Raw genomic sequence first — 576,716 nt, 5'->3', positions numbered from 1 at the left:
TCAAATGATACTTCAAAACTACTCCACTCTTATTATGTCAGGCTTCATAAATAATCTAGCTTCTCTCTCCTGGGTCTGTAGAGTACCATAGTTCTGGGCATTTTCCAGCTGATTAAAACTGATAAAAAGAGTCATCCAATGGTATTGTCAAATGACTCTTTTATTAAATGACAATTCAAGATTTTTAGATACAGTATCAGTGTTACAGCAGGATTTAACACAGTATTGACTTTCAGAACACAATGTTTACTGCTTTGTGGATTTTCTTCTCACTCGCACTGGTATAAGTCTGGAGTAATTCCACTGAGGTCAACAAAGCTACATAAATGGAAAATGACTAAGTGAGAGGAGAATCAGTCCCAATAGATATTTTTAAAAATAACTTATAACAATATTTTAAGCTGGATATATATTAGATTTTGCAACAGGCACACTTCAATATAGCATTTTAAAAAACACATTTTTATGGCTTGTCTGTGGCAGATAAAATAGGGATGAAGTTTCTCGGGTCTTTGTTGCATAGAATTTTGTCCCAATAGTTTCACAATGCTCTCTAAGAGCTTCATAATAACCTGTATATTTTACACTTCAACAGGAGGGAAAAATTCATATTCAGTGAGACCCACACTTCATCACAACACCCTTTACAGCAAGGCCTAGAAAATCTTTCAAATGCAAATGTTCCCCAATGGGAAGCCCAAAAGAGCTACAAATGAAGCAAGCCAGTGGCAGTGGAATGAAGTAATACTGATTTTCAAATGAGGAAGAGAAACTAAAAAGGAACAATTTAAAAAAATTAAAAATTAAGCCTTCTGATCTTCAAATCTGGTGTCTAAGGCATCCATATGGATCCAAAGAAAGAAGGCCTAAGGCTGCATCTATCTGGTCTTCAAACAAAACTTTGGTGCAGTGGCTAAATGGGGATTTTGAATTAATTTTTTTAGGAGGCGGAATTACTGTCCGAGTGTGTATGTGTGCAGAGCAGCGCTTCTCCTGCTAAGTGTCCAGGGGGCTGCCTCTGGTGCAGTGCTTCTTGTGGATTGCGATCTTTGGCATAAATAAAAGTCCTGCCAAAAAAAGAAGTGGGGGAGAGAGATTGAAGTAATCAGGGGCCCTCCAGCTAGAGTCCCCAAAAACAGTTTCAAATAGGCTGGGTGGGTAGGGAGATGTCATCATATCTCCAAAGGGAACTATTAACAAAGAATAGCTGCATTTTGAATGTCAGTTTCCAGCATATAGTCACTTCACCTGAGGGAAACTCCACCAGAACAGGTGGAATTATAAGGCTCCATGGCTGTCCCATAGGGCAACAGTAGTGGTGCACACAACGAATTGTAAAAGTCTCCTTTATTTTTAAAAAAAAGGGCTTACGTGAAACCTCAGCTCCATTTTAAAATTATTTTTAATTGAATTCTGCAGTTAGGAAAGATAGAAACAGAAAGTAACACCATCTGTTGAACTACTAACAAACGCACTTGCTACATTTTGTACTTTGTTAATACAAAATAAACATACATTGGAGAAGAAGGATTGCTCTGTAGTTAAGTCACAGGACTGCGACAAAAACCAGGAGACTTTGATTCAACTCCCATCTATGCGACTTTAGGTGAGTCATTTTGACTTCAAGGGGCTTTGGATCAGGCCTTTAATCTCTCTGTGTCTCATTTTCCCATCTGTAAACTGGGGATACCACTACTTCCTTTCTCCCACTTTTTCTCTGTTCTATCATTTTAGAATGAAAGTTCTTCCAGATAGGGAACGTCTTGTACAATGTGTTCGTACTGCACCTACCACGGGGCCCCCAATTGTGATGGGAACTCTAGGTGGTACCATAATACAAATAATAAATAATTACATAGGCTGAATCTAATAGAAAACCTCCTCAGGGACTGTACTGAGACGCCAGTATCAGCAAATGTGTTGTTAATGACCCACCAGGTTTCGGCATAGTTATGCAAGAAGACCCTCAAATTGTTGTCATTCACAAATACAGGCAGAAGGAAATAGAAAACATATCCGCTGGGGAGAAGTTGAGTGATCGTACACCAGAGACATGTGCCTGTCAAAACTTGCCAGGGAAAGGAAAAAGAGAAAAAAAATATTTTTAGCCAATAGCTGTGTCTCATTAGAGGCTAGCTACTTCGGGCACTTGGATGGTTTATTCATCTGTTTTAAATCATGCCAAATACTGAAAAAGCTAGTGAGACACAAGACAGCTCTCATGATCAGGCTGCAGTTTTGTTACAGAAACACTTTCAAAACCAAATAACCGGTTTTGATTAAAATCATACAGAACCTCAGCTGTGATTTTTGACAAGATTTCTTATCCTGCATGCCCCTTCTCATTTCATGTGGTAGGAGCCTCTTCATCTACTGCAACCAGGGTCTCCCAGAGGGGGGGACAAGTGGGGCAATTTGCCCTGGGCCCCCACGAGAATATAGTATTCTATAGTATTGCCACTTTTTTTTTTGGAAGGGGCCCCTGAAATTGATTTGCCCCCAGGCTCCCTGAATCCTCTGGGCAGCCCTGACTGCAGAAGGGTCAAGACAGGGCCGGCTCCAGACCCCAGCGCGCCAAGCGCGCTTGGGGCGGCATTTTGCCGGCAGGGCGGCAGCCGGTTCCGGCAGACCTTCCGCAGTCATGCCTGCGGGAGGTCCACCGGAGCCGCGGGACCAGCGGACCTCCCGCAGGCATGACTGCGGAGGGTCCGCTGGTCCCGTGGCTCCAGTCGACCTCCCGCAGGCGTGCCTGCGGACGGATTGCTGGTCCCGCGGCTCGGGAGGACCTCCCGCAGGCATGACTGCGGATGCTCCACCGGAGCCGCGGACCAGCGAACCCTCCGCAGCTGCGGGAGGTCCACTGGAGCCGCGGGGCGCGCGGACCCTCCGCAGTCATGCGTGTGGGAGGTCCGCTGGTCCCGCGGCTCCGGTGCACCTCCCGCAGGCATGACTGCTTGGGGCGGCCAAATTCCTAGAGCCGCCCCTGGGTCAAGAGCAAAAGTTGCTTCACCACTTTGTAGAGCAGCCAGGTGCAGGCTGTTTCTTGCACCCACTGTAGAATGATTAAACCACAGAATCCAAACACCTGGAAAACTAGGCCAAACCTAGTGCTTAAACTAGGCCAAACCTGTGCTTAAACCACAGTATTCAGAAGAGCTAGTGTAACAACCCAAATAAACCCAAGAATTTTTCCAAAGTATGAAGTGTAACCTAACCATGTTCTCCATATTACATAGTCTACGATATCAGTTAGTGTACTGATTAGCACTCAATAACTGTCAAATGCCAGCAAAGGAAAGTGTCTTTGCCCTTTTTTTATTGCGTTTATGGATATGGTTGCCTTGCTGATAGACTGGGCAACAGAGTGCTGGCATTCTAGGGGAATATGGCATTGATCCAAAGCCCATTAATTCCGTTGTGCTAGGTGCAGTACAAGCACCTAGAGTCCCTGTAGGAGGAGCCAATCCTATCCCTCAAGACTGACATTGCAGGCTAACTTGCAGCAGGCCACCCTTCATGTTCACATTTCTTCATTTACCTGGAATACCTTGAAGTGTAAATAAATGTGCACAGTACTAAGACATGGCCCAAGAAATTCATGGCTCCTTTCTTACTCTTGGGAATCCCATGCTCCTGACCACTTCCCTCCTACAGGAATGGAAAGCCAATCACTTCATTGTGTTCCTGCTCATCTCTAGAACAAATCTCCCAAAACACTGGGTCATCTTAATCTGAAACTTCCTCATGCAGACAATCTTCCACCACTCCCTGTGATCTGTGAGCAGGATTTTCAATGGGAGCCCATAGGCACACCTGCAGGCAGAATCAGGTCCATTACTGCCTATTATCATTGCTACAGGTTTGCATCATTTCCATATTGTATTGATGCTAAGCACCACAATTTTATATTTTTTTCAAACACAAATCACTCTCATAAGAGACAATGAGAATTTGTAGAGCCAATGTATCATTTAAGGCTGAGGTTTAAGATATTTAAGACATGACCTTCAAATAATTAATATTCTTACCCCTACCGTCAACAAACTAATACCATTTAATAATTAATACATTTAAAAATAACCTCACAATTCCAAATTGTATTTGGTACCTGTACTTCACACAATCGTTCATGTTCCCACTCTTGGGCATTATTCAGCAAGCGCCTCTCCAGCCTTTCCCTGTGCTAGGTTATACAAAGATGTCCTTACTCAAAGGTTGAGCTAAACAACACAGACATTGTCGATAACTGAGATTATGAAGGATCTCTCGAGTGGACCAGTGTGAAATCTACAAACACCAACTAAGGGGTTGGCTAATTGTTGCCCTGCCATTCTGGTTACCATCTCTGTAAAGGCATTTTTTATTCTGAAATTATTCTCTGTTACACAGTGTAGCCTTTTTTACTTACTTTCTCTTCTTTTTCCAAATAAAATATATGATCAGTTTTTATGGCCAAAAAAAGACATTTCCTCATACCTGTCTCTCCTCCTATCCCATATGTACTAAAATCTGATTCCCAAACATACCGGTCTTCAAGGTCCCCATCTGTCAGAATACAAATATGTCTGCCTTCCTATAAGTACATACACTCAACCAGTGCAACTTATTTCTAAATGTTTCCAAAAAATCACTACACCTTTCTATTTTAAATTCCTTCTAAATATCTATTGTCTCTTGACTCTATTTTGGAGTCCATTTTGAAGCACTTGGAGGAGAGGAAGGTGATCAAGAACAGTCAACATGGATTCACCAAGGACAAGTCATGCCTCTCCAACCTGATTGCCTTCTATGATGAGATAAATGGCTTTGTGGATATGGGGAAAGGAGTGGATATGATACATCTGGACTTTAGCAAAGCTTTTGATACGGTCTCTCATAGTATTCTTGCCAGCAAGTTAAAGAAGTATGGATTGGATGAATGGACTATAAGGTGGATAGAAATCTGGCTAGATTGTCTGGCTCAATGAGTAGTGATCAATGGCTTGATGTCTAGTTGGCAGCCAGTATCAGGGCTGGCTCTAGGTTTTTTGCCGCCTCAAGCAAAAAAATTTTTGGCTGCCCCCCACTCTAGCCCTGGGCTCTCACCAACCACCACCACTGCCCTCCCCCACCCACACCCCCTGCCGCCCCAGCCCTTGGCTCTCTCTCTCCCACCCCCACTCACACCCCTGGCTGCCCCAGCACTGGTCTCTCTCCTCCACACCCCCTGCCACCCCAGTCCTGGGCTCCCCCCACCAGTGCTGACTCCGCCCACTCCCCCCTTGCCTCCAGCCAGTCGGGTGCTAGCAGGGTTGGGGTAAGCAGTGGGGCTCCCGGGCCGCACCTCAGCCCAGGGTCCCTCAAACCAGGGCTCCCACCTCCAGGACCGGCCGGGACTCAGGAGGGCAGAGCTGGGGAACCGTCCCAGCAGGGGGCTGAGGAGCCATGGCAGGGTAGCCTCAGAGGGAGTGGAGCCCCAGAGAGTGGGACGTGGGCCCCACACGGCAGCGCCCCACCCTCTATGGCCCCACCGCTGCTGTTTCTTCTGTCCGCCCTGCCGCAGTCCCTGGGCGGCTCAGGCCACTTCGCCCAGCTCCAGCTGTAGTGCTGGGGGGCGGCCGCCCTGCAGCACCTGCAGGCGGCTCATGTGCCCCGTGAGGCGGCCTTCAGCCTGAGTGTCGCCCGCTTGGAGCCTGCCCAGCCCAGGCACAAGATGCGGGTGCTGCTCCCCCACGGTGCGAATCGCAGTCCCCGGGGCACCCCCCGCACTGCTGCTGCCAGGGCCGGCTCTAGGCTTTGGCTGTCCAAAGCAAAAAAAAAAGAGGCCAAAATGCCACCCCTGAAAATGTGCCGCCTCAAGCACGTGCTTGGTTTGCTGGTGCCTAGAGCCAGCCCTGGCCGGTATTAAGCGGAGTGCCTCAGGGGTCAGTCCTGGGGCCAGTTTTGTTCAACATCTTTATTAATGATCTGGATGGGATTAATTGCACCCTCAGCAAGTTTGCAGATGACACGAAGCTGGAGGGAGAGGTAGATATACTGGAGGGTAGGGATCAGGTCCAAAGTGACCTAGACAAATTGGAGGATTGGGCCAAAAGAAATCTGATGAGGTTCATAAGGACAAGTGCAGAGTCCTGCACTTAGGAAGGAAGAATCCCACACACCACTACAGGCTGGGGACGGACTGGCTAAGCAGCAGTTCTGCAGAAAAGGACCTGGGGATTACAGTGGATTAGAAGATGGATATGAGTCAGCAGTGTGCCCTTGTTGCCAAGAAGGCCAACGGCATATTGGGCTGTATTAGTAGGAGCATTGCCAGCAGATTGAGCGAAGTGATTATTCCTCTCTCTTCGGCACTGGTGAGGCCACACCTGGAGTATTGTGTCCAGTTTTGGTCTCCCCACTACAGAAGGGATGTGGACAAATTGGAGAGAGTCCAGTGGAGAGCAACAAAAATGATTAGGGAGTTGGGGCACATGACTTATGAGGAGAGGCTGAGGGAGCTGGGGTTATTTAGTCTGCAGAAGAGAAGAATGAGGAGGGATTTCATAGCAGCCTTCAACTACCTGAAGGACGGTTCCAAAGATGATGGAGCTCGGCTGTTCTCAGTGGTGGCAGATGACAGAATAAGAACAATGGTCTCAAGTTGCAGTGGGGGAGGTCTAGGTTGGATATTAGGAAACACTATTTCTCTAGGAGGGTGATAAAGCACTGGAATGCGTTACCTAGGGAGGTGGTGGAATCTCCATCCATAGAGGTTTTTAAGGCCCATCTTAACAAAGCCCTGGCTGGGATGATTCAGTTGGTGTTGGTCCTGCTTTGAGCAGGAGATTGGACTAGATGACCTCCTGAGGTCTCTTCCAACCCTAATATCTATGATTCTGTGACTGATACAAGAAGCTTGACCATTCTAAATATTTATTTGGTATACAGATATAGATATATTTTTGCTCTCCCATGCTGTGCACCAGCCTTTGTGAGTAACCATGTAATCTTATTGGTGTTACTCCACTCCGCCTTCCTCTGCCCTTCCCTGCTGTCTTGTTACTTTCCCTCATTTAGCTCCAATTCTGCAAACACTAATGCGGTTGACTAACTTTTCTCACAAGAGTATCCCCTTAAAAATCAATGGCACTATTTGTGTGAGTAAAAATTATTCAGATTAGGGCTGTCAAATTATTTAAAAAATTAATTGTGATTAATTGCAGTTTTAATTGCACTGTTAAACAATAACAGAATACCAATTTAAATTTATTATAAATATTTTTTGATGTTTTTCTACATTTTCAAATAAATATATTGATTTCAAGTACAATTCAGAATACAAAGTGTAGGGTGCTCTCTTTTTTATTATTGTTTTTGTTTCTCTTTTTTCAGAGGAAACATTTTTAAAGAGCAATCTACACATCAAAGCATGAAAGAGCATACAAATATTTAGCATATCTGGCATGTAAATACCTTGCAACACCAGCTACAACAGTGCCCTGCGAATACCTGCTCTCACTTTCAGGTGATATTGTAAATAAGAAGAGGGCAGCATTATCTCCTGTAAATGTAAACCAACTTGTTTGTCTTAGCAATTGGCTGGACAAGAAGTAGGACTGAATGGACTTGTAGGCTCTACAGTTTTACATTGTTTTGTTTTTGAGTGCAGTTATGTAAAAAAATAATTCTACATTTGTAAGTTGCACTTTCACGATAAAGGGATTGCACTATACTACTTGTATGAGGTGAACAGAAAAATACTATTTCTTTTATCTTTTTTACAGTGCAATATTTGAAATAAAAAATAATAATATAAAGTGAGCACTGTACACTTTGTATTCTGTGTTGTAATTGAAATAAATATATTTGAAAATGTAGAAAAATTCCAAAACTATTTATAATAAATTTAAATTGGTATTCAATTATTTTTAACAGTGTGATTAAAACTGTGATTAATCATGATTCATTTTTTAAATCAAGTTAATTTGTATTGAGTTAATTGCTTGAGTTAACTGCGATTCAGTGACATCCCTAATTCAGATGTATGAGTGTTTGCTGGACCAGGGCATTGGGGGCTAACAGGGGTGCTCCAGGCACCAGCACTCCAAGCTCGTGCCTGGGGCGGCAAGCCACGGGAGGTGCTCTGCCGGTCGCCACGAGGGCGGCAGGCAGGTTGCCTTCGGCAGCATGCCTGCGGAGGGTCCGCTGGTCTCGCGGCTTCGGCGGACCTCCCGCAGGCATGCCACTGAATCCGTGGGACCGGGGACCTCCTGCAGGCAAGCTGCCGAAGGCAGCCTGCCTACCATGCCTGGGGCGGCAAAATACCTAGAGCAGCCCCTGGGGGCTAATTCAAATTCCAATAAAGTAAATGGAAAGACTGCCTCCCATTGATTTCAGTGAGCTTTGGATCAGGTCTTTAGTCTGTAAACTCCTCAGCCAAGTGACATTTTATCTCTGTCAGGAAGCACATATAACCTTTTGGGAACACTAAACCCCCAAAGTGATTAGAAATATTTTATGTTGCTTGTTATGGTGCAATGGTAGTTTTTGTTAACTATATTAAAGTATAAGCTACATTTGAGAAGAAGTTATTTAATTATTCCCACTTTATTAAAATGATTCAAAATATTGGAATGTAAGAGTACCAGAATGACCAAGTCATGCACTGGCAGAATATGATGAATACTTAAAATATGACAAAATGGAGCTTGTTACTGTAAATCACCCTAAAACTGGTACAAAAACAGTTAGAAGGACTTGACATTTGAAGCAAAAACCAAAACATATGAATTACTGGAATTCAGTAATCAGGTTTTCACTGTGATGACAACATTCTAATATACACACATAGGACCAAATCCTGCAGTCATTAAAATTTACTCAGACAAAACTTCTATTTGGCTATAATGAGTGTTTAACTTGAGTAAGAACTGTCGAAAGGTTGCAGGCTTTGGTCTATAGACTGTGAAGTCTAACTAATATTGACAAATGGAATAAAGGCTTGATTACTGATTAAAACATTTTTAATTCCTCAGTGCACAAACACTTTTAATCAGACTGATATTCCCTTCTTTTTATAAAAGCAGTCAATGTTGCCAATCTTTCGAGGCCAAATTCAGGCTCTAATTGCTTTTTGTGCAGCTATGAGTATACAGTCCTACAAAAATAGTCTGCATATTGGCCAATATTCAAACCTGCTTCCTTTATTGTCATGCATCTAGACTATTCCTCTATCAGACAGAATAATGTGCTCAATATATTAGGTGACCAGGTCAAGAGCGATGCCTGGGACAGCCCTTAAACAGCTATCCCAACCAAAAATGCATCTTTGTACCTTTAACTGTGAAACACTTCTTGATCCTCCTGGGTAGTTTTAATTTCCTCCAGTTTATCACAACTATAGCAACTCTGAGCCACTGAGAATAATTAAGTGTTGTACATTATGCCTGTATGCTTGCTATCCATGTTGCTTTCTGCCTGTAACTGCTACTAGTGCACACCATGTTTACTTCTGCTGCTGTCACAGTGCAGCAGTCTATTTCCCTTTTATCCCATTATCTTGTGGAGCCCATTTCTGAGCTTTGGGAATTAGTTTCCATTTGTTATGTATTCGTGAGAGATAACAGACATGTTTTCCTCATGTATTGACTACAGTGGTTAAACTCTAGCTAAATTTCCTGTATCCCAACTGAAAGATGGTCTTGTGATTAAAACATTGGAGCAGGACTCAAGAAATCTGGATTCAATTCCTGGCTATATCATAGATTCCCTGTGTTGACTCTGAGCAAGGCATTTAACACTTCTGTGCCCCAATGCCCTCCTCCCAATAAAGTGGGGTAACAAAACTTCCTTCCCCATCCTACCCCTCTTTGTCTGTCTTGTCTATTTAGTTTGTAAGCATTCTTCAGTTGTCTACGGACAGCACCAAGCACAATGGGGCCCCAGTCTCCTTTGGACCCTCTCAGCATTACTGCAATATGAACAATGATACTGCATAAATACTCCAAATCAAGCTTACAAAAAATTCTGTTCCCTGGCCCTTACCTCTGAGTACCCACAAACAGAAATTATTTCTCAAAATAACAAGGAAAATATTAGGATTATGAATATGGACACTGTTCATCACTGAAATTTCAGAGAAACTGGATATTTCACAATAATCAACGTCAATGTTTAATTCCAAGTTAGTGCACTCGGGTTGAAAAATTGCTAAAAATAATCTGCTTCATATTGATGTCGTTGGTTTTGTTGACTCATAAAAATGTCAGGATGGGAGAAAAATAAGTAACTGACGCTTCAGCTGTGATAGTACTTTTAATTATTGATGCATAGTTCTCATTTTTTTAATCTAACAGCCAAAATAGACCATGATGGAATGTAGCTGTAACAGTAGATAAAGTAATGGAATGGTGCTGGCTGCATTAGGACTGTGTTCCATCCAGGAGACTCTTAAATTGAAGGGTTTAAAATTAAAAACCTTAGAGTCAAAGTATTTGCTTGTTTCCTGGTATGCCTCTTACAAAGATATAAACAGATGACAATGTGCGTGATTTCCCAATTCTGCCGTCAAAGTGCTTTGCAGGGACCTCTGACTATAAACTTGTGTGGGAGTAAGCTGGAGAGAATAATTTAAATAGTGATACCATAGTTGAAACCATTTAGCAGCTTGTGAGTACTTTTTAATCTTGATAAAATAAACTATCCTTATTACAGGTATTTATAGTATAGGTCCTATATGATAAAGCTTTTACACCATAACCAGAAGACCATCTATATTATCTGCCTTTTCCCCTTGCTGTTATAGCCCTCTCTCCCCTATAACAACACCAATAACAGAAACGAAAAGAAATGAAAAGAAACTAAAACCTATTTCTCATCTAGTTTATGGGAAAGAAAGGCACTCAGATAGAGTATGATAGGTGGCACTAGCAATACAAAATCCTAAAACAGTCAGTCTGTGGAAGATATCTGTAGGAAAATCCAATATTGGGGGTTTGATCCTTGCTGAGCGCCACTTGGCATAGGATCTCGATATGAAAATGGGATGTAAACAGGGGCGGCTCTAGCAATTTCGCCGCCCCAAGCACGGCGGCACTCCGCGGGGGGCGCTCTGGCGGTCGCTGGTCCCGCAGATCCGGTGGACCTCCTGCAGACGTGCCTGCAGAGGGTTCGCTGGTCCCGCGGCTCCGGTGGAGCATCCGCAGGCACGCCTGCGGGAGGTCCACCGGAGCCGCGGACCAGCGGACCTCCACTGGAGCCGCCTGCCGCCCTGCTGCCGACCGGCGGAGCGCCCCCCGCAGCATGCTGCCCCAAGCATGCGCTTGGCGTGCTGGGGCCTGGAGCCGGCCCTGGATGTAAAGTTGACTATGTTTGAGCCTGCCATGTTTTTGGGGCTGGCTGTGGCTTGCCAGTGCACAGTAACATTCAGCCACACGTGCCTAACTACATCCCTTTGTTAAGCCAGGACAAATGGGATCTGGCCCATTGTATCATTAAACGTGTCTAGTGGAAAAGATAATACTCTAATTAAAAAGTAAATTATTTCTAAGAAACCCTAAGAGGCACAACTAAGTTATTTTTTCCAAATAACATCAGAATAATACTAAATTATGAAGTCTAGAGACACTCTAAATAAACAACATGTTTAACCAGATTTGCATGTTTACTGTTCAATTACAAATTCTGTATTATAATATCGGCTAAACAGACCCAAGTGACAATAGCATCAAATCTGTGTTGGTTCAAATCTGCAACATACTGTACAGGTACACGCCTGTCAATATCCTCACTACACAATCACATATTCATAATGCAAATAATGAATGGTCTATTTTTTTAAAATAGCATATAAAATCTCCGTTTTTTCAAGAAGAATAAATACCTATGCAGCAAAATGTAATAACAATGCATAATTCATAGCGATATTGAGACCATTTGGAAAGGAGTATAAAAATATGCAACTACTTTATATATGCACATGCTCACACATATATCTCAGCCTTCCAACACTGTTGAAACAGAGATATTTATCTTAGACTTCAATTGGCAAGAAAAAACTACTCCAGTTTTGTTTTACAGGTTTATTTACTCTTCAGAAACACTCAGTAAAAATACAGTGTTACATTGTACAGTTTAATATTATATTGTTTAATGTTTCTCTGTGTATAACACTATTATTATATAATATAATAATGATACTTGCTGAGTATGAAACTATTTTCTTCCATTATTCACTTGTCTTTGTGTCTAATGCCTTCCTCTGCTACCTTATTAGAATCAATATCAGAATAATATTGAATTTCTTCTGATCACAATATGTATTCAGTTAAGACATCACAATTCCTTCTATGGCAACCAGTCTTCATGCTGCAGATAAATATTGTATGTGATCAATGACAGGTGACCAGAAACTGAAGATACAAGGGTGAGAGAAGAGTGGGGAAGATGACACAATTAATATGTATCTAATTTAAAATAAATAAAAAAATATATTGAGCAATACAGAAAATAAATCTCTCTTGTAAATGGAAAAGTAAAAAATATTTCCTTGTCAATAGTTATTCAGTTAACGATGGGCACGATATAAGAATTGAAATCATTGCTTGGCTTCCAAAATTATAAAGGTGTTAATACATAACATTCATCCTTGTGTTGTACACTCAGAGCTGCCTTACTCCATTTACAAAAATGTGCAGTGAGTATAAAAATCTATTTCAGTGACTGTTCCACAACAACTGAAGAAGCCGAACACACATTTCAAGTGCTGTCAGATTAAACGTCAAAAAGTAGATAAATATCAAACAGAACTGCTGATCAAAAGAGCGATTTCATAGTGATTTCATAGTGGAAGAGTGTCTGTGGATTCAGCAGACCATATCGTGAAATCATGGTAGTTCATCTTCTCACATGATTTGCTCTGCTGGCTATTTGTGTAGTCCAGAATATCAGTTTAGTTAGTCACTAGCCTATTGTAATGTGAAAGATGCTGCAAGGCCAGAAGGGCAAAATTTCAACTTGTTTGGGGTTCTTATTTGACTGTACTGGAGCTCCTTTCTGAATGTGTAATCAACTCCGCAAGCTACAAATAAACCTTCCCGTAAATAAGGAAATGTAAAATTAGTACTATTACCATGACTAGACATACAGACTATTGTCATTAATTCCTGATGAAAGAACCAAACTGTTAGAGCTGCCTGGGCAAACACATTTCTTCTAAACCAGTCTATCAAGATCTAGCAGTTATGAAGGCATTTTAGGCAAATACCTGATCACCTAAAACAATGTGTAAAATATTGTAACAGTTCATTGGGAATTAATGGCAATGGGAGTATGTCTCTAATTTCTACCCATGTTCATTATGCTATTTTTATTTCTGCTTATTTACACCTGCAACCATCTAGGAGATCCCAGTTGTCACTATGCTACATATCATCCTCTTGGAGATTCACAGGAATGGCAGGTACAGAACTCAGATCTTCCTGCTCCAGACACAGAGAACTCTACCCCCACTGCTACTAGAAAATACCATTCAAGGTTACAGCTAGGCAAATTATTTGCAGCCACAATTTATTCATCAGCTAGCCCTTTTTTCCATTCACAAGCAGATCGTGATTTCTCAACGGCTGCTCTCTGAATGAAATTATTTCACAAATGTTTTGTGTTAACAAAGCTTCACCTATTAAAAATTCAAATAAGACTCATGAATAATATTTTTTAAAATTTTACCTAGTTTTAGTAATACACATAAAAATTCTGACTAAAGACAGTACAGGGCAATGGCACAAATATACAGAAGATATCTGAAGCCATGTCATTGCATACAGTAACCCACCACTTTGTGTAATGATGCTAAGAAATATTTTCTTGAGACTGAGATGGTGAAGAAGCATCATTCAGGCAAAATAACAGTAAGTTCCTGTCACAGGGGGCTGGCCCCTGTCACTGAACTAGGTCCAACTCCCCCGTGCCAGAGTAGGTGCTCTCAGTTGGGCCAGTTCAGGAGGCGGAGCTTTACCTTGGTCTATAGAGGGTTAGAGGAGTGCCAGCGAAAGCCTGGCAGTGAGAAGGAACTAGCTAAGGGAGAGGAAGACAGAGAGAGGCCAGAAGTTGGACTGACAGGTTGCCTTGGAGGGGAGGCACTGAAGACCTGAGATGCAAAGGGTGAGCTGACAAACTGTTTTGTTGGTTGGTTTGTTTCAGTTTGGGACTAAAACTGCCTGAAAGAGACCGTGGGTGTGACGGTGTGGCCTTATAAAGCTGTGGAGAATCCAGTTTATGTGACAATTACCTATGAAGGATCAGTACAGCCCACCTCAAACATTCATAAATCAGGAGTCAGCTCTGCCCCCTCCCCCAAAAAATCCTGAGCTTGGTTTAAAAATCATAAGATCTTTTAAAATACTAACCACAATAATTATTTGGCTTTGGGGTGCACCAAATCACATTTTCAAGCTTTTTTCTGAAACCTTGAGAGGTAGATACTTCCTTCCCCCAACCGCCTGTTAAAGCTGAGATTCTTGCATAACCTCATGGCTGCAGAAGATGGGGCTGTAAAAGAGCAAATATCATGAGACTTATGATAAAATCATGAAGAATTGGTTGCACTGAAATTCCGTTTCTCCACTCACTAGCTACATTTACTCCTCACCTCCCTCATTTTTCTTTTACTGCCAATAAATGTTACTTCATTCACATAGCCCTCTGCCCCCTGCCCCAAACTGATGCTGATGACCCATCACACACTATTAGTAGTCAGCTGTATGCTTGCCTCACATAAGGTAGGCACACACCATCCGTCTGCCACGCTAATCATCTCTTGGGCCAACCTCAAGCCATTTAAATAGTACAGGCCTGTAAAATCCCACCATGCAGAGGAGGGCTTCTGCAGAGTTGTGCTCTGTGGTAAACAGGCTGTGTAGACTGTACAGAAACGCCTTAAATAACCTCTGTTCTTCCCCTTGCTCAGAAGAGCCACATTAAGACCATTACATGCAGAGTCTTCTCTGGCCTCAACAGCGGGGTAGGAGTTGTATATGAGACTGAATAATTAATTTAAAGCTTTTTCGTTTTTAATATTAAAACAACAGATGCCTGAACCAAAACCCTGGATGCAAACACCACAAAGAGAGGAGAGCTGTTTCTGGATCTAAATGTGAATCTGCATCTGAATTTTGCAGCTGTTCCTTATCTCCATAATGGGCTGAACCAAGCCCAGGGTACAAATAACCCCAATGTTTGCAGAGGCCCAAGATCAAATCTTGGTCAAAATATTATAGCTGTGACACATTACTAATAACAACACAAAGTTAATTATAAGTCACCTGACAAAACTGGGCTTAGCACATAGCTTTAAAAAAAGATGTCATGGTTCAACACACACTAGCAGTGAGATTTTCAAAAGCATAAGTGTTGGCTTACCTCTGCTCCAGTTGAAATCCATGGTGTTCACTAAGACGGAACACTTTTGAAAATCCCACCATGGAGTTGTCATAAATGCTCCCAGGAACAACTCCTCCAAAGATACAACAGACATCTCCCATGTCAACAACAAACCTAAGAAGGAAACTTAAAAATACCTTGCCACCTTCCACTGGATAAAGGGAAAGGCCTTCCAGAGTGGAGCACTTGAAGAAAAAGAAAGCTTTCAAATATAAGTTATCAAGAGTTTGATGCATGTATTTATCATCGTTAAAAGAAAAAAAATCTACAAGTTTCCTTCAGTAATTGCTGTGGCAGCCAAAGCTAACAAGAGTTTTCATTAAAGGGCCAGAAAGTAAAATTAACTGATCTCCAGAAAATATATATTTTAATGTCTTGCTTTTGTCTCATATCTGCAATGGATGCTGGAAATATATAAGATAGAAGAAATTCCCTTGCAGCCCTCCTCAACAATAATGGGAAATTACATGTTACTTCTGAAGGTTGTATTTTAGCACAGTAGGATGTTCTTATGTTGTGACAAGATAATGTGTGTGTAAAGCATCCCTATAATTTATCTGTCATACAGATGCATCTACTCTATTGTATCTGTGACAATGGAGAATTGGCTTTGATTTGTACAATACACCAGCCAGTCTTCATTGCTTAGCACTGATTTGATTCTGTTTGATCAGAATTCTGATTGTTCTTTCTTACAGGGATTAGCACAGTGTTCAGTACCAAAAACTAACATTTGGATTGTATAAAGCTATAAAATGGGGTTCAAACCTAACATTAATAACACAGGTAAGACACATGTGATTTTTTAAAAACTGACATTGGCCCTTTAACATCTACTAAAATAATAGAATGTCTTGAAATTTTTGGAAGAAAAAGATTTTTTTTAGCTTAAGGTCAAAAAACTGTAGAGCTGGGAGACCTCTTGCCCGTGCGGACTGTGGCTTTCTTGACATTAAGGAAGATATGCAAGGATATGAAAAGTATCCTAGGACACATGGTTGCCTGCACAGCTCTCCCTTCTCATACTACAAGAAAGTCCTATAGTTTAAAAACACGGACCTTCTGGTCTCATTCTTGTACCTGTGGTCTAGAGGTGTGAGCAGAAGTGGGGAAATTAGATGGCATATTACACACACATTGAACAGGAGCTCATAGTGACCTCCATAGTTATAACTTTCTATTATAAGTCCATTTTCAGATGCTTACAATTCTGCAAAGCTTTCAGTATTCGGGCTCAATTTTTCTACACTTGCTCTTTGCCTCAAACAGGTTAAACAGAAACAAAGAAAAATGGGTTCTGGTGTTTCCAAGAATGAGATTGCAGAAACAAGAGGTGTTTTCACACTATCAAAAAAATGTTAAAACTGTTCCACTGCTTTTGAAGAGCCTCTGTAGGTTTGAGTAAGAATTTGAAATTTGATTTGAGGATTTCTCTGGGATCAAGAATGTGCCTTTTTCTGTCTTCATAAAAAATGTCCACAGGTATGGCCAGTTACAAGCAGCTGGGTATGTCTACAATTAAAACACTACAGCATAGGCACTACCTATAATGAGAGGAGGGGTTCTTCCATCAGCATAGGTAATCCACCCTCACCAAGAGGTGGTAGCTAGGTTGGTGGAAGAAGGTAGCTAGGACTTCTGTCAACCTAGTGCTGCCTACACAGGGACTTAGGTCGGCTTGCAAATGCCACTGAGGGGTTGTGAATTTTTCACACCCATGACCAACATAGTTAAACTAACCTAATTTGCTAGTGTAGACCAAGTCTAAGAAGCCTCTCCATGCTAAGTGAGCATTTCAGAGGGCTTACCGCTAAATCTTTGAAAATTCCCTTGGTACTGAGTATGCTCCAGGCTCCACAGAGCTTGAGCTTCCGATGGGTCACAGCAGCAGAAGTAGCCAGTTCTTTGACAAGACGAAAAGAGTGGTAGGCTTGGAGCCAGGAGGAGCCAGAGGTTTTAGTCTCAGCTTTTCCATGTACTCTGCACGACAGCCCTTATAATTAGGCTTAGGAGGATTAGATTTTCGTTGGTAAATGTCTATTTCGCTTTACACACACAACCAGATGAAAAAATATTTCCATCAATAATAATCAAAATGTAGACAGGAAAAGAAAGAAGAATGCTGCTTGAGAATTTATCTAAGTTTGATTTCAGAATATCCGCGTTGTATATTTTGAGATGTGATTTTGACAATTTGTCCTTTAGCAGTTATAAAGCTTGAACTTTTTGAATCTCAGAGTCAACTGTCATTAACTATTGTTGGATCCCCTTCTCATAATTTACTGCAACTGTAAAAATTTAAATAGATAAAAATTAAAAATTAAATGCTTAAAATCCATACATCTGTACACGTGAAAATGTGAATAGATAAAAAAAATTTTAAATGCTTTAAAATAAACATTTTCATCTGTTGAAAGTATAAAAAACTGAATTCTGCCAACCTACTTATAACTCAGCAATGCTTCCTATCACCACCTTAGAAGACAAGCACATATAATTTTCCCAGCTTCACTGATGTGGGTAATGGAGAGGCTTCTTAGGGTTACTTAATGCAAAGCTGAGAATAGAACCCGATGTGGCAGATGCATGCCTCAGCCACACTGCTGTTGAAAATTATGTGCAAAATATATGTGATTGGGTCTGCTGTCTGTAAACACTACACACCACTTCTCTCCGGGCTAGGAGCAGCACCCAGAAATCTTCAGTCCCAGGATGCCATTGCTATCTGGCAAATAAACGTGCCTACCTGTTAACATTGATGAAGGAAAGAATAGTATACATTCAATTTATATAAATTTGCATACAGAATGCCAGTCCTGAGGGAGGAGAGAGAGGCTGCCATGCTAAGGCAGGGGGAGGAGGGGACAGAGAGAAATAAGGGGGGGATCAAAAGCTGAAATGATGAAGGGCGAGTGAAGTGAGGAAGGAGAAGTGAGTAACTGTGGGAGGGAGTAGCTAGAACTGTGAATGATTCAGATATGGGAGAGGGAAGAATATTCCTTAACTATCTCTCGTTCTACCCAATCCTTTGTCTTTCTCTCTTGCTCCCTGCGCCCCCAACCCCCACTACCAGCATTTCACTCTGTAAACTTCTACTCCAGGCCTCTCGGAATTCATTTTATAAATCTTCCTGCAGACTCTTCAGCACCCACCCCCAGCTCTATTTCACTCTCTAAAAACTTCCTCCCCACCTTGCTGTTCGGGAAACACCTAGTTTTCCACACCATCTGAGTCCACATCATCTGCTCTTCACTTCGTCCAGGCCTAGGAAGGCAGAACTGCCAGCTCTTCACATACATCTCTGCAGCCAGCCCTGGCCTGAGGGAGGGGCAGAAACAGTAGTTTTTGCAGCAGAGCTACATACATCTTCCCAGGCAGCTCTCAGTTGAGAGGATGGAGTGTTTCTGTGGTGCTCCCAGGCACAGTTCCCAACTTTCACATGGTTAAATAAGCACCCCGACTTTCACAATAAATCAAAAATTCCATTTCAAAACAAGGCCAAAACAAGCCAGTCCTTAAGAACCCCAACACGCTTTGTGTCTAGATCCCCCCGGTGTGAAGTCTGGGACAGTGGTGGGCCCGCTGTGCTGACTCTCTCCGCACCTTGTCCCTGCTTGCTGGGAGCCGATCAAAAAAAAGAAGCAACAAGCTACAAGCCAAACAAGCCACAAGCCAAAAACTAGCCAACAAGCAACTAACAAGCCAATTAAGCCCAAAACAAGCCCAATTTCTGCATTTTTTTCATGAGTTTGGCATGTCTGCTCCCAGGTCATTCACAGGGGGAGCTTCCCCATTGCTACCACAATGATGCCAGCTTCAATTGTCTGCTTATCCATGTCTCCCACAAGCACCTCCACCCTTTTCTTCATGCCTCCACTTACGCATGGAACACCCTCCCTCTAAAAATCCACATTGCTACCACCCTAACTTCTTTCAAATCCCTCCTCAACACTACTGTGATGCCTAATGAGCACAGTCAACTGATAGTGGCTAGGCAGGTGGCCAGCTAAAGCTGCTGCCTATTGATCGGCCTATTTGTCTTGGTTGACCAAAACATGTCCCATACCTCTGTGCTTACATATTATGCACACAGTTACCACTACCCATGATCTCACTATTTTTAGAGCTGTTCAGAATTTTTAATTTCAATATTTTGGGGGCCAGAAAGTATCCATTTCCCCTCAATATACTTTTTTGAGTCATTTGAAGTTTTCCAGTTTGTTTATGAAAGCCAAACATTTTTCAGCTTTTCCCACTTAGAAATGGGAGTGCAAAAGGCTATGATATATAGTAGCTAGGGCATGGGGGGCTAGGAAGGCTTGAAAGGGGAAACCCTAAAAACCCCCAAAATTTCAGTGTGATGGGGGTTTTGGTGAAAAAACGAAATATTTTCAGTGAAAAACAAGTAGGGGCTGTTTGTGGTAGGGCCTGTCTTTTACTTTGTCTTAGTAAATGAGGTTCTAACCTGGCTGGGGCTTCTCGGTGCTACTACAATACAGATGTAACTTTAGCGCCCTCGTGGCCAAGATGGAGTCTGCTCTGCAGGCAGCTCTGGCCAAGAGACAGCGCGCGCAGGAATGCAGCAGGAGAAATCCCTTCCACCCCAGGGGCACCTGTTCCAAACCCCCCAGAGTGAACACACACACCCACAGGAAAAGTACAATGGACATAACAAAGGGAGATATTTATTTACAGAGGGCTGGGAGGAGAAAAACAACAAGGAGAAATATAGGGGGAGCAGTAAAACAGGGCTGCATTCAAAACAAGGCCCCACGGACCCAGTGGTAGCACAGTCTGACAGGACAGACACTGAGCAATGTGTCTGCACACAGAGTTCAGGAGGCCTGAGCAAAGTTCCAGTCCGGTGGTGAGTCTTGGGTGCTCCTGGTCGTCTTCGGCGCCAGTGAACTCTCCCCAGCAAACCCCTCCGGTGCCTCTTCTGCCGCTCTCTGCAAAGCCACACAGAGCAACCCCTCCCCACTTAACTATCTAACAGCCTCCCTCCTTATTCCCAGTGCAGAGTCACAAGCCCCAGTACTTACAGCCCCATGCAGCTCCGGGCAGCCGTGATACTGGGTCCAGCTCCGGCCTGTCCTTCTTGGGCGATTCCCCCTGGCACAGGACTTCTTCTGGCTCCTGTCCTGGGCTGTCCCCAATCGGGCCTGTCCTCCTCAGGCCTCAGGCAGGCTCTCTCTGCTTCCTTCTCCAGGGCCAGCCATGCTGCTTCTCCTCTCTCTCCCTCCAGCTCCAGCCCTGCCCCCTGGAGTTTCCCTCCTTTTTCTTACTCTCCCCCTCCCCCTTGGGAAAAAGATTTAAAGGGGCCATGCTCTCTAGACCCCAAAGGGGTTACACTCTCCCCCCCCAAAAGAAATAATCCTTGATGTCCCCATCAAGGTAGGCAACTTTAAGCCATGGATCCCCAGCAGGAGACCCAGGGCCCCCATTCGTCAGAAGCATTCCCATCATCCATCCCACAGGACCCCGAGGGGTGGAACAAGTTTCCCATGAGGCAGCTCGCCCCCCGTGGTACCCCAGGAAGCTGTAGGTCACTGGGTTCCCCTAAACGATCATACGTCAGCACACACCTGGGCTTCCCTTCCCTGGAGGAACGTCTAGGCTGGCTGTCGGATGTTGGCTGAGGTGACACCACCGGACATGGAGGCAAGATGATGGGTCCTTGAGGCACGAATTTAAATGCATCTGGGTTTAAAGTGGCTGTTTGGGGTACAGGGTTCTCTGCCTGCACTGAGCCTTCCTCATCATGTTCTTGGGGGGTCTCCACAGCTTGGGACAGTGAGGCCTCGGGAATGCTCAGTGTGGGGTCTTCCCCTTCACCATCTCTTTGCGTGACAACAAAAGGATCCATTAGGGTCAGGTCATTCCCAACTGGATGTTCACCAAACCCTATTTCATCCTCACTTTCCGAGGAGCTGGGTGTTTGCAGAGGACGGGTATATTTCCATCGTTGGGACCGTGTCCGACTTGCAGGTCCAGGAGTCTCAGAATCTGTGGAAACATCCTCACGGGGAAACAATACTTGTCCTATAGGTAACAGATGATTCCGGTGGAGAGTTTTGGTGGGGCCACGACTGCCCTCAGGACGTATGCGATACACTGGTAGATCCCCAAGTTTCTTCTCTATAATGTACGGGTGTGACTCCCAACGATCTGCAATTTTGTGTTTTCCCTGTAGTTCGAGATTTCGGGCCAAAACTCGGTCACCAACCCAAATCTCCTGTTGCCTCACTCGCTGATCATATCGGGTTTTATTCTTTTGATTCTGGTGACCAGCTGCTTGCGTCGCTATTCGATATGCCTCTTTCAGTTGATCTCTTAAGCGCGCCACATACCCCAAGTATGTTTTTGGGAGTGCCCCATCTGAAGACACTTCAAAACAGAGATCGATCGGCAACCGGGCCTCTCGACCGAACATTAACATGTATGGTGTGAACCCAGTTGCATCGTGTCGAGTGCAGTTATATGCATGAACCAAATGCTCTACGTGCTGGCTCCAGTATTTTTTCTGCTGAGGCTCCAGAGTTCCCAGCATGTTCAGTAGTGTGCGGTTGAATCGTTCTGGTAGTGGATCCCCTTGGGGATGATAAGGGGTGGTACGTGATTTTTTTATCCCCATGATCTTACAAAGTTCTTTTATTAATCGACTTTCAAAATCCCGTCCCTGATCTGAGTGTAGTCTGGCGGGCAACCCATAGTGGACGAAGAACTTTTCCCACAGGATCTTGGCGACCGTGGAAGCTTTTTGATCTTTGGTGGGATAAGCCTGGGCATAACGAGTAAAATGGTTAGTGACCACCAAGATATTTGCAGTACCCCGGCAGTCAGGCTTTAATGACAGAAAGTCCATAAAGACAAGCTCCATGGGTGCAGAACTTGTGATGCTGACAAGAGGAGCCGCCTGCTTAGGCAGAGTCTTTTGTTGGATACATCTGGTGCAGGTGCGAATATGGTGGGCGATGTCAGGCCCCATTTGGGGCCAATAGAATCTTGCCTTAACTAGGGCCTCCAACCGCTCGATTCCCAGATGCCCCATTCGATCGTGGCAGGCCTCTAACACGCCTTGCCGGTACTTCTGCGGTAGCACCAACTGCTTATGGTGAGGCCTCTGAGGATGCTTCTGCCCTCGGTAAAGTCGTCCATCCCGAACCAATAAGCGATCCCATTCTTTCAGCAAAAGGGCCTCCTCTGGGTGACTCGGTCGAATAGCCCTGGGATCTTTTCCCCTTTCCAATGCATAAAGGATGTCCTTCATCCGTGGATCAGCTCGCTGGGCATACTCTACCTCTCGATCCTTTAGTTTGGGCAGCTGTGGGTCCTGTACTGTAGTAAAACTTGAGTAGGCTATGGGTATGGCTTCTGGTGGTGCACCCAGACAGTCAATTGCTCATTTTTCATTGGCTGTGGATTTTTTCTCCACAATGGATACCCGTTGGCATAAAGCTCTCAGTGCAGAGGTCCCCACATTCATTTGATCACTGGGTAATAAATTCTTAGAGTGAGGTTGCCGAGACAAGGCATCTGCATCCACGTTTGTTCGACCGGGTCGATACTGCAGAGTGAAATCATAGGCAGAGAGTGCCGCTAACCACCCGTGTCCTGCTACGGATAATTTTGCTGTTGTCTTGATGTATGTCAAAGGGTTATTATCAGTTTTTACAGTGAACTTGGCCCCATAGAGGTAGTCATGGAACCTCTCTGTGATGGCCCATTTCAATGCCAGGAACTCCACTTGATGTGCAGGGTAGTTTCTCTCAGGCGGTGTGAGACCTCGACTTGCAAATGCTACCGGTCGGAGTTTGCCTTCACGCTCTTGATAAAGGACAGCGCCTAAACCAGTGTAGCTTGCATCAACATGAAGTTCATACGGCTGGGTGGGATCAGCGTACACCAAAACAGGTGCTTGCGTGAGCTGTTGAATGATTTTATGGAAAGCTTCTTCACACTCAGCAGTCCACCGTTTTCCAAAAGGTGCACCCACATTGAAGTATTTATGGCGAGGTGAGTTCCCCTTCTTCTTATTTGTGGGGGGGTATCCCTTGGTGAGCTCTGTGAGTGCATGTACGATGTGCGAAAAATTCTTGATAAACTTGCGGTAATAGCCACAGAATCCCAGAAATGACCTTAATTCCTTGAGAGTTGTGGGCCTCGGCCAGGTAGTTACCGCCTTCACCTTCTCTGGGTCTGTAGCTATACCATCTGCAGACACTATGTGTCCCACATACCGCACGGATGTCTGGCAGAAGATGCACTTGTCTAAGGATAACTTGAGGCCAGCCTGTTCCAAACGATCCAGGACTTTGCACAGCCGAGTCTTGTGTTCTTCTAAAGTGCGCCCGAACACTATAATGTCATCCAGGTACACCAGACACTCCAACAGGTGCATGTCCCCTACCACCTGCTCCATGAGTCGCTGAAATGTGGCTGGAGCTCCAGATACTCCTTGAGGCATGCGATTAAATTGGTAAAATCCTAAAGGGCAGATGAATGCTGTCTTCTCCCGGTCCTCGGGTGCCATGGGCACTTGATAGTATCCACTGCGGAGGTCAAGGACAGAGAACCAGCAGCTACCATTCAGGCTATCCAAAGCGTCATCCACCCGGGGCATTGTGTATTGGTCAGGGATCGTCCGCCGGTTCAGAGTGCAATAGTCGACGCACATGCGCACCTTTCCACTTTTCTTTCGTACTACGACGATTGGCGATGCGTAGGGGCTCCTGGATTCCTCAATGATACCTGCTTGAACCAGTTCCTGTAGGTGCTGCCTCACATCTTCAATATCAGCGGGGGCTAATCGTCTTGACCTCTCTCGAAAAGGCCGAGCATCCTGCATTTGGATATGGTGCTCCACATCATGTGCACACCCAACATCCCATTCGTGCATAGAGAAAACAGCCTTCCTCTTGACTAACTTCTCACACAGGCGGTCCTTCCACTCAGCAGGAATGGGGGAATCCCCAAACTGGAAACTATCCCTCCCAAAAGGCCTAGCTTTGGTCTTCTCTTGGGATGGGGGCCCCCTGGCTCGCTGGTATGCGGCTTTACATAAAGCGTGCATTGGCAGCTCCTGCAGATAGTTGTTCCCTGCCATCTCACGGCATTTCCACGCCAACCTCTGGAACAGGTTTGCATTTGTCCCTAGGATTAAAGGTGCATACTTTCTTCCCTTTGGATCTGGGCAGACCAGTGCCAAAGTTTCTATTTCCTGGTTTACCCCCGCAACGTTCTTTGGGAACTGAACATTCAACAGGATATATCCCCGATAGGGGCAGGAGTCACAGCCAATTCCCCAGACTGTCAGGCCAGACAGGGGACGCAGGGGCAAATGCTGCAGGTGTTCTCGGTAGTAAGATTCATAAAGTATGGTGACCTGTGATCCACTGTCCAGCAATGCCTCACACAATCGTCCTTCTATGCGAACAGGTACTATAGCCTGGGGGCCTATCAGCCCACGTGGGTAGCCTCTGTTTGTGGTTTTTCCTGGGGAGCCTTGTCTTGGGTTGCTCCTTCCCCAAGCCCTGTGGGTGTTTCCCTGAAGCCTCCTAATGGTCTGCTGCAATCTCTGAGATACCCTTGCATGATCTGTCTTGTTTTGACAGTCGAAGGCATAGTGACCATCTCTTCCACAGTTATAACAGAAACCTTCACGCTGGCTATCACCCCTCCTGCTACTCTCCTCTCTTGAGGATGGCACAGTATGTCCCTGAGCTTTCATCATAGCCACTTCTCGGGTCAAATCTCTCAGTGCTGCTGCCACTGATGGGGCATCTTCCATCTCTCCAAGCACTGTGGTGGTGTGACTCCCTGCCGTCTTCGGCTGCAACACTGCATCCGCTTGCAACAATCGCTCCTCCTCCTCACGTATCTCTCGAATGAGCTTGTGGAATGGGGGTGGGTCTTGGGCCCGCTCCCTCAGCTGCAGTTTCCACAACATCAACCCATCTTGTCGGGTGCCCCGGAGGATTTGGTCCAATCTAGCGAAATCAATGCGCTTGGTGGGGATGCCCTCCTTCCGCACTACCTGCTGTAGCAAATCCTCTAGTCTCCTGATGAAATCAGACAATCGTTCGTGGGGCTCCTGATAGGTATGGCGGAAACGATAATACAGGTCTTCACTGCTATCAGTAGCACCGTAGACACTCTCAAGAGCGGTTAAATAGTCTTGCACTGTGGCGGCTGGTTGTGAGTCTTTCAGGGCTCGGATAATTCGCATGGCAGGTCCCCTCAGACTCTCAAGCACCCGTTTCCGCTTCTCAGCATCAGAGCATTCCCACTCTTGGACAAGTGGCACCGTAAAATCCCTCCAGGTTTCATAATCATCCTCCCCTGATGGTACAGGTGACACCCCCGAGAATGAACGTAACCGCTTGTATGGAGAATTTTCATGTACCGGCTTCAATGCATCTTTGAGAGCATTTCCCAGCTCTTTGGCCCATCCCACCAGGCTGGGTGCTGCAGGTGTTGGATCCCCTCCTAATGCTAAAATTAATTCTTCTCTTGTCCGCTTCTCATCTACCATCAGAGCTTGCAATTTCTGTGCTAAAGAATCCACCTCAAGTGACTCAGGCACACTAGGAGGGGACTGCTCTGCCCCGAGAATTGTCCAGGGGATACCTTCTACTTTCACCTCTTTGGGCACTTTGTCAAGATCTGCTTCCTTGGAGTGAGTACATAGTGCTACCATGCCCTTCACTTTGCGGTTGTAAATACGGGTGTGGACCTTTACCCTCCCCAGTATTTCAGCTGCATCTAGGCTTTCCTCAATTTCATTTGGTTCCATCTCTTCTGTGAACCCCGCCACCAGCACAGCTTTGGTTACTGGGATTCGTGCCCCTCTGCACAGGTCTTCTAATAATCCTCTCTCCATTTTTTTTTTTTTTACTGAGATGAAAGTCACTCAGGAGTTTCTTTTCTCTGTGAAGAAAAAACCCAGGGTGCGCAACGTAGGGGTGTGGGTATGTGTGTGTGTGTGCTGCAAAGTCCCCGTACGGGCCACCAAGTGTAACTTTAGCGCCCTCGTGGCCAAGATGGAGTCTGCTCTGCAGGCAGCTCTGGCCAAGAGACAGCGCGCGCAGGAATGCAGCAGGATGAAATCCCTTCCACCCCAGGGGCACCTGTTCCAAACCCCCCAGAGTGAACACACACACCCACAGGAAAAGTACAATGGACATAACAAAGGGAGATATTTATTTACAGAGGGCTGGGAGGAGAAAAACAACAAGGAGAAATATAGGGGGAGCAGTAAAACAGGGCTGCATTCAAAACAAGGCCCCACGGACCCAGTGGTAGCACAGTCTGACAGGACAGACACTGAGCAATGTGTCTGCACACAGAGTTCAGGAGGCCTGAGCAAAGTTCCAGTCCGGTGGTGAGTCTTGGGTGCTCCTGGTCGTCTTCGGCGCCAGTGAACTCTCCCCAGCAAACCCCTCCGGTGCCTCTTCTGCCGCTCTCTGCAAAGCCACACAGAGCGACCCCTCCCCACTTAACTATCTAACAGCCTCCCTCCTTATTCCCAGTGCAGAGTCACAAGCCCCAGTACTTACAGCCCCATGCAGCTCCGGGCAGCCGTGATACTGGGTCCAGCTCCGGCCTGTCCTTCTTGGGCGATTCCCCCTGGCACAGGACTTCTTCTGGCTCCTGTCCTGGGCTGTCCCCAATCGGGCCTGTCCTCCTCAGGCCTCAGGCAGGCTCTCTCTGCTTCCTTCTCCAGGGCCAGCCATGCTGCTTCTCCTCTCTCTCCCTCCAGCTCCAGCCCTGCCCCCTGGAGTTTCCCTCCTTTTTCTTACTCTCCCCCTCCCCCTTGGGAAAAAGATTTAAAGGGGCCATGCTCTCTAGACCCCAAAGGGGTTACACAGATAAATAATAATAGTGGATACACAGAAACAAACTTGAATAAAAAAGCTATGTTGTGAGGGATTGGGTATGAAATGGAATGCAACCTTATTAAAAATGGTAAACTGATTTTTGGCTTACTAAGGAGTAGGGGAAAAAATAGCAGCACAGTGTGTATGCAGTTTTTGGCCCATCTGAGATTTGGTGTATGTATTTGTAGACAAGACATTTGCAGCTACAAGTCGTAAGTTAGTTTCTGGCTTGAAGGAATGGGGATCTGAAAAGCCAGAATGTGAGTAGGCAGAAAAACTTAAAACAGATTTGCCCTGAGAGTACATGTGGAAAGAAGCTCATATACTGTGTCTAATAAAGAGTTTAATGGCTTTCAAATATGCAATGCTGTTCTGCAGTCAAGTGCCCCAGTAGTAGTAAATAAAGGCCTTAAAAACCCATTTATGCATGAAGACTGATGGAAAATATTTTCTTTTCATGATAGAGAAAAAGAAATCTGATATTCTTGTCTAGGTAGCACTGTGGAAAACTGGCCAAAGGGAGAGGAGAAAAAATGTATTTGTGGTCGCCATGAACTTTTTACTGCTGACTCCAGTGACCAGGAGAATGGTATTTCTAGAAGACAAAAGAATGGATATCCCATGCATCAGAAACAGGAGAACACTTCTGCATGCTGTATATTTGAGACCTATCCCAGAGATGAGGAATTGAGACAGGCAAGTGGAGATATAATTGAGTTACAACTAGATCAGAGCTGGGAAAAAAGTCCATGAATATATGCTAAATTCACAAAGTGAATTTAATTTTGCCTGCATTTTGTGGACCTTTGGAATTTGTTTTCCATAAATATTGGAGTGCTCAATCTTTACTAGCATGAATACTCACAAAAAATAAATATTTTTCATTTGAATGTTGAAATATTAATTGAAAATTAATTTCTGAATGGTTTATTTGATTTTAAAAGTCATAAGTCACACTGTGATGGTTAGTTACCTAAGTCATCCTTTCAGGAAGCAGAAAAAATACCATGTGACTATATAAGTAACCAAACAAGCGTATAGGGAATACTGCAATGGAATATACAATTCCAAATGTGTGCTTTGTTGGCTAGCTGCTTAAGTCAGATGGTATCTATCACGCTGCGTGGTATGGGAAACAGCTTAACATGCCCATCTCAGGTCAGCCTGCCAGAATACAGGGCATATACCCCAGAGAGGTGGTATACTCTATTATAAGATTTCACCAAACCAGTAACAAATGTGTGCTTCCAAAATACAATACTCGTTATTATGAAGCCACAGACAGCCCCCTTCAAGGCCTCTAGCTCCTCATGCACCATCCAGACAAACCAGACTTCTGTGATAAATGATTATTAAAACCAGAAATCACATATATTAGGTTCTTCAAGTACCAAAGAACCGATTCACCCCAAGTCAATATGTACTTCAGGATCTCATCAAATTCCACGCTGCAGCCAATCCTTTAGTAAACTAACTAAAAATGTATTAATAAAAAAGGAAGAGAAGAGAGTTACTAAACCATTAAAGTGAATCATATATGTTACAGTTGATTTCAGAGTCTGTAGATCAGGATAATAGTGATCTTAAATCTGCCAGTTTAGAAGAAATTTCTCTGGTAGGTACATCCAAAAAAGTCCTCTGTCCATTGTTCAAAGTTCCCTTTGTTAGAAGTCCAGAGATGTGGAGCAGGAATGAAGAAAGGAGATGATATCACAGTCTACAATTTATATCCACCTGTCCATGTGCATGGAAAGTTACTGTCTCAAACATGGACCCAGGGATCACATGTTCTACATGCCCTGATGAGTTACTGGGCCTCCACTGTCCATACGCTCTCTGAGGTGTCCTCTGAAAGAGTTGATTCTCCTTAATGCCCCATCACCACATGGCCAGCTAGTCTTGATGTAAATCTGTCTTGTGGGTCCTATCCAGGAACACAACGTGTTTAGTAATGAACACACGGTAAAATTTCATAACTTCATACACAATGGTGATACACACATTCAAATAGGATAATCATACTTAGCGGATTTTAACTTTTTCAGTGATACCTTAAAAGGCACATTTTGTATAAAATCTATCTCAATTGTGCAACAGTGGTGTTCCATCACTGGTGATGCAGTAGTGGAAACATAGTCATCTATTTTTTTCTACAGCATCACAGTATCACTTCTGTCCCTGACTGGATACCTCAAGTACACAACATGGACTGCTAATTGACTATTCCACCATAATACATTAAACTCAAGTTTTTCTGGTTACTCACATATGTCATCCAATATTGCAATTAATCAAACACAGGGCAAATTGTGAATATGCACAACTATGAATGTTCTGCACACCAGGAATTATTCACTGAAGAAATTCAGTCTTTCAAATAACAGAATAAATTTAAGAATTATGCCATCTGTTCAGGGACAATTCACAAACAAAAATTACCTGTTAAGAATTTTTCCACTTACCTCTCCTTCCAGATAAGTGTCAAGTTCAGCAGCAGTTGATACCACTGAGTTTGGAGGGATTGCTGAGGAGACAAATTGCTGCAAACTTCGGTCCTCCATGTTACTCCATCACAACAGTCATTCCCCATAAGTGGGGATTTCAATAAAACTCCCTGCGTTTAGTCCATTTCTGGGTATATAAAAGGTGAAAGAATGATTGTTTGCCTCCCTGCCCCATTGAAACAACTCAGTCTAATATAAGAAGAGACTAAACTACAGTTGGTGTTAAGTGCAGAAAGCAATGGGCCAAATTCTGAAGTCTTTATGCAGTTTTTATTCAGTATTTACTCAGGCAAAACCTGGAAGTCATTTGAGAGCAGCAGGTGCTCAGCATCATTCAGGATTTGGTTCTTGGACCAGAGGTTTTCTCAAGGCCATTTTAGAATTAGTGGCAAAAAAGGAGAATTAGGTTTGGAACTGCCATGCATTTGGCAAGGGATGATTCTGTGTAGAGCAGCTAACCCCTGGCTCCTCAAGCCATCCAATCACTTCCTGCTAAACTAATGCAGGCCAACCACATGGGCATGTCTTGTCATAAACAGATAGTTAAGGGTTAAAGTCTGTTTTACCTGTAAAGGGTTAACATGTAGTACCTGGTGACCACCTGACCAGAGGACCAATCAGAGATAAGATTTTTTCAAATCTCTGTGGAGGGAAGCCTTTGTCTGTGTGAGAACTGTTTTTGGATCTAACAGAGTACAGTCATGTCTCCAAGTTCTCCTGGAGTAGTTTCTACTAATTAATAGTGAGTATTAATTAGAAAGGCGAATTAGTCTTATGATTTGATTTTTATATTGGCAATTGTGTGTTTGCTAAAGGAAATGCTTTATTCCTGTTTGCTGATATTGCTTTTACTGAGAAAAGGGGGTGAGGGGATTCTCTCCAGAGATTGATAAGGTTATACCCTATGAGTGTCCAGCTTGGGCTCATAGAGATTCTGTATTTTCTTTTTATTCTTTAATAAATTCTTTTCTTTTCTTTGGACTTGGTTAATTCCTTCCCTTGGGGAAATTCAGGGGAAGGGGAGGGGGAAGTGGGCTGCTTCCCTGTGTGTAGAGATTCAAGGCGTTTGAATCCAGGCATCTCTGTCTTCAGAGCAAGCTGGAGAGAGGGAAGAGGGGGGGAGGTTCCTCCTCTGTGAATTGATCTGTGTTCCCAAGGGGGGAAACAGGGGTGTCCCGGCCCACGGAATTGACCGGGTGGTGGCAGCCGAAGGGGAGACCTACCCTAGGATTTTGGGGTGGGGGGAAGACATGCGGGTCCTCACTTTGAAACCGCCCAGTTTCAAGTGAGGGTAGACTCCTGACATTGCAATTGAAAACCTATGCCTGGCCCACGCCAGCTGAATCAGGCTAAGAGGCTGTTTAATTGTGGGGTAGACGTTCAGGCTCAGGTTGCAGCCCAGGCTCTAGGACCCTGCAAGGTGGGAGGGTCCCAGGACTCAGGCTGCAGTCTGAACCTGAATATCTATCCCACAATTAAACAGACCCTTATCCCGAGCCCTGTGTGCCCAAGTCAACTGGCACAGACCAGCCACAGGTTTCTAATTGTCTAAATCCATTAACAAACTGTGATAATGATAACTGTGTGTGTGTGTATTTAAATGGATAGTTATCACTATTACAGTTTGGTAATGGATTTAGACAAAAACTTTATTATTTGCTGATAATCTATTTTTATACACACACACACACACACACACACACACACAATCATCTGCAGTAGTTTTGTAAGAAAAACCAAGAACATGAACCAGTCTAAAGGCACTTAGTATTAACAAAATTAGTTGCATACTTACATGATAATTCAGAAATACCATTCAGTTAATAATATGCAACTAATAGAGTAGCTTCTTTTCAATGCTTAGATGTTACAGTAATTGGCACTTTATTGATTAGTCTTTCTATCTAAATTAATTATTACAATCTGTCCTTAATTCATACGGTTCTAACAATTGTTATTCTATCGCTAAAGGTGCCAGTTCTTCATAAACTACCAATAAAAGGACTGTAGACACTGTTACCTTAATAAAATACATACTCTGTAGTAATCATTGATTACTTGTTCAGAATACAAACATGACTACATTATAAACACGGCCTGCAGGAATAGTACTATAGCTTGTGCTGTAATTACGTTAGTTAACACTAGGTGGATTGGAGATCAACAAGTAAAACACAGGGTAGTACAGGATGTGACACTGATTCAACAAGTACCAAAGTAGCAGCCGTGTTAGTCTGTATCCGCAAAAAGAACAGGAGTACTTGTGGCACCTTAGAGACTAACAAATTTATTTCAGCATGAGCTTTCGTGGGCTACAGCTCACTTCTTCGGATGCATAGACTGGAACACACAGACAGGAGATATGTATACATACAGAGAACATGAAAAGGTGGAAGTACGCATACCAACAGGAAGAGCACTCTTACCTCTCAGCCTGCACTGATCCAGTGCTTCAGCATGGCACTAAAGGGCACTGTGCTGATGAAGTTGCTGTTCTTAGGATGAGATATACAATGGAATCTGTGACCATTTGTGGTCATTAAAAGGTTAAATTCAGGTTACCAAATTCTAACTCGGTTGATTAAAGTGTGGTAGGTGTCATCAGGTGGTACTGTTGCACATTCTTTGAATTTATTTTTCTTTGTGTGCAAGGAAAGCTTCAGTTCTGGGAAGACCTGCTTTTGTCCTGTAAGGTTTGGTGTGGGTAGTCAATTATTTTTGTTCAAGGTCCAAATTTCTTGGTCCAGGTATAGACGAGGTCCAGACTCCAGAGAAACATTTTTCAGACCACAATAACAATAATGGTAATAATAAATAATTAAAAAGATTGTGTGGTCTGTTCAGAAACATCTGGTGGTCCAGATTTGGCCCACAGTCTGCCTATTGACTATTCCGGGCAGAGGCAGTGGTTCTTGGAAAGTAAGCTACGCATGCCCTCGGCCTTGGTCCCTGGGTAGACTCAATTCTCAGGGCAGAGTTGTTGTCTGGGAACAGGACATTGGTGTTGGGCTGAGATTAATACACATATTTTACACATATACATCAGTCCTGGAACAGAGATGCTCACAAACAGGATGCATGGAATCCTTTCAAGGAATCTCAGCCCTACATCAAAAAGAGGCACCAACATTCCTCACTTCTTACCCTAAACTGGTGTTGCAGTGTTGCTGTCAAGGCTGATTCCCCACTCTGGCACTTTGAGTGCAGAAAATGGGGGCCCACAAGGATTCTAAAAATTAATACTGGCCACTCCAAGCTTGTATTAAACTCCCAAGGTTACAGCTTTTCTCTGACCTTGGATGGGTAGATGCTGTCACCACCCAAGTGCAAAACTCCTTTGAGAACCCAGAAGGTACACTTGGAAATTCCTTCCTGTGGGGTACCCTCAAGCCCTTTCATCGCCCCCTTCCTTCCCCTCCCGCCCCTCCGGGGAAGAGCTGAGAAAGAAAACAACGGAAACCAGTTGTTGCTACCAGATAATTAAACACCATGTGCACAAACCTCTTAGGACACAAAAATCCAATCCTGTTCTTTAAAAATGGTAAATTTTATTAAAAACAAAAAGAAAGAAAATACATCTGGAAATTCAGGCTATTGATAGATTTAAAAAAAAACAGAAGGATTAAGCATCAAGAATAATGTTCTTGAGGTCAAACTTAAAGGTTACAAGCAAAACAAAAGCATTTGGGGTTAGCACAGAGGAGTCCATGAGCCAGAAAGAAATAAAAAGAGATAAACCTAATCGCGTCTTCCTAGACATTTCCTGATCTACTTATATATCTGGGATTTCAAATGAGTAGTTTCTAGGTATGATACCGATGATTTTTCATACCTGGCACCAAGTTTCTTACAGCATAGTTTCTTTGCGTCTGCTTCTCCCCGAGAACAACAACAGACAGACAAAAGGGGAGTCTTGTTTCAATTTTTAAAAGTTCTACTTTCCCATTGGCTCTTTTGGCCAGGTACCCACTCATTTCCTTTTACCTATGCATTGCAGTGAGACTTTTAACCTTTTACAGTTAAAACAAGTAGAGAACAGCTACTAAGAGGGATTTTATAGCTAACTCCCTGGCTGGATCCATAAAAGGGAGCTACCCCCCCCCCCCACACACACACTTCATTTATCACAGTTGCTCTGCACTGTTCATCCCATAGCTGGGGGTATTTCAGTGAGAGATGAAGTGATCCTTGTTAATAGCTTGTAGTTCACTTGTTTAAGATGATAAAGTGCTTTGGGATCTGCTTTGGGAATACAAGGTATTATGTAAGATAGAAACATAAACCCACTGAAATGTTCTCCATATGCACATTGGAGGTGCTTCTATGCATAGCTTTAGCTTTTCCCAACAGTAATATATATATATATATCTTATTTGTAACTTAACAGTGTTACTATTGTTACCCCTATCTTTTCATCCAGGTAGAGTCCATGGCTGAAGTACCACATCAAGTTAAGAGCTTTCCAGGGTCATTTCAAAGCACAAAATCATTAGAAGGAGCTGGTAACCATCCCTATATTTAGGCTGCCTAACCCTTCCATTACCAAAGATTCTTGCAACTTTTTCTGAAATGCTTCTTTTTTATTTTATTTTTTTTTAATATTTTTTGCAGAAGCCTCTGCAATTTGGTAGGGGGAAAGCCCGCAGCAGAGGTGCCCTTCCCTGCCCCATGAAATTCTTCTACCCAGCTTTGGCTGAGGTATAAACTACTTTTTTTAAAAAAGATCACCATTTTTCTTCACTGACTTGTATTGTACCTGCCAAAACAAGTAAACAAATGAGCATTCTCAGGGTAGGGCCATTCCACCCCCAAAGCGCACTCTGCACTGGGAACACTTGGGACCTGCTTGTGTAGCTGTAGCGTGGGGTGGGAGGAAGATGAGTTGGACCAGTCTATCCTTCTTAACCCATACCCCATTGCCTCAAAATATTGCCATAGCAACTCCACCTCTAGGAGTACCACATGGGGCAGCAGCTCCTTCCGGGGGTGGCAGGATGTGGAGAGAGAAAGTCAGGTTGGGCTCCACCTAACCATCCCCTGGACCAAGCACAGGGCACTAGCAATCCCATTCTAAAAGAGCATCTTCACTAGCTACCAGCCAATTAAGCTAGTTCTGTAGCTCAAACAGTAGTCTATACTGTCATACTGAAGGTTTAAACCATTCTGATGACTCACGATGGTAGGGAATGTTACAAGTATATATAAAAATTTGGTTTTGTCATTTTTATTTTTTTAAAAACCTAGAAAACTACATTTAAAATCTACATTAGAAAAAAAAATTAGGTTCCAAAGCCAAGCACTTGAAAGTCAAATGTCAGATTTATGGTTGCCCTAGTAATCTTAATTCTCTGCTTTTGGTTGCATGTATTATGAGACAGTCTTTAGTCTCATGATTATATACTGATTTTTCAATAGGTCCTCTGCCCCATTTGTCCTACCTTAGTCCATAATTTCTGGTCTGAATTATGTATTAACATGCAACTCAATGACAAGTCAATGACAAGTGAGTATGGCCCTTGTAGTTCCGACATCTGGATTTATTAATCTGATTCTCCATCAAAGGTTTAAAATCATTTTGCCACTGTTTGGAATAAACAATCAGTTCAGCTCTGTAAAGTACACACAGTATAGTGCATAGTTGATAAATAAATACCCTACAGTATCTGCTAAATTTAGTTTTGGCAATTTATATTCAAAGTATTAAAGGATTACTTTATCTGAAGCAAAAATAAAAGTATGGAAGTCCATACCTAATCCGCCCTCTTAGGAACTGATCTTATGCCTACTAAAGTCAATAAAAGCTTTTCCATTGATTTCAGTGGGCGTTGGATTGGGTCTTTAATGTCTTTGTGACTTTGCTCCTGGTTGATGACTTTTTAAGTGTTTAAAAAGGTATAAGTTTAAGAATTGCAGTGATGCTGAGCTAGAAGAAATAAGTAGTTTCACAGTTCAAATATATGATGTAAATAATCAAATAAAAGCTCATAACAAATTCTATTACCAGGCTTCAGTTATTACCAGCAGCAAACTTTAATAGTAGGAAATGTTTCTTTTATTCATTGTCTCAATTTAAATTGCTTTATCTTCCCTGGAGAACCTGGACTTCAGAAGGATCATATTTTATCAAGATTTTTATTGTGAGTCTGTGAATAGCAGGAATCCCAGCTGGACTCTTGTTCCCCCTCAACATCTTAGTCTCTTCAGTTGGATTTCATCTAACTCTCATGAGCTCAGTCTTGCGTCATTCAAAAAAATCATTCAAATAGCTTCAACCTCAAAGCGGTTCATTGAGAAATATTTTTTTTTCCCCTTCCCCTTTGCAGAGAATGAGCTCTGTTCTGATTAGCATAGTATCCAGCCGGCTGCCTTTTTTTTTTTTTTTTTTTTAAGAATTTCGTGATCAAGGACTTTTTTGTTGTTGCTGTACCTGTAACAGACAGCTTTTAACATAGCAGCTGGAAATATTTTCTGAAAAACAGCAGCCACTAAAAGTTTGGAGTCATAAAAATAGAATGTCATTTGGAAAAAAAAAAAAGAAACAAACCCCTTAACTGTATAGAATGCCTTGATTCTGTTAGAGTCTATATAGTGCTATAAAAAAACAATTCAAGATTCTAAAATATTAAGAAATCCATATCATTCAACTCCAAAATACAATAACTCATATTGATAAGTTGGAAATATTGGAGTCACTGAATTCTATCGTTTGGTATTAAAATAATTTAAAACCCTCTCCTGAGGACTCCTCCAAAAGGCAAAACTATGTCTGTTTTAAGCAACAAATGTATACCCTAAGTTTCTAGTAATCTTTGTGCAACCTTTAGTTCAAATTCTTCTCTGCTAAACAAATGATTTTTGCTAGTGTCTTGAGAGGTCACGTAAGAAAATCTCAGGGTACATATTCACAGCTGAGTTCCTGAATTCCCTCAGGATGTCTAGTTACCTACAGTATTTCATACACTTCTTATTGTTCATTAAACCCCAGCTATTCAGTGTAACCTAAAGGCCCGATACCCACTGTTTTAAGCCATTGCTTTCTTACTGCAGTGTAATGTTTTCCCCCTCTAAAGTCAGAATTCTCATGCACACTGGCCCATAGGCACCAAAGCAATACTATTAGAATAGCTAGCCAATCACACTGGCTAATCCTATCCCAGAGAACAGGATTTAAGTTTTTAGTGCACAGATTTTAAAACTCTTCATATCCGCAGGATCTGATGCACATGTAATAGCTGTTTTCTGGCTCATTTTGTAACTCTGAATTCTACAAATTGGCACCTTCCAAAGATTTCCCATTTACAACTCTGATTCTGACTTTGGAAAAAGTAGGGCCTGAAATAGTAAGCACCTAACACTCAGGGCCGGTGCAAGGATGTTTCGTGCCCTAGGCGAAACTTCCACCTTGCGCCCTCCCCCGTCCCCGAGCCCCCGCCCTGAGGCGCCCCCCTGCAGCAGCTCCCCCCCTCCGCCCTGAGGCACCACCCCGCAGCAGCTCCCCACCCCCACCCTCTGCCCTGAGGCACCCACCCTCGCCCCAGCTCACCCCTGCTCTGCCTCCTCCCCGAGCACACTGTCACTGCTTCACTTCTCCCGCCTCCCAGGCTTGCGGTGCCAATCAGCTTAGGTGCCGCAAGCCTGGGAGGCGGGAGAAGTGAAGCAGCCACGGCGTGCTTCAGGAGGAGGCAGGGCAGGGGTGAGCTGGGGCGGGGAGTTCCCCTGCGTGCCGCCCCCCCCTTACTTGCTGCAGGCGGCCCTCCCCGCACTCCCCTGCCCCAGCTCCCTCTGCCTAAATGCCGGCGGCGACCGGGGCAGCCGAAGATCCGGCCGCCGCGGTTGCTGCCAAAGAAAATGGCGCCCCCCAAATCCTAGTGCCCTAGGCGACCGCTTAGGTCGCCTAAATGGTTGCACCGGCCCTGCTAACATCTGAATCCTCCAAGGATCATGCTCACATTGTACTAGTACAGATGCTATGGTGCAATAACAGTTGATAAATGTTGACTTTTTAAATGGTGACAACGGTTTCTGACTGAATCGTGCTAGTGCATCTATCAATAGCATTCACTATAGTGATGGGGCCATATAAGACAAACATCAGTAACTTGTGAAGTGTTAGATACAGGGACAATTCAGCATTTAATTCCAAATGGCAGGTCTCTCTCCTGCACAATATTTAAGCCAGAGCTTCCTTTTCTACTTAAAAGGCCAAAACACCGGCATATGGCCATCTCCTGCACCTATCAATAAATAAGAAATAGAAAAGGTTTTATTGTAATTTTTTTTAATAAACTGTTTCCTTTGCATTACGAGCTTACAAAACCTTTGATAAACCTGGCTATTACCATGCTTCATGTAGTCACCAAAAGGTACAGCACCGGTAATAGCTCATACTTTCACACACTGCCCGGTCAACATTCATCAGGTCAGATTGGAGAAACCTCCTCTGGGGCCCATGAGCCTTTCAGTCTTTAACCTCTCTGACAGGATTGTCATCAAGCACAATTGTGCTTGGGGACAGGTCTTATTCATCTGAGGTTCAACAGCCCCACCACCTCTCTCAAACAAGCAAGACATATTCTGCTCAATCAACATATATACATTAGAAAAAATCTGCTTGTACAGTTGTTATCCCAGCTTTTATTTGGACAAAATTAAAACTCTGAAGGATGATGGTGAGACTGAGCGTTTGATTCCATCTTTATCTAGATATTCTCCCCATTCACATTCATCCCAACCCACCACTTGGTTCCTTCACCAGTGAAAACCTGGAGAAAATCTTTTCTTTAAAACACTCACTCTCCCCCACAGTTCTGGCTGGCTTCTTTAACTTTTATTCTGGCATTTTCACGATCAATGTATTACATTTAAGCAGAAGCCATATAGGACCTGTTAGGGCTGTAAAAGACACATAATAACTATAGAAACCAAACCAACACAGATTGACTGTGCCCTTTTAAAGGCAAAGAAAGTGGACAGAAACCTGTGAAGGATCACTGTTGTGACCATCATTTACCTCCCATTTAACAGTTGGTTGGAGAGGCAGTGGGCGACATTCAAGTATGATGTTATGTAATGTGACATTAGACCTCCTCATGCTAATTGAGTCTACTTTTCACATTAATAGAGTGAGTCTAAGTAGGTCGAAGGATGTCTGAGTGTAAAAAAGTCTAACTTCTCAATATACATACCACTTCTCAATATAGCCCAATAAATTTCTTCCCCTGATAGTGGAGTATAATGATGCTGTTAACACCATTTTGATATCACCTCAAATGACACCTTTCTCCTAGGGTAATAAATGCTGTCACCTATATGAGAATACACTAAACCAGGGGTTCTCAAACTGGGGGTCGATCATGAGGTTATTACATGGGGGGGTTGCAAGCTGTCAACCTCCACCTCAAACCCCGCTTTGCCTCCAGCATTTTAATTTATGGGGGGGGCGGGGGTCGCACTCAGAGTCTTGCTATATGAAAGGCATCACCAGTACAAAAGTTTGAGAGCCACTGCACTAAACTGTAATGTATGGACTGTACTGTTTAACAGTGCATTGTAATGAGTATCCACTCGGACACTCTCATCATTCTTCATATTCGTTCTTGCATCTGAAGTCTTGCTTAATATTTAGGGTGATGCATAAAAAAGGATGCTCATTTGTCCCAGACAGTTACTCATCTCCCCATCATTCACAGTGACTGAATGTAATTGGCCATCTCCCCCACCTCTGGCCACCTCATATGGCAATCAGACCATTTAATGTGTTTGTTAAATAGCTTCTGTTATGTTAAACAAATTATAAATAAATAGTGTGGGGTTGTTTCTTTTTTGATTTAATATTGGGGTTCTTTCTTTTGCACTATTTTTTAAACTATTCATCCAGCACTAGCCTCCCCTGTGTCCTTGCAGAAAATCTCATTGCTGTCGATGCAAGAATCTTCTCCTCTGCAGTTCTTGTGGTTGGAAGAGCTTTCTTGAGTCTCTGAGCTTCACTGACTCGCCTCACATCCAATTACAGCCGTAAACATTCCCTTCCCACTTGTTTTTTACCTCTTAATTTCTTTCTTCTGCTATTATTTAACTCTCTAAGGCTTTGTTTGGAATACAGCTTGTATGAAAGATGTTATACAAAATGAAGTTGTGTTGCATTGTATTCAGCAGAAAAGATCAATGGCCTACAAAAGCTTTTGTATGGTTACAGAACTGCCTTCTGCATACACCGAAGGTTTCACTGGGAAATTAACCATGCTGGAGAAATCTTATCTGTTTCTGAGTCTTCTATTTGCTACCTACTGGGGAATTACTAAGAAGAATTTTATGCTAATCTCTGTAATTTAGGCCAGCTAAAAATAGGCCCTTTTCAAACAATGAATCATCCTGACTTCATTGTGGCAAAACTGAATCCACTTCAAATTTGGAGTCACAGTTCTCCTGCACCCCATAATTGGGGAGCTGAAACAATTCATCAAATTATTTCTCTCCTCTCATTTCAGGTATTCATAGTGTATCTTTTGATTCAACTAAAAAAACTCCCCACAACATAATATTCAATTAAAGGGAGAAACTAAGGAAGCAATAATTCCAAAAGAGACCTAGGAGTTATAGAGTACAGCAGATTAGACATGTTTTCCATATGATAGAGCAGTAGGAAAAAAACAGTGTAATTTTTATCTAAATAAGAAAATGAATCATATAGAGCATGAAGGCCATAGTCCCTCTCTTATACTTCTCTGCTGTGAACACACCTGGACTAGTGTGTATAGAATCAGAAATATCAGTAGTTTCTGAACCCATTCTGCCCATCTGTACTGCTAATTAGTGTCCACAGTAAAGCTCAGCTCTATCAAATGAACTCCATACAATAGCTCCTTATATGCATGAATCATTCATCAGGAGTAAGTGATTGCCTTCAAAACACCCATCTCTAGGATTACATGGGTCTGTGGGGCTCAAAGTGTTGAGAAGCTAATCTTACATCTCTCTCTAATTCACTTTACTCAGAGAAGCCTTCACCAAGGAGAAGAAGGGAAAGTTTGGTCGTTTTGGAAAATTCTTGCATATATGTATTAAATAACTCTCTATTTTGCATATAAATTGAATTTCTTCACAGGGTTATTAAAATCCTACTGTGGTCTGTCCTCCAAGTCCTAGAACATACAGACAATGTTATAAATATTATTGGGAAAGTTGCAAAAATAGTCAGATTGACATTTTAATATCCTAAATAGAGACTAATTAATTTTATATTTTATAATAACCATTCAACTGCTCAATGATAATGTAATGACTGATTTCCTATCACAGTGGTTCAGACTCTTGTAGATTCTTTGAGTTTTTACAATGATCCCTTCTTAAATTCCCCTATGTGTACAAGGGTGGGATCCACGAAAGTACTCAGGTGTCTAAGTCCGTTTTTTACACACCACTGCAATCCACAAAACTCTCACTCAGCCATTGCCTAACTCTATAAGTGCCTAAACTCACTTAGTACCTAATTTTTTGCCTTTGGCAAATGCACCACTGCCTCACAATAGTCGCCCAGGCTGAGCCCTATCTCCTGCCTGAGCCCTAGAGTGACTCACAAAGTGAAGGAGGCAGGCAGCAACTGCCTAAATTGTGTGAGGGCCTAAATTGGCAGGCCAGCCCTTTGGGCAAGTTCACACAAAATAGCTGATGCAGGGAGGGGAAGAGAATAACCTCCCTTATAACCTTTAGCTTAGTGGTTATGGTTCTCATCCAGGATGTGGGAGACATCCCAGTTCAAGTCCCCAGCTTTCCCTGATAAGAAGGGATTTGAACCTAGACCTGCCACATGTTGGGAGAGTGCCCTAACCATGGGGCTATGGATTATTCTGATGTTGGTTTCCCTGAATCTCTTCTACTGAAGTTATTCTCCTTTAATATTAAATTACATATTAGGTGGACCAAAGAAAGAGTTAGAATGGGTCTATAGCCTAGTGGTTAGGGCACTCACCTGAGAGGTGGCAGAACCGTGGCCCCTTGAACCAGAGGATCGCCAGCATGCTGGGTGAGTACTCTACCTACTGGGATAAAGGTTATAAGGGAAGTCCCCCAGTTTGTGAATCACAAACAGAGATCTATGTTTAAGTCCAGGTTGCACAGGAGCAACTAACTCTGTTAGAAAGGGTGGGGTGTAGTACACACCACTCTGGTCATCATCTCCCATTTGCTAATTTAGTTGGCTCACTGCTTAGTGTGCTGGCTTTGTGGATTGCAGTCTAGCGCTCCTATCTCTACCAATGCATTGTATAGGGAGCCTAGGCACCTAACTCAGGCTTTGTGGACTGCAGTGTTGTTCCACTGATTTTCTAGGCACCTAAAAGTTAGGGACCATAATGCTCAGCCTCTCAACACCTAAGTCCCTTTGTGGATCTAGACCAAGATGATTAAGTCAGTTCTCTTGCACAGGGGGTGGGACAACTGTTAATTTCACACAGGTGCAGGGATAAGGGGAATGCAGATTTTGACTGATCAGAACAATAAAAAGGAGCTGCACAAGGGAAGAGATTATTACTTGGACTCTTAAAGGTTTCATGGTTGAATTTCAATGACATTTCCTTGTCATGCTGTATTTTATATTCTTTCATTGAAATGTATGCAAGTGATGCTGATTATTATTTACATTAGTTGGTGGTAAACCGTGTTGAAGAGTGGAAGGAAGCTTCCTCCCTTATAGATACTTACAGTATTGTTGGGTTGTGAATGCTTTACTCATTATATAGTTTCTTCTAAAGACTTCTTTCACACCTGCCATGCAATGGTCGGGATGCTGCATATAAACAGACAGAAGAATGTTACATAATCTGCCATTGATTTTTTTTTCTTTTTCTTGACAATTTCAGAAAAATTTAGCCCAGAACTGCCAAACTTGGGGGCTGACAGTTAAGTACCTGAATCCATATTTAGACACTTAAATAAGTGGCCTGATTTTCAGAGGTGCTGAGCACCTGCAGCTTCTACTGAAGTCAATGGGAATGACAATGGTCTCTTCTAGAAATCAGGTTTCTTAGGACACCAATTTAAGGCACATATATGTCAAAATATTGGCTTAAGTAACTGTAAACATTCTGGGCCAAGCTCTGCCCACACTCCTCCCTGTGGAAGTCACTAAACTCAATGGGGCAGGTACAGCCGTTAGTGCAGGATACCAGTCAGGAGACCGATTCCAAGAGAAATGACAATGCTTGTCATTGGTGAAAGATCTGAAGAAAGAGGCTTTTGCAATGAGCTGGATGGATTCCAGGCATGAGAGAATTTCTGTCAGTTGAGAATACTCTGTGCCCAATCTCAGGGCCGGCCCCCAAAATTTTGGCACCTGAGGCGGGGAGCTCAAATGATGCCTCCATGCCCCCTCGCTTGGGCCAAAACTTTGAAAGGTCTCAATTCTGCCTTCTTCTTGTTCTACTCCTCTCATGGTGCTGCTCAGATACCTACCCCAATAAAGGAGAACTAACAAGTTAAAATGCCTTGTTCAAAAAATTTAAGTAACACTTAACTTTCAAATGCCTGAACAGCAAGTGTAACTTTTCTTGTCTGCATAGTAAACATTGGCATTTTTATCTGTTTGAATAACGAAAGTGGTGCTTTCTGTGCCTTCTTGGTTGCAAAGATTTGAATTGCTTCCTGGAGGACCATAGTCTGGGCCAGCTCATGCACTTTTGAGATTGTTGCAAGGCTGACCAGCCTCTCCTGTGTCATTGTGGAACGTAGATGGGTTTTTATTAACTTCAGCTTGGAGAAGCTGCATTCTCCACTGGCAACTGTTCCAGGAAGTGTTAGACGTATGCGCAGAGCAACAAAAGCATTTGGAAAGAGGGTGGTCATCTTATTTGTGCACATATATTCCAGAACATCCTTTGGAGTTGATCATGCTGAAATGTATCTTGAAAGGGCTATCAGTTCATCACCTAAAGCACTCGCATCAACATCACGCATATCATCATGTGTCAACACTATCCCTAGTGCCCTGCATTGCTGGTGTAGGTCTTCTTCAGGTATAGTGAGGAGTTTGGGAATATCATACAACATCCCAAATATACTGCTGTGTTCCTTGAGCTGCATGAAACGTTCTTCAACTGAATGTATTGCACAATCTAGCACCTGATTAAAGAATTCAACTTTGAATTGTTGTTTGGAGTCTCTTATGGGATTATCCCATGCCTCATAATCAAAATGTCATCTTCTTCTTCAGTGACTCTTGTATTCTTGAATGAGTGGGAAAAATATCTTCAGTGTGAAGTTCCTCTGCCAACTTCTGTGCACTCTTCAGAATGTTTTGAAATCCCTCATCTAACCGGTAAGACTGTAGGTATGACTTTGCTTTGTCCAGTTGTTCCATTGCTTCAGTTATATCAAGGACAACACCTTGGAGTCTCTTGCTTACAACATTTATTTCAAACAGGATGTCACAACACTAAGCCACACAGAAATTTGAAGTTATATATGTTTCTGGTGATTCCATTTCCCTTTGCCACTGTTCTCCCACGAACACTTCCTGTCATAGCATTATCCTCCATAATGGCAACTATGGCATCATCTATCTTCCCAATTTGGTGTTTGATGGGCTTTATCGCCTCCACTTGACTTTCCCATCATGTGGCACTCAGAAGTTTCAGTGTCAGAGAGGATGTTCCCAGATGTTGCCTCAAAATTTTCCATCAATGAGTTGATGCAGAGAAAAACACATAGATGCTTTGAATTACATTAAAAAATTCAGCAGCCTCACTAGAAGCTGATACTGCATCACTGACCACCAAGTTCAATGAATGAGAACTGCATGGGACAAAAAAAGCTCGAGGGTTTAACTCTTGGATCCGTGTCTGCACTCCTCTGTTCTTTCCTCTCATTTGTTCCATATGGCTGATGTCAGATGTGCAGTCCAGAATAACAAAGTAATATCTTGCTGACTTCAGATCTGCCACAATCTTCTGTTTGAATTTTGTTGCCAGTAACTGTATGATCTCATTTTGAATTGTTTTTCCAAGGTAGTGGTGTGTGTACATTTCTTGGGTGGTGACTCTTCTTAGATGATCCTGGAGTACAGCATCAAACTCTGCCATCAGCTCCACAATTTTAAGGAAGTTTCTATTGTTTGGCACATACATCTGATCTGAAGTGCCACACAGTGCTAGGTAGCAAGCATTCTCACAATGGCAATGAGCCTTTTCAGAACATTTTGCCAGTAAAGAGACTGTGATGCAATCTTCCCTTGATGCTGATCATCTATGGTGGCCTTTAACCTTAGTCTCATCTCAAGCTCTTTCCACCTATGGAATGCGATCTGGTGATTTGCTGCCTTCTCATGGCATGCCAGATTTCTAGCCAGATTTTTCCAGTCCTTTGTTCCTGTAGAACCCAATGTGACTGGAATATTAGACTGGAAGAGTTTGCAACAAAAACAGTATGCAGCATTCTGGGTTTTTGAGTACATAAGCCATGGCCTCTCCACCAGGGCCGGCTCTACATATTCAGCCGCCCCAAGCAGTCATGCGCGGGAGACGCCCCGGAGCCCCAGGAGCAGCGGACCTCCCGCTGGCTTGACTGGTGAGGGTCCGCTAGTCGCGCGGCTCGGCTGGACCTCCCGCAGCTGCGGACAGTTGGCTGATCCGGCGGCTCTGGTTGAGCTGCCGCAGGCATGCCTCCGGGAGGTCCAGCCGAGCCGCGCGACCAGCGAACCGTCCTCAGTCATGCCTGCGGCAGGTCCACTGGAGACGCAGGAGGAGCGCCCCCTCTGCAGTCATGCCTGTGGCAGGTCCGGTCGTCCCGGGGCTCCGGTGGACCTCCCGCAGGCGTGACTGCGGCAGGTCCGCTGGCCCAATCTGCCGCCCCTGAGGACAACTGCCGCCCCACGCGCGTGCTTGTCACGCTGGGGTCTGGAGCCGGCCCTGCTCTCCACTTTGTCACCATTAGGGATTTCACACCAGTAATGTGTTGGATGGAAACTTCTGTTTTCATTGTCTTTGGGGAACATGAAGTTTTCCACTTGCTGTGGCCCAGGCAGTACAAGGAAGTCCCTCAGGCTACTGCTCAAGTGGGTCCACAGTCCTGGATCATCTAGACTTACCAAACTAAACTCAGCAGCAGCTGTTTCTTGTGTGTCCACCACATTCTTCTCTGATCTACACTTTTCCTCAGGAATGTGCATGGTTACATCCATTTGAGATGGAGATATGGATGCTGCAGTAGCTGCCCAGTCACCTGCACTCTGACTAACTGGAAGATCAGGCATCTCCTCACCACTCACATCCTCACTGGGGCCAGAAGGCTCACCGTGAACATTTGTGTCTATGTATTTCAGGAGAGCTCCTTCCTGCTTAGATAGAAAAGCTTCCTTTGCTTTCTTTCTTTTTCTGAATGCTGCCCCAGAAGGGCATTTTCTTCTTTCACTCATGACTGCTATTCTGTGCCAGCTATAGTGGCTCTCAACATTCAGTTGAAGGGGACAAATAAGCAGGCTGGTAGCAGGGCCTGAGTGAGGGAAGATATCAGCATCTTAAGGGCCTAACTGGCTCCTACTACTTCAGTTGACTGCCTGTTCTCCTCAAGTGGGTTCAGGGAAGCAGCAGGAAACAGGAAGCTCCCTGAGAAGCTGGTGTTAATGAGTCCAGGCTCCTCCTCCTCTCTCTCCCTGCAGCTCCTGCTGCTTTCTGTTATTCCCTCTCACCTTTTCTCCTGCCTGCCTGTTATGTCTCTTGTGCCTTCCTTCCTCCAGCACAGCACTCCACCATCTCTGTGCATCTAGAGCAGAGAGAATTCATATGCATCAGCAGCAGACACAATTTTCTACACTCTGAGTCCTAGTGGCACCCCCTGCCCCCCCTCCACCCCCCACACCACCACCACCCAGTCTGGCACCTGAGGCGGCCGCCTCAGTTCGCCTCATGGTAAGGTCAGCCCTACCAATCTCATGAGCTCCTCTCTCAGGATGTGCAGCAACAGGGGTCCTGCACATGTAGGTGCCATGATGGGTATACAAGGCCTGACCCAAAGCCCAGTGAAATCAATGGCAAGGCCATTGTGAAAGACTATCTCTGAGTTAACAGGGGTATTGAACAAGTCAGAATTTTATAGTGAGTAATCAGCCCCCACAATTTCACCTGGGAGTGAACCGGCAGCAAGGAAAGACAGCCTAGTACTGGTGTAATGTACGACTATTTACCTGCCCTGCTCAAAAGCACATCTGTCTTTGATTTTTAATAATATGGCTACAAGGAAAGAGAGCATGTTTTTGCTCTGTAAATTTGCTTATGCTTATGTTTGTGGGTGCTTGGTACTTCAGGTTTTGGATAAATTGGAGCAGGCACGTTTACCATTGGATATAGTCATAATGCAAATGAAGGACACAGCAGCAGCAAAGTCCAGCTGCTTCTTACAATACCTTTTAGTGGAGTGGAAGCCAATGTATGGAACTGAGTTATTTATATGGTCTTTTAGGTTTTTGCATCTTCTGTAGGGAAGCAAGCATAGAACTCAATTATTGCTTAGTAGCTGCAGATTCCCTTCCAGGAAGTACAGCACTTGTGGTTCTGTAGAAACATTCCAAGTAACCGTTTCTGTAAGGAGGCATGTTTCCAGGAAAGATGTCCTAAAATATGGATATTAATACTGATCCAGTAATTCACTATCAATATCACAGACCACAATGGATAGAGAGAGATAGGATTTGACTACAGAGATATCCTGAAAATTCAGTGTCTTCTGATCAATAAAATCAAAGGAAAGACAGGAGAGAGCAAAATGGAGTCAGACCCACAGAAAGCATTAAAAATGAAATAAAATGCTGTTAAAAGGTATTCAACATGTACTGTGTTTAAAAATAAGACATTGCCAAGGCAGCAGAGAGGGAACCAAAATTACATATTTAATCCCAAACATGAATACAGTATATAGAGAAGGAAATATAGCTACAGGGGAAGGAGGATTTGAAGAACTGGGTACAACCAATGGGCTGTATTATCATACTCTTGTTCTTGTTGAGTAGTACCTCACTTCACAAATATTCCTCCTGATTTTCCTTTGATTTCCATTGGATCTATGTGAGGAGTAGATTATTTCTCAACATGAGTAAGGATATCAGAATCTGGCCTAGATAGATAGGTATAGACAGGGGTGAGCTGGAGCCGGTTCGCACGGGTTCGCGCGAACCCGTTGTTAAATTTAGAAGCGGTTTTAGAACCGCTTGTTAACTAGCTTCCCTGCGAGGGAAGCTTTGATGGGCTCTGCCTGGGAAGCCTGTAATTCCTCCTCCCGGCCGCCGGGGGGCGCTGCGCTGCGCTGCGAGAGCAATGTGAGCTGCCTCCTGGCCCTGTTGCTGCTCCTGCTCTTTGGACCTCTGGCCCTGGGGCTCCGGCTGCTGCCTGGTGAGTCCCCGGCTGCGTCCTGCTGCTCCCAGCCCCCCCGCCCCCGTGTGAGTGTCTGCGCCCCTCCCCCGGCTTCCCTGCCCCCAGCCACCCCCAGCCCGCAGCCACCCCCCCGCCCCCAGCCGCCCCCAGCCACCTCCTGTCCCCAGCCCCAGCCACCCCCCTGCCCCCAGCCACCTCCTGCCCCCAGCCACCTCCTGCCCCCAGCCTGCCCCCAGCCAGCCCCTGCCCCCAGCCAGTCCCTGCCCCCCCTGCCCCCATCCCCAGCCACCTCCTGCCCCCAGCCAGCCCCAGCCCCCCCTGCCCCCAGCCCCAGCCACCCCCTGCCCCCAGCCAGCCCCAGCCCCTGCCCCCCCTGCCCCCTGCCAGCCCCAGCCCCTGCCCCCCCCTGCCCCCAGCCACCCCCTGCCCCCAACCAGCCCCTGCCCCCAGCCAGCCCCAGCCACCCCCTGCCCCCAGCCAGCCCCAGCCCACAGCCACCCGCAGCCAGCCCCAGCCCACAGCCACCCGCAGCCAGCCCCTGCCCACAGCCGCCCCCTGCCCCCAGCCACTCGCAGCCAGCCCCCTGCCCACAGCCAGCCCCCTGCCCACAGCCGCCCCAGCCAGCCCCCGCCCCCAGCCACCCCCCTGCCTGCAGCCAGCCCCTGCCCCACCCCCTGCCCACAGCCGCCCTCTGCCCGCAGCCACCCCCTGCCCACAGCCACCCGCAGCCCGCCCGTCTGCATCACCTGCCCACAGCCCAGCCCGTGTCACTCCCTGCCTCCAGCTAGCTCTGCCCCACGCCCCTATCTGCAGCCAGCCCCACATCCACTGGTGCCCTGCAGTTCCCAGGGCAGTAACCCTGCACACGTGCTTTAATGAGGGGGGGGCAGGGAGCAGCTGGGACCCACACATGTGCACACCCTAGAGTGACCAGACAGCAAGTGTGAAAAATCGGGACGGGGGTGAGGGGTAATAGGAGCCTATATAAGAAAAAGACCCAAACATTTAGACTGTCCCTGATCACCACCCACACATGTGAAACGGAGCTCATTTCTAGTTCAGCCCCATCTTTTTAAAAAAGAACTTTAGGTAGGGTTAAAATACATCTGTATTTTCCTGGACATGTCAGGCTTTTCGGTTCTTAATCACCTCCTGGGAAAATATGGACGTATGGTAACCCTATTGGTACAAAAAATACATGCTGTCGCACATCCCTTACATCAGAACTTTTTATAGGGAACCCGTTGTTAAATCAGAACTTTTTATAGGGAACCCGTTGTTAAGATTTTGGCAGCTCATCACTGGGTATAGATACTTTTTTTTGGCCCAGACAGAATAATACAAAGACTGACTTTCAGTAACTCTGTTCTTGTTAGTATAACCAGTGACTTTTAAAGTTCACTCTGGAACATATTTCAGACTTTAAGCTGTATTGGGCGCAGATAGAGCAGAAAGATGGGATTTTCAAAATTGCTCAGTGTTGGCCTAATTCTGCTATCACTGAAATCACTTGTGTGAGAAAGTGCAAAAAAAATTAATTGCTATTAATTGCAGTTTTAATCAGACTGTTAAGCAATGGAATACCAATTGAAATTTAACAACTATTTTTGGATGTTTTTCTACATTTTCAAATATATTGATTTCAATTACAACACAGAATACAAAGTGTATAGTGAATAATGTACAGTAAAGTGTACAGTGCTCACTTTATCATTTTTATAGTGCAAATATTTATAATAATAATAATATAAACAAAAGAAATAGTATTTTTCAATTCACCTCATACAAGTACTGTAGTGCAATCTCTTTATCGTGAAAGTGCAATTTATAAATGTAGATTTTTTTTGTTACATAACTGCACTCAAAAACAAAACAATGTAAACCTTTAGAGCCTACAAGTCCATTCAGTCCTACTTCTTATTCAGCCAATCAATAAGACAAACAAGTTTGTTTACATTTACTGGCGATAATGTTGCCTGCTTCTTATTTACAATGTCACCAGAAAGTGAGAACAGGTGTTCACATGGCACGTTTGTAGCCGGTATTGCAAGGGATTTACATGCCAGATATACTAAACATTCATATACTGCTTCATGCTTTGGCCACCATTCCAGAAGACATGCTTCCATGCTGATGACATTCATTCAAAAATAATAAGGTCCAAGAACCCATCCCAGCATGGTGTCATCTGCAAATTTTATAAACATATTCTCCACTCCATTATTCAAGACATTAATGAAAACATTGAATAGTATCAGACCCAGGACTGACCCCTGTCAGACCCCACTTGGTCAAGGAGTGCACATGAATACATACCTGCCACACACTTTAATGCCAATCTGTGGCTCCAGCTATGGAAGGCTGTCAGATAGAACACTCCGTAATATTTCAGTAGGGTCAGAATAAGGGCAGCCAGATTCTGTCAGATGATCCTGCTAGTGGCTATGGATTTCTGGTGTTCATCTGAGCTCAGAATTAGCCAAAATGTGTCCTTTGATATTTAGGATGGCAATTTAGGAATAGCAAAATGGTACAACATGCTTTCCCTTTTTTAATGTTCTTCATATCAACATTTCCAGGGCCCAAAATATTAAACTCTATACTTTTCTCTTTCTGCAACACAATATGTACATTATACAGTTTCCTCTTTTCGTTGTGTAAGCATGCTCTTGTGCCAGGAAGGTCTTTCTTTTTGGATTTTGCTGGTGGCCCTACAGGTCTATGTTCTTTGGAGCAAGCAACTCAACTTTATTTCTCTCACACTCAGAATGTATTTGTCAAGACTGAGGTTGAAACATTTCAAAATCTGTTTATTTTTTTAGTTACTCATTGGCAAAATGAGCAGTATTTTCTCAGAGTCCCTTTGGTGAATCCTGTCTTGTGTCTTTCTTTGATCCCTATCCCTGACCAATATCTGGCCAAAATGAGACTATTTTCATAGTATCATAGAAACATAGACCCCTGCACTGAGGCAAGACAAGGTAAACCCAGCTCATCCCTGACAAGCATTTGTCCAAACTGTTAAAAATCTCCAATGACAGGGATTCTATAACTTTCCTTGGAAGCCTATTCTAGAGTGGAACTATCCTTATAGTTGAAAAGTTTTCCCCAATATCTAACCTAAATCTCCCTTGCTGCAGATTAAGCCCAATTACTTCTTGTCCTACCTTCAATGGACATGGAAAACAGCTGATTACAATTGTTCAAGGCTAAACATGCCCAGTTATTTTAACCTTTCCTCATAGGTCAGGTTTTCTAATCCTTTTATCGTTTTTGTGGGCCTCCCTTGGACTCTCTCCATTTTGTCCATATCTTTCCTAAAGTGCAGCACCCGTTGGACACTCTACAGGCTGAGGCTCACCTATGTCAAGTAGAGCAGGACAATTACATCCCTTGTTTTACATACAACACTACTGTTAAATGCACCCTAGAGTATTAGCCTTTTTCACAACTGCATCACATCGTTGACTCATTCAATTTGTGATCCACTATAACCTCCAGGTCCTTTTCAGCAGTACTACCCCCTAGTCAGTTATTCCCCATTCTGTAGTTGTGCATTTGATTTTTCCTTCCTAAATGAAGTACTTTGCACTTCTTTATTAAATTTCATCTTATTGAATTCAGAACAATTCTCCCGGTTGCCCTCCCAGTTTGACAGTGTATCATTGATCAATAGTGTTTGAATACAGTCATTCAAACAGTTGTGCACCCACCTCATAGTAATTTTATCGAGACCATATTTCTTTAGTTAGCTTATGGCAAGGGCGTGGAGTTTTTTTGCTTGTTTTTTGTCTCATACTACTGCTGCCACAATATTACCTGTACACTTAGAGGGTAGGACAAACTGGGGTGATTAAACAAATAAACTGGGGTGAGTAAACAAATAAACCTCCTCTTTGTGCAATCTCCCATTGTGTAAGTACATTGTACAGTGAGCAATCTTCCTGCCATCTCATGTGACAGGACTAGAAGAAGAACTAGCTCCCCTAACAAGGTTATTCATACTAGTGATATATATGATATCTATGGACAAAAATTGATCCAACTTGATACCTTTTGGTAAATCACTACTAATGCCTTCAAATTAAATTCAATTAAATTTTAAAAAAACTTTGCTGGTGTGTTGTCTGCCCAAAGAGGAAATAGTTATTTTTAAAAATTATTTTGCTATAATCTCTTTTTTTTTAATTGCTTAATCCACTCAATTCTAAATAGAAAAATTGCATATGGAAGAAAACGAAGAAAGAAGATAAATTAGTTCTCCCTAGTTCCATGCCTCTCCCCCACTCTTAGTAATTCTCCTCAGTCTCAACACATCATGTTGCATTGTCTGAGCAGGACAAGTGTTCTTTAATTAATAGAACAATATATGTTCCTTTTCCCCTTAGCAATAGATTGCACAATAATGCTGAAAAGGACAATTTACCTGGGGAAAATGTTAGGTGATATAGCTTACATGAACATTGTGTTTTTATACCTTCTGCAGTTGATCTGCAGGCAAAACTCTCATTGAATGCCATGGAAGTTTTGCCTAAGTAAAGGACCCTATGTAATATATTTGAGTATTTATTTGTCAAGGGAAAATGGGAAGCTATATTCCTTACCACTTTCAGGCTTAAAAGTGTTTTTATATTATGTACAAAACTGATAGATTCCCCAATGAAATTTTTTCCAAAAATACGCCTGTGAAAGGTTCCACATTTCACAATATACCTGCATTGTCAAACAATCACATAGACTCTGATCCTGCACTCCCATTCAAATAAAAAGTGCCCAGTGAGTTTGCCAGGACATGTACTGCACACCATATATATCACTCAATCTTCAGTTGATGGGTTTTGCTGGATCAAAGTCTTAATACCTACAATTCTCACCATGTAAGTATTCTTTATCAGCACTGTTGGGCTATTTCCATACATGCTTTTCATTTCCCCCATAATCTTGGTCTTTCATCTGTAAACACCTGCTACAACAGTGCTAAAGCTATCATTGGAGAAAACTCACAAAATTAAACAGAAAGCTTATCAGAAAGCTCAGAATCACTTTTTCACCTGTTCATGAAGCATACACCAGTGGCACCTCAGTATCATGTCAGTGCTTACTTATCTCAAACCAACACTGTGATGTTACACCCCATATTCTTCATAGAAATATGAATATCTGAGTATGGCATAACTAAGATATACCTTATGCAAGATGGCTTATGTAACCTTTCCAATGATAAGTTATGTTTTACTGAATGTGATTATCCAATTGGTATGCATGTATCATTTCTGTATCTAAAGTTAGGAATATTGTCTATGTAACAATTACAACTGTCTTTGGGAGACACACACCAGACAACCAGCCATCACAGCCTTGATGGGCCATTAGCAAGAAACAATAAGACTGTGAAGATACTAATCGCTCTCCTTCCTGAGAGGTGTCCTGGGATGTAGCTGTGACACTACTAAGTCAGGTGATAAGATCACCTGATACAAGTTACCACCTTAGATACTGCTGGTACTTTTCCTCTGAAGGGGGATGGGGATCAAACATAGGTTTCCTGCCTTAGGTAAATCCTTTTTAAGGCTGGGGAGGGGGTTAATCTGGACTCTCCTCCATTGCCCACCCAAGAAGAAAGACTGCTGAAAGTACTTGAGGGGAAAGGCAGGGATGAGTCCAGACTGAGACAGGGATCCAGTCTGTAAGAAGAGATAACTGGAGCTGGATAACTGGAGCTCTACAGAAAGTATTCATCCTGCCTAATTCAACATTTAGGGTGAAAAGTTACATTTTGTAACCTGTTTCTTTAGTGAATCAAGCTTAGTTTGCATGTTTGGTTTTATTTGCTTAGTTCTGTTTGCTATCCCTTATAATCACTTAAAATCTCTTTTGTAGTTAATAAACTTATTTCTTATTTATAACATAACCCAGTTTGTGCAATCCATATCTGGGGGGCGGGGCAAGAAGCGATGCATATCTCTCTTCACGTTGAAGGAGAGAGCGAATTTTTATGAGCTTGCGCTGTGCAGATTTTTCTATACAATGCAAGTCAAAATACCTTTGGGTCTGCACTCCAAGGGAGGTAGGCACCTGAGTGCTGGGGCAAGTCCCTTAAGCTGAGTCTTCCCAGAGCTGATCTCAGTGTCTGTGTCTTTATGCAGCTGGGTATGGCCCTGCCTGTGTGTGTGCTAGAGGAGGTTTAAGAGCCTGGCTCAGCAAGACAAGGTAAAGGGAGCCGAAGGCTGGTGGAACAGGTGGGCTCAGTGGTATCCCAGTACATCGGGTGGCACCTCAAAGGGGGGCAGCCTGTCACAAACACATTCCCTAACTCTCATCTGCAGTACTGTTTTAAGAGTAACACTGTATCTGTTTCCTCATATTCATTATAAAAATGTAATGTTGCAAAAAGCTTTCAACTTATTTGTTACTAAAGAATGATGCACCACCATAAAGAATATGGTAGAAATATTTGAAATTGTAGATTAAATGGCATCATAAGCAAACAGTGTAATAGCACATCAGCCAATATTAAATATTTAGTAAAACATCTATCCTATGTCTCTGAGTTAGCTCTTCTACAAAGCTGTTTCTAGTTGTCCCAGCATAGTATGTGCTGGGATGCAGGGGAAGGGAAGGTGACTTAATTAAGTATTATAGTTATCAGTAACCATAATTTGATATCTGATCATCCTACGGTATATCTCTCCGTAAGCTGGTGGACAGGTTCACCAACTAGAGAAATCCTAATAATACCCAAGCATTCAGATCAGGTTCTACATTCCTATCCTCAGGATAGCTTTTATTAAATAAAAAGGCACAAAGTAATACGAAACACATAGTAATAGATACTTCCTGTTTTCTGCCACGTAGGAAGGGGAAAAGACACATCCTCTTCCACTTTCCCACCCCCGCTAAGTAGCTTTTTGCAGATACTATTGAGAGCCCCTTTGCATACCTCCCCTGATCTTGGGTCTCCTATTATGGAGGGAAGACTGTCCCTAGAGCAGGTGCAGTCATATGACTCTGGTCATGTGTTCACTGAGCTTAGTCCCCTCAGCCTGAAAGGGTTGAGGATTGGAACAGGGCACAGAGACATGTGCATGTTCTTGGGGAGCAGTACCTTGTTACTCACTCATTTAAACATTCCATAACGCTAGTGTTAAAGGAACACTAGCTTTGAAATAAAAAAATCAGATTACCATTTTAACTAGCATTTTTTCAGGGAACATTCTAATCATGGTAGCAGCATATGTCCTCAGTAGCACAAGTTACTGCAAGCACATCAGATTGGTCCTTTGCTCTCTACATTGCCTCCTCATAGAATATTGAGTCCAGCTCAAGATCCTGGTCCATTAAAGTCTTTAAATGATCTGGGCCCAAGATACCTAAAAGATCACCTTGCACACTAGGACAAGACTCATGGTGGACAACTCCACTGCACTGGTTCTTTGTAATTGTGTATTGGAAAGGTAAAGCTTGTTTGTGCAGGACACAAGCAAGTGTCGGGACTAGTTCAAGACTGAGAAGCTCACTCCTGCAGGTTCAAGGAATCACCCCAAACCTCTTCATTTTCCATTCCAGCATTAAGGCTAACTTCAGGTTGGCCTTCACAAATGAAATCATATAACTTCATCTATCAATAAAAATAAAGCATTGTTAAAAATCCACATGCAATATTTCCCATAGGGACAGGGACAGAGAAAGAAACACATGTGACAAGGGCCAATCATGTTGCTTAATGACCACTGACTTCCACTCAAATACTATGGGCATTGTCTAAAAAGCTACAGGAAAGTATTACGTGTGTAACTAGTCCATTATGTGTTTGTACTAGTGATGCAATGGCAGGTATATCACATCAGGGATGCATGAATGATTTTTTTTTAAATATCAAGACACTGGTTGATATTTCAGGTGATCCAGTTGCAGCAAACAATATACATCAATATATATTCATCTCACTGGCCTGCAAAAACAATGCTTTAAAGGGGAAAAAAGCAATCTATTTTTCAAGTCACAGATGGATAAACAGATGGGTGGAAAAGTCCACGAAATAGTGTGTTGGCTGCCTGTCATTCTCTGAATGACAGCCAATAAATATCATATGGGTTAAACCTGTAAACTAACGTGTTGCTATTAAATGAATTCTATCGAAAGGGGACATGTTTGCTTGCCAATACTGGTACAATAGAAATGCCACATAGAGACCACACACCTAACCACAGCTTGTTCAATGCTTAATAAGCAAAACCAAAAATAAAAGGAACTGAAAGGGTAAAATGTGTACATTTTTACAGATTACCTATAGGATGCTATATTTTGGGCCCCATGAACATATTTGTAAGGAAGATCAGGACCTCCAATATGTTCACATATAGGAAAATGTTTGCATATTGCTAACATTTGTCTTGGCAAGAATTTTGCATTTTTTTCCTTATGAAGCTTGTATACCAAAACTGTAATTAGCTGAATAGTCAAACACACGGTAGCTATTCAAATGAGAGCAAATATAAAAGAAAGTGAAGACTTGTGCTCTCTATGGAGATTCTCCCTATTTTGGGCAAAATTGTAACTCTGATGTGAAGCTATGTTCAGAAAACTGAATATGTAAACGTGGCATTGTGGGGTTCCATGTTCTCTGCCACTCAGCTGTTTCCAGATCAAATGTTATTGGATTACAGATGAAAGAACCCATTTTCCAACTTCCTACTGAGAAACATCAGCATGAGTCTGGGATGGAGGTGGGGCTGTGGCCCCATCCCCTTTCTGATTGCTTTGTGGAGGCTACCACTGCCATAGTGCCCAGCCCAATGGACTGGGATTGTTTCAGAGATCCAAGGGAAGAGACTCCTTGCTTTTTTTGTCCCCTTGTGCACCCATGCATGTCCAGATGGGTAGCACCTAGAAGGCCCAGTAAAAACAAGGGACCCATTGCACTAAGCCCTGAAAAAACACCCTGAGAAACAGCCCCTGCCCCCCAACAAGTTTACAGTCTTAATAGACAGACAGAAATAGGGGAAAGGAACTATTACAGTCCTTGTTTACGGATAGGGAAGTGTCTTTCAGAGAGATTAAATGACTTGCCCAGTGTCATACAGGGAGTCTGTAGCAGAGTCAGGAATTGACCCTAGATCTCCAGAGTCCCATTCCAGTGCCTTTATCACCAGAGCAGCTTTTTTTTTTGAATTACTGATTGGAGTCAATGAATGAAATACAAAAGCAAACATACACATGAATGGTATCAAGTCAATCTGCTTTTCAAAATCATTTCACTTTTATCAGAACAAGTAACAATAGTTTGGGGGGGGTTAAATTTGATTTAAAGAGTATTCCTTTAACAAAAATTGTATCTGTCTAGGTGATAAATAAATCATGGAAGGAACAAGACAGTACTGGGTAAGTAAAGGAGAAATTAAACCTGCATCTTGCAAAGATTGTGGTTACAATACTACTGCCAGATGATTAAGACAGTTCAATAAAAAAAATGTTAGAGGCAAGTTCATGTTAAAAATGATCAGAGAAAAAGCATGTTGACTTTCAGTCAAACAGAGAATATCTATAACAATTTTACCAATACTAAATTCATGCAAAAAAGCATAAATATGTGGTGGATATCATGTGAAAATACATATTAGAAGAAGGGCAATGACAACCCTATATATATATATATATATTAGAATAGACATAAGAATTTCATGACCAAGATTGTGACATGACTAGGAGAAAGAATAATGTATAGAAAGAAAAGATATCCAATTTGGAGTAGTTAAAAAATAACCCGCAGTCGATTCAGCATAAATAGATGCAATACAAATTATTTCTGTCAGGTGAAATTCTTATTAAAAACAACAGAACTTTGTACTTACTGAGAGGAAAGATGCTATGTATCTAAAAATGCTTTAAAGAGCTTAATTAACCTTCAGGAGGTTACTTACCTTAAAGTAACGAGTTCTTTGAGATGTTGTAGCGAGGCGGTGAGATACTCCACAGCCCCGCCGAGGGGAAAATCTCCCCTAACACCAATGTGGGCGGAGCCACTGGGTCCCGCACCCTCCCCTCAGAGGTCACGGCGCAGACCCAGAAGTATAAAAGCTCACCTGCAGAGCAAAATGGAGAACCAGCCACCGGAGAGACCAAACGTCTGTGACCGAGCTCCCTCTTGGGAGACAGCAGCAGCCCGCAGCCGGCCTGAGCTCGCACCCGGGCAGCCGAGCCTACCCCTTGCTCGCTACCCCGAGGAGGAGTGGCTGAGCCTGCCCCTTCCTAGCTACACCGAGAAACAGCTGAGCCTGCCCGGTGCAGAAGACAGTCCAAACTAAGAGGGATCCTAGACTCTTCTGAAGGCAAGTTATGATCTTGACATCATATGGAGGACCACTTGTATTTGACAGCATAGCACTTCCTTGTAGAGGGTTTTCTGCTGTTATGTATGGACTAGACATGTTTGGAGTATGATCTTTTTAGTCTAATCCATCAAAAAAACAGGCTGCCAGACAGAGGGTCGGTCCAGTTTTTGTCAGAAATGGTTGTAAGTGAACGCATGGGCAAAAGGCCATTCACAGAATAGTAAACCAAAATTGTCTCAGCCACCATGGTGCTATCAGGATTACTGTTGCCTTGTCTTGCTTGATCTTCCTGAGGATGCAAGGTAATCGGGGAATTGGAGGCAGGGCAATTTGTCTGTTTTCTCACTAAACAGGTTGTTGCCTTAGAAGGAAAGACCTTTTACTTCTGCCTGGACCTCTTTGGGGAACAAGGAAGGAAGAACCAATTGCACAAATACAAAATTGGAAATGAATGTCTAGGAAGGAGTACTATGGAAAAGGATCAGGGGGTAGATCACAAACTAAATATGAATCAAGAATGGAATACTGCTGCAAAAAAAGCAACCATCTTTCTAGGCTGTATTAGCAGGAGTGTTGTAAACAAGACATGCAAAATAATTCTTCCACTCTACCCGGCATTGATAAGGACTCAACTGGAGTACTGTGTCCGGTTCTGGGCACCACATTTCAGGAAAGATGTGGACAAACTGGAGAAAGTCCAGAGGAGAACAAAAGAAAACACAACCTGTGAGGAAAGATTGAAAAAAACTGGGTTTGTTTTGTCTGGAGAAGAGAAGACGGGGGATGGGGGGACATAACAGTCTCAGTATGTAAAATGCTATCAAGAGAAGGATGATAAATTGTTCTCCTTATCCACTGAGGACAGGACAAGAAGTAATGGGCTTAAATTTCAGCAAGGGAGATTTAAGTTAAATATTAGGAAAAACCTCCAAACTATAAGGGTAGCTAATCATTGGAACATGTTATCCAGGGAGGTTTTGGAATCTCTGTCACTGAAATTTGTAAGAACAGATTTGACAAATACCTGTCATGGATGGTCTAGATCAGTGGTTCTCAAACTTTAGCAACCTGAGAACCCCCATTTTGATTTAAAAATTTTCAGGGACCTCCAAGTCCCCCTCTCAGCCTCAGGCCCCACCCCCACTCCACCCTTTCTCCCAAGACCCTGCCCCAGCTCTTTGTGCCCCAGCTCCACCATGCCCCTCCTCTTCCCTGCCTCTTTCCGCCCCTCCCCCGAGCACACCCCATCCCAGCCCTCCCTCCCTGCCTCTTTCCGCCCCTCCCTCCTGCACACTGGGGCTGGGTCTTGGGAGACATTCATTCATTCATGGAGAAACAATCAGGGATTCAGACCTGGGCCCAGGGAGTTCCAGAAGAGCTGGCACAATTTTATTATGCTCTGTGGCAGCCTGTTGACACTCACTAGCTTTAGCTCTGACTGAAGAGGTGAATTAAAAGATTTTTACAGGGGAATACTTCTTGTCTGTGTATCTCTCTGATGTAACCATCCGTATATGAATGGGCCCTCCTGTGAGAGAGCTTTTCTACTCTTGGCACCTACTGTGACAGACACAAGCTAAACATGCAGCTAGATCTAGCCTCCTTCTCCTTGTCTTATATGTAATAGCAGAAAATTTAAGTAAGTTTAATAACACCAATAGTAGGCAAAAAACCTGACCTAAAATCCTGTAAACTTCTGTTTTTTTCCTCCCAAAGGAAACAAAAATGCTGTCTGGGGGGGTCTGTCTGCTCACTTAATTTTCACAGAGTTTGTCAGTTTCATATTGTGTTAAATGGAATTTTGTCCCAGGCTATTTTCTTATCACCGAATTCTTTCATTCCAAAAATAACTAAATAATTTGGTAGAAACGTAGATTAAAATTCAGTGAAGCTTAGACGCATGTCTGAATTAATTTTTACTCTTCAGTTCGTGGGTCTCCAGAGTAACATAGCAGCGCCTATGTTCTAGTTATTTAAGGTAATTCAAAGTTCCCAAATCCAGAGGGATCCAGTGGCCCAAAATATCATTATATAGCTATAAATTTACTCTACTGAAAATGAGCAACATAAATCAACCAAGTGTCCTCAGCCTCCTGGGTATGGAGAGCTCAAGCACTACTGCTTTCTGGATATTTGAACATCCCCACAGGGAATTCCATGGGGAAAAAGCCAAATAGCTCAACAAGCCAAATAACTGCACAGAGAAAAGTAAACACAAATAGCACAAACCACGGCCATACTTCTCATCACCAATGTGCTTTGAGTTTCTTCTCGGTATCCTTGTCAGATTCAGACTATCTTCAACCCTTTTGTGAATTTCAGTCCCTGGATTCTTGGCAATTTCTGCCTCAGCCTTTGGAATGTACAATACATGCATTCAATCAGGGCCAACAACTGTCTGCCTCATGTGAGTAGTTACCTTTGACATCAGTAGGAGGACACATGAGGGCAAGATGAGCAGAATGTGGCCTTCAGTTGCTCATTTCATCAAACAGCAGCTCCACATATAGCAGGTGAACTTTATGCCATCTTTGCAGTTGCACCATTAACATATATCAGCTGGAGCCCAGTATCTAATGTCACGTGTCTAAGCTTCCCATAGGTTTTGATGATCACCTGTTGTTCAGAATGGGTTTCTGGTGAAAATTATCATTTGAAAATTTAAACTAAATTAAGGTGCCAGCACCCATTTAGCTCAGAACACTATTCTGAAAGCTAAACTTTTTGTTCAGACTTTGAATTTGAGCCTTCCTGATACCAACAGCCACACAGTAGAAAATAAGGAACATGGCAAGCACTGTCAGAATTCTATGTAATAAAAGGACTTGCCATCCACTCTGCTACCCCCAAATATGACAGTAGCCCCAAGGAACTTTCTTATCACCAATGATCTAGCCATTTTTTCCCTTGTATTTGAGACATTGTATGTAACTTTGCAAAACCAGATCATTCAGGAAGATAGATTTTAGTAGCCACAAATATAAGCAAAGAGGATAGCGGTGGTTACATATAGTGAAAATTAAGAGCTACTAACGCATTATAGAGCATTTGACAATCATCATATTTAGGTCCCTTTTATAGGGTGTACATAAAGGTCCCATAGAAACTTGAAGAAGAGTTGGTTATTTGTATTTAGACTCTTGGTGATTTGTATTTGTTTACATTTTCACAAGCTTCTATAATTGTTCAGGCTCCCATTTATGGAGTGGAAAAAACGTGAGATCTGGTCACCTTATGGTATTAATTCTTGAATGCTGGGAATACTACAGGATGATTGGATCTCACATTTGTTTGGCCCATAAAAGGCACCCATATAAAAGTAAAAGCCATGCAAAACGTAACTTAGGGGTGGCCAACCTGTGGTTCCAGAGCCATATGTGGCTCTTCAGAAGTTAATATGCGGCTCCTTGTATAGGCACCGACTTCGGGGCTGGAGCTACAGGCACCAACTTTCCAATGTGCTGGGGGGTGCTCACTGCTCAACCTCTGGTCTGCCACAAGCCCTCCACCCCTTCCCACCCCTCCCCTCAGCCTGCGGTGCGCCCACTTCTCCCCCTCCCCCCTCTGAGCCTCCTGCACGCCACAAAACAGCTGATCAGGAGGTGCGGGTAGTCACTGATCGGCGGGGCTGCTGGTGGGCGGGAGGCGCTGGGAGCGGGGTGGAAAAGCTGGTGGGAGGTTGCTGACATATTATTGTGGCTCTTTGGCAATGTACATTGGTAAATTCTGGCTCCTTCTCAGGCTCAGGTTGGCCACTCCTGACATAACTATAGATACTGTGACAGGCATGCTTATAATGTCATATAATGATGCTACTGGAGTTACATCATACTTTGTGATGTATAGCCAAGAACCCACATTGCCCATAGACTTATGTTTTGACATATAAGACAACAATATGGTCAATATGCTGCAAAATTGAGAGAGCAATTGAGGAATGCCAATTGCATTGTCAAACTCTTTATAATGTGTTAGTAGCTTTTAATTTTCACTGTATGTAACCACCACTATCAGGTTTATAGCCAATGACAACAAACCTGTATGGCTATCTTACTTTTTTTGAATGAGGCCTGTTTGTAAGATTTATAGGATTTATTTGGTATGGTGGTGAAGTTTGTGTTTTTAATGTGTTTGAGACAACTACAATCTGCGACAGGCACAAACAAACAAAAGGAAATAAATAAAATCTCACCCCAAAATGAAAAGGCATCTAGGTGCTACTACAATGCCTATAAACTATAAATAATAATGAAATTGCGTACAAAGTGGTATTATAGTACCATATGTACAACATAAAAAAGCTTGTTAGCATACAGTGGTTAATTACTAGTGTTGTCTAGAATGAGAATTAATAGTGTGTGGATTTTTTTCAGTTAAAACAAATGTGAGTCATATCTGGGTACATAATGAAATACCAACATGTACTATGGATTCCCTTGTGGAAACTCAGGGCATTGAGGCAGAACCAGTATATTCTGAAAAAAAAACAGTATCTTATTTGGTACTTTACAAAGTGCATTATTGGTCATCCCATTAGTACAGTAATTAAAAGAGAATGGGAGCTACAGAATTAAAACAGAAAAATCCTTAACTATATTCATTTGTATTCCTTTATATTGCTAACAAGAACTGTGGGCAGCTCATTGGAAGCTAACATATAGTGAGTGCATTAACAAGAACACACAAACTACTATAATGGACATGTATAGCATGACTACAAGGACAAGATGTGATTCACTGTCATGTGTATATCCTGTATATTTTCTAATATTCATTCATTTCTATTTGCATTGACTTCAGCTGAGCTCTAATGATTTACTGTAGGTGAGGATATGCTACAATGCATTAAAATATTAGATCTGTGTGATCTTGCAAAATGTTGCCTCATTGACAGCACTAAGTAACAAAATAGTACATAGTATTTACTTACATACATAACAGTGCTGTACATCTTCAAAACATTGGACAAATATTAACTATGGAAATTAAGCCTCAACCCTCCCCTCCTCCCCCCCCCCCCCCCCGAAGAGGTGCAGGCACAAAACGTTATCCAGCTTCATGAATCTGGAGTTGAAAGTTATTTGCCTCAGCTTTCCAGGCAAATTGCAAAGGTGGCCAAATTGCTTTAGGGATAGACCACCATTTTACCCAGGTTTGGTCCCAAACATACATTCAAGACACTTAAGATTGCCTCACAGGGGATTTCTTAGGGCCCGATTTTTAAAGGTATTTAGGGGCCTAAAGATACAAATAAGTGGGATTCCCAAAAACAACTAGGTGCCTCACTTCCATTGATTTTATGCCTAACTCCCACTAATTTCAATGGGAATTTGGCACCCCTAGCTGCTTTTGAAAATCCCATTAGGTACCTACTTGCATCTTTAGGCACCTAAATATCTCTCAAAATCTAGTTCTTGCTGTCTATTTCTCCAGCTTCTGGGTTCTAGTTAGAATAAAAAATGCTGAAATATCAGACTATGGGGCTGATTTCACAGTACTTCTGGCTTAATTTAAAGCACTAATTAATGGAAACATCAAAAGAAAAATATGTTCCCATATGATTCCCAGCCCAATTTTACAGCTTGCTTGCAACAGAGAGGTTGAACACCTGAACTTCTGGGTGCTTATCTGAGGTGAATCGCCAAGACTTCGATGACGTTTAATTCATTATTGACTTTAAAATAGCAAGTCTAAAACTGTTCTGTGTTCTAAATGAAAGTGCCCTTTCCAGTATGGAACCTAATATCAAAAGTGCCTAGTAGTCTGATTTTCTCAAGTAAATCTCTTAATAAACTCTTCTAAATCTCCAAACTGACATTCAGAACAAGAATAGTTCAAGGGCAATGGGATGTAAGCACTGATTCAGAGGCTCTTTCGTGGAAGGAGTTGGCATATTGTTAAGTAACAGCCAGGGGAAAGAACAACGGACACAAGCCTAGTCAGTGAATAGGAAGGCAAAGCCTGCATTTTTCATGTGTGTGACTCAAATGGACTTTTCAGTAGTGAGTCTCAGAAAACAGCTCTCTGTGGCTCTATTAAAAATATGAAGCATGTATATAATAGAGCATTATGAAATGAAGAGTGCGTCTTTAGAGCATGGAACACTTTCTAATCTCGTTTGCACTTCTTGATGACTTACCATAATCCATCTTCCTCCACAGCACCAGTCACACGCGTAAATGGGAACACTACTCTGCTACACGTAAGGAGAGAACTCAGTAGGGACTGGAACCTCTTTCTGGCCTCTGATATGCTAAGTAAATTGTAAAAAATTAAGCTGTGTAAAGCAAAGCACCCTTTCTAGTGATAACAGTGTGTCTGTCAATACATTACTCATGAAGAGAATAGCTGAGTTACTCCATTAATCATCTTCAGCAGTTAGTTACTCATCCAGACTCATCTTCATTCTTCCCAACCCCATCTATACATGCATCACTCTCTCAGACAAACGACAGGCATGTGACAATAGCTGAAATACAGATGTTAACAAATGTTCTTTAAAAAAAAATCACAACTCGCAGGGAAAGAGTCTCTGGTTTTCTGACGGAAGGGAGGATTGTGATCCTTCTTTCTTTTTTATTCCGAAAATAGGAGAGAGAGAAGAGAGCAGAAACAGAGCCAATAACTTCTTACCTATATTCTGTCTCTAGCTTACATGATTCTAGTGAGTAGCATGAAGGCAAGTTGCCAGGTTGCTCAGCTAAGCAACATGCACTGACAATATATCCACACAATCAAAGAAAGCAATGGCCACTGACCTGTTGGTCTTCGAGATGTGTTACACACGTCCATTCCACTTCAGGTATTTGTGTATCCAGAGGACTGGCACTGGAGACTTTTCCTTTTGGGTTCTGTTGAGGCAACACATGCAGGCCTCTGCTGCCTCATGCTGCTGTGCAATGGTATAAAAAGCAGAGCCACCTCAGACTCCCCTCAGTTCCTTCTTATGAGACAGACACCATGTAGAGGGAAAGGAGGTTGGGTCATGGAATGGACATTTGCAACATGTCTTGAAGAACAACGGTTACAAAATAGTAACCAGGTTTTTTTCTTCATCCATTTCATTTCAGGTGATTCACAAACTGTTCAAACTGGAGGTAGGTTTTGGAGTCTACCTGAACAAGTACTGAAAAACTACTCTTCCAAACTTGGCGTCATATTTGGAGTGCTGAGATGTAGCAGAATGAGAAGTAAAAGTATGTACTGAAGACCAAATTGCTAAAAATGTCTGTGGAAGCTGCATGAGATTGTGTAGAGGCCACCCTGGTTGAAGGGGGTACACTGGGCAATGCAATAGCACAGGCATACGTGGGACAAAATCCAGGATGAAACCTCTCTGCACTGAGACTGAAAAGCCTTTCATCCAGCCCACAACTGAGATGAACAACTGTGATAATGACTTAAAAGACCTGGTTCTGTCCATGTAAGCACCAACGGCCCTTCTAACATCCAATTATGGAGCCTTTCCTCATCCTTATGAGAACAGAGATTAGGAAAGAATGTGAGTCTGTATATGGCTGGATTGAGGTGGAATTCCAAAACTACTTTAGACAGGAATTTTAGATGCAGAAGTAAGTAAACCTTGTCCTTATTAAAATAAACTGTGTAAAGAGGATCAGCTACCGATGCATGTAACTCCACTACCCCTCTCACAGAGGTAATAGCTACCCAAAAATCAACTTTCATAGAGAGATGAAACATAGAGAAGATAGCCATCATTTTAAAGGGTAGACAAATCAGCCTTGTTAACCCCAGATTTAGGGCCCAGGGAAGAATGGGATCCATGACATGGGGATATAACCTGTTCAGACCCTCTAAGAATCTGACTGACATCAGATTAGAAAATATGCAAAGTGGCCTGCAATTGATAGGGGGAAAGCGGAGATAGCTGCCAGGGGAACTCTGATGGAACTAACTGATAGGCCTTGTTATTTCAGGTGGAACAAATAGTCAAAAATATGCTGGATAGAGGCCTGGACTGGCGAAACACCCTTCTGTTTTAACCATAAGGATAAGTGTTTCTACTTCAACAGGTAAGCATATCTAGTAGATGTCTCCCTGCTATTCAGGAGAACATTTTTCACATTCCCTGAACACTCTGCACCCTGAAGAATTAACCATGGAGCATCCAGGCCCTAAAATGGAGAGAAGCTGGGTTGAAAAGTCATAGGGTACAGTGGTCCTGGGAGATCAGTTCAGGTTCTGTAAGTAGTTTCAAAGAAGCCATGGCTCAGAGGCTCAGCAGACTAGAGAACCAATGCTAGCAAGGCCATGCCAGTACTATTAGGATCATGTGAGCATGATCCTGCTTGAGCTTAAACCAGGGAAGGAGCAGCATGGGAGGGTAGGCACACAACAGTTCATCTTTCCAAGATAGTAAAAAAGTGTCTGTGAGAGACTGATGACTGGGACCTGTTCTGGAACAAAAAATAAGGAACTTTCAATTGAGACAAATAGCAAACAGATCTATAGGAGGGACACCCCAGTTTTGAAAAATGAATCTCACAATATCTGGCCTGAGAGACCATTTGTGATCTCTGCTGAATAATCTGCTTAGGTGATCCACCAAGCTGTTCTAAACACCAGAAAGGTGCGAGATTTTGAGATGTATTGCATCGGTGAAACAAAACTCCCAAAGATGTATACCAAAGATGATATAGACAGTCTGATCTGGCTCCCCCTTTTCTGTTCACATAGAACATCAATGCAGTGTTCTCTGAGAGGATTTGTAGAGTGTCTTCCTTGATGTGAGGGAGAAAAGCCTGACCGGCCAGATGAATAGCCCACAACTCCTGCACATTTATGTGGAGAGCCAAATCTTGTTGAGATGTCCAATCATAGGTTTTCTAGGTGAGGTCCCCAATTAGAGAAGAAATGTCCATAACCAGAGTCAAGGTAAGGGTAAGGGAGGCAACTCCTATACATGCATTGGCTGGATCTTGCCCAACAAGGGAGACCCATCAACATCAGACAAACTGTTGTGGAACATCAGGGTACAAAATACTTTGTTGGTTGCTTCACCCCTTCCTGTCCCATGAAGAGATGTGTAAATGAATTCCTCCCAACAGCTGAATTTGCAACTCGAAGCAGGCCTGGGGAAGGAATAAAAAGCCCTAACAAGGAGGAACTGTATCTTTTATGCTGCTTGGACTCTGAGGGGCAAGAATTATGCGTAAGCCAAAGGTTTCCAGTGCTTGGCCTGGGTTACCCGTAAAGGATATGTAGACTTTGCTTATTATAGAACTTCCTGTTATTTTGGAAACTTAAGATTGGAATTCATTTGTGTGTATAAAGGTTTACCTGCTTTAACCTTGTTAATAACTCTCATTTCCTTTTTCTAGTTAATAAATCTTTAGATAAATTATTATTGGATTGGCTTCAAGCATTGTCTCTGGTGTGAGATCTAAGGTGCAAATGATCTGAGGTAAGGGACTGGTCTTTTGGGACTGGGAGTCACCTGCACATTGCTGAAATCTTTGGTGTAAGGAACCATCTATCACAAAGGTAAGCTTACCTGGGTTGCAAGATAGATCAGAGTACCCAAGGGGACTGTCTGTGACTCCATGTTAAGGCTGTTATAGTTCCTAGGAATTTACGTTTGATACTTGGTTGGTGAAATCTAAGTATAGAACTCACAACCAATTTGGGGTTTGTGCTATGCTTCTTAACAGTCTGCCCTGAGGTTGGTACATGCACTTTGAGCCACTGCAGGACAACTTGACAGTCCCAATCCTGTGACATCTGCCCGTGTCACCTATGGAAGAAGCTGTTACTAAGGCACTTCACATTTGTGCTATTTTCATTTTTCCCATCTTTCAGATTGTTTTCAGTTCAGAATTTTGTATAACACTAGTAGCCTAAGGCAGTAGGATGGGAAGTTGAGATTTTGGTGAGATACAGAACAAGAAAATAAAGATAACGTGTGACAAATTGTAGAGATAAGAGCATGCTGAACTTTATGCCAATAGCTCTGTAAATTACGCAGATAATATAGGAAGTGTTCCTATGCTGTATTACTGACACATTTGCATTTCTCCATTCATTTCTTCACTAGGTGTCAAGACCATAATCAAGTAAACTGTGGATAATATACCTAGATACCATGGGGATGGGCACACTGGAAATGCCTAAGATAATTTCTAGATATCATGCTAATTGCACATCTCAACTCTTTCCTCACTTACAGTGGTGTAAATCAGGAGTAACTTCACTGAGGTCTGTGGTATATCCCAGTGCAAAAGTGATGTAAGTAAAGAAAAGGAGAACCAGGCCCCACAGTGTGTATGACCTGAGATCAAACTTTCCAGGCATAGGGTCGCCTTCTCTGTTGCACTGCCCCTTGTGTGGCCATTCACACCTGTGTAAAGTGGGTGTAAAAAGCGATCACATTAGCCCACAAATGTTTTACACCTACTTCGCATTTGATGTGGTCAAATATTTTCACTAAAATTATTAAACAAATTATCCTTTGCTGGGAAGTGAACATTTTCACATATTCACTTCTTGTGAAAACTTGCTTTCAATGAAAAACAAAAACTGAAAAAATGTTTTTGTCCTAAAATCAGAAAAACATCTGCAGTTTGTTTGTTTTTTAAACCCACGATCTCTTCTGTTTTCTATAAAATTTTTGGACTGAAAATGATTACCATTTCCCAACCAACACAGGTATAAATGTCCACACAAGGGACAAGGGCAGTGGAGAATCAGTTTATGTTGTTTCAACTAAATGGTCATCACAGAGGATAGCACTGGTGATGGGCAGTAGGGAGAAACAACATTTCAGCTCTGCATTAGCACTGACTGGAAGGTGTTACCATATGAGGGCTGTTTCACCCGTCTATCATGCTGACCAATATTGTCTCATTGTTTCCTTGCCCTCTCCCTTTGGTTTGTCTGCATCCCTCTGATGTCTCACGTCTTATACTTCACTTGTACGCTCTCGGGGCGGGGGGGGGGCGTTATCTAGATGAAAAGTTAGAACACAGCAGGCTGCGGCGTGAATCTATCTTGCATTAGCCTGCCACATACTTAGTGTCTGTGTGGACCCCACTACTGTGCACTAAAAGTTCTTTGAACTACCCTGCTTTGAAATAGGAGTAGATCAAACTGCACCAGGGAACTTTTAGTGCAGTGGGTCCACAAGGATGGTACACAACAGGTTAGGGTGAGGTAGTGCATGGCAGGCTGGGCTGTAAATCTGGACGTCTTTTTGTTTTGTGTTTGTACAGAGCCTAGCACAATAGGGTCTGGGTCCATGACCAAGGCTTGTAGGTGCTACAAGAATATAAAAATATTTGGTGACCTATGTGAAACGAATTGGCTGTCTCAGTCTATATCCAATGGACCAAGTGTCAACATCATAACCCCGACCCCCAACAATTTGTACCCTCGTTAACAGGCTCCATTAATTGATACTTCAACTTATATTTTGCTCATATTACTATACTATTTAACTTTCACATAAATAACAAAACTACCAAATCAAATGGTGATTGTCTTCATTCTTAGGTAATGTAGCACATGCACTGAGACTGAATTAAAGAAAAGATACCCCATGGAGAATGCTGTTGTTATGTCAAGTTTGCAGGCAGGAGTTCTGGTCCAATTACACTAACGAAGGGTTTGTTTTCAGATGACTTGACAGCTACATGCAATTAGAATCATGTTTAGTATTTACTGTACAATATTTATGAACCACTTTTTCCTGGTCAACAAATATGACTAAATAAAATAAATTAAAAGGTGGAGTGGGTTAAAGTGTCAGAAAAATATTAGGACTCTGTGTTTGGGAATTAAAATTTTATATTTTCCACTTGCCTTGAGTGGAAACTGTGAGTGCTCAGCACCTCTGAAAAATCAGGCTGTTTATTTAGGATCCTCAATCTGGATTGAAGTTGCTAACCTTCAGCACCTGTATTGGAACATTTTTACCTAAATGACTTCACTGAGGCTACAGAGTGAGACAGTAACAAAGCCGGGAGTAGAACCCAGAGCCCTGGCTCTTAAGGTGACACTCTAACCAATGAAGATTTCCACTGCTTAGTACTCAACCAACACTCAATTTGCAAGCATTTACTTATATCATTAATCTGTGTTCAATGCTATAGCAGTTCTTCTACCTTCTACAGAACCAATTAGGAAATACTGTAATCTTTACATTTCAGATAACTGATTTTCCTAGATAACATGGGAATGAATTACACATTGTTACTGCTAATGTTAATCTTGGAATACACATTCTGTTTTGTTTAGAAATAAATAGTTTACTTCCTATGAGTTATTCCATGAGGGCAGTACTTCAGTTTTGAGAACACATGGAGCTTTACTACTACTGTGAATGCTACACTGGAAATGTCTAATATAATTATAAATAAGGAGTCTAGGATGTTCTCTTACAGTCAGAAGGACCAAAAGCAGATTTTTAAACACAGACCTTGAGCACTACAGAAAGCAATCTGCTTATACAGGTGTTAACAGACTTATTTTCAATGTTGTAGGCAAGCTGGAAGGGAAGACGTAACTGGTGAAACATGGTTGCATTTTATTCTCTGTCAAGATGACAAAAGAAAATAATAGGTTTTGCTCAGAAACATGTTAAACTAGCTCCTGTGCCAATTCTCAAAGAACGGAAACTTTCCCAAAACAGGCACTTAGGGTAAATGAAAGGAAATTATGAAACTGCATTCTAAAACTGGAGGCTCATGTCAACATTAAAAAAAGGACAATAAAACATACCAGTGGTCAGCTTTTTGTTTTGGTCTGTTATTATAAAATGGAGATTATACAGGTCTGAATCAATTCTTCTACTAATGAAATTGTGTTGGCTTTTTAAAAAAAGGATAACAACTTCCTCTTGATAGCTGTTTGCATGAACTAATTTTCATTCACTGCATAGGCTTAAATGTCCTGGTCCAATGAAAACATTTCAGTTGAAAAGACTTCAGATAAATTACATCCCTCAAGTGTTTTCAATTCTTTGGTGAGTGAAGCTTGTTAAGAAATAAACATTCCTGCCTTTTCAAATTTAGTGTTCAGAAAACACATTTTTGTGGTTAGCGAGCATTGCTCTATCCAGCTAAATATAGCCAACAAAGTTTATTCCACCAAGCCCACCCACTGTGGTAGGTGGCACTTTTATTTGATTGCATACTAATCTGCGCAGAGTAAACCTCTCCAGTTCTAACGAGCATTGTATATAATAAAATGCACATATAAATGTCATTAAAATATTTAACCTTGGAACCCTGAGCTGAGATGGGGAAAGATGTGGGTTCTGCACATAAGTCATCTTTAAAACTTATGTTGATCATGACAAAATGTTATATCTGTTTACTTAGTGGACAAGTTAAATAATAGGCTGAATACCAAAAGGAGCTTGATATATGTTTTGCAAGCAAAGCTGCAGCATTAGTTTCATCTTTAGGAGCAAATTGTTGTTGTCAGTTTACTGGATGACGTGCTCCTCCTCCTCTTACATCTAAGGAGATGGAGTCATGATGTTGCTCAGGTTGATCCATGTTGTCTATTTATTTATTGTTGACCTGATCTTCAGAGCTGCTGAACACCCACAGCTACTGCTGACTTCCCCAGGAGCTTCAAACACTCAACACCTCTGGAAATTAGGACATAAATCACCTTTTGTATTATACAATCTCTGACCACCTCTACTTCTCAAACCCACAAAGACAATCCACTTTAGCACAGTGGGGAGAGTACCTTTGCACAAATATGCTTGTTTGCCCACAAACACATGAACAGCAGGTCCTTCCCAAACTGTTATGAATGAAGAATGCTCACATTAATGTTTGTGGGAAAGCAAACCAAAAAACGGGGCTGCGAATAAGACTAGGTAACATTTTTCCATCTGTTTTTCAATGAAAAATTGGGTTTTAATGAAGCAAAAAATGTTCACAGTGTCTTGTCTCCACACAAAATTTTGATTTTTCTTTGAAAAATCAAACACAAGTAAACTGAAATCTTTTGATTTGGATATGCTCTCGTAGTGCTTCATGTTGTAGTTTGGTTGCCTCATGTCCCCATTCTCCTCTAGAGGCAGATTTCTCCAACCAGACTACACCTTCCATGATGCACTACACTCCCTCTCCAAGAGAGGAGACCATAGTAACCATGGGAGATGTAGTCCAACCAGGGAACCCAGCCCATAGAGAATGGGGACATGAGGCAACCAGCTTTCAGCTGAAATATTTCTGTGTTAGAATTTGATAAAATATAGAAGTTTTCATGGGAAATAAAATATTTTTAACCAACTCTGATTGTAAACATGGACAAATCCCCAGATGAGTCAGAATTTGATTAAACCTTCATTGGGGATTTTCCCACAGTTTTTGCCCAGCTCTAATCTCTATTCTTGCTCAGGATTTCTATCCTAGCTCTCCTGCATGGTAAGCAAAGGCCCCATAAGAAAATCTTAAAGTGGTCCTGCATTACATGCTTCCACTAGCCAAATGATGTCGGAGTGTGGGGAGAGCAGCAGTATTTATTCACTAATATAACTCCTTTACCTTGTGATAGTGTATAACATTTTGAAGCTCAGGCTTCTGTTCCTTAATCTTGTGCCTGCTGAGTCAGGAGTGGTTCTTTTACATAAGATTTGATCCGTCCCAAGGATTTTACACTTAGGCACCTCATTCCCACTGAAGTCAATGTTAGGTGCAGAAATACCTTTGCAGATCTAGGACGTAGTCACTTAGAAGTGGCTTTTTCTTTTCCCACTCCCAGCCTAAGCCTATCTGATGATATTCAACACATTTCCAAACCTTCAGATTTGAAGACTTCATACAGAATAGACTAGATTTTATTTCAAAATACTCCTCTGCACCCCTGACATCCCTAAGACAGGAGAAATAAGCACCCTTGCCAGTTAGTGGTACAATATTTTTGCAGAAAATGAACACTACGTCAATACATTTGCGTATTTACAGACATCTGCCACGGATGATAAATCCTTCAGTAGATTAAACCTCAGAAGAACTGATGAATAGTCATCGTCAAGCTGTTAGAGATTGGTTGCATTACCATTTCCCATAAAGGTTTCAGCTTCTACTAGTCTCCAACCATGCGGGACAAAAAGAGCCTAGTATTTGCCAACATTACATCTGTAGGCTTGGTGGGAGATTGATTTTATGTAGCTTTACAGGTGTACTCCACTGTCACTCAGAAAACAGCCTTTTAAATAATACTCAGACCTGACAAAACTGTTAAAGATATTCATGGACAAAGCACAACAAGAAAGTAGCTGAGTACACAGTGTGCCTTGGAATTCAATGACAGCTTTTTTTTTCTATTGATAAGCCATTAAAAAAATAATTAAATTTTATTTGCCATTCACCATCAACCTAATCCCTTACAAGGACCCATTGTTGTCTGAAAGTGAATAATAATACTTTGCCTTCTGTAGCACCTTCTATGTAAAGTTCTGAAAAAACTTTAATAAAAATAGATAGAGTTAGCCTCAGACTACCCCCAACGTGTGCATGGGGATATTATCACCCCCTTGCTAAGGTAAGTAACCCAAAGCCATACAGGAAGTCAGTTGCAGAGTTGGGAACAGAACCCACATCTTCTGGCTACCACTCCAGTATGTTAATCACTAGGCCTGTGATTTACCTTAAATGTCATGAATTTGCAATCTTAATTCTTCCTTAGTCTGTCCTGCTGTGAAGAATATTAGTGCCCCAAACTGGCACATTAATTGTGTGTATATGGGGGGCAGGAGGGTTCAAATGTTCATCACTGGCTTAAGACTGCCCCATTGAAGAGAGTGAGAGTTGTACCACTGACCACTCAAATCATGATAAAAGCTACCTTAACAATTAACGAGTAAAAGTTGAACAGGGTTGTCCAATAAGTAAAATGGAAGAGGTACAGTGATAACCATAGGATAGGTGGATAGAGAGATAAGCAATAAAAAGAGACCCAGCAATTATCATTCTAAACAGTAATCTGTGACCTGGTCTACAAACACAGCTGTATTGGTTTAATTAAAGGTGTGATTTTTAAACCAACTTAGTTAAACCACTTGCCATTTTCTGTATGTGCATTTATGAGTTTAAACTTGGCTTATATCAGTTTATCTTGCATGTTTAACTAACAAATAAAAGCTAAACCAATAGTTTAGCGGTAAGCATAGTTAAACACTAGAACAACTTACTCAGGGATACGGTGCATTCTCAGTCATTTGACATTTGCAGATCAAGGCTGGATGTCTTTCTAAAAGATAGGATTTAGCTCAGCTAGAAGTTATGGGCTTGATGCAGAAATCACTTGGTAAAATTCTACAGCCTCTGTTATGCAGGTCAGACTAAATTATCATAACAGTCCCTTCTGGCCTTACAAACTTATGAAGCAATATAAGCCAGGTTTATCTACATAAGAACGTCCCCACAAAGGTTTGAACAGAAAGTGGAAGTACAAAAGGTGGGCCCTACAGCTCAATTAAGTGGGAACTGCCATGGGAGACAGATGCATCCTGTCTGCTGCTACAACCAGCAGAGGAGCTGCCTGGGCCGCCTCCTGAGGACTGGCTAGAGCTTCTGGGGCCGCTGACCAACCAAGACATCAAGGAGCTGCCAGTGCTGCCGCCTGAGAATTGGCCAGAGCTCCCCGAGATGACAGGAAAACCCCATGGTATAGAGGCACCAAACCCCAGAGAAGTAGGAAGTAGCTCAGGGAAACTAGATGACCATCTGGATGAGCATTGACTTGATACTAGGTCAGCGTGTTGCAGGCAGATCCCCGTTGACCTAGTGGTGGACCACTCCTCCATTGTTAGAGCCCTAGGCTGGGACACAGTGGAGTCAGGTGGGCTTGTATCCTCCTTTCTCCTGCCACTCCACCCCTGGGTGGCAGCACCCCCATCCTAGGCCAGGAGGCCTGTGGTACCCTACTGCTCACTCTTACCTGAGCCCCTAGACTTTGCTGGTGCTCCCCCTAAGTATATTGCTTCAGGACTCAATTTCATAGGAAAACAATTGAAAGAAAACCGTAAGTATTGCATTTTGTTTTTAAACTCCGTGGACTAATTTTAAAACAAAAGTTGCATGTCTACATCTGTAACCTATGCACCAACAATGACAACTGCCGCGCTAAGTGCTTGAAAATTTCCATGAGGCGGTGCGCCATAGAAGAGCAGCTAATTTGTACAGACAAATGAATATAAAACCATCTGGGATGGCCCAGGGCCAGTAATCTATGTAAGTGTACAACCATTTTAAACATAATTAGGTACCTAACTGCACATTCAGATTTAATCCAGGCATTTTCCTAATTACATGATTTCTAAACAATTCCATTTAAATTGTTAATTAATTGATGCTTGTGTTCTTTAGTAACTGAAACAGTACAAGTGAATAGCATGAGAGAAACAACAGAATACACAGAACTGATAAATTACACAAACAGTTTTGCATTTTCTTCCACTGTCTGTAACATTTTTCTAACGCAAATCCTGCACATAGTTTCATGGCACTTAAGGGTAGAAGGGTTCACCAGATCATCTAGTCTGAGTTACTGCACATTTTAGGACACTAAACCCCATTCAGTTACCCCTGCAATGAGCTCAATAGCTGGAATTAGATTGAAGTCCCTACCCAACCCTGATATTCTATGATTCTATGAACCCTCAGGAGACTAAGCTCTGGGTGCTACAGGGGCAGAAAAAAGAAAAGACTGAGGTGCACCAATGCCCAATGGCGGGAAATTGATTGTGTGAAATATGCCCAGTGATCCTACCAAGCGACCTGGGCCCCATGCTGCAGATGAACAGTCCAGTAGGGAACAAGTATGTTAATAGGCAAAGGAGCATTCAGAAATGGGCAACTGCCCAAGTACCCACATATTATTTCCCTAAAATGTTATTTTTAATTCTGTGGCATTGCCAACCCCACACATTCAAAAATCATGAGCTTCGCTCAAAAAATCATACGGTTGGCTTAAAAATCACGAGGGTTTTTTTTTTTAAAGTTATACATTTGGGGTTCTTTTATTTCGCATGTGAGTCTTTAGGATATACTTGGGTCACATTTTCAAGATTTTTTCTGCAAGCACAAGAACTAGAAACTTACTGTATTTTTTACAGACAGATGAGATTTCCATGTATTGGCATGCCTACCGGAGAAGAAAAAGGGCAATTATAGCTAGACTTGCAATAAAATCCCAAGAACCATCAACACTGAATCTGATATGCTCACTTGAGCAGCATGGAGCTGGTCCATGATTTTAAATATAGAACTGTTATAATAAAATTACTAAAATTGTTTAGGACAAAAGAAAGAACTGTTTAAAGCAAAGATGCTGTGAAGTCTTGTTTTGAAATTAAGACAGACAAAAGGTGGACATATGTTTAGGAAGGATCATTAAACTCATGAACCTGTAATGAAATGGTTAGAAGTTGACCAGGTTAATATATTTTATAAGGAGTGTGATATTCAGTAGCCCTATTCAGTAGTCAATGTTTATTCTGTATCGCTAGTGCGAACATTAAATTACCGTATATACTCGTTCATGAGCCAAATATTTTTGGTAAAAAAGTGATGCATTAAAGAGCGGGGTCAGCTTATGAATGGGTCTACACCAAAAATTTATTATTTTAAAATCTATGGAATCATTGAATTGAATATCTAATACAGGGATCATAACATAACATAAGAACATAAGAAAGGCCGTACCGGGTCAGACCAAAGGTCCATCTAGCCCAGTATCTGTCTACCGTCAGTGGCCAATGCCAGGTGCCCCTGAGGGAGTGAACCTAACAGGCAATGATCAAGTGATCTCTCTCCTGCCATCCATCTCCATCCTCTGACGAACAGAGGCTAGGGACACCATTCTTACCCATCCTGGCTAATAGCCATTTATGGACTTAGCCACCATGAATTTATCCAGTCCCCTTTTAAACATTGTTATAGTCCTAGCCTTCACAACCTCCTCAGGTAAGGAGTTCCACAAGTTGACTGTGCGCTGCATGAAGAAGAACTTCCTTTTATTTGTTTTAAACCTGCTGCCTATTAATTTCATTTGGTGACCCCTAGTTCTTGTATTATGGGAATAAGTAAATAACTTTTCCTTATCCACTTTCTCAACATCACTCATGATTTTATATACCTCTATCATGTCCCCCCTTAGTCTTCTCTTTTCCAAACTGAAGAGTCCTAGCCTCTTTAATCTTTCCTCATATGGGACCCTCTCTAAACCCCTAATCATTTTAGTTGCTCTTTTCTGAACCTTATCTAGTGCTAGAATATCTTTTTTGAGGTGAGGAGACCACATCTGTACACAGTATTCGAGATGTGGGCGTACCATGGATTTATATAAGGGCAATAATATATTCTCAGTCTTATTCTTTATCCCCTTTTTAATGATTCCTAACATCCTGTTTGCTTTTTTGACCGCCTCTGCACACTGTGTGGACATCTTCAGAGAACTATCCACGATAACTCCAAGATCTTTTTCCTGACTCGTTGTAGCTAAATTAGCCCCCATCATGTTGTATGTATAGTTGGGGTTATTTTTTCCAACGTGCATTACTTTACATTTATCCACATTAAATTTCATTTGCCATTTTGTTGCCCAATCACTTAGCTTTGTGAGATCTTTTTGAAGTTTTTCACAATCTGCTTTGGTCTTAACTATCTTGAGTAGTTTAGTATCATCTGCAAACTTAGCCACCTCACTGTTTACCCCTTTCTCCAGATCATTTATGAATAAATTGAAAGGATTGGTCCGAGGACTGACCCTTGGGGAACACCACTAGTTCCCTTTTATCCCATGACAGCTTAATTTACGTAAGAGCCTTTGGTGAGGGACCTTGTCAAAGGCTTTCTGGAAATCTAAGTACACTATGTCCACCGGATCCCCCTTGTCCACGTGTTTGTTGACCCCTTCAAAGAACTCTAATAGATTAGTAAGACACGATTTCCCTTTACAGAAACCATGTTGACTATTGCTCAAGAGTTTATGTTTTTCTATGTGTCTGACAATTTTATTCTTTACTATTGTTTCAACTAATTTGCCCGATACCGACGTTAGACTTACTGGTCTGTAATTGCCGGGATCACCCCTAGAGCCCTTTTTAAATATTGGCGTTACATTAGCTAACTTCCAGTCATTGGATACCGAAGCCGATTTAAAGGACAGGTTACAAACCTTAGTTAATAGTTCCGCAACTTCACATTTGAGTTCTTTCAGAACTCTTGGGTGAATGCCATCTGGTCCCGGTGACTTGTTAATGTTGAGTTTATCAATTAATTCCAAAACCTCCTCTAGTGATACTTCACTCTGTGACAGTTCCTCAGATTTGTCACCTACAAAAGCCAGCTCAGGTTTGGGAATCTCCCTAACATCCTTAGCCGTGAAGACTGAAGCAAAGAATCCATTTAGTTTCTCTGCAATGACTTTATCATCTTTAAGCGCTCCTTTTGTATTTTCATCGTCAAGAGGCCCCACTGGTTGTTTAGCAGGCTTCCTGCTTCTGATGTACTTAAAAAACATTTTGTTATTACCTTTGGAGTTTTTGGCTAGCCATTCTTCAAACTCCTCTTTGGCTTTTCTTATTACATTCTTGCACTTAAGTTGGCAGTGTTTGTGCTCCTTTCTATTTGCCTCACTAGGATTTGACATCCACTTTTTAAAGGAAGTCTTTTTATCTCTCACTGCTTCTTTTACATGGTTGTTAAGCCACGGTGGCTCTTTTTTAGTTCTTTCACTGTTTTTCTTAATTTGGGGTATACATTGAAGTTGGGCCTCTATTACGGTGTCTTTAAAAAGGGCCCACGCGACTTGCAGGGATTTCACTTTAGTCACTGTACCTTTTAACTTTTGTCTAACTAACCCTCTCATTTTTGTATAGTTCCCCCTTTTGAAATTAAAGGCCACAGGGTTGGGCAGTTGAGATGTTCTTTCCACCACAGGGATGTTGAATGCTATTGTATTATGGTCACTATTTCCAAGCGGTCCTGCTATAGTTACCTCTTGGACCAGCTCCTGCGCTCCACTCAGGATTAAATCTAGAGTCGCCTCTCCCCTTGTGGGTTCCCGTACCAGCTGCTCCATGAAGCAGTCATTTAAAGTATCGAGAAATTTTATCTCTGCATTTCTTCCTGAAGTGAAATGTTCCCAGTCAATATGGGGATAATTGAAATCCCCCACTATTATTGGGTTCTTAATTTTGATAGCCTCTCTAATTTCCCTTAGCATTTCATCATCACTATTACTGTCCTGGTCAGGTGGTCGATAATAGATCCCTACTGTTATATTTTTACTAGAGCATGAAATTTCTATCCATAGAGACTCTATGGAACATGTGGATTCGCTTAAGATTTTTACTTCATTTGAATCTACACTTTCTTTAACATATAGTGCCACTCCTCCCCCTGCACGGCCTGTTCTGTCCTTCCGATATATTTTGTACCCCGGAATGATTGTGTCCCATTGATTGGTCTCAGTCCACCAGGTTTCTGTGATGCCTATTATATCTATATCCTCCTTTATCACAAGGCACTCTAGTTCACCCATCTTATTATTTAGACTTCTGGCATTTGTGTACAAGCACTTTAAAAACTTGTCCCTGTTTATTAGCCTGCCTTTTTCTGATGTGCCAGATTCTTTTTTATGTGACTGTTTATCATCTGATCCGGCCCTTACATTATACTTTTCAGTCCTCTGCTCCTGACTATAACCTGGAGATTCTCTATCATCAGACTCTCCCCTAAGAGAAGTCTGTGTCCGATCCACACGCTCCTCTGCAGCAGTCGGCTTTCCCCCATCTCCTAGTTTAAAAACTGCTCTACAACCTTTTTAATGTTTAGCGCCAGCAGTCTGGTTCCACTTTGGTTTAGGTGGAGCCCATCTCTCCTGTATAGGCTCCTCCCATCCCAGAAGTTTCCCCAGTTCCTAATGAACGTGAACCCCTCCTCTCTACACCATCGTCTCATCCACGCATTGAGACTCTGAAGCTCTGCCTGCCTACCTGGCCCTGCGTGTGGAACTGGGAGCATTTCTGAAAATGCCACCATAGAGGTCCTGGATTTCAGTCTCTTCCCTAGCAGCCTAAATTTGGCTTCCAGGACATCTCTCCTACCCTTCCCTATGTCATTGGTACCTACATGTACCACGACCACCGGCTCCTCCCCAGCACTACACATAAGTCTATCTAGATACCTCGAGAGATCCGCAACCTTCGCACCAGGCAGGCAAGTCACCATACGGTTCTCCCGGTCATCACAGACCCAGCTATCTAAATTTCTAATAATCGAATCTCCCATTACTAACACCTGCCTTTTCCTAGAAACTGGAGTTCCCTCCCCCGGAGAGGTAACCTCAGTGCGAGAGGCAACCCCAGCACCATCTGGAAGGAGGGTCCCGACTACGGGAAGGTTTCCCTCTGCTCCCATCGATTGCTCTACTTCCCTGGGCCCTTCTTCCTCCTCAACAGCACAGGAGCTGTCTAAGCGGAGGTGGGATAATTCTACAGTGTCCCGGAAAGCCTCATCAACATACCTCTCTGCCTCTCTCAGCTCTTCCAGTTCCGCCACCCTGGCCTCCAAAGTCCGTACATGGTCTCTGAGGGCCAGGAGCTCCTTGCACCGACCGCACACATACGCCACCCACCCACAGGGCAGGTAATCATACATGCGACAGTCAGCGCAATAAACCGGATAGCCCCCACTCTGCTGCTGGGCTTCTGCCTGCATTGTCTCCTAGTTAGTGAAAGGGTGGTTTATGGAAAGTAGTTTTGGAAAGTGGTTCGGTTTATAGGTTTTAGGGGGGGGCCACAGGGAAGGGGTTAGGGCTGGCGAGGGGCTCCCACTCCCTTCCCAACTCCCTTGTGAAACTCCCTGTTAGCAGCCCCTGGTCGCTTGTGCGCGGCTTTATAAAGCCCTGGCCTGAGTGAATGCCCCGCCCACTGATTAAGACTCAGCCAATTACCAGAGGCTTCGAGCTTTCAAACCTGCCTCCAACTGCCAGCCAGAGCACACAGTCCCTCAAACAACCAAACAAACAAACAGACTGACAAACACAAGCTCAGCACACAGCAAGTAACCCCCAAACACAAACAAACACACACTACAGACAGTCACTTACCCCACAGATGCTGTATTAGACACACACTACAGACAGTCACTTACCCCACAGATGCTGTATTAGCTCCTCCTTCACCTGGAGAACTCCCTTGCGAAACTCCCTGTTAGCAGCCCCTGTTCGCAAAAGCTGACAACCTTTGGCATGTGGCCCGCCAGGTAAGCACCCTGGCGGGCCGGGCCAGTTTGTTTACCTGCTGCGTCCGCAGGCTCGGCAGATCGCAGCTCCCACTGGCCACGATTCGCTGCTCCAGGCCAATGGGGGCAGCAGGAAGCGGCGGCCAGCACATCCCTCAGCCTGCGCTGCTTCCCGCCATCCCCATTGGCGTGGAGTGGCGAACCGAGGCCAGTGGGAGCCGCGATCAGCCGAACCTGTGGACGCAGCAGGTAAACAACTCCTATTAACAACTACAAGAACAGAAAAGTGCCTATTGTATACTCCAGGTGGGTTTACCTTAGTTTTAACAGTACAATAACATAATAAAAAATGTAAGTGCATATTTGAAGTTGTCAACTTAATTTAGAATTTCCTGGGCTTTTAAAATGAAATCCAGAAATTAGAAGGATGTTGGGGTTGTGATATGCAGAAAACATGACTTAAAATAGAAAATTGGTTTCAACCTTAATTGTGGAAAGACTGCTGTCTTTCTGTAATGCAAGAAATCATTTAGCTTGCTCAATATTTTGACCCTAACCTTCTTGACGCTATTCTTTTAATTTTTTTTGTTTTTTTAATAAGTTTCACAAAACTGATGAAGTTAATACATTATTCTGATTACTACTATTAATTGCAAATATAAATTACACATAAGCTGAAATTGAGAAAGTACAATGGAAACCGCTGACATTGCTTTTGCTACAACCACATCTCTGTAGGGTGTGATTTGCCCAAAATGTTTCTTTTTTGACATCAAATATCTGACACAGGAGTACAATGACACATAAGTCCCTGATCAGATACTTTGGAATTAAATGAGGGTTCTAAGATGTACCTCATTATATGCCATTTATTTTGATTTCAAAATCAGTCATGTGCCCTAATATGCTGCTGTTTACATGGATTCTTCCAGCAACATAAAAATGCCTCACTTGTAAATGCCAGTGGTCATTATAGAAAAAGAAGACAAATTTTCCAGTGTTACTTCTTTAGTGACAGCCAATCTACTAAAAAGTGGCTAGACATTTTCACTAATGTATATTCTATCTAGTTTTATTTTGGGCCTTGTGATTATTATTGAGTACCTTAGTTTTTGGCCTTTTGGGTTAGACACCTTAACTGAAGGATTCTGGGTGGCAAACAGCTCTTATTTGTTGTGTTACCTTCATCTTTTTCAATTCCGGATACAATAAGTTAAAAAAAAACAGTCCTGAATAGGAAGGCACCTATATGTGTTTGTCTTGTTTTTTCTTGTGATAACAATCAGTAACTAATTGCCCATCTCTAAAAGTGAAACAGTACTCATGATAATTTGCAGGTAAAGAAGCAAAAAACTTACATATTCCCAAGGAAGACAGAGGGAGCTGTATCTCCAGTTTTGCATTTTAAAGAAACATCTGTAACAATTTATTGTCAAATTTATCAATTTTCAAAATAATATTAGAAAAATAAAAAAATCCTTCGGTTGTTCTTGATTGTATGCAATGTAAACTATCAAAATAACTTCTAAAAGTCTCAAGTAAATTGTTTGCCCGAAGATCAGGGTAGAACAAAATGAAAATTAAACTTTGTTTACATTTTTTTGACTTGGCTAGGCTGGTACAGTAACAAATTCCCAGGCAGTAAATGTTTTTTACCCCAGACTTCTGTTGAATAATAAATGCACTTTTTATGCTATTCTTCAATGATATAATGACAGCATTACGAATGGTAAGACATATGTTATAAAACAGAATATTTTATATAAAGCAGAAATATTAAATAGCATGCTGATTAACAACTGGCAGATAATTTATTATTATAGCTCCCTGAGGAATAAAAGATTCTGCTTTCTTCATTTAGTCTTACACAAACTGAAATGTCAAAAAAATAGAATCTGAAATACTATAACAATTCTAAATGTATAGAGGCAGGGAAAAGTAAACATGGATCTGGATTTAAAGATCCAGATTTATTTCCACCATTGCCTTAAATTATGCATATAAAACCACGTTCCTCACTCATATGCAAAGGGGAAGGAATAGCTCAGTGGTTTGAGCATTGGCCTGCTAAACCTAAGATTGTGAGTTCAATCCTTGAGGGGGCCACTTGGGGATCTGGGGCAAAAATTGGTCCTGCTAGTGAAGGCAGGGGGCTGGACTCAATGGCCTTTCAAAGTCCTTTCCAGTTCTAGGAGATTGGTATATCTCCTATTATTTAAAAAAAAAATAGTACATCATTCTACTGTTTCTTCTAGCACAGTGGCTCTCAACCACGGGTACTCATAGGTCTTCCAAGAGGTACATTCACTCATCTAGATATTTGCCTAGTTTTACAACAAGCTACATAAAAAGTACTAGTGAAGTCAGTACAAACTAAAATTTCATATAGACAAGGACTTGTTTATACTGCTCTGTATACTATACACTGAAATGTGAGTACAATTTTTATATTCCAATCAATTTATTTTATAATTATATGGTAAAAATGAAAAAAATAAGCAATTTTTCAGTACTAATGTGCTATGACACTCGTATTTTCATGTCTGAGTTTGTAAGCAAGTAGTTTTTAAGTGAGGTGAAACTTGGAGGTACTCAAGACAAATGAGACTCCTGCAAGGGGTACAGTAGGCTGGAAAGGTTGAGAGCTACTTTTGTAGCACGTCAAGAATAGACAGTGAACGAAAGAGAAAATAGAACAAAGTAGTAATATAGGTGTTTTTGATAAAATGGATTTTTATCAGTTACCCTCACCATAAACTGATTTACTATGAGCTAATGCTCAGTTTTATTGCATTTAACTTATATTTTTAATGAAACAAGCTATTTCCTCCTGCCCTGTGTATCTCCCATCCAGGTAAAAAGAACGTTCTTCTAAAGCCACTTAAATGATTTTTAAGATATTAGCTATGTCACTGTGGTCTTATTTAGTCTATGAGATATACTTTAATTTCAGTGTGCAGTACACAACGATCTGTGCACTGAGATCTGAATATTCTCCTGACATAATTATACGCATAACAGTGTAAGTAAGTTACATGTAAAAACACCCACACACCTGGATCAAATGATAGTCTCTCATGGACTCCCAATGTACATATGTAGTTGAATATGAAGCAGATCCTCAGCTGGTATAAATTGTCAAAGTTCCATTGAAGGCCCTGCCCTGGGAAGTTTGGGAGCTCAAGAAATGCAAGAATGAACCCTTTAATACCATCTCCGGAACTAAGCATAGAATGGAATAATGGCAACCAATTGTTGTGTAAAGTTACTACTCTCTCCTCATTCAGAACCCCCTCCCCTCCATGACACACTTCTACTTAACACCTACAATAAATGAGTCAACACTGACATTTAGCTATTTCTTTACTTTAGATTATAATAATAAAGCCAACAACATGGATCTAACAAGACATGCCAATGTTTATGTGCTGTAACCCTTTCCCAATTTTTTCTTTCTTTTGCTTTGTCTCCTTAGAGCATAAGCCGTTTGAGTACGACCATGTGTCTTCCAATATGTCTGTACAGGAATATTTTAGGTACCATTGTAATATAAATGATTTATAGTAAATAAAACCAGCACTATTCTAGGAAAAATGGAGCATAGAAAGCCTCCTGTTCTATAGTTGCTATTAAAAAGCAGGAATTTACAAATAGTAGTTTCTGAAATAGCATGGTTTCCCCTTTTTGTCTCTATGAATAGAGAAACTAAAGTATTTCAAAAAGAACAGGAGTATTTGTGGCACCTGTAAGTGAGGAGACAGCCCCCAACCTGAAGCAAATACTCACCAGCAACCGCACACCACACAACAAAAACACTAACCCAGGAACCTATCCTTGTAACAAAGCCTAATGCCAACTCTGTCCACATATTTATTCAAATGACACCATCATAGGACCTAATCACATTAGCCATGACATCAGGAGCTTGTTCACCTGCAAATCTACAATGTGATATATGCCATCATGTGCCAGCAATGCCCCTCTGCCATGTACATTGGTCAAACTGGACAGTTTCTACACAAAAGAATAAATGGACACAAATCTGACATCAGGAATCATAACATTCAAAAACCAGTAGGAGAACACTTCAACCTCTCTTGTCACTCAGTAACATACTTAAAGGTGGTAATTTTGCAACAGAAAAGCTTCAAAAACACACTCCAACCAGAAACTGTTGAGCTTGAATTAATATGCAAACTAGATACAATTAACTTGGGTTTGAATAGAGACTGGGAGTGGCTGGGTCATTACACATATTGAATCTATTTCCCCATGTTAAGTATCCTCACACCTTCTTGTCAACTGTCTAAAATGAGCCATCTTGATTATCACCACAAAAGTTTTTTTTCTCCTGCTGATAATAGCTCAGCTTAATTAATTAGCCTCTTACAGTTGGTATGGCTACTTCCACTTTTTCATATTCTCTGTATGTATAACTTCTTACTATATGTTCCATTCTATGCATCCGATGAAGTGGGCTGTAGCCCATGAAAGCTTATGCTCAAATAAATTTGTTAGTCTCTATGGTGCCACAAGTACTCCTGTTCTTTTTTGCAGCTACAGACTAACATGACTACTACTCTGTAAAATATTTCAGATACCACAGTGTAATTACTATGGATAAATATTGACATTTTAGGTTATAATTTCATCAAACTATTAGTAACTCTGTAAATAGGTTTGCAAATGACTGACTGTAATTTATCCAAAGGGTAAGTGACTGTCTGTAGTGTGTGTTTGTTTGTGTTTGGGGGTTACTTGCTGTGTGCTGAGCTTGTGTTTGTCAGTCTGTTTGGTTGTTTGAGGGACCGTGTGCTCTGGCTGGCAGTTGGAGGCAGGTTTGAAAGCTCGAAGCCTCTGGTAATTGGCTGAGCCTTAATCAGTGGGCGGGGCATTCACTCAGGCCAGGGCTTTATAAAGCCGCGCACGAGCGACCAGGGAGCTTTGCGAACAGGGGCTGCTAACAGGGAGTTTTGCAAGGGAGTTTAGAAGGGGAGTGGGAGTCCCTCACCAGCCGTAACTCCTTCCCCGTAGTCCCCCTAAAACCTATAAACCTAACCACATTTCAAAGCTCCCTTCTGTAAACCACCCTTCCATTAACTAGGAGACAATGCAGGCAGAAGCCCAGCAGCAGAGTGGGGGCTATCCAGTTTATTGCGCTGAGTGTTGCACGTATGATTACCTGCCCTGTGGGCAGGTGGCGTATGTGTGCAGTCGGTGCAAGGAGCTCCTGGCCCTCAGAGACCATGTACGGGCTTTGGAGGCCAGGGTGGCGGAACTGGAGGAGCTAAGAGAGGCAGAGAGGTATGTTGATGAGGCTTTCCGGGACACTGTAGAATTGTCCCACCTCCGCTCAGACAGCTCCTGTGCTGTGGAGGAGGAAGAACAGCCCAGGGAAGTAGAGCAGTCAATGGGAGCAGAGGGAAACCTTCCCATAGTCGGGACCTGCCTTCCAGATGGTGCTGGGGTTGACTCTCGCACTGAGGTTGCCTCTCCAGGGGAGGGAACTCCAGTTTCTAGGAAAAGGCAGGTGTTAGTAATGGGAGATTCGATCATTAGAAACATAGATAGCTGGGTTTGTGATGACCGGGAGAACCGTATGGTGACTTGCCTGCCTGGTGCGAAGGTTGCGGATCTCTCGAGGCATCTAGATAGACTTATGTGTAGTGCTGGGAAGGAGCCGGTGGTCGTGGTACATGTAGGTACCAATGACATAGGGAAGGGTAGGAGAGATGTCCTGGAAGCCAAATTTAGGCTGCTAGGGAAGAGACTGAAATCCAGGACCTTTATGGTGGCATTCTCAGAAACGCTCCCAGTTCCACGCGCAGGGCCGGGTAGGCAGGCAGAGCTTCAGAGTCTCAATGCGTGGATGAGACAATGGTGTAGAGAGGAGGGGTTCACGTTCATTAGGAACTGGGGAAACTTCTGGGATGGGAGGAGCCTATACAGGAGAGATGGGATCCACCTAAACCAAAGTGGAACCAGACTGCTGGCACTAAACATTAAAAAGGTTGTAGAGCAGTTTTTAAACTAGGAGATGGGGGAAAGCCGACTGCTGCAGAGGAGCGTGTGGATCGGACACAGACTTTCCTTAGGGGAGAGTCTGATGATAGAGAATCTCCAGGTTATAGTCAGGAGCAGAGGACTGAAAAGTATAATGTAAGGGCCGGATCAGATGATAAACAGTCACATAAAAAAGAATCTGGCACATCAGAAAAAGGCAGGCTAATAAACCGGGACAAGTTTTTAAAGTGCTTGTACACAAATGCCAGAAGTCTAAATAATAAGATGGGTGAACTAGAGTGTCTTGTGATAAAGGAGGATATAGATATAATAGGCATCACAGAAACCTGGTGGACTGAGACCAATCAATGGGACACAATCATTCCGGGGTACAAAATATATCGGAAGGACAGAACAGGTCGTGCAGGGGGAGGAGTGGCACTATATGTGAAAGAAAGTGTAGATTCAAATGAAGTAAAAATCTTAAGCGAATCCACATGTTCCATAGAGTCTCTATGGATAGAAATTTCATGCTCTAGTAAAAATATAACATTAGGGATCTATTATCGACCACCTGACCAGGACAGTAATAGTGATGATGAAATGCTAAGGGAAATTAGAGAGGCTATCAAAATTAAGAACCCAATAATAGTGGGGGATTTCAATTTCCACATATTGATTGGGAACATTTCACTTCAGGACGAAATGCAGAGATAAAATTTCTCGATACTTTAAATGACTGCTTCATGGAGCAGCTGGTACGGGAACCCACAAGGGGAGAGGCGACTCTAGATTTAATCCTGAGTGGCGCGCAGGAGCTGGTCCAAGAGATAACTATAGCAGGACCGCTTGGAAATAGTGACCATAATACAATAGCATTCAACATCCCTGTGGTGGGAAGAACACCTCAACTGCCCAACACTGTGGCATTTAATTTCAAAAGGGTGAACTATACAAAAATGAGGGGGTTAGTTAGACAAAATTTAAAAGGTACAGTGACTAAAGTGAAATCCCTGCAAGTTGCATGGGCCCTTTTTAAAGACACCATAATAGAGGCCCAACTTCAATGTATACCCCAAATTAAGAAACACAGTAAAAGAACTAAAAAAGAGCCACCGTGGCTTAACAACCATGTAAAAGAAGCAGTGAGAGATAAAAAGACTTCCTTTAAAAAGTGGATGTCAAATCCTAGTGAGGCAAATAGAAAGGAGCACAAACACAGCCAACTGAAGTGCAAGAGTGTAATAAGAAAAGCCAAAGAGGAGTTTGAAGAACAGCTAGCTAAAAACTCTAAAGGTAATAACAAAATGTTTTTTAAGTACATCAGAAGCAGGAAGCCTGCTAAACAACTGGTGGGGCCCCTTGATGATCAAAATACAAAAGGAGCGCTTAAAGACGATAAAGTCATTGCAGAGAAACTAAATGGATTCTTTGCTTCAGTCTTCACGGCTGAGGATGTTAGGGAGAGTCCCAAACCTGAGCTGGCTTTTGTAGGTGACAAATCTGAGGAACTGTCACAGAATGAAGTGTCACTAGAGGAGGTTTTGGAATTAATTGATAAACTCAACATTAACAAGTCACCCGGACCAGATGGCATTCACCCAAGAGTTCTGAAAGAACTCAAATGTGAAGTTGCGGAACTATTAACTAAGGTTTGTAACCTGTCCTTTAAATCGGCTTCGGTACCCAATGACTGGAAGTTAGCTAATGTAACGCCAATATTTAAAAAGGGCTCTAGGGGTGATCCCGGCAATTACAGACCAGTAAGTCTAACGTCGGTACCGGGCAAATTAGTTGAAACAATAGTAAAGAATAAAATTGTCAGACACATAGAAAAACATAAACTCTTGAGCAATAGTCAACATGGTTTCTGTAAAGGGAAATCGTGTCTTACTAATCTATTAGAGTTCTTTGAAGGGGTCAACAAACACGTGGACAAGGGAGATCCGGTGGACATAGTGTACTTAGATTTCCAGAAAGCCTTTGACAAGGTCCCTCACCAGAGGCTCTTACGTAAACTAAGCTGTCATGGGATAAAAGGGAAGGTCCTTTCATGGATTGAGAACTGGTTAAAGGACAGGGAACAAAGGGTAGGAATTAATGGTAAATTCTCAGAATGGAGAGGGGTAACTAGTGGTGTTCCCCAAGGGTCAGTCCTCGGACCAATCCTTTCAATTTATTCATAAATGATCTGGAGAAAGGGGTAAACAGTGAGGTGGCTAAGTTTGCAGATGATACTAAACTACTCAAGATAGTTAAGACCAAAGCAGATTGTGAAGAACTTCAAAAAGATCTCACAAAACTAAGTGAATGGGCAACAAAATGGCAAATGAAATTTAATGTGGATAAATGTAAAGTAATGCACGTTGGAAAAAATAACCCCAACTATACATACAACATGATGGGGGCTAATTTAGCTACAACGAGTCAGGAAAAAGATCTTGGAGTCATCGTGGATAGTTCTCTGAAGATGTCCATGCAGTGTGCAGCGGCAGTTAAAAAAGCAAACAGGATGTTAGGAATCATTAAAAAGGGGATAGAAAATAAGACTGAGAATATATTATTGCCCTTATATAAATCCATGGTACGCCCACATCTCGAATACTGTGTACAGATGTGGTCGCCTCACCTCCAAAAAGATATTCTAGTACTAGGAAAGGTTCAGAAAAGGGCAACTAAAATGATTAGGGGTTTAGAGAGGGTCCCATACGAGGAAAGATTAAAGAGGCTAGGACTCTTCAGCTTGGAAAAGAGAAGACTAAGGGGGGATATGATAGAGGTATATAAAATCATGAGTGATGTTGAGAAAGTGGATAAGGAAAAGTTATTTACTTATTCCCATAATACAAGAACTAGGGGTCACCAAATGAAATTAATAGGCAGCAGGTTTAAAACAAATAAAAGGAAGTTCTTCTTCACGCAGCGCACAGTCAACTTGTGGAACTCCTTACCTGAGGAGGTTGTGAAGGCTAGGACTATAACAATGTTTAAAAGGGGACTGGATAAATTCATGGTGGCTAAGTCCATAAATGGCTATTAGCCTGGATGGGTAAGAATGGTGTCCCTAGCCTCTGTTCGTCAGAGGATGGAGATGGATGGCAGGAGAGAGATCACTTGATCATTGCCTGTTAGGTTCACTCCCTCTGGGGCACCTGGCATTGGCCACTGTCGGTAGACAGATACTGGGCTAGATGGACCTTTGGTCTGACCCGGTACGGCCTTTCTTATGTTCTTATGTTCTTATGGACAACAAACACAAAAATGGATAATACATGCATTCCTTTCTTTGCTTGAATATGGACTGCAGGATCGAGCCTTAAATTTTTTAATGAGTAAAACTGATTATGTGACTTAGTGAACACGTGTACTGCAGCAAAATTAATATCAAAAGGTAAATATCAACATTTATCTAGAAAACCACAATATCTTGAAGTTAGGCAGTTCAGGTGATGTTAGTCTTTATAATAATTAAAAATGCTTTCAGTTACAAAACTGAAAGGGCGAAATCCTGACCCTGTTCAAGTCAATGGCAAAACCCCCAGTGACTTCAATGAGACCAGGATTTTACCCATTCAAGTCAATAAAACCATAAATTACTTCAAATGGCCCAGGATTTCTCCCAAAAGGTTTGAATAAAATCTATTCAATAACAATAAAATAGGATATGTTCTCATCAGGCTGTCATAAATTCATAGATTTTTAAGGACAGAAAGGGACCACTATGAGCATCTAAATCTGACCCTCCTTCAACAAAGACGTAAAGAACCTTACCCAATAAACTCTGCATCAAACCTATATTTTCTGTTTGAACTACAGCATTGTCGCAATCCGATACGAAGTTATGGTTTTGAATGGCCAATTGTCGGTCCACGGCCATCTTGTCCTGTTAAAAGGACAGGACTGCCTCCATCTTGGACTAGGTTCTTGTATATAGGAGAGGGCAGAGACTCAATCCTGCCCAGCAACACCGGCTGTGTATGTTCTCCTGTTTTTTTTTCTCTCTCCTGCTGGGCCATCTAAAGGTCAGGCTAGTTCTGTGTGTGAAGGCCTGATTCTGCCCGGCAACCTGTTTTTTTTGGGCCGGTCGTCTGGAGGTCAGGTTAATCCTACCCAGCGACTCACTTTCCCGCTCTTTTTGGACCCAGTCATCTAAGGATCAAGCTTGTTTACTTGTCAACTCCAGTGTGCCGTGTGCAAATCCTGCTAACGTGGGGTGGCAACAGATCGAAACCTGAAGGGAGGAGGGACCAGGGAGCCAATCAGATACCGACACGAGGGAATGAGACCTCTTAATAAAACTAGGTTTCCCCCCAAAATTTGTGTGGAGCATCCGCGTTAGCTGAAGGATCTGATCACCCTTTCGGCCAGGGTCTCCTCCCGGTAAAGCGCGCTCGTGTCGTATCGTTTGGATTCGTTGTCGTTTGGACCCAATCCCTGTCAGCTCGTCATGCTTCTGGTGTCTGTTCTGCTGGTCAGCTGCGCCTGGAGTGCGGTATTTGCTTTTTGATGTCTGACAGTTAGCTTATCTAGCCTCTTATTTTTCCCCTCCCTAACTCAGTACCAAGTATCTACTCAGGATATCAGGATTGTATTAATGAGCTCAGAATTACACAATTGCTTAGCTAGCTTGTATAATTGTTCTAGTTGTTAGTAAATTGTTAATTGAAAACTGTTTTATGTGTGTGAATCACTGCTCTGTCTTTGTCCAGAGTGAATGAATCTGGGAGCTGTCTCCACCTGGAGATTAGCAGACCAAGGGGTTCCCGTCCCCGCAGTCTGAGCGAGTGGAATCTGCCCAGCTGCAGCCGCACCACACTCTGGGTTACCCTTAGTGTGAAAGCAAGAGTGGCTGAGGCAGTGGCCCGTGGGTCTCTGTTCTGTGTTGCACCGGGTACCGCCCTGACGAACCCGATTCCTATCTTGTAAGATTGGTGTGTCTGCCTATTTGGTGTGGTGTGGTGAGCAGTACAAAGTGTATTATTACTGTGTTTTGGGGTGTGTTTGTAATTTTGATACCATCCCAGCCAAAGTTGCCTGCTCCCCCGGCCCAAGTTGTAATTATCCCCCAAATAAACGCAGCCACTTGGCTTTTCACCGTTATTCTGGTCCTGCCTGTTTTTCCTCACTCAATACCAAGCTTAACGGACCGCAATCTATTTCAAACAAGCATATGTTTTAACAAGATATTCAGTCTTGATTTAAAGATTTAACGTAATGGAAAATTTACCACATCCCTAGGTATATTCTTCCAGTGGTTAAATACCATCACAGTTTAAAATGTGCACCTTTGGCTAGCTTCAGCTAGCTATGCCTTTTTCTGCTAGATTAAAGAGCTGTCTCTTCTCCATGTAGGTATTTGCAGACTTTGATCAAGTGACCTCTTACCCTTCTTTTAGGTGAACAAAATAGATTGAACTTCCTAAGCCTTTTGCTATACAGCATGTTTTTCTGATTTCAAATCATTCTTGGAGTTGTTTTTTTAATGCTTTCCAATATTTCAACATCCTTTTTCATGTGTGGACACCAGAAAGAGACACAGTAATTTAGTACATGGGTAATACCATCTCTCTACTCCTACTTGTTATTGTCTGGCTTATACATACGAGGATCCTGTTTGCCCTTTATACCATTATATTAGGAGCTCATGATCAAATGGATATCTATTATGTCCCCCAAGACCTTCTTAGTATATCTGCATTCCTTGTAAGTGTGGCCTCTATTCTTTGTTCCTAGATGTATGACATTGCATTTGGTTGTGTTGAAATGCATGTTGTTCAGGTTGCAAATAAAAATTCCAGAAAAGATATATATGCATTTTCATCCTCTGAGAAGTCTTGTTTGATTTTCAATGAGGTGGTATTTTCCACAAGTGAAATACATTTAGATCACACCAATGTAAGGGAATTAAAATACACTCTGCCTCTCTGTGTATTGGACAGAACTTAATCTGAGAGAGAATATTAGGCCTCACTATCCACAGAAATACTGCTGACTCTTCCATGTCACTTCAAGGTTGTTACTGAATAAGCATTTAACTCTGTTGCAACCCCACATTCTCTCTGTGCTCTGGGCCCCTACTTGCACCATAATACAACAAGGTGTTCAAAGTGGTATCCAAATGTATGCTACTCTATCTACTGAGTGAAACTGAAACAGTTCAAGATACACAATCATGCTTCAACTAATCCCACCCAGAGATTTTTATGGGACTCGGCAAACTCCAGGCGAGCACAAAACAAGCCAGATTGAAAGAATATTTGCAGTGGGAAATATGTTCTCCCTATGTTGATGATATATTGACCCAACTGGTATGAGCAACCATACTTCTGGAAATGGGAGGGCTGGCATTTTGGAGATACCCCTATGCAAACAGTCAGAAGCAGTACTGACTCTTCCATATCTCTTCTGGGATATTATTAATACAGCACTTACCTTTGTTGCAATTGCATGTCTCTCTGTGCGTCTACCTGCACCACAGCACAGCACCACATTGTTCTGAACTTAAATATTTCGGCCATAAAAATCTTTTAAAAACTTCAAATGGGGATGCAGTTCAAGGTACAACCTTAACCAAAAATAACTTAAACTATTCATATATAATGTTTGGAGGGGAAAATATCTATTTAAATACAGTCTGTTGTTTCTAACAGATGTCAACATTAAGTATTATTATTTGAAGTGGAATGTTTGTATTTATATTTAATACTATGTATAATGAAAACTGGGAAAAACAGTACACTTTCAGAAAAGTATAACGTGCCCATTATTATTCATCTCTTACTTCCTATCAGTGTTTGCATCATCCAATGTCATATCTCTGGGTATTTATGAGAAATTTGCCAATATCAGTGTAATGTTACCAAAGGAATTAATTAGGATATAGCTATTTCAATTTATTACACACGGAGGATGCAATTTTGATCTCATTTGCTCCGATCTGAATCAGGAATAAGTCTACTGATGTCACTGGGCTTATACCAGTATAAAATTGGTGAGATCAGAATCAGGTCTGGAGTTTTAAAAGCAGCCAGTCAGTTTTCTTTTACAAGCTAGTGTAATAACCATTCAAATTCAGAGACAGAAATCATGTTTCCTCCTCTAGTTGGCCAAGCTACTGATTCATCAGAAGTGAAATTCTGCCACACATTTTGATTGTCCAAATAAAGAGAACACTTCTTTCTTTTCTTTTTTCTTTTGTAAAGGGAGGAAGAAGTTAAAGTAGATGAAGCCTAAGCTACTTTTTATATCATTTAAAAAAAATGAATTGTTTAACAAGATGTAAAAGGAGCCAATATTAATTTTCAATCTATGATGTTTCTCATACAAGAAGTTTTAAATAGACTTCAAATTTTAGCTTTTTTAAAGAATGTATATGTTCAAACAATAAGGCACAACATGATCAATTGTGGAACTGAAGTTGGAATAGTTCAGTGGGAGTTTATGTTGTGGTTTAGTAGGTGGATAGAGCCCTATATGTTTAAGTTGTACATACAAGTGTTGCTATTATAGACACCTGAGCCTTGTGTTTCAAGAACTGTTTTTCTAAAGAGAACATAAGAACATAAGAACATAAGAAAGGCCGTACCGGGTCAGACCAAAGGTCCATCTAGCCCAGTATCTGTCTACCGACAGTGGCCAATGCCAGGTGCCCCTGAGGGAGTGAACCTAACAGGCAATGATCAAGTGATCTCTCTCCTGCCATCCATCTCCATCCTCTGACGAACAGAGGCTAGGGACACCATTCTTACCCATCCTGGCTAATAGCCATTTATGGACTTAGCCACCATGAATTTATCCAGTCCCCTTTTAAACATTGTTATAGTCCTAGCCTTCACAACCTCCTCAGGTAAGGAGTTCCACAAGTTGACTGTGCGCTGCGTGAAGAAGAACTTCCTTTTATTTGTTTTAAACCTGCTGCCTATTAATTTCATTTGATGACCCCTAGTTCTTGTATTATGGGAATAAGTAAATAACTTTTCCTTATCCACTTTCTCAACATCACTCATGATTTTATATACCTCTATAGAGAAATTAATAATATTAGTTATGCCCATTGATTTAGACTTGATTTACCATGTGATGCTCCATGTTTCAATTCCACAGCTTAATTAAAACTGAAGACTGAAGATAGAAGTCAGACTCTATCCTAAGATATCAATTATTTTCTTTCCTTTTATTCTTCAATGTGACCATTTCTGTACAGTCTGAACGATGAAAATTTACAAAAGCATATTTAATATAAAGAGAAAATCGGAGTATTTTATTTTATTTTACAGTTTGATAGCAGCTCTTAGTTTGGCAGACCGCCCTCTTGGGTTCTCTTGAACATCTGCAGCCTGGGGAGTAAGCACTTTTTTCTGTATAGATGTCCATCTTGGGTTGGATTTTTCACTGGAGAATTCTTCCACATCTTGTTCGGAATAATTTTTTTCTCCTTGTCTTATCTTCTGTCTTATGTTAAGGTTGAACTTTTCTGAAACATCTATTCCTTGAAGGAATCGTTTGATGATACGATCCTCTAGTGAATGAAAAGAAAGGGCTACAAGTCGACCTCCAGGTTTCAGAAACTTCTCAGCTATCTTCAACCCTACATAGAGTTCACGGAGCTCATCATTCACAAATATACGCAAGGCTTGGAAAGTTTTGGTGGCAACATGTGTAGGTCTCTGAAGTAAGTCTTTTCGGGCATACAAAGCTCCTGCTGGAAAAGCACCTGTTATGGATTAAAGAAAGAGAGAAAGGAGATTAAAGTTTGGTTATCAAGTACATTTATACTGCTCTCCTGTACTGGAACCTGCTACCTTTTAGAAAAAATCTGGTAATTCCATAAACTTTTTGTACCTGCCATTAACTACTTTTAACATTAATCCAGTGATGTGTGCTGACTTTAAAGTAAAGGATACTTTGAACAATGAGTAGTGACCTCCTCCCTTTATAATACATATTTAAGACCTGCCCAGGAGTTACATGAGTAAGCGCTGTTCAACTGAGCAGTCCTATTGTGGGATCAGGCCCTTTTTCTAGGGAATCATTCACACAAACTGCACCTCAAATCCTTCACAGAATTGAAAAATAAAGTTGCAAGTTAGAACAAAGCAACAGCCATGAAACTGCGATAAATTAAAAAGTATAGACAGGGTAGATAGATAAAATGCCCTAAAACTCTGCAGAAAAAATTAGTTTTCTATATCTTCATTTGAAATAGTACTCGCTACATTCATATATAGATGATTGCAGATAGACATGCATGCTTGGTTGCTTGTCTGAGATTCTTAAAACAGGTAACATATATAACTTATGCAGAAGCGGAAGCAAATATTAAGTCTCATCTTCTAGATTATTGTGCAATAATTCAAAGAGGCGGGATTTAAATAATTATTCTATTTTAATTAAATGCAATTAAATACTTTTTCTAGTTTAAAGAAATAAGACTATTACTTGTTAAACTTTAATGAGCAAACCATATACAGTATTAAAAGCTTAGTGAATCTAATTGTGATGCTACAAAACTTGTGATACTGTGATACCATTTGTGATATCTAATTGTGATACTACAAAACTGCTTTATCCACTCAATAAAACATTAAAAGGAAATATTATTTTCTAGTAGTGTATGCACGTCATTTAATTATGTATATAATTACATTTTAATAAGACGACACTGAATAGAGCTGGATCTCTAGCTTTCATAAATCCTACTTTAAATATTTCACAGATTAATAATTTCTTATATATGAATTTGGATATAGTTGATTGTAGCTATTGCAGAAACTATAATTCATCCATCAGTATAGTACAGTGGTCTCCAACCTTTTTACGCCCAAGATCACTTTTTGAATCTAAAGGCAACCAGGATCTATCCCACCCCTTCCCCGAGGCCCCTCCCCTTCCCCAAAGCCCCGCCTTGCTGACTCCATCTCCGCCCCCGCCCCAGTCGCTTGCTCTCCCCCGCCGTCACTCACTTTCACCGGGCTGAGGTAGGGGTTGAGGTTCGGGAGGGGGTGCTGGCTCTGGCCTAGGGCTGAAGGGTTTGCAGTGTGGGAGGGGCTCTGAGCTGAGCCTGGGGTATGGGGTTGAGGTGCTGGAGGTGGTGAGGGGTGCAAGCTGTAGGAGGGAGTTTGGGTGTAGGAGGGGGCTCCGGGCTGGGGCAGTGTGTTGGGGTGCAGGAGGGGGTACAGGGTGCTGGCTCTGGGAGGGGGGGTCAGGGCTGGGGGTTGGGGTGCAGGAGGGGGTACAGGGTGCTGGCTCTGGGAGGGGGGTCAGGGCTGGGGGTTGGGGTGAAGGAGGGGGTATGAGGTGCTGGCTCTGGGCTGGGGGTCAGGGCTGGGGGTTGGGGTGCAGGAGGGGGTACAGGGTGCTGGCTCTGGGAGGGGGCTCAGGGTGGAGCTTGGGGTGAAGGAGGGGGTATGAGGTGCTGGCTCTGGGATGGGGCTCAGGGCTGGGGGTTGGGGTGCAGGAGGGGGTTTGGGTGCTGGCTCTGGGAGGGGGCTCAGGGCCGGGGTGCGGCCTCCCACCAGGCAGCACGTAGCTCCGGCGACTCCTGTTCGACAGTGGGTGCAGCAAGACTGAGTGTGGCTGCCGCTAAGGCAGACTCCCTGCCTACCCCATCTCCACACCGCTCCTGGAAGGGGCCAACATGCCCCTGCGGCCCCTGGGGAGGGGTGGGGGGCACGTGGCTCCGCACACTGCCCCTCTTTGCAAGCACCACCCCTGCAGTTCTCCCTGCCTACCCCCTGGCCCTCCTGCCCTGAGGGCCATGGGGCTGTGCTGGCCGCTTCCAAGAGCAGCGTGGGTTGGGGTAGGCAGGGAGTCTGCCTTGGCGGCAGCCACACTACACTGCCATAGATTGCGATAGACTGGGAGATCCTCTAGGATCAACCAGTCGATCGCAATCGACCAGTCGGTGACCACTGGTATAGTACAACCAGTCTTCCTCTTTACAGTACAAAATGACTGTGTCACATATTACCACACACACATTATTTCCTGTTTGTATCAATATTACATATTTTTCATGGCAAATCTTTTATATAAAGATAATCATATGTTAATTAGCATTGTTTATGCCTAAATGGGCACATACAAAGAATCAAGAATACAGATTTATTATACATTACTTAGATCTTATCTTTATCTTCTTGTTATGTATTTAAAGTGCATAAATAAAGAGAAAAATGCAGGTTTAGATTATTTAAAGTTCATATTTTTCTACTCATACCACATAGTAACTTCCACACAAGATCATGAATTTTAGATAGAAAAGAAATGATACGAAAGGCAGGTTTAGTACTATGTTTAGCCTAAATTTTCCATGGTCTCACTGTTCATACTTTGGTATTAGTGACAGTCTGCTTGAACTGGGACAAACGGTATTTGAAGGAAAGCAAGTCTAAGATCTAATGTTGAGTTGTCAGCATGTGAGAGAGTACTGAGGTTAAAAGGTGTTGTTTACAGGGCTTCTGTTCTTCCTAGATTATATTCTATGGATAGAAATCTGGAAAGAGGGTCCATGTGAAGTAGCCATGCCAACTAAACAAACGGGCATCCATTGGGAACATGTCCCAATCAGATTTTTTGGAGGTTACCTAATCTGCAGATTTTGAGCTGAATTAAATAGGTTGAAACTATGGAAACCCCAGTGCATAGTATTTGATTAAACTGTATGTGGATGAGACCATTGCTCTGTTTCACATTACCTGTTTGCACAGATAAGGCAAGTGACCGACTGACCTTGTATTAATTTCCTGAGGGTTACAAGAGGCATCCTTGCTGCATTCATGCTATGCATCTGCTGCTAAATTTCCAATTTTATTTTTTTATTATTCTTTGATTTTCTAAGATAGAAGGGTTAAGAGGGAACAGTTGATATTGTTCCCACCTCAAGTAGTTAGATTGTTTCCGGTTAATGTGACAGTGTCACTGTGTGAATTTGTTGGACAAATAGTTCCAAATACTGCCAACTAATCTATATTGTCCACTGACTCCTGGAGGAATTGCACCATCCTCTTTACTATTCAGAAGAGAAAGATGACCAAGGTAATATTTTCTGGACTTCTTTGTGGCATTATTCACCTTACAAAATTTAGCTTTATATCATCAGTCTCTATGCATGGGTAAATAAGGCTAATGAAGCCTGGGCTAAAGAAAAAAAAGCATATTAAGGTGCAAAAGAGTCTTAAAAGAGATGTGACTTGAACCAAATTTACAAACCATTATGCCAGGTGAATGCAGAAGCCTGATTCAGGAAAGTGAAAGCAATAATGTTATTTGGTAAAGGGACAGAACTGTTCCTTGCAACTGGTTAATCCAAACTCCACATCCAGATTTCCCACTTCTTCTGAGTTTTACGTTAGGAATCCCTGAATTAATGGCAGGAACTGAAAAGCATTTGGGGCTGCTCCCCCTTTGATACTGTCTGAACCATTTGGGGATAGGCAGCCCAAGATAGACACTGCACCCCAGAAGATTCTGGAACCCCATGTCTCAGGGACCTTGATTCCACATGTGAGAATATGCAGAGGCATTCAAAGAAGAATTAAGAGTTTGAGTGTATCCCTTAATCAAACTCAACATCAACTATAAAAGTGGGGAAAGGATTTTCTGATTTGTGTTATATGAAAAAAACAGCACTAGTTTGGATGATACTTGAAGCGCTGGCTTTAGCAGAAAGGTATTCCCTACTGATAACTTTCTTTAAGAATTTAAAACTCACGGGGAGGTGGGGGGGAAAGAAACTCTTTCCATCATCTCAAGATACTGCATGAGGCACTCCATTCTTGATCTGGAAGAGAGGATATTAACTGGGGATAAGCAACAAAACAAACCCATACTGTAAGCCCACTCTTCTTTCCAAATTTTCTTTGCTATGGGTTGGAAACACCAGAGTCTATGAAAATAACAAAACCTTTGCATCCTATATGCATGTGTAAAAAATGATGACTGGGCATACAGGTAAAGGTGGAGAGAGGTACCATTTTTTAAAACTGTTGCCCATCTCAATACACATTTCTATCAACAATAATTATTTATATAGTGCTTTAGGTAAGTACAGCATTTTACACACTAAGGCCTGATGGTCCATGGTTTCAGCTGTGTACTGTGGACTTCATAAACTAACTTCCCTGACATTTCCATGGAGGACAGGAAACTTACTCAGCATTGTCCCCTCTGTGTTTTCCCATCTTCTCGTTTTCACTGCACAAGGAGCCAACCTGCAGCTGTGAAGCATGTTGAAAACTGTGTATTTGCAAATGTGTGGGTGGAAATGAAGAACAGAGACAAAGGTTCTCAGGAAACAGCTGCATGCCATCCAAACCTGCAATAATTTGCAGACTAAAATGTCTAAAGATGTAAACGCTAGACTGCACTACCTTTACAGTTGGGGCGGCTATGTGGTTGCAAGTGATGTCAGCAGCACCTTTGCAAAGCTTCTTTCAGCAGCGGCTCCAGTCTGGGATAATTTCCAAGATGGTATGAAATGTTTCTACACTACTGGCTCTGCTGTACGTTCCTCTGGTAAGATTTGAAGGTAAGAAAACAGAAATTCTGCTGAGCTGTATAAATGATTACCTGAGACAAAGTGGGGAGTTCTATAGATTGAGGTGGAGCCAGAAATGTGGTCACTGGCTACTGATGTAATGTGCAGCATCTTGTTTAATATACATATTAAAGAAAGCAGCATTTTACCCCCCGCCCCCAAACACTTAGCAGCAACTCTGTGATCTCATGGTTCTTTCCTGGCATGAACCAAATCATTTGATTTCTGCGTCTGGTAATGGAATATTCCAACCATGCTCATTCTGTGCGGTGAAGAAACAGTAACACAATGGCAAGAAAACATATAATGTATGTCTGAAAAGAGTAAAGTGATAGCAAGAATGAATATCAGGAAGGACAAATGAGTTACATCTACAACTATTTGACCTGCTGTCATAGGGTGACTATCCCCTTTTAAAGGGGATGGGTCCAGTTCATCTGTGACTAATTAGTACCTCATAATGGGCATGGTAGAGGGCATCCTGCCTCCATATAGAGCCAGGCAGTAGTTTGGAAGGAAGCAGCAGGAGGCACTGGTGAGAGTTCCTCAGGTATAGAAAGAACAGGAGTACTTGTGGCACCTTAGAGATTAACAAATTTATTTCAGCATAAGCTTTCGTGGGCTTCAGCTCACTTCTTCGGATGCATAGAATGGAACACACAGACAGGAGATATTTATACATACAGAGAACATGAAAAGGTGGAAGTACGCATACCAACAGGAAGAGTCTAATCAATTGAGATGAGCTATCATCAGCAGGAGAAAAAAAAACCTTTGAAGTGATAATTGAGATGACCCATAGAAGGTGTGAGGAGAACTTACCATAGGGAAATAGATTAAATTAGTGTAATGACCCAACCATTCCCTGTCTCTGTTTAAACCTAAGTTAATTGTATCTAATTTGCATATCAATTTGAGTTCAGCAGTCTCTCTTTGGAGTCTGTTTTGAGTGGTTAGAGAGGTTGAACTACAACTCAGTAGTACCTTTCTAATGTGATGGATGTGACCCAGGAGCGCCGCCAGCGTTTTTGGTGCCCTAGGCGGCAGACGGTCCCGCCCCCGAAATACCGCCCCCGATATACTGCCGACGACCGGGGCAGCCGAAGATCCGGCCGCCGCGGTCGCTGCCCCCCAAATGTTAGCGCCCTAGTTGACCGCCTAGGTTGCCTAATGGGTTGCACTGGCCCTGATGTGACCTCTCTCTCCTGCCATGGCAGCCCCCGACCTGGGGCTGGGAAGGAGGGGGTCTCTCCCTCTATCCCCCACCACAGCAGCCCCCGAGCTGGGGGTGGGAAGGGGAGGGGTCTCTCCCCCACCGCAGCAGCCGTCGAGCTGGGGAAAGTCGCCTCTTTCTCTGGCCGCCGCAGCCCTGCATGTCCCAAATTCCCCCCCGCCTGCTCTTCTCACCTCACTGCCCCCTGCTACCTGTCCCCTATTCTCCCCAAGGCCACCACCTCACCATACATGTGCATCTTCTCCAGGATCCAGGCACCTAATTAGTGGAGCCACACAGGTGGGTGGCCCTTCATTCTCTTGTGCGCGGCCGCCCAGGCGCGCACCTTAGAGGGAACTATCCATGGACCACCTGAATGGAGCTCGCGGACCACAGTTTGAGAACCTCTGCTCTAGGGTATAGGCTCTATAAACAGTATAACTTTTGGACTCTGTTCTGCAAAGCTGATTGTCACCTCTCAGAACAAAAAGCCACATTTGATATGTACCACAGAGTAGCATCAGGAGTATAAAAACATTCTCTGAACTTGCTGATGGTTTGCTGGGGTTCGGTTCACTTCTGCCGCCCAGAGACTGCCCAAGCCCCAGAAAAGGGTACCTTGTAAGGATCACAATTAAAGATGGAGCCAAGCCACAGAATTCAGATAAAATTCAGATTCAAATCTGAACTTCTTTATAAAATGTTCTGGATCCACCCTCTATAGTGCATGCCTTGAAGCTGGGGCAAGAGGTTCCAATCTAATGTCTGTTTCAAACTAATCTGGATCTATGCTAAATTAAGGCATGATTTACTGTTAGATCAATTCCCAAAAGTAAAACAGTCATCCCAGCACTAGAAATATGCCCAAACTGGAACCTTTTATCAGATGTTCTTGAACTTTGGTAGTTTGGGTAAATGGAAACAGATTCTAATCATGTCTGGTTTTGGCTTCCTCAGCCCATCTCTATTGTATACTAGTCTAACTGAGCTTTCTTTTACACTCAGTTGAAAAAAACCCGACAGCTTTATCTTCTATGTCATCAAAATCTTTTGAGAATATTTGTCTTTTTACTTATCTGCACTAACAAGTCTCCTACAAACATTTGTACTGTTTCAAAACTATTTTTTAAACCTAAATAAACTGGACACACTGCTATCCCCTGGGAGGTAAAGAAAAAGCAGAAGGGAGTAGAATAGGAATCTTAAGCTTCACTAATTTAGAAGTATATGAAAAAAGAAAGATGCAATTCTAGCCCACTTGTACCACTTTGTGGATGTTGCTGTAATTAGACAGCTTTTTAGCAAGACTTGATCTGATATTGAAAACTAGTCTTTGATTCTGCAACTGAAATTTGGAGCAGGCAAATGAAAGCAGTTAGATATCCAGCTACCAGATTGTGCTGGCATATATGGCAGTTAGAGAGATATCTAAATTGTATCTATCTTGAATCTTATATAATCCCCATCACCATGATATTTCAATGCAGTATCTAGATACCATAATTTTTTCTGACAATTAACTGTGCCTATAAATATTTGCATGTGCAAAAAAAGAACCTGGTTTTGAAAATCAGGCCCTTAGGATAAAAATCTATTATAGTAATATAGGAAATAAAAATAAGTAAATACTGCCAACATATATTTTTTTCATATATAACACAATCCTCTGTGGCATCTGTGGAAGACAATGCACAAATAGCAAGGCAGAAAATATGTTATAGTATGTAATACTAAAATTCAGTAAATCAGTAAAAAAAAAATATAGCCACATTACATCAGAAAGAGATGTATTTGCCACACTGAGGCCAGAAATACAGCATTTTTACTACCAAACTTGCAGCTAATATTTTCTCTTTCAATTATCCCTTTTTAATGTATTTGTGCATGTATACATGTATATGTTTGTTTAACAGTACCTGTGAGTTTAGTGCTGCAGCATTCTTTAGAAGTGGATGAGTTTGGTGAATATTGATGATGGGGATGAAGCTCAAACAAAATGTTTTAAGGAACTATGCATGACTAATCTAAGTTATTGTGTGATCTTCTATATGTGACCCTGACCTGTTCCCATCCCATTAACTCCCATTACCCTTATTTGTATGTCATGCCTGACCTAGACTGTAAGCTGTACAGGGCAGGGTGTGATACAAATGTTGCTGATGATAAAGTGAAAGGTCCTTGACTAACAACTCTAGAGAAAAGGCTTGTTTATGCTCAGATCATGTACCAGCTGTATGTAGTGAAAAGACAGTTTAGTCTCCAAGCCCAGTGAATCCTTGGTTTCTCTGCTGAGATTGTCAACAGCTAATGAATGTTTTGATGGTGGTGATTTTTTTCATATGGACAGCCATCTATTTGGAACAGTTGTTAACAATCCAAACTGGATTTGAATCAGCAATTTGAAAGGCTACAATTATCCCATTCTCAGTCCCCTGAGTCAGTAACGTTTCTGGAGTCAGGAAATCCTGTGCTTTTTGCTAAGTCACAGATGAAAACCATACTAACAGTAAAAGAAAATCTTGCTTGGTAACAGACATTGCTATGTATAATAATATAACAAAATTTGTATGGGAAGTGTGTAAAATGGATTTCATTTATAAAAACATAATGCTTCTAGCTAGATTACTGATTTGAAATCCCAGTTGAGAGAAATTATCATTTTTAGTTTTGGGATACCCTGATGCTACTTACACTTTTTAAAATCTAATAGATTCATATGTTAAAATGTATTGAATTTTTTAAGCTTGTGAATGAAATTAGCAATGTGCTGTGCCTGTCAATGTGAGGCATTAAAGTCCCCTGAGTGTATGAGAGTGGTGGAGTTTAAAAATTAATTCAGATCGTGCACCTGTTTGCTGGAATTCATCTGTTGAATTTGCATCACATTTAATAAGTTTCTGTGACGCAACTCATGTCCTTTTGTCTAGGCTCCCTTAATACAGTGTTAATTCACACCCATCTAAAATTCAAGCAATATTACAAATTTCAAACTGTTAATTAAAGTCTGTGAACTTGAATAGATCTGGATAAAACTGGCTTTACCCACTAAGGGTTTTTTAAACTTCTCTATCATCTAATCTCCAACTTCTCTCAAGTTAAATCCAGATGACTACATGCTCTCACAATGATCTGTCAATGGGTTACAAATCTAAATGAAACCAAGCAAAATTAAGTTACTAGCTTAAGCTAATAGGTAACAAGGCATATCATCCACTGAAATAAAATAAGAGTTGTTGATTAGTAGAATAGAAGAACACTAAAGCTACATTTTAAGAGGTTCAACCTTTATATTTTTCAGTAAGTTTTAATATATACCTATTAACTTCCAAGTAGCTGTGGCAAAAAATCTATCTAAGGCAGTGTTTCCTGTTCATCCCTGTGGACGTGTTCATAACCCCCTCATTGAGAACCCATGATGTAAAGTATTTATAGAATGCCTATTGCAGTAGGATATCAATGTTTGAGACAAATAATTGTAAAAAAATTTTTTTTTGCTAACAGGGCATGAAGTTTGCTTGCTCTCAGGAAGAGATGATGGACACCTTAAATTATAAAAAGTAAAGGAGACTTCTGATGACATTTCAAAGTGAGTTTCATCAGATGTTTAAGATCAAGAGTAAGATTACCTGTGGGCTACCAGATGTTTGAGATGGTTAGACATCACCAATAGCTTTATTGACTCTAGAGAGAGAGGGGCAAAACCTGCAAGTCTCCCTTTTTCCTGCAAAAACTGTAGAGCCTCTGGTATTGCGACCTTCCCATTTACACAACCACAGCTCAGTTCTTTCTGGTAGCTTCCCACCAGAAAGTTGAAGAAAATGTTTCACATTTACTTTTGTGGAACTGCATTCATGGGCACAACTGCACATGCCCTTCCTAGGTCTTGTATTAAAGGTTAGAGGTAGATAGCTTTCTGGTTTGGAACAAAATGTCCACTAGCCTGTGGTGAATCCAAATTCTAGTTTTTAAATTTTAAATTTCTGCCTGTTACCTGGAGCTTATCTATGATCTGGTAAAAGATGGAAAACTGGTCAACAGACAGGGAACAAAGGATAGGAATAAACGGTAAATGTTCAGAATGGAGAGGGGTAACTAGTGGTGTTCCCCAAGGGTCAGTCCTAGGACCAATCCTATTCAACTTATTCATAAATGATCTGAAGAAAGGGGTAAACAATGAAGTGGCAAAGTTTGCAGATAATACTAAGCTGCTCAAGATAGTTAAGACCAAAGCAGACTGTGAAGAACTTCAAAAAGATCTCACAAAACTAAGTGATTGGACAACAAAATGGCAAATGAAATTTAATGTGGATAAATGTAAAGTAATGCACATTGGAAAAAATAACCCCAACTATACATACAATATGATGGGGGCTAATTTAGCTACAGCTAATCAGGAAAGAGACCTTAGAGTCATCATGGATAGTTCTCTGAAGACGTCCATGCAGTGTGCAGCGGCAGTTAAAAAAGCAAACAGGATGTTAGGAATAATTTAAAAAGGGATAGAGAATAAGAAAGAGAATATCTTATTGCCCTTAAATAAATCCATGGTACACCCACATCTTGAATACTGCATACAGATGTGGTCTCCTCATCTCAAAAAAGATATACTGTCATTAGAAAAGGTCCAGAGAAGGGCAACTAAACTGATTAGAGGTCTGGAATGGGTCCCCTATGAGGAGAGATTAAAGAGGCTAGAACTTTTCAGTTTGGAAAAGAGGAGACTAAGGGGGGATATGATAGAGGTATATAAAATCATGAGTGGTGTGGAGAAAGTGAATAAGGAAAAGTTATTTACTTGTTCCCATAATATAAGAACTAGGGGCTACCAAATTAAATTAATGGGCAGCAGGTTTAAAACAAATTAAAGGAAGTTCTTCTTCACACAGCACACAGTCAACCTGTGGAACTCCTTGCCTGAGGAGATTGTGAAGGCTAGGACTATAACAGGGTTTAAAAGAGAACTAGATAAATTCATGGAGGTTAAGTCCATTCCGGTCTATTAGCCAGGATGGGTAAGGAATGGTGTCCCTAGCCTCGGTTTGTCAGAGGGTGGAGATGGATGGCAGGAGAGAGATCACTTGATCATTACCTGTTACGTTCTCTCCCTCTGGGGCACCTGGCATTGGCCACTGTCAGCAGACAGGATACTGGGCTGGATGGACCTTTGGTCTGACCCAGTATGGCTATTCTTATGTTCTTATGTACCCAGTAATTCCTGCATCTAGCATCCAATGTGACAGACTCCATGTGATGGAGAATTTATCACTTGATAATATATTCCAAATGCTTAATTAACTACTAAAAATGTCATCTTATTTCCTGTTTGAACTTTGCTGTCTTCAGCTTCCAGCACTGATTCTTGTTCTACCTTTGTCTGCTATATTAATCGGTTCTAGTTTACTTTCTTGCATAACACAGGCCATAGAACTTTCCTGAATTAAGAGCTCTATAATATCAGGCGCCTTCTCTGTGTGTAGATACATGGTTAAATTTTAAACAATCTTTGACTTGTGTTCAAATACTGACAATTGATTAAGTTTCATGGGTGTTTCCTCTGGTGCTTCAAACTTCTATTTGATAAACTTTATAGATTTAACTCTTTTGGTCTTTGTAAGGTATATTTTCCAGTCCAAAATTTCTTGTAGTTCTTCCCTGAATCCTTTCCAGTTTTTTAAATAACCTTTTAACAGTTATGCCAGAATGGATGCCAGAATGAGATCCAATATTCCAACACTGACAGGATACTGGGCTGGATGGACCTTTGGTCTGACCCAGTATGGCCATTCTTATCTTCTTATGTTCTTAATATAGAACAGTGGTGGGCAACCTGTGGCCCACACGCAGCCCATCAGGGTAATCCACTGGCGGGCCGCCAGACAGTTTGTTTACATTTGCACGGCCACCCGCAGCTTCCAGTGGCTGCAGTTTGCTCACCACTGATATAGAAGGTTTTGGGAGACTAGCTAATCTATGGAGGGCCCATGAAACTAATAGGTAGTTACAAGGACTACAATAGCATTGTTTGTCCTGATTTTTCTTGGCCACTCAAGCCAGCTGAGAAAAAGATGGGAGGATGTACATCCATTTTCCAGATAGATTCTTTCTCATTCAAGCAATGTCACACATTTTCTTGTTCCAGTGCCTTGCAAAAAGTGATTAGTTTCTTCTTGCTTTTGGAGGTGCAGTCCCCAATATCCTGAACATCAAGTTTTTAATTATCTGGTTGAGTTTTCATGCCTCTAGAGAGAAGGCTAGATGGCTTAACCCATTTAATTCTACATTTATTTACCCTGGACATGAATCTTAGATACCTAGAGTTTCTTCTGTTCTATCTAGAGGAGGATTCTGTGAGTATGTTCCCTGACCCTCAGGCTCTGGTTTCTTGACAAACACTGCATGGCGGTCATTTTGTAGAAGAACAGATTTGATTGTCAGGTGAAGGATTAAACTACAGTATTGCCAATTGCTGTCAGTTCTAACCCGCTGATGTTCTGTTTTCTCTCTCATTTGGACCATTTACTCAGTGATGTTTGTGCACCATATGTGCTCTTCAACCTGATAGCAAAGCATCCACAGTGACCTGCATTGCAGGAGTCTCTGTGAGGGGATTCTTTGTGGTGAGGGTTTTGTATGTTGACACCCCCACAACAATTTCAGAATGAGAGCAGGGAGAGTGAATGGAAAAAGGGAGGTAGTTCTCCTGAAGATTCTACTTCAATAGGAGGAAGGCTCCAAGAGGTCTCATGTGTTGTAGGGCCCATTGTGGCCATGCAGGAGACCATCAGAACTATAAGCTATGGAAGCTCCTAGAATTAGGTAGTAGAATTCCCTGAGAAGTGAGAAGGGCCCACTACTTTTATTCATCCAAACAAAGAAAAATGAGAAACAAGAAATAAAAACAAGAACATTAAAAAAACCAAACAAAAATCATTAAAAAAAATTCTATACCGTATATGTAATACTGTTCATTATACCTTAAGGTATAAATAATTAATGAAAACTTAATAAGAGCCAGTCCTGAACTTCTTACTCTGTGCAGATTCACACTGAAATCCAGGGAGTTCTCCCTAAGCATAGACTGAAAGAATGGGCTAAACCAGTTTTAATTATTTGCCTATTCTATATAGAGAGATGTTTGGTAAGTATATGTGTTTTATACATGTTGGTAGACAGAAACTGTACTTATTAAAAGGAAAAATCCTGATATAAAATGTCATTTGATAAATTTCTTTGGCATGCATTTTATCATATTGATATACCTGTCAAAACTACATAATGTACAGCAAGGGATTTAAAATGACAGAAGAAGTAGCAGTGGCTATGATTCATAGGTAACCAATACAACACTGCTGCAAATTTGACCATTGTCTTTTACCTGGAACTGGTAATCTAATGTGCTGACATTTTTATTTAGTTCATAACAGCTACAATATTAACTTGTATAATACACCTGTACCTTGATATAACGCTGTCTTTGGAAGCCAAAAAATCTTACCGAGTTATAGGTGAAACCGTGTTATATTGAACTTGCTTTGATCCACTGGAGTGCGCAGCCCCGCCCCCACCCCGGAGCACTGCTTTGCCACGTTATATCCAAATTCGTGTTATATTGGGTGGCCTTAGATCGAGGTAGCGGTGTATTTTTAAGACATACAGCTTATTAAAAATTTAACACAGCATCAGGGTAGCTGCTTTAAGTACATAAACAATGACATACTGTTTTAATTAACACCTATAGAAAGAAGCATGTGTCTGACAAGCAAATTAAATCACTACCACTAAATGTAGATGGTAATGGCTACTTTTTAAATACAGAATTTTCAGATTTTATTTAAGGTTTATATATTATATATTGTCCAACTGATCTACCTCTTTGTCATTACATTGTTTTCATATAGTATGCTTACAATGTGATCTTTCTACAGCAATAGTGTCTTCATACTTCTTCCAGAGCTTTAATCATTTCACGTCTTTTATGGTTAAAGTTCAGGTGTATTTGATTTCACCATATAACTTGCCTAAACAGCCTGTATTATTAAAATGGTGCTAAACCTTTCATTTGAGAGTTCTAAGATTACTTAAGAACTTCTCCATTATTAATAAGCCAACAGCAACCATAAACCATAATACATTACATTAGAAGATAGTTTCCCTAGCTACAGATACAAGAATTTCACTCCTTTAGATGTATTTCTGACAAGACTAGGGATTCTCCAATGGAATTGTCTTAAGCAGCTACAGAAATTGTATTTTGACTTGGAAAACTTTCATCATAGGGCACAGCTATGAAACAATTCCTGTCTGCAACAAAGCACCTCCTAGCTACATTCAGTTCAGGAGGTTTATGGTGAACAGCAACTAAGATGAAGTGTTTCATTAAGCCCTTCAGGCTGATCTAGTTAGCATTCACAAAGTGAAATAACCTACGCATAATTTTACTCTTCATTAGCTGGTTGTTTAGAAGAAAAATATGAGCTAATCTATTTTATTTCAGTTGTTGGTATTTTATTTCAGTGCCATGGTACTACCACTCCCACCCCCCAAAAATATAAAACAGATCTGATAATTGAGGGTTTATCAACAGTAGTGATAAAGAATTCCCTCTGTGGTTGTCATTCAATGTTTCACCTTCGGGGGCAAAAATGATAAATCACTTCATGTAAAATCTATTATTAAACTAATCAGGAAGCCACAGTATATAAAAAAAGGGAGCTCACAAAACAAAACAACACAAAAAGCTGACATCAGAGAAGGATAGACAGGATTAGATCCTGCATGATTTCAAGAACAAATAGATCCCTCTGGGACTTTGGGGATTAATATTTTTTCTCTCTCAGACACTGTTCAGAATTAATGAGGGTACCTGCAACAATGCTGGCAAGCTGCTGAGTTCTGGTGATGGGGTAGATGCTGCGTGCCTGAACGACTGCTGAAGCTATTTTCTTGGCGTGCCTCTCCTCCCCGTATGTTCTCAGGATGGACGCAAGCGCCTGTTGATCTAAAGCATTCACAACATCAGCAGCGGTGGGCATGTCAGGATACCTACGCACAAGAAGAGCCAATTAGTTCACTGACGTCAGTTTTCATTGACAAGAGGTGAAGCTTCATAGCATTGAGACATAAAGTCAAACACACACACTGCATGCAAGTGCCTTTGAGGTTTTAAAATAAGAGAAAGCAATCCTGTGAAAACGGAAATAGCTTCTACCTTTTAAATCCCGTCTTATTACTTCAGATGGAGTGTCTTCCTTAACATTAATTAGCAATAAAGAATAGCTGAAACTTCAAGCACTACCATCAACTTTTAACATTAATGAGTTGACAAAGATTAGCTGTGGTTCAAGTATTTTTCTAAAATTGAAAGGCTGTAAGATTGCCTTTATTTAAATATCTTCAAAATCTGAACTCATTTCTTATGTGTTGGTTTTAGTCATCTTGCATTATTTGTTCTGTTTTCCACTCAGAATATAGAGGAACTAATCTCAAGGATCTTTCCTGTTATATGTAGTGCTATGAAAAATGATCCCTTATGAAGACAATTTTCTGTACTGTCACTTAAAGGTATCTCAATTTAAATTCAAAAGTATTTTGAAAGAAAAGGATATTTGTAACTATCTACCAAAAGGCAAACAAAATATCCTATAGTCATCAATATTTTTTTCACCTGTACAACTTTCTTTATTGAAATCGTTCAAGGTCTTTTATATACACTGCATGGGTATTCAGTAATTTGCAGAGACTGCTCAATCTAATTCAACTATTTTACAGACTTGCCTCTTCTACAAAGGGACTGATAGGCAGAATATTTTTCAGTATTTTATTATTTCCCCACAATATCTTATAGAAAATAACCAAACTTTAGATACTCTTTGCCCTGTATATTTATCCTCAACTGTACAGTATATGCCTGTTTTATCCCAGTCATTCTTTATTCTTTATATGGTATCATGCAAGTTCATATACCAGCAGGGATATTTTAGTGGCAAAAACCTCAGGTTTACATTCCTTGAAACCGTAGGCTTGAACCCAGTAAGATCTCAGCTGTTCATACTAGAGTTGACTAAATTGCGTATCATGCAGCTTGTTGTGTCAGTCTTTGGGATAGTTTCTTAGAAACTGAGGTATCATTGGCTATGTGTGAACATTAACAATACCATGGCTCATATTCTAAGAACACAAGTTTGTCGCACTATTTTTGACCAGAATTTCCCATTCCCTTATAGGTGTGCAGCATGCTATGTCTCAGTTAATTACCATCATCCATACAACAGAGGTGACTGCATATTTGGTGTTTTCTGTAATAAGGCATATTCCCCATGAAAGGCACTGAGTCCCTTTGAGGTGACAATTGCTATATACATAGAAAACATTAGTATTTATGATTAGAATTGCATTCCACCTTCCAGATTATACTCAGCACTGACTCTAATCAATTAAATATAAAGGTTTTTTTCTTTTTACTACTTGTTAATTTCAGTATAAAGTAAGTCATTCTGATCTGCTTGCTATGAATCATAGGACAAAGTTAATGAATTGCTTACAGTAAGCATGCAAGTAGTGGTAGAATATTTAATGCCTTGAAAGCAGAGTTGCCATTGTAATTTAATTGATAGGATAGGCTCACTGATGTTTCTTTGTAGAGGTTAGCACATGCCCATCTTCAGAGTAGCTACCAAGGTTAAAAGAAGTCTGTTAGAACTTCACTTATACTTAAGCATCCTCATTTCACCTAGATGATAAACTACCTTCTCACAGTAACAATTTCATTTATATCCTACATCATGGTCTGCTTAACAAAATTAAAGATACTTGTTTTAATTATTGTTATTATTCATTGCTTTTAACCTTAAGTATGGAAAGCCTAATAGTCAAATTCTGACCTTCCACCACTGAAACCCAGAAGTACCTTCACTTTATGCTGCAGTAAGTGAGATTGGAATCTGGCCCTAAATCCTGAGAACTAGATGAGCCTCTATGGCAAAAGAACAAAGCTGATTTATTATGTATGTGCGGAGTTAGATGTGGGCGTGTGATGGGAATTCTGCAACCTAAAAAGGAAATTAAATTCAGAGTGTTGTTGAGAAATTGATTTCTTGTTGTGAGAAGAAATGTTTGATCAATACATACCTGCCACTATCCATCCTCATATCCAAAGGACCATCCTTTCGCAGGGAAAAACCTCTTTCGGGAGTATCAAGCTGCATAGAGGAACACCCAGCATCCAAAAGAACTCCATCTAGCATTCCTGGTTCCACTCCAGCCGAGATTAACAAGGTTTCTGCTTGGCTAAACTGCCCTAGAAGAGCCTGAATCTGTTTCCTATAAGAGAACCACAGATAAAAAGTGAATGCTAATAGTGCAATATTTCTTCCCCTTTAAAGTAGGAAATGAACAAAAAATTGGAGTAAAATTTGCAAATGCATATAAGTGACTTAGGCTTCTCTGTCCCATTTTCAAAACAGACTCAGGAATTTAGGAGCCAAAGTCTCAATGTCACTTAGACACATAAGTCACTTTGAAAACAGGACTTGGGCACTTTTCAAAGTTTTACCTTAGGTCTAGTTTTCCTCTCAGACCAAATTTACATGAATGCAACTCCACTAACTGCAACAGAGTTACTCCAGTTTTCAACTAGTATAAGTGAGAAGGGCCCACTACTTTTATTCATCCAAACAAAGAAAAATGAGAAACAAGAAATAAAAAAAAGAACATTAAAAAAACCAAATAAAAATCATTTAAAAAAATTCTATCACAACAATAATTATGATCACCGTTACTTACTACTAGAAAAAAGGGAACAAACATATTACATGAAGGTTATTTGCCCACACACAAACACCCTGAATATAAAACTGTACAATACATCATTAAATGCGTATACTGATGTTCAGCATAATAGGAATAGGATTTCATAGCCTTGAAAAAAGTGGTGATTCATTTGGTATACCTACTCAGACATTCAATATTTTAACTTACATTTAAGACAACTCTGAGAAATTTATCATTTTTCCCCAGCACCCTTTCCAACTAGCATATTAATATCATCCAAAAACCAATCAGACATGTGACAATGTGAGAATATCTGTATTATTTGTTATGAATATGGTGCATGCCTCCGAGTGTGAGTTTATGATGGGTTACTTCCTATGGAGTTACATCAAAAGTGGTTGTTAGAGGAACAAGCAGGAAAGGTAAAACAATGGCCAAGGCTCATCCCAACAAACACTCAAACATAACAGCTAGGTTTATAGCCTAGAAAAGACTCCTCCACTCCAACTGTGGTGACATAGCTGTTTTGCTAGGGCTCAGATGACAGATATCAAAGGGAATGGTAAAATATTAGAATACCCAGGGTCTAGAAAAGAGTGGAAGTTGTGTGAGTGGCCAGAGGTTATTCAGAGAGTGTCAGAAAAAACAGACAGGCTGGCCAGGGAATACACAGAGATGGAGAGCCTGCTGTGAACAGAACAGTCTGTTTCTCCCAGCCAGAGACAGGGGTTAGCTATGCTGAGAGAAACTTGCAAAAGCTGGCAAGGAAAGATTAAGGATAAGTAAGATCCAGGCTCAGGGTTATACTTTTTATTGTTTTTACCCCTTGCTGTATGTGCTTTGCACCTTAAGAGGACGGAATAAATAATAGGGCTGTCAAGCGATTAAAAAAATTAATCACAGTTAATAGTGCGATTAATCGCACTGTCACACAATAATAGAATACCATTTATTTAAATATTTTTGGATGTTTTCTACATTTTCAAATATATTGATTGCAATTATTACAGAATGCAAAGTGTACAGTGCTCACTTTCTATTTATTTTTTATTACAAATATTTGTACTGTAAAAAACAAAAGAAATAGTGTTTTTCAATTCACCTCATACAAGTACTGTAGTGCAATCTCTTTATCATGAAAATTGAACTTACAAATGTAGAATTGTGTTAAAAAATAACTGTATTCAAAAATTAAACAATGTAAAACTTTAGCGCCTACAAGTCCTCTCAGTCCTATTTCTTGTTCAGCCAATTGCTCAGACAAACAAGTTTGTTTACATTTGCAGGAGATAATGCTGCCCGCTTCTTGTTCACAATGTCACCTGAAATTGAGAACAGGCATTCTCATGACACTGTTGTAGCCGATGTCACAAGATATTTACATGCCAGAAACACTAAAGATTCATATGTCCCTTCATGCTTCAACCACCATTCCAGGGTTCATGCTTCCATGCTGATGACGGGTTCCTCTCAATAACAATCCAAAGCAGTGTGGACTGACACATGTTCATTTTCATCATCTGAATCAGATGTCACCAGCAGAAGATTGATTTTCTTTTTTGGTAGTTCGGGTTCTGTAGTTTCCACATTGGAGTGTTGCTCTTTTAAGACTTCTGAAAGCATGCTCCACATCTCGACCCTCTCAGATTTTGGACGGCACTTCAGATTCTTAAACCTTGGGTTGAGTGCTGTGCTATCTTTAGAAATCTCACATTGGTACCTTCTTTGCATTTTGTCAAACCTGCAGCGAAAGTGTTCTTAAAAATGAACAACATGTGCTGAGTCATTATCCTAGACTGCTAACATGAAATATGTGGCAGAATGCGGGTAAAATAGAGCAGGACACATTAAATTCTCCCCCAAGGAGAATTTAATTTAATTATTTAATTTAATTAAACACTTTTTTTTAACAAGCATCATCAGCGTGGAAGCATGTCCTTTGGAATGGTGGCTGAAGCATGAAGGGGCATATGAATGTCTAGCATATCTGGCATGTAAATACCTTGCAATACCAGCTACAAAAGTCCCATGTAAACGCCTGTTCTCACTTTCAGATGACATTCTAAATAAGAAGCAGGAAGCACTGTTTACATTTATGGGCGATAAACTTGTTTGTTTTTGCGATTGGTTGAACGAGAAGTAGGACTGAGTGGACTTTTAGGCTCTAAAGTTTTGTATTGTTTTGTTTATGAGTGCAGTTGTGTAACCAAAAAAATCTACATTTCTAAGTTGCACTTTCACGACAAGGAGATTGCAGTATAGTACTTGTATGAGATGAAATGAAAAATACTGTTTCTTTCATTTATAATTTTTACAGTGCAAATATTTGTAATAAAAATAATAATATAAAGTGAGCACTGTACACTTTGTATTCTGTGTTGTAACTGAAATCAATATATTTGAAAATGTAGAAAAACATCCACAAATATTTAATACATTTCGATTGGTATTCTATTGTTTAACAAGGCAATTAAAACTGTGATTAATCACGATAAAAATTTTTAATTGTGATTTTTTTTAGTTAATTGCGTGAGTTAACTGTGATTAATCGACAGCCCTAATAAATAATGCTTTGTTCTGAAGACACTGTTTTTGAGTTGCTTTAATCAACTCACTAGTCACAGGTCCCTGAAAGAAAAGGGTTTGCAGGTCCCAACCACAGATGGGCCTGATACATTAAGAGGCTGCGGCCCAGTGACTCAGTCCCAGGTGGCTGGACCATCCGGTAACACACCAAGTGAGGTGCAGGAAGGCAGTCCTGTCACCTAAGGGGTGCAACTCAAGAGGGATTAAAAGGGTGTTAAGTGCAGTTTGCCCTGTAACTGTGAAAACATAATTTCTCTTCTCTACAATTATCCTGATGCTGCTTACTCAGGCTATTCTCATATTCCAAACATCTGATCTTTTAAAAGATTCTTTGTTTGCCAATCTTATTTAACATTCTTGAAAGACTGTTACCTAAAAACAATGGCTTTAAAGAATTTCTAATGATGATTTACATAACATCTTATGTCCCAAGGAAGTTTTTTGTTTTGTTTTATAAGAAATGCTCTGTAGGGATCCCTTCACACAGTGAAATGTAATCAACCTGGAGTGACGCACGGCAGCTGTATAACAGCATACAATCTTAGGCAGCAGTTTAGGCTATGTCTACACTAGAGACCTTATAGCGCACTGCTGTACCGATGCAGCTGCGCCGCTGTAAGATCTCTTGTGTAGTCATTCTATGCTGACGGGAGAAGCGTTCTCCTGTCGACATAGTTAATCCACCCCAACAATTGGCGATAGCTATATCAGCGGGAGAAGCTCTCCTGCCAACACAGGTGCCAATGAATGTCAACTGTAATGAACAACTGCCTACAGCTGGGTTTATATCATTGACTCATTTCATCTTAGCCACTGAAACAAACAGCAATGATTTTCACTCAGTATTGATTTGGGCTGGATTCAAACCAGTGACCTAGAAATAAAAGGCTCTGTATCCCATTTCTAATTTCTTGAGCCTTTCAGCCTCATCACTCCAAACTGTTAGGACTGTTTTAAGCAAAACATCCTCCCTCCATATAATCCTCCATTCTCTAAAGTAACTTCCAACAGTTAAACAACCTTAGATTGAGAGAATGCTACCATAATGTTTATCTTAGCAAAAGAAAAGAAATGAAATTACACATATTTGCCAACTTGCCATCTTTAAATGTGAATTCCCGAATGCATCATTTTTAGATCTCAGAAGGAACAACCTGCCACTGTAATTCAAAGGACACAGGATGTCTATGGGTACTCCACAACCCACCTTTCCCCTTTGGAGTTCTTGTCTTGACTCTGCAGTAGAGAAAGAACTGAGGTGGGTTAGCCCGCGTGTGCTGTCTAGCGTCTTGGTGCAGCACAAGGAGAGACAGCGCATGTGTGCGACCAACGGACACTGCTACCAAAATTTTCCAATCAGCAGCGCAGGGATGCAAACATACCTACAGTGGAGCACCCAGAGGGATATGACTCGAAGAAGAAGTGGCTTGTTAACACCTCTCCTGTCATGGAGGGGAGGATGCTGTAATGAACCATAAAACCAGTGTCTCTATTCAGTCCATGATTTTTAGTATTTAGTAAAGTTTTGAATGTAAACTTCCAGGCCTGTCTTTTGAAGGTGTTGTGCAGGTTTCCTTTGAAGATGAGGACTGTGAGGCCAGATATAGAGTAATTGCTTTGTGAAAAGTGTTCACCCACAGGTGCTTTGATGTTTTTGTCTTTTATCATTTTTCTGTGAGAGTTCATTCAAGAGCGCAGTGATTGTTTTGTTTCACCCACAAAGTTGATTTCGGGCATTTAGTGCCTTGGCTGAGGCACACTACATATTGTGATAGGCATGTGTAGGGCCCATGAATCTTGAAAGGTGTGCTATGGGGGTGTTGTCCATTGACACAGTGAAGATATGTCTACAGCTATTGCATCTGTTGTTCTGATAGGGTCTGGTGCTACTTTGAGTTGGTGGGTCCTGGTCTGTGGGGAGCTTGCTTCTGATGATAAGATTGGAGAGGTTGGGAGGTTCTTTGAAGATCAGAAGAGGGGTTCAGGAAAGATTTATTTCAGTATGAGGTCCCCATGACTATAGTTGTAATTGTTTGATGATGCCCTGTATGAACTGGACTGTACATTTAATAATCACAAACTCCCAAATAAATTATGTTCAAGAGGCCAAGTATAGGTTAAATAAGATTCTTCATAGAATTTGAGTGGCAGACTCTAGATTCAAAAACATGTCAACTTCCTAAATTAACATTTAGAACACTGAACATCTCACACTGTCTGAACTAAAGATGAGTATACTTGCCTAGAGAGTTTTCTTTTTTCTACCTCCTCCCACCTCTGACTTGCCTGCCTCTCAACTCGTGCTGCCTCTTCCTCTTACCTCAGTTGTTCTCCCCTAGCCTCCAAACAACAGAGCTTCCCCTCTTCCTCCTCACACCACCCAACAGTACCTACAGGATACAGCTGCCCTTCTTCAAGACACATTTAACCCAGCCCCAAAGAGTGATGCGTATAGAACCTCTTGGCCAAGTCATCCCCAAACACAGCTGTCTGAGATTTTAGATTACCTCAGACAAAATCACTTTGTAGATTATTTAGATGTATAAATTCCACACATACCCATCCCATGCTTTGGATGTGTGTAACAGGATCAGCACCTGTCTCTCGCGAGTGCCCCCCTGATTGACTGCAGTCACTCAGTTTGTGGAATGAGGTGGCATCTGCCTCTCACAAGTGGCCCCTCCCCCGGTTGATGGTTTTTTTCGGCAGGTTTTCAGTGACTCAGCCCTCTGGCCGAGTCTCACACATCGTCTATAAGTGGAACAGAACAAAGCCCTTAAGGGCATATAGTCTTTACCCTTTCCTGGCTCAGGTGTGGGGCCATACCCCAGGGCTTCCTCCCTGGAGACAGTCTTCCTGCAGCCCTCCCTGAGCTCAGTCTTTACTCAGCCCACACAGCCAGCCAGGGCCTCTCCCTTAGCCCTGCCCACACTGAGATGTCCATGGTCCTGCTGCACTTTCAGCCAGCCAGGAACACAGTCCTCTCTCTTCCAGCTCCAGGCAGCAACTAACTGTCTCTGTCAATGCTGCTCCTTTTTATACAGCCTTCCTGAACCCTGACTGGGCGCAGTTCGTCTGATGGAAGGACTTCCCTTCTGTTCTTCTCTGGGGGCGCGTGTGGCAGGACCCTGAGGCCTCCAGCAGGGGGCCTCTGACCTTGTCCACCCCTTCACAGTGTGTTAGCATAATTTCAGCTATACAACACCAAACATCCAGATTTTATATAATGGACCATGTGGCCTGTGCTTAGATGCTACAGTGATGGGGACCACACAGACACCTAGACAGACCAAAAAACCTCTACTGGACACACTATTTTTTGAATGTTTATCTTTTTTAAAATAGGAAAATGTATTTAATCATTCTAAAGCATAGTTATGGAAGGAATTCTCTGTTGAACACATTATATTTATTCCACAGCATGCATATTCTATCCAATAAAATTTTTTAAATGTCAGTACTGAATCAACTTTGTCTCTATTTTTGGTTAAATTAAAGGTCAAGAAGATAAACATTTTTTGTATACTCAAAATCAATAGACTCTTCAGATCCCAGATGGTAACTACATGGTCAATTTTCAAAGTAGAAAATGATGAGCCTCATCGTAATTTGAGAAAATGTATTTGCTAGTTTCATAAGAACTGCAAAGTTCTGCTAAATAAAGGGTAGTAAATTATGCTCTTATATTACTGAACTTATTTTTAAAGAGATTTAGGGCTTGTTTACATGAGAAGTTACACAGGCAAGTTAGGATGTGAAGTTACAGCATGCTAGTTACTCCTCACTAACTTTCCATGTGGAAACTTTTACTGCATGCTATGAAAGTGCCTTTGTGAACTTATTCTCCAACACAATAAACATTAACCTGCACTGGAATTTTAGATAATATGGTCACACTAAACATTAACATTCTATTTTAAATTGTAAAAAGTCAATAAATTATTTATATATGATATAAGCATATTACACGAGTAATCTGTGTTATAGATAGTTATAAGAACATCAGTAGCAGATGCTGTCGTTGCTTATAAGCAACCAACTGATCTGTTGAAGTCTATAACAGTTGATTTGCCATTTGTTAAAACAACAGTTGTATCATCTTTACCTCTTATAACAGGTCATACTGACAGCAGTAAAATCACTTTTAAAGAAGTGACTGTTCACAAGCCAGTGATCTAAATGAGTTACTTTTGCCACCTATTGATGAATTGAGGGTAAAGATGTAAGACTGTATTTGCATGGACACACCTACTTTGCCTAGTTGATCCGTAAACATACCTGCTTTGCCAAAGTGATCCATTTTGGCTGTTTTGGGTTAAATTCACTCAAATTTTGGATGCAGGGATAATGAAATATTGTTATCCTTATTGTATGATTGAAGAGCAGAGGACTGTACTTAACATGCCCTAATTGAGAGGGTCACCCTAAATGTAATCTTACTTGCTAAGTATGGGATAGTGATGCCAGATCCAAGTAAAAGGCAGGGAAGATTGATGCAGCTGTCTTATGTAGTGGTAAAGACTCCGTTCAAAAGGTCTTAGTTGCCGTTTGACCCTCTCCGTCCAGTGTTTAAAGACAGAGCTAACTAGAATCAATTGATAGTCCTTGTTTCTTCTCAGCAACCATGAGAGCTGAAATCACTGATAAGTTGATCTTGGGGGCTCAGGCTTAGACATAGTGTGGGTACAGTGTTCTAGTGCAAGACTACACAGGGGAGGCAGAAGTGACAATCCACACTCCTCAGTGAAATCACTAAAAGCTGAGGCAAAGGACTACTACCCAACATAATTGGAGGTGGGTGTTTATTATTGTTTGCATATTTTTCAGTCACTGTTGCTGTGTTTTCCAAAATTAATGCTATGTTGCCTCTCCTCTTAATAAATGTTTCTTTTCTTATATACTTCTTATATATTCAGTGCTTTAGAGTGGGGAAGGATAGCCTCAGAGGACCCAGGAGTGGCAATTAGTTTTCCAAGATTTCTGGGTGGAAGTTTCAGATGGGCTTGTTTCGTAATTTTAAGAGGAACATGTAGATATGGAACCCGGTCCTTGTTGCTGCCAACATCATCAGGTAGGGGGTTACACATTCATTACCTTAATCACTTCCCTATCCGTGGGTATTTTTCACTAGTTCATCAACTGAGCAGCTTCACTTTGAGTTGATAATCCTTATCTATTTCCTTATTCCTTCTATGGCACTAGTTTAAAAAGGTATTTTAAAAACCCTCATATTAAAGGCATAGTGCTGCTCCTATTGAAGTCAATGGGAATTTTGCTACTGGACTTAAATAGGAGCAAGATTAGGCTCCTAATGTTAATGCCAGAATTGACTTCTACACGGAAAAGCAACTTTAGTGTCTAATTCTTACTTTTTTTATTGTCAGTAAGACTTTAATATGTTTAGAACAACAGTAAGATCTCAGTCTAGAACAGCTGTGTTCAATCTGTAGTCTGCAGACCTCGGGGGTCTGAAGACTATGTCTACGAGGTCCACGAAAGGTTGTTGTTACCACAGAAAGGTGGTTTTCAACCTGTGGTTCGTGGACACTATATCTAAGATTTCCAAAGGGGGCCGCATCTCCATTTGAAATTTTTTAGAGGTACGCAAATGTAAAAAAAGGTTGAAAATCACTGATCTAGAAGAAGTAATGCAATTCTGGAAATACATGAAAAGAATGTGAATTACAAAAACATAAGAAACAAGAGTTATGTATCAACACTTTTTCAGAGCACATAAGTAGACAAATAGCAGAATCTGGCCATTCACAGAGCAACAATCATCATACCTACTGTTTTATTATCAGAAAAACACATGTACAAACAATGTAATCTAAAAAAAAATTTTTTTTTTAAATCATATCCTTGGTTTATCAGCATTGAACCACAGAGGAAACTTTGAAGATGTGAGGTCATGTTAGTGGGGAAGAGGATGCAGAAGCAGGACAGGATTGCTTAAGAATGATCAGTTACATTATCATGACCAAGAGACTGTGGTCTTTCACAGTCTGAAGTTTTGCTCAGGTTCCCAGAACCCCTGCTTGCTATACACAGTAGGAGACAAATGCTTGAAGGAATACCTGCTGCTTGAATTTAAAGGAGGAATAAGGTGCACTCAATCCACATCCCTGAGCAATGCAGTTAGATTGACCCAACACCTGGAGTAGACAGTGCTATATCATTGGGAGGGCTTCTCCTTTTGATATAGCTATCGCCACTCAAAAAGCTGGATTACCTAGGCCAATGGGAGAAGCCCTCCTGCTGGCTTAGGTAGTGTCTTCACTGAAGCGCTACAGCAGAACAGCTGCACCTGTGCAGCTACAGCCTTTTAAGTGTAGACAAGCCCTCAGTCTCCTTGACTGTCTTGAACCATCCTCCTTTGTGCAGGCATACTGTCACTGGTCCATCTATACAGACAATAACAATTAACTGCTGTCTGCACAGTGTGGATCAATATGTAAAGATTCTGTCCATAACATAAAATCAGATTAAATAACTGTTTTTAATAGAAGCAAATTAAAACAGAGTTTTGTTATATGGTTGCTCCTCTTACAAACCAATGACTCCAAACCATTAGTAGCCATCTTTCCACAAATGATTAATTATAAAACAAGTTAATATTATCAATTTACACTCAGTTTACAAGATATCTCAGAAAAGGTGTGAACATGAATTGTAAAGATTGCACCTAGGATAATTTAAAAAATCCTACTTATAATTACAGTATCAGTTTAGTGCACTATTTCTAAAGGTTTTAAAGTTTGCATTTATTTTACATTGTTCAACACACTCATCTGTATAAAACACAGCCCTGGAGTTCATGAAACATGCATTTATGATTTAGCAAATAACAGAAAATGGACTGTCAAAACAGAATATTCCTTCGTACACCTACACATTCAATTGTATTTTAATATCTGACTCATATTGCAATTTGATTTACGTTTTGTAAGATTGTTATAAACACACAGATGATACAGTATGTAAAACTCTCTTATCCTCTCTGTGGAACTAGCTAATAAATGTTGCTACTGGTACATTTTCTTTTGCTAAGCAAATTTATACAATATTTTTTCCACATCAATAATTTTGACATTCTAAAGAGCCCTAGTCATGGAGAGAGCTTGTTCAAAATTGTTCATAATTGTTGCTTTGACAGATCTGCCGCTACTGATACTTAGAATATATTTGCATAACCTTCATGTTGTTAATCCAATGCAGGTCTGGGCCCTGCAACTTAGTGCTAGCACTATGATACAACCGAGAAAAAAAATCTGAGCCCTAGACACGTTTTTTTACCCCAATAACTATTGAAGTTGATCAAGTTGCCTGACAAAGCCCTAGAGGATTTTTCCTTCACCAACTACTTCTTTGTTTGACATTGCATTTCACACTTCGGACAGTAAGGCTGAGCATCGTTGGGCTAGAAGTACAGTTTTGTTGGCTCCGATCTTTCTTCTTATCAACCCAATCTGTCTCTGGTAAGGACAGTCCCACATTGCTAATTCTCAACTAGCTTCAGCATCAAACAGCCTGACCTCCACCAAGCACAGAGAGTGTCACATTCCTTTTCTATATCCTCCTAGCTGGGAAGACCAACTTGAGGTATGGAAGGAAAAGCAAAATAGTAACACAAGTCAGGCAAGAAGGAGGTAGGTAGGGTGCAGCACTCTGTTAATAAGACAGAACAACTAGCCTTCCTCCTCCTCTGGCTATAGCACCATTTATTAATACCCATTCAACTCTAGGAAGCAGGTCTGGCTGGTGCTCTATAATGGTTAAAAGGCCCATCACCAGCTTAAACACTAGGTAATATAAAACATGTTCTTTGCCTCTAATACTAATCCTATTGTTAACACTGAAAGAACACTCTAAAAGTAGAGACAAGCGAAGGAGCAAAATGGCCCAATGCCTCCCTATCGACGGGGTGGGACACTCATGAGATCTCTGGGTGAACCCTCAACCAGTCCACCTCTGAAGGCAGGTGTAACGTACTGACTGAGTCATGAACCCTTACTGACCTCCCTGAGCAAAAATTATGCTGTCACCAAGAATGATATGGACATGGGGGACTGGAATATAGTTTGGGGACAGCGGATACATCCAGGCTAATGTACCCTCACATAACTAAACAACTTTAAGGTGGTGTCACACAGTGGGATGGCCCTTTAAGGGATTTGGGTTTAGACCGGGGCGGGCAAACCTTTTGGCCTGAGGGCTGCATCCGGTTTCCAAAATTGTATGGAGGGCCGGTTAGGGGAGGCTGTGCCTCCCCAAACAGCCAGGCTTGGCCCACCCCCACCCCCATCCAACCCCTCCTGCTTCTTGTCCCCTGACGGCCCCCCCTGGGACTCCTGCCCCATCCAACCCCCCCCATTCCCTGACAGCTCCCAGACCCCCTGCCGCCCCATCCAGCCCCCCCTTCTTCCTGAATGCGCCCCCAGGACTTCTGCTCCATCCAACCCCCCTGTTCCCTGTCTCCTGACCACCCCGGAACCCCTGTCCGACTGCCCCCCGCTGGCCCATCCAACCCCCCCTTCCTGACTGCCCTCATTCAACACCTGTTACCCGCCCTCTGACCGCCCCACCCCCCTATCCACACCCCCGCCCCCTGATCACCACCCCAACTCCCCTGTCCTCTATCCAACCCCCCTGCTCCCTGCCCCCTTACCATGCTGCACCATACTACAACCGCGCCACCCAGAGCACCAGGACAGGCAGCTGCACCACCTGGCTGGAGCCAGCCACACCACCGTGCAGCACAGAGCACTGGGTCAGGCCAAGGCTCTGCAGCTGCGCTGCCCCAGGAGCTTGCAGCCCACTGCCCAGAGCATTGCACTGGTGGCGTGGCGAGCTGAGGCTGCGGGGGAGGAGGAACAGCAGGGGAGGGGCCGGGGGCTAGCCTACCAGGGCAGGGGCTGGGCAAGAGGGTCCTATGGGCTGGATGCAGCCCGTGGGCCAGAGTTTGCCCACTTCTGGTTTAGATCCACCTGTCACTAATTAGCTGCCTGCCAGGTAATGTGGCTGGATTTCTTTTATAGGTACTCACATAACCATTGCATTAAAAGGGCATAGACAACATAAACAAGGTTCCTTAAAACTGGACAAGATAGAAAGGAACTGCAGCTCAGATGTTTACCAATTAATTTCAAAACACAAAGATTTTACAAAAAATTCTGAAGTGTAAAGGCCATCGTAGCAGATATCATATAGTCCACTCCGCTGCTCCCACAGCTATGCCTCCATCATGATTTCATAAAGTGGGTTGGCCCTCCCAGGAAGGTGGGCTTAGTCCCAACTGTGACTAAAGTCTATTGACTGGATAGGTATAGGTGAATAAGTTATTTTCGAAAGGCTCTCTGTCTGGACACACTATTCTAGAATAAAAGTCACTTTTATTTTAGATTAATTATTTCACTTTGTGGGATTATGTTTTCTTCTGATGAGTTTATACACTGTCTGCACGGTTAAGCACTTAGGCCCCCCTTCATCAGAGCATATACTCGGAAGGAAGCCATGTACTTAAGTCCCATTATAGTTGATGGAACTTAAGCATGTGCTGTGTTGCAAAAGAATGAGAACTTAAGGATATCAGCATTTCCAAACTCTAGTCAAATCTCAGAGGATGTATCCAACTTTAAAATAACCAAGTTTCAGTTAATCAGAATTTAGATGATCAAGGTTTATATTTATTTAGGCGTGTGCCAAAAAGTAGATTATCTGCTTTCATAAAAACACCTTTGGTTTAAATCAATATCACAAAATAGAATTTGGCAACAGTTCACATTCATAATGCTCTTGAACTTTTCTTAGTTGTGCTATATTTATTTTACCAGTGCTACGCTTTTCCGACATGAAGAGTTTATGGTATTCACATTTCTACTGCGTATGGCTCATATAAGATGAAGTAGCTAACTGGACTTTCTTCCTGCATAATTATCCAGACATTGTACAGAATATTTTTAGTTAAATGTGCAAATGAAAACTTTTTTTTTATTTTCAGCAAAATGTCCAAGCCACAAACCCTACAAACTTTTATGTTCAGAAACTCAAATAGTTGGCTTGATCCACACAACTGTGGAAGACTGAACACAGAACCTACTGAAGACTGATAGCAAACCCTCTGTGACTAGAACACTCATTAACTGTAGTGACAATTTCTTCTCTCTCATGTGGTCCACAGGAGGCAGCATTGCTATAAAAGTAGGTGACACTGTCTAGGGAAGGGGCATGACCAGGGAACCTAGTGACATACTAATTCCATGCATCCACTAAGCAGTTTCCACCCTCAGAGCTCCTATGTAGTCTCTGGCAGATTTTAAAGCTGCCTCGTTAGGTGTAGAATCCTCACTGGAACACAATGGGATAAGAAGGGGCATGTAATTTACACTTTCCCTGCATGAGCAAGAGTGATCATGTCAAGTATGTCTGTCTGTCTCATTAGGTAAAAATACAGTGACCAGATGTCCCATTTTTAAAGGGACAGTCACGTTTTTGGGGACCTTTTCTTATATAGCCGCCTATTACCTCCCAGACCCAGTCCTGTTTTTTCACAGTTGCTATCTGGTAACCCTAGGTTAAAAGGTTAGCCTACAAACTTAACAAAACCAAACTAAACCCTCCAGGCTCTCTGATCCCCTCCCGGGCTCCAGGCAGTGAGCTCCATGCCCCGAGCCTGTGCACCTGCCAGGTTCCCCGTGGGGAGCCTCAGTGCAGCCGGGCTCTCAGTGGGGAGCGGGAGCATAGGCAGTAGTCCGGTTGAGAGCGAGGAGCCCAGGCAGCAGCCCAGCTGGGAGGACGGAGCCCAGGAGCCTTACATTGACCTAACTGTAGTATAGACCAGGCCTCAGTCTTTCACTGTCTCTTCATAAAAAAAATAAAAAATAAATAAAATAAATAAATAAATAAATTTGAAAGGGTCTCAGTTTCATCCCAATGTTGAACAGGACAAGTTTTGAAATCTCTAAGACTGTCAGGGGATGGAAAAACAATTTCCTGCCCATCTCTGTATACATGTACATATTTATAAATTGTGGAAATATAAGACAACACTACTTAAACCCATTACACCACTTTAACAATTTGAGGTTTTATATATTCTTAGGCTGTTCCACTTACCTAAATGCATCTAAATTTAGATCATGAACTTGTACCAACAGATGACCCAACTAACATAAAAAACTTTCTCTAAGATGCTACCAAGACAGATCAAACAATAGCTATTAATGCTATGGAAGTCAAAGCTGCTGAAAATATCATGCTTGGAAAAAAAATCTTCTATGAACAAGAACAATATTATTTTGGATTGCTATGATGTCAGGAGACAGTTTCTGGGAACATCTAAAAGTTTACAGCAGTTGCTCTTTTTAAAATGTGTGACTTGGGAGTGCAAGGGACTGAATGACTCATGGCTGGTAACAGGATATGGAATCTTTCAACTTTAGGATGTTAAGTTCAAATCCAGTTGTGGTTGGCCTAAGTAGGGCCTAATCCTTCTCTTAATGATTTATATAGGAACAGGATCCAGCTCTATAGTACTTACTTGTTGATAGCTGTTTGGTGACTTGCTAGTCCAAAGTGGAGCAGTGTATAGCTTGCGAAATACATCATGAGAATTGGTACGATTGTTGGAAGTCTCAAAGCAAGACCAAGAAATAAATGCACATTCCGAAAGAGCCTAACCTCTCACCCTGCTGGTCACAGTGAAGGCACCCTCATGGGAATCTTCAACTGTAATTGCCCTTGTCATACCTGTTCTGTAGCTAGAAGAGTTCAGTCTCCAGCCCTGACACGCTAACATCTTGCACAAATATTAAATCAACACACAATTTTTTATTTAGATATGGAAATATGTTCATATAGATATAAAAATGTGACATGTACTATTATTACTTAGGAAGGAAAAAATGCAATAGGATATGAGGAAAGGGTGGACCGCTTGCCACTGTGAGGTGGTTAATTGAGGTGGAGGTAGTGAAGCGTGAGAAAGGTTTCCCAGAACTTGACAAAGGCTGCTGTATGTTTCATAAGCTTGATAGAACAGCTGTTTATTATCACAAGATGTACTTCTATCTTATACAGAAAAGTTACTGGTGTTAATTTTCTTTACAATACACTGTGGATTTGATTCTCAGCTATACTAATGTCCCTATATGCTGTTCTGACAGAGTAAAGGGCCATAAAGTGTGTGCAAATTTACATTTATGCCTACTCTACAGACCTGTTACACTGCCAGAGCAGTAGAAAAGGGTTTAGTGTAACTGAGAATCAGGTCCCAAGCGCCCAATTCTGCCTCCCTGACGTCGGTGGAGTTACTTTTGTGAGTAAATTGAGCACAGTTTGGTCTTAGTACTTTTAACTGTATTGCACGGTCTTCTACTTTTGGCCATCACCATTTCTTTAAAAAAAACAAACAGGTTTTATTAATCAAATTTTGCAGTATAGTGTCACAGAGCAGTGTTTAAATATGCCAAAAGACAAAATGCTACTGCACATGTTCAAAGAGCATAACGTGACATACCAAAAATAGGCAGGGAATTTACGTAAAGATGAAATTCCATCCTTGAGTCAAACAGGTTTTTTTAAAAGGGCTTATTTGTTTTTAATTCTTTGCATCACAGCTTTAATATTATTTTACAATAATTATTTTCTCCCCTTAAGATAAAGAAAAAAAAAACTTAAGGAAGGTTATTCAGTTTGTACTGTATCTGCTGAACTAGTGGAACTATATGCCCAGGGAATGGATTCAGTTAGTGTGAATAAATTATATTTTAGAACGTAATGAATTTTTACAAATCAAGTTTGTTCTTGTAAATTAATAAAATATTAACAAGTCTACAAAATATACTGTTTGTTTGTACTGCTGCTAAATGGATAATGATTTCCTAGTGACATACAGGTCATGGATTAAATCAAAGATCTTACTGAAATATATGGCATGTTCCCATTCCAGTAACATACAGTCTGACATACCAAGTTTTATACAAAAACTTGACACTGCTCCCAAGAGGAGTTCTGGTTTCTTGAGACCCGAAATACTATTTTAGGGCCAGATGGTAGCCAATTCTGTGCACAGGCATAAAGTGCCCTTTTATTCCCTTGTGCTCATCCACCATACTGCTGCTTCTGGTGTGTGGAGGTTTAGTTAGCAGGTGGGTTGGAAGGAGCAGAGCCTTGACTCCATTTCCCCAGTACATCTAATAGTGTAACTATACTGGCACACTGAGGAACAAATGCAACATCACCTATAGGTCTGCTGCAGTATGATCCTTCTTCAGAAAACGAGGAGGCGATTGTGACATTGGAAATCACAAATCCCTCTTTCAAGTCGCTTCAGGGGCAGTGCAACAACATGCTGCCCCTTGCCTGGGGCTAGGCCATAATGTCCAGGTCTAGCCTTAAATTAGGAATCCTGCAAACCCTTCCTTGAATAAGTAAGCATAGTATTAAATTAAATATACTTGGCATCCTAATTATTATCTAATTAATTATAAACAGCTTAATTATCATCTACTGGGTAAATATAAATTCTTTCATGTGTTATAATGTTGAGATACCATTTAACATGTTTTAAAAACTATTTTTGGAGCTTATGGGGTTTGTATTTTGCAAAATGCAGTATTCCTGTGAAACACAAAGAAACACAGGTACCATCAAATTTGTCAGTGTCTGTGCTCTTAAGCATCCACTACCAAAAGATCTAAGGAACAAGGAAGAAATGAAGAGCTAAGCACAGTGCGCAATCTATAAACCCAAACCCTCCACAATCCTCAATACTTCAGTGTTTACACAGAGTAGCATGGTGACTGAATAAAGTTACATTTTTGTATACATTTTTATTGATTTTCAGGAGCACGTACTTAACCTTTCTTTAATATGTGATTGCAATAACATATAAAAGGGATCTCTAATTTTGGTTGAGGATTTTGGTAAAGGCAGGGACAAAAGGCTGCCAGTTTAAAACAAAGATGCAGTAGAGAAGAAATGAAGGATAAAGCTGAAAGATGGCTCCAGGGCTACTAGATCAACAACGGCAGTTACCTTATGCAACTCCCAGTCCTATATAACATGACAAAATATTTCAGGAGTGACCATAAGCAGAAAATATAACAAAGTCTTTTTTCTTTTAAAAAAGTTGGTTACCTAGAGGAAAATGGTAATATCAGGCCTATTAATGCCTTTGCGATGATTAATCCTCATGCAGAAATCTGCACCGTGGCATTTACCCAGATAATTTGTCTAGTGCTTGTTTGACAATAGGTTCTAAACACACACACATATATATATATATATATATATATATATATATATACACACACACACACACACACACACACACAAACCCCTCTAAACTGGTATTTTCAAAATCTTAAAGGAGTTAAGCTCCCAAATCCCCTTGAAATTGGATGATCAAATTTAACAATGATAAAGGGAAGACTGTTTTCTCTCAATTTTTGTAACCATGAAAGATTATCTGGGACTATCCACAGTGAACAGAAGAATGGTACTGTAAATCACAGGTTCACTTCTAATGTTTCAGCTTGGGAAAGATATTATATAGTGGCTCCATATTATAAGGGGAAAAATCAGAACTTCCAATCATTTCTAGTCATAAACAAAGGGAAGGAGGCTGTAACCCCTGTGAGGGTCGGGCTGAGGACCTCTGTGTAATGGGTTGTCCCCCTTAGGATGCCACTTGATGTGCTGAGATACCACTGAGCCTGCCTGTTATGCCACCTTGGGCACCCTTTTTACCTGTCTTGCTGAGCAAGGCTCTTAAGCCTCCTCCAGCAAACACACAGGCAGGGCCACACCCAATTGCAGAACAAAACAGACACTGAGATCAGTTCTGGGAAGTCTTGTCTTGAGGGACTTGCCCCAGCACTCAGGTGCACACCCCTTTTGGGAGATAAACCCAAAATAATACTGTCTTGCACTGTATACAGTATAGAAAAATCTGCAAAGTGCAAGCTTATAAATATCTGCCCTCTTCCTCAATGTGAAGAGAGACGTGCATGACTTCTTGCCTGCCCCCCAGTTACAAATTACATAAACTGGGTTCAATCATAACCAAAATAAGTTTATTAACTAGAAAAGGTGAAATTTAAGTGGTTAAAGAGATAGCAAACAGAACAAAGCAGATTACTAAGCATATAAAACCAAACATGCAAATTAAGCTTGTTTCACTACAGAGATTACAAGTAGTAATTTCTCACCCTAGATATTGTTGCAGGCAGATTACAGAAAGTCTTGAAAGGCAAATGCACCAGTCTCCAGCTTGAAACCTCAGTTATTATTACTAACAAGCCCTTCCAACTTGGGATCAACCCTTCTCCCCACAGTTCAGGTCTTGCTTCCAGTTGTTTTTCAGTGTCTCTTAGGGTGGGGAGACAGAGAACCATGATGATGTCACTCCCTGGCCTTATATAGCTCTCGTGTAAAGTGGGAACCCTTTGTCTTCCAGTGGAAAACCACTGGTATTCCAAAAGGGGAGGAGAAATATCCAGCACCAAGTGACTCAGACCCATGTCTCTGCATGGCTGTGGCAGCCATTGCTTGTAACCTATCACCAAGGTCCACAGGAAGACTAAGCTCTTTTACAGTCAATTTTCTTTGCTAATGGGCCATTAGCCCTGTCTGGCTTTCTCACTGTTGTACCTGAAGGACTAGTTGGGGATGACCCCCAAAGTAATACATTTTAAATACAGATACATAGTTAATATTCCTAACTTCAGATACAGAAATGGTACAGGCATACAAATCGGATAGTCGCATTGAGTACATCATAACCTTTCTAATGATATCTTACATGAGCCATCTTGCATAAAGTATATCTCAGTTATGTCATATCCATAGTATAAGCATATTTTCATAAAGAATATTGAGTGAAACATCACACTCTGCTCTTGTGCATTTGAGGGAAATAGATTTTTAAAACTGATCTCTTTTTCTAGACATCGAACAAAATGATTTGCAAGGGAAAAGATTTCTTGTTATATAAAAGTGAGCTTCGGTAATACATGAAGAATTCTTGTCATCACTGTCATTTTGACTATATTTTTTCCCATCCTGGATAAAGGAGGATGTGCCTATCTTTTAAGTCTATTTTTAGTGTTCTGGTCTATTACTTTATAGTTTGAGGATTACGTATCTTTAAATATATGGGTAGCTTTGATATCTACCAGCAAAGAGAGAGAGAGAGAGAGACGGAAGAAGATAAAATGCTGGCTTGTTTAGTGTAGTTCTCCTCCTACAGTTTAAGTAGTTTTTGTAATTTTGGATAATAAATTTTATATCCTGATCAAGGGAGAAAGATTTTATGATCCAAATAATGTAAGGTGGTAACACAGCTAATATCTTCCATATACAACAGAATATCTTCTGAGGCTGTCAGAAAATACAGTGTATGATCTCATCAGGTTTTGTAAGATAAGTATGGTGAGTGTAAGTATTATTTAAACAGGAGATTTCTAAAAAGAAGCCAGGGTGATATAAGAAGTGATCTTGGTGAGTCAACAAAGGGGTACTCTTCCCTGGTATTTAGTGATACCCCAGCATGGCATTATGGGAAACAGTTCTCCTACAGGTTCCACCTTTTCAATGTACATAAAACTGAAGTCCTGATCAATTTTGGTCTTTAAATATCTCATGACAGTTTTTACACAAGAAGGGGCTGTTACACTTCTCTAAATTCCCCCTGTAGTTGGTGATTAGATGTATTCATTTCTTGTCCTGTACTCTTGCTGTCTGCTTTTATGTAACCAGAAGTTGCTGCCATTCATTGGCAGATGAACACCTAGAAAATAGTTAGCTTATAAAGTTGGTGAAGGACTTTGAATACTTTAGAATGAATGGTGCAATATCACCATAAGGCATTGTTACTTTGAGACTAGGAGTTTTTCAGAACTATAGTGGGCATTCTTCAAATTAAAACCAGAGGGCAACCGCAGCTTTACCCTTGTAGTAAAGTAATTGTTTCTGAGACAAATCACCCTATGTTAATCTTTGACATAGAGAAAGCTGAATCACAAGATTAAAAAAACCACACCAAACCCAAATTATTTAAATATTTCCATCACGTACGCCCACTTTCCATAACAGCATTCTCTGGGTTAAGGTAAGCCACCTAAAGTTCTTGCTGACATGAGCCTAAGGGAGCACACTTACTAAAATAAACACTTACTGTTAGCTGTGGGAACAAAAGAAAATGTATTTAGAGAAAAATTTTATTTTTAGAATTCTGCATTTATGCATGTTTTCAAAATTACTGCTTTCCACTTTGTGAGGTCAAGTTTGTGAGCATTCAGAAGGTTGTGCCTTTCATTGTTCTGCACTTGCCACAAGCTCCTTATTGCAGCATAACTCCATAATAAACAACTGATAAGAGTACTGTAATGCCCAGACTTCAAAGTTCAGTTTTTGTTATTGTACAGCCCTAACAAAGGTGCCTATGTTGGTGTTTGAAAGCTGGATTATCGGCACCAACATAAATCCAAATAATGACACTTCCCTCATCACTTTGTTTTGAATAAATTGCTCTTTGCCAGGGAAGAACCATGGGTATTCTATTACAGAAACCACCTATAGAGAGAGACTAGGTGGCTCCACTAATGTTTTCGCAATGTGGTCTGGTAATGTTTTCAATTCACCTTTGGGAAATACTGTAGAAATACCGTAGCATTTTATTTCAGTTGTGTAAAGTATGTTTTATCTAAAACATACTCTTCCCTGAAATGCAATTACTATGTATACTGTACTAAGATATTATATACAACTCCCTTTGAAAGGTTTCTATAAAAAAGACACACTAAAAAGGTGTAGTACTTGCATAACTGAAATACAAAGCCTCAAATACAAATTTCTATTCAGACAAATTTATGACTGATGTAACTCTTGAAATTAATGGAATTATCACAGTGATGAATTTAGCATAGTGAATTCTGTCCTCATTGATACTCTGTGCACCCCCATTGACTTCAATGGGGTTCATGCAGTGTAAATAGAGCAGCATTTGGCCCACTGTGTTTAGTAACATTTGATCTAGAAATTTAACCCCAATATTTACTATTTTGTATCTAGAAGAAATATGGAAACTTTATTTTCTGAAAATTTCCTCTCTGAGACTGCCCCCTCTGCAGTCTGAGATGTTTGGTCTGTGCCTCTCTTCCTGAGAACATTGGAAGCAGCTCAGACTTATCCATGATACTTCAAGGTTTGGTCACACCCCTTCTGTCCACAAGCCTGATAATTACTTCCTTACACAGAATTTCTATTACTAGATAAATACAATTATATATAAAGATCATGTCTTCTAGGAGGATGGTTTGGGGACTTCTAAGACATATCCACTATGTCTGGACAATTTGAGAATTACAGTAACTTTCTCTTGTCTGATCTTTTGAAGCCTTCTTTTTAAGAAGGAGGGAGGAAATGTGTAAAGAAAGAGATTTAGCCGTTTTCCTGGATTTCTGCTGGAGTCAGTAGTTCAAGTACCTCTCAGATATGTTTATCTGCGGATAGATTAGTTATCAGCCTTTGTCTGTTCATGCCTCTTCTTTGTGGCTCATCCTGATGGCAAGTAAGACCTGATTCCAAGTCTACTGAAGACGTCAGTGGGAGAGGAAAGAATCTGTATTATTTCAGCATTTAGGCTACATCACCTTATCCTCCCTTTCTGATAGATATGATAGTTATGTAGTCTGAATGAATCAGGACGTGCTCCTTCCTCAGGTGATCCTGAAGGCCAGCCAAACTGCTCTCATATCTCGGAAGTTGATACTTTGAAGACTCTTTGATCTTGAGCTTGTATATCCCTTGACCCTTGTGTTCCTGAGGTATGCTTGCCATCCTGAAACATATATAGGATTCTGGTATCTAGAGTGTGAAAAAGGAACTTTTTTCTCTTCCTCGTCCCACCTACCAACGGACTGAACCATTCTGCAAAGTATCTTTGCTTTGCATCTCTTTTTGGGAATGGTTCCAGAACTGAAACTGACTCATGCACACTCTTGCACAGAAAGTAACTTATATGTATGAATCCAAACCACCTACAAGCTGCAGATAAGTTTTGTGTCACTGTGGAGATCAGTGTCTGGATTTTGTCAAACCTTTTCTTAATTAGGAAGACACTGGCACCATTTGGCTGTCTTACTTCCTAGGTGGACACTCCTTTGAGAGGGGATGAAGGAGCTCTTCTTTAGATTTATCTGAGATTTATCATTTATCCTGTGCCAGAAACGTAGGGAGAGTCCTCTAAATCACATCCCATACAAAATCCCTTGGGACAATATTCTGATTTATATGCCAAGGGTTATAAAATAGTTTCCAGTCTTCTCATTGTCACTACTAATACTTTTGTGGATGCCCTGGGGACAGAAGACAGACAAAAGATGTTTTATATTGGTGACAGTGATTTCCATAGTTGGACTGGAGAAATTCTTGATGACAGAGCCCGATGGAAATAGGCAGATAAGTTTCTGCTTAACCCTCCAACATAAGTAAATTTCCTGTAAAAAAGTAGTTATAGTGGAAGCTACAGTTTCCATCCTGAACTGCATTTTCTTCATTGACTTGTTTAGTCTCTCAAGGTCTATGTCCCAGGCCACTCCCCTCTACCAGCATCAGCTACTGCAATTTGTTATCTTTGTGACAGTACCCAAATATAAAGCATGAAGCACTCAAATCAGCTTAATTAGGCAATGGACATTTTTCAGTCTGTTTATAGGCTCCATTTTGGGTACTCATAAACCCAAGAACAGAGGAGCTCTTTATACATTTTAGGCCTGTATTCCTCATTCCAATAAATTATAAATAATAATACTTAGCATTTATATTGCACTTTACATGTCCAAAGTGCTACATAAACACTTAGGCTGAGACTACTGCCTGAGAACCCAGGGTTGGATTTCATAGCATTCTTAGAAGAGCTAGAACCCTGAATCATTATCTTCACGCCTGGTCTTTTCCATTCTTTCACTCCCACATGTGCTCTCACACAAAAAATGGTGCAATGATATCTATTGGTTAGCAAAATGTCATGGGGAAGAGTAAAAACATTTTGGTAAATGAAGAATTATATAATCAAAGAAAGTACCCTGGTTCAGATAATAGGGAATTCTCAGCTACATCCCAAATTAAGAATGTTATTTTATAACTATACATAGGGTTAGAAAATAAATGAATCAGGTATTGTATTCTGAGGAAAATAAGGCAGCTCACTTCTAGGAGTTCTCCATTTGCTGGGCTCCTCTGCAGCATGGCACAGTGTAAAGGGAATAACATAAGTTTAAAAGTGTTTCCATTGACTGATTTCATGAGGAAGCAGATAAAGAGGTATGAAGCTACTCTACTTTCCATGGCAACTGTAGAAGTTGGCAAATATTTTAAATTTGTAGAAGAACTAAAGATTAAGTGATACCGAAAGTTACAGTCACTCTAAGAAGTTCTCTGGTTTAAAAAAAAAGTTCTTTCTTCCTTTAAAAGCGTATTAAAAAAAAATCTGTCCTTCTCTCAACATCTTAATCTTAGCCTCCCTGAATTCACCACAACTTTTACCTGTTTTGATGTTACACGGATACATCAATATTCAGATTCTACTAATTGATCTCCTGGCCTTCTGCTTCATATTTACACCATTCCCACTATCTTTAGTGCAGAGATGGGCAAACTACAGCCCAACCATCCTGCTCGGCCCCATAGCTCCTGGCCTGGGAACCTAGCCTCTGGCCCCTCCCCTGCTGTTCCCCCCTCCCCTGCAGCCTCAGCTCACTGTGCCACTGGTGCAATGCTCTGGGTAGCAGGGCTGCGAGGTCTTGCCGTTCAGCACAGCTGCAGAGCCGCGGCCTGACCCGGTGCTCTGTGCTGCACGGTCGTGTGGCTGGCTCCAGCCGGGAGGTGCAGCTGCCTGTCCTGGTGCTCTGGGCGGCGTGGCTGTACCACCACCAGCCACCGGTGCTCCAGGCAGCGTGGTAAGGCGGCAGGGAGCGGTGGGGGGGTTGGATAGAGAGCAGGGGAGAGTTCGGGGTGGTGGTCAGGGGGTAGGGGTGTGGATAGGGGTCAGGGAAGTCAGAGGGTGGGAAAAGGGGGGTTGAATGGGGACAGGGGTCCAGGGGGGGACAGTCAGGAAGGAGGGGGGGGTTGGATGAGGTGGCAGAGGGGCAGCCAGGGGCAGAGGTTCTAGGGATGGTCAGGGAGAAGGTGTGGTTGATGGGGCAGGAGTCCCAAGGGGTGGTCAACAATGAGAGGAAGGGTTGGATGGGGCGGCGGGGGGCAGTCAGGGGTGGGAGGTCCGGGGGTGGTCAGGGGACAGGAAGGGGTAGGGGTCCCAGGTGGGGCCGTCAGGGGACAGGGAATGGGGGGTTGGATGGGGTAGGAGTCCCAGGGGGGCAGTCAGGAATGAGAGAAGGGGTTGGATGGGGCAGTCGGGGCAGTCAGGGGCGAGGAGTCTGGGGGGCGGTCAGGCGACAGGGAGGGGTGGATGGAGCAGGGGTCCTAGGGAGGCCACCAGGGGACAGGGAATGGGGGAGGGTTGGATGGGGCAAGAGTCCCGGGGGGGCCCATAAGAGGGCAAGAAGCAGGGGGGGGTCAGATAGAGGGCAGGGGCCGGGCCAAGCCTGGCTGTTTGGGGAGGTACAGCCTCTCCTAACCAGCCCTTCATACAATTTTGGAAACCCGATGTGGCCCTCAGGCCAAAAAGTTTGCCCGCCCCTGCTTTAGTGTCTCTGACTCTGTTACTCCTCTTAAAGTTTTCCTATCCCTCTCATCCTTTATGCTGTTCACCAAGCTTTCTGCGTCTGATGTACCGCAATCATTCTTGATCTAGGCTACATCTAACCACCTCCGGTGTAGCTCACAGAACTCTTAACTCCTGAATTATGTTTTTGATACTTACCTGGGCTGTTGATACTCCTATGACTCTCTAACTTTCTTATCAAACATCAAATGCAGCTCAAGACCTACCTCTCTATTACTCCTTTGTTCTCTTGGTCCTCTTCTGAGTTCTAAACTCTTGAATTGTACTAATGTTTCTGCATCCCTGTTCTTGCTTGTATCCCTACTTCTCCAAGACCTCAAAGCTGTTCTTCCAGTGTTCTCTCCATATTATTCCTTCAGTACTCCCACAACCCTGGGTAGCTACTACAGGAAACATGACTTTGATAGCTTTCTCTCCTATCTTGGAGCAGAAAAATCTTTCCCCTCTTAACCATTCTGCTCTTATTTTCTTCATTTCCTGTTTGACAATGTTACAACCCAATTACTGATGGTCTGCACTTGTTTTGCATCAAACAATAATTAGGAACCAAATTAAGCACATTCATGTTAATCAACAATAGAATATATCTGCAATTATACGGAATCACTGAAACTTTGCTATTCAGTACAAATGAAAAACTAGGATCAACTATGTGATGCATCAACTGAAGGTAATTACACTTATACCATAGAATGTTTTCATAAAGTGTAGTTAAATTAGATGGCTAGAAGAGCCCTGTTCAGAGCAAAGATCGTATCAGTTCTCAAGCCACGGAAACCATTGACAGACCCCAAAAGCTCCCAGTTGATTTCTCTGCTGTGTGCTCCTATAAGTTGACGGAAAGACTAATCCTGATGCAAATTAATGGGATATTTGAAGCTTAGCTGCTTTACCTTCGGGCTGCACCCAAGATCAGGTACTTCATCTGACTCAAGACATAGGAGATGCCTTTGAGTCAGGAAAGAAAATTGGTGCAGTCCTTGATGACAGTCTACAACACTGTGTGGCACATCAGGCTGACTGCCAAGCTGCTATAAGTCATTCCTTGTAGGCCGATGGTGCAGTTCATTCAAGAAGTGATTAGCAATCAAAGCTTCATCCTGCAAGTTGGAGAGAATTTCAGTAGCCTTAAAAAACTCCACAATGGCCTTCAGTTATGGCTCCCCATTTTGTTCCATATATTCACAAATGACTTTCCTGACATGCAGACTGAGAATTATGTGTATGCTGATGACATCAATATTGCTGACACTGGAAATGACTTCCAGAGGATTTAAGGGAATCTCAATCAAGACATGGATACTTTGTCCACTTACTTCTAGCAATGGAGACTAATTTTCAATGAAATCAAGACAATGGCAACTACTTTCCATCTAAGCAATCATCTTGCCAATCTACCCATGTCAATTTGTGTCCAAGAACAGCTACTCCATTCCACCCAGTTGTCATATACTTGGGAGTAAAACTTGACCACATCCTGACATACTGGCCTCACCTGGAACACCTGAAAATGAAGATCACTCCCCAAACTTGATACAAAAACTATCAGGAACCTCCTGGGGAACAGACCCTTTGGTCATTCATACATCTGTATTAGCTGTGGTGTTTGCTCCAGCTGAATACTGCACTGCAGTCTGGTGGCACAGCTGCCACACTCAGCTTGTCAACATGGAGCTGAAGTCAGCCACTTCTTTTATTAGCTTTATACATCAACCTCCAATCTCTATGTGCTAGTACCCATAGTGCCACCAGATCTTCGATAAGATGCCATTACTGTTAAGTCTGTGTGGAGAGCTGCAACAGATAAAACCTACCTAATTAAATCTCCAGTTGACTGATGCCCAACTCTCAGACAGGGAGTAATACACTGCAACAACTTGAAGGTCTGCTTGTATTCAGAGGAGAAATCACCCTCCTGTGGTTCAAAGTATAACTGTGATGAAGTGATAATTTTCTGTAGTATTTTTAGGAGATCTGTGTGTGTGCCTGAGTCCTCCCTATATGTTGCATGGCTACCCAGTGGGGGAAATAGAATTAAGTTTGGCTCATAGGATAGGGTAAGAGACATAGGTGTGTGTGTCACTTCCCTGTCTTGGTGGAATGAAGAGTCGTTAAGGAACTGCTTGAAACTGACCCACATCAAAAAGGAAGCTAGAGAGAAAACAAGCTCCAATGACCCATGGATTTCCTCGCCTTTAAGCAGGGAAGCTGAGCAAAGACCCCAGTTCAAGAACAAAAGCCTGAGAGGTGTGAGGATATATTTGAGCTCTGGGAAGAAGCTTGAGCTGCTGGGAATTGACTAAGGAGATCAATCAGAGACAGACAGACAAAGCCTGAAAATGGAGTTCACTTCAGCTTGACTGAGGCACTAAGCTTACCAAAATGCACTATGCATTAACCTTCATTTCTCTGTACTAACCTAATGCTGTGTTCCAGTTGACTAATAAACCCTTGTGTTTTGAAAACACTGTTTGAATGTCACTGTAAATACCTGGTGAGGTGTGTTAAATCATGTAGATTGTACACGTCTCTACCAGGAGTCTTTTTCAGTTGGACTTGCTTAACAGAGCTCTGTGAAGCAGGAGTGCTGAAGGCCCAGAGGTTTGGTTTCAGGAGTTGGTGAGGCCAAATGGCCTACCCTGAATGAAGGAGTGAGACATCTTGGGGTCTGGGACATCCAAGAGACTGATCTAAAACTGGGGGCATAGCACCAATCCTATGGATTCATGACAGTAACACCATGCCTGAGCTCTCAATACTTCTTTGCTACAAGAGTGCTACTGGCCCTTTACCTTGCATGGACAACCAGTGCTACCAGGAAGCCAAAAATGATGTCCTTACAGAGCAGAAGCATTGGTGAGAAAAAGGGTCTAACACTCAGTAAATTCAAAAGTCCATTATTGCACCTGTCTCCTTGTCCACTTGATCATAGATCCTGGGCCACTTTCAACAGGCTACTCTCTGGCTCAACCAGAGTTGCCATAACCTGGTTTCCTGCCACTGTGACTGTGGGGTGGCGTTGCAGACAACAACTCATGTGGTAGAAGAGCGCCCAACCCAACTTCTGAAGCGTGGTCTACAGCGCCTAGTCTCCCTTGATACAGAGGCCATCTGGTTATGAAACCTAACATCAAGCACTGATATTTGCATATAAGAGAGATTGCACTGTAGTTGGGGTGGGAGGGATCTGTGGTGTTGCACTTGCTTTAGGGTTCTGTCCCACACAGAAAATAGAGTGCCTGGGAAGCAACTATGGCTACTGAGCAAGCAGCCCAGCAGCCAAAGCAGGAAGTCAGCCAGCTCAGGCAAAATTTTCCAGGCATCACTGGGAATGGAAACTGCAGATGCTCAGCACCTTTGAAAATCAAGCCACTTCTATGTAAGTGCCTAAAAATGGACTTAAGTGCCTATCTTGGCACCCAATTTTGGCCGTGGCTCTTCGTGTTATTCATTATAAAGTACACTGCTACACTTTAGCAAGATTGCAATTGTTAATCCTTTAATAGTAATTTAGGAAATGTGTCTAAGCTAGCATTGCACTGGTTCTGTAGACTACAGCTTTATGCATGGATGCACAATGCATATTTTAATACCCCATAGAAAAGCTCACTGAAAAGTAAGCAAGAGGAAAATGTGTCTGTTGCAGATTGTTACATTTGTACACAGTGGCATTTTTTTTCTCTTTTTCAACATGCAGATGGATGATGGTAAACAAACACATAGGAACAATATCAATTCCTCTAACACTCTTGTAAGCAGAAGTTGTTTCCACCTTGCTTTGAATGAAGTTTATGTACATTTTCTGAAGCAAAATTACCTTCTTCCTGGAGTTTAGATTTAAGGGAAACTTAACACACAAACAATTCAACCTTCAACCCAAACTTTTCCCACAAGTTTGACTGTTCCCAGGGCTTCCCTGTAGGAATCTCTGTGTCCAGATCCTAGTTCTCTTTACCCCAAGAGGCTTCAAAACTCTATTATAACCTCATTGGTGATAACAGAATTCATCTGTTAGCATGACTCTGCAGTAATTACATTTAATCCTAATGCAGATTTCAAACACCTGACAAGTCGGCCTATCATAACTCCTTACTCTGAAATACACATATACAATTATTAATGTGAATGTGGGTTGGTGAGAGTGTGGGGAACTTTCACTGTAATAGTTCAGTTTTATATACTGCTGTTTTTGAGAAGCCACACGTTTAATGTGATATAGAAAAGCCCCCTTCCTTATTTCTATATTGAGAAAGAACCCTAATTGGCCAAAACCAGTCATAAAAATTTAACTATGTTTCTGAAAACACGAGTGCCAAAGGGTAATGCACCACTAATGGTTGCCAGTGGAATAAATAGCAGTTCTGACGTCAAAACTTTGTTACACTCCAATAACTGGCTCACTTGGGGTTTCAGGTACAGCATGTTACATGTCAGTTTTAAATAAAGTTATAAAAATAGAATGCATGGCAAACCACATTGTCACTATGCAACCTGACACTATATGATTTATGTCCAATAAAATGTTAACAAAGGTGATAGATGATACAAAAATAGTATTTTCTGGCTCACAATGCCCTATTGCTTCGGTTTTAGATAAAAAAAATGAGGCATATATTATTTCACTTTCGTTCTTCGCAGGAACTGCCAAAAACTGAGTAATTTCCAGTGAGTGGCATTTTTAAAACATTTATACTTTCATAACCAAGAAGATAGTCACGTAAAAGTCATTCATAAAGAATTGCTAAATTACACATTACAGCATGTCCTTAATGCCTTCTCTAAAGAACATTTTAACTAGAGAATGAGCTTTTCCTGGAGTGATAAGTAGGGAGTATAATTTAATAACATATTATGAATACGTAAATTTAAACAAAACAAAATGTACGTTATAGGTGGTGGTACTAATAACAGGTACTGCTATGGTTGCCTAACACTTTCCATTATACAACTCTGTTTTGAGTTCCTTATTTTGCCAACTTTAACCAGTCGGGCTGAAATTTTCCATTCCAGGTGACTGCCTCAGGTTGAATTGTTTTGGAAAGCTTCAGAAAATAATGTCCAGCCATTTCTGAGAATGAGGTTAGGGAAAAGTAAATTGTTTTGTCAAAGTTAAAACTTTTTATAACCACTTCATTGTACAGATCCAGTGCCTGCCAGTTTTGGAGCAGGGACCTGAAACATGACATACAGATTGCTGTTTGGATTAGAAATGGGCACTCTTTTGCTGTCCCCATGAAAATCCACCCTTTATTTGGCCAAATTATGCAGTTTATATATTCTTCAAATGCTCAATAGAGGCTAGTGAGAGGACTGCAACAAAATGAACTGAAGAGTCATGAGCATGGTCCAGGCCAGAGCTGAGCAGCACTTTCCCAGCAATTGCTCATCATGACTGCTAAAATCCACTGTTCCACCAGAATTGAGATCAGGGAGGTTGTCCTTCTTGTGCTGAATATTCCTCTTGCTGGTGCCCAAGCAAGATGAAGGATAAAGGTGGAAGAAGATTGACTTAAATGTAGATGAGTCACAGAAGGAGGGAGGGTGATGGGGAGAGGGGTGGGCAGGCCTGGGGGAAGACAGGGATAGGCTGGGTGGACATTAGTACAAGGGACTGTGAACATTAAAGCCCACATCCCTCCAGAACGTGAAACAGAATCCAAGTTTCCTCAATATCAATATTCCACTGCTGTCAGCAAAGAGCTTTGAAAGCCGCCACCAATTTTTGGGTTTCATCTACCTCTAGTGGCTGGTCCGCATAGAGGATAACTTCCTACTACTGCTACCAATTACTCAAAGTTTCAAATGGTAGAGGTCTGTGCTGTAGATGTAAAGGTCCCAACCCTCCTGATAACCTATGTGAGAGTCTTTATGGTTCCATGTGATGAAATTTTTGATTTTTCAGGTTTCCTTTTTAAAACACCTAGACATTTACAATAATAAACGCTATCTTAAAAAAACAACATTATGATTTTATAGTCAAGAACTCAGAAATTAAGAAATGTTAGACCTAAGGTTGCCTGTACAACCTTAATTTGGCTCCCTTTGTGCGTATGCATTAATTACAGGATCACATACTATTTTTTTCCACAGGGACCCTTCACATTTAGTGCATAGGAATGAACCTTAAATTCTGATATGTCTTAACTTTTGAGTGCTTGACTTTACATTCTCTTAACAGTTTTTTATTTTTTTAAAGGAATTCAATATGAAGGTTATGAATCTAAACAAACAAAGACATGAGACATTTAAGTTTCTTAAAGTAACAGTCAATCACCCAGATGGTAATTAAAATGGACATTGTGAGTGGTCATTACTATGAGTACTTTTTTGTTTACTGGCTTCTGTGAATTTAAATGTATAATTTTTAACATGCCTTTATACATAATTGCATTAATAGAGGTTTTTTTAGGAACAAAAAAGAGAGGAATAGAAACATTTTTTTCTTAAAGTTAGACTCTGATGTTAAGACAGTTTGAAGAGAGTTTTATGCATGGTTCAGTAAGCCAGTCACAAGTCTTCCTCATCTAAATTGTCCCAGAGGTACAATTTGTCCCAGCAGGTGCCCACACAAGTGACTGTGTCTTTAGTTTTTCTGGAAGAATGTGCATTTTTTCCATCCTACATTTGTTATGAAGGGGACCTTTAAGCTCCACTAAAATTTTAGCACATTCTAAGCATGCTTAGAAGGAAATTTTCAGTCATGTACAACTTTCTTATTAAAAAGACTTTCCCAAAACTTAGTGAAGACACTCTTCCTTGTAGAAGAATATGACAGGTTCAACATTATTTTGTTCAGACATTTATGCATCGATGATGAGCCAAAAAGTCAAACTTGCTTCATAATATTACTTTTTCACATCGGGTATCCAAGACTCTATAGGACAAAGATACCAGAGTCATTTAGATTGCAGTATTTCACATGAAAAATGAGGGTCTGCCAATGCACAGATCAGACTGTGAGATTGGGCCTGTCAAAAACTGTACATACAAAAACTTCCATCCATAACTTTTATGGCCTGCTTTTGAGATCTTGTTCCAACAACATTTTTTATGCAGACAAGATAAATCTATACTCAGTCTTAAATAAGGCTAATACTCCCCCAAAAGTATGTCTTTGCACTCCCTGAGTTCTAATAAAGTACATATTCAGGAGGCAAACTATTTGAACAAAGAGGTGTTCTGTGCTTCTTCTCATATACTTATATGACCCCTCAGAGAATTTAAGACAATTAATCTTTCATTATAGAGCTTAAGAAGTATTTACATTGCCAAATACAGTATATGTAATCTCCAATTAAAATACTTTATTATTTTAACAAGAGTTCTTTCTCAAAAGACAGTGTCTGCACAGTTAATCTTAAACGTGGTGAAATCTGCAAGTACTAAATGAAAAAGCTGCCAAATAGAGCTCCCATATGTAAATGATCAGAAGTACTTGTGGTCTGGAGAAAATTTGCTCTCCTTGTGTACATCTACATTTTTATTTTAAACTTAACTACATGCTGATCTAAACCATTTTCATTCCTTGATTTCTGCATGGAAGAGACACAAAGCAGAAACCACCTGCAAGAACCTTTTATATAGTGAATTGTGCCCTTACACTTTATAAGCATGTTTTTCCAGTTGCAGAATTGCTCTAATTACCGCATATAATTTATAAGAAGTTGTTTTTCCTTCCAGAGAGTGGTGCTGTTAAATATTTTTATAAACAGTAATTGCTCTTTCAAGGCACCAAGTAGTTATGAACAATAAAGATTTTGTGGTTTCTTTTACAAATATTAGACAGATATTAGTTCTTTTAATAAAAAATGCCATATTTTTCTTGATGTAGTTATATTGCATAAAATAAAACCACTGCTTTTTAAAAAAAATATTAGTATGCAGTGAAAAATGCCTAACACTTTTTAAAATACTACAGTTCAAAAATGCAAGGAGACAAACTATTTCTCACCACCAAGTTCATTCACGTAAGCTGGCAGATAGAAGTGCCAATTACAGTTATACCTCTCTGCACCTGCTGGGCCTCCTGTAGTACAATGGCCTGGGAAATTCATCTCAACAGAGAACAAATGGTGATTTTTCAACCCCGGAGTTTCCATTGAGAAACAACAGTTATAGTTGCAGGGGAGGTTATAGTTGAGTGCTGCTGATGTAGGCTGCGTAGGGGTTGTGCTGAATCAATGCATCTTTGATTGCAGGCTGTTCTACCTCCACCAACCAGCACCATCCACTTCTTGGGCTGCACTAGGCTCTCTATCATCTCCCATGCTTTCCATCTTAGATAAATGATAAATTGGTAATACTTTTCCCAGTTAAAGTAATAAGATAACTTTACTGACTGTTCTCTTCAAGGTATTCTCTTCATGATTCAAAGGAATAGCAGGATGGAAAAAGAGCATAATAAAAAGATAATGGATTTCAAGAAGGCAGACTTTAGTAAACTCAGAGTTGGTAGATAAGATGCCATGGGAAACAAATCTAAGGGGAACTGTTAGAGAGTTGGCAGTTTTTCAAAGAGACATTATTAAGGGCACAACAGCAAACTATTCCCTTGTGTAAGAAAGACAGGAAGCAAGGCAAGAGACCACCCTGGCTTAACCAGGAGATCTTCAATCATCTGAAATTCCAAAAAGAGTCCTACAAAAAGTGGAAACTAGGTCAAATTACAAAGGAGGAACATAAACAAATAACACAAGTATAAAGGGACAAAATTAGAAAGGCCAAGGTACAAAACGAGATAAAACTAGCTAGAGACATAAAAGGTAACGAGAAAACACTCTATAAATACATGAGAAGCAAGAGGAAGACCAAGGACAGGGTAGGCCTGTTACTCAATGAGGGGGGCAAAAACAATAACAGAAAATGTGGAAATGGCAGAAGTGTTAAATGACCTTTTTGTTTCAGTTTTCACCAAAAAGTTTAGTAGTGATCGGACATCTAACACAGTGAATGTCAGTGAAAATGATGTAGGATCAGAGGCCAAAAATAGAGAGAGAACAAGTTAAAAATGACTTAGACAAGTTAGATGTCTTCAAGTCACCGGGGCCTGATGAAATACATCCTAGAATACTCAAGGAGCTGACTGAGGAAGTATCTGAATCATTAGCAATTATCTTCAAAAAGTCATAGAAGACGGGAGAGATTTTGGAGGACTGGAAAAGGGCAAATATTGTGCCTATCTATAAAAAAGGAAATAAGGACAACCCGGGGAATTAGAGACCATCAGCTTAACTTCATTACCCGGAAAGATAATGGAGCAAATAATTAAGCAATCAATCTGCAAATACCTATAAGATAATAAGGTGATAAGTAACAGTCAGCATGGATTTGTCAAGAACAAATCATATCAAACCAACCTAATAGCTTTCTTTGACAGAGTAACAAACCTTGTGGATAAGGGTGAAGCAGTAGATGTGGTATATCTTGACTTTAGTAAGGCTTTTGATATTGATTCACATGACCTTCTCATAAACAAACTAAGGAAACACAACCTAGATGTAGCTACTGTAAGATGGGTGCATAACTGGTTGGAAAAGCATTTCCAGAGAATAATCATCAGCGATTCAGTCAGACTGGAAAGGCATATGAAGTGGGATTCCATGGGGATGAGTTCTGGATACAGTTCTGTTCAATATCTTCATCAATGATTTACATAATGGCACATAGAGTACACTTATAAAGTTTGAGGACAATACTAAGCTGGGAGGGGTTGCAAGTATTTTGGAGGATAGGATTCAAATTCAAAATGTTCTGGGCAAACTAGAGAAATGGTCTGAAGTATATAGGATGAAATTCAATAAGGACAAATGCAAAGTACTCCACTTAGGAAGGAACAATCAGTTCACACATACAAAATGGGAAATGACTGCCTAGGAAGGAACACTGCAGAAAGGGATCTGGGGCTCATAGTAGAGCACAAAGCTAAATATGAGTCAACCGTGCAAAAAAAGCAAACATCATTCTGGGATGTATTAGCAGGAGTGTTGCAAGCAAGACACGAGAAGTAATTCTTCCACTCTGCTCTGCATTGATAATGACTCAACTGAGTATTGTGTCCTGTTCTGGGAACCACATTTTAGGAAAGATGTGGACAAATTGGAGAATGTCCAGAGAAGAGCGACAAAAATGATTAAAGGTCTAGAAAACATGACCTATGCTGGTCTGGGATCCTGGCCGCCGGTCCCACGCAGCCCGCTGCCAGTCTGGGGTTCTGGTTGCCGGACTCTTGCCAGCTGGGGTCCCGGCCGCAGGGCCCGCTCAGCCCGCTGCTGGCCTAGGTGAACAGAACCCGACCAGCAGCGGGCTGAGCGGACAGGCAGCGTAAGATCAACATTTTAATTTAATTTAAAATGAAACTTCTTAAACATTTTGAAAACTTTGTTTATTTTACAATACAACAATTATTTAATTATATTATATATAGACTTATAGAGAGAGACCTTCTAAAAACATTAAAATGTATTACCGGCACGCGAAACCTTAAATTAAAGTGAATAAATGAAGACTCGGAACACCACTTCTGAAAGGTTGCCGACCCCTGGTTTAGATAATAGTCCTGCCATGAGTGCAGTGGACTTGACTAGAAGACCTGACAAGGTCCCTTCCAGTCCTACGATTCTATGCGTCTATATCACTAATAATCCCAAGAGTATTTGGTCACTTCTGGATAGTTTATAAACAGTGGATCTGATCAATAATTAATGTAGTCATACCCTCCAAAGGTTATGATGTCCATCTCGTTCCATAGAAAATGTCTTAGATTAGAAAACTCTTTATAAGAGTGTATGACTATTGGACTATATGGAGTGGCATGTAAGGAGCAAATTCAATGGAGACAAAGTCCTACATATTTTTTCCCCCAATTATGAATTCCAAAGGCCAACTGTCAATTGCAGAATTTTGCTAGCCTCCAGTTCTCATGTTAATAAGACAGTTGATATGAGAAGTAACACCAGTTAATCAATTTAGAACACTGCAGCTGTTCTACAAGTACTGCAGAAATCAGGCAGTTACAAAACTTTTAAACACTGTGTACTACAACCCCTGCAATGACCACGTATTGCAGAGTGGGGAGGAATTATTTTGACAAGAGCAACAGGAGCAAGACACATAACCCTACATTTTCAATGTATCATGCAGAGTTTTAATTGCATGTCTCTCACTTACAAACAGTGGCAGTCACAGAGCTAAAGCCCCATGCGTCTCTTTGAAATGTTATCCCACAATGCGCACATTAAAAGCTGATGCAAATGTCACTCCGATGGACACTGCACTGTACATGGCACATCCTAGGGTTACTCACCACATAAAAGAGGGAGACTAAAGATAATTTGGAGCTCTATGAAAACACTAGGGCACTAACTTTTAACTGAATTATTAGCATGAAAACAATTACATCTGATTAGTTACAAATGTAGCTCCATGAAGATGAGTGGAAGATATTCAATTCATTCATAAGCTAATGTCAGGAAAGATCACTTCAGGCAAAGTACCATTTCTAAGACTAACCTTCTTGTTAAATTAAAATGGTAATGAAAACACAATACAGTATTAAAAGAAAAATCCATTTAGCTGTGCTTTTACAGTTCCACAATGAAAAACCATTAGGTTTGCATATGCCCAGACTTTTATGGCAACCCAACTTCCCTTTATCCCTTTTAAAGTTCTAGGTTATATAATCCACGAATATGCAATCACAGTTCATTCAACAGATTATGAAGGCACTCATGGTGTGTGTATAAACACAGCTATATTTATTTATTTATTGAAGGACTGCTTCTTCTCACCACCCTTCATAAAGATAAGCAAATACAAGAAGCAGTGCTTACATGCAGCTCAACAGCTATGTTAAGAAAGATTCATTCCTAGTCCCCACTTGGAGAGAGGCATAGCCAGGCTCATCCCTCTCCAGGGCAGCGGGGACCACACTGCCTTGTTATGTCCTCACCGTGGCTGGCATGGCATCAGTCCGGTCGCAGGAGTCTCTCACGGGGTTGACCAGGGAGATGCCACAAAACAGTTATTTGGGCCCAATCATGGGCGGTGGCTCAGGCAGGGCTGAGCAACAGTTCTACAACTACCAAGCCCAGGCCCTAGCTCAGGGTGGGGCAGCAATGAGTCTAAGGCTCAGACCCTTAGGCAGTTTATAAGTAACAGGCCCAGGCCCTGGGTCAGGGCATGGCAGCAAGGAGTCAGTGGCTTAAGCCCTCAGACAGGGGCTGAGCTCAGACAAGTTAACAACAAACCCAGGCTCTTGGCTCCAGCCTGAGGCCCTAGCAGCGGCAGAAGGCCTGATGCTGAGTCAGTGAGGATCCTTGCAGCAACACACTGACATAAGCTCTGGCGCTGCTGCAGCCAGACTAGGGTCAGCTGCACCTGGGCCACTTCCTAACTCCCCCTCTAGAGGTACTTGGGTCAGGACGGTATCCTCAGGGGGGTCAAACACCATGGGGTCCTCAGGGTAACTGGTGAGGTGGAGGCTTAGCAGCTCCTCCAGGTAACTGCTGAGGGGTAGGTTTGGCAGCTCCTCTGAGTAACTGGCGAGGGGCAGGCTTGACAGCTCCACCTGGCTCTGGTCAGCATCAGGTGTTGGTCAGACGGGCCAGTCTTCAGGTCCGCCGCCGGTTGCTAGGGTCTCCCAGCCGGGAGCTAGGCTGGAGGCATCTGAACTCTCCAGCGGCTGCGCCCTGAGTGAGCTCTGGCCCTCTGCTTTTCTACTTCCTATCCTGTGCCTGACCCCCTGGGAGGCCGGCTCAGAGCTCTCTGGCCCCGTCCACTCTGGTGTCCAGAGGGGCTTATCCCTCTCTGGGGCGGCAGGAGACCACACCGCTTCATTAAACCCCTCAATTGTGGTTTACTGACTAGTCTGGATAGGGCCAAACTTGTTCAATATCCAATGTACCACAAAAAGTGTCAGCAACCACACTCAGAAAGAGAATTTGAGCATACATTCTGGTAGTGGATGCTGAATATGATTGACCCTATCTTCACCAACGGGATCCTTGAGGAGCTGTGTTCGACTCCTGATGTTTTTAGGTGTATACACAGCCCATTTATAAACAACATGCAGCTTATTAACAATTTGTGCACCTCAATTTGCAATTTTTTTAAAAATTAAAGTATTGCAAATTGATCAGAAGCAATTTGAACAGCTATGTCCTTCCCATCTCCCTCCCACAAAAAATGTAGCTTTCTTAATAGTCTAGCATTTACACCATATCTGCAATGATTGTATAGATTTCTTCTTCTAATAAAATCTGTTAAAACAAGGATTTATATTTTTAGATTAAAATGTGAAGAAATCATATTTACTGAAGAATACTGAAGAATAGAGAGATTTGATATTTTGAAATGTAAACATATCCATTGCTTGTGGTATTCCAATATTAAATTAAACAATATGAGAAAGAGGGCAGTCCATTAAGGATGCTTCCAAACAGTCTCTGAAGATGTACACATATTTTGCAGGTTTATCTATCAGGGATAAAATTCACTACTTTACAGAGGGGCTAGTTCAAGGCCTAGCATCACTTAAATCCCACCTAAATTATCAAGAGAGGACTTAAGTGGTGCACTGGTCCTCTGCCTATGGGCAAATAATGCACAATGTGTGTGCAAATTGAGTGCTATGAATGCAGATCAGGTCAAACATGTAAGATCTGATTTACATATAGAAGATGTGAGGACAATTTTGAAGAGAGGAAAATCTGTCCCTACATATGGCTGGAAAAGTAGGAGTTGCCTATGTACAATCTCAGGCAGTGGCATCCTAGAGAGGGTTGAAAGGAAAAAATGAAAATATAGCTCCATCTTTTGTGAGATTTTATGCCACTTCAGAAGGCTCTATATTGGTCCAATATCTGCAGGTCAACCTTATTCTCAGGAAAGCTACAGTTTAAAAGGATTGAGTGAAAATACACAAAGCCATCCCACTTTGCACAGGGACTATCAAGGTAATACAGCAAGTGGCAACAGCAGTCATCTATTTTTGTTGCTTGCCTAGTTCTGTAAAATGTGAAGACAGTCTGCCTTATTGTCCAAGAGATACATCTTCAAAGGGATTTCTGGGTATAGAATCAGTGAGAAAATTCACTAAGTCTACTGAAAAATCCATTACACTGACATTACTGGGGAGTGAATGTTTTATAGAAAAAAGTATGTCAAAGTTGGCTACATTGAATAAATACAACTTTGTTCAAATATAAAAAGGGGAGTCTAGACATAACATAAAATTGCAACTGGGCAGTCATTATTTTGAATAGTTATCATATAGTCAGTACAAAAAAAATCAAACATCAGACATCACCAAGTGCAGCTAAGTAAATAGATAATTCTTATTCTTCCTTCTATACTTTCCATTCTCTGTTCATCAGTATCAATTGCACTGCAGGCTCCCTTTGGTTATTTTCCTGGTCGATTTCAAGCCCTTGGGTGACTTGTTAGCAAATGATTTGGAAATAAAAAGTGACGCAAAAGCTGTGTAAAGCCTTACTAATCATTAAAACATTCTACCTTCAAGCCACCTGCTGTACCTTTGAAAGTGGATTATGGGGCAAAAAGACGTCAGAAAGCCAAAACACTGAGAATATTTGTTTTAGTTCTAGATACATGGCATATATTTTTTTCCATGAAACTCCATTCAAATTGCCATTCAAGCTTAAAATGTTCAGAGAGTCTGACCCTACTGCTTCAGATGTGCGTCAGTTCTGTAAAAGGTTGTCAGTGGAGAACACAGACATTTACAGCAGGAAAACACAGACAAAAATATCTTACACAATTTATTTTTGAATTCTACTATAAAACCTTTAAAAAGTGTCTGGAAACACCAACCTTACTCTGTACAAAACTGATGAATTCATGGGAATAACAGATCAACCAAGGTCTATGTTTTAAAACACTATTTAATTCATTTTGTAAATTTAAAAGTAAAGCCCACAAAACTTTTGGAGCCTTTCTACTATTCTAAGGAGGGGCTTCACCTCCTGCTAACAGTTGCTGCGTATTGTGGTATCAGCAGGGTCAGGTCAGTAGAGGATGTTTAAACTTTAAGCCAAGACAGCTTTTTCCAAATCAGATTTACAGTCTGTGAAGAGAGAAACAACTGTGCTTTCCACAAAGTAACCACTCGTCTATCATACCTCTCACTTTTATATAAAGTCATTAAAAAAAGACTACAAATCATACTTCAAAACTTGTTTTTTAAAATGATAAACAAAACAGTTTAATAAATAGGATAGGGAAAGTAGAAGAGTTTTGTTAAAACACACATACACATTTACTTCCAATCAGTTCCAGTAATCTGTGGGTTCACCAGCATTTAAGATTGTGTTTTTCACTGTTTTAATTCTGAGCTTCTTTAGAGGAGTAAAATAATTCAATTATGAGTCCAACAGCAACTATATCAAACACAATGCGTTCTGTTTGACTCTTTTGATTAAGCTCATGGTACGATAGGCAGCGAGTTTAAAACAAACAAAAGGAAGTATTTCTTCACACAATGCACAGTCAACCTGTGGAACTCTTTGCCAGAGGATGTTGTGAAGGCCAAGACTATAACAGGGTTCAAAAAAGAACTAGATAAGTTCATGGAGGCTAGGTCCATCAATAGCTATTAGCCAGGATGGGCAGGGAGGCAAAACCATGCTCTGAAGCGTCCCTAGCCTCTGTTTGCCCAAAGCTGGAAATGGGCAAAACAGAATGGATCACATGATTATTATCTGTTCTGTTTATTCCCTCTGAAGCACCTGGCATTGGCCACTGTTGGAAGACAGGATACTGGGCTAGATGGATCATTGGTGTGACCCAGTATGGCTGTTCTTATGATGGTCAAATCATCAGGAAATAAAATAAATGAGTACCTCAAATAACTTTTTGAATATTCTTTTGATGGGAGTTTTTATTTTTTTAATTTAAACAAACAAACATTATCTTTCTTCTACTGCTGCTCCAGATGATTGGCTTTAACTAACTGTAACAGAACATTTTTGTAAACATTACAGTACATGGGATACAATGATCCCCACCCCCCATAGTTCTTTTGAAGTTTAGAACATGTAAAAATGTAAGTGAGAACTGACATTTGTCATGGGCAATTTGAACTGTTTAAGTTTAGGAGGATTAAAAGATTATTTGTTTTATAAATGAAAGTTGCAATTTAAATTAATCCTTTTACCTGAAATTTCTAAAGAATGTTTTTCTATGTACTTGTTAAAATATGATCTATGTCACCATATTTAATATTTTCTTAGAATTTGGTTCTCTCATTACTGTAAACTTACCACAGGAAGAAATAAACCACTAAAACAGAAGCTGGGAAGTACAAGAAAATCAGAACAGACAATGTGTTTGCATATTTGGAAATCTTGGGTCCAATTCTACAAAGTATTGAGTGCTTCAAGTGCCACTGACTTCAAAGAGAGATGAGGACTCAACTCCTCACAGCATCAGGTTCCCTGTTCAGGTTTTTGAGATCTGGATGGTGGAAAAGATGATATCAGATGTGTCTGAGGACCTGATCTTCATGGAGAGAGTCCACAGAAATTTTTAGAAGTGCCTCTGTTCAGGGGTGGCTCTAGACATTTCGCCGCCCCAAGCACGGCGGCATGCCACGGGGGGCGCTCTGCTGGTCGCCGGTCCCGCGGCTCCAATGGATCTCCCGCAGGCGTGCCTGCGGAGGGTCCGCTGGTCCCGCGGTTCCACCAAAGCCGCGGCATGCCGCCCCAAGCATGCGCTTGGCATGCTGGGGCCTGGAGCCGCCCCTGCCTCTGTTACTGATACCAAAAATTAAGTAAAACCATAGCTCATTTTAAGATTTAAGAAAAAAAGTCTGATTTGGAGATGCTGAGCACCTGCAAGTTCAAATATGAAGTATTGTTTACTGTCCCGAAGAAGAGAGAAAATGGTCTTCAAAGGCAGTTGGTTTAATTTTCCATTAGATGAATCTAGTACTCAGTCTGCTGTTTCAGGTCCTGATTCAACATACCTTAAAATCAACGGAAACAGTTCCATTGACTCCAGACCCTGCGTAAACTTTGACACAGAAGATAACTGTATTCTATTTCCACAGTTGTTTAAAACATTTTGGCCTTGGCTGAAAGTCCCTGCTATTCCATCTGTAAACCTCAGATGGGAGCCTGAAATTCAATTCATGAATTCACTCCAATTAACTTCAATTGTTTACATTAACAGAGTAGATGAGTGTGCCCTCACACATTTTTACATATAGCAATTTAAATGTAAAATCCCTATGATGCCTGCATCATTGGTGAGATTGAATGTTATTTTGAACTGAATATTTAACTAAGGTCAGTGATTAAAATTTTAGCACTATATAGGTGGTTGCAGAGCTGCGGGAGAAATGAATTTATCACTGACCACCCCCATCTGCATTTCGCCCACTAATCAATCTCTGGGAATACAGTTAGCATTCTACATCTGTGAGCAGCTTCAAACCTCTTCCCCAAATGTAGAATTTCCTCTCCCAAACCAGAATTATATGGCCTGAAGTGAACAACAGAAAATTTTCAGCTCTGCACCAGTGACAAGTTTAAGGTCCAATATCTCACTATTTCATCTGTCAGGATAAGAAATAGAAGCTTTTACCACTGGAAACAGGAGATTCACCTTCTTCACAATGGGATAAATAGCATTTGTTTCCAGTATTAGAAAGTATATCTTAGAATTGTGACATTATTGTAAATGGAAAAGCTATATAGGTCATTTTTAAACATTTCTAAAGTTTCCACTAGTAGGATTTTTCTTTTTTTCTTTTAAATTAAACTTCCTGTTGCTGTACTCCTGGCATTTTGGAAGACTGGTTTCATTGGTGGAGGAATATGAAAAGTAGCACCAAGCTTCAAATAAACAGAACAAAACAAACCCGAAACCTAAAACATTTCACTTTGAAATTACAGTGTATGCAGAATACCTGATGCTGGGGTATAAAGGTTTTATTGAGACTCATTTGGAATGACCTGAATAACTAATTGCTTTGACACCCAGGAGTAAAGCTGCCACCTTAACATGTAAGCCAATAAATTGTTTATATTACACCATGTTATTGTGTATTCTATTTTTAAATGAGAAAATTAATGATTTCACATTCGTCTTAACATTACACATCTCAGCAGCGAGCCTTACTGTCTCCTTCCAGGGAGAATACACTACAGTCCAAAAACCAGTGGAAGTATTTGGTTCCAGACAAACAGAAAAAGTTAGTGGGGGAGAAAAGCAAACACATTACTCAGCAATATTAAGGTTTCCCATGAAAGAGAAAGTTAATTATAAAAACTCTGTCTTTTAAGACCACTAGAGAAGCAGATAATCTCTTTTTAAAGCTTTTTCCCCTTCTTATAAAATTATAATAGAATTTTTGTGATATAAAATCAAGATCTCTCCAGGGGAAGCTGTGTAATATAACATTATTATTAATTATCTTTATTACCAAAGCACCTAAGAGGCCTAATGTTGGGACAGGACCTCATTTTGCTAGGCACTGTACATACACAGAACAAAAAGATGGCCCCTGCCCTACAGAGCTTTCATAAATTTTCACTACAATATTAAAATACTAATACTAACTACAATACATTGGCTAACTGAAACACAGTTATAGTTCCATATATTGACAATCTCATTAAATTTATGTTTTCTAAAAAAAATCATCGAAGTGATACTCTTTTACATGCAATGATAAAAACTCTAAGGTAACGTATACTTGTTTTAATAGTTGCTTTTGAGAATAACTATTTAAAAACATTGATAAAAAAAAAGCTTGTGAAGACCTAAGTGGCTTGTTGTACTGTAACTGGGCTCAGTGCATGTTTGGGTGCGAAGGGGATTTTCAGAACAGTTTGTTTATCTCATTAAAGTCTCCTGAGAACTCAAGGTGTTGAGCATTCAAGGAGGATAGGTCTGGGGCATGGCTAAGGGGCTGGATGTTCAGTCAGATTTTTTTAAAGGCATTCAGAAGCTCTGACACATCAAGGGCATGACTATCCCTCTGGACACTTACTGGTTGCTTTGAACATAACACATATTGAGTGAGGAACACCTCTCCAAACTGGTTACCTCCATTCTCTCTTCTGCCCTTACACACAAGAAACAGAAATAGTGATGACAGGCACAAGAGAGCACAAACAGTTAAGGGGCTTACTCAGACCTCTGGTGGCAAAGGTGAACAACACAGCCTATAGAAACAAGAAGCACAAACATTTCAAGAATATGATAAGTGTATATCTGACATAGTTTTACGTATTTTCTTAAGCTTTAAAATGTCCTTAATCTTACAAAGAACCATGCATATTGAGCAAATCATCCTTGCCTGCATGATTCACAAGGGGAGCCATCAAATCCAGATTCACCTTTGGTGACCAGAGGAGCTGCATAAATATGCAAATCATACAGAATCACACAGTGACATTCATACTCATGGCAGCAGTGGAGGATTTAGGAAATGTAATCTGTCGCTTTCCTTCAGCAGACATGAGATTACCCCTTGATTAACCCTCAAACTAGGCCATCCCACCAACATAAGAAGTGCACTCAGGTCCATCATGTGTCAAGTGGAGAAAAAATATTAGTGTGCTCATCCTTAATTCTACTATCACTTTAAGTTATGTTTAATTTAGTTTAATTTATCTTTAAGAAAAAAATAATGTAGTTTATTTCTTTTACAAAGAAAATATGCACCTGATATGCCTACAACCCATTTTTAGAGTATTTAAGATGCATACTAGTATACACAGCCCTTTTGAACTCCTCCACAAGTAAGTTACCCTGCACATAATTTACAAGCCTGATTACTCTGCAATTATGTTTTCAAAATGCCAATAGTAATCACTCTGTATTATGAATTGCTTTTACATTTAATATGTTTTGATTTTTACTGTCAGTTTTCACCCTGATCAATCTCACTTACGAACCCTTGAAAACAGGGAGTTTGTAATATAAATGAAGACAGAGCCTTGACTAGTGTCTTAAATGACAACACTATAATTATGCAAAAACATTAAACGTTATGCTCAACTCATAGTACTCTGAACTATTTCTGTATTATTTGGGATGAGGTTGATGCCAGAAATTATCGTGCGCTAAAAGGAAAATGACAAAACCTCAAACATTCCTTTTTGTTTTGAAAAACAGTTGAAATGTCAACCTCAAATGTGAGATTATGATAATTGTCATGGAGATTAGAGAGCATTATATCATAGCTATAGCAGAATACTGAATGTCCAAGCAGGTTCAAAACTAAATCTATAAATATATCACCAATTTTTCCTCTATATTCTTTTGCAGACACTTAGCCACCTTTTACCTGCTACATGCAATTGCATTCCTTAAGGACATTTATATTATTTTACAGACTTTAATAATAAAAGATTGGAGTGTTTTTAAACTGATATTTTACTTAAGGAAGTTGAGAGTGTGGCATAGACATAAGAGCAGGAAAATCCCGATTCCTGGATTCTAGTTACAACTCTGACACTGACTTGGCATGACACTTCAGGTAAGTCACTTCAATTTTTTCTGCCCTAGGTCATCTCCCTGTAAAATGTATTTAATACCTACCTATATCTCAGTGCCGCTGTAATTAATTATAAAGTAATTTCAGATCGGTTGGCCCTATGTAGGTCCAAATTGCAGTATACCTGTGCATTGTTATGAAAACTAGCTTCTAAACTCAACAATTATTTTCTCACAGAATCAAAGCAGGTATGACCTGGTCATAAACATGTGGAACTCTTGCATTTGAGTAATAAATAGTGTATAGAGAAGGTAGAAAAAGGAAATGCTACTTGCCCTGTACAATAACTGTAGTTCTCCCCCCATGGGTGTGCCACTGCAGGTGCGCATGAGCCTCTCCAACCCTTGAGTGGAGATTTCACCTGTTTGGCCCATGCATGAGTCCTATGCCTCCTCATGGCAGACATCGAGGCTATATAGGAGTCTGCAGGAGAACTTCCCTCAGTTCCTTCTCTACCCAACCATCCTCTTAAGGGACAACTGAAGCAGATGAGGACAGAGGGCAGTGGAGCACCCACAAGGACACAAGTCTTGAAGAACTACAGTTACAGCACAGGATGAGTAACACTTTCCTCTTCTAGTAATGTCCCTATGGGTGCTCCACTCTGGGTGACTTCCACACAGCATTGCCAGAAGGAGGAGAGGGCTTCAGAGCAGGATCCAGAACTGGAGATGATATTGCAGTGCCAAGTGCCGCACTGGATCTGGTTGCAAGGAGCAGGGCATAATGCTTTGACAAATGCACTGATTGAAGTCCAAGGAGCAGTTCTACATACCTCAGAAGCTAGTATATTCTTCAAAAATGCCACAGATTTCACTTGCGATCTGGCTGAATGAGCTCTCACTCCCTAAGGAGTTGACTAACTGCAGACTCATAATAGGTATAGATACAATCTGATATCCATTTAGAAAGTCTTTGAGTAGAAATGGAGCCCCCTTAGACCTCTCCACTGACACCAGACACCTCTGTGTTCTTGGGGAACCAGGGTGCAGTATCCAGCCTGACTCATGAAAGACATTCCCTCTCCCCAGCCTCTGCTTAAACCAAAACCCATCAGAGAAAAAAACTTGCAGAGAGCAGTAAAGGGCGTTGGGAGACACACCTAGACCCCTCCTGACAAGGGTGACAAGATTAAGACATCTCCATTAGCATACAGAATGGAGAGCAGAGACAACTCTCCTAGTCTCATCTGCATGAAAGATGGGACAGGAAGACATCTCAACTTACATACAGAATGGAGAACAGAGAACCATACTGAATTCTGGGACCAGAAAAAGCAGGGAAGCACTGCATCATGGGAATCTCTGGCCTGGTCTACACTAGGACTTTAATTCGAATTTAGCAGCGTTAATTCGAACTAACCGCTCAACCGTCCACACCAGGAAGCCATTTAATTCGAACTAGAGGGCTCTTTAGTTCGAATTTGGTACTCCACCCCGGCAGGTGGAGTAATGCTAAATTCGACATGGCTAGTTCGAATTAGGCTAGGTGTGGATGGAAATCGAACTTAGTAGCTCCGGGAGCTATCCCACACTGCACCACTCTGTTGACACTCTGGACAGCAGCCCGAGCTTGGATTCTCTGCCCAGTCACACAGGAAATGACCCACGAAAATTTGAATTCATTTTCCTGTCTGGGCGGTTTGAATCTGACGTTCTGGTTGCACATCGGGGCGAGCTCCGCAGCACCGGCAGCAATGCAGAGCTCTCCAGCAGAGGAGTTCATGTAATCTCTGAATAGAAAGAGGGACCCGGCATAGACTGACCGGGAACTCTTGGATCTGATCGGTGTGTGGGGCGAGGAGTCTGTGCTTTCGGAGCTGCGCTCCAACGAACGGAATGCAAAGACCTACGAGAAGGTCTCCGAAGCCATGATACAGACAGAGGATACAGCCGTCATGCAACGCAGCGCCGCGTGAAAATCAAGGACCCCAGACAAGCCTACCAAAAAATCAAAGCGGCCAACGGACGCTACGGAGCCTGCCACCACTGCCCCACCAGTGACCATGGACTCTGATGATGGGACAGTGTCGACGGACAGTTCCTCGACGATGTTCGCGGACGGGGAAGATGAGGAAGGGTTTGTGGAGGACGAGGCAGGCGATAGCGCTTACAACGCTGGTTTCCCCGACAGCCAGGATCTATTCATCACCGTCACGGAGATCCCCTACCAACCCTCCCCGGCCAGGAACCCGGATCCTGAATCAGGGGTAGGAGCAGTCGGTAAGTGCTTTAACCATGTTAACTTTTATTCTTAATATAACAGGAATCTGAAGTGTGTGAAAAGGAGGTCTCTCTATATATGGGGATAGAACAGAAATCCTCCTGGGAGAACGCCACGAAGCTCTCCTGCCGTTAATCGATAAGCATCAGCAGGAGGTTCCTGGGGAGAGCTGCCTTATTGGGTGCTCCGTGATAGCACACTTTTCCGTGCGAGGCTTTCATGCGGTATTCAGGGAGCACTGCCTCCCAGAGCACGGCTGCATAGGTCCGTGGTTCGTGCTAGATTTCACGCAGCATGCGCTCTCTATCTCCTTCAGTGCCCGTCCTCACGGTGATCTCGCTCGGAGACTCCTGCATCTAAGTAGGGGAAGAAATGTTACGTTACGCCTGGTCCAAAGTATTTTTAATAAATAAACGGACAGACGGCATAGCACAGACTCAGCACGCAGCTGCGTGACGAGCGTAACGGAAAGCCAAAGAATCAAATGGACGCTCATGGAGGGAGGGGGGAACGAGGACGCAAGGTATCCCACAGTTCCTGCTGTCTCCAAAAAACATTTGCATTCTTGGCTGATCTCCAAATGCTTCTAGGGTCAAACACAGTGTCCGCGGTGGGTCGGAGCATAGCTCGGCAATTTACGCACCCCCCCGACCCCCAGAAGTGAAAGGGAAAACAATCCTCTGTTGACTCTTTTACATGTCACCGTATCTGTACTGAATGCTGCAGATAGACGCCATGGTGCAGCACTCAACACCAACATCCTTGCTCCCCCCACGCTATGGATGGCTGATGATGAGGATGCATTTCCATCTTTTTGTACCATCAGCCTATTGGCACATGGGGCAGTGCAAAAGGGCTGGTAACCATGACAACCGTACCAACTTGCTTGGGACTGGTCGGTCAAGGCCGCCTGTTGCTAATTTTTCATGGTAGATGGTGCAGTATGGCTGGTAACCGTCCTCATCATTGCAACAGGGGGCTGAGCTCCATCAGCCCCCACCCTTCATTGTAAAGAAAAGATTCAATTGCCCCTGGACTAGCAGAGGGATGAGTGGCTCCCTCCTCCACACCCCTTAATGTCATCTCTGGACTATCATTGCAGCTGGAGGCTTCCTTCCACTCATTTCTCACAAACGACTACCTGTGTCTTATTCATGCATTCTATATTACTTCATCACACAAGTGGGGGGACAATGGTATTGGAACCCAGGAAGGCTGGGGGAAGAATGGAATGAACAGCTGGGGTTGTTTCAGGAGCACACCCTGTGAATAGCGTTCAGCTCAAAATTTATGCAGGATTGGACAGAGAGCAGCTGTGGTCTCTGGTTGTATGATACAGTGGTTCTCTAGTACACTTGCCCATAATCTAGGCAGGACTGATTCTATTTTTAGATACCCAAAAAGGAGGGATTGACTCAGGGAGTCATTCCCAAATTTTGCTTTTGCGCCCCTGGCTGATCGACCAGGGGCACTTATGACAGCACCAAATGGCGCAGTGCAAAAGGACAGGTAACCATGACCATCTTATTACCGTCTTCTTACCAGTTCATGGTATGGTAGACGGTGCAGTATGCCTGGTAACCATCGCTGCTGTCATGCAAAAGCATAAGCATGCTGCTGTGTAGCGCTGCTGGTCCGCCTCCGTCAGCGGCATCCAGTACACATACGGTGACATACACAAAAGGCAAAATAGGGTCCATTGTTGCCACGCTATGGCGTGTGCCAGGGCATTTCATGGAAAACGTGCTCGAAATGATTGTCTGCCGTTGCTTTCCCGGAGGAAGGAATGACTGGCGACATTTACCCAGAATCCACCGCGCAAATGATTTGTGCAACAGCAGGCACAGGGGTCTCAACAAAAAATTCACAGAGACAGCCTAGACTCAGTTAATTGTTCGCAAAAAAGTATCATTGCAAGGAATTAACTAACTGTTTCCCATCCCACAGCTTCCACTGTCTCCAGACCTTCCACAGCATCCACCTCGCAGAGGCTGGCGAAGATTAGGCGGCGAAAGAAAAAGACAAGGGACACGATTTTCGATGAATGTGTGGGCTGCTACCTAGCCGAGGCGGACCAGCAGAGGCAGTGGAGGGAGAAAGTCTCTCTGTACCAGCGCTCACACAGCGAATGGGAGGAGAGGTGGCGTGAGGAACACAAGCAGGCGACTCAAGCAATGCTTGTACTACTGAGGGAGCAAACGGACACGCTCCGGCGACTTGTGTATGTTCTGCAGGACCGCTGCAGGACAGAGCCCCCGGCAGTATCTCTGCAACCGCCCTCCCCCGCCACAAAGTCACATACCCCCCTCACCCTAAATAACCAGGAGGATGCCCGCCCTGGGCCGTGAATACTGTCACTGCACCCCAGCAGAGTGCTCAAGTAACCAAAAGCTCTCATACCCTACGTTTGCATAAGTCCTTCCCTTCCGGACTCAAACAAGTCCCAATCCCAGTCCCATCCCCTAACTGTGTACTTAAGTAATAAAAATACTTTTCTGTTAAGTACTGTTTCCGTCATGTTTCTTCACTGAAGACTGTGTTTGAATAGGGTGCGTGGGGAAGTGCGTTGCTAATTGCATAGGACAGGCACCTTTCACAGGGTACAGACACGGGGGCCGGATCAGCAGCGGGTAACACACACAGTGCAGTCAGCAGGCACCGTGATCGGTATGGGAGGTGGTTTCCAGGTTCTGTGTGGGCGGTGGGGATGTGACTTTTTAGCGGGGGAGGGCGGGTACAGATCTTATACAGCGGTCCTTGTCGTGGACCGCTGAGTCACGCAGCAGAGGAATCTGTATCCGTCCTCCTCTGCCACAAGGCCACATAGCCCCCCGCACACAGAATCCCAAAAAGGAGGGATGGCAGGCTCCGTTGAAACAAGCAGTCCGGCAATGCGGACCGCTGTAGGAGCAGGAGCCTGTCATTCCTTGAGTTTAGAGGCGGTCTTTACATCAGCGCACACCCTACCCACCGCAGTCTGCGTTCCAGTTTCGACCCTTTAACGAAAAGTCATGAATAAAGAAACCTCTCCTCAGTAACAGTGTGACATGTATTTTATTTTTACACGTGTCTTGGAAGTGGAGGAAACGGGGAGAACGGGGTATTTAACCGAAGAGGAGAGTCAACAGTCAGTGGGTAAAGAAACAGGGGCAGGTTCAGCTTCTCTGTAAAGAAACTGAACAGTCACAGGTCACGCTGCTCGCTGCTCGCTGGTATTTAAAGAGTTCCTTGTCGCTGTCCCAGGCGCCTGTATAGGGCTTCATGAGCAAGTGCATTAGCGGGCAGGCTGGGTCACCGAGGATCACTATAGGCAAATGCACATCCAGAACAGTTATTTCGTGGTATGGGAAGAAACTACCTTCCAGCAGGCGTCTGAGCAGCCCACAGTTCCTGAGAACACACGCATCAGGAACCTTGCCCGGCCATCCGACGTTCATGTTGGTAAAACGTCCCCTATGGTCCCCCAGTGCTTGCAGAACCATTGAAAAGTAGCCCAATTTCTCAGCAGCTGAATGTGGAAGAGGTGGACGATAAAGTGCGAGGAGGAGAAAACGGCGAGGATCGCAGCGGGCTCCATGCTTGCAGTGCTGTGGCGTCCACGCTGTCACTGACCAGAAAAGTGCACGAACAGATTGCCCGCAGGTGCTTTCAGGGAGGGAGGGAGTGAGGGCGTGATTGACGGTTCAATGACGACAGTTACCCAAAACCACCCTCGACACATTTTTTCCCCCAGCAGGCATTGGGGGCTCTACCCAGCATTCCAATGGGCAGCGGGGACTGCGGGAACTGTGGGATAGCTTCCCACAGTGCACCGCTTCGAAAGTCGACGCCGGCCCCGTTAATGTGGACTCAGAAGTTCGAATTAGTGTATTTAGTATGGATACACAAATTCGACTTCATAAGGTCGAATCCACAAATTCGAATTAAGTAGATTCGAAATAGTCCTGTAGTGTAGACAAGGCCTCTGCTCCAGATGCTAATGAACCAATGTCTGCACACACCCAGCTCAGCAATTATCAGACCAATTCTAGTAATGAATCCTTAATTGATATCCAAATAGTGAAGCAGCCTAGTTGCATTGTGAGCTCCCTGGAAGAAAATAACACCCATAGCCAAGAGTGACCAGCTCCTATTGTCTAGTCTAAAGAAAACCCTTGAGTCATCAGCTTACCTATAAACAAATCTATTGTTCTCCCTTGAACAATTGTATTTTCTCTACAAAAATCCCTACTCACCCTCTAGTCAGGGTTCTGATGCTTAGATCCAAACTGTGCCTCAGTTCCACTGGGACTCCATCTTCTCCTGATTGATCGTGCTGGGGGCTATGCCTGTCTCCTGCCCTCAGGACCCTCAGCTACCAGCATCATCTGGGAACTCCGACAAGTTCAAGCTTCAGGGAGCGGTGAGATCCCCTTCTCTTTCTCTCTCTGTCTCTTTTCATTTTTCTTTCTACCTTAGGTATTAACCATTAATAATGTATGTTGTGTTGGTTTAGTCTTCCTTGTGTAGTTATCACTATTATTCAATAAATAACTTTTATGGTTAAGTTGGTTGCTTCTCTCTCTCTTGCTGAACTTTACTCTTTTGTGTTTTTAGCTTCCCCCATTCACTCTACAGCAACACTTCTTTTACCTAAGCTAAAGATCCCTGCAGTGCCCAAAATACTGTGAGGTTTGCTCATCAAGTAGGTTACTGCCAGTACAATTTTGATGTGAGAGTGGGGATAGGGACGTGCTGAATCTGGGACGCATAAGGGTAACAGCTTGAAAGTGCTGCTTGACCCAGTCTATGGAGCACAGGGGCATATAAGGAGAGGCAGCTTGAAAGTGCTGCTTCATCCAGCCCAGTGAGTCCAGAGACATATAATGGGTCAGCTTGACAGTGCTGATTGACCCAGTCCACTCAGACTTGCTCTGTTAATGTATGTGTAGGTGTGGGTGTGTTCATCCGGTTTTGGGGCTGGAGAAACCCAGCCCTGGGGAACCTAGGTCCTGCAGGATAGCTCCATTGGGAGGGGACTTGCAGAAGGGAGAAGTAGAGCTCCATAGGAAAACACAAGTGACACAAGCAGTACATTGATAGAATTACAGAATCCCCTTCCCCAGAAGAGTAACCCAAATAAATGAGCATACCCCAAAGTAATGGGTAAATTTGGTAACACCACGTAGGATACAAAAAGTGTAGGTGATCTCCTAAATTGTTTAGTCATATCCAAGTAGAAGGATAAGGCCCTTCTAACATCCAGAGAATGGAAGTAGGATTTTTGCTAAGAACTGTGAGGTTTTGGAAAAAATGCCAGTAGATGGATTGATTTGTTAAGATAACAATTTGAAGTAACCTTGGGTAGAAACCTAGGACATGGATGTAAGGAGAACTTATCACAAAAGAATATGGTAAATGAGGGATCTGTCATCAAAGCTCCAATCTCCCCTATCCTACAGGCTGATGTGATGGTAACTAGGAAGGCTGTCTTTATAGATAAATGAAGAAGGGATCAATTAGCCACTGGTTCAAATGGAGGTCTCGTAAGGTGGTTGGGAACCAGGTTGCAGTCCCAGGAAGGAGTGGGGTATCTAATATGGGGAAACAAATTACTCAAATCTTTGACAAATCTGGATGATACAGGGTGAGAAAAAAAGGAAAATCCCTCGATTGGGGGGTGAAAGGCTGATATGGCAGCCAGGTGTAACATGACCGAATTGACTGATAACCCAGATGTCTTCAGTTCCAGGAAGTAATCCAGGATATGAGAAAGTGGAACCAACTCAGGCCGGAAGTAATGACAATTGCATCAGTGGATGAATCTTCTCCATTTCTGAAGGTAGTGCAGGCTGATGTCTTCCTTCTGTGTAATACATCTGCTCTACATCTGTAGAGCAGGAGACATCTATTCCCATGAACCAGCCAGAAGCCAGGCTTTGAGACACAGAACTCCCAGTTCAGGGTGGAGCGCTTGACTTGCATCCTGAGACAAGAGATGGGGAATGGTCATTAACTTGATCAGTGGTTGGACACAGAACTGAAGCAGGTAAGGGTACCAAGCTTGTCTTGGACAGGTTGGTATTAAGAGAATAACTCTGGTCTTGACCTGCCTGACCTTGTTCATCACCCTTAGATTAGGAGTGTTGGGTGAAAGGCATAAAACAGATACCTCTTCCATGGTAGAAGGAAGGTGTCCCCCAGGGAGTGGTGACCCAGACTCTTCTTTGAACAGAAGAGGGACACTGCCTATTCTTGGAGGTGGCAAAAAGATCAATTTCTGGCCATCCAAATCTCTAGAATATGTCCTGGAAGACCTGAGTATCCAGTTCTCTTTTGTAGCTGCGGGAGAAATGTCTGCTGAGGGCATCAGCAGTGGTGTACCAGATACAAGAAAGGTAGGCTGCTGAAATCTTGATGCAGCTGGCTATGTACCTGTTCCAGAGCTTTATAGCTACAGCACACAAGGAAGGGGATTTTGCTTCTCCCTGTTTGTTGAGGTAAAATATGCAAGACAGGCTGTCCGATTACTCTATCTTTGATGAAAGGCAGCATATGGAGGCAAGTGTTCCTGATCGCCCTTGAGCTCCAACAATTTGATGTGGAGACTGGACTTGTGAGCCAAACTTCTGCTCTGAACCATGAAAGCACTGAGGTGGGCTCTCCACCCCAACAGAGATACATCGGTTAGTAGAGTCACTGATGGGGTTGGGCAGCAGACCGGGACATCTGCACAGACATGAAGTTGCTCTTTCTACCAGTTCAGAGAGTTCTTTACATGAAAGGGGACTGCCACCTGTCTGTCCAAGGTGTCCCTGATCAAAGATTAGGCAATTTTCAACCAACCTTGGAAACAGCAGAGGTGTAACCCTGAATGATTGGTCACAAAAATGCACACTGCCATATGGTCAAGGAGGTGAAGACAGTTCTTTATTGATGCCTGAGGGCTTCCCTGAATTGTCCTTACCAGTCCTGACAGAATCACACATCTGTCTACAGGGAGGTATGTTCTGGCTGTCACTGAGTCCAAGTATGTCCCCATGAACTGAATTCCCTGCACTGATACAAACACAGATTTCTTTACATTTAGTCGTAGGTCTAACTCTCAGAATAGAGTAAGGGCCTTTCAAGTGGCTGACAACATTGCCTCAAAAGAATGGCCTTTGAGAAGCCAGTCGCTGAGGTATGGAAAGACAAGAATTGCTTCTTGTCGAAGATAAACCGCCACTACTGCTAGAATCTTTGAGAACTCAGTACTGGAAATGATCTTGGCCCACAGTGAATAGAAAGCATTTCCTGTGCAATGGGTGAATGGCTATATGGAAGTAGGCATCTTGTAGGTAGGGGACAAAAATCAATCCTCTTCCTCTAGAGCAGGAATTATAGTTGAGAGAGTCACCACCCTGAACTTTTGGGGCTTCACAAACTTGTTCAACTGTCTGAGATCCAAGATGGGCCTCCAACCTCCATCCTCCTTTGGTACTAGGAAGTATTTTAAGTAGAACTCCTTACCCCTATAAGGGAAAGGAACTGGCTCTACAGATCCTAGACAGAGGAGACAGTCCACCTCTTGCCGTAGTAGAAACTCATGAGATGGGTCCCTGAAGAAGGATGGGACGGAGGGTGGAAGGGAGGTAGCATCAAAAACTAAATGGTGTAGCCTGATGTTATGACCTCCAAGACTCATTGATCTGTGGTGATCCACTCCCAAGCCTGGTGAAAATGGATAATGCAATACCCAAAGGGAGGGAGGTGGGGCACAACTGTAAAGTGAGAGGAACGGGATGATTCAAACTCTCAAAATTGCTATATGGATGATACCTGGGTGATCACGGAGGGCAGCTAGATGCCTCTCATTTGAAATCTGTCTCTCTTTCTGGGAGGAGGCTCCATGGGTCTTTGGTACCGAGAGAACTGCAACTTTGTGGATGAGTAAGATTTTCATCTTAAGAGGTCCCGTCGCTTTTGGTCTTTTTTATAGGGGGTAGTCCTGGAAATGTGCTGTCTCCCCCTTAATTCACAGCATCCTCAAACTGAGATTTAGGGATGGGTGGGTGGGAAAACAAAAAAAAGGCACTCTCCTTACAAGGCACATAAAACTTCTTGTTCTCTCTTTTGCACATTGGTAGAATAACGGCCAGCATCTACCATACCATCTTAGATGGATACAGGAGAGCCTCATTATTAAGGAGTGCCACCCTGGAGGGTGTTGTTGACTGCAAAATGTCAGGCAACTTATGCTGCTGGTCTTGGACCTCGTCCAGAGAGATCTGCAGAGTATTCGCTATCCTTCTAATGAGGTCCTGGAATTATCTGATCATCAGTGATAGAAGGAAGGGGAGGGATAAGTGCCTCATCCAGCGATGATGACGTAATGGGACCTTCAGGGGTGACCTCCTCATTTAACTTAAGTTCTAACTCCTCAAACCTCTCCTCCTGCATTGAAAAGGTAGAGGAAGGATGTGGAGCCCTGGTATCCATTCAGGATGATATTAGTGGTTTGTTGAACTGTTGCTGATAGGCAGCCCACATGCCCCAATATGGCCATTGTGAGGGTCCATGGAGGTGAAGGGGTATTCCACCATACTTGATGTGCTGCAAAGTCCTACTTGGGTGAAGGTGGATTCCCAGAGGGGTGTGTAGGAGAATCCCTAACAGAAATGGAGGAAATTGACTGGGAGTCCTCTTTTTCTTCCTTCACGTCCTCTCATGGGGGGTAGTCAATGATGATGGAAGAGAGTCCTGTACCAGGGAGGGGCCACTCAGAGACTAAGGTCTCAGTACTGTGGGACGCTTGGTATCTGATAGCAACGGGGACTCTGGTTCATCCAACACCTTGCAGTACCAGAAAGGACCTACGTACTGACACCACAGCGAAAGTGGCTGTGGCTGGAACCAACGGTACCAGTATCACTGAGCATTCCACAGGCTTTGTTGGGCGTTAATGCTTGCCTGTACTGAGGGTACCACTTGTACAGGCAACCCCAGCTGAACTATTTGCATTGGTATCAATGGCTGGGTTAAGGCGGGCGACTGCACCAATGGCAGAGCACAATACTTCAGTGCTGATGACAGGGCCAAGTTTGATGGTACTCTGTGTTTCTCTTTATTAGCGGAGAGTACAGGTGTCCTATTGGAGCTGTTTCTCCTCTCCCTAGAGCTCTGGAGCTTCGCAGGCCTGCTACCACAAGAAGAGTCCTTGGCCTCCACAGTACTCCAAGAGACCAGGGACTGGTCTGTTTTGCAGCTGGCTCCTTAGACAAAGTGTCCAAGCTCCTCTTTTTGGGAGTCTTCTCAGAGTGCTCCAAAAGCCTCCCTTTCTTAGGGGAAGCATGTCCTATGGTGGCCATGGCACTGGGCCTGTCTGGGGACAGATGTATGGGGAGGTTTTCAGACCTGGATCAGAGGGTGGTTGCAGGGAACATTCCATTGTTAACAGTCTGAGCTTTATCTCACTGCTCTTCCTAGCCCTGGATTTAAGGCATAGGTGGGCAAACTACGGCCCGCGGGGCCATCCTGCCTGGCCCCTGAACTCCCGGCTGGCCCTGGTCCCTTCCCTGCTGTCCCCCCTCCCCTGCAGCCTCAGCTAGCCATGCTGGCAGCGAGGCGGTGGGGCTGGCTCCAGCCGGGCTGTGCGGCTCAGGGGCAGATTTACAAGTGAACACAGGGTGCCCTAGCACGGGCCCCCCAACAACAGGGGGACCCAGGACCGGGCACTTGGGCAGCTCAGCACCGGCGCCCCCCCCCCATGTGGGGGAGCGGCTGCACTGTGGGGGCAGGGGAGCAGGTGGGCGGTGCAGGTGGTGGGACTGTGGGAAACGCAGGGAGAGGACTCAGGAGGAGCACCAGGCGGCTGCGTAGCCGGCCGGAGAGAAGTGGCGCTTTGAAGGGGAAACCGCCACTTCTCTCCGGCTGTGTGGCTGTCCCTGCTCCTCCTGAGTCCTCCGCCCATGTTCGCAGTGCCACATTCTGAAAGGGGCAGGGATCCCGGGGGGGGGGGCAGATTAGGGGCAGTTAGGGGTAGGAAGCAGGGGGGGTTGGATAGGGGGTGGGGTCCTAGGGGGTGGATCCCGGGAGGGGGAGGTCAGGGGACAAGGAGCAGGGAGGATTGGATGCGTCGGGGGTTCTGAGGGTGGCAGTCAGGGGGCAGTCAATGGGAGGGGGCGGATAGGGGGCAGGCTGTTTGTGGGGGGCACAGCCTTCCCTACCCAGCCCTCCATACCGTTTCACAACCCCGATGTGGCCCTCGGGCCAAAAAGTTTGTCTACCCCTGATTTAAGGCTAAACAAAAGGAGCACTTTTGGGAGATACAGGACTCTCCTGGGCACCAGACATACTTGGAGTGTCTGCTGCTCATTGACATGGCCTCTCAGCAGGAGAGGTAATGTTTGAAGCCTGAGGAACCAGGCACACCCAGCCAGGACAAGACAAAACTCACAGGAAAAAAAGAGGAAAAAACAGTCCCTCAGCTAAAATATCCAACCATACTAACACTAACAAAATGCTAAGCTAAACTAACTTTTAACAGAAGTGAAGAGAAGGCTGAGTACTCTGAAGGAAGACACACTAGTGTTCTGTCTCAAGCCAAGGTGGCAGAGAAGGAACGGAGAGCAGTTTGCCCACGCACCCATATGTAGCCTTGGGGTCTGCCACAAAGAGGCACAGGGTGCATGAGCAGGCCGAACAGGCACTGCTAGCTAGAAATCGCCGATCAAGGGATTGAGAGGCGCATGTGCACCTGGGGTGGAGCATCCATAGGGACATTACTTGAAGAATTCGTTTTCCTGCTTCCTAGATATTATTGAGTAAAGGATGAAAATATTAATGCACTATAAACAGAAAAATGCTGGGGAAACACAGCAAGCTATATCATAATTTATCAGTATTCAGCAACTGCAACCAGACCATAATATTTAATACAATCTTTAATCTTTTCAGATTTCAATAAACCACCGCTTTGGGGGGTAGTGGGTAAAAGTGTTTAATCCTAGTACTTTTTTTTTTAAATCAGAAAACTAACCTTCTCTCCAATGTAGTCTGCTTTCCAATTTTTTTAGACCACTGTAGGAATAAGATCACCATTATTGTGGTAGAGCATGAAGACAAACCAGAAGACAATCATCCTGTTTTAAACGTACTGTAGTCACCCTCTGTGTGGTCCCCTTTGTTAACAGGAATAGAAGTACCGGATAAATATATATACATAGGCAGTGCACTTTTGATTGCTTAGTTTCATTATTCAGTCCTTTCCTTTTCTGAGTATTTGTCATAAGCTTTACTGTGAGCCTTATAAATTTCAAAACATTAATTTGTTTCTTTTATTCTTTAAAATGAGTATTTTGACATAACAGATTCATCTTCACCAGATTTCCTTTTCTGTGGAAAAACTGAAGGTTATTCATAAGAATTTCTGCTGCTCTGAACTAAGGAAGAAGATGCCTGTTAATTTCTCCAAGCCAGTGGGTAATATTGTTTCCATAATTAATTTTAATATGAAATTCATTACCTTGTTACAGTGGGAAAGCTCAACTGATAGTACCAATGATCCCTGGAAAATTCATTCACAGAATTATGGGTCCTGCTAACTCAAAAGATGTGTTAACAAATATACATGTTAATATACATGCCTTGATTGGTAATATTATGTACAATAAAAATGTTTATGGCACAAATGGTGGGGTAATACCCTGGACTTGTACCAGAGGGAACAATTATGTATAATTCAGCTTACTTGATCTTTGTTCATCCAGTCTATAAATTTTAGTTGCTTTCAATACAATTATTTCTCTTTCAACAACCTAGTTAATGAATACAATACCCTTTTCATGCCCACGTTTAGGAATCAACAATGTATCAACTATCTTTTTCTAAGGTGCAAAACCAACAAATTCAGATTATGTTTTCCACTCACTATTGATTCAGAGTCAGGGGTTATATGGATATGTCTCCTACTATTACGTTTGACAAACCATTCCAATAAATGGTCCAGTATCCTTCCTGGCCTAGTTCCAAACTCTATGTGTATTAATAAATGTTCTAAATCAGAGTTGAAGACTTTTCCTCCACATTAAAACTGGGTGGCCTCCCTTGGGAGCTCAATATTATCTTTAGGTGGCCCTTTCTTGCAGTTGTTTGTCACAAGTAGGGACCTCAAACAAGCTACTCTGACAGAGTAATTAAGGGACTTAACAGGATGTCTTGTTCTGTGCATGGATTCTCTCAGTTGTTTTATCAAAAAATATTTTATAAAGAATAATTTCCCCTCTCACCCCAAAATGAAAGGTGACTGCATAATTTTTAGGCCTTAAGAGGACTGGACTGAAACGCTATTAAAAGTGATGATACATGCAGCATACTCTATATCTGGAAAGCTCCACCTACTGGTTTTCTGGTCCATATAGTCAAAGCCCATTCATGTTCATTAACTGCTAAGGAGGCAGTTACTTCAGTATGAGTGATTATAGGAAAGCAGGAAGAAAACATGGAGTAGCATCATGGATATACTTACTGTGATAAAAACTCAGGACAGGCAGCTGCAAGGGGTGTGTGTGTAGAAAACAGACCCAGAAGGTTAAAAGGCCCTCCTGCCTATCAACTGAGGAGGGGTAACTACAGGTCAATCAGGTTCAGCTGAGAAGGGGTTACCAGAGAATCAATTAGGATCAGCTGTGAGGGAGTTACCGGAGGTCAATTAGGATCAGCTGATTCCAACTAAGTGCTTCCTGAGACCTTTTTAAACCCTCTCCTGTTGGGAGAAGAGGAAGAGACATACTGCCAGTAGGTTAGCAGCAGTGAGACTCACCAGGAGGGGAGGCTGCATTCCCTCCCATAAGAGAGAAAAACAAGCACAAAAGACTGGTGAACGGACTTCCCCTGTGCAACCCAGAGGGACTGTTTTACCCAAGCCTGTCTCGCCAAGGCTAAAAGCAGCTGAGGCTGGTGAGACCGAGAAGGTGCCTTGCCACATTACATAGGGACCCCTGCTGTAAATGGGGGAGAGAGCTTGATAGGATCCTGCATATCGGTTTGCATAGAGCTCTGCAAAATCTAGGGCAGCCCTGTGTTTTGTCAACCTGTGTGGAAGAACTCTTCACTTGGTTGTGGTGGTGTTTCAGGCAGAGTATTCCTAACAGTTCTCTGACTACATATATCAATGCACTAATCACTTCTATTCAATAAAGTTTCTGACATTACATCAGTCACCAATTTTCATATACAGTCACTGGAGGAAGGTGAAAAGGAATGGACAAAGAGCAAGAGTCCAGAGAGTGTTCCATCATCAGAATGTGCACACACTTTGTACCTTAAAATTGCTTTTATCTTCTCCATGCCAGCAAAGTTTAAAAAAAAAAAAAGCTCAATAGAGTAAATAATTAATTATATTAATATTATGGATTATTCCTAATATTAAGTTTACGGTCACTATTATAATAGTCTTCTAAATCTTTGTGTTTCGAGTTGGGTGTGTTGAGGCACTTTATTACTTCAGTGAGCTCAGGGTCACAACTATTTCATCTATTTAGCAGCCTTATCCTGTATTTTTCCCCACCTAGATCTCAAAAACAAGCTGTACAAAACTCCCTCCACCTGAGTCTCTATTTTCACATCAGTATGCATTATTATATTCTGCACTTCTCTAAATTCTAAGTCAGCAACTCACTGGCAGATTTTACTTTTAGTCTTCTGAATATTCCATATTACACTTGACACAGCTGAGTCACAGAGGCCAAGATCAAATTGAAATGCAAATGATGTTTATTATTATGACTAAGAGAAAAATAGAATTACCTGTTCATAAACTCAAGGTAATCCATTTTCATGGTCTATGTCACTTATACGTATTATCCATATGTTGCTAGGGTAAGAATAGCAGCATTTGTAGCATAAGAATGGCTAGACCAAAAAGGAATAATTTGAACAATAGGCAACTAGACCTTGGACATGGAAGCTACATATTTAGATGCGATACTTATTGCAGATTGAAAAAGTGATGTGAAATCTTTTGTGTATGAAAACATGAAAAGAATAAAAACCGAATTGTGTACATAAACCCTCAAAATTCTTCTGGGACTATTTTTACAAGTTTTTGTGCTACTGTCATTTCCTTATTGACGTGTGAATAAGTGTCATAAACTGAACTGTTAATGCAACATGCCAAAGAAGAAAAATTGCCTGGATTTTTAAAGTTTATTATTTTGGAAGGTAGCATCAACATGGATTTTCTTAGGAGAAAATAAGATAAAAATGTTGTGGATTAGAGTCTTTCTTACCACGGAGAGCAATATTCTGTACAAATTAGCATCAGTGATGACTCCTAGGTGCTCTGAGAGGGAGGGAGCTGACTTTTTCAGAAAATATATTGGGAGATCATGGATCTGAGATAATCTGATTGTACAATCCATATCCAGTATGTTCTCCCTGGATGGCATTCTGTTCAGGATGACTGTTTAGCCTGTTGCAAGAGCACAGTTATCAGGACAACTAGCACTTGGTATATACTTTTGAGGACATTAAACAGCTGAAGAGTAATGTTTTGATTTGATAATTGTCTGGGTCATGAAAGAACCCAAGGGACTAATAGGGATGTGTATACATAGGCCTCTTTGAGGCTAAATGAAGATCTTGAGATAGCTTCTAAGATGGATTTCGACTAATGCATATTCAGTTTTGTTTTCTCGAATGACCTGCAAACATCTTTTGGATCCACATGGTCTCTCATCCCTCCTAGGGTGACCAGACGTTCCGATTTTATCGGGACTGTCCCGATATTTGCTTGTTTGTCCCGCGTCCCGACCGATGTTCGGTCGGGACACGGGACAAACAAGCAATTTTGCCCTCCGCTCCGGTGCATAGACGGAGCCCGGAGGGGCTTTCACCCCCCACTTCCCCCGACCATCCCCCTTCTTCCCCCATTGGACCCCTCCCCAAATCCCTGCCCTGGACCCGCCCCAACCCTGCCCCTTACTGCCCCATTGGATCCCTCCCCAACTCCCCGCCCTGGCCCCGCCTCTTCCCCAAGCACGCAGCATTCCTCCTCCCTCCCAGGTTTGCACACGGGCCATGGCCGGGGCTGGGAGTGCAGCACGGAGGCTGCTCCAGCCCTGCAGCCTGCAGGGCAGCGCGGAGCAGGCAGGGGGCAGAGACACGTGTGGGGCAGACACGCTCCTGCCAGGAGGGGCCGGGCCCGGCTACCTGGTTCGCCCCCTGCCCGGGGGGGGTCCCCGAGTTCCCTGCAGCCGGAGCGGGGCTGCCCGGGGCGAGTGTCCCAGGCGGGGCAGAGTGGAGCAGCCTCTGCTGTGGGGCTGGTGCAATGAAGCCCGGGAGCGGCTGGGCCGGGAGCTGCAAGAGGGGTCCGGAGCGTGGCTCGGCTGCACAGCTCGGGGCCCAGGAGTGAGGGGATGGGGGAGCTGGGAGTGTATTGGGGGTCAGAGCTGAGAGTTGGGTGGAGACGGGGCGCTCTGGCTTTTTTTTTTTTTGCTCCACCCCCCCTCCCCCGCGTCCCGATATTTCATGTTTGTCATCTGGTCACCCTAATCCCTCCTGAATATTTCAAGACTAGGAAGAAAAAAAATATATATATTTTTGTTCTCTTTATTTCTTGAGGGCTGCTACCATTGCTTTTACCATCTAAGCATGTTTTGTAGGGATCCTAGACACACAGCTGGAAAAAATATCCATTGTGGAAAGGAACTCTGGTAGTTTATGGAGTATCTTTTGATGACTATGTCTGAAACCCACTTGTCCAAAACTGTGAGTGCCCTGAACTTCTCTTTTCCAAGATCTGATTCAGAGGTATCTGTAGGTGATCATATTGGTTCCCTTGGATCAGTTAACTTCAAAAACACTCAATGCCAATATAAAGAAAAAAAGTAATGAACAAAGACTACAATTCTGATTCTCAGTACTGCATAGAAACAGAAGCACAGTACTTACAACTATTTCAATTTATATTACAAAGTGAGGCCCAGAAGCCTAATCAGCTTTAGGACCCTGTTGTGCTGAGCACCCAGAAAAGCTTACAGTCTACACTAGAAAGTTGTACCACTTTAAATATATTTCTAATGTTAAAGCAATACAACATCCCCAGTGTAGGGACAGCTCTACTGATATAAAGGTGCTTTATACAAGTGTAGCCATTCCCATAGAAGAGGGGAAATAACTATACTGGAATAAGACACCTTTATACCAATATAACTGCATCCACATTAGGACGTTTACCAGTGTAATTATTTTGGTTTAGAAAAAAAAAATTACACCCCTAACTGAAGTAGTTATACTGGTAACACTTCTAAGTCTTAATCAGGCCTCAGAAGATAAACAATGTACAAAGGGTAGATGAACTAATTAAATTATATATAGGTTTTTATATGCATAAATATTCATTTTCATATATATAAAGTAGATTTGTTTTTGTTATTACATCAATAGATAAGTTAGTATTGATTTTTCCTTACTGCCCCTCAGTTTAGTTATTTACAGGTTAGCTGGTTTCTTTCAGCATCACAGCAGAGAGAAGGTATTTCACTGATGTATCTGAAGGGGCACCAAGGGAAAAAAAAGTATTTGGGTATTTTAGAATTATATGATTGTGAGGAAAAATTAATCCTGGCTTGTTATTCACAGTTACCACAAGTGACTGGCATACTGGAAAGGTTTCAAACAACTGTTGTTCAAAATACTTTAAAAATTCATGAGATCCCTTTTGTTTTAACACTAGGTGAAAAAACAAATTTGCTTGGGCAAAATTACATCAAAAACTTTTTCAATTCTGGTATAGGTCTAACGGCTTCACTTTCCAGTAATTTAGACATAAGATCACTGCATACTTTGTGCCATAGCAGGTTCAGTATCAGAAATGAGCAGTATGATAAAATCGTAAATTGAAAATCTAGGTGGTAATCCTATGACAAATGCTACCAAAATACTGGGTTGGGTTTTTTTTTTGTTTGTTTCACTTCTCCTGATTCCACATTTATTCCTCCACCTTGCTAGTATTTAAATGAATGTTCTGCATCACAATATCATCCATAATTGGAGTCTAGAATGTCCATGATAATAAGGAAGGTCCTGTTACTGCAAGCTGATCCATGTGAGTAGACCCCTGAGCCGATACAGAGCCACACTCACATCAATACGTTGTTCAACTAGAATAATCAGGGCACCTTCACTTCAATTAAAAAAAGGCCCTTTTCCTGATATTGCCAAGCTGTATGTTCCTCTGGTGTTTCCAATCAACATTGCTTACAACAATGTTAAAACACTGTAGTGTGGCCTATTTGGTTACTTTAATTGTTTGCCGGACAACATTTAATAACACGGGTTACTAATAGTATTTAAAGTGTTAATGGTAAATCATAAATAGTATAAGCATTCAAAAAATTAACACCTTATGTGGGAAATACCATATATTATTTAATCAATGGTGTGGAAAATATTCCTAGTTAAGATGTGAGTCAGCTGCTGAATAGCCGCCTTTGATATTATTTATAGCCAAATGCAATTTTATACAGGTATGAACAAAGAATGCGGTTCACACGGGATGGGGGACTTCATTTTGGAAAGCAATGAATTTGACAGGGATATAGGAGTCATGGTCAGGGAATAAAAAGTCCTCAACATGAGCTCCCAAGTGCATTGCAGTGGCTAAAAGAGCTAATGTGATCCTTGGATATGTATATAGTGGAGTGTTGCGTAGAAGGTAGGAGGTAATATTACTACTGTATATGGCATTAGTGAGACCATTATTGGAATAATGTGTCTAGTTCTGATGTCCACACTTCAAAAGAGATGTTGACAAACTGAACAAGGTTCAGAAAAGAGCTACAAGAATAATGTAAGGTCTGAAAACCAGCCTTACTGTGAGAGACTAAAGAAGCTGAAGTGTGTGTTTCATTTGTAGGGCTATTTCTGTTTCAGATTTAAAGGTAAATGATTAATAAAAGTGTAGTTAGAGAAAAAAACACATAGTATTAAAGTCAACCCTTTTTAGTCTATTATATAGGATACAACAGATACAGCCTTTGTATTGTCGCAACCTGATACGCAGTTATGGCTCTGTATGGCCAATTGTCGGTCCACGGCCATCTTGTCCTGTTAAAAGGACAAGGCAGCCTCCATCTTGGACCAGGTTCTTGTTGCATAGGAAAGGGCAGAGACCTAATCCTGCCCAGCAACACTAAAGTGCTGTGTGTACTTTCCTGCTTTTTTTTTCTGTTGGGCCGTCTAAAGGTCAGGCTAGTGCAGTGTGCAAAGACCTGATTCTGCCCAGCAACTCCGTAGTATGCATTTTCCCACTCTTTTTGGGCCCGGTCGTCTGGAGGTCAGGCTAGTTCTGCCCAGCAACTCCAGAGTACTGTATACAGAGACCTAATTCTGCCCAGATACCCCAGTGTGCCATGTGCAAATCCTGCCGGCATGGGGGGCAACAGCTCGGAGCCTGGAGGGAGGGGGAACCAGGGACCAATCAGATGTTGACACGAGTGAGTGAGACCCTTTCTATAAAACTAGGTTTTCCCCCAAAATCTGTGTGGAGTATCCGCGTGTCAGCTGAAGGACCTGATCAACCTTTCGGCCAGGGTCTCCTCCCGGTATAGCTAGCTCGTGTCGTGTCATCTTCGTTGTTGCCTTGGACCTGTTCCTGGCACCTCATCATGCTTCTGGTGTCTGCTCTGCTGGTCAGCTGCGCCTGGAGTGTGGTATTTGTTTTCTAATTTCTGGCAGTTTGCTTATCTAGCCTCCTATTTTTCCCCTCCCTAACCCAGTACCAAGTGTGTACACAGTGTTAAGGATTAAAGTATTGAGCTCATAATTGCACAATTGCCTAGGTGTATAGTTGTTCTAAGGTTTTAATAAATTGTTTATTGTAAACTGTTTTAAGTGCGTGAGTCACTGCTCTGTCTTTGTCCGGAGTGTTTGTGTCTGGGAGCTGTCTCCACCTGGGGATTAGCTGACCAAGGGGTTCCTGTCCCCGCAGTCTGTGTGAGTGGAATCTGCCCAACTGCAGCCGCACCACACTCTGGGTTTACCCTTAGTGTGAAAGCAAGGGCGGTTGAGGCAGTGGCCTGTGGGTCTCTTTCCTGTGTTGCACCGGGCACCGCCCTGACGAACCCGATTCCCATCTTGTGTGATTGGTGTGTCTGCCTATCCAGTGTGGTGCAGTGAGCAGTATAGAATTGTACTGTTAATGATTTTTGGGATGTTTATATTGCCTAACAACATCCCAGCTAAAAATTGCCTCTCTCCCTTGGCCCAAGTTGTAACTTTCCCCCAAATAAACGCAGCCACTTGGCTTTGCACCTTATTCTGGTCCTGCCTGATTTTCCTCTCCCAATATAAAGCTGATCGAACCGCAATCTATTTCGGACATGTATAACTTGTAGATACAGAATATCCCTAGTGAAGGAAATAAATATATTTTTTCATTGCTTCGTATTAACCAAACCAAATCAAAACTTTTGTTATTCTGGTCTAGCCTACAGAAGACATTCACACCTGAAATCTTGGCAGAGAATATTGTTCCTGTGATATTTCCCTGTGAAATAATGCTAGAATGCTACTTCTCTCAAGATTTTCAAGAGATCAAGATGGCTGTAAATTGTGTATTCCCAAATCAGTGACTCATCTGACTAGAGACAATCCTAAAATTGGCATTGGTACAACAGATGTCATGAATGAAAATGAAAGAAAACAAATTCAGGACAGATGTCAGAAAGCACTTTTTCAATGACTGAAATAGCCTATCAGGCAATATTGCTAAGACAAAAAACACTCGAGCGTCATTCAAAAACCAAAAATAGGTTATGAAAGGTGAACAGAATACAGTAAATGGAATGAGTCTTGATGGCCTGGAAGGCATTTACTTATTCCCCAAATGTATATATTCCTGTATTATGGCCTCAGCTACAATTTCAACAGAACTGCTGTGCCTCAGTAAACACAGACCAATTTTCAAATCCTGTAGAGCTACGACATTCTTAAGAGATACCTTATTTTTCATTAGATCTTAGAGACTTGACCAATACAAGTGAGGAATTCTCTTTATATAAAACTTCCATGAAACAAACTCAGCCACTAATGTTGCAAATGGTCTGCAGCCACGACACATCATGCATAAGTTAACAGATCTCATAAGATAAAGCAAGATCAGGCCAGGGCAGTACTAAATCCAGGAGAAAAGAGTAGTTCTGCAGGAGGTGATTTTGGTGATTCAAGTGGGTAGCATTTTCCCTCTCAGTTAGTATTAAAACAGTGGTATGACATGGTGCTACGGGATGTGTGCTGATGGAGATGTGAGCTGTTGATTTTACATTTTATCTATAACCTTCAACGTCCCACCATGATAAGATTATGCAATATCCTCCTCTCTGGCTTCCCAAACAGCCTTCCCAAACTGCTTCAGTCCATACAAAAAACAGTTACTCAACTCATTTTCCCTGCACAGAATAATCAAGTAACTTACCTCTTTGAGTATCTCCACTGGCTCCCCATCTACTACTGCAGTGTTTCCCAAAGTGTGGTATGCGTACCCCTGGTGGTACGTGAAAAGGTTTCAAGGGGTACGCAGCAGAATTTTTTATTTTACTTTATCATAGTTTTTTTTGTTTAGCAGCAGAAAACAGTTAACTAAAATTTAATATAAAAGAATGATGTACAGTAGAAATACACACAGGTTTATCTTGTAACTAATATGATAACGCGTTCAGTAACATCTAATAGCACAGCAGAGCCGACACAAACCACGTGTGCGCATTACAGTTGCTCGAGCAATACGCTTGCCTTTGTGGCATGCGCAGAAGTCATACTGATGGATAAAAGATAAAAGTGAATAACTACTCATAGTAATCTAAAGATCGTAGCAAGTAGTGTGTATTAATATACAAAATTTCTCTCTTTTTGTTTTTGTTAAACCCATTTACAATGGATTGCTGGTTAAAAACGGGAAGTTTGAAATGTACAAAAGAAAATGATGAAGGAAATATGAACGTTAGTGATAATTATGCCAAAAAATGCAGTGATATGGCTACATCAGACAATTGTGATGACAAAATTAGTGAACTGTGTGAACCATCTGTAAGTTTACTGGACGTATCAGTTGCAAAGAAAACAAAAAAAGCCTGCAAATATGTTGAAGAATATCTTAAACTGGGATTTTTGTGGACTGGAGATGAGGAGATGATATGTGTGATTTGTTACGAGACCCTCACAAATGAAAGTATGAAACCATCCAACCTAAACCATTTTGATAGCAAACAAAGAATATGAGGGAAAACCTGTAGAATTCTTCGAAAATAGGCGCAAAGATGTCCCAAAGTCCCAGAAAACAGTTTGTAATGTGACAGGAGGTGAAAATCTGAAAGCTTTGGAAGCTTTGTATAGCGTGGCGTATTTAATTGCATAGTCTGGAGCTGCTGAAGTGACTGGCGAGACATTAGTAATGGTACAAGTGATGATTGGAGACAAGGCTAGCAAAGCTATAGATTGTGCCCCCCTCTCAAATAACACTGTTCATCGTAGAATCACAGATATGGCCAAAACCATAAAGCAGCAATTATTGTCAAGTGTACAAAAGAGTCGGTACCATGCACAGCAAGCAGATGAATCCACTGATGTGAATTTAGCTAATCTTTTGTTGTTTGTCAGATATGAGCTGAATAATGAAGTCCACAATGATATTTTGTTCTGACAACCTATACCAACACATACAACTGGAGAAGCTATTTTTAAAGTTATTGATGACTTTATCAAAAATAATGACTTGGATTGGAGTTGTTGTGCTGGAATAAGCACAGATGGTGCCAGAGCCATGATTGGTTCAAAGAAAGGAGTTGTTGCACGTATTCGAGCTGTTGCGGCAGAAGCAAAATCGTCTCCTTGTTACCTTCACAAGGAAGCAGTCGCCACTCAGAACATGCAGGCAGATCTAAAGCAAGTACTGGATGAAGCTGTGAAAATAATCACTTTTGTGAAAGGCCGCCCTCTGAACGCCTATGCAAACTAGCATATATTTGCAGATATCTTTGCTCATTTAAACAACCTCAATCTATCCTTGCAAGGGAAACTCATATCCATATTCCATGTTCAAGACAAAGTGAGTGCCATGGTCGCAAAATCGAAACTGTGGCATAAATGTCTTAGTGGTTGTGAACTGGATTCCTTTCCATCTCTTCATGACTTAGTAATAAACTTGACTAACGAACTTGATAGTGATGTGTTGCAAATCATGAAGCAGCATTTGGAAAGCTTGCAGAAAGATCTTCGTAAGTATTTCCCTGAACTGGAAGGCACCTTTGAATGAATAAGGAACCCTTTTATCATCAATGTTCAAACATTGCCAAATAACCTCTCTGCTTCAGAAGAAGAACAGTTCGTGGAGCTGGCTTCAGATAGCTTCCTGAAAACAAAATTTGAGCAAAATACACTGATGTCATTTTGGTTGGGGGTTAGCTCTGAATATCCAGCTCTATCGGACAAAGCTGTCAAGAATCTTCTGCCTTTTCCCACATTGTATTTGTGTGAGATCGGATTCTCCGCGCTGGTTGGCATCAAAACAAAAAAAACGAAACCATCTTATTGACGTGGAGCCCCATCTTCGTCTTAAGATCACAAACATCGATCCAGATATCCTCGCGATGGTGTCTGGTCAAAAGCAGTTCCATCCCTCACACTGAGTACTTTGGTTTATACTGAAAATTTTTCAATACCAAAATAGTAAGTATTAAAACTAATGCTTTCTTCACTAACCTAACCAAACCGGCGTATTTTAATTTCAGAATGATATGAATTCACCATATATATAAATATATATATATATATATATACACACACACATGCACACACACACACATGCTGTTCTACCAGACTGTTGATTCGCTTCTATTATTTTAATTATTTCTAGTACTATTTCTATGTTACTATTATTTCTATTAAAAGTTTTGTTTCAACTGTATCTAATATAATTTTATATTTATTTCTAATAAACATTTAATCCAGAATGAAACGAATTAGGTGTGTTATAAAAATGTGGCTCCCCTCACAAAAAAAAAAAAAATCTTCACTGGAGAAGAGGTATGCCGGTAAGACAAATGTCTCAAAAGGGGTACACAACTGTTGTAAGTTTGGGAAACATGTACTACTGCATCAAATTTAAGATTCTTGTCACAACATCTTTAAGGCTATATATAATTCAGTGAGGAAGGATGGTCCAGTGATTAGGTATAAGACCTGAATGGAATCCCCTGCCAGACTTCCTGTGACAATTCTTCACCACAAACTTCCTGTAAATTAAGTGCCTACAGTCACAATCTCGTTGTGCCTCAGTCCTCAACTGTAAAAACGGGATAATAACTCTTTCCTACATCACAGGAGGGTTGTGAGGATAAATACATTAAAGACTGTGAAGGACTCAGATGTTTCAATAATGGAGTCATAAGTATCTACCAAGTACCAATTCCCAGCAGGTGAATCCCTGGGTAGTGAATAAGGGAACCGTCTGCAGATGCAGGACAGCTATGAATATCCAATAAGTGGTCACAGACCAGCTGACAGCATCTTTCAGCAGGGTGTAGTGGGGTAGCTGGTAGCGAGGTTACCTCTATCAAATGCTGCATAGGCCCTATGACGAACATATCAAGGTGAATAAAGACTGCCTTAAAATAAGTCTTACTCGGGCAGGTGGGATTCAGTAGTCTTGGTAAGCAGCTCACCCAGGAGAAGAGAAACTCTGATTTCAAACCTAGGATGTCAGGCTTGGACAGTCACTGTACTGTGTAAAGCTTGACAAATACATATGCTCATGTGAACTGATGTCCATGTCAAGTTTATCTCAGGGGGCTTGGGCGTTCCTCACAAGTGATGTAAAACAGCCTTGCCTGAATACTGTAACTGGGCAAGAACTTCTGAAATTAAAGAAGCCAGTGGGTAAGTGGGATAACCTGAGATATGCAAGTTTGAATGTAGGAATGCTAACTATAAGAGGCTTGGTGCTATGAGAGACCTTAAGTAGAAGGGTAGATGTGGTATATGTACAAAAGAGTAAATGGAAAGGTTGTAAAGCTAAGATGCTAATGGAGGGTTATAAAATTTACTATTCAGGGAGTTCAACCTCCTGAAATAGGACTGGAGTTATTCTGGATGAAATCATACAGAGGCATATGATAGATGTTACCAGAAAGTTAGACTGACTGATGGAGTGTTGAAGCGTGTTGGGAAGAAATAACTATCCAATGTTGCTGGAAACGGCACATGAAGTCCTAGGAGTGATGAACTCAGTGCTAAAAAGAAGAATTGGTGAAAGACTCCTCAACCTAAACAATCTGGTGAAAAGAAAAAGATAACCTTTAAAAAATGGCAGGCCAGTGAGTTGAGAAGTTATAAGATGACATATCTTCTTATGTGGCATCTCTATTACTGAAGGTTTACAATCATTCATAGCCCATTCTGTACAATCTCTTTTTAGATTAATAATACTTTTGATCCAACCAGGATAGCATATTGTCCATTCAAGCTCTTCTTTTTCTGCCTCATCTTCTGCCATCAACTTTTTCTTCTAATGCCCATAAACATGCATCGCCCACTGAATCTCTTTAAATGTGCCCTATAAATCAAATATTTCTTTTCATAAGATCTCTGATTAGTGTTTGCTGAGTATTATGCAGGTCTATCCATGATATTTTCAGAATACTTCTATAACACTGTAATTTGAAGGACTGTAGTTTCCTTATTATTGTTAGAATGTCTATGTTTCAATTTAACCCAACCAAATGTAAGTTTTAAGAGTTGGAATTTAGTCTTCATATTGCTGTCCCTTCTCATCAGTTGTTCATTCTTCCAAGTGTTTCTTCTGCTCTTGCTCTTCTGGTGCTGACCTCAATATCCAAACACCCACCTTCCATAATGGCATACATGGAAGCAAAAAAGGAGGCAAAAGGAGGATTGTGGCAGCTAAACATTTGGCCTATGATGAGCTATATAATGACTAGGAGGATATGCTGAACAAAAGACCATCTACTAACTTGCTATGACAAGAGAGAAAATGACGAGAGGTGAATGAGTTTGCTAATATTAGAAATGAACGTGGTACATTGCAAAACAATGGAGAATCAACCAACAAGAGTGATGAATGAGGAGAACCAAAAAGAGGAACTAAGAACATGTAAGCCAAACTGGGGCTTGATAGATTACATATAGGAGAAAGAGGCACATAGGAAAATGAAAAAGGAGAAAGCACTTGGCCAGAAAAAATATGCTGAAATCATTGGAAGGGGAAGGTGTCATGTATTGTACAAATCTATTAAATCATATTCTTACGAAAGAGAAAATGCCAGATAGATTGCGTAAAAGCTTTGTGGTGCCCATTTTTAAACATAAAGGAGATATTACAACATGTGCTAACGATTGCCTAATTACGCTGACATCAGATGCTATGAAAGTATTGGAGAAGATTATTGAAAAAGCACATGTGTAGAACAAGTTGATATTTGGAAAGATAAATGTGGATTTATGCCAACTGATGCCATATTTGCTTTACAAATCTTCATGGAGAAGGTTAGAGAAAAGAGATAGCAGCCGGGCATGGTTTTTGTGGACTTGGAGAAGTCGTATGATCTTATACCAAGAAAATTAGTTTGGTGGAGTTTGCAACAGAGTGGTGTTCCAGAATGATATGTATAATGGAGTAACTAGCATAGTCAAAACCAAATGGGTCTCAGCAGAGAATTCCCAGGAAATGGTGCACTGCATCATGGTCAGCATTGAGCCCTTTTTTGTTTGCAGTTGTCATAGATGTGATAAGCGAGAATATATGAAGAGAGCCACCTTGTAATATCCTGTTTGCTGGTGACTTTTATATAGTGATGTGAGTGGAAGATTATGAGATCCTGGCTAACCAATTCTCAACAGTGACAACAGTTTTTAGAAGGTGGGACTGGGAGGGAACACTGGTGAGACTGAAGTTTTGATAACAGAGAAGAGGACCCACCATAAAGGATATTACAGCAGAAAGCTTAGAAGAGTGAAAGAATTTATGTACCTAAGATCAATGGTTTAAAGCACCCATAAATAAACAGCATTTTCATAAAAGCCGGTGTATTAGTCACAGTGTCCTAACTAGATACTGCCTATGTAAATTAACCTGCAGATTCACTAGGACAAAGTCCTCTTCAGTTCTTGTACTGTAATACTGTCTCTGTGTGTCAGTCACTAACCCAGGGGTCAGCAACCTCTGACCCGCAGCTTGCCAGGGTAAGCACCCTGGTGGGCCGGGCCAGTTTGTTTACCTGCTGCGTCGGCAGGTTCGGCCAATCGAGGCTCCCACTGGCCGTGGTTTGCCGTCCCAGGACAATGGGGGCGGCGGGAAGCGCTGCGGGCCAAGGGATGTGCTGTCTGCAGCTTCTTGCCACCTCCATTGACCTGGGACAGCGAACCGTGGCCAGTGGGAGCCGCGATTGGCCAAACCTGCCAACGCGGCAGGTAAACAAACTGGCCCGGCCTGCCAGGGTGCTTACTCTGGCGAGCCGTGTGCCAGAGGTTGCCGACCCCTGCACTAACCCTTTCCTTTTTCAAATCTCTCCCTGTCTCCCTGTTTTGTGGAACTCATCATTAATCCCCCAAAAGAGAGACAAAGACAGAGAAAGAATATGTTGGAGAAAGAAAATACTGCACTTCTCAAAGACTGGATCTTCAACGTGTCTCTCACTTTGCCTTTACTCTGTACTCTATTTTCTATATTTGATTTAAATTACAAAACCCTGGGGTAAGGACGGTATCTTCCTCTATGTCTGTGCTGCACCAATAACCCTGTTGATTCTCAGTAAATATTAGTATTATGAATTATATAGTGCAGGTGTACTCTATTAAACAATTGCTGTGCTTCTATCCTACAGGTGGTTGCACTTCATGTGTGGGTATCTCTAATTAAGGCTGGGTTCAGTCTTCATTTAGAGCAGGAAAAAAGCGTATCATCATCTCCAGATTTACAGCACATAATCTAGGAATAAAGACTAATTTTCTGAAGATTTTCAAGTTCATTGATTTAGTTTTAATAGTTATAAACAATGTTAATGAAACCTTTAAGAAAACTGACTTTGTGAGACATGATTTTTCAGGCTTCTTTTGTTTATCAACTATGGACCATAGAAAGTCCAAGAAAGCTTGTATCCAATGAGAGTCAGAGTCTGTTTCTGGTAATATATAATTTTTTTAATTCCTTACCAAAGAAAAACAGGCATTTTTCAACATCGTTGAAAACTTTTGTGCAATGTGTAGCCAATGGATAACAGGTTTTATGTTAGCCATTTCTGTTCTCTGAGGCAACACTTGAAAAACATTATAAATAATTTAGGAGAGCACTACAACACTGTTCTTTTGTGATACGCAACCCAGTGAACTAGAACAATTTTGACAGACCCCCGGCTTGGTGGCTCCCTTGTTCTGCCTGACTGTGGCTGTCAATGTTCTGTGGTTTCAGTCTAAAGAGTCCATCAATCCTCCAGCTATGCCTTTAGCCTGCTATCCTTGGTTCTTCCCAGCTAGAGGACCTATTAGTTCCGTATCTGTGTTGCATCAGAACAGCAGATCTTTGACAAACATCATAAAGAACAGGCTGAGAGGCTGGCATCCATATTGAGACACAGTTAAAGTTGTGGGGCCAGATTTTCAAAGGTATTTAGGCACCTTAAATTACAGACAGGCACCTTGTGGGATTTTCAATGCACCCAATCAGGGAATTAGGTATCTAATATGCTCTGGTGCTTCTGAAAATCCCTCTAGGCATCTACCTGCAATGTTAGCTCATGGTGCATTTTCTGGTGTATAGCAGTTCAAGTGGTGAGGAATGTTTCTGGGTGGAGGAAGAGAGGGATGTGTTAGATGGCTTAACTTTTCATTTTCTTGCTTTTGTGGTTTTATCTACAATTTTAACTGACACAATGCAGAGTAAATCTAGTTACTCCCTTTAATGGAAACTCCAATATCCATCTTGATTTCTACAGTACCCAAAAGAACTGCTGATGTTCTTTAAAAGCCAATGCAGATGTTGCCCTGCTCAGTGGCCAATGACCTATAAAAGGGAAGTGAGGTGTGAACTCTTTGGACTTTGAGAAAAATCACACATTAAGGCCCTGATCCTACAATGACATCTATGTTGGATCTCCTTTGACTCCCAGTCTGCTGATCTAATTCCCTAGGGGAAAACACTAAGCTTGAATTATACATTTCTCTAGCAAAAATGTACTACCATTTATATATGCAAGTAAGAAAGCTTTCACAACTATATTGCACTTTTTTCCTGTTGGTAGGTTCCTTAATGGTCAAATTTGATTAATTAAGAGTGACTCAGAAAAAAACACCAAGGAACAGCTGAGACGTTTAGTACGGTTAGTTATGCAAGAAGGGGTTGATACTAAGTGCACATACAATTAGTAAACACATGCATGTAATGTAAATTGTAATAAGATGTGTTTCTTTAAAGGATGAACACTGTATTATATGCTTCTTGGGAGGGGGAAATTTTGGGGGGTCAAAATAAAGATTCTACAACAAAATTGCAAGCAAAAATTGAATGTTCTCCTCTCCTCTTCAGATACCACGAATAAAACAAGAAGGTAATCAGCCACCTTCATTTAATAATTAATTTGCTATGTTAAAAGTTTCCTCTGTACTAAGATGTCAATGAATTTGAGTGCAGATGAAACAGTGTCACTATGATATACTTTAATGTTAAGATTACAGTTAATTATAACGATCTAACATTTATGTATAGCCTTTCCCCAAATGGGTCTCCAAAGCACTTTACACTATGTATTATAGCAGAAAGACAACTTTGCTATAGTTAATGTTAAGACCAGCTTTCTGTTTAAAGTCTGACTGTTCTAAGTGCTCTAAAATCTGCATAGTTACTCACACTGCCTTGAAATTTATGGTGTGTGGGGTTTTTGTTAGTGATCCAAATTTGAGGCCATTTGAACAAAAGGGTCCCAGTGATACAGCAAACCTCCCCCATTCTCTCCTCACAAACCCAAACAAACAAAACCAGCTTTTCTTAAAGTTGACAAATTCTGGTGACCATTTTTGCTCACACAGATCAAACTAGGGCTCATATCATCATACCAGAGTCGCCAATGCTTGAGGGTTACCCCAACAGAGTGCATGGCACCAACAGCCCTTTAGTGGAAATCAAATTAAAACAGTATTTGAAAAATATTTTGCCTCTCTGGTTAGGTTCGTCACAAGCATGTGCTTATTCTCAAGCCTAACCGATTATGCTAAGCATGCACAGAAAAAAAGGATCTGACAAGACTGTTAGCCTTCAAAGTGTTTCTCACCATCGGGATATCTCAAGGGGATAAGCAGTAGTCTTTTGAATCTGACCCAGCCAACTACTCTCAGTTTGAGTCCCACCTTGGGCAAAAATCTGGAAAAAGTTGGGAGGCATATTGCTAAAATCTGTCTCTGTTGCAGGAGGTGGGGTTGTTAATTATGGGAAAATGTAATCAAACTATTTCTGTAAGAAAAATAGGAAGGGAAGGGCCATGTTGGGGTTGAAGGGAATAAGGTTGAGAGGAGTTGGGATTGCATTGATGTTAGGGGGGCTAAAGGGCTTAGGTAAGAGGGAGAGGTACGAAGTGGGAGCAGATAAGATGTGGAGGTTGGCGAATAAGCAGAAGAAATTGGGAGTTTAGGGTGAAGTTAGCCTGTTAGCCTTGAATTCTTCCCTTCCATGTGTGCTGGAATCTAGGGGAGCCCTACCCTTCTGCAGGGGTCTGAGCCCCTCTCCCTGCCCCCTCGTGTGAGTTAGGATCTGGGTAAAGGGGCTGAAGATAACACAAATTTAAACATATAAAATCCAGAAACTAGATATAGATCACCCCTGTGTGGGGTAAGCGGACTGGGACGACATGGTGGGAGAGCAGGGCTGGCAAGTTGTATAGGCTCGTGATGCCCGGGCTCCAGAATTATTCAGGGCCCAGGGGCCCAGCTCCACCAGTGTTCGGGGCCCGGGCTGCCCCCGCACACCTTCCCCAAGAGTCCCTGCCTGCGCCCTGGGCAGCGGGTGGCTGCACCCTGTAGCTCCGAACTGCACTCAGCTCTGCCGGCTCCTGTCATCAACTGCTGCTGCAGGGTCCTAGTGCCCCCCAACCGCTAGTGCCAGGGCAGGCTGACCCTGACCCTGCCCTTCCGCCTCGGATGGACGGACGGACTCTTCCCTTTTCCGGTGGGACCCTCCACCAGCACAGGCCCGCCCCCACTTGCAGTCACTGCTCCTGCCCCACATTGGGTAAGGGTCAGCCCCATCCCCTACCCCCCGTGAGGCTACAATGAGGAGCGTCAGCAGGGGAGGAGGCACACACATGATGGCAGCCCACATCCAACATAGGGGAGGCGAGGGGGCTTCCTGGACACGAGGGGGCCCTAGGAGCACATGCAGTGACAGTGCGAGGTGAGTATGCTGCCGGGAGGAGGGTGAGGGGGCAGAGAGGGGCTCCTTCCCCAGAGCTCACTGCTGCCAGTGGGGGGAAGGCTGGAGGGAGTTCTCCTTTCTGGCCTCAGCCAGGGGCAACCTGCCTGCACCCCAAACTCCTCATCCCTGGCCCAGCCCAGCCCCACCCCACCCCAGAGCCCACACCCTCAGCCAGAGTGCTCACCCCCCGAAACCCCAACCCTCTGCCCCGGCCCTGAGCCCCCTCCCATACCGTGAACCCCTCATCCTCGGCCGAACCCTGCAGCCCTCACCCCAGCCCTCTGCCCAAACCCCTCCCACAACCCAAACCCGTCATCCCCCACCCAAGAGACCTCACATTTTTACATTATTTTAAAAAATATATATTGGCTTACAAGGCAGGTGTGTGGGGGGGGGAGGAGGGGGCGGGACTTGGACCTATTCTGGGCACCACCAACTGTAGTATATCGACTGTAAACTTAGGTGCGAACTACAACTGCCTACATGACCATTAATTCCTACCAAAAAACATTTTTCTTGCAGTTTAAAACACCAGGAAATTAAATTTAAAAATCTTCATTAACACAGCGTTAAGGTTGCCCAGTGATAGCTCATGCCCTTCTAGAACATCAAATTCAGCAAAAGTCAAACTTGTGAAAACCAGGAAATATAGTTAAGGTAAAAGCCCACACAACCTTATCTCTGCCTCTTTGAGTGATGCCCCAATATGCCCACAACACACACTCCCACTTTTCCTTTTCTCTGTAATAGGCAGGTGCTAGCTGCACTTGCCCTATGCTCAACCACTGAGCTTGCTCCCTTTTACCACACTTGTAAAATTTAAACAACCATTTCATAACCTTTTACAGCCCTTTCATACTTGAACACAGCTAAACCTATACTTCCCTGACTCATCATAAAATCCATATACACCACTCTCACATCTCACCTCACTACTGACAATACCCATGGTAAGAAGATCCCAGTGCCCTGCTACTGACATAATCTACACAATTGTGCATTGAAATGATGTGGACTAGAGCATCAAGCTGCATATATGCCTCCTTCCTTTGATAACACACATGGGGTGACTCAGAACTGAGCTCCTGAGATCACAATCACAGCTCATCCAAGATGCTCCAACTTATTCCTCCACCATTCAATACAGCTACACCTAACACACTGAATGCAGTTGGAGTTCATTCAGGAAATTCCAAACAGCTATTGATAGCTCTGGGGGGAGAAGCAGAGTTAAGGCTACGTAGGTGTTTACCTTAACTCTATATTCCCTGGTTTTCACATGTTTGAGTTTTGCTGAACTCAACACAGCGGAAGGGCACAGGCTATCGACGGGCAACCTTAACTATGCATTAACAATTTTTTTTGCCATTTAATATATGGGTTGGTTCACCATCATAGGAGCTGTTCAACAGGGCACAACATTTCAGAATACAAAATCCTTCTGAGTAGTGTGTGCCAGAAGATTCCTTAGGGTGGGTTCATTGGACAAGACGGAGGATTCAAATAATCTCACTGGCCGATGACCTAAAAGTTTTTCAAAAACTGTGCAGTGAATTAAAGCATGAAATCATGAAGTCAGTAAGTGAAGGGAAAGAGAAATTAAGAAGCATAGATGAGAATAGGTTAAGATGAGATTTGAAAAGGGTTGTAGGGTTGATGAAACATATATGGCTGCAGAAGTGAAGGCTGTTACTCAAATAGTGGTGAAATTTTGAGAAGGGACAGAAGAAGGCCAGCAATAAAGAGAACACAGAGAGTAGAAAGGGAGGACAAGCAAGTAAGGTCTGTTAGAAGTAGGTTGATTTAAGCCAACACAGCGTTTTATTAATTAGGGGACTTCTGAATAGAGAACCAGAGAAAGTATTAAAGGGGGTGATATTTTATGTATGAAGGCAGGCAGCAATACTCTATACATGATGGAGTCTAGACAGCTGGAATTTAGAACGACAACAGAGGAGGGAGTAGAACCCAAGAAGCTCAACACAACCTTTAGGAAAAGATAAAAAAATAAACAGTGCAAAAACACTATTAGCCTTTAATTTAGTGACATTTGAAGGTGACCTTGAGAGACCTTAATGGCACTGTCCCATCAATTTATCTATCCTATCTTTATTGAGAAGACAGCCAGAGTTAGCTTGCACAGACAGTGATAACTTTTACTTCAGAAAGGATTGGAGCTAAATGTAACAGCAATAGTATATAATACATATAAACATGATTACTTTCAATATGCCATGCCTATAGAGTACAAAAATATCATCCTTCATCCTGTAATCAAAAGCAACAAAGCTACAAAGTAAAGCATCAAAACCAAAACACTGAACACACAGATAAAAATCACAAACATATAGGTAAAAGTTTAACTAAAATGCATTTACTGTAATTTATAAACAGTGTTTTGGTTTCCCTCTAGGGCACTATAATCTGTATTCTAAATTTTCCCCAGACATTCAAAGCTACTGAAGTTAGAATTCTATCCAATCATATAAACTTAATTTCACATTGAAACTAAAACCCACAACCACCGCCACCACACAAACACTTTAGATTGCCAATAAAAATATATATTATAGTTCATTTAAGTATGGAATTCTATATTACTGCTTTTACTTATTCTTACTTCTGGGACATGATTTCTCATATAGCATAGTGTAATATAAAGAACACATTGTCTACTGTGCGTAGGCTCTGCGTAGGTTTCTCATCCTTAAAAGCATGCAATGTTACTGGTTAATTGCTAGATTTCAGCCACCTTTCTAGCCTCTTTCTTTCAGTGGGCGTAAAAGGGTTTATTTGTAATATATATTGCTGTTGACAGAATTTTATCTTGTTCTTCTGGAATCTCAGCAGCAATTGCCAAGTTAGAGGCTTCCCCAGAAAGCACGTCAAAGGATTCCCACCCACACACTGAATATCTAACAGGATCTGACCCATTTTTTCCTTATTAAAGCATCAGTACACTTTTAGGGCGGGGGGTAGGGATGAGGAAGAATCTTGACTATGCTTGAAACAGAAAAGGAACTAAATGTATGCAAGAACTGAAGTTGGAATTGTACACTGTTTACTTTTTATTTCTTACTAAATCATTACCAAGGTGCTAAAAACCATATTTAAAATGCAAAGAACAAATTTATTTTTTCTTGATTTTGTGAATATGATGTTCTTACTTGGTGATTTACAGCTCCAGCTGTCTTTTGCCAAAGCATGAGGAAGACTACACTTATAATTGCTGACTATGGAAAAATACCATGAATTAGCTTTACTTATCTTTTCTTACTGTTCCACTGGGCATATTTCTGCAGTTTGGGCAATAAGGGTCTCATAGCTCAGTATTCATGATACTAGAGTGTGTGCAAAAATTAAGCATGAAAAATAACCACAGTTAAAATATGATTTTACTAAGGTTATTAAAATAGTAAAATGAGAATAAATACAAATAATATTCTATAGCAATCAACTTTAAATAACACTTAAAGACCACAGCATTAGGACTGACTATTGCAAACGCAACTGAGCATCATTACTAATTAAATGTAAGAACTAGAGATGAAAAAGGCTATTGCATCATCTAGGCCATCTCCTGGCCAGTGCCAGAAGTAAAAGAACTCCATTCATGAAGAACCTGTCTCTTGAGACTTAAATAAATACTTGACACATCCAACCTAACTTCCTGCTTACTTGAAACAAATTCACATCACCACAGAATCATAGAACTGGAAGGGACCTTGAGAGGTCATCTAGCCCAGTCCCCTGCACTCAAGGCAGGACTAAGTATTATCTAGACCATCCCTTGTTATCTTTCAGACACATCATGTATAACTGATGCTCAATCAATGCAGGCAAAAGTGTTTGACAAATTACGAGACTGAACTGCACTGCATTTGGTGTTTTTGCCCCCACCCCACAGTAGTTCAAAGTTGATTAAAATATTTCTTAGTTGATCACAGACCAAAAACAATTACTAACCTTTCATAACTGTTGTTCTTTGAGATGTATTACCCATGTCCATTCCATGTGGGTGTGGGTGTGCTGCGTGCACTGTTGCCAGAGATTTTTACCTCAGTGGTATCCATTGGGCCAGCTCTAGTACCCTCTGGAATTGTGCGTTTATGTGTCAGTATAAGAGATGCTGCTAGCCTTGCACTCTCTCAGTTCCTTTTTGCCAGTTAACTCCAACAGATGGGTAAGGAGGATGGGTCATGGGATGGACATGAGCAACACATTTCAAATAACAAGGTTAGTAACCGTTTTTTCTTCTTTGAGTGCTTGCTCATGTCCACCCTGTGTTAGGTCACTCACAAGCAGTACCCCAGGAGATGGGCTCAGAATTCATGGACATACTGACTGCAACACTGCTCTTCAAAAATTGATGTCGGGCCTGTTGGGTGATGACATAGTGAGACATGAAGCCTAACAAGAGAAACACTTCCACTTGGCCAAGTAGGTAGCTCTGGTGAAAGACTTTCTACTGCTTAGCAAGATCTGCTGAACCTGTTCCAAGCAGACCTGTTTTTCAAGGTTCATGTATGTAGCATCCATGCAGTTAAATGCAGGAAGGCGCGGTTCGGATGAAGTTATCATCCATGTGAAATCAGGTCTGGATGGAGTGGGAGCAAGAATGCAGCTGCCACTGAGAGATCCAGGAGCATGTCAAAGCAATTCTGGCATGGCCACGTCGGTGCTATCAGAATAACTCTTTCCTTGTCCCATTTGATTTTTAGGTGGACCTTGTGAACCAAGGGGGTTGGGGTGTAAAGTAGGTGGTCTGTCCACGAGAGCAGGAAGGCATCGGAGAGGGAGCCCAGGCTCTGTGCATGCAGTGAACAAAACTGATGGCATTTCCTTCTGCCTGGTGGTAAATAGGTCCACCTGGGGAAGACCCCATCTTTGAGGGATGAATCTGGTGACCTCTGGGTGAAGGGACCACTTGTGGTTAGAGGAGAAGGATCTGCTGAGGTGATATGCCAGTACATTCCAGGCTTCCGGGAGATGTGACACTTTGAGATAAATGGAACGCTTCACGAACAAGTCCCTCAGATGGATGACCTCCTGACACAAGGTCGAAGATTGAGCCCCTCCCTCCTTGTTGACGTAAAACATGGCTGCAGTATTGTCTGTCAGGACCTATACCATGTTACCTGAGATCTGGGAGAGGAACTTTGGTATGCTAAGCGTACCACCCTGAGCTCCCTGATGTTTATATGCAGGAAGAATTCATCTTGGGACCAGAGGCCCTGAGTCCTGAGATTGTTGAGGTGGGCTCCCCACCCTAAGGCCGACACATCTGAGCGATAACAAGGGGCACCCCCCATCATCACTGATCTCAGGTCTTTCCACCAGTCCCGGGAGGCGAGGACCAGGGGAGGGACTATGAGCACTGAGTCCAAGTGGTATACTGAAGCTAGCCACATCTGGAGGAGCCTGAGGCTCAGCCTTGTATGCTGAAGCACAAAAGTACAAGCTTCCATATGAACCAGCAGCTTGAGTCACACCCGAGCTTCTCTTGATTGGGTGGGCCATGACTTTGGATAGGCACTGGAGAGGAAGCTCTTTGGATAGGCATTTCCTGTTCTGCCTGCCTGGATCCAGGGAAGGAATAATGGAGACCAGGGAGACCATGCAAAACTTCAACTTTTTACGAGACTTGTTGAGGAAACGCAGATGCAGGATGGGTCTGAGGTCCCCTTTTGCCTTCAAGATAAGGAAGTAGCAGGAATAGAACCTTTTTCCTTTCATGTCCCGAGGGACCTCCTCCACCGCCCCCAGGCACAGGAGGTTCTAAATCTCTTGAATGAGGAGTTGCTCATGAGAAGGGTCCTTGAAAAGGGATGGTGAAGAGGGTGGGTGGAAGGGAGGGGAAGCCAAAAATTGCAGGGAATAGCCCCGAGATACTATGTTCAGCATCCAATGGTCCAAGGTGACCTGCAACCAGGCTGAATGGTAGGGATGAAGATGGTCGAGGAAGAACAAGGTGGATCTGGGAAATTGACTGGGGCACTGCTCTCCAGCGCAACTTCAAAATGAGTGCTTCTGGCCCCCAGGATGCTTTGCCAGGCTGGGCTGTGCAGGTGAGCGGGAGGAGGAAGGGCAGCGACAACTAAAACTCGTGTCTCTATCCCTTCTCCTTGCAAACCCCTGACAAGGCTGCCAAGGCCTTGGTGGCAGGGACAGCTGGAACTGCTTCCGTGCAGACTGCAGCATATGCATGCCCAGTGAGCAAAGGGTGGCCTGAGTGTCCTTTAACCCATGCAGCAGCGCATCTGTCTGTTTGGAAAAGAGACCATTCCCATCAAATGGGAGGTCCTGGATTGAGGTCTGCGTCTCTTGGGAAAGGCCGGCGGTCTAACACGATGAGCTGCGCCTCATAACCACTGCCACGGTGACCACCCTGGCTGCTGAGTTTGCAGCATCCCACGCCATATGGAAAGAACACCTAGCCGCTGCGGTGCCCTCCTCTACTAGGGTGCCGAATTCTTGGCCCAAACCCTGCAGGAGGTACTCCTTGAACTTACGGGGGGAGTCCCATAAATTAAAATTGTATCTGTCCAAGAGGGCCTGATGGCTTGCCACCCGAAATTGCAGGCTGGCAGTGGAATTTTTCTTCTAAAAAGGTCCAGTCTTTTGGCCTCTTTATTTTTGGGAGTTGAGCTGGTGTGCCCCTGCTTGTCTGTTTTGTTAGCTGCAGAGACAACCAGCGAGCCTGGAGGTGGGTGAGTATAAAAGGTACTCGAACCCTTTGGCCGGGACAAAGTACTTCTTTTCAGCCCTTTTGGAGATGAGAGGGATGGATGATGGGGTTTGCCAGAGGGCCTTCGCAATTTTGAGGATGCTGTCATGCACTGCTAGTGCAACACGGGCAGGGGTGGAGGCTGAGAGGACACTGAACAAGGCATCCGTATGGTCGTCCATCTCCTCCACCTCTAGACCCAAGTTCTCGGCCACCCATCGAAGCAGGGCCTGGTGTTCTTTAAAATCATCTGGCGGGCTGGCCCTCGAGAGTCCCCATGACCGCCTCGTCCAGGGATGAAGATGACGACTGTACAACCAGAGGCGGCCCTGGGGCATTGTCCCCCATGGGAGAGGGAGGTTTAGGGGTGGGTGCAGTCTCTTCTACCCTGCCTTGACTCTGGGATCAGGGAGTTTTTTAATTTAGTCAGGGAGTCCCACAGATTAAAATCATATCTCCCTAGCAAAGCCAGCTGGTGGGAGATACGTAGTTGAAGACTTGTCTGAGGGTGACTTCCATGAAGACAATCTTCAGCCTTATGTCCCTGTCCTTTTTATTGTGGGGTCTGAAGTCCCAAGAGATCTGGCACTTGTCCCTCACATGGGTTTCCCCCGAGCACTTCAAGCAGCTAGACTGCAGGTCACTCACGGGCATAGATTTGCCACAAGAGGAACAAGGCTTGAAGCCTGGTGACTGGGGCAAAGAAGTCTCTCGATGATAGGAACTAACTATATACACTAACTATACCAGTAAAAACTATACACACTAAACTATGATAACTATGAACGAAGGAGGAGTCTAAAAATCACTAGGAAGAAGCCTTGCTACAGTAAGAAGGGTCATTCCAGCAACTGTCACGGGCGGTAAGAAGGAACTGAGAGGGTAAGGGCCGACGGTGCCCCTTATACTGTTGCATTAGTCGCTGGCTCCAGAGGGCACCAGAGCCAGCTGAATGGATACCATTGAGGGAAAAATCTCTGGCAACAGTGCACACAGCATGCACACACCTAACATGGAATGTATATGAGCAAGCACTTGAAGAACATGTATTTTAATTTATACATACACCAAAAATGCTCATTCATTTACAACTGTGAAGCAGAACTGACACCCCAAAGCTAGTGAGATTAATAAAGGCTGTGTATGCCATAAGGAAACAGTTTTCCTACTTAAAGATGGCAATCTGAATTATGAACATAAAATGTATCTATCTTGTTCAGTAGTTTATTATCTCTCTGGAGAAATGACCCAACAGTTCATTCCAATGCTGTATAAATGGGAGATGTAGGGAGAAAACAAAACAAAACAAAACATAAGATTGCATCTGTATGTTCTGAACTATTTAAGTGTGTGATTTAATTCTGTCTCAGCTGGTCAAGTAGTGATTTCTCAAACAGTGGTTGCGAGATATGCTACTTCAGAAAGAATCCACAAGGATTCTATAGAGAGCCTCAACTTCAGTGCCCATATGAATAGCTTCACATCAACTTATTGACATGAAGAGGAGTGAGGAAGCCCTTCTGCATTTCACATTGTCATAATAAATTACATCAGCTGTAATTCTGTGATTAGACATCAGCATGTCTTATGTAAACAAAAGTAAAGAAGGGATGGGAAAAGAGAATTCCACTTTGGAAACAAATACAGTTTTTGTTTCTATGGGTAGAATAATATCTGGCGCTTCTAAAATCTTTTCATCTAGTTGGGAAAGCAAACCCCGCCAAGAAACAGGCTGAGTAGGATATCTGTTCATTAGGGGAAAATGGACTTTAAGTCACAGGACTATCGATCTATAGAGCAGCGTGGGTGTCTTCCTCTTTGTTTTGTGAATGCTGCCTTGATCTCTTGCATGTAAGATTTGGACTAGCTGAGTCTATTTATTTCCTTTTGTGATACTTCTATACAAAATGGTACAGAAGACTTAACAGGGAAGGTTTTGCTATTCTAGTGGCACCCTTGTGAGTCAGGGAGTTGGAGATTCCATCAGTGTAGTCTGTGACTATGCTACGGCATTGCACCAACATAGATATGGAGGTGCACCTGTGCCACTGTAGCGTCTGTATAGTAGACATGGTCTCGAACTGAGTTAATGCCATCACGAACATACAGAGAACATGTGGGAGCTGTCTAAGTAGCTGTTGCCAGTGTGGTGAGGGGAGGGAGAAAAGCCAGCCTCTGCCCTCTCCAGGGCTCATCATATAGGCTCCTTTGTGGGCATCACATGGGGCAGGAAACCCATACCTACTGGGGGGGGAGGGAAGGGAAGAGGAGCCTTGCTGGACTTCCTCCCATAACTTTCCACCCCTGTTCTTATCACCACACTGGGGGCTCCATATGTAGACAGAGATCCCAGAGGTGGGGAAGAGAGAGGCCAGGCTTCCTTCAACCACCCACAAGACCCATCATGTGGTGCTGGTGGCCAATTTCCCCTCTGGAAGCACCATATGGGACAAGAGTGCCAATTCCCAGGGGTGGAGAGAGTCAGAATGGTCAGGCTTCCCCCAGCTCCACACTCATTGGACCCCAACACTTGGACCCAGAGATCCATTCCACTTTGGATAATAGCCATCTCCTGATGCCAGCTAATCTAATTAGTCCTGTACCTCAAGCAGTGGCAGCATCTGCTGCAGTGCTGAAGGTTCAGCTTTCAAACTGCTGATGATTCATTCAGAGAGTTGCACACAAACCATCTTCCTTTAAAAGAAAGTTTGTAATTACATTTAAAAAGCTAAATCAAAAGAACGTTGTTTGGGTTGAAAAGTGAAGCACTGGGAAGTTAAGAAATGCCAGAATTAAGGTTGCCTGAGCAATCCTAATTCACCTCCCTTGTATGTATACATTATGATAATCTTGATTACATTACTACATACTATTATTCAACAGGACCTCCTTCAGTGGCTAGAATGGATTTACGAGAAGGCAAAATTAAGATGACGCCCCTATATCTGGCATTTCCTAACTTTCAAGTACTTGACTTTGCAACCTAAATGAAGTATTTTTAATATAGCTATTTTGTATTTAATTAACTATTTACAGCATTAATATAGGATTGTTGTAATCTGCACTATCTACTGTTCTCTGATCTGTCGTGGCAATTAAAATCAGAGGCACTGGGACTGCTCACTATCCCAATGTAATATCAAGAGGAAGGCTGTTAAGGGATTGTATGTCTGGACTGTCCTCCCCCTTGATATAATGGTTGCTGAACAGGGTCAAGGCTGGGGTAATAATGACCAGCAGTAAAGTAAAGAGAAGCAGATCTAATTCTTCCCTGTGTTAAAACTCCCCCTCCCCTGCCTGACTTGGGAGAGTTCTGCACTTCCAGAAGTCATCTCGGCTAGGAGGTGAGGGCTCAACAGCTAGGGGAACTGAAGCGAAAGCAACAGGAGAGTTGCTGAGGCCCCTAGCCTTTCAACAGTAAAGCAGCAGCATCTTTGGGGTTGCGGAGAATGTATAAAGATGAGATGCCCAAGCCAGGTGTCTCCTCTCCCCTAAAGGAGGATCTATCCCTGCTCCAGTTTCCTTTCTTCTTTGGAAGAAAGATAAATCTAATACACAGGTTATACAGAGACTACATAAAATCTCTTTTGAAATACTGTAAAGTCTTCTAAAATGCTGGAAGTTTCCCTCCCGCAAAAAAACCATTTTTCCAGAACAAGTTCCCAGGCACTTCAGTTTTATTTGTTTTTTATACCAAAGCAATTCCCACATCCTGGTCAAGTCAAAATAATAATATTTTTAGAAATGTGCCTACTCAGCTGCACAGATTTATGTACAAGCATGCCTATACGCTCTTTGTTTGGCTGGCCATGGAACTGCTACTTGAGGCCAAACTGCCTTCAGTTACCTTGTTATTTTGTCCTCATTCTCTTCCCTTTACTTTGGCCCATCATTGAAGATGAAGCAATGCTACGTCAGCACACACCACTGAAACTTATGATGACAACCTCTGGTGAGTTGCCTGGTTAGTATTTTGATCTACTTTTACCAAACTGCCACTACTCCAGGCAACACAGCATATGTCTGCTCCCTATCAGCCCACAGTTACCCACAAATTAATGTTCTGCTGTCCCCTAATATACTTCATCTGTTCTACCTATTTCACCAAACAGGCTCTGATTCTGAGAATTCCTTTTGTCTTTTGTGCTTTCCAGTTTGTGTACTTGGCTTCTCAGTTTCCAATATATTTTCCAGAATCTTCCATGAACTGTAAGCCATCTTGGCTTCTAATTCTCCTACCCCATCTGCTTCTTGTCCTTTGTCTCTCACCTCTTCTTTATCTATTATTGTTTCCTCTCCATCCACTATGCTTTGAACCCAATTTATTAGCTCACACATATACCCGTGCCCAATACAGATAGTAATGTAGAAGCACTATTCTGGCTCTTTTCACTCACCCAGTCAGTCACTGCTTCCAAGGCGAGTTCAAAGATTTGACTCCTTTTTGAAGATAATGTTAGTTATCCATGTCATCTGATGAGTTCACAAATAGTTACCTTTAAGTTCTATGAAACAAGGCAATAGGTCTCCTGGAACTCCAAACAGTAATGTGGCACTGCTACGTGGGGCAGCATGCTTCAGAATGTGATTTCACCAAATGATATCAAGAAATAAACTATATAATCTATCCCAGTCACCTGTACTAATGTAATTATTGTAAACTGTTAGCTTTGGGATGAACATTAAGAGTTTCAGAACAAAAAAAAAAAAGATGCTTGTGTTACAAGTGAGACGTGAATTGCGCATATAAACTATTCTGTTTTCCCATAGAAATTTAATTTAAATGTTATGTGCAGCAAAGAGAAAGGAAGTTGAAAGACTTCAACATTTAATCTAAAAGCATTTTTGCCATAGATTTTAATGTCACCTCTTTATTAAAAAAAAAAGAATCAAAGAATATAACATTTGTAATATTAACAAAGAAATTATTAAAATACATTTCTTAAGAGCACTATTGTATTTCCTGTCCTTTTCTGCCTAGCAAATTAAGATCTGAGTAATACATGGGCACAGGAGTCTGTGTTAGCAGATCCTGTGACGCAAGATTGTGACCTTGTTTACTTGATGACTAAATTCTGAAGCCAGCGGCACAAGTCACAAAGTACAGCAGGAAATATAATACTGAAACTCAGTAAATTATCTTTATTTGTTTTTTATGAATCTGTCTAGTGTAAATGAGTCACAGCTAAATTAGCTCATAATTTAATTAAAAACTAAACTTTTATTAAATCAATTTCTTGTTTGTTGTGAAAGATTTCTTTTGTGGCAAAACTAATTTGGTGTGCAATAAAAATTTTTAAATACAAGCTTGTTACTAGAATAGTCCCAAATTAAACTGATCACACTCAGTTTTAAACACTGCAGTGACTAGCTAAAGCACACAGGGCAGGTAGCAGCAGAGAAAATGCATTAAATTCAAGTAGTCTCATAAAAATTTAAGCCTTACAGGCAAAAAAGTCAAAAGTGACTTAAGGTAGGTTTCTTTCTTTTAATGAAACTAATAGGCACATACTGTAGTACTATAACCATTTAAATGTATACACAAAAGATAAAGTATGGTGCTTGACACCCCATAAATACCATAGATAAGACAAGAAAAGCAGAATTCTACTTACGGATATGATTCTGAAAGTTGCCGAGCTATTTTATAAGCTGCTGGGTCTCTGTCTAGTGCATATATTGTAATATCAGTTACTTTCTGTAGAAGAGCTGTAGTATGACCTCCTGCTCCAAACGTCATATCAAGCATACGCTGTTGAATGCAAAAGAAACAATACTGTTACTTAATAATATAAGGTAAAGAAACCTACTGTTGATTTAAGCCTTTTCTAGTTAACCTCTCTAATATGGTGTGGAAGAATAAATATTAAATCCATTTCACAAGCTTTTTTTGAAAACATTTTAAAGCAATTTTCATTGAACATGCTTCAAAGAACAGCACAAGCCAATTCACATTTATTTTCTTTTGCTCAGATTGTGATCCCACATGGAGGGGAGCCTCTACGCAGAAGATGAGGTCAGTCACTTCCTGCAACATCATATCTTCCCTTTCCCCTTTCTCCTGACTTCAAAGGAGGTTGAAGGGTCTAAGCACTTCACAGGATTTACTCAGCAACTTGTAGGATTGTGCTTAAAAGGAAGGATGATGGGTATGTACAAAACACCAGTGGTTCACAACTTCTTTTCTGGATCCCAACTTGTGATGGGCTGGCAAATGAACTCCCTTACAAGCTGTCCCCACACGTCACATCCTGCCACTACTAAAGCTGTCTCTTGTCTCTTTCCACTTTTCTGCATCTCCTTTTTATTCCCCTTTTCATTTTTTTCCCCTTTCATATGTATATTTCTTTCCTTTTTGCACCATGAACCTCTCTCCTTTTCTCTTGTTGCACCTCTTCTTATTTCTCATTCAAAGGCTACACACTGCTTGGGTTTAGCTGCAACGCAGGTTTCCTTTAAGCTAAGTAGAGTCCTATAGAAGAAAAAGAAAATAACTGATGTTTGGACCACTGGTCTGCAGCTTGTACTTGTACCTCTTCTGTACTGAACACGTGAACCGTTCCAAAATTAGGGGCTTCCAGAAAAACAAGAAGGAAAAGTTGGTAGCTTTCAAGGAACTGCTTATCTAAAGGAGCACATTTACAGAGACACTGTAATCCAGGCACTGTCTATACACTAACATTAGGAGTCTGGGTAGCAAACAAGAGGAATTAGAATTGCTCATTTATAAGCATAAATTTGATCAAGTTGGTATTACTGAAACCTGGTGGGATGATTCCCATGACTGGAATTTTAAAATCAATGGTTATGAGCTATTTAGGAAGGATCAAGAGGGCAAAAAGGAGGCGGGAGTAGTATTCTATATAAAAATGGACTAACCTGTTTCCGAGTCACTGATAACTCAGAAGAAAATTATCTTGACTGATTTAGATCAATGCCTTAACAGATAAAGCAGAAGATGGGGTATTAGGGTATGTCTACACTGGCAGAGTTACATTGCCAGCAGTTACAGAACTGCTCAGAGAGTGCTGAAGGGAAACCACTGTTGTGTGTTCACACTGTCAGCTATATGCGCAATAGCGTGTTCACATCTACGGCACTTGCAGTGATATTCGGAGCGGTGCACTCTGGGCAGCTATCCCACAAAGCATCTCTTCTTCTTCTTGTGGGAAGGAGGAGAGGGTCACGGGGCATCCTGGGTCCTGTCCCAATGCCCGTGATTCATTGCCTCACATCCGAACAATCCCATCCTGTGAATCCATCCGCATTTGGCACCATCTTTCAACAGTTTGTGTACTGTGTGCTCTGCCTCTTCATTCTGCAGGAATGGATCTCGCACTGTTGACCAACATGCTACTCGTTCTCACTAACACGAGCAGCAGTGGAGTTAATCCTTAAACTACAGAGGCAAGAGCAGTTCAACATTGATCTCGCCACGCGTAGTAGCTACGACACAAGATTGCTCGTGGCATTCACAGAGGTGCTGACCACAGTGGAACACAACTTTTGGGCTCAGGAAACAAGCACTGAGTGGTGGGATCACATCGTCATGCACGTCTGGGATGATGAGCAGTGACAGCAGAACTTTCGGATGAAGAAAGCCACATTCATGGGACTATGTGATGAGTTCACTCCAGCCCTGCGACATAAGGATACAAAAATGAGAGCTGCCTTGTCGTTGGAGAAGCGCATGGTGATTGAACTGTGGAAGCTGGCTACTCCAGACTGCTACCAATTGGTCGCTAACCAGTTCGGAGTGGGAAAGTCTACCATTGGATTCGTGTTGATGGAAGTGTGCAGGGCCATTAATCGCATCCTGTTCCGAAAGACTGTGACTATGGGCAACGTGTGTGACATTGTGGATGGCTTTGCACAAATGGGCTTTCCTAACTGCAGAGAGGTGCAGAAGGTCCTCTTTAGTTCTTCATGGCTGCTCTCTAACACATCCTCGTCCAAGATTTCCTTCTCCTGGCTCGGTGCCACCCTGTGACAAGAATAAAGTCCAGACCAGTGATATATATATACCTGATGCTTCAAAAAGGTCAAGCCACTTGTATCAAATTTCATATACTATTAAAGAAAACTGTAAAAGTTGAGAGGCCAGATCAGTTGCTGGTGCAAATGGCCAAAGTAAACAAAAGTGATGATATACAAACAGGTTTCAGAGTAGCAGCCGTGTTAGTCTGTATCCGCAAAAAGAACAGGAGTACTTGTGGCACCTTTGTTAGTCTTTAAGGTGCCACAAGTACTCCTGTTTTTTTTGGATATACAAACAGTTGCACTAAATTCTAGTAATAGCACTGACAAGTGCTGCAACCACACTCCTTAATGTTGCTCCTTTAATCTCGTGAATAACCAGTAGAATCAAGACAATAGGAGCACTTAAAAACAAAAGGACAAATACTTTATTTTATATTATCCCATTAACACACAATAATAAAAACAGCTATACCCACAGCAACAGAAGAAGAGAACAAACAAACAGGATTAAAAGGCAGACTTCTGTGACATAATATACATGCACAACTCCCTGAGACTTCACCTTATGAGTCCTGGCCCTTAATTTGTTTTTTAAAAACTTGGAGGAAATCTACATTTTGAATTGCCAAAAAGAGAATGTTCGCAGGCAAGGGACATAACATGAAAAAAGTCAGAACCAAATGAGGAAGTGATATACATAGAGCATTGGAATGACCTAGGATACACAGGAACATACGAGCCATGGAAGAACTTTACATATTATCAATGAAATACTAAAAATCAATATGTTGATGAACTGTCAATCAATTGAGCTTGGATAAAATGGGTGAAATAAGATACAAATGTCTAGCTAGTCTGCGTAATAATTCTTACAGACTATTTCTAGCCATTCAAATTCATGAAGATGAATATAATTAAACTTCAAAATTTTCTCTCCCTCTCCCATTTACAATTACTGTCCTGGATAAGAACACAGCATAGGATTTTTTATTTTAATTTAATTTTATTTATTTATTTTTTAAAGAGGCATGGATAGGTAGTTCAGTATCCAAATTTAGGCTTTGTTTAAAAAAAAATCTTTAAAATTTAGTAAGACCTCAAGGATCATCTAGTCTAACCCCGTGCCAAGCTGCAAGATTTGTTTTGTCTAAACCATTCAAGACAGATGGCTATCCAGCCTCTTTTTGAAAACCTCCAATGAAGGAGCTTCTGCAACCTCCCTAAGCAGTCTGTTCCATTGCCCTACAGTTAAGAAGTTTTTCCAGAGATTTAATCTAAATCTGCTATGCTGTAATTTGAACCCATTGCCTCTTGTCCTGCCGTCTGTGGCAAGAGAACAACTTTTCTCTGTCTTTTTTATGGCAGCCCTGCAAGTATATGAAGACTGCTATCATGTCCCCACCTTAATCTCCTCTTTTCCAAACTAAACATACCCATTTCTCAAATGGCTTGAGTTCCATCCCTTTGATCATCTTTGCAGCTCGCCTCTGGATCCTTTCTGGTTTCTCTACATCCTTTCTATACATTGGTGACCAAAATTTGACACAGTACTCCAGTACACAGTACTTAATACTGCATTTGCTTTTTTTGCCACAGCATCACTTGTTGACTCATGTTGAGGTTGTGATCCACCACAATTCCCAGATCCTTTTCAGCAGTGCTGATGTCAAGCGAGTTACCCATCTGTATTTGTGCATTTGGCTTTTCTTCCTATGTGTAGCACCTTACATTTGTCTTCGTTGAATTTCATGTTGTTGTCTGTAGCCCAGTTCTCCAATTCATCAAGATCCCAATTATGTATCCACTTAATGGTAGTTCCGCTGCGCCTGCATTTCTCCAGCTTATCAAAATATCAGGTGTGACTGTGTCAAAAGCCTTGCTGAAGTCCAGGTATATTATGTCTACCACATTCTCCCTATCCTCCAAACCAGTTACCTTGTTAAAGAAGGAAATCAAGCTGGTTTGGCATGATTTGTTCTTAGTAAATCCATGTTGGCTGCTAGTTGTTACCCCTATATCCTCCACGTATTAGCAAATTGGATGTTTTATTGCCAAAAGGAGTTTGCCTGGGAACTATCCAAGAGGAGCTATGATGAGTGCTACTGAGGTAGGTGCTGCATTCGGGGGCTGTACTGTGAGGTGAATATCTGAGCCTCTGTCTGCTGTGACCTTTTGTTTGACTACTGTTTGACTGGTCCTAGTTGCTGGGACTGTTTAACCAAGTGTTTGTTTGTTTAAAAAGTGTGAATTGGGAGTGCTTTGTTCCAGGTGGGCCTTGAGTGACTGGTTGAAGTGTGACCCAGGAGTGGTTTTAAGCCAGAGGAAATGCTTAGGGTATATGTCTACACTGCTCACATTTCAGCATTGTGACGTGGGCAGTGTAGACACGCTTTATTGCCAGGGAGAGCTCTCCTGATGATAAAAAAAAACAACACTCTGAACGAGGTGACAAAGCTACCACTGCAGTGATTTCCGGCGATAAAGCGCTGTCTATACTGGTGCTTTTTAGCACTAAAACTTTTGTCGCTCAGGGGGGTGTTTTTTCACACCCCTGAACGACTAAAGTTTTAGCACTGAAAGTGGCAGTGTAGGCACAGCCTTAGAGCCAGCAACCTTATAAAAAGGCAGACAGTTATGAACTAGGGAGCAGGGAACAGAAGAGACGCAAACAGACAGACTTTGCCTGGGAACTAACTGAGAGGAGCTATGGTGATTCAAACATCCCTGCCACATTTCCTACTCACACTTTGCAGCACTCTCCTAATGTTTGGGACCCATACAACCATATGAAATAATTAATGGTAAATTGGATACTATGATTTATGTTTTACCCTAACAAGAGGATATTCCATTAACCTAAGGGCAGCAAATGGCAGCAAATGTGTGACTGAAAATAAAAACATTTTACATAACAATGTCCAACAAGGCATTTGTGGAACTCAGTGGCATAACCCATCGAGTCCAAGAGTTTAGCTGAATTAAATAAAAAGACATTTATATGAATAAAAAAAATCCACAGTTATGTATGTGTGTAGATGAAAGAGAGAGAAAGAAAGAGAGGAAGAGAGAGAGTATTCTCTCTAACAAAACTGTGGATTTAAATAAAAAACACCAAGTTTTAGAGCATAAGCAATCACTAACTGACAGGGGGTTAGGAAAAATGTTCGCTAATGAACAAGATATTTCATGGGGCCTAAATAGATCCTAATTGTCCAATACAGCATTTCTTGCACCATCCTCTCAACTATCTAATACTCGTTACGTAGGAAACTGGAATTCACAGTCTAATATGGTATTCCTATTCCTAAAAGAAATGACAAAAAACAAAGCGAACAATGTTAATTTGTTTTATTTGTCTAAGTTTAGTTTTGCAAATAGCAAAAATTAAATTTGACAGCATAAATGATGACAAGTAAAATTGATATTTTAAATTATTAAGAGCAGGTTAGACAAACACCTGTCGGGGTGTCCGAGATAATATTTAGTCCTGCCATGAATGCAGGGAACTGGACTAGATGACCTCTCGAAGTCTCTTCCAGAACTATGATTCTAATAACCTATTGAACAGTCTCAACTCCCCACAGAAAAATATGAAGGAACTATGTGAGAATAAACTAAACAGTGCTTTCTGTTCCCTACATAGGATTAACCTGAACAGGAAACAACATGGTCATAATAATCTTCAGTGTCACTTTAAAATTAGATTAAAGATATAGATTTTGCAAGAATTTGAAAGAATTTCCTAGCACCACATGAATCACTTCTGAAGTAAACATTAGCTTTAAAAAGCCAGCATATAGGAAGAGCCTTTGGAACAAACAAGCACTCTTATTTGATACTAGAAATAGAATTATATTCTCCAAGTTTAAAAAAAAATACTTAAAATAGGGCAATATTCAGTCTTACAACATTGGCAGGGACAGTCCAAACGGCCACAAATAGTTCTATAACCAAGTCAAAGCACAATTATAGTTCATATCTCCTTCACAATATTTGCAGCTGCAATTTTATCGCACTTAAGTCACAAGAAACCTTCACATGTGGTTAAAAAAAAAAAAAAAAAGGATTAATCCCCACTGTGTTTGTTTCCCGGTATGATTTCTTCTCCAGAGGCCTCCTTCTCTTAACTGACTTGATTTTTGGAACTTTATTATACAGATTTTGATCCTTCATCTGTTCTCTCATTAATTCTGACCAGGTGTTTAGTATAATTTAATCTGGGAGGAACAGTGGAAAGGTCAGTTGATGAAGTCACACTGACCATCATACATCCAGATAATACGGCAACATTTAAATGTTCACTAAACTAAATTCTGTAGATCTCATATTTCACTGAGGACTACTAGACTAGCTCTGTGCAAATGTGTGTCAAACACACCTTTTCCCTCTTTTCAATACAAGTTCACTTGTATTGAACTTAATTGTTCCAATAGGATGAAATGTGTCAACAAGGCTCAACACATATTTCAACAAAAGCTTAGTCAATCCTTTGGTGACATTGACTATTAATGAGCTGTACTATAAATAATATATATAAGTTAATACAAAACTATAATCAGTAGTGCAAAAAAGATAAAAGAAAAGAATGAGGATGAACTTGTGGTTAGTGCATAAAATTAAGATTTGGCACTCTGATACCACAGTAACAGGTTGCCAAAGGGGCTTTATTGTTCTTACTCATTTGTATTGTGGTAACACAAAAAACTGAATTTACACTCAAAAAAACAATAGGAAACTGTTACTGTGATCCTCCAACCAGGTGCACTATAGGCCACTTCAGTTTAAAGTACATTTTGGCTCAGAAACAAAGTGCACAGTTTTCCACACACAATCCCTGAATGGTACAGGCAAAAAATCTGTAAGTGTGCACTAGTAACGAGTAATCCACAATTTTGGGTGTGCTACTCAGAAACACAAGTTTGAAAATCTGGCTCCAAAAACAAAATGATCAACTTAACGTATCAAGCAAAATAAAATATTTTTTTATTATTAACAAAAGTGTTTTGGAGCATTAATCAGAGTTCAAGCTAAATTACAGTAGTACAGTACTTCACAATATATTATTTATGGCCTCCATTCATGTCTGGAGTAGAGAAAAGTCACTTACAAATTTGTCTTCCACTTTCTCTCTAGCCCAGTGGTTCTCAAACATATTTGATTGGACTCCCCTTCTTTGTCTCGATAGCTGTTTACGTCCCCCCACCTCCTCAAGTACATATACTACCACCCAGCTCTGAAGGCAGCACCACGCTGGCAGCAGCACAAAAATAAGGGTGGCAATGTTAAAAGTGATATTTGTCAATATCAATTTTCACAGCTGACTTAGTGCCCCATTCCCACCCTTACTTCTGTGCTGTTGCTGCCGCCACCCTGGGGCTGACAGACGGAGTTTTGCCGCCTCCTGGTGAGGGACTGCTGGAAGGACAGGGTGGAGGAGAGCCCAAGCGGCAGGGCTCCAGCTGTCCCCTTTATCCTCACCTCTCAGGTGTGCACGGCCCTTCTGCAGGAGCCCTAGCCATCAAAGATTGACAGCCAGAGCTCTTTAAATAAAAGAAAAAAACAGCACACATCTTACACCTCCCTTGACTCATTCTCGTTCCTTCCTTAGCAGGCCCGCCCAATAGTTTGAAAACCGCTACTCTAAACTGATTATTTCTAATCAAATACAACTAAATGACATTCTATCCCCATGGTCCTATAAATACCAGAAAAGATTACAACATGAAATCTTCACTTCTGTAGTTAAGGTAGTTAAGACGTCCCCTTAGGAATTTTATGTTCAGTTTGTGATTGTACATTTTAGAAAATATTCAGGTCTTTCATGATACATGGATGGCAGCAAATAGAAACTTTATGACATTTTCTCTAACATAGTTATACAGCTATAAAAGATCCATTTTCTTAATTTTGTATACAAGATTATTTTCTATTGAAAAGAAATCTTATGATAAATACCTTATGACATATCATACTATTGTGGTTTAAACTACTCTAATTCTTCTCACCACAACATTCAGCTTTCAGCAGAATTTACTCCTCTACACCTCTGTTGGCTTTGTAATTAGTTTTTTTCTAATTTTTAACAAAATGAGATTTGAAAAAATGTGATGATAAAATATTGAATTATTTTAAGCCCTGCAGTACTGATTCAGCCCAAGAGTCACATATTGAAACGACAATATTAAAACTGATCTTGAAAATTCTGCACAAAATACAAGCTTTTCATTCTCACTAATATGGATGCGTGTGTTTTCTTTTAAACAGAATGCTCTGTTCTATTTTGTGAAATTCAGAACTGTATCTAATAAATATAGTTTCTGTTATACTCATTAATTCTTTCAAATAATCACGGCCATACTTATATTTTTGTAATATTAATTTTCTCCCTCTGCTTCAACCTTAAACACATTTTCAAAGGACAGCCTGACATCAACAAAGGGGCTACAACATATTCAAGAAATGCTGAGCTGGAACTTGTTACATCATACATTATGCAAAATTAGTACGTTTTTACAGACTTTATGAGGCTCATACAAATAAAGCAAAGAATGAAGGCAATAACCAAAAGACCTACAGTCTAATAGGGCAGTAGGAGAGCAGGTCAATCTTAGAGGTGCATCACTATACTAAAAATAACAATGTAAAAGCAACATAAAAATACAATATAGACCTAACTACTTATTATGCTAGTTGTAGCACACAAACCACAAACTATTCAAATGTAGCAGGAAACAGCACTTTATATATTCTTTATAAATAAAGAGATTTGCTTCAAAAAAATACCTGACTATACTTAATTTAACCAAGACCATGTTTCCTGAGTGTGTTAGCAGGCACTCGCCTTCCACAGTCCAGAAACCAGAAAAAAATGCATGATCCTCTTTAATTAGGAAAGACTTGCAATAATAATTAATGCACTTTTCCTCCTTTTAATAGGATTAAAAAGGAAACAGAAGACAAAAAACCAAAATGACACTGAATTAGTTCAACAGACTTAGATAAGAAAAAGTAAATCATGATTATCCAGCATCCAAACCAGTGTAAACTTTCAGATTTTTGGTCAAAATACCTAGCACCTTTCCCTGAAATAAAAAAAAAAAAGTCCCTTTGATACAATTAAGATATCAAACGTCAAGATAACAATTTATCTTGACATACTGTTATACTGGATATCCTGACAAAAATAAAAATTCACAATAAATTATTTGTTTTAGAACAATGACATATTTATGCACTGGTGAGACAGACCACTGTATCATTGGTGTGTTCCAAATCAATCAAGACTAGATCACACACTTCTCTAAGATTTTACCAATCTTTCCTGCTCAATAGGATGACAAGACGACATTTGTCATAATAATGCATTTTCTACATCTGAAATGAATCACAGTGTATGCCTGTAAATACAGAGGGTTAGCCTACTAGTCTGCTTGTGTTTCTGAACCTGCTTGCCTGCTAGTGCTACCAAACTACTTGATTTATCATCTCATTGCCAGGCACTGCTAGTAGCTGTCTACTAAGTACATTTTCTTGTTTTATTTGTACCCATTTCATAGGCTTATATAAGAAAAAATCCCCAGAAACAAAAAAGCTGCATCACAAACAAAACAATATGTTGCAATAAATTTATTTTTTCCTTCATTTTATCAAAGCCTTGGTGTTACTATGATGACTCATTCTGCCTAAACTCCGCAAACATTTTAGTCTTGCTGTCTAAATTTCTCTCCTATTCACAGCAGAAATTGCTCATTGTCACAACTCAACTTGTTTTTTCAGTTTGCTTGATTTTTAACATATTGACTTTAAATACACTAAAATTAAAGTATTAAAGGATTCAACCTCTCTTGTGACTGATTCAGAGCTGGTGTAACCACTAGGCAACCTAGGCGGCCGCCTAGGGCGCCAAGATTTGGGGGTGCCAAAAAGCGGTGTCCGGCATCCCGGAAGTCAGCTGAGCGGGGCAGGGTGGGGAGCGAGGCCTCCAAAATAAACCCACCCCCGCAGCAAGGGGTGCCATGCAGGACGGTCAGTGGGAGCCTGTAGCGGAGCAAGGAGGAGACAGCCGGCCGGGTGCAGCAACCAGCGTGGCCGAGGGATGGAGCCGTTGTGGGAGGCAGGACGTGGTCCTGAGCTCAGGTAAGTTTTGCCCTCCAACATGCTGCGCCTGGGGCCGGGCGCAGCCTCCTGGGGTGAGGGAAAGTGAAACTAAACCCTGCAGCGCGATGGAGGGGAAAGGGCTGGTGTAGATGCCGCTTCCAAACACCGACCCCCCCCCCCGGTGGCATTGTGCCAATGCGGGGAGCCGGCCTCACCTGCTCCCTGAGAGAGCCTGGCTCTGCCCTCCTTGCCCCCTGCTTCCGCCCCCCCACCCCTGGAGGGTGAAGTACTCAGAGTCTGGGAACGTTTAGAGACCCTGTGAGCTGGGGGCATTCTTAGCCTCCTCCTTGCTCACAGGTTCCCCCAGGCCAGAAGGGACCGTTGTGATTATCTCCTCTGACCCCTTTGTATTAATTCTAATGAACAATACCACATTATGCAGTATTCATTTTTGAAAGTTTATAGTAAGCGATGCTCCGGTGGGGAAGGGAGGAGGGGCGCAAGGTGAAAGTTTCGCCTAGGGTGCAAAATATCCTTGCATCGGCCCTGGACTGATTGTGCTCAGATAACTATGATTTGCTCTAACTTTATGCTGTAGTATACTGCCATGGATATTTGATATGCTTGTATTCACAATGACATATTTAGTACAAATGGTCAGAGGTGATACTATTTGGCTGGTCCCCAAAAGCTGGGCTGACCAACAGATTTCTTATATTTTTCACACTTGCACACACACAATCTGTTCCATTAAAGAGAAAATATTTTTTTACCGTAACAATTCTTCCCCCCAGAACACATAATATTTTTACTATAATTACTTTCTGTAAATAGTTTTCATCAGTAATACTCTGTGCACATTAACAAACTTTTAATAGAACTAAACAACAGTTATTGGCAAAACCGGTTCTAGATATAGTCTGTCTACACACAGCCTGGTACACCCTGAGGGAGGCCTAGGCTGGAATAATGGTTCCCTGCATGAAATTGGTTCAGAACTCTTCTTTACTGCAGTGCAGATAGTACCTCATAATATTCATGTAACTGATATGTCCAGTGCTCCTTTCTCCCAGTTCTTTATGTGATATGATCCCAGAGTACGTTGTCTCACAAGCTACTGGTGCATGAATAGCCTCCAGGCACTTTATACCCTGCACAGGCAATATGAGACAGGTGCCTAGATTTTGACACAATGGACAAACACAATTAGGCAGTATGGCAAGTGCAGATGCACACAGAGGAACATACAAAGAGATCTGCAATGGCAGGAAAAACTGCTGTGTGGACAAAAGCTGAACTGAATTGTTTGTAATGGGTTAAGGTGACTGTGCTTCTGCTAGTTATGTAATACATTATAGATGGTCATCATAATTCTAGTAGAGAAAAGGTGGATGAAGTAGTATCTTTGTACACAAAGAGCTGTTCTTTAGGTCAGGGAGATAAACTCTGTCACAGCTAAACAGAAGTAGGAATGGATAAGGAGTTAACACATACTGCAAGAGACTATTATTCAAGGTAAAGTAGGCATTTAACACCCGTGTAGCTCAAAAGCTTGTCTTTTTCACCAACAGAAGCTGGTCCAATAAGGGCTTGTCTACATTGGCAAGTTTTGTCAATGAAACTAACGTAGACAAGGAAAAATTGACAAAAGCAAAGTAGCCAAAGCCTGTCTACATTTGCTCCCTCTGTCAACAGATCATGTCCACTTTCGGGGCACCATTGTTGACAGCGAGACCAATGGACTATGGGTATGTATCCCACAGTGCCCACCATCCATCACTAGGTGTTATGAGAATGCGGAAACAGAGCACGGCGCATCCTGGGATGTGCAAAATGTCCCATCATGCACTGCTTTGTGTCCCAGCCCTCCAATGGTTTCTGGCTTTCTTTCGCACCATTTTTCCAACTGTCAGTTTCTTCTAGTGCGCGCCAGCATCTGCAGTGAGATGATGGATCCCATACTTCTCTCCTATGTTAACTGTCATGAGGATGTAGTGCATGGCAGCACAGTTACTCACAGAGTTACTCTCAAAGTTACTGACAGAGGATAAATCGCAGTCACCCTAGTAAAAAGAACAGGAGTACTTGTGGCACCTTAGAGACTAACAAATGTATTTCAGCATAAGCTTTCGTGGGCTACAGCTCACTTCTTCGGATGCCTACTCACGCTAGTGTGATATTGACAGCAGCAACTTATCAGTGCTTTGTGCATTCAAAGAGCAGCTGCATATGATAGACCATCGCTTTTGGGCTAGGGAAACAAGCACTGCTGGTGGGATCGCATTGTCATCCAGGTGTGGGATGAAGACCAGTGGGTACAGAACTTTAGGCTGGGTAAAGCAACCTTCCTGGAGCTATGTGCTGAGATGTCCCCCAACCTGTGGTGCAAGGACCCCAGATTGAGAGCTACCTTTTTGGTAGAGAAGCGTGTTGCAATCGCTGTGTAGAAACTGGTGAATCCAGACTGCTACCAGTCAGCTGCAAATCAATTTGGAGTAGGAAAGTCCACTGTTGGGGTTGTATTACTCCAAGCGTGCAGGGCAATACATCGCATCCTGCTCAGGAGGACTGGGACTTTGGGAAATGTGCATGAAACAGTGGATGGCTTTGCAGAGATGGGTTTCCCTGACTGTGGCAGGGCGACTGATGGCACACACATTCCAATTTTAGCACCAGCCCACCTTGCCTCTGAATACATCAATAGGAAGGGATACTTCTCCATAGTGTTGCAGGCGCTTGTGGATCACCGGGGGCGTTTCCCGGACATCAGTGCAGGCTGGTCTGGAAAGGTGCATGACACACGCATCTTTAGGAACAGTGGCCTGTACAGAAGGCTGCAGGTGGGGACTTTCTTTCCAGACCACAAGATCACAGTTGGGGGATGTGGAAATGCCCATAGTAATCCTGGGAGACCCGGCTTACCACTGACAGCCCTGGCTCATGAAACCTTACACAGGGCACCTGGACAGCAGCAAGGAGTGTTTTAACAACAGGCTGAGCAGGTGCCACATGGTAGTCGAATGTGCCTTTGGCTGTTTGAAAGGTCGCTGGGAGGTGTCTCAATGGCAAGCTAGACCTTACCGAGAATAATATTCCCGTGGTCATAGCTGTGTGCTGCACTTTGCGTAATCTGTGTGAATCTAAGGGTGAAATGTTTGCTCAGGTGTGGAGCACTGAGGCAGAGCGCTTGGCTGCACAGTTTGAACAGCCAGATGCTAGGGCTGTCAGAGGAGCCCAGAGGGCTGCTAATAATGTCAGAGAGGCTTTGAGGAACCACGTTCACAATGAGGGGCAGTAACACATGTCTGCTTTGGAGTTTCTTCCCTGGTGCATCCATATACAATTTTGGAGCTCAAGAGCCATGCAACAAGCCTGTTCCTGAGAGTGAATTGATTGCTATACACTTTTGTAGAACACAGAACAAAAACGCTGTACCATTAAATAACTTAGCCTTTATTTATTGTTAAAAAGAGTAAAACCTCACAACTGTGTGTAGCTCCAGCTATCATAACATAAGAACATAAGAACGGCCGTACCGGGTCAGACCAAAGGTCCATCTAGCCCAGTATCTATCTTCCGACAGTGGCCAATGCCAGGTGCCCCAGAGGGAGTGAACCTAACAGGCAATGATCAAGTGATCTCTCTCCTGCCATCCATCTCCATCCTCTGACGAACAGAGGCTAGGGACACCATTCTTTACCCATCCTGGCTAATAGCCATTTATGGACTTCACCACCATGAATTTATCCAGTTCTCTTTTAAATACTGTTATAGTCCTAGCCTTCACAACCTCCTCATGTAAGGAGTTCCACAAGTTGACTGTGCGCTGCATGAAGAAGAACTTCCTTTTATTTGTTTTAAACCTGCTGCCTATTAATTTCATTTGGTGACCCCTAGTTCTTGTATTATGGTAATAAGTAAATAACTTTTCCTTATCCACTTTCTCAACATCACTCATGATTTTATATACCTCTATCATATCCCCCCTTAGTCTCCTCTTTTCCAACCTGAAGAGACCTAGCCTCTTTAATCTTTCCTCATATGGGACCCTCTCCAAACCCCTAATCATTTTAGTTGCCCTTTTCTGAACCTTTTCTAGTGCTAGAATATCTTTTTTGAGGTGAGGAGACCACATCTGTACACAGTATTCAAGATGTGGGCGTACCATGGATTTATATAAGGACAAGAATATATTCTCAGTCTTATTCTCTATCCCCTTTTTAATGATTCCTAACATTCTGTTTGCTTTTTTGACCGCCTTTGCACACTGCGTGGACATCTTCAGAGAACTATCCACGATGACTCCAAGATCTTTTTCCTGACTCGTTGTAGCTAAATTAGCCCCCATCATGTTGTATGTATAGTTGGGGTTATTTTTTCCAACGTGCATTACTTTACATTTATCCACATTAAATTTCATTTGCCATTTTGTTGCCCAATCACTTAGTTTTGTGAGATCTTTTTGAAGTTCTTCACAATCTGCTTTGGTCTTAACTATCTTGAGTAGTTCAGTATCATCTGCAAACTTTGCCACCTCACTGTTTACCCCTTTCTCCAGATCATTTATGAATAAATTGAATAGGACTGGTACTAGGACTGACCCTTGGGGAACACCACTAGTTACCCCTCTTCATTCTGATAATTTACCATTAATTCCTACCCTTTGTTCCCTGTCTTTTAACCAGTTCTCAGTCCATGAAAGGACCTTCCCTTTTATACCATGACAGCTTAATTTATGTAAGAGCCTTTGGGGAGGGACCTTGTCAAAGGCTTTTTGGAAATCTAAGTACACTATGTCCACTGGATCCCCCTTGTCCACATGTTTGTTGACCCCTTCAAAGAACTCTAATAGATTAGTAAGACACAATTTCCCTTTACAGAAACCATGTTGACTATTGCTCAACAGTTTATGTTTTTCTATGTGTCTGACAATTTTATTCTTAACTATTGTTTCGACTAATTTGCCCGGTACCGATGTTAGACTTACCGGTCTGTAATTGCTGGGATCACTTCTAGAGCCCTTTTTAAATATTGGCGTTACATTAGCTAACTTCCAGTCATTGGGTACCAAAGCAGATTTAAAGGACAGGTTACAAACCTTAGTTAATAGTTCCGCAACTTCACATTTGAGTTCTTTCAGAACTCTTGGATGAATGCTATCGGGTCCCGGTGACTTGTTAATGTTAAGTTTATCAATTAATTCCAAAACCTCCTCTAGTGACACTTCAATCTGTGACAGTTCCTCAGATTTGTCACCTACAAAAGCCAGCTCAGATTTGGGAATCTCCCTTACATCCTCAGCCGTGAAGATTGAAGCAAAGAATCCATTTAGTTTCTCTGCAATGATTTTATCATCTTTAAGTGCTCCTTTTGTATTTCGATCGCCAGGGGGCCCCACTGGTCATTGTACAAGCTGTGAGAGGGGGTGAAGTGATGGGGAAACTCATGAGTGCTGTGAACTGAAAAGGAATGTGTGGGCATAGAGGGGGGTAGGGTTGGCAAAGAATTGTGCATCTGCATGTGTGCAGTGGAGGTCAACCATGGATCTGCTCAATCTGCAGCTACATCAGAGACTTGAGCATCTCTGTCTGATCTCCATAACTTTTATCATCCGCTCGGTCGCTTGCCTAGCAAATGCAGCATTCTCTTTTCTGTCCTGCCTTTCCGCTTCCCAGCACTCTTTGCGTTCCCTGGTCTATCTCTCATTGCACTGCAGCACCTCCCGGAACACGTCTTCTTTGTTGCGCCTAGGGTTCTTCCTTATCCGCCGAAGCCGCTCGACAGGGGTGCGTGGTGTGTTCCTCAAGGTCTGTGCTGAACAGAAGAGGGATTGTTACATTCCAGCAAATGACAAACATTTTAGTAACAAGGGCCTTTTGCTAGTAGAAATCACTTTCTGAGACTCTAGGCAGGCACACAGCTCCACGAGCACTGCAATCATGGTGAGTGTCGGGAGTGGGGGGAAGGCGGTTGTGTGTATGGACAAAACAGTCATGGCTTGCAGGGCAGCTTTACAGGGAACTCATTCTAAAATTATTACATGCTTTTTCATGGGCAGCCAACCTGCTGGCTGACATCTCGCTGCTGCGAGTAACAAGGGAAACCAAGGCACAACTGCTGCATGCTTGCGGCTTTCACCCCGATCTATATGCAGCTCAGCTATGTGCTGCTTTGGTCCCAGCTCCAGTGATTGCTAAATGGCATGGTACAGTTTCTCACAATGGGGGAACTAACAAGGTTATAATCCCTTGGAATCTGCGGCAGAGAATTAACAAGTACCTCTTTGAAACTTTCCAGAGCCTCTCTCTGGACGATTCCTTGAAGGTCTCGATGTCCATCGACACCCTGCTTGGCCATGCAGATTAGCTACATGGGGCAATGTCCAGCTCATAGTAAACACTACCTACCTCCTACTTTTCAATTTCCTACACAAGCCACAGCAACTTACCCGGAGTCTCATCTGCTTCCTTCTCCCCATTGAGCACTTCTGGAGTGGAGAAAAGTTCATGGCTGCCTGCCCCATCGGGCAACCCCAATGGGAGCACCACATCCTCTTCTAGCTTGACTTCTTCAATTTCAGCCTCCGGGTTATCCCCTCTTTCTGCTGCCTCCAAAGCATCCATGGGGTTATCAGCGATGGAGGTGGTGTCACCACCGAGGATAGCATTCAGCTCCTTATAGAAGTGGCAGCTCTTAGGTGCAGCACCAGAGCAATGGTTCGCCTCCCGCTCCTTATGGTATGCTTGCCTCAGCTCCTTTATCTTCATTCTGCACTGCTGCGTGTCCCGATCATAGCCCTTCTTGCAAAAGCCTCGAGAAATTTGCCCATATATGTCCTGATTCCTGTGGGTCACTCGCAGCTGCGACTGAACAGACTCCTCTCCCCATATACTGATCAGATCCAACAACTCAGGGGTGGTCCAAGCTGGAGCGTGTTTGGTGCGACAGACAGCCATGCTCACCCGGGAAGCTCATCTGGGATGCCAGCAAGCAGGAAATGAGATTTAAAATTCCCAGGGCTTGCAAGGGAGTAGGGTGGGTTGGCTGCAGGGCAGCGGAGTTCAAACTACTGAGCAGAGCGGCAGCACTGGAATTGTGGGACACTTTCTGGAGGCCAATAAAATTGGAGGAAAAAAAAACAGCTGTGGAGTCTAAACTGGCTGATTGTCAACAATAAAGAGAAGGGAAAAGACAAAAGGAAGCAGAAAAATAGCTTTGTTGCCTAGAAATCTCCTATACTCTTTAGATGTAGGTTACAAATAAAAGCCACACACTTAATTCGGACATCTGTAATACCCTGTAGTCACTCTGATACATATGATAAAATTTCAGTACATATAAACTGCTCAGACTTTCTTCTTAACATTATTAACATTTCATCATTATACAGTATTTAAGAGCAGACGCAACCAAACGTATCTAAAATCTGTGGTTCACTGTACTGTTAAACTCTCTTCATTTCACATGTATTGTTGTCTAAGTTTAAAAAAAAACCAAAAACTTGAAAGTAAGTGACCCTTTTTCTAATCAAAATAAATGACCATCCCAGCACATGACTAATTTGATGCATAATATGAGGGTATGGCTAAACTTGTAGATGTAGAGCGCTTTGAGTTAAAATAACTTTCGTAGAATGCAGTAGGGAAAGCGCTGTAGTCTGTCCACAGTGACAGCTTCAAGCGCACTGGCGTGGCCACATCTGTGGCACTTGCAGCGATATTGGGAGCAGTGCATTATGAGCAGCTATCCCACCATGCAAGTGATTGCAACGTGCTTTTCATATGGGGGGGGTGTAGTGTGACTGGGGGGGTGTTGTGTGTATGTGGGGGGAGAGAGAGTGGGTTTTTGGGGGGGTGAGAGCATGTCAGCATGCTGTCTTGTAAGTTCAGACAGCAGCAGACTCCCTCTCCCCACTGCGTCTCTCTCTCTCACACACAGCATTCCAAAGTAATGGTTGCTTTGTCTCGGAGCAGATAAACATGCTGGTTGTCAGAAATGGAGCTTTGAAAGCGCGTATCCACATTCCTGCAGTGATTGAAAAAACAAGAGTGGCCACTTGACTTAAGGGAATTATGGGATGTTTCTGGAGGCTGATCAGAGCACAGTAATGCAACACCTTGTTCACGCTGTCACCCGGGCGTTGTAGCCAAGGTGCAGCAAACGTTATTCCACTCGCCGAGGTAGAGTACCAGGAGTGCTCTAGCTGCAGAGTCAGCGCGCTCTACATGCCTTTCCAGTGTGGACAGGTAGTGAGCTAGGGAGCCCAAGGCTGCTTTAATGCGCTCTAACTCGCAAGTGCAGCCAAGCCCTGTCATTGTTGTCAATTACTTTTGTTTTCTAAACATGTATAATGGAAATGGTTTTATTTGCAATCTTGTATTTCATGCTCATTTACAGGATATATTTTTAAATAATCATATATTAGAGAAAGAAGGTACAAGCTCAGTTTAAATCAAATCTTACATGTGTCTGCTCAGTCACTTTTTTGCCTTTAGAAAAATATGATTATCCCACTTAAAAGGCTATTATTATTCCTCTTTTTTATTGTTACAGCAGCCTTACAACTTTTTTTTTCAACTCCTTTTATTGTATTGGATGTACAGTAACACCTCGCTTAACGTTGTAGTTATGGTCCTGAAAAATGCGACTTTAATTGAAACGATGTTAAGTGAATCCAATTTCCCCATAAGAATTAATGTAAATGGGTGGGGGGTAGGTTCCAGGGAAAACTATATATTATATAGATATACACACAGTATAAGTTTTAAACAAACAATTTAATACTGTTCACAGCTATGATGATTATGAAGCTTGGTTGAGGTGGTGAAGTTAGAGGGTGGAAGAAGGAGGTATATTTCCCAGGGAATGCCTTACTGCTAAATGATGAACTAGCACTCGGCTGAGCCCTCAAGGGTCAACACGTTGTTGTTAATGTAGCCTCTCACACAAAGCAGCATGAACACGAGGGAGGGGAGAAGCACAGCAGACAGACAGAGAGAGAGAGAGAGAGATGCACACTGCCCCTTTAAGTAAGCTGACCCACTCTTAAATGCATTCTCTTTTTAAGTGGATCAGGAAGTTGAGACAGCAGCTGCTGCCCCAAGCTCTCTCCCCGTCGGTGTCCCCTCCCTGCTCTATATGGAAAAGGGGTAAGTAGGGTGCAGGAGCGGGGGGAGGGGGACACCCTGACATTAGCCCCCCTTCCTCCCCCGTGCACATCAAGCAGGAGTCTCTGGGAGCAGCTCCAAGGCAGAGGGCAGGAGCAGCACATGGCAGTGGGGGGAGGAAGAAGCTGAACTGCCGATTGCTAGCCTGCAATTGCTAGCCTGCTGGGAGGCTGCAGCACAGGGAACTTAGGGGAGCGGGGAGCTGATGGGGGTGCTGCCGGTCCACCTGGTTCCAAGCCCCCTCCAGCTACCTGCAACAGGCTGCTCTTCATGAAAGCAGTGGACAAAGCAGGTGGCTGCCAAACGACATTAAAAGGGAGCATTGCACAACTTTAAATGAGCACGTTCCCTAATTGATCAGCAACGTAACAACAAAACAACATTAACTGGGACAACTAAGTGAGGCGTTACTGTACACTGACATGTATTCTGTAAACAGCTGACACTATGTCAATCATAATTCACTTTAAAGGTTTTTATATAAGCATCATCACATTCAGGGCTAACTTTCTCATGTACCTGAGGTGGATTACTGGCATATGATAATAGAGAGTTAACTGCTTTTCATACCAAAGCATTATCTAAGATGATATATTAAATATATTTTTCTCTTCACTAAAATACTATGCTACAAATAGGTCTAAAAATTCAAGAAAAGTTTACTAATTCTTCCACAGATATTATTAACATCTTACACAATAAAAGTGAAAAAAAAATTCGGATAAAAAGTCCAAGTAAACTGAAGGCTGAAAAAATTAAAAATATAATCCACACTTTAATTTAGAAATAGCTCTATTAACCCTCCACTCTGAACAGTATATTCCACAAATGAAGGGACTGCAGAAATTAGTAAACAATGGGTGGAAGCCCTTTTTACATATTTGTGAAAAGTTTAATGGTTTCAATTTTAATTCCAGCCTAGGGTAAACAGGAATAAAATCCCACATAAATTAAAAGACACTGTTAACAGAGACAACAATAAAACAGAACATCCCACACATACCTATGTCTGGAAATATTTTACCAACTACTGTTACAGTGTACACCTATGTTTATTTTTAACAAGACTGCATTTGACAACACTTTTTGCATCATAGGTTTCACTGTTTCTATTGTATTTGCCAGTTTTCTCGTTTGTTTATAGTTTCTGCCACAACAAGGTTTTTTATGTGTTTGTTTGAGGGTATTTTAGGAATATGTAATGGTTAAAATGACAAACAAACAATCATAGAATATCAGGGATGGAAGGGACCTCAGGAGGTAATCTAGTCCAACCCCCTACTCAAAGCAGGACCAATCCCCAACTAAATCATCCCAGCCAGGGCTTTGTCAAGCCTGATCTCAAAAACCTCTAAGGAGGGAGATTCCACCACCTCCCTAGGTAACCCATTCCAGTGCTTCACTACCCTCCGAGTGAAAAAGTTTTTTCCTAATATCCAACCTAAACCTCCCCCACTGCAATTTGACACCATTACTCCTTGTTCTGTCATCTGCTACCACTGAGAACAGTCTAGATCCATCCTCTGTGGAACCCCCTTTCAGGTAGTTGAAAGCAGCTATCAAATCCCCTCTCATTCTTCTCTTCTGCAGACTAAACCATCCCAGTTCCCTCAGCCTTTCCTCTTAAATCATGTGCTCCAGCCCTCTAATCATTTTTGTTGCCCTCCGCTGGACTCTCCAATTTTCCACATCCTTCTTGTAGTGTGGTGCCCAAAACTGTACACAGTACTCCAGATGAGGCCTCACCAATGCCGAATAGAGGGGAATGATCACGTCTCTCGATCTGCTGGCAATGCCCCTACTTTACAACAATCAACTTTACTTATACAATCTATGTATACAACAATCAACTTTACCAAAGTCCTTGAAGCAAGGTCACAAGATTATTACGTGTGGGGTCACAAGCTGTCAGCTTCCACCCCAAATCCTGCTTCGCCTCCAGCATTTATATAGTGCTAAATATAAAGAAGTGTTTTTAATTTATACGGAGAGTTACACTCAGAGGTTTGCTGTGTGAAAGGGGTCACCAATACAAAAGTTTGAAAACCACTGGTTTATGAAATATGTACCGAACAAATAAAATAAGAATATCTGTTTTGGCATGTGCCCCGCCCCATAAGCTATTGCACAGAGAGCTCGTTTTCCCCCTTGTGTCCTTATTACAACCAAAAATCCTGCTTTACATAGAGTAGCTAAAAGATAGCTCAAAGGAGGAACTCTCAGTTGCTTTCAGAATTAAACCTAACACTAACCACAATCTTGGCCTCTTCAAAGAGGAGGGGAAGACCGATGGGAAACAGAAGGATGTGAGCTCAAATCACGTACTTTAACTTTGCTTGTATTACAACTGAGACATGAACTCAGAGAAAAAAAACTAGGGATACAAGTTAAGTTAGCATTGTTGCAAAAAGTAAAATATTTTGAAAACATTTCCTGGTACCTAACAATTTTTCCAGTAAGTAAAGATATATGTATTTGAGAATAAGCCTTTCAAGTGACACTTTTATAATTGATAGCCAAGTACTATTCCTGTGGAGATAAATTCATTCACACACCTAATCTGTACAATCTCCAGCCATCACAGTTGACAAAGGGTATCAGACCTTGAAATAAAAGATCCAAATAGAATAGAAGTCTCTAATGAACCAGAGAGGCTCAAAAAGGTCCAAGACATTCCTGTCTGGGCTTCTGTAATTATTTGCTCCATGTTTTATCTTTCTTTCCTGGGAAGTCTCAGAATAAAGGAAAAGAATAAAGTATCCATTTCCCTACCTTTATACACAAAGGCATGAAGAACATAGTGAACGAATGACCATTGATGAGCCCCAACAAAGATACAACTTTGAAGACACTTCTCAGTGGAAGCTCCACTCCCTGGGGATACTCAGCCATGTGCTCAAGCATGAGTTTTGATCCCACCTTGGGTTAAAACTTATTTCTCCACCAAGAAATTAAAATGGAGGACTTATGCCCTAAGCAACAACCTTTAGACACAACTGCAGCAGATTAGGAAAAAGGATTCTTTGCGAAGAGTCTCCCATGTGTGCAGGGCCAAATGAACTTCAAATAGTTCCAGAATACTGATAGAGCACCTATGTGTCTGAGATCCAAAGATGCTAAAATACAGAAAGAGTCAAAGCTGTCTCTCCACACCAGCAGGCCGGAAACACCCCCTGCCCCCAAGACTCAGTCTTTGTAAAGTACAGGAACTCCTCACTTAACGTAGTTATGTTCCTGAAAAAGGCGACTTTAAGCGAAATGATGTTAAGTGAATCCAATTTCCCCATAAGAATCAATGTAAATGAGGGGGTTAGGTTCCAGGGAAATTTTTTTCACCAGAGACTATATTATATATATCTCTACCTATCTATCCATATATAAAATACAGGTATACAGTGATGATGATTGTGAAGCTTGGTTGAGGTGGAGGAGTCAGAGGGTGGGATATTTCCCAGGGAATACCTTACTGCTAAATTAACTAGCACTTGACTGAGCCCTCAAGGATTAACTCTCACAACACTGTACAAGGCAGCAGGAAAGGAGGGAGGGCAGACAGAGACACACACCCTGTGTGTGAGAGAAAAAAAATGAGCATTTTCCTTTTAAGTAGCTGACCCCAGGCTTAAGTACACTGCCTTGTTAATTAAATCAGCTTGCTGAGACTGCAGCTACTGCCTAGAAGCCCCCTCTCACCATCATGTGTCCCCCCTGCTCTATGGAAGATGGGGTAAGCGGGGTGAAGGAGCAGAGGGGAGGGGGAGACACCCTGATATTAGCCCCCCTCTTCCCCCTCCCCCCGTACAGCAAGCAGGAGTCTCTGGGAGCACCTCCAAGGCAGAAGGCAGGAGCAGCACATGGCAGTGGGGGGAGGGACAGCTGCTGCACAGGGAACTTAGGGGAGTGGAGAGCTTATAGGGGGGCTGCTGGTCCACCCTGGTTCCACCACTACTGCTTTTCCTGCAAGCAGTGGACAAAACAGGCAGCTGCCAAACAACATTAGAAGGGAGCATTTCACAACTTTAAATGAGCATGTTCCCTAACTGATTAACAATGTAACAACAAAACAACATTAACCGGGATGACTTTAAGTGAGGAGTTCCTGCATAGGCTCGGAGTCGGGACCTGGCAAAGGTGAAGGTCATCCAGAAGACTATTCTACAGTAATGCCCATCCTGAGACCCCAACTTCATATCCCTGCGATGTGCCTTTCCTCTCAAGTTTGATAAAGACTTCTTGCAACATCTTCATGAGAATGCAAATTTACCTTGGGGAGAAAAAGGGCAACTGAAAATGAAACCACAGAAAGTCACAAAGGCACATGTATGGAAGGAACATTTAAACAGAATTTAACGTCTTCAAAAGAGCTGAGAGACTTTGCCTGTTAGAGCCCTAAATAATACTACTCAAATTGATTTACCTGTTTGGACAACTCAATTAATCATTACCTTTAGAGACAGGCCCCAAACCAACCCTCTGTGTCTGAATGCCACAAACTTCTTGGGCAGCAGAGTGAGGTACCTCCACCCAAGTGCAGCACCAAATCAACATTTTGTAGATGGTCCCTATCTGTATGTAGTGGCTTAAACAAAACTCCAGATCATAAAAGCTATGGCTACTTAGAGTATTCAAAATCTAGATCTGAAATCTGCAGTTTACTCTGGCATAGTTATCTTATAAATTTGTTACAAATCTTCTTGCATTCTGAACATGTTTCATTCTTCTATAGTTTGACTTTTTCTGATTCTAAAATGGCTCTTCAGCTGTTAAAGATTGAATACTCCTGTTGATGAGCCTTAAAGAAGGCATGGGTACCTTAACTTCTTATTTATTCATTGAAGTCACAACATACAGAATGTGGGCAACATGAAAAATCAGCCTTTTTCAAAAAAAGCAAAAACAATAATGCTAATATTGTAATCCTAAAACATGGTAATATGACCACCTTGCACGTGTGTGTTCTTCATCATTACCACTTGACAAGGGCAGGTAACCCTTTATAATTTTTTGAAAATTAAATCATAAGACCCAAGAAAACCAAGACTGAATGTAGAAAGAGAAAATTAAGTAAGTTTTAATTATCTACTGGAATACATTATTTTTTCACTGAAAGTTGCTGACATGCATTAGAGTGGAATAACTACAATCTCTACACCCACATACAGTATCTTGACAAAACATGTACAAATCTTTTCTATTTAATAAAGATACTCATATCTTGACTAGTTACATTTTATGTATGTAATTCCATATACATGAAGATGAGAACACATTATTTAAATATTTTAATATATTTAAGGTGAAATTCATCTCTGTGCAGAAGGCTGTCAAGAGGTCTAGGTACCACCTGTATATCATTTAAGTTGAAATATTTACATGGTCATAAAACAATTTATAGCACTTTTTGCACATTTCATTATTTATAAAACAGTTAATTTGAAAAGTAATCATTAAAAAAACTTAGAAGAAATTACCTTATGTCTTGCTACCAATTTCTGTGGTTATATAACCACAATTTTTTAAAACCTTTTTCTTTCCCAGGGAATAACCCACCAAAACATTGAAAAAGTACACAAAAGTGCTCTAAAATGCACACAACAAACAGACTGGAGAAAAAAATCAAGTTTAAAAAAATATTTTTAATAGGTAAAAATATATAAAATGAAATAAGGTGATTTTAAGATTAAAGTTATGCCTTTACAAAATAAGGAATTCTGTTCATTAGCCATGTGTTATAGCAAGGAATAGTAAAGCAAGATTTTATCAGTCTGTATTATAGTGCCTGATTTTCAGAGGTGTTATATGCATACCACAATATTCCATTGCACTGGAGACTCAAGTGTATAGCATCTCTGAAAAAATAATAAAAACATTCAAAGCTCAGATACATTACAAAATCAGACAGCTCAAATTTATGCCTATATTCACTGTCATAATACATTTTATTTGGCTTAACTTACATTTTGTGTGTGTGTACAACTTTCAGTGAAAAAATAATTTATTCCAGTAGATAATTTAAATTTAAATTTACTTACCCATCTAATCTGTATACGCACGCACACACTCCACTCCACAGAACCTAAGTTTTAAGGAAACACAAGATGCTACCACAAGGTGAACAAGAGTGTTCCTCTTCTGCTTATCTTTTTGCTTCCTTCTGTATATAATTTTTGCTCATCATATACACAAATGCAAAACTGATGCTTACAATGCTTCCCAACCCACCCATTTTAACTAAGTACATCATCAGGCTAATTCTGAAACACATATTAAAGTGAAAAAGTACACGTTTCTAATCATTAACTTTTTGTCTAATTTGAGGTGTCTTTCTCCCTCACCCCACTTCCCTGCTGTGATTTTAGGACACAAAAGGAAACAGCAATTAATTAAACTGCTAGAAAAACAAGACCATTGATCAACTGATGAAACTGAAAAGAGAAGCTATGTTTCTTTAAAGATTCCACTACCACTATAGAATTTTGTTCTCTATTCCGTACTCAGCAGAGGATTTAAAGTTAAAGCTGTTTTCCAGGCTTTGAAAGTCTCTACATAAAAATAAAATGCAATTCAACTATTTTATAGAAAATACAGAAATTATGATAAAAATCTAGCCTTCTGGTCAATGAAAGTTTAAAATGAGATTGTTAATCTCTGCTACAGTTAACACTTTTTTTTCCATGGTGGACAATAAGCAACGTAATATGCAAGTAAATACAATACATTCAGATAACGTTCTAGCACTGGCATCATAAGAAACTGCATCTGAGGGAGAGGATCTGTTCTATACTGCAAATGATTTTACAAGCAAAATGAAAAAGATAAGGTTTTTTGAACTCAGCTAATACATTTTATCAATATCTAATCCAAATCTCTGTCACTGTTGGAGTTGTTCAGCCACAGAACATACCAATACATTTCTTCCATAGCCTATACCCTGCATGTCTGTTGCAAAGCCTACTGGAGGTAGATGAAAAGACTCCCAAAAACTTCACAGGCTTTGGATTAGGCCTTATGTCAGTACATATCAGACTATACAGATATCAGAAGATAATCATGTTGAAGAGTGCTACTTTTTCATAATTATAAAGCAATCATTCGGACCTTTGAAAGAAAACAAAGTTTTAACTTTGCAGATTAGCCAAACAAGAATGTGCTCCAATACCTCTTTTTTGACAGACTAGCTAAGAGATAGCACCATTTATTTCAACCAGCTCTTGAAGGAAAGAACAAAATCACTCATGGGACTAGACAATATGCTATGTTTCATAAAAATATATAACTAAATTAGGGGTCTTTGGGGAAGAGGGGAATGGGAATCATAATGGGAATATTAATAGAACTTTTACATCAAAGTATGATCACAGATATATTATGGAAAATTCTCAAAAATTGCAAGATATTTTACATATGGTTTAAAACTGGAAAACACAACTTGGAGTTATAGTAATGTTAACTTTAAGGCCTTGTCTACACTACAAGACTATTTCGAATCTACTTAAGTCGAATTTGTGGATTCGACCTTATGAAGTCGAATTTGTGTATCCACAGTAAATACACTAATTCGAATTTCTGAGTCCACAGTAACGGGGCTGGCGTCGACTTTGGAAGCGGTGCACTGTGGGAAGCTATCCCACAGTTCCCGCTGCCCATTGGAATGCTGGGTAGAGCTCCCAATGCCTCCTGGGGGAAAAATGTGTCGAGGGTGCTTTTGGGTAACTGTTGTCATTGAACCGTCAATCATGCCCTCCCTCCCTGAAAGCTCCGGCGGGAAATCTGTTCGCGCCCTTCTCTTGTCAGTTACAGCGCGTACGCCACAGCACTGCGAGCATGGAGCCCGCTGCGATCATCGCTGCACTTATGGCCGTTGTCAACTCCTCGCACCTTATCGTCCACCTCTTCCACAGTCAGCTGCTGAGAAATCGGGCGAGGAGGCTCCGGCAGCGCGGTGAGGACAGGAATTCACAGAGTGGCGCAGACCTCTCACAAAGCAGGGTACGCCGCGCCGTGGAGATCATGGTGGCAATGGGTCAAGTTCATGGTGTGGAACGGCGATTCTGGGCCCGGGAAACAAGCACGGACTGGTGGGACCACATAGTGCTGCAGGTCTGGGATGAATCACAGTGGCTGCGAAACTTCAGGATGCGTAAGGGCACTTTCCTTGAACTCTGTGACTTGCTGGCCCCTGCCCTGAAGCGCCAGGACACCCGGATGCGAGCAGCCCTGAGTGTGCAGAAGCGAGTGGCCATAGCCCTCTGGAAACTTGCAACGCCAGACAGCTACCGGTCAGTAGCGAACCACTTTGGCGTGGGCAAATCTACCGTGGGGGTTGCTGTGATTGAAGTAGACCACGCAATCGTTGAGCAACTTCTCTCAAAGGTAGTGACTCTCGGAAACGTCCAGGACATCATAGATGGCTTCGCCGCGATGGGATTCCCAAACTGCGGTGGGGCTATAGATGGGACTCACATCCCTATCCTGGCACCGGCCCACCAGGCCAGCGAGTACATTAACCGAAAGGGCTACTTTTCAATGGTGCTGCAAGCACTGGTAGACCATAGGGGACGTTTTACCAACATCTTCGTTGGGTGGGCGGGCAAGGTTCATGACGCGCGTGTGTTCAGGAACTCTGGTCTGTTTAAACGCCTCCAGGCAGGTACTTTCTTCCCGGACCACAAAATAACGGTTGGGGATGTGCAGATGCCTACAGTGATCCTCGGGGACCCAGCCTACCCGCTAATGCCCTGGCTCATGAAGCCCTATACAGGCGCCTTGGACAGAGAGAAGGAACTCTTCAACTACCGGCTGAGCAAGTGCAGAATGGTGGTGGAGTGTGCTTTCGGACGTCTCAAGGGGAGATGGCGGAGCTTACTGACTCGCTCGGACATCAGTGAAAAGAATATCCCCGTAGTTATTGCTGCTTGCTGTGTGCTACACAATCTCTGTGAGAGTAAGGGCGAGACCTTTTTGTCTGGATGGGAGGTTGAGGCAAATCGCCTGGCTGCAGTTTACGCTCAGCCAGACACCCGTGCTGAGAGAATATCCCAGCGGGAAGCACTGTGTATCCGGGAGGCTTTGAAAGCAAGTTTCCTCGGAGAGCAGGGTAACCTATGACTCTCCACTTGCTTTCAAGAGAAACTGACCCTGGGCCTGTGTCTGTATGTGTCGATTTCGATCTGCGGTTACATACCCCGTTCTCCAAGTTTCCCCCACTTCCAAAGCACGTTTTAAAGCAAATTAATTGTTACACTCATTATTAATAAATCTTTGTTTTACTTTGCATTTCTGTTCAGGTGTTGAAACATGGACGCATACTGTGCTGGGCACGGTGTGCACTGATGTACAGACCGCTTGTTCCATAGAGGAATGACATCCTCCTGCTCCTACATAGGTCTCTGGGGTGGGGGACGGTTGCAAGTGGTTGTGCATGACGGGGAGGGATTGCAGGAAGGGGTGGGTTTGCAGGAAGGGGCGAGTGGTGCCTTCTTTGGATAGGGGTTTGGATGACGGCAGTGGGCTGCAGGTTTGGGCGTAGGAAGGGGTGAGGGGTGTGGGGGAAGGGTGAGTATCTGTCCGTGGATGAGGGCTCTTGTTGGGGTTCAGGGCAGCGGAGAGGCTCGTTGCTACGGTGGAAGTGCATGGTAAGGGCAGCGTGCCTTAACATTAAGGGGGTGGCAGGCGCTAGGACCCTGGACAAGCATACACATCACAGAATGACCCAGGGCAGCATACACCACACAGAGTGACCCTGGTGCCTACTGACTGCAGTGTGTGTGTGCCCTGCAGTTGATCATGCCCCCAAGTCTGTACCCTGGTAATGTAGGCTATACCGTGCAATTATAAATCCCCCCCCATACACAAAAAAATCCTCTGACACGAAAGACGTGACCGAAACAGTGAATAACAGCAAACAGCTTTTAATAATCTAATACACAGTGGGGGGTGAAACTTGATTTGGGACTGGGTGAGCCTGTAAGGGAAGCACTTCTACAAATGTATAGCGTGAGAGGTGTGTGGTACATTAGCGCTATGCAGTGGTGCAGTGACAGTTCTCATGGCCCCTACCGCCCCTCCGTCTTGTACTTTTGGGTGAGGGGGGGGCAGGACTTCTTGGCGGGGGAGGGAGGTTGCAGATACACTGCAGGGGGGCTCTGTCCTCCTGCCTGCGGTCCTGCAGAACATCAACAAGGCGCCAGAGCGTGTCCGTTTGCTCCCTCATTAGCCCAAGCAGCGTTTGAGTCGCCTGCTGGTCTTCCTGCTGCCACCTATCCTCCCGTTCGATGTGTGTGCGATGCTGTTGACATAGGGTCTCCCTCCACTGTCTCTGCTCTGCCGCCTCGGCTCTGGAGCAGGCCATCAGTTCCGCGAACATCTCGTCCCTAGTCTTTTTCTTTCGCCGCCTAATCTGCGCCAGCCTCTGCGAGGGGGATGCCGGGGCAGTCTGGGAAAGAGCCGAAGCTGTGTGATGGGAAAAGTAACTGATTTCCTTGAACAGATACATGTTTGCGAACAGTGAACACAGTCTAGTCAGTTTCTCTGAACAAGACCATACAGGGCAACAAGTCTCACGAGATCTCAGGACAAGTTCAAGATTTCGGAATACGCTCTCATTGGCTGCGGCATTGCACAGGAGAGCGGACAAGTGGGGAGAGACAGCTGAATCCGTCTAGCAGACAGTCCTGGTAAGCCTTACAGTACATTCTGCTTATCAGTTAATGGATAACTGTGCCCTCCCGCTAAAGGCAATCTGGAAATCATATACTCTGACCCTTTTCCAGCCACTCCCGCCAGTGCACGGGAAAGATCAATGTATGCTTTTCCTATGTGGCCTACAACACGTGGCTGTTAAGCGAGGGTCATTGTTATGCAAAGTAAAAGTCAACCATTCACAACAGTAACAATACACTAATTGCCCTAATTAGATGCAGCATTTCATGAACGAGATCACCCTGATGCGGGTCCCACAAAGAGTGGATGCTAAGGGAAGCCCTGCAGAGACCAGGACCATATGCGGCCATGCTTGTGGAGGCGATGATTCCCATGTACATAAGGATGTCCTGGCGCGGAAGAGTGTGCTTCCACGGAGCACCCAACAAGGCACCTCTCCCCAGGAACCTCCTGCGGAGGCTTTTCGAGGACCTAAATGAGACCTTTCTTGAATTGTCCCTGGAGGATTATTGTTCAATTCCTATATGTGTGGACTTACTTTTCATATAGTTTTTCATTGAAAATTTTATATATAGTATTTCTATTTTTTTATATCTGTTTTATAAAAAATAAATGTTTACATGTTTATAGCACTTACCGCCTGATCCTTCCCCTGATTCAGAGTCCGGGTTAACGGCCAGGGAGGGTTGGTAGGGGATCTCTGTGAGGGTGATGAAGAGATCCTGGCTGTCAGGGAAAGCGGTATTGTGTTCGCTGTCGCCTGCGCCGTCCTCCACAGACCCTTCCTCATCTTCCACATCGGCGAACATCGAGGAGGAACTGTCCAGGTTCACTATGCCATCCACTGAGTCCACGGTCACTGGTGGGGCAGTGGTGGCAGACCCACCTAGAATGGCATGCAGTGCCTCGTAGAAGCGGCATGTCTGGGGCTGGGCTCCGGAGCGTCCGTTTGCCGCTCTGACTTTTTGGTAGCCTTGTCTCAGGTCCTTGATTTTCACGCGGCACTGCATTGCATCTCGGCTGTATCCTTTCTCTATCATTGCTTTGGAGACCTTCTCAAAGGTCTTTGCATTCCGCTTGTTGGAGCGCAGCTCCGACAGCACAGACTCCTCACCCCACACACCGATCAGATCCAGGACTTCCCGGTCTGTCCATGCTGGGGACCTCTTTCTATTCTTGGATTGGCCGGACTCCTCTGCTGGAGAGCTCTGCATCGTTGCAGGTGCTGCGGAGCTCGCCCCGATGTCCAGCCAGGACGTCAGATTCAAAGTGCCCAGACAGGAAAAGGAATTCAAATTTTCCCGGGTCATTTCCTGTGTGGCTGGTCAGAGAATCCAAGCTCCGACTGCTGTCCAGAGCGTCAACAGAGTGGTGCACTGTGGGATAGCTCCCGGAGCTACTAAGTTCGATTTGCATCCACACCTAGCCTAATTCGAGCTAGCCATGTTGAATTTAGCGTTACTCCACCTGTCGGGGTGGAGTACCGAATTCGAACTAAAGAGCCCTCTAGTTCGAATTAAATGGCTTCCTGGTGTGGACGGTTGAGCGGTTAGTTCGAATTAACGCTGCTAAATTCGATTTAAAGTCCTAGTGTAGACCAGGCCTTAGTTCAAGTTGATATTTGGGAGAGTTTTAAAGAGCTGCTTATAGTTGAACATACTCTATTCAAACACATCTGCTGGCTACAGAGGCCATGGGCTTCTTTGGCTCAGAATCTACAGAACTAATTCTAATTTTTTTGTGTAAGATATTGTTTTGGAATATATCAACAGTTAGTTATTTTAGGAAGAGCAAACCTCCTTCCCTGTAATTTTTGTTCTCTGAAAGTCAGAGTTTTAACGATAATTATCAAATTCAGCACTTACACAGCACTCTACAGCTTCAAAGTATTGAATAAACAATAATTAATCCTCATAAAACTTCTGTGATGCAGCTCCTCAATTAAAATTGCTTGGAAAATAACTGACATATTAATTGTCCACAGTAAATTAATGTATATCCTAAAATTCTCATTAATAATTTTTTCCTAAATTACCATTTTATTACCTCAGTGCCTCTTTCAGTATGGTTATTTAACTCACCAACACTCATAATATTTTTTTTTATGTCAAGGCAGCCAACATTTTGTGAACTCTCTTTTCTAACTGTGGGATACCCTTTTGATCAGTGACAATATTTCTCTATGAAGAGGGATTGTCTAGCTATTTTTTTTTTACAAGCTACAATATAGTTTTGTAATGAATAAATCTTCATTTCACTGAGAAACTTATTTGATATGTGTGCAAAAAATCCTTCTGTTCTGCTATTGGTCATTAGTTTCTAGGTGGAAGTCATTACAACAATACCTCCTGAAAACCCTACAATTAAATAGGTCACATTTATGGAAAAGTAAAATAAGAAAAGTTAGAAAAGAAGATCGCTTTTTTACTAATATATTTTCCAAGCAGATACATAGCTCAGAACAAGGTAACAAATACCTGTAAGATAAACTTTACATTTAAATAATTAAAAAGGTGTTATAGAAGTGTAACTATGCAATAGTCAAACAAGAAGTCTTCTCAAATCCCCTTTATAATCAACAAATTTACAATAAATTCTCATTTTAAAAGTCTAGTTAACCTTATAGATAATTCTAAAATGTATCTAAAAAATACTATAAATAGTATAAAGGAAGAGGCATGATAGCCTTCTTATGTTCACACATTTGCCTGTATTAGCAAACTGAACGGTATAAAAACATTAATTAGAAACTTAAAAATATTTCTGATAGAAATTTAATTCAGGTGCAGAAAAAAACTTCTATTACTACTCCACAGCCAACTGCGTACAAACTCACTTACACCAGCTCAGTTACACAGAACAATCCAAAATGTTGGTATTGATTTTGGAATATCTTATTATGGTACAAACAATCTATTTAAGAGAGACTATGGAAGTAGGATCGCTTTTCATTTGAGAGATATATGGAGTCTTTTCCCTGTCAACTGAAATTCATGGTTGGATTCAAGTTTACAGTCCTTGTTCACTGTAACATGCATAAAACTTACAGGCTATAAATCTCACAGATGTTCTCTAATCATTAGATAATAATGTATTGCCTTGTAACACCCACAAAGCCTCTGTTGAGTTATAACTACAATTTAATTAAAACAGATTAACACATATACCTACTCTCCATTAATCTGCCTTTTTAACCGATTTGCTATATTGTCACAGTCAGCTAAACATATCAGTCCACAAATTTTAAACTGAATAACAAAGATGATTGTAAATATTTTTTAAAGAATAAACTAAGTTCTTTGGCTGAACTGTAACCTACATTATGATACAACTTAAAGTAGACAGGAAACAGACTAACTCTCATCTTAAACAGCCTGCTTTTGAGCAGAATGTATCTATTCTAAAAACTTTTGGGAGTCTCTTTCAGAATGTTGTCTTAATAGCATCAATGCCTAAGTTATTTTGCACTAATCCTGGTCTGAGTAATGAACATTTATAGAAACGTGATATCTTTCTATAAAAGGAAATTAAAAATTGTAATATAAAAGTTTTCCATCTTTGTTTTAACATATTTTAGGTAATAAGGCCATTAGCGTTTATGCTAACAACCAACTCAGCATGTTATACCTGACAGTGATACTATCCTTGTTGAACTCCATTCTTTATAATTCATATTTGATCATCACATTAAAGTATGGATAAATCATTTTCTGAAAACTCAGAATCCAGAAATGAAGATTTTAAATTATGTAAGAAGAAACCAAAACCAGTATGACATCTCTTACCTATCTTGTACTATAATAGCCCCAGTTGGTATAATAATCCCATACTCCGCTTATTTTCTATAATGCTACATTGTCAAATTTCCATTTATCCCAAAGGATAAAAATAAGTTCATAGTATTCCATAAATAAGTCCACATTACGATGCTACATATGTCTAATGCTGTAGAAACACGTTTTAGGATTATTTAGTGTTATTTATAAAATATGTAATAATGCAATTAAAGAATATCGTAATGCATATTCACAATAAGAAACTGTGCAACTTTAGCTTTTGCATTTTCTGACTTCTGCACATTTAAATCATACAGAGTTTTTTTTAAAATGTATTTGTATTATTTAAAAAAAATAATTAGAGTGGGACAAAGAGGAACAACTCCTACTGATTTCAGTGTCCAGGGCTTTGAAGCTTAATTGGCTTACAAAAATATTGCAAATTCATAATCAAGAACTATCTAATTCATAACATCATCAGAATTCATCTGCACTCAAAAGAGGTCTCAGTCAGATCTTAAACCTTGCCTACACTGATTTTTAGCCACTGATGCAGCTGCACTAGTCTAAGCCCCCAGCATAATATATGATTTATACCAGTATAGTACTAGTACAGTTTACCCTGAAAAAGATAGTCTGCACTAGGGATTTCCAGATAGTCCAGTGGCCAAAACCCCAGTGCAGACAAAGGCTTAGAATGTAAGAACCAAGATAAAGTTGTACAATGCCATTGTGATACCCACATTGTTATATGCTTCTGAAACTTGGCAAATACTAGAAACTCACAACAGGAAACTTAATGCATTCCATCAGAGGTACTTGCAAAGAATACTTGGTGTCTACTGGTGCGATAAACTGACCAATGCTGAGTGTTACAAAGGACTGGACAGAAGATTCTAGAGATAATGATTTGGGAGAGAAGGCTGAAAAGGTTTGCACATGTTGTAAGGAGATCAAAAAACTGCATTCCTAGACAAGCTCTTGACTGGATACCACCTTCTGGAAGACAGAAAACAAGGGGGACAACAGATGACACATAAGAAAATCATTGAGAAAGAAGCACCTGTCACAGAAACAGACTTTGGGCTTGTCTTCACTACTGCTGCAACTGATTTAGCAGGTCTAGTTGAAGACCTACTAACTCGATGGCAGAACGCTCTCTGTTCAACTCCAGTACTCTAGCTCCCCGAGAGGAGTAAGTTTAGTCGACCAGAGAGCATCTCCTGTCAACGCAGTGCAGTGAAGACATCGGGATAAGTCAACCTAAGCTTCATGAACTCCAGCTACGTTATTCACATAGCTGGAGTAGCATAACTTAGGTCGACTTACCCCAATAGTAAAGAAAAGCCCTATAATGGAGCTAGAAATGTGGTATTAGGTAGACAGAGGTGGACAGATTGGTTGCCTTATGTGTCACAAGGCATGAGAGCATCAATAAATAAATAAATAAATAAATTTTAAGGTCAATTTCATCAAGAGGGTACAGAAAAATTGTAAGGTGTCCATGGTGACAACAGTTCAGTGTCGCATCCACAAGTTGAACCAAAGACTTCTGACTCCCAGTCTAGGGTCTAGCCAGTCAGCCCTGCCATCTCTTTGGGTCCTGTTTGTTAAATCTTGTACTCCTAGCAGCAATAACCTGTGCTTGAGGGAGGGAGGGAAAATGGGGAGAGGCTATTGCTACCAAGAAGGCAGGTACACAACAACACCCCTTTCACAGAATATGAGTGCACTGTTTTGTTTCTCGAGATACAAATGCCCTGGGATAGACTTTAGCCTTATAATAGTAAACTACTACTATTTCGAAATAATTGCAACAGAAATTTTGATTTCCCACTACAGTATTTTTAAATTACTTGATGGCAAAAACATTGTAATTATTTCTGTAATTTTACAGTATGTTTTTACAGCATTTGTTTCCAGTGTTGCCAAAATAACCTATGCAGTTCCTTATAAATTGAAGTGATCATGTTTCTGTAGCTAAACATAGCTACTGTAAAGGAAGTGGTACAAATATAGTACATTTTTCAGTAATCAGAAATGCAGTGCTACTGGACATCATAGAACAGAGAAGATTTAATGACCTCCAATACACCGCAACTTGAGATACTCATTCTCATCAGGTATGCAGGTACAATACACTAATGCATAATTAAAGAACAGGCAGTTATAGTGATTTATATTTATGTGAGGTCAGCTTTACAAAAGGAATATATTTCAGACTCATGGGGCAATTAAAACCAGATTAATTTCTTACCACAAATATGAAGTTCAAATTTCTAGCAAGAATAGCATGGCTTATCACTCACTTTTATACTCTTTACTGCATTATTATTGCTATCAAAATATAATACAGATCTTTAAAAAATTCCATCAATTTTAATGTGCAACAAATAATTATGAGTTTTGAAATCCTACATGATTATAATGTTTTCATTCAGTACATTAAATATAGAAGGAACAGAGTCTCTTGCTTAAAGCATAGGACCGAAAATCAGGACTCCCACGTTCTAGTCCCAGCTTTGCTACTGGCTCACATGAGGTGTACACATTTTTACTCAATGAGCCACACACAACCATACTAAGTATGGCGATTCCCTGAAAATGGTTTAAACATTGGCAGTGATGGCATCAATCACTGCAGGAGGAACAGGGAACCTCAATCTCTCATCTTGGTAGTTGAAAAGCTTTTCAGTTCATCTTTAATGCAGACAGCATCCTTAATCTTATTACTTACAAATTCCAAGATGTCATCTTGAGTTAAACAAATCAATTCTGGATTTTCTTGGTTTATTTTTTAAATGCAGACCTTTGGCAGTTAATTGCATAAAGAATAAAGAGTGCATTGCCTTAAATAATGAGCACACACCATACATTATATTCTACATAAAAAAATTTAACTTAATCGTTTTAGCATGTTAATATAGACACTATCTACCCTTCTCCAAAAGCTGGAAAGAACAGAAGGCAATGTACTAACCCTTTCACATTCTGACAGCACTCTTTGTTTATGAGTAAATACTATCTGTGATATTATGTTACAAAATGATGAGCTGATTTAGCTTACCTTCGTTAATTCTTATTGGATAAAAAAAAGCACACAGTCACTGTATCTAGCAATTATACAAATTAAATACATGCTGCATCTTGGACTTTACTTGGCAACCACATTTAACACACTATTATCTTAAAATGCAGGAAGAAAAATACGCCTAGACTCATGGACTTTAAGGCCAGAATGGACCATCATGATCATCTAGTCTGACCTCCTGCACATTGCAGGCCACAGAACCTCACCCATTCACTGCAGTAACAGACCCATAACCTCTGGCTGAGTTACTGAAGTTCTCAAATGATGATTTAAAGACTTCACATTACAGAGAGAATCCACCATTTACATTAGTTTGAACCTGCAAGTGACCAGTGCCCCATGCTGCAGAGGAAGGCAAAAACAAAAACAAAAAACCCAGGGGCTCTGCCAATCTGACACTGAACTCAAAGCAATGTTAATTACCATTCCATAGTTTGGAGAACACAGTTGTAAGGAAATCCCTGCAAACAGTATATAGTCTTACTAAAACATACAGGGAAATAATTATGGTGACATGCTTATTTATGATTGCATTACAGTAGTATCCAAAGGCTTTATCAGTATCAGAGCTTTTTTGTGTTAGTCACTGTAGAGACAAAGAAGATACAGTTCCTTCCCAAGGAGTTTACCATGTCATTTAAGATCCAACAAGTGAGTGTGATGAGGAGAGGAGGGAAGAGAATAAGGATAATAGCAGTAGGTTCAAGGAGGTACATTGCTACATTGTTTAATATTTACTTCTCATTTCTGCTTCAACATGAGTTCTGCGATGTTCGAAGGGGAGTCTATCTTAGCACTAGACACGATGGAGGTTTGTTTAACACTGAAAGGTTCAGAGCTAAGACAAAAGTGAAAGAGATCATAATAAGAGACCTGCTGTTTGCAGATGATGAGGACCTTGTGGCTCACAGTATTGGTGTCTTATAAGATCTTATTACCAAGTTCTCTGATTCATGTAAAATCTTTGGGCTAGCAATAAGCTTGAAGAAGACTTATCATGCACAAAGGCTCTTCAGAACCAGTTCCAGATACCACCTTAGATGGTATTTATCTAGATGCTGTTTATAAATTTTGCTACTTTGGCTCTACTGTTACCAGCAATGTATATCTTGATGCTGAGATCACGAGTAGGATCAGCAAAGCCGCCAGGAACTTTGGTCTTTTGCAAGACAGAGCCTGGAACATTAACAAATTGTTAACTAAAGTGAAAATCCATATTTATGAGACATGTGGTTTATCCAACTCTTCAATATGGCTCAGAAACATGGACGACTTATGCCAAACATACCAAAGGCTAAACAGTTTCCATACCAGGATGCTTGTGTAAAACTCTTCAAATAAGATGTCAAGACATGGTGACAAATGTGGAAGTGTTAAATCGTGCTGGTATGTTGTTCATGAGAACATTGATTAGTAAGAAAAGACTCGGGTGGTTTGGACATGTCAAGTGAATGCCAGATTACAGGATCCCGAAGAGTGTGCTGTACTCTAAAGCTCACAGAGGGTCTAGAAAGAGAGGCAGATCGCTGTGAAGATTTTGGGATTCTTGCAAGGATGACTTAGTATCCTTTTCAATCTCTGTGGATGACTGGGAAAGAAGTGCAGAATGCCATTCTGGTTGGCAGAGCCAGCTTGAAGATGGAGCGAGGTGTTGTGAGAAAGACTGGATCAAGATTTGTGATGACCAGGCTCAGAGGAGGAAAGAATCTGCTGCTCAGATTCAGAGCTTTGCTAGTGCAGGGGTATGCACTACCTCTGGACGGGACTGTCACTCACACATCAGACTCAGCAGCCATCAAAGACCTCATCGGAGCACACACCATGCTCTGTAAAGAGCGACGGTGCCATTATTATTATTATTATTAAGATCAAACAAGTGAGCGTGATAAGGATAGGAGGAAAGAGAATGATGAAAATTTACAATGGCTTTAGTGCAGCAAAGCACTTAAGCACGTTCGTAAGTTTAAACCTATCAGTAATCCCATTCACTTCAACGAACCAATGAGCACAACTTGATGGCTCCAAATCATTTAGAAATAATGAGTTTTCTTAGTTCCCTTTCTCTCCTGTCCTAAGTTTCAGTTTTATAAATCTAAATAAACAAAACCAACAAATGCTTATGGAGCACTCTACTCACCCCTTAAAAATACAATACATACACAGGGGAAAGGGTGGCGGGGGGAAGACACCACAACCTGAAAACAAACCAACCAACCCACCCTACACACCCACACCAGCAGCCCCATAATACTAACCTAACCCAACCCATAACTACTAAATAATCAGGCAACACCAATAAAAATAAAATGAACCAATTCCACACCTCTTCTATACTTCACCCCTATTTCTCGTCAGCCCACCTAAACAAATTACATTTATAGCATACTGCAAGGCACAACAGATTTGAGCTATTTCAAATGAGAAGGAAAGGAGCCATGCACAGAGAATGACTTTGCCCTGCCAACAGATCCTTCTCTTTCATAATGAGAAGGCTCCAGTTTGAGCACTTCTGCTGATCTCAACCAGAGCAATACCAACACCCTAAACTCCACCCAGAAACACAAAGGTATCCAGTGTGGCTCACAGAGCACTGGTTGAATATGCTCTTGACCAGACACTAAGGGTATGTCTACATTGCAATTAAAAACCTGCAGCTGGCCTACGCCAACTGACTCATGCTCGTGTGACTCACGAGGGGCTATTTAATTGCAATGTAGACATACCCTCAATTTACCAAGCAGCATATACCTAAATTTACCTTAATTTACATTCTGCACTAGTTTCAGCTTCCGGATTATTAAAGGTGTTGCCCTAAACAGACTGCTCTAAAGTAATCTAATATCAAGGTGATAAAGACATGAATCATGGTGGTGAGGTCGACACTGGAAAGAAAAGCCAGACAAATCATAAAATGCAGTCTAGCAGCCTTAGCTGTAGTAGAATGATAGTCTTCCAGCAATAACTGAGACTCTAACCAGACACCCAGGCTGTAAACATAAGTAACAACAGGAGGATGCTTAAACTCCATTTCTGAAACAGAGAATTATTTTTGAATTTTCCAGTTGCTTTCCCCATCACCACCTAAATCTTATTTGCTCTCCTCAGCCATCTTGCTCTCATCCAAGCCACAACCCATGCCAGATACTAGGAAAAGCATTCAACTGCTGGGTGGGAATCAAAATACAAATATAAAGCTGGGTGTCACAGGCATATTGAAGACACCACCATCCATGCTGAGACATAGTTTTCCTTACATTGGTGTACAGTGCCTAGCACAATGGCATCCTGATCTAGATTGAGGACTCCAGGCCTCAAGAATAAATTAGTATTACTACTACTAATAAAAAACAATTAGAGAGTTCTTGCGGTATACAAAAATTTGCCCAATGCTCACATCTCAGATCTCCCAAAGAGAAAAGAATGAAACCATTCAAGAGCAGCAACATCAACCCTAGGTGAAGTCATTGTGTAACCACCTTAAAAATCACCAAACCAAGGGCACCTAATAAATGTACTGCCATCACCAGAATAGATACTTGCCTAGGGAAAAGATCATCCACCAATGTGAGAAAAGTGAACAAATGGGTGGCCAAAACCAGTGAAGTGGTGAAGTGAAGTGATGAAGTGGTGAAATGAGTCAAATGAGACAAAAGCAGAAAACTAATGAGGTGTACAGCTGTAAAGGCCAGGACGATTAGATGGGCATTTTTCTTTCAAGGGTGGAATGGTGAAGACAACTCACAAAAGATGAGACATGCAGAGAAAATCTTAAGAACATAAGAATAGCCATACTGGGTGAGATCAATGGCCCATCCAGCTCATTATCCTGTCTTCCTACAGTGGCCAATGCCAGATGCTTCAGATGGAATAAACAGAACAGGCAATCATTTATCCCATCATCTACTCCCAGCTTCAGAGGCTAGGGACAGAGCACACCTTCAAACACTCACTAAAAGGAAGACTGAAGTTGCAAAGGACACAATGTGCTGCACTGTATACTCTTGTAGGCGGGGTTTTAAATTCACTTGTCCTGGAGAGACCTCTTCCATCTCCCCATAAAAATATTTTCTGATCCATGCTAAGTTTATTAATGGAGTTCAGCTGATAGAATTATTGGACCAAATTTCTGTCCTGATTTGCACTCAACACAACCCCAAAGAATTCAGCTGGTAAGAGTGTCAGGGCATTTTCACACTTTACAAATTGGCTAATTAAGAAAGTAATCTTCATACTTGTGGCTATATTCTTTGTAGTATAATACACTGTAATTTGATTTCCTCCAAAAATGCTTGTTCTTCTTAAAGATGCACCCCAACCTTTCCTCTCTCTTGTAAACTATTTTGTTGGAATTACCAGTGTAATTACTTCAAGAAAAGCCTATATAAAATTCCGTGACAAAAAATATTAACTCCAAAACAAATATTATGCCAATCACCACAATGAATCAATTAACAAATAAAAAATTAAATGTAAATTTTAGAAGTTACAATATTTTAAAAGACAGGATGGAGGTGTAACTTTTATAAAATATTAAAAGTAAATTAGTAACTTAAAAATAAATCAAGTTAAATAACTATTTACATAATTTTAAATTACTAGTTACTAATTTATATACTGAGTCCTTGCCCTACTGACACCAATGAGAGTTTTGCCATTCGCTTCAGAAGGGCCAGGATTTCACACTAGGCATTTATAAACTCCTTCAGTAGGAACATTTTGAATGACTGTTCATCAACTTTAGAAGGGAGATGTTAATGTCTGAAAGATACAGCTCGGGTGTTCAGTATTCTGATTATGGGCAACATCTTAGTTCAAGCGTGGAAATGTATGTTACTTCTCCAAACATTTACTATAGCGCTAGTAAGGGAATTTCATTGACTACAGTTAGAAAATAATCACAGCCTTGAGGATTTAAAGCAAAAGGCTATACTTCTTGTCTCATGACACCACAGGAGAATGATTATTTCACATTCATAATGCCACCACCTACTGTGCTTTATTGCTTAAATAATCATTTGATTCGCAATGAATAGTTATTCGGCGGGTGGAGGGGGAGGACACCAATACAAACTGCAGAACAAAAACATTAAAACAATAAAGGTTCGGAAATTTGGGAATTATCAGGTTATCTAGATAGCACAGTACAAATTTCTATTTAATAACAGTTGAGACACTTGCACAATGATGTCTCAAATCCAGAAATTTGCAATGAATATTATACAAACTACTGTAACTATGACCCTTTATTCCTGCCTATGATTCACGTATATGTATGTATGTATGTATATGTATGTTCGTCCATCGTTTTCGAAGAAGACCTTGACATCTAGCAGGTTGTGAGCTGTCCGCAGGTGGCTGATAAGGCCAATACGGGCACGAAATGTTTTGCCACATGTTGGGCAGACATGTGTGGGCACCACTGTTACTACATTTACAGCTCTGGCTTTACGGAGTGCTCGCTTCTCTTGTGCAATAGTTATCCTTTTGGCTTCAGATGTCTGGCAGCCTTGATGGATCATGGCTGCCAGACATGGGAAACCCTGGGTCTTGTGTCCATCGGTCTTGTGCCAGGGTTTCCCAGGAGGTGATGTCAATATCCAGGGACTTAAGAGAGGCTTTCAGCGTGTCTTTGTATCGCTTCTTTTGTCCCCCGTGCGATCGCTTTCCTTGAGACAGCTCACCATAAAAGAGCTGTTTGGGGATGCGGTGGTCTGGCATCCTTACAACATGGCCTGCCCAGCGTGTCTGGGCTTTCATAAGCAGAGTGTAAACTGACGGCAGGCCTGCTCTGGAGAGGACTTCTGTATCTGGCACCTTATCCTGCCACCGGATCCTCAGAAGTCTGCGGAGGCAAGTCATGTGGAAGTGGTTCAGTTGCCTAGCGTGCCTCCTGTATACAGTCCAAGTCTCACAGGCATACATCAGGGTAGTTAGCACTACTGCTCGGTAGACTTTAAGCTTTGTAGCAAGGCTTATTCCACGGCGGTCCCACACGTTGGTCAACAGTCTGCCAAATGCAGAACTTGCCTTAGCGATTCTGCAGTTGACCTCGATGTCAATTGTCACTGCGCGAGAAAGGGTGCTGCCAAGGTATGTAAATTGGTCCACTGCTTGCAGCTTTTGTCCCTTCACTATGATGGTGGGCTCTTGGTGTTGGGCTTTCGGAGCTGGCTGGTGCATCACTTCGGTTTTCTTTATGTTGATGAGGAGGCCGAAGCTATCGCATGCTGCTGCGAATTTATCCATGCTAGCTTGCATTTCCTGCTCTGATCCAGCATTCAGGGCACAATCGTCAGCAAAAAGAAGGTCTCTTAGCATAGTCTCCTTTATTTTGGTGACAGCCTGGAGTCTTCGCAGGTTGAACAGTTTCCCATCAGTCCTGTATCTCAGGCTGATTCCCAAGGAACTGTTCTGAAAGGCGTCTGACAGCATAGCTGAAAACATTATGCTGAACAGGGTCAGTGCCAAAACACACCCTTGCTTGACGCCGTTTGTGACGGGAAAGGCCTCTGAAGCTTCTCCGTCGTCCAGAACACGAGCCGTCATGGAACTGACGTACCATCAGGATGAATCTATCAGGGCACCCAAACTTCGACATGATGCGCCACAGACCTTCGCGACTGACAGTGTCAAAAGCCTTGGTAAGATCCACCAAGATGGTATACAGTTCACGATTCTGCTCTTGACACTTCTCTTGGAGCTGTCGAACTGCGAAGATCATGTCCACAGTGCCACGCTCTTTGCGGAAGCCGCACTGTGTCTCAGGTAGTAAACCCTGTTCCAGGTGGTCAATCAGGCGATTCAGCAACACTCGTGCAAGGATCTTACCTGCGCTAGAAAGCAGTGATATTCCTCTATGATTATCACAGACTTTTCGATTTCCTTTCCTCTTGTAGAGGTGTACGATGGACGCATCTTTCAATTCCTGAGGAATGGACCCTTGATTCCAGAAGGACTGGAACAGCTGAGTGAGTTTGTCAACAAGCATTGCACCACCATCCTTATAGATTTCCGCTGGAATCGCATCAGATCCTGAGGCCTTGCCACTAGACAGCTGACTGATGGCCTGTAGGGTTTCAGTCTCTGATGGTGGAACGTCCAGGCTGTAATTAATAACCACCTGGGGCATTCTGTCAATCGCCTCATTATTGATGGAAGATGGGCGGTTCAGTACGGATTGGAAATGCTCAGCCCAATGCTGTAGAATCAGAGTCTTCTCAGTAATGAGAGTTACACCATCTAAGTCCAGTAGAGGAGAACTCCCTGAAGGCCGAAGTCCGTACAAGGATCTAAGGGCTTCGTAGAACCGTTTGGCATCATTTCTATCAGCAAACTTCTGGATTTCATCTGCTTTGGCACTCAACCAGGAGTCCTGCATCTTACGAAGCTTGCTCTGTACGGTCCTGCGAATGCTGTTGAAGGCATTTTTCTTAGCTGTTGACGACGGGTCGTTCTGATGAGCACGGTGAAGGCAGTGCTTTTCAGCAAGTAAAGCCTTGATCTCTTCGTCGTTTTCATCAAACCAGTCCTGCTGTTTCCTGTGTGAGGGTCCAAGAACCTTTAGTGCAGAAAAGTGCACAATATTTCGGAAGCGTTCCCAGTTCCTCTCAACGTTTTCCTCTAATTGCAGCTCTGAGAGTTGGTTGTCGAGATCTTCTACTAGTGAAGCTGCTGTGTTGGGGTTCCTCAGTTTACTGACGTTGATCTTTTTCATCACAGCTTTATTTCCCTGCGGACGTCTCTTTGGCTTGATGTAAAGGCTTAATTTAGAGATGATAAGTCTATGATCAGTCCAACAGTCAGCACTCGGCATGGCCTTAGTCACCCTTACATCCTGTCTGTCTTTCCTCCGCACGATGATATAATCAATGAGATGCCAGTGCTTGGAACGTGGGTGCATCCAGGACGTCTTTTTGCGAGTGGGCAGGCGGAAGATGGTATTGGTGATGATCAGATCATGAGCCGCACATGTCTTCAATAGTAGTAGGCGATTGCTGTTGCATTTGCCGATTCCATTTTTTCCAATGACGCCATCCCAGGCAGAGTGATCGGATCCTACTCTCGCGTTAAAATCGCCAAGTAGCCTGTCGGTGCGCTTCACGGATGAAAGTAGGGCCTCATAAAACTTGTCCTTTACTTCATCCGGATTCGTCAGTGTGGGTGCGTAAGCGCTGATTAGTATAACTCGCTTTCCTCTCGGTAGTGGAAGATGCAGTGTCATGAGTCGATCGTTCACGCCCTTGGGAAGACTGACAAGTTTGCGGACAAGATGATTCTTAACCGCAAAGCCAACTCCAGATTCACGACGTTCGTCACTGCTATGTCCACACCAGAAGAATGTGTAACCACCTCCTGTTTCTGTGAGCTGACCTTCGTTGGCTAGACGAGTTTCACACAGGGCCGCAATATCGATGTTAAATCTTGCGAGCTCTCTGGCAACCAGAGCTGTTCTTCTTTCTGGTCGATCTGCTGAGGGGTTGTCTTGAAGCGTGCGTACATTCCATGTACCAATAATGAGTGGTGTCACCTTGCGTTTTGTTGTTTGAAATTTTGTTATTCGACCGCATAAGATGGGATCCCCTCCAGCCACGGTAAGCTGGCCAGGGTTCTATGAAGCAAACAATGTTTAGGGCACCTTTTCTAGCCCCTTCCTCTTACTACGGAGGTGAGCAGTGCAGTCCTAAAGAGAGCTGCTCAGTCACTCAGGTAGACGCCGAATCCAGCTGTTGCTTCGGTCAGCAAGAAGACGACCATTAGACCTGAGCCGCCTGTGTGCAGGTCCGCGGCTACAGCTCCCAGTGTATCCACACCTGCTGCTTCGTCGCTCGCCCATCGCCACAGGACTTTAAAGTTTACGGGAATTGGAGGGATGTCAAGACTTGCGCGTGAATTGGATTAATAAATTCACTTGTGGATACCAGTAAAGCCACAGCTATTTTTATGGTATGTAATTTCACATCTACCGTTAAGTGTTAATAAGGTGCTATAGTTGGAAGTTCTGCTAAGGATAATAGAAGAGGTAGATTAAGCTTTCTGAGATGTAGGGGTCGTGTGAATTCAAGAAGTAATTCTGGACTGTATATAGAAGATAAAATAATGAAGTTGGATGCCAATAAGCATTTTACATAAAAAGTGGGACTACAGTCTACTCAAACAAAGGTATATTGGTTCACCTGATTTTAACTCTTAAACTGCTGGACCACTTTCCTTTAAATTACTGGGGAACAACACCCTCCTCAGGCCTGAGAGTAAGCCTACTATGTCAATTCATGCAATAAAAAGTTAAGGGCACTGAAAACTTGGTTTCCAATGAGCCCGTGGTTGCAACCTTACATTTGGACAAGCAACCAGCAACTCCATAATTCTGAGAAATACATCTCTCTTCAGAACAGGCAGGTAAAGGTAGTCTAACATCATTATTAATCATTAGAGAGGACTAACAACTAGTGAAATGATAGTAAATGCCTATAAAACATTTAATGATTCATCCTTGCTTTTACAATTTAAATAAAACTTCCATTTTAATAGGTTAAAAATTCAGTGATATGTCAGTGTTTACTTTTACTGTACCACTAAATTGTCTTTTAAGTTCAAAGTTTAAAAGAGTTAATTTTTCAGCACTTGATAAAACTCTAAAGACCTATCTTTCTTAAGATTTTTTTTCTGCCTTTTATTTGAAATCCATCTACCTCTTAGCTTTACTCACATATTTAGTTGCATTTTCTGCTTTGAGAACAACTGCAAACAGATCACAATTTTCTCAAATATATTTCAATTTACAATTTTTTCCACTCTATGGATTGATTACAATTTACCACAAATATTTAATGCCCAATATTCAGAAATAAATAATTTAATAGATTCTTGGATTTTAAGGCCAGAAACTCCCAGACAACATACAAGCATGTACTGAGTGCCTGTGTGTTGTGCAACCCTGGTTCACCACTCTTGACTCCAGCAGCCTGCCTAAAACCCAGCAGCCCCATCCTGGTCTTCACCAGCCTTAGTTACTACTTCCAGGGTAACCCCAACACACCCCAGTCCCAAATTTTCCCAAAATTGTCTGCTTTGAAGTGTCCAGCCCTTCCTGGAATACTAAGAATTAATAAGGTTTGTTGCTCCCTTAAAGAGACAAAAGCACAGTTTATCACTTTAACTGGCGTTAACAATCCTCTTCCATTCAAACAGCCCTGGGTTTAATTATAATATAAATAAAACCAGTTTATTAACAAAAGGACATAGGCAAAATGGTTACAAGCAAACAAAAGTAAAATATGCTTTGTAGTGGCTCAGACTTAACTAAATAAGCTACAGCCTTGGTTCAAGGTAGATTTCTTGCCAATCTTTTTCTTTCCAGCCATGGCTGACTTTATCTCAGTCAGGAACCTTCCCTTGTCTTCCTAGGTGAAATATATTTGCCTAAGCACGTTTTTCACTTATATTCAGTTCCCAGAGACTTCAACTCCCTTGGTTGAAGGACCCATCTTTCTCAGCTTGCAAGAGCTCTGCCCCCAGGTGTCTGTCCATTGACACGTGCCAAAATGGCTTCTTCTTTCTCCTTATATCTTCCCAATCTCACTGTTTTGTCCCCAGACACAGGATGACTTCATGCTGTTCTTCCCTTCCTGGGGACTTCCCATCCCTCAGCAGATTCATATGTAAATGAGACTTCCACTGTTTTTGGTAACACCTTACTTAATTTCATTGGAGACAGGTAGATAGCTACCTTCCCTGCTGTCTAGGAGAAAACCAGTTTTTCCCTTTATTTGATCACAGACTTATATCAGTGAGTCTTTGTAATTCCTCATATAGTGTTAATACATGCATTTTAAAATGATACTAAATCACCAGTGGATCATGAGCTTTCATAAAGACCTTATTTGACACACTTTTATAATATAGTAATATTGTAGTAGTACTGGGGAGATAGGAAATGGATCCAAAGTTATATCATTCGCTCTGCAGCAACGCTCCTCATACCTAAGCTAAAGATCCCTGCAGTGCCCAAAATCCTGTGGGGTTTGCTCATCAAGTGGGTTACTACCAGTACAATTGTAACGTGAAAGTGGGGATAGGGACGTGCTGAACCTGGGCCATATGAGGGTGGCAGCTTGGAAGTGCTACTTAACCCAGTCTTCTGAGTCCAGGGACATATAAGGGTGGCAGACTGAAAGTGCTGCTTGACTCAGTCTGCTAGTCCAGAGACATATGAGGGTGGCAGATTGAAAGTGCTGCTCGACCCAGCCTGCTCAGGAGTACTCTATTCCAGTGCAGTGCCCCTGGCATGAGAGGGTGACAGCTTGGAGGTGCTATTCAGCCCAGCCTGCTGAATCCAAGGGCATACGAGGGTGACAGCTTCAAAATGCTGCTCAACCCAGCCTACTGATTCCAGGGACATGTAAGAGGTCAGCTTGGGAGTGCTGATTAACCTGGTCCGCTCAGACGTGCTATGTGTGTGTGTGTGTGTGGGGGGTCCTACAGGATAACTCCATTGGGAGGGAACTTGCAGCAGGGAGACATAGAGCTCTGTATCAGAACACAAGCAGTACACTGATAGAATTACAGAACATCCCATCCCTCCCCCATGAAGAGTAATCCTAATAAATGAGCATACCCCAAACTAGCGGGAAAATCTGGTAACATTTATGCCTATAATGAAGCCTCATAGGCATAACTGAGGGAATAATTTGGCCCTGTAATTAGGACTTCATTAACAATTCTATTGATAAAAACAACAAGGAGTCCGGTGGCACCTTAAAGACTAGCAGATTTATTTGAGCATAAGCTTTCATGACTTAAAAACCCACTTCTTCAGCTGCATGGAGTGAAAATTACAGATGCAGGCATTGTTATACTGAGACATGAAGAGAAGGGAATTACCTCACAAATGGAGAACCAGTGTTGACAGGGCCAATACAATCAGGGTGGATGTAGTTCACTTCCAATAATTGATGAGGAGGTCTCAATTCCAGGAGAGGAAAAGTTGCTTCTGTAATGAGCCAGCCACTCCCAGTCCCTATTCAAGCCCAAATTAATGGTGTTAAATTTGCAAATGAATTTTATTTCCGCAGTTTCTCTTTGAAGTCTGTGGGTTTTTTTGTTCAAGTATGGCTACTTTTAAATCTGTTATAGAATGTCCAGGAAGATTGAAGTGTTTTCCTACTGGCTTTTGCATGTTACCATTTCTGATGTCGGATGTGTGTCCATTTATTCTGTTGATGTGTGATAAGGAAGCAAATCCAGCTCCTTCTACCATAGCTGTTTTGGCTGTGCAGGGCTAAAAAGTAAAAAGCAGTACAAAAAACCTTCTGTCACTGAAGCAAGCATTATGATTCTGAATTCACACAGGGGACAGAGCTTTTCAGTACGATGGTCCCAAATTCACAGTCACTTCTCAGTGTAGAACTGTGTTTTAAACATTCTTTTATGTAAAGTGGCTGATTTAAGGATGCTCAAAAAGAATCTGAATTAGAAACATACTAAATAGTAGGAGCACATATATACAATATGCTGTAAGATGTTGTCTTCACTGAATCTATTTTGACTGGAACTCCTTTCTGAAGCTTTGGGTGACCCGTCACTAATATTTCTTATTACAGATCAGAGGCATCTGGCAAACTTTCATATCTATGCAGGATTTTTATATTCTGCTAAGAAGTAAACCAACTACTTCAAACAACCACCACCTTATCTTGCTTTCCAGTTAAATTCTCCTCTTGGGAGAACTTTGTCTACATTTAAAAGATGCAAAGGAATAGAGTTCACATTTCATTCAGAGCACAGTGGCTGTACTACTGAAAAAACATGCTGTTCAGAAAACAGTGATTAGTCCCTCTTTTACATGATAACACATATGGGATGGAGGACCAGACTGCTATTATGAAAAACAGGTCTCTATGCTCTGAGAATGGACAAATTAATATAAATCAGATAAGATATTGTGATTATGGTTCCTTAGGAGTATAAAAAGGGAGAAAAGGAACATCTGATAAGAATTTCTGCAGTTCTAAGAGTGACTACTAACAGTATTTTTGTCCTCTGACAACAACAAATCATATTGTCCCCCATCTTTCTGAATGATTTTGATTATCTCTGATAGTGTCAGGGATCAGACACTTTACTCTTAAATCCTGATAATTTCATTTCTTCTATTAAGCAAGTCCACAAATCTTTTTGCAGTATGGGTCTTTAACCTGTTCACAGCTCAGGAAACAGAATCAGACTTATCAGTCACGAGAAAGGAAAACCCACCTGAAGACGCAATTTGAGATAGCATCTATCGCTGTTGCCATAGAACTATTTCATATAACTCAAACTACTACTTAACAATGAGGACTTTGGATGCTTTTACTACAAAGAGGCACTGAAGAGTGTGACGTTATTGACATAATCTGTAACTGTATAGATCACTGTTGCGACCACTGTTATATATTTGCAACAAACATTGCATAAAGGTTGCCCTGTAAGGGGACTATGGAGAGGTTATGGTTTGCTGGTTATGATCGCAGCGGCCCAGGAGCCGGCCAACAGGGCTGCTAACAGGGGAGTTTGAGTGGGAGTTCCCATTGGAGGAGCCAGGTATTTGTGTATGCGTCTGTCTTTGTGGTGCTTGTGTCTCTCTCTCTGTCGGGGCAGACTGCTGAGCCCTGATTAGGGGGCGGAGCTAGGCGGAGGAGGGGGCCTATAAAAGCGGCCGCCCAGCCAGGCAGCGGCACAGCTGATCGCAGCGGCCCAGGAGCCGGCCAACAGGGCTGCTAACAGGGGAGTTTGAGTGGGAGTTCCCATTGGAGGAGCCAGGTATTTGTGTTTGCGTCTGTCTTTGTGGTGCTTGTGTCTCTCTCTCTGTCGGGGCAGACTGCTGAGCCCTGATTAGGGGGCGGAGCTAGGCGGAGGAGGGGGCCTATAAAAGCGGCCGCCCAGCCAGGCAGCGGCACAGCTGATCGCAGCGGCCCAGGAGCTGGCCAACAGGGCTGCTAACAGGGGAGTTTGAGTGGGAGTTTACAGGGGGCGGTGCCGTGCTTCCCGTGTTCCCCAGGTAAGAACGCCGAGCGAGGCCGAGACAGCAGCAGCCATGAGCCAAGCAGCAGAGGATACACCGAGGATGATAGCATGCAGCAGCTGCGGTATGTACATGGTCCTAGCGGGGGAGCCAGAACAGTACTATGTATGCATGAAGTGCCGCCTAATAGAGCTGCTGGAGGAAAAGATCCAGGGTCTAGAGTTGCAGGTAGAAACCCTGGTAGAGCATAGAAGGGGGTTTGAGCAGCTGATGGAGCAATGGCAAGCAGGGACTGAAGGGGAATGTCCAGAGGTACAGGGGGAAGCAGGGGCTAAGGCCAGTGAGGGGGGACTGCCAGACGAGGAATATGGGTGGTGGAAGCATGTGACCGTGAGAAGCAGGCAGGGGAAAAGGAGAGCCAGTGAAGGAGAAATAGAGCTAAAGAACAGGTTTGAAGGTTTGGAGAATGAGGAAGGGGTACAGCAGGTGGTAGCTGACAGTGGGAGGGCAAGGAAAAAGAGAAGAGCGGCTAGTCCGATAGAGGAGTCCATGGAGGCAGCACCAAGTTTGGGCCCAGGGAGGATACAGGATGGCTTAAGGGGAACCACAAGGGATGATAGGAATGGAAGGAGCTTGCAACCAGGGGGGATGGAGGATAGGTTAGAGGACCGCACTGTCCCCAGGCAAAGGCAGGTCTATCTGATTGGGGATTCCATACTGAGAAGGTTGGACAGGCCTGTGACCAGGGCCGATCCAGAGAACAGAAGGGTGTGCTGTCTACCGGGCGCTCAAATACGGGATGTGGATCTGAGGTTGAAAAGGATCCTAAGAGGAGCAGGTAAGAACCCGTTGATCATCCTTCATGTAGGAACGAATGACACGGCTAGATTCTCGCTAGAGAGGATCAAGGGAGACTATGCCAGGTTGGGTAAGACGCTCAAGGAAATTGTGGCTCAGGTGATCTTCAGTGGGATTCTACCTGTCCCTAGGGAAGGGCGCCAAAGGGGTGACAAGATCGTGATGATAAATAGTTGGCTGAGGGAGTGGTGTTACAAGGAGGGCTTTGGGATGTATGGGCACTGGGAGGCTTTTGGGGACAGAGAACTGTTCTCACGGGATGGGCTCCACCTAAGTAGGGAAAGAAGTAGAATTCTAGGAGGGAGGCTGGCTCATCTGATTAAAAGAGCTTTAAACTAGACATTGGGGGGAGACGGTTGGGAGAGGTCCAGGTGAGTGAGAACAACAGGATAACAACAGATATAGCCAGAGGGGGAGGGTTAGGTATAAGGAAGAGGGGGGGGACGGATACTAGACCAACAGGTCATACTGGTAGTACTGTGTCCCTCCCAAGTTGGGTGAAAAGGGTGAGAGGAGCCAAACAGCAAAAATTAGGATGTTTGTTTACCAATGTGAGAAGCTTAGGTAACAAAATGGAGGAACTGGAGCTCCTGGTCCGAGAATTGAAACCGGATATCGTAGGAATAACCGAAACATGGTGGAATGGTAGCCATGACTGGAGTACAGGTATGGAAGGGTATGTGCTGTTTAGGAAAGACCGAAACAAAGATAAAGGTGGGGGAGTTGCATTGTATGTCAATAATGAGGTGAAATGTAACGAAATAACTAGCAATGCAATGGATAATACGGAGTCTGTTTGGGCAATGGTGACATTGGGGAAGAAAACTACTAGAGCGTCCCCTGGGATAATGATTGGGGTGTGCTATAGACCTCCGGGATCTAGCCTGGATATGGATAGAGAGCTCTTTAATGTTTTTAAGGAGGTAAATACTAATAGGAACTGTATGATCATGGGAGACTTTAACTTCCCGGATATAGATTGGGAAACAAATGCTAGTAATAATAATAGGGCTCAGCTTTTCCTAGACGTGATAGCTGATGAATTCCTTCATCAAGTAGTTGCTGAACCGACGAGGGGGGATGCCATTTTAGATCTGATTTTGGTGAGTAACGAGGACCTTGTTGAGGAAATAGTTGTAGGGGACAACCTTGGCTCGAGTGATCATGAGCTAATTCGTTTCAAAATAAATGGAAGGATAAACAAAATTGCATCTGAGACTAAGGTTTACAATTTCAAAAGGGCTAACTTTACTAAATTAAGGCGACTAGTTAGGGAAGTGGATTGGACTAACATATTTAGGGATCTAAAGGCAGAAGACGCCTGGGGTTACTTCAGGTTGAAGTTGCAGGAGCTGTCAGAGGCCTGTATCCCAAGAAAGGGAAAACAGTTCATAGGTAGCAGATTTAGACCGAGCTGGATGAGCGTCTCAGAGGGGTGATTAAGAAAAAACAGAAAGCGTACAAGGACTGGAAAATGGGAGGGATCAGCAAAGAAACCTACCTTATTGAGGTCAGAGGGTGTAGGGAAGCAGTGAGAAAGGCAAAGAGCCGGGTGGAGATGGACCTAGCGAAGGGGATTAAAACCAATAGCAAAAGGTTTTTTAGCCATATAAATAGGAAGAAAACCAAGAAGGAAGAAGTGGGACCGCTTAAAACTTTAAACGGAGTGGAGATTAGGGATAATCTTGGCATGGCACAATATCTAAACGAATATTTTGCCTCGGTCTTTAATGAGGCTAATGAAGGGCTAAGGAATAGTGGTAGAGGGACTGATCGGAATGAAGATATGGGGGTAGACATTACGGTATCTGAGGTAGAAGCCAAACTTGAACAGCTTAACGGAAGTAAATCAGGGGGCCCGGATAATCTTCATCCTAGAATATTAAGGGAATTGGCGAGTGAAATTGCAAGCCCGTTAGCGATGATTTTTAATAAATCTCTAAACTCGGGGGTTGTACCGTTTGACTGGAGATTAGCTAATATAGTTCCTATATTCAAGAAGGGGAAAAAAAGTGACCCGGGTAACTACAGGCCTGTTAGTTTAACATCTGTAGTATGCAAAGTCATGGAAAAAATTTTAAAGGAGAGAGTGGTTACGGAGCATGAGGCCGATGGCAACGGGACAAATTACAGCATGGTTTTACGAAAGATAGATCATGCCAAACCAACCTGATCTCCTTCTTTGAGAAAGTAACAGATTTTTTAGACAAGGGAAATGCGGTGGATCTAATATATCTTGATTTCAGTAAGGCGTTTGATACGGTACCGCATGAGGAATTACTGGTTAAATTGGAAAAGATGGGGATCGAAATGAAAATCCAGACGTAGATAAGGAGCTGGTTAAAGGGGAGACTGCAGAGGGTCATATTGAAGGGTGATCTGTCGGGTTGGAGGGGGGTTACCAGTGGAGTTCCTCAAGGTTCGGTTTTGGGTCCGATTTTATTTAATCTATTTATCGCTGACCTCGGAACCAAAAGTAGGAGTGGGCTGATAAAGTTTGCGGATGACACCAAGTTGGGAGGTATTGCCAATTCGGAAAAGGATCGGGATATCCTCCAGGGAGATTTGGATGACCTTGTAAACTGGAGTATTAGTAACAGGATGAAATTCAATAATGAGAAGTGTAAGGTTATGCATTTAGGGATGACTAACAAGAATTTTAGTTATAAGCTGGGGATGCACCAGTTGGAAGCAACGGAGGAGAAGGACCTAGGAGTCCTGGTTGATCTTAGGATGACTATGAGTCGGCAATGTGATGTGGCCGTTAAAAAAGCTAATGCGGTCTTGGGATGCATTAGGCGAGGTATTTCTAGTAGAGATGAGGAGGTGCTAGTCCCGTTATATAAGGCATTGGTGAGACCTCATTTGGAGTATTGTGTGCAGTTTTGGTCTCCCATGTTTAAGAAGGATGAATTCAAACTGGAACGGGTACAAAGAAGGACCACTAGAATGATCCGAGGAATGGAAAGCCTGTCGTATGAAAGGAGACTTGAGGAGCTCGGTTTGTTTTCCTTAACCAAAAGAAGGATAAGAGGAGATATGATTGCACTCTTTAAATATATCAGAGGGATAAATACCAGGGAAGGAGAGGAATTATTTCAGCTCAGTGCTAATGTGGACACGAGGACAAACGGATATAAATTGTCAGTCAGGAAATTTAGGCTTGAAATTAGACGAAGGTTTCTAACCATCAGAGGAGTGCAATTCTGGAACAGCCTACCGAGGGAAACAGTGGGGGCGAAGGACCTCCATGACTTTAAGATTAAGCTGGATAAGTTTATGGAGGGGATGGTATGATAGGATAACAGGTTTAGTCAATAGGTCAATAATGTGCCACACTGGTAATTAGTACAAAGGGTCAATGTTGGGATATTGTTAGCCTTTTCCAGAGGGTCTGGCTGGAGAGTCTTGCCCACATGCTCGGGGTTCAGCTGATTGCCATATTTGGGGTCGGGAAGGAATTTTCCTTCAGGGTAGATTGGCAGTGGCCCTGGAGGTTTTTCGCCTTCCTCCGAAGCATGGGGCAGGGGTCGCTTGCTGGTGGATTATCTGCTACTTGAAGTCTTTAAATCATGATTTGGAGCATTCAACAGCAGAGTCAAGGGAGAGAATTAGTTCAGGAGTGGGTGGATCGGCTTATGTGGCCTGCATCTTGCAGGAGGCCAGACTAGATGATCATAATGGTCCCTTCTGATCTTGAATTCTATGATTCTATGATTATGCTGTCTATATGTGTGTATCATTTTTGTAGTTGAAGTTATGAATACTGGCTCCATACTGTCTGTATTTCAAACTTATGCTATGCTTCTGGGTGACACCCCAGACAAGTTGGTGTCAGCTCTACCTAGCCTGCTTGATGACCCATTAAGGACCATGAGCTGTCCAATGACCCATTGAGAGAAGGCAGACACACCTTGTGACTCAACAAGGTATGCAGGGACATGCCTATGGACAGAACTCTGAGGTTTCTCCATGCCATGTGATGGACAGCTTGTCTTTGGGACAAAGAAAGCAGAGCCCACATGGCAAGAGACTATAAAAAGTTGCTTCAGCTCCTCCATCTGGTCTTCAATCCTGCTTCATACCTCTGGAGGGACTTTGCTACAAATGGAAGCTCTACACTAATGACCCATCCCAGCAGGGGATGTACTCCAGAGACTTGATTTGAACCTGCAGTTTATTCTATCACTGCTACATGCCTGAACCAAGAACTTTGCCATTACTGTATGCAATTGATTCCACTTAACCAGTTCTAGCTCTCATCTCCATCTTTTTCCTTTTATGAATAAATCTTTAGATTTAAATCCTAAAGGATTGGAAACAGCATGATTTGTGGGTAAGATCTGATTTGTATATTGACCTGGGTCTGGGGCTTGGTCCTTTGGGATCGAGAGAAGCCCCATTTTTTTTCTTTTACTGGGGTATTGGTTTTCATAACCATTTGTCCCCATAACGAGTGGCACTGGTGGTGATACTGGGAAACTGGAGTATCTAAGGGAATTGCTTGTGTGACTTGTGGTTAGCCAGTGGGGTGAAACCAAAGTCTTCACTGTTTGGCTGGTTTGGTTTGCCTTGGTGTGCAAAGAAACCCCAGACTTGGGCTGTAACTGTCCTGCTTTAAGCAATTTGTCCTGAATTGGCACTCTCAGTTGGGTCCTACCAGAATCCATTACAAAGAGCATCTGTTCTCTTCTTAATGAGACAGCAATCAAGATATAAACCAAACCTTTAATATTGTCCCTGTGTGGGGCAGAGGAGAGGACAATCTTAAGTAGCTGGTAAGTGTGGACAAGTTCTTCTATTCAAGAAGGTTCACAGATCTTTTACAGTGCTATTTAACCTGCAATGGGTGGCCAGGGTGGAGCAGCTATATACATCAAAGCAGCAATGATCTATCTGACATGCATGCAGTATCCTTACACATCTAAATTGTGATGTGTGGTTAAAAGGCATGCATAAAAAGCAAGTATATGAAAAGCATTAAAGATGAAGTGCAAAGATTAACTCAAAGATGAGCCAAGCACAGAAATGTGTTGATGTCACTATGAAATCAGAAGTAGGGAAGCATTCACCAAATAAATAAGTTTTAAGTAACCAATTACAAAATTATGTTTAGCCTTTCTGCATTTACACTGGCTCTTGTGGTTCACTACTGACACCCTAAAATGTTTCATTCTGGTACAATCACAGATATCAGAAGAGTCAGTCGATTTCACAGCTAACAAGTCCAAAGAATAAAATACACTATCACAGGTGAGCACCAGGCATACTCTCATGGAGAGCATACATAGAACAAGGGAGGAGGTCTGTGCCAACACAGAAGAAATAGTTCCATACCCGTTTTCACTGGTAATAGACTGAGAATATGAATCCACTACTGCTGGAGAAGTGGACAAAATGCAATAGTCCAGTTCACACCTAAGAAACCAACATTCGAACACTAGTGATTTTGCAAATGACTTCAAAATCTCAGAGATTATGGAAAATGTGACCGAGAAAATTCCATCAAAACTGGATCTTAAATACTTCCAATGACGCTGCAGGCCTAGACATGGCATAGAAGCAGCACTACTAGCTGATCTCACAGCAACAGACAGAGATCGAACACCCATGCTATGACTGTTCCTCTTCTTCTATAAATGTTTGCACTCCAGTGTGTGCATCCCATCAACTTCAATTGGGTTTTATAGAGGCAAGAAAGAGCAACACTTGACCTCATGTGTTCTGTCCACTGGTGAGGTCGTTAAGCTGATAAGATTTTCCTATGCATCAGTCATGCTCCTTTATGCAAAATATATTTAATCTAAAAATCTTCTTTATCAGACTTCTTACATTTTAATCTGCTGAAGTCTTTATAGGTAAGTAAAATACTGAGTTTGGTATTGTAAGATAAGGTCTGTTCTTTCTTGATGAGGAAAGAACTTGGGATGACAATATTTTAATATATTTTATATTTAAATATATTTAATATTTTTCTTTTAAAAAGCAACTCAAACTAAATGTACAACTTCATGAGCACTACTGTGCTTTTAATTATTTTAATATATTTATTTACTGACAAAACCTAATGAAGTTGGCTTACTGAGAGAAAGAGATTCCTAAATTAATTAGGAAAGCCTTTAACAAAACAAAAAAGCCCACTGTGCTCAGAACATGTTTCCAAATGTGCCTCATGGACTATTTGTTAAATTAACCTAACAATTAAAGCCTCTGACTGGAATCATTCTAAAACCGGTACCGTAATTGTTTCAGTTTCATGCCTCAGTGGGTGTTAAATTTTATCTGTTGGATTTTCTAAATGCCAGCTCTATCAGGTTCTGAGCATTTACTCTTACCCACTCAATAGACCTAGGTCACCAAGACAGAAATTTTGCATAACAGTTGCTGAAATGAAATCTTAATTCTCTAATTACTCTCTCCTAACAGGCAGACAAGAGACTCAAAAAAATAGTTCAAAAATGGTATTTCAGCTCCCATCTCATGTGTTTTTCTCGTCCACTTGGAAGAACAAGCCAAGAGAACTTTTCTACAACATTTGTTAAAATCATCGACTGTAACATTCCAATACTTTGCTTACCTAACTCCATATATTTTATCAAAATGAAGAAAAGGGAAAAAAGTATGTACTATCAAAGTTAACCAAAACTAACAAGCTGTATTTGTGTTGCACAAACATTTTTTTAAAACACATGATATCATTGGTGCATGGAAAGATTCCAGAATACTTTCCCTGACTAAAGTAAATGAGAATCCCACTACCAGAGGATGTTCCAAATTGGTGTACTGAGATGCAAAAATCCCATTAACAGGTAAGAAAACTCATTTCCTCATCTCAGTACACCAATTTAAAGGTAATAAAGATAATAATTGGAGATATACCAATCTCCTAGAACTGGAAGGGACCTTGAAAGGTCATTGAGTCCAGCTCCCTGCCTTCACTAGCAGGACCAATTTTTGCCCCAGATTCCTAAGTGGCCCCCTCAAGGATTGAACTCACAACCCTGGGTTTAGCAGGCCAATGCTCAAACCACTGAGCTATCCCTCCCCCCCAAATCTAATTTAGATTAGATTAGATACATTCTGTCTAGCAATACCCTCACCTAAAGAAATCTTAAGTGCTAAAAAATTAAATGAGGTGGGGGGAGAAAAACAAGATTCTGCACAGGCACCAGTGCCTTTATCTCTGTACTCAAGGCTACATTAGCAGAAAAATGTGTTTCCAAGCTACAGTTGCTTGAAACTGTACACAGGTTTCAGACAGCTATCCTCCTGAACTTAACAACTAAATGTCATTATTGTATATAACATGAAGAGACAGTCCCTGATCTATGAGCTTACAATCTAAGTTACATGACTTTTCAGCTGAAGCCCTCCCTCTCCATACAGTAGGATGCTTTAGCTCTAAAGGAAGATATTCCTTAGTCCCACCAGAAATGGGGGGCCCTCAACAAAGATTTCTTCTATGCAATGTCTAAGATTGTTTAGAAAGCTTGATGTTTCAGCTTAAAACCTTTTCAGAGAGCAAAAAAACACTGTGAAAGATGGGCACGTTCAGGAGATCTCTCTAGATCAGGGGTCAGCAACCTTTCAGAAGTGGTGTGCCGAGTCTTCATTTATACACTCTAATTTAAGGTGGCACATGCCAGTCATACATTGTAACCTTTTTAGAAGGTCTCTTTCTATAAGTCTGTAATATATAACTAAACTATTGTTGTATGTAAAGTAAATAAAGTTTCAACATATTTAAAAAGCTCCATTTAAAATTAAATTAAAATGCAGAGCCCCCTGGACCAATGGCCAGGACCCAGGCAATGTGAGTGCCATTGAAAATCAGCTTGCATGCTGCCTTCGGCACACGTGCCATAGGTTGCCTACCTCTGCTCTAGATAATATTTCAATGCCCTAATTTTATTATGCATTTCTTTTATAGGCATTCCTATAATGTCCATCAGCATAGTAATCAAGCACCTTGATAAATTAATGCATTACGACTCAACATCCACGTGAGGTGAGTGTTATCCATATTTTACAGATAGGAAACTGAAGCATAGATAGGTGAGTTGATTTGCCAAAGGTCACTCAGAAAGCCTGTTTTCACAAGATCTCAAACTGAGTGATCAAGATGATGGCAGGCATGCATTACGTGAGTTCCAAGTAATTCTTTTAAAAACAAATGTATATGTATTAACTTACATTATAAAAACTTAATGGGGACTTTGAGGGGAACCTCGGGATTGAAGTGAGACAGTAGAAAGGATTGCTGGAATAAGAGAGGGGAAGGGATGAAAGGACGAGGAAAGCTAGAATCCCAGTGAGCAAGGAGAATCAGGTTGGACAACTAAAGAGTTGCATTTGGTAGGTTATGAAGGGGTAAAGACCAACAGCGATACAGTAAACAACAAAAATCCACAACCAGAGTCCAAGTCTCAGAGCTGAGTAAATAATATCAGGAGACAACAGAAGCACTAGACAGTTGCTGTAATTTCCTATTCAAAGGATCAGTGACCAACGCCCTAAGTGGGTCTCTCTGGGTCCACTGGAGTGATAAAGGAAGAGGAAGTCTCTTATCACACATCTTGCTAGTCCAGAGCAACTTCCAAAAGGTTCTTTCTTGTGAACCCTAATGATTTTCAGTGAGAGACCACCAGTGCTGCTTTCATCCAGCTCTAGGCAGAATGGATTGAATTAAATCAAAGTGATTTAAATCACCAATTCCTGATTTAAATTGGTAAATAGGAAACCTTGAGTTAAATCAACTATTTTAATTTTGTTCTGCATTTACACTTTTTAGTTATTTTCCTCAAGAAATATTTATTCTCACTGGTTGGTAACCATTAAAACATGTTGATTTGCAACTAGCTATAGCGGGGTCGGCAACCTTTCAGAAGTGGTGTGCCGAGTCTTCATTTATTCAGTCTAATTTAAGGTTTCGCGTGCCAGTCATACATTTTAGCATTTTTAGAAGGTCTCTTTCTATTAGTCTATAATATATAACTAAACTATTGTTGTATGTAAAGTAAACAAGGTTTTCAAAATGTTTAAGAAGCATCATTTAAAATTAAATTAAAATGCTGATCTTATGCTGCCAGCCTGCTCAGCTCACTGCCAGCCTGGGGTTCTGTTCACCTAGGCCGGCAGCGGGCTGAGCAGGGCCTGCGGCCGGGATCCCAGAACTGGGGGTGTGTGTGCAGGGCAGAAGGCTGGGGTGTGTGTGGGGGCAGTTCAGGGATCAAGGCAGAGGGCTGGGGGGGTGCAGGGCAGAAGGCTGGGTATAGGGGGGGTTCAGGGCAGAGGGATGGGACTGTGGGGGTGCAGGGCAGAAGATTGGGTGTGTGTTGGGGGTTTCAGGGCAGAAGGCTGTGGGGGGGGTTCAAGGGTAAGGGCAGAAGGCTGGGGGCATGGGGGGTGCAGGGCAGAAGGCTGAATGTGTGTGGGGAGTCAGGGCAGAGGGCTGGGTGTGGGGGGGGGTCAGGGCAGAGAGATGGGGCTGTGGGCGTGCAGGGCAGAAGGCTGGGTGTGTGTTGGGGTGGAGGGGTTCAGGGCAGAGGACTGGGGCATGTGGGGAGGGTCAGGGCAGAGGGCTCGTAGGGGTGCTCCCAGCCCCCTGCCCTGAGCGGCTCATGGCAGGGGGCTGGAAGGCATATGCCCTGTTCCACCCCCTTCCCCAAGGCTCCGTCCCTACCTCTCTCTGTGTCCTCTACAGAGCTGCGTGCAGGCTGCCGCTCTTCCCCCTCCCCCTCGCAAGGGCCATCAGCTGATTGGCACAGGGAAGGAGAGGGGGAGGGGCAGGAAAGCACCACGCTGGGGGAAGAAGCGGGGGAGGGGGGAAGCTTGGCTGCCGCAGGACCAAGCTTCTGCCTCCTGCCCCAGCAGGGGAGAGCGGTGGGCGGGGGGCCTGAGTGGGGCTGGGGGCCGGGACCATGGCAGGCAGCTGCGTGCCACTCAAAATTGGCTTGCGTGCCGTGTTTGGCATGCATGCCGTAGGTTGCCGACTCCTGAGCTATAGGCTTTGCACTAAATTTAGTTCTTTTCTTTAATATTCAGGAACATAAACTATGTTTATACACATTTATTTAAGCAATTTTAAAGCTTAACATATATTTATTCAGATTCTTAATTTTTATTTTTGTATTAAGTTTTTATGGATGTTTTTCTTATTTACTAGATTAAATTTTTACTTATGATTTGTGTCAAGCTGCATTTGGATGGAAATTAGAAGACATCAGTGCACAAAAAAAGATTTTGAAATTGTTTTTCATTAATGAACTAAAGTTGCCTTAAATGTGCCGGATACATAAGAAAAGTAAACATGTTTATCAAAACATATTTTCCATTTAATGCTGATTTATTAAACAAAGGCGGAATCTGTAGTTAGTTAACTGAATTCATTGTTTCTGGACACCATGTCCTTCAAGGTTTTAGAACAACTCTCTCTTATCCTCTCACAACTTGTTTTTATTCATAAATTGGAAGAGGAAAACAAACTTTCCTTCTCTTTCAAACTCCCAAACGTTTTCTTAACTTTGAATGAACTAGTTATTGAACTGAACTAGTTGAATAAACGAAAATGAAGAAAACATTGTCTCTGTACCTGCAGAAGAGGCTACAGCTGGGAAAAACTGGTTTACCACTTGAACCGACTCTGGTTCCGGATGCTTAGCCAGTGCCTGCCACCAGCTCAGTGGTTTGACTCTCTTTAAAACTTTGGCAATAAACATGTCCTACTTGGACATTATTTGTTTTTAATTAATTTTACATTATTTTAATACAGTGTTTCCCAAACTTGGGATGCCACTTGTGTAGGGAAAGCCCCTGGCAGGCCGGGCCAGTTTGTTTACCTGCCTGGGGCTTTCCCCAGCACACCCCTCAGTCCGCAGGTCTGGCCGATTGCGACTCCCACTGGCTGCGGTTCACCGCTCCAGGCCAATGGGGGGCGGCGGGAAACAGTGGCCAGCACACCCCTCAGCCAGCGCTGCTTCCAGCAGCTCCCATTGGTCTGGAGCAGCGAACCGTGGCCAGTGGGAGTCGCGATCGACCGGACCTACGGACACGGCAGGTACACAAACCAGCCTGGCCTGCCAGGGGCTTTCCCTACACAAGCGGTGTCCCAAGTTTGGGAAACACTGTTTTAATAGATTATAGTAAGTGTAAGGCTTGATATAGGTTGTCATAATTTCAAATTTAATCTTAAATAAGTCTTAAAAACAAAAAACGTGTTTAATTTAAATTACGATATCTGATTAATTTTTTAAAATCTACTTTTATCCACCCTACCTCTAGTAGATGGTCCAATTTAGCAAGACTTCTAGATCTAAAGAAGGTCGCTCAAAAGGAAAAATAGTAAACATGGAAAGAACTAACAAGGAATCACCAAATCCCACAATTCCTCCTTATGGCTCCATGTGGAGAGGCTTCTACCTCACTACTCCAATTTCAGCCTGTGCTATATGTCAACAGGATAGGGTGAGAAGTAGCTTCAAGCTCTTCTACTATAACATCCACATCAGAGGTCTGCACAATATGAAACCTGGATTCTAGAAAAGTGGCCCACAGCTAACTGAAGTGTTCTTTTTCCTACCTCTCCCACAGACATTCTTTTATATGCAGCAGAGGATGACAACAGTCCCTGGTTTACTGTCCTTCCAAGACCTTGAGATTTTTTCTACAAAACAAGTTGCTGTAGGCAGCTGCTTCTGTGATGCTCCTTGAGGAGACAGAGGAAGAAACAAGGAAGATGATAAAAAGGAGAGCAGAAGTTGGCTGACATCAGAAAGTGTGGTCACTAATTGGGCCTTTGGCTGTCATTCGGATAAACAGGCGCCACCTACTTGATTAAAATAGTGTACTGGTGGTGCAGAGCGGTACACCGAAAAGGAAAAGTATCTACCTATTCAAGGATTTCTTTTTAATGTGTTTGTATAAGAAGTCTATCCTGAAGATAAGCACAGGACAAAATTACTGTTTTACTTTTAATGAATTGTGCACAATGACGTTACGGAGGTGGAGGAGAGAGGGGGAGGGGAAGTGAAAGAGAGAACACATTGAATATATTCATCATGGCTAACAAGACTGTCCTGAATATGAAAAAATTAAATCTAAAAAAGATTTCCCTCAAAGGAGTCTGAAAGGCTGTAAACTCACAAGCACGATAAAGAATATAATTACTAAAGATGTGACATAGCAAGGGATAAATTAAAAACAAATGGCATACAATTCATTAATAGGATAGAAAGCATAAAGACAACTGTAGATCTGTTCAACAGAAACAAGACCTTAAAACAAAATATTTAATACCAAAGAACAATTAAAGTAAGTTTGCAAAAAACAAAATGCTGCAATGGGATGTCAATCAGTAACACTGAGTTGACAACTGTGCTTTAATTAAATTTGAGACTGTTACCAATTAGTTAGTCTACAGCACTACAGGCTTCATGCTGCCTATGACTCAGTGCACTGACTCATCCAGTAAAACTTTTCTTACAGAAGAAATATCCAAGCACCCATAAGGATGCAAGATCAAAAGGAAAGCAGGTTCACTGACCTTCTTAGCAAGAGCCTTGTGTTAAATTTAGATGACCAGAAGAATATAAAATGACCTTCTAATAAAGTTTAGTAGGAAGAGGCAATTTGAAAAGTATGGATTTATTTTCATTTATTAAAAAAAAAAAGTAAATAATATTAAAAGGATTTAGTATTAAATAAATGTCTGAAAAATCCCAACTGCAAGTAATATGTTAGTTTATACAAACTGAAGCTAAAAGTGGATAGTCTTTAAAACTTGCCTTATTATAGAGGCACAAGTAGGAATGTCTAAGGTTGTCTGACCCTTTCCCTTACTAGACCCTGCTTTCAGTTGCTTATAAATTTTGCCAAATTGTAACCACTTTGGTGTAAATTTTCTTTGCCACCTGTCTGCCTCCAGCTGACTTTTTCCTCCTGCCCCCCAAAAAACAAACAAAAAACCAGTCCAGATTATTTTTTAGAAGGTGGTTAGGGAATACATTTGTCCCATGTTAAAAAATAATGGGCAACTGTAAAATTCTTTTAATGTAGTTTTTTGTACGTATAAATAAGATCTGCAGTTAGCCAGCTGCAATATTTGTAGTCTTCAAGGTATTTTCTACAGGAAGAACAGGGAAGGTACAGGAGATTTCTGAAAATACAAAGGATACAATTGGAAAGCTTTTCAGTACCACCACTGTAAAGGATACACATTCTATAACTCAAAGAACAAGGAGTACCTGTGGCACCATAGAGCCCACGAAAGCTTATGCCCAAGTAAATCTGTTAGTCTCTAGGGTGCTACAAGTACCCCTCGTTCTTTTTGCTGATATGGACTAACATGGCTACCACTCTGAAACCATTCTATAACTGAGTTACCTTTCACCTCACAATTTAAATACAACAGATGGGAGAATATTTAGATAAAACAACTAATCCTCCTAAGTGCATCTTTGTCCATTTTTAGAATCAAACTGAAATTAAGATTTCCCCTGATATTCTGAAGTATTTGGATATTTTTATTAACTTCTGCTCTCTGAACATAACCAGAGCCTGAAGTGATGAAATACCATGAGGACAACTGTATGCTGTTATTCCTGGCGAGGACTAGAAGCACATTAGGAAGTCTATACTTGTGAGATTCCCATGCAATCTTTGTAGACTCAAGAGGTTTAAATAGTTTGGATAAGCTTCAAATGAGCAGTTGCACTTCAAGATGTTTATCCCAAGTGAACCTGAATGCTGAAGTTTTTGAGTATCAGAGGGGTAGCCGTGTTAGTCTGGTTCTGTAGAAGCAGCAAAGAACCCTGTGGCACCTTATAGACTAACAGAAGTTTTTTAGTTCATTCTTCATTATTAAATACATACATAAAGTTAGTTTTTAGCCATTTCAAAAAAGCGTTTACAGTTAAGAATTCAATTCTGAAACAAGTGCAAAAAATGTGCATAAAAAACTAGTTTCACATAGTCTACAGCGAGGGGTTTATTTCTGTCGGCTGATCTGAAATCTTCTGTGCCATGATTATTGTAATATGCTACTCTGTAAATTACATCATGAAATTAGGTGGACCCTTCAAGTTGTTTTGTTTATTCTTATTTGTTACTGCTTGGGTCAGATTAAAAAGATTTGAAGGCTGTAAATGAGTATCTCCATCCTGGCAAGCACACAATTTTCCATCCAATTCAGTAGGGCTACGTGTGTGCTTTCAAAGTCAGGGTTTTTTTGATACTTTTTTTTTTTAAATTGATGACATGCTTCTTTTTGATGGAGTGCATGACACAAACGAAAGATGAAATGTCAGGTTCAGTCTACTGTGTGACACAAGAGTTTTCCATACAGTCCCAAATTGTAGTAGTAGTAGTACCTGTTTGATCATACAACAGATCCTAAGGCATACAGTTACAAGCTAAACATAAAAAGGGAATTCGGATACTTCAGTCTTTCTGAAAAAATCTGGGGTGTTTTAAAGTAAACAGGGTGGATAAAAATCAACCAACAAGAATGTACTTTTCTGTAGAAAACCATGATTAAATCGAGTCTTCCTGACTAGTGATTTAAATCAAATCCATCCTGAAAGTAAATAAATCTAAGACTGAAGAAAACAATCAAAGTTTCTGTAGATTTTTCAGCAGTATGCAATCTCTAGAGAGACCAGAAAACCCTTGCAAACAATCACCCATCCCCAAACTCAAGGATGTTGAGAAATATTTTTTTCTTTATCATCCTAATATACTGCATGGTATTTCCTCTTATGTCCCGTCTACCAAATGAAACCTATTATTAATTAATAAGCGTTCTGGAAAGTTGTCTGTTATTCCCCAATAAATTTTCAGAAATATAAACAGAGCAACTCACAAACCAGCTTATTAATAAAAGAGTAGGGGGGAAGTCACTAAAATGATCAGCCAGTCAGCATTAGAAAAGCAGTACAGATAAACAATTTGCTTATTTTACAATGTCTGCAACACATCTAATATTACTGTCACCATTTCAGCTTCCCTCCATCAGAGAAGAGAATTTAGGTGATTGTTTTAGAACTTTTCATAGCTTCTCAAATTGTTATAATGAACCATCTCGTGGCTACCATCTTGGATTCTCTATGTGATAGGAAGAAAACCTGTTGCGATTTAAAAAATATTAAACAGCTTTTTCTTTTATATGTAATATAATGGTCATAAATCTAGTGAAGTGCTATTTGTGGTATGAATGACAGTTTAGGGCTTCAAAAGTAAATGGCTCATACTCTGTTAGTTTTTCAGCAAGATATTTACATTTCTCCACTGTTCTCACAAAGCACTCTTGGACCAATTTACTTAAATGATGTTGAACAATGTGTCTCTAATGTGTCGTACCGGGCGCGAGGGAGCTCCGGCCAGTCAGGGCAGCTGCCTTGGGCCCTGGAGGGTTCCCGGTCAGGAGCTCCCGCCGGCACGTCTGCTCTCGGCGGTGGCTGGGCTCTGACTGAGCTCTGGCTGCCGGCTTTTCTACTTCCTGTCCCGCCCCTTGACTTCCGGGGGGCGGGGACAGGTGGTGGTAGCTCCGCCCACTTGGGTGTCTGGGAGGGAGCTCCCTCTGCTGGGCAGGAGGGGTGCCACACCGACTCACTACACACACCACTAGTATTCATTCACTAAATGACTACACAAATGTATACAGCACGAAAACATGAAAATAAACACTGGATAACTGTATTACACCTCTACCCTGATATAACGCTGTCCTCAGGAGCCAAAAAATCTTACTGCATTATAGGTGAAACCACGTTTTATCGAACTTGCTTTGATCTGCCAGAGTGCGTGGCCCCCCAAGTGCTGCTTTACTGCGTTATATCTGAATTCATGTTATATTGGGGTAGAGGTGTACTTGCAACAAAATATACAATGTTCTCACAAACGTTCTCCCTACACTATTCCCTTTATTCACACACACAAACTGTACAGAAGTAGGTAGCTTATTTTCATACTTTTAGATCATATCTAAATGTAAAGACATTTTAAACATTGTAACTTCTCTGTCTTTTTCAACAAGAGCCTAGGACCAATCAAGGCTCTCAGGCCTAGCAACACAAGACCTCTCAACATCCATAACACAAATAATAAAAGACACACTTGTTTCCTAGGCTATAGGTTTATTAAAAACAAAACAAAACAAAACAAAACACACAACCAAGGACTGTAAAAGGTGTTGGAACACATTAAGTGAAAGGTGCCAAAAGAATAGCCTTCATTTTACTGGGAGCATAATGAATTATTTTTTTTTAGTAGAACAATCGATCTTTATAGCAAGTACAACTCTCATCAGTTAAGAGATGACACAATTTCAAAACACTACTGAAAAATTTACTCATACACATATGAACACACACGTTATTGTCATTCCTTTGCAAAATGTGCAGAAGAATTATCCTAACACAGAAGCATAATGAGCAATCAAAAACTATACATCTAACAAAGATATGTTCTAAAAATTTACAAGCATAATTTTGTATCATTAAGACTTAATCAATAGTAATATTTAATTTTATTAAATATGTTGATAAACTTTCCTCCTCCTTCATGAAGAATTCAGATTGATATTTTTATAGATTTTTAAATTTCACAATGCATTGTCAGGTACTCCGTAGTTAAAAACAAATGTGTTTTTTTTTAATATTTGCTTCATAACATGTATATTTGTTGTAATACACAAAGAGGGAAATGTGTTGTTATAAAACCTCCAGGAATCTACAATATTTTGTAATTTGCCTCACTAATGTTATGTCATATGGGACAGCTATATAATATAAGGGCACAATCCTGCGAAGAGTTGCCATCCTATGGTTAATTATTTCTGTGATGGCTTCCACCAAAGTCAAGTGTGTACTTTCTTTAAAGATGTACTTATCTCTGTATTTCCATGTTTCAACCAGTGCCAGAAGTACAAACACTGACATTTTGTGATCAAGGATATTTTACATGACAAAACAAAAAATACAGGAAAACTTCAGGTGAAAAAAGTCTGTGATCACAAGATTTCTAGCTCATCTTCAGGAGCAGAGAGGCACTGCTAAATTTTGGATAAAACTTCAAACATTTTGGAATACATATCCAAACTAAAGCAAACTTTTTGAAGGTTTGGCCCTTGCCATCCAAAGCCACTCTGTTGTCAAAAAAACCTAAGGCATGCAAACTGAACTGCAGCCCGTAAATTAGATGCTTGGCATAGCCATGCACAATTCCCACTTTAGTCAACAGAGTTGTTCCCACTTACACCAGGGCTGAATTTAACAAAGACAAAGGTTACTGAGGTAAGAGAAGGTGCTGTGTCTTAGACAACATCAGCTAAAAATAAAAAAGGAAATATATACTGCCTTTTCCATATTATTCTTAACAACATCTTATCACACAGTACACCTCTACCCTGATATAACGCGACCCGATATAACACTAATTCAGATATAACGTGGTAAAGCAGTGCTCCAGGGGAGTGGCGGTTGTGCACTCCAGCGGATCAAAGCAAGTTCGATATAACACGGTTTCACATTTTTTGGCTCCCGAGGACAGCGTTATATCGGGGTAGAGGTGTACAAGCAAAGCACACCAGGAAACTGGGAAGGACACAGGGGGGCATTTGAAATTACTTTGAGGTCAATACAGAGTTCTGCATAATTACAAAAGTTGCTTTCATTAAAAAAATAATTAAAAAAAGAAAGAGAGAGCATTGTGATCCAAAGACCCCGTGGTGCCAACTGGCTGGGGGCTTAAGGGTGTATGGGCTCAGGCCTTTACAGGGATCCGGGGGTCATATATCTGCATAATAGTTCACCAAAGCGTGACATTTAAGGTTTCTATCAAGAGCCAGTAGTCCTTTGTCATAAGCGTTCTGAAAATGTATGTACAGATAATATTTAAGGAGTTATGTATCTATGCTAAAAAATATGTTCCTAAGGTCCTGGAATTAAGGCAGGTCATCAGAAGGCGACATACCTCAGAAATGTTCTTTTCAAGCAGTAGGTAACAGATACCTATCTCCCTGTTTGGTCGTGTGTGTACTGTGTGCCTTACAATATATGCTTATTTGCTCACTGGGACAACTGCCAATTAAGAAATTGTGCAATCTACCACAGGGAAAATCTACAAAAAGGAACAAATATCAGGAGGTGATCCTGTTTAATGAATAAAGACAAAAGATTGTTTTGGTATATTTTAAAGTGAAAAGGACACACTGACAGTGTGCTTGTCTCATGAGAAGAGGATCATAGCCAGCCTGGCTGTAAAGCGCTGCAAGGATTTTGGGTGAGCATTATTCTACAAGAAATAAGAGTATATTACTAATTAAGTCTAGGCTCTAGAATAAGAACATAAGAACATAAGAACAGCCGTACCGGGTCAGACCAAAGGTCCATCTAGCCCAGTATCTGTCTACCGACAGTGGCCAATGCCAGGTGCCCCAGAGGGAGTGAACCTAATAGGCAATGATCAAGTGATCTCTCTTCTGCCATCCATCTCCATCTTCTGACGAACAGAGGCTAGGGACACCATTCTTACCCATCCTGGCTAATAGCCATTTATGGACTTAGCCACCATGAATTTATCCAGTCCCCTTTTAAACATTGTTATAGTCCTAGCCTTCACAGAATGCGTGTTATGATTTTATTTTATACATAATCATTTGTTTCCAATACCTATACTTGCTGCTATTTGAACTTCTATGCTTTGTCAAATGAACACAGATATATTTATAGTGAAATTAATTGTAAGCGCTGTGCGTTAAGAAGAGTAGTGATATGAGGTGGAACTGGTAATCTGGGGCATACTGCTTCTTTGGAAACAACAAATCCGTAAATACAGTGAAACCCCGCTATAACGTGATGTTTGGGGTCTGAAAAATTCCATCATGATAAACACGGGGTCGCGGTATAGCGGGGTTTCAAGCTGGTCAGTTTAAGTCAGTGATCCCCAATGCGGTGCATTGATGTGCGCCGCCTAGTGCCTAGCAGAGGAGAGAAGCCGCGGCCCCGTGCCTGCCAGGGACAGAGAACTCCGAGGCTGTGGGCACCGGTGCTCTCTGTCCCCAGCAGGCGCGGGGCCGCAGCTTCTCTCCAGCTTCAAGAGGAGCTGCGGCCCCGCGCCTGCCAGGGACAGAGAACTCCGAGGCTGAGGGCGCCGGTGCTCTCTGTCCCCGGCAGGTGCGGGGCCGCGGCTTCTCTCCAAGGTGGAGAGAAGCTGCAGCCCCGTGCCTGCCGGGGACAGAGAACTCCGAGGCTGCGGGAGCCAGTGCTCTCTGTCCCCGGCTTCTCTCCGGCTTCAAGAGGAGCTGCGGGCCCGCGCCTACCGGGGACAGAGAACTCCGAGGCTGCGGGCACTGGTGCTCTCTGTCCCTGGCAGGTGCAGGACCGCGGCTTCTCTCCAGCTTGGAGAGAAGCCGCGGCCCCGCGCCTGCCAGGGACAGAGAACTCCAGGGCTGCAGGTGCCGGTGCTCTGTCCATATCTTCCTACTGTCACAATTAATATAGATGCATTCAAGTTGGCAGGGTCTGATGATGTGTACCCTAGGGTACTTCAGGAACTAGCTGAAGCAATCCCAGAACAATTTGCCATTATCTTCAAAAACTCTGAAGGACGAATGGGTGAGGTCCCAGAGGACTGGAGAAGGGAAAAAACAGTACCTATCTTTAAAAAGGGAAATGAAGAGGACCCAGGGTATTATAGAACTGTCAGCCTAAGTTCAATCCTTGGAATGATACTGGAACAAATAACCAGTTTGTTAGCAACTGGAGAATAATAGCCAACATAGACTTTTCAAGAACAAATCATGCCAAGCCAACCTAAATTCCTTCTTTGATTACTGGCCTAACAGATGAGGAAAAGCAGTAGACATGATATACCTTAATTTTAGTAAGACTTTTGACACATTCCCAACATGACAAAACTACGGAAAAGTTGTCTAGATGAAATTATTATGCAGTAGGTGCAAAGCTGGTTGAATGACTATATTCAAAAAGTAGTTCTCAATGGTTCGCTGTCAAATTGGAGGGACATATCTAATGGGGACGTACAGGGTCTGTCCTGGGTCCAGTACTATTCAATATTTTCTTTAATGACTTGGGTAATGGAGTGGAGAATCTAAAATGTGCAGATGACACCAAGATGGGAGGGATTGCTAGCACTTTGGAGGACAGGATTGGAATTCAAAGTGACCTTGACAAATTGGAGAACTGGTCTGAAATTAACAAGATGAAACTCAATAATGACAAGTGCAAAGTATTATCCTTAGGAAGATAAAAATCAAATGCACAAATATAAAATGGGGAATAAGTGGCTAAGTAGTAGTACTGCTGAAAAGGATCTAGGGGTTACAGTGGATTAAAATTTAATGAGTCAACAATGTGATGCAGTTGCTAAAAAGCCTAATATTCTGGGGTTTATTAACAGGGGAGTTGTATGTAAGACATGGGAGGTAATTGTCCTGCTCTACTCAGCACTGCTGAGGCCTCAACCAGAGTACTGTGTCCAGTTCTGGGTGCCACATTTGGAGAGAGTCTAGTGGAGAGTAACAAAAATGATAAAAGGTTTAGAAAGCCTGACCTAAGGAAAGGTTAAAAAAAATGGACACGTAGCCCTGAGAAAAGAGGACTAAGGAGGTACCTAATAGCAGTCTTCAAATAAATTAGGGCTGTTATAAAGAGGATGACCTCTATTGTTCTCCATGTCCATTGAAGTTAGGACAAGAAATAATTGGCCTAATTTTCAGCAGGGGAGACTTAGGTTAAACGTTAAGCAAAATGTTCTAACAATAACGATACTTAAGCACTGGAGTAGTTTCCAAGGGAGGTTGTGGAATCCCTGTCACTGGAGTTAAGAACAGGTTCCAGGGGTTCTCAAACTTCATTGTACTGTGACCCCTCTCTGACAACAAAACTTACTACATAACCCCAGGAGGGGGGACCGAAGACTGAGCCCGCCCAAGCCCCACTGCCCTGGATGGTGGGCGGGGGGAGAGAAGGAAACGGACAAAAGCTGAAGCCTAAGCTCTTCAAGCCCCATGATGTGGGGTTTGGACTTGGGCTTCAGCCCTGGGCCTCAGCAAGTCTAAGCCAGCCCTGGAAACTCTATTAAAACAGGGTCATGACCCACTTTGGGGTCCCAACCCACCGTTCGAAAACCACTAGCAACAAACACCTGTCAGGGATGATCTAGTATACTTGGTCCTGCCTCAGTGCATGGAGTTGTACTATATGACCTCTTAGGGTCCCTTCCAGCCCTACATTTCTATGATTCTGTTCTCTGTGTGTGTTAAAATAATTAACATTAAAATTAAACTAGCAGCAGACACTAAAACTACGTATCAGTTGTACACAAGAAAGAACTCCTGTCACAGTCACAGATTCTGTGAGATTACTATTTTTAGGGTTTTTTCAATTGCATAGAAAGAATCACAAATTGCAAAGAGCCAAAAATTGATATCAGGAACACAAATGAATGACAAATATTTTCGAATATGTTAACAAAAAATAGAACACTTGAGTCAACAGTGTGCCCTTGTTGCCAAGAAGGCTAATGGCATTTTGGGTTGTATAAGATGGGGCATTTCCAGCAGATCAAGGGATGTGATCATTCCCCTCTACTCAGCACTGGTGAGGCCTCATTTGGAATACGGTGTCCAGTTTTGGGCCCCACACTACAAGAAGGATGTGGATAAATTGGAGAGAGTCCAGCGGAGGGCAACAAAAATGATTAGGGGGCTGGAGCACATGACTTATGAGGAGAGGCTGAGGGAACTGGGATTGTTTAGTCTGCAGAAGAGAAGAATGAGGGTGGATTTGATAGCTGCTTTCAACTACCTGAAAGGGGGTTCCAAAGAGGATGGATCTAGACTGTTCTCAGTGGTAGAAGATGACAGAACAAGGAGTAATGGTCTCAAGTTGCAGAGGGGGAGGTTTAGGTTGGATATTAGGAAAAACTTTTTCACTAGTACGGTGGTGAAGAACTGGAATGGGTTACCTAGGGAGGTAGTGGAATCTCCTTCCTTAGAGGTTTTTAAGGTCAGGCTTGACAAAGCCCTGGCTGGGATGATTTAGTTGGGTTTGGTCCTGCTTTGAGCAGGGGGTTGGACTAGATGACCTCCTGAGGTCCCTTCCAACCCTGAGATTCTATTCTATGATAGATGGCATTTTAAGGTCATTAGAGATGCGCACACACACTATTTTATATACATACACAATGTAAAAAACTGCATAGTTGTTCTCATTTAGAATTCCCTTTTTATAATAAAATGTAAAAAATTTATACTTCAATTGAAAAACACAAAAGAAAGGAATTATCTTTACAATAATTTGTTATTTTTTTATTGACAGAAGTACAACCAAAAAGTTGATTTTCTAGTAGTGGTCCCTGCAGTTATTCAACAAGATAGTTCAGCTATCCTTTTAAAACTCCTCCCGTAAATAGGTACTATTGCCTATTCACAGTACTTTGCAAATGAAGGGCCAGATCCTGCAAATATTACTCAAACAAGCTGTCCTTGAAGTCACTGGTCCTACTCAAAAAATAAAAACTATTGTATAAGAGTTAGGGCTTCAGATCAGGCCCTAAAGAAACACACATGCCACGTTAAGTTCACATTAATCATTACTATCCCTTACTACAAGGGGAAAAAAGAACACATTTACTTATATTTGTTAGTGTCCAAGATGACCCCGTACAAGCACAAGCCAACCACAACCACTCTTGAAAGAGCTATTTCTTTTGAAATGGGCAATCTAGTCCCTTTTTTTTTTTGAAGCACATTAACTTTTTTTCTGTATTTAAGCATCAAGATTAAGGTGTTTCACTTTGTATTTTCCTACTTCTGTAAGCCTAAATGTCTTTTTTAGCTTGGCTTCATAGACTGCTAGACTTTGCCTAGATTAGAAAGGGTTTGTTGGTAATAGCTACACCCACAGAGGTATAGAACTCCCTCTAGTGGAGACACAAAACTTATAGGTTTCAGAGTAGCAGCCGTGTTAGTCTGTATCCGCAAAAAAACCAGGAGTACTTGTGGCACCTTAAAGACTAACAAATTTATTTTAGCATGAGCTTTCGTGAGCTAAAGCTCACTTCTTCGGATGCATAGAATGGAACACACAGACAGGAGATATTTATACATACAGAGAACATGAAAAGGTGGAAGTATGCATACCAACAGGCAGAGTCTAATCAATTGAGATGAGCTATCGTTAGCAGGAGGAAAAAAAACTTTTTGAAGTGATAATTAAGATGGCCCATAGAAGGTGTGAGGAGAACTTAACATAGGGAAATAGATTCAATTGGTGTAATGACCAAACCATTCCCAGTCTTTATTTAGACCACAGTTAATGGTATCTAGTTTGCATATTAATTCAAGTTCAGCAGTCTCTCTTTGGAGTCTGTTTTTGAAGTTTTTTTGTTGCAAAATTGCCACCTTCAAGTCTGTCACTGAGTGGTTAGGAAGGTTGAAGTGTTCTCCCACTGGTTTTTGAATGTTATGATTCCTGATGTCAGATTTGTGTCCATTTATTCTTTTGCGTAGAGACTGTCCGGTTTGGCCAATGTACATGGCAGAGGGGCATTGCTGGCACATGATGGCATATATCACGTTGGTAGATGTGCAGGTGTACGAGCCCCTGATGGTGTGTCTGATGTGATTAGGTCCTGTGATGGTGTCACTTGAATGGATATGTGGACAGAGCTGGCATCGGGCTACCCGCATGGCCCCTCAGTATGCCAACATCTTTATGGCTGACTTAGAACAACGCTTCCTTAACTCTCGTTCCCTAACACCCCTACTCTACTTGCGCTACATTGATGACATCTTCATCATCTGGACTCATGGAAAAGAAGCCCTCGAGGAATTCCACCGAGATTTTAACAATTTCCATCCCACCATCAACCTCAGCCTAGACCAATCCACACAAGCGGTCCATTTCCTAGACACTACTGTGCTAATAAACGATGGTCACATAAATACCACCCTATACCGGAAACCCACTGACCGCTATACTTACTTACATGCCTCCAGCTTCCATCCCGGACACACCACACGATCCATTGTCTACAGCCAAGCTCTAAGATACAACCGCATTTGCTCCAATCCCTCGGACAGAGATAAACACCTACAAGATCTCTATCAAGCATTTTTAAACCTACAATACCCACCTGCTGAAGTGAAAAAACAGATTGACAGAGCCAGAAGAGTACCCAGAAGCCACCTACTACAGGACAGGCCTAAAAAAGAAAACAACAGAACACCACTAGCCATCACCTACAGCCCCCAACTAAAACCTCTCCAGCGCATCATCAAAGATTTACAACCTATCCTTAAAGATGATCCCTCACTCTCACAGATCTTGGGAGACAGGCCAGTCCTCGCTTATAGACAGCCTCCCAACCTGAAGCAAATACTCACCAGCAACCGCACACCATACAACATAAACACTAACCCAGGAACCTATCCTTGCAATAAAGCCCGATGCCAGCTCTGTCCACATATCCATTCAAGTGACACCATCACAGTACCTAATCACATCAGACACACCATCAGGGGCTCGTACACCTGCACATCTACCAACGTGATATATGCCATCATGTGCCAGCAATGCCCCTCTGCCATGTACATTGGCCAAACCGGACAGTCTCTACGCAAAAGAATAAATGGACACAAATCTGACATCAGGAATCATAACATTCAAAAACCAGTGGGAGAACACTTCAACCTTTCTAACCACTCAGTGACAGACTTGAAGGTGGCAATTTTGCAACAAAAAAACTTCAAAAACAGACTCCAAAGAGAGACTGCTGAACTTGAATTAATATGCAAACTAGATACTATTAACTGTGGTCTAAACAAAGACTGGGAATGGTTGGGTCATTACACCAATTGAATCTATTTCCCTATGTTAAGTTCTCCTCACACCTTCTATGGGCCATCTTAATTATCACTTCAAAAAGTTTTTTTTCCTCCTGCTAACGATAGCTCATCTCAATTGATTAGACTCTGCCTGTTGGTATGCATACTTCCACCTTTTCATGTTCTCTGTATGTATAAATATCTCCTGTCTGTGTGTTCCATTCTATGCATCCGAAGAAGTGAGCTTTAGCTCACGAAAGCTCATGCTAAAATAAATTTGTTAGTCTTTAAGGTGCCACAAGTACTCCTGTTTTTTTTTTTACAAAACTTATACTCTTTTGCCAGTACAGCTGATACCAGTTCCCCAAACAAAATAAGCTATACCAGCAAAAAAGACAAGAGCTTTTGCTCAAATAGCTATGTCGGCCAGAAGTGGTTTAACATTAAAAAAAAGTTACACCCCCAACCAGCACAGCTATGCTGACAAAATGTTTAAGTGTAGACCAGGCCTTAGAATAAAAGAAAAAACCATAATATACTAGAATAGTACGATTCAATTTACTAAAATAACAAAAAATTTCTGCCAAGTGAATTAGGCTGATAAAGAAGAACTTATTAATATCTTTAGAAAGAAGAGAAATAAGTTTGATGTCTTTTGTTAGTCTACTAATTTCTAAAGGCATCTATCACTGTGGTATCTGTTGGCAATGACATTAATTTGAAAATTATATCTTTAATCCATCAGAAACACTCTTCTCCCACAGATTTTGAAGCTTCCAACTAACAAAACAATTGATTCTCAGTGGTTTATTCCAGTTGCAGGTTGCCAGAACCAGAACAGTGACTTGACTGTTGATGAAATTCCTGTTGAATTATAAGCGTAGCACCAAAATCAGAATGTTGCAAACTAAAGCTCAGTCTAACCACTGTTCTAGTAAACTGCACAACCGACAACCACTGAAAAGGTCTGCCTGCTTCTGGCCCCTTCAAAACAGACTGATTAGCTTTCGTGATTCTATAAAGAGAAACTACCACAGAAAAAACAAAGGGAGAGGTAGTCTCTGAAACTGCTCAGTCCCATCCCATTTAGTATTCAAACATAAGGACTAAGATGCAGATATTCAATAGGTAGCCCACCAAGGCTTCCTGTGTGATCCACCAGCTCACCTTAAAATAAGGTTTATAATTCTATAAACTGTGATATGCTGCCTATCATTTAATGCTTATGACTTCCTTAGCAAATAACTTACTGGCAGAGCTTAATTTGTAATGAAAGAGGTGCTGGGGCTATTGTCACCCTTACTTCTGCGCTGTTGCTGGTGGCGGCGCTGTCTTCAGAGTTAGGCGGCTGGAAAGCAGCAGCTGCTGGTTGGGAGCCCAAAGGTGCTGGGGCTATGAACTATCAAGGCTAGAGGTGCTAGGACTCAGCCCTGGTACAAATTAAGAACTGCTTACTCGATCTTAAGTTCTTGTGATAGCATCGGCCGTGATTGAGCTAGGACACTGCCCATTTTTCATAAATGGAAATGAAGCCAAAAATGAATCTGAGTGGATTAAACAACAGAAAGTCAACAGCAAAAAACAAGCTTTAAATCTAAACTGGACAATGGATTTTCTTATTATTATGCCACCTCATTTACATGCAAAACCTCTGTATTTACTATGCCAAACCACTTTGTCCGTAAGGTCATCAACACGAGGCGCCACTTTGAATCAAAGCATAGAAAACTTCAAAGTGACCTATCCTTCTGGCAGTGTTACAAGACGTGACAAAATTGAAAAATCTAAAGTCTTCATATCACGCTTAAATGTCATTCTCACAACATCAGCGACCATACAGGAAAAAGCAACAGCTGCTTCTCTTTGGATAATGTTGGTAGAAGCTAAAATGAAAAAGCTTTTTCTGGATGCTGAGCTTGTGAAGGAGTGGATTTTGGAAATGCTGGATGAACTTTTTGCCAGAAATAAAAACAAAGATGACAATGTGAACCATGTGAAGCAAGTTCCCTTGTCTGATTCCAGGGCAGTGAGAAGATTGGAGGTAATTTACGATGACTGTTTGTCAGCACTGCTTTCCAACTTTAAAAAACCCCACCACCAAATACATGTCTCTTGCAGTGGATCAATCAAGTGATTTAAGGGACACTGCCCAGCTATGACTATTTGTTAGATTTTAAGATAGTGAAATTTTCAAGGAAGAATTTTTGTACTTAATATCATTAGAAATCTACCCAAACAGGAGACAGCATTTTTTAAAAGGTAAATGGCTTTTTTGAAAAAAAAAAAATGTTTAGGTCTGCAGAAAGTAAACTTGCTTGTTACAGACCAAAGTCCCTCCATGACAGGTAAAGAGAAGGGCTTTGCTTCACGTTTGGCAGTGATACACTCTTCATTAAATACACTTCACTGCATCATTCACGAGACTGTCCTGTGCAGTAAGTTGTCTGGGTACTTGAAAAAAAACAATAGGAATTGTGATGCGATTAGCAAATTACATACGCTCAACTTCTAGCTTGCAACATCATCTTTTTAAAATGTCTTTTACGAGATTTGCTTTTACTTGTTCATGATCCATTTGTTGTCTCTGCCGACAGACATTGCCTGTCTGAAGCAAAGAACATTCTTGATTCATTTGATGAAGGTGCCTTTCAATCTGAAATTGTAAGGCTCGAGAACTCAGATATCTTGAAGGCAAAATTCAGAGAAGTGGGACTTTGTGATTTTTGGACTCAATATGCTGGCCAGTTTCAGAATAGACAGAATCTAGCCATCTATCTTTTACAATGTTCAGATCAACGTACATCTGTGATACTGGGCTTTCTACCATGAACATTTAAAAAAAACAATACCGTGATCGCTTGACAGATGAGTATCTTCACTAGTGCATTCACCTTGCCCTGAACTCCTACAAACCACGCTTCACAAAGCTTGCCAGAGATAGTCAATGTCACCTCTCCTATTAGAGATTGCCACAAACACAGGTAATAATGTTGATTTATAAACTTTGTTAAAAGATAGAAAAACTAATACTTATGTTGAAATAAAGGTCTTTATTTCCTGGCGGCTGAAGGTTTTTTTTCTGGTCAGCCTTCTGCACAAATGGCCCGCCTCTTGTCATAATTCTCCAATTGGCCTGCATGTAGGTTTAATTGAGTATTACTGGACTAGGACCTTGAGGTATACCTGAAATTGGAGTGATGGACAAGATAGAGAGCTGAACATTGGCATAATGGTTTCTCATTGGGTTACACTACCTGACAGATGGGCAATATTCTAGGTCAAACCAACATATATAGGCCAGCCTGAAATTACTTAGCTTTTAATTATTCTTCTTTGAAGAATTCTCACTCCTAAATCTTAGACTTCATGCAAAACTGGCAGAGCTCCATTAACTCTTAATGTATTCTGACCCTTGAGGGTGGCAAGATACATTGTGAATCAGATGCTCTACTGGTTGTCATGTGCCACTTCCTACAGAGTATAAAATCTGCCCTCCAAATGCTAGTCAGTTTCTTCAACTGAACAAACTGCCAAAAAAAGAAAGGTCAATTCAAGGTAGCCAAAAAAAGGTACGAAAAAATGTACCTCAGAGAAAAAGTAAAACAAAAGAAAGAGCCCAAACAAGTGTGAAGAAAAAAAAGGCATGAAAAAAAGAGTAGTTTCAATAGCAGAGCTAGGTGGAGAAGATAAAGAAACAAAAGTGAACAGCATCTACCTTCCTTTGTATAGTTCTATTAGACCTCACTTCCTATGTATTAAATTCAGCCAAGAAATTTTACTCAGTTAATTAATAGATTTATTAAAGCTGTTAAATCTAATTCCATTCAGTTTATATTTCCACAGTATGATTCAAGCAGGTCATTATTAAAATGTCCAAAATGAAACTAATTTTGTTAAAATTCCAATCTTAAATTAGCCACCAGATTTTGTATAATTATATTTGAGGAAATCAACTCTTTCTTTCCTTAATTGTAACAAAAATGTGTATTATTAAAATTTAGTGGAAATTTTACTAAGGATGAATTTAAAATAAAACATAAATTGTTATTTAATATTTAGGGACAACCAACCAAAAGGATAATATAAATTCAATATAAATCATGGACGTTCTTGATTTCTAGGTATACAATTGGCCGCTGTTTTCTAGATAATACTGCTTTACAAACTAGGAACCTTAGCCAATATTATCAATCATGGGTACTTAAAGTCCGGCAACTAAATCGACATTTAGACCTTTAAACAAATGGCCTTTTTCTGAGATGCTGAATGCCCACAAATGCCATTAAAGTCGACTGAAGAAGCAGGTGCTTAGAAACTCTGAAATTCAGGTTATGTACTTAGATTAGGCTATCTAATTTTAGGCACATAAGTTTGGATGTTTTGAACTTTTGATTCAAAAAGAGAATCAGATAATTTATAAATATAAAAGACCTCTTATCTGAGTTTATTCCCTTGCACCACTTCTGGTTGGTATTGGTTGAGTTCTATGGAAACCCCATTAGCTCTCTATTTACTCTCCCTTTGTGGAATTTGCCCATTCTTGAAGGTATTCAATCTCCTTTGCAGGTTATTCCACTCTTACAGCACAGAAGTCCAGATGGATACCAAAAAAGCATCTTGGATAGGATAATGGAAATATGTCTGTCAACTTCAATGGATTACTGCACAAAACTAATTATGACAAGGTGCTTTTTTATAACTATCAACTGTTTTTCTTTGAACTTGTTGTTCCAAAACAGAAATATTGTAAATTCTGAGCAGTGACAATTAAAATGTATATTATCTTATTTTAAGAGATGGAAGTATACATTAGGAATGGAATTATGTACTCCTGACTCAGGCAAAATTACCATTGAAATGGATTCTCAAGTATTAGTCACTCCATCGTAAAAAATAGAAATCCTGTAAATGTTAGAAGAGTTACTCACTACCCAACAGAGTTGGAAAGCACAAGTCCTTCATGAGGCGGCTTTGCTTCCATATAATAATTATGCTTCTGTAGGAATTGCCTCGAGTATTCCTCAGGTTCACACAATTCTTAAATAACTGCTTTATTAACTTTGGGACAGATTGTACTGTATTTTAAACCCCAATACAAAACTAAGAATATGCAACAGTGCCAATCTTTACACTGAAACTACATTATTAGCAAAATGGATGGACTTTGTACAAACCACTACAAATTAGTCACCAAATATAGTTTAGCAGCACTATAAAGATAACTAAATGTATCTATGTTTAGATTAGCAGATGCCTGAGAGAAAATGGACCCAGAGTCCATACTTTTATTAAAAAGGAGTTAAGAAAGCTGCACAAGGACATATGGGCTGGAACATGAAAGCATTTTTTCCCCAATTTGTAAGATGCTAATACTAATTCTAAGCTCCTTAACAACTTTTAAGTAAAATGCCATTTACATTCCAATAGTCGTAAAAACTAAGGGCTGGTCCACACTAGCTCTTTAAATCGAATTTAGCAGCGTTAAATCGAATTAAGCGTGCACCCGTCCACACCAGGAAGCCATTTAATTCGACATAGAGGGCTCCTTAGTTCGACTTCGGTACTCCATCTCGACAAGGGGAGTAGCGCTAAATTCGACATGGCTATGTCGAATTAGGCTAGGTGTGGATGCTAATCGATCTTAGTAGCTCCGGGAGCTATCCCAGAGTGCAACACTCTGTTGACGCTCTGGACGCCAGTCGGAGCTTGGATGCTCTGACCAGCCACACAGGAAATGCCCTGGGAAAATTTGAATTCCTTTTCCTGTATGGACAGTTTGAATCACATTTCCTGGTTGCTCATCGGGGCGAGCTCAGCAGCACCGGCAACGATGCAGAGCTCTCCAGCAGAGGAGTCCAGGCAATCTCAGACTAGAAAGAGGTCCCCAGCATGGACTGACCGGGAAGTCTCGGATCTGATTGCTGTGTGGGGCGATGTGTCTGTGCTTTCGGAGCTGCGCTCCAGCAAATGGAATGCAAAGACCTTCGAGAAGGTCTCCAAAGCCATGAGAGACAGAGGATACAGCCGGGATGCAATGCAGTGCCGCGTGAAAGTCAAGGAGCTGAGACAAGGCTACCAGAAACTCAGAGCGGCAAACGGACGCTCCGGAGCCCAGCCCCAGACATGCCGCTTCTACGAGGCACTGCATGCCATTCTCGGTGGGTCTGCCACCACTGCCCCACCAGTGTGCGTGGACTCTGAGGATGGGATAGTGTCGACGGACTGTTCCTCGGAGATGTTCGCGGACGGAGAAGATGAGGAGGACGAGGCAGTCGACGGCGCTTTCCCCGACAGCCAGGATCTCTTCCTCACCCTCACTGAGATCCCCTACTAACCCTCCCCAGCCGTTACCACGGACCCTGAATCGGGAGAAGGATCAGTCCGTAAGTGCTTTAAACAAGTTAACATTTATTTATTAAAGGCAGCTAAGAACAACGAGTTAACATTTTTTTAGTAATTAAACAGGGAGAGACATTAGGAGAACAGAAGGTCTACATACAGGGGGATGGAACTTTTATCTTCATAAGATATCTCCAGGAAACTCTCCTGGAGGTAATCTGAAAGTCTATGCAGGAGGGTCCTTGGCAGAGCTAGCTTATCGTGTGCCCCGAGGTAGCACACTTTGCCTTTCCATGCTATAAGCTGGAACTCCGGGACCATTGCCCTCACGAGCATGGCAGAGTAGGCCCCTGGGTTGTGGTGGCTTTCTTCCAGCATGCGCGCTCTCTCTGCCCATGAGACTCTCCTCAGGGTGATCTCTCTCGCACACTCCTGCATGAAATTAGAGTAATTGGGGTACTATTAGTAATGGGAGCGCTTAACTGTTCCTTTGCATAACAAGAAGCCTCACTTAACAGCCATGTGCTGCAGTCTACAGAGTGGCAGCATACAGGGATCTTTCCCAGTGAACAGCCGTGAGGGGGTGCAACAGGGGCCGAGTTTATGCTTTCAGGATTGCCTGCATCAAGAGGACAGAGCTGTACATTCACTTCTATGAATCCAAAAGTGTTTGGCTTACCATGCCTTGCTGCTACACGAATTCTTCTTTCCTGCAAAGGTTCTCTGATCTGCAGCCCAATACCCCAGGCAATGAAAGTGCATTCAGAGAAATCGAACTTTCCATTAGTGAGTGCGCATGAGACAGGTGTTGTGCATACTCTTGTTCACAGACAACGAGTAGACTATGTTTCTTTGTTTAAAAAATGTATCATTGTAAGAAATTCACTATCTTTTTGACATCACACAGGTGCAACTGTATCACGACCTGATGCACCATGCCCCTCACAGATGATGGCGCAAACTAGAAGGCGTAAGAAAAAGACAAGGGACGAGATGTTTGCTGAACTTATGGGCTGCTCCAGAGCCAAGGCGGACCAGCAGAGCCAGTGGAGGGAGAACCTCAGTCAGCAGCACCGCTCACTCTGCGAACGGGAGGACAGGTGGCGTCACGAGGACCAGCAGGCGACTCAAATGCTGCTTGGACTAATGAGGGAGCAAACGGACACGCTCAGGCGCCTTGTCGATGTTCTGCAGGACCGCAGGCAGGAAGACAGAGCCCCCCTGCACTGTATCTGCAACCGCCCACCCCCGCCTCAAACTCCAATCCCCCCATCAAAAATAACAAGAAGGAGGGTCACCAGGGGCCGTGAAAACTGTCACTGCACCACAGGACAGTGTTAAATTACCCAAAAGCTATCAGTCACTACATTTTGAAAAGTCCTTCCCTGTGTTGTTGATTATTAAAAGTAGTTTTCTGTTACTTACTTTTTCCGTCATGGTTTTTTACACAACGCTGTGTTAGATGTCTTGGGTGGGTCGTTGGGTGGTTGAGGGGGTAGTGTAATGCATAGGACAGTCACCTTTAGCAGGGTACAGAGACGGGGGCTGGATCAGCAGCATGTCACACACACAGTGCAGTCAGTAGGCAGTTAGCTGGTATGGGAGGTGGTTTGCAGGTTTTCTGTCGTTGGGGGTGGTACATGCATTTGTAGCGGGGGAGGGGGGTTACAGATGTCATGCAACGGTCCCTGTAATGGACCGCAGAGCCACGCAGCAGAGGAATCTGTATCCGTCCTCCTCCGCAACAAGGCCACATAGCCCCCGCACACAGAGTCCAAAAAAGGAGGGATGGCAGGATCCGTTGAAACAACCAGTCCGGCACTGCTGACCGGTCTGGGAGCGGGAGCATTTCAAACCTCGACTTTAGAGGCGGTCTTTACATGACCACACACCCTACCCAGCACAGTGTGCATCCCAGTTTCAACCCTTTAACGCAAAGTCATCAATAAAGACACCGTTGTAAAGCTACAGTGGAGCACGTACTTTAATTTTTAAATGTGTGTTAGAAGTTGGGGAAGCGGGGTGGACGGGGTATGTAACTGCAGAGGCTAGTCAACAGTAACTTGGTAAAGAAACAGGGGCAGGTTCAGCTTCTCTGTGAAGAAACTGAACAGTCACAGTTCACGCTGCTCGCTGGTACTTGAAGACTTCCTTGTCGCTGTGCAAGGTGCCTGCATAGGGCGTGACGAGCCAGGGCATTAGCGGGTAGGCTGGGTCCCCTAAGATCAGTATGGGCATCTGCACATCCCAAGCGTTATTTTGTGGTCCGGGAAGAAACTACCTTCCTGCAGGCGTCTAAGCAGACCAGAGTTCCTGAAAACACGCGCGTCATGAACTTTGCCTGGCCACCCGACGTTGATGTTGGTAAAACGTCCCCCATGGTCCACCACTGCTCGCAGCACCATTGAAAATTAGCCAAATTTCTCAGCAGCTGACTGCGGAAGAGGTGGACGATAAGTTGCGAGGAGCTGACAGCGGCCACAACTGCAGCGGGATCCGTGCTCGCAGTGCTGTGGCGCCCGCGCTGTCACTGAGAAGAAAAGTGCACGAACAGATTGCCAGCTGGCGCTTTCAGGGAGGGATGCTGGGCGTGATTGACAGTTCAATGATGACAGTTACCCAAAACCACCCTCCACACAATTTCCCCCCCCCCCAGCATGCATTGGTGGGAAATCCCAGCATTCCAATGGGCGGCGGGGAGTGCGGGAACTGTGGGATAGCTTCCCACAGTGCACCGCTTCCAAAGTCGACGCTTCGCCCCTTACTGTGGACTCACACAGTCGAATTAGTGTATTTATTGTGGATACACAACTTCGACTTCATTAGGTCGATTCCAGAAATTCGAATTAAGATGAATCGAAATAGTCTTGTAGTGTAGACGTACCCTAAGAGATGAACAAGGAGCAAATATGGTATCTTGGGGGGGGGAAGATGTAATTGTCATTTAATAAAGTACCCATACATGGGGCTTTAAGTTCATTCTTTTTGGGGAGAGGGGAGGGTTGGGCAGGATAGAAAGGATGGTTCATTGGTTAGAGCACTAGCCTAGGACTCAAGAGACCCAGATTCAATTCCTTGCTCCACCAGATTTCCTGTCTGACCTTGGATACTTAAGTCTCTCTGTGCCCCAGTTTCTCCAGCTGTAAAACAGGGAACCGTACTATCCTACCTCACAGGGGCACTGCAAGTATAAATACATTAAGATTGTAAGGTTATCAGATGCTATGATGTAAGTATCATAAGAATCTAAGACGGAAAGAAAAGATGTACAAATATGGGGGAGGTAACCCCCAGTTACCAGCAGCACAGGACCAGCTCTGTAAGGACATGCACATTGGGGTTCATCCCTTCACAGATGCTATAAGATGATGATAATGATCCTGTTAGTTTTATCACTAGCACCATCATATGAAAAAAGCCTCTTTATGCATGAGCAGTGGTGAGATAGGTGTAACTCTAAACAATGTGGAATTCTCTGAAATAGAAGTGAGAGTGGAAAGTGTGGCTATCGCTTGCACTCCTGCTGTGAACTGAGAACCCTGATACTATTTTGTACGTTGTGGGAAAGGGGAATGACTGAATTACTGTTTGCAAACTAGAACTCAAATATTTAATAAGCAACGTTAGCCAAAAGGCTTACTAAATAAGGTACACAGTTCTAGAAGGGGAGGAAATGAGTAGCTACATATATTATCATCCTTTCTGGGACCACAGTCTCACTCAAGTTAAAATTTGAAGGGCTTAGATTACTTTCTGGTGAATTTTATTAGTTTTACCCAAGAGGTGCAAAGACTAATGTTATCACAACAGAGAGAGAGAGTATAGACAGCACTATTACAAGCTGAGTCACCCAAAAGCATTTTATCTTGCTTTATTATAACACAGTGCCTTAAATAGGCTCCTGAAGCACTATCATTTGTTATGTGATAGAGTGATAGCAACAAGCTAACTTAGTATTACAGTGAAATGAAATCCGGTGCATCTGCAGTGTGGCTCTCAGTAGACAGACCAAGTTCCCTTGTTATTCTCCAGCAGTAACAGCTGCAGGCTCCCTTCCTCTTCTACAGTAGAGAAACATGGAGGGAAGTTGGTGAGAGCTGCCATGATGTTGTTGTCAAAGAGAGGAGCCAGGCCTGCCTGCTGAGAGCCATGCTGCAGGTGAGAATTAGAGGTCCCTGCTGGCATGTCACATGGCCAGAAACTGTAACTGGAAGACTCTTCCCTGTGGAGCTGCAGCCATCAGCCCGCTCTTCCTCCTTATACCCTTCCAAGCTTCCTTCTTCAGTAGCAAGCAGGTTCTTGGAGTCCCATACAAACGAAAACATGGAGGTGGACCAATCTCTACACCCCTGGAAGAAGAGTCTTGCCCCTGTCACAAACCCAGAATCTGAGTATTTTGTAACTCCCTGGAGTTGTCCACCATGCTTCAAACCTAAAAGAGGAAGCACAGGATGTAAATTTCACAGTGGTCTCAAATCAAAATATATATATTTAAAATGGCTCTCATTAGAGTTCAATATACCCATAGTTCTATATTTGAGGGACTTCTGACTCTAGACCGCTAACAGCTTCCATTTTGACACTCTATTTTCAAATGCTCATAACTTTCCAAAACAATTCTTCTTCTGGGCTAAAAATATCTTCAGTTGGTCTTAGCAAAATGTTTAAGAGTGTGTTTTTTTTAATCTGATGAGACTGCATTCAGTCAATTTTCAGTAGCATATGCATTTTCCCCCATTCTACAAAATCATTGTCACCCTTTTCCCCACATATCTGTGAGCTGAAACCTCATTGGTACACCTCAGGCAGTCTCTCTAGAAGTCCCAGCTTTCTCCTAACTGGGTCCCTTCAATTCACCTACAATTAACCAGTCCATAAAGTCTAACCTAAATTCAGTTTATCAGTAGAGCTCTGTGCGGCTCCCGGGAATATAAATCTATATCTGCAAAGCTGCAGGGCTCTACCAAGAACTGCAGCAGCAGCAGCATGTCAAGCTGCCACTCCCAGGAGCCAGTGCCCTGTGCCGGCAGCTCCTCTGGTGTGGTTGTACTGCCTCCAGCCCCGCCCACTGGGGCGGGCACCAGGCTCACTGGAAGCTGTCCCTGGTCCCACTAGTGTGGACAAGTGGCTAGCACGCTCCCGGGCAGGAGTTCCTTCCACACAGCAGGCTGTGTCTCATGTTCAGGAGCGTGTAAGCTGCTTCATGTTCTCTCTGGCCTGGCCTTGGCTGGCGAAGGCTACTTCTCTTGACAGAAAATCAGCATCCTGATGCCAACTTCCTGCCTAGTGTTATATCTGGAAGGCACATGGTTGTAATGATAGGTACCATCTCATGATTCTTGGGTTTCTCTCTTTCATTATAATCAGCCAGCACAAAGGGGTTTGACTGTAACTAATGTGAATTAATTCCCTAGGAGGTAGTACTGTAGGTTCTCAATCCCCTACCTGGCAGCCAAGCAGTCCTTCTCTATCATCGAGCACACTCTCTTGAGAGGAAAGAGTTTCTAGCTGATGTACACTGTCTGGTGGTTCTTCTCTATTACCCTTAGGGAAAGGACTGCCCCCAGTCCTACCTTTGATGCATCTGTTTGCAATACAAATTCCTTCTCCAAGTTTGGACAATGCAACACTATGTGACAGCAGAATATGCCCTTGAGCTCTTGAAAACCCCTTTCAAGATGGACATTCATAAACCCCATCTTGGGGTAGTATCCTTAGGTCAGTTAGAGGGGCTGCTATGGTGCCAAATGCGGTATTAACTAGCAATAGTAGCCTGTAGGATCAGTCGTTAGGGGAGGGGCTCTTCGTCCTCCGGGGCGGCTGGGTACCAGGCCACCTCACCACACAGGGGTGACACCACTGGCTCAGGACTCAGGCCCTCCAGCAAGGGCCGAGCAAGCGGTTCAGTTTATAAAGCCCAGGCCCTGGATCAGGGCGGGGCAACAAACGCTGGTGCAGGACTCAGGCCCTCAGGTAGGGGCTGAGCAAGCAGTTCAGTCTATAAAGCCCAGGCCCTGGATAAGGGCAGGGCAACAAACACTGGTGCAGGGCTCAGGCCCTCGGGTAGGAGCTGAGCAAGCAGTTCAGTCTACAAAGCCCTGGGTCAGGGCGTCGGAGCGACGGGGAGACTGCCACCCGTGAGTGGGGTGGCAGGGGGGACGCAGGCCCGCCCACTCCTCTGCGTCCCAGCCCGGGGCCCTAACAGCGGCAGTGGGGATCCTGGCCGCAACACACTGACATTGGCTCTGGGTTTGCTGCAGTCAGACTAGGGTCGGCTGCCCCGGGCCACTTCCAAACTCCCCCTCGGGGCCTACCTGTATCCTGGGGTCGTCCTCCACCGGGTCCAGGTGCATGGGTTCGTCACGGCCGGGGCTGGGTGGCAGGTCCGGCAACTCCTCCGGAACAGCGGTCCAGGGTGGCTTCGTCGACTCTTCTGGGTAGCAGGTGCGGGGGAGCTCCGGCAGCTCCTCGGGGTAGCGAGCACGGGGAAGGGTAGGAGCCTCCCGGCGCCGAACTCCCGGGGAGACGTCCGCTCGCTCCGGTCGCTGACTTCTCACTGAGCTCGGAAGGCCCGCCTTTATACTTCCGGGTCGGCGCTTGACCCTTTGCGGGGCGGGCTCAGAGCCCTTTAGCTCCACCCAGTCCGGCCTCCGTCTGGGCTCTTCCTCCTCCGGGGCGGCTGGGTACCAGGCCGCCTCACTACATAGCCCGTTAGGGATAGGAAGGCCTTCACTTGCCTTTTGGTGGCAGGCTTGTATGCCTGTAAGGCATAAACCTTAACCACCAAATAGTGGACTTGCCCTCCACTAACTAAGTGTCCCAGGTAACGGGCTTCCTGTTTTCCTATTGCACATTTAGCAGTGTTAGCGGTTAACCCAGCTTCCCTCAGTGATCAGAGAACAGTGGATATTTTATCCAGATAGTAATCCCAATCCTTGCTAAAAATGACTACATTGTCCAAGTATGCCACTACACGTTGATTATGCTGTTGGAGTAATCTGTCCATCTCACATTGAAAAGTAGCAACTGCCATCTGTGTAATCTGCAGGGCATCATCTTAAAATGAAATAGGCACAGTGGCACAGAAAAAGACATCTTCTCCTCAGAGCCTGAGGTTAGAGAGATCTGCCACAGCACCTCTTCATCAAATCCAGAGTGGTGATGTATGGTTTTTTTTCCAACCAGTCTAAGAGTTCATTCACCTACAGAATGGGGTCGGCATCACATTTTGAAACTGTTCATTTTTCTGAAATCTATATAGAAACCCAGTGAATCATCTGGCTTTAGAACCAGCACAATAGGACTCCTCCAGTCACTCTATTACCCTGAATTCTAATACAGTCCTGGGCTCTTTCTCAACAGCCCCTCTCAATTTGTTGGGAATTGGTCAGTGGTCCTTCCTGTATTACCTTTATCTGCTTCCGTACTAATGTGACAGTGAGCCATGCACATCTTCCCAGGGTGAGTGGAGAATACCTTTGTAAAAGCAGCCACCGGTTGGTGTGCCTGTTCCTTTTGCTTCTGGTTTAGGTTCTCTCAAGGGCACCGAGCTTTCTTTTAGGCAATTCAAAGTCCTGGGCCACTGCTCTCAATACACTGTCTGGGCTTCCCCAATGAGGAGTGCAGAAAACTGGCCTGCTCTTTGGGCTGGGGGTCATCAAGATGCCATGGCCACCCTTTCAAACATTACCAAGAATGACTCCAGGTCATCATCTGTCATCATCTTTGGAAGCAACAGGGTCAGAGTGGTTCCCTGAAGTTTGGGGAAATGCATTACCCAGAGGGGTGGGACCCTGAGGAGCAGCAGTCTATAGCAAATCCACCATTCGTTGTAACAACTGTTGCTGGTGTGACGCCATCTGTTCAAACACTTGTCGCTGTCCTGCTTGTAAATCAGCCAGCCATTGCAGGAGCTGATTCACCTCCATAGCGCGCGCGCATGTGTATGTGTGAGCCAAAAAAAGCTTCTCTTTTCTACAGGGCACTTAAAGGCGCCCTCATTTCTGGTACCATATTGTAAACTGCTCTTGGAGCAGTCTCTCTAGAGGTCCCAGGTTTCTTCTAACTGGTCTCCTTCAATTTGCCAACAGATAGACCAATCTATAAATTCTTAATCTAAACTGAGTTTATCATCCCTTAAACTCCAGTGTTTGCAGTCTTCCTTTGTCTCCTTGCCAGTTTCTTAGAGGAAGCCTGGTGTGGGGCAGTTGCACCTCTGCTATCCCAGGCCTTTCTGCCTTCCCTTCCCCCTTTATGGCTAGGCACATTTTCTTTGTTGACCACAGCTGTGGGTGCATGCTTCCACAAGGGTCAGTTCTGGAAGCTGTGCTGGGATGTGGTCAGCCTGACTGCCTGCAAGCAGGGAAGGCTCTGCTCTCCCTTCTGCCTAGTCAGTATGGGGTGTGTAAACATCATTACACATCTCTTTTGTGAATTCACTATGCACATTCTCGTCATCCAGCCCAACTAAGAGTCAGTGAGGAGGCAAAACTGAGACAGTGAATCTTAAAGCGAAACATCTTCCACTAAAAACTCCACAAACACCACAAACTGGAGGAATTGTGGTCATATAAAGATTGGAGAGCCTACAATTTTAAGAGGCTCTTCATATTTTTGGCAGCATTCTGCAAATGTCATTTTTTGTCAATTTACTTGCTAAGATTCAGCCACCATAAAATAGAAGTTGATGTGCTGTAGCCTTGTCACCTGGGCTGGGCTACACAAGAAAGTATTTTCAATAGATGTTTTTTGCTGTGATTACAGTTGTACAACTATGTTGAAAGAGTGCATCCACACTGCTTCATTTATGTCATCTTTACCTAAATCCCATATGAATCACTGCACCCACACAGCTCTGAGCTTTTTCAAAATAACCCCCCACAACATTCTAGGCAGATATTCCATAGTGCAATATTCTGCCACTGGACTCTATGTATTCTGGAATTTTTCTCATGAGGCATTGTGCGATACCTACTAGAATTCTGGGACTTCAGATCAAACTAACAAACTCAGATTTTCCTCTCATGGTATCCCATACTTCATCTGCTTTTCATAGATTCATAGAATGTCAGGGTTGGAAGGGACCTCAGGAGGTCATCTAGTCCAACCCCCTGCTCAAAGCAGGACCAAACCCCAATTAAATAATCCCACCCAGGGCTTTATCAAGCCTGACCTTAAAAAACTCTAAGGAAGGAGATTCCACCACCTCCCTAGGTAACCCATTCCAGTGCTTCACCACCCTCCGAGTGAAAAAGTTTTTCCTAATATCCAACCTAAACCTCCCCCACTGCAACTTGAGACCATTACTCCTTTTTCTGTCATCTGCTACCACTGAGAACAGTCTAGATCCATCCTCTGTGGAACCCCCTTTCAGATAGTTGAAAGTAGGTATCAAATCCCCCCTCATTCTTCTCTTCTGTAGACTAAATAATCCCAGTTCCCTCATCCTCTCCTCCTAAGTTATGTGTTCCAGCCTTCTAATCATTTTTGTTGCCCTCCGCTGGACTCTTTCCAATTTTTCCACATCCTTCTTGTAGTTTGGGGCCCAAAACTGGACACAGTACTCCAAATGAGGCCTCACCAATGCCGAATAGAGAAGAATGATCACGTCCCTCGATCTGCTGGCAATGTTCCTACTTGTACAGCCCAAAATGCCGTTAGCCTTCTTGGCAACAAGGGCACACTGTTGACTCTTATCCAGCTTCTCATCCACTGTAACCCCTAGGTCCTCTTCTACAGAACTGCTGCCTAGCCACTCAGTCCCTAGTCTGTAGCAGTGCATGGGATTCTTCCATCCTAAGTGCAGGACTCTGCACTTGTCCTTCTTGAACCTCATCAGATTTCTTTGGGCCCAATCCTCTAATTTGTCTAGGTCCCTCTGTATCCTATCCCTACCCTCCAGCATATCTACCACTCCTCCTAGTTTCGTGTCATCTGCAAACTTGCTGAGAGTGCAATCCACACCATCCTCCAGATCATTAATGAAGTTATTGAACAAAACCGCCCCCAAGACCAATCTTTGGGGCACTCCGCTTAATACCGGCTGCCAACTAGACATGGAGCCATTAATCACTAGTAATACAGCACTATTTTCAAACTGTTATGAGGCAGCATGAAGGAAACACAGCTGAGTGTTGCAATCCTAGCAGCCATTAATATGAACAGGATGGCCCAGATGTCAAGCAGCCAGCTTTGGAAGAGTCAGGAGGCAGCCACCAGCATAGCCACCATGATGCTGGGCAGTTACTTGGAGGAGGAAGAGGAGGACGGAGATGGGAAACTGAGAAATTACTTCTTTCTGCATGACATTTTAATTTGGTGGAGCACTGCTTCTGGGCTCAGCCAACCAGCACTGCCTGGTGGGAAAGGATACTGCTGAAGAACTGGGATGACCAGCAGTAGCAGCAAAACTTCAGGATGCGAAAGACTAATTTTCCTCAAGATTGGTGGAGAGCTCACCCCAGAGCTGCAGTGTCAAAACACCAACATGACAGCTCTCCTCAGTGTGGAGGAGCCTTTGACCATCACTGCCATCTAGAAGCTCACCATCTAATTTCTATCAGCTAGAAACTAACCAGACTGACATTGACAGATCGACTATTGGGATACTGTTATGGAGGCATGCACTGTTATTAAGAGGTGTTACCGCCCCAGGGGATAAAGATGGGTAATGCACAGGTTACTGACAGATTTGCACAGTAGGAGATCCCAAATTGTATAGAAGCCATTAAGGGGATTTCATGTCTATTATTTGCCTTCCCACACACCAGACCTCAGAGTTCATCAATGGAAAGGGGTATTTCTCCACTGTGGTGCAAAGTCCTGTTGATCACCGAGGTAGACTCACCAATATTAAGTTGGGGTAGTCTGGAAAGGACCATGATGCGGAGAGCTTTAGAACTTACAATTTTTTTTAAATGAAAAACTTTAGACCATTATAGACAATATATATTCCTCCTGTCACTCTAGGAGACTGAGCTTACAAAACCTTTAAAGGTATGTCCACGCAGTGAGCAGCAGCAAGCCTGGGTAGACAGACTGAGGTTCATGCTACAATGCTATTCATAGCTGTGTACACATTTGGGCTTTGGCTTGGAAGCCTAGGGAAGGCTTCAGAGTCCGAGCTCCAGCTGGAGCCACAACAACATCTATACAGCTGTATTTAGCACCATAGCATGAACCCTGTGAGCCAGTCTGTCAACTTGGCTTTTGGAACTTGCTGCCGCAGCTTGTGTAGACATATCCTAACTGGACACTTGGATATGAGAAAGGAACTTACCAATTATACTCTGAGCAGCTGTAAAATAACAGTGAAGTGTGAATTTGGAAGACTGAAAGAAAGGTGCAAGTGTCTTATGACAAGGCTGGATGCTTCTGAAAAATATGTGCCTCATGTTATAGCTGCTTGCTGCATTTTGTGCATCTATGGGAGCAAGAGCGAGAACCTCAACAAGGGTGGAGAGGTAGAGGGGAATAGACTTGCAGAACTCTGTGTACAGCCAAAGAGGATGCCTTTGCAAAATGTACCAAATGGCCAGGAGAAGCAAGGTCAGGGAAGCTCTAAGAGGAGGTTTATCTGTATACACAAACTGTCTCATTTGATAAAACTAGCATCCGATTTAACCTTGTTTCTACCAAGCAGGCTACACACCAAAGGATCACAGAGCTGAAGGACTGTTCCCTTGCCCCCAACTCTGACACAACAGTTTTAGGCAAAACCATTAAAAAAAACCTAACAGTTTGCCTAACAGGCATAGACCAGAAAGCATTTTTTTAAAAACATGTTACCCTAGACCAGGATACTATTGTGTTTAAAGTAGAAGTGTAGATGTCATCAGGCACTAATTTATTATATTTCTTATTCACACCTAGATCAGATATAACACGTTTCCTCTCGTCTTAAAGGGAGTTTAGATATTACACATCAAACATGATGTCTGTTCTGAAGCATTCCAAATGTTAGTTTCTTATGGATATGCAATATCCCTGAAATATTACTACAAGTCCCATATGAGAATAACTTAAAAATCAAAGTTTCATCCTCTGGCAAATATATTAAAAGTCACTGATAGTAAAACTCTCTTTCATATCAGCGCATCTATGATGCAAAAGAGAGTAATTAAAGCAAACGATTCATACAAGGGGAAAACTAGTAAAAATCAAGATGAAAGCTAGGAAGAAAAATAATTGCTTGTGGATGAATCAGATATGCAGTCTGAGGAGTTACACTTGTTTTTTTATTACCCTTGAAGATTAAGGGAACTGTGAAAACTGAAGTTGTCCAGACAACAGTTATCAAATAAGAGTAAAGAACAGTGGTGGACTGAAAAAAAACTAAAATACAGTTTAGTCAATATAATGAATTTAAAAAGAGGAAATTACTTTCTGTGAATTTACTGCAACAGACTTTTCATTGAAGAGAAAATGAACTAGATGGATAGAGACTCATTTGTACTGTGTGCTTCAGAGAATGCACTACCATAGGGACTTGAAGAAAACAGGCTCTAAAGCAATAAAGAGACTTATGAAGGTAACTGGAAAATACTATTGCTTAAATCCATGACAGACCAATTCCTCGTAGGAGACAGCCAACAAGAATATTTACCGGGTGGGGGGGGGGGAAGGCAGGGGGTATTAAACATATCATTAGTGCTGAAGTTCTCTTTTTTCTTTCATCAGCACCAAATGCCCAGAAACTTCCTTTTTATTTGTTTGTTTGTTTGTTTAATACTTGACTCTTTCCTCTGTGTTTCTCAGTTGTGAATGAATTTTCAGTCTTCATGTATGTTATTAGGAAGCACTATAAATAACGTTAAAGACCTGATGAGTGATCGAAGTTAGGATAGGAGTATCCACTCCCTATCAGATTTTCCATGTATTACTCTACCCTTTAGGTTTTCAGATACTGAAGAAAATAAAGGCTGACATCAGCTTTCATATTCTCTACTGTGTTCAAAGCAGGGATAAGAGAAATCCTCTTATGTGGGAAAAAAACAAGTTCCAAATATTAAGGAACTCTGGCATATTTTACATACACATATTAAACACACACACAAATATTGTAGCCTGTTTATGAAGATAACCTTTAGAATGTAAATCAATGCAACACTGCCCTGATTCTACAGCCAAGATGATAAATGATAGCACTGAGTGAAGTTCCACCATTCATCTCAGTGATATAGACTCTAAATTTAACTTAACATTTTACTGTTGACCCTTGTACTAGCATAACCCATCTGACCCTCTGTCACTGACTATATCCTATTTATTTGCAAAGAACTAAAACTGCAGACTTTAGAATACCTGATATTCTCTGATGCTTCAAATACTTGATACACCTACTATGGTTTTTAAAAGTGACAAAAAAAGCTGTTTACACTTATCCATTAACAATGGTGGAATCCCACATAAAGCACATGGGATTCTGTGGATCTTCTATTGAACTTAGTTGAGCAGCAGTAACAGTTCACTTTGATAACCCAATAAATCTTTCTGAATGAGTTCCTTTGTGTTTTGAAAAGATGTCTTCCAACAGTGAACCATAAAGCTAAAATGAAATTTCAGTTAAGCCTAGATTTAGATGTAGAATACCCCCAACTAATCTGGCTGTGTCATTGCACACAAAACCATGACTCCAGTTCAGGGGTAGGCAACCTATGGCACGCGCGCCTAAGGCGGCACGTGAGCTGATTTTCAGTGGTACTCACACTGCCCAGGTCCTGACCACCGGTCCGGGGGGCTCTGCACTTTAATTTAATTTTAAATGAAGCTTCTTAAACATTTTAAAAACCTTATTTACTTTACATACAACAATAGTTTAGTTATATATTATAGACTTATAGAAAGAGACCTTCTAAAACCGTTAAAATGTATTACTGGCACGCGAAACCTTAAATGAGAGTGAATAAATGAAGACCTGGCACACCACTTCTGAAAAGTTGCCGACCCCTGCTCTAGTTCCTTTTGTGGTTTTGTTTTTTTAAAAGGAGTTCCCCTCTCCTCCCCGGCAAAGAAATCCACTGGCATTTCCTAGGTGATGAGCTGCACCATTCTAAGACATAAGACATATAAAACTTCTGTTATCTCCACCATCACAGAATGAAGCATGTGTGTTTGAAGTAATGGTAGATACACGGCAGTTTCCTGTTTCCACAGGAGTTTGGCAAGCTGCATCCTTTCACTATCATTGTATCGGTATTGATTGGTTGATGGATGAGCTTAAAGTTGGTGACACTGAGCTGAACACCATCATACTTTGAGATCTCGAATACACTGATAAAATTGTCTTGTTGGCACAATATAGTGAATCACAGCAGCTGACAGCCAGTCTGGTTGGGCAAGAAGCAACATGCATTGGTTTGGTTAATCCCAAACTAAATCCTTGGCCATTACCATTAAGCAGCCTCCAACTCCAAATTACAACCAATTTAGTGTTAACCTCTTTAGACACAATATAAAACAGATGGCAACTGTCAAGTATCTGGCCTACACTGTAAACAGTGCTGGAGGATACATGGAGACTTGTATTACAGCAGTTGCTTCATGTTTCTAGCCATTTAGTGGCCTCGGTGGAGACATTGTGACATCAACCTTGCTACAAATCTGTGAATCTACAGAATCACAATTATACCAATTTTATAGTAGAGCAGTGATATGGGTACTGAAGAAGGCTGAGGAGCAGTAGATTAATGTTTTCATTTCATCAGCCGCTCCACAATAAGTGGCAGGACAAGATCAGCAATGACGATATTTATAGCTGAAACCAGCAACTACCTCTGTCAGAATTGGTTTAGTTTCAGCAGCTGTCTTGCTACAGACATATTATTAGGATTAAAAGCCAATTGCAGAGCATGTTTACCAAGGAATTCCACTCTATGGCCAAAAAACTCAGTGGCACTATCAGATCACCAGTGACAGACATAGACTGAACGTCCAGCCAGATGTCTTAAGGATTTAGCTAGAGATCAATCTGAGGCTAGGTCTACACTGGGGGGGAGAGGGAGAGGTGTCAACCTAAAATACGCAACTTCAGCTACGTGAATAGCATAGCTGAAGTCGGCATATCTTAGGTCGATTTACCTGGCCGTGAGGACGGCAGCGAGTCGACAGCTGCCGCTCCCCTGTCGACTCCACTTCCGCCTCTCGCCACAGTGGAGTTCCAGAGTCGCGATAAATCAATCCCCAATAGATAGATGTCTACACTACCTGCCGGATCGGTGGGTAGTGTAGACATGCCCTAAGTGATGCTCAATCTTCAAGGAAGCTATGTTCCCTTGGGATTTCCCTTGATGATGACGACCACTGAATCAGAGAGCCTAACAGGTTGCACAAAAAACTTAGGCCCAGCTTTTTAAAGGTATCTAGGGATCAGTGTGTTCACTGTGGCAATGCTTAACTGATTAGGAGCCTATTTCTTATTTTCAAAAGGGACTTAGGTATGCAGCAGCCTAAATCCCATTGACAGTCAAATAATTTAGTTTTACCTTTTTTCTTTAAAAAAAAAAAAAACCAAAGAAGAAATTACACACAAACACCTATCTTACAAGAATGTTGTTTATGGTGCAAAGATAACCACTCAAAATTTAAGAAATACCAGTACATTATGATATAGTCTTTAGTTACACAATACACAATCCCCGCTTCAGTTGGTACAGAGCAGAGATACACAAGGCATCAGAATTAAGGCTGGACAGGCAATCACGAATCTAGCATTTCCTAACTTTCAAATGTTAGACTTTGCAACTTTAACAATGTTCTTTTAATAGAGGGTGTGTGTGTAATAATATACATTAGTGGTGGGCAACCTGTGGCCCATAGGCTGCATGCAGCCTGTCAGGGTAATCCTCTGGTGGGCCATGAGACAATTTGTTTACATTGACTTTCTCCGGGCACGGCCGCCAGCAGCTCCCAGTGGCCGCAGTTCGTCGTTTCTGGCCAATGGGAGCTGTGGGAAACGGCGACCAGCACCTTGCGCCACTTCCTGCAGCTCCCATTGGTTGGGAATGGCCACTGGGAGCTGCGGGTGACCGTGCCTGCGAAAAGTCAATGTAAACAAACTGTTTCGCAGCTGGCCACCAGATTATCCTGATGGGTCACGTGCAGCCCACAAGCCACAGGTTGCCCACCACTGATATACATGCTAACACACACACAAAACCATATCACTTGAACTCACCCCTGAACAAGTGTATGGCCAAAGTGAATCTTGCAGGCCAAACGTCCCACCAAGTTCTAAAATGCAATTTGGTTTCCTGATGTCTTCATCTTGACTATACAGAGTTGAAATCTGAAAAATGCAGGTGCCAGCATACAAAGTTCCATCTTAATCCACACATGGATTCCTATATTCTCCACTGGCTGCACCTCCATGTTCATGATGAGGACAAGTTCAATCTGTTCCAATTATTGAAAACTGTGTCTCTTTATTCATCAAAGCTCTCAGCGTGACCCTCAGTTGTACAAGGTGTGACAGACCCAGACCAGTGGGGTACAGGAGTCTGGTAGAGGGCAGATATACTGGTCACTGGATGAGTAGTTTTCTGTCCCCTGAGTGACCAGAGCAGGGGCTGCACTAGAGTAATCAGGAACCTGCCAGAACTAATTAAGACAGGCAGGATAATTAAGACACCTGGAGCCAATTAAGAAACTGCTAGAATCAATTAGGACAGGCTAGCTAATCAGGGCACCTGAGTTTAAAAAGGACCTCACTTCAGTTTATGGCGTGCATGTGAGAAGCTGGGAGCAAGAGGAGCTGAGAGTGAGAAGACATATTGCTGAAAGACTGAGGAGTACAAGCATTATTGGGCACCAGGAGAAAGGTCCGGTGGTGAGGATAAAGAAGGTGTTGGGAGGAGGCCACGGGGAAGTAGCCCAGGGAATTGTAGCTGTCGTGCAGCTGTACCAGGAGGCACTCTAGACACCATGTGGGTCGGGAACAGCCTAGAGACCTTCTCCTCTGGTAGAAGCCACAGTCCAGGTCAATTCCTCCTGTGTCTGATCAGGAGTTGGGAGGTTTGGGGGAAATCCGGAGTTGAGAGTGGGCCCGGGTTCCCCCCAAACCTCCCAACTCCTGATCAGACACAAGAGGAATTGACCTGGACTGTGGCTTCTACCAGATGGGAAGGTCTCTGGGCTGTTTCCCGACCCACATGGTGAATCTGTTAGGCGAGCAAATCCACCAATAAGTGCAGGACCCTCAAGGTAGAGGAGGAACTTTGTCACAAAGGATTGAACATCCATGCATTAAACTGAGAATTCACCAACATCCTGATGGAGGGCTAGGATGGCTGACATTAAACAAAAATAAAACTACCTTACATTTATAACCTATCATTAAAAATTCCCAAAGCATTTTGCAAGGTAGGAAAGATTTATTGTCCTCATTTTATAGATAGGAATGTATCTTCCCTCTCAAATTACTTAGCAAGTATTTTTATATTAATAGTTAGAACCTATGAATTAGTCCAAAAAGGACTTACTTTAATAAATTTAATATAGCCCTTGTGCAAACTACAGTTTATTATTAAAAGCAGATACTTTACAGATATCACTGTTACAGTTTACATACTCAGTTATCAGTTCACATGTAAAAATTCAACTCTCAGATTTTGACAGCAATCTTAATTCTGACCCAGAACAGGGCTTTGGAGCTGTGCTCCGGCTCCGCTCCAACTCCAGGCAAAAATCTGAAGCTCCACTGCTCCGTACTCCGCTCCAAAGCCCTGACGCAGAAGACCTATTTGTAAACTCTATCAAAGTATATTTGACTGGCATGTATTGTATATCTTGAATTGTATAAAGTAAGCAATTAGTGATGCACATATTGCAAGAGTTATGCTACTCACACTCAGCAATTATAAATTCTTCTCTCTTCTTTCATATTTGGTTTCTCAATTCATCTAAAAGTGACCCACCAATTTCAAGACCACAACAATCCTCAGAAGGTCACAAATCATGGCTTTACAAGAGATTTCACCTGACCTTCGGAAACCCTTTTGATTCCTGGACATGTTACAAACCCTGTGCATCATTTTGATGCTGGCCCTGCTTGCAGGAGCCCCGGAAACCTGCTCCCGGCCCCCTACGGGGCCCCAGACCCCTGGTTGAGAACCACTGATATATGCTATTTAGTTTAAGACCTAATTGGACATATGTTCTGCATTATACCCTGAAGCCTACAAGAAGAAGCTATTTCATCAGAAATTCATTAACTGAGAATTCCCTGCTACCTATGGTACTCTAGGAACATAGAGCAGAAGTGACTCAATAGAACTCATCTGTCAGGACTGGATACAGGAACAGGGGAATATACAAACATTTACTATAATTTTGACAAATACTATAATTTGATTTTCCAGAGTACAAGATTAATGAATCCTGTGATGGTAAACATAAAACCTTAATCTGAATCACAAATCAATTTAATACAGTAGAGCTCTTAGCAGCACAAGTTGCAGAGTGTGGTTTTTATTTCTCTACCAAATAAATAATTATCTTAGGACAATACGGAGTGACAATCCAAATTTGGGGAAAAAATTATATACGACTGTAAGAAATCATTTAACTCACCTGCCCTTGTTGGGGTGATAAACAATTAACAACTTCTTTCACCATCACAGGTATGTGTGGTCTTCTACAATCTTCATCATCTGCACTTTGATGTAGCTTTTGAACTTCATGGTTATGCATTGTTTGTTTTTTAATTCCATGGTCATAAGTCACTTCCAGCCTTTCTGCTGAAGAATGTATATTTCTGGCCCAAATACCTACATTTATTGAGCTAGTTTCTAAACTGGACAGAAGCAATCGTTTGTAGAGTTGGCACAAATACCGAAACAGCACCATACTGTAGTTAGGCGAACCTGGAAAAACAAATATTGGAAAAAAATTTAAAGTAAGTATTTTAAATAATAGGTTGGTTCAGGAAGGAGAAGTACAAAAACGCAGTCACACAACCCATGGTACAAAGTCCCAGAGAAACACTACATTGGCAGAAATTTAGATACATAGTTTCCATTATAATCTCCAATGGTGGTATCCTTTCAGGATTTCTCCAAGGCCCTCCACCCAACATGGATGCTCCAAGCTGCAATGCTTCTCTTTACGTATTACCATAAAACTTTTGTTTCCTCTCCAGCCTATGATTCTGACTGTGGCATGACATATTGAGGATACTAGTATTAAAATGAAGTATATGGTAAACGATATGTGACCATATCTGAGCACAAAGTATACAAGTAAAGCCAACTAGGCTTCATTACTTTAAAAAAGTATTACTGTCCTTTCTATAGTTAACATGCTTTCAACATCAGCACACCACAGCACAATTAATTTTGTAGTGTTCCCTGTAACCATTTAAAATAGGAAAATGAAAGTCCAACACTGTAGTTGGATTTAATACAGTGCTAGAATCATGTTATGATCAATAAAAACATTTGTAAAAGCAGCAAAGAGTGGCACCTTATAGACTAACAGACTTTTGGAGCATGAGCTTTCGTGGGTGAATACCCACTTCGTCGGATGCAACATTTGTAGCAGTGCACGATAACATCATGTAATCAAATCTCATACTTTAAAACATCAACTGTTCAAACACTGGGTGAGAAATGAAACATCAGACCATTTGTCTGGTCAAGAATAGCTATTTTCATCAGTTTCATATTGTTCGTGAACATGACTTACGCTTCTTTCATACTAAGTCATACCTAGATGACAAACCAGTAAGAGTACACCTACCTCTCTTCTTTATTTTAGTAGTGGAGTGCTATATCCTTTAGGCCAGTGCTTCTCAACCCACAGGCTGCTTGCAGCCCTATCAGCCCATATGACATCCTTGGGGCCATGGTAGTATATATATATAGAGTGGCTGCAGCCCATATAACACATAGAGAGCTGCATATGCAGCCCACAGTGGTAAATAGGTTGAGAACCACTGCTTTAGGCTAATCTTTTCTTTTCATAACAGAATGAATTGGCAGTTAGCTGCAAAGAGGTAAAAAGACGGGTTTTATTTACAGGAATTTTACATTTGTTTTCTGAGCAAATACCTCCTTCAGTCCCACATTTCATATGCTCTCTTACCATGTAAAAAAGAAAACACAGACATAAGGCCATCTGACAATATGCCATACTGTATTTTTATTATTAATGGAGACAATGTCTAATCCCATGATGCAATTTATCTACCCAATTTTTATATATTCTATTGATTCAGGTCTACCCATCATTCAGTCATCTGTTTTGTTTGCCACAAAATGGGAACATGCTGAATGATCATTTTAGGAAAGTTTACCTTCATTATAATCTATGCCCCACTTGTTAAATAGCTCCACACTTTAAAAAGGTAAACAAATTAGGCAAGTTCTCTGTAATCAGATATTTTCTTGTTCTCCAGAAACTGTTTAAGAAACTGATGGATCAAATTACCTACAAGGTACTTATGAATAGCTACCATCAATTGGCTTATCCCACCCAGGGCAAATAAGCAAAATGTATAATATTGGAGATAACATTGTTGAAAAGGTGCTCGTCTCCTTATTTAATTCAGAAATGTGCCTCACACTATGGCCCTGATCCTGCAGTGAGCCCTCTCTAAGAAGACTATTTCACTCCCCCTAGAGATCACTACAAGATCAGAGCCAACATTAATAATAATTTAATTGTCTACATCCTTAACCAGAATTGCTTTAAGTAGTCATATGAACCTAGTAAGATGTTATACATATATATTATACTCAAACTCAATTCATATCCCAGAAAAATATATTGATAAGTTACTTCACAGCACTCTCATTTTAGGCAACTTTTTTGTTTAAATAAAGCAGAAGTCACATTTCTTCTAAAATTCATGCCAATTAGTATTTCGATGTATTGTTTGGACTGGGAGTTTGTAAGCGAAAACGTTGCTGTCATTTGTTGAAATGCAACTAGGAAGGGAAGATGTAGCAGATGTACAGCCTCCGGTGCAGAAGAGTGACTGAACCTCAGCGAGCACTTGGGGCTTGCGACACACCCCAAACCTGGGGCGTGGAGGGGGGCAGGAATGTGCTTGGGGGATAACAGCACCATCCCACAGCGGCTGGACGGGCGCTCTAGCCAAGAGGGAGGGGGGAGAAAGAAGCATCGCGGGGAACGTTAACTCGTTGTCCACGGACGCTCCGCGGCGTCTGGTTTTACTGCGCGTCTATAACGAGGCTGCGAAGTCTCTACACCCGAGAGCGTTTGAGGGCGGCCTGCCCAACCCCCCTCTTCCAGCCGGGCCGCGCTGCGGGGGCAACTGAGGCCGCCCCAGTCTGCAGGCAGGGGAGACTGGGGGAGCAAGGGCCCGGTACTCACTGCAGATCACGCCGCTGCCCCTCTCTCGCTGCCGGGGTATCAGTGCACAGCCAGCCCGGCCTCCCCTCCCCTGGCAACAAGGCACCGGTGTCTTCAGTTCCGCCTGCATGTTGCTGCCGCGACGGCAGCCCCCCGCCTGTCTCATGTGGGAGCAGAGGGTCCCTGAGGGACCAGGGAGATGTAAACGCCCGGAGGGGAGTGGCCCCCAAGAAACCGCTCAGGAGCTCCCCAGGGCCCCAGCGTGGTGTCTCTCTCTCTCTTTCTCTCAACAGCCACGTTACACTAGCCTCAAGCCCTCCCCGGGTACCCCCCCCTCCATCTCCCCCGCCAGGGCACTATCCTCGATCACCCACACCAGCTGTGCACAGCCCGCTCCCCCCGCCACCAGCCATATACAAACACCTGCCCCTGTTTACAGACACTACGCTCCCCTTGAAACATGCAACACCAATCAGCACGCCTGCCAACTGCAGACAAACCCAGTAACACGCTTGTCAGTTGCGTACTACCACTTCCTGTACATACCCCACACGCATCATCCCGGCTTATGCAATTCAATACAGTAATACCTTATTGGCATGAAAAGCTATGCAACGTTGCGAACGTTTTCAAAGACACCTCGGGTAGCTGCCAGTGGCAGATATGTAGGACGGACCTGCCCAGGTCAGGGTTTCGCACTGGGGTTTTATCTCCGACCCGTATTTGTCATTAACATCACAACCCCTGCTGCCCCCACACCTACCTCTCTGCTGCATAGAAACATATGCATAAATCTACCTCAGGTACATACCAACCTCGTCTCACTCACTCACAAACATACACCCACACAATCACCACTACAGTTGTACACACACAGCCTCCGCACACATCCTAGCTGTACTACAGAAGTGCCAGTCACGACTTCAATCATTAAGGCTGAGTAAAGTTTTAGTCCAATCCAGCAATACTTTGTGGGCATGCATACTAAATTATTGTTAGTTTCCCAATCTTTGTTCTAATCTCCTTGAATGAATTTTGATGCTAGAAGCAGGGCTTGTTGCACCCATGTTACACGGTTACACGGGTGTAACATACTACCTGTTGTGAACCTGTGTATGCAATATGTGGAGACAACCGCATAGGGCAAAAGACTGTTTGCGAATAGTCGTTTGCCTTTTAAAGTGAAACGTGGTTGATTTCTACAATATTCACCAGTTTAGTTCTGTTATAAAATTTGCTCAGCTACCTGTACAACTATCTGTGATTTATTCATCTAAAATGCAGTACAACGTGGCATGTAGCCTCTTGAGTACCATGCGCACCCCTACCCGGGGGCTTAATGCATCTTCTCCCACTCACCCCTTTGTGCACGATGGATTGCTGCCCCCCTCCACCCCAGGCAGAGCAGGACCCTGAAGGGGGCTTCTCGGAATTATATTCCCCTTTCTCACGTGATAGCACCCAAAAGGAACAAGCGGCATAAGCACAGACCCCCTAGGCGCGGGGCACGTTTTCCTAGCAGGAAGAACAGCGCTGCCCCCAGCACCGGGCCTACCAGGACTGAGCTGAGCCCGGATGGATCCCCGCTGCGATCAAACCAGTCCCGCTTGCCCTCGGCGCGGTCGCACTAGAGACGTCATGGCAGTGCGGGCCAATGAGGTGGCGAGGGGAGGCGGGCCGCTTGTGTTTGAATTTGCTCAGTGTGCGGCTAGAGAAGGAGGTGACAGGGGGTGCGGCCTGGGCAGAGCCAGCGGCGCCCCTCGCCCGCCCGCAGGTGAGTGCGGCCCCCACTGCCCTACGCGCCAGCCTCTCCCTGGCCGGCGGAGGAAGCCCCCGGCACCTCGGGCCAAGCTGCGGGTGGGGTGGAGCCGTCTGAACGGGCTGGAGCCGCCGCCCGCAGAGGAGCCCGGCCCGGCCCGCCGACCAGGCTTTGTTACAGCCGTAACTATCTGTCTGACACTATGTGCAAATCATGATGGTGATATCCTAGAGACGGGAGCTTGTAGGCTGCTGTATAAAGGACTTTGTATTCTGGTTATCAGAGGCCTGGTCGTCATCATCATCATGATAAACGTGCTGTGAATTAAAGGGAAGCTGTCAGTTTAAAACTGCCTGAGAAACGTTTATTTCATGCCTAACTCGTAAGATTATTCTAAAAGGAAAAATCCTGTTTTCAATGTATTGGATAGCACTTGTGTGTAGCTAGTTTCCTCCTTTCCCCTGTGTAATCAGGTTTCCCTGTCGTTTGTGTGGCTCTTTCACACACTGACAGAAAGACAATATGCTTCTTCTGAAATGCTCAATCTTGCAAGAGTCATGAGACTCTGCAACATGGGGTTCTCTGCAGGATCAGGTCCAAAGACTTTAAAGCAAAAACGAATAGAATTTGGGGACAGGTATAATGCCTGAAATTACCTTTGACTCCTTTTGAAATTATCTAGATTTAAAGTTAACAATGTTCCTGTAAATTACTTTTGCTACCAGACCACTAGAGTTTTATAGGTTTCAAAGTAGCAGCCATGTTAGTCTGTATCCACAAAAAGAACAGGAGTACTTGTCGCACCTTAGAGACTAACAAATTTATTTGAGCATAAGCTATGTTAAATATTTTGTTTGGGGTTTGTTTATACTCTAGTGATTTAATGTTAGTAGAGGGGACAAATTAAGGCCATTATATTTTTTACATAAAGTGATATTTACTGTTTTTTAAAAATCTGGTGAAACTAAGATTAGGGTTTACTGGGTGATATTACATGCTGGTAACTTGCCGTAAAGGTGCCTGACTAGTTTAGAAATACAGTAGCAGTCATTTCTTAACTGTTTAAAAATAATCCCTTTTTACTGGAGCTTTCTAAGGATTTCTGACAATGCTAGGTTTGGAACTATTTTTGGATGTTTTAAAATCATTTAGAATGTTTCTTTTTTAATTGAGGATTTACTTTATATTATCTTCCAAAAGAAAGTTATACTATCTGTGTTTGCATTCACACTGCATTCTCCCAGCATGTAGGGTGTATGGGATTCATAGAAGCACTGTGCATCACAGAAGAACTTTCAGGATGATGAAATAGCACTCCTTTATAAACTCCCAATCCTGAATCTGCCCAATAAACAAATTCAGTTTATTTTATAGTTTCCTACATCAACAGGAACTGTAGAAATCTGTGGTCACCTAGAGTTCATCTTTACCAGCTAAAGTGTTAAAATACAAGTGACCTTGTTTACTTTAGGCTTTTAATATATTATCTAACAGCTTTAAAAAAACAAAAAAACCTTTTATCCAGGTTTAGACAAGGCCTTAGGAAAACAGCACTGCAACAATTCACATTTGTATACTTATATTCATAATCATGAGGGCTAAAACTCTTTAATAAATGTTAACTAAACAATAGCTTAGTGCCCTTCATCATCACACTCACCTACTTTTGAATGGTAACTTTCCTCTCATCAAAAACAGACTCCAAAGAGAGACTGCTGAACTCAAATTAATATACAAATTAGAAGCAGCGAAGAGTCCTGTGGCACCTTATAGACTAACAGATGTTTTGGAGCATGAGCTTTCCTGGGTGAATGGCTCATGCTCCAAAACATCTGTTAGTCTATAAACTGCCACAGGACTCTTTGCTGCTTTTACAGATCCAGACTAACAGGGCTACCCCTCTGATACTATGCAAATTAGATACAATTAACTTAGGTTTACAATTAACAGAGACTGGGAATGGTTGGGTCATTACACTAATTGAATCTATTTCCCTATGTTAAGTTCTCCTCACACCTTCTTTGGGTCATCTCGATTATCACTTCAAAGGGTTTTTTTTTCTCCTGCTGATGATAGCTCATCTCAATTGATTGGCCTCTTACAGTTGGTATGCGTACTTCCACCTTTTCATGTTCTCTGTATGTATAAATATCTTCTGTCTGTGTGTTCCATTCTATGCATCCGAAAAAGTGAGCTGTAGCCCACGAAAGCTTATGCTGAAATAAATTTGTTATTCTCTAAGGTGCCACAAGTACTCCTGTTGTTTTCAAGCCCTGCTGTGAATTTTTAAATTAAATATACCTCTATTTAGACCCCTATCTACACTGTTGAAAGGCACAGCTTTTAAAAATCAATTCAGTTTCAAATAGCCAGTGTTGATCAATTATTCTTAATCCAATTATGATCCCTCCATACTGATGGAAAAGCTATGCTAGTTGAACTAATTTGAAATTGTTTCCTAGCAGTCTCTTTATTTAGCATTAATCGTTTAATTGGTGATGTGTTTTAAGGTAAGTATCCAGTTACTTCCAGCTATACTGGATAAGCGCATTATCTCGCAACCTGATTTTTCCACAGGAATATGGCTCCCAATTTGATTATGTAAAGAGTCTAATATTCTATGGGCTGCCTTTTTTATTTTTTAGTTATTTAGATGGCAGAAACTTGGTACGTAAAAAGTGGTATTTGCAATGCTGTCAGCTAAAATGTGTTGGATATCTGCCGTTATGACTGGCAGGATTTTATGGACTTTCTACAGTATCTTGTTCATCAGCACAAGTAGTTTAGTATAATAAGCTAACAAATATCTTTGATTCACTTACTGATATCATAGGGTGGGGTGTTAAGGCCTAGCAGAGAAACCAAGAATAAATACACTTTTTTTTTAAAAAAAAATTTTTTCCGATAACAGAATATGAAGTCTTCACATTTGTCACCTGAATTTGTCTTGAGTTGATAGGATTTTTTAAAAATTTTTTTTACTGTATTTAGGTAACAAATACCATAAAAATGGGGTGGATAATTTTTTTTAATTTAAATCATTTTTTATTTTTGTTTTGGTTTAAATCCTGTTTAAAATTACATCTAAATTTAATACAACATATGTTGTAAATGTGAAACATCTTTTGATAAGAGAAGAGATGTAAGGTTGTTTTGTTTAATAACAATAAATTTTATATGCTATTCTGTATGTTTAATTACATTCCAGTTACTGTCCTAATACGCGCACACAATGAGCAAAAGTTTAATTATTTAGTAAATAGAAAATCATGAATGATATATTGCTTAACATACTAAAAACGTGCAACTTATAAGAATCTGAAAATATTAAGTATATAAATATAGTGTAACCTTTTAAGTACCAACAAGATGTACCAAATCTAGTGTAAAGGCTCTGTTTAGTTGTAAATCAACTTGTTTTTATAGCTCTACAAATCAATGAGAATGGACTTTTTATTTAAAAAATAGCTAAAGTACAAATGGAAAAGTTGACTAAAATCACCTATATAAATTAAGGCTTTCCTCTAGGTGATTTAAATCAATCCACCCTGAATAATGATCTCTGAAGTACTTTGGCCTGTGGCTTGGTGGTCTTACAGGTACCTGATTATTATGTTTGGCATTGTGTGGAGTCTTAACAGTGCTCAGAAGCATAGGACCGAGGAAAGGGGCAGAGAGAGTGAGAAAGTTGGTTGACTGAAGATCTACCCTGCTACTGCAAACATGCAGCTTAGACTCGTTAAAAGTTGTCTTCCTTCCTGCCGTGTTGAGATAACATAGTTACTTGTGAGAGCAGTTCACATATGGCTGGCTGCACACTCAGGCCCCATTCCTGTCAATTGCTCCGTGCAATGTCCATTAACTTCCATGCAGCTTGGCATGGGCACATGGGTTTGCCTGTGCTAAATGGACTGGGGCATAAGTAGAGCCCTGTGTTGAGCTTTTTTGCAATGAAAAATTCACCCAGTGGCAGCAGCTCCTGTATGGCTGGGCCCGGCTCCTCACTCTGGGCTTTGTGACCTGGCACACAGGATTGCAGCACCACTCAGGTATTGGGCCCAGCTGTCCCTCTGTTGTTGTCATGAAGGGCAAGTGGCCAGATCATATTTGAGTGCTGTTACAACCTGGAGCCCTGGGTTGCTCACAGCGCTACTCAAATTTAGCTTGACTATGACGCAAGGATGTGCAGGCTGCAACTACTTAAGAGACCAAGCAATAAACAGAAATAAAGTAGAACAAAAACTGCTAATCCATGCTGGGTGTAGGATTGTGAACCTAAGATTCTATGGGACTATATACTGAATTATTGTGATATGGGTATGATCCCTTTGTTTGAAGAACATTGATAGCACGCTGTGGGGAAGCTTGTGCAACTACTTCTGCTTGTTCCATGAATATACCAGGTTTCAGTTTCCATTGCTTTCAGTCCTACAAAGAAAAAAATTAGTTATAAACAAATAAAAAAAAACCCTACTTTTATTTCTGATTTATTACTGACTGAAATGGCAAGAAAAGAAAACCAAAAATGCTGATTTACCCCAAATTCTGATTATTGTTGGCTTTAAATCACAAGCTTTCAGGAATGGGTCAACATTTGATTTGAAAGACGTACATATGTACTGCTTAGTCAGCATAGGTTCATTAGCATGTAGTATATTCTGTATATACATCAATCAACTAATGCAACATCAGGCAGCAGCAAAGTTCAAGGGCCAAGCTGTTTTGCAGTCCTCAATTGGTTTCTGTAACCTGTCAAAACCTGACAGAAAAACATAACTTATACTATATGGGGAAGAGGAGAGGTTGAAAGTACTGTACTTTTGGAGGCTAATAATTGATTTGATTGCCTTTTTTAAAAAAAAAGGCAAATGGCTGTAGATCTTAACAATATAAGAAATATACTACTTAAATCTTGATGAAATAACTTTTTAATAAATTAGAAAATTGGGCTTGTGTGTTTGGTAGATGTTGCCTTGGCTATGAGCTAATTGTAAAGCTGTAGCTACTTTCTGAATTCTAAAGTCATCTCATAATTGTTTTCATTTACAGAAGAGATTTCAGTTGCTTGGTCTGGAGAATTGTTTTTGGCAACAAAGAAGAATTAAACCAAAGCATCATCATGTCTACTGCTACCCAGGAAGATATTTGCAATCATGTGAGAGTGGTGGTCCGTGTCCGTCCACAGAATCAAAAAGAAAAAGATGGCAACTTTAGCAAAGTGCTTCATGTTGTAGACAAGCACATGCTGGTCTTTGATCCAAAAGAAGAGGAAGTTAGCTTCTTCCATGGGAAGAAAATAGCATGTAGGGATATTAACAAGAGGAAAAACAAGGATCTCAAATTTGTATTTGATGCTGTTTTTGATGAAAATTCATCTCAATTAGAAGTTTTTGAACGTACTACCAAAACTGTGCTTGATGGCTTTTTAAATGGATACAATTGTACAGGTAACTTTTCAGTTTGTCTCCATGAATTGACCAAATCATATTTAATTTCTGGAAGTCTCACTTAGGTGCTAAGATTGATTTTGAACAGTTGCAGCTTCATCACTAGCAGTCAGAGGCAGGAGATTCACTTTTTATTTTATCTCTCTTTCTACAGACACAGGAGAAGACCTATTTTGTAAGAAATTAATATTGGGATTATAGTAGATTTCATAATTGGTGTAATGATATGGTACTCATACTTAAACTAATCTTTCTGAAAATTCAGTGCTTGCATATGGCGCAACAGGAGCAGGAAAGACCTACACGATGCTGGGCTCACCTAAAGAACCCGGAGTGATGTATCTAACCATGATGGACCTTTACAATTGCATGGATCAAATAAAAGAAGAGAAACTGTGTACTATTGCAGTTTCATATCTAGAGGTAAGCTAACAGCTATATTCTGTGTATTGCTATCAATAAAGAATATTTTCATATATAAAATACAGTGAAACTGTCTGAAGCAACTATTACGGAGTGACACAAACTGGGCGCTTAAAAGAGATGTCCTAATAAAAATGGAGCAGAACTGTACTCAACGATTTGGAGATGTTTTTAGGGTAAATCTTAAAATAGGATGCTGCCCAGTAAGAACAATTTCTTCTAAAAATTTCGTTGGATACTCCAGTGATCATCAGTATTTTCCAAATTATAATTATACACGCACATAATGTGCAACAAAATATCCTTGAGTTCCCTGATAACTGCAGGGCGGAGCACAACTGAAATGCCTATGAATAGTGTGGAATCACTTGACTGTAATTCAGACTCAGTTTTTCCCCTTTTCAGTTATGAGACTTTTTTTCAAGTTGTTTGTTTGGGGTTGCTACAGTAGTGCATAAATTAAAAGGTTTTCTCTGGTGGAATTGAGAAAACAGCTATTTGAAGATAAGGGCATTTCAACTGAAGCTGCTTTGCCAGTGGCTTGTAGAATAAGTTATCTACTACCACCTCCTTCCGTTGTTGGTTGTACTTGACCCCTTCTCTGTATCACAATGCTACTCTTGCACATTGCTCTCTCATTGCTGTCAGGAGGAGGAGCAGCAGCAGCAGCTGTAACAAATGAAAACCATATGATCTTTCAACTCCAGCTAGAGCACAGAGAAAACGTGTAGGATCAGTACAGATGTGCTCCAGTGTTTCTGTATTAGACATAAACGTGTCTGCATTCTACCCAAGTGCTTCACTGGCAAAAAAAGGTTTGCGTATGTTGCCGCTACATAAAACTCCCCATCAAACTCCACCTTTTCACCAACCAGTGACAAGATTGTGTCCCTTTCACTGTTGCTTTTTCCAGTGCATTTGGGAGAGGGCTACTTTCATAAACAATAGCAAAGAGGATTCCACATTAAGATTGTGGTAAGGGTTATAGATCCTGAAGCCTAATGTAACCCCTTAGAATAAGAAATAAGACTTGAACAAATGTGTACATACCTCATTGAATTTTAGCAAACCATGATGTCCCGATATAATTTGCAACACTTACCAATTTAACTGATAAATTATACTCTGAAGACGAGCATTAATCCTGGGGAGAGTTGGCTAAAATTTTTCTCCTACAGAATTAAGCTTGTTTTAGTTTGAACAAACAGGAATACATGAAATTGGACCAAAATTATTCTTGTTAAATCTCAAGCACAATAGGATTTAATTTTTAAAGTGGCTTTTTAATTTCTCTGGAGGTCTACAATGAACAGATCCGTGACCTGCTAGTAAATTCAGGACCACTGGCTGTCCGTGAAGATACTCAGAAAGGGGTGGTAGTTCAAGGATTAACATTACATCAGGTATGTAAATAATACTTTATCTTGCATAACACTATCCTCTGAAGGTCACTCATTTTAAGGCCATGTTAACACTACAAACCTTGGTCAATGAGAGCAACATCTGCATAAAGCTGCCATATTTAGTAATCATGTGCACAAGCCATATACTTAGCGCCAATGCAAGGAACCATGCATACTTGCCACTTGTGTCAGTGCACCGTGCGTTGCACTACAGGTATGGAGTGTGCTAGCTGATTGCATACTGTTTTGGGAAGTTTGGGCAATGCGTGGTGGAGCAGAAACAAGTTGCACAGGGGTGATTGGGTGCAAAGGGTCAGCTTCCTAGCATATAATTGTCTTCATCCCATAATGTCAGCTGTATCCTATATTTTTTGCATCTTTAAAAAAAAAAAAAAAAAAATGCAATGAACCCACATGGTCCCCCTTGCTATCTGCCATCTCTGACAGAAGCATAGTGCAGAGCTGCACAGGCTCCGTCGTTGTAAGTGTTGCAAGCACAGGACACACAATCCTCCAGTATTTGCAGAGTTGAATCAGCAGGGAATACAACCACTTATTGGGGGACAGATTGCTGTGGGACATAGCAAGAACCAGTTCAAAGTTGCTGGTGGAGTTCACAGAGCAGCTGCAGATAGAGGAGTGCTGCTTCTAGGCTCGAGAAACAAGCACTGACTGGTGGGATCGCATTGTAATGCAGGCTTGTGATAATGAGCAGTAGCTGCATTACTTTTGGATGCACAAGGTCACATTCCTACATATGTGTGCCAAGCTCACCTCAGTCCTTAATGCAGGGACACCAGAATGAGAGTTGCACTAACGAAAAGTGAGTGGTGGTCACATTGTGGAACCTTGCCATTCTAGATTGCTACCAGTCATTTGGAAAATCCATTGTGGGGGCTGTTGTCATGAAAGTGTGCAGGGCCATTAATCTGCAGCTATGCAGGATTGTGACTCTTAGCAACAGGCAGAACATAGTGGATTGATTTGCAGCAATGGGATTCCTGAACTGCAATGGAACAATAGCATTTTGGCACCAGACTACCTTGCCACAGACAACATCAACAGAAATGGCTATTTTTCCATGGTTATGCAAGCATTGAGGTATTACTGGGGATGCTTCATCAATGTTGGCTGGTCATGGATGGTGCATGATGATCCTATCTTTAAGAACACAGGACTGTTCAGAAAGTTACAAGGAGGGACTCCCTTTCCTGACAAGCAGATTACCATTGGTGATATTGAAATGGCATAGTGATCCTGGAGGACCCAGCCTCCCACTTACTTCCCTGGCTCATGAGGCTGTACACTGGCCACCTTGACACCAACAAAAGATTCAACTACTGGCTCAGCAGGTGAATAATGACGAATAAGCTTTTAGTAAATTAAAGGAACACACTGGCTTTTACTCACAAGATTGGACCTCAGTAGAAAAACATCCCAATGGTTATAGCTGCCGGCTGTGTTCTGCATAATATCTGTCAAGCAAAGGGGGAAAAGTTGCTACGGTGGAGTGCCTGTGTGCTGAGTTTGAACAGCCAGATGCAAGGTATTAGAAGACCTCCATATGGAGCTATATGGCTCAAACAGGCTTTGAAAGAGCACTTTAACAGTGAGCCACTGTAATGTTTTGAGGTGTATTGGGGCCTATTATGAATTGTGTGGTGCTTGATGACACTTAAGTGAATGACACTTAGCAGACCTATTAATTTTGTGATATTTGCTGTACATTTATCATTATACACTTTTGTCACTGATCCTATGAGTTGTCTCACTGTATAGTAACAAGTAAGTGGGTGCTCTTAGAATTGCTAGGCATTCTGCAGCATATGTTGGGAACCATGAATTATTTTCCAAATAATGGAATTTTATTCAGGAACAAAATCAGTGCAAAGAAAACTCTTCAATTTAAAAGCAAATACATTAAAACCGTAATATATGAATGGAACAGAACTTAACAAGGAGAAAATATTCATGTACATTTCACTTGCACATAACAAAACTGTGGCTTTCACAGGTCAGTGTACGTGAAGCTGTGGTTGTCCCTGGTGATCCCCAGGGTGGAGTGGTAGGAGTAGGGATGCAGCCCCCGATGCCACATGGAATGTTGAGGAGGGATGTAGAGAGTTGCTATACTGGAATTCTCCATGGACTACAAAGAAAGGCAAGCCCATGATTGTTAAACCTCTAGGTCAACAAGAGTCTGTAGCATCTGTTTGGTGCCAAAGAAGTCCCATTATGTCCTGGTACACCTCCCTCTCCTTTTCCTGCCACGACTCCTGGGCCTTTCTCTTGTCATCTTTTTCCTTTTCCAGGCTGTCTACAATATTGACCCTCCATGCTCTTTGCTCACTGTCTGATGCAGCACTCACTTGCAGAATCTTACTGAACGTCATCCTGAGTCTTTCTTCTTTTTCCTCCTTTATCATCTGACACAGGTGTTCTGCGAGGGGAGGGGACCTCCCAGGGAACACCTCACTCCCCCACCCCCATGGCCAGAAGAAGATCTGCACAGTAACTCCATGACATTTTTCATTGAGATCTCAGGAGGATTCAAGGGACATAAACAAACTAATCCATTTGGCCCTCCCCATTGCCTGTCTCTACAGGGAAATGAAAACCAGATAACTCTCTATTGTACTGCTATCTCATCTGAGTAAATTTAATGAAAAGTTGATAGCTGTGTCCTGTTTAGTTGGGTGTGACATCAGTACATCATTTGAATGGGAAATACAATTACACATGTATCTAAGGTTCAATCCCCTGCATCGGGCTCACCCATGCTGGACTGCTAGGACGGACTGGTCTGGACTGCAATGGAGTCTCAAACAGGTCCTGGCTCGCTACGTAGCTGGATCCCTGCCCACCCCCATCCTCCTCCTCACTGTTCACGCCAGGAGCCTGTGGCTTGGGCTCTATGGAGGTATCCACAGTGTTGTGCAGGGTGGTGGTGGGATCTCTGCCAAGTGTGACATTCAGTTCTTTGTAAAAGCAGCATATCTGTGCTTGGAACTGGATCAACTGTTGGCATTCTGATATGCCTAGTGCAGTTCTTTTGCTTTCACGCAGCAGTGCTTCTGGTCTCTATCATATTTCTGCATCTGACTTGCACACAATTTTCTCATAGATGTCCACATTTCTACGTCTGGTCCATAGCTGTGCTTGCACAGCCTCTTCTCTCCACTGGCCCAAGAGATCCACTCTCTCCTGTCTACTCAAGACGGAGTGTGTAGCTGTCATGGTCAGCCAGGCAGTTGCATGTAACAATGGAGTGCTGCTAGGTATGCTTGCCAAGCTGGAGAATAAGGAAAAGCCCTGCAAATTTTTGAAGTGCCTTTAAAGGGGAAGGAGGCCTTCTGGTGTCTATGAACCATGGGTAACTGAGATTATGACCAAAGAAGTCAGTGTTCGGCATTGTGGGACAGCTGTTGGTGGTCTATTAACGTTGATATAAGTAACAGTGTCTACACTCACGCTGCACCAGGAGGTGATGTTGCCTCATTACAGGGACAGAGTACTTACATCAGTGGGAGACAAATGTAAGTGTAGACACATGCACAACTAGGTCAATGTAAGCTACCTTGAGAACTTTGTAGGTTAGACCAGGCCTAAGACACATAACTCCTCTGATGTTGTGGTGAAGCTCTTTCCTTTTTACAGACTTGAAGACTAAGCAAATTGCTTGGGGCATGGCTACACTTGCAGATGTAGAGCGCTTTGAGTTAAACCAGCCTTCGTGCAGCACAATAGGGAAAGCGCTGTAGTCTGTCCACACTGACAGCTGCCCGCACACTTGCGTGGCCACATTAGCAGCTCTTTCAACAGTCACAGAGAACAGTGCATTGTGGTAGCTATCCCAGCATGCAAGTGGCTGCTATATGCTTTTCAAAGGTGGGGGGGGGGTAAGTGTGACAGAGTGTGTGTTGTGGGGAGAGAGAGAGTGGGTTTTGGGGTGGGGGGGGCTGAGAGCATGTCAGCATGCTGTCTTGTAAGTCCAGACAGCAGCAGACCTCCCCCTCTTCCCCCCTCCCCCTGCTCCTCTATCTCACACACAGCATTCCACAGTAATGGTTGCTTTGTCTCAGAGCAGATAAGCATGCCGGCTGTCAAACAGAGCTTTCAAAGGGCATATCCAAAACAATGACAAGAATGGCCACTTGGCTTAAGGGGATTATGGGACATTTCCAGAGGCTCATCAGAGCGCAGTAATGCAACACCTTGTTCACACTAACGCTGGGGCGCAGCAAACATTATTCTACTCGCCGAGGTGGAGTACCAGGAGCGCTGTAGCCCTGGAGTCTGAGCGCGCTATGCGCCTTGCCAGTGTGGACGAGTAGTGAGGTAGTGCAACCGGGGCTCCTTTAATGCGCTGTAACTCGCAAGTGTAGCCAAGCCCTCTAATTGTACAATGACTCTTTGTATGCTAGATAATTGAACTGGTGGTGCTGTTTCACTAGTTCACTTAGTGTAACTATTAGTGGTGCTATCTGTTCCCCATGGTGTTTTTGGTTTCATGTTCACTGTAGCTTTGCTGTGCATTCTTCTTCATTGTTGCAGTATCACTGTCTCCCAATCAGAGTTCCCAGCAGAGCCTGAAGCAGTGTTTTCTGGATAATTTTGAAAGGGCTTCTAGAATATTTCAGTTAACCTGAACCCTGTGTGTGAGAGTGCAGAAAGGCCATCTAAAGTTCACTGGTCACTTCTTGGGGTAGAATGAGAGGACTCTGCACAGTTGGAAGCTTTTACACAAGTAATCTCTGTTCACACAGGAAATGCAGCAGTGAAGTTTTGTTTGTTTGCTTCATTTAAGACTAGTCTCACAATGACAGCATTGCCTTTGCATTGCTGGGAACATTTTTATGTATGAACGCAAGGTGTTACCATTGTATTGGGGAGACCACTTGATAGCTAACACATCAATATTTTATAATGTAAGCAAGGCTGATGAAATGCTTGCAGAGCCAGGAATAAAACTGAAGAGTTCTGACACCTTCTATCCTACTTTAACCAACAGGTTACAATTATTACAGGTGGCACAGCTAGCCATGCTTACACTCAGTGTTCCCTGACACTTATTAGATGCTTTTTCAGTTGCTTATAACTTTGCCACACTTTAACCATCTAGGCTGAAATTTTCCATGTTGGGTATCTGCCAGAGGCTGAATTATTTTTGAAAACTTTATCAAAAATGGTTTAGCTGTTCTTCAGATTGAGGTTAAGGGACAGTATGTTAAACTCTAGCTGTTTCACCGAGAAGCTCTAGCACAGGGGTAGGCAACCTATGGCACGCATGCCGAAGGCGGCACACAAGCTGATTTTCAGTGGCACTCACGCTGCCCAGGTCCTGGCCACTGGTCCGGGGGCTCTGCATTTTAATTTAATTTTAAATGAAGCTTCTTAAACATTTTTAAATACCTTATTTACTTTATGTACAACAATAGTTTAGTTATATATTATAGACTTATAGAAAGAGACCTTCTAAAAACGTTAAAATGTATTACCGGCACGCGAAACCTTAAATCAGAGTGAATAAATGAAGACTCCGCACACCACTTCTGAAAGGTTGCCGACCCCTGCTCTAGCACATCTGTGCTTTGGAGCAGGGGCTTGAAATTTGGCATGGGGGGTCTTCCTGGTGCCTGGGATGTGTCTTCTACCATCCCTGTGAAAACTTGGCCAGATTTGAACAGATTATGACCCTCTGAAAATCTGTTTTCACAGGCTCAGAAGGTGTTAGAGTTTGACAGCTAAATTCTCTTAAGGTTGCATTTGTAGTGAAATATGCTTCAGTCTAGGGGGTTCAGGGACTGAGCAGGATTTTTCCCTGCAATTACTCCTCCGTGGGATTGCTGTGGTGTCAGGCACAAGAACTAAGAGCAAAGCGACTGCTTCTAATCTGCTCTGTGTTCCTCCTGCTGGACCCAACCAATGTGGGGGATTAGGAGAACACAGCCTACATACAGCTCTGAGGGGTAAGGAGCTGGGTTTAGGGCTGGACAGGATTAGGGGTGGCTGGGATGAAATAAACTGGTAGAGTCAGGAACTGAAAGGGTCAGGGATGATGTGTAGCGCTGGGGGGGGAAGGGTATGTGACTACTCAAGAGCCTTCCCCTCAGAGGCTGGAATAGAATCCAGGGTTTCTGAGTCTCATTTCTCTGCTGTCCGCAAATAGCTGTGAAAGCCATTGGCAAAATGTGTTCCTCATCTCCCTCTCATGGCTAACCTACACAGAGGATGACAACCTACCACCGTCGAACCTCAGAGTTACAAACACCTCGGAAATGGAGGTTGTAACTTTGAAATGTTGGTAACTCTGAATATGACTAAGGGCATGTCTTCACAAGCAACATTAAAGTGTTTTAATGTGGCTGTGTAGTCGCTCTCCCAGCGCTATTAAAAAAAATACCCCCATGAGGGGACTAGCTACCAGCGCTGGGAGCTGAAATTTGCAGTGCTTAGGGGGTGTTTTTTTCATGTTGCAGTGCTGTAAAGTGCCAGTGTAGACAATTCCTTACTAAAGTTTCAAATCTGTACCGGTATTATGCAGAAGAAGAATGCTGCTTGTAGCCATCTTAATTTAAATGAAACAAGCACAGAAACAGTCTGTCTACCCTGTCAAATCTTTTTTTTAAACTTTCCTTTAATTTTTTTTTTAGTAGTTTACATTTAACACAGTACTGTATTTGCTTTTTTTCATCTGTGCTGCTATATGATTACGTACTTCTGGTTCCAAACAAGGCATGTGGTTGACCGGTCAGTTCGTAACTCTGGTGTTTTGTAACTCAGAGGTTCTTCTATATTTCTATCAGGTATTCTGTTGATGCAACTAGCAGAGGTCTGAGCTGTGGATCTAAACATTCTAACCTACTGATTACTCATGGGAGAGTCAATATGGTTGCACTTAATGGAATTTCTGTTGTTTAAGAAATTGCATACCAAAAATTAAATTTAAAGAATGCTAATAAGATTTCCCTTGCAACGTTAGTACGTTGTTGTTGTGCATATGTATTATGATTGTCTTTATGTGATCACGTACTTTTCCGCAGGACCCCTGCCTTGTTCATTTAAATGGATGGATGTTGACTGAGTGAGCAGCTAATCAATATTTTGTTTTGTTCTCGTCCTTCAGTGTATGGCCTCGGGCCTTGTTCATTGCACACTGTTCAGACCATGCTTTGACTGCAGAATTAATTTCCTCATGGGCTTTTCTATGACACTCAACTCACTATAGTATCTGAGTGTTTCATAGACATTACCTCACAGGAGAATTGTGAAGATACATTAAAATGGCATATTCTCTTTTTATGTATTGGGAACTGAGGCATAGATGCTTCAACATCAAAAGTATATGCTAATTTAGGATGGATAATTTGAGATTCCTATGGTCTGATTTCCCCTCCCTTCCATTCCAAAAGCGTATAGCACTTTCTGTTCAGAGCACAGCTCACTGACTTCAGTTGCTGCTGTGGTTGCTCAGCACTTCTCTAAATCTCCCCCCGGTATCTCAAGTCAGAACACCCAGAAAATGAGGAACATTGAATGGTTATTTGTGAAAAGTTTCGTTTAAGTGACTTGCCCAGCATCACATAGGACCTTTGTGGCAGATGCAGGGATTGAATACAGTTTTCAGGGTGACATTCAAACCAAAGGGTGGTCCTTTCTCTTCCTGCAGCCCTCTCCCTTGTTCACTAAACACCTTCCAGTTTCTGCAGCAAATGAGTCATGGATCCTACAGACAACAGCCTCGTTAACCTGATTTATTTAAATGCAACCTTGATTCATTTCTTGAGCACTGTCAACTCCACCATGAATGAGGTGAGATCCTCTGAAAAAAGTAGTATGTGATCCTGTAATTAAAGACCTTATTACAATACATACGCAGAAAGGGGTGGAATTAAGGTTACATGGGAAGCCTTAATTCTGGCACTTCCTAACTTTTGAGAGGTTAGCTTTGCAGCTGTAACTTTCTATAATGTAGTTCTGTGTTTTGTAATAAGCTTATAAAGAGTTGTCTATATCACTGGTGCGCAAACTGTGGGGCCTGCCCCCTTAGGAAGAGGCACAGAGGAATGTTTTGGGTCAGGTAAGGTGGAGCCCAGGCTAGCCTCCACAGGGGGTGTGGAAGGAGCACAATGCCCTCATGCCAGCTCCTCTTCTATCCTATTCCACCCCCAACTCTGCCTTCAGCAGAAGTTCTACTGCTGAGAAAGCTTTGGCTGTGCAGTAATGGAGGGGGGTGGACAAATTCCCTTAATGGTAAGGAGGGACACGAGTGGAAAAGTTTGTGCGCCACTGGTCTACGTATGTAAACTTACTATGTATTTTTTTATTAAAATATATATCATGTTGCAGAAATTCAAAGGTTTTCTCTTAATTTAAAAATAAACTTTCTTTTAAGTGACTTGGTTTCAAAAAGAAAATTCTCCTCTGACTTACTGAGTTCTCTCATTCTCTCTTCCCGCCCCCCGCAATTCAAGTAACTCCACTTAGAATGAATTTTAAGACCATTAATTACTTATCAACTGTATGTAAAGCCTGTTTCCTAATTAAATCTCGTAAAGATTACTAATTTTTTGTGTAATCTCAACACTTTGTAGCCTAAATGTGCAGAGGAGATCCTTCAGATGTTGGATTATGGAAACAAGAATCGAACACAGCACCCCACTGATATGAATGCCTCGTCTTCTCGGTCCCATGCGGTCTTTCAGGTAAAATGATACAGCACCGAGATTCTCAGACTTCATTGCTCTGCGATCCGCTTCTGACAACAAAAATTACTATTTGACCCCAGGATGGGGGGAACCAAAGTCTGAGCCCACCTGAGCCCCACCACCCAGGGGGGGCAAAGCCCCAAGCCCCAGCAAATCTAATGCCGGCACTTGGGGGTCATGACACACAGTTTGAAAACTGCTGATATAACATGTTTAATAGCTGATATCTGAGACTAGTGAGTTTTAGATAATTTTTTTTAAAAGTAGTTAGCCATTCTGAAGCTTAATATCTGACTATGGCAATCTTGTTTTATTAGCTTGGGTATGGGGAGAGAAATACTGCCCATTTTTACTGTTCTTCTCTCTCAATTTGTTTGCTTATTTTAACTTTGTAACTGTTATCTAGTTCACAGCATTTGGGGATACAGTTTACGTGAAATATATTATACAAACAAAGTTGCATTGTTCATTTCCTCCTCCCCCCTCCCCCCCCCCCCAAATGCATCCTTTAAATAAAGTTCCCTCAGGAATAGGTTTTAGATACATTTGGAACATAGCTTGAAGCTGCCATGATGCTTTAAGAAACTGATATGAGAAAAAACATGCACACCAAAAAACTCGAAAGATCTATAAAAATATTTATACAATATCGATAAATGGTGTCTGCAACAAGGGAGGTAAGGGTAAGTTACTGCATTTGACAAAATATTAACCCTTTCATGGCTTTATGCATGTGTATGTTTCTCCCACTTGCTTAGCAAGATCCTTGGTGTTAAATGCAGCAAAGAATCCTGTGGCACCTTATAGACTAACAGACGTTTTGCAGCATGAGCTTTCGTGGGTGAATACCCACTTCTTCAGATGCAAGTATTCACCCACGAAAGCTCATGCTGCAAAACGTCTGTTAGTCTATAAGGTGCCACAGGATTCTTTGCTGCTTTTACAGATCCAGACTAACACGGCTACCCCTCTGATACTTGGTGTTAAATATTTCTTTAAAATTTCCTGATCTAGTGATTTTTTTTTTCTTTGAGATAGAAATAAATAACAAGGCATATCATCGTGATGAGTATTTCCTGTCCTTTCCAAAAAACACTTTGGGTTCTGTTGTTGCCCTTGAGCACCCTGGGGTCAAAAGTAGCACTGAAAGGGGGCATAAAATGCATTGACTGTCTTTTAACCAGTCTACATTTTTAAGCATGAAAGGTTAAATCAGTTAAGTGTCTCAGTAAATTTGAGATACATTGACACTATAACTTAGTAGTGCTTCTACACTGTTAAAGTTGCATCATGACCTCTGTTTAAAGATGGGCTTTCCTAAATCCTCTAAAAGTCAATATGCTTAGTCAGATTTCTTTGAAATTGGGTGTGCCTCAGGAGTTTTCAGGGTGGGATTAGTGACCCAGATTTGGAATTGTTTCAGCTGGGGTTCCAGTGACACAAGCCCTGGGGAAAAAATAAGTTTTAAAAAATGTTTCTAGGTGGCCTTTTGCCCAGAGCTAGATATGAAATTGCTGATGTGATCCAAGTCAAAATGGCCTTAGTCTGTTGAGTTTTACATAGATATTCCCTGGCACCCACGAAATCTTTGGAGGACCCAAACTGAGAATACTTTTTAAGAAAACTAAGACACTAATGACTGGATGAATCACAGACCTCTTCATGGCTGTGAACTCACCCTGTCACTAACATAACTAAGGATAAATTAAACACAAGCCCCCACCTAAAACAAAAAGACTTTGAACTGATTGTCTTGAGGCTGCTGCAATTTGTGAGTCCTAGATGGCAATTTCATTTTGGGGGGAATGTCATCAAAGTAGTTTGGGGGAAGGGGGATTAGATGTGGGAATGCTTCATAGGAGGAGGGGGGTATGTGGGAAAATAGGAGAGGGCTTCAGGCCTACAGTGAGGAAAGCGGGTTATAGGGAGTGGGTTTGATCGTACAGGAGGTAAGAGAGGTTGAGAGACATTGCACCCCCAGCTCTTCTGGTGCACCCCAACACTGCATGAAAGCTATTAATAAAGTGTTGGAAGAAAATTAATCAGGAAATTGAATAGTTCATGGCTGACTGGAAAATGTGTACTGTATGGCACAGAAAAAATTACAAGCTTGGACACCTCTGTTTCTCAAATATTGGGTTTCTCTCAAACATAAATCTATCAGTATTTTGGAAGAGAAATCCTGTTTGTAATTTTTCTCACCAGCCTTGCCACAAATCCCACCCTCCAACCATAGTGAAATGCCACTAGGAACGTTATTCCACTGTAACATCTTTGTCCTTCAATCCAGGCACTGCATGTGAGTCAGGTTATAGAGGTGGGGTGGTAATAGCTGTCACAGTTCAGGGCAGCTTGTATTTCCCTTCTATGGTTCTTCTAGGGCACAGACTCCAGGCTCCTGGCTTCTCAGCCATCAGCTCTCTTGGGTGTCTCTCCCTCTTCACTGATATTTTTCCAAACTGCACAGTTCCCTGTCTGCACTGTGATAGTCCAAGCAAGCCAGACTGCCTAAACAGGCCAGCATATGCACTTTGCTTTCTCTCTGCAGGCTACGAACAGCATAATGGTCACACAGGTCTTTATAAGCAGCTACATTTATTCTTAAGGTGAAAGCATTACAGTAAAAACATACTAAACAAGAAAAGAACCTTACACACACGTTTAAAAGGGTACCAGACGTCACCCCAACTTTAGGCTCTGGTAGGTGTCAGTCCTTCAATACCCAGAATAGGGTTTTTCCCCATGTTTACAAGTTCATTACGGTCTTATTCAGAACCAGAACAACCATGAATAGTTCAGTCTTTCCTTTACACAGCTTGGGCCTTTGATCTTGGTGTCCATGTAACCGGTGGTCAGCAGACAAAGGCCCCCTCTTCAGGGTGTAACTTCAGTTGGCTAGGTTTTTGCATATTCTGAGATGGGGAATTTGTATTCACTCCCCAAGATATTGCCCAGGAAATGTCACACTTTTTGTTCCAAATTCTAATCTTGTCTGGTATGCTCAATATATTCCTTTGAAACCCTGGGTCTCATATCTGTCAGATCTCCCCCTTTGCCCTCCCCCCCAGCCCACAATACTACATAAACCATTAATTTTATACAATGGACCCCCAAAGACAGTTAAACTTAATTCAATAAGGTGTCACAGGGGATTGCCATTGAGACAGATATGGCAATTTTCTGCAATAGAAACATTTTTGTATATGAAGAAATGAAGATTTAAGGGGATGAGTTCCCTGCTTGTGGTGGGGAGGCTTGGGTACAATAGTGAGGAGGGACCCGATTGGAGCGGGGAGATACACTGAATAGGTCAGGAGCTTGACTGGAGAGTTGTGCCAATGGTCTGATGGGGCTCAGCTGCTGTGTGCGGATTTTTTTTCTTTCTTTGGGGGCGGGGGGGACTTGGCCCAGTGTGCTTCTTGGGGGTGGTGGGGGGGAATGATCTGTACAACTGCCTAAATGATTACTAATTCCTATCAACAACATATCTTTTCCTCTTTTAAAAAAAAAAACTAGGAAATTCTAGGGCAAAAAATACTTCAATGCAGAGTTAAGGTTGCTTGATGGTATGTCATCCCTTTGCAGAACAGAGTTGAGCAAAACTCATCTGAAAACCAGCAAATGCATGAGCAACTTTGACTTTACCCTCTTTCATCAGTGCCCCAACACACCCCATTAATACACACATCTTTACTCTGCTAACTCCACAGTTGCTGACATGTACAAGCCCTTTACTTCCTTTTTACAGTTCATTTACTCTCAGCTATAGGATTACAAATAGCATTTTTAAAGGACAAAAAAGAAAGAAAAGTTGCCTATGTCACCTTCCCTCTACTCTCTTCAAGCAGTGCCTCAATATGCGTACAGGGTATACTCATAGATATACCCACATTAGCTGGAGCAGAAGGTAGAAGGAAGGTGGCATGGACAATGATTTCCTTTTTGTCCTTTAATAGCATTAGATGGAATCATGTCGGGGTCAGGCTCAAAGTCTTGTCTCTTTCACCTACAGAAGTTGGTTTAAAATAAAAATATTATTTCACCTACATCTTTCTGAAAAATCTTTAGCAATTTGATAATAGTTTTGCAATAATATGGTCAGTTTAAAATTAACTAAAAGGAAATTAAATAAAACAAAAAAGCCTTAACCTTAAGCTGTATGCTATTGCTTTGGCTACCTCAAACAGAAATTTCTGAACCTTGGAATTCCCCTTCTTTGTTTAGCAATGAAAATTTTGTGTTATACAAACAAGGGAAATTTCCAGATTTAGAAGTTTCTGCTTGAGATAAACTGCCATAGTAGTTCTCCAGTCCAGTTATCCATTGCTTGAGCTGGCTAGCTGGAATGCAGCTGCTGCAACTGAACTCAGTGAGTACAGTGACTATTTCAACATGACCAAAAGTGGAAGACCCATTGACTAAATTCATAGCTATTTTGAGAAAATTCATGAAGATAGTAAAGAATCTTGGATGCAAAAATTGCTAAGAAAAGGGGGTGGAAAGGCAGACCGTATGAAGAATCACTTTGCAAAATGCAGTTGAAAGAACAGACACCAGAACCACTGACTTTGGATAACCAGATTCAAATATTAGAATCTGAATCAGGATGAAGGTATTGATAATACCGCATTGCCATTGCTAAGTACATCAAAAGAAAGTTGGCCAAAGACAATGAGGAGGAAGTATCATGGTTTTTCAACCACACATGGATATGCTTGTAATAACTCCAGAACTGAAACAAAAAAATAGGCTAGAGAATTGCAGAATATTTTTTATGCCTGTAATATCGCCCTCTCCTTACTTGTTGCCTACGAGGGCCAGTTGGCAGACTCGGGCACCTATGTCTCCACCCTCGTCACCGGAAGGACAGTGGTCTGAGCCTGAAAGGGAATTTAGCCCCTGGTCTATAAAAGGCAAATCACCACAGGCCCACGAGACCGGCATGGCTCCTGCAGCATGGAGGCAGGGGCCATGGCCCACTCAGTGGCAGTACTGGAACCCGTGGGGTGTACCTGTTACGCCGGTCCCGTACTCCCACCATTCCTATCAGGCCACATCAGACAAGCTGCCGTCGGCATAGCCGGCACCAGTGTTGGATCATGGTGCTGAATCCAGCAGCTGTCTCTGGACGAGCACAGGGAAGCTGCCCCTCCCTCTGCTGTGCAGTCATCTTCATCATCTCCAGAAGCGGTAGTGGGCCCCTCGCAAACAAGCAGCCTACATCCTTTTTCCTCACCCACCCACCCACCTGCCCAACGACTTCAAGGAGCACCAGGCCCTGCTCAAAAGGGTGGCTGCCAACCTAAACTTGGAGGTCAAAGAGCTAGCTGAGGAGTCCAACGACCTCTTTAATGTTATGCCCTCCTCCACACCAGCCCAAGTCTCATTGCTTGTCCACCCAGGGGTCCTTAAAGTTGCTAAGTCTATGTGGCAGACCCCCTCTTCCATTCTACCTTCCTCCAAGAAGGCAGAAAAGAAGTACTGGTGTCCCTGCAAAGGGATCAGAGTATCTGTACACCGAGCCTCCAGCGGGATCCCTGGTTGTGTCCGTCATCAACGAAAGGGCCAGGCAAGTGGCACAGCTAAAAATAAAGACACCAGGGGGCTGAACTTGTTTGGCAGGGAAGTTAGTTATTTGGAAAGCCAGCCTGTCTATCCATCTGGTCCTGCTAGGCAGATATAGCTTCAACATGTGGGACTCCATTAGCCAGTTCAAGGAGGGCCTCCCACATGACCGAGCCCAGGAGTTTGCCACCTTGCCGGACGTTGACAAAGCGGTGACCAGAGGTGCCCTCCAGATGGCCTGGTACGCTGCAGACTTGGCGGCTTGGGTAATCAGCTCCACGGTGGTCATGAGGTGCAGCTCCTGGTTACATCCTCTGGGCTGTCCCAGGAGATGCAGACTACTCTTCAGGACCTTCTGTATGAGGAAGCAGGGCTCTTTTTGTAGCTGACCTCACGGCTCCATGGCCTTAAAGACTCTGATGCCAACCTTGGTTTCTTGGGCCTTCACACCCCTCAGCAGGCTAGAAAGCTGTTCTGCCCGCCTCCTTCGAGGTCCTGGGGTGTCCTCTGGTCCAGCTCCTACAGAAAGAAGGACAGAGACAAAGGATTTAAACAGTCACGCTTCTTTTTCCCATTCCTCCTCCCAGCCTGGTTCTTCCAGAGGCCAAGGAGGCCAGAAGCAAGCGTTTTGAGTATGCACCCAAGGATGGCGCCTCAGCCACTTCCCAGGATCCATACCCCTGCTCTTTCCTCAACTCTTTGCACCCTTTCTGATTGGCCTGGTCGCAGCTGACCTCGGACCGTTGGTTGCTCGACATAGTATCTTTGAGCTACACCCTGCAGTTTGTGGAGCTCTAGCCTTCTATATTCAAAGGACCACACCATTCTGCAAGTTGACGCAGTTGTTCGTTGTGGTGGCCTACAGGACGAAAGGTCGTCCAGTGTCCGCTCAAAGAATTTCTTCTTGGATGACTGCCTGCATTCGCTGTTGCAGTCAGGCAAGGGTTGCACCTCCTGCAATCGTAACTGCCCATTCAACCAGGGCACAAGCCTCCTCAGCAGGTTTCCTAGCCCAAGTGCCTATCCAGGGCATCTGTAGGGTGGCCACATGCTCGTCCATCCACACATTCACGTACCATTACGCACTTACCCAGCAGGCCCAGGAGGATGTTGGCTTCAGTAGAGCAGTACTGCATGCCTCTAGACTATGAACTCTGAGCCCACCTCTGAGGATACTGCTTGTGAGTCACCTAGAATGGAATTGACATGAGCAAGCACTCAAAGAAGAAAACACAGTTAACTAACTTTTCATAACTGTTCTTTGAGATGTGTTGCTCATGTCAATTCCATTACCCGCCCTCCTACCCCTCTGTCAGAGTTACCAGCAAGAAGGAACCGAGAGCGTAGGGTTGGCAGCACCTATTATACCTACACATGAGTGTGGCACTCCAGAGGATGCTACAGCCAACCCTACGGATACCACTAAGACAAAATCTTTGAGTGTGCACGTGGGCGCATGCGCACACCTAGAATGGAATGGACATGAGCAACACATCTCGAAGGACAACAGTTATGAAAAGGTCAGCAATCGTTTTTTCCACAGTGTGAATGAGCAGGCAATGCTGCTGAGCTACAGTTACTTTCCAGTAACTTCTCTTTACTGAAGATCCGAACAGCCACTCTTTTCCATGGCACTTGGGACTCTACACTGTGAATCTAAAAAGTATTCTGTCTTTTTGGAAGAGACACATTATATTTAAAATGACAATTTACATTATATACATTTCGAAGACAGAAAAGCCATTTTAGTCTGAAGTCTGCAAGACTGATTTGAAAGTGCATTGTGTCTTTAGCAGGTAAACTTGAATTTTTTCCTATTACTATGTAAAGTGGGGTGCATACAATATTAGGACTTATTGGAGGGGAGCAGATAATCTTTGAAATTATCTCACTCTGTCCCTCTCCCCTAAATAGTAATTTCTGCTTAATACTTCAGTATGTACAGAGTGACAACTCCAGGCAGGACATTGTAAACACCTGCACAAACATTTTTATGTAACTATCCTTATGATGTAGAATTGTATTGTCCTTTAAATAAGAGCCATTGCTTGTGGAGAGGTTGATTATTTTTGTTTGGTTTTTTTAAATCCTTGTAATTTGTTTTCTTTATAGATTTATTTAAGGCAGCAAGATAAAACAGCAAGTATCAGTCAAAATGTACGTATTGCCAAAATGTCCCTCATTGACCTGGCAGGATCTGAACGTGCCAGTGCCACAAATTCCAAAGGAGCTCGTTTTAGAGAAGGGACCAACATTAACCGTTCACTGCTAGCTCTTGGAAATGTCATTAATGCATTGGCAGATCCAAAGGTAAGTGCTGCTTTGTTTCAAATACACTAAACATGCACACAGGTCAACTTTTCCTTATACTGTTTAACCAGAAGGAATATCATATTAAAAAGAATACAACCTTGTATTATATTTTCTAATATGTGCACTAATTTAGAAAATATATAAAAACTTCTTTCTCTGTGGATTCTCACTATAGGAATTGTCTGCTATACTTTGCAATCACTGAACAATCTAAAGCGGCTTAACTGTTGTATGGTGAGCGCACATTGAGTGTCGATGTCACATTTCACGTGCACTTATAGGAGGGAGCCTTTTATAAGAGTCCTGAATGCTTCTTGTATCGCTGGTGCTAGCAGTCTGAGTACCAGCATCTTCTTGTCCTTGATTGCCAAATTAGTTTAGTTAGAATTTTTGTAGTAATTAGTTAGCTTAACTATATGTAGTTTTAAAAAATGTTGGGGAAAGCAGTGTGCTAAATTTAGCTTTAGTACATTTATCCAATGAGAAATATGTCCAGGCTTTAAGCATTGTGCTACATGCCTGAATAAAGTGTCACTCTAGGATCCCCTTGTTACATACCTAAAATGCCTTGGAGAGAGAGCGATTTATAAGGGTAAATAAGTTTTTGTTCCTGTCCCACAAACCTTACATCCTAGAATTCATATGTTTTGTAAAAAGAAAGGTTTTTGCCCTCGGGTGTATAATATTCATGTCTCCTATTTGTCACCCTTGCCTGCTTCCCCTATACTAAATTACCTACTGTAGATAAAGAAGAGGCAGGATTGTGTCTCAAGATTCATTAAGTGGCTATTTCTTCTCTGAAGTTTGCTTTAGGTCGTTTTAAATAACACAAAAGAGAAATTGAGACATCACAATAATGAAGTGAAGTTTGTAATATTGCAGCTAAAGAGTATTATTGAGAATCACAGAGTTTGTAAAGTACACATAATTAACAAATTATTAACACATGCAGAATGTGAATGTTTTATGGCTTTCAGTGTTTTATTGCCCTTTCTAGCAAACTTCATTCTTAACCCATTTGTTGTACAATGTTACTTGAACGGGTTGTCAGATCTGTTCACTATTGGAATGTGACCCTGCTACTTCCTGGCTGCTCTTTTAGAACCACTGGGGTTATGTTGTTTGACCATTTCTTCATTGCATTATTTTCCTTCGGTCTCTTCATGGGTTGCCATCTCATCTAGGTAGATTAGTGAAATCCAAGCTTAGGTGAAGGACTCTCTTCTTGTACAGTATTTCTCAATGATGAAATAACATGTCACCATTCAAAGTTTATACCAAAGATAAACCAAACCATTTATCTATCTTTCCCATCTCTTCTCCAAAGCTTCTAAGCATTCAGAGAACCTTGTGTGAATAAACTGAATACAAAAAGAGTATAGCGCTATTCCTGGTAGAGTACCACGCTATTCCAGAACTCATTCTTGTTGTTCATGGCCTTTAGGGAAAAAAGTCAGGGGGAAGTAATATCTGTCCAAATATTACAAAACTAGGATAAAACTATGTAGTCAAGCCTGTTCTGAGCAGGCAGGAGTTGAGGCAGCAAAGCAAACTTAAAATCCATTCCACCAGAGGAATAGCCATTTCTGTGACTCATCTCCATAATTACTCCTGGGGGAATTTTGTGCCACTGCGCAATGCAGAATTTTGCAGAAATTAATGTGTGTGCAGAATTTCCTTTCACCCACAGAAATAGGCTCCAGTGTTTCTGGCCGCCACTAGGGGCTGCTGAACCCCTTCCCTCCCCCCCAGAGCCCAGCTCACACATAGAAGACACTGCCTGGGGGGGTTGGGTGGGGGAAGCTAGAGGGTTTCTGGCAGCTGCAGTTGCCAGCATGCCCTGAGGGAAGGAGACAGCGACACACAGGAAACTCCATGCAAGCCTGGGACTAAAGCATCGGGCAGTTTCTCCCTCCTGGACTCTGGGGGCCAGTGGTGTCTGGGCTGGGGGGCCACAGCGGGGCTCTTGGGGGTAGGTGGGTCAGGACTCTGGGGAGGAGGGGGTGCAGGTATCTAGGCCAGGGTGGCCCTGTGGCTGGGCTCAGGGGGAGAGTGACTGGGTTCTGGGGGTGAGGGGATGTGGGTATCTGGGCAAAGGAGGAGCCCTGCAGCTGGACTCGGGGGAGAGTGTGTGGGTATCTGAGCCAGGGGAATTCCGTGACTGGGGGAGAGGGGTTTGGGTGTATTGGCTGGGCTCTGGTGGGGAGGAGTTGTGGGTGTCTGGCCCCCTGGCTGGGCTCTGGAGGGGCAGAGAAACAGGAACTGGATTGTCGTAGGGGGTTTCTTTAACTCTACTCCTGGGGGGGATTTTTGTGTGTGTCTGTATTATTACAGACATACTTGCTGACAGGTATTTTGAAATAAATTACCAAAATAATTGAAACTGGTGTGATTTATGTAGTGTTGTTTTTGACAAAATTTGCAGAATTTTAAAATATTGTGTGCAGAATTTATTTTTTTGGTGCAGAATACCTCCAGAATTACATAATGTATCCTTTGAAATTTGTAAGTCTGCCGCTTACTTTAAAATTCACTCATTTCATGTATTCAGCTGTACTCTCAACTCTACAGCCAGATCGGAAGTTAATTTCAGGGATAAGTCCTTCAGTCCTTATTTACATAAAGTGCCTTCTTGAGGGATCTGCAGAAGTATCCTCGTGAAGGAGGGAGAGAAGTTACTATTAAAGTTGTCTGAATGTATTGCCTTTTCTTGTCCCTACTAGCCTTCTCTTTCTTGTTTCATTGGATTGCTACTGATCTTGTAGATAAAATTGAGTGAGTGCTTATGGACAGGACCATTTATAACTGCATTGAAACTTAGGATTCAGAATTGAGGGTTGTATATATGTACTGTCATTACAATTGACCAACAGACGTGCCTACCTCCTGTTAAACTGCTTTAGAATCTTTCCATGATTGTGAGCCCTGGCTTGTAACATCTACCACAGTGGCATCCCACATGTGGGCTGGGGCCATTTGTGACCTCTGTGGCCCTTGTGGGCAACTATATTAAGAACTTCAATTTGATTATGAACTGAAGATGTATTCCTGAGCCACACTGCACCTTTTAAGTGTCTGTTGCAAGAGGGAGGAAGTAAGAGGCCCTGCTTCCACAATTGATCCCTTTTTTTATCATAATGGTCCTCTCTGGCCTTGGTATCTGAACTGCTTTCCCTGCAGCCACCCAAAGCAACTTTGATGTGAGGCTAAAGTGCTCTGAACAGCAACTGTTCAGTTCTTGCTACAGCTGCTCCACCTCTCTACCATTGGCCATCTGCTGAGTCACAGGGAATGGAGAAGAGTATCATTGGCTACTTTATTGCCTGTTTCCCTGCTAGGATGTAGGAGCCCCAGGTAGAGCAGGCAAGGAAATCAACTGACTGCCTGAGTGTAGGGAGTGCCTACTGCAGAATGGGTCTTTGCTCCTTCCCTCACCCAGCAGCACTGGAGAGGGGTAAAGAAATAGGCAAGAACCAAACAAAAATGTGAGGGTACGTCTACACTACGGGACTATTCCGATTTTACATAAACCGGTTTAGTAAAACAGATTGTATAAAATCGAGTGCACGTGGCCACACTAAGCACATTAAATCGGTGGTGTGCGTCCACGGTCCGAGGCTAGCATCGATTTCTGGAGCGTTGCACTGTGGGTAGCTATTCCGTAGCTATCCCATAGTTCCCGCAGTCTCCCCCGGCCCTTGGAATTCTGGGTTGAGATCCCAGTGCCTGATGGGGCAAAAATCATTGTCGCGGGTGGTTCTGGGTAAATGTCGTCAGTCACTCCTTCCTCTGGGAAAGCAACGGCAGACAATCATTTCGCGCCCTTTTTCCCTGTATTGCCCTGGCAGATGCCATTAGCATGGCAACCACGGAGCCTGTTTTGCCTTTTGTCACTGTCACCGTATGTGTACTAGATGCCGCTGACAGAGGCGATTCAGCAGCACTACACAGCAGCATTCATTTGCTTTTGCATGATAGCAGAGATGGTTATCAGCCGTTCTGTACCATCTACCATACCATTGTAAATTGGCAATGAGATGATGGTTACCAGTCCTTTTGTGCTGTACCATCTGCTGCTGTCATAGGTGCCCCTGGCTGAGATCGGCCGGGGGTGCAAAAGACAAAAATGGGAATGACTCCCCGAGTCAATCCCTCCTTTATGGTATCTAAAAATAGAATCAGTCCTGCCTAGAGTATGGGGCAAGTGTACTAGAGAACCAGTGTATCAGAGAACCAAAGAGCACAGCAGCTCCGTGTCAGATCCCGCAGAAATGATGAGCTGCATGCCATTCACAGGGGGTGCCCCTGCAACAACCCCACCTGTTGATTCCCTCCTCCCCCAGCCTTCCTGGGCTATCGTTGCAGTGTCCCCCCATTTGTGTGATGAAGTAATAAAGAATGCAGGAATAAGAAATAGTGACTTGTTACTGAGATAAAATGAGGGGAAGGCAGCCTCCAGCTGCTATGATAGTCCAGACAGGACATTAAGCAGTGTGGGGGAGAGGAGCCCAGCATCCCGCTGCTATGATAGTCCAAGCAGTACAGAATCTTTTCTTTACACATGAAGGGCGGGGGCTGATGGAGCTCAGCCCCCTGTTGCTATGATGAAGATGGTTACCAGCCGTTCTGTACCATCTACTGGGAATGATCAGGAGTTTTTTACCCAGACGCCCCCGGCCGACCTCACCGGAGGCCAGCCAGGAGCACTCACGGGCTGATGATGAGGACGGATACCAGTCCTATTGTACTGCACCATCTGCCACAAGGCTGACGATGGATATCAGCCATATTGTACCATCAGCCACCAAGGATGGGGGGCGAGGATGGTGCCGTTGACTGCTGCAGCATCGCATCTATCAGCAGTATTCAGTAAACATAGGGTGACATTTAAGAGTCAAGAGAGGATTTTTTTCCCTTTTACTTCTGGAGGTGGGTGAGGGGGGTAAATTGACGAGCTATGCCCTGAACCACCGCGGACAATGTGTTTGACACTACAGGCATTGGGAGCTCAGCCAAGAATGCAAATACTTTTCGGAGACTGCAGGAACTGTGGGATAGCTTGAGTCCTCAGTCCCCCCTCCCTCCCTCCATGAGCGTCCATTTGATTCTTTGGCTTTCCGTTACGTTTGTCACGCAGCAGTGTGCTGAGTCCCTGCTGTGGCCTCTGTCTGGAGATTTTTTAAAAATGCTTTGGAATTTCGTCTTCTGTAACGGAGCTCTGATGGAACAGATTTGCCTGCCCATACAGCGATCACATCCGTACGGTCCATGCTGGAGCTCTTTTTGGATTTTGATTTCGGACTGCATTGCCACCCGTGCTGATCGGAGCTCCACGCTGGGCAAACAGGAAATGATATTCAAAAGTTCGCGGGGCTTTTCCTGTCTACCTGGCCACTGCATCCGAGTTCAGATTGCACCACTGACCGCTCTGGACAGCACTGTGGGATACCGCCCGGAGGCCAATACCGTCGATTTGCGGCCACACTAACCCTAATCCGATATGGTAATACCGATATTAGCACTACTCCTCTCGTTAGGGAGGAGTACAGAAACCGGTTTAAAGAGCTCTTTATATCGTTATAAAGGGCCTCTTAGTGTGGACGGGTGTGGCGTTAAATCAGTTTAACGCTCCTAAAACCGGTTTAAACGCGTAGTGTAGACTAGGCCTTAGAGTGCTCTGATTTTCTGCTCCAAGACATGTTAGAGAAGCTTGGGGGATGTTATTAACTTGTGCCAGCTGGCTATGGACTTGAGTGTAATGTAATGTTTAAACAACATTGCTGTCTTTTTTTGAAGAGATCCTATGGAATATAAAATATAAAATAAGATGTTAATAAATTACAGCAATTGCATTATGTATTGTATTTTATTACACACACACATAATGTAATTTATTTTTTAGAAACACTGGCATTACCCCTATTAGCTGGCTCCACACTGCAGCATAGTTGTGTGGAGAGTAACATCAAGAGTCTAGTGCCGGGGTTGGCAACCTTTCAGAAGTGGTGTGTCGAGTCTTCATTTATTGACTCTAGTTTAAGGTTTCGTGTGCCAGTAATAATTTTAACATTTTTAGACGGTCTCTTTCTCTAAGTCTATAATATAGAGCTACACTATTGTTTGTATGTAAAGTAAATAAGGTTTTAAAAATGTTTAAGAAGCTTCATTTAAAATTAAATTAAAATGCAGAGTCCCCCGGACCGGTTGCCAGGACCCGGGCAGTGTGAGTGCCACTGAAAATCAGCTCAAGTGCTGCCTTCGGCATGCGTGCCATAGGTTGTCTACCCCTGGTCTAATGTATGCTGGGCATCTCCTAGAGCAGGATCTAGTGAGTGTTATATAAACATGAAGCTCTGCTTCTTTCTGTCTGCTGGAACAGAGAAAAAAGGGTTGTGTTTTTTTTATTTTGGTTTTGTTTTTTTCTCTTCCACCAGCCTTTTCCAACCCTTATCCCCACCTGCCTGGTGCTTAGGGGAGACTGGTCTCTACTCTACTCATTTTAGCCTTTTGTTTTTGAGTTCCAGCATCAGTATGTAATAGACATGATTTTTTGACAATTTCACTGCTGCACAAGTTGTTCTGAACAGCAGTAGAGAAACTGACCAATCTTGCTAATTCCACTCTGTTGCTGATGCTTTGCAAAGCTATGAGCACAGCAATGGATACATCAAAGCTGTCTGCATATTCAGGAAGATGATAGTGCATAAGTTTACATTTGATTCACATTGGAAGGTTATTTTTACAACCATAATATGCTGAGCCAAAATCCTAGTACATAAAATAAATGGGAACACAGGCAAAAACAAATCTGTAATTTAAGAATGAAAAAATATCAGATTATTACAAATGCAAACTAAGATAGTGAGTTGCCATGTCACAAGCAATAGTCCATATTCCAGATCACAGAAATATTTTGGATCCCTTCATTTTTGTAGCATGATGTGTACTAGAATTGTCTTGTCTTTTTCCCAGTGAAGCTATTAAATAACAACTTTTTTTTTTAAACTTGGCCCTGCATTCAGTCAAGAACCTAACTGAAATCTGAAGCAATGTGCTGCAAATTACGCTGAATTTTTTTCACTCTTTTATACTTAGGTTTAAAGAATAGGCTACTTGATCTATTCTCAGTGCTCAGCATTCATGTTAGGTGTTGCAGGACAAGTATTTTCCAAAATAATTGCCCAATTAGTTACCTACTTATTCATAAATGGTCTTTGTTTTTTCAAATCCATAGTTACTGTAAATGTGACTCTTGGATTCTCTCACCTCACCTCTCCTCATATTTCACTGTGACACATGGATTTAGTGTAACAAAATGGAGTGAAAACCAAGAGTAAGAACATACTGCTTAGGGTTGCCACTTTGGTAATTTCACTTGTGGAATAAAAAGTGACTTCATGGCATCATATTGATGAGGCAGGTTTAAGGGGGAATCCCTAAGCAAAGTTAACTGACTTTGTTCGGCTATACCTGCAGCATACGGGATATACTGAGAAAATGGTGGGACTTATAGAAACTCTAATCTGCTAGGATAGCAGGAAGAAAAGGAGAGTTAATTTTATCAATGAGCCTAAATACAGGGAAGAGAAATAAACACAAGGGGGAGAAGGGTATCTGTAAGACAAAACAGGCCAGATTCTTGCTTAGGCAGTTTCAGTATGGCTTCTGTTAACATCGGTAGGAGATGTGCACCAGAGACAGCAGAATATAGCCCTTAGATTTTAGGTTCATGTTTTGTTTTATGCATATGTTTCCTGTGTTCATATTATTTCTCAGGATAATGCCTCACAGCTAGATATGTTTGAGAGAGCAGATTGTTGCTTTGGAGATTTCCATCAAATTACTGGTTACTTTCAGTGTGGAGCATATAGCTAAGTGATGGAGCATCGAATTTTTAAAAACGTTGCAGCTGTAGGCAATTCTCTTCAAAGTTTCATAACCTCTGTGTTGCAGGTGTGATTATTAATTATATGCAAATACTTGAGATTTGCAGATTATCAATAATGGCATGTTAATATAAAGCCCACTTGACAAAAGTATGTAAGTATTCTGTTTCCCCATTGGTAAAATGGGGATAATGAGGCACAGATTGCAATTTGGCTAAGTCACACAACAAATGAGTGACAAAACCTTTATCTCCTGATGCCTAGCATAGTGTCCTATTAATGGACCATGCTGCCTCTTTATTACAAAACTAAAAAGTTTGCAATTCAAATGATAAATCAGATAATAATACAGTGGGGAAACCATAGCTCTAATTTCGACTTTAGTTTTTCCTTTCTGAACCTTTCAAGAAGCTTGGCATCCTAAATGTTGGCAGAGTCTCCAGGGGCTTAATATTTTATTGTTTTCATGCTACCCCATGCTGAGTTTTCAGTAACTGAACAAAGGAGCCATATGCCCATTCTTCTTGGTAACGGAGTCCTGTAACTTGGAGCCTTAAGGACTTAAGATTCCTGTCCTCTATAACCACACATGCTATGTTGGACAAATCTTACATTAACAACACAGTTGTGGGCCCTGAGACCACTGATATACAGTCTTCCAAATGGTTTTAAATAATTGGAGAAAAAAGACTGAGGATATTTTTCCTTCTGGAGTCAAGGCGCATTTCACTCAATGTTTTATGTTTTTGAAAGTTTGTGTCAGGGTGGCTATGTAATTGGTATAGTTGAAAAATGTTACCCCAGCCAAAAGAAAAGCCAGCAAAATGTCTCTCACAGCATGTGGGAGTTTCTCCTCAGGAAATCCTTGTGGCTCACTGTTTCTGTCAAGCAGGGTAATGTGCTTGTAAATTTCATCTGACAGAAAATGTATTGCAACATCAACAGCACCAGAGAACTGCAGAGCTAAATTGTGGAAGAGTAACTGTCAAACCCCTTCAGCAAGCTGTACCATAAAGAAACATGTACTAGGAAGAATAAACCCAATGTGATATGAAATATGAAGGAGTAGCACATGCTAACATCAGTACAAAGGAAATTCCCTCCCCATTCCCTGAGCAGGCAGTGAGGTACAAATATAGTTACTTTCCTCTTCTTGCCCAGTTAACTTGGATAAATTGGGCCAAGAAACACTCATACTTATCTGGCAGGAGGTTAAAACAAAGATAGTTGGACAGTTTATCTAATTTGTGTGTATGTATGTCTGCTCATGTACAAAGAGAGCTGTCAAAGTAGATGATTGCTAATTTTGTTCCTGAATTCTTTTCTCTCCAGCCTGTCACCTCATCTTGTCTTTTTTCTTTCTAGTCAACATTTTTAAAATTACCATTCTTTTTTGTCCTGTTGTCTAAACATTTCTTGACTTGATTACTGTAACCCCTCTTCCTCTCCAGACTCCCTAAAACCCATATCACCCTTCTAAAGTACATCTAAAATGCAGCTGTTAAGGAAGAACTTTATCTACCAGTAAACCCATGTCAATCCTCTCTTTACATCCCTCCTCCAGCTCCTTGCTCCCTAGATCAGGGTTAGGCAAGCTATGGCACACGTGCCAAAGGCGCCACGCGATCTGATTTTCAGTGGCACTCACACTGCCCGGGGTCCTGGCCACCGGTCCGGGGGGCTCTGCATTTTAATTTAATTTTAAATGAAGCTTCTTAAACTTTTTAAAAACCTTATTTACTTTACATACAACAATAGTTTAGTTATATATTATAGATTTATAGAAAGAGACCTTCTAAAAACGTTAAAATTATTACCAGCACGCGAAACCTTAAATTAGAGTGACTAAATGAAGACTCGGCACACCACTTCTGAAAGGTTGCCGACACTTGCCCTAGAGCTATCGCTACGCTTAACTCCTGGGAAAATTCTGTGCACAATATTTTAAAATTCTGCAGATTTTATTTGTCAAAATAACGCTATATAATCACACCAGTTTCAATTATTTTGTTAATTTATTTCAAAATACCTATCAGCAACTATGTCTATAACAATACAGAGACAAAAAAATTCCTCCAGGAATAGTGTGTTAAGGAAACCCCTATGATGATCCAGTTCCTCCCCCGTGAGAGTCCGAGGGGGGGGCAGAAATCCACACTCTTTATCCCCCAAGCCCAGCCACACACTCCCAGGCCAATCACTCGCACGCACCCCCTACTTCCTCCCCACCAAGACCCCAGCTGCGGGCCCCCAGCTCAGACATTTGTGCACGCATACACCCAGAGCCCATGGATCCAGAGGGAGAAACAGCATGATGCTGGGTCCCAGGCTTGTATGGAGTTTCCTGCAGGCTGCCTCCTTCCTTTAGGGCATGCTGAGAGCTGCAGCTGCTCCAAACCCTCCAGCTCCCTCCCTCTTCCCCGGGCAGTGTCTTCTGTGTGCAAGCTGGGCTCTGCTGGGTCCAGTAGCCCGTACTGGCAGCCAGCAGCTCTGTAGCCCATTTCTGTGGAGGAAAAGGAAATTCAGCACAAAAAACATTAATTTCTGTGCAAATTCTACATGTGCAGTGGAGCAGAATTCCCACAGGAATAACACTTCAAGCTAGGGCTGTGATTCCCCTGCTCACGTACACATGCTCACACTTACTTTTATTAAGCTAGCATACATATAAATAGCATTGTAGCCATCGTAGCATGGGTAGCAGCAGTGGCTGAATGGTTGAGCTGGGCCAAGTACATACTTGCACCACATATACCTCTACCCCGATATAAGGCCACCCGATATAACACAAATTTGGATATAATGCGGTAAAGCAGCACTGGGGTGGGGGTAGGGGGAGCTGCGCACTCCGGCGGATCAAATCAAGTTCGATATAATGCAGTAAGGTTTTTTGACTCCCGAGGACAGCGTTATATCGAGGTAGAGGTGTATCTAATATGCTAGACCTCTGCTGTCCTCCTTCAGATCATTCTAATATACTTGTTTCTTCCTCAGTATTCTAAAAAGTTAAATAGTTTTCTCCACTCCATTATTACATTGAGTGAAATCAGGAAAAACTAATTCTACTGAGAGAGAAAAATAAAAAAACTTGCAATCTTCTTTAGGTCTCTGAATGCACTTTAAGACGTACTCATGAAAAGTGCTGTATTAAGAGCTAGGTATTATCTAGTCTTATCTGTCTGGTTCTTAGATTGTATCCAGTGTAGTCGTAGCTGTGTCCGTCCCAGGATGTTAGAGAGACAAGGTGGGTGAGGTAGTATCTTTTATTGGACCAAATTCTGTTGGTGAGAGAGACACGCTTTTGATCCACCCAGAGCTCTTCCCCAGGTCTAGACCTGATGATGTTACTTCACCCACCTTGGTTCTTAGATTGTAAGTGTACTCATAATGGGGCAGGAGATAGTTGGATCCTGTACAGTGCCAAACACACTATTGGTCCTTACCTAATTATATTTAATATCTTTAATAATAACTTACCTAACTACTTTCATTCACTTTCAGAAGTGAACAATCCCAAAATCTTTTCTTATGTTTAAGCAAACTCTCATGACATTTTTAAATAATAAAGTTGATAATGCTAAATGGTTGTGTTTATTGCATAACTGCAGTCCTTAAAAAAGCCTAAAATGCATATTTAATGGAAGACCCCAAAAGAATAACTTCTGCTGTAATCATAAATGCACAGCTGTGGCATCAATCTTTTTGAAGGTGAAGTGCCTCTTGCTGTCTTTGGTTGCTGTACTGTCACCCATTAAGCTGGAGTCCTGATGCTCCAACTCAATATTTTCACATGGTTAGGGCTTTTTTATAATTCTTCTATAGTTAAATGTTTGCAAAGTATTGGCATTAGCCAATGGCACTAATTACTTCATCCTGCTCTTTTGTATTAGTTATAGAATTAGCCAGCAGGAAACTTGTGAAGAAAGAAAAACTAAACATTGTTTCAGTTGTCTCTTAGTTGCATTGGATTTTTGTCATCACTTTATCACAGGATTACAGAATATTCCATAATAAAATAATTCAGTTTTATAGATTAAAATAACTTATTACATTTTTAACACTGCTGCTTGCACTACGTATTCAGGTTCAGTATTAAAAGTGCACTTTGTGTCTTCCCATCATGAGTACTTACAGTACTTTATCTGGAAGGGGGAAAATTCATAGTATAAAATGTGTTGCTAGATAATTTTTGAAGAGCCTTCTGGAAACTTATTAGACGCAGGCAACTCTGCAATAGCAACTGAGAAGCAGGAAGGAGTAGATCCCTGCTAACTGAGGGTATGTCTACACTACCGGCCTGATCAGCGAGCAGCGATTGATCCGGGGGGATCAATTTATCACATCTAGTCTAGATGCGATAAATCAATCACTGAGCGCTCTCCCGTCGACTCCTGTACTCCAGCTCGGCAAGAGGCGAGCCCTGTTGACCTCTTCCTATTTTTTCCTATCTTTCCTTTGTATCAGGATAGTTTGCAGTTGTGCCTTTAATAATGTCTCCTTGAGAAACTGCCAACTCTCCTGAACAACTTTTTCCTTTGGATTTTCTTCCCATCGGACCAGTTCTCAGAGTTTGTTAAAGTCTGTTGTCCTCATTCAGTTGCTCTCATGCTTTCCTTCCTTAGAATTATAAAATCAACATTTCATGTTCATCTTCACTAAATTACCTTTTATTTTCAGATTTGTTACCAATTCCTCCCTGTTGGTCAGAATCAAGTCTAAAATGGCTGTCCCACTCGTTACTTACTCCCTTCCTGAAACAAAAAGTTGCCCCTAATATATATACAAGAACTTAATGGAAATCTTATGTTTTGCCATATTACTTTAACTATCCAGATATCTGTTGGGGAAGTCCCCCATTACTACCAGGTCTTGTGTTTTGGATATTTCTGTTGTTTGTTCTAGAAATGCCTTATCCACCTCTTCTTCCTGATTTGGTGGTCTATAGTAGACCACTACCATGATGCAACTCCTTTTTTATCTTTACCCAGAGACTTTCAACTGGTCTGCCTCTCAACTCTTTCTGGATCTCAGAACAAGTGTATATATTCTTGATATATACTGCATCACCTCTTCCCTTTTTATCCTGCCTGTTCTACCAGAGCAAGCTGTAGCCTTCTCTATCAATATTCCAGTCATGAGACTTATCCTATGAAGTCTCTCGTGCCAATTAAGTCGGCATTCATCTTATGGACTAATACTTCCAGTTCTTCCTGTTTATTCTCTTTACTCCTTTGTTAGGATATAGATATTCAGGCCTGTCTGCAAAGGCCTATACTTTTAAGAATGTAGGTGTATTCTTATCACTAAGCTAGTTATAGAGGTATAAAAGAAAGAATCAAAATCACTGTCTGTCTGTCTAAGGGCCTTCTCTTACTGTGACAGTCTGAGGCCTGGTTCTTGGGCTAAGCCTTTGGCTAAGCAGCAAAGGCAGCCATAAACTGGGAAGTGTATGGTCACATCCTCACATTCCAAACTAGTCGCATTGAAATAAGGTTCTATTGGGCTGTTAGGAATATCAGGACAGGATTGTATTCCTATCAGCTCCAGAGAAAGGGAAGAGCCTAGAAGATGTAAAAGGAAACTTAGTTTGATAGCATCCTGCCTGGCAAGAACTCACTTATCAATAGCTGGGATGTGAAATCCTCGTTTCTGTATTTTCTGTCACTGCAGTCTCCACTTCCCTATTGTTTATCTGTATAATCTCTGTCTGGTTCTGTGATTGTTTCTGTCTGCTGTATAATTAATTTTTGTTGGATGTAAACCAATTAAGGTGGTGGGATATAATTGGTGGAATAATCATGTTACAATATGTTAGGATTGGTTAGTTAAATTTCAGTAAAATGGTTAAGGTATAACTAAGCAGAACTCAAGTTTTACTATATAGTCTGCAGTCAATCAAGAAGTAAGGGAGGAATGGGGGTGGGGGAATTGGAATCATGTTTCGCTAAGGTGAGGGAATGGGAACAGGGACACAGGCAAGGCTCTGTGGTGTCAGAGCTGGGAACGGGGACACTGAGGAAGGAAACTGGAATCATGCTTGCTGGAAGTTCACCCCAATAAACATCGAATTGTTTGCACCTTCGGACTTTGGGTATTGTTGCTCTCTGTTCATGCAAGAAGGACCAGAGAAGTGAAAGGGTGAAGGAATAAGCCCCCTAACATCCTTGTATTTGTGTATAGACGTGAAGGTTTTGAGCAGATTCCCCCATTGATTTCACTTTTGTTGTTCCTATGACCCTATTGAAAATTTCCATATCCTCCCCACTTCCTCTCCCCCTCACCCCCAACATATAGCCCTCTGTCAAGGTTACTTTTTTTATTGCATGCCTGTGGACTTTTGTCACATGCCCTCTTTAAACCTAGTTTAAAGTTCTCCCCTTTACTATAGCCAAACTAGGACTCCTGAAAAGAAATCAGTATAGCTCTAAACTATAAAGCGCTTCACGCTGAAGCAATGTACAAAGTCACTGTGGTTTTCTCAGCTACTGACTTTGAGTTGTCTTGAAATGAAAGTCACCCTGATGCATACTCGATCCAAAGCCCCATCCTCTACTTTGAAGAGTTCCTTGACTGTGTTTTCTCCCAAACCCAGGGAGTAAACATTTCCATAATTTTGTCATTGGGATCATCTCAAAGAAGCGTAATCTAGTGAAAACAAATGTAGCTGAGATTTTCCACTTAAACGTCAGCTTTAAAAGGACTGGATGGATCAGGGTGTGGGATTGATAATGGAATCACTGGTTTAAATTGTAGCCCAGTGTTGTCCTAAACACTGCAAGAAGACTAGACTAGACTCCAGGAATAAGGTTAACTGGGCCACAGCTTTGTCACACATCTGGGAACTATCCAACAATAACTCATCCCTTGCAAGTTATCTTTCGTGTGTAACTCATACCACATGGCAGAAGGCTGTCAGCCCCCCACCCAGTTAACCTAGCACCAGTACTGTTGATGGGACTTGACTGCCCTCATACAAGGGTGGGGGGAGGAGAGAAAGGGTCGTTTCCTTGCTGTACGAGACAACAGGAGCCCCAGCATTCTTCTTATCTGTTTAAGATTCTGGTTTATCCAGTACTATTGAATGAGTATGTACACAGGGAACCTGCTATGTTGTGACAAAATGGATTTTAAAACTTAACCTACCCATGGATCCCTGAACTGCTGAGACGAAGGTGAAAAATCCCATATTTCCTCACTGCCAAACTGACTTGGGCAAAATTCCTTTCCCAGTCCTCAAAAGATGACTAGCATGATGCCCTTACCAAAGTCTAAAAAACCCAGTTTTACTCTAACCCCCATGAGTGTGAAGCATTCTTTCTTTCCTGGCATGGAATAGCAGCCCTGGGCGAGAAGGGTTACAAGTCCTCTTGGATGTACAGGAGCCAATAAATGTGTGCTGCATCCTTCAGCCACGGAGCCCTCCTCAAGCTCAGAAGGAGGAGTGGAAGGGATTTAGGGTTTTATTCCCTTGCTGGCCCAGACAAAGCCACCAAATCTCTAAGGCTACAAGGCCTGTGAGCATTTGGGTCCTGGGTCTATGGGAATCTTACCCTGTGCATTTATTTGGTGCAGGATGAGGTCCTTAGTAGCTACAATCTTATCTGATGGCGATTCAGTGGGTATTGTGAAAAGTTTTTTTCCGAGTGATTGCTCGTGTTGATTCCAAGTACAGTGGAGTCGCATCATAGGTGCATTTAACTTATGCGATTTTAACAAATACGCGCTCGGCAAAACAAAACAAAAAAGAGAAAAACAACAATTTAAATACTGTACCTGTAGTGCGGGTGATTCCGCCTGCCATTCCACTAAATGAGCGTTTGACTATACGTGATTTTCGCCTTACGTGCCGACTTCAGAACCTAACCCCCGCGTAAGATGCGACTCCCCTGTAGGTGTGCACACACTGCATGCATAGTCGTCGGACCGTTTTTCCCCTAGCGGTACCCGTCGGGTCAGCTGTGGAGCTCCCTGGAGTCGTGCCTTCAAGATGTTGTATATAGGTCCCTGCGAACCCGCTGCCTCTTCTGTTCCTTCTTACCACTAGTGATGGCCGTTTGAGCAGCTCTCTTGCTACGGCAAGCGATCCCCTAGTGAACTTTTTCTTGTTGACCCTGTAAATAGTTCAAAACTTAGTATTAGTTAGTCAAGTAGTTTTTACTTATCTTAGATGCATTTCAGTTGGGGAGTTTCCCGCACTGTTTCCCCTCCCAGGGACTGGGGCATGCCTTGGTCTCAAGGGTTTCAGCCATGCAGGTCCTGTCTAAAATCCATGCCAAAGGGAGACCCTCACAACTCCTGTTTAAAGTCTGTGGGGGAAGCCCATCAGACTGATAAGTGTAAAAACTGCAGAGGCTTCTGCCTGAAGACAAAAAAGGAGAGGGACTTCAGGCTGAAATGGCTCCTCGTGGAGTCAGTCCTTCATCCCCAGCCAGCTTCAGCAGCGTCCGACCTCAAGCCCAGCACTTAGGTGCACAGCGCACTAGCCTCGATAACAGAGGCCACACGCCAAAAAAGTACTTGGGCTCCAGGGACCTTCAGCACCACCAGTCCCCAGTGCCGAAGACCTCCTCCGGTGCGAGCACTTGGCACCACTCCCATTTGCTGGTGTCGCACAAAAAGAAGAGGTCAGACAAAGTTTGCTCTCCCACTAAAGCAGTGGAAGGAGGAGGCACCAACAGTGTGCATCCCATGCCGGGACACTCTGCTCCGGCTCCTACCCAGCCAGCACTGTTGGTTCTGGCCTCACAGGGAGGTCTGTCGAGTAAGGTTCTAATGGACTCCCTGGTGCGGGAGGGTTGACAGGAGGATTTAGACCTCCCCTTCATGGAGGACACCTTTTGAGGCAGCCAGAGAGCTCAAAGCAATGACAGCATAGTCCCCCATCCGGACACCAGCACCACTGCAGAGAGGCACTGTGCCCTCTAAGGGCAAGCTGGCGATAATGTGGCACTGCTCGTCCTCACCCCAGCACTATCTCACTCCTCACCGCTTTGGTCGCTGGACTCAGAGTCCTCATCAGAGGCGCAATCATATACCTCTAGGCGAAGCCAGCACTGTTCGTGACACTGCTCCAGACAGGAGGAAAGGCAGCCTTTGCCTATAATGGCATGGCCACCACAGTGGCAGGCACTGGCTCAGTGACCCTTCTGGAACCCGTGGGCCTGCCACCAAGTCCAAAGGCTGGGGTCCAGATCTTTGTCTGTGGTTTCAGAGTCATGGCCCCTTCCATCTTCATCAGTATTTGTTGCCCGTGAACCTCCACATGGATGCGAGTTGGGCATGCAGGTCAGCACCAAAATAGCAGCAGGAGCCGGGGCCAGTACTGAGACAGGCATGGAGGCCAGCACCACTACTGCCATCGCGCAGGGCGCTTCTGTGCAAGGGTATCCCCATAAACCAGAGAGGCAGAAAGATCCAGTGCCCCAAGGGGCATCTTCCCCTGATGAAGTCATGGCAGGCACATCCACCACGCTACCAGCCATGGACAACAGAGCCCACCAGGAGTTGATCACAAGGGTGGCTCAAAATTTGAGCATGCAGGCAGAGGAGGTGGCAGAGGAGACCGACCCCGTGGTTGATATTCTGGTGCCGAAGGATCCCTCGAGGGTGGCTTTGCCTCTCATTAAAACTATCAATAACACTACAAAAGCATTGTGGAAAATGCCCACCTCTTTTTCCCCTGCACGGCAAAAGTGGGGGGGAGTACTTTATATCTTCAGAAGGTTATAAGTATTTGTTCACTCACCCTCAGCCAAACACTGGTGGTGGAGGTGGCCAACCAGAAGGAAAGACAGAGGGGTCGGTCCCAGCTGTCCAAGTCCAAGGTGGCTAGGAAGCTGGACCTCTTTGGTAGGAAGGTATACTCTACGGGGGGCTCCAGCTTCAAGTTCCCAACCAACAGACAGTCCTCAGCTGCTATAGTTTTAATTCCTGGAACACATTGTCCAAATGTAAAACAACTTCTTCCGGCAGACTCCTGCTCTGAATTTGCTGCTGTCCTGGAGGAAGGCAAGGTTGTAGCGAGGACCTCCTTACAGGTCTCCTTAAACTCAGCAGTCTGTACTATGGCAACAGCCATAGCTATGAGAAGAAGCTCATGGCTTCAGGGATCAGGACTCCTTCATGAGCCTCAGCAGATCATTCAGGACTTGCCCTTTGACTGTGTAGGGCTCTTCTCAGAGCAAACAGACACTAAGCTCCACAACCTAAAGGATTCAAGGGCAACTCTGAAGTCCTCTGGGCTTCATACACCAGCCTCCCAAAGAAAGCATTTTAAACCACAGCCTGCTCCTCGCTTCTACCCAGCTCTGCCTAGGCAGGATTATAGCAGGAAGCAGGGCAGAAGTAACAGACAGAGGCCCTCTCAATCCTCCTCTAACCAGGGCCAGGGCTCAGTGAAGCATCCTCCAGCAACTAAGCTAAACTTTTGAGGGTGCGCCCGAGGGCGACGCACCGGTTCAGATCCCGGATTCCTTCCCTTCATGAATTGTCTATTCCATTTCTACCATGCCTGGGCACAAATCACCTCAGACCAATGGGTCTTGAGTGCGGTAGAATTGGGATATTCTCTCCAATTCTGCTCCCTCCCGCCTTCCTATCCTCCTTCCCTGACCCTCTTCAGCGAACGCTCCTACAACTCAGGGTGATAGAGGAGGTCCTTCTAGAATTCGGGGGAGGGGATTTTATTCCCAGTATTTCCTAATCCCGAAGGCCAAGGGTGGGTTCAGACCTATTTTAGACCTGCGAAACCTCAACAAATTCATGAAGAAGATAAAGTTACTCATGGTCTCCCTTGCCTCCATCATCCCCTCTCTGGATCTGGGGGACTGGTACACCACCCTCGACTTGAAGGACACGTATTTTCACTTGTCCATAGTCCCGCCCCATGTTGGTTCCTCTGCTTTGTGATCAGCAACACTCGCTATCAGTTTACAGTTCTCCTCTTTGGCCTCTTGGTGGACACCCGAGGAGCCGTCAAGTGCATGGCAGTCATGGCAGCCTTCCTGCGGAAGCGGCAAGTACAGGTATTTCCATACCTTGATGACTGGCTAATTTAAGGCTACTCCAGGGCCCAAGTGGAGGCCCATGTGAGCCTAGTTCGGACAATGTTCCACAGGCTCAGCCTGATACTGAATGTGGCAAAGTCGACCCTAAACCCAACTCAGAGAATAGAGTTGATCAATGCTCTCCTGGACTTTGGTCAAGCCAGGGCTTTCCTTCCAAACACTTGCTTTCCCCAGTGGGCACCATCATAAAGGAACTCAGGCGATACCCACTACTACGGCACGGAATTGCCTGAAGCTGCTCAACCATATGGCTGCATATACGTATGTAAAAGCGGCAAAGAATTCTGTGACACTTTATAGACTAACAAACGTTTTGGAGCATGAGCTTTCATGGGTGAATACCCACTTCGTCGGATGCATGTAGTGGAAATTTCCAGAGGCAGGTAAAAATATGCAAGCAAGAATCTGGCTAGAGATAACGAGGTTAGTTCAATCAGGGAGGATGAGGCCCTCTTCTAGCAGTTGAAGTGTGAACACCAAGGGAGGAGAAACTGCTTTTGTAGTTGGCTAGCCATTCAGTCTTTGTTTAATCCTGAGCTGATGGGGTCAAATTTGCAGATGAACTGAAGTTCGAACTGCTGAGCTTCAGTTCATCTGCAAATTTGATACCATCAGCTCAGGATTAAACAAAGACTGTGAATGGCTAGCCGACTACAAAAGCAGTTTCTCCTCCCTTGGTGTTCACACCTCAGCTGCTAGAAGAGGGCCTCATCCTCCCTGATTGAACTAACCTCGTTATCTCTAGCCAGATTCTTGCTTGCATATTTTTACCTGCCTCTGGAAATTTTCACTACATGCATCCGACGAAGTGGGTATTCACCCATGAAAGCTCATGCTCCAATACGTTGTTAGTCTATAAGGTGCCACAGAACTCTTTGCCGCTTTTACAGATCCAGACTAACACGGCTACCCCTCTGGTATTTATACGTATGTAGTACAGCACACCAGGTTGTGTCTCCGTCCTCTTGAGGCTTGGCTAGCCTCGGTGTACAGACGAAATAGAGACCACCTAGACAAGTTGATTACACTCACTCCCCCGGTTATCGAATCCCTCAAGTTGTGGCTCAACCCACAAGTGGTGTGTGGGGGAATGCCCTTCTCTGGGCCCTAATCCTTGTTGTATCTAGTAACACCCACATTGACAATGGGTTGGGGGGTACACTTAGGAAGTTGCAGGACTCAGGACCTCTGGTCCCAGGCAGAACTTTTGCTGCACATCAACAAGGAGCAGAGGGCAGTCCGCCTTGCTTGCCAGACATTTCAGGCCCATCTAGAGGGCAGATATGTATCAGTATTGACTGACAACACAACAGCAATATTCTATATAAACAAACAGGGTGGTGCTCTCTCCTCCCCTGTGCCGGAAAGCCCTTAAGCTGTGGGACTTCTGCATTGCCCATTTGATACACCTGGAGGCATCCTACCTTCCAGATTCCCAGAACGAAATGGCCGATCATCTGAGCAGGTCATTTCACAGTCACGAGTGGTCCCTCCACCCGGATGTTGTGATCAACATCTTCCAACGGTGGGGGCTTCCCCAGATAGATTGTTTGCAATGAAGTACAACAGGAAGTGTCACCAATTTTGCTCCTTCCTGAATCACAGCCTGGGCTGTCTCTCGGATGCTTTTCTCATCCCTTGGAGGGACCATCTACTCTACGCTTTTCCGCCCTTCCTGTTTGTACGCAATATCCTGCTGAAGGTCAGAACGGAGGGAGCATCAATTATCTTAATAGCACCAGTGTGGCCCCACCAGCAGTGCTTCACCATGCTTCTAGACCTGTCAGTGGACACACCTATAACATTGCCCTGGTCCAAGACTTGATCACCCAGGACCACGGCTGTCTCCAGCATCCTAATCTGAAGTGTCTCTATCTCAAGGCATAGAAACTCCATGGTTGAACCCCTCAGAGCTCATATGCTCAGACTCTGTTAGAGAAGTCCACCTTAGCAACAGGAAGCCATCTACTTGGGCCACCTATCTGGCCAAGTGGAAAAGAGTCTTCATTTGGGCATTACAAAAACACATTCCCCCTTTACAGTCATCGATTCCTTTTATCCTGGACTATTTGCTGTATCTAAAACAGCAAGGTCTGTTGGTATCATCAATAAAAGTACACCTAGCAGCTATCTCAACTTTCCACCCCGGTTTGACTGGTCGCTCAGTTTTTGCAAACTTCATGGTGGGCTGCTTCCTCAAGGGATTAGATAGTCTCTACCCTCAAGTAAAACAGCCAATTCCCCTATGGGATCTCAACCTTGTACTCTCTAGATGGATGGGACCTCCTTTCGAGCCTTTAGCAACATGCTCTCTCCTGTACTTTTCCTGGAAAGTAGCATTCTTGGTAGCTATAACTTCAGCCAGGAGGGTGTCTGAGTTTAAGACTAGCCACCATACAGGGCCTTCTATAAGGATAAGGTGCATTTGCGACCACTCTCGTCCTTCCTCCCGAAGGTAGTTTCACAATTCCATGTGAACCAGGATATTTTTCTTCCTGTGTTCTTTCCTAAGCCACACACTAGCCACAGGGAACGAATGCTCCACTCCCTGGATGTCAGACGAGCATTAGCCTTCTACATTGAAAGAGCAAAGACGTTTTGAAAATCAGCACAACTCTTCATTGCGATTGCGGAGCGCATGAAGGGAGCTTCCATTCTCGTCCCAAAGGATCTCTTCTTGGATCACATCCTGTATCCAGGCGTGCTATGACTTGGCAAAGATACCTGCCCCTGCATTGATAGCACACTCCACAAGGGCACAGGCATCCTCAGCTGCGTTCCTGGCACAAATTCCTATCCAAAACCTCTGTAGGGCAGCAATGTGGTTGTCAGTCCACACCTTTACATCGCACTGCGCAATCACACAGCAGACCAGAGATGATGCAGCTTTCAGCAGAGCAGTGCTACAATCAGTGATTCCATAAACTCTGACCCCGCCTCCTAGTAAGGCTTGGGAGTCACCTGCTTGGAATCTACATGAGCAATCATTCGAAGAAGGAAAATACGGTTACCTACCTGTCGTAACTGTTGTTCTTCGAGATGTGTAGCTCATGTCTATTCCAAGACCTATGTGCCTCCCCTCTGTCGGAGTATCCGGCAAGAAGGAACTGAAAGGCAGCGGGTTGGCGGGGACCTATATACACCGCATGAAGGCACGACTCCAGGGGACTGCACAGCCAACCTGTCGGGTACCGCTAGGGGAAAAACCGACGACTGTACATGCAGCGCTTGCACACCTACTTGGAATGGACATGAGCAACGCAGCTCAAAGAAAAACTGTTCCGAGAGGTAGGCAACCTTTTTGTTTGTTTGTTTTTTAATATAGATGATAAAGATTCCCCCATAGTCCATTTTCTGTGCCTGTACAAGGCTGTCTGCATCTCGAAAATCACCATTCTCAGCTATCTAGGGTATAGAAAGCAAATGGCTAACTTTCAAAAATTCAAGCAATAAATGCACTAATCCTTGATTTTTGTGGGGAAAGATTTAAAGTGGACAGTGATTCGGAGGAAGATTACTAATGGAAGTGAAAGATTACAAGGCTTTACCGCTTGCCACTAATAAATGTACTGTTGTCTTCATGGGATTATTAAATCTTAAAACAGACTTTTAAGGTAGGTCAAATATACTAACTTCCACAATCCATAAAAACACTTGTGACTTTTTATTCCAGAGCAAGAAACAACACATTCCTTATCGTAACAGCAAGCTTACTCGTTTACTGAAAGATTCTCTTGGGGGGAATTGTCGGACTATAATGATAGCTGCTGTTAGTCCTTCTTCTATGTTCTATGATGACACTTACAACACTCTGAAGTATGCAAACCGAGCAAAAGATATTAAATCTTCTGTAAGTAAATGTATACAACTTATTTTGGAAGTATTAGTGTCTACAAAATTAAAATAGCATAGGATTAAAAGAACAAAGCGGTTATGTGTCTAACTTATGTGTAACTTGCAATTAACTTGGCTTTTGCATCAAAATTCTGTTGCATCATCTGGTCTAATATCCTTTATTTTCTTATTTATATTTTCTACTTCTTAAATATTTTAAGATGTTACATTAGAAATCAAATATCATGCGTTTAAGGTAAATGCCAATGTTATTCTTCAAGAATGCAAACTTTATTTGCCCCGGGGAAACCACAGATCTCAATGTACTTTACAAAGGTAGTTAGATATCATTATCTCCAATTTTCTATATTTGTGAAACATGTGCCATTGGACATTCAGACCGTGCCTGTAACCATTGGCAGAATTAGGAATAGAACCACAGTCTTCTGGCTTCCAATCTGATCTAACAACATATTCTTGTCTCGTCTTGTAATACAGTACAAATTTAATTACTGATATTTGTGTCTAGTGCAGTTACTGTGTATGATGTATCATAAAGAATGTTGTTAAAATTTAACTTTCTCTTTTCCTTAACAGTTGAAAAGCAATGTTGTTAGTTTGGACAGTCATATAAGTCAATATGTTAAGATTTGCAATGAACAAAAGAAAGAGGTATGTCAGTCTTAATCACTATAATTACTATACTAACGTCACTGTGGTATAAGCAGAAAGTGTACAATGAATTAAAGTATTTGATAAGATTTGTCTTACCATTTCTCTGTAGTTTTCCTAAGGAGCAAATGTTTCCATGTTCTATTCAGGGGGATATCCCTAACTGTTAATTTAAAAATGCCTTTTACAAGAGAAGCACAGAAAGATGGTGAAAAATAAGTTACACAAGGCAAGCTTTGTATTTCAATCAAAACATATTTTCCTCATTTTTCAGATCATAATGCTGAAAGAGAAACTGAGAGCATATGAAGAAGAAAAAGCAGCCATTCCTGAAAACCATGGTACAAGTGTTCTTTCAAACCAGCAGCAAGTGGAAATACAAAGGTAACATCATATTAAGGTCTCATTTTGACAAATTTATGTTTGCAGAATTTTACCATAAACTTGTAAAGTCAGTTCTATACTTTTTTTTGTTTTAAAAAAAAAATCTTTGTTTTGGCTTGATTCATGTTGATCTCTCTAAAGTAGATGTGACATTATACTCAATATCATTTTACAGTACATCTTGAGGGAGGGATTTAAAATAAAACAAATCTCATGACAGACTCTTTGTAATTGGTCTCTCTTGACTCTGCTATAGAACTTTAACTTAATGGCAGGAAAAATATCAGTTGGTAACCTTAATGAACTTTTTTTTTAACTTCCTATTCAGTGATAAACTTTCAGCTATTACGTTTCAATATAGGCATATGAGCTTTCTAAAGCTATATATTAAAAGGCCATATCTTCCATTTATTATAATCTGATGGCAAAAACAGTACTGTAAAGGAATAATCTAGTTTTTCCTGTTTTAAAAAAAAAGTTTAAGTGCTGGATTGGAGTTAGTGCTTCAGCAAAAACAAGTAGCAACAGGGTATAAATTTCACTATATTGAGCTTTCTATTTAAAGGTTCAGAAATCATGCACACTATACAGTGCAAAAAAAAAAGTAGATAGTTGAATTTTTTAATAAACCTGTAAAATGATGATACTTAATTGAGCCATGTTGTATAAATTAAGAAATACTTGTAAAGCGTGTGAAAGATGAAAAAGTGTGACATATTAACTGAAAATCCTCCTTAAATTGTGTGGCTAAAAAATAACCAAAAAAAAATAAAATAAACCAAAACACTACACTCCTGGAATCCTGAAAAGGACATTGGTCTGCTTACTAATTAGTGGACAAATAGAAAAGCACAAATTGATTTTACCCAGTCTCTCATCCTCTTTGTTTCTAATAGAACATGAAATGTATTCAGATAATTTGAAAATAAAAAGTTTTCTGAAAAAATCTTGACTACCAATTATCTCTTTTTAAAAGAAAAACAGAAGAATTAATCATTTGATGCTTTAACTATCTAGCTAAATTATTGGGTAAAACACTACAAGTTCTATGGAAGTCAAGGTATCTACTCAATTCACCTACATCAGCATTTGGGGGGAGGGAAATGGCGAAGTTCTGAGATCTGTACATATTTTCCTATTAAATATTTACCAGTTTGACAAAAGTGTGGCTATTTACTCTGGTCAGCAGTGTTTGTTTACACTTGAGCACTGAGCCTTACAGAAATCTGAACTTCGCCATTGAGCCTTTGTTTTAAAATGTTTATCTTGTATGCATTCTTTACAATTTGTTCAGTTTGTGTCATCTGTGATTTATGTATGTTGGAGGTACTGAAGTTAAATTAACTGACAGTTTATTGATCTTTCTAACTACTGATATCTTGGCCTAGATACTGTTGTACTGTTAAAGGCAGGGATTTATCCACACACTAATTTTTTTTCCTAACTAAGGATTCATATAGTGTAATGCAATTCTTCCCTAAATATCTCACAAATATGTTTGGAATGCATAAAAATAGACCCCTTGAATCTAAATGTTTTAATTGGTACTTGATTATGGTGTGTATGGTGAAACTAAAACTTCGCAAAATGCAGTTTCACTAATCCTATAATGTAATGCTGATACTATAAGGTTTGCTTTCCTATCTTTGGTTGAGTCAGATATATATTGATTTTATTCCTGCTGTAAAGTGATTCTAAGCCATGTGTCAATTTTGCCTATCCACTTTAAGATTTCACAAAGGTCCCTATAAAATGGGAGGAAAAGGGTCTGAAAACAATGGTCGATAGTTGGAAAACTATCCTGCAGTAATGCTGAAGCATACCTAAGTCTCATAGTGGATAACAAATTAGATGGTGTTTGCAAGGTGATGCACTGGTCATTTTTGCTAATGTAATTCTGAGCACCATACAGAGGATTCGTAGAGATGGGAGAGGATTACTCAGTTTTGGGCACCATTTTGTCATGAAAAATATTGAGACTGCTGAGAATTCAGAGAGGAGTAACGCAAGCAATCCACAAGCTAGAGAAATGGACTAGAAAGGAAAAACATAACTAAAAAAACATATATTGACAGTTTGGCTAACTTAACAATACATAGTGTGTGGGAACAGCAGACATTTGTAAACACCAAGAACAGAATGGAATTATTTGGGATGGTACAGTTTTGCGTTGAGCTAGGAGCAATAGAATGAAATTGGGAAACTGAAAACTTAGGCACAGTGGCAGGAAAAGTTTCCTGACAGATCTATTAGGGTGTTGAATAGTCTCCCAGAGGAAGTAATTGAAGCCCATTCCATGGGACTTTAACAACTAGGCTAGGCAAAAATCTCACCAAATGTACTACAGAGAACAATCCTGCCCTAGTAGGGAGCTGGTCTAGATGACCTAACAGATCTATGAAATGTTAAATTTCTTAAACAGTAACATAGAATTTATTGAGATTTTATAAGAACATAAGAATGGCTGTACTGGGTCAGACCAAAGGTCCATCTAGCCCAGTATCCTCTCTACTGACAGTGGCCAATGCCAGGTACCCCAGAGGGAGTGAACCTAACAGGTAATGATCAAGTGATCTCTCTCCTGTCATCCATCTCCACCCTCTGACAAACCGAGACTAGGGACACCATCCCTTACCCATCTTGGCTAATAGCCATTAATGGACTTAACCTCCATGAATTTATCCAGTTCTCTTTTAAACACTGTTATAGTCCTAGCCTTCACAACCTCCTCAGGCAAGGAGTTGCACAAGTTGACCGTGCGCTGTGTGAAGAACTTCCTTTTTTTTGTTTTAAACCTGCTGCCAATTTCATTTGGTGGCCCTTAGTTCTTGTATTATGGGAATAAATCTAACTTTTCCTTATCTACTTTCTCCACATCACTCATGATTTTGTATACTGCTATCATATCCCCCTTTAGTCTCTTTTCCAAGCTGAAAAGTCCTAGCCTCTTTAATCTCTCCTTGCATGAGACCCGTTCCAAACCCCTAATCATTTTAGTTGCCCTTCTCTGAACCTCTTCTAGTGCCAGTATATCTTTTTTGAGATGAGGAGATCACATCTGTACGCAGTATTCAAAATGTGAGTGTACCATCGATTTATCTAAGGGCAATAATACATTCTCCGTCTTATTCTCTATCCCCTTTTTAATGATTCCTAACATCCTGTTTGCTTTTTTGACTGCCACTGCACACTGCATGGACGTCTTCAGAGAACTATCCACAATAACTCCAAGATCTTTTTCCTGATTCGTTGTAGCTAAATTAGCCCCCATCATATTATATGTATAGTTGGAGTTATTTTTTCCAGTGTGCGTTACTTTACATTTATCCACATTAAATTTCATTTGCCATTTTGTTGCCCAATCACTTAGCTTTGTGAGATCTTTTTGAAGTTCTTCACAATCTGCTTTGGTCTTAACTATCTTGAGCAGTTTAGTATCATCAGCAAACTTTGCCACCACACTGTTTATCCCTTTCTCTAGATCATTTATGAATAAGTTGAATAGGATTGGTCCTAGGACTGACCCTTGGGGAACACCACTAGTTACCTCTCTCCATTCTGAGAATTTACCATTTATTCCCACCCTTTGTTCCCTGTCCTTTAACCAGTTCTCAATCCATGAAAGGACCTTCCCTTTTATCCCATGACAACTTAATTTACGTAAGAGCCTTTGGGGAGGGACCTTGTCAAAGGCTTTCTGGAAATCTAAGTACACTATGTGCACTGGATTCCCCTTGTCCATGAGTTTGTTGACCTCTTCAAAGAACTCTAAAAGATTAGTAAGACACGATTTCTCTTTACAGAAACCATGTTGACTTTTGCCCAGCAATTTATGTTCTTCTATGTGTCTGACAATTTTATTCTTTACGATTGTTTAAACTAATTTGCCCGGTACCAACGTTAGACTTTCTGGTCTGTAATTTCCGGGATCACCTCTAGAGCCCTTTTTTTTTATATTGGCGTTACATTAGCTATCTTCCAGTCATTGGGTACAGAAGCCGATTTAAAGGACAGGATACAAACCATAGTTAATAGTTCCTCATCTTCACATTTGAGTTCTTTCAGAACTCTTGGGTGAATGCCATCTGGTCCCAGTGACTTGTTAATGTTAAGTTTATCAGTTAATTCCAAAACCTCCTCTAGTGACGCCTCAATCTGTGACAATTCCTCAGATTTGTCACCTACAAAAGCTGTCTCAGGTTTGGGAATCTCCCTAACATCCTCAGCCGTGAAGACTAAAGCAAAGAATCCATTTAATTTCTCCTCAATTATTTTTTCATCTTTAAGCGCTCCTTTTGTATCTTGATCATCCAGGGGCCCCACCAGTTGTTTAGCAGGCTTCCTGCTTCTGATGTACTTAAAAAACATTTTGTTATTACCTTTTGAGTTTTTGGCTAGCTGTTCTTCAAACTCCTCTTTGGCTTTTCTTATTACATTTTTACACTTAATTTGGCAGTGTTTATGCTCCTTTCTATTTACCTCACTAGGATTTGACTTCCACTTTTAAAAAGATGCCTTTTTATTTCTCACTGCTTCTTTTACATGGTTGTTAAGCCACGGTGGTTCTTTTTGAGTTCTTTTACTGTGTTTCTTAATTTGGGGTATACGTTATCAGAAGTACAAAGAAACTGGCCACGATCTAGTTATTTAAAAGACTGGAATGTGGTGTAAATTTCTGGACAAACTAGTATTTTACATGAAGGGGTCTCCTTTTTTTCTTGTACTAATAATTTTGTACGGCTGTTTATTTTAGAATCTGGGGACGTGCTAACAAATCAAACTTCTTTTTTTGATTATTTGTGTTATGTGAAACTCTGACTAAAATAATAGCCTTAGCTTCTGCTGCTTCTGTTCCTGCTTGCCATCCAGCCTCTGGTGCCATCCAGCCTGCACTGCTGCTGACAGCCATTCTGAGGAAAGGACAATTAATTTGTTAGCTTTCAGTGCAGCCACTTATTAAAGTTACTTTTGCCTGCAGTCAGACTGTATAAAGTCTGCATACCCTATGTTAGTTGTTGCTACTGCCAAATACTTCTCTGACAGAGAAGTTCTTTTTGCATAATGGGTACTGTATAGGCCCAGGTTTCATAGGCAAGCTCTTGGACTTTGTTTATATTTGTAGCTTTCTTAGTTTCTGTAACTTTCAGTTTTCATTGAATTATTTTGTCTTTAGGGAAGGTGTTTGTTTCTCTTAGTCATGTTCTATTACAGTGGTAGCCAAACTGCGGCTCTTTTACCATTAAAGTGTGGCTCACAGAGCCCCCCACGCCACTCCCCATTCTCCACCTACCAGACTGGGGGCGGGGGGGAAGAGCTCTGGACCGCTGCCTTGCAGTGGGGTGGTGGGGTAAGGGCTTATGTCCAGTAGGGAAGAGTGTCTTGGGCACACCTGCTGGATCTCAGGGCTCCAGCAGGAGTGGGGCTGGAGCCCCAGCAGGTGTGCCCCGGCTCTTGAATGTCTGAGGGTAGTTGTGTGTGGCTCGGAGGATCAGTACATTTGGCCACTCTTGTTCTATTATTTCTTCTTTTGATATGGTATGCCCGGGAGAGAAAACAAACAACTTAATTTTTTGATGTTCATTTATCCCAAGGTCTGGACTATTTTCGTAGGTCAGCCTCTTCTGTATGGGAGGAAAAGACTATGGTCAGAAATATCTGCCTTTTTTTTTTTTTCTTGGATGCATCCCTTTAGAATCCCATCACAATCAGGTTTCTGAGAATTATCCAGCTGGCATTATTCCAATTGGCCCTTGCTGTTCTTTCAGCTGGAAAACTCTAGAGGCAGAATTGGATACTTATGTCTCTAAATTACAGTACTTGCATAATATTACATCTCTCAGGATTAAATGAGGACAAGTCACAAGTACAAAGTAAGATTCTATTTGCTTTGTGCCTCTTCACATAACATAAGAACCATGGTTTACGCAATGAAATTAATAGACAGCAGGTTTAAAACAAACAAGAGGAAGTACTTCTTTACACATTGCACAGTCAACTTGTGGAACTTGTTGCAGTGGGATGTTGTGAAGACCAAAAGTTTAACTGAGTTCAGAAAAGAATTAGATAAATTCATGGAGGATCAATCCATAATGGCTATTAGCCAGTATAGTCAAGGAAGCAAACCCATGCTCCGGGTGTCACTAAACATCCAACTTGCAGATGCTGGGCCTGGATGACAGTATGGATCACTTGAAATTACCCTATTCTGTTCATCCCCTCTGAAACATCCAGCCACTGTCAGAGACTGGTCCATCTAGCCCAGTACCCTTTGGTCTGACCCAGCATGGTCTGTCTTATGTACTCAAAATTTAATTGCAAAGTATCAAATCTGTTTTAGGCTTGCAAACAAGCTAGTTTTTTTAGCAATAGACTAGAATCTTGGAGAATTTCCAGCGAATATGTAATCAGCGTGTTAGGTTTAGCTGAAGAACCTAATGTTGAGGCTCCTGAGTATGTGTGAGACTTTATCTTTGAAGGAAGAGAAATTTGTCTCATCTTTACAAATGTATAGTTCCTGTCCAATGTCCGGATCTAAACCAGTAAAAACGTGAGTATGTCCGTCCCTGTTTATGTACCTACTCTAATTGTACTTGTCAAACATTTCTGAGGATGGGGAGGGAGGGAAATACAATAAAATATTTTTATACTGGATGCAGTTTGTATGTTTCTGTCTGACAACTTGAGACAGAAGCTGCTTTTTTTTTCCTGCTATGCCTCTGTAAAAGTATATTTTTTCCATATCTAAAATTATACAGACTGACAAATATGTGTGGAAGAATTATTTGTTAAATTCTGAAGATGTTGTAGAGCCTGAGGATGGTGATTTTGTGGTCACTCAGTTATTCCAGATATTTCTAGATGTTAACTTTAATTTTGTTAGCTTAATAATAAGGTATCCTTTTTTAATAAATACTCCTAAAATGTATGTTGATTATTCCTCAAATCTGTTATGTTTTTGGTTTGTTTGTTTGTTTGTTTTTAAACCTTTGGGACATAATCCTGCAAAAGTTCCTGAACAAGCTGCTTACTACTGTGACTAGTTCCAGTTAAATACTCTTGGCAGTGAGCACTGAACTCAGCAATAAGATTAAAATTTTCAAAAGAGACTGGCTCTTAAGTGACATAAACATTTTCAAAAAAAATGTCACTGTCTTATAGGCTTAGGCCCCAAGTCATTTATAATCATTATAACTTATTGTGATTTTTTTCCCCCTTTATTACAGTAGAGCGTAAATACCCCTAATAAAGATCAGGGCACTATTGTGCTAGTCATTCTACCAGTGAATAAATGGACTAGAAAATACTTGATGGGACAATTGATCTTAAATGGTTCCAGCTCTGTGGTGTGTGCCCCTCTGCTCTGATCATCTGCAATGAAATGCTTCATTTCTTTGAGACTTATTCTATGTTTGTTAAACTTTTGTTCGTCTCTAAATTAAAAAATTATATATTTTAAATATACCTTACTATCCAGAAATAATAATAATCTCTGGAAAATGTTGGACAAAGTAGTTGAATATCTGCCAGTGTGGAGAGGAGTTCTTACTTTAATTCTATTTGGTCCGGTTATAAAATACTAGAATAAGACATGAGCGTTATTTAAACATTCTTAGGTTATGAAAAGGAACTGCTGCTGATGGAACACATTTTATTGGAAAACAAAAAAATCCAGCCAGCCGCACCACAAGAATCTCTGTGGGAGGGGGAGGAGGGGTCTTTTTTTTCTTTTACCTAGTTCTGTAGATGTCACTTTTACCTTATGTATTTCTAAACACAACTGGCACTTCATATCTGGAATATCTGCATGTTCAAAAATTATAAGCATATTCTTATGGTTCTCTCAAATGAATAGGATAACATGACAGATATATACTAGGTGAATTAATAAGCTGGATATATCTGATTATCATCTGTTAACAATGTTAGCAAGGACATGGTAATATCCCATCCCCGACCCCATTAAGAACCAACAGTACCATTTTTTTAGTGTTTGCAGACTCATAATGTATTTACATAATGGTTTATACTCTGGACAGTGGTGGATTAAAGCTAAGTAGGTCCTGAATCCACCCAGAGATCAGGGTTTCTCCAGAATTGGATCCCTTCTCCCAAACATCCTTCCATCCCGAGTTTTCCATCCTCAGCCTCACAGGTATTAGGACCTAAACCTTCATTGCATTTGAGTATGGTTTCACTGTCCACTAGCTGCAAGCAATTGGAAAGTATGCATGAGATCTTGCAGGGATTAAACACTTGAGAGGGACACCCACAGTGGTTGGGGTTTCATTTGCAAAGGGTTGGGGGGGGGTCCTTTTGCAATATTTGTAGGCGGCATTATGTGCCATTGGCAGCAGTCACCATAGCTATTGGATAGACTGGTGCCTCGTGCAGAGTAAAGAAGGAAACGGGAAGCCTTCTGCAATACTAGAGCACAGCGCATTGTGTGAGGAGAGTCTGGCTGCTATCTGCTTGAATCCAAATATCAGCTTCACAAATCAAAGAGCAAGGCATTTTATTTTAAAATTAAAGCTTGAAAACTTGAGAGCTGCAGGGGGAGGAAGAAACCAGAAAAGATTTAAATTCTTGGAATTTAGTTTCTCTGTACTTTGGGTGTCAGTTGTCTCATATTTATATCAGAGTTGTATATAGTTTAAACTCTTATAGAAAATGAAGTACCAGTACTTGTGTAGTGGTGGTGGTGGCTGTTTGGGGGAAGAGAGAAACAAATGTACCCTTTTAATGACTTCCTAAACTAAACAAGGATAGTTTAATCCCCTTTGAAACTTGAATATGTACTCTTGTTTTGTATGGATCTTAATTTGCATTATAGAATCTTTGCTCTTTGTACTGCCACTTTGGGAAAGATAAATAGGAATATCACCTTTCTTGAGGTCGCTTACTAATTTTGATTCCTTATTTTTCCATATCTACGTTTTTAGCTCAGAATTGGAATTGTTTGCTTCCGTTGTATCACTGTAAACCAGGCATTCATGAAAGGACTTCATGTGTCATCAGTTTCTTTTAACTTGTCCCTTATTTCTGGCAGATTTCGAGAAATTCTAAAAAGTTTGTTTATAAACCGGGAGGAAATCAGAAAGGAATACCTCAAGCTGGAAATGCGGTTTAAAGAGAACATTTTGAAAACATATTACCAGAAACAATTCCATGAACAGATTGAGTTGATGTGCTCTGAAGAGAGAGTAGAAAAGGTGAGTGATTTTTGTACCACTTCATTTTGCCATGTTACAGTATGGAACCTCTGTTTTGAAATTTTTACCTTTTAATCTGGTTCAGCTATCTAACCTTTTGTATTTAAGTGTTCAAGTGTCTTCAGCTTGTGAATTCCATTTTCAAAAGCGACATAGATCCTTAAGAACCCAAGTCTTGCTAAAGATCAGTAGGACTAAGTTACTTGCCTAAATTAAGCTTAGCCTCCTAAATCACTTGAATTATTTTAAATGTGTTACTTCGGTCAGGACCATATGGATATTAAGAATATCTGCTTTTAGTGCAAAAATTATATTAAAATAAAAATTATACAAAGTAAAAGGGTTCTAGACTTCCTTTCTGCCATATGATTTATTTTAACTGTGGCGTGTCTACCTGTGCCTGTTCTGCAAGCTGTGTATAATTCAGTTGTAATTCCCAATAAATATATCCTGAACATTGCTGAAATGCAAATTGCATTGATTGTCATAAGTTCATATGTACAACTTTAACAAAACAGTGCAGCATACGCTGTATTGACAATCAGATAACATTTTAACAGTTGCATTAATACAGAAAATGTGGTGTTGATGTGAGGTGCACTATTTTTTCACACAATAAGGAACGTGTTGACCCTGAATGTTGCGGCTAAACACAAAAATCTCTCAGTATTTCAATGTAGATGTGATTCACAGTTGCTAATTTGAGATCTGACTAGACTGAACATATCCATGCTGCTTTTGTGCAACAACAAACTTACCAACATAGCAGCACACCTGGCATAGCTACTTAGGTCACTGTCATCTGAGAAGTCCATTTGCATCACTGTAGTAACAGCAAACCTCATCAAGCTCCATGCCAAACTTAAAGTAATACAAATTTTCTGCAGTGTTGACCGAGGAAAGCTACTCTTTTTTAAAGCAGTTCTATCAATGGCCTTGCAGTTCAAAACCCGTTGGCCTGTATTTCAAATGATTGCTGTTGTTCAGAGTTTGATATCCTAATCTTCTTATAGAAGGTCCAAGAGTAGGCAGGAAAGCCTGAAAACACTCCAATCTTAATTTAGTTTCTGAATAAAAATTTACAGCTGTAAAATATAGATTTAATTTTTCCTCTTTTTAATCAGTTGTTATAGCAAAATTTAACTGGCAACAATTTCAGATTTCCAGTGTGTGCAGTGATTCACTTGGAGGTTTAAATTTGTTATGAATAATGTCAAGGTAAAAAATGCGCTGCTGTTTCAGAAATCTTGTGCTTGTCACAAATGATGTTTCGAGTGACTGACATATTCCAGAAGTTTTTCATGTTACAATTTGCAGTGAATGGAATTTTGAAGTACTACTGTAAAACGTTATTTTTATCCTGTATCATAATTTCTCTAACACCTATTATAGTGAAGCAATTATAATATGTTTTTCCATTTTAATAGAGCAATAGGTCTGCTGTAGTTAAGGTTAAGACTAGCTTTGTGTTTGAAGCTCAGTTGAGTGCTCTAAGATCTGTACAGTTAATCAGATTGCCTTGAAATTTGATGTGCTGCATAGGGTATAGTTGTACGAGGAGACTTTGGCAAACCAGTAAAGTGCTTGAAACCACTATGACTTATTGTTAAAGGCGGCCTAGTCAGCAAGCTGTAAATTGGCCATTCAGCAATCTCAGCTTGACTAAGGCAGGAGGGGAGGGGGTTTTGGGTGCCACAGAAAGGGCAGCTTGACCCCGGTCTTCCTGATAAGAACTGTGTTGAAGTTGCTGATGCATGCATTTTAAAAGCAGGATGTACCCTCAGGAATGTCTGTTGGGGTCTCAAGGGTGCAGACTCTGGAAAAACCTACACCTGGTTAATCAATAATCAGAAGGAGCCTCTTGCTTGCCCATTGGAACTTTTTGCTTGACAAGTTTTCTTTAAGGGACATGTCATTGTATTACTAATGTATAAATAAGGGGGAAAAGCTTGAGATGGGGGGACTCTTTGACACTGGTCTCTCCCTCTGGATGCATCTTGTGTTCCCCACCGGCAGAAATCTGAGAATAAACTGTAAACATTTGGGGAAAATCCACCTCTGTTAAATTTTTTGCTGCTCTTTGGGTACCTGAGCCCCTCTCCCTGCCCTTGCATGTGAGTTAGGATTAGGGGTTGGAGTAACACAAATTTAAATATCTGAAATCCAGAAAATGAATTATGGTACACATCACCCCTGTGTGGGGACTGGGTGGGCCGGGGCATTCCTGAGGAAACAAGGGCAGAGGTTGCAACTGGGGATGGATAGTGGGAGTGAGTGGTCCAGCTTGCTGTGCAGTTAAGGCTACATAACCAAGGTAGCATGCAGCCTGCCAGTAAGCAGATACATGTGATATATGTATTCAGCAGCATAAGGCAGGAGACAGCAAGGAACAACTTCTTAAATGTTAATGACTGCTGCAGTGCCAAGTAATGGCTTAATGGGCTGGGAAGGGAAGGGAGAACTGGAAATGTTGGTGGCAGGGGCTACATGTTGCGGTGAATGATGAGGCAGAGAGTGAAGAAGCACATAGACAGAACAGTCTTCCCTTACTCTCTTAAAATTACAGTAACAATCATGTAAGAAAAGTGACACAGTTCTGAAACATAGATGTTGCATGGGATTTCCCTCACCATCCCTTTAACAACTACACACTGCAAACATTTCAAAGCATGACGATTATCCCCATTCCACTATAGCAGATATACAGGAGTGGTGAAGAGCACCAAGGAATCATATAGAACCGTGTGGCCTAGAGGAAAGGCTATTGGACTGGGACTATTCCTAGCTCTGTCATCGGCTTGCTGGATGACCATGGGCAAATCATTTCACTTCTCTTTGCCTCAGTTTTCATCTCTAAAATGGGGATAATGAAGTTCTTTGAGATCTACTGATGAAAAGCACCACATGAAACCAGGTCTATTATTAATTAACCTAGCCACAGTAACATATAACTGCGAACCTAGGTGAGAATTACACCTGCCTAAATGACCATTAACTCCTACCTACAAGCATTTCTCTTTCTGTTTAAAAAACTAGAAAATTAAATAGCAAAAAACTTTTATTAATGCAGAGTTAAGGTTGCTTGGTGATAGTTCTTGCTCTTCCAGAAATCAAGTTCAGCAAAACTCAAACTTCTGTAAACCAGAAAAATACAGAGTTACAGTAAAACACCCAGACAGTCTTAACTCTGCCCTCTTTGAGTGATGCCCCAATATGCCCATAACACAATGTAAAGGCCGAGTGGGAGTATGTGTAATAGACAGGTGCTAGCTGCACTTGCCCGATGCTCAGAGTTTACTACCCTGACAAAATACCACACTTGTAAAATTTAACAATCATTTCATACTCTCTCTTACCACCCTTTCACACTTGAACAAAAGATACCACCTAAACCTGTATTTCCCCTGTCCTTCATTAAATCCAGAGACCACTCTCATATCCCACCTCACTGCTGATAATACCAATGGCAAGAAGGTCCCAGTGCCCTGCTACTGACAGTCTTACATTTCTGGATTGAGATGATCCATATGTTCCATGGCCAGAAGAGATTATTATGATCATTTAATCTAATCTCCTGTATAACACAGGCCAGATGTAGACTGGAACCTCAAGTTACATATGTACCTCTTTCCTTTGCTTACACACCTGGGGTGCACTCAGACCCAGAGCTGCTCAGATCAAAATCACAGTTCATTCAAGCTGCTCCAATTTATTCCTTCACTATTCAAAACAGCTACACCTAACAGTGAATACAGCTGGAGTGCATGAAGATAATTCCCAATGCCTGTTGCCAGCTTCAGGGGAGCAGAGTTAAGATTGTGTGGGCATGTAGCTTAATTCTGTATTTCCTGGTTTTCACAAATTTGAGGACTCTCTGTTTTGGAGGATACCACCAGGCAACCTTAACTCTGTGTTAACAAAGGTTTTTTGTTGAATCATTTATTTCATTTGCATAGAAACTTAATACTTAAATGTAGCTTTATGATTACTGTTTAATTTATAGTCATGATCTTGGTAGAGTCAAGTAGGATAAGTGCAGTACCCTATTTATTAAAAAAAATAATAATAAGCCACTGTAACCTTGAAATTGAATGTCCTTTGATTTGGTTGGAACAAATTATATTGTAATTTCTAATCCAGTCATGTGATATAAAAGTGACTGTTCATGATTCCCTGGTATGCTATGCTTCTGTTCTTACACTCATTTTTGGAAGTATGCTATTTTTCTTAACTGCTTCTGTTTTCTTCATCTAAAATAGATTACGAGATCACAAGAGAGTGTCTAAGACAAGTGAATTTTTAAAGGACATTTTTCATTTATGAAATATTCATTTTATGTTTTCTCTTGATTACTGTATCCAGCTGTTGAGTTTGTGCAGTACTGGGTGCTATGCAAACTTTCCTATCCAAACCTTCCCCATCTTCATGCTAGGCTCACTTAGGTTCCTCCCTCCTGCCAGGATGGGGTCTAACTGTGGGCTGAAAACATGGAAAGTCTCAGTCCAAAAGAAGAATTGTTGAGAGAATGAGCAGGTGCAAACAGAACGAAGATTATCTTAACTTAGCATTTGTGAAATCAGTGTTAATTTGTTGTGGGTTTGGGTCCTGAGTACTGCGTTCTGTGAACCAATCTTGGGCTGCTAGTGACCTTTGCCATGTTCACTTTACATGGGGCTGCCTCTGGAGCCAATGTCTTTGTTTGGCTCATGCATACTGGCCCTTAAAGCCCCAGTCTTCAGCCTCCATAACGAATACCTTCCAGTCTGTGCCTCAGCTCTGCTCTGGGCCTAAACTCGGGGGCTCATTTTCTGCTGCTGCTTGATAGTCCTCTCCTTATAGAATCATAGGACCGGAAAGGACCTTGAGAGGTCTTCTAGTTCCGTCCCTTACTTAGTCTTGCCTTGAGTGTATTATTTAGACCATCCCTGACACATGATTGTCTAATCTGCTCTTAAAAACCTCCAGTGATGCAGATTCCACAACCTCCCTAAGCAATTTCTTTTGGTGCTTAAGTACGCTTACAGATAGGAAGTTTTTCCTAATGTCCAGCCCAAACCGCCCTTGCTGCAACTTAAGTCCATTGCTTCTTGTACTACCCTCAGAAGTAAAGGAGAACACTTTTTCTTCCTCCTCCTTGTAACAACCTTTTATGTACTTGAAAACTGTTATCATGTCTCCATCTTCTCATCTCCTGACTAATCAAACCCAATTTTTTCAATCTTCCCTCATAGGTCATGTTTTCTAGACCTTGAATCATTTTTTTTTGCTCTCCTCTGGACTTTCTCCAATTTGTCCACAACTTTCTTGAAATATGTGCTGCCCAGAACTGGACACAGTACTCCAGTTGAGACCTTATCAGCATAGAGTAGAGTAGAAGAATTGCTTCTTGTTTCTTGCTAATACATCTCAGAATGACATTTGCCTTTTTTTTTAGGGCTGTCGATTAATCACAGTTAACTCATACGATTAACTCAAAAAAAAAGAATTGTGATTAATCGCACTGTTAAACAATAGAATACCAACTGAAATTTATTAAATATTTGTGGGTGTTTTTCTACATTTTCAAATATATTGACTACTACTACAACACTGAATACAAAGTATCAGAGGGGTAGCCGTGTTAGTCTGGATCTGTAAAAGCAGCAAAGAGTCCTGTGGCACCTTATAGATTAACAGACGTATTGGAGCATGAGCTTTCGTGGGTGAATACCCACTTCGAAAGCTCATGCTCCAATACATCTGTTAGTCTATAAGGTGCCACAGGACTCTTCGCTGCTTTTACTGAATACAAAGTGTATAATGCCAACATAAATATTAATATAATTACAAATATTTACACTGTAAAATAGTACTATAGTCTCAAAAGTCCTACTGAAAAGACTTCAGAGGAAAAGAACTATGAATGAGAGCATATAAAACAATTTAATAGACTTCAGTAGTGCACTTAGGAAGAGTGCGCTACTTTACAAATATTACATAGATCAAAGACTGTGTAAATTGTTTTGACTATATCTACCCAATTATGGAAGCCTGCGAAGTCTTTTTCATAACAGAATTCAGTGAACATTATATGGTAGTTTCCTATTAAATAATTTAATATGGTTGTATTTCAGGCCACTTGTAAACGGGATCATAGGCTCGCAATGCTTAAAACTCGTCGTTTGCATGTGCAGAATAAGAAAGAAGAGGAGATGAAACACTTTGAGGAGAATACTAATTGGCTGCATCGTGTGGAAAATGAAATGCGTCTCCTGGGACAAGATGGCCATATTCCACAGGTAAATGACTTTCCTTTCAAAGGTAGATATCAGACATAGTCTAACAGACTCATAGACTTTAAGGTCAGAAGGGACCATTATGATCATCTAGTCGGACCTCCTGCACAACGCAGGCCACAGAATCTCACCCACTCACTCCTGTAACAAACCCCTAACCTATGTCTGAGTTACTGAAGTCCTCAAATCGTGGTTTGAAGACCTCAAGGTGCACAGAATCCTCCAGCAAGTGACCCGTGCCCCACGCTGCAGAGGAAGGCGAAAAACCTCCAGGGCCTCTGCCAATTTTCCCTGGAGGAAAATTCCTTCCCGACCCCAAATATGGCGATCAGTTAAACCCTGAGCATGTAGGCAAGACTCACCAGCCAGCACCCAGGAAAGAATTCTCTGTAGTAACTCAGATCCCACCCCATCGAACATCCCATCACAGACCATTGGGCATATTTACCTGCTAATAATCAAAGATAATTAATTGCCAAAATTAGGCTATCCCATCATACCATCCCCTCCATAAACTTATCAAGCTTAGTCTTGAAGCCAGATATATCTTTTGCCCCCACTACTCCCCTTGGAATGTTGTTCCAGAACTTCACTCCTCCAATGGTTAGAAACCTTAGTCTAATTTCAAGTCTAAACTTCCTAGTGTCCAGTTTATATCCATTTGTTCTTGTGTCCACATTGGTACTGAGCTTAAATAGTTCCTCTCCCTCTCTGATATTTATCCCTCTGATACATTTATAAAGAGCAATCATATCTCCCCTCAGCCTTCTTTTGGTTAGGCTAAACAAACCAAGCTCTTTGAGTCTCCTTTCATAAGACAGGTTTTCCATTCCTTGGATCATCTTAGTAGCCCTTCTCTGTACCTGTTCCAGTTTGAATTCATCCTTCTTAAACATGGGAGACCAGAACTGCACACAATATTCCAGATGAGGTCTCACCCAGTGCCTTGTGTAACAGTACTAACACTACCTTGTGTTTACTGGAAATACCTTGCCTTGTGCATCCCAATACCGCATTAGCTTTTTTAACAGCCATATCACTTTGGTGGCTCATAGTCATCCTGTGATCAACCAATACTTTGAGGTCCTTCTCTTCCTCTGTTACTTCAAACTGATGTGTCGCCAATTTATAACCAAAGTTCTTGTTGTTAACATGCTTATAATAGTTGGGAACAGATTCTTTCCTGGAATTTTTTAGTTATGGAAGACTCCTCCGGTACTGATTAGAGCAGTGTCAACTGGTTTAGTCTCCCTTGCACAAATACGGCAGTTCTTCTGCTCTGCCTGAATGTATTGCATCGTTTTAATGCAATTATTTCTCATTCATGAAAATATTTAGCTATGTACAGTGGTAAGCAAACTGATGACACTACAGTGGTAAGCAAACTGTGACACTACATTTTTACTGGCATGGGTTAGGATTTATTGGACACTCAGAAATGAGTTTTAAAGTATTTAAAAGAAGGTATTGGCACACTGGTATAGGGAGGGTGTTCCAGGCTTGGTGATCAGCATAGGAGTCACTGAAACTAGAGCATAGGTTTTATGTTATAAGCCCTTTCTCTTCAAATTCATGAACAAGGATGAAATTTGTGTGGTTTTTTTGTTTGTTTGTTTGTTTTTATAATTGGAGATATACCAATCTCCTAGAACTGGAAGGGACCTTGAAAGGTCATCGAGTCCAGCCCCCTGCCTTCACTAGCAGGACCAATTTTTGCCCCAGATCCCTAAGTGGCCCCCTCAAGGATTGAACTCACAACCCTGGGTTTAGCAGGCCAATGCTCAAACCACTGAGCTATCCCTCCCCACATTAGCTATAATTTTCAACCCAAATGTTATTGCTGGGGAAATGAGACAATTTCCATCCCACAATGCTGAAAGAACTGGCACATGAGAAGCAAAGATTTTTAACATATCTCTCTATTCAGGGCAGTACCATGTGACTGGAGAACAGCTAATGTCATACCATACTTATATTTAAGAAAATGGGGGTGGTGTGATTACAGACTTGTTAATCTCACCTCAGTAGTGTGCAAGATTTTGGAACAAATTTTGAAGGAAAGAATAATTAAATTCATGGAGGTAGATAGTAATGGGAATGTAATGCAACATGGGTTTACCAAAAGTAGTTTATGCCAGACTAACCTGATTTCCTTCTTTGAGAAAATAACTGATTTTTTTAGATAAGGGAATTGCAGTACATCTAATATACATGGACTTTGATAAAGCATTTGACATGGTGCAACATCAGAAATTATTAGTAACTAAAGAAGGTGGAGATTAGACAAGAATTATAGGGTGGATAAGGAACTGGATAATGTGTTGTGCTGAAAGGTGAACTATTGGATTGGAGGGAGATTAGTAGTGGAATTCCTCAAGAATCAGTCTTATGACTAATAAAAATATTGAATATGATTAATGACCTTGGCACAAAAAGTGGGAGTGCACTAATGAAATTTGCTAATGATACAAAGTTGGGAGGCATCAATACAGAGGAGGATCAGAATACTATACAGGAAGATCTGGATGCCCTTGAAGAATGGAGTGGTAGACGTACTATGAAATCTAATAGCACAACGTGTATGGTCATACACTTTGCCCTGGTCTACACTACGAGTTTAGGTCAAATTTAGTAGCGTTAGATCGATTTAACCCTGCACCCGTCCACACGACAAAACCATTTTTGTCGACTTAAAGGGCTCTTAAAATCGATTTCTGTACTCCTCCCCGATGAGGGGATTAGCGCTGAAATTGACCCTGCTGGGTCGAATTTGGGGTGGTGTGGACGCAATTCGACAGTATTGGCCTCTGGGAGTTATCCCAGAGTGCTCCATTGTGACCACTCTGGACAGCACTCTCAACTCAGATGCACTGGCCAGGTAGATAGGAAAAGCCCTGCAAATTTTTGAATTTCATTTCCTGTTTGGTGAGCTGATCAGTGCAGGTGACCATGGAGTCCCAGAATTGCAAAAGAGCTCCAGCATGGACCAAACGGGAGGTACTGCATCTGATCGCTGTATTGGGAGACGAATCCATGCTATCCAAACTCTGTTCCAAAAGGTGAAATACCTGAATATTTGAAAAAATCTCCACGAGCATGAAGGACAGAGGTTATAACAGGGACCCGCAGCAGTGCTGTGTGAAACTTAAGAAGCTCAGGCAAGCCTACCAAAGAACCAGAGAGGCAAACGGCCGCTCCGGGTCAGAGCCCCAGACATGCCATTCTAAGGGGTGTCCCTACAACTACCTCACCCCTGTGCTTCCCTCCTCCCCCACCCCTCCCGGGCTACCTTGGCAGTTATCCCCCCATTTGTGTGACAAATTAATAAAGAATGCATGAATTTGAAACAATGACTTTATTGCCTCTGCAAGCAGTGATCAAAGGGGTAGGGGAGGGCGATTGGCATACAGGGAAGTAGAGTGAACCAAGAGGGCCGGTTTTCATCAAGGAGAAACAAACAGAACTTTCACACCATAGCCTGGCCAGTCTTGAAACTGGTTTTCAAAGCTTCTCTGACGCACAGCATACCCTGCTGTGCTCTTCTAACTGCCCTGGTGTCTCACTGTGCGTAATCAGCAGCCAGGCGATTTGCCTCAATCTCACACCCCGCCATAAACATTGCTATGTGTACTCTCACAGATATTGTGGAGCACACAGCAAGCAGTAATAACAATGGGAATATTGGTTTTGCTGAGGTCTAACCGAGTCAGTAAACTGCGCCAGCGAGCTTTTAAATGTCCAAAGGTGCATTCTACCACCATTATGCACTTGCTCAGCCTATAGTTGAACTGCTCCTTACTATTGTCCAAGCTTCATGAGCCATGGGAGCAAGAGGTAGGCTGGGGTAGGTGTGACCGTGCGACGCTGCCAACTGGAAGAGTAGCCTGAGGCAGATATTCCAGGCAGGACTGAATCTCCATTAGACGAAACTTAAAGAGAATGACCTGGAGTCATTCCCATTTTTGTCCAGGCGCCCTCGAACAACCTTAGTGAGGCTGGCCAGGAGCACCCATGTCTGCCCAGGCGCCCCCCAAGCAGCCTAACCGAGGTCGGCCAGGAGCACCCACGGGACGACAACGACGGTTAGCAGTCATATTGCACTGTCTGCCATAGGCAAGGGGATGCTGCTGTATAGCACTGCAGTACCAGGTCTGTCAGCAGCACCCAGGAGACACACGGTGACAGTGAGCTGGGCTCCATGCTTGCCGTGGTACGTCATCTGCACGGGTAACCCAGGAAAAAAGGCGAGAAACTATTTTTTGCCGTTGCTTTCACAGGGAGGGGTGGGTGAGCCTGATGACATGTCGCGGGTCTGGGTACAATGTTTTTGCCCCATTGAGCATTGGGAGCTCAACCCAAAATTCCAATGGGCAGCAGAGACTGCAGGAACTGTGGAATAGCTACCACAGTGCAACGCTCCGAAAGTCGATGCTAGCCTCACTACTGTGGACGCACACCACCAACTTTTAATGAGCTTAGTGGGGACACACACAATCAACTGTATCAAATTGACTGCATCAAATCGATGTCTATTAAATCGACTTCTATTAAATTGACCTAATTTCATAGTGTCCTGATACTAAGCCTTTCTGCTACAAACTGGGGGGGAGGGGTCATTGGTTGGAAGGGACAAAGGAGGAGTGAGACCTGGGTGTGTTGTTTGATCACAGAATGACGATGAGCCACTGGTGTAGTGCAGTTGCAAAAAAGTCAAATGCATTTATCAGGTGAGACATCTCCAGTAGAGAGGGAAAAGTATTAATGCTATTGTGCAAAGCACTGGTAAGACCTCATCTGGAATACTGTGTACAGTTATGGTCACCCATGTACAAGAAAGATTAATTCAGAATGGAATGGGTACAGAGAAGAACTGATAGAATGATCAGGGGAATGGTGGAAGTCCCATCTTGTTAGAGGAGACTAGAAGAGCTTGGCTTGTTTAGTGTAATAAGAAGACATCTGAGAGGGAATATGATTGCTCTCTCCAAATACATCAAAGGAGTAATCACCAGGGATGGTGAAGAACTGTTTAAGCTAAAGAACAATGTTGGCACAAGGACAAATGGGTATTAAGTGGCCATGAATAAGTTCAGGCTGGCAACTAGAAGGTTTCTACCTATCAGAGTGTGGTTCTAGGATAGCCTTCCAAAAGGAGTAGTGGGGGCAAACAACTTAATTGGTTTTAAGAGAGAGCAGAACAAATTTATGGATGGGATTGTATGACTGTTGTTTGTGATGGTACGGGGGCATGGCTCATCAGCCCTGGGGGTCAGGTTCCCTTCTGGTTTACATTTTACATTCAGATCTTCATCCAGCCCCCTGCCAGGGTTAGGAATGGATTTCCCACCTACCTCAAAATGTATTTTGGATTTTTATCTGGTCTCCTTTCCCTGAATCATCAGAGATGGCCATAGCTAGAGATGGGACTCTGGATCGGGTGGGCCAGTGATGTGAGGTGTCACTGATCATTCTCTCTCTCTCATGTGCTTGACTGGCTGGTTCTTGCTCAGGGTCTAACTGATCACCACATATGGGTTCAGAAGTACATTTTCCCCCAGGTCATATTGGTAGTGACCTTTTGGGCAGAGAAGGGGTAGGGGGTTCACTTTCATCTGCAGCATGGAGTGTGGGTCACTTGCCAGTATTATCTGGGTGTATATCAATTAATCCCCTGCCATTGCAAGGGTCTTGGGCATTCATGCACCTTAGTCCCTTCTATTCTCTGTCTGAGACACACAATAGTTTAGTTCCCTGTGGGCTGTACTGTTTTGGTATAATTTTCATTTTGGGTTTAGTGTGCAGGTGCTGGGTGATGGCCTGTGATCTACGGAATGTCCAAATAGATGATCTGGTGGTCCCTTCTGGCCTTAAACTCCATGAATAAAAAAAAAATCTAGAATAATTTCAGATATACACAAGGTATATGCTATCGTACATATATGTACTCTTTACGTCCAGCACACAAATTTGTTTGTGAATGGAAAACTATAGGACAATAGCATTTCACTGCTATGTCTAACATAAATTAAATTTTATTCCTTCTGTAAGATTTATTAAATTAAAAGTTTAGTATTGTCATAGTTGTAGATGAATTGCAGAACTACTTTTCAAGGTATTGCATGCTAATCTCTCAATCTTTTTTAGACTGAATTTGTGTGTATCGCACTGAAATTTAAATAATAATTTTTATGTAACTTATTTCTCAAGGTGCTCCGTAAAGATCTTCACTGCTACCATTTAAAGCTAGAGGTCAAGGATCTGAAAATGCAGATTGAACACATGATGTCTCTAGTATCACTTCAAGAGCAGCAACATAAGCAAACAGAAAAGTAAGTGTGTGTTTGTATATCATGCTTGACGTGTGTTCCTCTTCAGAGCTTGTTATTTGTATAATAAATGTACAGATTTCAGTGAGTTTCAGGTGACAGTGGCAGCATAATTTTCCAAACCTTTATCTAAACAGTTCTAATTACTGAAACAAAAATATATTCCTATATAATGGAAAACATCATAAGCATAGTATTCTTGTAATGTTCAACAGAATGTTGAAAATTCCATCCACCTCCCAGTATCCCTTCAATATAAGATTTCTCCTTTAATAAAAGGTGATCAGCATAAGAACAGCCATACTGGGTCAGACCAAAGGTCCATCTAGCCCAGTATCCTGTCTTCTGACAGTGGCCTACGACAGGTGCCCCAGAGGCAATCAACAGAACAGGTAATCATCAAGTGATGCATCCCCTGTCATCCATTTCCAGCTTCTGGCAAACAGAGGCTAAGGACACCGTCCCTGTCCATCCTGTCTAAAAGCCATTGATGGACCTATCCTCCATGAATTTATCTAGTTCTTTTTTGAACCCTGTTATAATCTTGGCCTTCACAACATCCTCTGGCAAGGAGTTCCACAGATTGACTGCAGTGTGTGAAAAAATACTTCCGTTTGTTTGTTTGTTTGAAACCTGCTGCCTATTAATTTCATTTGGTGGCCCTTAGTTCTTGTGTTATGAGAAGGAGTAAATAACACTCAGGGCTTGTCTACACTACCGACCGGATTGGCGGGCAGCAATCAATCCAGCGGGGGTCCATTTATCGCATCTAGTGGAGCGCAAGCAGAACGTGGAGCGCAAGCAAAGTCGATGGGAGAGCGTCGGCTGTCAAGTTGCATATTTTGGATCAACCCCACACGGTAGTGTAGAAAAGCCCTTCCTTATTTACTTATTTACAAGCCCTGCCTTATTTATAGACCTCTATCATACACTCCCCCCCTTTGCCCCCGTCTTTTCCAAGTTGAAAAGTCCCAGTCTTATTAATCCTCATACAGAAGCCGTTTCATACCCCTAATCATTTTTGTTGCCCTCTTCTGAACCTTTTCCAAGCCCAATGTACCTTTTTTGAATTGGGGCAACCACATCTGCACGCAGTATGTGGGTGTACCATAGATTTATATAGAGGCAATATATTTCCTGTCTTATTATCTATGCCTTTCTTAATGATTCCCAACATTCTGTTCACTTTTTTTGACTGCCGCTGCACATTGAGTGGATGTTTTCAGAGAACTATCCACAGTGACTTCAAGATCTCTTTCTTGAGTGGTAACAGCTAATTTAGACCCCATCATTTTATACATATAGTTGGAATTATGTTTTCCAATGTGCATTACTTTGCATTTATCAACATTGAATTTAATCTGCCATTTTGTTGCCCAGTCACTCAGTTTTGAGAGATCCTTTTGTAGCTCTCAGTCTGTCTGGGACTTAACTACCTTGAGTAGTTTTGTATCATCTACAAATTTTGCCACCTCACTGTTTACCCTTTTTCCAAATCATTTATGAATCTGTTGAATAGGACTGGTCCCAGTACAGACCCCTCGGGGACACCACTACTTACGTCTCTCCATTCTGAAAACTGATTATTTATTCCTACCCTTTGTTTCCTATCTTTAAACCAGTTACCAATCCATGAGAGAACCTTTCCTCTTATCCCATGATAGCTTACTTTGCTTAAGAGCCTTTGGTGAGGGACCTTGTCAAAGACTTTCTGATAATCTAAATACACTATATTCACTGGATCCCCCTTGTTCACATGCTTGTTGATCCCCACAAAGAATTCTAGTAGATTGGTGAGGCATGATTTCTCTTTACAAAAGCCATGTTGACTATTCCCCAACAAATTATGTTTATCTATGTGTCTGACAATTTTGCTCTTTACTATAGTTTCAACCAGTTTGCCTAGTACTGAAGTCAGGCTTACAGGTCTGTAATTGCCAGGATCATGGCTGGAGCCCCTTTCAAAACTTGGCATCATATTAGCTATCCTCCAGTCATTTTGGTACAGAAGCTGATTTAAATGATAGGTTACAAATGACAGTTAGTAGTCCTGCAATTTCACATTTGAGTTCCTTCAGAACTCTTGGGTGAATACCATTTGGTCTTGGTGACGTATTACTGTTTAATTTATCAGTTTGTTCCAAAACCTCATCTAATGACACCTCAATTTGGGACAGTTCCTCAGATCTGTCACCTAAAAAGAATGGCTCAGGTTTGGGAATCTCCCTCACATCCTCAACTGTGAAGACCGATGCAAAGAATTCATTTAGTTTCTCCTCCATAGCCTTATCGTCCTTGAGTGTTCCTTTAGCATCTCGATCATCCAGAGACGCCACTGGTTGTTTAGCAGGCTTCCTGCGTCTGATGTACTTAAAAAAAAATGTTGATATTACTTTTTGAGTCTTTGGCTAGCTGTTCTTCAGATTCTTTTTTGCCCTTACTAATTATATTTTTAAACTTCATTTGCCAGAGTTTATGCTCCTTTCTATTTTCCTCACTAGGATTTAACTTTTTTTGGTTCTCTTACTATGTTTTTTAATTTGGGGTTACATTTAAGTTGAGCCTCTATTGTGATGTCTTTAAAAAGTTTCCATGCAGCTTGCAAGGATTTTACTTTTGGTGCTGTACCTTTTAATTTCTGTTTAACTAACCTCCTCATTTTTGTGTAGTTCCCCTTTCTGAAATTAAATGCTACAATGTTGGGCCTTTGTGGTGTTTTCCCCACCATAGGAGTGTTACATTTTATTATATTATGGTCACTATTACCAAGCGGTCCAGCTATATTCACCTCTTGGACCTGATCCTGTGCTCCACTTTGGAATAAATCAAGAATTGCCTCTCCTCTTGTGGGTTCCAGGACTAGCTGCTCTAAGAAGCTGTCATTTAAGGTGTCAAGAAACTTTATCTCTGCATCCCTTCCTGAGGTGATATGTACAAATCAATATGGGGATAGTTGAAATCCCTTGAGTTTTTTATTTTAATAACTTCTCTAATCTCCCTGAGCATTTCACAGTCACTGTCACCATCCTGGTCAGGTGGTCTGTAATATATCCCTACTGCTATAGTTTTATTATACAAGCATGGAATTACTATTCATAGAGATTCTGTGGTACAGTTTGGTTCATTTAAGATTTTTACTTCATTTGATTCTACGCTTTCTTTCACATATAGTTCCACTCCTCCACTAACATGACCTGTTCTGTCCTTCCGATGTGTTTTGTACCCTGGTATTACTGTGCCCCATTGATTATCCTCATTTTACCACGTTTCTGTGATGCCTCTTATATCAATATCCTAATTTAAGACGAGGCACTCTAGATCACCCATCTTATTATTTAGACTTCTAGCATTGTTATATGAGCATTTTAGAACTTGTCACTTTTTAGCTGTCTGCCATTACATGATGTAATTGAATGGGACTTTTTTTTTTCTTTTGACTATTTTTCATCAGATCCTACCTGTATTTGATCATTTTCCATCCTCTCCTCCTTATTAGGACATAACGAATCTCCATTTATAGATCCTCCTCTAAGGGATGTTCAAACCACATGCTCCTCTGCACCTGTCAGCTTTCCCCCAGCCTTTAGTTTAAAAACTGCTCTACAACCTTTTTAATTTTTAAGCACCAGCAATCTGGTTACATTTTGGTTTAGGTGGAGCCCATCCTTCCTGTATAGGCTCCTCCTTTCCCAAAAGTTTCCCCAGTTCCTAATAAATCTAAACCCCTCCTCCCTATACCATCGTCTCATCCACGCATTGAGACCCTGCAGTTCTGCCTGCCTAACTGGCCCTGTGCGTGGAACTGGAAGCATTTCAGAGAATGCTACCATGGAGGTCCTGGATTTCAATCTCTTACCTGGCAGCCTACATTTGGCCTGCAGCACCTCTCTCCTATCCTTCCCTATATTATTGGTACCTACATGTACCACGACCACTGGCTCTTCCCCAGCACTACACATAAGCCTATCTAGATGTCTTGAGAGACCCACAACCTTTGCACCAGGCAGGCAAGTCGCCATGCAGTTCTCCTGGTCATCTCGTACCCAGCTATCTATGTTTCTAATGATTGACTCACCCATTACTAATGCCTGTCTCTTCCTAATAACAGGTAGGCTGATCTGCAAGCAATTAAGATTATTTTCAGCTGCAGTTGTCAAACTTCTCAGAGATCATATTGCATCAAAGCTATTTTGAAAACATTTTCTTATCTGTAAATCTCTCTGGTATTGCAAGCATAGGGAGCTTTTAAAGAACTGAATATTGCTGACACTTCAGTTGTGTTACCACTGAATTATTAGATCGTCCCATGTTACTAGTATACTTCCAAAATAGAGTTGTTTAAAATATATATTTTTATTACATTAGCATTTAAGTTCCAGAGCTGTTGGATTTTTTTTTCCTTTCTTTGTTGTCAAATTTTGTATGTTGTAGTATGCTTCTTTTTATTGGCAACAAAAAGTGAGTGAACAGCAAACAGGAGTTGAGTAAAGGATATTCCATATTAAGACCAAGTTTAAGGTAAAGTTACTTCCAAGTAGCACAGAACTTTTAACAAAGGGATGGAGTTTGAGCAAGATATTTTCATTCATTGATGCATTGGTCCATCAATGGCTATTAGCCAAGGTGAGCAGGGATGGTGTCCCTAGCCTCTGTTTGCCAGAAGCTGGGAATGGGCATCAGAGGATGGATCATTTGATCCTGTTCTGTTCACTCCCTCTGAATCACCTGGCATTGGCCACTATCGGAAGACAGGATACTGGGCTAGATGGACCTTTCAGTCTGATCTAGTATAGCCATTTTTATGTTCATTTACAATTCATATAGTCCCTATCACTGCCCTGCAGAGTGCATGCGTTCCAGAAGATCCCCTGCACAATACCCTGCGTAGCTTTGATGCTCTGTGTCCCACTGTTTCCCTGTCCAGTGGACCGTAGGTGCAGACTGCAGTGGTACCCATAGACTTCATAGAGGATGCTGATATAATTTCCATATGTATACCAAACAATAAAGCACAGGGAGATTATAAACATCAATGTTAAGGTACATTGATCAGTTTTTGCTGTGTCGTAGGCTAACCTACCTGAGCTAGCTTGACTCCACCTATCTCAAGTAACAGTAGCAGTGGAGACAGTGTAGCACAGGCTATCGAGTAGAATATGTAACCAGGATTCATGCCGGGCTCGTACTGCCTATGCTGTGCTGTCTCCACTGCTATTGTTAACCACGCTAGCTGGATTCAAGCTAGTTAAGGTAGGCTAGCCTGTGCACAGCTTTTGCTATGTTGACATACCCTTAGGCTTTTAATGATAAGCAAAGTCTAATTTTGTTACACAGAAGCTGTTATGCAGCTAATGGGATTCAAGAAAGTTAGATGCTTTGAGCAGATTTTTTAAAATCAACTATCCATGTTAAATGCCATTACTGCAAACAATACAAGTGCTGAATAAGCCACACAAACTTGCAAACCTGAAACTGGAACTCTGGCCCACATTTTGGATGCTGTATAAAAAGTGACCACCACCACTTTGGTGCCTGATGGAAAAATAATTGAATTGAAAAAAAGTCTATGTTGATTATCTGATGAGCTATATAATTGAAAAAAATAAATAGTATCAGAGGGGTAGCCGTGTTAGTCTGGATCTGTAAAAGCAGCAAAGAGTCCTGTGGCACCTTATAGACTAACAGAAGTTTTGGAGCATGAGCTTTCGTGGGTGAATACAGACTCTTTGCTGCTTTTACAGATCCAGACTATCTCTAATAATATCTTTAATATTATCAAAATATATCAACCATACTTGTGTGCTATTTTTCATGTTTTGGTGTATTGCACAGTGTTATGAAAATATTACTTACTAGGATGATAAAGAATTTTCATATACATCATATTTAATAGTTCAGGGAAGAGACCACCACCAAAATTAGCAGTGATTTCTGCATGGGGTTTAGTACTTTTCAGAAGTTGATTACGCTTCTTTCAAATTGAATCAAACAATAAGGCTACTAAATCAACAATAGGCTTTAAGGCCAGAAGGAACCAATGTGATGAACTAGTCTTACCTGCTGTATATTGCAGGCCACAGAATCTTGCCCACCCACTCTATAGTTTAAACCTGCAAGTGACCCGGGCTGCAATCTGCAGAGGAAGGAGAGAAACTTGCAGGGGTTCAGTTAATAGTAGTTTTTATGTTCTAACAGTCGTAGTTCATAGCTAGGTTACTGTTGACTAGACTAAAACTTTCATTTAAAATGATCTTTGTCTGGTGTTTTTTGTTTGTTTGTAGAGTTCTAAATGCTTTGCTTCCAGTTCTAAGAAAACAGTACTTCACCTTAAAAGAAGCAGGGCTGGCAAATGCTGTCATTGAGGCTAACTTCAAGGAGGTTGAACAGCTGATTCAGAGACCAAAAACAGTGGTTTGGGCTGACCAACCTGTTGAAGAGGAACCTGAACAAAATGATCAACCAGAGATGTCTGTTATCCTGGCATTTCCACAACTTGCAAGCAATCCAAATACACCTTGCCGTAAGTATATAATTAAATTTTCTAATGAGAATAATATGCAATGTTTTCCCAAAAAGCCATGATTGATATGGATAGATTACTTACATTAATATTTGGCAATATAGATTGGCAGTGCCTGCATTTTTTATGTGAACTGTGTCTGTTAAATTGCCATCTATCCCCAAAAAAATCTTGCAAACACAATCCAAACTTTTGGTGCAAAATAGTGGTCATGAATCAGCTACTGTTGTGGATACAGAGAAAATGTATATGGAGGAAAGACAATTCCCCTTGCCCTCAAACCTGCCTCAGAATGCCATGTCTGCTAGAAGATGGACCGTCCATTATGTCTAAGCATCTGGTTTCAGTTTTTGCCTGGATTTAAGTAGATATAGTGGCACCCTTGGATTGTTCAGTTTAATCTTCCTTTAATCTGACTGAATGTCCATAATTGTGGTATAATCTACACAGTGAACTCTGGGATGTCCTATCTGGATGTAAACCAGTGGTCAGTAGGTTTGGGCATTTTGGGAAGCCTAGAGGAGAATATTGAGTTAACTTGCCAAATGCCCCTCTTAGTCTGGCTGTTTGGTGACATGAATCAGGCATTTTGCAGGTATTGCTAAAGTTGGTGGAACTTCGGCAATTTCTTGACAGGTCACTTAGGGTTTTGGGGGGGTGGTTATTTTAATTGCATATATTTCTTCTTTCTTTTACTTATAAAAAAAAATAAACTTCCAACAAATCGGATAGAGCAGAGAGGAATCAGACATGAAAACTTAATCGCTGATCAAGCAGTTTGAATGATGCAACATTAACTTTATAATCTATGAAAAGCAGATCCTAAAGCCCACCATATTTACATACTCATCTTTAACTCTATGGGTACCTTCTCTCCACTTGTATCAAATGTCTTTTTCTCTCAGCTGTTCGAGTGTCCTCTAACCTTAGTGATTGTCCATTGAAATTTATGAACGATATCTGTAAACAGTCAAGAGACATAAAAAAAATCCTGCCTTTTATATAATAGTCAAATGTGACAATAGCTAAGGCTATGTTTTAGTCACAGGTATTTTTAGTAAAAGTCATGGACAGATCACTGGCCGTAAACAAAAATTCATGGGCCTGTGACCTTTTACTAAAAATACCTGCCCTGACTAAAACTTGGGCAGGGGGCTGCGAGTGCTTGGGGGGAGGGGGTAGTCTAGGGGCGCTGCAAGTGCTGGGAGATGTGGCCCAGGACCCCTGCTGGTACTGGAGGAGAGGGCGTCAGACCACGGTGCATGGCCCGGGACCCCCGCTGGTACTTGGGGAGGGGATTGTCAGGGCTTCCTATTCGGCTCCGCGTCTCTACAGCTCCTAGGTGGCAGAGGCAGGGGCTTGGCTGCTCCCGCCACTAGTGCTGGCTGTCGCAGCTCCCATTTGCCAGTAGCCGTATCCAATGGGAGCTGAGGGGCCTGCGAGCAGCATACGGTGTGGGCCTCCTCCGCCGCCTAGGAGCTGCAGGAGAGCCATGCCATTGGGATCTGGGGCGCCACCCACATTCTCCAAGTCCCTGTCCCTAGCCCTGAGCCCCCTCCCACACACCCAAACTGCTGCTGCTGGCCGCTGCAAAAGTCATGGAGGTCACAGAAAGTCACGGAATCCATGACCGCCGTGATAGACTCATAGCCTTAACAATAACCAGTTTTGTTCTATTGTGTGGAGGTTTTGGTCTACTTATAGTCCTACTAAATCTGTTTTGGTGGGATAAACTTATTTAAACTTTTCATAACTATCATCTGAGTGCACTTTTCTGAACCACTGCATTTTCAAGGTGAAGGCTGGAGTTTCTGGTTATGAAAACTGGCTCTCTTCTCATTACAAACTAAAATATGATGTTTCACTCTACATATAAATAAGTGGTTTTGCCTACTTTTTCTTGTTTTTAGTTTAAATAACAATGTAATTAAAATTAGCTTTGCAAGTGTTTCATGTAAATGGTCCGTGAAACATTTTTATTTTTTATAAATAAGAGGTGGATACAGCTGTTACAAGCCTTACATGTATATATCTGGAAAAGTTGCTTTTTTTGTGTTGGTGATGTATGGATATGCAAGTAAGTGTTCAGAGTATTTATGACAGGTGATGAGTTTTGTTAGATTTCAGCTATCATTTTTTGTAACGTCTATTCCCTGCCACTCTGCCATGTCAAGCTAAACACTTTTCCCATATGGAACAAAACATGTCCATTTCTGTTTCATCCACCTCTCTACGAATCCTATGTGTAACCCACACACTTCCTGGGTGTGGTGCTCTGTCCCCCTTTGGTGGCACCGAAACCACTTAGAGATTAGTGAGTCCGCCACAGCCTTAGCTAAGAGCTATGTGGCTGTTAGCTCATGTAGTATAGGCTCATTCGTTTAGTTTCACAGATCCCAGATTCAATCCCGCTCACCAACACCGGGGCTGTCGGCGTTAAATATACATTTAGAGTTTGATCCTGCTTTTATTGAATTCAAACCCATTCATGCTTTTGAACCAAAATCATAAGGATAGACTTCAGGTTTTCACACTGCTCAAAGGGATTGTGTTTGGATTAGTTGAGGATGATTCCCCATTCTCAATTTGTCTACTGTTCAAAGGCTTCAAGTGTTCCTTGGTGAACATAGCCCACTTCTGTTGTTGGATTACAGGTTTACCTACGCGAATGCAAACCACTTGTTTCAGCTGAGGTGATGCTTTTTTACACCAATCTTAACTTTTTTCATGCAGACATGGTACTTGACCTGGAAACTCCCAGGTAGATCTTGTTCAGTGCTTTTCTGTAGACTCCATGCAAATCACGGAAGAAACAACTGCCTTCTTAATGGAAGAGTTTTGTAGCATTGCCCTGAAAGGCAATCAGTTCCAGCAACACATGTTTTTCACATAGCTCATTTGGCTAAGCATGCACTCTTTTCGTTTCCTCTTGAGAGTTGATTAGTTATGTAACTATGATGTAAAGCTTGTAGGGGATGTCCCCAGTTTCCTTTCCAGACTACTGGTGATTTTTATTCTTCACCAAGAACCATACTCTCTCCCCTGAGCAGCTAAGTTGTTGGCAGCCTCTCCTGAAATGATTTTTCTTCATAGCAAGATGATCCACACGTTTTAATGGGCTCTTTCTTCTGATTATTTATATACTATCTAAAGCTTAGCAGTTAGGCACTGTTCTACAAAAGCTTAAAAAATTAGTCAAGCCACAAAATATGACATAAAACTGACAATCATTGCTGTATTAAGAACCTGAAAGTTAAATTAACTATAAATAAATTGTAAAAGCAGCAAAGAATCCTGTGGCACCTTATAGACTAACAGACGTTTTGGAGCATGAGCTTTCGTGGGTGAATACCCACTTAATCGGATGCAAGCCATCCAACTTGCATCCGACGAAGTGGGTATTCACCCACAAAAGCTCATGCTCCAAAACGTCTGTCAGTCTATAAGGTGCCACAGGATTCTTTGCTGCTTTTACAGATCCAGACTAACACAGCTACCCCTCTGATAAGATAAATAAATTAAAACTAACTTAATTGATTTTCATTGTCTATGCTGAAAGAAATCCTAAAAGTACACAGAGCGCAAAAAGTGACATCCGATTTTTGATATTTTTACTTGAGATGGTACTAAGAGGAATGGTGAGAGCATATAACTTAAGTTGAGAGTGACCCTTCAAAAAAGAACCCTTCTCTTGAATGATTTTCTTTTTTAATGGTTCCACTATTACCTGGTACAATAATGATACATTGCTTAAAATGTCCTCATATTTGAAACCATCGGGCCTATATTGCCTATTTTCCTTTTTAAATTTAATAAATATTCCAAATATCTCAGGCATTTCCTGATGCATATGGGAAAATGCAGTGTTTGGAAGGAAATGAGTTACTTTTTGTGGTGGAATGTATAAACCCTACACCAGAACTGAAGGGGTTAAGGAGCAACTTGGGGCCCAGGCAGCCTTGTCCATCCCCTCCTGCAGTGCATGCTCCAGCTGGAGGTGGAGTTTAAAAGGGAGACTGACAGCACAGAAGGTGCCTGACAGGGCAAGGAGAGAGACTTACCCTGAAAGCTCCTGAAAAAGAATGCTACAGAAACCTTTCTCTGGAAGAAAGCCAGCCTGCTGAGCCCAGAGGGGCTGAAGGTTGAGCTCTTCACCTTTTCTTTGTTACTGTGTCAAACTAAGGGTATGTCTACACTACAAGACTATTTCGAATGAACTTAATTCGAATTTGTGGAATCGACCTTATGAAGTCGAAGTTGTGTATCCACACTAAATACACTAGTTCGACTGTGCGAGTCCACAGTAACAGGGCCAGCGTCGACTTTGGAAGCGGTGCACTGTGGGAAGCTATCCCACAGTTCCCGCACTCCCCGCTGCCCATTGGAATTCTGGGATTTCCCCCCAATGCATGCTGGGGGGAAAAATGTGTCGAGGGTGGTTTTGGGTAACTGTCATCATTGAACCATCAATCACGCCCTCCCTCCCTCCCTGAAAGCGCCTGCGGGCAATCTGTTCGTGCACTTTTCTGCTCAGTGACAGCGCGGGCGCCACAGCACTTTGAGCACGGATCCCGCTGCAGTTATGGCCGTTGTCAACTCCTCGCACCTTATCGTCCACCTCTTCCACAGTCAGCTGCTGAGAAATAGGGCTACATTTCAATGGTGCTGCGAGCACTGGTGGACCAGGGGGGACATTTTACCAACATCAACGTCGGGTGGCCAGGCAAAGTTCATGACGTGCGTGTTTTCAGGAACTGTGGTCTGTTTAGACGCCTGCAGGAAGGTAGTTTCTTCCCGGACCACAAAATAAGTCTTGGGAATGTGCAGATGCCTATAGTGATCGTCGGGGACCCAGCCTACCCGCTAATGCCCTGGCTCGTGAAGCTCTGTGCAGGCGCCTTGCACAGCGACAAGGAACTCTTCAAGTACCAGCGAGCAGTGAGCAGCGTGACCTGTGACTGTTCAGTTTCTTTACAGAGAAGCTGAACCTGCCCCTGTTTCTTTACCAAGTGACTGTTGACTAGCATCTGCAGTTACATACCCCGCCCACCCCGCTTCCCCAACTTCCAACACACGTTTAAAAATAAAATACATGTTCCACTGTAACTTTACAAAAGTTTCTTTATTGATGACTTTGCGTTACAGGGTTGAAACCGGGACACGGACTGTGCTGGGTAGGGTGTGCAGTGATGTAAAGACCGCCTGTAAACTCGAGGAATGACAGGCTCCTGCTCCCAGAGCGGTCTGCAGTGCCGGACTGGATGTTTCAACGGAGCCTGCCATCCCTGCTTTTTGGGACTCTGTGTGCGTGGGCTATGTGGCCTTTTGGCGGGGGAGGACGGATACAGATTCCTCTGCTGCGTGGCTCTGTGGTCCAGGACAGGGACCGTTGCATGAGATCTGTAACCCCCCTCCCCCGCTACAAAGTCACGTACCCCCCCACCCACACAGAACCTGCAAACCACCTCCCATACCGACCAGGGTGCGTATTGACAGCAGTGTGTGTGTGACCTGCTGCTGATCCTGCCCCCATGTCTGTACCCTGGTAAAGGTGATTGTCCTGTCAAATTACCAACCCACTTTCCCCCCTTCAAACACAGTCTCCTCTAAAAGAACATGACGGAAACAGTAATTAACAGAAAAGTATGTTTTATTATCAACTAGACAGTTAGGGGATGAAACTGGGATGGGGGCTTGGGTGAGGCGGGAAGGAAAGGACTTCTCAAAATTTAGGGTATGAGAGCTTTTGGGTACTTGAGCACTCTGCTGGGGTGCAGTGACAGTTTACACGGCCTCTGGCGCCCCTCCTTCTGGTTATTTTGGGTGAGGGGGGTATGGGACTTTGTGGCGGGGGAGGGCGGTTGCAGATACACTGCAGGGGGGCTCTGTCCTCCTGCCTGAGGTCCTGCATAACATGCACAAGGCGCAGGAGCATGTCCATTTGCTCCCTCATTAGTCCAAGCAGCGTTTGAGTCGCCTGCTTGTCTTCCTCACGCCACCTCTCCTCCCGTTCGCTGTGTGAGCGCTGGTACAGAGAGAGGGTCTCCCTCCACTGGCTCTGCTGGTCCGCCTCGTCTCGGGAGCACCCCATAAGTTCAGCGAACATCTCGTCCCCTGTCTCTTTCTTTCGCCACCTAATCTTTGCCAGCCTCTGTGAGGGGGATGCTGTGGCAGGTCTGGAGACAGTCGAAGCTGTGTGATGGGAAAAAGGGAGTGAATTCCTTGCAAAGATACATTTTTGAGAACAATGAACACAGTCTAGTCTGTCTCTGTGAATTGAGATGCCAGTGCCTGATGGGGCAAAAACCATTTTCGCGGGTGGTTCTGGGTAAATGTCGTCAGTCATCCCTTCCTCCGGGAAAGCTACAGCAGACAATCATTTCAAGCCCGTTTTCCCTGGATTGCCCTGGCAGACGCCACAGCGTGGAAACCATGGAGCCTGTTTTGCCTTTTGTGCCTGTCACCGTATGTGTACTAGATGCCGCTGACAGAGGCGGTCCAGCAGCGCTACACAGCAGCATGCTTTTGCTTTTGCATGACAGCAGAGATGGTTACCAGCCATACTGTACCATCTACCATACCATAAATTGGTAATAAGATGGGCATGGTTACCAGTCCTTTTGCACTGCAACATTTGCTGCTGTCATAAGTGCCCCTGGCTGCTCTTAGCCAGAGGCGCAAAAGCCAAAATTGGGAATGACTCCCTGAGTCAATCCCTCCTTTTTGGTATCTAAAAATAGAATCAGTCCTGCCTAGAATATGGGCAAGTGTACTAGAGAACCACTGTATCAGAGAACCAGAGAGCACAGCTGCTCTGTGTCAGATCCTGCATAGATTATGAGCTGTATGCTATTCACAGGGGGTGCTCCTGCAACAACCCCACCTGTTCATTCCATTCTTCCCCAGCCTTCCTGGGCTACCATAGCATTGTCCCCCCACTTGTGCGATGAAGTAATAAAGAATGCAGGAATAAGACACAGTGACTTGTTAGTGAGAAATGAGTGGAAGGCAGCCTCCAGTTGCTATGATAGTCCAGATAGGACATTAAGGAGTGTGGAGGAGAGGAGCCCAGCATCCTTCTGCTAGTCCAGGGGCAATTGAATCTTTTCTTTACACATGAAGGGTGGGGGCTGATGAAGCTCAGCCTCCTGTTGCTATGATGACGATGGTTATCAGCCATACTGTACCATCTACCAGGAAAAATTAGGGCCAGGCGCCCTTGATCGACCTAACGGATGGTAGTCTGCATGGTTACCAGTCCTTTTGCACTGCCCCATGTGCCAATAGGCTGATGATGACGATGGATATCAGTCTTATTGTACCATCAGCCATCCATAGCGTGGGGGGAGCAAGGATGTTGGTGTTGAGTGCTGCACCATCGTGTCTATCTGCAGCATTCATTAAAGATAGGGTGACATGTAAAAGAGTCAAGAGAGGATTGTTTTCCCTTTCACTTCTGGGGGTGGGTGGGGGGCTGCGTAAATTGCCAAGCTATGCCCTGACCCACCGCGGACACTGTTTTTGACCCTAGAAGCATTTGGAGCTCAGCCAAGAATGCAAATCCTTTTCGGAGACAGCAGGAACTGTGGGATACCTTGCGTCCTCAGTCCCCCCTCCCTCCATGAGCATCCATTTGATTCTTTGGGTTTCCGTTACGCTTGTCACGCAGCAGCGTGCTGAGTCTCTGCTATGCCGTCTGTCCGGAGATTTTTTAAAAATACTTTGGACCAGGCGTAACATTACAGTAATTCCCCTAATTAGATGCAGGAGTCTCCGAGCGAGATCACCCTGAGGACGGTCACTGAAGGAGATAGAGAGCGCATGCTGCGTGAAAGCCAGCACAAACCAGGGCCCTATGCAGCCATGCTCGGGGAGGCAATGCTCCCTGAGTACCTCATGAAAGCCTCGCGCGGAAAAGTGTGCTACCACGGAGCACCCAATAAGGCAGCTCTCCCCAGGAACCTCCTGCGGAGGCTTTTCGATTACCTCCAGGAGAGCTTCGTGGAGATCTCCCAGGAGGATTTCTGTTCTATCCCCATATATAGAGAGACCTCCTTTTCACATACTTCAGATTCCTGTTATATTAAGAATAAAAGTTTACATGGTTAAAGCACTTACCGACTGCTCCTTCCCCTGATTCAGGATCCGGGTTAATGGCCGGGGACGGTTGGTAGGGGATCTCCGTGACGGTGAGGAAGAGATCCTGGCTGTCGGGGAAAGCAGCGTTGTAAGCGCTGTCGCCTGCCTCGTCCTCCACAAACCCTTCCTCATCTTCCCCGTCCGCGAACATCGCCGAGGAACTGGCCGTCGACACTGTCCCATCGTCAGAGTCCCTGGTCACTGGTGGGGCAGTGGTGGCAGGCTCCGTAGCGTCCGTTTGCCGCTTTGATTTTTTGGTAGCCTTGTCTGGGGTCCTTGATTTTCACGCGGCGCTGCGTTGCATCCCGGCTGTATCCTCTGTCTCTCATGGCAGAGAGCCATGAGACCTTCTCGTAGGTCTTTGCATTCCGTTTTTTGGAGCGCAGCTCCGAAAGCACAGACTCCTCGCCCCACACACTGATCAGATCCAAGAGTTCCTGGTCAGTCTATGCTGGGTCCCTCTTTCTATTCAGAGATTACATGAACTCCTCTGCTGGAGAGCTCTGCATCGCTGCCGGTGCTGCTGAGCTCACCCCGATGTCCAACCACGAAATGAGATTCTAACTGTCCAGACAGGAAAAGGAATTCAAATTTTCCCGGGACCTTTCCTGTATGGCTGCTCAGAGCATCCAAGCTCGGACTGCTGTCCAGAGCGTCAACAGAGTGGTGCAGTGTGGGATAGCTCCCGGAGCTAGTAAGTTCGATTTGCATCCACACCTAGCCTAATTCGACATAGCCATGTCGAATTTAGCGCTACTCCCCTCGTCGGGGTGGAGTACCGAATTCGAACTAAAGAGCCCTCTAGGTCGAATTAAATGGCTTCCTGGTGTGGACGGGTGCACGGTTAATTCGAATTAACGCTGCTAAATTCGAATTAAAGTCCTAGTGTGGACCAGGCCTAAGACTTTGCTGGGGTAACAAGTGGTAGGAAGTGTCCCAGGAGGTAGCCTTAAGGTGCTCCTGGGTGTTGGACATTGTTGCTTCTCAGATGGCCTGGGCCCAGAGCCCTACCAATTAGTGGGCTTCCTACCAACTACCTTGTTACAGAGGGCATGAAAACCCTCTCTTCCAGACTCTCTGTTGGGGAAACCCAGAGAAGGTAAAGGCTTTGCAAGCTGCATTGGCTGGAACTAAGTATCCTCAGGGGTCACTAAACAGACTGAAGGTCCTCTCCGACCCCCCTTTCCTTTGGGAGGCTGTGAGACCCAATATCTTCCTTCGGACTCTGTTACCCTGAGAGTGATGCATCTCATTGGAGACCTGACCAGAGGATCAGGGTGACACTCACCGAAAGACAATCCGCCACAGGACATGATAGTGGGCAATGAGAGAAATTGGAGGTGAGGTGAGTAGAGATCTTGTGCCTTAACCATTAGGCTACACTGCCAGTGAGCACCACCCATCAGAGTCTTTTATTACTCTCCTGGCTGAAAAGTAGATTGTCTCTCCTGCACTTTCACTGCATAGTTCTAAAATTCATGAAGATGGCTCTTCCTCTTTTTGGCCTGTACTGCATTTGTGTTTAAAAGACCTGTTCAGAAAGGTAAAATTATTTAGGAATGGCTATGCTTTCAAAAGCTTCTACAGATTTAACTTTGTCACCAATTTTGTTCCAAGTTGAGGCTTGAGGAGACAATCTTTTTGTCACAAAATGTAGATACCAAAGCTTCTAAGAAACAAAAAGTAGGTTAGAGAACAATATTAGCATAGAAAAACATGATTCTCTCTATACTAAAGAGGGAACAAAATGGTGAGACAGAAATGGGAAGGATGCAGTGTTTTCTTATTTTTTAAAGACCCTCAAAAATAAGTTTTCTCAGAACGAATTTATTTTTTCCCAAAAGTCATTTCAAAAGAATGCTTAGCAATCATTTAGCAATACCTGACCTGACTAAGATCTTTAGTAAACAAATATAAAGAAAGATTTATACAGATGTATTTGCTACATTGATTATTTTATTTTAGTTCATAATATGTTCAAGATGTTGGAAAGGAAATAGGCTTTTGCATCAAGACTGAACAACATTGACCACCTGTTACACAGTGGTCATTATTCCTTATTTTAAAATCCATATTTCACATGCAACATAATTGCATGGACTTTACTTGTCAACAGTAAAACATAACTGTTCATTTTTTGGCACTTGATTTTTATTTTTAATTTCATTCATAAGTTGAGAGAATTAATTTTAAAATCTACAGTATTTCATAAATATGTATTTCCTCTTGAATGTTTCTGAAGTTTTGTTTTTAAATGCTTTGTTTTTGGAGAAGTTAATTGGTGGTAATAAAGTGTTTCATTCACATTAAATTGAATTATGTATACAGTATGCTTTAATAAAGTATTATGAGTCTGGGGAGGCCAACAGGAAGGGTGTGTATTAGGTCAGCTTGTTAGTAGATGTAATTTACTGCTCTTGCGTCTAAATATGGATAGCTTTCAAAGAATGAGCATTTTGGGGGGCGGGGTATTATAAATGTCTTCCTGCAGAAATGAAATACTATTATGACTAAATATGCTAATCATGCTGTGCCAGCACTCATGGATCATATATTAAGATATATTAGGGAAATATAACTTCCTTTTCACTATATGTTTATAAAGTTATTACATTTGTTTGATTGAACTAAGAAGATTCTAATTATCATTCATTATCCATTAATGAAAGTTCCAAATATGTCACTCTAGCTAGCTACAAGTAATTATGGTCAGCGTAGGTGTAAAACTGAAATAGTATAGAAAAACAATGTCTGTGGCCACAAAGGAAATTGCTGACTTTTTCACATCATAAAACACCAGGCAGGAAAATGTTTTCTTTTTTTACAACATTGTCCTTTTACAATAGCTTACAGTCTATTAAGAAAATGGAAATCTGAAACTTTTTAAAAGTTTACCGTCAAATTAAGGTAGCGTCAATGGCTGATATATTCAACAAACAATAAGAAAGCTATCATTTTAAAAAATTGGAAATTAATACTTGATGCTTCTGTAGCATTAATTTATAAAATAGCTGTCATGTGGAACTAAAATGGTATGCTTAAAATGATAGAATTAAACTCTGTTGTGACACTTTTCACATTATAATCATGCTACCTAGCAATCTAAAGCAGTTGAAGCATTGCAATAAGAGGACATGGGATTGTTCAGTCTGCAGAAGAGAAGAATGAGGGGGGATTGATAGCTGCTTTCAACTACCTGAAAGGGGGTTCCAAAGAGGATGGATCTAGACTGTTCTCAGTGGTAGCAGATGACAGAACAAGGAGTAATGGTCTCAAGTTGCAGTGGGGGAGGTTTAGATTGGATATTAGGAAAAGCTTTTTCACTCAGAGAGTGGTGAAGCACTGGAATGGGTTACCTAAGGAGGTGGTGGAATCTCCTTCCTTAGAGGTTTTTTAAGGTCGGGCTTGACAAAGCCCTGGCTGGGATGATTTAGTTGGGAATTGGTCCTGCTTTGAGCCAGGTGTTGGACTAGATGACCTCCTGAGGTCCCTTCCAACCCTGTTATTCCATGATTCTATGATTCTATGACAAGGAAAGAATTACAGTTGCAAGCCACTAGTTTTTCATCGGTTGCTATTGGATTTAAACTAGGCTTGCTGGAAATGAGGAGACAGTATAATTAAGATTTTAAGCATCTGTGGGATACTCCTTTCTCTCCCCTGCTTTTCAGTTACTTGGGTCAGGAGGAGCAGCCTGTTTTACTTTATAAATTTTGTAAGAAAGTGTTCTGGCATGGTTCTGAGAGAAATCACACAAGAACTCTTATTCATAGGGAAAGTCTGAAGATCCATTACATGGTTCTTACTCTTGAGCTTGCAGCTTCTTGGGGGCATGAACCAGATTTGTCAATCAGGCAGACTGGGAATGGCCATATTGCTGAATACCCAGCCGCCTAGCCAGTTTGAATTGCCTCCAGTGGCTTGCAGAAAGTCTTTACCAGATCTCCTGCTCAGGGCAAAAAGAAACCAAAACAACCAAGAAAGGATTCTGTGTATCACTGGGCTGTTGTTTTAACCTCAAGTGAGCCCTGCAGCAGGATTTTTTTTGAAACCCCTTCTGAAACCAAGGTATGTATTTGGTACATTCAGCAGCTTTCATTGTAGGCTCCCTGGAAGAACATCGGTAGCCTAGAGAAGTTTGGCAGAAGAAGGTGCAAAATGCCCAGGCTCACCAGACCCACTTATGCCATGGTCAGCCATGCCATAACTGCCAGGCTAACCAAAGCCTGCTTGTGCTGCAAGTCAGTCATGCCATGCCTGCTCAGGTCACAGGACCCTGCTCATTGTGGGTTGACCATGCCCCGTATAGCCAGCCAGCCTTCTCTGGAGGACTGAGAGGGAAAGCAATGCAAACGTGGATTTCCTTAAACCTTTAGAAGCCTTTCACCATCTTTTCCAAAGCATATTCAGATATCTGTTAGCTCTTTTCCCTATGTTGATCTCATATCCCCACATGCACACACTACTGATGTCATTAGTATTACTGACACCACCAATGGGTGGAAGCTGTATCCTCTGATCATCTAAAGTTAGATTAGAAAAAGCCCTAGAGCAATCTTGCATTGGCAGAGATGACAACCAAAAGTTCTGATACCTTTCTATCTCTGTTACACAGCAGGTTTAAAAGAACTACTTTTATTAGCATACAATAGCTATTTTAAAAAACACATTGAAACCTTCCTTGCAAAATTTCATATAAAGACCATTGGCAAGAAATTCCTGATTCTTATGTTTTCAATTGTACCTGCTTATGCAATTTGCTTATTTTCATTATGGGAAATAAATGCTGTAGCTAAGGTACTAGAAGGCATTTCTATTCGTTTTTTCCCCTGTTGGGGTGTGAATGGTTTTGAGGCGGGTATTTTTTGCGTTACTTTAAAAAAAAAATCAAACCTTGCTGAATTATCTATAATATCAAGATTGCACAACTAAAACTGCAAAAATGAAGAAATATAATTTTTTTACAGCAATAGTAACTTGGTCATGTTGTACATATGCAATATTTTCCAATTTTTCCCCTAAAGTGTGTATCTTAATATATTTGCTTTTTTTCTTAGCATAAAGTTTGTAGATTGCACAAAATGGCTGAAATGACATTGTTCTCAGAACTTTACCTTTTGCATCTCCTGAACTTTAGTCATTTTATTATGAAACCTTAGCATAGAATTGCTATATAAGTTTTGTGCATTAAACAGAACCTTATCTTTTCTCATTAAAACACAGAAAATTTGCAAAGTGTATACTGTTGTTGCTCAACAGTCAAAATACACATTCATTTCAGAAGTTGCTCAAATATATTAATTCTTTGCTTTAAAATTACTTCAATTACAAATTAATCTTTGAGAAAAATCTGTCATCTTCCTATGGGCTGAAGGAGTGTTTTAGGAACAAGTTAGAAGAAATTTTTATTTGGTTGCAGTTTGTGTATGTTGAACGGAATCTAAAATTATTTGGAGCTGTCATTGAATAAAATATAAATGATGTGTAAAATTCAAGATACAGAATAAGTATAAGTTCATGAACATAATCTTAAGGTTTCATCGATTTAGGGTCTTGGGTAATAGAGTGACGCACACTATTCACAGTGTAGAGTGGGGGGGTACGGGGGTGCATGGGGGAAAGATGCACAAAGCTAGGTTGAGGGCCATAACTGGTATTTACAAGTATTTCTGTGAATGAGGACGTTCTTGGCATGGTTTCAGGCATCCCATTTCCTGAAGCCTTACTGTGCATTAGTAGTGAGAGAACAAAATTGATTTACAGGAAAAAATGGCATCCATTACCTTCCCTAGTGACAAATACCAAAAGTAAAGTCAATTTACTATTGTGTGGGGCAGGGACAATGGGGATATAGTTGTATGATAGTAAAAAAAAAAAAAGATTAAAACAGGAAAAACATTTTTCTGCCTTATTTAAAAGACTTGTTATATACTGAAGAGCTCATTCACCCTGTCCTAATATGACTGACTTCCTTCCTTCGTGTAGAATAAAATATTAATAATGACCAACATGCCAGTCCCATGAATGCAAACTGTTTTCTAGCCTTTTCACATCATAGCTATTGTTATAAGAATGTCATTAAATTGCCCACCATAATGATCCCTCTGGGTCACATGAATATTCAATAGCTGAAATTCATTCACTAGACATAATTTGCAATTCGGAATTCCGTGAGTCAGAAAGTTGTTAAAAGAATCAGAATTTATGATTAGTGTAGTAATTGAATCAATCATTTGTAGCCCAGAAATGTTTATTGAAATGCATACATTAATATTTGATTTCACTTTAGCAGAACAACCTGGCAGACTTAATTTAGCACAGTTTCCAGAAATATCCCCTCCTGCATATATTAACATGAGTTCTAGAAGAAGAAGAATCCTAGCTATTATTTTGTCCCAAACTTCAATTAGAACTAATCCAATTCATCAGTGTGACTTTGTCACAAACCCTACTTATTTGGGCTGTGACTCATGATTGCTAAATACTGCATTCTGCTTTTCACATTATCTTATACCTCTGTAAATCTCTTATGATTGTACACTCACCTCTTGATAAATTAGTTCCTCAGGGTAAAGTCTTCTGGGCAAACCAAAGGTTGACCAAAACCTCCTGCCTCTTTTATTTGAAGTGACACTTTAAACTCCTTCTTTAAATCACTGTTGCACTTAAACTATTTATATATAAAATCATCTGGTAAAACAACAGTTGATCGATAACAAATTTTGGCAAGTATAGACTTAAAATTCATTAGCCAACCACTATAGATCAGTTGGTTTAGTAGGTATGTGCTCTGTTTTCAATGAGAAATTCTATTTTTAGAAATAAGCATTTTGCTCAAGGAAATCCAATTGGTGATGTCACTTCCATTGTAAAATATATTTTGCTCCAGTCCCTTATCTTCAGTGTAAATATTTCTATTGCATATCAAACATCTGTATATACTGAAAGCACTAATTGTAGACTTCATAATGACTCATTCTCATATAGCAAGCAAAAATAACAGTTTAATACTCCTGAGCTCCAGTGATCAGCTGACTGGGACTAATAAAACTTTTACAGTATAGTAAGCAGGAGGGGAAAAAATCCATACAAATCAGAACATTTTGACCAATTTTACAAATTGTCTTTTCAGATAAAAACATATTTTTTACATTACTATAGGTGTGCCTATCTGATACCTACATTCCAGTTAATAAGCCTAATACTAAAATGTTGTTGTTTGAATGGCTTTACAGGATAAATACAGTCAGAACCATTTCAGATGGTGGGATTTCATCTTTCAAAGGCTCCATTTTGTATGCAAATTTTTATTTGCTATACCACATAACATAAGTTTAATTAAATGTTTGCCATGTTGGATGGCCTTCTTTTCAGACTTTTTTTTGTACTTTTTTATTTGGACATTCATTCAATTTTAGTTCTTTATCTAGGAATAAGATGTATTCCCACTTAGTATTCATTTTAATATAAACCGTTTTAATCAATGGTCTTGTTAATTGGCTTCTTGGATGTTAGTCATCACCATGTTACTTTTCAACACGTAAGTGTTTCATAAAATGTTTTATATTAGTGGATGTAGCAAATAAGAATGTACTGACTCCTTATTCATTCTGTTTGCACAATGGCATATTTAGGGAGAAATTAGCAGATTACACATAGACTAAGAAGCATCCATGCTCCCACAAAGTACTTGGAGAAATCTGGTTAATGTTAGGTCAATCAAGGGATAATATTACCCCGAAGTTGCATCATAAAAATGTTTCAGTTAATGAAATCAATTCCAGAATTACTTCAGTCCTTTAAATCTGAAACTGTTTTGCCTCTCCCTGAATAGATACAAGTATAAAAGGAAGGCTGTGTAAAATGACCACATGTCTGCACAATCACCAGGATCATTCTTTTGAACACACAGCTGTATGGCCCCATATAGCAGAGTTCACATAGACTAAGAACAGATTCTAATAAGATTTAGAAAATAGGCCAGTTCCATACCATTATGAAAAGTAGCATTCAATCAGTCTGAACATACTCAACTGCAAATTGATTGACAGTGTTACATACATGATTCTCCTCTTTTAATATGTCTTTGTATACGTTACCTAAGTATTCAAATCTCTTATTTGGACAAGACTTTCCTAGAATTGCGTGTGCTACCATTTAGAAAATAGAGAGAAGCAGTTCATATAGGTGTTTAAATTTTAGGCATACGGTATTTTCAGTGTCAGCCAATTGTACCAAACTGTAACTTTCAATGTGCATCAAATGTTGGGAGTGTGTATAACAAAATAATATTAAAATTACGGCTGTCGATTAATTGCAGTTAACTCGCAGTTTTAATTGCACTGTTGATAGAATACCAATTGAAATTTATTAAGTATTTTGGACGTTTTTCTACATTTTCATATATATTGTATTCTGTGTTGTAATTGAAATCAAAGTGTATATTGTTTTTATCACAAATATTTGCACTGTAAAAATGATAAACAAAACAAATAGTATTTTTCAACTCACCTTATACAAGTACTGTAATGCAGTCTCTTTGTCGTGAAAGTACAACAGGGGTGGGCAAACTTTTTGGCCTGAGGGCCATATCTGGGTGAGGAAATTGCGTTCAGGGCAATGAATATAGGGCTGGGGCAGGGGTATGGGATGCGGGAGGGAATGCGTGGTGTGGGAGGGGGTGTGGTGTGCAGGAAGGGGCTCAGGGAAAGCGGTTTGGGCATAGAGGGGGTGTAGCATGTACGAGGGGGCTCAGGGCAGGGGGTTGGGATGCAGAAGAGGTTCGGGGTGCGGGCTTCAGCCCGGGACAGCTTACCTTGAGCAGCTCCGGGGTGACAGCAGCGCACAGCAGGGCTAAGGCAGGCTCCCTGCCTGCCTTGACCCCGTGCCGCTCCTGGAAGCAGCCAGCACCATGTCCCTGCGGCCTGGGGGGGGGGGGCAGAGGGCTCCGCGCACTTCCCTCACCTGCGGATACTTCCCCCGAAGCTCCCATTGGCCGTGATTCCAAATTCCCAGCCAATGGGACCTGCACGGGGCAATGCCTGCAGGCGAGGTCGCTCACAGAGCCCTCTGCCCCTCGCTTTCCTAGGGGCTGCAGGAATGTGGTGCCAACAGCTTCTGGGAGCAACACGGGGTCAGGGCAGCCTTAGCCCCGCAGCGCCACAGGGGTGACAATCCCATGGGCAGGATCCAAAGTCCTCATGGGCCGGATCCAGCCTGTGGGCCGTAGTTGTTTTCCCACCCCTGAAGTACAACTTACAAATATAGATTTGTTTGTTTGTTACATAACCGCACTCAAAAACAAAACAATGTAAAACTTCAGAGCCTACAAGTGCACTCAGTCCTACTTCTTGTTCAGCCAATTGCTAAGACAAACAAGTTTGTTTACATTTACAGGAGACAATGCTGCCCTCTTCTTATTTACAATGTCACCAGAAAGTGAGACCAGACATTTTCATGACACTTTTGTAGCCGGGATTGCAAGATATTTACATGCCAGATATGCTAAACAATTGTATGTCCCTTCATGCTTCAGCCATCATTGCAGAGGATATGCTTCCTTGCTGATGACTCTTGTTAAAAAAAAAAAAAAAAATGTGTCAATTAAATTTCTGACTGAACTCCTTGGGGGAGAAGTATACATCCCCCCTGTTTTACCTGCATTCTGCCATATATTTCATGTTAAAGCAGTCTCAGATGATGACCCAGCACATGTTGTTCATTTTAAGAACACTTTCGCTGTAAATTTCACAAAAGGCCAGGAATCAATGTGAGATTTCTAACCAACCCAAGGTTTAAAAATCTGAAGTGCCTTCCAAAATCTGAGCAGGACAGGGTGCGGAGCATGCTTTCAGAAGTCTTAAAAGAGCAACACTCCAATGCAGAAACTACAGAACCTGAACCACCAAAAAATAAAATCAACCTTCTGCTGGTGGCATCTGACTAGATTATGAAAATGAACATGCATCAGTCCGCACTGCTTTGGATTGTTATTGAGCAGAACCCATCATCAGCATGGATGCATGTCCATTGAAATGATGGTTGAAGTAAGAAGGAACATATGAATCTTTAGCAAATCTGGCACATAAATATCTTGCAATGCCGGCTAAAACAGTGCCATGCTCTCACCTGTTCACTTTCATGTGACATTGTAAACAAGAAGTGAGCAGCATTATCTCCTGCAAATATAAACAAACTTGTTTGTCTTTGTGATTGGCTGAATAAGAAGTAAGACTGAGTGGACTTGCAGGTCTAAAATTTTACATTGTTTTATTTTTGAATGCAGTTTTTTTGGTACATAATTCTACATTTGTAAGTTCAACTTTCATGATAAAGAGATTTCACCACAGTACTTTTATTAGGTGAATTGAAAAATACTATTTCTTTTGTTTTTTTTACAGTGCAAATACTTGTAATAAAAAATAAAGTGAGCACTGTACACTTTCTATTCTGCGTTGTAATTGAAATCAATATATTTGAAAATGTAGAAAACATCCAAAAATATTTAAATAAATGGTATTCTATTATTGTTTAACAATGTGATTAATCATGATTAATTTTTTTACTCACTTGACAGTCCTGATTAAAATCTTCCATATGTAGTTACCCTTTGTACCGAGGTCTGTAGAAGAGAGTCCTCACAAAAAGGCTTCCAGTCACCACTAACTTCTTTACATGGTGCCCAGGTTTTAACTGCAGTGCTCTTTGCAGTTTCACTTGTTACTTTTTCAGCTTTTAGTTAGAAATGATAGCAATGGCATAGCTGGAAAATAAGAACCCTAGTACACTATGTATGGAAATGTCTCCTCTGGAAATATTTGCAGCTCACTGTTTGTCAGCCATGTTAATGTGCCTGTAAATTTCCCCTGCCATATTAGAAGCATAGAACACAACCAAACTCCTCTGGATGGTGGCGAATCTGCATCAGGAAAAGAAATTACTGCATAAAAAACAGTGTTAGTTAGAACTCCAGTAGCCTATGCTATTCCCAACCCAAAGAAAAGTTCATGGGACTTGATGGATGTAGAGTAATGGTACTTTTCACTGGCTTCTTCAAAACTGCAGAAGCTGTGTCCTATCTGTAAAGCAAAAGCTAGACAAGATGTATACTAAAAAACACCCAGATTTCTATGACAGAAAGATAGGCTCAAGGAATGTTTGCTGGACAAAACTGCTGAGATGTAGATGAAATGCATGCTCTTACAGCATTATCTTAATAAATTATTGTGGGTTCAGGAATCCCCCATAAATTACTATCCTATCCTATCGTATCACAAGCCTTGTATTCAGCTGAACTCTGGGAAATGCTCATACTGTGTAGTAAGAGTTGTTATCCAAGACAGACTTTCCTTAAACTCTATTAATAATGTAATGGCGGATATTATGAGAGCCCAAAAATTTACCTATCTTGCTGTACTTAGCTTCAGTACTATTCTTTCCTTGTAAGATTGTGTTATTCCAATGTTAAAAACTTCCCTAATTAATTCACTTTGTTTGATACATTTCATGCCCATCTCATGTTCAATTTGTGCCGTAACTACTTGTGAATTTGTGTAAAGCAGCAGTCTGTTAAATATGGCTCCTGGGTTCTATGAAATATTTGTATCGCCATACTACCTCGGAGTCCTAAGTTCAGGACCCCCTTGTGGTAGGCCCTGACAAAAACACAACAAAAAGACTGTTCCCACCCCAAAGGTGCTTACAATCTAAGTATAAAACAAAGGAAACTAGATATGGGTGGGGGGAGTAAAGGAAACAATGAGTCAGCATTGGTCAACGTGATAGGCAGTGGTCTCAGCACACCAGCAGCCTTGAAGTTGTCAAGTTTTCTGTAGGAATCATGGGAAGAAAGAGTTTTTAGGGAGATTTGAAAGAGGATTAATAGAACTTCCCAGAATAATTCGTAGAGCATATCTTTTTAGAAAAATATCAATTCCTGATTTAAAAATGGTCAGTGATGGAAAATCCACCATGACCATTGGTAACTTGTTCCAATGATTAAGTTACTCTCACCATTAAAAAATTTAAGAACATAAGCATGGCTGTACTGGATCAAACCAAAGGTCCATCCAGCCCAGTATTCTGTCTACTGACAGTGGCCAGTGCCAGGTGCCCCAGAGGGAGTGAACCTAACAGGTAATGATCATAGAATATTAGGGTTGGAAGGAACCTCAGGAGGTCATCTAGTCCAACCCTTTGCTCAAAGCAAGACCAAACCCCAACTAAATCCCCAAATGGCCCCCCTCAAGGATTGAACTCATAACCACTAAGCTATCCCCCCCCTCAAGTGATCTCTCTCCTGCCGTCCATCACCATCCTCTGACAAACAGAGACTAGGGCTACCATTCCTTACCCATCCTGGCTAATAGCCATTAATGGACTTAACCTCCATGAATTTATCCGGTTCTCTTTTAAACCCTGTTATAGTCCTAGCCTTCACAACCTCCTCAGGCAAGGAGTTCCACAAGTTGACTGTCCGCTGTGTGAAGAAGAACTTCCTTTTATTTGTTTTAAACTTGTTGCCCATTAATATCATTTGGTGGCCCCTAGTTCTTATATTATGGGAACAAGTAAATAACTTTTCCTTATTCACTTTCTCCACATCACTCATGATTTTATATACCTCTATCATATCCCCCCTTAGTCTCCTCTTTTCCAAGCTGAAAAGTCCTAGCCTCTTTAATCTCACCTCATATGGGACCCGTTCCAAACCCCTAATCATTTTAGTTGCCCTTCTCTGAACCTTTTCTAATGCCAGTATATCTTTTTTGAGATGAGGAGACCACATCTGTACACCATATTCAAGATGTGGGTGTAATGGATTTATATAAGGGCAATAAGATATTCTCCGTCTTATTTTCTATCCCTTTTTTAATGATTCCTAACATTCTGTTTGCTTTTTTTGACTGTTACTGCACACTGCGTGGATGTCTTCAGAGAACTATCCACGATGACTCCAAGATCTTTTTCCTGATTAGTTGTAGCTAAATTAGCCCCTATCATATTGTATGTATAGTTGAGGTTATTTTTTCCAATGTGCATTACTTTACATTTATCCACATTAAATTTCATTTGCCATTTTGTTGCCCAATCACTTAGGGACCCTTTGAGAACACCACTAGTTACCCCTCTCCATTCTGAAAATTTGCCATTTATTCCTACCCTTTGTTCCCTGTCTTTTAACCAGTTCTCAGTCCATGAAAGGATCTTCCTTCTTATCCCATGACAACTTAATTTATGTAAGAGCCTTTGGTGAGGGACTTTGTCAAAGGCTTTCTGGAAATCTAAGTACACTGTGTCCACTGGATCCACCTTGTCCACATGATTGTCGACCCCTTCAAAGAACTCTAATAGATTAGTAAGACATGATTTCCCTTTACAGAAACCATGTTGACGTTTGCCCAACAAGTTATGTTCTTCTATGTGTCTGACAATTTTATTCTTTACTATTGTTTCAACTAATTTGCCCGGTACTGACATTAGACTTACCGGTCTGTGATTGCCGGGATCACCTATAGAGCACTTTTTAAATATTGGCGTTACATTAGCTATCTTCCAGTCAGTCCAAGCCAATTAAAAGGACAGATTACAAACCATAGTTAATAGTTCGCAATTTCACATTTGAGTTCTTTCAGAACTCTTGGGTGAATGCCATCTGGTCCCGGTGACTTGTTACTGTTAAGTTTTCAATTAATTCCAAAATCTCGTCTGTGACAATTCCTCAGATTTGTCACCTACAAAAGCCAGCTCAGGTTTGGGAAACTCACTAACATCCTCAGCCATGAAGAATTAATTTAGTTTCTCCGCAATGACTTTATCGTCTTTAAGTGCTCCTTTTGTATCTCGATCGTCCAGGGGCCCCACTGGTTGTTTAGCAGGCTTCCTGCTTCTGATGTACTTAAGCATTTTACTACCTTTTGAGTTTTTGGCTAGCTGTTCTTCAGACTCCTTTTTGGCTTTTCTTATTACATTTTTTACATTTAATTTAGCAGTTATTTACTTACTTCACTAAGATTTGACTTCCACTTTTTAAAAGATGCCTTTTTATCTTCCACTGCTTCTTTTACATGGTTGTTAAGCCACGGTGGCTCTTTTTTAATTCTTTCTTTTACTGTTTTTTTTAATTTGGGGTATACATTTAAGTTGGGCCTCTATTATGGTGTCTTTGAGAAGTGTCCATGCAGCTTGCAGGGATTTCACTCTAGTCACTGTACCTTTTAATTTCTGTTTTACCCCCTCATTTTTGCATAGTTCCCCTTTCTGAAGTTAAATGCCACAGTGTTGGGCTATTTTCACCTTGTTTCCAGTCTGAATTTGTCTAGCTTCAACTTCCATTCATTGAATCGTGTTATACCTTTTTCTGCTAGATTGAAGAGCCCATTATTAAATATTTGTTCCCCATGTGTAGGTACTTATAGAATGTAATCAAGTCTCTCCTTAACCTTCCCTTTGTTAAGCTAAATAGATTGAGCTCCTTGAGTCTATATAAGGCATGTTTTCTTGTCCTTTAATCATTCTCTTGGCTCTTCTCTGAACCCTCTCCAATTTATCAGCATCCTTCTTGAATTGGGGGCACCAGAGCTGGACACAGTATTCCAGGAATGGTCGCACCAGTGCCAAATACAGAGGTAAAATATCCTCTCTACTTCTACTCAAGATTCCCTTGTTGATGCATCCTGGGATCGCATTAGCTCTTTTGGCCACAGCATCACACTGGGAGCTCATGTTCAGCTGATTATCCCCCACAATCCCCAAATCTTTTTCTGAGATACTACTTCCCAAGATAGAGTTCTCCCATCTGTAAGTAAGAACACAAGAACGGCCATGCTGGGTCAGACCAAAGGTCCATCTAGCCCAATATCCTGTCTACCAACAGTGGCCAATGCCAGGTGCCCAGAAGGAATGAACAGGCAATCATCAAGTGATCTGTTGGTCCCTGTCGCTCATTCCCAGCTTCTGGCAAACAGAAGCTAGAGACACCATCCCTGCCCATCCTGGCTAATAGCCATCGATGGACCTATCATCCATGAATTTATCTAGTTCTTTTTTTAACTCTGTTATAGTTTGGGTCTTCACAACATCCTTTGGTAAAGAGTTCCACAGGTTGACTGTGCGTTGTGTAAAGAAATTCCTCCTTTTGTTCGTTTTAAACCTGCTGCCTATTAATTTCATTTGGTGACTCAAACACATAGCTCTTATGTTATGAGAAGCAGTAAATAAATATTTACTTCTTTGACACCAGTCATGATTTTTATAGACCTCAACCATATCCCCCCCTTAGTCATCTCTTTTCCAAGCAGAAAAGTCCCAGTCTTATTAATCTCTCCTCATACGGCAGCCGTTCCATACCCCTAATCATGTTTGGTGCCCTTTTCTGAACCTTTTCCAAGTCCAATATATCTTTTTTGAGATGGGGTGATCACATCGGCACACAGTATTCAAGATGTGGGAGTACCATAGATTTATATAGAGGCAATATGATATTTTCTCCCTAATTATCTATCCCTTTCTTAATGATGCCCAACATTCTGTTCTCTTTTTTGATTACCACTGCACATTGAGTGGATGTTTTCAGAGAACTATCCACTATGACTCTAAGATCTTTCTTGAGTGGTAACAGCTAATTTAGACCTCATCATTTTATATGTATAGTTGGAATTATATTTTCCAATGTGCATTACTTTGCATTTATCAACATTGAATTTAATCTGCCATTTTGTTGCCCATTCACCCAGTTTTGAGAGATCCTTTTGTAGCTCTCTGCAGTCTGCCTGGGACTTAACTCCCTTGAGTAGTTTTGTATCCTCTACAAATTTTGCACCTCGCTGTTTACCCTTTTTTCCAGATCATTTATGAAATGTTGAATAGGACTGGGCCCAGTACAGACTCCTTGGGGACACCACTATTTATGTCTCTCCGTTCTGAAAACTGACCATTTATTCCTACTCTTTGTTTCCTATCTTTTAACCAGTTACCAATCCATGAGAGGATTCCCTCTTATCCCATGACAGCTTACTTTGCTTAAGAGCCTTTGGAGAGGGACTTTGTCAAAGGCTTTCTGAAAATCTAAGTATACCATATCCACTGGATCCCCCTTGTCCACATGCTAGTTGACCCCCTCAAAGAATTTTAGCAAATTGGTGACGCATGATTTCTCCTAACAAAAACCACATTGACTCTTCCCCAACTAATTATGTGTCTGACATATGACATAGATACAGGACAATATGTTAGTTTTGCTGATATTTATGGGGAACTCCTTCCAAGTATGAGGTGCAGCCTGTCAGAAAGCATAAAGGTGCTTGTTAAAATTTTAACAAATGGACAATGGAGGTTGGCATTATAGGCTAATTGGAAGTGTGAATGTCAACATCTGTATAGCATATGGGATGAGAAGTAGGCTGGGAATCAGCCATGAAAACAAGTAGCTTATGTTTAATGCAATAGAGAAGTGGGACCCAGTGGAGAGATGTAAAGAAACCGGTGACATGAGCAAAGGGGATTAGCAGCAGCATTCTCAATGGATATGAGCAGGACAAGGTTGCATTAATCAAGGCCAGAGAAGAATGATGCAGTCATTGGAATGTGACTAAATGAGAACTTGGACATGTTTTACTGTATGGATGAATAGGAAAGACTATCACTGGATACATCTACACTACAGCTGAGAGCTAGACTCAAGCTAGCATACTAAAAATAGCAAGGTGGGCATTGCAACGTGGGCAGCGGCTTGGGCAAGCCACCCAAGCTTAGGCCTGGGGGTCAGGCAGGCTTAGATTAGGACAGTTATCTCAAGCTGCCAACTGTGCCGCTACATCCACACTGCTATTTTTAGTATACTAGCTTGAGTAGAGGTAGCACTTTAACGTGGCTGTGTAGTCATGGCTCCAGCACTGAGCAAGAGCTCTCCCAGCACTGTAATAAAACCACCTCCTCAGGGCCATAGCTACCAGCGCTGGGAGCGCACACCCTTGAGCGAAGGAAGTTTCAGCGCTGTAAGTAGCAGTGTAGACAAGGCCTGAGAGATGTTGGTTGCATCTGCATAACAAGATTTAGATGTAGCCTGGATGTAAGGACCTAGAAAGAGAGATGTCTTTCCTCCTCCATCATGAATGATGTGAAGGAAGTGAATAAGGAAGTTTTATTTACCCCTTCATATAATACAAGAACCAGGGGTCACCTAATGAAATGAATAGGCAGCAGGTTTAAAACAAAAGGAGGAAGTACTGCTTCACACAACACACAGACAATCTGTGGAACTCGTTGCAAGGGCATATTGTAAAAGCCAAAACTATAACTGGGTTCAAAAAAGAATTAGGTTCGTGGAGGATAGGTCTATCGATGGCTATTAACCAAGATGGTCAGGGATTCAACCCCATTCTCTGGGTGTGCCTAAGTCTCTGACTGCCAGACACTGGGATTGGATGACAGGATGGATCACTTGATAACTGCTTTGTTCTGTTCATTCCCTTTGAGGCATCTAGCATTGACTGCTGTCAGAAGACAGAATACTGGGCTAGATGGACACAGCCTAGCTGTTCTTATGTTCTTCCACAGTTCCTGTGTCTTTTCTCCTTTCTGGCTTTGATGCTTTGCTTTCTAGTTCCACACTTAGCTAGCCTGAGCCTGTGACAGTAACATTGTAAGCAGTGTTGACAACTCTCCCAATTTTCTCATGAATTTCACAATATTTAGTGTTTTTTCTTAAAGCGTCATGTGCTAGAATCAAGAGTTTACAGTAAGATATTCCCTTTATTTCTAGTATCTTGGCCACTTTGCCTTAGTACTCTGTTTTGTTTTAACTTGTTTTTTACTATGAATTTCATTCTGTTTATGTTAGTTATTTTAAAGGCATTTTTATTACTGGCTTATATTTGCCCAGATAGAACCCCTGCTATCTGGTTTTTATTAATGTACTTGTTTTGCAGTATGAAATATTTCTTACTGTGATGAAGTTCAACAAATTATTAATGTTGGCAATAATTTTGTGTTCTCTACCTATCTAATTCATGGCTTAAATGCTCACATTTACAGTTAATTTAAAAGTGTTTTCTGTATTTAGTCTTGTAGAAGCTTCTAAAACTTGGCACTCTCTCCAAGATGTTTGTGTATCACAGACTTCCTTCCTAGTCATTCTTAGGACATTTGCATAACCCAGCATTTTACAGTAAGCAAACTTTCTGAAATTGGAACCTCATTGTCGGAATGTAACGGCAGACAAATAGAACACTAACCACTACTTTTTCCCGAAACACACACTTTCAGATGCATATAAGCTGCAACAAAGCCTCATAAATTAATATTTAAAAATGTGTCCTGAAATGTTTAATGGATAGTTGTTTCAAAGACTAGAAATGGATTTGCTGGATAAAGCTTTGTTGGATTTCAGAATAAAAGCTGTCCAAAAACCTTTAAATGAAAGCCTTGGTCACAATTTTTAGTTGTGACAGAAGGTACATATTCTGAATAAAGGGCATTAGTTTTACAGTAAAAATGTATACAGTACTTGACAAAAGGCCAAGGATGAGAGAGCGGAACTTGTAGTGAACTATAAATGGAATCATTAGTGCTCTTGCAAGAGTGCCAATTGAAAGTAGTTTATAAACCAAAAAAAAATAAAAATAAAACCCGCTTTCCTATTATCAGCCAATAAGCTTTGAGAAAAATAGCTGTCTGTACCACAGTATGTCTATAAAAGATAGTGGTAGGGGAAATTAAATGAGACTGGGAAATTATTTTTGAAACATATCTCCCATTTATGCTACACTCAGACAAAAATTCCACAGTTGTGAAATGAAACAGCATAATGAAAAAACCCTGTTGAAAGTCTTTGAGTTAAGTTTAGAGGTGAGAGTAACAAAAGTTATGTCATGGTGGACGTGTGCTATAGACCACCGGATCAGAAGGATGAGGTAGACGAGGCTTTCTTTGGACAACTAACTGAAGTTTCCAGATCACAGGCCCTAGTTCTAATGGGGGACTTCAATCACCCTGATATCTTCCGGGAGAGCAATACAGCAATGCACAGACAATCCAGGAAATTTTTGGAGAGTGTTGGGGACAACTTCCTGGTACAAGTGCTATAGGAACCAACTAGGGGCCATGCTTCTCTTGACCTGCTGCTTACAAACAGGGAAGAATTGGTAGGGGAAGTAGAAGTGAGTGGCAACCTAGGCAGCAGTGACCATGAGATGGTTGAGATCAGGATCCTGACAAAAGGAAGAAAGGAGAGTAGCAAAATACGGATCCTGGACTTCAGAAAAGAAGACTTTGACTCCCTTGGGGAACTGATGGGCAGGATCCCCTGGGAGACTGATATGAGGGGGCAAGCAGTCCAGGAGAGCTAGCTGTATTTTAAAGAAGCTTTACTGAGGGTGCAGGAACAAACCATCTCGATGTGAAGAAAGAATAGCAAATATGGCAGGCGACCAGCTTGGCTGACCAGTGAAATCTTTGGTGATCTTAAACTCAAAAAGGAAGCTTACAAGAAGTAGAAATTTGGACAGATGACTAGGGAGGAGTATAAATATATTGCTAGAGCATGCAGGGCCCACCATACCTAGTCTCTTTCTCTTCTGTGATTCCCACTAAACAGGGGTATCAAACACAGGCTCAGTGCACAACATGATAAGTTTACATCTATCTGGAGGGTGCAAACAAGAAGAAGGGAGAGGAGTTATCTAGCAGGGTACAAACAGTTCTAATTAGGAGTGTCCCAGAGTTCACTCTCCACTGGGGCACTTCCTTATGTCTGTGTCTGGGGAATCAGCTATCATCTGGTCTGGCCCCACCTTCCATAGTTACCTTGCTCTCATTATCAGCCATTATTCATTTTCATTCAAGCCCGACTCTCAACCAGGTGAGGCCTGTAAGATGAATTGGCCCTATCTGGACCATCTTAACCCTTTCAAGGCCGGTGTGGGGTGAACACCCCATCACAAGGAGTAGTAAGATTAAGAAAAGAGGATATTTAAACTGCTAATCATAAGGAACATAAGAATGGCCATACTGGGTCAGACCAATGGTCCATCCACCCCAGCGTCCTGTCTTCAGACAGTGGTCAATACCAGGTCACTTCAGAAGGGATGAAAAGAACAAGTGGTCCATTCCCTGTCGCCCATTCCTAGCTTCTGGCAAACAGAGGCTAGGGACACTTCATCCTAGTCTATCCTGGCTAATAGCCATTGATGGACCTATCCTCCATTAACTTATCTAGTTCTTTTTTGAATCCTGTTATAGTCTTGGCCTTCACAACATCCTCTGGCAAGGAGTTCCACAGGTTGACTGTGCATTGTGTGAAGAAGTACTCCCTTTTGTTTGCTTTAAGATGACTAGGAAGGAGTATAAAAATATTGCTAGAGCACGCAGAGGTGTAATCAGGAAGGCCAAGGGATGTAAAGGGTAACACAAATGTTAGCAACAAGAAAAAGGTCAGGGAAAGTGTGGGACCCTTACTGAATGAGGAAGGCAACATAGTGACAGATGATGTGGAAAAAGCTGAAGTACTCAATGCTTTTTTTGCCTCTGTCTTCGCAAACAAGGTCAACTCCTAGACTGCTGCACTGGGAAACACAGTATGGGGAGGAGGTGAGCCACCCTCAGTTGTGAAAGAATAGGTTAAGGACTATTTAGAAAGCTGGACTTGCACAAGTCCATGGATCCAGATCTAATGCATCCAATGGTGTTGAGAGAGTTGGCTGATGTGATTTCAGAGCCATTGGCCATTATCTTTGAAAATTAGTGGCAATCAGGGGAGGTCCTGGACGATTGGGCACTATATTTTCCTTTTTCCGTATTTAAAAAGGGGAAGAAAGAGAACCCGGGGAACTACACCTTCAGTCCTTGGCAAAATCATGGAGCAGGTACTCAAGAAATACATTTTGAAGCACTTGGAGGAAAGGAAAGCAATCAGGAACAGTCAGCATAGATTCACCAAGGGCAAGTCATGCCTGACTAACCTAATTGCCTTCTACGATGAGATAACTGGCTCTGTGGATATGGGGAAAGCGGTGGATTTGATGTATCATGACTTTAGCAAAGCTTTTGATACCGTCTCCCACAGTATTCTTGCTAGTTGGATGAATGGACTATAAGGTGGATAGAAAGCTGGCTAGATCGTCGGGCTCAACAGGTAGTTATTAACAGCTCGATGTCTAATTGGCAGCCGATATCAAGCGGAGTGCCCCAAGTGTCGGTCCTGGGGCTGGTTTTGTTCAACATCTTTATTAATGATCTGAATGATGGGATGAATTGCACACTCAGCAAGTTCACAGATGCCACTAAGATGAGGGGAGAGGTAGATACGCTGGAGGGTAGGAATAGGGTCCAGAGTGACGTAGACAAATTGGAGGATTGGGCCAAAAGAAATCTGATGAGGTTCAACAAGGACAAGTGCAGAGTCCTGAATTTAGGATGGAATAATCCCATGCACTGCTACAGGCTGGCTAAGCAGCAGTTCTGCAGAAAAGGACTTGGGGATTACAGTGGACGAAAAGCTGGATATGAGTCAGCAGTGTGCCCTTGTTGCCAAGAAGGCCAATGGCATATTGGGCTGTATTAGTAGGAGCATTTTGGCAGCAGATTGAGGGAAGTGATTATTCCCCTCTATTTGGCACTGGTGAGGCCACACCTGGAGTACAGAAGGGATGTGGACAAATTGGAGAGAGTCCAGCGGAGGTCAACAAAAATGATTAGAGGGCTGGGGCACATGCCTTACGAGGAGAGGCTGAGGAAACTGGGGTTATTTAGTCTGCAGAAGAGAAGAGTGAAGGGGGATTTCATAGCAGCCTTCAGCTACCTGAAGGGAGGTTCCAAAGAGGATGGAGCTAGGCTGTTCTCAGTGGTGGCAGATGACATAACAAGAAGCAATGGTCTCAAGTTGCAGTGGGGGTGGTCTAGGTTGGATATTAGGAAACACTATTTCACTAGGAGGGTGATGAAGCACTGCAATGGGTTACCTAGGAAGGTGGTGGAATCTCCATCCTTAGAGGTTTTTAAGGCCCGGCTTCACAAAGCTCTGGCTGGGATGATTTAGTTGGTGTTGGTCCTGGTTTGAGCAGGGGATAGGACTAGATGACCTCCTGAGGTCTCTTCCACCCTAATATTCTATGATTCTTTGATTGTTTCTCTAACAACATTTCACTACTGTCCTCAACCTTTACTGCACAGAAAAGGTATTGTGGTTAAGCTTTAGTTACAAAATAAAATTAGCAAATAATAAACTATGTGCTGTCTGGACTTATAGTTTGTATATACTGTAATTTTGTGGCAAAAATGAGAGTTATTATATTACCTATTTTTTTTATCAACTTTCTATCCTTCAAACATTTTTCGAGTTGTTAAAAGCTCTAGGGTAATCTCTGTGGGAGAAGACTAAAGTTAAGGAATGTTTCAGGTTGATAAACTCAAAATTCACTTCTAAACTTGCATTCAGTTTTTTCTGTCAAAAGTTTTTTCATCAGTCTTCTTGAATGAGTACTGCAGTTTAACATTTCAGATTATTTCCTGAGCAAGCTACTAACTACTTACCTGATCATAAGAATTAAGCAAGCAGAGTAGAGGTAAAGTGTGATTCTGAGACTGCAAACTGAAGTGAAGCCAGTCCATAGTAGGTGTAATTTTAAGCATACTAGAGTTTACTTCATCAGTTTAAAAGTTAAAATTAAAGTAAAATATAGGAGCATTTCACTTTTATGACTGGCCTCCGCTAGCTTCGATTTGTAACATGAGAATTGTTTTACTTACATTATAAACTATCCATTGACCGGGGTCACCACTACCCAGCTATTTAAACAATGGTATATATCTTACACTGATTCTCCTTTGCTAAAAACTTCAGCAAAAATAGCATCTTCCCTCTTTTCTCCCCTCAGTTGTTTTTGTTTGTCTGTTAGTTTTAAATCAAGCCATAATACTTTAGTCATTCCACTTACTGAGGGGGTAAATAAAGTATTCTCTATTGGGTGTGATCATGGATGTCTACTTTATTGCTTCCTTTGACATTTTAAAGATTTTCAGAAAACATTTAATTTTTTTAATTGTTCTACTTTTATTGGAAATGGGGTTATTGTTAGAAGAGTGACAATATCCAATGTAACATTCTTACTCTTCGTCTCTCTTCTTATTAGCTCCAAGGTTTCTTCTCTTCTCATCTCCTCCTCTACTCCCTCCACTTGTAACAATCCTCTCTCCTTCCACCTTATGACCACACCTGCCCACAGTGTGCAATACTTACTAGAAGTAAGCCAAACTGACAATGGCTACATTGTGGGGGCCAGGTGCTCTTTTTTTAAAGAAAAATAATAACTTATGACTTAAAACCTTCAGGAACAACTAAGATGTACAATAGCTAACCTGATCTTACTTGCGTTATCTTTATGCACCATTCCGTGGTCACTGTCTTCTTTCTATTTTTTGTCACACTGGTCTGGAGTGTGTTGTTTCAACTTAGATTGTAAGCTCTTTAGGACAGAGATCTGTGTACATACGTGTGTGCAGCACCTTGCACAACAGAGCCCAAATTTTGCAATACAGGTAACTACCATAATAGAAATAATTGTATTATTTCCTTTCAATACAGATGTGTTCATTTAACAGAAATTATTTCGAATAGCTTTTTCTTGCATAGAAGTTTACTTTTTTTGGCAGAGGAAGGAGGAAAGAAGGGCAAAGAAATGAAACCAGCTACACTAGTCTGGATTGTGGGTGAGTGGGAAAGCAGTGCTCTAATGAACAGAGTTTCGGTAAACTGCTAACTAGTCTTCACTGTATTGAACAGGTACACCTTCAGGAGTCCCTTCAGAAGCAGTCAAGAAAAATGTGCAACATGTAAGCGAACGTGCAGTCCCTCCACAAAAAAGAACAAGGCGGAAGCTCATGAACTCTCCAGCAACAGCACAAAGTCCTGAAGCTTCTGAACAGTCTAGCCTTAGTTGCCTGGAGGATTCCCTCAGCAAGGAGGTCCGTCCTATTGTGTACACACCAGAAGTTTGCAGAAAATCTATGCCAATCTTTTGTACACAGACTGTGGTAAAGCAACCATTACAAGTGGCAAGCTTTCCCAAAGTTAACAATTGTAATGTAGACATTCATTTCCCTTTGAAAGAAGAGTGTGACATGGACTTCACATATAACGTGATGCCAGAGTGCGAACAGACAGACATGAACTCAACAGTGACTCTGTACGAAGGGACAAGTAACACAAATGACCCTTCTGCTGACTTGTCTGAAAAGGAGTCACACCTGTGCAGCAACAGCAGTGTTTTACAAAGGTAGTTCCGTGCATCTGTGCATGAGGAGAATTCCTCATTCGTTTTCTATTCCTCTTTTCCTACATGCTTTGTTTTATATTGCTTCTTTTCATGCAGCTAATATGTTTTAGTTATACTGTTTTCTATTTTTCTAGTAAACTTAAATAACTAATGGTGTGATTATTTTTTTTCCAAAAGTTCTCAACATTGGTCATTGAGGTCAATAGTAAAATTTCCATTGACTTCAGTGGGAGGAGAGTCAAGCCAACATTGAGCATTTTTGAAACTCCTATCCTGTTTTAATGACACATTAAAAACAAACTGCAAATTAAGTTGTTAAATTTTCTAATCATTTTGGATGTATTTTGCTACCTAATATACTAGAGATGAGGTAGAGGGCACTTACTGGGAGTCAGGAAAACTGGGTACTATTCCCAGTACCGCTTCTGTGTGGCCTCAGAAAAACTGAGATTCAGAGAAGTTAAGAAATGTTCCTATCTGTAAAATGGGGAAATACTAATCCTCCTTCAAAAGCACTTTGTAGTCCCCTGATGAAAACTGCCATATATATATATATATGTTAACTACTAATATTGTAGTACCGTGTTTTGGCTTTCAAAAGGAAAGTTATAAAGTATGTCCATACCTTTCAAAAAAGACATTATAACTGTTTTATTTGGAATAAGTTCATTTTATTACCAGTACTGTGTTTTTCAGTTGAAAAACACTTACTTGGCTTAAAGTGAAAAAATAACTGTTTTCACACAGGATAGGGTTTTCATAATTTAAATTAGTATCTTATTTTAATTTTAGACTTGGTCTTCCATCATTGCTGAATAGAAATCCTGGTCCAATACATGAGCAGCCATCATATATGGCAATGACTTCTGCTGCTGAGAGAAAAAGGAAGTTATTAAGGTAATTTTAAAAACAGTGTCTGTTCTACTGCCATTCAAATGAGCTTTTACGTACTGCTTTCATTTTCATCACAATTCTCATGCTGTAACGTTTTCCCACATGTGAAGAAGTTTTTATCAAGTCACTGGTATTCAGAAATATGAGAAAAAATTCTGACCCACAGTGGCTTTGACAATTCAGATTTAAGTATAAACCTTCCCAGGTTATGTAGAATCTGTTCTTAAGGGGTTTTTTTATGTGAACTATTTTTTAGTTTTAATAGAATACCGGTAATACAGACTAACATTGCATTTTCCGTAACCGTCCTACGCTGTATGTGGAAAAATTACTTCGGATTTAGAAGGGGAAATTGCATCATCAATCTGAAAATCAAATTACTATCTGAAAATGTTGTGCCTACTGTTACAAAAAACACTGAAGATTACCAAAACTGAAAGAGATAAGAAATTTTTTTCATGCATTTGATATCACTTTGTGTGTGTTATCAATTTAACTGTTAGTTACAATTTCTGTCTCAACCATTATAACTTCACTCTCATGAACTGCACTACTTAGATCCTGAAAGAGGATGTTTACTAGTAATAGCAGCAGCAAAGCTGAAACTGGAAGGACAGCAGTCAGGCTTCTATGCAAGGGAAGGGCATGACGGATAAAGGGTGGCCTGTAAAAAAAAAATCACTTCTGAACATGAGGGTAGTAGAAATATCCCTCTCACACCACACAAGTTTTTAAGAGGGGTTTTTTTTATTTCAGGAGATGCTATTCAAAGGTCCTTTAGCAGAAAATTTTGTTTTTAATTAAAAACAAAAAAATAGAATCCCTTTAAATAAGTTGCAGTTATAGATTGGCATTGGTTGATGCAGTCAGTAATACATTCCAGCATAAGTTATTTTTTAATGTAGGAATCAAGGCTCTATCCATAAAATGCTTCTGGAGAAGTCATGAATCCTGATATCAAGTTTGGTTTTTTTTGTGGTGTGTGTGTGTGTGTGTACACACACTCACTCACTCATAAAATTAAGGTTGCATTTCTCACTCAATGTGCTTTTATATATATGGGTGAGAAATGCAACCCTAATTTTATGAGTGTATATCATTTAAAAAAAACCAACAAATCTTCAGTTATTCCTAATTTAGCAAAAGTACCGGTTTCAGAAATGCAGCACAGGCTGCATCGCTGTTCTGGTACCTTTTTTAAAAAAGGTCTGTTCTTCCTGGAATGAGTGAGTGTATTGAACTTCCAAGAAGTGAAGAAGCTCCATGCTCATGCTTTGGTTGACATCAATTTAAATTTAAAAAGAAGTGTTTTGTTGTTGCTTTCTGGGCTGAGAGAGGTATCTTTTGTATTTCCAAGTATTCTCAAATAAATTATGAGTTGAGCTAAACAATCCAGATGCCGGTGACATTTCATCAAAGCAGTGCACAGCATTCTAAGGAAAAATAACTACGTTTCTCAGAGAACATGAAACGCCTCAGTTAAGTTTGCTACAAAATCACTCACTAAGTCCTAAGGTTAAGAGGTTAATCCTAGAAATGTACATAATTACCTTCTTTGTTTCTGAGACTTTCTTTTGCCTGATTAGACGCAAATATTATGCAACAGGAGAAACTCTTCTAAAATTGAAGCATTCCATTGTCTTCCATTTGAACCGTTAGTCATACAGCCTTATTGCCTCTCCAAAACAGCTGCTTCACTATCCCCACCCCCCACTTCACACACACACTTTTTTTTTTCCTGCTACCCGAACCAGGATAACTTTAGAGGAAACCTCAGGACTTGCTCGCTCAGTAATACTCTCTTCTCTTTCTCCCTAAAATCATGCTGACTGACCACAAGTGACACACTAATTCCTAAAAGCAGATGAGACACATTTCACCCTCTTATCTATCTCTGGGTGGGGGAGAGAGAGAAGGGAACCATATTCTTGTTTATGGAGAAGGAAAAGAGAGAGCATTCCTTATATTTTCCTCCTCCCCACCCCATGCCCTCCCTACACCAAATATATCCCTTCCAATCCAGCATTGAAATACAAAGTCTAAATCTCAACCATCCCTCCCCTGCCCCCACACACACACACACTTGCTAAACATAGTAACCAGTAACCCTAGTTCCCAGGTCAGTGACTGGAAGCCAGTCATTAGTAACATGGGGAGCAAGGGGGATGGGTCCCTTGCTAAAGGCTACTCACATGCCCCCACTGAGTGTGGATCATCTTCCCAGGAGCCAGGCTTCAGAGATAAAGGGGCCCCAGCAGTAAAAGGAAGCTGGTCCTAGCCTTAATCAGTTTTCCTGTTTGCTGTGTATTTGAGTAGAACACAAGCTTTTTAACAAAACAGTCTTTAAAGTATGAAGGATAGTGCTATAACATACTGTTAGAGAAACAAGAAAACATGTAGAAATGTAGCTGTGGTTTATATTTTAAAACTTACTCTGTCTTGATTTCAAAGTTGTCTTCCAGAATCAGGTCATGGAGGGTGGGCGGGACAATAGTGGTAGGAGTGTGATGTCACTGACAACTTCATGTTCATTGTAGTTCATTGTCATGTTTTAATTCCATTAGTTGAAATACTATAAAGTACTAGGTTGTTTTTTTTTAGTAAACTATCAACTTCAACCACTTTCTTAAAGCTTAGCTGTGAAATAATTGTCTCCCTCCACCCATCCACCTCCACTATATGGAGGCAGAGGGAGAATTATTGTAGTAACTAAAAAATTGACTGAAGCAATATACACAGCTTGACCCTTTCAAGAACTTTTTATATATGTTACATCTGTTTTTTGTTTAGTACGTTTATGTTCTTAATTGTGACCATCCAATTAGCATCCTCGTTGCTTCCCAAATATCAATGGAATTTTGGTTTACATTGTTTCATGAAACGATATACTTCATTTTTTTTTATTTTCACAATTAATACATTCCTACAAGATTGTACTACAAAGCTTTAAAAGAAAACTGTTTGAAATGAAATCTGAAGACAGCCACCAGAAAGAAAATTGAGTTTATTCTGTTGCATTTTTTAGTAAGACCCACTAATACTAGGTGATACTGTCTAATATATTTTCAGACTGCATGTCCTGAAATACCAAGGTACAGTGAGTGGGTTTAACATCACTCCACTAAAAGTAAATTTTATTTGTCTTTTTTTCCAAGTTCTGTGCCAAACAGTGGATTAAATACCCTGCATAATCCTGTGTCCGCAAAGCGTATTCGACAGGATATCTTGTTAAGTCATAAACCTTTAAGAGTGCCCAAAAAAGCAGGTAAGTGTCAAAACTATAACTTATGATATTAAACTGGAATTTGTGGCCATGGTTGGTTGTGTAGGGAGTCCAAGATTAAATTTAGACATTTACAGTTTCTCATTTTCATGGTTTGCTGCTGTGATCAGTCAGCTAAGCTGTTTGCTGAATATGGTATGTCCATTCATTTAAAAAACAAACACAAAAAAACCCCAACAACCCAACTTGGAATAGGGTTAGTCAGTTATTGGGTCTTGATTAGAAATGGTCCCAGCATTCCAAGTTTATAACAACTTTAAATGATAAAAACATAATCTTTACAGATACTTTAATGATTTTAATCACTCTAAAAGCGTACTCCTCACTGGTAGCAGGTTTGATCTGGCACAGTCCCATTGACAAGCGTCAAACTTAAGTGCCTACTATGAAATTTCCATATCTGCTTTTATTGAGAAATAAATTAATCTATTAAGCATTTTGCCAAACCTTTCTTGAATGCTTGCTTCATCTTTTAACACAGCATGATTACTTTTCCAACAAGAGATTTATTAGATACATTTTTGATACCATTTGGGAAAACACAGCAGTGAAGTTGAGAAGATGAAATTTGCAAGCAATATTTAAGCATTCTTTAGTCTCTAACAAATTGTTTACAATACTTTAGGTGGTGGTCCCAAAACTTCTGTAAAAGGTGATCATAATAGTGGCTTGCAAGAAACTTCTGTCTGAGGTGTAGAAAACTTTTTGTTGTAACAAATTCTATTACTGATTAAAAATGTATGAAGAGCATTTGTCCCACAATTTTCCAAAAATGTGTGGCTTTCTTAGTTCTAATTTAACATTTAGTCTCTATGTTCTCAGAGTGCCCAATGTAGATACTAATGTATTTTATATTATTGTTAGTCTCTTGGCATTGAAGGGTGTGTTACACAAGGGTTAATCAAAGTAATCTGTTGCAAATTTGCCTCAAATTTAATGATATTTACTTGTGCTTCTAAATTTACTAAAACATCCAAAGCTAAGTCTATTTTGTATTAGAAAGAACTGTCCAGGTTCATGTATTCTAACTGTCCTCCTTCCCACTGAGCAAATATCCCTTGAACCTTTTTGCCTTGAAAGAACAGCTGCTGAAAGCAAGATTTAAAAGTCAAACTGTGACATCTTAATAATTGTAAAAGTAAATTATCTTCCCTAATCTCATTCTCCCCAGCCAGTGTTTCACACACATTTCTCTGTTAACTGGTCCCTGTATCACCTCAGCTCACTCTTGATTTTACACCTTTTAGACTCTTATTTACTCTTGGTCGCAATCTCCAAATGAATTTTTACTAAGGACCCTCACTCTCATCTTTCCAAAAACTTGTGAAGCCCACCTGTTCTATGAAAAATTCCGAATAGAGCAACGATAACTAAAGCTGATCAGAACATTTTTGACTAAATGTTCTTTAATAAAATGTGTTGCTTTTTCAAAGCCAAAATGTAGTTATTTTCATGAAATTTTCTACATAAGGTTTCTGAGGTTCAGGGTAGACACTCTGGTCACTTCCGAAGACTTTTTTGATCCAAACACAGACATATTGACATAACTGTGTTTCAAAAAAAAATGTTCAACGGATTTGGTTTTCCTTCCACAAATTACAAAAGTTGTCAAGAAATGGAATTTTTACTCTCTCTGGACAGCTCTTAACCATAATCCCACATGGTATATTCTGTAATATCTTGCATAGTGTTGTACATTTTTGTCAGGACTTCAATTTCATTTTTATTTGTGTAAAGCAACCTCACGCCAGGGTTACTATCCTCTTCCATTTGGAGAGGGAATCAGTATTTTAGATGTATTGTATTGTTCCTTTCTTTAACAGTGCATACAGAACTTAAACAAAAAAAAGCTGAATGCTTTCGTAACTTTATGTATGGGAAGAGATTATATGGAAAACTCTGAGCTAGATTGTGGACTACATCAGAACTGAATTCAGCACAGCTCAGGAATGGGAAGGATGCAAAAATCACTTTAACGCTATGCCTTCCCTCCTCTACCATTCTTGGTCATTCCCAATGCTGGCAAAATCCTCTTGTACAATTTAGAGTAGATTGAAGGCTGCTCTACGTTTTACTCTGCTGACTTTAGCTCTAAGGCATTCTCTGGTCACATACCCTTTCCCACAGACAAAACCTAGCAATAGTATAGTTGCAATAGTATAGTGTAGGGTTTTTTTGAAAATTTATAGTAGACAGATGTGCTTCTGTACTTCTGTGTATAGTGCTGTCTCCATGTTACTTATTTCTACCCAGTGTTGGGGAATAAGGGATACCAACGCCAATTTCTGTAACTGTATTGTTAAGGAATCATGTATTTGAGTACCTAGTTTAATACTGCAAAATATTAGACATGCCAAAAAGATTTTTTTTTAAAGAAAAGGGATAAACACAAATTAGTTTGCCTACCTTTCAGGTATTTAGTAACACATGCTTCAGATATGACATGTACTTAAATACCATGTCACTGGGGGCAAGAAGAAAGAGTTCTGCTCTTACCATAGTAGCAGTTTTGTTTCCAAAAAGCCATGCTTCCGGGGAAAGAATGAGGTGGTGCTCAATAGCTAATAGTAAGTTCTATTTTATTTTATTTTATTTATTTATTTTTCAAAATTGAGCTAGGGAAATTTGTCTGCGTACAAATTTGAGTAGGGTATTAGGCATACTGGAGAATAAAATGTAAAAAATATAACTACATGTTATGTATACATTATGTAGTTCCTTTCAATAAGGCACAAAGTTAAGTGGATTCCTATACCTCCTTTATTGGTCATTTTTCTGTATCTTCCACTACAAACTTCTCAGCGCAAATTATCGTCTCACCTAAGAGAACTGCCTTTTTTTTTTTTAATAATGAAAGCTAGACTCTGATAAATGTAGAAAAAGCTGTAGAATCCACACACAGTCCCACAATAGTGGATTCAGGTTGCCCCCAACATGAAACAAAATAAAGAAATAATGCTCATACTTTTTGAAAGAGGGGTTTGTTTTTTTTTAACATGACATCTATTTCTTCATTAGGAATTGGAACAAGAAGCCGGAAACAAGAACCAAATATGCAGAGAAACCTTGTTAGAAGTCTTTCTGAAGGAAATGTAACATTGGGTCTGAAATCAAGAACATCAACAAATCTTTTAATTCGTGTTTCTAAGAAAAAGTAAGATTTAGATGTGATGCTCATCATTTCAGGCAGGATTGGAAGCATTCAAGTAAAGGATGGACTTCGCTTTTCCCTGCTGCAGTATTTCTTGTCTGAGACTTGTCAGCCCATGTTTGCACCTGTAATGCATGATTCTAGAATGACCACTTACCTTTCCAATGAGGATTTCATTGAAATACATCTTTACAATTTAAATTTTACAAAACTTTTTAATGGACACCCATTCTGGCTTCCCATAAACACATACAAACTTTTACTACTGTGTTTTAGCATGAGAATAGAAACAAGTCATTGGGCTTGGAGGTGGGGGATGACAATTGTGATGTCCACTTATTTCATGGTGCTGTTTCTATAACCCGTGCAAGCATAATAATAAATTACTGCCTTGCAGTACTCAAACTCTTCAGGAACCAGTGGTGTCGGCTTTTTTAAGAAATCCCTTTTTAATGTCACTTACAAATTCTCAGTCTTTATTGTGATACACCAAATGTTTAGGTAATTAGAATATTTTGTTTATTGTTTTGATGTTTTCACTGAAATTTTCTACTATTAAACTTATGTTTTTCATTTACAAATAAATGAACCAGCCCCTTATATTAATACATCCATGTTTTAGGCATTGGGATGTCAATTTTGTTCTAAAATATAAATTTGGTGATGTAGGGTGATAGCACCAACACGGTACCAGGAGACAGGAAAAGAGTTTACTAGAAATTTTAAAAAATGGTAGCTGTAATATTTTGAGCTCAGACTTTTAACCTGACAATTTTTAATCTGTTGTTTAACCTAATTGCTTGAACAATTTAAATGTAAATGCTCCTCTGTATTTTGATGTTTTATAGTTTTCAAAACTCTAATTTTATTGTAAATAGGTGAATTATGTTAATTGTTCTGAATAAAGTTTTTATAACTGTAAACAAAGAGTAATAATGTTCTGTGAATTTAAAATTTAGAAAAAAATGAGCTGCTTCTGTGGCTGCCTCTTCTAACCGAAAGACTATCTGAATTAACACTGGTTTTACAGGTAGTGGCTAATAACTCTAGTTTGTGCTGGACATTTTGTCATATGTCTTTAATCAGGTTATCTTTGTGTGCTAATAATTATTTAATATTTAAATTTCACTAGTGTCCAGAGGCCCCAATCATGATCATGATGACCCCATTATGATGGGCCTCTGCAAACAAGGGAGTGACTCTGACCTATTGGGATGGCCTATTGACATCAGTGAGGGTTCTGCTATTGATTTGTGTGGCACTGGGATTTCTCCCATGGTCTCTGGCACAAAGAGCTTCCATTCCAAAAAGCCAAACAACGTAAGAAGGGAGAAGAAGACTATCACATATTTTTATAAATAGGTCTATATTTTTCTCTATATATTTTAAGCAAATAAAAATAACCTTTCCCCAGCTCCACCTCTGCAGAATCATAGTATGTTGATTGATTTATTATAGTTGTTGTGCAGAAATGCATCTTCAGAAGGGTTTAGAAAAAAGAGAGTAGTGGCACCTTTTATGTATTAATTGCATTCATGGGAGGATCAAACAAGAAAGTTGCAGAGGTTGGCATCACTGGTGCAGGTAGGGTTAATAAAAGAGTAGGGAGAGAGTTCAGAAGAATCTTGAAGTTTAGAGGATGAAGTTTGAACTGGACACGATGGAAGAAGGTAACAGGAAGAAGTAGAAGAGTTCAAAATGGGGTGTGAGACAATGCAATCAGAATGATGGATGAAGATGTTGATGTTAGAGAGAGGTAATGTGGGTGTCGCAGAGGAGAAGCTGATGCAATCTGCATGTCCCAAGCAGGAGGAACATCAGAGAGATTGGGAATGGAGTATGGGCCTTGACCAGTGTCAAGCCAGATGATGATGAAGACCTTTGCAAGAGCAGTTTTGGTAGAGTGAAGGGAAGCAAAAGATGAAAACGGACTAGGGGGATAGGAGTTTTACACAAATTTTGTAAATGACTCATTTCAAAGACTTGAGGTGAAGAGAAGCAAGGAGGTGGAACAGTAGGTGGGTATGGACCATGAGAGTCCCATGAGCCCATGATGATAGATATGACCAACATACGAAGTATGGACAAAATCATTTGTTTTGAAAAGTTTAATTATTTTTTGGAAAAGGTGGATCCAACAGTGTTTCATTTAATAAAATTGTCATATTTTTAATCATGTAAAAGAAATTCTAATTTAAGACAGCTTGGATACTTAAAATGAAATCTGTTTTCTTCTATTTTTATTTTTTATATATAGTGTCTGCCATGAGAATTCAAGTACCAGAAGCAAACCTAACAATACAAATGAACTCTCCTAAAATCTTGACGTTTGTCTGCTTTGCAAAAATGCACTCCAGTGCCACAATACCATGCTGTTCACTCTAGCTTTAGCATGCTAAAGCATGAGCAGAAAATAGAAAATATGATCTGCACAATTCAGAATGCAAATGGTGTTGATGTTTGGTGCCATTGTAATCATCTCGGATGCTATGGTAATGACACTATATCAATCCTGAGTGGAACTAAGTGGTTCACTTTAAGGGCTTGTCTATATGGGGACATCTAGGAAAGTTCATCCAAATTAACTCAAGGTATGAAGTTGAAGTGGATTAACTAAATAGCATTAAACCCCTGTGTGAACACCCTCATTCAAAATTAAAGTGGTCTTAATTCAGTTTATTTTAATTTACTTCTCCCTGTGTAGAGAATCCCTAATAATTATCATTTACATGTGAAAAAAGTGGTCTTGAAAGCAAATTTTAATTTGTGAACTTTGGATTCCAGTACAGCTAGGATCATGAATAACAGTTTATTTGAATAAAGTGCTTCATTTGTGTGTCTTTCAAATTCTCATTGTGTAATACTACATGTGCCGGGGAACTGTGCTGATACTGCTTCATGTCTGCATTAAGTATGTTGGTTTTAGTTATAAAATGCTAACTTAGTGCTCTTTGCTCTTACTACCTCAGACGTTCAAAAATACACATAAGACCCTTTCTACCAGTTTTGGAAAGGTTCCTAGGTGGTTAATTATTCCATCAATGAGGTCTGCATATTTTTATTGAGCAATATAGATTTTATTAATTTTAATGTATTTGCTTACATTTTGCTTGGAATTCTTAAGATCACTCTGCAAGAAACTCACAAAGCAAGTATGTTGAGAAAAATATGGCCACAGCACATATTATCAAGGTAATGTGATAATAACACTAATCTTATATTTAGAACTGAACTAAAAGAAAGTACAGAACAACAAACTGTTAGTAGCTTCACACATCTACACACAAGTCATCCAACTAGACATACCAATGTATTTAGAACCCATTGAAGTGAGTTTATTAGAGCATTCTGTAAGGAACATGTTTCTGGACTTGAACGATGATCTCTTACTCTGGCTTTCCTGGGATATTAATAGTTAAAGCTTTTTACCAATAGTAAATTTCAATAACTGAATGGCAGGTAATCTGCCTTCTGTGTGGTTAGGTGCTATTTTATGCTCCTAATCTTTCCATTCTCCACAGGGAAAGCGCTAAACGGATTTCTGTATTACCACCTGCAGCCTTTCTGAACCACCCCCATCCTGAATGCCTCCTCATTCTTTTTCATCCAAAATGATCCCACCCCTTTCCCGATTGACCCTAATGAACAATTCTTCCTTTTATCTCCATTTCCACCACCTCATCCTTCTACACTTCAATCCACAAGGCCAGTGTTCCACATACCCAGCCATCCCACAATCCTCCATCCCAACCTTCCTACTGCTCCCCACTCTCTCCCCCAGCAGATAGAATGAGGTGGCACTTGTAAGCACTTGTAGGACCTCATCACTATCTTGTAATCTTCATTCTGTGTTTGCGGAGCAATCTGGTTAACAAGAAATTTGGTAGGGCCCTAATCTTAAATGGGTTTAGTGACTTCTATTGGTTTTTATTTATTTATTTATCCTTGAACAGTAGTCCTCACACTGGATTGTGACCCCAAAGTGGGTTGTAACCCAATTTTAATGGGGTTGCCGGGGCCAGCATTAGACTTGCTGGGACTTAGAGCTGAGGCCTGAGCCCCGCTGCCCAGGGCTGAGGCTGAAGCCCAAAGGTTTCAGCCCAGGGCGGCAGGGCTTGGGCTCCGGCCCACCCCTGCCCCGGTGTCATTTAGTAATTTTTGTTGACAGAAGGGGGTCACGGTGCAATGAAGTTTGAGAACCCCTGTCCTAGAATATCCCCTCCTCGCAAAAAGGTAAGGACCAACAGTTTATGCTATCAGTGCCTGCCTCAAAGTCCACTGAAGACAATCAGAAGATCCCAAATGACTTCAATGGGCTTTAGGTCAGGCCCTCTATGCCTATGTATTTAAATATGTCGGACATGTGTGTGTGCATGCACCAATGCATGCCATTGAAAGCAGGCTTTCAGACTCCCTGACTGATATGAAGATATGGCTTTTAGATGAAATTCACTACCAAATTATCTCTCTCGTGCTGAGAGAGAATCTGTTGCTCACAGAACTGAGACGGAGTGGGTGGCAGAGGAGTTTGGTTGATGTGACAAAACAAATTTCTGCATCCCAGCATCCCCCACAATTCTTAACATCTGGGCTGCTTTCCTCCCTCTGCATCTCACTAAGGTGGATTGGTGTTTTGGTGCGGCATGGTCTGACTGTGCACCCCCTCTGTTCCTGCTTGCTGCCAGATTCTCTACCTCCACAGCAATACACAATGGTGGTTTCTTTTGCTCTTGCCCTAACTCCTATTTTATCTTTTCTATCTAGCTTTTTGGGCAGTGAAGAGCAGTTTTCTCTCTTCTCTGCATTCCTCCTCTCCCTGAGTTAATTAATCCTTTGGGGGTTTAACCCTCCCTGAGCATCCACTGCAGCATTTCTCTGCTGGCTCTTCTGCCGCTTACAGGCATGGTAGAGGAGCCAAGAAAACACTTCATCAAATCTAAGCATTGCTGTATACATGAATCAGCCTTCCCAGGCCCCACAGATGGTGAGTTGTGCCCAGACTGCATCCAGCCTTCCATCATAGAAGTGTAGGACTGGAAGGGACTTCAGTAGAACTTATAGTCAAGTCCCCAGCTCTCAAGGCAGGACTACATAATAACTAGACCATTCCTGACAGGTGTTTGTCTAACCTGTTCTTAAAAACCTCCAGTGATGGAGGTTCCACAACCTCCATAGGCAATTTTTTCCAGTGCTTAACTACCACGACAGGAAGTTTTTTCCTAATGTTTAACCTAAATCTCCCTTGCTGCAATTTAAGTCTATTACTTCTTGTCCTCAGTGGATAAGAACAATTTATCACCCTTTTCTTGATAATAAGTTTTTACATACTTAGACTGTTATACCCTCCCTCAATCTTCTCTTTCTCAGACTAAACAAACCCAGATTTTCAATCTTCCCTCATAAGTCATGTTTTCTAGCCCTTTAATCATTTTTGTTGCTCTTCTCTGGACTTTCTCCAATTTGTCCCTATCTTTCCTGAAATGTGGCACCCAGATGTGGACACAGTTCTCCAGTTGAGGTCTAATCAGTGTGGAATGGTACTTCTTGTGTCTTGCTTACAACACTCTTGCTAATACATCCCAGAATGATGTTTGCTTTTTTTTTTGCAACAGTATTACCCTGTTGACTCATGTTTTGCTTGTGATCTACTATGACCCCCAGATCCTTTCTGCAGTACTCCTTCCCAGGCAGTCATTTCCCATTTTGTATATGTGCAACTGATTGATTGTTCTTTCCTAAGTGGAGTACTTCGCATTTGTCCATATTGAATTACACTCCTCCACTGAGGGAGGTGAGCTGTCTCAGTTTGAAACCTGAGCAGGCTCCTTGGGAGTAAGCCTCAGAGAAAATGTCTCCCTTCAAAATCCTCCCCTGAGACTGAAAAATGCCTTCCCTTCTCCTTGGAGGAAGTGATTAGGGATGAGTGGAACAAGCCTGATAAGGACAAACACAAACAGCTACCTCAGGCTCTATAACATTCAAGAGCCAAAGGGCTCTATTGCTGACATCACTGTGGGGTCCCTCGCCAGGGATATGGTTATTCACTCAGAAGGGAAGTTCTACCCTAACGACCCCATGGATATAAAGATGGATGCCACTCTCAAAAAGGGCTTTGAAGCATCCCCCTCCAAAAGTCTCTGGCAGCTACCTGCTTTGCAGCAGCATCTATTTCCAGGCTGGAAGATCTCAGACAGCATTTTAGCTGATGCCTCAGTGTTGCAATGAGATTCTCAGGCTAAGCTATGGTTTCCATCTCAGTAGCTAGGTGCCACCTATGACTCCAGCTCTGGAAGGGGGATGCTCACTCTAATCAGGTCCTATGCTTGGCCAAGTTTACAAGCTCCCTCCTCTTTGGAGATAAGCTCAATAAGGTGATGGCTGACAAAGTAGCAAAATGCAAACAGTCACTTCCTTCTCCATTCTCAGGAGAGAATATAGAGTGGCCTTCAGAGAGAGGTGCTCTTTTCACTCCTTTTCCTCACAGAGGTACCAGCCAAGGGACAATAGACTCCCTAATGGAAAACAGTGGAATCAAGGTCTGGGGGAAAGTCCAGAGGGACCTCATCCCTCCAAAAATCCACTTTCTGGAAACGATTGCCTAGACCTCCACCCAGAGCTGAAGTAATGGATGGGATTTCCCATCTCCTAAAGGAATGGTTTTCAGTGACCACAGACAAGTGGATCAGGAAAATAGTAGCCAGGGATACTCTCTTGAGCTGAGGGCTGTACCCAATCTTTCCTTCAACCACTCCAAAAACACAATGTGATCCAGAATGAAATATCTCATCTTTTGGATATGCATGTGATAGTGTTCCCTCAGAAGAAAGGTTCTCTGAGATCTACTCCATCTTCATTGTACAGAAACACATGGTGTCCTCCTCTCCCCACCTGTGTACCTGGTCGCTGCTGAGTTGCGGTTGATGAATGGGGCAGCCTGTCTGCTGCTGGCTCAGAAATGAGTGCTGCCACCAGCTGCTGCTGGCTGAAAATGCATTCAGTGCTCTGCTTAAAGAGACAGCACTCTCTTCTCCCCCACCCCACCATGCCCCCCTCCCCACACACACACTCACACCAAACCAAAATCTGAAATGGTGAGCCAGAAGTGGCCAGAGGGCTGCAGGAGGGCCATGGGCTCTGATAAGATGCAGTCCCCATGCAACACCATGGAGCCTGCCTTGAGCCGCTGGTCAAGTGCCAGGCATCATAAGCCTCAGGAGCAGCACACATGTAAGTAACATGCAAAAATATTTAAATAAATGGTATTCTATTATTATTTAACGGTGCGATTTAACTGTGATTGATCATGACTATTTTTTTAATCTTGCAATTAATCATGATTTTTTTTAAATTGTTTAAAGCCTAAATTTTACCAATAATTTCTTTTCTGCTAGCAGTCTTCATACAATTCTACCACTCCTGGATGGTTCATGAATCAAGGATCAAATATTAAGTGGAATCGTTACCATATGGCAGTCTTTCTTGGTCTGATATACAGTATTATTATTTAATTAAATATCACAATACTTCTTAATGATGTTATGCAAATTTTACAGCTTGAGAATAATTCATTTGGCAGCAATCAGGAGCAGAGGGGGCATGGCCAGGCCATGTGCTGCCAGAATGCTGATCCACTCCATAAGCTGCGGAGGGAGGAGAGCAATCCAGACATCCAGAATTGTGGAAGGCGCTGCTGTCAGAAGAGAGATTATCATTTTTTTAAAAATTCCATTCTAGGTGAGATTAAGTTGAAAAGAGATAATGCTCACCCACAACCCTGTAACTACTGTCTGCAAGCCATGCATGCTGATCTACAGAAAATTGGCTAGACAACCACTATGAAACTATGCTGTTTCCAGCAGCTACTACACCAAATTAAATGCAGCATTTTCATTTTTGAAATGTATGCTTAAGAAGGCATGATGCTTAAGAAGGCATGATACTTAATGTTGTTATGAACTGCAAACATGTTAGTGATATTTGGATATTTTACAGACTTTGTAAGCAGAAGCTCCCTCAAAGCATATTCCAGATACTTGCTGGTATAGAGTTTTTCAGAGCATAACAAGTTCTTCATCTGAATGCCTATTGTTTCTCAAAGAAAGAGAGAAGAAGCAGTGTGTGTGTGTGGGGGGGGGAAAGCGATGATTCTCTTTATTACATGTGTTTACATTTTTTGCACACCCACAAACTTGTTACCTGTTAATCTATCTTTCCAAACTAAATTTTGAGTAATATTTTTATCTGACATTTACTCGAAATACACGTTTAAATGAATTCACTATGCTGCACCATGTAGTGTTAAATTGTGCCAGATGGGATGTAACATAATATTGCACAATATAACATGACTCAGGCTGAATCCAGTATGCAAATGACTTTGATCGATAAACTTTGTTTAGTTTAAAAATAACGCTGTTTTAAAATCCACTTTAAAAAAAAAAAGTTGTGATGCTCAAGAAATTATTTACAGCATGACATCTTAGATACCTGATGGTTCACAGGTAATGAATGAGTCATCTTACTTGCTGTGTGAGATGCATGGCAATATTTTCATATGCCTGGGTGGTTTGGCATGTAGATGTTCTGAGTTTGGCTCATCTTGCTATCTCATTTAATACGGATGTCTTGCCTATTTAAAACTAAAGATGGTGCTGAACCAAAATTGTAGCTCAGAATTTTGGCTGAGGTCCATTTCTTATGTATCTGTGTCGTGGTGAGTATTGTAGCACACCCATGCAGAGCTAAAGGATGTATGCCTGTACAAAAGATTGGAATAGTGTCGTGTTTTGTTTCATAGAGTATTTCACCCGGAGTATGTGCTACTAAGTTACAGTGTAAAACCACCCATAGGTCTTGCAAATACTTGGAATGCTGCAATTTTTTGGGAAAAAAAATAAGCATTTTTCTTTCTAACCATAATATATGTTTTACTGTCCCTGAAATATTCTAGGGTGTATTTTAATGGATTTGTGTATATTTCACAATAAGTAGCGTTCTTTACCTCATCAGTAAAGAATGAGTAATGTTGTTTGCAAGAAGCATGTCATTTTTTTTTCTCTGTGTGGGTAGTCTGGATGTGAAGATATTCTGCTCTTGGTACAGCCTTCATTTTAGCTCTAAATACTCATTTCCTTGCATTACAATATATGGTTTAAATATAAAGGAGTATACACTAAATATTCAGTATTAAAATAATCATAAGTACAGAACTGTTATCTAAAAACCTAAGTATGGATACTAAGGTAGTAATGGTCTATAGTGGTGTTAGTGGTTGCATATCTCATTCTTTTCACAATATATGTATTATATTTGCAATTATATGATACCTGTATAGTATTTAACTCATAAATTGGAGATGTGACTAAGTCAAAGAATAGGGAAGTCCTTAAGTCATATATTCAAAGCAATAATGTAAGTGGTTTGTTTACTGGTTAGTTATGTTTTAAAATCTATTCATATATTTTATGTCTATCCATCCTGGCTTTGTTGACTATTTTAATAGTTAATGAAGTAGCTGTTATGGTATCCACAGGAATTATTAGCATATTGCTTAGCAAGAGGAACACCAGCTGACCCAAAGAATATGTAGAGTCCATACCATACCTTGAGGATGATGGATTTTTCGGCGTCCAAATTGGAATTAGCCAGTGACATCTTTGAATAACCCTTTCAATGTAAAACATTGTCTAGTAATGTTAGAAGCAAAGCACATCTGAGCACTTAACCCCTTGATGGCAGAAGTTGGGATTGCTCTGGGTCAGTGTTTAAGTTGCCAACAATTTCTTCTTCTTCTATCAGAACATTTTTATGACAGAACTTAAAATGACACACTCAGAATTAAATAAGATGAAACAATTTACAGCAGCATGTGCTGTTTTCTTCTTAATTATTTATTTCTCACAATAGAGGGGCAAGAATCAAAGGGATAGGAAAGGAATCATAAATGTACACACACATCCATTTATAATGTAATGCCACAGGAGATATATGCCAGTCCTATAGGGTTAGCTATATACACTGTAAGAATATTCACACACTAAGGAGCCATAGCGCATGTTTCTGAATGCACCTAAATTCTCATTCACTTTGGCTATCTTTGTGGCCCCAGACCACAGGGTGTGAACTGCAGTACGCACTAGTGTGCTATGCTCTAACTGCCCAATGTGGACACTGCTGGCACAAACTGAAAGTTCGCATTAGCTTTGTACTTTCAAATGAGACTTTGTTAATGCAAACTAGTTACCTTTTAGTTTATACTTGCAGGGTGTACATGAGGGAATTCCAGCACAGCCCATTAGTGCATGCTGCAATTCACACCCCTTTAGTCCACGCAACTGGGCTGAATAGACAAGCCCTTAGAAGGATATTTTTTCCAGGTTACCCAAGGTAACCTACTAATCTAGAATGCTAAGAATGTTTAACGTTTTTGTCTGCATTTTTATCTGCTTTTTTACCCCAACAGGAGGGCTCTTTGTATCGACTCCTAGAACCTACCAGTTTCAATGACTAGCCCATGCCAGCATTGACCATCTTCATCAGCCCTTACTTGGGTGGAACTCCCACAGTTCTTTCCTTTGACAAAATTATTTATTCCTTTCCCTTTTCCTGATTCAGCCTCCAAGGAGGCCAGAAGGGAGGCCCTTTCTGTCTGGGGTCTGACTGTACTTAGCAGCCACCACAATCCCATCCTCTGACTATTCAATAAAGCCATGTTAATTAGAAAATAACTGAATGCACTCAAAGTAAATGACGTAAGCAAGCATGGCCTCCAGAATAATTGCTGAAAATATTGCTGCATGGTAAATGAACTTGTTACGCACCACGGCTCTGTCAGCTAAAAAAAACCTCTTTTTTTTCTACTGGCCTACCCCTCAGAAGTGACACCTCTTCTTATTCCCTCTTTATTTCTTATTCAAGCCTGTCAATGCCAGGGGCACATACCCCATTGCAATATGTCTCTCACTTCCAGGAATTGGCTGTGATCAATAGGAAACCCTCAGATAACCCCTTCAGTTGTACTTAGTTATTTGTCTGAACTATGAACTTGGCAATATACGAGAGACTAATAAAGACAACATTGCACTCCTAGAGTCCAGGGTCAAATTTTTGGATGAGCGCAGCAGCACTCACCATTGGGATCAGGTTCTCAAAGGAGCTCAGTTCCCATTGTCGCACTTAGGGCCAGATTGTCAAAAGCTCCTTAGAAAATCTGGCCCTTGCAATCTAAAGGGAAATGAAGATCCGGCCTACTGGTTAATCCAGAGGAGGAAATGCTATTAAGGGTGAAGTCTGTGTTGTGACTAGCCTGCCACTTCTTGGCACACTAGGAAAAGAGAGTTTTTAGGAAGAATTTGAGCCACAGGGAACTAGGCTTGGGAAGTCTAGTGATTGTGTATGCATTTGTCTAGTCTAGTCATGTATAGTGTGTAGCATGGAAGAGAACAGATGGAGGATACATAGTTATATTTGGATATCCAATTTATAATTCAATCAATAATGAAACAATAAAACTTTATTGGACTCCTACATCTTAGATTGACAGTGCGACAAAGTCATTTGTTGGGAGGAGGAAGGGATTTCCTTTTTAATAAGTGTGCATATATATGCTTTCCTGTCAGACTGCAAGCAACATATTTTGTCCATCCTCACCCTTTCTCCTGTCAGTGACATTTTGCTGATGATACAGGAAAGATTGACAATGTGGATTTTGCATTTCAGTCTGAATGCAGTGAGATTTTTGCTCATTTTGGAAGTGAGTTCCACAGTGTTAGACCTATGATGCAGCTGCTAAAAACACTCTGTCTCTTACTATCACAAGTCTTACTATTCTGCTTGATACTTCCATTGTTTCAGAGGATCACAGGTGTTGTGGGAGGTGGTGATCGTGCTATGATCTTGAACTTGTAGCTATGAACTTGATCCAGAATTCAACAGAGCCAGTGGTCCTCTTTTGTGGAGGGTTCAAGAGGTTTAAAAAGGAATGGGCAAGACATTGTTCTGCATTTTCATTTAATTGTTTAAAGTGCCTGTCTAAAAACAATACCAGAAATTATAGATTTAACATGTACAGAGAGTGTGCATTCCTGGAAAATTAATTCAGCAAGTATGTAAAACATATTTGGTCTTTCCAATGGGAAATTGAAAAGGTTTATTTAATAGGAAATAAATGTTTTGTAAAGGTAAATGACCCATTTTATTTCTTAGCTGTGAGATACTCTGGGCAAAAAATCCATAATCCTCATCACTGCCAGTTTAATTTTCCTACAGTTACCAGGACATAAGATTTTATGTAGCATGAATATTGTACATTTAAGTTCTTCTTGGGAGTGATTGAATCTGCCTAATATTATTACAGAAGTTACAGTAGCATAAATCAAAGCTTTTAAAAAAATGTTTGGGATAAATTAATTGCCCTTTTACTGTTCAAACTTCAGCAGTCTGGTTCCTGCCACCTTCATATTGGATTTATTGAGGATTGGAGTAAGTCACGGTGGTATATCTGGTATTTTCCACCATGAGTTTTCTTCCAAATGTAGTTATGGGAATATGTAGGCTACTCTAGTAGAGGGTATTTCCTTGAAGCACTTTGTTTCAAGCAAACACTTCATTACATTGCCTTAAAATGAGAACATGAAAAAGTTATATTTGCATTATACAAACTACGTAAACATGGGAGGGGGAAGGCAAACCTCTGTTAAAAGAAAACGCATGGGCAGAGAAGCTTCTTAACGTTTTCTTAGAGTTTATATTGGAGCTTACATCTGAAACCACAAGGAGAGTATACTCTGTAACTGAAACAGAGAGGTAGTTTGTGGTTAGAGCACAGTGTTGGGCATCAGAAGAGCTGGGTTTTAATCTCATCTTTGCCAGAGACTTCATGTGTAACCTTGGGCATGTTATTTAACTGTCTCCTGTTTCCCTGTTATTAAAATAGGAGTGCTACTTACATGTTTCACATGGGCTGAAGTGTTTAGCTAATTAAGAATCAGAATCTGGTTTATGGATTTGCATTCTCAGTTAGGGTTCCATGTCTTTGGAGCACGCCCGCCCCGCATTTTGCTGATCTGTTATAGCTAAGGGCCCTACCAAACTCACAGTCCATTTTAGTCAATTTCACGGTCATAGGATTTTAAAAATCATAAATTTTCATTACACCTCTACCCCGATATAACGCTGTCCTTGGGAGCCAAAAAATCTTACGGCGTTATAGGTGAAACCGCGTTATATCGAACCTGCTTTGATCTGCTGGAGCGCACAGCCCCGCCCCCCCTGGAGCGCTGCTTTACCGTGTTATATCCTAATTTGTGTTACATCGGGTCGCGTTATATCGGGGTAAATGTGTAGTTCAGCTATTTAAATAGGAAATTTCATGGTGTTGTAACTGTGGGGGCCCTGACCCAAAAAAGGAGTTGTGGGGAGGTTGCAAGGTTATTGTGGGGGGAGGTTGCAGTACAGCTGCCTTTACTTCTGCACTGCTGCTGGCGGCGGCACTGCCTTCAGAGCTGGGCAGCTGGAGAGCTGCAGCGGCTGGCCGGGATCCCAGCTCTGAAGGCAGAGCTGCTGCCAGCAGCAGTACAGAAGTAAGGGTGGCATATAGTATGGTATTGCCATCCTTACTCCTGCGCTGCTGGCTGCAGAACTGGGCCTTCAGTCATCAGCCACCACTCTCCAGCTGCCCTGCTCTGAAGGCAGCAGGTGACATAGTATGGTATTGCAACCCTTACTTCTGCACTGCTGCTGGTGGGGTGCTGCCTTCAGAGCTGGGCACCCAGCCAACAGCCACCACTTTCTGGCTGCCCAGGTCTGAAGGCAGCGCAGAAGTAAGGGTGGCAATACCGTGATCCCCCTAAAATAACCTTGCAACCCCCTGTAACTCCCTTTTGGGTCAGGACCCCCAATTTGAGAAAAGCTGGTCTCCCCTATGAAATCTGTATAGTATAGGGTGAAAGCACACAAAAGACCAGACTTCTCGAGGAGAGACCAGTTTTCACGGTCTGTGACACATTTTTCATGGCCATGAATTTGGTAGGGCCCTAGTTATAGCCTAAATGTCTTAGTCTTCAGGATGTGCTGCAAGGCACATGTTCTCTCATTTACCTATAAGGAGAAAGGTGATGGAGAAAGCTGGTAGGGCAGGTGGGTGAATGTGTGTGTGCGCACATGTGCATTGAGGGGGTGGGAAACTAAGGGCATGGGAAGATTATTTAAATGTGGGGTTTTTTTATGTTGCTGCTGGAGTATTTGATCTGAGGTTGACTGACGGGATTTTAATAGATTGTTAGATTAAGATATGGATCTTTGTAGAGTATAAAAACTGATACATATGTAAATCATTTTTTAAATCCTTGGATCAAGGACAATATAGAGTACTATGTATCTGAAATCATTAAAGATATTTTTATTAACAATATACTTGAAACATTACCTGATTACATAGGTATTTTGTTTCATAGGTCCCACTGAGGCGTTTGGTCCAGGTGCGTACTCCAGCTGCTAATCTGATGTAAGGAGTTCTAGAAATATTCATGTGAGAATACACCATCTAACAGTGTTGGAGGGAGGGGTTTGGTTTTAGATATAGAAGGGGTGACTATCCTACAGAGTAAACACTTTGTTGCTGCTCTGAGGGACAATAAAACAGACTGCCAATATTATTGGAAATGAATCATAGCTCTGGCAATTTCTACCTGCTCAGTTGTTGCTTTCCTGTAGGTAAAGGTACACTCTCCACACATGCTGCTGCACATCAATAGCATGGTCCTGAATTTGGTACACAGGCCATTTACTGTGTAAATATGCTCACTTAAAATTGTGTAGTATCTTATTTATTTTAGTTAAATACGATCTTAGTTTTATTTCCAGTAGCTGTTGTTTACTTTAAGCTGGCCCTTATGTAGGCAAACTCCCCAGGTAGTCCAAGAGGCATCATCTGAAGTGAGCACTGAATAGAAACTGAGTAAGAAGCTCAGGATTTCTCACTAGATAAATATCTAGAAGTGACTTCCCAAATAGTGAATATCCCAGAGGTGACTTCTGGTACCGTTTGAAACTTGAGAGTCAAAGATATTCCTCTTGTTGAATATATTTTCTGTGTGGAAAACTTCCTAGTCCCAGAATCGATATCATCCAGGCTCCTTCTCTATGCTCCCTTGGGTAGCTCAAAGGACTAACAGTTGGAGGAAAATATAGTCTTTATTCTTTTTACGTGTCTGATTGATAATCCATGGTTGCATGCTGGTGTCCTCTGGCCTTTCTTCCTTTTTTGGGAAATGGTGGTTAGCTTTGCATTCACCTGAATATGCTATGGGATATTTCACCTAAGTACTACCCCCCACTCTGTTGCCTGCTCGTCCTCCTTCTCTGTTTTCTCACCTTCCATGGGGACCATCTATATTGTATCTTATATTTGCTAGATAAGCTGTTAAAACAAATTTAGAAGGGAACATTACTGCTGTATTTTGGGGAGGATGTACACAAGTCCACTATTTTGTACTGATTTCCAGTGTGTCGATAACTTGCTAGCCATTCCCATACATTCCTTTTGCCAGTGCAAGTTCTTCTTCTTACTGTTCTCCACCCCCACTCACCGTCAATAACTCCCCCTCCAAATTCATCATATGGAATGGCAAGGACTAATGTATTAATATAAAAGCCATGACTTGTCATTTCAACCCAGTGCAATGATGTTACCCGTTATGCAATAAGCAAAACACTCTGCTTTATCAAAACCACTAAAAGTTTAACAGTCAGGGTGGGTGGGTGTCAGAATAACATGTTGTTGTGATTTGTTTAAAAGCTTAAAGCTTTCATGTCTGCCTCCTGCCTCAGCCCAGCATAACACTGCCTTTGAGCAGAGCACATTCATTTTGTTTAAAATACAGAATAGTCATTTGTGTTCCTTTAACTCTTCCTCATCCTGTGGTAACCCAGCTTGAGATATGTTCAGTACAGAGCTCTGCTGTGCAGAGAGTCTGACTCACTGCTTTTCAATAACACCCTCTTCACAGAGGCCAATAAATCAATGCAACTTCCCCAAAGTCTTCAAAGTGATTAAAAAATAATATTTAGGTCATTAGGCAAAAAAGTGTTTTTATATATAAAAAAGTACACACTTTTTAAAAAGCTTGTAACTAAGTATATTATTCACATTAACTATTATGCTTGTTAATACTACTTAGTAAATGGAGTGTATGTAGCACTTTGTGCTAGGATAGCCTTTTTCATTTAAAGCTAGCCAAGGCACACTTATCCTCTATTTTACGGGCAGGAAAACTTACGGACAGGAGATAAGTGTCTCCTTCAAAGTTGCACAGCAAATTAGTGGCATAATCAAGAGTAAGATCCAGATTGCCTGACTCCTGGTCCTGTGCTCTGCTAGTCAAAACTATCTCTCTTACTCCTGATGAGTTTGTGAAAAGAAATATCTGGAAACGGAAAGCAGCTGTAATCAGCCAGTGGAGTCAGTGACAGAATCAAATAACCAGATCTGGTTGCTATCACTGCATGTAGCAAAACTTGTCCGTGTTTATTATACTAACACTTTGCATGCATTCATGTTGTGTTGCTTAGGGTCCATATGGGCCCCTTGTGCTCACTCAGGATGTTCCAAGCAAGAATGCAAATTAACTCTCCTTTTTGTCTAATCAGATTTTTCTTCCTCTCCAAGTGCTCACCTTTGAAGGGTATGCTTGTGTTCATTTTAAACAAAATGTGATTTACAAGGTACTTGTGCATAAAGAAGCATGCTGTGTCTCACCACCCTAGGAACATTCTAGAGAAGGCCCAGGGAGAGGGGGGTGAGCTCAACATGTGGAGTGGAGAAGTATAAGCATGTGATGAACAAATCCATATATGAAAAGGTTAAATATGATTGGTTAGAGGTTTGTGTTATGTAACTTGTTATGTAACTTATTATGTAAGTGCCATGTGCTATAAAATAGCAATAGGAGGGGCTCCTTGCTGGAGGGACTCTGGCTGATTTTTGGTACCAGGGGTTCTCCCTTTGTGCACATTGAATAAAGCCTTGTTGCATCGAATTGAATTGAATCGAATCGAAACCCCTTGATTCTGCCCAGCATCTGACTCATTGGGAACCACAAAATCCTAACACCTTCATTTCCTATGTTCCCTCCACTGGCAAACTCACAAAGAGGATAGTACTCAGTGTCACAATGTTTCTTAAATACTGTGGTCATTAATGTCATCGCTTACTCAGATGATGTGAACCTGGCATGCTTTTAGTTCATAAACTGAACTGAGGTAGATTGCAGAGTACTTTACAAAGGTGGCTAAGTTTTATCATCCCATGTTACAGATAGGGAAACTGAAGCTCAGAGAACGGAAATCAGTTGCACAAGGTCACACAGTGAGTTGTGGCAGAGCTAAGGTTAGAACCAAAGTCTCCCGACTTCCAGTGTCATGCCCTATCCACTGGGTATCACCGCATTGTGCATCTAATGTGGCACTTTATAGGTGCTATTTATGCACAGAGGAATCTTTTATAATATTTCCTTAGGGAATCTAGCTGCTGAACCCAACAGGTCCGCTTGGCTTCCATTGTCTGACAGCCACATAGACTAGTTGTTAATGAATCAACAGCTAATAACTTGCCAAATTTGATTTTAAAAATCAACCCATTTCAGTTATAGAAAAGCAATGCCAAAAAAGTTTGAAAATGACTTTTGGGGGCAGGGGTACCTCACATCAGGATTCCTGAACAGCTAGCCTCATGAATTTTTTTCCGCTTACCATTTTAAGCCCTTTATACAGAGGCATTTATAATGGAAAGCAGCATAGGCAAACAGGAGCAGCAAACATTCGGGTTTTGGAGAGAGTTCACAGGAGGGAGTGTGTTTCTTTCTATTTTATGCATGACTCTACATCAGGGAGTGGCTGTGGACAATGAGGAAACAACTGCTGTGACCTGCCTTGGAAGTGTTGTGATTTCCTTTCTGCCAGAAGACTGAAGAGATTTCTGGTGCATGAAGTGGAACCTGGTGGCCTTAGTGGAAGACAAGATATATGGCCTGAAAGCACAAGTTTAAACACCGCATAGCCTCTGAGAAAATAAAAACATCTTGGACTACCAGATTCAGAAATCACTGTCACAGACACCATAAAGGGAAGAACTGACGAAAGGGAACAGTAGAGAGTAGAAATGGACTAGTGATTTGTGACCCAGAGGGAAAAGAGAATCAGGAGGCATCCCATCTGGCTAGAAGTATCAAATGGTTATCAGATATTCAGCAAGTTAAATACTAAGGAATCTCTCTCTCTCAAGGAATGAGATAGAAAGTTAGAAGGAACGTAGAAGCAAGATTGGCTGGAGTTATGAAGTCACCTGGCAAGTCTCTGTGACAGATTGACAAAAGCCTGTAATATCCTGAACAAACCTTATGGAATCAAGATAAATTTAAAGAATTATGTTAGTATCTTCGGGGTCCATTGTATTAAAAATGCAGTTGTGTATGTGTTATTGTGGAATTGTATATATTTCCATGGGAAAGGCAAATAGGAGAAAAGCTGGGATGATTAGGCAAATTCATTCAGGTTGTAACATCTCCAGAGAAAGGTACACACATACTAATTCAAACTAGATTCTCCAGGGACCAACAGATAAAAAAAGGGGGTTTTCGATAAATAGTCTGGTTCGAAACTGGCTGCAGACCTTCTTTCTGATCCAGTAAATAGACTGGTCCATAGAGAGACCCAATTCTTTACGGAGGGTTGGAAGGACTGGATCTACTGATGCTCCATAAGACTAGGTGCTTGTTCTGACTGCTCCTGCCAAAATCCATATTTGGGTGATGTCTGGTAAGCTTATTAGTATGTGTGTAGGTTCTTTTCTTGTTTTTAATATATTTTTCCTGGAGTGCTTTTTATCTTAAGAATAAAGTAAATTTGCATAAGAAGTGCCATGTGGTACCATATAACTGCAGCAATTACAGCTAATAACTGTCTTTGAAGAAAAAGCAAGCAAATCTCATTAGGCAACCTGTCTGTGCTCAGAATAATACAATGAAGGCAGGGAACTGTGAGCCTGGCAATAGCCCGGTCAGAAAGGAGAGAGACGTGGCTCTCCACCCAGAAGGGCATCGACTGGGAAGCTGGAAGACTGAAAGTGAGTGCCCTTGGTTGGCCACAGAGGGGAAATATAGGTGCAGTTGCTCTGAACTGAGACAATTGCTGCTGGTGATGATACACGTTGGAACCAATGAGACAGCATCACATGGAATTACACAGATTATAGAACACTTCGGGGGGGTTAGGAAGAGAGCTGAAGAAAAGGAAAGTCCAAGTGATCTTCTTGGAGTTCCTTCCAGTCCAAGAAGCACCAGAAGGCAGAAAATAATGAAGGTCAATCATTGGTTATATGAGGGGTGGAAAACGAAGGTTTTGTGGAACACTGGGGCACAGTCCAATGGGGGAGGTTGCTGTACGAATGTGATGGCCTTCATTTAAGAATTAAGAGGGCTAATCTCAGTTGGAGACTAGTTGTAGCAGTGAGGAGGGCATTAAACTAATGCAAGGGGAAGGTGCTGAGGAGGCAAGTGCAGTACAAACTCAAAGTCGAAAGTTGTGAACCAAATGAACCAATATGACAAAGAATGTGTAAATATTTTTCAATAGCTTATAAAGCTGTGCTAATGCTCTGGGTAACATGGAAGAGGAATTGTAAATTATCATTGAAGAAATTTGATATAATTGGCATTATTGAATTCTGTAGGGATAATTTGCATTACTGGAATATTAAAGCATTGGCTATAACCTTTTAAGGAAGTATGGCATGAGTAAAAGAAGTGGGGAGTAGCACTGTACTTTCAAGACACCTTTACCTGTTGTAGAGCTGTTGGTACGCAGAATCACAAGATCTTGAATGCATATGAATCAATGTGATAACTAGCAAAGCCCTGCCAGGGGTATTGGTGCAGGGAATGTTATAGCCCCCCAAATGAAACCAGAGAGCAGAATTAGTTACACCGTAAGCATCTGTCTGTAATATGTGAAAGAAAAATTGTGCTGTGGGGACTTCAGTTTGGGAGACTTTAGTTGGAGGTCTTGTGCAGCCAGTGATAAAACTTCATTAGTTTCTAAGAAATTATAGATATGATTTTCTAACCCAAGGTATTGCACTCAGCGTGAGCTAACTCTATTTTGAGGCTTCTTATGATGACTTAATACAAATTAATAATTGGTCTGGAAGTTGGTTGCCCAGTGATCATGACCCGGTTACATTCCATGTGATAAAACAAATGACAATCCCACCAGTAATATGTATATTTGGTGCTTTAAAAGGGCTAATTTCCAAAAGCTGAGGAAAATTATGAACAAAACAGATTGTCAGGAAAAATTTGGCAGAAAAATATGAATAAAAATTGAAAATCTCTAAAGAACAATTTATTAGATGGATAGAAAAAAAAATCTTCAAGTGCTTGCTCATGTCCATTCCATATTAGATGTGTGTGCCCACCACATGCACCAGTGCCAGAAGTTTTTCCCTCAGTAGTATCCACTGGGGATCGGCTCTGTCTCCCCCTGGAGTGGCACCCGCATGGCGCAATATAAAGGGTGCCGCCACCTCCCCCGCACCCTCAGTTCCTTCTTGTCGCCAGTGACAGTGCTGGAACATCTGCTGCTTTGGCTATTGTTTCGTTTTCTGTTCTTGTGAACTTTGAAAACCTGTAATATAGTTGTATATAGTTAGTAGTTTCTTAGTTACCCTTAGTAGTAGTTCTGAACTTTTTGTTAGTCCCAAATGGGGCTCAGCTGGGGGACATGGCATGTCCCGGTCCCCAAGCTTTAAGCCCTGCGATTGCTGCAAATGGCCTATGCTCATCAGCAATCCACATACCAGCTGCCTAAGCTACTTAGGCGAAGGGCACATAAGTGGCAAGTGCCGTATCTGCAAGTCCTTTAAACCTAGGATGAAGAAGGATCATGATATCTGTCTGAGTGCTCCTAATGGAGTTGGCACTCACTCTGGCACTGGAGCAGTGGTCCAACTCTGCACTGAGAATCGCGACCTCTGTGCACAGTGCTCCACCAGCGCTGTCCATAAGCCGGCACGGGTCCCCCTCCACTGCTCCAAGAAAGAAGCCAAAAAAAAATGTGAGGGGAAGATCTCCTACCTCCCGTAAGGGACAGGAGCAGGCAGGGGGTGAGCCACGACCCGTGCCGGGCAGCTCAACACCCCCTTTCGGAAGTTGGGCCACAGCTCAAGTCGAGTGTTGCAGCCCATCCCATGCTTCACCTGCAACCCTGGATAGTGGTGCAGGCCTTAGCCAGCTTCAGGTGCCTTTGACACCCAAAGCTCTTTGAGCGGCTCAAGAGATCCTGATGCTCCCAGTGCCACCCACACTGGCTCCCGCAGTACCCCAGTCTCAGGGAAAACCCACATTGGGACCTATGCATCTGTCCCCACCTCAGCGGTACTGATCCCCATCGAGAGGGATGTCCCGCCATTGCTCACCCACCCGAAGCCGTCAGGCTTCAGGACTTGTAGAGGCAGACTCAGCGGAGCCCTCTTCAGTCCCTGTACTGGGGACACCATCGAGGCGTACCTTGCTGGTAGATTGGCACAGATCCTCTGAGGCACACGCCACCTGGCAAGAACTCCAGGACCAGCCCCGACCATCTCCAAGGCCCGGTACAGATTCCAGGACCAATTGGACACCAGAGACCTCTGATCACTGGGCTGTCATTGCCTGTCTCCAAGAAGGAGGTCGCCCTACTCAGGACAATCCTCCCAGCAACTGGCCCGTAGTAGCTCTTGGTCCTGTTCGATGTCCTGGTACCAATCAAGTAGTGTGAGGCATGGATTGCCAGGTATCTGATGCAGATCCGCTGAACGCCTTCAGTCCCCAAGAGCCCGACCAAGACAGTCTTGCTCGGACAGTTCAACTTCGGAATGAAGTGGCACTGGTTGGACAAGAGCCACTGCTCAGCCTGATCCTGGTCGCCCTGTACCAACTGCTCCACTGGTAGCTCCAGCTCGGAGCAAGTTTCCCTGCCTGCGGGACAACCCTGGTACCAGCGGTGTCATCTACATTATTGGCACCGAAACCTGTCCCATGGTCCCAAGCACAATAGCCGGTGCCATGGTATCTGTGGAACCTTTGTGTGTTCATCCAACCTTTCCAGGCTGCCCGATTAGTGTCGGGAGCCTCGGAGAGGCCAGCAGCCTCAGTATCCCATCCCCCTTTGGTACTTGAGACTTCAGTAGGTAAGGCCTCACAGGTCCAGGACGACCTAGGGGAGCAAGCTGCTGGACTACCAATGGACATGGAGGTTCCTGCGGCACTTGCATTGTCCTCATTGTCGACGGACTAGGCTATCCTGGGGCCCCTTCACCCAGTTCCTCAGGATGATGCCAAAGCGCACCAGAATCTTTTGAAGAGGGTCACTTCTACCTGGGGCTTCAGGCAGAGGAACTGGAACAGCCATCGGACTCTTTGTTTGACTGCCTCTGCTCCTCGGCTCCTGCCTGGGTGGCTCTACCCCTTCATGAAGGGGTTTCCAAAATCACTAATGCTCTGTGGCAGACCTGCTCTTCCTTGGCCCCTATCTCCAAAAGGGTCGAATGCAAGTACTTCATGCCGACCAAAGGGCATGAGTACTTATACTCCCATCCAGTCCCTAATTCCCTTATGGTTGAGGAGGTTAACCACAAGGAGAGGTAAGGACAACCCAGGGCCACCCCAAAAATAAAGACTCAAGGAGGCTGGATCTCTTTGGACGAAAGGTTTATTCATCTTCCAACCTTAAGCTGAGAGTGGCCAACCACCAAGCCCTCTTGGCTGATATGACTTTAATATGTGGCAAGCCATGGCCAAGTTTGAAGGGTCGCTCCCCAAGGCTTCCAAAAAGGAGTTCCGAGCGATCCTGGATGAGGGCACGACCGCGGCCAAGCCTGCCCTTCAGGCAGTGTTGGATGCTGCTGATTCTGCTGCCCACACCATGGCTTCCGCTATCTCCATGTGGCGAGTCTCTTGGCTGCTCCTCTCTGGGTTGTCCACCAAGGCCCAGAAGTCACTGCAGGACCTGCCCTTCGACAGCGGGGCCCTATTTGTGGAGCAAACAGACACCAAGTTGCATGGCCTCAAGGATTTCTGCACCACATGGAAACCCTGGGTCTCTAAATCCCACCCCAGCGTGTAAATGGTGCAAACCACAGCAGCCTCAGGGCCAGGGGAGCCAGCTTTGGCAGGACCAGCTTCATAAACAAGCCAAGGGTTACAAGGGCCGCCTGATCCACCCGCTTCCATCCTCAGTCCAGTTGGGCTCGACCCATAATAAGTAGGGGACCAAAAGGTCGTTTGGGCGATCTACCAGACTATTCCCCGGATCCATCTTTCTCAATGTTCTCGGACCGCCTTTCCCCTTTCCTCCTGGCATGGACCGCTATAACTTCAGACTGCTGGGTTCTCAGCACAGGGGAATAGGGTTATATCCTCCAGTTACTTTCTAACCCCCTTACCCCCCCTTCCCACTCGCCTTCCTTGTCGCTCTTCAGGGACCCCTCTCATGAGAGTCTCCTCACACAGGAGGTAAAGGGGTTACTATAGCTGGGGGCAATGGAAGAAGTTCCTCTTGAGTACAGGAAGAAGGGGTTCTATTCCCAGTACTTTTTAGCCCAAAGGCCAAGGGCAGTCTGCGGCCCATTCTGGACCTACAAGACCTCAACAAGTACTTACAGAAGCTGAAGTTCTGCATGGTCTTTCTGGCTTCTGTTCGACAACCCTCCTCCCTCCATCAGCTTGTAGGATGCATACTTCCACATAGCGATCTTTCAAGGACACAGACGCTTCCTCCGGTTTATGATGGGGCCCACCACTACCAGTTTACGGTCTTCCTGTTCGGCCTGGTGACACCAAGGGTGTTTACCAAGTACATGTCAGTGGGGGCAGCTTACCTCAGGTGCCAGGGCATCCAGATCTACCCGTACCTTGATGACTGGCTTGTCAAGGGTGTCTCCAAAGTCTGAAGGGATGTCGTGGTGCTTCAAGCCACATGTCGCTTTCTGGGCCTACTGGTGAATGACAAAAAGTAGACGTTAGTGCTAGTGCAGAGGATAGTGTTCATAGTCCTCAACTCTACTTGTGCCAGAGCATTCCTGCCACTGGAAAGGTTCCACACGATGGTGAACCTCATCGCGGAAGTCTCCGCATTCCCTCTAACTACAGCCAGGGTCTGCCTGCACCTGCTGGGCCACATGGCAGCGTGCACTTACACGGTCTGCCATGCCAGGCTCCGGATGCGGCTGCTGCAACAATGGCTGGCAATGGTCTATTCCCAGTCCTAAGACCCCTGGAGAAGATTGTTACCATTCCCCAGGAGATACTTAGCTCGCTGAGATGGTGGACCTACCGCAGGACAGTCCTGGAAGGGGTTCTGTTCGACAACCCTCTTCCCTCCATTGAGTTGCTGTTGGAGGCCTCGGACCTCAGCTGGGGGACACATCTCGGAAACCTGCAGACATAGGGGATGTGTGGTCCCAGAGGAGGTGCGATTACACATAAAGAGCTCCAGGCAGTTCGGCTGGCATGTGGAGTCTTCTGGTCCCACCTGTTGGGTAAGGTGATACGAGTCCTGGCTGACAACACATCTTCGATGTTTTACATCAACAGGTAAGGGGGAGCACTCGTATCGGCTATCTGTCAGGAGGCGCTCTGTCTGTGGGATTTCTGCAACAGCCACGAAATCCACCTAGAAGATTGTCACCTTCCGAGAATGAGGAATGCACTGGCAGACCAGCTCAGGAGGGACTTCTCCTCTCACCAGAGTGGTCATTCCATACATAGGTAGCCTGCATAATCTTCCAAAGGTGGGGAACTCCCCAAGTGGACCTGTTCACTACCAGACAGAACAGGAAATGCCACCAGTTTTGTTCTCGACAGGGTCTGAGCAAGAACTCCCTCTCTGATGCCTTCCTCCTGTTGTGGTCAGGGAGCTGGATGTATGTGTTCTTTCTGATTCCACTCATCAGCAGGGCACTGACAAAGATCCAGAGAGACCAGGCGCAGGTTATCATGATCGTCCTGGTGTGGCCTTGCCAGCATTGGTTTGGCATGCTCATGAGCCTGTCAGTGGCCCCTCCCTGGCCCCTGTCCAACTGACTGGACCTGCTGTTGCAAGACCATGATCCGCTTTTATACCCCAACCTCGGGTCCCTCCACCTTAGCATGGATGCTGCATTGCTGAACCTGGAGGAGCAGACCTGTTTGGAAGGAGTCCAACAGGTCCTCCTGGAAGGAAGGAAGCCCTCAACTAGACTGACTTACCTGGCCAAGTGGATGAGGTTTTCCCGCTAGGCATCCAAACAGGGCATCTCTCCCTTGTGTTCCTCCATACAGGCTGTCCTGGACTACCTGCTCCATTTGAGGAGCCAGGGCCTGACACAGTCTTCCATTAGAGTGCATCTTGTGGCCAGCTCCGCTTTTCACCCACCAATCCAAGAACAGATGGTGTTCTCCCATGACATGATGGTCAGATTCTTGAGAGGGCTGGAGAGACTCTTCCCACAGGTGCAGGCTCCCATCCCACAGTGGGATCTTAACTTGGTCCTCTCTAGGTTCACGGGCCTGCCCTTTGAGCTGCTGGGCTCTGACTCCATTTCCCACCTGTCTTGGAAGGTCCTTTCCTGGTGACGTCGGCGAGACGGGTCTCGGAAATTAAAGCCTTGACCTCAGAACCTCTGTACACAGTCTTCCACAGAGATAAAGTTCAGTTGTGGCCCCACCCAGCCTTCCTGCCAAAGGTGGGCTCCACCTTCCATATGAACCAGGACATCATCCTCCCGGTGTTCTGTCCCAAACTGCACAAGACCAGTGAAGAGAGGCGTCTTCACGCCCTGGATATCCGGAAGACCTTGGCTTTTTACTTAGAATGTAAGAAGCCTCTCCGTAAATCGACTCAACTCTTTGCCGCTACAGTGGATAGGATGAAGGGTCATCCAGTGTCTTCGCAGTGGATTTCTAATTGGATTACCTCGTGCATAAGGACCTATTATGACCTGGAGGGGGTCTGCCACTGCTGATTGCCTGCCCATTCGACGAGAGCTCAGGTGTCTTCAGCGGCCTTTCTGGCACACATCCCTATCCAGGACAGCTGTGTCGCAATCTCCATGTCTGTGAACTCCTACCCACATCCAGGGGTACTGCTTTGAAGTGATCTAATATGGAATGGACATAAGTAAGGACTCAAAGAAGAAAAGATAGCTACCTTTTCCATAACTGGTGTTCTTTGAGATGTATTGCTTATGTCCATTCCATGACACGTCCTTCTTTCCACTGTCGGAGTTTCTGGCAAGAAGGAACTGAGGGTGGGGGGAGCCGACGGTACTCCTTATATCAAGCCATGTGGGCGCCAGTCCAAGGGGTGCCAGAGCTGGTCCCCTATGGATACTGCTGAAGGAAAAACTTCTGGCACCGGTGCATGTGGCAAGCATACACACCTAATATGGAATGGACATAAGCAACACATCTCGAAGAACCCCAGTTACGGAAACAGTAACTGTCTCTTATTGCACAATCAAGAAAGAGGACAATACTAGCTAAATGCCCATCCTGGTTCAATGGCAAAATGAAGCAAGCAAATAGAAATAAAAAAGCAATATTTAACAAATTGAAAAGGAGAGAAAAAGATAGCTTCATTTATATAAATTGCTAAGTGTAGAAACTTGATAAGAGAAGCTAAAGACATCAGAGAAATAAATCCATGGCTGGCAAGGTTAAGTATATTAGAAACAAAAGAAATTATAGTAATGGTATTGGTCTATTACTAGATGGAGAGGGCAAAAGAGGAAGTGTTCAATTAATATTTCTGTTCTGTATTTGGAAAGAAACAGGATGATGTACTTGTATATCAACAGGATAATGAAGTACTTTCCAATTAATTAGTAACAAAGGATAATGTTAAACAACATCTACTATGGATAAATATTCATATCAGCAGGCCCAGATAACTTGGACTCAAGAGTAGGAATGGCTAGAAAACAAGAACTCTGTTTATGAAAATTTTTGAGTTTTCGACATTTGTTTCTGTTTAGATGCGGCACTGAATCAGGTGGAGTCAGGGCTTCAACTGGGGTCTCCTACATCCCAGGTGGATGTCTTTTTCTAGTTTAGACCAGAAGAAATTCCATCCTGGACCTGAGAAACCGTCCCAGTGAAGACTGGTTAGCTTGGCCTCAATCCTCGGCAAAATAATGGGAGAGCTGATATGGGAATCAATTGAACTGAAAGACTTAAAGGATAGAAATATAACTAAGAGTTAATATGGTTTTATGGAAAATAGGTTTTGTCAAACAAACCGGATTTCATTCTTTGAAGAGATTACAGTTTTGGTTGATAAAGGAAACTGCACAGATGTAATATTTTGTAAGGCATTTTATTAAGTACCACCTGACATTCTGACTAAAAAATTAGCAGAATACATTACCAACTAAGCAGACTTTAAATCAATTAAGAATTGGCTAACTGACAGATCTCAAAGTAGTTGTCAATGGGGACTCATCACTGGTTGGGGAAAGTTCTGCAGAGATCAGTTGCAGATCCAATGCTATTTCACATTTTCAACATTGATTTAGAAGTAAATGTAAAATCACTGCTGATAAAATTTGTGGATGACACAGATTGGCAGAATGGTAAATAATGATGAGGATAGGGCAGTCATACACAGCAATCTGGATCACTAGGCCTATTCAAGAAAAATATGTTTTTAAACAGTTAAATACAACCTTATGCATATAGGATACATAGTCTACAGGTCTACAAAATTAATGGAGAACACAAGTTGTATCTACAAAATGGGGGACTGTATCTTGGCAAGCAGTAACCCTGAAAAGAATTTAGGGTCTGTAGTAGACAAGCAACTCAAAATGAGTTCCCGGTGGGCTGCTGTGGCCAAAAAGTAATGTGATCCTGGGATGTATAAAGGAAGTAGTGAGTAGGAGTAGAGAGGTGATTTTACCCCATATAGAGCATTGGTGAGACGGATGCTGCTGTTTTTAAAAGGATGTTGAAAAATTGGAATAGGTGCAGGAAAGAGCCACAAAAATGATTCAAGGGCTGGAGAGAAATGCTTTACAGTGAGAGACTAAACAGATTAAGTTTTTTAAGTTTATTACAAAGATTGAGGTAATCAAAAAGAAGATAGAGGTGACTTGATTGCAGAATGTAAGTACATTTACAGGGAGAAAATGCTGGGTACTAAAGGGCTCTTTAATCTAGCACAAAAAGTTATAAAAAGAACCACTGGCTGGGACCTGAACCAGACAAATTCAAATTAAATAATGCACAAATTTTTAACAGTGAGAGTGAGAAACTGCTAAGGGAAGGGGTGGATTCTCCATCTCTTGACATCTTCAAATCGAGATTGGATTCTTTTCTGGAAGATATGAGTCAGTTAAGCACAAGTTACTGGGCTCAGTACAGGGGTAGCTGGGTGAAATTTAAGAGTCTGTTACATAGGGGGAAGGGAGTCAGACTAAATGATCTAATGGTCCCTTCTGACCTTAAACTCTAGGAATCTATGAACCCAATTATTTGTAACAGCAACAGTGGTTGCTATAATTTTCTGGCGAAGTGGGTTTTTATTTAAACCAGGTTTTCTCTAGTTGTCACTGTCATTTAATATATACTTAAGCTGAAATCCTGGCTCCATGGCCAATAGCAAAACTCCCATTCACTTCTAGGAGGCCAGGATTTTTCACCCTTAATATTAAAGCCTCTATTTTCTTTGACAGGGTTGATTTATTTCCAGGTCGTCTAAAACTTTGCTATTACCTGTCATTGATTATTGTGATTGACTGTGGGAAACCTTGCTGGTGAACTCTGCCAAAAGAGTTTTTCCTCTTAAGTCTGGCAGATGTGGTGTGTGTGTGTGTGTGTGTGTGTGTTTTCTTAAGTCAATAAGTAACTTATGGTGTAGATTTTCACTTCCTCTTTAAATCATATGCTAGTCTCCTTCACTGAGATTTGGAAATGCATTGGGGAACAAAATCCAAGAACAAAGTACTAAACTGAGTAGCCAAGTCAAAACTAAACCTAAGATTTTTGGGAGCAGCTTCATGCTCTTGATGTCCCTAAAACGCCAACTGCCAGAAGCTGGGACTGGATGACGGGATAGATCATTCAAAATTATAGTGTTCTGTTCATTCCCTTTGAAGAATCTGGCACTTGTCAGAAAATAGGATACTGGGCTAGAAGGACCATTGTTCTGACACAATGGGGCTGTTCTTATGTTCTTAATAGGATTGACGTTTGTAGATTCAGTGGCCAGTAAATTGTTTTATAAACCCCACTGATCCACTTAAGGATTGTTTAAAGATAAATTTTGTTTAGCATTGAGCTTTATCTTGTATTCCAATGAACTTTCTGGATAATTGGGCTAGTGATAATTAAGGCCAGGTTTTTGGAGTTATTCCTTAATTATAATCTCTAAATATGGGAATGCACCTGGCTTTCTAATGCAAATTATGTGTCACAAATGCCTCTTTACACTGCAAATGGTCTTCTGCATATGTAACTATTTAATTTTTCTCACACCCACACACACACTGCAAGCTGTAGGTGCAGTTATTCAAAATGGGTGTCCACATCAGTTGTACTTTTGAAGAGAAGGAGGATACTAAGATTTGAGCATGAATGCACAATAAGAGATTGATTTATTTTAGGGAGCACAGGTAGCAACACCTATAGTTAAAATTGCCCTACACTTTATAAGAGGTTGTTTGGTCAAGCTTGTAAAGGTGGAAGACTCAACTCTATGGCTTTTCTGTCTGTAACACAAGTATTTTTTAACAATGCATCTGATCAGGACCAAAAATTTCTGGAAATGTTTTAGGCATCAGTGACCCTTTGATTTTGGGGGGAAACTGGAAAACCAAAAGGGGGTGTCACTGGGGCTGCCACTTCTCCCCAGCTCCAAAGCATACGCTGCTTTAACCAGTCACAGTCAAGGAGGTTTATTGTTTAAACAGAGGTTAACAAATGAACAGAACACGTTTCTAAGTCAGTTTTTAGCCCCAAGTTTCAGGGCCACCCCTCCTAGGGGTCTCCGGCACTCCAGCTCCTGGCAGCCTCCCAGCCTCAGTCAGGAGCAGGGAGAGACTGTGGGGAAGAAGGGAGATAGGGAACAGGACCCTGCTCCCCTACAGAACCTGGAATTGAACCCGTTATTCCTGAGAATATGATGGGGGCTAATTTAGCTACAACGAGTCAGGAAAAAGAACTCTTCAGCTTGGAAAAGAGAAGACTAAGGGGGGACATGATAGAGGTATATAAAATCATGAGTGATGTTGAGAAAGTGGATAAGGAAAAGTTATTTGCTTATTCCCATAATACAAGAACTAGGGGTCACCAAATGAAATTAATAGGCAGCAGGTTTAAAACAAATAAAAGGAAGTTCTTCTTCACGCAGCGCACTGTCAACTTGTGGAACTCCTTACCTGAGGAGGTTGTGAAGGCTAGGACTATAACAATGTTTAAAAGGGGACTGGATAAATTCATGGTGGCTAAGTCCATAAATGGCTATTAGCCAGAATGGGTAAGAATGGTGTCCCTAGCTTCTGTTCGTCAGAGGATGGAGATGGATGGCAGGAGAGAGATCACTTGATCATTGCCTGTTAGGTTCACTCCCTCAGGGGCACCTGGCATTGGCCACTGTCGGTAGACAGATACTGGGCTAGATGGACCTTTGGTCTGACCCGGTACGGCCTTTCTTATGTTCTTAGAATCAGCATTTCTTTGCAGTACAGCAAACAGCTGTGAAACCCACTGGTAAAGTTGTGTCTATAATCGCCCTCTACTGGCAGGTCCACATAGAAGCCTTCTACTGCTGCCAATTACTCCATTAGCTCAAGTGACAGGGGGTCTGTGGTGTGTATCTAAAGCATCCAACCCTAGTGATGAAGTCAATATGGTTCCACATGATGAAAACAAAAAGTAATGTTAAGATTTTTTAAAATCTTATCTTTTTGGATGTAATTTCCTGCATTAAAATAACATTAAGTTTGCAAAGTCAAGCACTCAGAAGTTAGGAAATGCCAGAATTAGGATTGTCCATGCAATCTTCATTTGGGCCCCTTCTGGATGTGTTTCATAGTAGTTTTTAATTACATAATCACGTGCTATTTTTTTCCACAGAACCCCTGCCTCATTCAGTGTGCAGGATGGAACTGTTTGGGGCATAAGCCATGACAGTGCATTGAATGAGGTGGTTGTCTGTAGAACCCCTGCCTATGTTGTTGTGGAAGCTGGAAGAGGTGCAGTGAGTGAGGAAGGGAACTATAGGAAGAGAAAAGCTGTCTCATGGTTAAGGTAGCTGAATGTCATCCTGTGAACTCTATCCCTGCCTCAAAATTTCTACAGGATGTTGGGCAAATCACTTAAAACAAAATTTTCTTAGGTGGCCAATGTATGTTTCCAATTTTCTTGGTGCCCACCTGGGGTATGGTTTGTAGAAATGTTGAGGACTTACAGCTGCAATTGAGGTCAACGGGAGCCCTGTGCTGAACATGAGAAGTACGATAAAAAGCTGAACACTCTGAAAAATTAGAGTCTAGACTTCTCACCCAAAATTAGTTAATGCTTTTAACAATTTTGGATATAATCATTTTGCTTCAATTCTCTGTGTAAAATGTGGAGAAGAACACCAGCTCACCTCACAAGGGTACTGTGAAGATCAATTCATTAATGTTTGTAAAGAACTAAGACACTACAATGACAGTACTATAGAAAAGCCCATGAGGAAATTAATAATTCTGTACTCAGGGCAGAGCATGGATGGTGTGCAGTAAATAATGCATGGGCCACAAACTGAATGTGGAAGATAAAAGGAATGTTGAATAGCTATCGATTCAGGGAGCACTGTCCATCCTGTGCAGGGGTCCTTTTGGGGGAAAAAAGTGTGATCTTATAATTAATGACTGTATCATACAGCATATACACAAGAGGGCCAAAATAGATTGCAAAGGCAACCTTAATTCTGGCATTTCCTAACTTTTGAGTGCTTGACTTTGCAATCTTAATATTCTTGTAACATAGTTTTTTGGATGTAATTAACAAGTGAGACAAATAATCACAGGTAGTTGTCTATTGAAATGATCCAGTGAAAAACTTTGATGGGCTTTACAGCAGACCCTAACTCTTTGGCACTGGCTTATTGCAGTAAATATTTCAATCATGTTTACAAAGTTCATTGGAAAATATTTATTTTAGGCCAAGAAAAATGTAACACTGCACTAAACAGACCTGGGGTTATTTAGCTCTTCAGCCATCTGTATATATGTGAACCTCAAACTTTCTAGTTGACATCAGCTTTGCTGTTTTAGCTGCTGAATCAATTTCTAAAAATGAATCATGGCTTTGCACATGAAAAGAGGTACAGTCTTCTAAACTCTCATTGGCTGGCCAATGCTTTTTTGTCAAATGATGAGATGAGCCATGTTAGTTCTCTCTCTCTCGAGTTCAGGAGCTGGATAATCCCTGTTGGTTTAGCTTGATGGCTTTTTTTATGGTACGCTGAAGCAAACCCTCAGTCAACACTTAATTTGTAGTGAAAGAGGTGCTGGGGCTCAAGCAATGAGGTACTGGTGCTCATACAATGTTCTTACATTCATAACCGATGCAGCCCAGAGGCACTGGGGCTCTGAACTGCCAAGCCAAGCACTGCTCACAGATCTCTTTATCACCTTTACCTAGGCTAGACTGTCTGGTCTTAAACATGTTCTAGAAACATCATACAAAGGGAATTCATAGCTTCACATACGAGGTTAGCACATGCATTTTACAATGCCATTAATAAGCAGGGTGGTGGTAGCTTTCATAGGATACCTCGCAAAGTATATTTTGTACAAATATCGCAGTAGTGTCTAGGGTGTGACTCATAGACTCATAGACTTTAAGGTCAGAAGGGACCATTATGATCACAAAGCAGGCCACAGAATCTTACCCATCCACTTCTATAACAAACCCCTAACCTATGTCTGAGTTATTGAAGTCTTCAAATTGTGGTTTGAAGACCTCAAGCTACAGAGAATCCTCCAGCAAGTGACCCATGCCCCATGCTGCAGAGGAAGGCGAAAAACCTCCAGGGCCTCTGCCAATCTGCCCCAGAGGAAAATTCCTTCCCGACCCCAAATATGGCGATCAGCTAAACCCTGAGCATGTGGGCAAGACTCACCTGCCATCACCCAGGAAAGAATTCTCTGCAGTAACTCAGATCCCATCCCATCTAACATCCCATCACAGACCACTGGGCATACTTACCTGCTAATAATCAAAGATCAATAGCCTAATTTTGGCAATTAATTTTGGCAATCCCATCATACCATCCCTTCCATAAATTTATCAAGCTTAGTCTTAAAGCCAGATATGTCTTTTGCCCCCACTACTCCCCTTGGAAGGCTGTTCCAGAACTTCACTCTTCTAATGGTTAGAAACCTTCATCTAATTCCTAGTGTCCAATTTATACCCATTTGTTCTTGTGTCCACATTGGTACTAAGCTTAAATAATTCCTCTCCCTCCCTAATATTAATCCCTCTGATATATTTATAAAGAGCAAGCATATCCCCCCTCAATCTTCTTTTGGTTAGGCTAAACAAGCCAAGCTCTTTGAGTCTCCTTTCATAAGACAGGTTTTCCATTCCTTGGATCACCTCCATGGGTCACCTCGTCAAAAATCAAACACTGTGTTGTCATTTTCTGAGCCACCCCACTGCTCGCGCACATGTCCAGCTTGGCAGAAGAAGCCCTGCAGCCCGCAGCTCCAGGGCCAGGAAAGGGTCAGGGCATCATGGAGGGAGGGCCTTGCCTATGTGTTGCATTCTCAGCAGGTTCAGCTAGATTCCTCAGTTCTAGCAGGAGGTGCTGGCTCCTGAGCAGCATTCTCCAGGAAAGTTAAAGTTTGAAAACTACAAGGTATGGGAGGCTCAGGAGCCACATCTGGAGTAAGCTATGAGGGAAGAGGAGCTTATGGTGTCCCAGGAGCCCCAGCAGGTAAGCAGGAGACACCTGTCTAAGTGAAGATATTCGGGGGGGGGTGCCTGAGAGGAGGAGATGGGGCTGGCAGGAGTGGAGAGAACAGTTCCTGTGGTGGGGAGAAGGATCAGATTTTCTGGGATGGGGTGAGAGTCCTGGGAAGGGGGAGAAATCCTGAGGGGACTTGAAGGGGAGAAGGAAAGTCCTGAGGGAAGGGGAAGATCCTGAGGGGATTGTTGTGGGGAGGGGGAAGAAGGGCAGTCCTGGAGGAAGGGAAGGGATCCTGAGGTGATGGGGGGAGGAGAAGGGGAGTCCTGGGAGAGGGAGGAGATCTTTAGGCCCAGCTGCACCAGGGCCAGGAAGTGGGAGGGGAGAACTCCTCAAAATCCCAGAGTGATGAGAGCCAACGGGCCGTAGCAGGGCGCCTGATCCAAAGCCGTGGGCGGGGGCGGCTCTAGGCCCCAGCACGCCAAGCGCGTGCTTGGGGCGGCATACCACGGGGGGCGCTCTGCCGGTCCCCGGGAGGGCGGCAGGTGGCTCCGGCGGACCTCCCGCAGGCATCCCTGTCGAGGGTCCGCTGGTCCCGCGAGTTGGGTGGAGCATCCACAGGCACGTCTGCGGGAGGTCCACCGGAGCCGCAGGACCGGCGACCAGCAGAGCGCCCCCTGCAGCATGCCGCCATGCTTGGGGCAGCGAAATGGCTAGAGCCACCCCTGGCCGTGGGACAGGAGCCGTATGGATACAGCCCCCTCCGAAGAATATTTTTACCAGCCACCTATTTAAGGAACTCAAGTTATAGTCACAGTCTTATTTATAGGGCAACTATCCCTTCTTAGAAGCTCTACTATTCTACTAGCTGAAGAAAAGGGCTTTCAGTCATAGCAGTGTTGTAATATAGCAATGAGGAATGACAGGGTACATCATTTGTGGGTGAGATAATACTACCTCCTCAACCAATGTGTTGTAAAGCAACTACTTTTAGTTTCTGGACAGATAGCAAAGAAGATGCCTAATTTTAAAATTGCATCTAGAGCATGTCAACTAATTTTCCTGGAAAGGTTAAAGCACAGAACTGTTATGCTGGGAGGCATTCATTTATTAGGAAATGAGACTGTGCATCGCATATGTGCCTACCGCTCACTGTGAACACCAGGATCTACTGTTAACAGCAGAATGGAATATGAAGACATGAGGAAACCTTAAATCTTCTTATTCAGTGCATACATAAACAATACAAGTCTGTTTGGAGCTCTACCTTCTGCACGCTTTATACTAATGTACCCAGCCTAGGCATCGTGCTATTTTTGCTATGCCTTCAAATCAAACACTTTGTTGATATTCCTCTTCCTCTGCCCCCTCTTTGGAGTGAGTGTATTTCCGGGTCCTTATATTCAGCGGTCAAGTTCTATTAAACCACCGATTGAACACCATAACATTTGTTATTCTCCGATACTGTTAATAACCTAAATTCACTTTCAATTTTTCTTCCATCACTAAATTGCCCAAGTCACACTCAGTTGTTAATATAACTCTGCTGGTAAAGAACTGACTCAAGTTATTGGTAGGGAATATGCAATTATTTTACATGCTCAGGCCATGTAGAAGTTGGATATATTCTTTATCAATCTACTTTAACATTTAATACAAACATTAGTTATGCTGTAACAAAGTAGGGTATGTGCAAGAGGTTAAAAAAATACTAGCAGTTATGTGGCATTTTACAAGCACAAACTAACTCTCACAATAGCTCCAAGGAGCCAATGAACATAGGGCCCAAATCTCTGGTAGTGTAGCTCTATTGAAGCCAAGGGAATTGTGCCAGGAGTGAATTTGTTCCACAGTCTTCATTTCAGAGATGGAAAAATAGAGACCGAAAGATAAGGACCTGAGCCAAAGGTCACTGAAGTCAATGAAAAGGCTCCCATTGACTTCAGAATCAGACCCTACATTACTTGCTTGTGACTTCAAACAGCAAGTGTCAGAGCTGGGATTAGAAATTCAGAATTCCTGAACTCACACCACTGGATCAGCACTATTTGATTGAAAAGAATATTTCACTGAGTGTGATAAAACTTGAAGAGATATGTTGATCTTATAGGTTTCAGAGTAGCAGCCGTTTTAGTCTGTATCCGCAATAAGAACAGGAGTACATGTGGCACCTTAGAGACTAACAAATTTATTTCAGCATAAACTTTCATGGGCTACAGCTCACTTCTTCGGATGCATAAAATGGAACACACAGACAGGGGATATTTATACATACAGAGAACATGAAAAGGTGGAAGTACGCATACCAACTGGAAGAGTCCAATCAATTGAGATGAGCTATCGTCAGCAGGAGAAAAAAAACTTTTGAAGTGATAATTGAGATGACCCATAGAAGGTGTGAGGAGAACTTAACATAGGGAAATAGATTCAATTAGTGTACTGACCCAACCATTCCCAGTCTCTGTTTAAACCTAAGTTAATTGTATCTAATTTGCATATTAATTCAAGTTCAGCAGTTTCTCTTTAGAGTCTTTTTTGAAGTTTTTTGTTGCAAAATTGCCACCTTCAAGTCTGTCACTGAGTGGTTAGAGAGGTTGAAGTGTTCTCCCACCGGTTTTTTTGAATGTTATGATTCCTGATGTCAGATTTGTGTCCATTTATTCTTTTGCGTAGAGACTGTCCGGTTTGGTCAATGTACATGGCAGAGGGGCATTGCTAGCACATGATGGCATATATCACGTTAGTAGATGTGCAGGTGAATGAGCCCCTGATGGTGTGGCTGATGTGATTAGGTCCTATGATGGTGTCACTTGAATAGATATGTGGACAGAGCTGGCATCAGGCTTTGTTGCAAGGATAGGTTCCTGGGTTAGTGTTTATGTTGTATGGTGTGCGGTTGCTGGTGAGTATTTGCTTTAGGTTGGGAGGCAGTCTGTAAGTGAGGACTGGCCTGTCTCCGAAGATCTGTCAGAGTGAGGGATCATCTTTCAGGATAGGTTGTAGAACTTTGATGATGCGCCGGAGAGGTTTTAGTTGGGGGCTGTAGGTGATGGCTAGCGTTCTATTATTTTCTTTGTTGGGCCAGTCCTGTAGTAGGTGGCTTCTGGGTACTCTTCTGGCTCTGTCAATCTGTTTTTTCACTTCAGCAGGTGGGTATTGTAGTTTTAAGAATGCTTGATAGAGATCTTGTAGGTGTTTATCTCTGTCTGAGGGATTGGAGCAAATGCGGTTGTATCTTAGAGCTTGGCTGTAGACAATGGATTGTGTGGTGTGTCCTGGATGGAAGCTGGAGGCATGTAGGTAAGTATAGCGGTCAGTGGGTTTCCGGTATAGGGTGGTGTTTACGTGACCATCGCTTATTAGCACAATAGTGTCTAGGAAATGGACCGCTTGTGTGGATTGATCTAGGCTGAGGTTGATGGTGGGATGGAAATTGTTAAAATCATGATGGAATTCCTCGAGGGCTTCTTTTCCATGGGTCCATATGATGATGTGATCAATGTAGCGCAAGTAGAGTAGGGGCGTTAGGGGACGAGAGCTAAGGAAGCATTGTTCTAAGTCAGCCATAAAGATGCTGGCATACTGTGGGGCCATGCAGGTACCCATAGCAATGCCGCTGACTTGAAGCTGCCCCTCTGCCATGTACATTAAACAGAGACTGGGAATGGTTGGGTTATTACACTAATTGAATCTATTTCCCTATGTTAAGTTCTCCTCACACCTTCTGTGGGTCATCTCAATTGTCACTTCAAAGGTTTTTTTTCTCCTGCTGACGATAGCTCATCTCAATTGATTGGACTCTTCCAGTTGGTATACGTACTTCCACCTTTTCATGTTCTCTGTATGTATAAATATCTCCTGTCTGTGTGTCCCATTCTATGCATCTGAAGAAGTGGGCTGTAGCCCACGAAGGCTTATGTTGAAATAAATTTGTTAGTCTCTAAGGTGCCACAAGTACTCCTGTTCTTTTTGTTGATCTTATAATGTTCCTGGATCTATGTTCAATGCATATTCTTAGACCTGGTCTACACTACAGGATGAGGTCAACATAAGTTGCTTTGCATTGACCTAGCTGTGGAATTGTCTTAACTTTAATTTGGCTCCTGCCAACTTAGGTGCCACTCTATGCCAATTTAGTAATGTTGCTCGGGGAGGTGGTGTAGAGTCATGGTCAATGAAATTAAATTGATGCAGTGCCAGTGTAGACACTATGTTGCTTACATCATCTGTTACTGGTTTTCAGGAGCCATCCCACAATTCTCCATGCCGACAATACAATCGATACAAGCGCTCCTGGTGAGGATGTGCACTGCCAACAGAAGAAACCAAGTGTACGTGACACAAATGATTTAATAACTGCGCCATAACTTTGTAGTGTAGACATGGTCTTAAATAAAATAGCCTCTTCCTTTTAAAGCAAAAGGTTTCTGTGAAAATTTCCACATCAATACTACATTTCATTCTAAAGCACTCAGCTTTTTAATATTACAACATATTCTCTGTTAAACTTTTAATCTTGATCCCAACATAATATATTTAATTCTTAGATAGCACGTTTCATCAGGAGATCTCAAAGCACTTTAGAAAGGATATCTTTATCCCCATTTTATAGGTGGAGAAACTGAGGCATAGAGGTGAAGTGACATGCCCACGGTCAGCCAGTAGGCCAGTGACAGAATAGAATCCGGGTCTCCTGAGTTCCAGTCCTTTGTTCTGTCCACTAGGCAACACTGCCTCCTATACACCAATCATCTTGATGGCACTTTTACTAGTCTTTCTTTTTTACTAGTTTCTTCGAACCCTGCCATAACAACAGATGCAAAACCTGCAGACATATCTCCACTGCTATGATGAGCGATACCCTGCCCCACCCCCAATACTCCTTTCAGGATCCATGGGTCTTACACATGCCTATCACAATATGTGGTGTACCTCTTCCAAAGCACTAAATGCCCTAATAATAACAATGTGGGTGAAATGAGACAATCACTGCACTCTCAAATGAACTCACACAGAAAAATAAGACAAAAACACGACATCACCCCTTGGGTGAACACTTTTCACAAAATGATCACTCCATATCTGACCTCTCAGATCTCATCCTCAAAGGAAACTAGGGTGACCAGACATCCTGATTTTATCGGGACTGTCCCGATATTTGCTTGTTTGTCCCACGTCCCAACCCATGTGCGGTCGGGACACTGGACAAACAAGCAATTTTGTCCTCCCGGAGGGACTCTCGCCCCCTCCTTCCCCTATTGGATCCCTCCCCAAATCCCCGCCCTGCCCCGCCTCTTCCCCAAGCATGTGGCATTCCATTTCCTCCTCCCTCCCAGGCTTGCAGCTGTAATGGCGGCGCAAGCCTGGAGGGAGACGGGGGGGGGGGGTCCGGGGCTCCAGACCCCGGCAGCTGCGGGGGAGAGCGGCTCGGAGCTGTGCGAGTGGGCCATGTAAAGTTTATTGGCTCGAGGGGGACCCCAGCCGGCTCCTCGCCCCTGTAGGGGGGCTAGCGTCCCCGCCCCACGTCAGCATGTTCTGCCGGCCGCCGCAGGCCAGGTAAGGAGCCGAGTTCCCCCCTCCCCCCTCGTCCTGGCTCCTCAGCTGAGTCCACCCCATCTCCCTCCTGGGGGAGCAGTCGCCTTGCCAGCCCCCTTGCCCGCCCGGTGCCGGAGCTCCTACTCACCACCAGCTCCAGAAACTGGAAGCTGCGCCACCACCCCCTCCCTCCAGGCTTGCGCTGCCATTACAGCTTTTTTTTTTGCTCCGCCCCCTCCCCCCACCCCGCCCCCGTGTCCCGATATTTCATTTCTATGATTTGGTCACCCTAAAGGAAACCTGCATAACACCTTCAAAAGACAAGCCTTGGAGGAGCTTAAATTCATGAATTTGATAGACACTAAAAATCATGGACTGAATTGAGACACTCATTTTATAGCTCATTACAACAATCTGTAACCCACTAACCTTCCTTTGTGCTATGGCCACAGCGATGTTAACTCCCGTTTTATCTTGAGTAGTCTCATGCATCATGTGTTTACTCCATATGCTTAACAATCTGTTACAACTTGTGCTTAGCTGTGATGCTCTGAGTACCTTTCCCAAAGCTGAAGAAGAGCTCTGGGTAAGCTCAAAAACGACTCTTTCACCAACAGAAGTTGGTCCAGTTAAAGATATTACTTTACCCACCTTGTCTCTCTAATATCCTGGGACTAACATGGCTACAACAACACTCCAAACATCTTCTCAGTTTAGAAATGTATGTGATATCTGACTTGTTTTGACACTTTATGGAGTACTTTGTAACCACTTTGTAACCAGCGTGCCACTTTCTCATCTGTTTAAAAGAAATATGATACGTTTGACTTAAAGTAGAGGAAAATTATGGCTTATCTGACTTTCTTGAAGAGTTTTTAATGTTTGTTTGTTTGCAATAGTTGTTTTTCTCTAAGGAATCAAAGCTTTCACCTGTGAAGCTGTCTAGCCCTTACTGTTGCACAGATAGCCTTCCTTATGTCAGTGTAAGACTTGTTAAGGCAATGCTGTGGAAAACTGGCTCTGAATAGACCATAGAAATAGCGAAGTTGTGAAGCAGAGCTGAGGTGCTAACTTCAGAACCTTGCTGGGACAATTTTAAATATTAACGGTTATTAAGCAAGGTAGTTTGATTAAAACCTAGCAGGAGTGAAATAGCTTTTTTTTTTAAACGCTTCAGATCCGTCAAAGGAAAACAAAAGTATAATAGATTCTGTCTGATCACTACATATAATTACGTTAGGGAACTAAATCATACATATGACCCTGATTGTGTGAAATTTACTGGTCCCCTTCACATCAATAAGTAAGGAATTTCCACAATTCCTTCCTACCATATCACAAGAGTAAAAAAAACCTCTCAATTTTCTTCCCCCCCCCCTTCCCCAATTTCCTAGTTACCCATTGGTTCTGTTTTTAAGACGAAGTTCATGTAACAAGAGTCTTTGTAATGTCCATTCCAAAGCAGCAAACCCTCAACAGAAACACAATAAACACAATAAAGTTTTAAACCACATTGATAATGAGAATGATCTATTCCCCTTGAAAGGAGATTTAATTTTTTTTCTTTTATTTATATTAAACAAATGATTGCCTATCTGTAATTCTAGATGCCCTCAACAATTTTTAATTACACATTTATAAATATAGACTTGCATTACTGCCAATTTCTGAAATGTACTGAAAAAAGGTACCCATGTATTATATTATTTAATTAATTTGCATTTGCAATAAGATATTGTAGCAAGATGTATTAAAATTAGATTTTCACATACTATCGCCAATAATAAGCACTTTTTCAATAGTTAATTTTAAGAGTGTGCACTAGAATAAAAAAGCATATAAACAGTTTAAATGCATAAATGTTCTATAAAGTATTTCAGTGATATTGTATGAGCTGATAGTACCAGTAAATTGCAATGTAATTTTTGCAGAATTATATTTACATCCATATAATGTATACTAAAAGCATGAATGTGACCAACGTTATCACTCCAAAAAGGTACTAATGCTTTCTAACTTATGATAAACCATTACTCCATGTTTTCTCTGTAACAAATCAAAAGTGAAATATCTGTTGATTTATGTAATGAGGCACAAGAGTCTGCTTCCAACTTAATAAAAGTCAGTGATCATTTGAAATCAAAACAGTAAGTATTAAGCTATTTAGAGAAAATATTGTAATTCCCTTTCCTTGATAATGAATTAAAGACAAATTGCTAAATCTTAGTGTCCCTTTTTTAACAAAAAGAATGTTTATTTTGCCTGGAAACTGCAACTTTTTGCTGGTGTTTTTCTGCTGCAAATTTGTGTTAACAAAGGTTAGTTAAGGACACTGTATGCTTTTCCCAGCTATTGTCATGGTGTTTGCAGGACTATCCATGTGTAATGCTGTATACTGATCTCTCTCCTGTCTAGACAGATATTCATAATGAAATAGATGTCTGGATAATGAAGTAGACTTCTACAGTCCTTGGGGATCTGGGTTTACAAAGGCCAGAACAAGAGTGACTTACATTGTACCCTCCAGAGCCATTAAAGTTCACAGGTAAAATGAGCACAAGCAGTCAGACTAGTTTTGCCTTATAAAACCACCTTTTCCCTACATGCCACAGCCCCATTTGTTAAGCCACTTGGCCTAACATACTTGCCAGACATAGATTTTGTGGGGAAGGAGAAGGGCTAAAGCCCAAAATTTGATCCAAATTTCTCCAAAGATCAGGGATTTTCAGATTCAGGTTTTAGTCCCAGACTATTCTGCACCTGTGTCATCTTTTAATAAGTGAGGGGACATATACCTTCATGTTAGCTAGTGTGTAGAACTAGATTTCAGCAACAGTCAGTGACTGTGACAACCTTTTGGTTCATATTCTTTGATGTTTTGATTTTCCATTTTGTGAGTTTCTTGAAGCAGAACAAAAGATGGGGGCAGGGGGAGGCGTAATTACTTTTCCTCCTGAACCAAACTAGATAGTGTCAAAGTTTGCTGTATTTCTTATGATCATTTTGCGGCCTGTTTAAATGACACACTATCTCATATGAGTTTTTTGGCAGTTATAGTTGATGAATTTTGAAGAAAATCCCACAAAATATAATTCCAGTAATATTTGAGAGAGCACAAGTGTGGTGTCAGCACATTGTGCTTCTTTAGGGATTGCAAAGTGCATTTAATTCTGCTTTATATGTTGTACACATATATTATTCATTGTATTTTTAACAAAACCCAGAAGCTTTAGGAGAAGAAAAATGCTGTGAGGAAAGTACTCTTTAAAATCAGTCAGACCAGCACTGTCATTTCAGCAACGGTTATTGTAGGTAGGGGAATCAGGAATTCTGGGCTCCATTCCTAGCTCTGCTACTTGAGTCAGGCCTCTATATCGCAAAGTGCTTAACTTTGCATCTACTGAGTAGATTGCAGTAAATGGAACTCATCACAATGAGTAAAGTTAATCATGTGTAAGTTTTTGTGGAGTCCTGGTTTCATTATTTAATCTTGGGCAAGTTGCTTACTCTCTGTATGAGCATAAAATATGTATCTATCAATGGGTTCATTGAACATACATTATGCATTTTCACTTGTTACTGATGACCTTTCGTAACATACCTGTGTGTCTGACATTCGTGAGTTGTAATATCATCTATAACTCATGTAAATAAATTATGAACGCCTGGTACGCTCACTAAATAATAGAGCTGGTAAAAAAAATGTTTAAAAAAGATTCTTTCATGTAAAATGGCCTTTTCTGAACAAACATTCTGGCAAAAAAATGATATTGTGGAAATTTTCTATTTTTATAAATATTGCATTTTTAATATTTTTATTTTTTTAAAAGTCAAAAAATATTGACATTAAAAAAATTCTTCGATCACATTTGTAATATTTTTCTATTACATTTGTGAAAAGTTTAAAAAAAACCCCAAAATTAAAACAAGTGATTTCAAACCATCTGTAATAAAACTACTTTGTTTTTTGACTGGGTCAGAATATGCATGTATATAACATAATAGAAAATTTTTATAGTACACAGCATATAACACAAGTCTCAGCATGTATAAAAGCACATGTCCAGATCACTGACTGATGTAAATTATGTAATTTCACTGAAGTCACTGGAGATATGCCAGTTTACACCAGCTGAGAATCTAGCCTATAGTTTCCAAGACTGAATGACCTTTTTAAAGTGATTTCAGTTTGCATAGGAAAATTAATGTGAGGTATCGATGGATGTGAAGATTCTGTAGCTTAACATTTTTTAAACAGAGGCAAGGAAGTAGTTAAACTGCAAATGCTTAGCCTTTATGAAGCATGTAGACATAATAGTAATCGTGTATGGAGGTGTGTTAATAGTGATATGATCTTTATTGTGAATTTCCTTGCTTTTTGGTAGGTTTATGTGGTCACCATTATATTCTTTTAATGCAGTTTTTGTCTGAATGTTTCACATAATCATGGTATATTTATGTAATTAATTTAATTACATGCAATTAGTCATCTTCAATGTGTAATTAAGCACTTGAAAAATCTAACAAGGCCATAAAATTATACAGTGCTACAAGCCCAGCAGACAGCCTTTAATGTTCTTTATCTCTTTCAGGTGAAAATACTACAGCTGAATAGTCCACACTGTGGGTTAACTGCAAAATTTGGTCCTTATAAAGCAAATACCTTTTTGGAGGGTGAAAAGAACTTTTAACAAGCTTACAACTCCTAACTTACTTTTTGTGTGTTGAAAACATTTTAAAGTGGGTGGTTGGAGGAGTGTCAATGGGTGGGAAGTATAATTTGTGGGCTAAGGTCAAGTGCCAAATAGCAGTCCGGAGCAAATGGATACCGCTGATGTGGGAAGCTCTGAAAGAGAAGAGGTTGAAATCTTAACATAACTTTTAACTGGGCTGGTGTTACCAGCTGCCATGATAGTCAACATTTGCTTCTAGTCTAGCTATCTTCACATATCTACCGTGAGAGTCACTGGCTTAAATAGTTGCCAATTAACTTTGTTTCATAGCATTAGCTTAATTGTGATGGGAGGATGATTTGAGGTTTCATCCTGTGCCACACAGCTCATTAGACCTCTTAGTCCATAGTACTTTGAACTGAAAAAATAAACGGAGGAAGATATTTTAATTTTCTTATTTAAGTAGGTGGGGCAAAAGGGAACTAAATGTAATTATCAAATGTCTAAAATGATAATTCCTCTCCCCCAACCTCATTTGCCTCATGGTATTCTAAATGAAAGTGTTTATCTTCACATGAAGGCTATGTAAAGTATAGACCAGAAACTGGGCTCTCTCTATATCTTATAAATATCAAATTTAATTCTTTTTTTTACCAGTATTAGTGAAAAATCTTTCTCACATTTGAAGCCAGATTAAATTATTTTAAATAACGAGCCTCTTTTTATAAGATTACATTGAAGTTAAATGTTAATATTAAAAATGGCGTAGCTTCTGTTTCAGCTTCTAAGCAGGCCTTGGGGGAATGTGGGTTCTCAGATGACAGCCTATGGTTGTCTTCTTCACTTCTTGCACCAAGGGAATTCTATTTGGATTGGATCTGGCACTGTTAAGGACCCTTTACAGAGCTCTGGTCCTTTTACCTGTAATGGGGCCGCAATGAGCAGGAGAATCTCAGTCTCCCAGTTAGAGTCTGTAACTGCAAATCTGGCCCTCTAGCATCATGGCCAGCATATTGGCACTATGGTTAGGCTTTTCTTGCTGCCTAGGAGATCACCAAGGCCTAACTTTTTGCCTTCTGGACTGCCAGTGGCTGGGAGCTCTGCAGAGGCAACATAGTGTCATTTGATATGTCTTTAAAATGTCATATATGTATGAAAATACCTTATGTTGCATTCATATAATTACTGCTGCCAATGACTACATCACTGTGTTCCAAATAACTTTGGATCAGATACAGATCAATATTCATTCGGACTCCTGATTATTCCATTGACAGTGTATTATTGGGTCAGTCTCAGCTATTTCTCTAGTGGGTTTTAAGCAATTGTTTTAACATTAACATTGATTGCATAGTAGCTTCTGCTTACAGTGTTTTCATATAAGCATTACAAATCTTTGGACATAATATGAACTTAAAAGAAGTCTTAAAGTTTTAACACTTGATGTGTCATTGGCACGCCTCATAAAATAGCTCAATAGTGAGGGTTTCCCTGGCATCTGCCCAACTGATAGTGTCACTGGAGGCTTTATTTCTGTCCAAAGGATGGATTCCATACACCCTTGCATTGTAATGTAATAGCCCCATGCGAGTGAGTATGTAATTGGAAGTTAAAATACATACATTATGTGAAATATTCCAATCTCCATTTGAATGCCATTTTGATCTCCGTGAGAGATTCTTAGTTAGGATTTCCCATTTTAAGTAAAAGTATGTTAAAATTTGTATTGGTTAAATGTGTTCAGATCCTTAGTCAAGATGATAAGAGGAAAATATTACTGCTCCTTTCACACTTCCATTTATTTTTTGGTGCCTGGAATTGCAGAAATGTTGGCCGGTGCATTTTTGACTTTGTTGTTTTACAATAGTGACTTATGACTAATTTTCAATGGGGGCTTTATTGACTATAACAGCAAAACTTCTTAAAATCCATGGTACAGAGGCCTGGCAATGCTTCACTTTTTGTCCTTTTGTTTTCTTTTCCAATTGTTGTCTGCCTTGTTTCCTTAAATTGTAAGCTCTATGGGGCAGAGAATGTTGGTACAGTGCTCGATACAATGGAGCTGCAATCCCCATTGTGTCCTTTGGGAGCTATGTAATGCTTTGGGGTTTTACCCAGACCACTAGGGGTTCTGTCACTGCCTGCCCTGCAAATCTGGGTGCTGTTAGGCTGTATACCTTTGGCTCAGAGCCTTAAGACCAGCAGCATGCCACCAGCACAGATGTCTCATTCTGAGCTTCCACAGCCCAGTTACTCCTTGCTGACCCCAACAACACTTCCGGTCTCGAGTCTCCCCAAAACTGTTTCCCCTGCAGTGTCCAGTTGCCCTTATTGGACACTCACAGAGGTAACACCAAGTCCACTGCTTCCAAAGAGCCACTACACACAACAGCTGGTTAGCTCAGCTGGGGTTATACACTCCACCTTAATACACCAGCACTGGGGTGGTTTGTAGTAAAACTAAGAATATGTTTACTAACAAAGAACATAGATTTAAATGATTTCATGCAAAATAGGAAGAGATACAAAAGGGTTACAAACAGTGACTAAAACTTAATTCTAACAAGATATAGCTTTGCCTAACATAGTTCCTTACTCACACCAAGTCGTCCCCATTCTCCAGCCTATTTAGCAGGAACCATTTTGCATTAGATAAAAAGTGCTGGCTTCTTCTCTCAGGCGATGGATGCCCCAAAGTCTTTCAGTAGTTCCTTATATCCCAAAGTTTATAATTGTCTTCAACATCAGGAAGCCCTCCTGGGGCTCAGCTTTCTGTGTCCACCAGGGAGCCGAAGCCATGTTTATTTTTCAGTCTCCTGTGATTTACAATGCAAACGATCTTCCTGCAATTTCCAATGCAAATGAATAGCTTATTGTCCCTGTCCCTGGTCACACCTAGCTCAATTTGCTATTGAGCCAAAGAGCTGCCTTTCTCCTTTGTCTGGAAAAAGCCTGTTTACAGACTCCAAAATATAATACCAGAGAGTATCCTTAATTGCACATACAACATTGTTGCATGCATTTCACAGTGACATTAATGACCAGTGTGGTGTTAGGTGTCAAATTATATATTACAAGACACTTTTAAAATAAATATCATGACAACAGTGTGTGAGGTGTATTGAGCTGGTCAGAGCAGCTGAAATGTACTGTACACACCAAGGAGCCCCTTGCCATCTGGCATTGGAGTGCGCTTAGGGTCACAAGCTACCATAATACAAATAAATAGTAATAATATATCTGTATTTTTCTCGTAAAACTCACATTTGTATAGGCAAAATTCTATATATGCAGATCAGTATTTGCATGTGCATCTATCAGGAGGTAGCCGTGTTAGTCTGCATCCACAAAAACAACACACTTCTGAAGAAGTGAGGATTTTACCCATGAAAGCTTATGCCCAAATAAATCTGTTAGTCTTTAAGGTGCCACTGGACTCCTTACTGTATTTGCATGTGCAGTTATCCATGTTTTTGCATGCAAACACACATTTTGTGTGACTGCACTATTAAACTATCCAGAAAATTTGGTGTAGGGTGACCAGATCACCCAGGTCAAATATCGGGACGCGGCGGGGCGGGGCGGGGGCAGAGGGGGAAAAATGGCGGCAGAGCAAAAAAAAAATAAAAATCCCCCACCCCCGATTCCTCCTCCCTCCGCAAGCGCTGGAGGGAGGCCCGGGAGACTCAGGGGAGCACGGGGCCGGGGTGAGTGTGAGTCCAGCCTGGCCCCGAGCAGGCAGGACTTAGGCGCGGTATCTGGAGGGAGAGTACGGGGTGGCCTGCGGGGCCAGGCAGCGGCTGTTCTCCCCACCTGGGCAGCAGGACTCGGGAGCAGCCGCTGCTGCAGCTTCCACTGCCGCGGGGGGAGGAAGCGGCCGCTGGCCAAGCTCGGCAGCTGCGGCTCTGGCGCCCACGAACCCCCCGAGCCCGGGCCTGCTGCGGGGACCCAGCGCGCACGCTGCGCATACCCAGCCCCTGGCCACTCGCGTCTGGGCTGGCTGCCCAGCTGGTGCAATCCTGCGGGCGGCCTCGGAGTGGGGGCAGCAGGCCCCAGCCCCCCGCATCCCGCTCGGGTCCTGCAGGGGAACGAACGGGACTGGGCTGCCGATGCCTCCGCCACGGGATTGCACCAGCTGGGCAGCCAGCCCAGACGCGACTGGCCAGGGGCTGAGCGCAGTGTGCGCGCTGCCCCGCAGCAGGCCCGGGCTCGGGGGGTTCGGGCCCGGGCACCAAAGCCGCAGCCGCCGAGCGCCACGTGCTTGGCCACTTCCTCCCCCCGCAGCAGTGGGAGCTGCAGCAGCGGCTGCTCCCGAGTCCCCTGCCCAGGTGGGGAGAACAGCCGCCACCTAGCCCCACGGGCCGCCCCCCTACTCTCCCTCCAGGTACCGCGTCCGAGTCCTGCCTGCTCGGGGCCAGGCCAGACTCACACTCACCCCGGCCCCGCACTCCCCTGAGTCTCCTGGCCATGGCATGCTTGGAAAGAGGCGGGGATTTGGGGAGGGAGACAATGGGGCAGTGAGGGGGCGGGGATGGGGGCGAGGATTTGGAGAAGGATCCAATGGGGGAAGGAGAGGGCGGAGTCGGGGCAGGGGAGGGCGCGAGCCCTTCGGGCTCCGGAGCCTTTGCTTGTTTGTTCAGTGTCCCGCCCTAACATTGGTCGGGACGCGGGACAAACAAGCAAATATCGGGACAGTCCCGATAAAATCGGGACGTCTGGTCACCCTAATTTGGTGTGACAGTTCTTGTTACCCTGTTACCCCCTGCCTCCAAAGAAAGGAAAACTAGTTTAAACTTAACTGAGGAAGCCAATCTCTTAGCTACCCAAACAATTTCCTCTGGACTCTCTCAGCCCTTCATTTGCCTTGCAGGCTAACAATAGGTGAACCCCAGTCTCTGAGCTCTTTTGAAGTGTTCCCCTATAGTGTCCAGCCCCTTATCTACTGAATACTCACAGGAATACAACCCCTGGTGTCCCCAAAACAACACTGGGCACACCAGTTTGCACAGTTCAATTCAGGATCAGCTTCTTGTATAATACCACAAAACTGAAATTTTATTTTTTTAGTGAAAACAATAAGTTTATTATCAAAGGTTCAAGAGATAGTGAGTAAGGATAATGGAAACAAAAGGGTTATATAGATATAAAAAAATCATAACATGAGTCTGAGAGACTAAAGAAATTTATCTCATGCCAAATGTCCATGGCAGCATTTCAACCAAGGCAACTTGTGATTCCATTTTCATGAATGTAATTGCATTGCCCAATTACTTCCTAGGTGCAAGATAAAGGGGTGTCTTTCTTGCTTCCTCTCTCTATTCCCCAAAGGTCATTGGCTGTATCTCAGAGTCAGGATGACCTGCTGGCACATTCTGGGGAGCAATCTGGACCAGTGAGGAGTTGTCACCGCTTGCCATGCCTCAAAATGCTTTGCTGTTGTAGCTTCCAACCAGGGTCACTCACAATCAGCCTTCCAGCATGAAGGTCACACCCTGGGTGTCTGGATACCACTGCAGCCTTGGTCCAACAACTCTGACCCCAGCAGATTGTGAACAGTCCTAGATTCCACCAGCCTTGGTTACTACTTGCAGGGTGTTCCCAACACACTCCCAACCCAAAATTTTTGCCCAAAACATGTGTTCTGCATTGTCCAGCCCTCTCTGGACAGTTCAGCTATTATAGCTCTTTTGCCCCTGTAAGGTGTCAATACCCAATGGTTTGCTACTATAAATGAAGTTACCAAACAGTTCAGTTTAACCACCACACTGGATTAGTTTTGATTAAAGAATAAAACAGGTTTATTTAACTACAACGAGAGAGATTTTAAGTGAGTACGAGTATAAGGCATTAAAGTCAGAAATGGTTACAAGCAAAATAAAGATAACACTTTCTAGTAACCAAAACTAAACAAACTAGTCTTGGTTCAAGGTAAAATCTTTTGTCACATGTTCCCAGCAACATGGCTGACCTAATTCTCAGCTAAGGATGCCTCTTCCTCCAAAAGTCAAAGGGCTGATTTGTTTGTTTTCTGAGATGAAAGAGAGAGAGAGAGACAAAGAAAGAAAGAGAGAATACCTGGGGTATTTTTACCCCTCACTTTTATAGTCCAGTCACCCACTGAAATGCATTTGCCTGAGGATTAAATAAAGTTCCTTCCCAGTCTGAGGACAGAAAAATGATGTCTTGTAGTGAAAGAGGTTCCATGCTGCTGTTTGTTAAAATGCAGATCAATCTGTTTCTAACTCACTCCGTGGTCAAAGAATCCCTACTTGACCGATGATCAACTTTGATGACACCTGGTTAGACACATCAACTTGTTCTTTGTCTTTGCGAAACAGGTTTGCCTGCTCCCCAGACTTGTCTGGTAAACATATTTCAGTCATAATTTCAACTTATGTTCATAACTTTACATATAATACTGCTAACACACATTTCACCATGATATTATTGACCAACAATTTGTTATTTTACAAATGATACCTCACAAGGCCTAATGATACCTCAAAGATTATTGCAGTAGTGTGTAGGGTGTGAATATAGTGGTTCTTTTGGTCACTCTCCACCAGCAGCTTATTCTCCAGTGTGCTGCCCCCAGTTGATTTCACATCCCCTGTTGACTTGGTATGTAAATGACTCTTCATTGTGTTGGCTTACAGTGATTAATGTACATGCCAACAGCAAGACAGGTGAATAAACATATTTTGTCTAGCAGAAAACCTGTTTGTCAGCTCTGCCTTGATACAGACTTTAGGAACATATCTTCAGCACATATACATAACTCCTTATGTAGTATCCATGCATATATTTCACACCACTGTTAATCATTAGTGTGGCCCTGGCTTTCATTGAAGACCTCACATGATATTCTTTGGTGACCCAGGATCATGATATTCTTGTAACGTCCTTGCCAGTTAGCCATGAGGGCTTCTTAGGGTCACCTTTGGCCTTTACTGTTGTTTTACCATTTTATTTTTGTATTTGATCTAAAAAAAGTGGGTATATTTTTATTTAATTGATGCTCTTGTCTTCATAGCTGAACAGATGCATTTTTAACAGAATTTTGACATCAACTGAGCTTCCTAGTGGACTGCCCCATACTACTAGATACATTACAGTGCAAAATGGATGGATGGAAACACTTGTAGAAGTAAGTGCCTTGGTGTTTACCTGTAACAAGTCTCTAAATGGCATTAAAATTCTTGTAATGGGAATTGTATTTACCAACTAGCAAACAGGCATGCTTTTATAGAGAATCCTATCTAGTTTATTGCCATAAAGCCGTGTTTCCCAAACTGTGTTCCACAGAACACTGGTGTTCTGCATGATGTGAATAGGTGTTCTGTGAAATAATCGTAATTAAAAAATAGGGTCTTTAATTTTTTTTTAATTTTAAAGTTGGCATATTTGAAGCGTAGTTTATAACTCTTTTTGAATTACTATAATTTAACACAAAACTCATTTTCCGGTTATTGATAGATCTCGTATTGAATATCATGGTGTAAAGAGAACGTGGTACGCAGGCATGTTGACATCTACCACTTTCGGGCACGTTTCAGTTTGTGACGTCGTACCCCTTCCGCTTGAGGCTGTGCGAACTGCAGCAGTACGCACACACCATTCTCTTTATGCCATGGTGAATATAACATATTCAACGCGTTCAAACCTGTGGGTCTTTACAGTGTGTGCGATAAGCACAACTAAACTAGTTTTGCTCGAAATAATATAAATATTTGTGACAAAGAAAATGTGACAAAAATCAGTATTTCTAATGTTGTTACTAATCCTAATCACCATGGATCTGTGGCTAAAAGAAGCAACTTTGAAATGAAAAGCAAGTTCTTCTGGTACTCCAACTGTGGCCGAAATAAACGAGCAAAATATTGTGACACTTCAAAGTGAGGATGACAAGCGCAGACTTTTGTTGCCGAAAAATCTGTTAGTACTAGTGAGTTATCCAAGGTGAAAGAATTTCCACCGAAGTATATCAAAAAACAAGAAGAAGCAGGTATTAAAAGACCGAAATGAAAGTATGATGAAAGTTATTTGTCTTTCAGTTTTACATGTGTTGGAAATAAAGATGTTCCTGATGCGCAGTGCGTCGTGTGCAACAAAATACTAGCAAACAGTTCATTGGCTCCTGATAAACTTCGTAGCCATTTGGAAACCAAGCATGCTGAATACAAAGACAAAGATATAAGTTTTTTCAAGAGGCAGCGTGACTCACTTGGAAATTGTAAATTTTCGATTATTAAAATTGCTAAAACAGGCAACGAAAGTGCAACAGAGGCATCTTATCGAGTAAGTTACCGTATAGCGCTTGCCAGAGAAGCTCACACTATTGGAGAAACACTTATCAAGCCTTGCGCGAAAGATATTGTAATGTGCATGTTGAGCAAGCAGCCTGGTTAAAAAAAAATGCTGTACAGTTGTCAAATAATACTGTTACACACCATATTAAAGATCTTGCTGATAACATAGAAAAAGAGCTAGTTTGCTGACTGAAAATTTGCCGTGAGTATTTATTGCAGCTAGATGAGTCCACTGATGTTTCAGGACTTGCTGTGCTACTAGTATTTGTCTGATATAGATTTAATAATATTATTGAAGAGGACCTGCTCTTATGTGAATCTCTGCAAAGCAACACAACTGGAGAAGAAATATTCAACTGCATCAACAATTTTATCAGAAAGCATGAAATTAGTTGGGGAAAATTGTATTGTTGTATATACTGATGGTGCTCGGGCAATGATTGGGAAGATGAAGGGAGCTGTAACATGAATCATAAGTGTGGCACCAGAAAGCACTAAGAGCCATTGTGTTCTACACAGACAAGCACCTGCAGTTAAAAAAAATACCAGCATATCTGAAAATTGTGCTCGATGAAGCAGTACAAATTATCAATTTTGTCAAATCTCGACCACTTCAATCCAGGTTATTTAAAATTTTGTGCGAGGAATTGGGTAGTCAGCACAAAGCGCTTCTTGTACATATGGAAGTAAGGTGGCTATCCAGAGGAAAAGTGCTTGTGAGGCTTTTTGAGCTTCGTAGTGAACTACTGGTATTCCTCACTTCAGATAATTCAGGACGAAAATTTAATGGCTGTCTGACAAATTCCTCATGGCTAATGAGACTTGCGTATCTTGCAGATATTTTTGCAAAATTAAATTAAATTAATCTGTTACTGCATGGAAACAATGTGACTATTTTTACTACAATGAATAAAATTTCGTTGTTAAAAAAGAAACTGCAATTCTGGGCATCTTCTGTAGAACTGAATAACTTCGACTGCTTCCCTACAATACATGAATTTCTGACTGAAATAAATTCTACAGGCCATGAAGAAGTTTCCAGCACCATTTTACACCACTTACGTGACTTGCAGGCCTCTTTATTAGAATATTTTCCTACAACTACTGATGATAATGCTTGGGTTCGAAATCCGTTTGTAATTACAGCCAAACCAGTCTGCTTTACTGCGCACGATTATGAAAGCCTAATTGACTTAATTTCTGACTCTGATTTGAAACAAAAGTTTAAGGATCTTCCACTGAATAATTTTTGGAGCAGCCTAATAGAAGAGTACCCTAATGTGGCTAAAACTGCAGTTCGAGTGCTCCTTCCTTTTGCTACAACTTATTTGTGTGAGATGGGATTTTTCTATTATACTGCAACAAAAACCAAATATAGGAATAGACTTGATGCTGCGCCTGACATAAGGATTCAACTTTCCAGCATTATTCCTAATATTAAGCGAATTTGTGATAGAAAAATGTGGAAACACCAATCCCATTAAATCCAAATTTGTATTTCTGTTTATAAAAATATATTTTCCTGGTAAAAATCTAATTTGTTTGGTGTTTGTGTATGTATAAAAACAGGGTTTTTTTAAGTAGAACACTGTTTTTAATTTTGACTCTTGCACTTGATTTTTGTACTACTTTATACATGCTTTCCAGTTAGAAATTGTTAGTTCAAGTTATTTTAATTTTTTTTGCTTTGTTAAATAAAATATATTTCAGCATAAATAACGCAATTTTTTATTTGAAAACCAAACGACTACAAAACAATATTGTAAGTGTTCCGTAATAGGCTAAAAAGTGTTCCGTGGCCGAAAAAGTTTGGGAAACGCTGCCATAAAGGAAAATAACTGATGGAGACGTGTTGATAAATTAGGAGAAATTGGATATTTAGTTGCAGTAACTGACGTTTGCAGCAGGCATCACTGTTGTTCAAAATGGTGTTATGGATCCCAGTGGAAGACAGAAAATCGGGGCAGTGTATCATATTGCAAAAATTCTCTTCCTAAATGAAAACATGTTTTCTTTGCTTGGTTGTGGGGAAGGATGAACTGTTGGCTTGGGATGGGGATCCAGGCTAGAAGATAGGACTTAGGAATCTCTACCATATTAGTGTCCCGCTTGATCTTATTACTGTGAGGCTAGTTTTTGTGTGTGTGCATGCACACACACGCCTATGTATTTTATATGCATGTCTTAATTTAGAAAGAGAATTTTTGCAGTATGAGACACTGTCCCAATTTCCTTTCTTCCACTGGGATCCATAAAAAAGGCATTTTGAATAAGACCCACTGCAAACTTCAGTAACTGCCCCTAACTATCTAGTTTCTCCTAATGTATGAACATATCCCCACTATTTTTCTTTATGAATGGCAATAAACTAGAGACAGAGGGAGGAACTCACATGGTAAGGGAGATATGCAGTTGGCGAGTTTATATGTAAATATATTTTTACAAAATGACTCATTGTGCTTTCTATCACCCTGATCGCTTCAGCTGTATGTTGTATCCCTTTCCCCCACCTTTTGTTTACTTTGCCATTATAGACTGTTAAGCTTTTGGATGCAGGGACAGGTGTCCCATTTTGGGTGCTACTGTAATATAAATAATAATATTGCTATGAGCATTCTATTTAGACTCTGGTCCTAAACCAAACTTTGGGGATTTAAGTCACAGATTTCCAGACTGAATCTGATCTCTGTTACAGGATGGATTGAAACGCTGGGTCTGACCCATCCCTTTCCCAATTTACTTTTCGTTCCAAATTTAGTTTTAACGCTCATAAACTACCATCCCAGTTTTTGTTGTTGTTGCTGCTGCTGCCTCTAGAACTAAACTAAACAAACCACAGCATCTGGTAATGCTGTCTCTCTTAGGCTTGCTCTACTGCAAAACTGGCTGATAGCCCGATTCTGAGACATTTCTAACTGAAATGCAAGTGATAGATACTTTCCCTCTTCTGGCCTGTAGTTGTATTTCGACAAGCTGCAGTCCCAACAGATCTCGTAAGTGAAGCAGTGTCAGGCCTGGTAAGTACTTTGATGGGAAATGTGTTTGGAAAACAGAGGTGCTGGAGGAAGTGGTGTTGGTGATTTAATAGAGGGAAACACATCTCTGTCAAGTCATTGCTGAGCCAGAACAGGTTGGAAGCAGGGGACACTGTGCTTCTACGGGTGTCATCTTTCAAATGAGGCATGAAGCTGGCACTGGCTATTAGGGGTCTTAATAGATCTCTCTCTCTCTCTCTCTTTTTTTTCCCCTCCTCCTCCTCCTCCACTCTTCACAACATTAAGGGTGTTGATCCTTCCATTTTGACCAAATTGGTCCTCCTGATTACATTACCTTTAAAACAAACAATCCCTCCCCCAACAATAAAATGTTTCAGTGGGGAGGGTGAGAAGGAAACAAACAACTGAGATGAAAAAAAAATCTATTCCCTCCACCCTTGAAATGCATCAAATGAGTACCTGGGTTTCAGTTTCAAATACTGAGTGTAAACTCAGTAAAATCTATCTAATCTGAGTCTCGTCTGTACACGCATGGATATGCTCCTGCACCCTAAGTATATTAGGCACCTTACACACAAATATGAAGACCAGGTCCCTTCCCCAAAGAACTTATACTCTAAATAATCAATGTGCAGATGAAGGAAACATTGTGCAGATGAATCTTTCTTATTTATCTGCATTTCTAGCATTCCAATCAGCATATTGCCTAAATACCAATCCAGTGTAATCAGTGTTTGCTGCTACCCATATGCGTTTCTTGTGTGCATATTGGGCTGAATATTTCTTCATTCCCAGGCAGACATTTCATCATTCTCAGTTCTCTCCTATTTTTGAAACATAGCGTTCCATATCCCAGAACATTTTTTACCTGCTTGTCTCTAGAATGGCCAAGGAAACTGGAATTTGAAGCATTTGGACAGCTCTTTACTTGAACTAGTCTCTTGATTGGCTAATGGAAATGAACATAAAGACATATTAGCAGAAGACTTTGGGGGCAATCAAATATTTTACCGTGTATGGCTAATTAATACAAATTTTAAATACATCCAGAATATATCAATTAGAATTTACTGTGTAAACCTCACATTCCAAATGAAAACATTTATAAACAATTAAGATTATCCATTTTAGAAAAACAAATTAATGGTGTCTAGTAGAATAAAACCCACATTATTTTCAATGACTTCCTTTCCATAAGCTGTTTATTTTGGTGAAGCCATAGCCGCTTTGCTTTTTTTGTAATAAGAAAACTTTTTCCCTAAAATAAACTCTCTGAACTTTTTCTTTCTTTCTGATATAGTTCTTCTGATTTGACCTGTTAATAATGTTAACGTTGTATATCTTAGATTCCCCCCAGATCTAAGTAAGATGCTGACATGCTATTGCAGAGGTAGTTGCAATTTCTCTTCTTGTAGCTCCTGACTTCTCAAAAGGCCTGTTCCTGAATTATGCTGAGCACTTGCACTCCCAGAACTACTACTGGTTCTGTAGTTGGCAAGCCATTCACAGTCTTTGTTTAATCCTGAGCTTATGGTGTCAAATTTGCAGATGAACTGGAGCTCAGCAGTTTCTCTTTGAAGTCTGGTCCTGAAGTTTTTTTGCTGCAGGACGGCCACCTTAAGATCTGCTATTGTTTGGCCAGGGAGGTTGAAGTGTTCTCCTACAGGTTTTTGTATATTGCCATTCCTAATATCTGATTTGTGTCCATTTATCCTTTTCCTTAGAGACTGTCCAGTTTGGCCGATGTACATAGCAGAGGAGCATTGCTGGCATATGATGGCATATATTACATTGGTGGACGTGCAGGTGAATGAACCGGTGATGGTGTGGCTGATCTGGTTAGGTCCTGTGATGGTGTCGCTGGTGTAGATATGTGGGCAGAGTTGGCATCGAGGTTTGTTGCATGGATTGGTTCCTGAGCTAGAGTTACTATGGTGCAGGGTGCAGTTACTGGTGAGAATATGCTTCAGGTTGGCAGGTTGTCTGTGGGCGAGGACTGGCCTGCCACCCAAGGCCTGTGAAAGTGTGGGATCATTCTCCAGGATGGGTTGTAGATCCCTGATGATGGGCTGGAGGGGTTTTAGCTGGGGGCTGTATGTGATGGCCAGTGGAGTCCTGTTGGTTTCTTTCTTGGGTTTGTCTTGTAGTAGGAGGCTTCTGGGTACACGTCTGGCTCTGTTGATCTGTCTCCTTATTTCCTCGTCTGGGTACTGTAGTTTTGAGAATGCTTGGTGGAGATCTTGTAGGTGTTGGTCTCTGTCTGTGGGGTTAGAGCAGATGCGGACTGTTATTTTTAGCATGGTACGTTGAGTGGAATTAGCATATGTGCCTACCCATGAGGGGAAGCACCCTCCTGGGTGTCATATAAATATGTCCTTTGTGTCAACTGCACTAGTGTGACACTTCCAGCTGCTCTTGGCATACCCTAACTGGCTTCCTTGTTTCTGGCCAGCGTTGAGGCATTGTGGTGCAGCAGTGTAGGAAAACTTGAAGTGTTGTTGCCTTTGCTGTGGCTGCTTGGTAGACAGAGGTCTGCAGCCTCCAGAACCATGAATCTGGAATCTTTCCCCTGCCCTAAATTCTCTCTTATTTCTTAAATGTAGACATGTCAAGTGTTTCCAAATCTTTCAGGCTTTTAATGAGCTTTCCAAATCAGTGGGAACTCTGTTGCGGCTTTGTAAATCGTCAAAGAGATTTAACAACTCCGGAAATCATACTTGGCTAGTGTGAATATTTTGTTCCTAGTACCCAAGAGTAATGCCTCTAGGACATACTATGTGACTTCCAGGAAGGATTCCACATGCAGAACATCTGTCCCTGGTTAGGAGAGGCAGGCACTATTTTTTAAGGGGAGAAAATATCCTCTCAATGTATTTTAAAGGTTATTTTTCCCCATATAAAAATACTTTGCATTTCCATAGCAGCTTTCATCCCAGAATCTCAGTGCTTCACAAACAATAATGAACTAAGCCTCAGAGGTAGTGAAGTATTACCCCGGTTTTATTGTTGGGGGAAACCGAAGCACAATGAAGTTAAATGACTTGGCCAAAGTCACACACTGAGTCTGTGGCAGACCCTGAAAGGTCCTTTATCAAAACTTTCTGATGTGGTAGTCACATGTCCTGTGTGAAAAGGACACTGAGTGTAGACTACTTCTGCAAAAACCAGCAAATATTTCTGAAGAAGCTCAGTTCTTACTGAAACATTCCCAAATCATTCACATTATCCTAAAAACACATCTGCAGTACTGATATTGTGCCATGTCATATTGATAGCTGGCTCATCCATGGCAACTGTTCAGACCTTAAGTTTACTTTTTTTAATTTCTTCATTGAAAAAAAAAATGATCAGATTCAGTTTAGTGGATATAGTTACACACTCATCCAATTACAGGTATTGGTTGCTAGTTACTACACCTTAGCATCTGATACCCTCAAGATGGCTAAATAGGCACTATCTCATTTCTTTTGGGGTTAGCATTCCATAGCAAATTTATTTTCTACCTTATTACAAACAAGACAGAGTGTATGCGAACCCTCTTGCAACATTTAATAAGATACTGGAGCCAAGACTAATTCTTTAAAAGGTGATCTACAAATAGTACCTGGAAAATGTGAACATGAAAGTTATATGCATAGAGTGCCCCAAATAAACAAGGGGAGAAAGGGAGGCATTTTAGTTAATTGCTTATGCTTACTAACTTACCCCCACAACACATACACATTTAGATCTGTGAAGAGCAGTTGCATGATGATTACTGGAGTGGTTCTGGTATGACATCCCAGCATGCTCCATGCTCATGATGCACAAACACTATTTGGTCCACTGCAGAGAGGATAGTCTGCCTGTAGGGGTAAAGGTAAGTTCTTTTTCTCTATTGTATTTTTCAGGTCAAAAAGAGGAACCATACATATTCAGTCTGTTCCTCATTTTCCATTAAGGAAAACAATAACAATAATGAATGTAAAGAAAGTTTCCCAGGAGCTCTTTGCGTGCACAGCTCATCTGTAACAGGCCGCAGCAACTCTGAGAACAAAATGGTCGCAGTCTCTGCACATAGAGCTCTCACAAATTTAAGAATTCAGTGTATGGAAAACAAAAGCATCAGTTTCACAGCTATGTGTGCCCCCTCCAAAGTTATGCTTTAAAATATATTTTAAACTTATTTTATACTGTGTATTAGTATTTCAATATTAGAACAAAATACCCAGATATAGCGAGCCCCTATAAGCGGGATTTTTCTGCCTCCAGCACTGATCTATGGTTGTGGACAGTCATTGAGTAGGAACAGCTTTTTGAAAGATCTAGGGTAAAAATATTTCTAAATTGTAGAAACTTGTTTATTTGGAATGTTCAGTTTGTGAAGTACTTGCTGGTGACCTGTAACCTATCCCTCTATTTAGCACAGTGAAAATCTCCTTCTTTTTTTTTGAGATCAGATGTGTCTGTAATCTGAGTAGCTGCCAGGACACAAGCATTTCGAGCCCTTAAAGCTATCTGTGTTGACCTTGGCAGTGAGTGGAACCTGCACATTCTGCTGTGTTAGCTTTGCTTACCCACTTTCAGATGTCACCAGCCTCCAGTGTTGTGAAAGCGAGACAAGATCTGCATCACTTGGAAGAGATTCCAATTATAAATACACTGGAAGGCGAGCATGCTCCTGGGTGTGTTGTTTCACAGCAAAACCATTTTTTTCTCTAATACAGTTCTGCAAATACAAATGATCCAAATATGCCCAGTGATTCACTTTCCTAGCACTGCATTCCGAGATGGTAAGCTCATCAGAGCAGAGGCCATGCCCTCGCATTTGTTTGTACTGCAAATTATCCTAGCAAATTATCCTGATTTGGGCCTCTGGAAGCTATGGTAGCATAGCAATACATTAAGGAAAACTTATCCCTTCCTATGCAGCCATAGAGACTCCTGCCCACAGTGGAATGGACCGTAGTTATACTTGTTTGTGCCTTTAGATTGTAAACTCTTTGGGACAGAGACTGTTAATTGTTCGGCATGGTTTACCTAATTAAAGTACTCAGGATATCTAAGGATATAAAAGTTTTCCATTTCTGTGCTTTTGTCTCCCTTGCAGGGTGCTACGTGCCTAGCACTGATGCTGTGTGGATCAGCCTGTAAGGGGCACAGAAAGACTGATGGCTCTCGAGTTTTCTTGAAATCCAGGTAGTGCACTCTTGCACAACCTTCTCTTCCCACTTCCCTTTTAGGGTTTGTCCACACTGGGAAATTGGAATAATTATAGCTATGCTGGAATGACTCCCCGTGTGAACATTCTGTTCTGGAATAAAAGTCACTTTATGCAATTTTATTGGAATAAAAGTCACTTTTATTTAGGAAGTGTCCACCCTGACAGTTATACTCACATAGCTATACTGATATGATTATACTGTTATAGTTTTGCTGGTCAATGTCCCAGTGTAGACAAATCCTTAAATATTGTAGACAGTATAATAGGTTTATTGCTATTTAAGATTGTCATTTAGTAATCTGTCTTCCTGCAGGCTGAGTTTCTTTGTGACTAATGGAAGTAAGAGGGCCCCTTATACAATTATTTTGTAGAACTCGCTGATTTACTAGTTCGGTTAAGTTAACAAGAAAGAAACAGGAGGAGATAGAGGTGCAGAACCCTTGTCCTGCTCAGTTATTGGATATGCTTTTAGGGCCAAATGCAACAGTGGAGTTTGGCCCTTGTTTAATCATCTGTTTTATGGCAGGTTTGAGTTGTCAAGGGAAGATGAAGAGGCTGGCCTTGTGTTCTAGGAATAGACACATTATGTGTGCGGAGTAGGGAAGGGATGCTATTAACCCTTCTCTCTGTTGTGGGATTGGCATTGATGGCCTCTGGATGGAGCTGTTGCTGGGCTTTTGCTTGGAGGGATGCTCACTGTGCAAAGGAGAGAAGGCTCTGAGGAAGAAAGAGGGCATAAGTAGAATACAAGCAAAAGTTGTGGAAGTCCCTGATGTTCTGACAGGCCAAGATCAACCTGTCTAAGGACTCAGATACGAGAATAGTTAGTTGTCTTGATCTAATAGCACTACTATTGTCTGCATTAAGAGAGCTAAGGCTATAATAGGCTAGTTATATAGTGTTTGTGTTAATATGAATAACGTATACTGTGACAAAGTTCCTCCTCTACCTTGGTGGGTCCTGTGCTTATTGGCAGATTTGCTCACCTCAATGATCTTCCCCACAGTCTGGGTCAACTCCTCCTGTGTCTGATCAGGAGTTGGGAGGTTTGGGGGGAACCCGGGCTCACCCTCTACTCCGGGTTCCAGCCCAGGGCCCGGTGGATTGCAGCTGTCTATAGTGCCTCTTGTAACAGCTACATGACAGCTACAACTCCCTGGGCTACTTCCATGGCCTCCTCCAAACACTTTCTTTATCCTCACCACAGGACCTTCCTCCTGGGGTCTGATAACGCTTGTACTCCTTAGTCCTCCAGCAGCACACCCTCTCACTCTCAGCTCCTTGTGCCTCTTGCTCCCAGCTCCTCACACGCACTTCCTCTCCTCTGGCTCCTCCTCACCTGACTGGCGTGAGCTCCTTTTTAAACCCAGGTGCCCTGATTAGCCTGCCTTGATTGGCTGCAGGTGATCTAATCAGCCTGTCTGCCTTAATTGGTTCTAGCAGGTTCCTGATTACTCTAGTGCAGCCCCTGCTCTGGTCACTCAGGGAACAGAAAACTACTCACCCAGTGACCAGTATATTTGCCCTCTACCAGACTTCTGTACCCCACTGGTCTGGGTCTGTCACAATACATATATGCATGCACACATATAGGGGAGGAGAAGAAGGTAAGTAAAGAAGGAATAGAGGAATTAATATTATTGCTAAAAGCCTGAATTTTATCTCAGTTTCTTGTACAGTTACGTTACCACTGTGTTTTGAGATAGAATATTACTTTAATGAGGATAATCAAATTCAGACACCAGAACTGAAAAGCACAACTGTAACGATACATGTCTTAAATATAGATATTAAGGATCTTGGATTGTATTATTGTGGTTAGTCTGTAACCTCTGGATTGGGCTGTGTCTCAGTCAGATGCTACTGTAGTTTATTTCTAGGCATGGAATTAATTTTTTCCCTTGATTCTAGGGGAGTGTGGCTACATGCTGGTTCCCTGCATCTGACACGAGTGTCACACAAAAAACAGACTTTTGTTTGTTATCAGGAGCTGTGGTCCTATCCTGGCTTTCTGCCTAACATATGCCTGATGGAGCTTGAAGCTGCTTGTAAGGATTGTGCAGTGTCTGCCAAATAATAGCCAGACACAAGAGCATTCTTTAACTAATTAGCAGGGTTTCCCCATCCAGTCATTGAACTCATTGGGATGTCTGCATCCTGTCCTTGCAGTCGTCTCAAACCAGAAGTCCAGGACTGTCACCGGCCTTCATTCTTCAGGCTTCTGCATCCTGACAAAAGAGGTGCCGAGGCAAAGCAAGAAGCACTTTTGTTCGACACCAGTAGGAAGGGCAGACAAATGGCACAATGATCAGCAAAATGAGTTATTGAACACTGGGCACTGGTGAGTCGGGGGGAAAGTGGGTTAGACAGGGCATTGGGAAACAGAGACAGGATACAGTGGCTTAAATGCAATCCTGTGCAATGATATGCATAGCACTATATTAATTTTTCATGATACTTCTGCTGTCACTCTAGAATGCTGCTTTACCTGAGAATGTAGAGGATCTAATCTTTGGAATTAAAGCAGGGCATCCATGAAGGCCAGCCACAGACACACATGCTTCTACCATCCAGCTGCTCAGTGCTCCATGGTATACTCCATGCATGGTGTTCTTGCTGGCTCAGCAGCACTGCTGCTTTCACTCCTCATGGATTGCAAGTAACAAAGCATCCTGCCTTTCTGAAGTTCAGCATTGCTCTCTCATAACCCTCATTTCCACCCTTCATGACCTGAATCCCTAGTTGGTGCATGATAGCATGACCAGTTGAGCTAAAAAAGGTCCTTGGACTGGCCATTCCAGTAAGAACTATATTCTAATGTTAGTTTTTTTCAGAGGAAATCATTCTTTGCCTATCCTCCAGCAAAAGGTAGGCCCAAACCAAAACCTCCGATCAGAACACATCAGAATTTCTGGGAGTGCTTGAAACCCAAATTCCAAATAACACACACAGTAAGCCTTAAATCCAAAGATTCCTGAGCTCTGAAGTGCTTGAAATCTGAATTTTACAGCTTGAGCCTATCTCTGCTTCAATAGTGTTTTCTGTAGGGCAGGTAATCTGGGGATGCCCCACTGAGCTTTATAAACATTGGAGCATGAAAAATGGGCTAAAGATTATGGGCAATTTAGATTGTTTCTGTCCAGCAATCAAACAATTAAAGCTGACGCCAGAGGATCTTGTGATTAAAAACTGTTATGTCATTTTAGTACATAGTAGCTTCCAAATTCCTGTTAACCAGCAAAGCATGTGCACTTACATGTACACAAGAGCTAGTAATTACATGTTATTTTTATTAAACTTTATTTTATGTAGCCATGAATAGATAATATTCCATCTACGAAACAACATGCGTAGGACAACCCTAATGCAAAAGGGATACTTTAAGCATTGAGGTTATAAATAACAAGAAAAATAACTAATATCAGTTCCTGGACAACAATTAAGGTCAAAGCATTATTATGGACTTCTTAGCATGTTTAAAGAACACTGCGCTGGCTAATTTAGTAGCATCCTTAATAGATTCAGATAAATTAATATATGGTGAACAGAAATATACATTAATATACATTATTTTGCTATATATGTTTCCCAAGAACAAAAATGCCCCATGTTTTTGTGCTCCAACATTCCAGAGTGGGTGCATATAGATATCACCAACCATAAAACAAATGAAATATGAATGGAGTAATTTTCAGCAGGCATCTGTTAATAAATGCCCAACACTATACACTGTTACAGCACCTTCTATCCAAGATCTTAAAACACTTACAAACATTAATTAATAAAGCTTTGTGAATGAATAAAATTGCGCCGACGTGTGTGTGCGCACACACATACACACTCCACGTTAGGCTGCTGGCATCGAGCTGCATGCTGCACAAATGTGTCTCCTACAGTAAACCATAGAGCATTGCCTATGACCAAGTCAATCTGCATGCCTCCAGTTATTTAACAGCACACTTCCTTAGTTATTTATTATATATATATATTATTTGTATTAATATAGCACCTATGAGCCCTAGTCAAGAACAAGCACCTCATTGTGCCAGGTGACTTACAAACTCAGAACAAAAGATGTTCTCTACCCCAAAGAGCTTACAATCTAAGTATGAGATGAGACAGTCAGAGCGGGGAGTACAAGGAAACAATGAGACAGTATTGGCCAGCATGGTGGGCAGCGGTCTCCGCACGCCAGTAGTCCAGCCATTTTCATGTTTTTTGTAGGCATCCTGGGAAAGAAGTTTGATGGTGGCTTGCCGCTATTTACCGGGAGCTCCTCCCACGCGTAAGGGGGGCAGCATGGAAGAAAGCACAAAGGTCCTCATTAGAAAATTGAACAAGTTGGTGATGGCAGATGACCATCAGAGGCAGGAGTCAACATGAGATGACAGCTAGGCTGGGGATAGGCCATAAAAGGTCTTGAACGTGAAAGTAAGTAGCTTGAGTTTGCTGTGATAGAGAAGGGGAGCCAGTGGAGGGATGCAAAGAGAAGGGTGACAAGATCAAAGTGATGGGCAAGGAAAATGATCTTTGCAGCAGAATTCTGGATGGACGTGAGCCAGGCGAGGTTACATTTATCAACACAAGATAAGAGCCTGGCTGAGAGTTTTAGCTATACGTTTGGATAGGAAAGACTGTATCTTAGAAACATTACGCAGAAAGAACCGTCAAAATTTACAAGGACCTGGGTACGAGGACCTAGAGAGAGATGTCTTTCCCCTTCCTCTGCTCCTTTCTAGCTTCAAATCTTGGTTTTCCAGTTCCAGACTTAGGCAGCCTAAGTCTGTGACATTAATGCTGTCAACAGTGCTGACAATTCTCATAGTGTTAAGAATTTTTGTTAAAGTCCAAGCTGCTGGATTCAAATGGTTGCATGAGAATTTCAGCTTTCATTTTAAAAAATTGGTTTTTAGCCCTCATGACTGCAAAATAAAACTGCAAAATGGGACCCAACTGTGCACCCTGATTGCTAAGAAACAAGGAAATAGAAAGAATGTAACATTTATTATTTTATAAAATAATCTCATGATTTTTAACAACAATTTCATTATTTTTTCAGTGCCTGACTAATTTTTGAACACTTGAGGTTGGCATTCCTGTGTCAGCTTCACTTTAGACTTTTTACACAGCTCTTGTAGCTGCTGCCGTGTCTCTCTTGGCCTCCCGGGCCTTCCTGCAGTATCACAAATGTCTCTGATAGCCTGATGCTACAATATCAATGCACTGGATCTGATTACTTACCACCTACTGATATTGCATATCTGTAGTTAAGAATTCCAAGAACATGTTTGGCTTCCTTATAATTGTGCCAGATATATTGGAGGTAATAATAATACCTTGCACTTATATCCCTATTAATCCACAAAGATAGGTGCGGTTGTTCCTATTTTACAGCTGAGGTTAATGGCTTGATTGGAAACAGCAGGTACTCATCTTCTATGAAAAACTGGACCATAAGTAACTTGTTCCATCACATACTGTGTCAGTGACAGAAATAAAATCTACAGTCTTTGTACTACACTCATCATTTATTTGTATAGGTCCAGAATTGTGGTAGGCACTTTGCAGATAGATAAGAAGGTAAGGTCCCTGCCCTGAACAGCATAGAACTGATGACAAGCAATATCTGTACAGATCCTTGCAGCTGCAATCTCTAACTAAGGCCTTGTCTTCAATGCAGGAAAGGTTTGTTCTTAACTTGAGTTAACTAATTCAAGGTGAAATCCTAGTGGTGACAAGGTAGTGAACAGGTTAGGTAAATATGAGGCTCTCCATAAGTATTAATTCAACCTGACAACTCATGTGAAAACTACAGACTTCCTTGTCTTCACTAGGATTTTATCTTGTGTTAGTGAACTCCAGTTCTGAACGTCTTTTTGCATTGAAGACTAGGCCTATGCTTTATAGATTAACCTCTTGACCTCTAGAGGTAGCTAGCTGTGATTGCTTCATGCTTTCAAAGTTGCAGACTGACTTTATTAAACATTAAACACTGAAGAACACCACAGGTCCCCTGCTCTAACCTCTTCTTAAGTGAATTTGATACAATCATGCTCTGGTATCATTTCCTTGTCTGTATTCTATATTGTGTTTCTTTCTGCCTGCTGCTTCGGGATTTGCTTTCTAACCACTAACACCTCATGCTTTCCATTGCCATACTTGAGCCATGTTCACAACCTGCTGGAGTATTATTGAGTTTATTTGTGCAATGTTGCACACTGACAAATTCACCATTATGCAAATACAAAGTACTCCATTTAGGAAGGAACAATCAGTTGCACACATACAAAATGGGAGATGACTGCCTTGGAAGGAGTACTGCAGAAAGGGATCTGGGGGTTATAGTGGACCACAAGCTAAATATGAGTCAACAGTGTAACACTGTTGCAAAAAAAGTGAACATCGTTCTGGGATGTATTACCAAGAGTGTTGTAAGCAAGACACAAGAAGTAATTCTTCCGCTGTATTCCGCACTGATTGAGCCTCAACTGAAGTACTGTATCCAGTTCTGGGTGCTACATTTCAGGAAGGATGTGGACAAATTGGAGAGAGTCCAGAGAAGAGCAATAAAAATGATTAAAGGTCTAGAAAACATGACTTATGAGGGAAAATTGAAAAAAATTGGGTTTATTTAGTCTGGAAAAGAGAAGACTGAGAGGGGACATAACAGTTTTCAAGTATGTAAAAGGTTGTTACAAGGAGGAGGAAGAAAAATTGTTTTTCTTAACCTTTGAGGATAGGACAAGAAGCAATGGGCTTAAATTTCAGCAAGGGAAGTTTATGTTGGACATTAGGGAAAACTTCCTAAATGTCAGGGTGGTTTAGCACTGGAATAAATTGCCTAGGGAGGTTGTGGAGTCTCCATCATTGGAGATTTTTAAGAGCAGGTTAGACAAACATCTGTCAGGGATGGTCTAGATAATACTTAGTCCTGCCACGAGTGCAGGGGACTGGACTAGATGACCTCTCGAGGTCTCTTCCAGTTCTATGATTCTATGATTATGCTCATAATACATAATTAGCACATGGGATCCAACTTCTTCACAATAGTTGGACAAATAAAGTAAAAAAACTGCATAAATACAACCCTCCAGCTCATAAAAATATATCCTTTAGGTGGAGAAAGCAGGCCTCTTGTGATACCCGAGAACCCTTTTTACCTATATATGTTACATAAACCTGCATTATGCTGATTACTGAAAAGAGAGCAAGAAACTTCTGCTTTTCCTGGTGGAGTCAATGGGAATCTTGCAGGTTTCCTGCTCCTCTCCCTTGGGCTTGCTTCAGTTTTCATCAGCCAACTTTATACTTAGTTATTTGTGGACCTATCAATTCAACAGCAAGTAAGAAAATTGGCTATGTGTAAACTAAAGTCTGTGGCAGCGGTCTGAGTTTAGTTGTCTGAATGGAATTTCTCTTGTGTTGGTAGTGATGATTTATCTTTGGAGGTAATGGAAATTAATTTAACTTCTGACCCTACTGCCAGTTGAAAATGCCTATGTGTTGAGCCATATTCAGCACACAGGCAGTAAAGCTGTTGTACTCATCTAGCACTGCTGAAAGGTAGAGACTGCAAGTTCTATAACTGCTCATTGAAGTGAGAGGTTAACTAGTTTATTTATTCAAGGGGCAGAACTAAGCTTGATTCCTACCTCACTTTCACATGACACAGGAGACAACTGCTTAGAGAGTGACATACCAGGATATAATGGGCTAAAGTACAGTACTTGAGAGCTGGGGGTGACCCTTCAATACCCTATTGCTGTGGTGGGAGGGCATTATGCCTATTTAAATCACAAGGCCTCCTGGGAGTGAGGGGAGAATGGCCAGCAGTTCTTGCTACATCTTTTTAAAAGGTACTCCCAGCAACACCCCCCCCCCGCCCAGAGTAATCCTGTTGCTGCTTCTCAGTGAACTGGCCAGACTGGGACTTTTCCACGTTGCTTCCCCACTCAAATATGTCCATGCTAGAGCATGGAGCACTGCAGTCTGTGATGGTCCATCTGGGAAATGCCACTGGCTTGGGCTGGAAGGATCTGTCTTCCAGTCTTGTACAATTCTGTTGGGTCAGCTCCTCAGCCCTGTATGCACTCCTACTGGAGTTAACAGGGCTTTTGCCAAAGTAAGAAGTCAAGAACTGGGTTCTTGCAAATGATGAAGTTGGAGAGAATGTGGCCCCACATTCACCTCTGGGGCTAAGTATCTAACCTTGGGCCTGATCCTACCTCCCATTTAAGTCAATTGCAAAGCTTCCATTGATTTCTGTGGGAGAAGGATTGGATCTCTTGAGATGAAAGCCACCGTGTTGTTTCAAAAATGTGATCAGTACAAAAAAACCCAAAAACCACCCACTGTGTGTCTGTATATACAGACGTAGAGAATATATGATTACTGATCTTTGTGCGGTATTTATTCCCCTATGTAAGGAGAGGCCTATCTCATAAATGACCTCATTTCCACAATTCCTGTTCTATTCTGTGATGACAGTACTCTCCCGATGTTAATCTGTTGCTATCTATAACTATCATGCTGAAATGCATTACTATTGGGTTTGTCTCTGCAAGAAAATCTTTTTCAGTAAGGTTTTGTCAGTGCAAACTGGGCAACAGGGACTTTTGACAATACGTCATACCATGGTGGTACATGGAATGATTTACTGAGAAAAGACATTTGTTTTGTAAGTGTTGTTACAGTGGGAGCAAGAACTATATTAGAAACTGCATGTTAGAGGTGGAAGGGAGAGAATATGCCCTGTATGGTGTCTTTAGCTTCATAAACAAATCAATACAGCATTTAAATCCCTTCCCCACCTTGCTTTTAAACATGTAGCTTACAGGAAATATCATCTTCCACAGAGAATCACAGCATGCCAGTATTTTTGTTAAAGATGCTAAAGGTCCGTGCTGAAGGAAGTGGTAATGGTTGCACCAATTAGAAACCACTTATGAACTGGGGGGGTTGGTTTTTGCACCAGCCAAATGAGTCAGTAAGAAATTCAGCCAGACTGCAGAAGGCTTCTTTCTATTCTACTGAACAGGTCTGAGCTGTGGGGAGTTGAAGTGGGAGTTAGAAGGCTTCATTATGTTCAAGAATCTAAAATTAATGTAGAGAAGGGTCTCCACCTGAGTTCAGAGAATTAAATTTAAAAATAGTTACTGCATCTCTGAACTGGATTTGCTGACATGACCTATGATCAGCTTCCAGCCAAGTTCCAAGGCCTGCCTCGCCAAATGTCAATTCATTTTCTTTAATAAATCTACCTGGTCTTTTTCTATCATTGGCAAGGTTTTTCAGGTCTCAATTAACTTCATTATACTTTTATGTATTTCGTCATTCCTACTATAACATTTGACCAAAAAGAAATAGTTACTGTCAGAATGGAAAACTTGCCCTCACCTATTAGTGAGCCCTGGGCTGGGTTCATTTGGCAAGGAGATCATAAATTGTCTCTTTGTGAAGGGGGAACAAATGATATTGCTTTGCACCTATACAGAGAATTTCATCCATAGAGCTCAAAGCATATTAGAGGTGGGTACGTATCATTATCCCAAGTATTTTACAGATGGGGAAACGGAGGTACCCAGAGAGGTGAAATGACTTGATCAAGGCCAAACAGTGACTTGGAGGTAAGAAATGTGTGATCTACTGCTCCTGTATCTAACTCCCAGTTCTCTGCCTTTGGATCACACCACCTCATTTTCAAAACAACCCAAAGGAGAACAAGTGAGGAGCAGGGGGACTCAAAAAGAAAGTAATCATGATCTTTATTAACAGACCTTCAGCTGAGTGGAAATGATTTCACCCTCTTTTAAGGACAAACTTCGATCTGAGCTATTACTCCGTCAGTGAGGTGAACAACAATGAAGTTTACCTTTGGATTTACAACCATTAAAAAAAAATCATTACTGAACTCCAAAAGGAGCAATTCAAGGCCAGTTCAAACTACAATCTCTTTAATTGGCATGAAGACGGGGATACCTCTGGGAAAATAAAACAAACATAGGAGGGAGGGTCATAGAAGGTAGAACCTGGGAAGATCAATTATGTCATCCAGTTCATCTACCTGTTACTGGAGGATGACTCCCTTTGCTAAAGTATTAAACATATATTTCTAAAACTTTCCAAGGTACAAGATGGATAGAACATGGAACAAGTGTTAAAGAGCAGCATAATGCACACTATTTATCAAACTGAAAATTGTTTGCTGGCTAGGAATCAGGAAAGGGAGCAACATCAAACAACTTTCTTGCAAATAAAGGAAAATTAAGAAATATTTTGCCTGACTTTTGTCCAAAGCTTTACATACCCTTCGATTTTACCTTGTTAAATTAAATTAAAAATATATAAATAGGCAAATAGTACAACTATTTTATTTATCAGAAACATAATTAACTCTTCTACATCAGAGGTGACCATGAGTACCTGTATTTTCCTTTGCAGAATACTAGTGCTGAAATTTTTGTGACAAGTTTGTGAAAATGTGAGCACTGCAAGTTAGATATTGACATTTTTTGAAATTTTAAAACAGAAAAAGTAAGTTATTTTAAAAAGACACAAGGCCGGATTCTCAGTCCATGAATTGAGATTTACAATATGAAATTCTGATTTACAGCAGTTGAAGATTTAAAAAAGCTATTGAAATATCCATTTTTGAAATACATATCATCTGTAGAATTAAAATTACAATTAAATACTGTACAATTTAAGAGTTTTACTGAATACTGCTAATGCTAATCAATTTTATGAGGAAGGCATTTAGATATTAGGTTGATGAACAGTAATATGAAATCCTTGGATAGACAGATACTTTTTTTGGTAATTATCTGAGTACCATGCCTTACAGAATCTTTCTCAAATACAAATACTGCCAATGCCAAGACACTGGTGTCTCACCTGCGGCCAGGTTGCTTTTGCTATTCAGTAATCCTGTGTTTCGTTCCACTTTGCTTTTGCACTGCCCTGCTCACTTATTTTCTTATTGTTATCTGTGATGTCATAATGATGCCAATTCTTCTGTTGTTCATAGTCTTCCTGCAAAAAGAATGCAGGCAAGAGCTAGATTTCTAATGTAAAAACCAGGACAAAAAAAATCCCACTTACAGGCAATACAGCCTTCCCCAAACCCTTTCTTCTGACATCATAAAAACTAAACCAGAAAACCTCCCTGGCACAAACCCAGTGTTTTTATGTGTACAGGGTCACCCTTAACTCCATGTCTGTTACTCCATTTGTAACACAGGGATAACAATATTAATCTACCTATTTCACAGTAGAGTCAATTAATGGTGTTTTTGAAGATGGAACGTGCTGCATAATTGCTAAGTACCGTTTTATTCTATAACCCCAAATACAGTAGCTTCACAGACAGAGCAGAGAGGTTTGCCTTATTTTTTAGACTCTTATTTTTTCCTTTCCAAGTTCCCCTGTTCTGAGGGTGAGAGGCTGCTGCTGAACTCAGAGCATTGACTCAGATTGATGTTCCAAGAAGCAAAAAGAGTTGAACTGAAACTTTAGCTGCCACACCTCTCCCTTCCCCAGGACTCTCAGGCACTGGTTTTACTGTGCCCACAGTGACAGGTTTCAGAGCGGTAGCCGTGTTAGTCTGCATCAGTAAAAACAACCAGGAGTACTTGTGCCATAAATACTTCTCATTATTTATGCCCACAGTGAAATTCACAAAGCTGCATGTGATAGGGAATGTTTTTTTCTTTATCCCCAACCTTCTTGCTAAAAGGGAAAGTTTTTCTTTCTGTGAAAACTTAGTTTTGAACTATCACTGGTCTAGGCAGGTGACATGATAGAGGGTAAGAGTTCTAGGAGACCTCACCATGTATTTTAACATTCTCCTTTAGAGGACAAGTACATGATAACAGGAAATAATAAAAATAATGTGGTTCTGAGCAGCAGATACTTTTAATACATAGAGAGTTAGAATTGAGTCCAATAGCTGTTGATGGAAAATCCTTATTAATACACCGTGTCCATCTCCTTGTCACTTTATTGGTCCCACTCATGGATATTTTTTTTCAAGTGGTTTTCCAGTACTTCTGTGAAAGAGGGTCCATTCTCTTGTTCCTAATTTATTGTTCATATTCCTTTTCCATTGTTATAGGTTTGTATTGAGGACAAGGCCAATCTACCTATTTGAAAGGATAATATAGAAACTGGATGTGGCAGAGATGGGCTGCAGCTGGTCTATAATGAAAATGCCTCATATAGCTTATGAGACATGTGAATTCCGTTATGTTAACTCAACTGTTTTTGTTTCAATTCCATTTTCTGTGTTTTTTTTCATAAATCTTGTTTTGATTATTATTATAAGGAAAAGTGCTGAAGAGTAAAGAATTTCTGGAATCTGCACCCTTGTCAGTCTTGGTCATAGGGGCAGGAATAGAGATGTCCTCACTCAGTGAGGTGAGCTGCAAAAGGCTGTGGCAGATAGCACACGAGGGAAGAAGCTGAAAGATCACTCAAGTTGAGAGTTGGCAGGTGTGTTGGTCACGCCATCTTTAAATGACTCCTTTGATGGACTCCACCATTTCCCACAGAATATTGTTGCAAGGTCAACTAGATCTCACTATTAAGAAATATTTTCTGACATCCAGCCTGAATTTTCCTTTGTTCAGTTTAATCCCATTGGCCTTAATGTTCAAAAGCGACTAGTGATTTGGGCTGTCACTTTAAAGGACAATGGACAATTCTGCACTATAACTGCTAAGTTTACAAAGCATTGTGCAGTATGTTTATCTGTCTGACTCCTTAATGTCAAAGGGAGTCATACAGCTAAAAACCCCTCAGTATTTTGAAAACGTACTCCTAAATTGTTTCAAGTTTTAGGCTTCTATATGGGATAAGAAGAATCTATAAATATCAAAGTTTGAAGCAGTGGCATTTTTCAAAGTCTAATATATGCAAAAAATAAATTCAAAAGGACAGAAAATTCTTTCCATCTGGATATGGTGTAAATTGTTTGTTCACTCTATATACAGATGTAAGTGTAGCTAATTCAGTGGTGTACACTAACAGCCAAATTATGCCTGAAACTTATATTTATGCACCAATGGGTAGGTTCAAGGAGCCTTCTCCAATTTGATGTCCCCCATATTAGAGACCAGACATAATTTCAGTTTACGTACTCTCCTGGGTTCAGGGATTGTTTCCTGCTAGCACCACCTGAAGCAGAGGCCATGTCGGGGGATGGAGAGGAGGTCAACCATTGCCTCATTCCCTGCTACATCAGCCAGAAAAGCTGATAGGTGAGAAGGGGAAACACCTGTACTCTGGTATACAGTGCCCCCTGTAGTTCCCCAGGGGTAGTACAGCTCTGCCTTGCACTGCAATTTGCTCCTATAAATGCAGCCTTTATCTTCCTGCATTGATATCACCTCACTAGGATATTACAGTGTAGATACAGGAAAATATCTCATCCCTTTACTATGGGGTTAGATTAAGATTAATGCTTCCCTTTAATGTAAACCATTCTTTCTCTTAACAGGGCAGATTCTTTTTTTTAAAAAAAACCCAAGGGTTGCTCAAAAACATCATTTCAACTTGGATGGTTATGAGAAATGGCTAGTCTCTTTGCTCTCTGATTTAGCTATACGGTGGAAGGAAGAGGCGGCTAACGATGTGAAAAGTGGACTCAAGGGTCTGAAACGTGGATGAAGCCAATTGTCTAATCTATTATCTTTATAGTCTAAATTGTTTCTTTTGAATTTCCTGAATCTTAATCCAAGAAATCTCTTTGTGTTATTTTGGCTGTAAATTATTTATATGTTTCCCCTTCTTTTATAATACTCAGTTCCTGGGCTTCCTGTGAGATTTCATCAGTTACTAGTATCATACTGGTACATACACATCTGTGAGATTTCATCTGTTACTAGTAACTAGAATCTGTCCAACAGGAGGAGAGGGAGGGTAACAAAGTGACAGTCTGGGATTTTCCGTTGCATTAATTGTCACAGATGAATAACGAATGGTGTTTTCTCTTGTCAGAGAGGCAGTAAAAAAAAATCTCTGATAATTCCTTTAGAATAATTCATTAACCAACATTTTTTACTCCTCATCATCATTGTAGGTAAACTCTGCACTCCCTCCCCCCCCCCCCCTGGCCCCTGCATATGTCTTCATTTTCCATACAGATGGAAAAAGCCTATTATCCAGTCTATCTCCCTGCCAATGGAAGACTGTTCCCTAAAATATTCTCACTGGTGCATTGTCCAGTTAAGTACCCCTTGTGATGCCACAGCCTGGTGGATCTTGCTGTCAGGAACCCCCCACAGCCCATCCCAGATAGTCACCCAAAATGTTCCTTTCCTAGTTACATCTGACTACTACTAGTTGCATCCTCTTGTACCACCTAAATCATTCCTCTCCCTCAGTGGTGTTTTCACCTTTCAATAGGGTGACCAGATAGCAGCTGTGAAAAAACGGGACAGAGGGTGGGGGGTAATAGGTGCCTATATAAGAAAAAAGTCCCCAAAAAAGGAACTGTCCCTTTAAAAATGAGACATCTGGTCACCCTGCCTTTCAATCATTTGTAAACTATGTCCCACTCTCCAGCTGGCACATTGCCAAGCTGAACACAGGACTAGATTGTGCAACCCGTGCACTCATGTTGGTTAGGGTGACCAGATGACTGTCCCTTTAAAAACGGGACAGTCAAATATATTTAAGCCGTCCTGCAGGTGTCCCAACTTTTTCTTTAAGATGGGCAAATTGTCATGTATTTTGTGTCTCCCTCCCATCAGTACGGGCGGGTCCTGCTGCTGGCCAGATCCCTGCTTACCAGCTGCCTGCCCACACCACTGACTGACGATAGGGGTGGGATGGCAGGGCAAAGTTACAGTGCACAGGGCTGGCTGCTCCCCCTGCTGGTCTGTCAGTGCAGCCCCTGCTGCGTGCTGATCTCAGCCAGCAGAGCCCTGCTCCCTGTCCCTTTTCCAGCCAGCACTGGCTGCACGCTGTGAGCTGCAGTGGCTGGTGTGTGCAGACAGGTGCCAGGCAGCTGCCAGATGTATGTTGCCCTGCTGCCCACTCATTGGCCCTTTACATGCCCCCCCTCTTGCTGTCCTCTCCCTGATTTGTCCCTTTGGCCCCCACCCAGCCCCGCTGCTCCTCCATACCCATCCTAAAGGGAGCATCCCGCTCCCAGTGCTGTGCAGAGAATCAGCCCCTGGTCGGAGCATTCAGCCTGGCTGGCAGGCTCCTTCCTTCCTTCCCCCCACTGCCTCTAGCTGGGCCAGTACCCCGGGAAAGCCCAAGACCCTCCGGCCTGGGGCACTGGCCAGAAGGAGCTGAGCCCTGCATGTGCCAAAGCCCCACACAGCACTGGCATGAGGAAGACTCTCTGCCACTCAACTAAGCTCTGGAGTGGTGAGAGGAAGCAATTTCCATCCTGTCTGCGCCCCGTACCTGCAGGCTCCACAGCACCCTCTTCACCTGCCCCTCCCCACCCTGGGTCCTACCCCCAGGGAACATGGGGCTGCTCTGTCCCCTAAGCATGCTCCCCTGCTGAACCACCTCTCTGACCAGGTCCCTGAAGTCAGGTTGCCTGGGCTCTGGTGCACAATGCATCCTTAGGGCTTAACCCCTTCCTGCCCTCACTGTAGCCAGGGGACAGGAGGCGGCTGGGTTATGTTGGTGGCCAGCAGCAGCCTGGAGGTGTTAGCTGCCTTTCAACACTGTGAAGGCAGGAAGGGACAAGCTGCTTCCAGCCATATGAGGGAGGAGGGGGAGAGAAGAGATGAGATCTACAAAGACTTGGCCCAGGTCATCTCTCCCCCGCTTCCATTTCCCCTGCAGCTGGAAGCAGCTCCCATCCCTTCCCTCCTGCGCAGTGCCAAAAGGCTGCTGCTGGCCACTTTCTGGTGTGAACCCTGGCAGAAATCTGGGGAGCAGGGCATGTGAGCCTACATGCCCCTCCACTGTGTTGCCTCGGGAAGACGCAGGTACCAGGAGAGGTGGGTCTTTCCCAGGGGTCCATCCAGGTTTGGAGGGTGGAGAGCACCAGGCAGGGAAGGTTGGGTAGGTCGGTCAGTCACCCTCCCTGTGTGAGAGAGGTGTACGGGTGTGTGTGTGGGGGGGAAGGGGTAGAAGTGTGTGTTTCACCTCTCCCCATGTGCATCCTAAAGCCATAAAGATAAGAAGGTAAATAAAAAGAATCCAACTATGCAATATTTCTTTTTAATAGGATTCAATCAATTTGATGTTAATTTGAATGTTTGTACTGCACAGTTCCGATTGATTGCCATTGAACTCACTTGAATACAAGTAATTTTACCATGTGTCCCGTATTCAGCATAGGGAAATATGGTCACCCTAATGTTGGTGAGCATGTACTCACATGATCAGTTTCATTGTCCAGGTAGATTTCAGTGAGCTTGCTCATATGGGTAAGTGCTCACCTACATGAGTAAGGGTCTCCTCATCTAGCCCTTAATAATTTCCTCATAAATCCAATCCCTCCAGTTTCCTAACCATTTTGCTTGCTTTTCTCTGAACTCTCTCCAGCTTTTTCAGATATGTAGAGTAATAGCTCTGAACGGAATGGAATATTCCAGATGCTCTGTAGACTCAATGCAGCAACAAGGCTGGTGTGTTTCTGCTCCTTGGTGTGATACCTCTGTTGTTTTGTGCAGCTGAAAATTGCATTGGTCTTATTTTTTTTTGTTTTACTGTTTTTGTCCACTTATTAGTGTTTCAAACTGGTTATTTTTCAGTTCCCCACATGTCTGAGGATAATAGAATCTCCATTTTGCAATTGGGTAACTGAGGAACAAAAGGAGTTACCTAATTTGGATGAGGGGAAAGCAGTGGACTTGTTATTTCTTTACTTTAGCAAAGCTTTTGATATGGTCTCCCACAGTATTCTTGCCAGCAAGTTAAAGAAATATGGGCTGGATGAATGGACTATAAGGTGGATAGAAAGATGGCTAGATCATCGGGCTCAATGGGTAGTGATTAACGGCTCCATGTCTAGTTGGCAGCTGATATCAAGCGGAGTGCCCCAAGGGTTGGTCCTGGGGCCGGTTTTGTTCAATATCTTCATTAATGATTTGGAGGATGGCGTGGACTGCACTCTCAGCAAGTTTGCAGATGACACTAAACTTGGAGGAGTGGTAGATACGCTGGAGGGTAGGGATAGGATACAGAGGGACCTAGACAAATTAGAGGACTGGGCCAAAAGAAACCTGATGAGGTTCAACAAGGACAAGTGCAGAGTCCTGCACTTAGGACAGAAGAATCCCATTCACTGTTACAGACTAGGGGCCGAATGGCTGGGCAGCAGTTCTGCAGAAAAGGACCTAGGGGTTACAGTGGACAAGAAGCTGGATATGAGTCAACAGTGTGCCCTTGTTGCCAAGAAAGCTAACAGCATTTTGGGCTCTATAAGAAGGAGCATTGCCAGCAGATCGAGGGATGTGATCATTCCCCTCTATTCGACATTGGTGAGGCCTCATTTGGAGTACTGTGTCCAGTTTTGGGCCCCATACTACAAGAAGGATGTGGAAAAATTGGAAAGAGTCCAGCGGAGGGCAACAAAAATGATTGGGGGCAAGAGCACATGACTTATGAGGAGAGGCTGAGGGAACTGGGATTGTTTAGTCTGAAGAAGAGAAGAATGAGGGGGGGATTTGATAGCTACTTTCATCTACCTGAAAGGGGGTTCCAAAGAGGATGGGATCTAGACTGTTCTCAGTGGTACCAGATGACAGAACAATGGTCTCAAGTTGCAGTGGGGAGGTTTAAGTTGGCCAGATGTCCTGATTTTATAGGGACATGCCAGGTTTTGGGGCCTTTTTAATAATAATAGGTGATATACCTAGAACTGGAAGGGACCTTGAAAGGTCATCAAGTCCAGCCCCCTGCCTTCACTAGCAGGACCAAGTATTGGCATCCTCAAGGATTGAACTTACAACCCTGGGTTTAGCAGGCCAATGCTCAAACCACTGAGCTATCTCTCTTATATAGGCTCCTGTTGCCCCCACCCCCATCCCTATTTTTTCACACTGCTGTCTGGTCACCCTAGGTTGGATATTAGGAACAACTTTTTCACTAGGAGAGTGGTGAAGCACTGGAATGGGTTACCTGGGGGGCGGGGGTGGAATCTCCTTCCTTAGAGGTTTCTAAGGTCAGGCTTGACAAAGTCCTGGCTGGGTTGATTTAGTTGGGGATTGGTCCTGCTTTGAGTATGGGGTTGGACTAGATGACCTCCTGAGGTCCCTTCCCAACCCCGATATTCTATGATTCTATGATTTGGCCAAAGAGATATGAGAAGTCAGTAGCAGAGCTGGGAATGTCTGTTGCAGGGCTCAGAATATCTGGGAATTTAATTCCTTTTCTGCTAGACAGCTATAACTGCATCTCTTTTCCTAGTGTCTGAAGACAGAGCAAGGCAGTTGTATGAAAAAGCCTCATAGTGGTTTTCCACCTGTAAGTGGAAATTTCTCTCTTACTTCCCTGGGACCCTCATCAAGTTCATCATACTAGCCGCACTCTGTGCAGAACTTGTCTGAGGAGTGATTTTTCACCAGCTTAGTCCCAAACCTTGGTCTTCTGTGTGCTGGCCTGTACACAGATTTCAGTGGCTGGGGCTGTGCTAACTTCCAACAAAGTGTAAAAGGAAAAAAAAAAGTTGTTTGTGGGGCATATTAAGAATATTTAGTTTTTTACATTACAGCCAATCTCCTTACAGAGACTACATGGATGTGAGGCTGAGTTCAGTAACATGTCTAAAAGAATTGGAACGATTAGAAATCTACTCCATCATCATTCATTATCTGGAAAATTTCATTAAAATGGAAGATGTTTTTTCAGGGACACGCTCAGTGAGTTGTTCCATGAATTGAAGATCAAACATTTTCACTGGGAAATTTACTTGTTTGCTCAAGTGTTCTCATGCTGACTCTGTGCCCTGAAATGTTCCTTTCTTGGCACAGTGGTATCACGTCAGCCATCAACACACTCAGCTGGAATCCTCCTCCTTCCTTGCTTTCGTACCCCACGGTCTAGTACAATATCAGGTAAGTGCCTAGCTCATGCCAGCTTGGAGGGATAAGTCTGTATTACTTTTTGGTTGTGGTTGATGGGGAGGGGGAAAAAACCCCGAAACAATAAATGGTGAACATGATCCTGCTGCCTATAAGAACTATCTTTGAAGATTTCTAAACCATCAAAAACTTTAGTCTGTTTTCAACATATGCTGAAGGTCATCTGATTCATATCCATCAAATGTTGAAGAGATGACTCATAGTCAAACAAATCACACTTTTAAAACTTGACTTTATATATATATATACACACACACACACACGAAGAAATAATCTCTTCATTTAAAAGGATTTTTCATTCCTTTTTGTTTTTTATTAGAGAACACTCAATAACCCACCTCCACACATTACCTGTTTTTCTTAAATTATGAATGTTTATATCCTTCTATATCTATCAATAATACATAGTCTACAGGTGTCTCACTTTCCCTTTTCCTTGATACATGCTTTGTACTTTAAATCAAATTGACTGTTTCATAATAACAAAAAAGACTTAATTTCTAACTGGACAAATAGTCACCTTCAGACCAGTATCCTGCTTAAAGCAGTGTCTGAATACCTGCTACTTCAGAGGAATGTTTTATACCCTACTACCAGTTATGAAATATTGTGCATAATAGGGGATGTTCTACCCCCAGCAGTGATCAATTTATATCCTACAGCTTGAGATTTGATTAAGGCTGCGATAGGAGCACTAATACAGACCTGTGCTCTGACTGATCCACTAATCGCATGGGTTGGTGACCTTGTGTCAAGTACACCCAATACTTCCATGAAGCTGAGGGGGGTATATGCAGGCACGCTTTCTGTTTGCATGGTGTTCTTTGAGGGGTGGGAGCTTAGTTTGCATTTTTCTTCATTATTTCTCTATAGGCAACTTTTTAAAAAATGCTAACTGCATTAAATCGCATCACCCCCTATTCATCAGGTAGCTTCTTAGCCACGGGAATATAATGTCTTGAATTTACAAAACAAATTCTAGTGGTAGGAAATGGCTTAAAAACTGGCACAGATTTAAAAGGGTGTTCAGGAAACAATGACTCTCTCACAGTTTGTGGGTAACTGGAAAAATTGTATTTCTTTTGACAAATATAATCTATGCAAAACTACCTGATAGGGATGTTCACATGAGGCTATTATTTCAGTTTCATTCAGCTTCTATATTAATTTGTAATTCATTTAGATTTGTTAAAATGTTTGTTAAAATGCATCCATCTAATGCACTGGGAAACTGTACTTTGTCAGCGCAACTATGTAGTAAGGAATTGGAATAGTGTCCAAAAACTAAGACTCTCTAAGTGAAGGAGTTAGATATCTTACCAGGGAAGAAACTGAGATATGTGAAATTAGGAGCTTTACCTATAGCAATGCACCAACCAGTGTCATATATGGGATTAGAAACTAGGTCTCCTGATTCTCCATTCCCACTCTTCGACTATGCTGCTTCTTAATAACTGTGTAGTAGAGCTGGTTCAAACATTTTCAACTGAATATTTTTTCATTGGAAAATGCAGTTTCATCAAAATCAAAACATTTTGCAGGAACATACCTATTTCAACTAAATCTTTGCCCAAAAAAAGATTTAAAAAATTGTTTCTTCTTTGTCATTTCATTTTGACTTTAATAGTGTATTAAAGTATTAGTTGTAATATTACATATTTTATATTGTATTTTATTGTTTCAACATTATCAGAACAAACATTTTGGAATTTCCATTCCATGGGAAATTTTGAAATTTCCACTTTTGGTTCTAATTCAGAATTTTTTTTTCAACATATTAGTATTTCACTTGAAATGGAAATTCTAGTTTCTGACCAGCTCTACTATGTAGTAAATTAGTTATCTCAGGCAATGTGTTTTCAAGTAAATGGTGGTGAAAAGGGGTTTATATAACATCAAGTATGATATATGGTAGAAAACAAACTGAAGAGTAGGATCTGACCACAGAGTTAATCTGCCAGTATAAGTGAATTTGGTTTGCTACAATTTCTTTGTCTTGAGACACAAACAGGCAAGCATTCCGGATTAGATTTACCCAAGGAGTTTTTATGGTTCCATGATATGATCTCTATTCAGATCTTCTAATGGTTCCAGTAGAAATGAAAATGGTACTACTAAAGTTGTCTTCCACTCCAACCACACAAACCATCAATTTCTTTTTATTATTCATCCTCACCTATATAAAATTTGACCCTGGTTATATCTTTCGTCCTCCTACTTCCTACACTTTCCTCTCTCTTCTCTCCAGACGCTTAGTTCGGTGCTTTTCTTATAGTACAGCGTCCCCTACTAGTAAGTATCTCACACTTCATTTTGCCCTATTGCCCTCTCTGCCTTTCAAAGAGAAGCCACAGCTGTTGTCTCAGTTGTATCTTCTCTTAGGACCCAGTCCTGAAAACATTTGCTATTGAGCATAGTGCTTGCAGCCATGAGCAGCCTCATTGCCTACAAGAAACCCAATTACTTAAGCCCAGATTTTCAAAAGAACTCAGCATGTTGAGTGCTCCTCGGAAAATCTTATGTGTGTCACAGTGGGAGAGGCTAAGTTATCAGCAGTTTTTTTTTTAATCTGGTCCTTTATTTAGGTACCTAAATGGGAGCTTAGCTCTTTTGAAAATCTGGCTCCGATTGTGGGCACTGAGCCCTTGAAAGTCTGGCCCTAAGCCTCTTTTGACAGCCTGACCCTTTAAGTTTGTTAGGTTGAGCTCTTCTATATAAACTTATTCTTAGCACTGTGTAAGTGAACAGCTCTTTAAAATGATTTTTATTTGCATTTTAATGCATTTGAGCCAAACTAAGATACTGAAAAGCATCTCAGAACTCCTCCTGAGAAGGATCACATTATGCTTCACAAATAAATAAAAGGCACCAGATTTCACCAATGTCCTGGTAACCTGCTATGACCTCTTTTGGTATCATGCAATCCAAATTCACATATGGGTGGTCTGTTCAAAGAAAAGTGCACTGCTCCTAAGTTTTCCGCTTGACAACATAAAGTGATCCCAGTGCACTGAATCAATATCTCATAGCACAAGAAAGGTTTCTAAGGCCTTGTCTACACTACTGCAATAAGTCAATGTAAGTTATGCTACTTCAACTATGTGAACAACATAACTGGAGTCAATGTAGTTTAGGGTGATTTACCGCGGCGTCTACACTACGCTGTGTCGATGGGAGTCACTCTCCCATCGATTTACCTTACTCTTCTCATTTCGGTGGAGTACTGGAGTCAACTGGAGAGCGTGCTGCCATCAATTTACTGGGTCTTCACTAGACCTGCTAAATCGACCCCTGCAGCATCGATTACAGCAGCTTTGCTCTCTGGTAAGTGTAGACATGGCCTAAGATAAATTCTGAAGCCTGGAGAAATTCCTGTTCAAAATAACACTGCTTCTTTAAAAGTAAAGTTGAATCTAGTGGCATATGTTGAAATAATATTTTGAGTGGTGTAATGAGCAGACAATATGGGATGCCTCATTGATTTTAAAAATACGTATGCTTTTTTTTAATGCCTTGTTGCTAAATCTGCAGGCTACACCTCCAGAGACCCACTCAAGAGTCACCTTAATATCAAATTAATTCATGTTGATTGCTGCTGCTTATTAGTCACTACTTCAAAAAGGACTGACAATTAGTGGACACTTGAAAGGAAACATCACAATAAATGTTGTGTATGTTGGAAAACATGGGCATTGGCTACATTTTGGGATCCAACTGAGGATTTGGAGATTTGAAAGCATTTCTCCAAAAGTTGGGCTCAACAGTCTCCTGCAGCTGTGACAGAGGTTGTGGATCTTTGCACTGGTGGCTCTGTTTGTTTTTTTTCCTTCTTTTTTTCTAAATGTTACCTAGATGATTGGATATGGAAATGTGCTGGGATTTTGCCCTCACTTGGCCTACAGGTAAGAAAGGATAGCAGTGATGTTGGTCATAGAATCATATAATCATAGGACTGGAAGGGATCTCGAGAGGTCATATAGTCCAGTCCCCTGCACTCATGGCAGGACTAAGTATTATAGTAGTCATTCACTACTCTTTCCTGCAACAGACATCCAATCATGGAGAATGCTATATCTCTGCCTGTTGGGGGAAAAAAAATAAAAGTGATGATCAGGTAGGTATAAAGAACCAAATACTCCTGTGCATCTACTCCAAGCAGAAACTTCCAATATTATCTGTAAAGATGGTCCAAAGCTAAAATCCTTAATCTGAATGCTCCTACAGTTTGGGGAGGTTTAGATCTGGTGAGACAGGGTGGTTAAGGTGTTAGTCGGGAACTCAGAGTCCCAGATTCTATTCAATGTTCCACTGCAGACTCCCTGTCTGACCATGGGCAAGGCACTTAGTCACTTGCTCCCTCAGTTTCTCATCCCAGGGATGCTGTGAGATTAATAAAGATATTAAGATGCTCAGGTATTTCAGTACTGGGGCCCGAATAAGCACCTTAATAGATTCATATTTTGCTACTCAGGCCTTCTGTAGGCAGGTGGGATTAGGATGTGATAGAGACATGCCAACAAAGGTAAATAAATCTTTCTTGATGAGTTTCTCCATTTTCCTGATCCTACACTGAGAGAGCTGTGCCAAGAAGTACTATAGGTGGAGAATTTTCATGGAAGTCAATAGGGCTTAGGTTCCTAAGTGACTTAGGTGTTTTTTAAAATGGGACATAGGTTGCTGAGTTAGGTAGTCATTTTTGAAACATTTACCCTTTGTCTATGTGTAGGAAATTGTGCACTGTGGTTTAGGCTATTTTTTTATGGAAATAAATACTGTATGTAAGTTTAATGAAGCGCATAGAATGACAGTCCATCTAGTGGTCAGAGTGCAAGTGAGTCTAAATTACAGAAGACATTTAAAATTGTAAATATTGAGTGAAGTGTTTATTAATAATATACAAATTAATTTCCTTAACATTACAGCCCCACAGAACTCAAAGTCTTTGCTTTAATTAATTGAAAGGCTTCTACACACAATGTCATAATCAATGTTATGAAAGAATCTTTTTTCCTGTGTATACACATTCTTTATTTTTAGAAAGATCATTTTTGGAGACAGAAACAGCTAAAATTGAATTTCTTATTTTAGAGTTCCTGAGAGAGTGTACTGTTTCACTAGACCAGGATACATCAGTAAAGGGGTTAGATTTCAAATTTGAAATGAAAGCTGTAGGGGTTAATTTAGGGAGGCCTCCTGAAAGTTGGGTGGGAAAAGATTTATGTATGGGAATCAAGTGACTGAAAATCTGGTAAGTTGTCTTTAGAGACTGAATGTTTGCTAATTTTGAAATAGGTAGATTTTAAGCTAAGATATTCATGTTATGTCTTCACTAAAACCTGGGAAGATCAATAAAGGATGAAATTATCTTTTAAGAGACCCAGTACTGTAACAAGGGTGAGGCAAGTGAGGCACTTGCCTCGGGCGCGCAAAGCAGACGGGTGCAGCTCTCCCGCGATTGGCGGTGCTTTCGGCGGCAGCTCTACTGCCACCGCTTCTTTGGCGACGGATCCCTGAGTCCCTCTCGGAGGGAAGGACCTGCCACCGAATTGCCACCACCGCTTCATTCATTCTTCAGTGGCAATTCTGCGGCGGGTCCTTCTCTCCAACAAGGACTCAGGGACCCGCCGCTGAAGAGCCTGGAGCTGCCCTTGGGCGCAAAAATTCCTTGTTACGGCTCTGAAGAGACCAGTGATCTTCCATGTGATTTTGGGCACGAAAAGGTATTGTAGGTTTCAAAGACATCCATTTCAAATATATTCTAGAAGAAAAAGAGTAATCCTAAGGTCTCGAGAGTAGTGGTTTAGACTGGCAAAGTGGGAGGGGGCAAGAGGACAAATAAGACAATCCACAAAATATGTGGTTAGGAGATCTAAAATGACAGTGGATAGTAATAAACAAAAGTCTGTTCCTCTCTCCCTCTCACCCCATTACTGGTAATGGCAACAGATTTGGAAGTGCTGTTTTCATAAACTATAATTGATTTTGACTAAATACCTTTTCATTTTGAAGCCTCATTTTAATCTTGCTGTTGAAAAATTGAGATCAGCAAACAGCATTCAATCAGTTTCATATGGCACTTTAGGGCAAACAATAGGAACCGGGCTTGCAGGGTGCGGTGTGCTGCCTGGGAGGTGCTGAGCAGATTCGGCTTGCGCTGATATCCAAAATTCATATGCCAGTCTAGTGCTTTGTGCAATTGGGCCCCAGGTTGGTTGGGCTGTCCGGATACTACTGTAATACAATAATAACAGGGTCAGCCTCTGTAATTTCCTCTTTATTTTTTCACACTGATAATGAGATGTAGTTACGCATATGCCACTATTGTGTGTTTTACATTTTCTCATATGCCTGCTTAGAACTCCGTTGGAGAATTTCCCCCCGAGAGAAGAATAAGTGTTTTTCTTCTCCTCTCTTCTCATCAATTGACAAACTCCAAGGACACCAGCTGATGCAGCGAAGCTATTTGTAGTCAGAAATTCATTTTTGAACAATGCTTTCCAATTCCTAGCGAATCTGTAACGTGTTGTTCAAACTGTGAATGTACACGATTCCACTAGGATTAACACACATACGTGTACTGAGGCCTTGAGCTGTGTATCAAACAGAGTGATCTTGGTTTACTGTTGTCAGGATTTTGTGGTGTTTGAATAACTGCCTCCTTAAATGTGGATCTCTGAACTTATTTACAGAGAGCAACTTATTTACAAAACCTTAGTTTTAGATATATAATACACACACTTTCTGAATATAAGATCACCACCCAGTCTAAAATAATGGCAATTATGCACAAAGGAAGACACTGAATTAAAGAGCAGCCTTCAATGGGCCCAGGATTTCACCCCATGTCCTACAGGATGTTGCGTGCCCTACGGTCTTATTGATTCCAATAACAAATTAAGGCACTGATCCTGCAATGAATCCTGCATGTACACAGGGGCCCTCTTCCATGGAGCTCATTGCAGAACCAGTGCCCAGACCTATGAAGCAGAATCTGCCAAGTGCTACTTTCTTGTAACAACAGTAACGTCTAACACTCTTTCAGGGACATTCCTAATCAGAGTCCATGTCATGGAGCTTGCTTGAGGAATTGTTTGTCTTCGTCTTGTGCAACAGTTTGACAGCTGAAATGAGATCACAGACATTACAGCTTATTCCTTAGGCTGGGTTTGGACTTTAATCGCAGCCTTCACAATCAAGCTATTTTGTTCAATAGGAAGACCTGGTCTGGTTGGGAAGCCTACAAGACTGGGCCTTCAAATGCTCCGCATTTAACTATGGGCCAAAGGCCCTGGCTTACTCCCAAAGCAGTCAGTGGCAAACTCTGACTTCAGTATGAATAGGCTGTGGCCCCAAATGCTGCCTCTTGCTTTGTAAGGAATTCATGTTCTACATGCCACAAAATGCATTTTCTATATAAATCTCTCTCTCTCTTACATATATAGAGAGCTGAGAATTCTTGTTCTTCAGCTCCAAAATCACAGGCCTCTGCCATTTTACCTATTGGGAAACTTCTTTAACTAACTGAAGTTTTAAGTCTCTTATTGTCTCTGTAGTCCAGCCACTGAAGTGCAACAGCATCGCTTGCTCATACAAACCAAGCCAGGACATGCAGTATCTGAGTTAGTCTCAGTCAATGGTAAAGTGAATTGGATTTGGCCTGTATCTAAGCTCACAGGAGATGGATTATACACTATGACTGTTCTAATGAAAATTAACTACAAAGGGATGATAACCTCTCTCTTTAAACAGAAAACCACTTCTCTTTCTTGTTTTAAACAAACATGTATTTTGTTACTATGTATGTTAATAAACTGCATAGTGACATAACCAACACTTCACCAGTAGAAATGTGACAAAATTCTGGTGAGGTAATATAAGTGGAATATCCTGTCCAATGCAAGGATTAGATTTAGACTATCAGAAATAAACTTTCCAACCCTGATCACCTTTGAATCTATGAAATTACAATAAATACTCGATATACATTATGATTCATCCAATAGGTCTTTGAGGCTTCTGCAGTAATTTAAGGGTGACATCATCTACTGTTTCACTAGGAAAAATCTATATATCAAGCTAAAATAGTTCCGATATTAGAATGCAGGCTCTATGTATTGTGACTTGTTAACATATGATCCCTGTTATAACACATTCATAACTTAGATCTGGATCCTGCAATAAGCACAACATAGGTAGAGTCCTGGGTTGTCATGGAGCCCTTTGACTTCATGTGGTCTAACCATGCAATCCATCATGCAGGATCAGGGCCTTCATTCCTACCCAAACACAGTGCATGCATTTTCAAAGGGTCAGAATACATGGCTGAATGACTTGTATGTTTTCTGCCACTGTTATAATTACAGTTTATTTGTATTTGTATTAGAATTATACCTAGGGGAATCTAGTGTACTAGGCCCCCATTGTGCTATGCTACTTTGTGCCTACTACAGCTGAGCTGTAACGCAGCACAATCTCTTGGGGATGAAAACCATTTTTTAATTAAGCAGTTGGAATACTGCATTATTTGAGGATCATTCAGCTTCTTCTAATCCTTATTTGATTTTAGCTTTATTTCACTAATGTACATCTCGCTCTTTGTTGTTATCTTTCTCTTTTGAATCTTCTCAGAAATCCATTTACTCTGGGTAATTGCTCCTTCATAAGGCACTTTTCTGTAACAGTCAGCACAATGACCTCATGTCAAAAGATGATGTTAAAATAAAGTGACTGTCATGATAAAGACATTAAAAAATAAAACAAATCTACTATTTGTTCCTGTTTCCAATTACCCACCACTACAAGAAATGAAATAAAGTGGATAAAAGTCATAGCTACGCTCTTAAAGGGAAGTCAGACACTCTTCAATAATATAAGAAACGACACTTAACATTATTTACTTACATGTATTGCTGGAGTCTGAACCTAGTAATCTTGATAGCAGGAGGCGGGGTAAGTATCAATACTGCTACTGAAGCATGAATCATATAGTGTTGTAGGTCATTTTATTCCCATGGCAACAATATTGCTAATGTATCTGCATGTGCTGGATTTATACTATCCTAATGAGCATAATACTACAGGGATAATGCTGTTAATAAAAGGAGTTTTATGCTAATGCTGCACTGTGTCAGTTTTTATATATGAATGCATCATACATACTAACAAAGCAATGCCATATGATTCATGGCATCTGAAGAAGTGGGTATTCACCCACGAAAGCTCATGCTGCAAAACGTCTGTTAGTCTATAAGGTGCCACAGGATTCTTTGCTGCTTCATATGATTCATGGTTCTACATTGGCTCTCACTTGGATTGAGCAAAGGGAAGTGTACTTTGCAAGCCTCTGTACCTGGGGCCGGTAGAAGCAACAAAATATCACACAGCAAGATACTGATTCAAGGAATATTTAAACAGATCAAGATTCCAACAGCTGGCAGCAAGAACTAATTCTGAATGGTCAGCTCTGGACTCTGTTGAATTATCACAATTCATCATTCAGACTGATAGCTGTCATGACCCCATGGACAAGAAAAGCCCTAATAAATAGCACAGGGCAGACTGAAGCTTTCAGCTGGGGACAGATGTGAGAGAAGGCACCAGACCTGATGGTTGAGGTCCCTTTTACAAGATTCATAGACTTTAAGGTTAGAAGGGACCATCATGTTGTTCCCTCTACAAACCCAGCAGTAGAGGCCAGTGTGTGAGTGGCAGGTAGGAACATGGCCGCCCCACAGCTCTCCATCTTTGGGGGTTTGGCTCTGCTGATGGTGCTAGACTCCCCGATCCTTGCATGCTTTGGAGCATGTACAGAGGTGAAAAGACACCTTATGCACTTATCTGCCTGCCCACCGACACTGTGCACCTACGCAAGGCTTGGCATAATCAAGCTCATGCTTCAGAGGGGTAGCCGTGTTAGTCTGGTTCTGTAGAAGGAGCAAAGAATCATGTGGCACCTTATAGACTAACAGACGTTTTGCAGCATGAGCTTTCGTGGGTGAATACCCACTTCTTCGGATGCAAGCTCATGCTGTATTTATTGTATTGGGACAAATGCAAGTGTTTACCATTAACTCTTACTGTATGGAAATAATATTTCATTGCAACAAAACACGATAATTGTATCTGAAGTCGCAGGCTTTTCTTTGAATTGCTCATTCCTGGAATAATGCAAACAGGAGGATGTGACACCTTTTTCAATAATTTTAATCAAAAACCCACTGAAGATTCATAGGTGACTCACTCCCAAAGTCTTGCAGCTTTGTTTTTCACTTAGCACTGTATCATTTAAAAATCATTTCAATGGCTGAACTTTCAATGAGAGGGATTGCAACTTTGCTCCAGAAGCTAACCCACATGCAGATGGATAGTGAGGTATGAAAATCAGGAAGATTCTGATCATAAAACTTTAAATCTCTGAAATTCTTCTTTTGAAAAATTATCTGTTCATTCTGGTGTGTTCTCTTATGAATAGCTGATCCAGTATTACCAGCCACATCATGTAGGGTTATATTTGTTTATAAACATGTAAGGTGCATTAAAAATATAGATCAGTTTAAGGGTCTGTGAACATTTTCATTATAATCTTGTCAGATATGTTGTTTTGATAAATTAATCATATGTTAGTGAAAGTGATCTAGCTATATTAATAAAGAGAGAGCAGACACGTATGTAAGCTCTTTTATGTGCTTTCACAAGTTTTGTATTTTGATTGGTATTTGTTTCCAGCTGTTTTTCTGCAGATATAGGGGGATAGTGCAAAACTACTGTTTTGAAATTGGTAAGTGAAGTGTTAAGCTTTGTGAACAAATAATTCAAATTTCACTCCCCAGGTCAACCAATGTACCTTAGTGCTAACTTAAAAAAAAATCTCTGCCATCCCAAAACTGTATTTCTCTTGAGCCGAGGTTGCCATTTTTTGTTGTAGAGCTGGGAAAATCTGAATTTCAGTCAAAACCTAAGCCAGGGTTTAAAAGAACCCAGGTCTTCAGAGATGGGGAAGTAGTGACCTCCATCTCATTATATCACTGGCTATAGTTCCCTAAGTTCAATACATTCATGATTTCATGTGTGGTGGGACAATGCTGTAGTGACATCTAGAATGAATGGCAGATTGTGTGTCTGTTTAAGTGTGCTACTGCTCAACTCATTCACGTCAATCACTCCTATGATACTATATATTTGTATCCCTTTTAAAAATCTGTTGGTTGTCACTATGGGTTAATAAAGTCTGGTCTATGGGAACATCAAGACTCTACAGAGAGAGATGGAGGCATAGTATAATGTAGCTTGTAAATGCTGAATGGCTCTGGAAAGCCAGTTTTGTTGCTGTTTCATTGATGATGTTTTTATTTTATAAGTCCCTGCCCTTATTTAAAACAGAAAATAAAACCTACATTAGTGGCCCAGAATACTTTGCTTTATAATAGCATTATCACAAGTTGGTGGCCATTATTGTATGACAACATAATATAGGACGGTTTTTTATTGATGAGTATTGTTAATGCTGCCTCCTAGGACAACAAGAGGCCAACTACCCTTAAATAAGAGATTAGGGACTTGCTAATATAGCCAGCATGTGACAATGATTTTGACAGGTACTTCCTGTCTATGACTTTCCCGCCTGGGGAACATTTTTTGAGAAGTTTGTCATGATTCAGTCTTGACTTCATCTAAATTCCTTTGAGTTCAAAGGTCCTTAGTAATTTGGGTCCAGGACAGTGTATGATGCAGACCCCAATAGATATTAACATCTGTGGTCAATATTGTCCTTCTGGCAATAGAAGAAAGGTAGTTTTATTAGTACTATCGGTGGCCTTTGATGATGTTAACCATGAGTTGTTGCTGATCTGTTCATGGAACGTGATGGGGTGATTGGGATCATTGTTCAATGGCTCCATTCCTTCTTTTCTGAAAGATCTTAGAGGTTGGTATTTGGTAACTGCTCATGATTGGCCTCTCATGGAGAATCCTACAGTATCCCATTCTATCATCAATGTGTATGTAAGGCTACTAGAGGAGATCAGGAGGCATTTGGGCTGCAGTGCCACCCGCCAATATGGTGATGTTTTATCCCTGTTTCATTTTCACTGAATTCAGTTGATGTTGTTTCTTTGCTTTCCAAATCCCCAGCCAAGGAAAGAAGATGCATGAAAGCCAACTGGCTGATGTTTAATATGGGTAAGATGGAGGTGAATCAGAGCTAAGAAACTAGAGGGGATTGTGACTTCCTTATTTGTTGGTGAAATATGTCCAGTCCTTGCCAAAGAGTTCCACAACTTTACAGGTACTTTTTGATCCCCATCTGCTTTTGGATTCATGGATTCACAGTTTTTAAGGCCAGAAAGGACTACATGATCACCTAGTCTGAGCTGCATAAATCAGGCCATAGGACTTCCCTGTTTTCTGTTTCAAGTCCAATAGCTGTGGTTTAACTAATGCTTATCTTTAGAAAAACATCCAGTCTTAGAATATCAGGGTTGGAAAGGACCTCAGGAGGTCATCTAGTCCAACCCACTGCTCAAAGCAGGACCAATCCCCTGACAGATTTTTGCCCCGATCCCTAAATGGCCTCTTCAAGGATTGAACTCACAACCCTGGGTTTAGCAGGCCAATGCTCAAACCACTGAGCTATCCCTCCCCTCTTGATTTTATAATTTCCACCACAGAAAGAGAATCCACCACAACCCTTAGTAAGTTGCTCCAGTGGTTAATTTACCCTCATTGTTAAAAAATGAGAGATTTATTTCTAGTCTGAATTTCTCTAGCTTCAACCTCAAGCCATTGGATCTTGTTTTACCTTGGCTGTTCAATTGAAGTTCCTTTTATTATTGATTTTTTCTCCCCAGGTGGGTACTTAAAGACTGTGATCAGGTAATATCTTAATTTTTGATAAATCATCTAGATTGAGCTCCTTTTGTTTGTCTTTTCTGAACCTTTCCCGTTTTTCAACATCCATCCTGAATTGTGGACACCAGAAATAAGCATTCCAAGAGTGGTCAAGCACTAAACACTGAGTTCATATTCAGCTGATTATCCACCAACTCTCCCAAGTCTTTTTCAGTTACTGCTTCCAAAGAGTCCCCCGTCCTGTAAGTATGGCCTATGTTTTTTGTTCCTAGATAATATAGGACTTTACACTTGGCTATATTGAAATACATGCTGTTTGATTATGCCCAGATTACTAAGTGATCCAAATCACTCCATGTCATTGATGTGTCCTCTTCATTATTTTCTACTCCCTCATCTTTGTTCCCCAGGTAGCTAACTGCACACAAACCTTTTGCTAAGAGATTGCAGCCTTTCCTCGGCTCATCACAGTCAGTCATCCGTACCTCTGTTCACTCTGGGTTGGAGTGCTGCAACATAGTGTACTTGGCACTGCCCAGGGAGACTGTTGTCTTTTGCTCTTTATGTAACAAACGCAATATGAAGGAACAATACGATCAGCAAAGTGAGGTCCAAATAATTGTTTACTAACTTTATACAGTGTGAAGGCCTCACTAGATAAATATTAGAGTTTGTAAAAAAAAAAATTCAACTGAACAGATTTCCATCAGAAAATACGGTTTTGTCAATATCTAAATGTTTCACGAGAATGTGTTAATTTTGACTAAACTTTTTATTACAAAATGAATTGGTGCCATTCCATGAAAAATTCTGATGTTTCATTCCAATTGGGAAGTAAAATGAATTCTGAAATGTTGGTATTCCCGCAGGACAGAAATTCCTTTTTCTGACCAGCTGTAATATATATGCTGCTGCTCTGGCCCAGTTCTGGTAGCTTCTGAAACACAGAAGACAGTGAGGACCACGAGAGAGTTCATAAACTGTGTAAAGGAATACTGCCCAATTCCTACATACCACAAAGATCATTAGGAAGCTTCAGTTAATTTAGTATGCCATCTTAACTAAGCAGGTCAGTCTGTGCATATTGCACCTGAGCTCCTTGAAGTATGCTGATATCTCACTGGCTTCTATGTGCAATTCAGGATGTTGGTTTTAATCAGCAATGCCCTTTATTGTTTGGGATCTGGCTACCTCAGAGACCATCTGCCATGTAATTTTCTCAATGGCTAAGACCAGCAAGATGCTTCTGCTTGACCGTTTCTAGTTGTGCACTCATATGGACTGACAGTGCAGGGTGTTTTCACTGGAGGATCCCTGCACCTGGAATGTGCTGTCTTGGTGATCTGCAAGAGCCTGAGTTTATTGACCTTCAGAGCATGGTATCTTGCCAAGTAAATGTGAACTGCTAATCTATGGATTCTTCCTCAGGAGAGTTTGAATGTGGGCTACATGAGGGGACTGTTTATGGTGCCTAGTGCAGACATATTTTTTAATCTGTTCCTTTTAAAAAACGTGTTGTCAGCCAGTTACAACTCCAAAACAGATAAATGACTTTGCAAACAGTTTTGACTTTTTTTGTAGTTCATGGGATTTGAAATGGACACAGTTTTCAATTTTTTATGAAGTTTTTCATATTAATTTTACCAAAATTCTTACCAAAATCATTATCAAAATGTTTTGTATACTGAGAAATTCTGTTTTCAGTAATAAAATGTGAGTTTTGATAAAATAATGTCAATAATGATTTACAAACAATTTTGATGAAAATATCAGTAAAAATGTTGCAGAAAACATTACAAAAACCAGACCGTTTTGAGGCCATCAACTTATTTTCATGAAAAGTTCTGTTTCTGGAAAAAAGATAATTTTATGGGGGAAAATTCTGCACAAAAAATTACAAATAACTCTAGTGCTGAGTGCATAAAAATCAAGAAGAAAATTCAATATGGTTGTATATTTCCTAGAAGGATGGAACTGTTCAGCTGTTTCAGTTACATTTGTCTCTTTTGTCTTACATCACTTTTATTTGAGGAAAGAAGCCTTACTGAATGTAGCCATCAGTGATGCATTGTATAAAAAACATTGAACGGGAATAACCAAACTGCTCTAAAGAGAAACTAAATGTTTTTGTTTTTTTAAAAAGGAACCTAGATGTTTATTTTTTCTCATTCACGGCATTTACTACATGTTTGACATTTAAGCTGCTATAAGTGAGAAGAGGAGAGTCCACCAGGAATTGGCTGGCTGATTAACTTAATTCATTAAGTGGTATATCTGTGCTTATTTACCATGGTTCAGGATTTCAGCCATTTATAGCAGCCAGTGGGGAGGAAAATACTGATTTGCCTGCTTGCTTTGAAATAGTTTGGGGTCTGTTCTTTAAATCCCATCAATAGATATGTTTTAACTCAAGTACCATTTAAAAATATATATTATCCAAAATTCTCTAGGAAAATCTAGCACTTAATAACAGAAGAACCTAAATTAAAGCTTTCTATTAAGAGAAGTAATTGATTCTCACATTTCACAAGATGAGGCTGATGTGATTATAGTAGGGATGTTAAACAACTGACAGCTCTCTCTAGTCTAATAAGTAAAGAAAAAGTCACATTCAAACAGCTCTGTGTTTCCATATGATTTTCAAATGTGGTACATAGACCAGGGGAAATGGGTATATTTTCAAAAGGGCCAAATACTGATCTCTGCAACTGTATTTGCAATTCTTTTTATAGAGCTGGTTGGGTTGGGGGAAATAAGTCACTTTTTGTCATAATTTTACACACACACACACACGTGTCACCCAGTTCCAGAATCCCAAAAGTTTGTCCAAGTTTCTGTGTGTGCAAACCACCTCTGTATTGTATGATAAGGTTTTGTGCAAGAAGACTGGACACACAGACAAAAAATATTCTGACTCTAATTTGAGAGGCTGTATTTGAAAATTAAAGAAATAGAGTGAGTTAATAGCTAATGACAACGAGCTATTTATGGTACTTAGAGGGATCTCACAATCTTTCGTGTATTTGCCCTCAGAATGCTCCTGTGAAGTAGAGAAGTGTTATTATCCCTATTTTCCTGATGAGGAACTGAGGTACAGACATTAAGTGACTTGCCCAAAGTCATACAGGAGGTCTCTGGCAGAACAGGGAATAGAAGTTGGGTCTCTGATGTCCCTAACCACTGAATCATCCTTCCTCTTTAAGGAGATGGGCTGGAACAAATAAGAGGGAGAAGATAAGGGAAGACAGCAACCTGTTTAGGTATAGGAGATGGTAAGGCAATAAATGAGAGAGGATGGTGAAAGGGAGAGTAGCTTGTCAGTTCTTTGTTTCAGGGGCCGTCTTTTTGTTATGTGTATACAGTGCCTTACACGAGGCAGCCCTAATCCATGACTGAGGCCCCTTGGCACTACCACAATACAAATAATAAACAGCAATAAGAAGAGAAAAATAGAGAAATCAATAAAATGGTTCATCAGTGGTCTCCCCCACACAGAGTGGTCAATGGTCCACTTTTAACTTCATTCTACTTCAGAAATCTTTTTCTTCAAACCTGTATAATAGCTAATCACCAATCATTTCCCTCTCCTGTGATTTTAATTGTCATCCATCCATGCTCCTTTCCCCACTCTCATGTTTAAATTTCTTGTGAAAATTATTCTTTAAGCTAAATAATCCTTTCTTCACCACTGATTTCCGTGGGCCTGGGATCAGGCCTTTCTGCTCTGGAAGATGTGGAGGTAACAGAAGAATAGAATAGTTTGTTGTGGCATTTCCAAAACATTGACTGGGTCCAGTTCCAAATCTAGTTTCAGATTTTAGCAAAAGCTGTACAGGAATGGCAGTAAATTATAGATTTCCATGTCTAATTATTATTACAATAATTAACATAATTACTGCTGTACTTTGCAATAGATTCTGCTGTGATAGACTGTGATAGACTTGCTGTAAATGTTTACCCCAAATGCTCTTTATCACTTTAGAAATCTCATAGGTTCCAGTCTTGCAATGACTGCACATTCAGAATTCCCATAGATTACCATTGGCTCCAATCTGAATGCACAAGGAATGCAGGGTCAGGACCATAGCAGTTACAGTAAGGGCAAAATTGGCTGACTTTTTTTCTTCTTCCCTGCAATGGATTTCTTATGGCTAAGGCTAAGATTTTGTCACGTATAGTTTTAGTAAAAATCATGGACCGGTCATGGGCAATAAAGAAAAATTCGTGGAAGCCTGTGACCTATCTGTGACTTTTACTAAAAAAATGCATGACAAAATGGGGATCTGCAGGGTCCCCACACCACCACTAGGGGCCCTGGCACAGAGCTGTGGGGTCCCTCCACTGCACAGAGCTCAGAGCTCTGGGGCGCCCTCGCTGTCCACAGCAGCTCTGAGCTCTGGGGCACCACAGGTGGCTGGGGGACTCTGCAGCTCCCAAGTGCCATGGGTTCAAGTCACAGAGGGCTCCGGAAGTCATGGATTCCGTGACTTTTGTGACCCCCGTGACAAAATCATAGCCTTACTTATGGCATAATACTACTAATAAAAGTGTCTTATTCTGGACATCTTGCTCAGAGAACCTTACTGGAAATGTATAAGTGGACAAGTTACTTCTTTTCTATGGCAAAGGTAACTACATCAGGGAACTTGCTAAAAGTTTTGGACAAGCAATGGAATTCTATAATTTGATTCACGGTGCATATGAAACTTATAATAAAAAGGCATTTCATTTACATCTCAGGTTGCCCTGAAATCACATTTTTAAGCATTCCATAGATGAGTCTTGGGGTTTGATGAAGTGCTAGCATCTGCTTATTGGGAAATAGAGACTTTCCTAGATAGGCTGGTACTAACATTTTGGAATTTGGTGTTGGAAAGAAAGAACAGTAAAATGCAATATCATTATTTAGGGGAGGGTAATGACCTTGCCAGTTACTATATAGCAGTGTTTCCCAAACGTGGGATGCTGCTTGTGTAGGGAAAGCCCCTGGCAGGCCGGGCCAGTTTGTTTACCTGCCGTGTCCACAGTTCGGCTGGTTGTGGATCCCACTGGCTGCAGTTTGCTGCTCCAGGCCAATGGGGGCTGCTGGAAGTGGCGCGGGCAGAGGGACATACTGGCCACCGCTTCCAGCAGCTCCTATTGGCCTGGAGCAGTGAACCGTGGCCAGTGGGAGCCGCGATCAGCCAGACCTGCAGACATGGCAGGTAAACAAACTGGCCCGGCCCACCAGGGACTTTTCCTAAACAAGCGGCGTCCCAAGTTTGGGAAACACTGCTATATAATAATTGACTCAAAAGCTGACTAGATACTATTAATAAAATGTCTAAGTGACAAATCACTTTCAGATCTTTTTTCTTCTGATCCTTCAGTAATTTCTATTGTCTTTGCTTCTTTTCCTTATAGTTGGTGTATAGTTTTCTACGCACATGTCTAACAGTGTCTTAAAGATACTGGGTGGAATTCTGGCCCCACCAAAGTCAATGGTAAAACTCCCATTGACTTCAATGGGGCCAGGATTTCACCTACTATCAGTGGTCCTAGCCCACTGGGGGCCTAAGCAGGAATATTTTTGGGGAGCTCCCCCAAGCACAACACATACTAAAAAACTGAATAGGGGGCCTCCTTGAGCTGCTTGGGGCCCTAAGCAATTGCTTAACCTGCTTATGTCTAGTGCCAGTACTGCATGTTCCTTTTATAAGAAACTCCTATGGACCCACTTCCTCTTGTTTTCCTCTCATTGAGCCCTGCCTGAGATGACTACATTGGCTGTGAAAGAGATGCCCAGTGCTGGCTTTCAACTACTGGTGGATCTTGCGCTCTTTCTTTCTTGGTCTTGTTTTAGCCCTTATTTTGTCCCCTTTAGCTTTGTTTATATTTTATATTTAACTTTAGTATTCAATATTTAATGTCCTGTATTTTGCATTTCAATGTCTCTTTCTGGGAGTGTTCAGGCTGTGTAAGCTGCCTAACACCCTTTACTTATAGTAAAACTGAGCTTTGTCTTAACTCTGTTGTTATGGGACCCCCCCTATCAGAGTGCCACCGGATGTGCTGGGGTCCACTGAGCACACTTGCCCTATCAGCCTGAGTTTCACTTGCACTGGGTTGCTGTGCCAGGCCCTCAAGCCCCTTTCCAGCACACACCCAAGCAAAGCCACAGCCAGCTGCAGACACAGACAGAAATCAGCTCTGTGTAGGAGGATTCAGCTAGGGCAATGGCCAGCACTCTGGTGCACACACCATCTGGAGTGTAAACCCCAAAATAATATTGCCTTGCACTGTATAGAGAGATCTGTACAACATAAACTCATAAAAGTCACCCCCTCCCTCAATGTGGAGGGAGAGATGCACAGTTGCCCCTCCCCTCCCCCAATCTGAATTGCACAAACTGGGTTTTGGAATAAACAAGAAATATGTTTATTAACTACAAAAGGTAAATTTTAAGTGATTATAAGGGATAGCAAACAGAACAAAGCAAATTACTGAACAAATAAAACAAAACACGCAACCTGAGCGTAATTCACTAAAGAAACAGGTTACAAAATGTAATTTCTCACCCTAACTGTTGTTTTTGTTTTTGGCAGGTTGCAGAGTTTCTGCAGTTTAGAGTTCAAGTTATTTCTCTGTACAGACTAGACCCCTGTCTCAGCCTGGACTCAGCCTTTGCCTTTCCCCCACTTAGTTCCTTTGTCACTTCAGGTGCTTTCAGTAGTCTTCCTTCTTGGGCAGGGAGGCAATGGAGAAGAGCCCTGATTGACTCACTTCCCAGCCTTAAGTAGGATTTACATAAGGTGGGAATCCTTTGTTTCCAGTAGAAAAATACCAGCCGTGTCCAAGGTGGTACTCCGCACCAGGTGACATCTTTAGGTGACCCTGCAGTGTCAAAGCAACATCCCAGGAAGCTCCTCAGGAAGATGGGAGATTAGTATCTTCAAAGCTATTGTCCTTCTTAAATGGCCCATTCAGGCTGATTGCCTACTGTCTGGTGAGTGTTCCCCCAACTACACACACAGTTGTAATTGTTACATAGTCAATATTCCTAACTTCAGATACAGAAATGATACATGCATACAAATTGGATAAACACATTTAGTAGATCATAACCTTTTCAATGATACCTCACATGACTCATCTTGCATAAAACATATCTTAGATATACCATATTCATATCATAACAATATTTCTATGAAGAATATGAGGTGTAACGTCACATCTGTCTCTATATGTTTCTCTTAATTAAAAAATTCATATAAGCAAACCCTGTCTTCCAAACATAAATAAGGGGCCCGTAATGTGATAGCTACCTATAATAAATTAAAATTAAACTTGTTTAAATGGTCACCTTGTTGTGATTATTAAGAGAATACATAAATGTGAAAAAATAAGAATTGGATATGAAGAGTACAAAGGCACAGATATCTAGAATGAACTCAATAATGTTGTCTAGAGGCTAGAGCAAATCACTAGGATTCAAGACTTTGGAGTTCTTGTCCCAGCAATGACTAACTTCGTAATTATAGGTAATTCATAAAGGATCTGATTTTTTAATTCTGCATGCTCCACTGCATACATCAAAATCCTTAAAATCCATAAAAATCCTGCATATCCTGTGCAAATCAGGCTTTTGTACTGAAAACAAGAAGTTAAATACTTAACTGGCCATTTATATGTGCAAATACTCATTTTGCAGTCATAGTCATGGCAATTGCATGTGCAAAATTTTAGGACTTGAATTGACTCATCTCTGAAGTGGTTATACGGTAATAATTCCTAGGGGACAAGGAGGGTTAGTAAAGCTCTTTGAGATCCTCATGTGAAAAATGCTAGCTAAATATTATATTTATTCAAATTTCCAGTTATTCATACAGTGGATTTGCTGTGTAAAGAGAAATTTAGGCTGAAGTAGAGACCTTTTCTCCTTGATTTTTCTCCTTGATTTCCCTGATTCACAAGAGCAGGACTTTCCTTAATGATATTTTTTCTTCTTTTAATTGTCTTCAGTTTTTCTTTTCCTTGCCCCTCCATTTCTTTTCTCCTCCTTCCTTCCATGCTATCACTCTGAAAACAGCTTTTGCAGTGAGAAGAGGGGAATTCCTTAAGCATATTTCAGGGAGCATAAAAGTTCGACTTGGGATTTTGCTGTGAAGGCTAGAGATGAAAAGTGCTAACTAACAAAATCTGCTCAAGGGTAGAGGATTTTCTCAGTTTCACTATGAATAATTCATAAGGTAACACTTTCCCCCTATGACAGTCACAGGTGAATCCCAGATTGAATTTTTGTGTTCTCTGGAAACAGGACCTTAGTGATATCCTTTGTGTCAGACACATTAATCTCACAGCACCTGACATGAGATATGCTGAGCCTGCCAGATAGTCGTACACCTCCTACATGTATATGGTTTCGATGCATGGGGAATTAGTGAGGTACTATTCTATTCTATACAGGTTCTTATACCACGTTTCTCACTGTAGTCCCTGAGTGCCTTCCAGTAGTATATTAAGCAATGTGACTAACTTCTGTCATATGTTTGCCCTCTCATCCTTGCCCCCGGGGGGGGGGAGAAGTATGTACAATGGAATGTCTTGTTTTAGTAGGGCCTTTTTTTTTTGTTGGTGTTGGTGGGAGGAAGTTTGTTTTTGTTTTTTTGTTTTTTCGTATTGTGTATTATGTTGGAGGAGACAAGGTCAAAGTAATGTGCCTAGCACTTAGAGCAGAAGGTGGTGTGGTTTGTAATTGTCCTTAGATCCTGGGGGAGTTCATTCCACAATGTTGAACTAGTCCCCAGGCAAGTTCTTCCTGTAGAATCAATCTTTATACATATACTCCAGAGCAGGGGGGTTGTCAATAGGTAGACCACAGGACAAATCTGTACACCAGATGCTTTTGAATAGACCCTGAAATATTTTTATTTATTTATTATCATTATTTTTTTTAATAATTTTCTCTGGAGACTGGATGTTGACTATACCTTGCCCAAGAAATTTGGAACTTGACAAAAAATAATTGACTACACCTGCCATAGAGGCTGTCTGACTGTCTCCTACTTAATCCCCTACTAATGGGTACTTGAGCCTACTTTCACTGAAGTCAATGGCGAAACTCCCAAGGATGTCAATGAAGCAGGATCAAGCTCCACATGCTGGTGCTTTGCTGTTTTTTATACTCATAAAATATGTAAAAAAAGCTTATTGACCATCAATAAGATTTATTTAAAGGTATGTGGTATGTTTGTTTTATTTTAAAATAGTCTCCCTTACAAATAAAAAACAACAACTAAAATGTATCCCACTTTATTCCCAACCTTATGCCATGCTAAAGATTTTTTTTTAAAATGTCAACTGATCTTTTTTTTTAAAAATTAGAACTGAAATTTTTAATCTCATGTATTATTCATTTTACCTTGATATGCCTCAATTTGTTGTGGTTTGTGAACTTCCCACACTCAGCACATAACAGAGAAAGCTGCAAGGGAGTAGAACAGAATATAAGTTTCATAGTATCATAAAACCTACCTTAATCCAATTTGCTAGAGTTGAGATACTAGAATAAGGCCACTGGGTTGGAAAACAGACATCTTAACAAAGGAAGATGAATACTATTATGAATATAGCAAACAAATTATTAGACTAGTGTAGAACTACATTCTTCACTGGATTAAGAGTGTTATCCAGTGTATACGATGTGTGACACGCTTACATTTCATGCAATTAACAAATGGTCTGAATTTCAAAGCTATCCCAAAGGGGCAACATGAGTGTATTCATTAGCTACAATCAAATACATCATAAATACATTCATCATTTAAAAAAAATCATGTGTTCCATTTGGAGATAGTTTTAAAATATTTTTCTTTATATCTTGAGTAAAGACAAACACCTTTGAATTTTTTTTTTAAATTGCATTGGTGATAAAAGAGAGCTTATCATTGCATTTATGAACTAGTAAATCTGCCTCTTCAAGAAGATGAATAGTCTTTGGGCTTTAGCACTGGACTGGGAATTTATAGATCTAGATTCTAGATCAGATCTAAAGTTCACTGTACTCACTGAAAGTCTTTCCACTGAACCTCAGTGATCAGGTTCTCAATTTTTGGCGCTGACAGGATTTTCCTGTCTCACGTTGGGGAGGCAAATCAAATAACCTTTTTTCTGCCTTCATTTCCCTGCGTGAAAGCCTGGCTCCATTGAAGCCAATGGCATAAGTCCTACTGACTTCAGTCAGGCCAGGATTTCACCTCCTATCTGTAGAATGTGATTGATGATACTTTATCTCAGAAAGGGACTATGAGTGGTAGGGACTGTCATTTTCTATGTCTGTACAGTGCCTATCATAATGAGGCTCAGATCTTGTTGAAGCCACTAGGTGCTACCATAATATAAATGATCAATAAGAATGTTTGCAATCAAGATTTGTAGAGAAGGTCTACTTTAAATGCAAAGTATTATTGTACACCTGTACCCCCAATATAATGCTGTCCTCAGGAGCCAAAAAATCTTACCGTGTTATAGGTGAAACCATGTTATATTGAACTTGCTTTCATGCGCCAGAGCGCGCAGCCCCGCCCTCCCCAGAGCACTGCTTTACCACGTTATATCCGAATTCATTTTATATCGGGTCACGTTATATCGGGGTAGAGGTGTATTTACTGTTCTGGTAGATCAAACTGTCACATTCCTGAGATTTCTTGATTCCTCGAGAAACTTACTGGATCTCAACAAAAACCATTTTAAAATTGATTTATGAACTTAAATTTGACAAAATAAAAGAATAATCATTTCTTCCCCCTGCAATACTTTCTCCTAAAAATAATCTCTTCCTTTAGCTAATGAATTTGCTCTCCTATTTCTCTTTTGCAGAAATGTGATTGGCTGACTGAAAGACTCCATTTTTGAGGACTATAACGATCTGGAAGAGGGAAGGACAAATTTTCTTAGTCATACCTCTCAACCTCAGACCTGCCAATGTAAGGTAGAATTAACCAATATGTGTGACAACTAACTGAAATGTGGAACCATTCTGTTTAGATGCACATCACACCATAATTGCCTGCTGACAATGTTTTTTACTATGAAAACTGCTTAAATAATTGTTTTCTCATTGTGTGAATTAAATAACCAGTTGTTTAAAAAGGAAACTATAAAAAAATTCTGCCATGTGCGACTATAAGAATATGGAATAGTAGATAATAGAAGAGAACACTTTTGCATTCACTTAAAGTAAGTAATAGAACTGAGGTAAATAATGTCTTGGTAAAACAAACCTGTATGGTAATTCCTTTGTCATATCTGGATAGACCATAGTCAAGGACAAAAGTCCAGTGTATTTAATTTTAGATGCTATATCATACAGACCACAAACTCATGGGTGAAGACTTAAATTTAAATAATTAATTGTATATCAACAGCAAATCAGATGGAATTGAAGGTTGCCAGGAAGAGTGGCACAAAATCACAATACAGCAATTATCTTTTTGCTGTGGGTACATTAGAAAGTGCAATTACACAGTGTTTGATGTAGTGGTAAATTACTTGCTTGCATACACTAGTATATAAAACATATTTCATTTTAAGCAACTTATTTTATTTTAAGCAACCTAAAATCAGAATGCTGTTGAGTAAATTTACAAAACAAGGTATATGGAAAATTGCAGAAGCTAAGTCTGGTTTCCTGCATATTTCATCCTGCTAACTGATAAAATACTAAAGTGTTTGGCTTCCCGTCTTTGTTATTTTTAATGGTTGACATTTTAACATTTTTTAAAAAGTGACTAGTTATTCCTATGAGATTCATTGTAGTTATATCAGTAATGTCAAATTCACGTCTTGTTAAAGTGGCCATAATGTGTAATTCAATATGAATTACATGGTGTTAACTAAGCCATCATTATCTGGAAACACTGTCATTTTGCTGTGCATATAAAAAGGGCTTTTATCAACAGCATTGTCACATCTCATTTCAAAAAAATTTCATGAGTTCACATAAGACGTGTGCCAAGGACCACTGAAATCAAGGGGGAGCTTTTCTATTGACCTCAGGCATACAGTGAGTAACCATGAATTTTTCCTTTTATTTTTAACATGATAGGGTGACTATTTTAATTACAAATGTCAAGTGTGGTAGCATTGCACATGGTGTCTCACACATGAAAAATCTTGAGGCATGCTAGCAGGAAAACTAGAGGAAATTTAGGAATTTTTAGAGCAGAGGTTCTTGAACTGAGGTCCAGGGAATGTTTACCGACAATTTCAGAGAGATCTGGTTGGTTACATTGAACTGACTCTCTTCCTTGTTTTCAGCTACTGAATTATATTAAAATGAGTTGAAGAATATACAAAATCAGTGCCAGCTCTCACTATTTAATTGCAAATCTCTTGATATTTGGTGGTTTTCTTAAAGCCTCAGGTCCGGAACTCAAATGATTATGAGAGAATGTCAGCTTTCATTTAAAAATAAAAGTAATTTTTTAGTCCTTCGGGTTGCAGAGAAAAACTTGGAAATGTGATCTGAGTTCACCCTAGAGATTCAGAAGCCAGAAGGCTACTAACCCCCCGCCCCCCCAATTATTTTAAAAGTATAATGGCTTTTGAGATCTGACATTTGGCTTTTGAACAAATACTGGCAAATACTATCCTAGAATCACTTTTATGACTAAGCTTTGCTATAGTTGCCACTGGAATGTTTATAATTGTGAATGAGAATTGAGGCTGAGGGCAGACGTCCATGAGAAATCTTTCTATTAAGATGTGCTCCACCCAAAGCAAAACAACATTACTTGTATCTAAACTGCCAGCCCTCGTGTTCAAAAAGCTAAAGTCAGATCTCAAACAGTCAAGAGATTCTTTAAAAAACAGTAATTTTGGGGGGGAGGGATTATTAGCTTTCTGGCTTTTGGATCTCTTGGGTGCAGTTGGATCACATTTTCAAATGTTTTTCTGCAACCCTAAGGGCTAAAAATTTACTTAATTTTAAAATTAAGCCCTTTAAAAATTTAAAATAAAAGCTGACATTCTCACCAAATATCAAATGATTTGCAATGAAATAGTGAGAGCTGGCACTGATTTTATGTTTTCTTAAGCTGATTTTCATGTAATTCAGTAGTTTGTCAGACTCTTCTCTGATAACTGACAGGTTTGGTTTTTTTGTCAAGGTTTAGGTGAATTTAGGATCCTTTATGGAGTGACAAGCCATTCACTCTCTCTGTACACTGGAGATAGTAACACTACCTTTCACCATACCTTTGTCAGTCTTGTCTGTTTAGATTGTAAACTCTTATTATGTGTTTGCACACAGAGGCCTGGTCTACACTGTGGGGGGGGAGTCGAACTAAGGTACGCAACTTCAGCTACGTGAATAGCGTGGCTGAAGTCGAACTACCTTAGTTCAAACTACTTACCCGTCCTCATGGCGCGGGATCAATGTCCGCGGCTCCCCCGTCGACTCCGCCACCGCCGTTCGTGGTGGTGGAGTTCCGGAGTCGACAGGAGCGCGTTCGGAGTTCGATATATCGCGTCTAGATGAGACGCGATATATCGAACTCCGAGAAGTCGATTGCTACCCGCCGATCCGGGCGGGTAGTATGGACATACCCAGAGACACTAGTACAGTACAGCCTTGATCTTGACTGGCACAGTTACACAAATAGTGAAAAAGCAGCAGCCACATTTCCTTTCTTTGTGCCTCTTTCCTTTGCTCAATACATCTGATTCTGATCTTGCACTGCTTTCTGCACTGGTGTAATTCTCACTGATTTCAGTGCAGTTACTTCTGATTCTCTGTCTAGGGTGCGGGAGATCGGAATCTCTGTCTAAGCACTGCTGTTCTGTATAATTATGAAGGTAGCTGGTGCTTTTCTATCCAGATCAGCACTTGCAAGGGGGCCTTTCTGATTTGCTCTCATGCTAGTATTTTGGCTTTTCCGGCTCTGTTGTATAGACATGAGAATAATCTCTCTCTTCGTGTTTCAAAACATGAAGTGAGGCTATTTCTTAGCCTTGCATAGTTTTATCTGAAAAATATAAGAAATGGGAGGAAATTGTATTGCTGGTGAAATACTAGAGGGTCACTCACTGTGTTGCTTATATAGGCCATGCACTGCCTACACCAAGGGCTCCTTACATCTAGTTGAGATGGGAGTGTGATGATGAAAAGTGTTAATGGCTGCTATCAACTAGTTGTTTGATCTATATAGACAATCACAGACCTAGGTGAAACTGGTCTGCTAACTAGATGCCCGGGGCTCCATGTGATTTACACTTTCTGATTTTCCTGTTTACACCAAAATAAATAGGGTTCAGCCTATTGAAGCCTAGAACTTGCCCAGAAATTTTGGAATTGATCAGCTGCAGCATCCAAAAAGCATTGTTACATCCCAATAGACTGAGAAAAATGCTGTCAAACTGGGTGTAGGGCCTTATTTCAATTGGCCAACTGGAGGAAAGTGTTCTTTGAACAAACTATGGGTTGAACAGTGCACCCTATTGTGGTTAGATATGGAAGGTGTAAATTTCTGGTTTTTTATTTGTCATGTAAATATATCAATCTATACGTACAGTGCAATGCAAATGAATGCACATATGAATGGCTTGAAACAAACACCATGGGCAGAGCTACACTAGAAACTTTTGTTAATGGAATAAGGTCGATTAGGGTTGTGATTTTTTTTTTAAAAAATATTATTCTTTAACATTTCTATATCAACAAAAATGCTTTATCGTAGATTCAGTTATACCAACATAAAAGTGCTTTTGCTAGTCTAGTTTATGTCTCTTGGGAAACTGGTATAAGATGTACTACCAAAGCACTTTCTACAAAGCACTTTTTTTTGCCAGTATGAGCTGCATATAAACCAGCAGGGATTGCTGGCATAGTTATATCAGTATAACCTTTTCTAGTGTAGACCTGGCCCATACATGCTTAAATTCCATTGGCCAAATGCATTGCAACTCTCTTGCCTTCTGACTAGGAATTCAAAACCATGATATGTGTGTAGGTAGAGGGCTTATAATGCATTTTCTCTACAAAAATTAGGTGTGACATTATTTCTTGTAAAAGGATGTTGAGGCCTGAGGAGTATGGCTGGGAAATTAGATGAGAACATCAGGAGCTGGGGGTGGGGGGAAACCTTTGGAGGTGCAAAAAAGTCACTAGCAATAGACAAATGTCCTTCCTTAAGGTACACTCTTATTTTATCAAGCAGCCCAGACTAGGCGTTTCCAGCCTCTCTTATTGTAGTTTGTAGCAGCCTTAACCTTATTAGTTAAAGTGATAAGCCACTAAAAACATCCAGATTATTAAGGCTGCTAAAAAATGAACTTGTTCATTTCTATCCAGTTTAGTCTAATGTCTTAAATATTATTCTTTGTGACAGCAATGTCTGAAAATGAGGCAGGTTTGATGATCCTTCTCAGAATTAATATTCCAAAGCATAGTTTGAACCTGCTCAACCTAAAAGCTGATTAACCCCTTTGGAGAAGCCATAGTTCCCACCTCGCTGTCCTATCTGAGAGGAGGGATTGATCTCTTAGGCAGAAGATACTGTCCATAAAAGGTACAGCCTGAATATTAATACTAGAGAAATCCTGTTGAAATTTCCATTGTTTTGTAGGGGATGATAGAATCATAGAATATCAGGGTTGGAAGGGACCTCAGGAGGTCATCTAGTCCAACCCCCTGCTCAAAGCAGGACCAAACCCAACTAAGTCATCCCAGCCAGGGCTTTGTCAAGCCTGACCTTAAAAACTGCTAAGGAAGGAGATTCCACCACCTCCCCAGGTAACCCATTCCAGTGTTTCACCACCTTCCTAGTGAAAAAGCTTTTCCTAATATCCAACCTAAATCTCCCACATTGCAACTTGAGACCATTACTTCTTGTTCTGTCACCAGGTACCACTGAGAACAGTCTAGATCCATCCTCTTTGGAACCCCCTTTCAGGTAGTTGAAAGCAGCTATCAAATCCCCCCTCATTCTTCTCTTCTTCAGACTAAACAATCCCAGTTCCCTCAGCCTCTCCTCATAAGTCATGTGCTCCAGCCCCCTAATCATTTTTGTTGCCCTCCGCTGGACTCTTTCCAATTTTTCCACATCCTTCTTGTAGTGTGGGGCCCAAAACTGGACACAGTACTCCAAATGAGGCCTCACCAATGTTGAATAGAGGGGAATGATCACATCCCTCGATCTGCTGGCAATGCCCCTACTTATACAGCCCAAAATGCCGTTAGCCTTCTTGGCAACAAGGACACACTGTTGACTCATATCCAGCTTCTAGTCCACTGTAACCCCTAGGTCCTTTTCTGCAGAACTGCTTCCTAGCCATTTGGTCCCCAGTCTGTAACAGTGAATGGGATTCTTCCGTCCTAAGTGCAGGACTCTGCACTTGTCCTTGTTAAACCTCATCAGGTTTCTTTTGGCCCAATCCTCTAATTTGTCTAGTGGGGTGGCTTTCTTCTAGATCTGCCCCTCTCTGACCTAGTCACCTTCCCATAACATTCAACCCCTAAATGCTTGTGTGTCACATGGAGACATTTAGGGATAGGGAGAGGTGCTGTGTTTCTTAGGTTCCTCCCTTCTGTGTTCAGTGGTCACTTTTGGATGGTGTTTGCATATTATTTATCCCCTCCTCTCCTGAGAGATGATTTAGCCCTAACTGCCTGACATTTACTTGGCTTTGGGTCCTTGAATGAACACAAAGCCAGGCAGAGAAAATCTCCTGGCATTATTTCATCACACTCTTAGTGATGTTATATATCCTATTTGTTTTCTTTTTCATATGTGTAGTAGCATAGTGAGAGTTTGGGGAAAAAAATCCTCTGGCAAGAAAACTCTCTTCATATTAAATTTTTTTAAAAAGGCTGTAGGAGCAGGAATGGAAATGGAATCCATTTAACAGCTGCAGTGTCCATTAGGTCAGCAATGGGGCAACAGCAGAGAGGGCCTCTCCTCAAGATGGAAGCTAGTAAGACTTAAATGTGACCCTTTGCCTTTTTAAGACCAAAACCGAATCACTTCTAAAATGTTCCAATCCATTTTTTTTTCCACTTCTGCATGGCTGGCTGTGTGTGTCATGTTCCCTGTTTAGTGATTGTTCCTCATGGAATATGATTCGTCTACTATTATAAGATGACAGAGGTATTCCTTCTAGAGGTCTGTACTTTGGTGCTTAAAACCTTGGGATTAAAACCTGCTAACAAGTTGTGGTGGTGATGTTACAATGGCATCACTGGAGAGTTATCTGCTAGTAAAAAATGCACTAGACTAGTCTCACTGTATTGTACGCCTAGGCTAGAAATCTTAAATTAGTCTTTTCTGCAAGATTCTTAGCCCAGATTTATAGGCACAAGTGTTTGAGATAGTTCAGCTATGTTTTGCATCTGTCTTCTGAAGGCCTAGCTGAACTAAAACTGATTTCTGTACGTTTTGAGGGATGACCATTCTAGTGCGGTGCAAGCAACTCAGACAATTTTTTTCACCCTTAAAATATCATGAGCAATTTAACCTGAAAAAAGCCATCTAATTGGTAATGCTGCCTTAATTGCTTTTGTACAGGCCTAATAAATTATTTAGCTAGATCAGATCTTTAATGGTGCAATTGTATTTTGTGACAATATCACTAATGAAAAGAAGAATGTGGTGCTTGCTGCCTCTTCCATCAAGTTATTTTTTCACCTGCTTAATTAGCATCATCATATAAATTACTTTCTTTTTAGAAACAAATTGTAACTACTAAGGCCTCCAGTTAGGTTACCAGTAAGTATCCCTCTTAACAAATTTCCTAGAACTCATTGCTGATGTAAGTGGGCAGAAGTCCGTGGAGAATTTGGACTGGTATTCTGTTTGATACACATGTTGAGTTTTATATTCTGATGGTGGTGGTATTCTGATCCTTAAATGCAGTTCATGTCTTCTAAGACTTCTTTGTAATTTTAGAGACACTATAGGACAAAACCTAATTTTTTAAAAATCTCTTTAGTTGTCTCTTTTCAGGAAATTTAGAAAATCCTCTCTCTAACAAATCTACTGACAGTTTGAAGACAGTTCTCAGCTAATTGCTCAGAATTTACAGGTTTTGTTCACATTCTGGAGGTATGAAATGCTGTCAATATACAGGAATGTTGTTTGTGAACAGACAGTAAAAGAATTGGATCCTAGAACATGCAGCAGAGTAAATGCCTCAATAGGTTGCAGGCTTATGGCTTGTTATAAAAGCAATAGCAAGGATCAAATCATTTGCACGATGGACTTTTTCACACGCTCCAGGGAAATTGCTGAAATTATTAAAAAATAAGGTAAATCCTAGCAAGTAATCCTTTACCTTCACAAATATTTTCTTCCCTACTTCTAATTCCAGGCAGATGTGGGAGGAATAAGGAGGGGATGCTTGTATTTAAATCATTATTAAAATGTGCAAATTTAATTTTATTTATTTTCTGCCACCTATTGGTAACTTTAGGTGCTGAAACTGAATAGGACAAAATAACATATAATATCCAATGCAATTCACATTCCAGTCTATTTTAATTAACACTTTCATTAAGTGTTCTGCTCATGTAACCTATTGAGTTAAAAGTCCGTATAGATCAAATTTTGTCAGGGAAAACCACCAAAACATTTAAACAACAACACTACACTTTTTCTGTCTGGCCTGATTACAACACAGACTTTTAAGACTTTGGATTGTCTTACCTAATAGCAATGAGTCTTAAATCTTTGGGTCTCTGTTACTGAATTTAATATAAGCTTGATAGAAAAAAATACATTAATTGTATATTATATAACCCTTATGTGGTCAGCCCATTTAGGAAACAAAGAACATTTCTAATTAAATGTAACTTTAGACTATAATTATTTTTGTTCATGAACTGTGCTGAATGGATCTGGAGATTCATTATGATTGTGTCTGGAATACATTTTAGGAACTCTCCCTAATCCTTTGGATATAATATTGGTTTTGGATGGTAGGTACTGCTTAGAAGCAGTATGGATTTTTTTTTTCATCTTGAAGCCATAATGATTGATGTTAGTAGTTATTTGTCTTTTTTGGAGATGGATGGGAGAACTCACTGATTTTTGATTTAATGTGATATGCTCCCTACATTGACTCCACCCCTCCCTATTGAAAACATTCAATCATAACCATATACATCATGAGCTCTTTTGTAATTTCTGATGTATGCTTAGCATCGCTTCAAAGAGTTCATTACCGTAGAAGGGGGAGGGAGCAGAGACTTGGAATGGCCTGTTCCCCAGAGTTTATTACTTTGGGTTAATCTCTCTTTGAAGATTGTTATCTGTGGGTGTGAAACTCAAATCCTAAAAGCAGCAGATGAGGGTGTTTGGAAATGTAGGGCTGTCACTGATGGAGTGTCATTAAAAAATAGGTAGAAATCAGTGTGAAGGAGAGTGAAGAGTGTTGTGTTGGGAAAGATCAAAAACGTTAAAATTGGAATTTTTTGGATTTATATCAGGAAGTAGAGACCAACTGGCCATGCTGGTGGTGCTGGAGAAAAAAGGCACAAAGGACAGCAAAGGAAAAGCTGGATGGAAAACATTCAGAAGTGCTTGGATAACGAAGTAGAGTGAAGAACACAAGCATATGTGCTGTCATAGAATCCCAGAAGAGATGTATGCACCTAAATAAAAAAAGAAGAGTAGGAAGGCAAAGAAGCACCCAGTACGGTTAAATGACAAATTGTAAGAGGCTATTTGAGCCAAATAGTAAGGCCAAATTAAAGGGTCTAAACAATGGCAAGTGAAAACGTAAGGTGGAAATTGGGAGGGTTAAGAGCCAATAGCCAAAAACATACACTAAACAATTTCTTATTTCATTATATCAGGAAAAGGTAGGAGAGAATTGGTGTATCAGATGGACTACCAAGTAATAAAGGGAGTAATTAAGGAAGACTGCAGAGAACTAAATGATGCATTTATATAAGTCTCTCCCCTGGTGATGTACTCTGGTTATTGTCAGGGACTGAGATGTTGAATGTGGACATTTTGGAACAAATGAATAAATTAAAGAGAAGCAGTACAACAGAACGGGGTTGTACACATTCAAGCATTCTGAAAGAGTGTAGATATGAAGTGACTGAACTGCTAACAAAAATATTATTATAAACATTGGCTACTGTATTCATACAGTGAATACATGTATTTATTTTGGAAGGTAGCAAATGCTGCACCTATTGATATCTTTTTGTAAAGACTAGAGGTGACCTTTTCAAATTGCAGATTAGTACTCCTTATTTCAGTTAGTGGAAAACTGGTCAAAACAATAATTAAATAGATTTATAAAACACCTTGATAAACATGCTATGATAGAAATGAACCAGTATGGCTTCTGTGAAGGAAAATTGTACCTCTTTAATCTATTAGAATCTTCTGATCTCATGAACAAAGCTGTAGATTAAGGAAAATCAACTGACATTTTATTTGGATTTTTCAGAAATTCTTTGACAGTTCACAATAGAATATTAACAAAGCTAAGCAAACATAGGATGAGAGGTAGAGTAATTCCATTTTCAAACAGGATAATATACAAACCAAGGAGTAGCAAAAAGGGTAAATTTTCAACATTTCAAAAGGCTAATAGTAGGTAGACTCACAATTCCCCACTAGGACTGTTGTTTAATATGCTTATTAGTAATCTGGAAAAGCAGGTGTTTGATGAGATGGCATACATCACAGAAGAGGTGACTTCAGACTTAAAAAAAACTGTAAGGAAATTCAGAGGGACCTAACAAAGCTAGGTGAATGGGCAGCAAAATGGCAGCTGAATTCATTGTTGATAATTATGGTAATGCACACTGGAAGAAATAATTTTGAATTGGGTTCCAAATTAATTAGTTGTAACCACTAAGGAAAAAGACTTGTGTTGTTGGGGGAAATTCAGTGAAAACCTCTGGTCAATGTATAGCAGTAGCCAAAAAAGCAAGCAAAGATAGGATGTGTATAAAGTATGGCATAAAATTTAATACTTGAGAATATAATGCCACTTTTAAAGCAATGTTTCCCCTCACTTGGAATACCATTTTCATTTCTGGGAACTCTACCTGAAGAAAGATATAACTGAAATAGAAAGGGTTCGGAGGTGGATGATGAAAATGATAGAGGCATGGAGAGACTTCCATATGAAGACAGATTGAATCTAGAACTGGCATAGCCACCGCTTGGAATATACTGTAATGCACAATATTCCATTGGTTGCTAGTCTGACAAAGGTAGCAGGATAGCATTGGCTAATATCAGTGACAAGTTATTCTTACATTGAAAGATAAGATCTAGCTAAAAAAACTAATGTGACAGAATTCCTAATAGCAGTCCATATCCTGTAAATATGTCCATGCTCTGAATCAGAAACTGATGAGCTAGAGGAGAATAATGAAGTGAGATGAGGTGTGCAACCTTCCAAAAAATGGTAAACAAATAAACAAAACAAAAAGGAAGGGGTCTAGCCAGAGAGCAAGATCACATCCTACTGATTGTAGCACACACTCCAAAGAGCGCATATATTTTGTTAGTATTCATCAGTCTGTCCAAGAGTTTGCAATAAAGTGGTGAATTAAGGCACTGACCACACCTCTGCAAGCAACGGGGCATCAAATGAAATATGCCAGTATGAGCAAACCAGCTGACACCTTTCCCAAGATCACCAAAGACCCATTCCCCTCTCTCCCTCCCACTACCTCATGTGCACAGATCACAAACTCTTACGGAGCTAATAAGATGTTCAGTTTGTGGACCACCTTTTTCCATTTAGTTCCAGAGAAAAGAGTGCTCACCCTAGATTTCCCCAGCTCTGGAGAACTGAAAATTTATCAGCAACTCAGTGGATCACACAGGAAAGCAACAATGGCTTTGGCTTGAGTACTCAGCCTGTGATGACAGAGGATTTACTGCCATTCACGTTAACACTTCCCGCACAATAATTGGTGACTAGCTAGTACGTCCAAGATAAAGCCCTGTTTTGTGCAGAGTATCCAGAGCTGTATGTACCACTGCTGATCAACTGCAGAACACACCACATGGCAGGCAGTTGATTTATTTTATTGGACAGGGAGGAAGATCATAGAAAATAGGACCACAGCATGTTTTTCTTCTTTGGGTTTACTTTTATCTACTCTTCTTTGAATAAAAAATAAAAGCCTGCTGCAAGAGTAACTGGTGAAACCTCTGACGCTGATTGATAATTCCAGGCATGGATTTCATTTAATATCAAGCTGAGGGGAAAATACTAGTGTGGGTTTGTTGTTGTTTTGGTAGAGACAATGGTAAATAAATTGAATGTATTTCCCTTATGGAAAAATCCTATAAAATTTAATAGGGATGAAATCAATAAGGTTCTAGAAAAATTACTCTGAAGTCCTATAGAATTTAATAGATACTGAGATATTTGACTAGATTCCGTATTATTTACTGACCTCTTTGTGATACTCAGGCAGTGTAAAGGGGCCAGATTTTGGCTGCAATTCACCAGCAGAGGATTTGTCTGGCAGAGGAAAACACATTGCTGGCCTAAAGCCACTAGATATGGCTCCTACTCCAGCTGCTCATGACCATGTTGGCATAGATGGCATGCTGGGGGAATAAGTGAGCATGTTGGGGGATGGAGTGAAAATCAGTAAGGGACCATACTGACGTGATGTAAGTTATGCTGGGATCAGGCAGGATGAGAATGATGAATGACTAGGAACTAGGTCCTTTTGCTGATGGGAGCACAAAGACAGGGGTGACTCAAGCCTTCTTTCTACAGAATTTTAAAACCATCCTATGGAATTTAATTGAGATAATTATATCCCTGCTACAGAATGAAATAGACTGGTTTATAAAGAAATCTATAGCAAAGTCCTCAAGGTCCTTCTGTAGCACTGTTCCATTAAGGTTGGCATACTTACCAGTAGGGGTGTCGATTAATCACAAGACTCACGTGATTAACTAAAAAAAAAATGATGATTAAAAAAATTAATCGTGATTAATCGCATTGTTAAACAATAGAATACCAATTTAAATTTATTACATATTTTTGGATGTTTTTCTACATTTTCAAATATATTGATTTCTATTACAACAGAATACAAAGTGTATAGTGCTCACTTTATATTATTATTTTTATTACAAATATTTGCACTATAAAAATAATAAAAGAAATAGTATTTTTAATTCACCTCATACAAGTACTGTAGTGCAATCTCTTTATCATGAAAATGTAACTTAAAAATGTAGATTTATTTTTTTTTGGTCACATTACTGCACTGAAAAAAAACCCCAATGTAAAACTTTAGAGCCTACAAGTCCACTCAGTCCTATTTCTTGTTCAGCCAATTGCTAAGACAAACAAGTTTGTTTACATTTACGGGTGATACTGCTGACTGCTTCTTATTTACAATGTCACCTGAAAGTGAGAACAAGCATTTGCATGGCACTTTTGTAGCTGGTGTTGCAAGGTATTTACGTGCCAGGTATGCTAAACTTTCATATGCCCCTTCATGCTTCAGCCACCATTCCAAAGGACATGCTTCCATGCTGATGATGCTCGTTAAATAATATGTTAATTAAATTTGTGACTGAACTCCTTAGGGGAGATTTGTACGTCTCCTGTTCTGTTTTACCTGCATTCTGCCATATATTTCATGTTATAGCAGTCTCGAATGATGACCCAGCACATGTTCATTTTAAGAACACTTTCACGGCAGATTTGACAAAATGCAAAGAAGGTACCAGTGTGAGATTTCTAAGGATAGATACACCACTCAACCCAAGATTTAAGAATCTGAAGTGTCTTCCAAAAACTGAGAGGGACGAGGTGTGGAGAATGCTTTCAGATGTCTTTAAAAAGCCACATTCCGATGCAGAAACTACAGAACCTGAACCACCAAAAAAGAATATTAACCTTCTGCTGGTGGCATCTGACTCATGATGATGAAAATGAACATGCATCGGTCCACTCTGCTTTGGATCGTTATTGAGCAGAACCCGTCATCAGCATGGACGCATATATGCTGGAGTGGTGATTGAAGCATGAAGGGACATATGAATCTTTAATGCATCTGGCACATAAATAGCTTGTGATGTTGGCTACAACAGTGTCATTCAAATGCCTGTTCTCACCTTCAGGTGACATTGTAAACAAGACGTGGGCAGCATTATCTCCTGCAAATTGTAACCAAACTTGTTTGTCTGAGCAATTGGCTGAAGTAGGACTGAGTGGACTGAGTGGACTTGTAGGTTCTAAAGTTTTACATTGTTTTATTTTGAATGAATTGAAATTGAAATCAATATATTTAAAAATGTAGAAAACATCCACAATTATTTAAATAAATATTTTTCCATTATTGTTTAACAGTGCAATTACTCACACGATTAATCGTGATTCATTTTTTTAATCACATGGTTAATCATGATTAATTTTTTTAATCGCTTGACAGACGTACTTGCAAGTAATATTCGAATGTTAGTGACTAAGTATGATACACATTACTGCTGTCTTTCAAAAGAGTGGATTAAATGTATGATCATGCAGACTTATTGACTTTTGGTCAATGGAGAGGTTTACACACACTTTTTTTGTGGGATTTTAGGAAGATTTTACAAGGCTGGATTTTTGATTAAATTTGCCTTCATAAATAAATTTCTTGTTTTGTTGGATATGCTGAAATTGGTCAGGCATAGAAGCCTAAAGTTTTATATAATATCTTGCCCTCCCTTGGCAGCTATTCACAGTACCGAGGTACAACTTCTAAGATTTTATTTCACACTTTCAATAGTCCACCAGATCATAATCTCATTGGAAGTTCATCCTATCAAATGATATTTTAAATTACTGTGAGCTTCACTTAAACCTGTTTTAACTATACAATCTATTTCCATGCATGTCAGTCACCCATTTTCAGCCTGGCCCCACTGGTTTGCATGGGTAGCAATTACACAGCGACTAATTTTGTTGCCAGAAGCTGGGAATGGGCAACAGAGATGGATCACTTGACAATTACCTCTTCTGCTCATTCCCTCTGGGGCACTTGGCATTGGCCACTGTCTGAAGACAGGATACTGGGCTAGATAGAACTTTGGTATGACCCAATATGGCCATTCTTATGTTCTTAATTACAAAATCCAGCTATCTGCATTATAGATGGCAAACCAAGTGTTGCACTTACCAGTATGCTCATTCCAGTATGAGAAGCTGTCCATGTGGATTATAACAGTACACAGCCTCACACACTCTACTCTCCTGATTGAAAGCACTCTGCAATCTTTCTAGCTTTCAAATCCCTCCTCAAGTCTTACTTTGGTTGGTTAGCTCACCTTCCATGGTTTACTTTCTATGAACCATTCCTGCCCGTTTTACTGGTTTACTCCCTGAAATTGTAATAAAGATAGAGATATTTTAGATGGAGCTAATAGCAACACCAATAGCCTGTCACTTCCAATTGTAAGCCCTTGTTTTCAGTTGCTTACAGCTTTGCCAAAATGTAATCGCTCATGCCAAAATTTTGCATGCCGGGTGTCTGCCTCAGGCTCAAATTGTTTGGAATGTTTCAAGAAATACAGTTCAGCTGGTTCCTGGAATGAAGGCAGGAAAAAATACACTGTTTCACACATTAAAAATTCATACAACTGTTTAATTGAGAAGCTCTAGTACCTTCCTGCTTTAGATTTGAAGTTTGGCAGTGGGGTCACCCTGGTGTTAGGGATCTGTCTTTGGCTGTCCCCACGAAAAATCTGTTCAAATTTGTCCAATTGATAAGGCTCAAAAAAATCTCAGTTTGCACATGTGCAGGAGAGACATGTTAGAGTTTGACAGCTAAATTCTCTGGACATTTTTGTCATCTGTGAGCATGCTCGAAGTCCAGGGAAGCAGGGACCGAGCAGGATTTCCCTTGCAATTGCTCTTCCCAGCAGAGGGGTGGTGCAATGGCACTGGGCACAGGAACAGAGCAGGTGCTCTCTGTGCTCCTGCTGCTGTTAGTCATTCAAAAGTATCTTTTACTCTGTTTGCAGCATGCCTAGCGAAATGGAACTGTGATCCCAATTTAGGGCCCTCTAGTGCTACCATAATACAAATAACACTGAGCAAGGCTTAGACAACACAGTGGTTAAAACACCTGAAGTCAGTGCTTGCATTATTGCTACCACCAGTGGATCTGCATGTGTGGTAGAAGTGGTGGGCATTTCAAGGAGAAAAGGCCAGTGTAGATTAAGATAAAACAGTTTTGTGGCTAAGGTACTGACTCAGAAGAGATGGGTTCAGTTCTCAGGTTTGCCATAGGCTTCTTGTGGACCTTAGCCAAGTAATGTCATTTCCCTGTGTCTCAGTTCCCCCTCTGCCACAAGATTGTTATTGCTGTACCCTGTAAGATCTGGGACTGTCTTGTGTTTGAACAGTGCCCAACCCAATGGGGCCCCAATATTGACAGAGGCTTCTAAACTATTCCATTATCTAAATCATGTTAGATACAGCCATTATCTCTTAAAAGATGATCAAGGCACATCCATCTTGAATGCATTTTAAAACCCTCTTCATATTTTTGGCTTTCTAATCGTCAGCTATATAGAGTGCCCCTAAGGGGGTGTACAACACAAATGACCCCCAATCTGATTCCCTTGAACTGAGTAACAGAACTCTAGAAAACTGGATTTATTATTAATAAAGCTTAGCATTTGCATACTGCTTTACATTTTCAAAGTGTGCACACTGTCATGAAACCAAAGCTAACTTTTGTCCCATCATTTAGAAGTGCCAGTAAATGCTGTCAGTATGGAAAAACCTAAGGAGTTGCTATAAATCTTCTTGCAAGCCTCTGAATATAAGAAACCTTTATAAGGTAGGTGGATGTTGTTCCTGAACAGTGAAAATGGAGCTTTAGGGCCTGGCCTCCTACTCATTAAAAGATAGTTTGTTTGGCTTTTCTTCACTAGTCATTTTGGGTGATGATGAAAATTGGGGGTACTGCTTATCTTCAGACAACTCTGCTGAAAAGCAACAGGTTTGTTTCTGTTTCTGTTTCTTAGCTCCTTGCTGATAAGCCCATCAAAAGGAAGCATTGTTCTTTGGACCCAAAATAAATGTTCTGTATTGGGCAAGTCAGCAATCTTAAATAAATAACCACACAGTACCTGAAAGTGTGAGAATTCCAGTGCCCTGTGTTATTGCTATTAAGCTATTCCTGAGACAAGGCTACATCCTGGCTTTCTCATTAATTGAACCCAACTACTAAAACATCCTTTACAATAAGCACTTCTTCATACCAGACATATTTCCTGGATCTATAAAACAGCTTTTAAAAAGGGTGAACTGTATTTAAGGAAGACATTAATATAGTTCCACAAAATGATGCTTGCTGACATATGGAGCACTTTTTGAATAATTCACTTTGAAATTAACACTATAATACCATTTACCTTTTAGGTCCAATTTACCGGAGCTGCAAAGAGTTCTCTAGAGATGAGAATGATGGCAAATATCAGTCTTTCAGGCTTGCATCATTTTAATAAAAATGATCAAATGATTGCTATATAATGAAAAATAAAACAAACATGTAAATACTGAAAACGTTAGTAAAACTTATACCAGCTTGAATGCCAGTTTCTATTGCAGGGTGATAGTTCCTGAGAATAGTGTACCAAACAGAGGGTGCAGATCCTAAATACTAAAGTGATATGTATATCTAACATGTATGAGAGATACTGAGCGCAATCACTGATTTTTAGAGCCTTCACTTTTTGGGGGGTGTGTGTTATGCTCTGTGGGGTCTGATTTATAAGGAGAGTTATGCAGGATTATAGGGATGGAACCTCTTAGTCCCTTAAACCAGTTAGGCATAGCATATTTTTATAACACATGTGCTTCCAACATATAATAGTTGCAGGTTTGCCATGATGCAGTTAATTGTTTGCTCCTTGGTTCAGCTTTCTAGGGCAAATGCTGGGGTTTACAATTGCCTTACCAGAAAAAGAAATTGGATTCTCACTGTTGAACTGTTTTTGTTTATTCATAGATTCCAAGGCAAGAAAGAGCCATTATGATCATCTAGTCTGACCTCCTGTGTAACACAGGTCATAGAACTTCCCCAAAATAATTCCTAGAGTAGATCTTTTAAAAACAGCCAAACTTGACTTAGAAATTATCAGTGATGGAGAAACCACCATCAATAATGTGTAAGTTAAAATTTTATACCTTACTTCTGGTCATTTTTTCTAGCTTCAACGTCCAGTCATTAGAATGTTGTCACAAGGTCCAGTGACCACTGGTTGCTCTGCAGATTAACTCTTCACAAGTCTGGTGGCCTCTTCTATCATTTCCAGTCCCCATGCCCTCTCTTTTTCTCTGGGACTTGGGGTGCTCTGGTCAGGTCTCTGTCGTCCTCCCCTGACAGGGTATCAAAATCCCTCTATACAAAATGGCAGTCTTCCCTTCATTGCCCTGACTATGCCACTCCTCCAGTGGCTGGTAGGGGAACTTAGGCCTGCCCTCTACTCCAGGTTCCAGTCCAGGGACCCTGTCTCTAGCTGTGGCCTGCCACTCCCAGACCATGTGCTCTTCCCTTGGACTCCTTCCTACTTCTCAGATCTACCTTCTGGCTCCCCTCTTCTCTGGGCTTATCAGCCCAAATGCCTTCTCCTGGGGAGTAACTGCAGCCTATCTGGCACTATAGCCCCAAACACACCTCCCTTCTCCGATGGAGCAATGGTAAACTACTTTCCCTGCAGCTCCTTTCTGTCTTTATATTGATAAAAATGTTTACTAGCGTAGGACCAAGAACCAGTCCCTGAAGAACCCCACTAGAAACACATGGATTCTATGATGATTCCCCATTCATAGTTACATTTTGAGACCTATCAGATAGCCAGCTTCTAATTCATTTAATGCATGTCATGTTAATTTTATCTTTCTAGTTTATTTAAAATATCTTGTGGTACCAAGTCAAATGCATTTTTAGAAATTTAAATATATTACATCAATACTATGACATTTGTTAGCCAAATATATATGTCTCTTCAAAAAAATCAAGTCTCATGGGATATATTTTCCATAAATCCATGTTGACAGGCATTAATTATATTATCCTCCTTTAATTCTTTATTAATCGAGTCCTGTATCAGCTGGTCCATTATCTTGTCCGGGATCAATGTCAGACTGACAGGCCTCTAATGACCTAGGTCATTCCATTTACCCTTTTGAAAATATTGGCACATTAGCTTTCGTCCAATCTACTGGAACTTCCCCAATGTTCCAAGACTTATTGAAAATCAATATTAATGGTCCAGCGAACTCCTCAGCCACCTTTTTTTTTTAATTCTTGTATGGATGTAAATTATCCAAACCTGCTGATTAAAAATATGTATCTTCAGCAATTGAGATACTAGTGGAATGGAAAGAAAATTTTCATATGATATGACTACATCATCTGCTTTTTCTCAAATACAGAACAGAAATATGTCACTCAAACCAAAGTCTCCCAGGATCAAGCAGCTTTTATTCCCACACATTATAGATAGATGTGTAAATAGGCAGTCATCTTAGTGCAATTTGGTGGTCTATAGCAGACACCAATTTATACCCCATCTTGTGTTTTATCTGTTAGGATATTGATCCATAACATTCAAGATCATTTTTTTCTGAGTTATCCATGACCCACAAACAGGTAATACCACTTTTGATGTTGAATGCCACTCCCACTCCCCTTTTGCCCATTCAATAGTTTCTAAAATCAATGGTTATGACCCATTTAACATTCCAGTCATGGGAATCATCCCACCAGGTTACAATGATACCAGCTATGTCAAATTTGTGCTCATAACTGATTTCTCTTGTTGCTCATGTTCCTAGCATAGGTGTATAAGCAGTTAAATAATTTCCTTCACTTTCTTTTGGTTCCTTGACTGATTTTATTCACATCATCTCAGGGTTTGGGGGGGGGTGTTGTGTGTGTGCTGAGTGCTCATACCTTCCCCTTTTTTTACCCTTCCCATTAGTTTAATGCTCTCCTGACTACTCTTGACAGACTGTGCCTGAGAATATTGGTTCCACTTTTACTGAAGTGAAGGTTGTCCACCTATATAGACCCTTCTCCCCAGAGAAGGTGGACCAATATTCCGCAAAATTAAAACCTTACACCACTTACCTAGCGAGTGACTCACTTCAAGAATCTTCTGTCTAGTGCCATCTGTCTTCTTTTTGCTCATGGGACAGGAACAATCTCAGAGAAGATAAAGTGGACATTTTTCTTCTTCAGAACACTTCAGAGTTCCCTGAAGTCATCTACTATCTGCAAGCTATCCCTTGAAGCAGTATCATTAATGTTACCAATAGATCTTTTCCCATGAACTTTAAAAGCCTATTCAGTCTTAGGGTGATATCTCATGTCTTGGCTCTGGGGAGGCAGCACACCATCCTGTTGTCCGCCTGTCCCTTGCATAACATTCTTTTGATTCTTCTGAGAATTGAACCACCAACAAGGATCATCTGTCTCCATTGGATGGTCAGAGAACTCTTTGTGAGAAAGCTTTTTTTTTTTTTTAGTTTAAAGATTGGGCCAAGCTTCCATCCACAGGTGGTCCTGTACATCTCTCCATTCCCTTAGACCAGCTAGATCTTCAGTTATCTCTTCCAGTTTCCATTTGGGGGGGGGGTCTGGTATCATTTGGAAACTTCTAGCTGTGTGGAATTCTTTCCTGTTTTCGTGTCTCTGGTGGCCACAGCCTGCCCATCTTCATCTATCTCCAGTGGTGTAGAATGCTTGCCTCTGGTGATTACAAACAGTCAGGCCTCCTTTCTAACTCCTTGGTAGCCGGCTCCTTTCTTCCTTGAACCTGGGCTACTAAGGTTTCCTGAACCCAGGTTCCTGTCTAGGAACTCTTCAGCTTCTCTGATTCTCAGTAGCATCTCTACTTGCCCCTCCAATCCAAGAGTCTTCTCCTCCAGTACAGCCACTAACTATACTTCATCCCCAGGAAGTCCCTTCTAGATTCAGGCAGAAAGAAAACATGGCACATTGATTACAGCTCTCCACCACTATTCCATTGCTGGCCATCTTGAAATTGCTCATAGTGTTGACTCTGGAAGGAAAGCCTCTCACTTTGCCTCCCAAACTCTCTTGTTAGATGCCTCTGTTTGTGGCTCTTGAGTTCACCTAGGAAGTGACTTTCTATACTAACTATTCATGCTTACTACTCAGACTTCAGACAACACGGCTGATCAAAGATTCAACGGTCAGAGCCTTGTGACCTTTACATAGGCACCTACAATCAGACCTGCCTCAGCTATTTACACAGGGGCCCTTGGCCCAGCTATGCAGCCTGTATCCAGAGAACAAGCAAACAATCAAACAAACAACCCACCTGACCTCTGATATGAATTTTTCTCTTTGACAACATTGACCATGGAACACTTAATTTTGGGGACATGGTGCTAGTCTTCTGTACATTCCACAACTTTTTTGCACCACCAACAAAAACGTGTAGAACATGATAATTATAAGCACTTCCTTGACTGAGACAGTTCTGTTTTATGAGGACAGTCCATTGAGTTTTTGATAAGATAGCCATATGTTCTAGCTGTGGTGATCTCTTCCTCTCTCACAATTTTATTTAGTGCTTCAAAGGATCTGTCCATGTCATGTCACTGAAGTAATGAGTCCAGAGTACACCCAGTTCACACAATAGCACACTTGGACATTTTTCAAGTGTCTCCTATTTTGATTAGCAGTGATATTGCCAACCTCAAGCATTTAAAAATCATGAGTCAGGCTCCCAAAAATGAGATTTTAAAAATAATACATTTTGGATTCATTTTATTTTCCTTCTGTTTTTGAGCCTTTAGGATTTATATTTTCAAGCTATGCCCTCCAGTCATAAGGGCTAGATGCTTCTATTTTTTAAAAAAAGATTTTTCTCCTAATCACATGACTCCAAGAGCTGGGGCTTTAAGAAAAACATCAAATAGCATGAGACTGGTGATAAAATTGAGAGATGGCAACACTGTCTAAGTGGGAGAAAATTCAAACTAACTCATTTTTCATTCAGCAGAAATTTTAAAAAAAACGTATTTGTGTTCCCTTTTCAGATTTAAGGAAAGTAAACTTGGGCTGGGGTAAGAAATTATATGATCCTCTCCATTCAAAGCCTTGCCTTTGGAAATCCTAACTTCAGAGCGGTTCATATCATCATACAAGCCATGTATGAGATGACAAATGGGAAATACCTTCTAGATCCATTCAAATCCATATATACTAAAGGGATCTAGTTTGATTCCCTTACTTATTTACACTGATACAAGGAAAGCATTTCAATTCTCCAAATGCTCCCTCATGTGGCTTTTTAGTACTAATACTGAAACATTTATGTGTTCTCGGAGATTACAGCTCTGTACCGGGAAATAGGCTGAGACAACATAAGAGGTCTTTCATGTGACCTTTGACAGAAAATTATGATGACGGATCCCACATATAAAGTGTTTAACTTTTACCTGGGTAAATTAGCTGGAATGCAGTTCTGTGCTGGGAGAAGATATGGGTTATGGGTTATATATGCTTGTGCTCACACACTGAACAATAAAATTGGGGCTTTGCTCAAATACCCATAATGCAGTTGTTCTTAAACTTTTGTACTAGTGACCCCTTTCATACAGCAAGCCTCTGAGTGTGACCCCCCCTTTATAAATTAAAAAAAGTTTTTATATAATTAACATCATTATAAATGCTGGATGCAAAGTGGGGTTCGGGGTGGAGGCTGACAGCTCATGAACCCCCCCCCATGTAATAACCATGTGACCCTCTGAGGAGTCCCGACCCCCAGTTTGACAACCCCTGCCATAGGGTTATCTCAGGAGAAGCCATGGTGATGGGAGAGGTATAAAAATCTGAAAAGAACAGAATTACATAACCATATCTGCCTAAAATTCCAGAGAGTGTGGGTTTGGTGCACGTAGTACCCAAGAAATCACTGTATAACATTCACCATCACTTCCATAACACTCAGGGGGAAATGAATGTAGACAAAAGAGAGGAGGAGATGGAAGATCAGTTGCAAGGAAAAGGTGGCTTTTTTAATTGAGCTGAAGGAGAAGAGTGGCATTTTCTGCACTGTTGTTTGTAAGAACATCCTTGGAACTTTGACATACCTCATTCTGGTTACAGCATGGGAAGCCATTGCTGAGCAAATTTAAACAATTGGTAATGTGGGAGAGAGAGAGAGAGCCTTCTCTTCTGTTTGAATTGTACCTCAAGTGCTTCATCTGTTCTTGTGATAACATAAGACACCATGGTCACTCTACTTTTTTTAGTGCTTGTTCTGTGCTAGCACCAGTACTGCTCAAGTGTTTCCTAACTTTGTTGCAGATCCTATGACTGACATCCCCTGAAGTAAAGGAACTTACACACCACAATACAGCAGGTAGATCACATACACTGTCCAGACAAATTTCTGGCACATGGGTTTGTGTTTGACCCTAGCCAGCAGTAATCAGATTTTACAGCTATCTCCCCTCCCAACAGTTATCAAAGAAATAAAGAAAGAAAGAGAATTATTCACATCTACTGGAATTACTGTTATAATAATGGAACAAATCCTGACAGGAACTGAGCTAATGACATCAGGTGCAGTTTCTTAGTACCGTTCAGGATTTGGACCAAAAATAATTAATAGTCCTGTTTAAATCAAAGCAACTATTTTCATGCCTCTTCTCCCTGACTCTCCAATAAGCATTTGCTGTTCATTCTTTAATTTTCATTCATGTTTAAATATTTACAACTTGGACTTTTAAATGACTGTTTGCTTGCTTGCTGCAGAAAGGTAACACCATTGAATTCTGCTGGTGTAACTGAATGAAACACATTTGAAGACAATGAAGCTGCACCCATTTGCACCAGCAGAAAAATTGGCACTTAGTGTTCACTATCACTTTGTGCTTTTAGGTTGGCCGGGTTTTCCAACTCCAAGTTAAGGAGAACTGGTTGAAATGTTTTTGATTAAAAGACTTTTTGTTGAAAAATTGATCTTCATCATAAATGAAACTTAATGAAAAATTTCAACAAAAACAGCTGAGGTTTGATTAATACAAACAAAAACTTTCCCAGAAAAATGTCAACAATTTTCATCTAAACTTTTTTTATAGGTAAAATAGGTATTTCCTGACGAGCTCTAAAGTTCCTGTTAATTTATTTATTATTGATGGTTAGGCCTTCTCTAATTTGGCATCTCAAAGAAGGACAATATCATTCAATTCTAGTTGAATACTTTGGATTATGGGAGTTTTATTGGTGGTGAGGGGTTGAAGAGCCATGGTAAGAAGACAATACATTTTTGCTAATACATACAACTGTCCCAGTCAAAATAGGAACTATTGACATATGATGCTTTAGTGTAAAGTTAGTGACAAGGTGTCAAGAAAGCCTTGGCTCATGTAAATAACAAAGACAACAGATCTAGTCTGAGATGTATCCATTCAGTGGTGGAAAAGGTTGCATGCATAGCTGCTTCTGCCATAAGTGACACTTCCAAAAGTTTTTGGTATTGAAATTAGAGCTGCTTACTGATCAATAACCCAGGCAGATTCCCAGCTCTAGCACTGATTATGGCAATTAATGGCACTTCTTATCCAGTCCTTACTGTAGCATAAGGAGTCCAGGAAATGTTTAGGAAGTTTGTGATGACATGACAGCTATTCTGGAGAGCTGCTAAACAAAACAGGGAGGAGGGGGAGAAAGGAGACAACGCACTCTATAAATTAGTGAAATTCTTCTAATCAGGTTCATTTAAGCAGTTTCTAATTTGGAGTCCCCATTTGATTATGGGGACAGAAGCTCAATATCTACCAAATTGTGTCATTAATCCCTCCTTCCTTAAGTACCAAAAAAGGGGCGGAGGGGAAAAGGTTACTCGGCAATCATTCCAGAGTCATGCAGAAAGGCACTATTACCACTATGCTCTTAGTTGGAGAACATAAATTACCTTCCTATCTGACTCCCCTCAGTACAAAAGTTACTCAGCGCCAAACTCTCTTATTGGTATGACGAGCGATACAAGTATTGCCAAAGTGCAAATGACAAAAGCTGTAGGCCTCTGTCAGATGTTGATGAACAGTATCAAACAGATGCTAAGGATAGTTTACGAACTGAGAAGCTGTGACATTCTCCAGCTTTCAAAAGCTGCCTTGCCTGCTTGTCTACAGTTAACCCTGCTTAGTCCTCCTCTCTCTCTTTCATTAGGAATTGCAACCTTTCAAAATAAACACCACCCCCTTTTTGTGTTTTTTTCATAGCCCCAGTAATATGACAGTGGTGAAATGCAAATTGAATGGACTAGTTCATGAGAACATGCATCTGATTCAAAGCAGCTTACAACTCCTGGTGAACAAAATGCAAATGAAATAGTCAAATTCAATAGCTCTTGTAAAATGTCTAAGAAAAACCATTTTGGTTTTGCTTAATTAGGTTCAGAAGGCAGTACAGCAGCCTCACAATCAGACTGTGCACAATGAATTTATTTGGTGCAATTTATGTATAGATTACTCTGAAATTATACAATAAAATATCTTGCATTTAGAGTATAGAGCACCGTTCACCCAAGGCCCTTAAAGTGATTTATAAATAAATTAACATTTTCCAAAAATTAAAAGTAGGCAGTAGGGATTCTAACACTAGGAATAAAAGATGCTCAAGCGACTACTGGTAAGAATTCAGAAACAAAGACATCAAGTACAATGAAAAAAATACTAACAACAGCTTAGTACTTAGTCCTGTGGTAGTTGTGGTGAGTGTATCTAGTTTGGATTACAGGTGTCCGCCCTAAAATTCAAATGCTCCCAAATCTAGCATTATTCACTGACCTATTGTGTTTTGCTACTGATCCTTCTTACTTTCCCACAGTGGATAGTGGTATGATTTTTTTTTAAATCATGCTTTTAAGTGCCATGCTAGCATTGATTACTAGATGTAAAAGCAAATCCAAAGGTTGTATTTTTTGGAATGGCTTAAGCTTGAATGCTCATTTATGCTAAGGTCTGTTTACACTTCTTTGGCAGGGACAATTCCTGTTAAATCAATGGATAAAGTAAATGGGATCATACTCCTAACTTGGGTAAAGAATATGGGATCAAGCTACTAGTATTAAAACAAGAAATTGCAAAATTTCAAAAGGGTGCATTATTCCCAACTAGCACTGAGTGGCTGTCTGGAAGTCCTGGTTTACATAATCAAAACCATTTCTTTTCACCTCCCCCAACTTCCGTCTTAAGAAGCTGTATATATCTAATCGTTGAGGAGATACAATACAATCTTGAGGTGTTTAATGAGGAATGTGCACATGAGCAATGGATACAGAATCAGCCCTCTTTTTTTTTTTTAAGAGAATATTCTCCACTGGTCTACACAGAAATGCTATCTTACTAAAACCCAAACTATATTTCATCACCTTTATAATACTTGCCTGCTTAAGGTGTTCCTCACTTTAAAGCATTATGCAGACATCTGCCATGGTTAATTGTAACAGCAAACAGTTTGGAGTGACCAAATCTATAATATGATACTTGCAGTGAAATGGCCAACTGCTATGCCTACTTATTCTCAAATTACAGAGCACACAACCAAGGTGCTCCAGGCTAAGAAAAATGGCAGATAAATAAAAAATGGTTTTAGAAACAATAAAAGTAGAGTTCATTGTCAAGATACTCAGCTGATATAAACTGAAGTCAATGGAGCAAAGACAATTTACACAGCTGACATTCCAGCCCAATATATTTTTAATGGGGAGGAAGTGTGAACAGGCACAGACTGGTTATTTGTTTGTAATTTCATCTGAATGGATAAGTGAAACATAGGGTGTATAAGTGACTTTCCCAAGCCCTTGTAAGTCAGCAGCAGAGCAGCTACAGAAAACAAGGGATCTTTACTCAAAGCTCCTTGTAACTATTCAACATTCTCTCTCTCTCTGTGCTTGTTTTATTGAAGTGGAAAAAAATTCTGGTGCTAAGTATTCATTACAGTAATTCTGTGTGCAGTGTAATGTGCAGATATACGTTATTTTGAAGTCTAACTTGATTGAATACCATATTCAATGTTGGTTTTGTAGGTGCTTTATTTTCAATTTCAAAATATAAACTCCCCAAATCATTTTCATTACAGTTTCTAGTATTTCTAAGGTGTCTTTAGAAGTCCCTCTTTTGCATTTTGTCCGTCTCATTTGAGCTTGCTCTGTGATCTGTAAGGCAACTGAATGGTGTTGCCTGTTACTTCCCTACTTGTAGCTGCTAAAATGCGCACATCAGAAACTGATGAGTTCCAACAATGATCACTCCTGTTCAGTTCATTTTTATGCAACACTTAGCCCACTTCTTCTAAAGTGCTATTTTTATTCATGGACCTCTGTTGAAAAAAAAAGTAATTTCTAATTTTAGATGCCACTTTTCAAATTAGAGAGACGTGTTCTGCCTATGGCATGCTGGGGTGTAAGTACCAACAAAATTCATGCCATGAGCTTTACAACTGCATCAAGCCAGTCAGCAGGGCTTTGGGTCCAGATTCTCGTCTGTCCCAACAATGTAAATCTGAAGCCAATGAGAGCTGCTCTGCACCTCTCTGCATTTGACTCTACATTGAAGTATGGGGAAGAAAAAAGTTAAACAGAAGAGAAACCAAGACCTCAAAATAGGTGTAAGATAATAGCCTGGGTGGAATGGTAGTTTAAAGATTAAGCCACAGAATTAGAAGGCAGGAGACCTCGATTTTGCATCCAGCTGTGACTTTGAGAAAGTTACTTAACTTAAAAACTAAGGTACTCTGCCCACTATTGGCAGGGGAGAGTGTGGAAAAGAGGGTAATAACTATATCTCAGAGGTGTTGTTCCTTAGAAGGAATGTGCTATGGAAGGGCAAAGTGGTATTCTTACATGTATGAAAAGATAAAATGGGATGAAGTGAAGAGGTAAAAAGATACCAGAATTCTATCGGTGGTTGCAAGAACAAAGGGTCAATAACTGTAGACAGTTCAAGAGTGGATTTGAACAGAGATGGGAGATTAATGTGCAGTTTGAAAAGGGAACGGGGAGGACATTAATGAAGTAAAGTGAAGTACAACTGTTATGGAATGCCCCTTTTAGGGGGAGGATGAACCAGTTTTGAAAAATTCCATACCAAGCATGAAGCCACAAGGAAATACTGGAGACTAAAATAGTCTCTGATAGTGATAACTTCTGGTCATTACCAACCTGAGGTTTGGAGTGATGACCTAGAGATGAAAGGGGGAGTCTTCCATTACTAATCCCTGGGGCCTACCAGTCCCATTTAATGCCTACATTTCCCATTTGTAATAGTTTGTCTACATAGCCAGTCTGGGAACCATTTTTCCCTTCATTTCCTTCAAAATCGCTGCTACGGGTCATAATAGCTAAAAGGCAACATTGCAAATCAAATCCTCCCAAGAGTCAGTTCCTGACACACTTTAGCCACCAACAGCAAAAGAAAGAGGGAGCAAGAGACTGGCTAAGGCAAATGAGAGAAAGAAGAGGTTATGGGAAGAAAGGGGGGTGGAGAATATTGCCAAATTGGAAAAGTTAATAACTTGCAGGAGAGAATTCATTTTCTTAAATAGATGCAATTACAAACTGACTAAATTCAATTTCCCACTACAAGTTATATGTGTATGAATGTGTATACAGGAAGATATTTATTATTTATTTGTATTATCTGGTGTGACAAAGTTCCTCCTCTACCTTGGTGAGTCCTGAACTTATTGGCAGATTTGCTCACCTCAGTGATCTTCCTCTCTGGTGGAACCCACAGTCTGAGTCAACACCTCCTGTGTCTGATCAGGAGTTGGGAGGTCTGGGGGGAACCCAGGCCCACCCTCTACTCCAGGTTCCAGCCCAGGGCCCTGTGGATCGCAGCTGTCTATAGTGCCTCCTGTAATAGCTGCAAGACAGCTACAACTCCCTGGGCTACTTCCCATGGCCTCCTCCAAACACCTTCTTTATCCTCACCACAGGACCTTCCTCCTGGTGTCTGATAATGCTTGTACTCCTCAATCCTCCAGCAGCTCACCCTCACCCTCTTGCTCTCAGCTCCTCACACACATCTCACTGACTAGCTGGGAGGCTTTTAGTTCCAGCCAGCCCTTGATTGGCTTCAGGTGTCCCAATCAATCTAGCTATCTCCACTACCTTCTAGAAAGATCTTAATTGGCCCCAGGCGTCTTGATTAACCTGGAGCAACTGCCATTTGGTTACCATGGTACCAGGGATTTGTTTAGCCTGGGGCTAACATACCTGTTCCTCACTACTTTACTGTAGCCATCTGGCCTTGCCCCATCACACTGGATACCCCAGGCCTGGACCAGGACCCATTGTGCTAGTTTCCGTACCATCACAAAACAAAAAGAAAGTCACTGCTCCAAAGAACTTAGTCTAAATAAAAAAGTAAGTAAGTATGTATGTGTGTATAATTTACAATATATAAACTTTCCTGTTGATATACTAATTGGGAGTGACAAGGCTTTTTACTGCCTTGGAGTTCCCATATATAAGATAGCCTATATCACTTTGGTATTTCTGCTTTTCACTGAAAATAATCTTTTGATTGTTCACAATACTAAGTACAAAGATTAGTGTCGTTCTAGTCCATCATCTTTCTGTTTAAAAAAATAATGTATAAAGAATGCTGAGTGCATGTAGCTCTGTGCACGGGAAGCAATATTTTAAAGCTTCCTACAACATGAATCTAGTATTTCTTGTTCCATTTTATTTTGCATTTTATAGATCCCTGTTGATTGGGAAAGCAAATGAAAGTGATCTTTCATGCGTCTATCTTTATCAATCTCTTTTATTTAGGATTTTTGCATTTTAAATAGGATATAATGGAAACATATTGGGATTTTAGGATGGATCTGTTTCTGAAGCTCTGATTTGCTGAGAAATTTCAGCCAGCAAAATTATGCGTATGTGAAATTCCCAGTGTTGATTAAAAATCCCAGAAATTAGTTGATATCAATTGCTTTCTTAATCTTAAAAAACAAACAAACAAAAAACCCTAAATCATAAATCTAACAGATAGCAGCAAATATAACACACGTTCAGAACATAACATTAAAGAGAACAAAGTGTAATCAAAATATGAGGGAGCTTTTATTATTATTTTTCATTAACTAATATATTAAGGTACTGTACTTTCTGACTCATTCAAGAAAACCATTAGTAAGATGAAAAGAAAACAAATAGGAAGTGAACCAAACAAGAAAGCAAATCTACATTTATTTTAGATGAATATATGTACACTACTATTTTTTCTGATAAGAATTTGCATTGTTAACATCATTAGCTAACTTATCTATGGACACAGAGAGACTGAATCCCCAGGAGGCCTTCCTGACTTGTAAAACAAAGGCAGTCCCCTTGGGAATATAATGTAAAGAGCGACTCCATCTGGAAACCAAGCAATTTGATCTCTGTGATGGGTTCTGACCAGGCTGGCCAGTAAAGAGCTGGAAAGGAGACTGTGGGTAAAAGAAACCATCTTGAACAGAGACTCTATCTTACCAGATTGTTTTAGACTTTTAGATGCATGTTTTCACTTTTATTTGCTTGTTGCCATCTCTACCTTTATCTTTTATAGTTGGTATCACTAAATCCCTACTCTTGTTAATAACCTTGTTTTACTTTTAGTATAAACCTATTCAGTGCTGTGTTTGAAGAGAAGGGGGCATTTACCCCAGTTAAATTAATATGATGATGTACTGACTTTTTAACAGAGCAGCAAACTTAATATCTTTTGTGAATGCACAAAGGTAGGGGCTCTGCATTTCAGAGAAACATCTTTGAAGAGCTCAGGAGCAGGAGATTACTTATAGTTACCTGTTAGATTAGGTTTGGGCCAAGAGAGCCTTGAGGATTTCGTTGGTCAGGAAGACAAATTAGTGTGGCAGGGAGCTGACACACCGTCTAATTGCCAGCACAACTCCCTCTTGCTGAGGCAGAGAAGTAACAGTGGCTCACAGCTCTGGATATTCCCAGCATAGTGTTTAGGATCTTATTAGAAATAACCTAAAAATTGTAAGGATCATTTTGGTATCATACGCTAATTTCATTTTGTGAATCAGTCATTAATTACAGATAATGAGTGCATTAGACCACACTGAAATAATTAAGATGTTTTTCTATTTCATTCTACCTTCATAACATACCACTTGCTAATTCTTGAGATTAAGCCTCGGCAAATGGGATGTGTGATAAATTCACTAGTTCCTGCCCCAACTTCAGCAGAGAATGAAGTAATTTGATTTAGTAGTTTATCACTTAGAAATAATCACCATTTTGGTAACATGTAACATTTTAGAAAGTTCTGAATTGGCCTATAAATTTTGAACCTCTGAAATACAATTTTAAACATTCTCTGTACATTGCTACTGTTTAAGGGGAAGTTGAATATTTAGGGTCTGCTTCCATTAAAGTTAATAGGACCTTTGCCATTGTCTTCAATGAGAACATGACCAGCAGCCTTTACTTGTACCTTTGAAGAAACAAACTTATCCTACCAGGACTGGTATCTGATTTTTCAATGTATCTCATGATAATTAATTTCTCCATCAATAGTTTTCCATAAGGAAGGGTATCTAAAATGTCATGTGCGTACTCATGTGCGCACTAAAATGCAGCAGGTTTGTGGCATGTATCTATCCTTGATCAAAAAGGCACTAATTGGATAAGCAAAGCTGCACAAACTGAAGATCTGGCCCTGTTTCTTTTATATAAAACTGGAAAAGGACCCAATCTTACAGTCTTGCTGCAAAGGGAATTTTGCGTAGGTACGGATTGCAAGAGCAGCCCATAAAAGTATTGGTTAGCGAGGAAATTTCAGTAAAAGCAAGTAATACCTGCTTTATCTTCATTTTGACAGGCCCTCTGTGTGCCAATAACACCCTGTATTATGGCTGTTATCATCCATCAGCACCATGATCAATTAGGAAATCCTTGGAAAAAACATGAGAGGAAAAGCAAAAATAGTGTAGTAGGAATGTTTTCCTAGCAAAGATGCATGCTGCTGAACACCACAATCTGTTTCAGTTTTTACAAAAAGATGTTTCCTGAGAGTTTGCATCTGTAGAGTGAGTAAAGTGTTTCACAGCTATTTTTATAACAGCAATTCATATACATTCCATTCCAGTTTAATAATATACTTATAACGCTTTACATTTTCAAAGTGCTGTGCAAACTTTGCAAGTGAGATTGAAAGGGCGGGGGGAACTGGGTTTGTGCCTTTTTTCCCCACTGATTAATGATCTAGGAAGAAGGCCTGAACCTTTTCAGAAAGAATACTTATTTCTCAGGTTGTGTTTTACATTAGACATTCAGGCTGACTAACCATTTTTTCCTGGAAGACTCTATGGCTCACTGGAGACCTAGTAAGTTTATGTCATCACAGGTACCATGGAAACAAAACCTGATTGATTAAGAAGGATTTTTAGTTAGGCTGTTTAGAACTCTGTGGGTATGTCTATACTACGGGATTATTCCGATTTTACAGAAACTGGTATTTGGAAACAGATTGTATAAAGTCGAGTGCATGCAGCCACACTAAGCACATTAATTCGGCAGTGTGCGTCCATGTACCGAGGCTAGCGTCAATTTCCAGAGCATTGCACTGTGGGTAGCTATCCCATAGTTCCCGCAGTCGCCCCCTGCCCATTAGAATTCTGGGTTGAGATCCCAATGCATGATGGGGCAAAAACTGAGTCGTGGGTGATTCTGGGTAAATGTCGTCACTCAATCCTCCCTCTGTGAAAGCAATGGCAGACAATCATTTCGCGCCCTTTTCCTTGGATTGCCCAGGCAGACGCCATAGCATGGCAACCATGGAGCCCGTTCAGCCTTTTTTCACTGTCACCATATGTCTACTGGACGTTGCTAACAGACATGATACTGCAGCGCTACACAGCAGCATCCCCTTGCCTTTTGCAAGTTAGCAAAGACAGTTACCAGCCATACTGTACCGTCTGCTGCTTTGCAAGTTGACAATGATGGTTACCAGTTATACTGTGCCGTCTGCTGCTGGCATGGGTGCTCCTGGCTGGCCTCGGTGAGGTCGGCCGGGGGTGCATGGACAAAAATGGGAATGACTCCCCAGGTCATTCCCTTCTTTAAGTTTTGTCTAAAGGGAGAGTCAGTCCTGCCTAGAATATCAGGCAAGCCTACTAAAGAACCAGAGAGGCAAACGGCCACTCTGGGTCAGAGCCCCAGACATCCCGCAGAAATGATGAGCTGCATGCCATTCTAGGGGGTGCACCTGCAACAACCCCACCCGTTGCTTCCCTCCTCCCCCACCCCTCCTGGGCTACCGTGGCAGTTATCCCCCCATTTCTGTGATGAAGTAATAAAGAATGTATGAATTTGAAACAATACTGACTTTATTGCCTCTGCAAGCAGAGATCAAAGTGGGAAGGGGAGGGCAGCCTCCAGCTGCTATGATATTCCAGGCAGGACTGAATGTCCATTAGACAAAGCTTAAAAAAAGGAATGACCGGGAGTCATTCCCATTTTTGCCCAGACGCCCCTGGCCAACCTCACCGAGGCGAGCCAGGAGCACTCACAGGACGACAATGACAGATATCAGTCATACTGTACCGTCTGCCATCCGCAAGGCAAGGGAAGGAAAGGGGATGCTGCTGTGTAGCACTGCAGCACCGCGTCTTCCAGCAGCATCCAGACATACGATGACATTGAAAAAAGGCGAGAGAGGATTTTTTTTCCCTTTGCTTTCACGGAGGGTGGGGGCGACGACGACATATACCCTGAACCACCCGCGACAATGTTTTTGACCCTTCAGGCTTTGGGAACTCAGCCAAGAATTCAAATGGTTTTCGGAGAGTGCAGAAACTGTGGGATAGCTACAGGCGTCAGTCGCCCCTCCCTCCGTGAGCGTCCATTTCATTCTTTGGCTTTCTGGTACGCTTGTCTCAGCTCCTTAAGTTTCATGCAGCACTGTGTTGAGTCTCTGTTGTGGCCTCTGTCCATCATAGCCTTGGAGATTTTTTTCAAATATTTTGGCATTTCGTCTATTGGAATGGAGTTCTGATAGAATAGATTCATCTCCCCATACAGAGATCAGATTCAGTATCTCCCGTACGGTCCATGCTGGAGCTCTTTTTTGATTCTGGGACTCCATGGTCACCTGCGCTGATCAGCGCTCCACGCTGATTCAAAAGTTTGCGGGGCTTTTCCTGTCTACCTGGCCAGTGCATCTGAGTTCAGATTGCTGTCCAGAGCGGTCACAATGGTCCACTGTGGGATAGGTCCCAGATGCCAATACCGTCGAATTGCGGCCACACTAACTCTAATTCAAAATGGCAATACCGATTTCAGCGCTACTCCCCTCATCGGGGAGGAGTACAGATATCGATATTAAGAGCCCTTTATATTGAAATAAAGGGCTTCGTTGTGTGGACGGGTGCAGCGTTAATTCGGTTTAACGCTGCTAAATTCGAAATAAACTCGTAGTGTAGACCAGGCCATTGTTTATGCTAAAACTGTTTAATTGCAATGTTTGAGTATCTGAACAAAAGTTCTTTTATTAAAGATTTGAACTCCCTTATTACTGCAGTTAAAGATGGAGAGAACTCCAAGGGCACATCTCTGGGTCTTGCAAGGAAAGCTTCTAGAAATCAAGGAAGATCTGACTTATTAGTTTAATATTTCTTATGTTAAAAGAAAATCCAGCTGCCTGTTTCCCACCATAAAACATAACAACAGCATCAACAGCGTTCAGACTTTTTTATACTTAACGGGGAAGACAAAAGAAAGGTATATGCCCAATTCTCTCTCCCCAGCATCAGGGCAAAAAGGGGCTCAGTTAATAAGAGCATAGGCACCCAGCCATCATTAAATAACATGGAAAATGCTCCCAGTTCAAATGTGAGTTTACAGACTAACACAAATTAGGGCCAGAGCGCTATCTCTTTAAAATAAATGGGATTTTGCAATTGACTTTAAAGAGAGTGATAGCACTTCAGATTAGCCGTCCATAATGTCATCCCCATCTCTCTCTCTCTCTCTCTCTCTCTCTCTCAATTCTTCTTCAATTTCCTTTTTGTTCTCACCATATTTGTTTTTCATAGCTCATATTTTTGATCACATGACATAAAGCTATCAGATATACTTACCTGCAGCATTTACTTAGAACTGTTTTTTTTTTCTTTCCACCATAGGACAATGACATTTGAAAGGCATATCCTGGCTCTGGCTCCATAGTTGAGGTGGCAGCTAGGGCCCCCTTTTTGAGCTTTATTTTCAGTCACCCTCCAATTTTGTTTCAACCCTCCTTTTGAACTGCATACAATCATATTTACTCTCAGTCCAGAGATCTATTTCCCACACTTTTGATGTGGATTTGTCTTTGAGTTCCAAACACTTCATAAACCCCTTGTTCCATTGTGAATGTCCTTGTTTGTTTATTTTTTTTCTCTCCTTTCATTTGGTATTGTCTATGTTACCCTGATGCCAACATTAACTATCTCTCATTTCCTTCCTTTGAATAAAATACTGAGCTAATCAAATTCTAGTTTGTTGTTCAAATATTTGCTTTAAGCTTATGCTTTACAAATATAATGCACTCACCCTATACACTTCTCTACTGCCTTCTTTATCCTCTCAATAATTCTTTTTCAGGTTATTTAAATGGGTGGTTGAGTACTTGTACTTTTGAACTAAACTGTACAGTATAGTGAACACATTACTGCATCAAAATTACTTTTGATATATGCCCAGAGTTTGTGAAAAAGACACAGGATTATTTGTAATCCTTGAACTACATGAGTCAAATCCTGCTGTCTATACTGAAGGCCCCTTCCTGATCCCATTGACCTATATATGCCTGATTCTAATCTTACCTGGTGTGTAAATTGGAAATAATTCCACTGAAGTTAGTAGAGTTACACCAGTGTAAAAACAGGATAAGGGAGATCAGAATCATGCTGCATCTCTGCCTCACAGAGCTGAACAACATTTTTCATTTAAAAAATTATTTCATGGAAAAATGTCCCCTCTATTTTGAAAATGAAACTTTTTGTGAAAAATTCTCATTATCAAAATTTTCCATTTCCCCACCCCCCAAAAAAATCTGGCACAACATTTATTTCCAGTATTTTAATGCAATTTTTTTACCAAAACCATTTTCAAAATCATTATTGGAATTTTTCATTCACCGAGCAGCCAGTGTTCAGCAGGTGTTTGTAGGTGCAGTTTAGGCCACTTCAGTCTAACACATGAGAAAACTTTTGTACATCAGTGTTGTAGATATGTCTATGTTTTGTAACACAAGCTTTGTGCTCATTTACCAGTGCATGTGTCATAGAATCCAGCTACCAGCAGATAGGTTTATTCACAATTAGAGTTATGCATGTGATTTTCTCTTTTCTTTTCTACCCGTGGCCAAATCAACTTTAGTTTTATTTAAGATCACTGGAGTTGGTTGCATGGCCTCTTATGCTGCAAACATCTGCTGTTGGGCAATTTGGAGAGAAGGAAACTGACCTTGAAGAGGCAGAAGTGGAAGCAAGGTAACGGTTTTGACCTGGAGCTGCAGTTGCTATTGTATGCCCCAAATGGTACTGCAAGGAAAGCACATGGAGGGCTGAATAGCTTGAGGCTGGTTTACTAAAGGATGCAGGGACTAGAACTGCATGCAGTTCACGTCAGGCCAGTTGATCCACATCCCAGCCAAGAGTATCAGAGAGGTGTGATCAGTGTGAACAGGACTACAAAAAAGAGATGTCAGACCTTACAGTGGAATAGCTAAAGGTTCTTCAGTTGGCAATTGGGGTTGAAGGTAGGGAAGTGAATTGTAGTGTGTATATGTGTGTGTGTGTGTGTGTATATATATATTACAGAATCAGCAATAAACAATCAGAAATAGTCTTTATCCTACTGGGAACCAGGAAGTGGGTGGGCGGAACCTGCCCACTGCTAAAGGACCCTCCCCCCAGCCTAAGGGGAGGATCCACAGGGCCTGGAAACCAAATAATTCTGGAGGACAACTAATGAGATAACAGGGACGGGAGTGAGGTCAAAGGGTCAAACAAAGGGAACCTGACGGGGACACCGAGCAGAGAACCCCAGACAGTGCCCTCCTCGAAGACATCAAGGGAGCCAATGGACGCCGCCCAGAGGAACTCTGCCCAGATGCGTGAACGGACAGAGCAGTGGTCCCCAAACTTTTTGTGGCCAGTAGCACATTCATGTTTTCAGAAGAGTGTGGCAGGCATCAACAATTTTTCAAGGCTTATTTTGTATTTGTACATTAAATAATACAAAAAACAGAGGCGGAGCACTGGTTTTTTATTTGTTTTTTTTTTGTTTTTTTTGGCGGCAGTTCTGGGCAGTGCAGGGAGAAGCCTGAGAGAAACTGCACAGCCTGCAACCCCGGAGTACTCTGTCCCCAGCAAGTGGGGGGCCCTGGCATCTCTCTCCTGCTGGGCACTAGGCGGGGCCCGCGCCTGCCAGGGACAGAGAACACCGGCGCCTGCAGCCCTGGAGTTCTCTGTGCCCGGCAGGCACTGGGCCACGGCTTCTCTTCTTGAAGCTGGAGAGAAGCTGCAGCCCCGCGCCTGCTGGAGACAGAGAGCACCGGCGACCGCAGCCCTGGAGTTCTCTATCCCCGGCAACCTCAGGGCCGCGGCTTCTTTCCCCTGCTGAGCACTAGGCGGGCGCACATAAATGCCCCAGCAGGCGCCATGGCGCCCACGGGCATCAAGTTGGGGACCACTGGGACAGAGGATCAGAAATAGGCCCCACGGTCACAGGAGACCCCATCGGCCAACCTCCTCTCTCTGGTTTTATAGATGGCCGTTTTAGCCAGGGCTAGGAGGAGGTTGACCAGGAGGTCCGTGACTTTGTGGGGCCACGGATAGGGAGTGCATACATAAAAAGGTGAGGGGAAAAGTGCAACCAAAACCTTAACAAAATATTTGTGAGGAGCCGGAATAGGGGCTGCAGCCTGGCGCATTCCAAGTAAATGTGCTAGAGATGAATTTATGTAACTTGGTGATCCTTAGCTTGCGTGAATATTCCTCCTGTACTCTGTCCTCACCCTAGTGTCATGGTAGTCAAGGGTCTGTCAGCTTTTAAATATTTTTTAAGAGATGAACCCAAATCATAAGCCTTTGAACTTCGGAGCTGGAACTTTGTGGCTCAGGCCCATTCTAACTGTATTCTGTTTTATAGGATTTTAGCTCACTCTACAATTCTGTAGTCAGCTGTTGTTTCTATGTGACTCCTTCTGCTTGGCACTACAAACCACTCCTGGCTCTGAAGCTGCCAATTCTGAAATGGCAGCAGAGACAATAGGAACTGGCAGTATAACCCTGGTGAGTGTGTTACAGGCCGCCCTCTGTGTCAATCCACAGAGGAGATGAGTTGTTACAACTCTTCACTACAGTGGCTTAGCTCTTTAGTTCTAACTGTAGCAGCTCATGCTTTTTGCTCTGGAGGTCCAAGTGCTGATTCCCGATGTGTTGGACAAGCCCCGATCTCTGCTCCATATTTCTATTTCCCCTCCTAACCTTCATTCAGTTATCTACCCATATTTGCCACTCCAACAAGCACTTGTTGGACCGTATCAGGAAATTTCTGTATTAGAACCATAAAGTGTATGTGTATAACAAGTCTGAGGCCAATCAAGACTGAAGTTGTAATTCTTAGGCTGGCACTTCCCTGACAATTCATCCTTTATCTAAATCAAGCATCCATCCACATACATCCTCTATTTTAACATATGTGCATCTGACAAGGACTCGGCTCCACCCTCGCGTGCAGGCTACCTGGCCAGTACTCTGCCAGGAGCAACCTCTAGGCTGGTAACTAACAACTCTGCAGAACTTGTATGAATGAGTGTGTGAATGAATAAAGAATGGTAGTGAAATAATATTGAATTGCATATCCTGATTTCTCGCTCTTTCTCTGTATTTACAGTAAACCTGGCATTTTGTCTGATCCCTCTTATAAGATCCTGTTGGTATGATTTTATTAGTGTAACACACTGACTATTCTAACTTCTCCAGCCTTTCTTTTAAACTGTTAATATTTTTGGCCAGTCTCTAGTGCTCAAACTGGAAACAAAAAAATCTCCAACTTTTTCTGTCCTCTTTCCCTTCCCCTTCCTTTTTGCACTGCGCACCAATGAGAAGCGGGGTGTTACAAACATGTTACTTCCAGTGCACACACGATAAGTGCGCACAGAAGGTGTGTGCTGCTTATGAGCCTAATAGCCAGGCTTCATTTACATGATTGCTATGAGGTTGAGACAGGTGGGAGGGTCAAATGTGGGAAATTTCACCACCAAATTTCTGCTTGAGTTGCTGGGGTTCAGGAATGTCCTGAAGTTGTTTTTCTTTTTATAGCAAAAGTCCAAAGCAGCTGAGACAGCACGTACTCTAGTTGCTGCTGAAATCTGTCTGTCTCACTGGCTGTTGCAAAGCTTAGGGTACATCTACACTACCTACTGGATGAGCAAGTAGTGATCAATCTATCGGGGATCGATTTATCGTGTGTAGTGTAGATGTGATAAATCGATCCCTGATCACTCTCCCGTTGACTGCTGAACTCCAGCTTGGCGAGAGGCAGAAGCAAAGTCGACAGGGGAGCCGCGACAATTGACCCTGTGCCGTGAGGACACGAGGTAAGTCGAACTAAGTTACACTATGGAGGGAGGGATAGCTCAGTGGTTTGCGCATTGGCCTGCTAAACCCAGGGTTGTGAGTTCAATTCCTGAGGGGGCCGCTTAGGGATCTGGGGCAAAATCAGTACTTGGTCCTGCTAGTGAAGGCAGGGGGCTGGACTTTTGGGGTCCCTTCCAGTTCTATGAGATAGGTATATCTCCATATATTATAGAAAGAAAAAAAAAAGTCAACTTCAGCTACGTTATTCTCATAGCTGAAGTTGCATATCTTAGGTCAATTCCCCACCCACCCCTAGTGTAGACCAGGCCTTAGATAGCTGTCACAAATGTCCATTAGGCCATTTTCTGTTTGATTATGCGTTGTTGAGTTATGAAACCTCTTCCCTCGTTCCATCCAATATATGCACTTTTTTATGAGGATCTGATTGTAAAACTAGAATTCACTGGAAACAATGAGATCAGACTCCCATGTATTTTTAAAGAATCACTCCTGTGCCTGAGATAGGGAAATCAAAAGATTATCCCACCTGACTTTTTTAAAAAAAGAGAGGCATTACAGAATAATCAGAGATTAATTTGCTCTCACCTCCCAAATTAACATAGGCTTTTTTAAGTCAATGATTGGCAGCAGTTTCAAGGCTATTTGGGCTATTTTCCCCCCTAGTCATTATTTTCCTTGACTCTTTTGATTCTGCTTTCATTGTGAGGCTTCAATCTCTGTTATATATTTGTGATTAATGCCTTATATAAATTCCTTACATAATCCATGAGCAAAGCTCATATAAGGATTCCTTAGGTAAAGAGGGGTTATTTTAAATGGCACTTAAACCCATCTGCTTTCTTTTAAGGATCAACTATGGGGCATGGGATACCAACAAATTAGTCATAAATATGTCTATTGTCTCTGTTTTCTTTAATGTAAAGCATTTCCCTCCACACTGCTCTAAAAGAAAATCTCATTTAAAAAAAGACCTGCGTTCTGAGATACTCATAGGTACCTGTTTCCTCTCCCCACTGCCAACCATTGGCCATCATCCAAGAGCCAGGGCAGGTGTATGAAAATCTAAAGCGCTCAAATATGCCGTAAATGCTGTGCAGGGTTTGGCTGTCTGCATGCAATGGGCCTGATTCTTCTTTCAAACTGCACTAGTGAAGTCAGCTAGTGTAACAGGCAGCAGATTTTGGCCATGAATTTCAAATTCAGACGCATGGATACTCCTTAATTTTGACCCCACTCAGGAGCTGCAGTGGTCTTCATGCCAACAAAATCCTTTTCACTCTGTCCAGTGTCAGAGAAGGAGCCTCTGTGGACATGTAGTGCGTATAAGATATTTGGCTTCGTGATTTATGGTGGGAGAAAAGCCTCAGCACAGTCGCCTACTCATTCTGATGCTCTAAAAACTGCCAGTTCTGATGCCCAAAAAGCTGCTGCCCCCACACCCTCTGCTTCTGGTGTGACTACACACACACACACTGCTGGAGGGACAAACAACCCACTCTGGGAAGTCATGTGCCAAGATGGAGAATATCACTCCTAGAACATGTCAAAAGGAAATAGTGGTGCAGGAGCAAGAGAAAGATGGTCTTGTGGTGAAGGCATTAGAGTAGGATTCAGAAGACTTGGGTTTCATTCCTGGATCCACTACAGACCTCTTGTGTGATCTGAGCAAGTTGCCAACTTTCTCTGTGTGCAAAGTGAGGATAACAGTACTACTTCCTTTTCCGGTTTAGAATGTTAGCTTTTGGGGGCTCTTAATATATCTTTATATGGTGCCTGGCATAATGGGGCCATGATCTAAACAGGCCCCTTTAGGCACTATCATAATATAAATAATAATAACAGCCCTAAACACATTTCTACAGCAATGGGATCTTGAAAGAAACTCATCTAAATATGATATACGACAAGCATGGAAGAGTTCCTGAGAAGACTTAGGCAGGGAAAGAGGTTAATCTGCCTTAATGGTGGCTAAGTTAAATCTGCTATTGTGCTCTGTGTTGCCTGGGTGCGCTAAGGGAGAATATACTCTGTGCTAGGAAGATGGTCTGCCTAATGTGCCTGCCAATGCTCCACAGCCCCACAAAAGTGTGGACAGCTGGCTTGGAAGTATAGCTAAGCTCCACGCCCCTCCTATATGTGTGAGGCTGTCAGTAGAGTGAGGAACACAAAATGCTCCATTTTAAAGGGGTTGTAAGGAGTACCACCTGTCTTCCATCGAACCTCAGACATCCACACATTTACAGTATTGGATTTATCTGGCTCATATCCTAGTCATCATCAGCCCTCTTTGACTTAACCCACTTCTCATTGTGTGCCCACAAGCCAGGGAAAAACAAGATTTTCAAAGATGTCCAAGATCTGAGCATAATGATTTTGTGTGAGATAATGGAACCCAGCAACTTCGGTCTTGGGCAGCCTTTGTGTTTTGGAATCTTTCCTTGCTGATAGTGCTCCCCCGGGTAAGTGCACAACACCCTTACAATAGGCGGTGCTTAAATGGCACAATCAAGCCCCAAGTGAATTGATAACCCCGATGGCGGGCACTGAAGAAGTGCCACATAAAAGAAACTGGTTTGAGAATTATCTGTAGTAGCTGCATTATTTTCTTGACCTTCTTTTAATACCCTTCCCAATGTCCCAGCTCTCTTTAACTGCTCCATTCCGTCAAAGTTGAAGGTGATTTTGCCTGAATCCTCAAAGGTTCCTCTGAAATCTGTTTCTAACAGCACTAAGACTGGGAAGGGGGAATTAAAACGAATATATATTTCTTTGGCGCATTTGACATTAATCATTTATTTTCTGAATAAAAACTGCTGTATAGTGACATTTATGGCATCAGCATTATGTGTCTGACATACTATGGAGTAGCACTTTTTCCAGAAAAGAATTCCGTGTCTGGAAAGCATTTCCTCTCCTTAAACTTTTAATAGACAGTGTTTGTTTGATATTTCAGGCATGCACATTGAATCCTTTATGTTGTCATTCACAGGGGAAATTTTAGAGCCACCAATGACTTCTAAATTTCCAGCAGGTCAGGTCTCATATGCTTTTCTATTCAATATAGAGATAGCCCAGGTGTGGTTTTATTTTTTCAAAGCCAAAAGAGGTGGTTTGTACTGGAAACCCTAATTTTTCTGAATCATTGACCTTTGGGGGTTTAAATAAAAAGTTGTGGCTTTGGACCATCTCTGCTTCTAATAGAAATGAGGGGAAACAGAAATGGTTTTGGTTTCACAACACTGTATCCATTGGGTTTTATTGCACAAAGTTGATACAAAAAGTTACTTAGATGTAACTCTCATTCATCAGAGCTTTCCTTCCCCTAATGTGAGTATACTGATAAATGGGGACCCATCTCTAAAGGAGCTTTATTTTTCCTATTTCAAGATAGACTGTAGGAAAAGTCTAGCATTTTCAGGGACTAAGGTTGGAATTTTCAGACCTTGTCTACATGGGGCCACTTAGGGAAATTAATCTGAATTAACTAAAGGTGTGAATTTAACATGGATTAGTTAAACTATTAAATCCCTATTTGGACACTCTCATTCAGAATTAAAGTGGCCTTAATTTGGTTAGGCTTTAAGGCCACTTTCATTCTGAACAAGAGTGTCCACACAGAGTTTTAATAGAGTTTAACTAATCCACTTTTAAATGTACACTTTTAGTTAATTCAGATTAACTTTCCTGAGTGTCCCCTCACAGACAAGCCCTCAGAAGCTGGCTCAGGCATAAATGGCTTAAGGCTTGGCATAGGTTTGGAGGCTACAGGGATTTTTGGAACAGCTTGTTAGTATTGTCCATGTCTTGAGTGTTGTGGGGGCTGTGATTAGTGGAGGTAGAACAGCACAAAGCTGCTCACAAGAGGCATTTGTATGTCAGATTTGAAAATCCTATATGTATTTAGGCACTCTATCACTTGCTCAACCCCTTGCTGAGTTGACTGGCCAGGGCATAGTAGCATTGTTAAGGTATGAACAATAATGATAGTGCTGTAGTCACCTGAGCTACAGCCAATATCTGAGCTATCTGGTTGTTAGAGAAAGGTCTTCAAGGGACTAACATGACCTCATGCACCAGTTGAGAGACAGTTGTGACTTTCAGTGGATTTCTGAGAAAGCATCTGTGTGAAATTCAGCAGAGAGCACACTGACTATTACTGTTCTGTCAGTAAAGCATACTTGCTGTGAGGGGGCGGTGAGAGGACAGAGAAATACGTAAGCACTGGGTATAAGAATGTAAGTGCCTTGTGGGCTGTTTGGCTATTTTGGGGTAAATCCAAACCTCTGTACACTCTGTGACAAAATGCCAGCATGTTAGCTTTGCTGCCTAATTAATACAGTTGGTCAAAAAAATTCCAGCAAAACATTTTTTGAAGGGAAATGACTTTTCAGGAAATCATAGTTGCCCTCCAAAAATTCTTTTTGTTTTTGTTTTTTTGAAAATTAAAATCCTGAAGGGAATTGGGTTGTCAGTTTTTTTTATGGAAACCCCCAAAAACTTCAAAGTAAAATGTTGAGAATATTTTTTATTTTTTGTCAAAAATGTTCACATGGGGGGGGCGGATATTAGGGCCTCAGTGTGAATGATTTCCTGGTACCCAGCATGAGAGTCATGTTTCTTCCTTTCCCTCACCTGTAGCACCAGGGCTGGATTCAGGGGTGGCACCGGTGCAGCAAGTGCATGCCTGGGGCGGCATGCTGCAGGGAGCAGCCTGCCAGTTGCTGTGAGGGCAGCAGTCAGGCAGCCTTTGGCGGCACGCCTGCAGGGGGTCCGCCGGTCCCGAGGCTTCGGCGGCAATTTGGCCGCGGATACACTGAAGGCGCGGGACCGGCAGATCACCTGCAGAAATGCCGCTGAATTCATGTGACCAGAGGCCGCCAGAGGCCGCCTGACTGCCGTGCTCGTGGTGGCAAAAAACATAGAGTTGCCCCTGGCTGGATTAACCCACTCCCCCACGTCCTGCCTCCCAGCCGCACTCTCCGGCTCTGCTGGGAGGCGACTGTGGCTGCTGGCCTAAGCCAGCAGCGCAGCCAGGGCTGGTCCTGGGGTGGGGAATCACTCTGGCCCCTCAGGAGTGGTGAGATCAGCCAAGCCGGGGCCTGCCTTGGCCGGGCTCCCTCGGCCGGGCTCCCTCAGGACTACTTGCCTGGAGGGCCCAGCCAAGCCCCCCATACTGCCCCCCCCCAACTGGCTGAGACTGGCCAGGCTTCTTCACCAGTCCCAGGCAGCTCAGCTCCAGGGAGACAGGTGGGGCCTCACAGGTGGTGGGAAGCAGAGACTGCCTGGAGCCGGAGGTCCAGCCAGGGGGCAGAGAGAAGCCGGCCGGTGGGGCTAGGGGGTGTAGAGGAGCCCTCGGCTGGCCGGCGGGTAAGCCAAGAGAAGCAAATGAGGGGGAGGGGATTGGAACCAGCAGGCTGGCAGGGTCTCAGGGCACAGTCTCAGAGCAAGCAGAGCAGGCCGGGGCCCCTTCTGAGTATGGGCCGGGCTCCATGGTGCCACTGGCACCATTGTAAACCCAGCACTGCATTGCACATATAGACATGCTACTCTCCCTCTTTCAGCAATGTCCTTGGCCACTTTGTTAATTCCCCTTCAGAGATATTTAACATATAAACAGAAAGCAGATTTATACAGTAAGCAAAGATCATTTCTCTCACAGTATTTTCCTCAGTGAGCAGGAATTACACAGTTTCTCCCCGGGGCCCTCTGTCCAGTACTGCTACCTGTCATTGGTGTGTGGGAGCACTACACTGAAGTAACGGCTCTGCAAAGGTCTAATTTCTCAAAACTGATTTAGTTTCCTTTTCTTCTTGTTCTTAACCCAGTACTTGATGCTGAGATATACGCACGCTTCTGGTATATTCAGGTGTCCAGCATATCTTTCAGTGTATCCAGTGGAGCCTCCTCCTCCTTACACTGAATCTCTCATTCTGTTGGAATCCTGCCATGATTCCTGGTGTCCTTCTTTTAAGCAGTTCCAGGGAAAATGTAGCTATTAGTTCATTGCACAGTGTGTAGACTCTGCACTGTAGAGTTGGTTTCTTGTGGATGGGGGAAATGTTGAACAGAGTTCTCTGCAGGTGCTGTCTGAATGTACAACAAGAGAAGAGTGTTCTCCATACCTATCCATATCACAAAGAGCAACCCCCTCCAACCCACTCTCCTCTCCTCCCACCCCTCCAGCCCTTGCTCCATGTACAGATCAGAATATGACTGTGACTGTGTCCCCTGGCTCACTATGATGTTCAGTGGAGAAGATAATGGCAAGGATATTTCCTGACATAATATTGCATTTTTATTTGAAATGAAAGTCTGCTGTAGTAGCCTAAGAGGGCATAGTTTGACTGAAGTGTGAAATGCTGATACTCTTCAGGATGGTATCTGCCTTTCCAATATCTTGCATCTTTCCTGGGTCTGTGTTCATTCTTCACTTTCCTCAGCAATCACTGCATGGACACTGCCTGGCTTTTCGCTGAATGTGAGGGTCCAAAAGTGGTCTCAGCTAGTATTGGAGCTGCCAGGCAGCTTGGGAGCCTAGAGTATATGAATTAAACTTACAAAATTTCTGAGCTACCCATCCTCCATTTTTGAAAACGCTGCTGTCTTAAAAAGGATCTAAAACCAAGTGGTTCAATTTCCTGTTGCACACCATTTGAAAATGATCCTGCACATGACACTTCTTACATGCTTAATGCCCTTTGTCCATACATGTTACAGGATGTGTAAGAATAGAAGCTTTGTCTGAATAATTCTCCATTTGAGTGAGACTAAAAGTAACATTTTATTCTTAAAGAAACTACAGCATAAGGGATCCAATTCTGCATCCACAAAGCCCAGGAACAGTGTTCAGTTCAGCTACCCCAATGGGAGTGAAACCTGACACACTCCAGAATAGTGAGAACCTTAAAGGTACAGGTACTCAACATTTGAGATTCTTTAAAGCACTTTGGAAAATAACCATAATAGAAAATACTGGATAAAAAAATGAAAGCATAGGATCTAAAGACACAAATTCGGAAGACAGATTATACACATGGAATTGCTTTTAATTGTATTGCATTTATATTTTATTGCATTCCTTAATTAATTTTCCTTTGCAGATATGAATAAATTACTCATTTTACTCTTTTTTTTTTGCTTTTATGTTTACAGCAACATATGCCAGCATATTTGTAAATTGCATCCCTTTCTAGTTTGTTTTATAAATCTTCCTATCATCATTACTCAGATAACCTTTATTTACACTTGAGCCATAGGCATTATTATTGCCCGAGGACACTTGTACACATTTCTTTCCTATTATTTTCTCTTTCCTGCATACAAAATCCAAAGCTTTAAGACTACAGTATATTTCAAAAAGAGAGGCCTTTCCTGTGATGCTTTTTTTTTGTTTGTTTGTTTGTTTGCATGCTTGCTTGCTTTGTTTGTTTGTTACTTGATTGGTTTGTAAGACATTGAATTAAAACAAGTTTTTGCCTAAGTAAAATATTAGGGTTTACAAGGTAGGACAATTTTGTATGAAGTGTTTAAGTTTACCAAGATTTTCTGATTAGTTAAAAAAAATCTAAAAAGGTTTTTACAGGAAAACATATTAGGGTCATGGGCTAACCCTGAAATTTCATTAGGCCAGATCCTCAGCTGGTGTATTGTGGCACAGGTCCATTGACCTCAACACTGATTTACACCAGCTGAGGATCTGGCCCTTGACTTTAATAGGGCTCCATGCAAGTGTAAGGGTTTACCCAGGTGGTTCCTATTGCAGTATCAGGGCCATATTCATCAAAAATTGTCAGAGGGGCTCCAGATTCAGCTGCAGCCACAAACAAGATCCTTTTATCTTTTAATGATGGTGCATGTTCTTAATTATCAGCAATTGGAACTCACTCTACAAAGTTATTCAAAACTAACTTTGCAAATGTGCATTGTCATGGAGACGGTATAGATCGGCTTAAGGAGCATATGGTTCTTTACTCCTTTGAGCCATCACTACAAGTAAGAGATTGAAGAATATATGTAGTGTTCTCTTTTCAACAGATGCCTAAAGATAAAGAAATACAATTAATTTGAGGAAAAACCTACTGCTTTTCAATAACAAGTTGTAATTCTGCTGAACTCCACTCTTGAAGTGGAAAAATGTTACTGAGACCTCTTGTTTTATAGCTGGTCATTGACAGCTGCCTTTGTCTTTGCCTTTGAGCTGCCACAGTGATAGAAAGAGGCCTTAGTGTACATTAGAATCTGGCTCTGAAGTCCTTTTTCATGCACAGGATAAGTACAGGATGGGTTTTGGCACAAACTTCCTCATGCTGCCCTGCCAATGTGCCTCTACCTTGACTCAGAAGAGCAAATAGTGACAAGACCTTTATTCTCATTG

At 41.7% G+C, this 576,716-nt stretch overlaps 2 protein-coding genes, 4 long non-coding RNA genes and 1 pseudogene across 12 annotated transcripts; 2 read left to right on the top strand and 5 right to left on the bottom strand.

Moving 5' to 3' along the window:
• Nucleotides 1-28,253: 28,253 nt before the first annotated feature.
• LOC123370280 lies at nt 28,254-46,506 on the bottom strand. Its single transcript, XR_006579351.1, has 4 exons — nt 46,461-46,506; nt 42,482-42,566; nt 29,741-29,909; nt 28,254-29,202 (listed from the first exon to the last, which is right to left on the bottom strand). It is a non-coding gene; the product is annotated as an uncharacterized LOC123370280 (long non-coding RNA).
• A 24,797-nt stretch (nt 46,507-71,303) lies between these two features.
• LOC123370281 lies at nt 71,304-84,906 on the bottom strand. Its single transcript, XR_006579352.1, has 4 exons — nt 84,756-84,906; nt 76,553-76,595; nt 74,641-74,699; nt 71,304-72,081 (listed from the first exon to the last, which is right to left on the bottom strand). It is a non-coding gene; the product is annotated as an uncharacterized LOC123370281 (long non-coding RNA).
• A 10,960-nt stretch (nt 84,907-95,866) lies between these two features.
• On the bottom strand, nt 95,867-310,229 carry METTL15 (methyltransferase like 15). 6 transcript variants are annotated; one of them, XM_045016285.1, is made up of 7 exons: nt 308,613-308,883; nt 305,847-306,139; nt 204,079-204,215; nt 113,581-113,772; nt 111,317-111,495; nt 100,416-100,484; nt 96,334-96,416 (listed from the first exon to the last, which is right to left on the bottom strand). In XM_045016285.1, the coding sequence occupies exons 1-6, from the start codon at nt 308,755-308,757 to the stop codon at nt 100,447-100,449; spliced, it is 984 nt and encodes a 327-aa protein (XP_044872220.1). In that variant the 5' UTR covers nt 308,758-308,883; the 3' UTR covers nt 96,334-96,416; nt 100,416-100,446. The 6 variants fall into 6 exon arrangements, with proteins under 6 accessions (XP_044872217.1, XP_044872216.1, XP_044872219.1 ...); XM_045016282.1 differs by lacking the exons at nt 100,416-100,484; nt 308,613-308,883 and adding an exon at nt 310,147-310,229 and having other exon boundaries at nt 95,867-96,416; XM_045016281.1 differs by lacking the exons at nt 100,416-100,484; nt 308,613-308,883 and adding an exon at nt 309,951-310,130 and having other exon boundaries at nt 95,867-96,416.
• A 36-nt stretch (nt 310,230-310,265) lies between these two features.
• On the top strand, nt 310,266-426,992 carry KIF18A (kinesin family member 18A). Of its 2 annotated transcripts, XM_045016278.1 has the most exons (17): nt 310,266-310,365; nt 315,400-315,797; nt 316,063-316,220; nt 317,519-317,623; nt 326,218-326,328; nt 334,009-334,206; nt 356,835-357,011; nt 357,593-357,667; nt 357,942-358,051; nt 367,098-367,260; nt 373,374-373,538; nt 379,743-379,864; nt 386,143-386,381; nt 418,297-418,789; nt 419,582-419,686; nt 422,839-422,948; nt 425,985-426,992. In XM_045016278.1, exons 2-17 carry the CDS (start codon nt 315,470-315,472, stop codon nt 426,122-426,124), a joined length of 2,799 nt encoding a protein of 932 aa, XP_044872213.1. In that variant the 5' UTR covers nt 310,266-310,365; nt 315,400-315,469; the 3' UTR covers nt 426,125-426,992. The 2 variants fall into 2 exon arrangements, with proteins under 2 accessions (XP_044872213.1, XP_044872214.1); XM_045016279.1 differs by lacking the exons at nt 310,266-310,365; nt 315,400-315,797; nt 316,063-316,220; nt 317,519-317,623 and adding an exon at nt 325,293-325,435.
• Nucleotides 426,993-476,570: 49,578 nt separating this feature from the next.
• LOC123369000 lies at nt 476,571-480,087 on the top strand (annotated as a pseudogene).
• Nucleotides 480,088-511,658: 31,571 nt separating this feature from the next.
• Nucleotides 511,659-540,442, bottom strand: LOC123370382. Its single transcript, XR_006579394.1, has 3 exons — nt 539,054-540,442; nt 528,101-528,163; nt 511,659-512,085 (listed from the first exon to the last, which is right to left on the bottom strand). It is a non-coding gene; the product is annotated as an uncharacterized LOC123370382 (long non-coding RNA).
• A 3,361-nt stretch (nt 540,443-543,803) lies between these two features.
• LOC123370383 lies at nt 543,804-546,243 on the bottom strand. The gene is made up of 3 exons (XR_006579395.1): nt 546,093-546,243; nt 544,149-544,253; nt 543,804-544,049 (listed from the first exon to the last, which is right to left on the bottom strand). It is a non-coding gene; the product is annotated as an uncharacterized LOC123370383 (long non-coding RNA).
• Nucleotides 546,244-576,716: the final 30,473 nt, after the last annotated feature.

The sequence above is a fragment of the Mauremys mutica genome, chromosome 4 (genome assembly GCF_020497125.1).
Source record: "Mauremys mutica isolate MM-2020 ecotype Southern chromosome 4, ASM2049712v1, whole genome shotgun sequence".
NCBI classification, from domain to species: domain Eukaryota; kingdom Metazoa; phylum Chordata; order Testudines; family Geoemydidae; genus Mauremys; species Mauremys mutica.
The sequence above is the reverse complement of the archived record's forward strand: the minus strand, read 5'-3'. Positions and strand labels throughout refer to the sequence as shown.

Bases quoted from the DNA above. Each gene is read 5' to 3' on its own strand.
- KIF18A (XM_045016278.1), top strand. From the start codon at position 315,470: ATGTCTACTGCTACCCAGGAAGATATTTGCAATCATGTGAGAGTGGTG. The intron at 367,261-373,373 runs GTGAGTGATTTT...GTTGTATTTCAG, and splicing joins CTGAAGAGAGAGTAGAAAAG to GCCACTTGTAAACGGGATCA. The intron at 422,949-425,984 runs GTAAGTGTCAAA...TTTCTTCATTAG, and splicing joins AAGAGTGCCCAAAAAAGCAG to GAATTGGAACAAGAAGCCGG.
- METTL15 (XM_045016280.1), bottom strand. From the start codon at position 308,757: ATGAGACAGGCGGGGGGCTGCCGTCGCGGCAGCAACATGCAGGCGGAA. The intron at 306,140-308,612 runs GTGAGTACCGGG...TTGTTTTTCCAG, and splicing joins GGGCAGCGGCGTGATCTGCA to GTTCGCCTAACTACAGTATG. The intron at 113,773-204,078 runs GTAAGTAGAATT...GTTCTCTTATAG, and splicing joins CAACTTTCAGAATCATATCC to GAAACAGATTCAGGCTCTTC.